General features: G+C 36.2%; 2 protein-coding genes across 2 annotated transcripts; both read left to right on the forward strand.

Moving 5' to 3' along the window:
- The first annotated feature begins 111,161 nt into the window (after window positions 1-111,161).
- On the forward strand, window positions 111,162-377,260 carry nkd (NKD inhibitor of WNT signaling pathway naked cuticle). Its single transcript, XM_081759681.1, has 6 exons — window positions 111,162-111,416; window positions 158,402-158,456; window positions 356,819-356,988; window positions 360,773-360,880; window positions 363,302-363,858; window positions 371,534-377,260. The coding sequence occupies exons 1-6, from the start codon at window positions 111,162-111,164 to the stop codon at window positions 372,369-372,371; spliced, it is 1,983 nt and encodes a 660-aa protein (XP_081615807.1). The 3' UTR covers window positions 372,372-377,260.
- Window positions 312,169-319,384, forward strand: LOC145683613 (uncharacterized). Its single transcript, XM_081754954.1, has 2 exons — window positions 312,169-319,166; window positions 319,266-319,384. The coding sequence occupies exon 1, from the start codon at window positions 314,980-314,982 to the stop codon at window positions 318,883-318,885; it is 3,906 nt and encodes a 1,301-aa protein (XP_081611080.1). The 5' UTR covers window positions 312,169-314,979; the 3' UTR covers window positions 318,886-319,166; window positions 319,266-319,384.
- Window positions 377,261-411,982: the final 34,722 nt, after the last annotated feature.

Below are 411,982 nucleotides of genomic sequence, written 5' to 3' on the forward strand. Positions count from 1 at the left end.
ATGATGAAGGCCCAAGGGAACACAATGTTGAACTAGCAACGTTGCTTTTTCATCTAACATATAGAGCGTCTCAACAGTGTTAGGTACAAATGGTTTTACAATTGAAAAAAAAAATCCACATTTTTAGATTGAAAAATAACTTATTTCCAACAACTCTTCCTTCCCATGTTTTTCGCATCTTTACGCATAACGGAAATGTCCTATGGTCCCGAACTTTTGATACACCCAGTACATCAGCATTTCCTCTAGATATCATTACTTTCTGTAAACTTCATTATCTGCTGTAGATATGAGAATTTATGAGGCTTTTTGTCTTATGCATCTCTTGATGTTAGACCAAAGTAAGCCTTGCATACAACGTTACATTAGACTGTAGACTACTCTGAAGGGTTTTATGTTGTGGACATTTGATTGTTCTCAAAAGATAGTTTCTACACTCTTTCACAGTTTAAACACAAATCTAGTCTTTCGTCTGGAGTATGGTCTGTCGCCCATTTGTAACGTTCTATTCATTGCATCTAAAACACTGCGCGTATTTCCATTGTTTCGAAGTTTAAGCTCCAAAACTTCATCCTATCTGTATCTCCTGAAAGTTATTCCACCAGCTCTGCTATTTTGTTCTTCCCCCCACCCCCACCCTGAACCTTCTTCTACCGCCCGTTCAAGGATTTATTGTGTTTGCACTCGAAGGCAAGAGGACTTTCCATTTCCGGTTACAAGGAAACGCTATTCTCCACAATGAAATGGGGCGGATTCTCACAGATCTTCTTCACCCACGCCCTATCCTTTCGTTTTGCTCTTTCGATGGAAAGTCCATCTTATTTTCTGTTTTAGTTTTAGAGCACAAACTTTTCCCTTGTATTCTTAAATGATACTTCCACGGGGGAACCACGAGAAGAGATTTTACCCCCTCCAACCAGAAACGAAAACTTTGGTCTGACAATCCTTAACGAAAGAGCGAAACGTTTAGAGAGAGATGTTACAAACTGAAAATGCATGGTAGATGTCACTACTTAATGTCTAAACTTTTCAGTTCTAGACGTCCAAACTGTACTAAGCATAAGTAGCGGAAATCGTATAGAATACCTATGTCCTTTCATCCGTCTGTCTGTCGATGGGTATCACTACAAAATGGTAATAGATAGTAAGAAAGAGTTTTTGATATGATTTTAGTGACACAAGAATACATTCACATCCTTATTTAACTAATATACTCAAATCGGATATAACAGAAATTCACCATTTCCGGTTTTAACATTGATCGCTATAGAGCAAAAAGCGGTTCTGTAGACCAATCAAAAAGGTGTTCAAAAACACACTGAAGTTTTGCTCTAACAATCTTTATTGCTCATTGCATGACATGTTAGGCACTGTCCCCCTCAAAGTAGCCCCTCTACTGCCAACACGCCATTCCTAAGGTTTCTTTCATTTTTGGAAAGCCTCCTCGGATGCATTTTCTGGGATGGTGCGCAGGTCTCTTGTCGCATTGCCCTGCATCTTCTCTAAGGTTTGTAAACGTTGTCCTTTCAAAGTAATTTTAAGTTTGGGAAACATGAAAATGTCTACTCGCGCTAGGTCCTGAGAATAGGGTGGATGGGGCACAACGGCAATCTGATGTTTTACCAGATAACTGCGGATGAGGAGCGAAGCGTGAGTCTGCTTTTCCCACAGCTCAGGCTTCTTCCTCGTCTCTCAACAACGATGAAATGTCCTGGTACAACTGTTCGTTTACCATCTAAATACACGATACAAATTCATGATGGACAATGCCTTTCCAATAGAAACAAAAAATACAACCAACATCACCTTGACCGACTCATACGTGTTTTATTTGGACAAGGAGACCCTGAATGAACTAAAAAGCAATTGAAATGTCTTTGTAAATATTTTGCCAAGTTTGTAGCAAAATTCCACGTACACATGTTCTTCAAGTTCTTTTATTGTCCTACGAACAGCTTGTGCACGTACTCACTTCAGCGGCTGTAGCTCGGCGACTAACGGTCACAGCCAAATTTTGTTGTCTAAGCCTGTCGCTAATTGCGCCCAGTAGCCGCAGCGCGCTTCCTTTGCCGATTGGCGTGCTATTTGAAAAGTTCGCTTTCTTTAACTTCCCTTATCTCTTGCTCGTATCTATCTACTAAAACCGTAAGTGACATAAATCTACACTGAGAAAAGATCCGTTCTCCGGACAGCGGTATATTGTGCAAATATACGGAATCCTCTTGCTTACTACAGAAATCAGTACTTACCATACGTTATCGGTATGCTACATAGGCACTGTCCTTAGATGTTACATCATACCGTTGCAGGATGTCTGATATCTAACAGCCTTCCTTATATTACATACATAGCCCCTACCTTCGTCAGCTATATGTTATATACGTCCATTTGTATGTGAGATCCTGACCGCCTATATTGTTTCATACGGAAAGTACTACATATGGAACACTTATACAGAAAGTATTACAAAACATGCGTTTTCAGTTATACGTTAAGTCCAAAAACTACAGGATTTACAAATGTAACATACTGTTTTACATACGCCAAATACGATTTTTTTCTCAGTGTACTATTACCTCTGAATTCAATTTTCATAGAGGGAAATTGGTAAGTGTCAACTTGAGATAGTTTTCTGATCATATATTCATTGTCCATATCTCTGACTGTATCCCTTTATTAAAACCGGAAATGGCAAATTTAATACTTGGTTTATAACTAGCGTGTACAACAATAATTGAACATACCAAGAACCGTTAATGCAAATATTACGTTTTATTGGTGTTGCAAACAGATAGAAGTACCGTTACCATTTTTTTCTTTTTGTTTGCTGTTGTAACTACCTTGCGCAACATGTCCGCCAACATATAAAACCAATGGTAAAACTGATGACTACCTTGCACATGTCCGCCAATATATAAAATCAATGGAAAATCTGAGAACTTCCTTGACATGTTCGCCGCTATATAAAATCAATGGAAAAATTGATAATCACCTTGCAAATCATGTCAGGCTGCCAATAAAGAAAAGTCATGGTAAAGCTAATAACTTCCTTACACAAGATGTTTACCGATATTTAAAACCAATGGGAAAGCCGACTACACATATATAAAGCTAATGGAAAAACTTATAACTACCTAGCACATGTTCGCCCATATATAAAATGAATGGAAAAGTTGATAATCACCTTGCAAATCATGTCAGGCTTCCAATAAAGAAAAGTAATGGAAAAGCTAATAACTTCCTTACACAAGATGTTAACCGATATTTAAAACCAATGGGAAAGCCGCCAATATATATAAAACCAATGGAAAAACTGATAACTACCCAGCACATGTTCGCCCATATATAAAATGAATGGAAAAGTTGATAATTACCTTGCAAATCATGTCAGGCTGCCAATAAAGAAAAGTCATGAAAAAGCTAATAACTTCCTTACACAAGATGTTTACCGATATATAAAACCAATGCGAAAGCCAACTATACATATATAAACCCAATGGAAAAACTGATAACTAACTAGCACATGTTCGCCCATATACAAAATGAATGGAAAAGTTGATAATTACTTTGCAAATCATGTCAGGCTGCCAACAAAGAAAAGTCATGGAAAAGCTAATAACTTCCTTACACAAGATGTTTACCGATATATAAAACCAATGGGAAAGCTGACTATACATATATAAAGCCAATGGAAAAACTGGTAACACTCTAGCACATATTCGCTCATATACAAAATGAATGGAAAAGTTGATAATTACTTTGCAAATCATGTCAGGCTGCCAATAAAGAAAAGATATTGAAAAGCTGATAACTACCTTACACAAGATGTTTGTAGATATATAAAACCAATGGAAGAGCCGCCAATATATATAAAACCAATGGGAAAGCCGACTATACATATATAAACCCAATGGAAAAACTGGTAATAACTACCTAGCACATGTTCGCCCATATACAAAATGAATGGAAAAGTTGATAATTACTTTACAAATCATGTCAGGCTGCCAATAAAGAAAAGTCATGTAAAAGCTAATAACTTCCTTACACAAGATGTTTACTGATATATAAAACCAATGGGAAAGCTGACTATACATATATAAAACCAATGGAAAAACTGGTAACTAGCTAGCACATGTTCGCCCATATACAAAATGAATGGAAAAGTTGATAATTACTTTACAAATCATGTCAGGCTGCCAATAAAGAAAAGCTATTGAAAAGCTGATAACTACCTTACACAAGATGTTTGCAGATATATAAAACCAATGGAAGAGCCGCCAATATATATAAAACCAATGGGAAAGCCGACTGTACATATATAAAGCCAATGGAGAAACTGGTAACTACCTTCAACCATATATCCGACGATATTGTGAATAGTGCTCTCAACGGGTCGGGTCGGGTCGGGTTGAAGACCAACCCGACCCGACCCGTGACCCGAATTGACTGACCCGACCCGATGACCCGACCCGAACCGTGACCCGACCTGATTGACCCGACCCGACAACCCGACCCGATCTGACCCGACTGACCCGACCCGATAACCCGATCCGAGTGACCCGACCCGATAACCCGACCCGAGTTGACCCGATTGACCCGACCCGATAACCCGACCCGAATAACCCGACCCGACAACCCGACCCGAGCTGACCCGATTGACCCGACCCGACAACCCGACCCGAATAACCCGACCCGACAACCCGACCCGACTGACCCGACCCGACAACCCGACCCGAGATGACCTGACCCGACCCGACCCGTAACCCGACCCGAGATGACCCGATCCGAGTCGGGTCGGGTCGGGTCAACCCGACCCGTTTGAGAGCACTAATTGTGAATACGTTTCTCTAGCCTTCCACCATATATATATATTTTTTTAAATTAGGTTCAACATTTGCGGACCCATAGCAGTAATTAGAATGCTTAACAACTGCCGAAAAGGTATCGAAATCCCGATTATTACTTTTTTTTTTTTTACAGGATACTAATCACTGATTGATTGCAGTGTTTAATAAGGACGTCAGCAGTTATTTTTGGTCCTCGTGACGAGATGGTCAATGACTGTCCCATGCTTCTAAAAACCAATACTACCAAGTGCAAACCAAACATTGAAAATATGACGTACGAGTCACCGGGGCCCGGGTAAAGGAAGACAATTTTCCAGGGGCGGCAAGGTTAAAAAAAACGAAATAGAACTGTGGTATGGGGGAATAATAGCAGCTCCCCACTAGCGAGAAAGTTAAAGGATACCTGTTTTAAAAACAATATTGATATTAGTAAAGCTGCTGGGATTGTTGAACTAATTAACTGTTCATGAAAACATATTGAGGTTTTGTACTTTTGAACACTATAGTATTTAATAGTTTTTTTGTGATTTTTTAATTTTAATTTTTATTCTAGAAACATACTGTGACATTTTCTCTTTCTATCAGTTTCTTATGTTGTTTTTGTTTACACATACACGGAGAACGCATGTGGCATACATAATAACGAGGTTACATCCCTAAATCCTATAGTTTTTGGACTTAAGGGGCTTCATCCCGGCGAAATTAAAATACCGCTAATTTTACAGTAATTATGTGATATCTTCAAATAGATAAAAGATAATTGAAATGTGGAACAGGAGCGCTCTAGACAATATTATTTTGTGTGAGGTACCGTTATCACAAGTCACCTAGTGGCTTTCCGTTTTCAGCTGTTTAGAAACGCGAAAATAAATGCCGATTTTCAAAATGGCTCGAAATCGAAAGCAGATAAGTGAGTCGTGATAACGGTATCTCATGTAAAATGATATTGTCTATGACTCTCTTGCTCCATATTTCAGTTATCTTTTATCTGTTTGAAGATATCACATAATTACTGTAATATTAGCGGTATTTTAATTTCGCCGGGATGAGGCCTCTTAACGTACAACTAATGTAACATCCTGCAGAAAATGTAAAACTGAAGACGTATATTTTATAATACTTTCCGTATAAGTGTTCCATCTATACGTACTTTCCGTATGAAAGAAATAACTGAATATAAGCTGTCAGAATCTCACATACAAATGGACGTATGTAACATATAGCTGACGTATGTAACATTTGTATATGTATGTACAAGGGCGACGATTTCTCCGTAAATTTGGGGGGGCCTATTCAGACGCAGACGCAGACGCAAAAAGCATATATGAGGATTTTAAAACAAATTGCTTTCAAATTATGTCAAATATTGTAAATTTACGAATTACAGTAAGGGGGCCCACATGAGCTTTCGGAGCCCGGGCCCCCACAGTCCCCCCCGGCATCGGCGCCCTTGTGTATGTAATATACGGAAGACTTTTAGATCCTTGCAGACATCCTACAGCGGAATGATGTAACACCTAAACTAGAAAAGGACAGTACGTATTTAGCCTATTAGTAATATATGCTCCACACAGATTTCCGTAGTAAACATATGAATTCCGTATATTTGTACAATATACCGCTGTCCGAATAAAGGATTTTTCTGTGTAACTGAAATCAAAAAGATCTCAATACAAGTCCTCAATACCTCAATACAAAATACCTCAATACGGTCTGACTATAGAAGATAAAACTTCTAATTTTGCTCAAGTAATCTGCCGTTGATGGAACTCTCAAAGGTATTCAAACTATAAATCTTAACGTTAAGTTTCACAAACAAACAAACAAAAAATTGAAAAATACTGTAATATTTAAGTCGTAAAGTTGAACTCGGTACGAACACAAAAAGATGAATTTTCGTAACAATGGAAAGTCACATGCATTGTTTCAAAAATAAGAAATGACTGTATGTTCGATGACACATCCGTGTTACGAAACAAAGAAAACTCTTAAGAACGGGTAGAGAGGCAAAAAAAAAATAAAAATAAACGTAAAAATAACTAAACAAGGATAAAACTGAAGAAAGAGAGGGAAAAAAATGTAATTCAAACCAGAAGAAAATATTTACTAAAGATATTTGTCCTAAGTATATTTATGGCCATATTCTATTCTCCTAATTAATCTTGATCAAAATGGAGATTTTGAAAATATTTCAAATATATATTTCGTCGTTCCGAAAGAGTTCAAAAGAATAATAGGAATTTATAATATGAGCACAAACAAAAAAAAAAATTAAAAAGAGTTACATCATAGCGTCAAACAAGTTAATACATCAAAAACTTTTTTTTTCAGTTCTTCTGCTCGAATTTCTTTCGTGTTTTTATATAATTGTTGTTTCTTTTTTTTCTTACATTTGTTGAATTCTTTTTGTTTACTTAGGTATTCAGAAAAAAAACACAAACAGAAAGTAAAAAGAAAAAAATTTAAATGAATTTTAAATGATTGACAAGAATTTTTAGTGTTTCCTTTGTTTTCATGCCGCACTGTTTCTTTTTCTACTTCTCACTCCTTTTAGATCTTCATTTTATTTTAGGAAAAATATAAAACTAAAATCGTTTATTATAATTAACTAATATTGTATAAAGCTAAGGACTAGTGTACTTTTATGAGCATTTGTCATGTAACATTTTCTTTCAGTCAAATTGCAAGGAATTAGTACGAGGGAGGATCAGAAACTAAGGTTACAAGGCCGATATTTCTGGAGTTTCTTCTGTTATGGAGTTGGCAACTTTGCAGTTTCAGCCACCTACGGCACTAGTTGTAGCTAAACACAAATGGCGGTTCGTTTGAAAAACCTATCTCGCGAAGAAGTCCGCTTAGTTATTCGATTTCTGTGGACGAAACATGTAACCGCGGCTGAAATTCAACGGCAGCTGGTAGAGTTTTACGGAAAGACTGGCAATATCTCGTCAGCATGCCGCAGAATGGCGTCGAAAGTTTCCGGCTGGTAGAGAAAACGTCACCGACGAGAAGCTCAGTGGCCGACTCAGCACGGCATTAACAATATGCACATAGCTCGCGTGGAGAAGCAGATTGAAGACAACAGGAGGATCACGTTGCGGCATCTGATGGCAGAATTAGGAACGTCGTTCGATAGCGTTCGTCATATTCGCTTCAGACGAGGAGGTGACAACGTGGCTGAACAGCCAAGGACAGAATTTTTTCCAGGAGCGAATCTTCAAACTCATCCCACGATGCAATAAGTGCCTCAACCGTTATGAAGACTATGTCGAAAAATAAGCTAATGTATGTACTATCTGTTGACTGTATTGGTTGTATGAAATAGTATATACACGTTTTACTGCAGACTTTGTAACTTTACTTTCCGATCAACCCTCGTATCAGAAAAATAACTCTGCCATTACATTGTTCTAAAACTACAATTAAGCGTTTAGAATACGACGAATAAAATTTATATTATTAAAAACAAGCAATCATTGGCTGTTACAAAATAATACATATAGATCTGAAAACTTACTTGAAAAGATCTTTAAATATTAAAAATTGAAAACTTCCATTTTAAGTCCCACAAATATACTCTGTGTAGGATGAAAGAGGCACATGATTAATGATTATGAAAAAATGGAATGATAATGTTGGAGGAAACGGAGAACCTCGACAAAAGCCGTGAACATGATGTTGTCTGCTACAAACTCACATGGTCCGGAATCGAAACAGGAACCCCTCGCACTAGAGATGAACACTCTAGTCCTGAAATTGGGTTCCACTAATGTATCTTCGTTCTAACGCCTGCTTTACTCCGAAAATGAAAGCCTCACTACTATCTAAACTTCCACATACCATGTATTCTTCCAATATCTTATATGTATTTCCACAAGCTATTTTCAATGATAATGTCAGCAGATAGTGATTTCTTCAAAGTTGATTGGTCGGTTGGAATACGGTTTACTATTCTTTTCAGCACCGAGGTGATATGAGACGTGCACCTAAAGCTATAATGTGGAATCCGAACCACATACACTCCCGCCGAGAATCGAACCAGGATCTATCTACTCCTAGAAATTATGCATAACTGATAGACATCAGTGCATAAAAGGTTGCATACTTCTAGGTGTCACGCCGTTTCATTGATTTCTAAGAAAGAAGAGGTTTGCCTGAACCAGGTATGTGCAAGTTGGAACAAGGAGTGGGCCAATCAAATTCACAGAGGACTTACTGGCTTTGAGGGCAGTATGAGACAATGTATAATATTTTCATAACAATCGAATGGCCATATTTAGTGGAGAAACTCTTTCATTGTACACTATCACAGGAACACAAAGACTGTTAGAACGATAATCTATATATATCTCAGTGGTTAGTCTAAACTTTGCATCAATGCTTTTTTACTCCTAGAAATTATACAGCACCGTCAAACTTGCATGCTTAAATAGTTGCATACTTTTAGGTATCATGTTTTATTCACTTCTGTGGCAAAAGAGCTTGGTCTAAACTTTGCATCAGTGGCTTTCAAGCCTAAAAGTTATGCAACACTGGCAAACTTGCGTGCATAAATGGTTGCATGGATTTATGTGTCATGTTTTATTTACCTGTGGCAGAAGGGGTTGGTCTAAACTTTGCATCAGTAGTTTTTATACCCAGAAATTATGCAACATTGAAAAAACTTGCATGCATAAATGGTTACATACTTTTAGGTATCATGTTTCATTCACTTCGGTCTACACTTTGCACGAATGGTTTTGATTGACATAGAAAATTTGATCAAGATTCGTTAAATGGTTTGAGAGGAGAAGCGTAAGAAATCTGTTGCTCTTCTTAGTGATAATGAAACTTCACTCAACTATTTGACTGTTCTAAATGCCACTCAAAATAATAAATAAATAAATAAAATGCTATCTTCTAACTAATTACCTACCTCACTCGTAAGTTTGTTGCACTTATTACTTGTCATTAGAATTAGGTCTCTTAGATCTTACTTTTTTCCTGGAAGTTTAATATATTGTAACAGGTTTTAGTTATGCTTATATATTTCTGTCATAAAATGATTTCTTGCTACTTTTTATTTAGATTAGGGCAACTGCCCCCTAAGATTGACATCTCTCTCTCTCTACATATATATAGAGTGAGAGTGTGTGTGTGTGCGTATATATATATATTAATAATCAAATAAATCCCTACCACTTTTTAGCAAATTTAATAATATTTGCATTTCACACTCCAGTTCAGTAGTTTAGTGGGCTCCAATAAAAATAATAATAACAATCAAAGAGTCTAATAGCTCCAGGCAAATCGGTACCTTTTAAATTCATTTTACATCATGGTTGAATCTTTTCATAGCTTTTTTCGTCTGCCTTATATATATGTATATATATATATATATATATATATATATATATATATATATATATATATATATATATATATATATATATATATATATATATATATATATATATATATATATGGTAACTCCCATTACAATTAATTATGGGGAATGCCTTCAATGTTCCTGGAGTTAGGGAATTCTTGCTATGTTCCGTGGCCAATGTTCCTCGACCAGTAAACTGAACACCATATATCATATATATATATATACCTTATTTCTTTTAAGAGTCCATTTCTCTCAGTCACTCAAATGCCTTATTTTTTACTGGTCGTATTGCTTGCTTTTTTTCTGACACCGGTGAAGTGTTGCTAACGGTATCTGTTTTTTCGTGACTAACTTCTTGGTCATCTGCCTGTTTCAAAGATCACGAACGGTTAGCATCCTACAGCCTTTGGTACAGAAAGCATTTTTTTTTTTCTAGAGTTCGAATCTCGTACAAATTCTATTCTTATTAGACGATACCTTAACGATATTGTGATAAGACATTAAAAAGTATATTTAAAGATCCGTTGAAATAAAAATGTCCGGGTGATTATGTTCTGAAGCTAAGGAATTTGGTTTGCCATATGACAGATTTTTAGAAACAGGATATTTTTTAGATTTCACAAAAGGTTTTTATATTACTCTGTAAATCTCTTAATGTACGAGTAATAATGGAAATATGTAATTTATACAATTAAATTTTTACAATACTGATTACGGAAATATGAAGTTTCCTAAGCGTTTAGAGCTGAATATGCTGAGCTTCCTTGATTTGAATTAGAATTTTAGATTTCTGGCTCTCGGCATCTATGGTCACATATGAGGAATGATGTCCCGCGACACCAAACTATCCGAGGAAAGGAAAGGAAAGGAAAGGAAAGGAAAGGAAAGGAAAGGAAAGGAAAGGAAAGGAAAGGAAAGGAAAGGAAAGGAAAGGAAAGGAAAGGAAAGGAAAGGAAAGGAAAGGAAAGGAAGAAAGGATTGGAGAAGAAAGGAAGCGACCGGGGATCTGTATGTTAGATACCATCCCAGCATTTGCCTGGTTTGAATTAGAAAAATCTTACCCAGGATGGCTATTTTGAAGGAGCTTTTATTTATTTATTTTTATTTATTTATTTATTTGTCAAAGTTCCAGATACAGCAAGGCAGCTATTTTACACTGAAACTATATAACATAGAATATAAAATTAACAATAACAAGTATAAACAAAAGGCTATATAAAGGTTCATAAGTGTAGCAATAACAAATTGAAGTAAAACTAAGGTTCCATAAGTGTAGCAATAATTTCCTGTCGGAATACATTCTCAGATTTAAAAATATCCACGTCAGAAGCAATGGAGTTATATTCAGAAGCCAGTCTATAGAACAAAGAACGCTGAATAATTGATAATCGAGGCGTGTTGCAATGAAGTAATTCACTATTTCTAGTTCTTCTTGCAGGTACCCGAATATTAAACTTAGAGATTAGTTCTTCAGTTCTAAGTTTCCCATTTAGAATTATATGAAGAAACATCATATCAAATAGCATGCGACGAGATGAAGGTGTACGGATGCCAAGAACAGTCAACAATTCAGGTTTACTTAAACAGCGTACAGAAGGTATTCTTTTCCTGACAATGGCAAGAAAGAAATTTAAAATTGAATCAATGCGAGAGAGATTTGATACACTAGCCATACTCCAAATGGTGGAACAGTACTCTATTTTGCTTGAAATAAACGTTTTATAAAATATACTTAAGGCTGTAATATCCCTGATCTCTGTAAACCTGTACAGAAGACCTAATTTTGCACTTTTTCGACCGAATTTCCCCCACGCGGAAATGCAATCCACTGTGTTTCCTTGAAACGGAAGAATTTCAAACAAAACGAACCTTATTGTGTGTGTCCACCACTAAATTATCTTAGTACAAGCTGAGATCGAGCCAGAGGCTGAGAATATCACAGATGAGCGCTTTACCACTAAGCCACCGCGGCCCAAAGTGATGCCTTCTGTTATATTTTAAAACTCGTTTCAATAGATATTTAAAAAAAATAAAATAAGATAAAATAATGAGTTGTCATCGTATCGCCTTTCATTGCCACTCTTTCTAGATTTCTAGACCGGAATCCACTACCTTGTAATTAGTTTCTCAATTCTCTCTTTAGTTCCCCACAATACTTGTTATATTTGATAAAATTAATACCAAATTTCCCATAATAGTACGCAAGATATACCAGAAGTATACCACACATTTTACTGAAATATTATAGGAAGATCCACACATAAACAATCTTGTGTAGAAAGAAATATATTTTATATACATATAGGTATGTATTTCCTTGTTTGTTTATTTCTTACAGATAATAATAGAATATTAAGAATATGAAGAATATTATTAAAGAAATACTCTATGACATATTCCTGGAAATCGTTAAAGCTATTGGACCACAACCAGTAGCGGATCCAGGAATTGATCACGGAGGGGCTGAACCATAGTTTGTCGCTTTATCCAGTGTAAAGCAGGATTGAAGCTGATTTTATCCAGTCCTGATCGTCAAGGGGAGACTATACTACTACTACTACAAATAATAATAATAATAATAATAATAATAATAATAATAATAATAATAAAAATAAAAATAATAATAATAATAATAAGTTGAATCGACGTGTCCTAATTTGCCAATATACGCAATCTTCGGATGATACATAGTCATAGGGTTAATTCCCAAACACGTTATTTGTTTACTTTTTCAGATACAAGTTCCGAATTTCCATCTTCTCTTTATTGTCTTAGAGAGCTGAATGAACGCTGAAACAAGCTTAATATTGTGCCGATAATCGAATCACCATTTACCTGAGTCGAAGGGGTGTGTGTTTGTCAATACTTTAAGCCAGAAGCGAGTTTTCGGTTTTTTGTGTAGGGGTATAACATTCTACACCGATGATACGAAAGATCTCTCGTTCGATTCCAGGTCGCGCGAAGTAGAAGAATTTGTGGTGGACAAATACCATGCGTGGGCTTTCTCCGGGTTTTTCCATTTTCTCCACTTGTTCATTCAATTATTTCATCACTCATTATTATCACCGTCTCTTTTAGCCATGGTGCGTTATCGTTTAGTTATCGCGAGAAAACATACACACACACGATGTTGTCTACCACAAACTTACTTGATCAGAGGTCGAACCAGAGACCCCATGCACCAGAAGAATATGCTTTACCAATGAGCCATCGTACTCCTGAACAGGACACGGTAGTCAGAAAATATTATCATTACTGTATTTTGATAATTTAAAAGAAAAATACCAAAAATCTAAAAACAAAAGTTAGCAACAATGCTTTAGTTATTTTCATTTTCTTTTTTTTCATTTTTGTATTTTATTTATTAAAAGGCAACCATATCAAAGAAAGAAGAAGGTATACGCTGGTACTTAATCAAGCCGCCTTGTGACAGCACTTAGAAGAAACCGGTCTTCTTCAGCGACAATGCGGCTTCAACAATGGGGTAACGATACTTCAGACAATGACCGGAGTATCCTCAAGAGCTAGAGACGTAAAGGGGGGGAGGCCAGTTCTAAAGATTCCTCTTGATGCCGACCGCCCATCTTTTGTCGGCTTCTGTTAGAACTTTTTTTTACTTTTATTATTATGATTTTTCTTTTTCTTTCTCCAACTCGAAAGATGTGGCTCTCAGCAGATTGCGCAGATGGATACTCGAAGGCGAGAACTTTAGTTGTTGCAATGAAACTGAAAGAAAGAAGAAAAAATCATAGAAGATATCCCGTGGTACGGGATGTATATATGTATCCTGCTGTGAATCTCTTTATATTTAACCAGATGGCCTTCTTCTACGCCTTGACCACTTTCCACACCATACAGCCCATGCAAAATCAATTGCTGCCTCCATTATCTTGAAAATTAACCTGGCTCTGTAAGAATCGAAATTATCGAAGAAAACTATGTAAGTATAATTTGGGCCTTCCATGCTTCGAAATTACACTTTATTTCTAATTGGCCAACCAATATCTCTCTAGTGAACATCTGAAATCAAATACAGAACAGTCAGGGGAAACTCACAGAGCTAAATATCAATGTTAAACTCTACTCACAAGGAATGTTTCTGTGCTGACAGTATCCGATTAGAGTTAAACTTCGCCAAGTTATATCATATTACTGGCTATAAACAACTGCAAAACTAGAAGTTAGAAATCTGAAAAATAAGAGAGATAGATAGAAAGCATCAAAGTTCAAATTTTAATATCTATTTGAATCAAGCCAATTTCCGCTCAGGGATATATTTATACTTTAGTACTGAACTCAGCTTAAAACGATACCGGTATGTGAAAATTAAAGTTAAATCTTGAGTAAAGTATTAAATCTGGACTAACCCTCTTGCGAACGATATATTTTCTTCAAATTGGCGTACTACCAAGGCAGCATGGTGGCTCAGTGGTAGATCGCTCACCTCTGATGTTTGGGGTTCCTGATTCGACTACCGGTGGACAACATCGTATCCGTGAATTTTCTCAAGGTACTCCCGTTTCCTCCCACACTCTTATAACGACCACTAAATGTGTATTACTATGAAAAACACCAGTTTGTAATTAACGTAATGCTTGTTTTGCATATTTTATATGTCGTTATAGCCCTCAGTCCGTATATTTATATAATCTAGGTTACTGTTTTATCAAAATCCATCTAAACACTTTATTTAGATATTACCATTTTTTATTGTAGTACGTAATAAATTAAACATTTACACAGTTTTAAATATTGTACATGTATATATTACAAGATGGATTCTCTATATATTATATGTTTTCCGTTGCTATGACGACTTACAAAACATATCATATTACTATCACAACAGAACATCGATCATAATAACAGAAAAGAAATTACATCTATTTCTCTTTTTATTTTCTTATTCTTCCTTTTGAACAGCTTGTGCATATTTTAAAAGCACATTTTGCCCGTAAATACAAGTTATTATATAAAAATTACACAATACCGTTACACTCCCATTCCACCAATTCTTTCATCATCATTTGTGTCCTTTATCCTAACGAGGATAATCATTTAACGTTAAACTGAAATATTTCATTACCTTTTCCAAGTAGTAGCAAAGTACTTCAATTTATACCAGTGTATAGGGTTGATGACTTCGTTAAAAACAAGTGAAAGCTCGAAGACGGTCTCTACTGCTACATGTTTGATGTCATACTATTGGTAAACACAAGATTGACAGGTTGAAGTATCTATTCTTAAATTAATAACGCATAGCCTTATTTCATGTGTGTGTATTATTTTTTTAAAAAAAAATAGCTTTGCGAATATTCACAACTAGTAGAATGTCCGTTCTTCGCACGGGGAAAACTCGTTTCATTTTGGACATAAATGACACCGAAAGTTAGGGACAAACCAATCAACTTAGGAAACCCAAAACTATTAATTCGACACTAACATATATCATTTTCAATTATTTTTACATGTTTAGGAGTACTAATGGGGGACTGAATTTGGATTTAAACGGCGTCGGAAGTGTCACTGTTTGTCTCAGCGACTCCGAAAACTATGCATTCGATACTAATATCGGTCATTTTCAATATTTTTTATGTATCTTACTCCTCCACAAGTTTCCGGGTTAAATTTGGATTTAAACGGTATCGGAAGTGTCCCTGTTCATCTTAGCAACCCCGCAAACTATTGATTCGACACTAATATTGATAAATTTCGATAATTATTAAATATCTCCCCCTTCCCCAATTTGCACCACCAAAATGAGATGATAAAATCCATCCCAGGCTTGAACTTCATCTATGTTGAAAATTTGATGAAGATCAGTTCGGTGGTTCAAAAGTTATTAAGTCTCAAACATATTCATTTTCATTTTTATGCATATAGGTACATGAGCTTCCACATCTCTCCGGCAACTCTCTGGAATGCCTTTCTGAAATATGCTACCAAACTTTCCACAGTAAATCCAACTAAAGGAATTATCATCAAAGTATATTATCTTACTTTCTCTCTGTCCTTTTTCTACTGCAAACAAGATAATTACAAAAACGAAGACACTTTAATATTGTCTGTACTTGTAGTGGCTTCTGCTGAAACAAAAAGCTACTCCAGATTTAGATCATTGATCTAGTAATTGGATTAGCAATTCTTACCTGTAGCTTTCATTTATTTATTAATTTATTGTAATTAAAATCATTCCAGTGGCGTACGCTGGAACTCATCAAGGAGCGGTTCAAATTCTCAGTTTCATGTCATTTTAGATGTGCATATATGGCAAATGTTTATTTTTGCACAATAGCTTGGTCAAGAGGGGGTGGGGCGAAAAACCTGGAAACTCCCCTTACGTACGCCACTGCTTCATTCCATTAGACATACTCGTATGTATTACTAAGTTACGTGTACTATGTGAAATGTAAAATAGATCACTTGTACTTAAACTGATTAAATAAATGAATACACAAAAGGTTATATTTAAAAGAAAAACATGCATTAATGTTTCAGAAATGGCCTTACAGGTAAGAATGTTTGTTCCTCATACATTCATTATCTTTTGCTTCATTCGTGACTTTAGTTTGTTTTGGAGTGGGCTACCAGATTATTACTTCATAATCATAAAAGCTAATTAAATAGATTTCCGACGAAACAGAATGTCATTGTCCTGTTTCCGCTGGGTTGGGGAGCTGGCGAGCATGAGTAAAATGCATTGTCTCGTGATAGGTCAGTCTATTCTTTCAGACAACGAATATTTAATTTATGATCACTTGTGATGTCTAAATAATAGATTCACACATCATGATCTGAAAGGTTTCATTACATAGACAATTTAAAGGGTTTTTTATATTACTTTACATCTCAATTAAAAAAAAAAACTTTATCTTCAGTATCGTACGATCTACTCTCCTGATGTGCAAAAAGTGGTATTTCCTTGAAAGGTGTTTTCCATTTCGTGGTCCGGTTATAAGTTCTAGGTCACTTAACTTTAACTATTTAGGCTGGACTAGTAAGACAATGCAACAAGGGTAGGATGGCCAGTTTATTTCCCTATATCTCAAAAACATTAAAGGCAAAATGTGGGTTATGTACTGTACTTGAGGAATAGGTTAAGAATTAGGGTTAAGCAGAAGATTGTAAAACACTGAAAAAAGATTGTAAAACACTGACAGAAGATTGTAAAATTCTGATAGAAGATTATGAGTCTCTGATAGAAGATCGTAAACCTCTGATAGAAGATTGTAAAACTGATAGAATATTGTAGAACTATGGTAGAAGATTGTAAACCTCTGATAGAAGATTGTATAACTCGGATAGAATATTATAAGACTGGTAGAAGACTTTAAAACTCTGATAGAAGATTGCAAAACTCTGATAAAAGGTTGTAGAATTCTGATAGATTGTAAACGTCTTATAGAAAATTGTAAAACACTGACAGAAAATTGTTAAGCTCTGATAGAAGTATGCAGAACTATGATAAAAAGATTGTAAACCTCTCATAGAAGATTGAAAACCACTGATAGAAGATTGTAAAATACTGGTAGAAGATTGTAAAACTGATAGAAGATAGTAAACCTCTGATAGAAGATTATAAACCTCTGATAAAAAAAATCGTAAAACTCTGATAGGAGACTGTAAAACTGTGATAGAAGATTATAAAACTGTGATAGAAAATTGTAAAGTAAGCGGTGCAATGAGTGGTTATTCAAGAAATTCTACTCTAAAGAGTAAATGAATTTCGTCGATTCTTATTGCACGGTGTTTGATTCTATGTAAGAACTTGAAATATGGAATTTTTTATGTACATTTTTAGTCAAACCAAACCAATCTCATTACGTGAGCGGAACTAGGTTTTGTGCTGGACAAAAATCGTATTCGTAAGTTTTCTCCTACTATCTTCATTCCATTATTACCAGTCCAACAGGAGCTCCCCCGTTGCTAAGCGGTTAGTGTACGCGTCTTTCGCGTGAAAGACTCCCACCAATAGCTCTTGTGGTTCGGATTTCCCTTTAAGCTTTAGATCCACGTCTCATACACAGCTCACAGATGACGAGAAGAACCCTAGCAGAAGTAGTATGACGTAGGTATGGGCTCGTCCACTTTTCGCACGAGGGTTTCAAATGACACCACGGAATAGCACACAGATAACTACCCGGAGTAGCAGACGACATCTAAGTATAGACTACACCTCAAAAACCGAAAATGGACTTGACCGTATCGTTGACCTTTCCCCGCTTCCCCTGTTTTAGGGTTCTTCTCGTCATCTGTGAGCTGTAGCTTCGCTCGTAAAATTATTAAGTTTAGTTAGTTATTTCAAACCCTGTACATGATCAGTAAAAAAAAGTATGGTTTAAGGATCCCTGTATCACTTGAAAATGTTCTTGTTCATATTTTATTTATATACCTTCTGTGGATGTAAAAGTTTCGAAAGAGCAGAATAGGGGGGGAAAAGTTCCATAAATAAAATCTCCTACTTTATCTTGTTTTATTCTAATTTACTTCTAGACAGGAAAGTGAACAATGCTTTTAATAATTGATAGCGGTGGTCGATGAAGACGAGTTCAGCGGGTTGACGGGAACAGAGGTGATTCTGTTGAAAGAAGTTCAGCGACTGACATTTTGAAAATTGCATTGCTCGTGTCCTTTATGTCCAATGGTTCATCCCTCAACATCTCTCATCACATCCAAGTTTTAAAAGGCAATAAAAGCTGAAGAAGCCATGCAAGGAGAGACGAACTGTTGGTTGGAAATAAAAGCACACACACACACACAACCTTTCTTCCTCATAAACAATGCATATAAAAAGAATAAAATAGGAATGAAATCAATCCTATTATCCCATCAATACAAACACCACTAACAATAGAATAGGATCCATTAAGAAAATAGAAGATTGACTGATGGCAGAATAAAATAGAGACATAAAAAAGAAGCTAATATTCCAATTGAGGCTAATGAAAAAAAATGTGTATTTTAATTAGGAAAAAGCAGGTAATAAAGAATAAATTACCTTAAAAGGAAACAGAAGCTAATAAAAATTTGTATGTAGACTACTAGTATAGTCCGTTTCTCCAACTGAGGTGCAGAACGTATAGAAAGAATGCCACATTCTACGTATGGTGGCTCGTGCCATAAATAAATCATCGCCTGATCATATGAAAAGGGAACACCACCGATAACTAAATGTCCAATCAGACCCTTCATTTCAAACAATTAACAGTCGCTTGTCAACTATACGTTCAGTTGCCAAAGTCCTTTGAGTTAGGTGTTCTTAAATTGCCTAACATCTGTTTCATATTAGACATAGTATTGAGAAGAGAGTATAGACCCTGTTCGGTATTAAGACGCTGCAACACCGCAAATGCGGTTCAAAGATCGATGGAGGGACAAAAGGGATACTATTGTAAAAATCAGCATGGAATCTTGAAAGAAATTTGCCCAGTTGCACTTTTGTTCAATGAACGCACTATAGGGTTCGGGCTAATGAATCGAGCGAGGTAGACGCGACGATGTGTTTGTGCAACAAAATGAAAGTATTGGTAGGCTACTGCCATTCTGAAATTACAATCAACAAATTAGAAGGAACATCCTTTGAAATCGGATCAATAGTTTTTGTGTTAAATAAATTTAAATATCATTCCTGAATTTTTTTATTTTTAAGAAACTGAATGTAAGTTGCTTTGTTAGTTTTTATGGTAAAAAAAAAAAATTTTTAAAATAAACAAAATCTCTAACTCAAGACTTTTAAAAAATATTATGACCTGCAAGTCTAAATCAAGGTCCACAGCAGGCCAGAACTTTCGCTTTCCACGATTATTAGCCTGTTATATTTGCCTCAATCCTACAGCGTCCAATATGAAACGAAAACAAAATCTTTCGGAAGTGTGTGAAGCTGTGAAGATATGAACTACTTCCGATTTGAAAGAACGAAGAAAACTAAAATTTAAAAAAGAATTGCACAGTATGAAATTACTATTTTATTCTACTTAAACTATGCTCCAACCTATTTTGAGATTCGAGATCGAGTGGAAAACCAATGAGAGAATTTTGGAAATGATAGGAAAGAAAAGAAAAATTTCAGATATTATTAAGAAGAGGAAGAGAAACTGGTTCGAACATTGGCTAAGAACAAACGGTATTCTCAGGGACGTCCTAGAGGATATGGTGGCAGGAAAGAGGGGGTGAGGTGAAGAAGACTACAATTAACGGACGATATTGAAACAGAAAAATCGTACATGGGGATAAAGAGGTTAGCCGAAGACTGTGGAGCATGGAAGCTTCTCGATTGCAGCAAGTGACCTGCCATAATGGCAAAATTCTTATGATGATGATGATGATGTTGATGTGACAAAAGCGCTGAGCGATATACTCCTCCAGAAAATCTGAAAAAAAAATCGTGTTGGGAGACAGAAGAACCGAACTGGAACGGAAAAGAGAGAGAGGAAGCTAGTTTGTTTCTGGTAGTCAGTGCGACCACTGACGACAATACATTGTTGTTGAATTTTATTGATCAAGGACAACCGCAAAACAAACCAGATTATCCGTAGAACTAAGACAATAAATTTCATAAGATTAATCAACAAAACACTTATTCAAAAATTGTAATATCCTAGGTGCAAGAGTTCTTGAAACATTAGTGACCAAACTTCTACCCAGTTGTAGATAGGAATAGATTGAAAAACACTCGACGTTAGAAATTACTTTTAAGTGGTGTGCCAAGTTGGCAAACTGAAGGAAACAGAAACAGACTTCATTAGAGATTCATGTGCCTTTGTTCGTGCATAAATCATTATAATTTATTGTAAATCGTACGAAATGGAGTTATAATTTATTTTTAATCGACTTCAGAAAAAGAAGGAATTCTCAATTTAATCCGTTTGTGTATATGTTCATACATATATATGTTTATGCATATTTACGCGTAACTTCAATATAGGTGCACGAATTTTAATTATTATTTTTCCGTTTGAAAGAGCATACCTTTACCGTTAATTAATACAAATTTCTTTAGAATCTAATGTTAATCTTTGGGGCTAGATTATGAAATACCTCAATAAATGCCGGGTTTAACTATGGCTAAGTAATGTGCTTGTAGGCAACCATAAATTCTTTAGCGTTATTATGGTTGCATAACAGCACAGAAGTTGTGCTGCAAAGTTTCAAAACACTTTCATAATACTACTACATAATACCGTCTTTATTGTTTGTAACATTTTAAACAAGTGGTTTACCTATGTGAAATTGGATAAGATTTTGAAGAAAAATTATTATAATTATTATCAACAGAGGAACAAGGCAAAGATGTAGTTCAAAAAAATGTCCAGATACTTATGTAATTTCTATTTTGTTTGTCTATGACCAAGCGATTACGTAACCAGAAAGGATTTTATGAAGCTTATGAAGTCTCAGGTGCATATTCAGTTATCCATAATTATGTTTATTTTTAATGTTAAAGGCTTAAATATATTAAAAACGACACTTCTGCATCCGAATTGTGAATCAAATTGTCTTCCTAGGCCTTATAACTTGAGGACTATGCAAAGCACGGATGCCAATCACGGATTCGGCTCCTAACAGTTAACTGCTCTCATATCAAACATATTACAAATCTCTCCTTGTATCTAGAAAAAATAAACTTTCTCATAGCAATTTTTCTGAGATGCAATTACACTCCTTACTCAATGCCTTTGTTTCTACTGATCCACAGCCTACAAACGCTCATAAACTATCGTGTGCACTTCTTGTCCGCGAGTTTAATAGCTGACATCAATCACTTGTTCCCAGGATAACAATCTTCTCCGCTACGAAACATTGTTCACTTATTCGATCTTGTTCTAAAATTAAAAGTATATAAGTACATTTGCAATTGGTAATTTTAATGATAGGTTGTAACACTATCCGAACTCACATTTTGAGATCTCTACAAATGTGTCAAAATTATCGCGACACAGAGTTTGGTCTCAAGCACTAACAATTTTTTGTGCATAAAATTTCGATTTCTCATAGAAAGACATCTGTGTAACGGGATTCCTGTCCTCAAGTTGTGGATCGAGGAGAAGCCCTCCAGATAAAGAAGATAGCTGCGAAAATATTGAATAACTAGTCCACCAGTTGGGGGGTTTTGCGTGAGGTTAATAACCTCATCCTGTAAAAAGATACACATTCACTTAAGCAAAAATGAAAGAAATGAAATAAAGTATTTAAGTTTTACGTCCCACGATTATGCCGGCTAGGCTAAAGGAGACGGTGATGATAAGGAATCAATGAAAATGGTTGAATGAAGAAAGGAGAAAGAAACGGAACAACCTCGAGAAAACCCACGCTCACAGTGTTTGTCCACCACAAAGCTCACTTATCGCAAGCTGGGATCGAACCAAGGATTCCATGCACCGGAGATGAACGCTCTACCACTGAGCCACCGCGGCACCCACATTCACAGATGCTTTGAACTCTCAAATATAGAGTTAGTAAGATGAAATTATTTCATCCTCATATGTAGATAAAATTATTGGAGATTATCAGTCCGAATTTAGGTGAAATCGATTAATCATCGAAAAGATACTTACCATCCCTCAAATACCCGAAGAGAAATGGGAATACAATACACCGATACATTAAGTATTTATTTATTTTAGAAAGGCCTACGACACTGTCGCGAGTGGAACATTGTACAGTATTCTCGCCGAATTTAGAATATCGAGAAAGCTAGTTAGATTAATTAAGATCTGATTATGTGAATCCCAAAGTAAAGCTCTAGTGGAAGAATGCTTGTCCACATTGAGAATATCCTGAAGCAAGGAGAGTATTCTCTCCATTATTACTCAGTTTTGTTCTAGAATACATTGTAAGAAAATTCAAAGATAGCAACCAGAGCCTAGAGTTGAAGGGGCTCTCACCAGGTTATAGCTTATGCTAATGATATAAATATGATAGGGGCTGATGTAAGGACATGGGTTTAGAAGTAAATGCAGAGAAAATTAAATACATAGGAACTCGCTGTGACCGTAAGACTGTAAATCATGGATATATTAAATTTCAAATAATATTTTCGACAAAGTAGATATTTTCAAATATCTAGGATGAACATTAGCAGATCAAAATCATATTCACTTAAAAACTCAATATCGACTGAAAACAAGGAATTCGTGTTATTCAGTCCAAATTTTTTTGTCTTCGCTAATTCTGTCGAAGAATTTGAAGCATAAGGTGCTAATTATGCTTGTTGTACTATACGATTGTGAAACATGCTCGGGTACTTTAAAGGAAGAATGCAAACTGAAAGTATTTGAAAATAAAGTTCTAGGGCGAATATTCGGGTCAAAGACTAATGAGAATAGAGAATGACAAAGACTTCATAATTTATACGCTTAACCGAACATTATATAGGGTAATTAAGTCTATGAATAGAAGGGTCAGATGGGCAGCTCATGTAGCCAGAATGAAAGAAAGTAGAAACACTTTCAAATTTTCAACTGGAAATCCAATCGGAAAACGACCATTAGGAAGACCTAGGTGTAAATGGGAGGCCAATAGTAAGAAGGATCTTCGAAATAAATAGGAATACAAAATAGAAACTGGATCCAGTTTTCTAATGACAAAAGTCAATGGAGAGCTTTTGTGAATGTTGCATTAAACCTCAGAGTTCCATAAACCATACTGTTATGTTAGTCAGTTAGAAAGAAATATACATTAAAACTTAACCTAACCAAGGAATCAAAAGAAGTAAATATTTTGTTTATAAACTACTTGATGCGGAAGTTTTTGAGCTACTTTATTGTTTTAAACGTTTCAGTGAAAAAGATGTGTTGTAATCATTTAATAATATATCTATTTCAACTGTATGTGTAAAGCACCACAAAACTGACATTTCAAAAGAATCCTTTTATAAACAGAATGTTTCAGGAGGAAAGAGAAGTACTTTGGGAAATAGTTTTGATACTTATCGATATCAATTTTCAATATTCAAATATAAGTAACGTGCAGACCTACTTATGACATGGCAATGTGGTATAGTAGCGAAGGAATACAGTTTCATTAAAATATAAATCTCTAGCTATCCTGCAAGGAATAATATTAGCTTATTTAAGAGAGTAGTATTATTGTATTGAAGTTTTGAAATATTTACATCGAAGATACATATATCGTCGCTGCTCCTCCAAAAACTACTAGGTGTAAAATTCACAATTTTATAGGAGAGAGAGAAAGAAACAAATGCATTAATGCTGATGGTATCAGCAAACTACAACTGGAATTTTGCAGTACACGATGTGAATTTTCAATTTTATGCCAAAAATGTAGTAACCCGGGTTATTTCAGAGAAATGTTCATTTTCTAGCTGATATTGTTGCCAAATGCAATTCGGATTCTGTTCATTTTCAATGGTAAACCTAAGGGTTTAGCAAAAATATTATTTTGGGTCAAATTGTGTTAAAGAACCAGATGTGTCACTTATGTACTTTTTACCAGAGCGCAGTGGCTCAGTGGTAGAGCGTTCACTTCTGGTGCTTGGGATCCCTGGTTCGATCCCAGCTCCTGCTGTGTAGACTTTGTGGTGGACAAACACAGTGCTCGTGTGTTTACTCGGGGTTCTGCCGTTTCCTCCCACTTTCTTCATTCCATCATTTCACTCATCTCTCATCATTACCGTCTCCTTTAATCTAGCCGGCATAACCGTGAGACGTAAAAGATTTCATTTCATTTTTTATTTATTTTTTTACCAGAGCTTGAAACAACTTAAGGTACGACAGAAGAAAGGATATTGATAAGGCCTCGTACCTTTGCTATTGTCCTAGTTCCCGAAAAATAAACTGGAAACTTACAGTTCGAAAGTCAGTTGATGTCTTTTTATTTTCTAACGCACTATAGAAATGCCGGAGTGGACAAGATATCTTTGGTGTCGACATGAGGGCAGTTCCCTGTAATATGGTGTGTGGTCCGTAGAGGATTGGTTTCTGATATTGAGAACCAAAGAGACACATAAAACGGAATGTCGTTTTTTATTAAAAGAAACACTTATAACTAGGGATGAGCAAAACCGGTTTATAAAAAACCGAAACCCGAAAATCCGACATTTCGACCGGTTCTTTTTTCACCGGAACCGGTTTCGGTTTTCTCCAAAACCGGTTACGGTTTTCTTCAAACCCAGTTCTGTTTTCACCGAAACTGGCATCGGTGAAAACTTTTGGAAAACACATAAAACTATATATGTGGAAACAGATTCGGTTTCCGGAGAACAACGAAACACTATTCTGATCAGAAATAGAACAAATTTTGAAAAAAAAAGGAAACGGTATTTAAGAAAACCGAAACCGGATCCGGTCAGAAACCGAACCGATTTTTGGAGAAAACCGATAACCGGTTTCGGTGAAAACCGAACCGGTATCGAAATCGTTTTTTTGAAAATTTTCAAAAACCGATTTGGGCTTTCCTTCAAACCGAAAAACCGTTTTTGTGCCCACCACTACTTATAACTGAACTGTTACTATACGTGACATCGATAGAGAATCGTTGTGGCATTAAGGAAAAGAAAAAAAATGAAATCTTTTAGTTTAACGTCCAACGATTATGTCCTTTAGGCTAAGGGAAACGATGATTAAGGTAAGTGAATGATGAGGGAAGAATTGGTGGAATGAGAACGTTGGAGAAAACGGAAGTACCTCCAGAAAACCCACGGACACGATGCTGTCCACCACAAACTTACTTGGCCGGAGATTGAACCAGGGACCCCACGCACCTGAGGCAAGCGCTCTACCACTGAGCCACCAGGTCCCCATTTACGAAAAAGAAAATGATATACTGTTTCCTGTAAAAAAAAAACTCAGTATGCTAATAAAGAAGCGACTCGGAAAAACATCATAGTATGTCTCATTTTCTAATTCTCGAGTAAATTGGTTAAGCACATTCAACATTCCCAAGTAATTCAATGCAATAACATATATCAAACAAGCTTTCCCTACCACCTGTAAGTGTATTTCTGAAATTAAAACTACCTACATACTGTTCTGTGGTTCAATCTCAACTCATTCCACCTAATAACTCAATTTCATCGGAAGGAGCGCTTATCAATATGTTCGTCCCAAACACTCAAATTATAAATGCATAACATTTTGCGATTCTTTTTTTTTTTTTTTTTTTCGTTTGCATATCATTTCTATAGTCACAAACTTCCGATGTGACAGATATTCATGTCATTTCCTGTTTCAGATTCCTCTTTCCGCGACCCATCTCTCTCTGAGAAGCTGTATATTTATAACATATTGAGAGAGAAACAGTATACAATATTCGTTTCTTTTCGACTGAATTGTCGATATGAATATACGAATATACGTATTATAGACAGATAGTATTTGTCCCTTGAAATGCGATATCAGTTATTCAAGGCATTGTTGCTACACGAAGAAAAAAGTCCTGGTGCGTGAAAAAAAAGTAGTAGTTTGGTTCTGACGGAAGAATAAGTATATTTTTTGGGGGGGAGGAGAGAATCGGAAGGTGAAGTTGAAACTAGTAAGCGATAGATGACAAAGACAATGAAAAAATATATCAACTTTTATTCCTGTATCTATATCTTTTTCTCTTGATGTGTTTGAGAAGTTGTTTCCCACGTGGGGAAAAGGGTTTTGGTTGAAGAAAATTCCCTGCACGGAAGACTGAATGACAAAAATGTCACTGACAACAAGATGTACAAAAACCATATGAATTTTTCTTTGCTTCCCTTTCCGATTTCATCCTCAGGGTCCACCTCCACGTTTTGTTTTTCCATCATCTATGCATGAATAGAAACTTTGGTAGTATATAGTCTTTCATACATGATTGCCTTTCTTTTTCTTCTTTTTTTCCAATTCTTAACTCTTTTTTTTTTCTTTTTTTTTAATGCATATGTCGAGATGTCTTCACCCTGCTGAGATATTCTCTTGCTGAACAATGTGTGTAAAGAAACAAAAGATGAAAGAGGAGCCACGGAATCCTGAAGAAAATTCAAACAGTTTTTTTTTTTTTTTCTGATTGAGAACGGGGATCTCACTTTTATCTCAATCACATAACAATCTCGGCCTTTCATTTGCATCTCTGCCAGAAATGGGTCCTTTTTCTTTTTCTTTTTTTAAAAAATCTTAGTAGCTCTCAATGTTCTGTCATGTCTTTGTTTTTGTTTTTTTCTACTTCTGTAGCTTCTGGTTACTTCACTCACTCATGCTTGAAAAAACAGATTGAAATAGAACTCCAACAGGGACGTATTCAACTGGAAATACATGGAAATGACATTTATTTATTTTATGAATATGACAGAACAGAATGAAACAATAAATCCATTCAATTTAACCAAACTGATGAGTGTTCAGTATGTTTGCATAATAGGTAAAACTTTTGTTTATTACGTAGGTCTTTTCTAAATCCATAATTTGCTCTTTCCTCCCTCCAACTTCTGCACACGCAAGAAGTGTTGAAACAGAGAAGCCAGAACAAAGTGAAGTCTCCTGTGACAGCTCGTGAAGGAAGTCACACCGTTACGTCACGTGTACACCACCTGCAGAAGTTTGGTTTGTGTGGCGTATTTTCTCAATTAATATTGAAGCCGAAAGTGGTAGTAGGTTTCTATTTTTTTTTATTTACTAAAAAGATTAAACTGAAGATGCAATATATTCTTTGGATTGGTAATCACCAAACCGTCAATCGCAAACTACTAGTAGCTCGCGGGGACATTTTTCGGTAGATCGCGTTAACGCTCCGTTTATCTAACCTCGGTTCCTCCACAACGTTGACGCAAACGACAGGGGGCGCTCACGACAACAACTGCGTGTTTCTCCTGCACAACTGCCATTGTCAACCTTATCTCACAGTTGATTGTATACGTATGGTTTTTGTGCACGTTATGTTTTTCGTGTGTATATTAGACATTTGCTAAACGTTATGTTTCTCGTGTGTATATTAGATATTTGCTAAACGTTATGTTTTTCGTGTGTATATTAGACATTTGCTAAACGTAATCTTTTTCGTGTGTATATAGACATTTGCTAAACGTTATGTTTTCGTGTGTATATTAGACATTTGTTAAACGTTATGTTTTTCGTGTGTATATTAGACATTTGCTAAACCTTATGTTTTTCATGTGTATATTAGACATTTGCTAAACGTTATGTTTTTCGTGTATATTAGACATTTGCTAAACGTTATGTTTTTCGTGTGTATGTTAGACATTTGCTAACTTGAAATCTTGGATAGTTTGATTTCGTATTTACTAGAAATGTAAGTTTATAAACTAATATAAGAGTTTTTTTAAGTTGGTAGTTCTTTTGATTGGTAGCTCACAGTAGGATTTAAAAACGGCACGATAGCTCAGAACCTTCATAAGTTTGGCAATTACTGCTTTGAATGCTTAATTGATTACAGGAAACTGTTGACCACAGCCCGCTATTCAATCTGACATTATGGCAATCACGGGATTGCGTTGAAAGAATTGATGAACTGTTCGAACTGTCTCTGAATGCGAAGGACTTCCGGTACTTTTGCCTTTGCATAAACAATCAGTCTCCATGATTTGTATATGGCAAAGCTAAATGGAGTTTTTTGTCAGGTGCATCGACTCCAAAACTGTCACCGAAAGTGGCGTTGAATTTTTGATAGCGGCCATTATCTTTGCGTATCCCATTACACAAAATGCTTTCTGTTGTACTATGGGCGCTATCTTCAAAAGAAATTGTGGTCTTGGGAACGGCGAGTATTTCAATCAAAACTTGAAGAACTATCTAATAGCAATTCTTGTCACTGATACATCTCTCCACACATGATGAGCACCTAGAATTTTTTTAAAAAAAGAACATTTTCGGACACCCTGTATTTAGTTTCCATATTAGGAATTCTTTTTCGTTTTTCGTTTTAGAATTGTCTCCCATCTGCTCAATGAACACCGTTAATGGACAAAATATTTAAAGAATAATAAATATTGTATATTTGTTAATCTAATAGTATATAAATACAATCAAGAGTTTCTTTGTGTGTCTGTCTGTGCGCCTGGGGACCAAACGAGTCAAACGAGAGTTACCAAATTTTGGTCACGGATACCTTGGTCCAGACCCCAGACCGAGACGGAGCTTTTTTTTTTAAAAAAAAAAAATTCAAACCAGGGGTGTCTCGGGGAAGGTGGTCTTTACCGGGACATGTAAAAGAAGTAGAAAATGACCGATACTAGTGTCAAATCCATAGTTTTCGGGCTCGCTGAGATGAATGGTGTTACTCCTAAGGGCGTTGACTTCCAAATACAGCCCCAATCGGCGGGGGGCAGAGGCGTTTCTCTTTTAAACTCGAACTAGGGGGTCTTAGGGGACGTTTACCGGGATATGTAAAAGTAGTAAAAATATAACCGATTTTTTTTCTTTCGTTGTTTACATCATGGGCGGCGATTAGGGGGGGCAAAGGGGGGCAGTTGCCCCCCCACTTTTCTGAAATGGCCTATTAATGTATATAGTCTCAACCATTGAAATTTGTATATTAACATTGATATACAAATATTCAGATCATGTCTTGCCCCCCCACTTTTAACGTCCAATCGCCGCCACTGGTTTACATATATATTTTCTTTGACCCATACGAAGAATGGGTATTTCAGCTAGTATAAATAACAGTATTCAGCTAGTATTTCAGTATAAATAACATATTTGCTATTTAACCTGTCTCATAATGTATATAGTGTAAACAAATATTTGAACCTTTTACATGTGTTATATATATATATATATATATATATATATATATATATATATATATATATATATATATATATTTTTTGGACTGGAGAAGAGGTAATAACATATAAGCTAATAATAAAATATAGGAATCCTTTCCTGATTTTCATATTTTGACATGTATTCACTTTAAAAAAAAAAATATTCAAGAACAAAACTTTTTTTCTTAAAATTGCTTGTTAAGATGAAGTGAAATGACCGTCAAAATTTAATTACGGAATTTTAATAAATATCTTTTAATTTTTTTTACTTAATATTGTTTAAAGATCATTTATTAAAACATGCTATCAAACATGGACAGAATTAGATAACATTCTACATACAGTTTTACCAGAGGTCAAACTGTTAAATGTATTTAATACGTAAATTATCAGTTGACTTATTTGTATGTATAAAAACTTTTTGTTATGTAATGCTGGTGGATTGCAAAAAAAAAAAAAAAAAAATCATTGAACGGTATTGAAACTGCTATAATGATGTTTTGTTAGCAATCTCCAAACCTCTGTCATCGTACTAAAAGTCCATAAATGTAGCCTTTTCAAAATCAAATGCTCTTTCCACCAGTGAACTACCACTGTTGTCGAGGGAGATCCTATTTTACCCTTGAATTGTTTCCCTCCTCCCTCCCCCTTCCACTAGTCACGCGCGCATTCACCCCCTGATCTTCTGCAGTGACCCTCTCTCCCCTCCCCCTCGGCGAATCTCGATCGATATCATTGCCAAGATAATTCGATTTCCACCTCGCTTACCCAACGACAGCTGCCACTGCGCTGGGATATCTTCAAGGATGGAACAGACTCTTGGAGAAAGGGAAGGTACATCAGTAGAGGGGGAGGGGGTCAGGGTTGCAAACTTATTGTTATTTGTGTAAAATAGAGGCATGATTTTAAAAGAATTCTGAATCTGATTAGCGTGGTTTGTGTCTATGTTAGTGTCTAGACCGAAAGCATATTCGAGCTAGTTTACTCTAACTTAATTAAGAGGGACATCTAAGACAGTAGCGATAGGGTGGCCAGTTCTTTTCCCTTTCGTTCGGAAATGCTAAACCTCTGTGTAACAATCACGTATAAGGCGTGTTTATTTATCTGTAATTGAGAGATGCCTTTACAGATCATCTTGTAATTGCATTCAGTATGCATTTAATACATTAGTTATAAATATAAATATAGGATAATGTCGAAATAATGATCATAGTGTTCGAATTATTCGGGTATTTTTTGAACAGAACCAGAGAAGAAATATTACTTGGTCAAATTTTATTGTAAAATAATGTTTGATCCTCTATCTTTGAATTGTAGAAGTTAAAAGCTCAGCCTAGAATTTACAGGCATATCAGTAGCTGACTGCTGTTGTTTTTCTTTATTGAATGTTTTCTAGAATTCCCGGTGGACACGGCGGCTTAGTGTAGAGTGCTTACCACTGATGCATGTAGTCCCTTGTTCGATCCCACGCCACGTAAGTTTGTGGTCGACAACATCATTGTATCTATGGATTTTCTCGGAGTACTCCCGTTTCCTTCCACATTTTCATTCCATCCTCATTCGCTTGTCTTAAATCATATGTCTCGCTTAGCCTAACAATAATTGTGGTACGTTAAACTGTTAGACTTTCTAGAATTCCCACCAGAAATCAATATATTGTAAGCACAAAAAAAATAATAGTTTCAAGTTAATCTCGCAACTGTTCCGTTCGGTGATTCACTAAATCATTCACTTATTACAAAGACATTTTGTGAAGAAGAGGTTTCCTGTCTACTGTATTGTATCACAGATTTATTTTCGATTTAGAGAAAATATTTTTCTATACTAAATGCGTATGAATTTTGAACTGACAATCGTAGCCCCTGTTCGCTGTGAAGAGTTTATTAAAACGTTGCGGGAGGGACCAAGAAGACTGGCCGTATAAGGAAGAGTTCTGTTCCATAATAATAATAATAAATTATTATTATTATTATTATTATTATTATTATTATTATTATTATTATTATTATTATTATTATTATTATTATTATTATTATTATTATTATTATTATTATTATTATTATTATTATTATATAGTTTTTTGGTTTCTGGTTTTTGAAAACTTTCGGTTTCGGTTCTTTATCAAACTGTTTTCACTTTTCTATGAGAAAAAATTTTCAGTGAGAAACCGAACCGGTTTTGATTTTTCCATTTTTTGTTTTTCTTTAAACCGGTTCCCGGTTTTTATAAAACCGGTTGAAAACTTTTGGTTTCGGTTTTCTCTCGAACTGATTTTACTATTCTATGAAAAGCTAGTTTCGGTGATAAACCGAACCGGTTTGGAATTTTAGATTTCTTTAGTTTTTCGGTTTCTGTTTTTTGAAAACTTTCAGTTTGAGTTTTCTATCAGAAACCGTGTTCTGTTTTCTATTAAACTGGTTTCACTTTTCTTTGTGGAACCAGTTTCGGTGATAAACAGAACAGGTTCTGGATTTTCAGATTTTTCTTCAAAACAGTTTTCTTTTGTTTTATAAAACCGGTTTTTTTTTCATTTGTAATAGAATTCAATGGCAAGACAGAACATGTTTTCATTAGTACATAGTGAGAGAATAGCAATTCATACAGTACATTATAACAAAGCCATTCATGGTTATTATTATGCATTACCTCGTAATTTGGCCATATGTCAAAAGTTTCACGGAAGAAGAGGTCCTACAGAATTTTTTTTTCCGTATAATTTTGTGACTTTTATAAGCAGGAGTTTGCTTGAATATTAACGGTTATAAAACCGAATTTACCTTTTTAAAAAAATGAAGTTTTACTTCAGGCGTCATCAATACTGGTGTTATTTACACGACCAGGTCGCAAAGTAATTTGTGGAATCAGCGCCCCCCTGCTTTGTTCTTTCATCAAGTTAATGAGTGTGTGGGGTCCACAAAGTTAACCAGAGCAGTGTTCAGTCAATTATCCGTTCCTTGTCTCTTTCAGTGTTGCCATACTGTCCCCTCTCTCTTTCCCCTGGGTAATGAGGGTGATCTCATCTACCGCTTGGGGTGCCCTGCATTACGCACACACTAGTACAATCACACCTCAACAACTGTATTCCATAAATTCCTGGTTTCATACACACAAACACCACGCGTTTATAGAACCCTTTGTATTCTTGTTCTCCGTGATTCAATGGGATGGATCTCGTAAATGTGGAAACTAAACAATACACTATAGAGAGATGTTTCATCCATGTTACAACAGATATTCATTTCTGGTAGGTTGATTTACGACTTATTAGTACTACTACTGTAACAATGCGTATATTATATAGTGCACCCGTGTGTACTGTGAATCAAATACGTCATACTTGGTGGCACGTCCGCCATTCTATACAATATTTACATTAGACCAGATAACTGAATATGTATATCTCAGCTCTGCATTCAGATTGGGAGCACGGTGGCTCAGTACGTGCCTTTAGTACGTGACGTCCCTGGTTCGATACCCGAGTAAGTAAGTAAGTTTGTGTTGGACAACATCGTGTCGGCCAATTTTCTCGGGCTACTCTCGTTTCCTCCTACATTCTCATTCCACTAGTTCTGCTATCATCATTCACTTCATCCGTCTCCCTTAGTCTAAAGGGCATACGCATGGGATGTGAAACTGAAAGATTTCATTTTTATATTTAGATATATTTCACGTCTATACGGGAGCCAAGGTGGCTCAGTGGTAGAGCGTTCACTTCTGGTGCATGGGTTCCTTGGTTCGATCCCAGCTCGCGCCAAGTGAGCTTTGTGATGGACAAACACAGCAACTGAGAGATTTCCATGCTCCACGGTCTTCCGCTGACCTCTTCGTCTTCACGTACGATTTTTCTGTTTTGATATCGTACATTAATTGTAGTCTCTTTCGCCCCCTCCCTCTCTTTCCTTCCACCTTACACTAGTACATCAATCATGATACAGTTCCTTCTTAGCCAATGTCCCAACCAGTTGTCCCAATGTTCCTCTTCCTATTCTTAATAATATCTAAAATTGTTCTTTTCTTCCCCCTCATTTCTAACACCCTCTCATTCGTTTTCCGCTCGACCCAGCTAATTCTCTTCATTCTTCTCCACACCCAAGCAACTAAAAAGAGAGGAAGTTTGCGTAATGTGAATATACAGAAGTGAAGAGAAAATTAGATGGTTAGAATGAATAATTAGAGAAGAAGAATAACCAACACCTGAGAAGAGTAGGAAACATTACACAGTTTAAAAAGAAAAAAGAAAATGATAGGATAAAGAACTAACTTCAAATTGGCCGTTGTATGTCGTAGAACTATGCTTTTCTGTTCCAAAAAAAATGGCAATGAGTAACAGGTAGGGCAATGTGGAAGAGGAAAGAAGTAGAAAAATAAAATGAATTTTGGTAGACAGAAAAGAGGATCACGCGTTTCCATATTCTCTTTATTGTCTAGCAGAATCCATTAGTATCCCACACAAAACAAGAACAATAATTCCATATCCTTTTATCATAGGCAATCAACATTTCTTTACTACTGTGCATGTTGCATAGAAGCTAGGGAATGTTACGGATTTTAAACAAGATATGGATAGCCACCATTACCCGTGAAGATATTAAGGGAAAAACTCCATTAACGAACTCAACCAAGACAATTGAAATAAAAAAAGTTACTTATCCTTGTATCACAGACAACTAACATTGCTGTGCTACTGTGCAGGTTGCATAGAAGCTAGGGAATGTTACGGATTTTAAACAAGATATGGATAGCCACCATTACCTGCGAAGATACTAACGTATTTACTTCATTAAGGAATTCGGCCGAGATAATTGAAATAAGCAGTTACTTATTCTGGTATTCTAGGCAACCAACATTTCCTAGGTACTCTGCAGGTTGAATAGAAGCTAGGGAATGTTACGGATTTTAAACAAGATATGGATAGCCACCATTACCTGCGAAGATACTAACGTATTTACTTCATTAAGGAATTCGGCCGAGATAATTGAAATAAGCAGTTACTTATTCTGGTATTCTAGGCAACCAACATTTCCTTGGTACTGTGCAGGTTGCATAGAAGCTAGGGAATGTTACGGATTTTAAACAAGATATGGATAGCCACCATTACCTGTGAAGATACTAACGGATTTACTTCATTAAGGAATTCGGCCGAGATAATTGAAATAAGCAGTTACTTATTCTGGTATTCTAGGCAACCAACATTTCCTTGGTACTCTGCAGGTTGCATAGAAGCTAGAGAATGTTACGGATTTTAAACAAGATATGGATAGCCACCATTACCTGTGAAGATACTAACGGGTTTACTTCATTAAGGAATTCGGCCGAGATAATTGAAATAAGCAGTTACTTATTCTGGTATTCTAGGCAACCAACATTTCCTTGGTACTGTGCAGGTTGCACAGAAGCTAGGGAATGTTACGGATTTTAAACAAGATATGGATAGTCACCATTATCTTTGAAGATACTAACGTATTTACTTCATTAAGGAATTCGGCCGAGATAATTGAAATAAGCAGTTGCTTATTCTGGTATCATAGGCAACCAACATTTCATTGGTGTTGTGCAGGTTGCAGAGAAGCTAGGGAATATTACATATTAACAAGATCGTGATACCGTAGAGTCTACAATTCTTGGAGTTGTTGGAAATACCATACAATTCTTTGAGTTGTTTTCTTTGACCCAACTAGCTCTTTCTTTTTCTTATTTCTTTTTTTATTTTTTTAGTTATTTTTTTACTGACAAATATCTACGACTCTCCTTTAAGTAGTCTTAATTCTTGCCTAGGGCGTCTATATTTATTATTATATACAATCATTATCTTAAGCAACATATACAGTTATTAATAGAATTATATTCAGTATATCAAAATTGCGTACTTAGTTATATTTAATATTCTCATATACCAGTATTGGTATATTCGTGGACTAATATGTTACTGCATTGATTACCATATTCTTATCATTCATTACCATATAACAATAAATGTCTTATCTAGTAACTTATACTGGTAATATAGTAGGACCGGGGTGGCTCAGTGGTAGAGCGTTTACCTCTCGTGCCTGGGGTCCTTAGTTCGATCCCAGCTCACCACAAGTAAGCTTTGTGGTGGACAAACACCGTGTGCTTCGGTTTTTTCGGAGTTCTCCCACTTCTTTCATTTCGCCATTTCCTTCATTTCTCATCATAACCGTCTCCTTTATCCTACCCGGCATAATCGTGGGACGTAAAACTTCATTTCGTGATATAGTAAAATCGGTTGATTATTCTTGTCTAATTTTGCAATTATGTTTCTCTCTTTTCAGGTAAGTACCTTTCTGTCTAGGATTCACTGTTCAATTTTATACGAGTGTGTCTGCAGTACGTAAGTACCTGTTTAAAATTCCTATTAAATATTATATTATGATATAGTATAATTCAAGTGGGAACACCGTACTGTAGCGATTAGGGCGTTGGATTCATGTCCGCGTGGTCCCGGGTTCGATTCCCAGGCGGTGCATCCCCAATTTTCGGTTTCCACATAGCGTCGTGAGGCAAACTGGGGAATCACGTGACTAAAAGGCGTGACGGCCACTAGATCTAGAAATTCCCGGTACGGACGCGTTCGTCGCTACGCTGAACGTAGTTCCACCAATCGCTAACAGATGGCGTAGAGCGACTGAGGTCCACAAATCGGGCCGTTACGCTAAGTGGTTTTGTTTGTATAATTCAATTACTAGTAAAAAGAAATTAATATTTTATTCGAATGCTTTAAGAAATAAATCTTAGATATAAATAATTTGTTCTCACCAATAATTAATTTCGTATTTCCATAGATACTGGCTAATTCAATAGAAATCAAAGCAATAACTTGACATTTAAAAAAAAAAAAAAAAAAACATCCTTCACCAACGAACAAAGGAGGTTTTGTCCTACCCTTTATGGGCATTGTGCAGCAATCTCTCAGTAAGTTTGTCGCTGAAGACTAATTGTGTGTCATAGCAAGGTCATCGAAAATAGCCTGTCGGCAAGGGTGCCCATCAGGGGGGCAAGGTGGGGCGCTCGCCCCCCCCCTCGAGGAAATCATACTTCATAATTTCGAAAACCCAATAGAATTTTTACAACAAAATTTGAAACTATATTTGAAATGTCGCTTATACTTGCCCCCCTTCCCTTGGAAACCACAAAATGGGCGCCCTTGCCTGTCGGACTCTTAATTTCCTGTTTGCGAAAAAAAAAAATTCTGCTTGTTTCCTTCCTAACTAGTATTCTCTATGAAAAATATTTGTCTAACTTGTCCAAGTTTCAAGTTCTCCAAAATTTTGAATATTAGACTAATGATGTTATCATTGTGAGATTGTGATTCTTCCGGTATCTTTACGTTTTGATTTTCAAGGTGGGGAGATATAAAGATTTAGTATAATTTCGATTGAGCTTTGGGAGCTAAACAGCGGCTTGTCTCACTATCCAAATCAAAACGCAAAACCCATCTTCGTTCTTTAACCCCTTGGTATTGTATGAATAAACTTAATTGGTATTTTTATTCAGTTCTTAAAATGCGTAAATCTAATTTCATATCGTAGTTGTTATATTTCTTTTCTTAACCCTAGAACGGACCCATCTACTTATATATATATATATATATATATATATATATATATATATATATATATATATATATATATATATATATATATATATATATATATATATATATATATATATATATATATATATGAAATAGGATTTTAAACTTAAAGTAAGCACAAGCCGCAAACCGATTTGATTTAGTGTCTCAAACCGATTTGATTTAGTATCGCAAACCGGCTTGATTTAGTATCACAAACCGGTTTGATTTACTGTCGCAAACCGGTTTGATTTAGTGTTAGTTTGCTTTCAATAGAGCTCTGAACATCGCATAGACCTGTGAGATCCAGCCCGACGGTTCATGTAACTTTTTTTGCTAATGTCATGAATCGTGTAAAAAGTTTACATTTTTTTTATTGTGATTACCTATTCGACATTTTTTGAGTGTATATATACGAACAACGTTTCAGTTGCTGTTTCGAGCAACTTCAGAACATAATGGAACGGAAAACAGTTTCTGTGGGGGAAATTCATAAAATTTTATATGAAGATGAAAGTGAACTGGATCATTTCAATGCAGATCCTGATTTTGTATTATTAACTGACCATGATAGTAACAGTGCATGTGGTGAAGAAGGTGGTAGAGGTCTGCACGGGCTCGGGCCTACAAAACGTATATCTCTTCGGGCCCGGGCCGGGCTCGGACCGTAAATTTTTAAATATACAACCATATTTATCGAGCCTTTTCGGGCCTAACTTTGTAAATATACTGTACAACAATATATATATTGCACCGTTCTTTCTGGAGAACTTTCAAAACACAACTGGAAAATTAAATCTCTAATTGCTATAAATAAAAATGTAATTTTGCGTTAATTATTAAGTTTCCGTAATTCGAGCTTATTTCGGACTCATTTGGTTACCACATGAGCTCGGGCCAGGCACGGGCCTAAATGCTAAAACATATTTCGGACTTGGGTCGGGCTTCACATTGTAAATTCACGGGCCGGGCAGGGCTGGACCCAGGCTAAAAATTCCGGCCCGTGCAGACCTCTAGAAGGTGGTAAGAGCGAAAAATTCTTATCTCCTGCCGCTGGTGAGAAATCTTCACAAACTCCGCCATTAGATAACACTCTTGTCAACAATGAAAACTAAAAAAGACTTTACCCCGGACATTCAGTACTTTTTAACATAGATGGTGCCTTAGGTTATGTTAAATAAATTTATAAATACCCTTTACAATATTACTTATCTAAAACAACATTCAAGCAAGTAAACAACATTCTTCTTTATACAATTTTCTAGAAAAGTTCATATAATTTACTAACAAAAATATGTAAACAATCACAAATATTTTTAACAAAATAAGCAAAAACACCAGTTTTGAGCTGAAATACTTGTAATTCTGTTTTAGAAATACTTGTAATTACATAAAAGTGTGTTTTCATTTTTTTTTAAATCGTTTACAAATTAATAATGCAGTTTTATTTTCTTGGGTCTCTCAGACCCAGCCCGACCGCTTATGAAACTTTTTTCCGCTCGACCATGTGCTCTATGTCTTGATTTAAAACTAATCAAGATTTCTTTTTCTGCTTATTGCATGTCATGAAGATCTAAAGAAGCATTTCAGTTTATCTGTTGTGTTTCTCTTCCATTTTATATCATTTCTGTTTTGTAAGAAGGTATGCCTTAATCATGTATTCTTTGATGTTGAAATAGAGGAATTCAGAAGTTGTTATAGTCAATTGTAAGAAAATTACTTCTTGCTTAAAAACAATTCTTAAAACTACGTCTAAGTGATAATGGAATAAAATAAACATAACTAAAAATATATTATCCTATGTACACTATATACACAATATAACGATACAAGGTTTCTAGATTTTTTTTCTCTGACTTTATTTTTAAGAAAACATCAGACAAGGATTTCTCTTAAAGATGTGTGCATAAACTGATAAATCTAACGAAAAAACTTCAGCTCATAAGGAGACTGTAAATATAAGTAAATCACTTCAGGTGATACTGATACTGATACTGGTAAATTTAAGTAAATCACTTCAAGTAATACTGAGACTGATAAATCTAAGTAAATCACTTCAGGTGATACTGAGACTGATAAATCTTAGGAAACAAGTTCAGGTGATACTATACTGGTAAATCTAAGTAAATCACTTCAGATAATTCTGAGACTGATAAAACTAAGTAAATCACTTCAGGTAATACTGAGACTGGTGAATCTAAGTAAATCACTTCAAGTAATACTGAGACTGATAAATCTAAGTAAATCACTTCAGGTAATACTGAGACTGATAAATCTAAGTATATCACTTCAGGTGATACTGAGACTGATGAATCTAAGTAAATCACTTCAGGTGATACTGAGACTGTTAAAATTTAAGTAAATCACTTCAGTTAATACTGAGACTGATGAATCTAAGTAAATTACTTCAAGTAATACTGAGACTGATAAATCTAAGTAAATCACTTCAGGTGATACTGAGACTGATGAATCTAACTGAGACTGATAAATCTAAGTAAATCACTTCAGGTGATACTGAGACTGATGAATCTAAGAAAATCACTTCAGTTGATACTGAGACTGATAAATCTAAGGAAACAACTTCAGGTGATACTTATACTGGTAAATCTAAGTAATTCATTTCAGGTGATACTTAAACTAATAAATCTAAGTCAATCACTTCAGGTGATACTGAGACTAATAAATGTAAGAAAACCTCTTTAGATGATAGTGAGATTGATACATTTAAGTAAATCACTTCAGATGATACTGAGACTAATAAATCTAAGTAAATCACTTCAGGTGATACTGAGACTGATAAACCTAAGAAAACCACTTCAGATTATACTGAGATTGATACATCTAAGTAAATCACTTCAGGTAATACTGAGACTGATAAATCTAAGTAAATCACTTCAGATGTTACTGAGACTGATAAATCTAAGGAAACAACTGCAGGTGATAGTGATACTAATACTGGCAAGTCTAACCAACTCACTTCAGGTGATACTGAGACTGATAAATCTAAGGAAACAACTTCAGGTGATACTTATACTGGTAAATCTAAGTAATTCATTTCAGGTGATACTTAAACTAATAAATCTAAGTCAATCACTTCAGGTGATACTGAGACTAATAAATGTAAGAAAACCTCTTTAGATGATAGTGAGATTGATACATTTAAGTAAATCACTTCAGATGATACTGAGACTAATAAATCTAAGTAAATCACTTCAGGTGATAGTGAGAGTGAAAAATCTAAGGAAACTACTTCATGTGATACTGAGACTGATAAATCTAACAAAAACCACTTCAGGTGATACTGAGTTTGATAAATCTTAGTAAACCACTTCAGCTGATTACTGAGAAATGTTATTATTTGTGGCATCTCATGAATGTTCCTTCAACATCTGCTATGTGATAGACTTTCGACTATCGCACTAAGTCGAAATCGACTTTCACACTAGGTATCTGAAACCACTTCTAACATTCCTTTCCTTTGACTGAGAACATTGCATCAGATTCGAAAATTCTACAAATCTTTCCAAGATTTGTCTCTGTCACTAGAAATTTTACTTTGCGATCAAATTTGATTGTAACGTGTCTATCTCTAGGTGCAATTTCTAGAATAAATCACTTATATCTATTGAATAAGCTTCTTCTGAGTTCATTTTCAACTGAATTTTGATACTTACGAGAGTACTCCATTAAAAAAAAAATATCTGCAAGCATACAGCTTAAAGTAACTGTTTTGGATTCAGGTCCTGTGTGTTATCACAGTTGGGTAATGCAAACTTTTAATAGTATTCATAGTGCTGTTTTGATTTAACTTACTTCTACTTACTAGTTAATAATTACAAATTCTCCTAACATCAAATGTCTCCGAGCTCAAAATTCTAAATCACCTTACAATTACTAAGCCACCAATCAAGGGTAGGCGCGTTATGGTTTTAAAATCTCTACCTGCATGTTGAATTGTCTGCAGCTTTTGAAATAACTGTCTTTAAGCACTGTAGAACTGTTTTTTTGGGAAACGAACAGTGGACATAAGCCACACAAAACAAGCTTGCATCCTATTAATATGCTTAAATAGCACTGTTTCTCTATAAATTTAGAATTGAGAAACCCAGCTCTGCACCATGTTGAAATATGAGATTATTTCTAATTCTAGTTTCTAATTTTGGGGGTGAATTGCGAGAGGTATAATATTGAACTCTCATAAATCAAACTTAGAACAATTTTAATAGGGTTTAATTTTGAGTGTGAAAGTTAATTGTTTTATGCACTTGAAAAGCCTAGGACAAACAGATTTCTCTGACACATACCTTATACTGATGATGATGAAAATTCAGTTCCACTCTTTCGGTAAAAATCACGCTGGTTTCAGCAAAATTCCAAAACTATTAGAGGAAAGATAAAATTGATTTGGTAAATAATAATAATAATAATAATAATAATAATAATAATAATAATAATAATAATAATAATAATAATAATAATAATAATAATAATAATAATAACCGGTTTTTGAAGAAACCCAAAATGTTGATTTTTCGCACTTTCTAGAAACCGGTTTCAATTTTCGTTTTTTACTATTATTTTTATTTCTTGTGAAAGAAATGCAGATATATTATTAAACGCTTGCAGGGACATGGGTTTAAAAGTAAAGGCAGAGAAAACTAAATACATGGAAGTGCGTCGGGACCGGAATACAGCAAATTATGGATGCGTTAAAATATGAAATAATACTTTTGATAAAGTGGATACTTTCAAATATCTAGGATCAATATTAACAGACGAAAATCATATTCACGAAGAAATTAAATGCCGACTAAAAGCAGGGAATTCGTGTTATTATTCAGTTCAAAATCTCTTGTCATCGCGAATTCTGTCAAGGAATTTGAAGCCTAAAATATATAAAATTATAATCATGCCTGTTGTTCTGTATGGTTGCGAAACATGGTCGCTTACTCTGAGGGAAGAACGTAGACTGAATGTATTTGAGAACAAGATTCTGAGACGAATATTCGGACCCAAGAGGAGCCGGAATGGGGAATGGCGGAAACTTCATAACGAGGAACTACATAATTTATACGGTTTATCCAACATTGTTAGGGTCGTCAAGTGTAGGAGGCTTAGGTGGGCGGGTCATGTAGCTAGAATGGAAGAAAGTAGAAACGCTTTCAAAGTCTTGACTGGAAGACCAATCGGAAAACGACCATTAGGAAAACCTAGGCGCTGATGGGAGGACAATATTAAGATGGATCTCGCAGAGATAGGAATACAAAGTAGAAACTGGATCCAGTTGGTTAAGGATATAAGTCAGTGGAGAGCTTTTGTGAACGCGGAATTGAACCTCCGGGTACCATAAGCCATAGAGTTACTTGGTTAGTTTGTCTATTCCTAATTCAAACATGCTTTAAACGCTTAATAGGCCAAAGTGTGTTTTGTATTGTAGTACCTACCAAAAAATGGTGATGGTGTGGTCTCGTGAGGTGCAGATCGAAAGTGTGCGTGTGGGGGGGGGGCATTAATCGTCAAATAAAAGAACCTATGATATTTATTTATTTATTTATTTAATTTATTTATTTATTTTTTTATTTTATTCTATTTTATTTTATTTATCAACACAACAGGGATATGCCCAATTAAAATGTTGAAATATTATAATTTATCTTTACGACAGTTTTTTCAGTGCTGTACAGCACATTGCACATATATGAATTTCGTCATGTTTTTGACATAACTTATTATAAAAAGAACATATTCTCCATATTGATGACTTCAGCATTATGTTGGTTCTAGGCGTTTTGCAATAAAATAGACCTGTATTATTGGCTCTAGTTCTAACTGAAGGAACATGGAACTTTGTGGTGGACAAACACTGTGTGCGTGGTTTTCCTCGGGGTTCTCCTGTTTCCTCCCACTTTTTTCAATCATTTTTCATAATCACCGTCTCCTTTAGCCTAGCCGGCATAATCGTGGGACGTAAAACTCAAATATCTTATCTGAAGGAACATGGAACTATAATGAAGATATAAAGTTTGAACAACCAAATTCATTTTGAACTATTTTTTGGAGGAAATAGTTTAAATGGGGAGCATTTATCAGCTCTGGTAAACTGCGATTCAAATACTGCTTCAGTCTTCATCCCGGCGAAATTAAAATACCGCTAATTTTACAGTAATTATGTGATATCTTCAAATAGATAAAAGATAATCGAAATGTGGAACAACAGCGCCCTAGACAATATCATTTTACATGAGATACCGTTATCACGACTCACTTATCTGCTTTCGATTTCGAGCCATTTTGAAAATCAGCATTTATTTTCGCGTTTCTAAACAGTTGAAAACGGAAAGCCACTAGGTGACTTGTGATAACGGTACCTTACGCAAAATAATATTGTCTAGAGCGCTCTTGTTCCATATTTCAATTATCTTTCATCTATTTGAAGTTAACACATAATTATTGTAAAATTAGCGGTATTTTAATTTCGCCGGGATGAAGACTCTTCAGTACTAAAATAAAAACGCTAAAAATCGAAATTAATGATTTAAACAGTACGGGATTGGAAACGGGCTACTGTATTTCGAAATGCTTTGAGATTTAAAAAAAAATGCAGTTGAGTAGTAGCTATTATTAGAAATTCACGTGAGCCTCAAAATGCCCTAGATATTTTTCAGAGCTTATATATATATATATTATATATATATATATATAATTCTCTCGTTTTGAATGAAAGAAGTCGAAAGTAGGAGGAGAGAAAAATGTCATGGTCGACGATGGGGAAGAATCAAAATTGACAGATTGATTAGTGGAATTACTCCCCTATCCGACAGCTTTTTTTTTTTTTTATTCTTACTCCTGTTGAGAGCGGGGGAAGCAGAAAAAAAAAAACGTTTTCGTCACTCAAAAAATGGTCTGTTCTTCCCTTCACGTCCAACGTCCACATCTCGTCACATTAGGAACGATCAATAAATCGGATTGCATCGAAAGAATGACCCTTAAAAAAAAAAAGTTTCCGGTTATTTTTCTCTCTTTTTTTCTTTCTTTCTTTTTTATTTTTTTCCTTTTCTTTTTTGGTTTTCCCTTCCGTGTCGAAGGGCAAAAAAAACTGACTTTTCTTCTGATGGACAATTGGGCCGTTCCGTTCCATCTACAGAAACTCCATCCATATTGCTACCCAGCGCTCCTGTTTGGATTCTGAGTCTGCAAGCACTTGTTCCAGGTTTCTTTGTTCCGTATTTCTCCAGGAAATACCATACTGGAGAACTTGATTTCCAGAACCATTGATGACATAAGCAGTTCTCTGTGTATATATGTGTGTGTGAGTAGACAAGTCTTAAGTGGAAGTTGTATTCCCAGTTACTTTTAAAAGAAGAAGTTTTCTTCAGGGCATGTTCCAATCGTCCATTGTGGAACACGAAACGTGACTTCGACGACTATGGAACACTTTTTTAATAGCCGTTATTGCTCCAAACTGGATGCAACAAATCTCTGAGAAAACCCTGCTCAGCAGTTTTAAGAATTCGGAGAAACTGGGAAATTTTCTTTAATATCTGAGAAGAGGAAGCAAAATTCTTTTTCTACAGCCAGTGGCGTATGCAATAGGGAGTTTAGCGGAATTTAGCTGCCCTCTTTTTACAATATATTTTGAAGAAATAAAAATTCAATAGTATTTAGAAATATATTAACTAAACTAATCAGTGGCATAACAGCTCTTATGAGACTGTGCCGCTCCAACGCCATCTGTTAGCGACCGGCTGAATGAAGTACGTGCAGACTATAGACTAACATGTGGTAAGCGAACTGCGTTGGCCTGTCTCTGACTGACGTATCAAGAGCTTTCTAGACCCGATGACCGTCACGTCTTCCATTCACGTGACTCCCCAGTTTGCCTCACGACGCTGAATGGACACCGAAAATTGGGAAGCATTGGTCGCGAATCAAACCCCTGAACACGCAAACGTGAGTCTAACGCTCTAACTGCTAGTCTACAGTGATATTAAAAGAATCTGGAGTCTCTCGTAATAAAAATGTTCTTGAAGCTTCGAGAACTGAAAATATCAGTGCTGGTACGGATCACCAGGTGAGGAGATTTGTTCGCATTATCTAGGTCAACGTGTCACTTCTCGCTCCTCGGCGACTCGGAAGTACATAAAATATTAGCTCTTCAGCATTACTGTAGAATTTCATAACGTCACTAATCGAGTTTGAACAATTATTTCTTTGATTCTCGGTGTGACATTTTTTAATGAAGGTACCATATCTTGAGTATTTCAAATATAACTTCATATTTATTAATCTACTCATACTACTACTACTACTACTACTACTACTACTGCTGCTGCTGCTGCTACTACTACTACTACTACTACTACTACTACTACTACTAATAATAATAATAATAATAATAATAATAATAATAATAATAATAATAATAATAATAATAATAATAATAATAATAGTTTTTGCACATTCACCATAGAAAAGATTTAACCCTTCGAACCTCGATTTAACCCACCAGCTGCTTCAAGAAGCGGTCATTTTAAAATCACAAAAACATTTATTTTCGCATATTGTCACAAAATTGAACATAATTTCATGTAATTAGAAGGAAAACCAACAGCTGGCAACACATTACAGTCTACTCTTGAGTGATATGCGTTTTCGTTCATATTGGGAAACAACACATGGCAGGATATGAGTTATTTCGTCATTATTATACGGGACGTATACGTGTAACGTTGAACCGACTTGAGTGATTCGCCGATCCGTCATAAGAAAAAAAAGTAACTTGTCTTGTCTGTGATTCTAACTCCTCTATACTCTGTAAAAAAAAAAAAGTTTGTAGTTATCTTTCAGTGCAATGCTTTGACACACACAGAGAGAGAGAGAGAGAGAGAGAGAGAGAGAGAGAGAGAATTATAGATTTAGTGAGAAGACAGAAAGAGGAAGGAGAGCATCATATCATGCTTGTTAAGATGGATCACTAGGTGTCCTCGGTGCTATGCTAAACGCTGCTTTAATAGTACGGCATTGCCAGATAGTCTCGAATATTTACTGATATCAGATAATAAAAGAAGTAATGATGAAATTCTGCTTGGATATTTATTGTAGAAATTAGTTTTCGACCCTTACTGCAATTCACAGCTAAGTTCCGCTTCTCTCTAAGTTCCGCTAGAATCCAGGAATCTTCTTATTGTGACTACGACAGTAAACATACAAATTTGGCAACAGCGCATTATGGCGTTCTGCGCAAGTTTCTTCTCAAAGTCTATTTCCTTAAATGTAAATTAATATTTAAACAAAATGTGAAACATAACACGAGAAACGGTCAAACAATTTATATATTTCGTAATAGGATCGTTACTTTGAAATACTCTCCACACACAAATGAGCATTTCATAAAACTGGGCACTTCTAGTAAGATCTAACAGGAAGTGACATCTTGTGTGCTCATTGTAAAACGAATCAAATATTTTCTTTTATTTGTTATCTTTTACTTTTTCGATATCAGAATACCCAACCAAATGAATCAGTCTTGTGTTGTAGCTGAAACATAACTCTATCTTATATTACAATATTTATAATATGTAACGTTTCATTGCACAGTAATTAAGGAAATGAGCTAAAATATGTATTGACTTCCAGGTAGTGATCCACTTTAAGTTTATTACTCGTCTGATTTTTCTCTGCATGTGGCGAAGTTGGGAACTAACTTCCTTGTTTACAAGTGGTAGGAGCAACATGGTAGGGTCGCCAGAGGTACTAGTTTCTTGAGATTTCTTTTATAGTCAGATTTTCGAGAAAATCAAAAGGACATGAACAGAATCAAATTTCCGTGGGAGTAGTGTGTACATATTTCAAGTCGTTTTGCGTGGAATGTGTAAAACTATTTGATATGGAATCAAACATTAAAATATCTAGATGGCTGCTAACTTAGGATGTAGGAAGACGTCCTGGCAACCCTGTAAAGGAATACAGTAAACCATTCCGGCCTTCCCTCCTACCCTACCCCTCGCCCAGTGCCAAAACATAAACATAACAGCAGCGACACTACAAAACAAATGCACAGACTCGTGCGACGGGTAATACATTAGCTGGCCAAGGGCGCCCATCAGGGGGGGGCAAGGTGGGGCGCTCGCCTCCTAGAGGAAACTGTACTTCAGAATATCGAAAATCCAATAGAATTTTTACATTAGTTACAGAAAATTTGAAACTATTTTTGAAACGTTGCTTATACTTGCCCCTCCCTTGGAGCTATAACATGGGCGCCCTTGTAGCTGGCTTAAAATACTTATCATGTGTATGACGATGTTTCGTTGTCTCCGGGTCACTGAGTCTAGTGAGTCATGGGTCATTCGTGACTCGTTCTATCACTGGAAAAAATAACTTGGGAGCTTGCAAGCATGAGCGCCCGCAGCAGGGACCAAAAATGGGGAAATTACCCTCCCCTGGATTTTCGAAAGGGGCTCGCTTCTTCAAAATACAAATCAAAACATATTAGATGTGGTTACTCACTCACTACAGTATTTAATATAATTACTGCAGTTAACAAAGTTACACAATATGCGTCACTAATAATTGTTTTACCTGGAGGGTTATGTGAATCAAGGGTGTGTGTATTCGCGACTTCGTTTGTATTAATTGTATATAGGTTTTTTGATAGAAGGTACGTGGTGCCATCTATTGGTTGAATATTTACCTCATGAATTTGATTGAATCATATTCAATAGTTTCGCTCCGTACAAATACATCAGAAAGATACCGCTTTTTTTTAAAGTTCGTCCCAACCGGGATACTGTTCGCCATTGGCAATTCGCGCAATTTCTGCGTAATCCAAACACGACACAAACACAGAAAGATCCAGGACACTTAAAATTCCGACCTTGCTCTTCAGGGGGATTCGAACCCCCAGTGGATTGCGCCTCGTGATCCGAAGCCGAACGCCCGAGACCACTCGGTTGTTGCCACCGGCTCAGAGCCACCGCGCCCCCAATGTACAGGAAAATTTGGGCAAGAGAACAGAACCTAACCAACCCTTGTGGGGCTTCTAACCCGTTCCTACTGTTATTACTACTACTACTATTACGACTACTTCTACTATTACTTCTACTACTACTATTAGTTCTACTACTACTACTACTACTACTACTACTACTTTTACTATGGATCCATATAGTAAAACTGCAAGCTTATTTTAATGAAAAAATGTTATGATAATTTAAAAAATAATCAGTAAATCACATTTTTGATAATTATTTTTCAATTATATTTTAATCAAAAAGTTATGAAAATTTAAAAAATAAAAAAATCCTTGGGCAGGGTTTGAACTCACGCCAAAAACGATTTTCATTACTAGCATGTTACGCTAGCACGCTCGGCTTCGCAAGCCGACAGCAGTTGGTCTTAATTTCCGCTATATGTAGGTCATGACTCTTGATGTCCTATCTGTATCGGCCAATAAGATCAGAGGATATCTGAAACTCTTGGGATCCGCAAAAAGGCATTCGGCTCCTCTCCTTGGCTACTAACTACAAAGAAAACAGATGAAAATCGTGTAATGTTCAGTGCTGCCAACTTACTAGAGCACAAATGGTGGGCAATTGAAGAATTGCGTTCTTCGTGGAACATCTTTTACATTGACTATAACACGTGTTTCCTTACAATTGTATACATAGAGATAAAACAGGATACATTCTTCCTGATACAGCTTCCTCTGATAGTTTCTGAAACAATCAATAAGACCTTGCAGAGTTTCTTACTCCATCAGTAAATGCTACTATCTATCTACTATCTATTAAATTCATCCAACACTTCATGCCACACATCAAACATGACTTAATCAGAAAATCTAGTTAATTATATAATTCTGTTCATATCTTCTTATGTAATACAGATTCCAAAACACGAAAAATATTGCATCAGAATAATCAAAACTGAAATTTACTTAACGTCCACTATGTTATTTGTTCCAGTTGCTTGTAACTATGTCTTAGCGCAATCTGTCATGACGCTCTCAGTGTTACCAACTATACTTTCACAGAAAGATAATGGTACTGCGAATTTTTACAAGCCGCGCACATTTACCCCACTCTACCCAACATGGGAGAAGAAATCCCACATTCACAAAGAGAAGCAAGAGATTGTTTTTCCACAGTTTTAAAGAAATCGCGCGTACCACCTTAGCAGTAGTACAAGTACCACACGTTGAGAAACTATATTCTATCTACACTGTTAATCGGAGCAGTTTTCAAAAGAAGTTTAATCTTGTACTTTTGGATTAGCGAAAGTCCAATGACATAAACATTCACCGGAAAGAAAAAAAAATCTTGTAAAATGTTAAGAAGTATATTTCCAAAAATCCAATTTCAGTAATCAGATCAGGCACAACAATTTTGTAAAAGATCGTGGGGAGAAAAAAAAAGAGAAAAAAAAATTTTAAAAATAAAATTCTAATCTAACATTCCATTCACATCCATGAAGAATTTTCAGAAATATAATTTTGAATTCACAATGCATTTCTGAGAAAAGCCGTTCTTGAATGTCTTTCGATGTTGAAATATCTATTTTTGGTCGAAATGTCGCTATCAAGAGAACTTCATTTCCTCCTCTTTCCTTTGGCTTATCAATTTCCTTCTTCTCCCCCTTTTTCTTCTTCTTCTTCGTTCCCTTTTCTTGCGTTATCCGAGCATTCCTTCTTCCAATAGCGTAATGACTCTTTAAAAACCGAAATCTTCGCTCCACACGCTTTATTGAGTACCCGACCAACTCTTCATTCCAGATGAATTCCAAATCTAATGCTGCAGCACAGAACTGCCATCTGTCGACAAATCAATGGAAACTATTGCACAAAATTTGAAAAACAGCAGCGTTAAGAGACTTCATCCTGGCGAAATTAAAATACCGCTAATTTTACAGTAATTATGTGATACCTTTAAATAGATAAAAGATAATCGAAAAGTGGAACAACAGCGCCCTAGACAATATCATTTTACATGAGATACTGTTATCACAACTCACTTATCTGCTCTCGATTTCGAGCCATTTTGAAAATCGGCATTTATTTTCGCGTTTCTAAACGGCTGAAAACGGAAAGCCGCTAGGTAACTTGTGATAACGGTGCCTCATGTAAAACAATATTGTCTCGGGCGATCCTGTTCCACATTTCAATTATTTTTTATCTATTTGAAGATATCACATAATTACTGTAAAATTAGCATTATCTTAATTTTGCCGGGATGAGGGGTTTTAACATATTTTTGTTTTATTCTATTGTTACTATATTATTATTATTATTATTATTATTATTATTATTATTATTATTATTATTATTATTATTATTATTATTATTATTATTATTATTATTATTATTATTTACAAAAGACTTGAAAAAATCAAATTTTCAATCTCTCTGTGAAACTTGTATCGTATTCGTTCATAATGTGCCATATCATGGCAATAGCTCTCCCAGCTAGTCTAATGGTTAGCGCATGTGTCTTTTGTGGTCACGGGATTGATTTCTGGTGGGAGAGCATAAAAAGTTAATTTTACAATCATTCACTTTTATTTATTATCTAATTCCTTTAGCTTTATGAGCATGGGACGTTAAACTATTTTTTAAAAAGTCATTGTATTTTCAGTATCATGATTGCCACTACAGCACTTTCGATATACATTAGCGCGGCTGTCTCCTTTCCACCAGAGATGAAGATTGTCCGTGGGTCACGTGGGTCAACATTTCTGAGTGGGTCGTGAGTCAATAGTACGTGACCGACTACGACCCATTCGGACCCACTGACTTACTACAACCTATCGACCCCACTCTGCTTAGCACGTTGTAGACAGCATCTTCTGAGCACTCTCGAATTTGTCTAAGTTTTACTTTGGAGGAGTCCATTTTTCATCCTTTTCCATTTGTTTCTATTTAGTTACCTGATATGAGTATATCTAAGTGAAAACAGAGCTTCAGGCACTTTTGGATGTTGATAATTGTAATTGTAATAATAGCAATAGGGCTTACTACTTGCCTTTCGAAACAGTCGATTTTTTTTTTTTTTTTTTTTTAACGTTGGAGTAGTTTATCTTGATTTAAGATTCAAATTTCATCCTATTTTCTACTGAAAACTATCTGTAATTCAACAAGGAAATAATTATATATAATAATTAAATTGAAATTAATCGTAATTTATTCCATGACAAATACTTTACTATTTTATATAGTGAAGGTCAGCTCCTCCGGTATTGTAACAGAGCTGTGCTAGAGCGATTGACCGTAGAAATTCAAACTCCGATTAGTGATAACTTCACAGCCTTGTTTTATTACAAGTGTAAACTCTTTAGTCAATTGAGAGGAGGGGTTGGAGTTGATACGATGAGTTTTGGTGAGTAGTGGGTCAGAGTGAGTCATGGTAGGTGGTAGGTCGAAGAGGGTCGGCGTCTCTGAGAGGGTCGTGGGTCGCGATGGGTGATGTGTCAGTGGGTCATGGTTCAAGTTTTTATTGACCCACGCCATCTCTGCTTTGCGCTATTACTTTTCCGGAGGTCTCCAGATTATGGATGTTTGTGATAATGTAGTGCCCTTAGATGGCAATACTGAATAATCAACACGATATTCTAATATTTCACTTAACATATTGTAATATATTGTAGATAGAATCAATAATGTATACGGAAGTTTCAGACCTTCACCCTTTTATTATAAAAGAAATATATATTTTTTGTTGCACAAAGTTTTTATAAGTCTCTCTGTAAGTCTGTGATTATTCTAAAAATATTTTCATTGTAGGTTATGAATAGTCCCCTTTGGCATACGATGTTGCCTCAGGTAGAAAGAATATTTACCTTAACTCACAGCGGCCTCAGACGGAACAGGTTATACTCCGTAGCTCATAGTAACCTCGGGAGCAGGCATTAAACGTAGCCTATATTTCGTAGCTCATAGCAGCTCTGGATTAGGTATTGAAGGATAAGCCTCCGTAGCCCATGACAGCATCGGGAGAAGGTATTGTAGGTGAAAAATCAGCACTGGCACTGATAATTTCTTGGTCCCGTCATTCGCTTTCATAGCCGTCCTTTTGGAGGGACAACCTGTGGAGGGGTTGTCGGATTTCTTCGTCATTCTCCGTGTCTTCTTCGTTTCTTTCTGAAAGTGCAGTTTCCTTCTGTTATCTACCAGTGTTTGTTTATAAGTCATGAAAACACGTGTTTATAGTGAAAATATGTGGATTATACGTGTAGGAATACGGATCCTTGAAATAATCATATACTAGTCTAACAAAACGTACATAAACTCGCCCAAATATATATACGGCATACATAGTGAGGGGTCACAGTGGGTTAGTAGTAGAGCTCCCACCTCTGATGAGAGGTGTCCCTGGCTCGACCCCAAACTATGCTAATTTATGGTTGAGAACACCATACCCCTGAGTTTCTAGGGGGTTTTCTGTTTCGTTTTATATTCTTACCCCACCAATTCTTACATATATATTTGCTTTAGTTCGCCATTCGTCTCCTTTAGCTTATAGAGCATAATCGTGGCGTTAAGTTAATCCACAAAATTCATTTCATATCTACACAAATATTTTTTTAGGAGATGACACCTAGGGATGGCTACAAATATCCGGTTCCGGCGGAACCGGTTCCACGAGGAACCGGTTCTCGGAGATCCGGTTTTCAGAACCGGATCTTAGGAACCGTTTCCAGACCTGGATCCAAAAACCTGGTTCCAAAACCGGATCTTAGGAACCGGTTCCACACCTGGATCCGAAAACCCGTTTCCAGAACTGGATCAAAAGAACCGGTTCCAGAACTGGATCCGAAGAACCGGTTCCAGACCTGGATCTGGAAAACCGGTTCCGGTACCGGATCTTCTAGAACCGTATCCGTTCAGACCCGAAAACCGGTTCTGGCCATCCCTAGTTGCACCCACGCTACTTCATGATGTCACAAAGAGTGCACTTGTGATACATAAGTATACCTGGTAATCCCAATGTAACATTATATTAACATCGTATCCATGAATTTCCTCGGAATACTCGTGTTTCCTCCCACAATCTCAATTCACCAATTGTTCACTTGCCATTAATCATCCGGCTCCTTTAGCCTAAAGGACATAATCGTGGGACGTTAAACTGAAATATTTTTATTTCATTTCGTTACATTATACATTTTTAGCCTTAGTAGTTAGCAACACTGAATATTTTCTTCCCCTCTCTCTCTCCCCAATCGCCCGTGAATGAAATCTCGTTCGCATTTTCTTTCTAATGGCAGTTCCTGACATTTCGCACGATTTGTGGACTAAAAATTCCCTTCTCTTCTGCTAGAGAACCGTTCAGCATCGTTCATTTTGTGTTTTTATAATGGAAGGATTTATAAAAAAAAAATTAAAAAAAAACATACTAGAAAGTTTCCTTTCTTTTTCAAAAAAAAAATTAAAAAAAAAACACGAAATCGGTGCTTTACTCACTATTTTCGTTCCAGTTTATACGAGTCAAAATTGACATTTTATCCCACCTCGAAGTAAGTCGTAGTTTCTTCTTTTCTCTTTCCAAAGTTTTTTTTTTACTTCTTTTTTTACTTTCTTTAAGAAGTTCCTCCTCCCTGAAAAGTGGGGAGGGGCAGTTGAAACAATTCTCTCTCTCTCTCCCCAGGGTCTTTTAAGTTAACGAACCTGAAAAGTATGGCCCTTATAAACAATTCCATCGATCTTTTCTGGACGATAAGGACGAGGGTCCTGGTCATTTATCGTTACGCCCTGCTGTTTCTTGGATATTTTTCTCCAACATGTCTCTCCTTCCCTCCCCCCACAAATAAAAATCCAATTTTTCATCTATATTTTTATTGCTCAATACCTCAGAACACGGCAGAAAAATGATTGACACTTCGGAGTTGTTAGTGAAGTACATAGTTCCGAACTTTGGTTGTTAGGTGTACGTAATTATGTTGTATATATATATATATATATATATATATATATATATATATATATATATATATATATATATATATAGAGGGTGTTTGGAAACAACACCGGCAACGTTTGGGAGGCGATTCCTGCCACTAAGATAAGACAAAATGTACAGATCAATCTAGGTGTAGAAATCTGTCATTTCGCAGTTATAGGCTGCCGAAAACATGAAAAAATTAACATTAGAAGTCCATAGCTACAATACTATGGTACCTACCGTAGACGGGTTTTCCTGTGAGCATATAATTTGAAGTATTCACCAACTACCTCTAGAAAAATTGTTGAGGAAGTACCGTAGGATTCTGAAAGATGGGTATTGGGATAGGGAACTTACTACTTCCTAAGTAAAGTCTTGATCCAACTACTATATACGTAAATAATGAAACTGTAATATATTTGCAAACTATGGGATCAAATATTGAAACCTGTTAATATTGCAATGAAACCTGTTAATATTGAATAGTTAATATTGCAATGTTTTCTTCGGTAGAATTTAATTGAAAGCCCGAGATATTAAATCCTTCATCTAATTAATTTATAAAATAAATATCTATATTAGTTTTACAAAGTTACTTTGTAACTCACTAAATGTTTTCAGAGTTTAGCAAATCCTTGACACACACACACAAAATAGCCACAATAGTGACTTCGGAAATAAAGGTTCAATATGATTGTTATAACGGGAACTCCTTCGATCATTTCAACCCCGGGAGACTATTGTAGGATTTCTCTATAGCTCATTGCAGCCCAGGCAGAATGGTGATTATAGGATATCTCCTTCGTTCAATGCAGCCTCCAGACATATGTTTAAAGGAATAACCCATAGCCCATTGCAGCCCCGGGAGAGAGGTGTTGATAGGGTATAGATCAGCTGTTGACTGATGCCTCCGTTTTCTTGAAGTCTTCTTTCATAGTCGTTCTCTTGAATGGGAGGTCTGTGAGGGGAAGATCGGTCATCTTCGGTTTTCTTCCGATTCTTCTTCGTATCCATTTTCCATCGTCTGCTGGTGTTTATGTTTTGAACAAACTAACACGTGTTCATGATTGAAACACGTGTTTATAGTAGCTGCTTGTACGTGAGTAGCTGCCTATGAAACCTTACGATATATAGGACGATTCAGAAGGAAGGGGTAATATTTCGGGAAATTGTAGTATGAGTGATTCTAAGCAAAAAAGTTCATATGAACATAGGTCCTAATCTCAATGGTTTGAGAGCTACAGGTTGTGAACCATTTTTGACTTTGTTGCGTACTGTTCATCCTGTAAGTATTTTACAGAGCTAAGACATAGCGGATTTGAAAGGCCATGGAATGACCTTTCCAACGGTATGCAGCATGTGGCAGTGTTGTCTTTGGAAGGGAAGCTATTGACGGAAATTTCAGAAAGTTAAGGTTATTTTAAGAAATTGGATGACAACACTGATTCCAAATATCCCTCAATAACCTGTATATAAGCGTCGCAAAGAAAACTGTAACGATACGTTGAAAATCTACTGCGGAGTTCTCTCATTCGTGAAACAATGTGCGTCAGTGTGGTTTTCTGCGAGAATCAAAACAAATCTTTCCAACTTGGTTGCATGCATCGTGCACCAGCATACAGTTTTGAGATTGCACCCTATATCCTCCTCTCCTGTCTGCTGAAAGGAGATTAAAAAAAAAAAAAACAGAAAGTTTCAGTCACGTTAAAAGTGTGATTACATCATACGTAAAGGCAAGTGTTTAAAAGGCTTTTTTGTGAGGTAGACGAACACAGTGAAAGAGTCAAGTCAGAACACGTAAACAGAAGCAGCCCATCCACGGGGAATCCACCGGGTCCGGGCCCTCCCAAAAAACTTCTTAACTCAACATACTTTTTGTACACTTTTTCAATAAGACTATAATTGTTTAACAGAGAAATGACTGACATAGCATGAAAATTTGATCTTACACTTCATCTGTACTTTATATCTTATAAAATCATGCTAAAGACATACCACATTGACTTGACACCTAGTCTTCCCTTCCAAGCGCTGCTATCGGCTGAAGGAATTCCACTGGCTTTGGTTAAGGCTCTCTCGCTTAGCAACAACTGAACCCTTATTGGCTCAACGCGTGGGTGTGTCGAGGGTGTGACCTTTAGTTTGTATTTTTGCCACGGCTCAAGACATATATATATATATATATATATATATATATATATATATATATATATATATATATATATATATATATATATATATATATATATGTATATATATATATATCTTTATTTTGATTGGGAAAACACGTGGTTATGTGACTACTTTATAGAGCCGCCGCTGCTCTCATTTGAAACAAAATATTAAAAATATGAACCTTTTAGCCACACCCGTCAAAAACTCCATTAATCCACGAGAGGCGAAAAATAGAAAAAAAGAAGAAATTAAAATATTTTTCTTTGTATATTTATTCCCCAATCCTCTTCACTCATTTAAATTTCGTTTAACTTTCCCTCCGCCGGCTTACCACAATCAAATCAGAGCCTCTCTAAATCAGCCACTTTTGACAATTTCGCATTGTTAATGGAGCTACCAAATCCTATCATATGCTCCAGTGTCCTCTGTCGGAGGGAAACAGAAGCAGAAAGTTTACCCACAATTCAAGCGTGCTTTGCTAGTTAACCAATGATGGTTGCTCCTGTCACGTGCAGCTGACGCTATGAATACGTTAATCAAAATCAGCTCCAACACTAAACCACGACAATTTCTCTCTCATTTGTTTTCTGTTACTTTTTTTTTTTATCAATATACGGAGTTGAAAATCGTTTCTGTGAAATTATTAAGTGATTTAGAAAAAGAAAAAGAAATTGTTCAAGTAATGTTGAAATCCGTTGCATGAAATATGAGACAATTCCTTACATTAAATGGGATGAAAAAGTTCTGTCAAGAAAAAGTTTCTGAGTTCACCATTATTATTATTATTATTATTATTATTATTATTATTATTATTATTATTATCATTATTATTATTATTATTATTATTATTATTATTATTATTATTATTATTATTATTATTATTATTATTATTATTATTAAGGCATCTTCAGTGTTGCCAAATCAGAAAGTTTTGGGAGAAATTTTGGGTACAATAGTCTGCTTGAAGAGGCATTTAGAGAGAACCAATTTTTATTGAAAATTCTTATACATTTTAAACGTTATTGATCTTTTTTTTTTTTTAACTAAGATCCTAGTACTTACTTAATTCATCTATCATTTCAAATTTACATCTAAACTCAAATATGGTTTATTATACGTACTCAAATTTTGCTCACGTCTGTAACTAGCATTGATTTCAGACATCAACCGAGACTTTCAAAACACAGGGGGCGGGGCTACTGTGGTTCAGTGGTAGAGCGTTCACCTCTGTGCATGGAGTCCTTGGCAGTTGTACGTGGATTTTTTCGCGGTTATCCCGCTTTCTCCCACTTTCTTCATTCCACTATTTTCATTCATTTCTCATCATCACCGTCTTCTTTAGCCTAGCCGGCATAACCGAGGGACGCAAAACAAAAGATTTCATTTCATTTTTTCAATACACAGGGAGTGAAAATAATACTGCAAAATTACTAATAACTCAGATTGAGAACGATCTAACATACGTCCAGGAAGGGAGATGTCGTTACTTGGGGATGAAAAATTCCGCCCCGACCCAGCCAGCCCCCCGTGAAATCATCGCCTCTATCCTTTGGTGCGAATGGTCCTGGATTCGATTCTCGGTGGGGACACAGTCGAAAAAAATGTAAAAAGTTTTTTTCAGGATAGCCACCCTGAGTGAGGTTGTCCTGGGCTTTCCAGATTCACGCCAGACAAATGTCGTAATGGTACCTAACATATAAGTCCCAGTTCGTTTCCTTTCCTCAGATAGTGTGATCGCTGAGGGGCATCATCCTTCATGTGTGATAGGGTAACATGACCATAAATGCCAAAAGACCACAAATCTAAAATTCTAATCCGAACCCTGAAATCATCACACTGTCCATATAACAGGTCTCCTTTTTAAGACATTATTTAATACCATTTTCAAACATTTTGAGAGTTTAAAAGAAATTTATAAGGCATTTGAGTTACGATACAACTTAAGCAATTCATTTATTTTTTTTATCTCGGTGCTCTTTGCAAACACAGTTTGCTGCTCTATTATCAGTGAATTACACGGTTAGAATTGCAGTTATGCTATGAGTTATCTATGATTTACATAGAACTGGATGTTTGCTGGAGGTATCATAGCAATAATCAAGTTGCTTAATAATCTAGGCACCGATAATTTCGTACACCAATATTCATTATTAAATCTTTTCTATTGAAATAAAAAAAAAAAAAAGAATAGGATTTGTAGGGAGTGTTTTTAATGTATGTAATTTTAAATTCAGTTGTGTGTATTTGAAACTTCCCAAGCACTGACTCATGACTAGGCATTGACAAATATGAAACAGCTACATACCTCCAGATTATTGATGTAATCTTGATGATTAATATAATACACTCTAATAACAAGGTGTTCCTCCTGATCGGTCTTCAAAGCTACTACCCTGACTTTGGAAAAGCCCAGTAGTTTTGATACTCGACTCGAGATGAGGTTATGGAACTTCCTGTATTTGAGGTGAAATGCGTAAAGACGTGAACCTCTGAAATCCATTTCTCTCATCATATTTGTCAGTACATCATCTTACACGTCAACTTGTGAAAGCTAGCTAACTTCAGTGCTTGGCAACGATTTCAAACACGGAATTACATAGCAGTTTTACAGATAAACAATTCATTAATTAATTACAATTTGGTTTCGAAATATCCACCATTTCCCTTCGCTCTTCATTATGTTCGCATAACCACGTTATCAATGTATAGTTTTTATATCGTGAATCCCGTCACATTGAAACAGTGATTGAGATCTAAAATTTGGGGTAACTAATGTTTGCCACGATACTCGTGAAATTTCTTGTCTTCTCCGGTCTAGATTTTTTTTTTTTTTTAATGTTCTTCTCGACTCAACTCTCATCTCATTCTCGAGTCGATAGTCGAGACGTCAATGATCATTTTGTTGTCTCGTAAGCAATAGTAATGAGCGCTAAACCTTAACGAAGAATCGAACTCCAACTTCTCAAGAACTCTCTCTCTAGTGGTTATATGATTAGCGTACGCGCCTGTGATGCGGGAGACCTAGATGTGATTCCAGGTGGGAGCTCAAGTGGTCTGGATACTACATCCCTTGGTGCTGAATGGGATGATAAACTTTAAAAATCAATCAATCCAGTCCCTCTAATATCCTTTATAATGTACTAAACTCTCAAAATCGATCAATTCAATCTCTCTAATACCCTTTGTCGCCCTTTATACTAAAGTCTAAAAATCAATCCAATCCCTCTAATACCGTTTTATGGTATGCTAAGCTCTAAAGGTCAATCAATATAAACTCCCTAAAACCCTTTATGATATACGAAACTAAAAATCGATCAATTCAATCTCTCTAATACCCTTTGTGACTCTTTATACTTAACTCTAAAAATCAATCAATCCAATCCCTCTAATACCATTTATGACATACTAAACTCTCAAAATCGATCAATTCAATCTCTCTAATATCCTTTGTGGTATGCTGAACAATAAAAATCCATCAATCCAATCAATCTAATACCCTTTATGATACATTAAACTCTCAAAATCGATCAATTCAATCTCTCTAATACCCTTTGTCGACCTTTATACTAAAGTCTAAAGAGCAGTCAATCCAATCCCTCTAATACCTTTTATGGTATGCTAAACTCTGAAGATCAATCAATCAAAACTCCCTAAAACCATTTATGAAATACGAAACTCTAAAAATCGATCAATTCAATCTCTCTAATACCCTTTGTGGTATGCTAAACTATAAAAATCAATCAATCACTTCTCTCTAATGCTCTTTATACTAAACTCTAAAAATTAATCAATTCAATCCCTCTAATATCCTTTATGGTATGCGAAACGCTAAAAAAAAAAATCAGTCAATTCAATCCCTCTAATACCCTTTATGGTATACTAAACTCTAAAAATCAGTCAATCAAATCTCTCTAATACTAATTATGGTGTATATTGAGATAATTACAAATATTATTCGACCTGGAGCCGTTGCTGTATTGTTGTACTTCAGTTACAATTCACGAATTAGCGCACGGGGTTTTCTGGACCTATATTCGCTATCTCAAACTTAAATTAGTGCTTTAATTACTTTATAAATCAATACAAAAAATTCTGAGTTCACAAGAAAAGTCGAACTCGACATAGTCAACGTGAACTTAGGCTACAGAGAAAAGATTCTTTGTTTGAACTCAGTGCTTTAATTACTTTATAAATCAATACAAAAAATTCTGAGTTCACAAGGAAAGTCGAACTCGACATAGTCAACGTGAACTTAGGCTACAGAGAAAAGATTCTTTGTTTGAACTCAGTGCTTTAATTACTTTATAAATCAATACAAAAAATTCTGAGTTCACAAGGAAAGTCGAACTCGACATAGTCAACGTGAACTTAGGCTACAGAGAAAAGATTCTTTGTTTGAACTCAGTGCTTTAATTACTTTATAAATCAATACAAAAAATTCTGAGTTCACAAGGAAAGTCGAACTCGACATAGTCAACGTGAACTTAGGCTACAGAGAAAAGATTCTTTGTTTGAACTCAGTGCTTTAATTACTTTATAAATCAATACAAAAAATTCTGAGTTCACAAGGAAAGTCGAACTTGACATAGTCAACGTGAACTTAGGCTACAGAGAAAAGATTCTTTGTTTGAACTCAGTGCTTTAATTACTTTATAAATCAATACAAAAAATTCTGAGTTCACAAGGAAAGTCGAACTCGACATAGTCAACGTGAACTTAGGCTACAGAGAAAAGATTCTTTGTTTGAACTCTTCACAATTGCGATAATGCTCAAAACCACAATAAAATGAAGAACTGAGAATGTGATAGTACGAAGTGTAAACTCCAAATTCCTGCATAACTCTTGAATGTTCATGCGGTGAAGCCAAAAAGGAGGAACTATTTAAGGAGAGGGGATGAGAAGACTGAATAAAGAAAACATAAATAAATAAAGGGGAAGAAAGAAAAGAGATCTGATTTGAAACTTGAATTTTAAAATTCTCTACCGTACCAACAGGTTCGTTTACCAGTTGGGTTGTCCCTTCTCTGCTTATTTCAAATTCCCCGTGGATTGTAGTTTTCCAAGATATAAAAAACACACACAAATACAGAGATGCTTCAGTGAGGAAGACAAAACACAATCGAATTTCCGCCATCTTGAATCCCTTCCATGGCCTATCGTCGTGTCTCAATTCGATTTTTCTAAATTCGTCCTTTCTCCCTCTCTTCTTACCAGTGTGTGTGTGTGTGTGTGTGTGTGTGCATATGTGAATATATTCCCCACATAAATTCTGTCGCTTTCTCTCCTTTCATCAAATTTAGCCACTGCCACAAAATCCACTTTTCTTGTTGATTTCATTTGTGTGCGAATGTAGCGGCATTTGTCTCCCTCTTTTCATGTTGAAAAATTCAAGTGTTCTTCCATCGTTTCATATTCGCGCTGCACAAACTCACATCCCTTCCCCGTTTTTTCCCCTCTTTAGTGTGTTTAATCCCCCTTCCAAATCGACTTGGATATACCAGACTCTCAGATTTGCATATCATCAGAGTTAAGCTTCAATATCCAATTAGCTAACTTCGTATTCCTGTTGGGTTTTGTGAAATCTTACTTAAGTGTCTACATATGTACGTACATATAGGATAGGTTCCTACACTTTTTTTCCTAGTAGCCACCTTCCTCCATCCTGTGAAATGTGTACCATCACCCATTGGTCTATCGTCGGGGTGGCCAACTCTTAATACCTCAAGTGCCACTTTGTATGTGAAGTCTTAAATGTTTCACTGAAGAATTCCTGAACTGTAGCTTCTTTTATTGTTACCTAGCTCCACAATTGCATTACACACAAAAATCATCTTGAAACAACGATAAAAGAATATAATGTTCGGTGTGTTCAAAAACTATCGAACCTTATTTTTTTCCCGCGTAAACCAATGAAGCGCGAAAGACTTTCTGCAGTGTAGATGCGCAGTCACTCATGCGCAGTCGTGATTTTTTTCCCGCCCTCAGACAGCGTCAGTCGCCGGCAGTCGGCCAATGAGTGAAGACGTGTATTATGTGGTCGTCGGATTTCAATTTTTTTGTAAAATGACAGAAACTTGAGCAGTGATATTGCATCGATTCCCAAGCACAAACCATTCAATCGGATCGCTACATTCAATTTTGAACGAGAATTTGTGCATGAGAAGAATGTACGGGAAATTTTATTCACGCTTTCATCGCCACACACAACATTCCTGTGTGTCCTCAGGCTCCCTACTCACCCGACATGGCTCTGTGTGACTTTTGGTTATTTCCCAAGCTGAAAATGCCACTAAAAGGGACCCGATTCGAATCAAGAGAAGACATCATGGAAAATGCGACAGCACGGTTGCTCGCGATTGCAAAAACTGCGTTCCAGAAGCCAGAAATGTTTCCAACATTGGCAGGAGCGCTTGGAAAAGTGTGTGCATTACCAAGGAGACTACTTTGCAGGGAATTACTGTTTTGGATTTTCAAATCCATAAATGTACTTTTGCCAGCGAAAGGTTCGATATTTTTTGAACACAACTCGTATTCCTGAGACACACAATTTCATTTTACTACTTTATTCCGCTGAGTTTTTTTTTTTTTTTTTTTTTTTTTTTTTTTTTTTTTTTTGAGGTTTAGAACCTCTGTTTAGCAGTGAAGTTAGGTGAGATGTCAATGTACAGTTTAAAGTAAAATTCGAACTTCAGTAATGCGTTCATTGACCTCCATCCGCAATTGAAGCCGACATCATATTCATCAAATGAGAGCTGAGTAGTTGTATAACAAAAAAAAAAAAAAAAAAAAATCAAATCTTGAAGTCTAACGTTCCATGATTAGACTATGGAAGACGGATAATTAAGAAGTGAAACATGATGGAAGAAAGGGTGAAAAGAGAATACTAGAGGGAACGGGAGTACCCCGAGAAAAACTACGGACACGATGTTGTCCACCACAAACTTACTTGACTGGGGATCGAACCGGAGACCCCATGCAGCAGAGGTGAGCGAGCTATATCTGCGTCACCGTGTCCCCCGAGACGATAACAAAAGTTTTGAAACCACGTGAGTAACACGAAGAAGAAGAACATCCATAAATGCTGCAAAAATCGATGACCATCTTGAGTCTCTTGAGTGTCATTGTTCCCTGGTCGTTGAGAGTCCTGCTATATGATATAAAACTATTTACGTCAATGTCGATTAAAACGAAAGTAAAAAGCTAACATCAAAATTCTGAGTCAAGCCAGACAAGTCCAGATCAGAAACTTTTCGAATGAATCTAAGGTCTTATATATCTTATGGTGATGGAATCATGAGTGACTCGAATGGTGCATACGCTTCAAGAGTAACGGAGCGTCAAGGGGACACGGTTATTTGTCAGCGCAAACTTTTATGAGCTCAACTCCCAAAAGTGTTTTATAATATGAGAAGCAATCCACGAGAATCTTGGAGAATCATTCAGGACTTTGCTTTAACGCATAACATCAATGCATCATTTGGAATATTGGAAGCAACCCTCGGGTTTCTTTCGAACTTCCACAGCATGTAACCAAGTTTCTGATTCCCCAGATAAGATGAGCAACAAGGATTCTGATCCTCGAGACAAGATGAACAGCAAGGATTCTGATCCGCCTATAGGATGAGCAGCAAGCATCGCCTGGATAAGATAAGCAGCAAGCAGTGGCGTAGATAGCATTTCGACAAGGGGGGGATATGTCAGGAAACTGAGGAAGGGCACACACACACACACACATACACACACACACACACACACATATATATATATATATATATATATATATATATATATATATATATATATATATATATATATATATATATATATATATATATATAAACTAATTAACAATTATTAATTAATTAACAGTTCATAGCTGATTTTATGGGAGAAATATTGATCAATAAATGAAGTTTCTTCCTACGTGTATATCTATAGAAAGACATAAACAATTCAAAGTTTCCAAAAACAAAAAAAGATAATTAATTCTTGCTATTACATACTAATATTAAATTTGAACCCAAAAATACAAACCTACATACCTGTATTTGAATCTAGTGGGCTTGTATTTCAGCTCTCGCTGCTCAAATGTCCCGATTCCATGCACACGATAAAATATCAAATTATTTAATAGTCTTGTAAACGTCAAATTTACGACTTTAAAATCTTTGTTTATATTTGTACTGTCTATCAAACGTTTGTAATATATATATGATCTATTCATACTATTCGCACAATTATTTACATTGCTTCGAAAAAAAAAGTAGTCACAATTACACAGAATATCACATCACAAAACAAACTCGAGACGACGCTTTTTCTTTGCTAGTTCATCTATCACTTCAGCACTCGACAGTGGTATGTCATGATGAAGGGAAAGAGCTGCTAGTCCATTTAGCCTTGGCTGAGACGTGGAATTTCTTACGTAGGTTTTCAGGCGCTTGAGAGTGGAAAAGGTTCTTTCCGGGGTGGAAGTAGACACAGGTAGAGTACATAAGATCTGCAGTAGCTTATGTATGTTAGGAAAGCTCCTGCTGTCACATTTTTCCAGTGCTTCAATGGCAGTACGGGGATTACATCCTACATTTGCCAATCTAGTTTTCCAGAGTCTCAGTTCTCCATATGAATCTCTATCCACAAAAGGAGAATAAAATGCAGCCAGATCTTCGAACTTCTCGCACTCAATTTCCATGTCGTCACTACTGAATAGGCACATAAAGGCTCTGAAAATGTTCTCGTGTTTTAAGAATCGTTCTTTTAACTGATTTGAAAAGTGATCCAAGAAAGGAATAAACATATTCACTCTAAAAAAATCTTCAACTGAATTTGTTTTATGGTTTGATCTGTTTCTCTGAAGCATAGAAACCCTCCTCATTTTCTCCTCTACACCCAAACTTTCAGCTACTTTCTGCGCCTTATTGTATATTCTTTTGAACACCTTCTCAGAATCTCCTCTGATTCTATCAAATTCTTCCACAATGTTTTGTGCGTTATTTACGGCTTCCGCAAGATCGATGTTTTCTGACTGCAAAAATTTGCATAACGGCAAGCCATAGCTAAAAACGAAATCAATTGTGTATAAGGACAGAAGAAACTCGAAGTCTAAAGAGTTAACGACAAGCCTTGCGTCCGTACCTGTAGAATCACTCCACGTGGATATCTCCTCCAATGCCTCAAATACAAATTCAATCAATTCTATGAAATCGTGAACTGCTTCGAATTTTCCTGTCCACCTGACAACACTAAGTCTTTTCAATGATTTTGCATTTGGTGGTATATCTGCCTTCTCTATCATTTTGTTTAAAATAGATTTTCTCTTTGGTGAACTGAAAAATTCGTACATTTTCTCCACTACTCCTAAACAGCTTTTTATTGGTAAAATTTCACTACTTTTCGTAACCGCTAAATTTAGAGAATGAGCTGCGCAATGTACATAAACTGCCAAAGGATATTTTTTCCTTATTAACGCTTGAACACCCTTATATTGACCGGACATATTTGCGGCACCGTCATATCCTTGTCCGAGCAAATATTCACAATTTATGCCGAAGTCTTTTAAACTTGTCAAAATTATTTCCGCTAAGTCGTTACCTGTAAGTGATTCAACTTTAACGAATTGGAGAAAATCTTCTCGTACAGATCCATTTTCAACATATCTTGCACAAAGAGCCAACTGCTCTACATTTGTGATATCCGTTGTTTCATCAGCCAATAACGAAAAGCATTTTGCAGCATTAACTCGCGAAACAACTTTCTTCAATATGAGTTGATTGCAGCACTCAATAATTTCATTCTGAATTGTTGGACTTGTGTATTTATTTCTTTCTCCTGGTGCCTCTAAAAATTCTCGAAAATCATTGTCTCCCTGTGCTCGGTATTTTAAAATGGCGCGAAATTTCCCCATTTTAGTATAATCGCTTGTTTCATTTATATCTAATTTGCCATGATCACGATGTCCTCGTAAAGCAATTTCTTCCCTTCCACACAAAATAATAGCATCTACAATAGGTGCGAGACCTTTGCGGTTTTTTTGTACTTTCTTAGTCCTGTCCCTGTTGAAGACTTCAATTACATTCCCCGAATTATTCTTCATTACCTTCAAAAAATCTTCTGCCTTCCCCACACTATCTATATGATATTTCGTGTTTCTATGTTCCCTGAATGTTTCTTTTGCTTTTTTCCAATTATCAAACTTTATTTTGACAAGTTGCCCCAAAGGTTGCCCACCACATCCTCCCAAATGTGAAAATATCACACAGTACTTACAGTATGCTCCTTGATGCACTTCTGAGTAGGCTAACCAATTAAATTCCTCCAGCCACTGATGTCTAAATCGAAGTTTCCTTTCCTTAAATTTCTCCAAAAGAGGAAACTTGTAATCTTTACACGGAACCCACACATTTTCAAGCGCCCGAATTTTCTCTTCATCACTTAACTTCCTATTCACGAAACATGAAATGTCGCTTACAAGTTGTACAGCTTGTGAACCAGGAGCGCTAACACCAGCATTTTGCATATTTTCAATAATATTTGCATTCGCACTCGTTACACGCCTTTTTTTCACATCACTTCTATTCTCTTCTTCATCTTCAATAACTATTCGTTTACGCGTAAAAAAAAGTTGTCAATTTGCTTTGCGACATTTTACGTGAACGCAAGATTTCACACTCCGCGCACAACAGCTTGCCCGGCAAACTAAGTTTTCGAGTTTTTACCTCGATTTCAACAAAACCCTTGTCTACCTCGAATAAAAATTGAGTAACAGCTTTCCTTTCCTTTCACCCTTCCGAGTAGGCGAGCGCAATCTCATTGTTGGTGAACGAAGCCAACCACGTCTTTCGACTGACCACCCATTGAAAGTATTTATTGCCTTCGCACATATAAAAAAAACAACCCTCCTGTCGTTGTAGAAAGTGACGTTTTAACAGAACTTTGGAAAATATTAGTCTCCACAGAAATGAGCAACTGTTTTTGTTCGGTATTTTTTTTATACATAAAGTGTTAAAAAATGAACATTCTTTTCCTCTCGAGGAAAATACTTCGCAGAGAAACATTTGCGTGTTATAATTCTCTGAGATAGAAATGAAGTATATTACCAAATATGATTAGTGATGTCGTTTCATTTATAATAAGATGAATTTATGCCGGGGAAGAAGGATAATTTATGAATCACAAAGAAAGCATCAAAAGTTACCATGATCAAATTTAGCGGCGGTATTTGGAAAAAGTGAAAAGGCTTTGACGCAGTCAATTTCGATTTCAGAAAAGTAGAAATTTGAAATATTTATTTCAAATGCCTATCGACTTGCAAAGAATTTGCTTCTATAAATAGCTGACTATGTAATTGATATAGGACTAATTTCACCATCAATTCCTTTCTACAATGTTGTGTGCGTACGGGGTATTTCTTAGAAAACGAAACCCTTCCATTAATTTGAACGCATTTTTGTACTGAGCAACATATATATTGAATTTTTCAAACAAAATGTTAAGATCAGATATAACAATTTTCACTGAGTTAAAGGTTCAAGGGGGGGGATATATCCCCCTTATCCCCCCCCTTATCTACGCCACTGGCAGCAAGGTTTCTGATCCCACGATTAAGATGAGAAACAATTGTTCTGATACCTCGGATAAGATGAGAAGTAAGTCGAACTCTGTCAGGAAGTTCTTCAGCAAGTAATAAAACAAACATTCACATCATGAGTCATCTTTGAGATAAAACATTCACATCAAGAGCCTACTAGTACGATTCATACACATGATAGAACCCAGTATTTTCAAGGCTGAAGAAGCAATGCAGATCAACACAAATATGTTTTCTCATTGCTCTGAAGTCTTGTGGTGATGAAGGAATAAGTAATATGAAATCGACTACCCTGCTTAAAATGTAGCAAAACATCAATGGAAGACAAAGAGAAATCAGGACAATCTTCTATAAGCTCAACATCTGAAAATGTATAAAAATTGTAAAAGAAATAGTGTGTCTTTCGAGGTTTAGCGGTCCACAAATTCATCCCAGAGGGTCAGACTAGCAACACTGCTCTGAGTTGTTTCAAGGAGAACATTAATCTCAAAAGACTTGAACAGTGGTGCAAGAAGTATTGGATGCGCAATCACGACAATATACCTGCTCATCGAGCGTTCTAAGCACGCCAATTTTTCAGCCACATCATCATGCCACGCTTTCCCACACGTCATATTAACCGAAATTAGACTTCTGAAACTTTTTTCTGTCCCTGAAGACAGCCATCTTGAAACTTTGAGGATCCATTTGGAAGATGTTTACCTTGCTTAACGAACAGCATTTCTTCAGAGCTTTTCAAAGTTAAAATCAATGTTACTCATGAAGATACTAACGGATTGATGTAATAAGAAATGCTAAATATCCTTCATCGTAGACAACCAACAACGCTTAGCTACTTTACAGGTTGCAGAGAAGTTAGGGAATGTCACGGAATTTTCATGGCACAGTATGTTAAAATCAATGTTACTCATGAAGATAATAACGGATTGATGTAGTAAGCAAAGCTCTTTTATCATACGCAACCAACAATGCTTTGCTGGTGTACAGGTTGTATAGAAGTTTTGTCATGGACTAAAGGTACGTTAAAGTCATTGACTCCGTTAACGATCTTGGTCGGGTTAATCTCTCCTGCTGTACGAAAAACAGACTTCAAAAATTAGCTTTCGTTCAAGACGTAACGGATAGACGAACATACTAATATTACAATATTATAAGACTCACTAGCGTGATCCTAATAACATTACGATCTTATCTGAATAATATTACAATCTTAGAAGATCCACTTGGCGTGATACTATTAAAAGGAGCAGATGAGAATGTAGTGAAAGGGTTTATGGTTACACCTATATTAAAATTTCAGGCTACGCCTGTGAAACCACTGTGTTTCTAGATCTATTTAACGTTCATTTAAGAAAGATAATTTACCCTCAAAGCATATCATTTTAGTCAGTTTGAAGTGATCTTTGGACTGTTATATATGTATAATCTTTGGACAGGACTGTACTAAAACAAAAATTAATGTTAAGAGTTAGTAATAATTTTGAGCTACATTTCCTTAACAATGCAATGGACTGGCATCTTGCTACTGCCACAGTTAAAAGCTTCATGAAGGCCTTGAATGTAGTTAGGATCATGCTATTGGGCCCTATAAGATTGTAATGCAGTTAGAATCACGCTAGTGGGTCTTATACGATTTAATGTAGTTAATATCACGCTAGTGGGTTTCATAAGATTGTAATGTAGTCAGAATCACGCTAGTGGGTCTTATAAGATTGTATTGTAGTTAGAATTACGTACATGGGCTTAAGAGTCTGTTTAATCTTCAAGATGACGAGGTTATCATATAGCATCAAATTTTTTCGTTTACAAAAAAAAAAATCATTTTTTCGACTTTCTGAAAAACTGCGCATAAGGGTTTGTACTCACCCATATCACTTTCTTTTCAATTCAATTATATCTATCGATCGATGTCTCCTCTATGAACAATAATCATTATTATTATTGTAGTAGCAGAATACCCGTCCTTCCCACGGGTAGAATACGTTTCATTTTGGGCATTAGGAGCTGAATTTGGATTTAAACGGTATCGGAAGTGTCACTGTTCTTCTCGGCGACTCCGAAAACTGTGGATTCCGCACTAATATTAGTCATTTTTTATCATTTTTATATATTTCCCACCTCCCCTCTCCCAACATGCGGGGCTGAATTTGGATTTAACCCGCATCAGAAGTATCACTGTTTATCTCAGCGACCGCAAAAATTACGTAATTCGACACTAATATCAGTCATTTTCGATCATTTATATATATATATTCCCCCTCCCCTTCGCCTAAGTTGCACCGTCAAAGTGAAATGATAAAAATCATCGCAGTTCGGAAACTCATCTATGTTGAAAATTTGATTGAGATAGGTCGCGTGGTTGAAAAGTTATTAAATCACAAAGATAGCCACTTTCATTTTTATTTAGGTATATTATTATTATTATTATTATTATTATTATTATTATTATTATTATTATTATTATTATTATTATTATTATTATTATTATTATTATTATATTATTATTATTATTATACGTTAATGACCTTATACTATTTAAAAATTTGATTGAAAATATAGTCTTGCTGTGACGGTGTTATAGTAGAAATTAATATAGATTTTTGTAGAACGATTCCAAGCTGAATTTTAGGTGAATATTATATTTGAAGTGAAAAAGAGCGTGGAACAAGTTTCACGTTGGTTTCCAGTTGCAGTATTGAAGAGCACACTTGACATCCACCACTCGAGCTGGTATCCCGTAGCAACGGACCGTCCCAACAATAGTTCATTGTTATGCAAACGTGTCATCATTCATAGCTGCACACTATGGAAGGGCGTTTCTGTTGGCTCCACAGTAACGTTCGCCACACCAACACTACTCCCTTCTCCCCGAGGTTCTACCCTCTCTCACTTAACCAAAGCAGGGAGCATCCCCCACCGCCTGAATAATCAATACGATTTTCCCAATGGGATTTATTCTCTGCAACTACATACACACCATGTGTGCATATCAGGCTGGCTTTCTCACCCTATTAATATAATAAAGCCCCGAAAGAATTAGTTTCTGCATTAGTTTGCGGATCAGTAAAATAAAAAGTCTTTATAAAATAACACAGCAGTTTAAAGTGGATTTTCAATCCTTTTGAAGATGAAACCCGCTAAATCTTCAGGACAATTCAAATTAACGCTTTTAAAAGTCAGCCATGATTTCCACCTCTGACATCCTGCAAGATTCTGTAATCTAACACCGAATTCAATTAGAACAAATTAACACAATAATTTCTATAAAATTTTGTCAAAAATTGGACTTTCTTTCTTTTAAATACATATATAAGATTAGATAGTGGAATCACGGGATGGAATTGTTTAAGTAACTTTTTGTAATTTATTTTACAGTTTTTACAATTGTTAACTATTTATACTTACAAAGAAATCTTTAACAAATAGTCGTACAAATGCAATTAATTATAAACAAAGAATTAAACGAAATATGCAGGGTGTTTCAAAACAACGCCGACAACGCTTGGGAGGTAATTCCTGACACCAAGATAAGACAAAAAGTATAGACCAACCTGGGTGCACAAATGCTTCCTTTCGGAGTTATAGGCTGCCGAAAACATGAAAAAATGAACTTCAAATATCCATAGCTCCAAAAGTAGGGAACCTACTGTAGTCGGGTAAAGACTTCACTTAGAAACTAATATGTGCCCTATCCAAATATCCAAGTTTCAGAATCCTAAAATATTCACGCAACAATTTTTATAGAAGGAGTTTGGCTACGGGCATATAATTTGAAGTACTCACCAACTACCTCTATAAAAATTGTTATAGAAGTACCACAGGGTTCTGAAACATGGATATTTAGATAGGGCGCATACTAGTTCCCAGGGTGGAAAAAAATCATGATTTTTTTCAAAAAAATCATTTTTGTTCATTTCTTTGATTTAAATCGATTTTTTTGATTTAAATCAAATCTTTTTCTTCGTATAATACAAGTCGCGAACTCAAGAAAAAACATTAGGAATTAGTATTAAATGTTAATTATGCCATTTAAGTGAAAGTATTGGGTTTTAATTTTGAATTAATTCCCAATTGTTAACCTATTTCAATCCCAAACAATGTTTCTTAAGCATTAATTAAAAAGTACAGCAATGTATATTAACATGACACTTTTCTTTTCACGAAAGTTGCTGATATTTGGCAGGGGCATATTTTTAAACAATTGGAACTAGCTAGCGGCACGAAATACATATAAAGTACATAAATTTCACCTAAAATTAACTAACTCACTCTATGACCTAAGGAACCCGGAGGTTCAATGCCGTGTTCACTGACTTCTATTCTTAGTCAACTGAATCTAGTTTCTACTTTGTATTCCTATTTCTGTGAGATGCATCTTAATATTGTCCTTCAATCTGCGCCTAGGTCTTCCTAATGGTCGTTTTCCGATTGGACTTCCAGTTAAAACTTTGAAAGCGTTCCTACTTTCTTCCATTCTCGCTACACGTCCTGCCCACCTGAGCCTCCAAGATTTGATGACCCTAACAATGTTTGGTGAACGGTATAAATTATGCAGTTCCTCATCATTAAGTTTTCGCCATTCCTCATTTCCGTTCCTTTTGGTTCCGAGTATTCGTTTCAGGATTTTATTCTCAAATACTTTCAGTCTGCGTTCTTCCCTCAGCGTAAGCGACCATGTTTCACAACCATACAGCACAACAGGCATAATTATCGTTTTATATATTTTAAAGCTTCAAATTCCTCGACAGAATTCGCGACGATAAGAGATTTTGAACTGAATAATAACACGAATTCCCTGCTTTTAGTCGATATTTAATTTCTTCGTGAATATCGTTTTCTGATCCCATATATTAGCCGATGGCAGAACTTTCTTTGTCTTTATGCGATGAGCTTTTGTAAGTCAAAAATTTTCTGCAGGAATTCCAAAATAAAAAATGATGATCAGTACCACCAGAAGAAACACTTGTGATTGTTAAAAATGCTTTATGTGACGTGAAAAACAGTTCAAATGCGAGTTGTCCGTGCATTTAAGACATCTATACATAGCAGGCACGTTTTTATACTTTTCTGTTGGCTATTTTATTTCCTCTGACAAATTTTCCTGCACAGGCGCGGAAAATTTTCTGCGATCACATCGCAGATCGCGGCATGTTCTGCAATGGGGTCAAGTATCCACTTTATAAAAGTATTATTCGATATTTTAACGCATCCAAAATTTGTCGTATTACGATCCCGAGGAACTTCTATGTATTTAGTGCATAAATTTCGCCCAAAATTTTAAAATCAAATTTTGTTTTTTCGGAGAGGGAATCGGACCCCTCTAAATACGCCCCTATTATCTGGAAACAAACAAATAGACGTGGACACAAAAGAGTTTTCATCTTAAATTTCCATGGTGATTTCCCCGTTGGAATAGAAATTTTAAAACCCTGTGTTACAAAGAGAAGAAAGCAGGGTTCACCCGTTACCCGTTCAAACGGGATTTTCCCTGATCGTTCTCTACATGATACTAGTTTTCATACTGTGCTTTACATACATTTGAGTCTCATTGTATTAGGATTATTATCTTCCATAATCGAAAAAACAGAAGAGAAACAGGATTTTACTTACTTTCACTTTAAATTAATTCATTTTGGAATTTGATTTAAATCAACGATTTTTATTTAAAAAATCAAGTGATTTAAATCTTGATTAAAATCGTGATTTAAATCAGACTGATTTAAATCAATCCACCCTGCTAGTTCCTAAGATAAGTCTTGACCTAACTACGCTAGGTCCCATAGTTTTGGAGCTATGGAAATTTAAATTTCATTTTTTCATTTTTTCGGCAGTCTATAAGTCCGATTTCTGCAACCAGATTGGTCTATAGTTTTTGTCTTATCTTGGCGTCAGGAATCACCTCCCAAACGTTGTTGGTGTTGTTTTGAAACACCCTGTACAAGTGACATTTGTAACAGAATATCCTAAAAAGGAAAGAAAGATTAATAATGATAGGCTATATCCTAATTTAGTACATCGAGTAATGCTCTAATTGTTACTGATATAGTATTTATAATATCGAAATACGAAGGCTATTATAAAGCCTTAAATAAGGTATCTACTTAAACTAGAAATACAAATCGCTGAGCAAAGCAACGTTTATTTAAAATAATAAATGTGTAACAGTTTCGCCAATTAACTGAACTTATTGGGTTCATCAGACTATATAACCCAGGGAATATTAGGTTATCAAGTTATAGTATCTGATGAAGTCAATATGTTCAGTTAGTTGGCGAAACTGTTACACATTTATTTTAAATAAACTTTGGTTTGCTCAGCGATTTGTATTTCTAGTTTATTTAAGATAGCAAGGTTAGTAAGAATCAGTTAAGTTATCTACGTCTCTTTAACAAGTGCAAACCAACGTTTATTTAAAATAATAAATGTGTAACAGTTTCGCCAATTAACTGAACTTATTGGGTTCATCAGACACTATAACCTAGGGTGTATTAGGTTATTAAGTTACAATGTCTGATGAAGTCAATATGTTCAGTTAGTTGGCGAAACTGTTACACATTTATTTTAAATAAACGTTGGTTTGCTCAGCGATTTGTATTTCTAGTTTATTTAAGATAGCAAAGCTAGTATGAACCAGTTAAGTTATCTACGTCTCTTTAACAAGTGATGTGAATAAACATCTTCAATTTAGTACAAAACATTATTTATAATATAATTCAAGGTCATGATAATCATGATATGGACAAGAGAAACTTACAGACCTTGATTTACAATTTTATCTATACAATTATAACTATTAAGAATCAATTATTATTTATTTAGATAAGTTCGACACAGGTCTGCATCTGAACGATATAAAATCTTTCTTGAAAGAAAAACTTCGATATGTTATTTTGTGCGACTTAAACAAGGATGTTATAAAATAGAGGATCTGCCCATACAACAACATCGTGAAGCCATACGCCACAGCTTCGCCTCGTGCCCACTCCGAACCACTAAGATCGCAATGTTTCGAGCCAACAATCATGGTGGAAACGAGATTAGTGAATCAGATGGGTAGCTCAGACGATGTTCGGTTGTTTTTTTTGGCTTCATTGAGTTCATATGATCAAGATACGTATGGGCAGATCCTCTATTTTTATAACTTCCTTGTACTTAAAGCAACGAATTCCAAATTCAACTTTACTAAATAAATTTGCTTCTTCTTTAAAATTATTTGTTCACGATTACTAACTGAAATTAAGAATTTGTTAACTGGAGAAGCAAAATTGACCCGCCATCTTTCATCATGATATATTAGATTATTTTCATCAAATTTTACATTCAATTTACAAAATTATTTTTCGTAATAAAATTTAGAGGTATACGTAGATGGGATCTAGGTCTGCATCCAAAGAAATCAAACCTCAATTAAGGGTAAGTGAGAAGAGAAAAAGAATTTCTCGACTATTATTAAGGTTGTTATAAGATAGAGGATCTTAAAGCCACACGTTACAGTTTCGCCACCCCTACTCTGCCCACTCCGTCCAATAAGATCGCAATGTTTGAGCCAACAATCATGGCGGAAACGAAAGTAGCCAATCAGAAGATGGTGGAAACGAGAGTAGCAAATCAGACGTGCCGATGCTCGGTTGTTTTTGGCTTCATTGATTTGATAAGATGCAGATACACATGAGAAGATCCTCTATTTTTTAACATCCTTGACTATTATGGAAAACATATTTTTTCACGCGCTACCCTAGCCGCGTTAGTCACAAGGAAGCGGGCGAGGTTAGATTTACATCGAAGTTGACGTAATGTCACCTGGTATTATCATGGGGGCAAAGGTGGGATAAAACTAGCCCTGCGGGGCTTCTAACCCCTTCGTTTGCTGACACTCGCTCAGCTGTTTCGTAACGTAAATAAATAACTTTTTTTTAAATCAATAAAGTTGTGTGTGCAAAGTGGTACCTGTTCCCCTCCTAGTGTCTCCGGCACTTCCCCTTTTTAACTCTTACTACCCCCTACAACCCCTCTCTTCACGAGGGCTCCATTTCTTACTCTCCTGATGGTTTATAACGTCATTGTTTATAAGGGCTAAATTCATCCATTAGATATTACGTACAAATCAAATGAGTATTATTTGCATCTTGTTTTAATGATAAAAATGTTATGAAAATTAGAAAAAAAACTTTTCTTAGGCCGGGTTTGAACCCACGCCAAAAGAATTTTAATTACAAGTCCGCTCGCTAGTACGCTAGTCTACGGTACCGATAGCAATTGGTTTTGATTTGTACTATATGTATCCTACGTGACGACAAACTCCACTCAGAACTCCAACCAATCAGAACCGTGTATTTAGCTCCTATGGCTAGGGTAGAGCGGGATTAAAATATATGCATAGAAACAACAAACATCTGCATGTGTGACGCTAATTTCTAATAATAAAAACTCACGCTGATAGATGTCGCTGACTGCATTATTGCTTGTCTGTGATGCTTGTAGATGTTGTTATAAATCTACCACATTGACTTGACACTTAGTCTTCCATTCCAAGCGCTGCGATCGGCCGAAGGAATTCCACTCCCCTTCACTAAGGTTCTCTCTTAACAGCTGAACAACTCTTATTGGCTCAACGCGTGAGTGTGTCGAGGGTGTGAGCTTTAGTTCGCATTTTTGCCACGGCTCAAGACATTTTGGCAGCACTATAGCGTGCTGGTAACTCTATTGTTTCAATTCAATTATTTGAAACTAGAACAAAGGTCTTAACCATGATTAGATTTCATTGTTAAAGTGTATCCCAACAAGAATGCCGGATTTAATATACCCAAAAAGACACTATGTTTTTTAGAAAATTGAAACTATTATTAAATGCTTACAACAGGTAAATATTCCGATTTAAGAATGTTGAGTTTCCTATTGAACGTATGTGGTTTCAACAAAATGGCGCCTCCTACCACCCCTTCCATGACGCAATTGCTTTGCTTCATGAGAAATTCCCGAGTCGAGAACTCGCTAGCAACGGTAACCAATATTGGACCCCAAGATCATGTGGCCTTATTCTTTGTCACTACTTTCCTTGGGGACAGGCCCGTAGCTAGCCCAAAAATGTAGGGGGGCGGCTGAAGTTAAGGAGGGGGGTCCAACCATATGATAGTTCATCACCATATTATAGTTCATTTGCAAGCCTGCCTTAAAATTTTAGGGGGACCAGCAAAATTTTAGGGGGGCGGCCCCCTAGATACCACCTGGATACGGGCCTGCTAGGGGATAAAAGAAGAACAATACAAGAATCTATAAATTAAATTAAACATGTTATTAGTCACCTCAATAGATTTAGGTGGACACGATGCCTCAGTAATAGAACACCTCTGATGCATGGAGTCCCTGGTTTGATTTCCCGGTCAAGTAAGTTTGTGGTAAACAACATCGTGTCCGTGGATTTTCTCGGGGTACTCCCATTTCCTGCCACACTAACATTCCACCAATTATTCCATCATCATTCACTTGCCTTAATCATCCGTTTGCATCATGGATCCAATCAAATCAAAAATGTACTTGTTTCCAAAGTATCACAAAAATCTCGTGAATTCTGCTAAACGCTTCAAAACATTCACCTGTATTTCATTCCGGGAGGCACGACAGAAATATTTACTTGATAATTATCTAGATAGATAGATAGATAGATAGATAGATAGATAGATAGATAGATAGATAGATAGATAGATAGATAGATAGATAGATAAATAGATAGATAGACAGACCCGCGTATTTAATAAAAAGAAAATTAAAAAAGGTAGTTCGATATAGTCGTTCAAAATGCAATTAGGCTTTCATAAAAATTTTACTACCATGATTGAGTGCGAATAGGTCGGAAACTTCTGTCCATTTTATGTCACTTCATTTAAAATCCTGTGAAAAACGTTAAAAAAAAAACAAATGAAGATAACTTATAAAGTTGTTTGAAGAAGCTTGAATCTAAAGAATATATACATCTTCATTTTCTGCTATTTTTTGACTCCTTTTACCCACTTCTTGTGTGAAATTTTCCCCTCAACAGATACAATGTTTACCTTTACACATCAATACTTTGTTTACTTTAAGATGTGAGCGAATATTTTGTAAAAACCCCTGCTTTGTCCCTCGTCCCCTTTATTGCCATTAGAATTATTAATGTTGATCTATATCGTGTTAAGTTATTCAGAAGTTCTTATTATAAAGTCAAGAGATTGGAGCGAGGGAACTTCTTTTCTTTGTAACAGCAAACCTTAAAAGAAAAACCATAAATCTTATATTTTGGAATATATATGTGTATAAGGTAGAATAGGGGAAGTTGGGGTAAAAATCGGAAGCAAGCTATCGACAAGAATGGATGAGGTTTTTACTCGACAACAGAAAAGCATATTTTTCATCGTCAGTTCACTCAATTGTATAGTCATCAGTTGTGTGTGTGTGTATATCTACATAGTTACATGTCTAAGATGTTTTTGAACAAGAATCTACCCGTTTTATATGTTTCGTTCTATTGAGACCAACAGACAGAATACTCTAATAGCGTGTGGCGTGATAACACATCTGCCCCCCGCTATCTCTCCGTTGCCTTTCTTTTTTCTCTCCATTTGTGCAATTGTGCCAGTCAGCAAGTCGAAACAGCGTGAGGAAATATTGATCAGGAAATTCTGTTGTTAAGGGTGTACGGCGTCGTTGGAGTTAAGTTCTTTCTTTCTTTCTTCCCTTGCTAAACTCTATCTTCCGCCCCTTTCCTTCATTCTTAGCTCAGAAAATAGGGGAGGCTTTTTTTTACGACAACTGATTCGAATTGGGTCGGTCATTCTTTGCACAATACATAACATGTATTACACACGTCACCAAAAGTGAAGCAACTTTCAGAAAATGTTCACTTAATTTTCGTGAAATTTAACTTCTACTTGTACTTAACGTATGATGTTATTTAGGAAATGAATCTCGAACGTTAGTGTCTAAAGAGTAAAAGTCTTAATAAATGTGTTCCGCCTATTTGGCAATTGGATTGCAGAAGTGGACACTCACAAAATCAGACATTCACAGTTTCCAAATCTCACGATGTAACACGCGGAGATGTATATAATTTGTTCACTCAATAGGAGTGCAGTTAGACAAATATCTTTGAAGTTCCTATTCTGAATTTTACAACAGCATTCCTTCCTCACTCCGCATTCCTTCCTCACTCCATACCTCTTTTGACGACGATTTGAGAGGTTGCAATGTCTTAACGCCCGTTGTGTCTGTTCCAAAGGTGTCCAGTCCAAACTCATAAGGTCGGCGCTCACTCTAACTCACTCACGCTCACTCGACCTCAATTTCACGAAGTGAGCGTGAGGTCAGACTGGTTATGTGAGCGTGAGGTCGAAATGAGTTTGTGAGCGTGAGGTTGAAATGAGTTTGTGAGCGTGAGGTTGAGTGAGGTTAGGTCAAAGTGGTCACTTGTGGTCTGTTCTCTCTTCCCAATACTATGGCTAATATGAAACAGATGTTAGGCAATGTAAGAAGAAGGAAGCTGGTCTTGGAAACAGGAAATCGAGCACTACTAAGAACACAGCATTTGAAACTATGTCAACTAAGACTCCAGATGGAATTGATATGCGACTATCAATTATTTGAAATGAGGGTTCTACTTGGCCACTTAGTTGTCGAAGATGTTTCCCTCAAGATCCTTACGACGATGACTTATTTATGGCACGAGCCACCACACGTAGGCGGCGGCATTCTTTATATACAAACTGCACTTCGGTTGAAGAAATGAACTATACGTTGGAATTACCCATAGAGATAGAAAAATAATTACTAATGTTGACCAAAAGACGATAAATTTCTCGTATCATATTTTTTTTTTTTTTTTAATTCGAGACGAGTTGAGAAATTTCCCGAGTCTTGGGGGATACACTAGTTCACACAAGCCTTAGATCTTAAACAGTGTTCTAGTGCTACTTTCAATTATGTATAATTTTATATAGATGAAACTCTGTATACCACTCATTTTAACTTTGGAACTTCTTGTATACAATAAAAGACTAATTCTGACCAAAACATATATTAACTAATAAATAATAGCGTTACAGTTTCGGCAGATTAACTTTGCCTTCATCAGACACATTATTAACCATTAATGTGCCTGATAAAGGCAAAGTTAATTTGCAGAAAAACTGTAACGCTATTATTTATTAGTTAATATATGTTTTGGTCAGAATTAGTCTTTTATTGTATAGATGAAACTCATATGAACAACAGGGTAATTTAAGTATTTAGTAAAAGGTAATGTGAGCTTCAGACAGTGAGTACGGTGCCCCTACGTTTGGGGGCTCCATTACGTTCCACCGCATGCATTGCCGATTATTACGGTTCTGCTCTGCAATAAGGAAAACAAAATTATTGAAATATATACTACGAATTATTCTCTTATTATTCATCTAACGTGTTTTGAGGGCCCAAGGTTGAATTTTCATCTCTTGAGTTCGATGAAATGATTTTGAATATTGTCGCCCCTACCAAAATATATTGTAGAGATAAAAGAAATGTGCTGCCATCTATTGAGTTTACTTTACCTATACTCACGTTTACACTCACCTTAAGTATTTCCTTTTTTTTTTACCAGGTACCAAACACTTTAGATTCTGTAATATTTCTGTGCATTCCGAATACTTTTATACGAATTCGTCCTTTTTTTTTTTTTTTTACTCGTGTTGTTTGTACGTGATTGCTTGGAGGCTGGCGTGCCTTCAATGCGTGACTAAAATGGCCATTTGAGCTGAAAGACGAACCTGCTACTATAAAAAACACAATGATCTTCCCCTCTTCCCTTCTTTTTTACATTACTTTGGTCAGGAAAGAAAAAGTAATGCGAAAATTGTAAAAAAATAAAAGGAAGAAACTGAAAAGAAAATTATCTTTCCTCATTTCCGTGAACATTTATATTCTACCGTTTAGCTCGACAACTGACTATCGATCATCCATGTACTGTACATATCTAGGTGGAGAGCTCTGCAGTTGGAAGTATATTCGTCAAGAATAAGGAAACTGAAATTTTGAAACTTAATTATGAACCATGAATATATATCATGAATCTTAAAAGGGATACAGTGGTTCAGTGGTAGAGTGCTTAGCCTCTGATGCGTGGGGTCTCTGGTTTGATCCCGGATAAGTAAATTTGTGGAGGATAACATCGCGTCCCTGCTTTTTTTTTTCGGGATACTTCCGTTCCTTCCCAGCTTCTCCTTCCATCATTTCTTTCATCATTATTCACTTGCTTTAATCATTGTCTCCCATAGCCTAAAGCACTGGTTCTCAACCTATTTCCTATCACGACCGCTAATTTATCCCATCCTCTTGCCAGCGACCCCCCTTATAATTTCTGGTTTGTAATAACCTTGTGTGGGATTTTTAATATACCTATTGCGGAGATGTCACTGTTGGCAATTTTACGAAGTTGGCACAAAGTGCTTTCGAAAACAACACATACTATTATGAACGTTGAAAATTGTAATTACCTGTGCAAATATATATAGAATGCAAGGATGTTATAAATAGAGGATCTGGCCATCTGTATCTTCATCCTATTAAATCGATGAAGCTAAAAAAAAAACAAAAAAAAACGAGCATCGGCGCGTCTGATTGGCTACTCTCGTTTCCGACATCGTCTGATTGGCTACTTTGGTTTCCGCCATGTTTGTTGGCTCAAAACATTGCGATCGTATTGGACGGAGTTTGCAGAGTAGGGGTGGCGAAACTGTAACGTATGGCTTCAAGATTTTATTGTAAGGGCAGATCATATATTTATAACATCCTTGATAGAATGGGTGACTACAAGATTGGATGGATGATATAAGTATGGTTTGGTAATTTGATAAGGTTGTGATGCATAACACTGTTAATGTATTTGTTAAATACTAGGAAAATAATTAATTGTGTTGCTGTTGGGTTCAGCTTGAGAATAAGGGTATCAAATAATTAAAATACGTATTGTTTAGAATGCAATAATTGGCGCAGTCGGTTGGACGGAGACAACATTTTACCCTTAGCATCAAAATTAGAATCAACAATGAATGCCAGATCGCCACAATCTGTTCAAGAATTATAGTCTTTCGTAGGTATGGTAAATTTTTATCATAGGCATATTCCTGGTTTATGAATGCATATACCAAACCTTCTGAATTTGTTACATAAAGGAATGAAATGGAACTGGAATACAAACCATCAGAAAGAATTTCAGCTAATTAAGCAACGTATGTCAGATGCTCAAGTTTTCCATCCGTTTACAGAAAATGAAAATGTGGTCATTATGACTGACGCTTCACCAAATGGGGTAGGAGCTGTTTTGATGAACCGTTGCAATAATAAATTAAAAGCGGTAGAATGTGCTTCCGCAACAGTTTCCAATGCGGAAAGAAATTATTCCCAATTTGAACGGAAAGCACTAGCAGTACTATTTGCTATATAAAAAAATCATAAGTACATTTATGGAAGAACATTTAAAATTTTAACTGATTCCCAACCAGTGCGTTGGATATTTGGAGTTAAAACTCCGCCATACACTATTACACCACGTCTTCAACGGTGGTATTTATTATTAACCAATTACGATTATGAAATAGTGTATCACAAAGACGACAAAGTTGCAGATTTCTTATCTAGATTTCCAATGTCCGAATCAACAAAAGATGACAAGACTTCCAAAAATTACATAAATCAATTAGATACGTTTCTTTTAACGGAGCAGGAAATAGTAACTGAAATGCAAAGCGATTGCTGGATGAAAACAGTGATAAATTGGACAATGACTGGTTGGCCGAAAAAACTTCCAATGCATCTTGACACTAAGGAACACAAAACTTTTTTCAAACACAGATATGAATTAGAAGTGCAAGGAAATATTTTAGTTTTTAATGGATGTATTGTGGTTCCTTCTAAGTTACGACAAATATACTTAACCAGATTACATTCAAATCATTTAGGTATAGAAAAAAATTATGTGTATGGCGAAATCAGAAATTTGGTAGCCAGATTTAGTTACTGATATACTTCGGTGCGTTCATGGATGTAATTTTTGTCAATCAATGGCAAACGCGCCATCTCGGATAAAATATAATCATTGGCCAAAAGAAAACACACCTTGGCAACGAATCCATTTAAACCATTTTTCGCTTTTTGGTTTCACGTTACTATTGTTAACCGACGTTTTCTCAAAGTGGATAAAAGTATGGGTAGTAAAAAGTACGCGGTTAGAAGAAACAACAGAGAAGTTAGATTAAGTTTTCCAGTGATAAGGTTTCCCAGCGACAATAGTTACGGATAATGGTCCACCATATTTCTCAAGTCAATTTCAGAATTACTGTATGCAGAGAGGAATTAGGATAATACATTTGCCGCCTACCACCTAGAAACTAATGGAGCAGCGGAGAGAGCGGTTCAGTCAGTTAAGAAGTTATTGAAAATAAAATTTGTACAATCAAACTACAATGTAACCAAAAATATGTTTCTGAATTGGGTCCGTCAAATAAAATATGTATTTTACCATACAAACTCCAAGATATATCCTAATTCACCGGCGGAAATCATATTGTCATTCAAACCACGCACGTGGTTTACCGTTCCGCACAATGTCCAGAAGAAAACGAATAACGCATCGGATATTCTTGGAAAGTCCGTTTGGGTTAAGAATCACCAGGCATCTATACCCAAATTTGTAAAAGGAGTCTTACAAAGGAAAGTAGGAAGAAATACATATCAAGTATTAGTAAACGATACCACCCGGATTTACCATGAACATCAAATTAATAGATTCCATAAAGAAAGTGATCATTTTCCTAAAGAAAAAACAAAACCTGAAACTTCATACGGAACAGGAACAGAGAAAACAAACCAATTTCGTCAACGGGAGGCACCTAATCGTTGGAGAAATTATCCACATCAGTCCATAAGACATTCTCCAAGTGAAATGGAATCAACAACAACCAGTCATGAGGGCCTGAGATGAACTCGGGAAAGAAAACAGAGAACGTAGTTCATGATTACAAAAAGGGGGAGAGTGTTGGCAGTGGCACGAAATTGGCACAAAGTGCTATTAAAAAAACACATACTATTATGAACGATGAAAATAGTAATTACCTATGATATATATATATATATATATATATATATATATATATATATATATATATATATAATGGGTGACTACAAGATTGGACTGATGATATAAGTATGGTTTGGTAATTTGAGTAAGATTGTGATGCATAACACTGTTAGTGTATTTGCTAAATACTAGAACAATAATTAATTGTTTTGATATTGGGTTTAGCTTAAGAATAAAGGTGTCAAATAATTAAAATACGTATTGTTTAGAATGCACTCACGATGATATACATCTATTTATATAATAATAAAATTCATTTCTTGTATATAGTGAATACAGTAACTTCTCTAAAAGCAGAAGGCGTAGAAAAACTTGTAGCACGGCTCGACAAATGCTTAAATAACGGCGGTAATTACGTTGAAAAGTAAATTGTAAATAGAACTTGTAACCGCTTTCGGATCTGCCCCCCTGCTGTCCCACCAACGAGTACTTTCAGATCTTCTGGACTTGCTTGGTTAAGACATCAAAGAACATTTCCAAAAAGGGATTACAGAACTTTTCCCGGATCGCCCTCAGGTCTCAACAATGAGATCAGCATCAGGCACCAAGAGGTTCGAATGTCTCGTCTCGAAATCCTCACCTACATACAGATGATCGCTCAGACCGCGACACACAAAAATATCATTCACACATGCAAAGAAAACACGTTAATTAGAATAATAACTAACTAACTAACTAATTCTATGGCCTATGGAACCCGGAGGTTCAATGCCGCGTTCACAAAAGCTCTCCACTGACTTCTATCCTTAGCTAACTGCATCCAGTTTCTACTTTGTATTCCAATCTCTGCGAGATCCATCTTAATATTGTCATCCCATCTGCCCCTAGATCTTCCTAATGGTCGTTTTCCAATTGGTCTTCCAGTCAAGACTTTGAAAGCGTTTCTACTTTCTTCCGTTCTAGCTACATGACCCGCCCACCAAAGCCTCCTAGAATTGACGACTCGAACAATGTTGGGTAAACCATATAAATTATGTAGTTCCTCATTATGAAGTTTCCGCCATTCCCCATTCCCGTTCCTCTTGGGTCTGAATATTCGTCTCAGGATCTTGTTCTCAAATACTTTCAGTCTATGTTCTTCCCTCAGAGTAAGTAACCATGTTTCGCAGCCATACAAAACAACAGGCATAATTATCGTTTTGTATATTTTAAGCTTCAAATTCCTCGACAGAATTCGCGACGACAAGAGATTTTGAACCAAGTAGTAACACGAATTCCCTGCTTTTAGTCGACATTTAATTTCTCCGTGAATATGATTTTCGTCTGTTAATATTGATCCTAGATATTTGAAACTATCCACTTTATCAAAAGTATTGTTTAATATTTTAACGCATCCATAATTTGCTGTATTAGGGTCCCGACGCACTTCCATGTATTTAGTTTTCTCTGCATTTACTTCTAAACCCATGTCCCTGCAAGCGTTTAATAAGATCTCTGCATTTCTTTCCATTCTTCTCCTATCATCCCCTATTAAATTTACATCATCACCATATGCCATAACCTGGTGAATATCGTTCAACTTTAGGCCCTGGTTGCTATCTTTGATTTTCCTTATAGCGTATTCCAGCACAAAGTTAAATAATAATGGCGACAACGCATCTTCTTGTTTCAGGCCATTTTCGACGTGAAAACTCGTGGACAAAAATTTTCCTACCCGGACTTTACTTTGGAATTCATTTAAACATATCTTTATTAATCTAATTAGCTTTCTCGGTATTCCAAGTTCTGTAAGAACGTTGTATAATGTTTCTCTCCTAACCGAATCGTACGCCTTTCTAAAATCAATAAATAATTGATGTACCGGGGCATTGTATTCCCACTTTTTTTCGAGTATTTGGTGAATGGTAAATATTTGGTCGATAGTTGATCGATTTCGTCTAAATCCGCACTGATAATCTCCAATAATTTCATCTGCGTATGGGGCAATCTTGCTAATAGAATATTTGAAAGGATTTTATAGGATGTTGACAGAAGAGAAATGTCTCGATGATTACTACAGTCAGTTTTGTCGCCTTTCTTGTGAATTGGAACAATGATTCTTTCCACTCTTGTGGCAATTCTTCCTTGTTCCAGATAAGGAGAATGAGTTTGTGTATCTTGTTCCACAATTTTTTGCCTCCAGCTAAAATTAACTCAGCCGGAATTTCATCTACACCCGGAGATTTGTGTTTCTTTAATTTCTTATAGCGGTTTCTACTTCTATTCGGTTGGGTTCTGGAATATATGGTTCTGCGGTGTGTATCTCCTTTTCTCCACGCACACTAGTTTTTGGATGCGTGTTAAGCAAATCGTCAAAGAAATCTTTCCATCTATTTAAGATGCTATCCGTGTCAGTGAGAACTGTACCGTCAGATTTCTTAAATATATAAGCACGAGGTCGATATCCTTTCTTAAATTCGTTGATTCCCTTATACATGTCCCGGATGTTTTTATTTTTAGTATTATCTTCAAGTTCCTTAATTTTAGCTTTAAGAAAATCGCGTTTCTTTGTTCTAAAAGTTTTGGAAGTTTCCCGCCTGATATCTGCGAAATTTTGTGTAGTTATTTCATTCGGATTTTGTAGCCAGCGTAATTTTGACTGTTTTCTCTTCTCTGTTAGTTTTATGCATTCCTGGTCGAACCATAGTTTGTTCCTACGTATTTCCGCGTGTCCCAATTTTTCTTTTGCTGAAATTTTAATGCTATCTCTAATTTCAATCCAGGTATCCTCAACACTAGTGCACTCCGAATCTTCTAAAGCCGAGAATCTATTCGAAACTTCAATCTGGTATTGCTCTCTTACCTGGCTCTCTTCTAATTTCTTTAAATTGAATCTCTCCGTTTTCGGACAATGAATATTACCTTTATTCAACGATAACCTCTCTCGTATTATCGCTGCTACCAAGTAATGGCCAGTGTCACAATCAGCCCCTCTAAACGACCGGACATCAATTATGCTAGATTGCCTTCTTCTATCTACTAAAACGTGATCAATTTGATTGTATGTTTTTCCGTCTGGTGATGTCCAAGTGTATTTATGAACGTCGCGATGTGGGAATTTTGTACTCTTCACGATTAGGTTTTTGGATGTTGCAAAGTTCACGAGTCTAACACCGTTGTCATTACTTTCCTTATGCAAACTTTCGTTCCCTATAATCGGTTTGAAAATATCCTCTCGTCCTACCTTCGCATTGAAATCCCCTAATAGAATCTTCATATGGTATCGCGTAAGTTGGTCAAATATCCGTTCCATTTCTTCGTAAAAACTGTCTTTTATATCGTCATCCTTATCTTCAGTTGGGGCATGTACATTTAAAACAATATCACACCACCGTCCCTTAAGAGTAATAAAAGAAAGTCTGTCAGTAACAAATTCAACCCGTTTAATTGCTGGTAATATACGTTTATGAACGAAAACCCCTGTTCCTAACTGGTGATTTTTATTTCCTTCCCCGTAAAAGAACGTAAAATTTCCGGAATTCACAGATCCATTTCCTTCCCACCTACCTTCCTGAACTCCTACTACGTCCATCCTGTATTTCCCTAACTCACTCGTTACGGATTTTAACGCGCCTGCCCTATAAAGACTCCTAATATTCCATGTTCCAAATCTCATGTCCATTTTCTTTTGCTGAGGTCGTGCCAAGTTATCGGTCCTTGTCCGAGGCTTTTGTGAATATTTCTGAACAAGTGCTTTTTTTTTGTTAGCCGTACCCAAACCCCCAAGCTGGAGGATTACTCCTAGTCGGCTGTATGCGACTGCTTATTCAGTATATTCGCAGCTAACCTCTATATCTAGAGGCCTTCTCCTCGATCCGCAACTTGAGGGCGCGCCATGCCGTGGTGACAGGAACCCACGTTAAATAGAATAATACAATTCTTATGTATTGAATGCACTATGTATAAAAAATTGTAGAAGAAAAACAATCACAGCACTAAACACTGATATAGACGTAAACACTCAACTACTTCCATTAATATAAAATTATACTTTACATTTCACGACGTTATAGCCCTTCTTTTGTATCACACACACACACACACACACACACATATATATATATATATATATATATATATATATATATATATATATATATATATATATATATATATATATATATATATTTGGTCTAGGAATTAATTCGTGCGGTTGGTACGCACACATTGAAGCTGTAGTACAAACACAAAATACATAAATACCTTAAGAAAAATATTGTCCATCGCTAGCCACCACTTTCGCCCATCTGTCAGGCAATGTACGGATTCCGTGGCGAAAGAAGTCCTCATCCTTGGAAGCGATCCAGTCAGAGACCCATGTTTCGATATCTTCTGAAGAAGTAAACCGCTGTCCAATCAAATCGTTGTTCATGCAATCGAACAAGTAGTAGTCCGAAGGAGCAACGTCTGGTGAATACGGCGGGTGGGGTAAAACTTCCCATCCGACATTTTCTAAATAGGTTTTGACCGGTTTTGCGACATGTGGGCGAGCGTTATCATGTTGAACAATAAGTTTATCATGTCTGTTCTCCCATTCTGGTCGTGTTCTGGCCAGAGCTTGCTTCAAACGCATTAATTGTCGTCGATAACGTTCTCCATTCATAGTTTCACCCGGTTGCAGCAGCTCATAGTACACCACACCTTTCATATCCCACCATATGCACAGCATAACCTTTGCACAGTGAATATCTCGTTTTGGTTGTGATGGACCTGGTTCACCTGGTTTCACCCAGGCCTTTTTCGTTTAGGGTTCTCGTAATGGATCCACTTCTCATCACCCGTAATAATTCGATGCAGAAACCCCTTTCTGCTGTGTCGTTGAAGCAGCAATTCGCAAATGGTTTTTCGTCTTTCAACGTCTCTGTCTTTCAATTCATGTGGAACCCAATGTGACATCTTTTGAATCATTCCCATGGCTTTCAAGCGTTTGGAGACTGTTGTTTGATCAACGCCTAATGCTGCTGCAAGTTGTTCCTGCGTTTGACACGAATCCTGCTCGAGCAATGCTGTCAATTCTTCGTCTTGAAATTTTTTTGGCTGTCCAGCTCGCTCTTGGTCTGCCAAGCCGAAATCACCACTTCTAAACCGTGCAAACCACTTCTGACACGTTCGCTCAGCTAGAGCATGGTCACCATACACTTCCACCAAAATACGATGACTTTCAGTCGCACTTTTCTGCATGTTAAAGTAATGCAGCAGGACACCCCGCAAAAACACTTTATCAGGCACAAATTGCGCCATGTTCACTTAACTACAAACTGGTGTTGTTGACGCTTTAATCCACTGCCCTATACTACGAACGATACGCGATGACAGGGGTTTGCAACACATGTGTGGATACACGGAACTGTGGGACGCTCCGTTCGTTGCGCCATCTCTTGTCCACCCGCACGAATTAATTCCTAGACCAAATATATATATATATAGAGATGAAATATTCTATTTGGGAGGTTCACCAAAAACACTTTTCTCACACTACTCACTAATGCATGCGGGGGTTAAAACTGTGGGGTAACACTAAAGTAATCACACGACCTAGTTCCTGGCTGCTGCGACAAGAATCCGTAAAAAGTTGACGGTAGTATCCTTCAGAATGAACGCAGACAGTCGCACTACTTAAGTAAGACATTGTTAGATCCGTTTACTACTTATACGCAATGGGTCTGCGGACCCAAGACTTCACTAAAGGTGCTAGCCGTTGTAAAAATCTTTGGTCGACTATGAAAGGTATGACCCTTTACTTAATTCTATAGCGAGTTAAGCGAACGTGTTGGCTATCTTGATACGCGGAGAAAAACTCCTAGAGTTGAGGTGTTCTAGGTGTGAGCTAGGTTGACCGATTGGTCAATGTTGGCAGTTCATTTTAAAGTGTAATCATTTTAAGCCACCTGTATGGATATGCAAATTAAATGTTAAAAGAATTTACGTTAATTCACAGTTGACTGGTCACAATACAGAAAAACATGATAACTTGGTCGTGAGAACGTGGAGATAAAAACAGACTGAGTGATATGGTTGGCACCGGTGAGTCGTTCACACACCTGATCTGCTCTGGCCTGCCGCAGTATTTCCATAAATAATTGAAAAAAAAAACTCTTAATTTCTTTCCAAATAACTATTGAACGTAGTCTTTGCATATTACTGAGTAAGGAAGAAACATCGAGGATCCAAGTAATAGAAATAAGATTTTCATACATAGAATTATAGTTCAGATTAATGGTGTGGTCTTTGTTACTCACTAAAATCTTCTCACAATGAAAAAAAAAACGTTTCACATATATGTATGAGTCAACGATAAAAGACTCCTTTGTTCTAATTCCTGGGAAAGAAATTGAATTATTAGCAGTCCCCACAGAAGAAAAGAAATTATTTGCGTCGCAAAAATAAAGTATAAATTGAAGAATGATTTCTGTCTTCCCAAAATATACAGAGCGTCCACAAAAATTACTTATATAACCTGGTGACGGTTATAAACTTTACGCTCAAATAAAGTTAATGTAAAATTTAGATTGTGTTTTATTTTCTCAAGCAGTGCAACTAAGTTTTTGATTGACTCTCGTACATTCCAGCTTTAGAATATAAAACTTCTTTTGGGGTCTGTGTGTGTGTGTTTTTTATTATTTATTTATTTATTTATTTTTCTCCATTCCCTTTGTATTCTTTTAAAATCTCCTTGCATCCCTTTATACAGTATCCGAAATGTAACATCAGGCATCAGGCGTAAGAATGTGTACACTCGAAAGATAATGACACAAACTAAAACACTATTGGTATGTCCTTTTATATGGAATAGTATTGAATTGAAATTAATATTTGTGAATTGAAATTGAAATAATGAATTCAAATTAGTGCTTATACTTACATTTACTTTTTGTTTGTTGTGTCTTTACTTTATTTGTATTTTGTATTTTTTTTTTTTTTTTTATCTTGTCTCGTTTTGTCTGTAGCTTGCTTATTTTATTTTACTTTCTTGTCTATTTTATTTTAGAATAATGGTATCGTATTAAAATATTATGTTAATAAGACTATTGTAGGATTGTATTCCTGTATCCCTTTTACAAATAAATAAATAAAATTATGCTGTACCAGGGGAGCACCTAGGGGTTCACCGGGTCCAGACCTTCCCCTCCACAAACAATAAGTTTCTAACTTAACATACATTTGTATACTTTCTCAATAAATCAATACTTGTTTAACAGGGAAATGATTGATATAGTAATAAAAATTTGATCTTACATTTCATCTGTACTCTTTCTCTTATAAAACAACAATCTATTTGTATCGTTTTTTTTTCTCAAAATATAGGTGAAAGTATGTTATAATTACTTATCGTCTTTTCGGGTCCAGAATAATACTCGTTCAATACCACATAGACGCAGGGACGGATCCAGGATGAGCGATCGGGGCGATTGCCCCCTGGGAAGAGAATATTTCTTATTTTATACACAGAGAAAAATCCGTTCTCCGGACTTCGGTATATTGTACAAATATACGGTATCCTCTTGCTTATCTACTATAGAAATCAGTACGGAGGATACGTTATCCGTATGCTACATAGGCAGTGCCCTTAGATGTTACATCATGTCGTTGCAGGATGTCTGACATCTAACAGTTTTCCGTATATCACATGCAGACGCTTGCAACCACTAAATGCTCACCACGATCACAATACAAGATCAGGTGTAAATAAACTTCTTTCTCTTCCCCTACATTCGTCAAAATTCTACTCGAATGCGTTCTTTGCATCCACTATCAGTGCGTGGAATAACCTTCCATCCAACACAAGACAATGTCAGACAATCAATCTATTTACGAAGTCGGTTGAGCAGATCCTCCATAAGTCTATCAAGGCTTACTAACATCTGAAAAAAATGCTGATTTTTATTGTTCCTACCTTTTATTTGTTCTTTTTGTTCACTAAATGAATGTGACTATATTATGTAGTTATTTGTTAGAATCCATGTGTGCAGGTGATGTGATGCATGTGTGTATGTGTGTGATTGGGGGGGTTATATATTTTATACATATTTTATTATTATTATTGTATTATAAATCATGATTATTGCATGGTCAAGTGGGAGACAAGCCATGATTAGCCCGAACTTCGCCATGTAAAATAAGACTAAATAAATAAATTATTAATTAAATAAATATACTTATGCTACATTCCTAAGCTATATGTTATATATGTCCATTTGTATGTGAGATCCTGACCGCCTATATTGTTTCATACGGAAAGTACGTATAAATGGAACACTTATACAGAAAGCATTATAAATCATGCGTTTTCAGTTATACGTTTGCTGTACGTTAAGTCCAAAAACTACAGGAATTACTCATGTAACCTATCTTTTTAAGTGCGCTACCTACAATTTTTTTCTCAGTGTATATAAATAAAACACATCAAAGAGTTTGGAGCTCTTAAAAGTAGCAGTATTACAGCCCATCACCCCCATAAGTCTGTCCTGGATCCGCCCCTGCATTAGGGCTGTTCTGATAATCGAGTAATCGATAACAATTCGATAAAATTTCAAAACCGTTTCATCGATAAAGAATTTTAATTTTATCGAATTATCGAACTTTCGAGACTCCCGAAATGTTCGAGACTCTCGAAATGATCGAGACTCCCGAAATGATCGAGACTTCCGAAATGATCGAGACTCTCGAAATGTTCGAGAGTCCCGAAATGTTTGAGAATCTCGAAATGTTCGAGACTCCCGAAATGTTCGGGACTCTCGAAGTGTTCGAGGCACTCGAAATGTAAGAAACATTAGACAACTTCGAGACACTCGAACTGTTCGAGAGTCTCGAATTGTTTTAAAGCAGCAAATACAGAAATATATCAATATGATCGCATTTGTCGAGTCGCTTGAATATTTTGAAAAGTTCGGGATTATCGGAGTGTTGGGAAGAAACAATGTATTCGAAGTTATCATAGTTTTATATAATATGTATTACATATATGCAGGGTGTTCATAATAAAACTTCTCTCCTTAGCAAGGAAGTAGAAGAAAACTTTTTTCCCCACAGATCTGTACGACGTTTAAGCAGTCTGTCAGAAGAGAGAAAAAGGAAGAGAAAACATGCATCACCTAAATGGAATTGGAATCCAAGACACCATTAGTCTACTAATACGACTATTCACTTTGCCGATTGCGCCAATAACGGGACAGGCAGAAAAATAATTTAACATATGATTTCGAAGGGTTTAATTTAAAGTTCTGTATAGAGACAGCTACTGATATAGGTAGAGGTAAGGAAATTCCATAAGGCTGAAGACTTAAAAATCTCCCGTATCGAAAATTTACTATCCGGCGCTCGGATGCCTTCGAGCATTTGAGATTCTCGTGAAACAAACCTTGAGAATTTTGGGTACAAAGCTCCCTATTACATACAGGCCGTCCTGTCTGTCTGTTTGTATGTGGCATTCGACGATAACTTTGGGTTGCCATATTTTGAAATTAGAAGAGCAAGGGATTCTAAACCGTAAGTACTGATGTGAACTTGTGTATTACAAATACTGACGATCCTTCTGACATTTTTTTAGTGAATTCTTTGTTAAGTGACACTTCCAATGTACTTTTCTAACAAAACTAAAGTAAAGCAAATTTAGTTTTTGCCTTTAATGTTTTATTAAGTACAACAAATGTGAGTCTCGAATTGTAAAGTATTACAGTAAGATATCTCTAATAAGGATATTTTTAAGACAAGTTGTTTAAAAAAAAAGCGATATATGGCAGATGCTCATACGGTTTTCTCTCTAAGAAATACAAAATAATTTCTAAACTTTTATCATAAGAAAGGTAAAACATATTTAGGAGTCTTGGTCCATCTCTTATAAAATTTCTAATCATTTTCAAAGATTGCTACTTAAAATCATACTAACATACGAAATTACCACAGTTTCACAATATATGAAATACAGTATAAACATTTTAAAAGAAAAAAATACTAATAATGAATCTAATCTAAACAAAATCCTAAGGATACCATAGTTCAATTTGCAATCATTTCTGAATATATAAAGACTAGTTGAACATATAGATTACGTAACAACACAGACTTGTTCAGTTGAACTGGACAGAATGTTATCAAAGAAATACGCACCCATGAGATGATATATTAGTATTCATGGGTTGAAACAAAATGTGTATGATTATGTCAAATGCTTTTATATTTTTCATTCCCTTTAACTTTTTTTTTTTTTTAAATCTCGATTGCATAATATCTTATCATAAAATTCTACGCATGTTACGTCTTTCATATTGTACAAAACCAGTAGTAATAATTTGGCAGTTTCTACATTCATCTTGTTTCTGTCATCTGTCCATTCGCGATTGAAATTGACAAAGAAATCTACGTTGAATATACGCGGTTTACGTTGAATATAACAACACTTTATCAACAAAGTCGTCTTGGATTTTTCTCCAATCCAAAAAAGCGGGTGGTTTTACGTGATTAAGAGATGATTAAGCGGGAGACGAATATAAGACCTGAAAATCTGGTAGTATCCGCTAAAATTAGGTAATATGGCAACCCTATGTCAGGAATCGCCTCCCAAACGTTGGCGGTATTGTTTTGAAACACTCTGTATAAAATAATGCACAATGTTATTCTGAATTGATGCAAAACTCTTACGTTTTTAAAACCTACATTATTCGTCCAGGAAGCAATCTGCCTCCACCAAACGACGCTTCTGGATCCGTTAGTGTGTGGATTCATCATAATGTATATACAAACCGACTGTATAGAACATATGCTACACTGTATATTCACTGTCGAGGAAATAGATTTATTTCCGTTGTTCATCTTGATTAAACTTAGTGATGATTTCAAGGTTTCTCTCGTGTAAGCTTACCATACGTCCTAGATTCAAGCCTGGTCCGGAAAATTGTCTGGGACTAACTAATGCCCGAAATTTTAGGGAAAATGGAAGACCGGGAAATTTCGCTGTGTTTGGTCAAGTGCTTGGCTTGCAATTCTGTCTTGTGCTGATATTTATTAAAAAATCAATAGCGTTGACGTGTTCTTCGCAAGAATACTTTACTCAGGAAAATAATTAAGACAATAATATAAAAATATATTTTAAGTCTAGAAAATGAGCATAAGCATTTTTGGAACTTAAGATTAAACTTTTCTTAACTTCTTAATAAGCACACACCATTCTTAAAAATATCCAGAAATTATGATAATCCTGCCCCGGGGGATTTTTAATACACGGAGGGTGAAAGTAGCAAAAATACTGGTAAGACACGGTAAACATGATCAGAGATATTTGCGGGGGAATATTCCTCCTGAACAACCCCCTGAAATCACCACTGATTTGACTAACATTTATTTTACTGAAAGGCTAAAGGGGGAGTTTGCGCCCAAAGCATCAACATATCTGATTGCGGCAATGTGTGAACTAGTGGCCATTAACCCTTTCAAGTTTTTTGGTCGTTTTCGACCGATATTGTAGTGTCTTAAAGATTCGATTAGAAGAGAACTAAGAATGCTATTTAGTTCCGGTTTTTTAAATTATTTTCCAAGAGAGGAGGCATTCAAGAAAGCCTTGGAAGGGTCTATACGCTTCCGAGCGTCAGAACGTAGGCGGGTATGACGTCATAAATTTACAAATTCCCTTTTTTTTTTTTTTTTTACTGAGGGCTAACTTCAACATTTTTTGTTGAGCTTTTCTTTAAACCTAGAATCCTAACATTTTCCATAAACAATCAGTGGACCCATTAGGTTTTATGAGATTTTTTTCGGATCTCTTCGTCAACATAGAAGGGGGATTCAGAGGGACAAAAGGGTAAAAAAGGGATATTTTTGACCAAAAATCCCACTTTCGCGATTTTTGCTACGCTCGGCTACATGATAGGGACATTTGAGTGGTACTTTTTGAAAACCTACTCGATTCTGAAGAGAACAACATATGAGTCATCATCCTACGATAATTAGGGACGTGTCAGGAAATTTTTGAAGTTTGTATAGTATCCTTGGGAAATTTCGGAAATATTCGCAGAAGAGGAAAATATTTTTCCCGCCCTTATTATTGAAGATAGGAGATTGATATTTGGCACAAGTAATTAGTTCCATAAGTAATATTTTTAAAGTGATTTCCAGATCTCTATGTTAACGCAGAGCCGCGCCAGAGGGCATCAAAACAGAGAAAAAGGGATTTTTTAAAAAAAATCCCTATTTTCCTAACTTGTAACCTCCTAAGGAACATCCTAGGGACATGCAGGTGATATCTAAATGCCTACTCTATTCTAAAGAAAACGATGTATGTATCATGATCCTACGATAATTAGGGACGTGTCAGGAAATTTTTGAAATTTGTATAGTATCCTTGGAAAATTTCGGAAATATTCGCAGAAAAGAAAAATATTCCCCCCCTTAGTATTGAAGATAGGAGATTGGCATTTGGTACAAGTAATTACTACCATAAGTAATATTTTTTTGAAGTTATTTCCAGATCTCTATGTTAACCCAGGGCCGCGCCAGAGGGTCCCAAAACGGGGAAAAAGGGATTTTTCTGCAAAAATCACTATTTTCCTTACTTGTAACCTTCTTAGAAACGTCCTAGGGACATGAGGGTAATACAATCTGGACGCCTGCTCTATTCTGAAGAGAATGACATATGAATCGTGATCCTACGATAATTAGGGACGTTTCAAGAAATTTTTGAAATTTATATAGTATATTTGGGGAATTCCGGAAATATTCTCAGAAGAGGAAAATATTTTTCCCGTCCTTAGTATTAAAGATAGGAGATTGGTATTTAGCACAAGTAATTAGTACACTACGTAGTATTTTAGAAAGTGATTTTCAGATCTCTATGTTTACCCAGGGCCGCACCAGAGGCCCCAAAATGGGAAAAAATGGATCTTTCAGCAAGAAATCCCTATTTTACTCGATTCTTCCCTCCTTAGGACGTCCGAGGGACATGAGGGCAATACAATCTGGACGCCCGCTCTATTCTGAAGACAATGGTGTATGAATCGTAATCCTACGATAATTAAGGACGTGTCAAGAAATTTTTGAAATTCATATAGGGTATTCTGGGACATTCTGGAAATATTCGCGGAAGAGGAAAATATTTTTTCCCGTCCTTAGTGTTAAAGATAGGAGACTGGTATTTAGCACAAGCAATTAGTACACTACGTAGTATTTTCGAAAGTTATTTCTGGATCTCTATGTTTACCCAGGGTCGCGCCAGAGGGCTCCAAACCGGGAAAAAAGGGATTTTTCAGCAAAAATCAGTATTTTCCTCAATTTTTCCCTCCTTAGTGATGTCCGAGAGACATTCGGGTGATACCATCCGAAAGGCTACTCCATTCTGAACAAAACGACGTATGAACCATAATTTTACGATCATTAGGGACGTGTCATATTTTTTTTTTTTTAATTTCTAGGGTGTATTTTAGGGAATTTTTGGACTTTTTTTTATGCTCTCTCAACATGGGTAAAAAAACTTCCCGCCCTTACTATTCAAGACAGGAAATTCGAATTTGTCACAAGTAATTAGTACACTACATAGTATTTTTCCAAATTTTTGGAGGTTTGTGCGCAGACCGGGTAGAGCCTCAGGGAGCCCCAAACTTTGAAGAAGTTTTTTTGAGCAAAAAATCCCGATTTTCCCTCAAATAATTCCCTTCTGGTACATCATAGGGACATGCAAGTGGTACCGTTTGAAAGGCTGTTCCATTCTGAGACAAACGAGGTATGAACCATGATCCTAGGGTAAATAGGGATGACTGTCGCTGCTTATCTGAGACTCAAGAAAAACGCCGAAAAAGGCAACAATTTACAAGGGTTAACAGAGAGCAAACACGACAGAAGATAACACATTTGGCTTAGTTACAAAAATTTAGGAACACCGTACGTGATTAATATGGTTGAGGTGTTGGGTGTATACTATATCGCATAAAGAGCAAATTACCCTATTTGTACGTTTAAGACCGTATGTCTGACAGCAAATAACAAACAAGAGATAAAATTCAGGAAGAAATTGAACTTCCTGTGTGTGTGTGTGTGTGTATGTGTGTGTGTGTGTGTCGGACGAAAAAGCAGTCCCTTTCTGTACGCTTTCCTTTCTCCTCACAAATACAACTTTACAATAACTTATCAGATGAAAAAAAAAAAAAGTTGTTTGACTAGTTTGGCTGCAAGAAGGAATCATAGAAGAAGTGAAGAAACCGAATTGCCCATCACTACTTTTGATAATACCCGAAACCTCGATAATACTCGAAATTTCGATAATACTCGAACTTTCGATACTACCCGAAACTTTGATAATACTCGAAATGTCGATATTACCCGAAACTTCGATAATACTCGAAATGTCGATAATACCCGAACTTTCGATAATACCCGAAGCTTCGATAATACTCGAAATTTCGATAATACCCGAAACTTCGATAATACTCGAAATTTCGATAATACCCGAAACTTCGATAATTTCAAATACTCGAACGGTTTCGAGTAACCGGTGACAATTCGATAAATTTTCACTCTCGAAGTTCGATAGGTCCTCAACCTTATCGAACACCCCTACCCTGCATAGACGTAGTGACTTGTGGTATTGGACCACCTCACAAAGCTTGGATCCCTCCAAACAAAAAATTCTGTGTGCGCGACTGTGATATAGTGCTTCTATTGTAGTAGAGTTTGGCGCTGAAAGAGAATATAGACCATCCCTCCTATCAACCGGACCAGAGCAAAACTTACGTGAACTTAAGAAAACCCTCAGACACAAATCTTGTAAATTCGGTTGAAATGATCTATACTACGTGTTTCCAAATCTCAGCCTCTTCAGGGATGAGGAAAAAAAACTATAATAATTTGGTAATGTTTTCGTGGCGTCGCTCAAATGTTATTATTATAGGACTATAGTTACAGTTTTGTGGCCAGTGAACCGTGGTTTTTATTTCGTTGCGTAGTGTAACAGTGTTAACGCCATCTATACGTTGTTTCCGAAAACCGATTCTTCACGCTCTTGTGACTTAAGGTTATTCATTACGTCCAAATAGTTTGTGTCTAAAACGGTAGATGGCGCCACCGTCACCAATGTTAACATATACAACTAATAAAATTAAAACAATCAAAAATAAAATGAACAATTCAAAAATTAAGCAAAAACGGATATAATCTGGTTAATGGACGTTACAAAATCTAGGGAATGGTACGTGTCGATTTGACTTATTGTTATTAGTTTCATTGTTAGAGGACACCATTGTTAAGTAAACAATCAACTTTATCTGCCGTACTTTCTGCCAGAAACTGACCAAACTTTACACACCCATTTAAGATTGAAATATCTAGGGAATGGTACGTGTCGATTTCACATATTGTTGTTAGTTTCATTGTTGAAGACCACCATTGTTAAATAAACAATCAACTTTATGTGCCACACTTTCTAAAACAAACTGACCAAACTTGGCACACCCATCCGATTAGCACAGAGACATCTAGCGAATGGTACGTGTCGATTTCACATATTGTAGTTAGTTTCATTGTTCGAGGAAACCATTGTTAAACAATCGCTGGATTTTTCCATTGTTAAATAAACAATCAACTTTATCTGCCATACTTTATGCTACAAACTAACCAAATTTGGCATACTCATTTACAACTGAGACATCTATGGAACCGTACGTGTCGATTTCACTTATTGTTGTTAGTTTCATTGTTAGAGGACATCATTGTTAAATAAAGAATCAACTTTATCTACCATACTTTCTACCAGAAACTGACAAAACCTTGCACACTCATTTAAGATTGAAATATCTCGGGAAAGATAGGTGTCGATTTCTCATATTGTTGTTAGTTTCATTGTTCAAGACAATCATTGTTAAATACACAAGCGTTGGATTTCTACATTGTTAAATAAACGATCATCTTCATCTGCCATACTTTCTAACACAAACTGACCAAACTTGGCGCACCCATCGGATTACCACAGAGATATCTACTGAATGGTACCAATCAATTTCTCATATTGTTGTTAGCTTCATTCTTCGAGGCCACCATTGTTAAACAATCATTGGATTTCTCCATTATTAAATAAACAATCAACTTGATCTGCCATACTTTGTACCACATACTGACCAAACTTGCACAATCATTTACGATTGAGATGTTGATGGAACAGTACGTGCCGATTTCACTTATTGTTGTTACTTTCATTCTTAGAGGCCACCATTGTTAAAAAAAACAATCAACTTTGTCTATCACACATTCTACCAGAAACTGACCAAACATTGCACAATCATTTACGATTGAGATGTCGATGGAACGGTACGTGTCGATTTCACATATTGTTGTTCTTTCATTGTTAGATGCCACCATTGTTAAATAAACAATCAAGTTTTTCTGCCACACTTTCTACAACAAACTAACCAACATTTGCAGAATAGTTTAAGATTAAGATATCTATGGAATGGTATGGATCGATTTCACATATTGTTGTTAGTTTCATTGTTAAGAGGCCACCATTGTTAAACAAACAATCAACATTAATGGCCATACGTTCTACTAGAAACTGGCCAAACTTTGCACACCCACTTAAAGTTGAAATATCTACGGAATGCTATGTGTCGATTTCACATATTGTTGTTAGTTTCATTGTTGTAAGACACCATTGTTAAATACATAATCGTTGGATTTCATCATTATTAAACAACAATCAACTTTATCTGCCATATTTTCTACCACATACTGACCAAACTTGCACAATCATTTACGATTGAGATGTCGATGGAACGGTACGTGCCGATTTCACTTATTGTTGTTACTTTCATTCTTAGAGGCCACCATTGTTAAAAAACAATCAACTTTGTCTATCACACGTTCTACCAGAAACTGACCAAACATTGCACACGCATTTAAGATTGAAATATTTAAGGAATGGCACGTGTCGATTTCACATATTGTTCTTTCATTGTTAGATGCCACCATTGTTAAATAAACAATCAAGTTTTTCTGCCACACTTTCTACCACAAACTATCCAAACTTGCACAATCATTTACGATTGAGATATCTATGGAATGGTACATGCCGATTTCACATATTGTTGTTAGTTTCATTGTTAGAGGACACCATTTTAAGTAAAGAATCAACTTTTTCTGCCGTACTTTCTACCACAAACTGACCAAACTTTATACATCCATTTAAGATTGAGATATCTAAAGAATGGTACGTGTCGATTCCACATAATATTCTTGTTAGTTTCATTACTGAAGGCCTACATTGTTAAGTAAACAGTCAACTTTATCTAACACACTTTCTAACACAAACTGATCAAACTTGGCACACCCATCGGATTACCACAGAGATATCTACTGAATGGTACCAATCGATTTCACATGTTGTTAGTTTCACTGTTCGAGGCCACCATTTTAAAAGAATCGTTGGATTTCTCCATTATTAAATAAACAATCAACTTTATCTGCCATACTTTATACTACAAACTAACCAAACGTGGCATACTTATTTACGACTGACGTGAGATATCTATGGAGTGGTACGTGTCGATTTCATTTATTGTTGTTAGTTTTATTGTTAGAGACCACCATTTTTAAATGAACAATTAACTATATGTGCCATACTTTCTACCAGAAACTGACCAAATTTTGCATACCCCTTAAAAGATGAAATATCTGCGGAATGCTATGTGTCGATTTCACATGATGTTGTTAGTTTCATTATTGATGGCCACCATTGTTAAATACAGAATCGTTGGATTTCTCCAGTGTTAAGTATACAGTCAACTTATGTCTGCCATATTTTCTACCACCAACTAACCAAACGTGGCACACTCATTTACGATTGAGATATCAATGGAATGGTTCGTGCCGATTTTACATATTGTTGTTAGTTTCATTGTTAGAAGCCACCGTTGTTAAGTAAACAATCAACTTTATCTTTCGTACTTTCTACGAGAAAATGAAGAAACTTTGCACACCCATCTAAGATTGCAGTATCTAGGGAATGGTACGTGTGGATTCCACATATTGTTGTTAGTTTCATTGTTGAAGGCCACTATTCTTAAATAAACAATCAACTTCATCTGCCATACTTTCTAAAACAAACTGACCAGATTTGGCACACCCATCGGATTTGCACAGAGATATCTACTTAATGGTACTAGTCGATTTCACATATTGTTTTTAGTTTCATTGTTCAAGGTCACCAATATTAAATAATCGTTGGATTTCTCCATGGTTAAATAAACAATCAACTTTATCTGCCATACTTTCAACCACAAACTAACCAAACTTGGCACACTCATTAAAAATTGAGATATCTATGGAATGGTATGTGTCGATTTCACTTATTGTTGTTACTTTCATTGTTAGAGGCCAGCATTGTTAAATGAACAATCAACTATATGGGCCATACTTTCTACCAGAAATTGGCCAAACCTTACACACTCATTTAAGATTGAAATATCTAGGGAAAGATATGTGTCGATTTCTCATATTGTTGTTAGTTTCATTGTAAAGATCACCACTCTTAAATAAACATTCGTTGGGTTTCTCCATTGTTAAATAAACGATCAACTTTATCTCCCATACTTTCTACCACAAACTAAGCAAACTGTGCACACTCATGAACGATTGAGATATCTATGGAATGGTATGTGTCGATTTCACATATTGTTGTTCTTTCATTGTTGAAGGCCACCATTGTTAAATAAACAATCGTTGAATTTCTAAATTGTTACCTAAACAATCAACTTTATCTTACACTCTTTCTACCACAACTAACCAAATTTGGCGCACTCATTTACAATTGAGACATCTATGGAACGGTACGTGTCGATTTCACTTATTGCTGTTAATTTCATTGTTAGAGGCCACCATTATTAAATGAAGAATCAACTTTATCTGCCATACTTTCTAGCAGAAACTGACCAAACCTTACACACTCATTTAAGATTGAAATATCTAGGGAAAGATATGTGTCGATTTCTCATATTGTTGTTAGTTTCATTATTGAACACTACCATTGTTAAATACACAATCCATGGATTTCTACATTGTGAAATAAACGATCAACTTTATCAGCCATACTTTCTACCACAGACTAACCAAACTTTGCACACCCATTTAAGATTGAAATATGTAGGAAATAGTACGTGTTGATTTCACATATTGCTCTTAGTTTCATTGTTGGAGGCCACCATTGTCAAATAAAGAATCAACTTTATTTGCTATATTTTGTACCAGAAACTGACCAAACTTGGCACACCCATCGGATTACCACTGAGATATCTAGGGAATGGTACTTTTCGATTTCACATATTATTGTTAGTTTTATCGTTTAAGATCACCATTGTTCAATAAATAATTGTTGGATTTCTCCATTGTTAAATAAACAATCAACTTTATCTGCCACACTTTTTACCACAGATTAACCAAAGTTAGCACACTCCTTTACGATTTTGATATCTATGAAATGGTACTTGTCGATTTCACTTATTGTTAGTGTCATTGTTAGAGGCCACTAATTTTAAATAAACAATAAACTTTATCTGTCATACTTTCTACCAGAAACTGACCAAACTTTGCGTACCTATGTAAGATTGAAATATCTATCCTATGGTTCATGTCGATTTCACATATTGTTTTAGTTACGTTGTTGGAGACTACCATTGTTAAATAAACGATTCACTTTATTTTCCATACTTTTTACCAGAAGCTGACCAAACTTGACATATTTACGATTCAGATATCTAGAGAATGGTACATGTCGATTTCTCATATTGTTGTTAGTTTCATTGTTGGAGGCCTAAATTTTTACATAAACAGTAAACTATTTTCCATACTTGCTACCAGAAACTAAGCAAATTTGTTTACCTATTTACGATTGAAATATCTATGGAATGATACATGTCGATTATCAAGGGCTAACAAGCCCTAGCCAAATTGTGTGTAATACATCAGTATGCGTTGGGATCAAACGATAATTATTCGTGATCAAACGAACTGGACAAATTCCGATTGAATTTGTTTTCATGGTGGCTGTGGTGGAGGGGCTAACAGGTCATCGGTAAATGTTATTGTTCGGAAAATGGAATAGTGAAAAAAAAAAAAAATAAACATATTTCATTCAGAACTTTGTTGCACCTGTTTTATAACCAGTGTGAACTAGTTGTGTGCCTCCAGATTTTTTTTTTTTTTTTTTTTGTCTCAGGTGGACGGGATGGCCCCCTACAGCGTTCGTAGAATTACACTGAAAGCCCACAGTGTTCCTAGAATTGCACTCTAAAAGCCCCTCCCATACAACTGACCTGTGCTTCCCAGCAGACACCTCACATTTGAACTCTGTTGAGATTCTATGTAAGTTTGTCGGCTGTACGTACAAATTCAGAGAATAAACATGTATTAGGGAATGAGAAGTTCTCGAAATAAATTTGCAAGCTGAATATTTTTTCGCGACATAAGTGAAGAGTAATTATATACCCTTGAAGAGTACCCTGGAGAGGAAGAAAGCTCTAAGCAAAATAATCATTGAATAAATAGCAATGTAATCACAGTAATGTGTATATATGGCATGTTGTATTTCTACCAGATTATCAGAGCACTAATTCTCTCATTTTTTGATGTGAGCGATCTCGCTATCGAATTTCCAGAACATTAAAAAAAAGTTGTATTTAGGTCTGTTCCATTTTAAACAAACGAAATACGTTGCGTAAAAGAACTTTCCGTGCTAAAATATTTGATGGGTAGAGTAGTTTGTGTGGGATTTGATTGTTATTGCATGTATCTATTGCATGCTGAATAGGTAGCTGGGAAAGCAGCCAGGATATTCATTCTGACGGTTTCAAGCCCGTGAAAATACAGAACAACAGTTACTCCAAGGGAGTAGATAATAGATAAAAAAATCTTAAAACTACCGTGGGGGAGAGAGCCGAAAGAGGGTATAGTGTGAAATTTTGGGCCGGAACTAGGGAAGTTCCGCCAGGAACGCATGATCACCTGTATACAGCTCTCATTGTTGAGACACTAAAATTTTTCAATTACTCGTATACGGAAGATAAACGTTACGAAACTATTTTTATTTATTTATTTACTTATTCCTCGGGGGGTAGTCTATCTCAGAAGATTACGATTAGCATAATTCTATGTTTCAGGAGTGCGCTTCGAACCCACCCCCCAAAAGCGGTTTTTTGGGCGGGCGAACTATACCTTGTCCGCAGGTCCACACATTAATTAAAGTATATGTAACACACATGTACGTGTGTGTGTGTGTGTGTATGTATATATATATGTGTGTGTATATATGTATGCTAAATGTAAAATATTTTTGAACCAATGTTTCCAATCCAAATAATAGAGCCCTACGGCTCCAACTCGCCAAGGGCTCCATAAGAACAAATTCCGCCTGTGTCACCTTCTACACATCAGTGGCTATGCCCATAGTATATTCTATGATAACAATTGACTGAATGTGCTTTTCAAGTTTCACTTTCTTGGAAAGAGAATGCGTAAGACTCTCTTAGTGTTCCAACGAGACGAGACAGGACTCTTTGAAGCGAGACACTATACAATACGAAACGTTTTGTGAAATGTCTCGTCTCGTGTCTCGAAAAATACAAACACAGTTTCTGAATTTTCTTAAAAATTTATTAACTCGGAATAAATTATTTGCCTTCGAAATGTATACCATCTTTTATTATTTCAAATGATCGAAATGATTCAATGTTTCAAATCCTACAAAGAACAGGGAATACCTAAAGAATTTTTTAAAAATGATTCTTACAAACAGCTTTCACTTCCATTTTTCAATCGATTCAAGTTCAATTATTTTGTGATAGTGCTCCAGATTCAAATACAAATGTAAAGCGTTCATTGAGATCAGTGTTTCAGAAGATTTTATTCCGGGGGCTGGTGGAGATATCTACGTATAAAAATCCTGTTATAGAAGTACAAGTAGAAGTCGCAATTTTATCAGTAACTAACTGTTGTTTCATGGTCTTTCTCGTTCCGAACCAAGACAGAAACGTGTCAGCCTTTCTCGATACTGAGTTTTGAAAAGATGCTGATATGACAACAAAATTTATCTTTTTTATTGTTTTATGATGTTATTCGAAGCTAAACCTTTTTTTAAATGGGAAAGTTACATAGGCCTCCTTTTTGTTGAAGTGGCGCCAGGGGTTCTGAAAAAAGGATATCAGAATAAATGGGGAAATCTTGCCTTTCGACTGTACTGACGGTATTGACAAATGTTCCTATCGAAGTAATTACTGGTTCAGTCGAATCTAAGCAGTTGTTGCTGGAAGATTGCAGTCGTGTTGTGTGTTGTGCTACCAAACAAAACTTGGTTAAAAGTTGTAATTTTAACCACTTGGTATAACAGCTCTTTTTGTGGGCCTCAGCCTTTCTGGTGTTGCCACGAGACGAGACAGAATCATTCGATACGAGACGAGACGGACACATCTTTTCTAGACGAGACGACACAGCCAGAAGTCTCGTCTTGTCTCGTGGCAACACTAGACTCTCTAGATATATTAGTAAAAGGAATGATAACGTTCCTCACGGAGCACGTGTTAGTTCTCAGCCTCTTTCTTTCACTGATGTTTGTTTACATAGTAGATGAATATATAGAGAGTAACAAAAGGATGAGATATGCAGATTCTCCTGAAACCATATTAAAATTGTAGCAGTATTTGGAGCTTGTTATAAATGGATTTACCGGGGAACTAAAATAATTCTTGGAATTGATCATACAGTATTGATAAAAAAAGAACAAAAAAAAACATGGAAACAAGTAAAGACAAAGAACTGAAATCGTGAATTTGTTTTCAAAATACAGAAATCTCGAAGGAATATCTGTTTAGCCGACTTTAATTGTAAACGAATTTTGAATAAATTTGCATTCCCTGAATTCTTATACATAAAAAATAGAAATCTTTCTTTTAGCGTACGAATGAGAGGCTTTAGGAAATTAGGCCAAGATAATTAAAATGATACTGTCCTTTACAAAATTTAATGGGAAGACCATGATCGAAAAAGCATCAGTCAAAGTATAAAGGTCAATGGTAGCTTTTGTCATTTTTTACGACCACTATATGCACCTTATTGCGAAAAATTTATTCGTATTATAAAACCGCTATCGTTCAATAAATGTCAAATTTAATAGATCTTGAGAGATGAAATTGTCATTACCTCTGTCGCATAATATATTCTAGCTTTGGGACCCATGTCATTATATGACTTTCACGATAAGTGACAAGAAGAATATAAATCCCAAGTTCAAAACGTAAGGAAAGAAACCGGCTGTTCGCCCTTCAAATTATGAAAAATGTACCAAAATGGTTGAAATTATGATTTTGTATTTCTTTACGAGAAAGAAGAATAAAAATAAAAATTGGAGCAATTATGTATGTATAAGGCCACTATCTTCTTCAAGTTACTAAACTAACTTCAAGAGTTTCAACCATTTCTGACACATATCTCGAAAACTGTTAGTGATATTAGAGGCAAGAATACGTGGTTGATAATGAGCTTTTTAATTATGTCACAATACTTTTGAACTTTACCTTATGAGAAATGGCATATTCCAAAAATAATTCAGTACAACCCTAACCTGAATTTTACCAAAAGATTAGCGAAAGTGATACGGTGTGCGTCGTCCAGGGTTTAATTCCCGGTGTGGCACTCAAACATTGCTGTGTTGACCAAACATCGAGAGAAAAGTTGAGAAACTAAGAGATAGCGGACTTCAATCTAGACAGTCGGCTACGTTGGGTGTAGTTGTGCTGACCACTAACATAAGCCCGCTGCAGACTCAGATCACAAGGGACTGTTGCACCAGGAGTTTATATATATTGGTGTTATTATTTTACCTTACCTCTCAGTAGCGTAAGTAAGGACGAAAGGGCCTCCCCGCAAAAATGTTAAACGGACCCCCCTCTATCCACATCCATGAGTCACGTAAAATTTATAGAGAACAGTTTTGACTTTTTATGTTCTATCTAGTGAGTCACAACTTGCTCATATGCAAAATATTATATTATTATTATTATTATTATTATTATTATATTGTGCTATAGTTTTCGTCTATTCTGCTGTACCAAATTCGAGAGTCTACGACATCCGACATTTTTAATGAGGTGTGGTCGTCCCACTTTTTGTTGTTTGGTTCGATGCTGGTTTCACTCTCCTTTTCCCACCTTTGAAATACACAAGCACGGCAGATCGCGAAAACTCGACAAGTCGCGCTGTTTCCGAAATGAAGCTCCCAGCCATTTACTCACCCTGATATATCGTCGTCCTTCCCCATTCAAGGCACAAGCACCACACCGACTAATCGAGTGAGATTTTTGTCACGTTTGGAGGCGGTTGTGTTATGCCTTGTAGCTCTTATCTCTGCACAATGATTTCGTTCAAAAAGTAGCGAGTGGTCATAATGTTTTCGCTGGTCAGTATAAGTTTTGTTGGCATTTAATTTACTAAATAATCGCTCAGGTGTTACCGTCTTCACAGGTAAAAATGAGATATAGTTGGAACATCACATCATTTTTAACATCCTAACATTATAAAGTTTAACTTCGAAACTGAAATGGGCCTCTTTCTGTTCTGGGCCTCTCAATGTTGCGGGCCCTGCAGGCCCTTTAGTTGCGCCACAGCATTCTCTCTACTCAGAAGGATAGGGACAAATAGAAAAGTCAAAATTCATTCTGTCCATTTTTCAAGCATCATACACTTCAGGGAAAAAAAAAAAAACATATAATACTGATATGTAAGAAAATATTGGTATTGTTTGTTTTCTGTATACAAAGAACCATTTAGGTTTTTTTTATCTCATATTCTGGTAATAATCGAAAAAAAAAAAAAGAAAAGAGCTTCATGTGATAAACGGACGAAAGAAAATTTGTCAACGCGATGCGAATGATTTTCTCTGCAACCTAATTCACGTTTTTCGTACACAAACTCTATTCCTACCTGCAAAAAGAAAAGATTTCTGTTACCCGTCAATGGTTGAGATTTTGCCCTGCGGCTGAACAACACGGCTTGTAAAAATAGACTCTGACTGACTGCAGGTGCAGGAAGGAAAAAAAAACTGTTGGATTCGTCTCCCCGCCCACTTCAATTGTGGATATCCTGGACATTTAAACTGAGCGGTACGATCTTTCAGATCTTCCCAGTAGAGGTGCCAGCAGTGATTGCTAAATGAAAAAGTGAGCATCTGGTGGCGAAAAGGCGAAATGCTCGGACAAGGGGGTGTGCACAGTAACCTTAAATAGCAGGAAGCTATCACGCGCTCTTTTTCTTTCTTACTTTCTTTATCTTTTCTTTTTTTTTTTTCCTACGTAGAACGCTTGATTATTTTGATGGATATACGTTTTCTGACACTTTATAGTGTTCAATGTCTTGCTTTCAATGTTTAACCTACCAATCAACTACTTTCTTCTTCTTCTTCTTCTTCTTATTTTTCTTCTTTTTCTTCTTCTTTTTCTTCTCTCTGAATCGCTGTAAGCGATTATGAAAAATTTATGCTATATTTTAGTTTTCAAGATAAATCGAGATTAATACCAGAGCTGTGGTGTGGATGAAACAAAGCGAATCTAGGACGTTACATTATTTTCATCTTTTTATAAACCACAGACTAAAAAACAAATAACATTGTACACTTAACGGTGTTTAGCACCCATGCCCATCCTTGCATTTTAAGCCCATTTACCCTTGTTAGGAATTATTTTTCTTTCCCTTGATTCTATTGATTTCCTCTTCACATCTAAGATTTAAATATCTCGCGTACCTCTTGAGCATTAAATTTTGTTTTATCATGGCTATTCAAATATGATCTCCCCCTTTACAAACTCCGACAGCTTACGTATATTAACGCGCACGTATATGAAAATGATATCAAATGAAATAGAAACTCAAAAATCTTTTAGTGTCTTGCAAAGGTAATGTATTAGTTGTGCAGCTCGCCGCTAGGGTGATAGTAACACAAAGATGGCAGCAGATGGACACAGGAAAGACTTTTGTATGCTAAATTTTCAAGCGAATTCGAGAACTGTAATGTTTTTGGTCTCCTCTTGAATTTAAAAATAAAAATACTTTTCGCTTCGTTTTCGAGGTGAGACGAGAAATTTTCTCGTCTCGTAGGTAACACTCAGTGGCGTATTTAATGGGGGCTTCCGGGCTGAAGCTTCCCCCCCCCCCCGAAATCTTACTTACTATAGTAAAGTATATGAAATATCTTGCTGAATTTTCACATTTTCAGGCAAAGTTTCTCCCCCCGAAAGTTAGCAAAGCCCCCTCCGAAACAAAATTGTAAATACGCCACTGGTAACACTAGATATGATAATGTCTCGCTACTGTATTCAGGTATGAATATTGTAAAATTATGTTGATAAGGTAGCAGATTTGGGCGCCCAAATCGAGGCAGAGTGTGGCCCGGGCCCCTTTGGCTCACGAAAATGTATACTTAATATAGTAAACCATGTATATTAAATACCAGAAATACCAGACGTAGTTTAGCAACCACGAAGATGGGTCCCCTCCTGGAAAATTTTCTTCGGGTGCCCCTGGTAGTAAATAGAGCAAATTTAGCACATTAGGATTCAGTTTTCTTTCACAGCCTTTTATTATCAAAGTCTTGTTATATACAAATATAACACACAAAGTCACTAAAAGACCAATACAAGGTTCTCTATAGTTTCTCTGAGTAAATAGGTGTTCCGAGGTCCAGGAAGCCAGGAAAAGAATACCACAAAGTTCCAAACAAGCTAAGTGGTAGCGGTGCTCCAGGCATGCAAAGAGAAGTCCTGCAGAGTTTCAGGCAAGCTAAACAGGTAAGAATACCACAGAGCTCCAGACAAGCTAGATGGTTGCGGTTAGAAACTCTCGGCTAGAATCTAGATGGTTGAGGTTCCACAGATCTCCAGGAAAGTTAAGTGGGAAGGAGACCTCAGAGCTCCAGGCAAGCTCAAAGAGCAGGGATAACCAGCCGAAACTGATGCTGATGAAGGTCTTACAGCTTGTTTTATACCCTCTTCTAGACAGCGGTGGTGCTAGTGTTCCTCTTCTGTCATATGATCTGACGATGATGATGATTATGCTTGTCGTCTGCTTGCTTGTAGTAAGAGAGCGCGTCGTTTTGTTTACAAATAAGGAGAATGTGTTGCTGTTTACAAATATAGACCACGTGTAGGATACTACAATATCGTCTGTAGAACCTTACTCTGTATATGTGTTTAATACATGAACATTTCAATGGAGTTACTCACTAAACTTGAAAAAAAAAAGTGCTGTAGAGCACAATGGAAACTCCTAAATATAAAAAAGTGAAGTTTATCGTCTCTCTTTAACACCGAGCTTCCGATTCTTTTTGAAACGTGAGCCTACATCCTATAGTTGAAAGGGAGATGCAAACAACCGTAATGTATTTAATGCTCTTCCACTTCGAAACAAAAAGAGGAAGTGCAAAAAAGGCGATTGTGGTAGACCCCCGTTTAAAAAAAATCAATAAAAACTCGAAGTTAGACTCATGCCACTTGATTATCCTTTTAACGTATGTAACACTAAGTTTTACGTAATGTAGTTCCACAAGGACAGGAACACAAGAATTTCGAGACTACAATACACATGCTCAACAGAATAACTTAGAATCACGATGGAATGCCCCTTGATTGTGATTTCCAGCTAAATGCCTCTGGTTAGAGACGAAACTTTTTCGTTAATGCGATATTTGTGCAAAACGTTTTAAAAAATGCGTATATGTTTCAGGAAACATCAAACTTTTCGTTTCAGAGACAGAAATCACGTTTATATTATCGCGATTTTTTTTTTTTTTTTTTTTTTTTGCGAAATTCGGCAATACTTCCGATAAATGTGAATGAAAAAGGAAAAAATGGCATTCTTGTTAATTATTGCTATTAATAACAAAAAAGCGCGTTTCCAATAGTATTTAACTTTATAAACGTTGCATTTACGAAAAAAAAAAATTCTGTGACTTATTTCATCCAGAAATGTTTCACTTCATAAAGATGTAGACATCAACAAAACAGAACTGTTGTTAAATCCTTGACTATGTTTTGTGGTGAAAATGTTCATGATCTCTTGGTTGCTTAAAATGAATTTAAAAGTGAGGTTATTGAAGTTCTCAACAGTAAGCGTAAGGAAGTTTACATTGTATCATTGTTAAACAGTTTAAAAGTTTGGTTAGTTTCTGGTAGCAAGTATGGAAAATAAAGTTAATTGTTTATTTAACAATGGTAGTCTTCAACAACGAAACTAACAACAATATATGAAATCGATATGTACCATTCCATAGATATTTCAATTCCATACAGGTGTGCCACGTTTGGTCAGTTTCTGCTAGCATTTATGGAACATAAATTTGATTGTTTATTTAACAATGGAGGCCTCCAACAATGAAACTAACAACAATATGTGAAATCGACATGTACCATCCTCTAGATATCTGAATCGTAAATAAATATGTCAAGTTTGGTCTGCTTCTGGTAAAAAGTATGGAAAATAAAGTTAATTGTTTATTTAACAATGGCAGTCTCCAACAACGAAATTAACAACAATATGTGAAATCGACATGAATCATAGGATAGATATTTCAATCTTACATAGGTATGCAAAGTTTGTTCAGTTTCTGGTAGAAAGTATGGCAGATAAAGTTGATTGTTTATTTAATGATGGTGACCTCTAATAATGAAACTATAAACAATAAGTAAAATCGACAAGTACCATTTCATAGATATCTCAACCGTAAATGAGTATGCCAAGTTTGGTTAGTTTGTGGTAGAAAGTATGACAGATAAAGTTGACTGTTTATTTAACAATGGAGAAATCCAACAATTGTTTATTTAACAATGGTGGCCTTAAACGATGAAACTAACAATAATATGTGAAATCGACAAGTACCATTCCCTAATTATCTCAGTGTTAATCTGATGGATGTGCCAAGTTTGATCAGTTTCTGGTACAAAATATAGCAAATAAAGTTGATTGTTTATTTAACAATGGTGGTCTCCAACAATGAAACTAAGAACAATATGTGAAATCGACAGGTAGATATCTCTGTGGTAATCCGATATTCCTAGATATCTCTGTGGTAATCCGATGGGTGTGCCAAGTTTGGTTAGTTTGTGATAGAAAGTATGGCAGATAAAGTTGATTGTTTATTTAACGATGGTGGCCTTCAACAATGAAACTAACAACAATATGTGAAATCAGCACGTACCATTCCCTAGATATTTAAGTCTTAAAGAGGTGTGAAAAGTTTGGTTAGTGTGGTAGAAAGTATGTAAGATAAAGTTGATTGTTTATTTAACAATGGAGAAATCCAACGATTATTTATTTAACAATGATGGCCTTCAACAATGAAACTAACAACAATATGTGAAATCGACGCGTACCATTCCATAGATATTTCAATCTTAAATGGGTGTGCAAAGTTTGGCCAGTTTCTGGTAAAACATATGGCTCATAAAGTTGATTGTTTATTTAATAATGGTTTCCTCTAGCAATGAAACTAACAACAATATGTGAAATCGACATATACCATTCTATAGATATCTTAATCGTAAATGAGTGTGCCAAGTTTGGTTAGTTTGTGGTAGAAAGTATGCTAGATAAAGTTGATTGTTTATTTAACAATGGAGAAATCCAACAATTGTTTATTTAACAATGGTGGCTTCGAACAATGAAACTAACAACAATATGTGAAATCGACTTATACCATTCCCTAGATATCTCTGTGGTGATCCGATGGGTGTGCCAAGTTTGGTCAGTTTGTGTTAGAAAGTGTGGCAGATAAAGTTGATTGTTTACTTAACAATGGTGGCCTTCAACAATGAAACTAACAACAATATGTGGAATCGAGACGTACCGTTCCCTGATATTTCAATCTTAAATGGGTGTGCAAGGTTTGGTCAGTTTGTGGTAGAAAATACGGCAGATAAAGTTGATTGTTTACTTAACAATGGTGGCCTCTAACAATGAAACTAACAACAATATGTGAAATCGGCACGTACCATTCCCTAGATTTTGTAACGTCCATTAACTAGATTATATCCGTTTTTGCTTAATTTTTGAATTATTCATTTTATTTTTGTTTTAATTTTATTAGTTAAATAAATTAACATTGGTGACAATGGCGCCATCTACCGTTTTAGACACGAACAATTTGGACGTTAAAAATAACTTTAATTACAAGTCTTTTACTGTCAGATCGTTACGTTCAACTTGGTTGCCAGTCTCAAGTATTGATGCCGAGAGATTCTTTTCCAAGTATAATATGATTGTCACTGACAGCAGAACAAACTTCAAAGAAGAATTGGTAATGTCTTGCTACATGTTATCCTTTTCTAAGAATGAAGTTAGAGGTAGTGTTTAAATTTTTGCATTAATTTTTATATTTCAGTGAATACATTCAGTGAATGTGCACTTAATCAAGGTATAACCTCATTTTTGTATTAGATATACACGATGCTACCAAAAACGTAGGATAGGGGCGGACATATGGTACGGGAGGACAGATGGCTCATCACGTGACTAACCTAGAAAGAATAATCCATTGGTACCAATCTTTCACAGTGTGAGAGAAGACATTATGGTAGGAAGAGTGAGAAGATTTCAGAGCCATCTTACTCACCCAGGTGCGCCATCTGTCTATGGGTCAAATGGTCAAATGGCTAAAATCTTCACTTTTTTGGATGCAAAATTATGTTAAGTGGCTTTCAATAACCTAGTTAATGTACATTCATGTCCAAAATTATTGTCGCATATCTATAACTGTGTTCTTGTAAGAGTATAATTTGATAGTGATTTTGCAATGTACTTTTAATACTAATACTATGTGTATAATCGGGAAATGTATATTTGTGGTAAATATTATAGGAAAAGAATTATAAATACGAAAATTATAATGAGTAAAATAAAATATTGCTATATGAACAAAAAAAATCAATTTATTGTTCATACTTACTGCTCTTTTGAAATGAAATTTGCCACATACATGTCTTTGCCGATTATACACATACCAACATTATAAGAAATACCGGGCGAATTCGTTATCGAATTATATTCTTACAACAACATATTTATAGACATGCGACAATAATTTTGGACATGAGTGTACATTTTCATTGTTCATTAATGATTGAAATTACTGTTTTCAAAGTACATAAAAACATAAATTTTCTCCCTTTGTTTTAAAATATGCGCGAACTGTCCCAGCCTTACCCTACTGTTTACAAGTTTCATAATTTAAAAAAAAAAAATGTGCTACCTTTAAAAAATAAATGCGACATAAGTGCGGAAATTGTGATAGTTAATGCTACAAAATATCAAAATTGTTGCGAAATGTTTCGTCTCTATTCATGGTTAATTCTCACACAGAGCGCCGTTCCCATGCTGTGCCCCAACAGGCCGCATTGAAGAGAAAACAGCCCGGTCGTAGCTCTCCAGTCGCGATTCTTCGGCTTTCTTCGGAGCACGCGAAGCGACACGAAGTTGCCCCTCCTTGCAGTCCATCTTGAGAAGTGGTGTAGAAATCAGCAACGACACGGCATATTTTTCTAATATGTGTGCGGCTGTAGCACGGACGGAGCATAACAGGGGAGCAGCACCCTATGTGTGAATCAGCCATCAAGATCACTCGACTATGGCCACCGGCTACAACTTCCAGAGCAGCGGGGAGGGCTAGGTAATATTTTATCTATTGCTCATGTTTTGTCCTAGTATTCCTTAGTGAGCGAAAACAGTCTAAACTATTTCCACTAATCTAACATAAAATGTTTGAAATACTTATATTTCTTTCAGGACATGTTTTTAATTGAGAGACTAATCACACTTCCTCTTCTTTCTTCTTTTTTTTTTAAAAAAAATAAACTGCACTTATGAAAGTTAGAAACAAGTCTTATTATTAATCAGTTTAGCTTAATTTATCATGTGTACCATAGGATTAGGATTAGGAATTAGATTTCTAGGCTTTCGGCAGTTACGGCCATGTTAACCCATCACATATATGAGGGGTGATGTGTCTCGGTGATCACACTGCCTGGGGAGTTGGAGAGGAAGAAAGGATTGGGGAAGGAAGGGAGTGTCCTGCGACTATTATGTTAGGTACTATACCGGCATTTGCCTGGTAAGAACGAAGAAAAACCTTACTTAGGATAACTGGCCTGAAAAAGCGGTTACAACTTTCCTACCGAGTGTCCCCACCGGAAATCGAACCCGGAACCGCTCGCACCAAAGGCGGGAGCATTAGCGACAATGCTACACGGGGCCTCATCATTTGTACCGTATTATTGATATGATCAAAGATGACGATGCAAAAGTTCCTTTCGGAAGAACTTATAGTAACTGAGATTTTTGATAAAAATGCCTCCTTATGCTTAAAAAAAAAAAAAAACTTTCGGAGTATGAAGTTAGCACATAATTATACTCTTGTGAATAGCGTTACTCAAAATTGATTACGTGAAGCTCCGATGCAACCGACTGTTATGGGGAATAGCCGACGAAGGACTACTAACAGAAGACGGATCCAAAGGTTAAGATGGATGTGCCAAAGAAATGTAGATTGATGAAGAAAACGAAAACTAAATATCCCTGAGTGCAACACTTATAAGGGTTAATTTGAGGGGAGAAAAATATTTAAAAAAAAAAAAAAAAAAAAAAAACAATATATGAAAACAGAAAATGAAGGGGAGTTTCCAACTGCAAGCAAGACGAAAAATGAACTCCCATGAAGGGTATTATTCGATTAAGTACGAAACCAAGTATTAACAGATTTTTTCCCCTCTAACTTAACGTAATTTTCTCTAAAGTTAATATTCCATGTTTACTACCCGTTCTCTCCCCCCCCCCCTTCCTTCAGGGGCTTTTAAATCAGGTTAAGTAATCACTATGGACGGTCCCCGTAGCAAGCAAACTAACATCAGCAACGTATATACCAAGGTTCTTCTTCCTCTGCATAACCTTACTTGACAGTCTACAGGCGCAACGGAAGACAAATTACTGTTTTTTCCACCCCTTCTGAGTTCCTTCTCATCCCTTGAAACGATTTTATGGGAGGAATGGGTATCAAAGGGTGAAGGTTGAAGTGATGGAAGAGAAAATTGAGGGTGGTAGTAAAAAATCCGCGAGTTTTATACGCAAAAGATGGCGAAGGTGTTGGGTAAGAAATACCGGAGCAAAATGGTGTTCCTTTTCTCGAATATCGTGTCCCGAATGATTGATGGTTTTCTCTTCCAGCCTGACATCATCCCAAGGAAGCGAACAGGGTTTAGATAGAAGTTTTTATTAGGTGAGCCGGGAGAGGTTTTTTTGTATGAACTCTTGCTTCAAACAAAGCTCTCTTCTCAGAAGCGAACGGTAAACAAACTCTTCGATAGCGTAACATTCTTCCTGTTCTCCGTGAAAATGCACAAAAGAAGCTACAGGCAAAGAAAGAAAGAAAACCATCAAGACGTTTGTGAAAGGAGATAGTTTACTTACAAGCATCACATTGTTGTTGCTTTTGAAACAAAGAACACAATCTATTGTGTTACTAAAGAAGTCTTACGAAATTTCAAAACTCCACGGTGTACCGCAGGGTCTTGTTCTAAATCCACTCCTACAATCCCTACGCATTTTTAAAATGCTCATAGTGCATTACGGCACAAAGCAAGCTTGAAATACTGGTCCTATTTATATAATAACATTGCCATTGACAGATCACTTCCTCCGAATTGAAAAATGAAATGAAATCTTTGAGTCTTACGTCCCATGGTTATGCCGGTTAGGCTAAAGGAGATGGTGATTATGAGTAATGAATGAAACGGTGGAATGAAGAAAGTGGAAGGAAACGGGAGAGCCCCAAGAAAACCCACGCACACGGTGCTTGTCCACCACAAAGTTCACTTGGTGGGGACTGGGATCGAACCCGGGACCCCAAGCACCAGAGGTGAAAATTCCTCCGAATTGAGTAAGAAGTGAGATTTCATAGCAGTCATGCATTTTTAAATTGTCCATCAATTATTGTAGTCTATCTCCTTCTAACAATCGATTCCCCTTCAGTATATTTCTTTTTTAGTCCTGAATACTCATACAATATTTAATCAAACAACATTCTTTTAATACTTTTAATGAGGCCTATCTCTAATATGGTTGGTGCGACACTCTCTTGAAAAGTGAAATATTGTCGTGAGGAGAAGCTTGTTTTGTGCGAGAAGGATATTCTGTATGATAGTCTGTGCATTAACCAATTGTCTCCAGTGATGAAAATTTTCCGACTCATAAAAAGTTCTTCAGTTTTTCAATAGAAGACAAAAAATATTTCGATTCATGAAAAATTGTTGCACTTGTTCCTACATAGTACTGAAAATTGTCTGAACCATGAAAATTTTTAGATTCTTATCTTTCGGTTTTTAACATTTCTATACATGATTTCAATCAATTTTATGATTACTGAGAAACTGTTACTTGATTACTGATATTTTTTAGAACGGAAATTTTTCCGGAAAAATATAGCGGAAAATTTTCCACCTCACATCACTAGTTGTTTCGACTTAGTTCGGAACACATATTAACTACTTAACTAACTGTATGGCTATGGAACACGAAAGTTCATTGGCGCGTTCACAAAAGCTGTCCACTAACTTCTATCCTTAGTCAACTGGATCCAGTTTCTACTTTGTATTCATACGTATTTCTTCGAGATCCATCTTAATCTTGTCCTCACATCTGCGCCTAGCTCTTCCGAATAGTCGTTTTCCGATCGGACTTCCAGTTAAAACTTTGAAATCATTCCTACTTTCTTCCATTCTGGCAACATGACCTGACCCCCTGAGCCTTCTAGACTTGATGACCCTAACAACGTTTGGTAAACGGTATAAATTATGCAGTTCCTCGTTATGAAGTTTGAGCCATTCCCCATTCCCATTCCTCTTGGGTGCGCGCCTACAGTTCGGTCTGATCTATCGATCGAAATATGTCTTGTCTTTCGAGAATATTATAGTCTAACAAGAATTAAAACTTAAGGGATAGGCATAAATTTGGATTATATCTCATTACTCAGCGTACACTGTATCTTGATAATGTCATAATGAAATTTTTAATGAGAATGTATGAGTTTCATCTCAACAAATTACGGTTTTAATATTTGAGAGTAAAATCCTGAGACGAATATTTGGACCTAAGCAAAACGGGAATGAGGAATGGTGGAAACTTCATAACGAGGAAATACATAATTTATACGGTTTACCAAACACTGTTAGGGTCATCAAATCTAAGAGGCTCAGGTGGGCAGGTCATGTAGCCACGATGGGAGAAAATAGGAACGCTTTCAAACTTTTAGCTGGAAGTCCAATAGAAAACGACCATGAAGAAGACCTATCCGCAAATGGAAGGACAGTATTAAGATGGATCTCCCAGAAATAGGAATACAAAGTACAAACTGGATGCAGTTGGCCAAAGATAAAAGTCAATGGAGAGCTTTTGTGAATGCGGCATTGAACTTCCGAGTTCAAAAGGACACAGAGTTAGTTAAGTTAGTTAGATGACGTTTTTAACATCAATTGTTAGGTTTACAAAAAAACCTTGCATTCGTCCATTTTCTCCTAAACTACACATGTACATTTATACTCACTTATATCATATTGTTGAGCTCATTAAGATCTATCAATTTGTATATTCTTATCTTTTGACATTTTTCCTTCTCTGCCCACGAGAAGAGCTATTTTTTAAAATACAGACGAAAATGAGACAAGAAATTTCACGAACCTCATAACTAGTTCCGACTCTTAGACCTCAAGCACTCTTTTAGTGCTACGTGATTCATTGATAAAGTGATTTAACGAACATAATGCAGAGGATTGTATTGACGTTTTAAAAATCCACAACTCATTACACAACATACCAATATTTCAATCATAAAGTCATTACACAACATACCTGGATTCCAATCATAAAGTAATTACATAACATACCTGGATTCCAATCATAAAGATTAAACAACATACCTGTACTCCAATCATAAAGTCATTACACAACATACCTGTATCCCAATCATAAAATCATTACACAACATACCTGTATTCCAATCATACAGTCATTACACAACATACCTGTATTCCAATCATACAATCATTACACAACATACCTGGATTCCAATCATAAAGTCATTACACAACATACCTGGATTCCAATCATACAGTCATTACACAACATACCTGTTTTCCAATCATAAAGTCATTACACAACATACCTGTATTCCAATCATAAAGTCATTACACAACATACCTGTATTCCAATCATACATTCATTACACAACATACCTGTATTCCAATCATAAAGTCATTACACAACATACCTGGATTCCAATCATAAAGTCATTACACAACATACCTGGATTCCAATCATAAAGTCATTACACAACATACCTGTATTCCAATCATAAAGTCATTACACAACATACCTGTATTCCAATCATAAAGTCATTACACAACATACCTGTATCCCAATCATAAAATCATTACACAACATACCTGTATTCCAATCATACATTCATTACACAACATACCTGTATTCCAATCATAAAGTCATTACACAACATACCTGTATTCCAATCATAAAGTCATTACACAACATACCTGGATTCCAATCATAAAGTCATTACACAACATACCTGGATTCCAATCATAAAGTCATTACACAACATACCTGGATTCCAATCATAAAGTCATTACACAACATACCTGTATTCCAATCATAAAGTCATTACACAACATACCTGTATTCCAATCATAAAGTCATTACACAACATACCTGTATTCCAATCATAAAGTCATTACACAACATACCTGTATCCCAATCATAAAATCATTACACAACATACCTGTATTCCAATCATACATTCATTACACAACATACCTGTATTCCAATCATAAAGTCATTACACAACATACCTGTATTCCAATCATAAAGTCATTACACAACATACCTGGATTCCAATCATAAAGTCATTACACAACATACCTGGATTCCAATCATAAAGTCATTACACAACATACCTGGATTCCAATCATAAAGTCATTACACAACATACCTGTATTCCAATCATAAAGTCATTACACAACATACCTGTATTCCAATCATAAATTCATTACACAACTTACCTGGATTCCAATCGTAAATTCGGTGGTGTAAACGTTGTTATATCACACTCTTCGTGGACTTGTCAAGGCGCGGAAGGATTTTGATCATTTGTAGATAAAATTAAGAAAAATAAAATCAGGCCATAAATTTTCCACACAATTTACAGAAACGAAACGAAACTTTTCCGAAGATATACCAGTAAGATTTTTTTTTTACGAGAATCGAGGTAAGACTAGAAAAAATTCTTCAAGAATAGACACGACATAAGATTTCTACAAAAATTTACGAGACGAGACAAAAAATATTTTCTCGTCTCGTCTCTCCCCTTGATCAACAATACTTAGAACATTTGTGATATTGCACATTCGTTTTATTTTTTAAAAAATAGTATAACTCTATGTCAAGAATCAGTTGTAATAATAGGTTGGTCTAAAAATAAATACCATGTAATTCCTTTACACTATACTGTACTTGTTCAAAATGTGCAAAATTAAAAATCTCTTTTTCCATATAATCAAAGATTTTTTTATATAATTAGAGAGATCCTTGGGCTCATTCAGCTCAAATTATCGCGATTCTACTGTATTATTTATTGAATATTATTCTGCTGTATTATTTATTGAACTTTATTCTACTGTATTCTTTATTGAACTTTATTCTACTGTATTATTTATTGAACTTTATTCTACTGTATTTTTGAACTTTATTCTACTGTATTATTCACTTAACTTTATTCTACTGTATTATTTATTGAACTTCGTTCTACTGTATTATTTATTGGACTTCATTCTACTGTATTATTTATTGAACTTTATTCTACTGTGTTATTTATTGAACTTTAGCATCCCCTTTTGGCATCGACGTTGAACCTACGGTTTAACGTGGAATCCCAATCATTGTAATGTGTTCTATGGTCTCTTACCGCTATCGAACCCAGGACTATGTTCACGAACTCGTTAGCCACTAGACTGGCTGCTAGAGCTCTGCTTCTATATTATTAATGTACACAATGTTTCTAGAACTTTTTTTTACATACACTAAGAACATTCTGATTAATGAGTCGTGTTTGTGGTGGCAGTAAAAAATGTTAAATATAAGTACACAGACTTTTGGTATGACACTTCTGGTGCTTGTGCGGCAACCACAATGGTGAGTGACTCATGCCACGCTTATGTTTCCATGTGTGGTCCTGGGTCTACATAAAAACAGAAGAAATCATAGTAAGTAGATGAAGAACTAACTGCTACAACATGAAGAAAGAAAGGGAAAAAAGACCGGAAAGGAGAAGAGAATTCCATGTGGGAATAGTAAAATTGGATTTCGAAATCTTCCGGATATTAAACTCGTTGCATTATTCATGTGCCGGCCGGCTGTTGGAAGAAGGGTGTCGTACAATAGATAAGACATGATGTTTGGGATGGCTAAGCGAAGTGGAGTTTGGGAAACAGAATAAAGAGTGGGAGAAACGGGTGCGTTCAGTCTAGCTAGAGTCCTCTAAAATAAGGAATAAGAGCAGGAAAAAATACCACCAAAGAGAATTTGTCGCACGTCGTTTGTTTGTGGACTGATTTTCAAGATTGGTTTACGTTTCTATAATAAAATAAGAGGAAATCACAATATGCATATAGGTATACTTCTGTTCGTTACTCACATGCTTCAACTTACACATACAGAAGAATCGTGTATTCATAACATAACCAGCCAGCGGTGTGGGTCTATTCTCAACGGTACCATTAATCAGAATGCGAACATGATCCCCCTACGAGCTTCGTTCCCTATTTTAAAGCCCCCTTGGGTCTTACTACAACTCTTGCTTCCATATTCGCTACGCAGTACATCTCACTTTTTGTTTCATGCCCACGGTTCTCTGTATGTGATAAGCAAATACACTGTTAAACTTTACTTGAAAGAAAATATAAAAGTATTCGTAATTTTAAAAGAAATTGCTTCTTAAGCGCGTGCTTTTAGCATATAAGGTTTCGTGTTCGACTCCGGACAGAGACATAGAAGTGGCGAAGACCTACCTCGTTTTCAGTGTTTCTTTCAGGCATATTTCTAGAGAACTGTACTTCCCTCCCTCCAGAGTAGGACAAAAGTCTTCCGAGGCTAAAATAAATTAAATTCCGATTCCATATTACTCTTATACAAGGGACGCCCTCTAGCAAATATTGTTCCATACTTTCACTTTACTTCCCGGACAAATTTTTGTGGAAGAAAGCCTGCTCATGGCTGTAAGATTAGTATATGCATATTTTGCGAGGGAAACCTGGGTTCGATTCCCAGTGGGTTCTACCTTAAGCTGTAGGTTCACTTCTCGTATAGCTACAGTGCTGAAAACAGCATTAAACTTCCAATCAAATCAAGCGTTAAATATATTTCAGGATTTTTGTAGCTGTGTTGGTCCAAACCCAATAATAAGAAGTACTAATTTCCAGTCTAGAAATCCAATTATAGTGACTTTAGGAACAGAGTGGGCTGACCATGTATTATCTAGTTGAATATCCATCTTGTTAGTCATAGACTTTCGTGGATTGTGGTGTTATGGAATTGTAGTTTACTTCTTATGTATACTTCATTGCTGTTAAATATTTGCACCCTACAATACTAATGATATAAACTGTGATTTAAGGTGGTCACTGCACAACTCTGATGGTGTCCATAATAAGTCAAGCAATCCGGAGTATTTAAATGATTGACCATCAAACGCAATCATATGATGTTGCTAGTATAGCCCTCACTTGGCGTCGTGAGGTCAATTGTGGAGCCATTGGAATGACAAAAAGTAAGGATCCTGTAATCGGGAAAAGAGAACCCCAATAATAATCTAAAAACAGTTTATTTCTAGCATGTAGGTGTAAGTTTCGACCCATTTACTCTTTAATACAGTTTTGTAGCCTTATGATTTCTTCTTCTGAATAGCTTGTGCTTATTTTCATAAATTAAGTCAATAAGTTTTATTTTATAACCGAATGTTATCATGGTTGGTATGTTGGACTTGATATACGATAAAAAGGGGATTTTAGCGAAGGTGAGATATGATAAGCAGTATTCTGAGTCAATTGGTGACAACTTGAATCATGTCGGGATTATCCTCTAGGCTGATAGGCTTGAATAGCCTGGAGCTTGGGGCGGCATATTTGGCGCCTCCTGACACCAAGATAAGACAAAAAGTATAGGCCAAGTTGGGTGCAGAAATGCTTCCTTTCGGAGTTATAGGCTGCCGAAAACATGAAAAAAATGAACTTTAAAGGTCCATAGCTCCAAAACTATGGGACCTACCGTAGTGAGGTCAAGACATCACTTAGGAACTAGTATGTGCCCTATCCATATATCCAGGTTTCAGAATCCTGCGGTACTTCCGCAACAATATTTATAGAGGTAGTTGGTAAGTACTTCAAATTACATACCCGTAGCCAAACCGCCTCTTTAAAAATTGTTGCGTGAGTACCTTAGGATTCTGAAACATGGAGTTTCGAATAGAGCACATATTAGTTGCTAAGTGAAGTCTTGACCCGACTACCATAAGTAAAATAGTATTGGAGGTATGGACCTTTAAAATTCATTTTTTTTCATAGTGGTAGAAAGTACACCTCTGGTGCTTGGAAAGCCGGGTTCAATCCCAGCTCGCGCTAAGTGAGTTTTGTGATTTCTTCCCACTTTCTTCCTTCCATCATTTCATTCATTTCTCATAATCACAGTCTCCTTTAGCCTAGCTGGCATAACCGTAGGACGTAAATCTCGAAGATTTCATTTCATTTTTCTCTTCCTAGGAGAAGATTCTCGACTTCCATAAGAAAAATGAAAATGAATTTCAGACTATGTTTCAAAGCAGTCCATTTATGCCCATGAAAAATTTACAACATTAAAACTACTATATCAAAAGAAGTTCGGTTAAACTCCTTCCAAAAATGAAAGAATTTTTATGACATCCTCTTTGGAAGCGTTATTTCTAGAGATCCTTAATGGAAAATGGCCATACACATGATGAATCGATCGCTTGACCCTTGTAAACCTTTCGAGAAGATTGGGGGGGGGGGAGGGAGAATGAGAAGTTGTAAAAATGATAGATGAGGATTTTGGCACTTTCATTTTGACCAGGAAATTCTTTCCTTATAAATATCTCATAAAGAAAGTGCAGTCGTTTCCTATTACAATAAATGTTTTACGCTGTTCCCTTTTATGAGTTGAACTTCTTGAGTGTATCGTGTGTCAGTGGCGCCTCTTAAAAGTGATTCTCTCCTCACGAACTGTAGCATAATAAGTTTAAAATAATGATCATCTTAGATGTTGATTAAAACTGATTTTGTTTCCTTTATACAAATTCGCACTGTTTGCTAGGTATGCTTCTACATAACTGTCGGGAAGAGACAGTAGGATACTTAGAATTTTTTGCTGAATGCTTGGTGCAGATTAAAAATATGTGTACCAATATGCAGGGTGTCTCAAAATGAATATCACGGTTTAATGGCTTTGTAGTATTACTAACTTACAATTATAAATAGGCCTAATACATCCAATGAAAGAGCAACTCAAATAGTTATGTACGCACGCATGCGCATGCACTGTTTCCTCTGTCTGCCGTTAGAAAGCTCTAGTAGCAAAGATGGCACTCATAATGTTCGCATCTGCTGATCAGTGAATTCCTACGAGATGGTACAGTTGGAACGAATCTCCACTAAATTCATTAGGCCTTATGTAGAGTTCTGACGCGTGATTAGTGCCATACTAAAAGATTCCATTAAGACATATTTCCTGCAGTAGTCAGGCCTCTAGTATGACGCTAATCATACGTCAAAACGACTCTGCATAGGGCGGATTGTGTTTTGTACTATATCCCGACGAAAAGTTTATGGTCCGTTCTTGACTCGATGTGTGCTGTGTGACGAATGGTCCTCACATTGAACACTTGTAGCAAAAACTGTTTTCAGTTGCATTTTCATTTGATTTATTATTTATAATTGTACGTTAAATGTAATAAATACTACAAAGCCCGGTATTCATTTTGAAACACCGCCCTTAATATGTTCAAAATGGTATTTTATAAAGAATGATGTATTCGTCTGTGCTGGTTCACTAATCAGGGAAGGTTATTATGAATTTTCCGCTGGCAACGCCGTGTACTTGATGTAGTATAAGAATAGGAGTACCGATGCAAAATCATTATATATACCCTGCATTTTCGATAAGCTAAGTTGCATTTCTCATCACAAATTTACTTTAGGACAGTATAATTATATGAGCTAGCAGTATAGCGTTTTCTAGATTAATTTCAGGAGACCATACAATATTTAGAATTTTTCCGGGCAACTCCGGATACTGCAGCTACTAGTTGCATGTAATCATATTTGTATATGTCTTGAAGAAAACTAGGTTTTAAGCCACCTATCCTAACGTAGCTACAGCACGAGACATTATCAATAACGTGTAGGTAGTCCAATGAAACGAAAGTAGTGATGCGACGTTGCCGTGTGTAAAGAGGTGTGGTTAAGCAGACGCCCTACAGCGCAAACAGATGAAGACAAACAGGTAAAAGATGTGGCAACACAGCAGCTCTTTCATTTGCTAACAGCGTTTAAAGAAAACTCGTAGCGCCGCCTTCAAATTCCATAAATGCTCTCCCTTAGCATAGGAGGAAAGAAACTACCAGAATGAGTTAGGCGGACAGTTTCTTTCCATAACCGAAAGGTACACTCATGTCCAAAATGATTGTCCCATATCTATAACAGTCTTGTTGTGCGAATATAATTGGATAATTATATCGCAGGGTAATTTTAATATTGTTACTATGTGTATAACCCGGAAATGTATATTTATGGTAAATTTCATAGAAAAAATTAAAAATACGAAGATTATAATGAGTATAGCAAAATGTTGCTAAATGAACAACAAAAGCGTTTTTCATTATATTGTTTTTATTTACAACTCTTTTGACATGAAACTTATCACATAGATATCTCTGCCGATTATACACATAGTAACAGTGTTAAAAGTACAATGCAATATCATTATCCAATTATATTCGCACAACAAAACTGTTATAGATATTCGACAATCATTTTGGGCATGGGTGTACATGGTAAAGTGAAGAATGTCAATAAACCAAACAATATACAGTGAAACCTCTCAATAGCGGACACCAATGGGACATGAAGTTTTGTCCGTTACTGAGAGGTGTCCGTTATAGAGAGGTTACAGAAATTTAATTTCTCATAAGGGTAATTATATGCAGTAATATACAGTGAATACATTATGTATGAGCGTAAATACGTAAAATTCAATATGAAAATAGTCTTATTTAGTACGCATTTGAATTACTGGGAGGGATGAAGGAGAAATTCGTTTCTATTAAATCATAGCCTATTATTGCCGGGCAACGTTCAACGAAAAAGGCATGCTTTTCCCTCTACAACGGTAATAAAACTCATTAGCAAGTGTCCTCTAAAAATCCTCAGTACGATTGCAGAAGAAACATGTGTGAATGTGTGTTTGTGTACTGGCGCTGGCTCTTCCTTGACAGAATGGACGAAAAGGCAGGCTATTGGGTGTGCATATATTTATTGACCCAGGCCCAATCACAAAGAATACCTTTTAGAGAAAATGAAAAAGGAAGCCGGGAAAACTCCAACCCAGACTTGTTTCAGTATCATAAGTAAAAGAAAAAATGTTTCTTTTCCAAAGAAAAGTAAGAGAGGTAACATTGTTCGTTGAAAATGTTATTGTAAAACAAATCATATTTGTTTTGTTATCTATAAAATTGTCGGTAAAGATGCAAGGTCCAGACGAAAAGGATTAAATTTATTAGGGAAGGTAAGATCTTTCGCACAGAATTCCTGACCTTACGACTAACCCTACATGAGTGTTATTGCTTATTGAAAATTTTCTAGGATTTACGCCAGAAAGCAGTTTATTGCGGAAAAAAATTCAAGTTTAGCTGTTCTACTTGATGGTTTACCAGGTCTGGACTCGTGAGAGATACACTTATGGGGAAAAGACTTTTCTGTATACTGTAATATATCGTAAAACCGAGAATAATTCCTGTCCGTTATGAAGAGGTTATTCAAACGTTTGGGGGGAAAAGGACTGTCCGCGTCCGTATCTGAGAGTGTCCGTAAAAGGGAGGGTTTTGTTCCGTAAGAGAACATATATTTTTGCCGGGACAAAAAAATCTGTCCGTATTACAGAGGTGTCCGTTATTGAGAGGTGTCCGTTAAGGGAGGTTTCACTGTATATAGGATCTGAAACTTGTATAGGATCATAAGAAATGAAATTCACTTGATAACAAATGAAACATTTGCAAAAGTTATGGATGACATTTTAGTTCTTTGTCAGAAACGCAAACAATTCAAGAGAAGATATCTAAAGACTGTAATTTTCAAAACATTGGCAATGTTTGTTAATGTCCTGTATTTTCATGTATTTATTACTTGTACCTCAATTTTGTAGCTGAGAGTTTCACACGAATTAAATTATACTAAATATAGTAGTCATTAATGAATTGCCAACCTGGTATAAAGAAGTTTTTGGTAAACCAAAGTACGTAATTAACATTTCGTAACTTTCCAGAAATCGTCCTGTGAATCGTCTTTAATCTGTTTGACCCTAATTAACCAGACATCAGACTACGTCCATATTGTAATCTCGAGAGTGTGAAGTGTATCTTTAAATTATTAAAATTTAACACATATGAGACTCTTTAAAATGTAATTTGTAACTTCACTTCTAGCCTTCACTAGTTGATTAATCTCTTCAGCCGTTGTTCAGCTTTTTTTAAAAGGCTTCTATCATTACAAATTACTTAAGAAAAAAACAAAAGAACGGTCATTAAAGTGAACCGCCATTATTGCTTCAGAAAAGTGTCATTAATATTCCAAATTGTCGTCATTAATGATTCTAGCTTATTTTTTGTTCTTTCAGGAAACCGTTTATTATACTTTTCTTTTTACTTTTTTGAACGTTTTTTTTTTCTCTTCTAAAGATTGGCTTTCAGAACCCTTACATAAATGAAAACAAGAATAGTAAGTTACCATAATCATTAAAATAATTATCCTGTACCCTATGCAATACGCTTGCCAATTACGTGTGGGGGCTTAATGTGTGTATATATATATGTTTTTTCTTTTCGTTAAAATGATAGCTTTCAGTTAGGTATAGAACTAATAATAACGGAAATATTACTTTTTTTTTTCCTTTCTGTTTGCAGTGGCACTAACGATTAATCATTCATCAGTGTGTCCCATGGCAGTTCTCTTTAATCTTAAGTCGATTGCAGTAATGGATTCTAGTAATATTTTGTGGACATAATTGAATAGCAAGTGCAATTATACGTAAAGAATCCCGTGAGAAAAAATGAATTTGTTTATTGTTTGTAATAAAAATATATATAGTATACATTCGGTCATTCACTACTATAATCAACGCTTATAGATATCGAAAACAGTTTCTTCCAGACATATTTGTGGGACACTGCCATCGGAGCTTTGAAAGTGCCCCATCCCTCTGCGAAGAGAACTCGATAATATGTCTATAATATAATAGTAAATAAAATAGTACCGTATGAAAATAATGTGTCCCTTCGAATATTAAGTACCGGTATGACCCCCGGCAATTTTTTTTCTGAAAGAAGCACTGATTGAAAATATGGCAGTGATTTTTTTTTAACGGAGTCAAATGAAATTTCTAATGATTATTGTTTAATGCGGGGACAGTGGCTCAGTGGTAGAGCGATTACCTTTGGTGCCTGGAGTTTCTAGTTCGATTCCCAGCCAAGTAAGCTTCCCGGTTTCTCCTACTTTCTCATTCCATCAATTCTTCGACCATGATTCACTTACCTTAATATCATCTCCCTTAAGTCCTGGAGTTGGAGGTCATAATCGTGGGACGTTAAATTGAAAGGTTTCATTTCATTTCAAAGATTATTGTTTAATGAAAATGGTTCATTTTGAAATAAATGGTGGAATGAGAATCTGGGAAGAAAGAGGGGAATCTCGAGAAAACCCATGGGTGCAATATCTATCCATCACATGCTGAAATGTTCTGGGTTCGAACCTGGGACCCCTTGCACTAGATATGAGCGCTCTTCTACTAAGCCAATGTGACCTGTTTTCTTTGTTATTTGGACTATAGCATTTCTGTCAGCAGGGAGGCTATATTAGGCTAGCCAACTGGCCGGCTTTTCGCTGGCCTGGTCGGAAATATTGCTGTTAGTTTGATTAAAGCCGGTGACCGATACAAACTTCTTACCAACCCCTTTATGACCGGTTTTTTTAATTTGTATCTAGTTCAAAGCAGTTTCATCTAGTTCGATGTATAGATTTAAAAAGTAACTTTCATTCTGTAAATCCAAAATGGTCACCTTTCACCATCTACCAACGATTAATATATTTTGTTCATCTCTTTAAATAATTTTAAAGAGATGACAGGGATTGTATCAGGGAAAATTTGAAATTTAGTTGTAAGGAATTTTATACATTTACTGAGAGTGGATAAGGACTTCTTCAAGCAATTTCCTGTAGTTGAAGTGTAAGTTTAAAGAATAAATTTCATTTTCCAAATCCAAAATTGTCACTTAAAGATTAATATATTTTTGTCCATCTGTTTCGATAATTTTAGAGAAGTGGCAGTTACTGGTAAATACAAAGTAATGATCAATGCTGATTTCAGCTTCTCATTTATAGCACAATATATCTATTAAGTTTAGTCCTAAGGATATACAGAATACAAAATGCTAATGCAGTTTTGTTCACAATAGTACATTTCCATCCTATGGATGGGTCATAACAGAAATACTTCACCCTTAGACCTATATCATAGGGAATGTTGAGCGGGTGCCGGTTATTTTATTTTCCAGAATTGTTAACCCTAGGCTATATGAAGCTTTGGGTTCCAAACGTCCCCCAGTGTCGTGAGAACAATTGAGGAGCAACTTGAAAGAAAGAAGTATCGAACTCCGGTCTTGGAAGCCAGTATTAACAAAGAGAAGACCCGATGTACTGACTATATATCATCCCAAGGGCATGAGTGCCATAAACTAGTTGTAGACCTCGGTCCCCTAAGGTTCTGTACTCCAGAGATGTTTAGTTGTTTCGTTTCTTTTTAAGTTTAGTTTAGTTTACAAAGAATAATACAATTTCAACAAATACAGAATCATATGAAATTATTTTTATTGGTAGCTTTTATATATGGCTAGCAAAATGCTACGTTGTAGCTGGCCGCTTTGCCGAGCATCTAGAAATAAAACTGTGATTAGAAGCGCGTGGTCAAAGCTATTGGATAAATTATATAGCAAATTGTTGCTTGGCCAACGTTGGCCCAACGTATTTTACGACTTTGTTTTGCAATTACCAAATTTCAGCCAACCACCATTCTGCTGTCATTTATCTAGCACCTACCAAGTGCGCTAAGAAAATGACGTCAACACTTCCGTTATTTTGAAGGAGTAACGTTTGGAAGTGCGCAGTTGCCCTTTCCGCTCTCACTGTGGGTTCGCCACTGTCATTTCATAGACATGTTGAGTATGTGCGTTTCTATTGTAACATATTTGTTTCCATTGCACAGATTTACTGTACGGATCCACTTATTTGTTAAATATACAGAACGAATTTGCAAAAGGCCTGTAATTTTAATAGACCAATGTGTAAATAACCTAAATATAATGTGTTCTTACCTGTGCGATGCGTATCTACGTAGTAATATATTAATAAATTCTAACCTGATAAGCAAGGATTCTCCCATAAGGTAGTGCCATTAACCAGAGTATAGAAAGTAAAATGAATTTAAGTATATAGAGTTAGTCTGCTAACTCATGACCCGCAACCACAGAGGTGTCTGAGAGTTAAGGATCCACATATTTGTGAAACTTACGTTAGTAATGTGTTAGGTTTCTTTGGAATACAAATGTGCAAGCAGTGAAAACATATCGGAATATTATCTACAACGTTTTTAATAACGAACATATACATAATTCAACACGTATGTAATTTTATGCCATATAAGATTACAGTGTCCTCGTTTATGTGTACACCCACCGTCCTGGCACGCCTGCTCCCTATGGACGCCCCCTTGCTAATACTCGGTCCCGAGCAGCGTTCCTGCCTTAACTCGAGTAGTAGCATTCGTGCGTTATAGTGGCCACCTAGCACAAGTTGATTTGTGTTTTTGCACAAGAGTTTTTATCTTGTAGATACACTGAAGTCCTCTTAAAATGAATTTCTACAAAGAAATGCAGGTCCACATCCCAAAAATGATTGTTTAAGATACGCAAAGTATATATGCGATTTACAGAAAAAGAAGTATAAATGCAATTAATTTATGTATGGTTCCTTACAATAAATCTGCATCTTCTGTTTTATTATTATCTATAAAAATGTTCTTGTGTCAACTCTTAAAGATGTATATTTTTGTTAGAAAAATGATTATAAAATACATTCCAAGTTACTATGAACACTGTAGTATTCAGTTAGTTTGTGTCACAGACTACATTACGCGCAATTTATAACTGTCCTTAAGTTCTTCTTCTTCTTTTTCATATTCCTTGTAATGGAATTTTGGAGTTCTTGACCACACCATTCATTGATTCTGAGTGGCTAGAGTAACGAAAACAGTTGAAGCTCAAGAACTTTCAGCCAGAAACAAGTAGAGAGAGAGGCAATTAAGCGAAGCAATAGCCATAAATGGTTCACAGTGCTGCACTCTATAATGGCAGCTAATTTTGTTTACTGTATTAGGGTGTCGTACGGGGCTGGGTGAACGCAACGTAACGCAAAATACATTACAAGAAGGAAGGAAACAGTTTTCCTCAAAATGAGCAAATGGCTCTTAAAACACCGCCATTATCATATAATGGATTCCACCATACCATCCGTGTTTGTTAGACCAAGTGCATGTTGGGTGAAAATGGTTGGGAGGAAGTGTAACCACCGTAAAAGCGGTTTTCTTTAATTGCTTTCCTGTCGACTGGTGATGGTCTCCTTCATGTTATGTTCTCTGTATGCCATCAGAGGGAACATGGTCAATATTTCTCCCTTGTACAGTACAGTCCACAACAAAATATTGTGTCATTTTTGAGAACATGTTTATGTTGCATATCTGTATTACCTTTGTTTTGTAGTCCACGGATTTTTTTCTGAGGAACTATTTTCGTATTGGTTTACTTTTGGCACACCACTAGAAAGAATTGTTGAAAAAAATATAAATCTTTCACTACTTCCCTTCAGATAATCCTCTAAAAGGTTTCTGATGGGCTATATGAAAATACCTCACTTGGCATAGATAAAATTCAAGGGCTCTACCGGAAGTATTTGTTGAAAATTTACAGTTCTTTTACGATTTGCTTATAAATACGACTTTCGGATTGTGACATAAAAATTAGTGCAAAAAACAAACCAACCTGTGCTAGGTGGCCACTGAAAAGCACGAATGCTATCTAACCGAGGCAGGACAGGCCTAAAAACCTAAAATACAGCTGTATTAATTTGTGTTTAATTCTGTCGCCTCCAGACATTTGTTTCTTATAAGCATGTCTTTTCATGCAAAGTATTGAATTTTACCTGTCAACCTTCCAAAATGGGTGCGCCAAAACTACATGAGCACCACTATTTTTAATATTTTCTTTTAAGTGAACTGCAATTATTAATGGTTCAAGTTCACTGATTTCTAATTACTTCCTAATATTAAATTTTGTGATTACAATTTTCATATTTAGTAATCAAGTTTAAGAAATATTAAAAATGATTTAAAATACAAATTCATTTTGTAAAAAGCAAATTCTCACCGCTGTTACCCTCCATACAGGTCACATTCCATTAAACTCCATCTTATTGTCAGCCTGGGGTACATAGGGAATATTCACACAAAATTTTAATGGTTTTTGTTCTTACCTTTATACTTTGTATGACTGTAACTGTTACCAGTCTGTGAGGAGGCGCGGTGGCTTAGTGGTAGAGCATTCATCTCCGGTGCTTGAAATACCTGGTTCGATCCCAGCTCCCGCCGTGTGGACTTTGTGGTGGACAAACACCGTGCTCGTCGGTTTTCTCGGGGTTCTCCCGTTTCCTCCCACTTTCTTCATTCCACCATTTCACTCATCATCACCGTCTTCTTTAGCCTAACCGACATAGGCGTGGGACGTAAAACTTAAAGATTTCATTTTCATTTTTAGTGTGTCACCGTAAAAAGAAGAGAAAAAATAATAGGTTCAAATTAATAGTCCATAACTTTTTTGTTTACAAGTACATAAATAGATTTAAAAAAATGTAGCTGCAGAAAAATTTTTGACCACAAACAACTTACTTTTAGCGCCATAAGGAGGGAGCAAAGTGTCCCAGTGGTAGAGCGCTTACCTCTGATGCTTGGGGTTCCTGGTTTGATCTCCGATCATGTAAGTTTGTGGTGAACAACGCCGTGTCCGTGGGTTTTCTCGGTTTACTAGAGTTTCCTTCCACATTTTCATTCTACCAATTCTTCTATTATAATTCACTTGCTTTAATTATCGTCTTCCTTAGTCTAAAGGGCATTACGTGGGACGATAAAATGAAAGATTTCATTTCATTACATTTTTAAAGCCTTAAAAATTATTGTGGTTGATTTTCTCGAAAACTGCGCATCGGGATTTGTTCTCACTTATACTATTTTGTTTGATTCAATGAGTTCTATCAATTAGTACGAGTTTTTCATCTTTGGATATTTCTTTTCTTCGTACACTAATGATATTGTAGAATGAAAAAAATGTCGATTCGGTTACTTTCTTCTTAAAATACATGTGTAAGAAATTACTATGTGGTATCGAAAAACCGTGTAAAATTAATAATATAAATGTTGTCTCACTGTTGTGCTCAGTAAGTACAACTTGTAATGATTATTCAGATGCAATTATTGTTTTATATCTTTGTTTTTTTTTTATTATTATTATTTCCAGTGTTGCGCCTTACGCTTCGTCTTTTTTTTTTCTTTTAGCTCGACGAAAAACGGGTAATTATGAGAGTGTCCGCCAGGGGTGCTGCTAGCTGTCTGTATACCTGTCCGTGTTGCCCCACGAAGCGGTCTGTAATTATTCCTTTGCCGACCGACGGTTCCCACTCCTTTTCTTCTCTGGTCGCTCCTTATTTCAAATCTCCCCTTCTCTTTTTATCCTTTTCCTTCCTCCCTTCTTCTTAGACATTACAAAGCGATCCTTCTCTCAACCGCAACAACAGCTACAACCAACGTTATCAACCGGCAGACAGCGAAATATACTTAAAACATGGCCTCAAATTATGGCAGTTTCGATTACGTTTTATGAGATCTCTTGTCAGCAATGGGGTAGCATTAACGATACAAAAACATATTTATATGAGTACTAGCACAGTTTCTCTTTCTTCGCATGGGAAAGATACCTATAATGTTTATTAAATATCAAGCCAGAAAATTTGAATATTGTAGAAATTGATCCTTTAAGAAGTAAAATTAATGAGAGTGAAAAAAATAGTCTATAACTCATTTTTAATTAAGAACTATGTTAATACCAGTTTTTCACATGTTAAGAATACGTTTTATTTTGAACGTAAAATGTTGAATTTAAACTTAAACTGCATCGGAAGCGTTACTGCTCATCTCAGTGTCCCCGAAAATTATGGATTCGACACTAATATTGGTCATTTTCGATAATTTTTAAATACCTCTCTCTCTCCTAAGTTGCATCTTCAAAGTAAAATGACAGAAACTATCCCAAATCTCATCTTTGTTGAAAATTTGATCGAGATCGATCGGGTGGTTCAAACGTTTTTAAGTCACAAATGTAGCCACTTTTATTTTTATTTATTTTTATTTATTTTTATATATTTCCCCCTCCTCCTCCCTTAAGTTGCACTGTCAAAAGTGAAATGGCAAAAGCCATCCCAAGCTGTACCTTATTTATATTGAAAATTTGACCTGTCATGTAGTCCATGAGGTACGAAGTCACAACCATAGTCACTGTCATATATCTATATCTATATCTACATCTACATCTATATCTACAATATATCTACATCTACATCTACATCTATATCTATATCTATATCAATATACATCTATATCTATCTATATTTATATATATATATCTATCTGTATACCAAATTTCACATATTCAACTTAAGCGAATCCTCGGGGTATTTTCTTAGTAAATAATCGAAAATTAAATATAGAAATGACCATTCTTCCCCTCCCCGGAATTTTCCAAAACGCTGAAACACGTAGGCTACTTCCTTAATGGTAATAAAGGAAATAAAGTCGATATATACTCTTAATTGTAATTAAGGGTATATATCGACTTTATTTCCAAGTTTGAAATGGTTATACTTAGCGCTCTGCATGATGACAGCTTCGTCCTCTGAAGAGCCTAGCAATCAAGTCCAGAGGTCAGTAGCGTTTGGATCAACGAGATAAAAGCTGTGACACGTAGAATAAAGAGATGAGTTGGAGGCGTTGGATGTTCTTCTGGGATATAGCAAACTATGATTCTGTGAAGCATCGCCGAAGCTGGGGAAGGTCTCTGCAGTACAAGGAGTTCTTTAATCATAAATCACTGAGACGTGTTCAATCGGCGAAATATCAGGTGAACGCACCGACCAAGTAGCCAGTACAACAATGTGTCCATCCAGGGCGTTGTAGTTGCGCAATATTCTGTTGGAAGATGGTTCCTGTTGGACCATAGCAGGATCCAACTCTCATTGAGAGACCGTTTGTTGGTTCAAGACCCATCAATGTGTATTAGACGAGAGCACGTAGAGGATCTAAAGGCATCATATACCATTCGACGCCGGTAAAATTTCTGCTATGATGTTTACAATCAATCCAAACAATATACTTCACCGTTTCTGTTCTCGATTGGAGGGCTTCAACCTTCTTTCCGTGGGCTTAAGACTTTTATGAAAGAACTTGAAAATGGTATTAGATAAATGCATGTCTTACCCCTAAAATTCTAGAGTATACAAAGGTACAGGCCCGCAACCAGCCACAGAGGTTTGGGGGGCCATGGATATGTTAGGGGTGGCCAAGTCATTAAAAATTCTCTTGCACATATCTAAATTGTGTTTTTTGTGTTGAGGTCTGGAGGGGCCACGAAAAGTTTAGGAGGGGCCAGGCCCCCCTAGCCCCCCTCCTCTAGTTGCGAACCTACAAAGGTACGTATAGGGAATTGAACTGTGCAGATTATCAAAGAATATATATAGAAGTACAGAGAACTATGGTCGTTAATAACACTTTGAATAACTGTCACTACATATTTACGTATTTTATAAAATTGAAAGAAATTCTCATGAGCCATCTTATTCCGAATGTGAATAGTTTTCCTAACAAATTATAAACTAAATATACAGAATATTTCTTGTCAGTACACTGAGTATCAGTGAAAACAATCTTTCGACATTAGTGATGTGACTTGGAAAAGAAAAATGAAACTGTGACATTTACAAAAGCTTAAAATATTGATCTTTGGAAGTACAGATATATTTTTTAAAAAATACTATCCAATTTCTCATAGCTATCAACAAAGTTAAACTTAGCTTCTGATTGATTATCATTAACAATTATAATTAGTTGAACAGTATGAACACTAGTTTAGCAAACAGACTATTTAATTTAGGTATGGCGGCTACTTCATAAAGAGGAACTATATAATTTATACTGTATTGTTAGCAGGGACGTACGCAGGAATTTATTTCGGGAGGGGTCTAAAGTGTTTTGAGGGGTCCAAATACAATTTGAGGCTAAATTATATCAAAATTTCTAAAATTGCCCTTAAAACTAGACTACGTTTACAAAAAAGTCGGGATTTCGGGGCGGATCCGGACCGCCAGGACCCACCCCCTGCGTTCGCCTCTGATTGTTAGGGTCATGAAGTCTAGGAGACTCAGGTGGGCATGTCATGTAGCTAGAATGGAAGAATGCAGGGACGCTTTCGAAGTTTTAGCTGGAAATTCTGCCCGAAAACGACCATTAGGAAGACCTACATGCAGATAGTAGGACAATTTTGAGATGGATCTCGCAGAAATAGAAGTACAAAGTAGAAAATGGATCCAATTGGCTAAGAATTGAAGCCAATGGAGAGCTTTCGTGAACGTGGCATTGAACCTCTGGGTTCCATAGGCCATAGAGTTAGTTAGTTACAAGTCATTTGGAACTTAAAACCATCAAACATTTTGGTTGGATACTCCTCCAGGTGAGAACAATATTGATAGAGGTAGGAGTATCCATTCAAAATGTTTGAACTCAGGGAAAGACTTACTCCATTTCAGTAAGTAATTTAGAGTGACCACAAATTATCATAAAAGAAATCCAGAACTTCTACCGAACCGACCATAACAATAGCTCTACCGTTAATCCGGGATAATCACGGTTTTCCGAGATGTATAGTAATCAAATTCTTAACTCTTATGAGCACTTGTTCCTACTGTCTTACAGGAATAATTCAAATGTATAACCATAACTTGCACATTGGTTGGTACTACATAAAGTGTAGGCTGTTTTTTTTTTTTTTTTTTTTTTTTTTTTTTACGTTGGTTGTTCCATTATGCCAACCAATTCCCGCCGTTGGCGACCGCGTTACTACCTCTGACAGAGAAAGATGGCTGCACTCCGCAGGTTCTCATTTGGAGAGAAAATGGCTACGATAATTAAAGTGTTGTTTGGCAGCTTTCGAAGGCACAGCAACAATAGATTAGATCGACCTGCTTGAGTAACAGACGGGCTGCTCAATGAATTAAAAACCTGTTTTCACCATCATCATGTAGATTTCCTTATGTTAAACATCGGACGCTGTGTAAATGGTCAGTAAATATTATATCTTCATTAAGGTTAACATGGAGAATTTCCTTTTTTTTCATTAAATATCTCCATTTTCAAGTAATTTCAAAAAGATGTATAAAAATATGTCTTAAGGTGTCACATTAACAGTAATAATAACACCTTTCACCATTTCCTGATAAAATTTCTAACCAAAAACCAGTTATTGTTACACTAAAAAGAGTTGTTTTTTCTAAAGTATAGGGATATACGTACATGTTTCATATTTTCCCATAATGAGAAAAATATAATTGTCTTATTCCTCACTGCATGTCAAAATTTGCTTTGAAGTTGGGTGATGACCATGGTACAAATGAATTTTGCATTGAAGACAAATTTATTATTACTTCAATTAGATTTAGTAATTAAATATTAAAATTCCTGTGTCACAAAATGTAATTTTCACAGCGTGTGGGTCATTTTATTAGATTCGAAGGATAAATCAGTAAAATCATCATGTCATTACAATTCTAAGCAGTAAAATCATCATATCATTAAAATTGCAATCAATAAAATCATTATATTGTTAAAATTCCAATCAGTAAAATTATCATACCATTAAAATTCCAAGCAGTAAAATCATCATATCATTAAAATTGCAATCAGTAAAATCATTATATTGTTAAAATTCCAATCAGTAAAATTATCATACCATTAAAATTCCAAGCAGTAAAATCATCATATCATTAAAATTGCAATCAATAAAATCATTATATTGTTAAAATTCCAATCAGTAAAATTATCATACCATTAAAATTCCAAGCAGTAAAATCATCATACCATTAAAATGGCAATCAATAAAATCATTATATTGTTAAAATTCCAATCAGTAAAATTATCATACCATTAAAATTCCAAACAGTAATATAATCATAACATTAAAATTGCAATCAATAAAATCATTATATTGTTAAAATTCCAATCAGTAAAATTATCATACCATTAAAATTCCAAGCAGTAAAATCATCATATCATTAAAATGGCAATCAATAAAATCATTATATTGTTAAAATTCCAATCAGTAAAATTATCATACCATTAAAATTCCAAGCAGTAAAATCATCATACCATTAAAATGGCAATCAATAAAATCATTATATTGTTAAAATTCCAATCAGTAAAATTATCATACCATTAAAATTCCAAACAGTAATATAATCATAACATTAAAATTGCAATCAATAAAATCATTGTATTGTTAAAATTCCAATCAGTAAAATTATCATACCATTAAAATTCCAAGCAGTAAAATCATCATACCATTAAAATGGCAATCAATAAAATCATTATATTGTTAAAATTCCAATCAGTAAAATTATCATACCATTAAAATTCCAAGCAGTAATATAATCATAACATTAAAATTGCAATCAATAAAATCATTATATTGTTAAAATTCCAATCAGTAAAATTATCATACCATTAAAATTCCAAGCAGTAAAATCATCATATCATTAAAATTGCAATCAATAAAATCATTATATTGTTAAAATTCCAATCAGTAAAATTATCATACCATTAAAATTCCAAGCAGTAAAATCATCATACCATTAAAATGGCAATCAATAAAATCATTATATTGTTAAAATTCCAATCAGTAAAATTATCATACCATTAAAATCCCAAGCAGTAAAATCATCATACCATTAAAATTGCAATCAATAAAATCATTATATTGTTAAAATTCCAATCAGTAAAATTATCATACCATTAAAATTCCAAGCAGTAAAATCATCATATCATTAAAATTGCAATCAATAAAATCATTATATTGTTAAAATTCCAATCAGTAAAATTATCATACCATTAAAATTCCAAGCAGTAAAATCATCATATCATTAAAATTGCAATCAATAAAATCATTATATTGTTAAAATTCCAATCAGTAAAATTATCATACCATTAAAATTCCAAGCAGTAAAATCATCATATCATTAAAATTGCAATCAATAAAATCATTATATTGTTAAAATTCCAATCAGTAAAATTATCATACCATTAAAATTCCAAGCAGTAAAATCATCATATCATTAAAATTGCAATCAATAAAATCATTATATTGTTAAAATTCCAATCAGTAAAATTATCATACCATTAAAATTCCAAGCAGTAAAATCATCATATCATTAAAATTGCAATCAATAAAATCATTATATTGTTAAAATTCCAATCAGTAAAATTATCATACCATTAAAATTCCAAGCAGTAAAATCATCATATCATTAAAATTGCAATCAATAAAATCATTATATTGTTAAAATTCCAATCAGTAAAATTATCATACCATTAAAATTCCAAGCAGTAAAATCATCATATCATTAAAATTGCAATCAATAAAATCATTATATTGTTAAAATTCCAATCAGTAAAATTATCATACCATTAAAATTCCAAGCAGTAAAATCATCATATCATTAAAATTGCAATCAGTAAAATCATTATATTGTTAAAATTCCAATCAGTAAAATTATCATACCATTAAAATTCCAAGCAGTAAAATCATCATACCATTAAAATTGCAAATCAATAAAATGATCATATCGTTAAAATTCAAATCACTAAACATCATATAAATAAAATTCCAATTAGTAAAATCATCGTTATCCATAAAATTCCAATTTATTTCAAAGAAAACAATAAAATAATTCTCCTTAAAAATCAATGGGGTAAACAGAAAGATGGACCTAGGTATTCTGTATTGTATTAACGGAGTGACTTAAATTTGAATACTGTATTTGTAAAGGGTACGATAGTGAACCTAGTTATGTTAATATGCGTTGCTTCATACGATTGCTGTTGAACGAAAAAGTATTTGGAATTGTTTCTTTCTCTAGATAACTAGAACGATTATCTCGATCGAGTACATTAATAGAGACAATGCGTTAACATCTTCCGAAAAACGATTAATGTTAACATCCTATTCATTCATAAATTTATATTCTGCGTTGTGCTAATAACAACTCTCACAACATATAAGAATTCAGGGTTGCATAAACATCTAGGCGAAAATATTTAGTCAATCCGTTAACATCTTCCTCATAACGATCACTATTAACATCCCATTCATTCATAAATTTATATTCTGTGTGTGCGAATAAGCAACCCTCAAAACATATAAGAATTCAGGTTGCATAAACATCTAGGCGAAAATGTTTAGTCAATCCGTTAACATCTTCCTCATAATGAAGGCTATCAACATCCTATTCATTTATAAATTTATATTCTGCGTTGTGCTAATAAGCAACTCTCACAACATATAAGAATTCAGTGGTTGGATAAACATCTAGGCGAAAATATTTAGTCAATCCGTTAACATCTTCACTCGTAACGTAGATAATCAACATCCCATTCATTCATAAATTTATATTCTACGTGTGCAAATAAGCAACTCTCAAAACATATAAGAATTCAGGGTTGCATAAAGATCTAGGCGAAAATATTTAGTCAATTCGTTAACATCTTCACTCATAGCGATGACTATCAACATCCCATTCATTTATAAATTTACAGGGTGGTCCAAAAGTACGTATACACTACTGCTTTCTTCGGCTCTTCCGAGCTTCGGATGCAAGTAAAAGCACATTAAGAACATATAATAAAGAAACTAAGTCTTCCTGATGGATAATAATAAGAAATTATATAAAATGCAGTGAGCTGATCAGTATGGTATTGTATACCTACTTTTGGGCCACCCCAGGGCCGGCGCGAGGGGGGGTCGAGCTGTGCCACCGCCCAGTGCGGCAAGTCTAATGGGCGGCAAAATTTGAAAAAGAAAAGAACATTATCAAAATATAATGCTTCGTAATAGGCCCACAAATGGAAACATAAAACTGTATTCACCTGAGAATGTAATTGAACTTACTTCACTCATATCAGGAAATCACTTACTCAGGAAATTCACAGCATTTCCTCTCATTTTCAACTATCGAACTACCAGCCACAGGTATCTCGTTCAATATTTCCCTTACAGCGGCGAAGATTTTCAGCTAGGGTGGATAAGATTTTCAAGGTATCTTTTATATTTTTTCTATTCAGCAATGTTCTAACGCTCCATTCCAAATATGGAAAAGGTACACTTCCACTTGAGACAGGGCGTTTAGCCTATAGCATCTAGAGACATTTCGGTCCTAGCAGCAAGTTTTTAATTAATTTACAAATTGGTTGAAAACTCGTTGGTTTCGTACCGGTAACAGACACCGCTGGCCTAGAACCGACAGAAGTACTAATAATTAACATCTAAAGGAAATGAACATTCTTATCGAAGAAATGAGGGGCCAAGATATGACATGGTTCCAATATGAAAGGCAAACATTCAGGTATTCAGAAGAGAATTTTAGAAATATATTCCCAAGCCTTCTATGTTCCTTGCAGTAGTCATTCATTAAACCTTGTCGTTAACGATGCAGCCACAGCACCTCAGTACGCTGTTTCAGTTTTTGTATAAGTTCAACGTTGGGCCATACTAAAGGAACATATTAGCAGTCTCATTTTAAAACCATTAAGCACCACAAGATGGGAGAGCCGAATTGATGCTCTGACTCAACTTACGTGTTAGATATCAAATAGGGGAGGTTTATGATGCTTTACTTCAAATAAGTAACGACAATAGTTCTAGGGATGCGCACGAGATAAGAATTGTGGTCGTCTCGTCTCGAAAATTTGCTGTAAAAGTGATGTCTCGACTCGAAAAATGTATATTTCTCTATTGGAAGAGCAGTGTCTCGACTCGAATTTTGTCAGGAAAATCCCGTCTCGACTCGTCTCGTGCGCATCCCTAAATAGTTCAGAAAGAATGGTCACCCACGATGCTCTGTGTATAGCAAACCAGCTGTGTGGCTACTTTCCTTTGCTCACTCGTTATCTGGTATAACTTTTTACTCCACATAAACATAGTAAGCAAAAATCTCCAAAGCATTGATTGTCATGTGCTGGATACAGTCAGGTTTCTTGAAAATGTATTTGAGTACTTTGAGAGGAGAAGAAATTATGCAAAGTTTCAATCTTACTTAGTTGATGCGATAGAGTTGGCATCAGTATTAGATATGGATGATCCACAGATAGGTAATACAGTGCATGCTCGAAGTCGAAAGAATAAGAGACAGTTTCAGTACGAGGCAGATGATGAAGTTGTTGAAGTTTAGGGATGCTCACGAGACAAGATTTGAGACTGTCTCGACTCGAAAATGTGCTGTAAAAGTGATGTCTCGACTCGAAAAATATATATTTTTCTATTGGAAGAGCTGTGTCTCGACTCGACTCGAATGCATCCCTATTGAAGTTCCACAAATAAGATAAAAGATCGATTTTTATTACAAAGTTCTAGACGTGATTGTGTTAGCTTTAAGAGAATGGTTTGAGCAACTTAAATATCACAGCGAGTATTTCGATTTTCTTTACGATATAAATAATCTTAAAGATATACTGTACCACCTGAACTTTTGTCTGAAAAGTGACTAAACTTGCCAGCATTTTAACACACTTAATCGAAAGATATTAACCTCAATGATTTGAAAGACGAACTGAAAGTGTCATCCGCTATAACTAAGCCTGAAAGGTCACCAAAAGGGACTTAAAAATTAATTAAGGAACATGACTTTGTTCCCATGACTTACGATTCTGTTAACCTTACCGGTAACAGTGGCAAGTGGAGAAAGAAGTTCTCGAAACTTAAGTTTATTAAAAATTATCTACGTTCTTGCACGTCTAAAACACGCTTGTGTGGTCTAGCGATATCAATAGAATACGAATTGGCTGAAACATTGGACTACGCGAATGTGATAATGGAATTTGCTCGTATCAAAGCAAGAAGTTTCTTTCAATTAAAATATAATCACTTAGTTTTGCCGTAATATCTGATTCACTCTATTATCTTTATTGCTCCCTACTCTATTGGAAACACCTTTTGATAAAAAATAAGTTTAAAAATTAAAATTCTTAGCCGTGACTAAAGCATTTTTATTTTATTTTCTGTATGCGCTGCTGTACATCACCGGTACACAGCGAAATCGAGCATACTAAATATTGTGTCATATATGGAGTATGTAAGCAAAATTTAAAAAAAAAAAATCTTTGAGTTTTACGTTCCACGATTATGCCGACTAGGTTAAAGCAGACAGTGATGAGAAATTATGAAAATAGTGGAATGAAGAAAGTGGTAGGAAACGGGAGAACCCCGAGAACCCACGCACACGGGGTTTGTCCATCACAAAATTCACTTAGCGCGAGCTGAGATCAAACCACGGACCACATGCACCACAGCTGAACACTCTTCCACTGAGCCATCGTGGGCCCTCAAATATTACGTAAGCATTCGAGAGAAATAGTTCAATTCTTTGTTTACTTTTCCATTTCATACATGCTTTTAAACGGGGCATCTTTTTCATGACATTTGAACGTCTTCTGTCAAAACAAGGTTTGCGGATTAAAGGGGTGGCATGTGATAGTATCGCCCAGAGCGGCAAAACTGCTAGCGCCGGCCCTGGGCCACCCTCTATATTCTGCGTTGTGCAAATAAGCAACTCTCAAAACATATAATAGAATTCAGGGTTGCATTAACATCTAGGCGAAAATATTTGGTCAATCCGTTAATATCTTCCTCATAACGATGACTATCAACATCCCATTCATTTATAAATTTAAATTCTGCGTTGTGCTAATAAGTAACCCTCAAAACATATAAGAATTCAGGGTTGCATAAACATCTAGGCGAAAATAATATTTAGTCAATCCGTTAATATCTTCCATATACTATTACTATCAACATCCCATTCATTTATAAATTTATATTGTGTGTTGTCCTAATAAGCAACCCTCAAAACACAAAAGAACTCAGAGTTGCATAAATATCTAGGCGAAAATGTTTAGTCAATCCGTTAATATCTTCCACATACGATTACTATCAACATCCCATATTTCTATAACCCAAACAGCAGACGCGTTTATACGTCGTGATCTACTGTAAGTATAAGATTAAACCGGCTCAGAGGACTATTTAACACGGAGACGTCCACTTCGTTAATATCTTCGTTCAGTTCTGGTGCTCAAAACGTCTGGCACGTGAACTGCCACAATATGAATTCGAACACAGGCATGTCGCCTCTAAGAACAAAATGCGGTATCGACGTGCAATCGGCGAACTGGCAGGAAGGTGGCAGCAAACAATCTAATAACCGGAGCTATACGTTAAATGTGAACCTGTGTTCATTGTGCTGTAATAAATACAGTTATATTGTGTACCAGAACATTGTAATGACTCCCTCGTATACAAACGCAAGTCCTTTCATTCATAAATTTACTTTTCGCGTGATCCTCTTTCCGTTTTTAGATGAGCTGAGTTGATTTTGAGTTTAACGTCCCTTTCAGCAGCGAGGCTATATGAGACGTGGACCTAGTGATTAACGTGGAATTCGAACTCCCGCCGGGAATTGAACCCGGGTTTCCCACGCCACAGGCGCGTATGCTAACCGCTTAGCCACGGAGGAGCTCTCCGTTTTTAGGTGAGTTTCTTCTTCCTTTTCCTCTTCAATTTTATAGTTATTACTTATTTTTCTCTTCCTTTTTTAAAGTTGTGGTTTATTTTCCGGGCGCTCACAGTAACTTAAAGAAATAAAAATCGATGAAGCACGTAATATATCTTTCTTATGTAATGTAATAGTAATGAAATTAAGAGGAAAAAAACAGTTTCGTGGAGCAGATACTGTAGACAGTAATAGCGGAAGTACTACTTAATTGAAAAACCAAATTATCATCATCTCGTGAGCTCATCTGCCACGAAATTCATCACTAAACTTCCTTCATTGTCTTCCATTAAGGTTTGGAGAATTATTCGCAGGACATCAGGTGCCCCTTCCTCTATTTTCATGATTAAAACCAACCGACTCCGCCAGAGTAATTAGTGGGAGAAGCCGAATAATTCCAGTTAACACGAAGGCCTGCTATTTCCTTCGTCTCTTATTGTGCAGGAAATAAGCAGATTGCACTTCTTCTTCTTCTTCTAATTTATTGACAGTGACATGGGCGGGTCTGCTCAGAGACAAAAGTTCTAAAAAAAGAATAAGAAGAAGAATGAATGAATGACAAACTACGAAATAACAAAAGGGACCAAATGATTAAGAAAAATGGTCTCAGCGCGAGTAAGAACAGATGGAAACTCAATTCTAATTTCATTTTGGTTTTACCTTTGTCAGTAAAGAACATTTTGTACAGTACTTCAGCCTAAAACCCATTTATATACCCTTTGAGAATGTGTCATCGCTCTTCGAATCCGATGAATTCGCAACCCTGTTTGTCCGCATCCCCATTGGTAGGGTGACTTGCAAGAAAAATATTGAGATTTTTATGAATTCTACAATTTTAATAGTGTTAGGGGGAGAGAATGTCTAAATACTAATGGAGAGAGGAGGGGATTGATGTCATTGGGCCTCTGTTCCCATATAATCATCTATATCCTCAAAAAAATTAAATATTCTAGTTTAACGTCCCACGATTGTACCCTTCAGGCTAAGCGAGAGGATGATTGAGGCAAGTGAATAATAATGGAATAATTTATAGAATGAGAATGTGGAAGGAAACGCAAGAACTCCGATAAAATCCACGAACACGATGTTGTCCAAAACAAACTTACTTAGTCAGGGTCGAACCAAGGACATCACGCACCACAGGTAAGCGGTCCACCACTGAACCGCCGTGCCCCCTTCTATATCCTCAAAATCGTCGTGTGTTATTTTAAGACAATTGGGATAAACTATTTTTTTTAGCCTAAAAGTTCATTTATACAATAATAACTCCACATATTAATATCAGTTGCGCATTTTGTGGGCAACATTATATATATTTAAAAAACAGGGATATTACAGCTTTTATCAGCTTTTGTACGCTGTTCATCTCGCTTTCTTAGAGACTCGCAACATGGCAACGTGCGGCCAGGATCGTATAATTAGAATCGTGTAAGTTGAATGTTTGCACCCCGTCCTACGGGTGTGCTAACGGGCTGGCAGGCAGTCAAGTTGCAGCTGAACTTATCGGTTTTCGAAGTCGGAGCGACAGAGTAAATTAAAATTATACGGGTAATGGCATAGCAGCAATTTTGGGGGTATCTGGAAACAGTTTGGGACAATATTCTTAATTGGAGAATGAGTTAACATTACTCGCACAACTTCCATTTACTCTGCATGAGTCTTAGTCTTCAATTAAATGCCTCAGCTTACCAACTAAACCTACGGTACAAGCACATCAAAATTCAGTATCTCCTATCAAAGAGCTTTCTATTATAACACAAAATAAGTGTCACTTCGAAAAATCACCAAGCTTTGATTTCTACTACGGACAACCTAAAGAGGACCAACGGCTGTTTGAACAACGGTGTATAGGCTTCAAATATTCCATAAATTGTTCTACGGTTTTAGCGTAAGAGCCAAGAAATAATGAGGTGTAATTCGGACTTTAACTGAAACATTTATCTATTCTTTAAAATTTAGCTGTACCAATACTTTTAAGAACATGTATACAATATTTACTCAAAATATTAGTACTATTCATTTCGAGTATTATTTTCTCAAAATATTATGTACTATTCGAGAAGTAGAGGAGAGTTTCCTGGTTTGAACCAGTTTTGCATGCTTTGTATACATAAAAACAAAGCTTTGAAGTGAGAAAATAATGACTAAAATATGAAGGCCATTATATTAACATTTCCAACACATTTATTTTAATCAAAAAGCCCCGCAGCCACTTTAATTACATTAAAAGAAAACTAAAACCATTGATTCGTTTAAGGAAACTGGTTTCTTAACTTATATCACGTGTTTTTTCGGGGGTTGTATCAGTTTCAAAATAAAATGAAACGCTTGGTACATTTATAGAAAGTCCCATTCAAGTTGAAATGGCCAGTTTGCAATCAATTTCCAGTCCATTTTTCACGAACCCTCTTTAAGTCATTCTGGAAACAATAGCAAAAAACGTCTTCAGTGCGTTTTTTGCTGTCTTTATTTCATGATACTTATACAGCCTTTCAAAAAAAATCATCATGAAACGATTGACTTCAATGGACCGATCCAATGGAGGAAAGATGCCAATGTTCAACCTCGGCAATTGGTAGGTTGAAACTGAAATACATGTTTCTAAATCTAACGTTATACTACAACCTTCAAATACACATCATATTGTAGTGTATCTAAAACAATATATACTTGAAGTTAATATAAAATTAAGTATTGGTATTTGACTGTTACTATTGTAAGCTCACTTGCTGTGGTACAACAAAAGATATCACCAACCCATACAGTTGCTGTTCTCAGCAGTACTGCGTGCACGTCACGAGAAACTGTTCTCGAAGCATTCCTTTTCGTTTGTCAATTCTTAACTTTTAATAACTTTATTTTTTCAAAATATTAACGCGGTCCGAATTCGACAACTGTCTCCCATAATTATTTTTACACTAGTGTCATCTGTCTCCGTGATTTTATGAAATAGCTGAAATTCGCATATCACTGTCCAATAGCTGTATTGTAGTATTCTGCATTTGTAAACATCAATATGTGCTTTTTATTTATAAACAAAACCAAGTGCTCTTCTACTACGAGTTCCTACATGAAGCATCCGACAGGAATCATTGCCAATGCTTGATCATGTGATGAAATACTAAAACCAGCGAAACTGCTACTCAGAATAAGATATAAAACTCCAAGCATCGCCACAATCGACATCAATCGCCGAATGGTCAACACCCTTCTCTTAGCTTGCCTGGAGTTTTGAGAGATCCTAACCTAACTTAAGCCTCCTAGCTTACATGGAGTTTCGTGGGAACTAAACCGCTCTGTTAGCTTATGTGGAGCTTTCAGAGATTTCTAACCGCAACCACCCACATTGCATGAAGCTTCGTGGTTTTCTTTCCCGCTCATCTTCTCTGGAACTTTGCGGGACTCCAACCCCTCTTTGATTGCGTGGAGCGCTAAAATTCATAACCCGTTTCCTCTCAGCTTACTTGGATCTTTGTGGGAATCCTTCCCTAGGCTGCCTGGGCCGCTGATATTCGTAACCCGTTTCCCCTCAGCTTGTTTGAAGCTTTGTGGGAATCCTTCCCTAGGCTCCCTGGGCCGCTGATATTCGTAACTCCTTCCCCTCAGCTTGCTTGAAGCTTTGTAGGAATCCTTCCCTAGGCTACCTGGGCCGCTGATATTCTTAACATATTTCCCCTCAGCTTGCTTGAAGCTTTTTGGGAATCCTTCCCTAGGCTCCCTGGGCGCTGATATTCTTAACATGTTTCCCCTCAGCTTGCTTGGAGCTTTGTGGGAATCCTTCCCTAGGCTGACTGGGCCGCTGATATTCGTAACCCGTTTCCCCTCAGCTTGCTTGGATCTTTGTGGGAATCCTTCCCTAGGCTCCCTGGGCCGCTGATATTCGTAACCCGTTCCTCCTCAGCTTGTTTGAAGCTTCGTGGGAATCCTTCCCTAGGGTACCTGGGCCGCTGATATTCGTAACCCGTTCCCCCTCAGCTTGTTTGAAGCTTTGTGGGAATCCTTCCCTAGGGTACCTGGGCCGCTGATATTCTTAACATGTTTCCCCTCAGTTTGCTTGAAGCTTTGTGGGAATCCTTCCCTAGGCTGCCTGGGCCGCTGATATTCGTAACCCGTTTCCCCTCAGCTTGCTTGGATCTTTGTGGGAATCCTTCCCTAGGCTCCCTGGGCCGCTGATATCCGTAACCCGTTCCCCCTCAGCTTGCTTGAAGCTTTGTGGGAATCCTTCCCTACGCTACCTGGGCCGCTGATATTCTTAACATGTTTCCCCTCAGCTTGCTTGGATCTTTGTGGGAATCCTTCCCTAGGCTCCCTGGGCCACTGATATTCGTAACCCGTTCCCCCTCAGCTTGCTTGAAGCTTTGTGGGAATCCTTCCCTACGCTACCTGGGCCGCTGATATTCTTAACATGTTTCCCCTCAGCTTGCTTGAAGCTTTGTGGGAATCCTTCCCTAGACTGCCTGGGCCGCTGATATTCCTAATCCGTTCCCCTCAGCTTGCTTGGAACTTTGTGGGAATCCTTCCTCAGGCTGTCTGTTCATTGGGATACCTATTTACCCTAACTCGTTAATGAATTTTGTATTAGTCCTAGGACCATAATTATAGTAACTGTATATTATTTATATATATATATATATATATATATATATATATATATATATATATATATATATATATATATATATATATATATAACAGAAACTTTATAATAAAAAAGGTTGTGGGACAAAACCGAATCCTGTTTGTAAATTCCTCTGACTTCTACCTTCTCATAGATCATTTTACAGTATTGTCTCTGCTTGTATACAGACCGTCACTAGAAGCCTAAGCGTGAGTATATAGTTAGCGTACAAGCCTTCGATGCGGGAGACCCGGGTTTCGATTCCCGATGGGGCTCAAGTGGTTCAGATCTCACGTTAAGCTATAGGTCCATGTCTCATACAGCTTTGGTGATGAAAGGAACGCTAAATCCGAATCTAATTAAGAACGAAATTAATTTTGTTTCCCTCCTTTTCCGTCGTCTATTATTGCATTCCTGTCTTCCATGATTACTAATTGTCTAATTTTGTGTGTTCTCTTCATCTGTTTGCTTCCCACAATATTATTGTTTTCATATAATGTATTTTTGAGTTTCTTTTGTGCCTCTACTTACATTATTCCTTACTCCTTTTTTTGTTTTACTGAAAAAAACGACCAAGTAACCAATCTGCTCAAAACAACAAAGACACACCCCATAAACATTCTTATCGTGTGTACGTCGATAATCCTCTCTCACAGACTCATTAAGGTTTAATTCGACGAATGGTTTGCTTTTTTGAAAAACAAAAAAACTTCATTCTCCGCATTTCGTTCTAAAAATTCGATTCGCTGCGATGAAATGAAGAGAAAAGAAAACAGTTGAAGGACGTAAAGTGGGGAGAGAAGGAGTAATGAAGAACGAATGAAATAAAATAGGGAAAAATAGAGGGAAGAACATGTAATGGTGATTAGTTGCTACAGCAACGCTACCTTGTGTTGACAGCTGAAAACTCACTTCAGTTGACAAGCGGTGAAATAAAAAAAAAAAGAAAATCGAGAAAAAGAAAGAAAACACGAAATGCGTAACTTCCGTTTCGTGTTGGAATTATACGAGAATTAAGGGAAAGTAATGTAAATGTACGTGTTTTGAGTGAGTATTATGACAAAAACAGATGCTGGTAGAACATTGCTGAAACCAGCACACTATTGAATTGGGAGAACAAAACGAGATTAAAACAAAAAAGAAAAGAAAGTAAATAGAGTTGATGGCATGTTCATTATGTTTGTTGATAAATCGTTTTCAGTGACTACAAAAGAAAATTAGTCATGTAATCTCATTTTAACATTACTTTCTGTACTGTACAGGTGGTTATACATCCATATGTATCTGTGCATCATTCAGCTGGGATTTGTAGGCAAAAAATGTTCCTTACTGAGTATTCCATACAAATTACAGTATCTTAAATAATGATTTTTTTAAAAATTAAATAATTACTCACTCCGACCAGCACGTTATAATAGCATGTTCTGCGAACACTGTTATTCTAATGTTCGAATAAAACATGGAACTTTTTTTTTTTTTTAAAAAAAAGGATAATTCAAATAATTGTAACTGAATATAGTTCAAATATTGTTCAAATAGTTATACTATTCTAAATAAAGGCGTCGTTCTTACCTGCCAATAAGGAATTTCTGGACGATTAACTTTACATTTTTGCAACATTTGTTTTAGTCTCACTCAACGGCCTGTACTTTTATACCAGTATATATGTGGCATACTTCCTTCCGCTTTTGAGGTGATCATAAATTTATTAGGCAAAGGTATCTTGTAAGTTTGAGAAAACAATATTGTGAGCTAATAAAGAAATTGTATGGTGAAGGTAAGTGTTTGTGGTAAAAAGCTACCCCGAAACGATCTGTCATATGGGCCCTTCCTACAAAAATTTGACCCTGAATCCATGATGGTGGACTTCAAGATGGCCGCTATGATGGTAGTATACAGTAATAAAGGCTATTCTACCTGCATTATCAACATCCAAAATATAGTGTCACTCCCTCTAGTCATTCCAAGTGTACAAGGTATCTTTGCCTTAAATTGCATATTGGGAATGCATTAAAAACTTGAGGTCGCTTGGAACATCTTTCAATATTATTCAAATAAGCTGATTTTTCTCACTGGGTTTCTTTGGTCTGGTATGGAACAATTTTAGGGGGTGAAACTCAAAAAAATTCCGAAGTGTACGATATATATTGATATGTCTACGTGTTACAGAATTCTACGGGAACATACACACAGTATCAACACTATCATCTGTTAAGGAGTTTCACGGTCTAATTCCAAGGCTGTCATCAGACCCTGATAAAAAATTATATGAAAGCTGTGGGAAAATATTGGGAGAATGAAGGTAGAACATCATCTATTATTGTATAGTATCAGCGGTCATTTTGACGTCCACCGTCATGGATTCAGGTTCAGATGTTTATAGCAAGGGAGCCGTATGACATATCGTTTCGGGGTAGCTTTTCATCACAAACACTTACTTTCACCGTACTTGTTTATCAACGTTCAATTGTCTTCTCAAACTTACCAAGTGACTTTGATCATAAGTACATTTAAAACTTAAGGTCGCTTGGTGCACTATTTAATATTATTCAGCTGAACTATCTTTATTATTATTATTATTATTATTGAATATCTTGCTACAAATTCTTTACTCTTAACTGCTTTAATTAGAAAATAATATACAGGGTAGTATGATTTTAAAGGCAAGAGGTAGCATATTTTCGGGGGAAAGGCATCATACAAAGGTCTCAAATTATCACTGAACCAGTCCAGTATCTACTGAAGTAATTCTTAATTACCTAACATTGCCTACCCCTACAGTCCTACACAATCTAATAAATACATTTGTAGTGATTTAATTAATTTTATACTAAAACGACAAATTAGTGCCAACATTATGTGAACACATTATATTGTCATTGGTTGAGTTGATTTTAACCTTAGTGCCCCTTTCAGCAGCGAGGCTATATGAGATGTGGACCTACTGATTAACGTGGAATTTGAACAACATGAGCTCCACCGGGAGTCGAACCCGGGTTTCTTACGCCAAAGACGCGTACGCTAACTATTTAGCCAGGAAGGGGGGTCTGTATTGTCATTGGGATTATGCATGTAGAGATGCAAGGGCTCGGAAAAAAACCGGCTTTTTTGGGAAAAAAAACTCGGTTTTTTCTGCTTCGCTTTTTTGCTTGGGAAATTTTGGGCTTTTTTTCAAAATTCTGCTTTAAATTGATAAAGTAGACTTTGTTTCGCTTCTCTATAACACAAAACGTCATTTAGTTAGTGGTTGATGCTGATAATAATATAAAACCTCAAAAATAAACTATGAATTTCGAAAAAATATTTCAAACAATTTTTCTTCAACATATTTACATTATGAATTCCAAAGGATTAACCAATGTATAGGGCTATAATAAGAATTTTTTAACCTCTTATATACAAAAGTAAGCAGAGTTGGCAAGAACCATGGTTGTTTTTGAAAATGCCAAAAACCCGTTTTTCGAGGAAAGTTTAAACCAGGCTTTTTTGGTTTAAACCAGGCTTTTTTGATTTAGATTTTTTGCTTTATGTATTTATATTACATATTCACAGAAATAAGTTTGTTTCGCCTTGGTGTTATTATGCAACATCGGGATTATGCCGGAAGAACTCCCATAAGCTTAAAGAAGTCCGGTCAGTAAATTTCTTAAATTGAGAATCTCCCGCCCTAGCCATCGGGAAAATCCGTCATTACTTGGTACAATTAAAGGCTGCACATCTAGAGCTTTTGGTTCTGTATATTCTTGAAATTCTACAGTTAAGTTTTGTATAACCACCATCACGTTTTACCCAATCCTCAAGTTTTCTGAATTTTTAACAAGAGGAATTCAATATATCATTACGAAACTTCCCCCCCCCCCCCCAAAAAAAGGACTATGGAATATATTTAAGTTAAGCTAAATACAACTGCACAACAAACATGACTGAGTTATTAGCTTTTGCGCTTCTATCGGGAAGTCCGGGATTCAACCAGCATTCGACCATTCTGACAAAGCTTTTCTTCATTCCATCAGTGAATGTAGAAATAGTGCGTGTACTGTGAGTTGGCCGACTTCCTTCCTTATTGTTTTTAAATCGTTATTATTACTAATTACCAGCAGTGACGGTTTAGCGAAGGTTAGGGGGGCGGTCTTTCGGACTGAAGCCCGTTCCCCAAAGTTACGGAATGTCTGCAGCAAACAAAATATCTGTTAGTTATGCCTTTACTCATAAACTTTAAGATCCTGTCAAATAAAAATTACGAATGTTTAGAAAAACTAAACATTAGTAAGAAAAATCCTTCCCAAAATACTTTTCTAAATCCGCCACTGATTCTCAGTATAAAATGATTTTTAAGGTTGTATCCGGAAGATTATTGCTAAACATATAAACGAAACAAAATATTAGTTATGCCTGTACTCATGGGCGGCGATTAGGGGGGCAAAAGGGGGCAGTTGCCCCCGCACTTTTTTGAAGTAACCCATTAATGTATATAGTTTTATTTAGAAAAGTAAAGTTTTTGTATGTATTTACTGGTTCATAGAAAGAAATGGTGCCATATATTTGCCGTTTCGTGAGTATGTGTTGGTTGTCTTCCCGTGGAGTAAAGAAAACTACAGAAATTGCATTTTAATTGCCACAGATTATAACCACAAAATTAATCTATTGGAGCACAACAATTTCAGCATACTTTCACTTCTTACAAGGGCTCGATATATTAGTCAGCCGCTTTGAAACTAACCAGAGAGCATTTTGCAAAAGAAAGAAAAAAAAGTCTTTCACAGGTTATTTTTTAATTACACAAAAATTGACAGTTCCTAAAATGTCTTTTCTTCTTTCTAAAGTAAGGGGAAAAACGTAATAAGAAACAACTTCTATCTTTTCCATTGTTTTCTAGTGCAATATATGAATGAAGTTGTGTGTTAGGGTTGTACGAGTGTATATACAATTAAATTTAGTGAATTCAACATGATTCTAGGTTTTGATGTTATTTTGTATAAATAGAAAAACGGGCAAGTTTAACTTTTACGCTAGAAGCTAGAGTACTAAAAGCTCTTAGAAATGAAACACGGATGACAACCTAAAATGATCTAGAGAAGAAAAAAGATGTCGATAACTCAAAAGTAAAATAAAGTTAAATAGCCTCTAAAATTGCCCTCAAATACTATATTCTTCATGTTAGCTTTAATTCGTAAAACATGTGCTCCATCCATCTTGATGGTGAATTACAGAGCGAAATATGGCATTTAGGTCATGGAATTCTTATCTAACTATAGAATATACTATAAGAAAGCTATTTAAATAGAAAAATCATGAAAATGAAAAAAGCCAAAATTTCCAAAATTCTCGTTTTTTTCCCAAAAAAGCCGACTTTTTATGTGAAAAAAAACATCGATTCAAAAAGCCGGCTTTTTTGCATCTCTATATGCATGTATACCAGGGCTGGATTAACCCATCTCAAGGCCCGAGGCTAGAGAAAATATGTGACCCTTGCTGATTTCACCAAATAACTTTTCTGTGAAAGTACAGTAGGAGAGTTAAGAGAATATTTTTTCATATTTTTGGTCATTTTATTTTATGATGATGATTGTATCTTCAAGATTCTTTTTAGATAGCCAGTTGATATTTTGATCAGAGTGGAGACCCCTGTTCCCTGGAGTTCCGGGGCGCTAAGCCCCCCTTTAATCCGACCCTAATCTGTACATGCAAAATTTCAATGCTCTAGTTAGGATAGAATTAAGTAGCAAGACCTGACGCTAATGAACAAATAGCCTAATAAAAACATTGTAAAAAAATAATAATTTTAAACAGCATTATTTTGAAAGAAAAATAAATATTGCGCTCAGTCAGCCGCGCCGAAACAAAATTTCGAGAAAAGAATTCTCGAACATTCTATTATGACAAACCTTCATCCTTAATTTATATTTGATTTACATATTACAGCAGGGGCGTCATTTAGGGGGCGCAGGGAGGGGTAATTACTCCCCTGAGTTTGAGATTAATGTAGATTTTATCAACAAAACAGTAGTAAATCAGTGAAAATGTGAAATTTTACTTATATCAAGGGATCCCCCCCCCCAAGCAAAAGCTGAAATGACGCTCGACTGTATTACAGAGTAATTTCTCCTAACGGACACCTCTAAAAAGCAAACATCTCTAAATGACGTTGACTTTTCAATTCCCCGGCAGAGTATCATTCGGCATAATGGAAAAGTAACTTCTGAATAGCGGACATCCCCAATAGCGGACGCGGACACTAAAAATTATTCTCCACCATCTATGTAGTACTTCTAAATAACGGACAGCCAAGAACAAAACTCACCTATTTTTTGGAATTTCAAACAATAACAAGCAGGATTTCTAACATTATCGCGCACTGTTGAGTAAGATGAAAATAGTAGGACTGCTAACAGGCAGTTGAAGAAATAAGAAAATTAAAGCATTATTTTTGAACAAAAGAGATGAAGCTGGTCTCAGTTTAACATCTGGCGCTTGTATATAATTTCTGCTTTTTGTGGTTGTGCTTGTGTTAAGTAGTATGGATATTTCAATTTCCTTTTACTGTACTTAGAAAACTGCATTAGTACAGATTACGTATGAAAATAAACAGTAAGGTAATGTTGCCCGAATTTGTGTGTATATTGAAGTAATTTTTATTGTGTTCCATCCAGAGGCGTCACTTAGGGGGGCAGGAGGAGGCAATTGCCCCCCAAGAGTTTGAGGAATACATATACTTTAGTAGATTGTCTACTAAAATACTAGTACATAACGTGAAAGTTCTATGTCGGTGGTGCTCTTGCCCCCTCAAGCAAAGTCTGAAATGACGCCGCTGGTTTCATCCTAATCTTTTTCCGAATAACGGCATTTTACCTACGTTCCTCATTACTGTTCGCTATATAGAAGTTTCACTGTATTATATATTTTAATTCTATGTCCTAGTGAAGAAATCCATGTAAAAAAGAAAAGTTTAGAATTCGTTTCAAACTATTACTTGTTCTTGAACTAAATATTTAATTTATTTTTTATTAGAATGACTTTTATTTATTTATTTATTTTTAGGGAATTCGACTTCGTCTTGATGAAGGCTCTGAAGACGAGACCACATGTACGATCAGTAAGTATATCATTAAAACTATACCATATTCCGTTATTTATTCATTTCAAATAGACTATATCAATGTCTTCACAAAAGATTTTATCTCAAATCAGTTTAATTTATTTGTCTTTTTTTTTTTTTAATATTAAGGGAAAATCTAGATAGATTAGACGCTGCTAATTTCGTTTCTTTATCCTTGCACTGTCCGTCCTTGCAAAAATTTTGTACATCGCTCTCTCAGAATATATGAACATGTTTCAATGTGTGTTAATAGACAGTCGTGACGTTTGCGGCTGCCGGATATATTTAAAAATGTTCAGAACTTAACTTATTTTTTAAATACACCCTTATCCCGCTTTTGCGTTATGGTATTTCACGTTTTCCTGCCATTGCAATGCTCTTTATTCTTCCTTCAGTTTTGTTATATTCGCAATGTATTAAAATCTTTGTTTTTACGTTTGTGAAATTTAAATTTCCCGCTATTTATGCCACATCGATCTCTAGCGTAAAACCGAGATGACGTTAGAGAGATATGTAATGGGACTGGTCAGGACCGGGAATGTAGCCATGGCTTCCTGATTCTCGCTAAAGTAACGAATGATGACGTTCGTGATCTGAGTGCCATCTATCAGGTTCTACTATATACATTTTGCACGAAAAACTTGCTTAGTTTCTAATTCCATTGTTCTGTGTAGACCTACTCTCTCTGATCAGGAACTAAATAATCAGGTACTGATGCTGGAAACATTGATTTGTGTTAACCGCAACACCGGACCCTTGGTGTTGAAATAACACACTAAAGTGGTACTAATGCTGGAACCACTGGCCTGCATTAACCGCAATTCCGGACCCTTGGTGTTGTAATAACACACTAAAGTGGTACTTATGCTGGAACCACTCCCGTGCGTTCTATGTTCCTGGTTAGAATGTCCGTTACTCTACACAATAACGAAAGAGAATTTTTGAATTTTTTGTAACAGATAGCTAGATCGATTATCTCGGCTGAATTCGTTAATGGCGTCAATCCGTTAAATCTTCATGTTAACGGATATTTTAAAGGTGGGTATCGTTATCCCATTTATACTGTTGAAACAAAGATGTATAATTATAGAATGCTAAAAGTTACCAATCGCGGCAATAGATGGAGGAAACAGTGCCGTGCTGTAGGGGGCTTGCAGGTCGATGACCCCAGGCGCCCAAGTAAGGAGGCGCAAAATTCGGGAGAGGAAAATGCATGTGCACATATTAAAATGGAAGGAAAAACTCATAAACCGTGCTCAAAATTCAAAGAAAAGCATGGTTTAATTTTTCAAATTTCTTAAGCTTCGAAGCCAACCATGGTGGTACTTCGCGGCTGATCTGTTGACCTTACTCATATATACGTGGACGCCATCGTATACTCTTGCCCCGGGCGCTGATTTTCCACGGCACAGAACTGGCAGCAAATATCCTCAAGTGACTAACATCTACCGAACGAACTTGAAATTTATAGGAATAGAAAATAACTGTTACATTTCGCGTGATCTCTTTACAGATTTTAGCCGAGTTTATTTTGCTTCAAAATAGAAAGATCTGAAAGGAATCCCGTAGAAAGTACAGTCTTCGGAAATAAGCGAACATTTTATTTCCACTGGATGTCCATGACTTCTGCGGTTAAAAATGGGCTGTTCTCCTCAATCCTGACATCCCAGAGCTTGCGTTCTCTTGGACGTCCAAGGGATGTCTTTGTATTATGTGGATGCAGGATCTTAGGGACCGCTTTGATTCGATGGCTTTTGTTTCTCCGACGATGACCCTTCTGATATTCTTAAAACATACAATTAGTTATGTACAAGAGCAGTAAATCCACAGAATTAGTATTGCCCATGAAATGAGACTAGACGTTAAATAAGGTTTTCCCGTCTCGTCTCGACTTCGGGAAATATTTCTTGTATCATTCTGATTTTTTATAATCTCATTTTCCAAATTTATGTCCAGATTTTTTTTTCTTTATTTCATCTAGAAGTTACTAGAATCCGTCACGTAATGACAGGTCCACGAAGGGTGTGATATAACAATATTTAAATAATATTTATTATTGGAGTATATTTTTCAAGAACTTATGCATTTTTAAACGTTGATAAATGCTCTTCCTTGTGCAAGGGCGCCGATCCTGGGGGCCGGGGGGCCTGGGTCCCCCCCAAAGCTCATGTGGGCCCCCTTATTGTATTTATGAATGTTCAATATTTGGTATGATTTGATTGTAATTTGTCTTAAAATCCTCATATATATATACCTTCTGCATCTGAATGCCCCCCCAAATTTACAGAGAAATCGGCGCCCTTGTTGTGTTCGTATAATCACTTCATCTACTTATAATTTTCATAATATGGATAATGTAGCAATAAAGCAGTAATTGAGATATAAGACTTGTGTGAACAGGGCCGGCGCGAGGGGGGTCGAGCCGTGCCACCGCCCAGGGCGGCAAGTCTGATGGGCGGCAAAATTTGAAAAAAAAGAAAAGAATACAGGGGCGGCAAAATTTGAGAAAGAAAACAATAAAAGGGCGGCATGTGAAAGAACCGTCCAGGGCGGCAAAACTTCTAGCGCCGGCAATGTGTGTGAACTAGTGTTATCCAAGAGACTCGAGGAATTTTGTCTGGTCTCGAAAACATGGCTCCATGTAGCGTAATGGCTAACGCTCTCGCCTTAGATGCTAGCGGTCCCAGGTTCGATTCCCGGTGGAGACACGCGGTCGAGAAGGTGTATCAGTTTTTTTTCATGTTAGCCATCCTGAGTGAGTTTTTTCTTGGGTTTTCCTCATTCACACCAGTCAAGTGCTGGGATGGTACCTAACATAATATCCCAGGCCGCTCCCTTTCTTCCTCAATTCTTTCTTCCTCTCCAATTCCCCAGGTAGGGATGCGCACGAGACGAGTCGAGACAGGATTTTCCTGACAAAATTCGAGTCGAGACACGGCTCTTCCGATAGAGAAATATACATTTTTTGAGTCGAGACATCACTTTTACAGCACATTTTCGAGACGAGACAGCCACAAATCTTGTCTCGTGCGCATCCCTATCCCCAGGTAGTGGATCGCCCACTTACGTCATCCCTCATATGAGTGACGCTATAATATGGTCATAGATGCCAAAAGCCCAAAAGTCTAATCATCTCTATCGCCTAATCGTCTCGTCCATCCATTCTGCTATTCGCCCTGCTTAACCGAAGTGCTGATTTGAACGTCACATAAGTAAGAAAATATATTCTCTACAAAATTATGATGTGTATTCATGCTAAATGCAAACATATATTCACAACACAACATATAATTACACACACTGTCACAGGAACTAATTAGCATACAAGCCTTATTTTATTCCGAGCTATTTTGGCGATTGTCTGCATTTTGTCTCCAAACAGGTGTCAACCACGAATCCAAAAGACAATGACAGGCGTTTGGATAACGTATGGAAATTAGCTTATTATCCACACTTCCAAATAACAGTGTTAACGCCTTTCGTATTCAACAGAATCAGGTGGCGTCTGGCGGTCAAGCATGAAAATACATGTGTATATGGATATGAATTATAATATATGGATATTAGTCCAAAAGGGTGGATATGTCTATGCATGTAAAGACTGCATGGACAATACTAATAATTATTATCTTGTTTGTCAGAATCTGATGAATTGCTTTTTAGGGATATTTCCCTGAATTTCTGCTGATCTTAATAGATGAATACCGGAATTTTGCTTCCAATAGAGCACAGGATTCCTACAAATGGAACACCCTAACAATCCTCTTAGATAGACCCCAGAAACAGTAACAACAGAGATGATACAAAATAGTTACTCTTTTTTACACAGCAAAGCATGCGGTTTTAAAATAACACAAAATGACTACCACTTTAGTGTGTTACTTGTGTGTTAATTTAACACCAAGGGCATTGCCTTCCAAGCATATCAAAAATAGCTAGTAACTGGCCTTGAGAATTTGTATGGATTTTATTGTTTGCTATGAGCAAAGCTTTACGCAGTATATTTGGCGTTTAAGCCAATTAACGAATAATGTATATTACTATTTCTTCCATAATCTGTCACGAAAATAGTTTTGTAAAGTTTTGAAGTGTATGACAACATGAATAGCAGTTCTGTCATCTATTGTTCGTATATATTGTTCTTATGTGCTAGGACATAAAAGCAGATGGCAGAATATATTAACATATATGAGGATATATGAAAAGATATTCACATATGCAAAGTTAGAATTCGAAAAATAAATGATCGTACAGTACGCACATTCTAAGGAAAATTGTGATCTTGTGGAACAGAAGAATTATAGTTTCTCCGTTGAATCTGCGAGCATCACACCTGCAGTTGTCCAATGAAGGTGGAGATCTCTTTTTGAAGCATCACAGCAGCAGTTAGTTGACGAAGAATCCTTTAGATAAGGCAAGGGGAGCAGGAGGATTTGAAAACCAGATGTAACTAAAATCACTTGAGGATGTAAGTTGGGTTGCCTATGCACGTGCAAAACGACGTGTGGTAGTTATTTCAGTGGCAAAGCGTTGTTTCATTTTCAGTGGTGCGGTCTGTACCAGACTGAAAAGTGTACTTTGGCAAAGAAACATCAAACATAGTGAGAAACGAGTAAGTGATATATAAATTTTATATGGATTCAGCATTCCAGCAAAAGTTTCAATCTCACCGGAAGTGACAGATATCTACCACTTCCGCTTTTAATATCAGATCCCCGCTAGAAGACGAAAATAGATAAAAGGTACCTAGAATTTTGATTTGGATTCGGCGTACCATAAATCACCCTTATCATTCTATTTAGACCGTAAGCGTTAGAGATCTACGATTTAGCTGCATCAACACCCAAACTAAGCATCTACTTACATGATACCAAAAACTGTTTAGCCCTACACTCACAGAACATATCGATCACATTACCAATGAACAACTCTTATTCAAGCATTGTGTTTACTGTGAACTATCAATTTCGTCACCCAACATAGGAGGTCTTATTGTGGAGGCAGCGCCACCACATCGCCGCGTCTTTTCTTGAATGTCTTTGGAAAGTTTCTCAGCTTTTCTGGCAGGTGGCAGCACAGAGACCGGCCAAGAGGCTATATAATCGCAACAAAGCGAGGTCGTTCTTGTAGTGTTGCCAGAGTACTAATTTTGCAGGAGATCTCCTGCTTTTTTCACATTCTACTGATCTACTGCGAACGAAAATGAAAAGTTAACAATCTCCTGCTTTTTCCTTATTTCGAGAAGTTAAAGAAATATATATTGTTCTTAATATTGAATTTTCATTCTTTCCTTTCATAAAAAGATGAAATTTCTCTATATGCATACACAAAGATCCGTGGAGCATATAGTTATAAAGCTTTGCTGTATATAATATGAATACAAGGATACAACTGTACGTCATCTTCTGTATGCATGATGGTTGGTGATCTTTATGACTTACTGTAAAATTTACGAGTACATGTTGTTTAGAGTGGGACTTGGGTTGGAAGACTAGCTTAGATCACCTCTCCACGATCGTTAACGAAAAATCATCTTACGTCATGATCACATGTGACTGTTTACTATATAGCTATACTATCGCTAAGTGTATGATAACCGACATTTTCGCACTCCACTTTGCTCTTTCACTACATCTTACTTCACACACATGTGTATAAAATATTATTGATATAAAGGGGCCATGAGGGTCTTTCTACCTCCAAAAGATTACCTAATCATCGGAAAACACAAAATTTAACATTCAAATTTGTTTTGTATGTATTGTTTAATTTTGAAATGAAAGTAATAATGAATTCTGGACTGCTTGTTTTGACCACTGTCCCCTTAATAATGTTTTTTTTTTTTTTTTTTTTTTTTTTTGCTCTCTCTGGATTTGCACTCAAATGACGCCCCTTTTCTCCTGTTTTTTATATTCGAGTCTTCTGCTTTTCCATCTAATCTGTCTGGCAACACTGCGTTCTTCTTTTTAAAAAATGTTTCTGTTTCTGTTTCTGGTCATTTTTCTTCGTTTCCTGTAATATCCGGGAAAGCGGCAGCAGTAGCACAGAAGGCCCGATGGAACAAGAATCGGTAGGGGCTACAATCAGAAGACAGTGATGCAGGGGCGGATCCAGGGGGGCGATCGGGGCGATCGCCCCCCCCCCAGAAGGGGAAATCTCATTTTTTTATATAAATAAAACCCATCCCGATGTTTGGAGCCCTTAAAAGTAGCAGTATGACAACCCACCGCCCCCCAGAAGTCGGTCCTGGATCCGCCCCTGCAGTGATGTAACTTCTAGTGCATAAAGACTTAATACCTGTTTCAGATAGGATTGCCGTTGTTTATGGTGGCAAAACACAGAACTAAGAAGTAAACAGAACGCAGCTAAGACGTGACAGCCCACTCGTGATTCAGTCTTCTGCAGTGTTGAAAACTCAGTACGTTTTTGCCGAAAACTTGGTACGTTCTTTGTGGAAACAAGCATGGTTTATGTTAGCGTAGGAGTATATATATATATATATATATATATATATATATATATATATATATATATATATATATATATATATATATATATATATATATATATGGGCATGTGAGTGACAAGGATTGTGTGCTTCAACTGCTCTCCCTCCCTCTCTCTCGAAGCCTATCTCAATTTATATTTTTATCCATCTATCTACCTCCCACTCTCTCTCTCTATTTCTCTGTGATAGTCACAGAACTCTCAAGCCGGGGCTTGCTGCCAGTGTTCGAATTAACGGCGGATGCCGGGGAAATCGCTCTCTCGTGAAAGCTTATTCCCGGCTCATATAAAGAAAATAACACAGCATCCCTGACAGGAATAACTAACTCGTCCTAATGTACATAAGATTTCCTCCTCTCGTTTAAAAAATTAATTCGAGTACTACTTGCTAGGGCCTACTACATGCCAAAAACCACACTGCAGACGAATACAATTATGTTTGCGTATCAGTTACACAAAATCAGAGCACAGTTTCTAGGGATGCGTGCGAGAAAATAACGTCATAGTTATAACAATGCAATAACAATACTTTTCATGACGTCAATATTTAGTTTTATTGTACAATACCAAACTGCAACATAAAACACGTGCAATTGTTCATAACAACTAATAAGAATTTCATACCTAGCTTTGCTTTTGTACCAATGTGTCATTGTTTTTTTTTTTTTTTTTTTTTTTTTTAGGGGGGTAATAAGTGACAACGAATATTAGTGTCGTAATTCGATAGCAAATCATTTATTCCTATTCCCTTTTTCAAGTTTATATGTCTTCAAAATAGTACATTGTCATTATATTACTACAGTATACTTCCTGGCGTGAAGAATGTCTTATGTTAAGGAGAAACAACACCCAGAGTTCAAGTAATTTCACTCCATGAACTAAATTTGCCTAGAAGCCTTGAAATTTACAATATTTTAGGTAATATCAGTGCATCATGAAACATCGTGTACATACAAGCCACGACACTGTCATAATATCAAACCTGACTCTTTGTTTTAGGTTTTCATTTCTTTCTAGACTTTAGACACAGGCACAGGTAGGGAGATGATGGGGAAGGGGATATTGGAATGGCTCGATTGGGTCAAGTTTCGAACCCGGTGTAAGCTTCGGATTCGCCGGGAATCGAACCCGGGTCCCCTCAATCTGTAGTCAGCGACGCTAACCCGGAAAATCGACGCCAAACTTTATAGTTCATTGTATTTCCTAGATGGAGTCATTCGGGTCACATTTCGGATTCTGTCGCTGCGTCACTTACGTGCGGGTCAGACCGGGTTAACGTAAGTGACTCGTGTTCAGCTCTGATTTATCACTGTTTTTTCCTCCCCAGTTTTAAGACTACGTATCCTTCGAGTTTCTATTTTTAAATATACTACGCAATAGTAGAAAAATTACCTCTGTCTGATATATTGCTTCGCATTAGATGTGGTACAATGATCCATTCAGATGTTCGGAAACATACTTAGGCCTATATCTAGGCCGAAGTGTCCCCCGTGGGTGAGTGGTAACGCTCGATGCTTTGTACTAAAGGGATCCTGGGTTCGATTCCCGGTGGACTGTAGGGTAAGTCCGGTCCTTTGAAGCTTACCAGCTCATTTAGGACGTTACTAACAATTCAGTCACACAATATAGGTCGTTCTGCCTCCAAAGAAGACAAATCCGAATAAATAACAAAAAAAAAAAAAAAGTCCGGTAAACAGGAACATGTTTCTTTATGCATAATGTTGTAATGGTTGTTTAATTGCACACATTTGTCAACATGAAATATCAGTTATAGGGCTCTTTAGTTTTCTTAATGTATTGCAACATCGGTACAAGTACATGCATATCCCACATAATTCAAATAATATTATAAGTTCTCCCTCTTCTCCCCGGCATGTCTGGAAAAAAACATATGGTCAACCTTAATCACCATTTTTAACTCCTTTGCAAAGCTTTTGTTGGTATTGTTGTTGCAAGAGATTGTTGTTTCTTTTGATAATCTGCAAAAAATTAGCAACAGATCTGGTCGTTGGGATATACATTTCATATTAGGAAGTATGCAATGCTTCTGTATGCGAGTTATTTTACTATTTCGGCTATGTTCACCTGTTCACTTCTTTGAACACTTTTTTTCTGTCTCTCTCTTGCTTTGTGATGATCAGATGCGTAGCTAGCACTAAAGCCTAGAGGGGCTAGGATCCCGCCGTGGTGTAGTGTATGAAACACCACCTATTAAAGGACGGAGACGGAGAAGGTAGAGAAGATAGAAGCCTACTGGGATATAGACGGGGTCGTGGGTCCCGGCCCGGGTAAGGTACGAACTCACGAGAGGATTGGAGGAATCTCACCCATTAAAAAAATCATAAAATGTTATTTCTACTTTATTTCCACTTGAGAAGAAACATTCCCCCCACTTCCCCATCACCTAGGTTGGGACAATTTCGCACCCTAATCCCTGCTCCAGCATACTAACAATAACCACAAAACAGCAATAAAGACTGAAATATGAAATGTAAGGTTTTACATTTCTGTTTTTAGTGTAGATGAAAATATTTGTCGAACGGTACGCAGTTTGTATTGGGTAAAACTTCAATAATCTTTTCAACTATTTTCATGAGTTCTTTTTTCTTAACTTTTGATTTTTCTACGTGGGATTAAACTTGGATCTATGTGGGGCTTAGCCACCTCTAGAACCCCCTTAGCTACGCCACTAGTGAGGATAAATCCTTTACAATTCTACATTTTGTTTTTATGCTGTTCTTACAACAGGATTAACAAAGGGATGCATTAGGATGCCTAAGTGCTTACAGCAGGATTCCTAAAGACCATCAACACACATTCTTACAACTTTTTTATTTTTCATGTTTTTAGGAGTATGTTATAAAGTTTCAAAATGTAGCATGTTTCATAACATGTTCCGTACCTTGTGTTGGAACGTGACGCTTTGTTCAGTTTGTTTTCGATATTGTGCATTAGCAACACTCGCCAATACAGAGACAGGCAGCGCATGACTCAATGTTGACTACATCAGCGCCCCCAAATAAACAACGGCACTCCTGGATGAAATGGGTAGTACGTTCAATGTTATATAGTGATTGTTTAGACCAGATGGGTGAAGAAGTGTGGCTGGCGTAATAGGCTTTAAATTGAGTATCTAGACATTTTTTCTTACCTGTACAATCTGAACTGTTATCTGTATGAGTTTTTCTTAATATATGAAACTTTCCAAATTTTGATTATTAATTTCATAAATGAGACCACCCATGATCATCTGCGCAACCAAGATAAAATGCACCCTCTCATTTGCTCGAGCGCAAGTGCGACGGTAGCATCATATAATGTAGTCTCAGTATTCAGAAAGCACGTAACATCCTAATTAAGCGAAAACAACTCAAATCAGAGATAAGAAATGTTGTAACACTACATTTAGAAATCAGAATACTTTTTTATTATGATCGATCATACTGGTGAACAATTTCTCAGAATTCAACAATATCTAACGGTTAACAATTTCCAATCACCCTCTATATCCACTTTCACAACCAACAACAGAATGAACGAAACAAAAAAGAAAGAAAGAGTCAAAATAATAATAATATTATGTTTAATACTTCATAAAATATTTAAGTATATGTCTGTTTTAAGAAAGTTAAAAACTTTCTGATGAGTTTTACGTCACTGACAGAAAATGAATTATTTATTCACATCGCGTATTACAGCTCTACTGAGGATGGTTGCGTAGGAAGGGGGTCCATTTCACGCGTCGCAAGATTGTATACGCGGAACTAACAGACTGTGATAATATATGCAAATTGTACTGGGATGCAAACACACAACATTTCACTATATATACACACAAATATGTTTCCATGTTTATGAGTTCTATACAATGTCAATTTCTTCGCGTGCCTCTCCTTGTAGTACAAATGTCTCGCCCAGTGGGTGGGAGGTTGACAAAAGTTTCCCAAGTCGTAACAGATTTTTGCGCTTTAGTTCCTTCGAGGATTATTAGAAGACAGAGAAAAAGAAATTACATCCAATAATTTGCATAAAATAATTACAAACATATGTAATTATTAAAAGTCAACACGAAATTTAATACGAGTACAAAACTTTCACTTCCTTTCTGAATGTTAATTATGAGGAAAATTGTCTTGTGTAGCGATAAAATTTCTTATGAAAATTGAAATTAAAATGAAAAAATACTAAAATAAAATAAAAGCATTGTCTTTATAAAATGGACTAAAATGGAGATTCTTTTAATGGGGTAGTTTAAAATCAAACTAAGCCTAAAAGCATTGGGTGCTCTTCCTAAAGTTGAGAATTGAACTAAGACTAAAAGCATTGGACATCTTTTTTTTAAAGTTGAGAATGGAAACTAACAGTATTGGGTGTTCTTTCAAAGGTTGAGAATTGAACTAAAACTAAAAACATTGGGTGTTCTTTCTTAAGAGTCTTCATCCCGGCGAAATTAAAATACCGCTAATTTTACAGTAATTATGTGATATCTTCAAATAGATAAAAGATAATTGAAATGTGGAACAAGAGCGCCCTAGACAATAATATTATTTTGCGTGAGGTACCGTTATCACAAGTCACCTAGCGGCTTTTCGTTTTCAGCTGTTTAGAAACGCGAAAATAACTGCCGATTTTCAAAATGGCTCGAAATCGAAAGCAGATAAGTGAGTCGTGATAACGGTTTCTCATGTAAAATAATATTGTCTAGGGCGCTCTTGTTCCACATTTCGATTATCTTTTATCTATTTGAAGATATCACATAATTACCGTAAAATTAGCGGTATTTTAATTTCGCCGGGATGAAGACTCTTGATGTTGAAAATTGAATTAAGACTAAAAGCATTGAGGACCCTTACTGAGGTTGAGAAAGGAAGTAAGATTAAAATCATTGGGTCTTCTTCTTAAGGTTGGGAATAAAACTAAAACTAACAGCATTGAGTGCTCTTCCTAAGGTTGTGAATGGGAATAATACTAAAAGCATTGGATAATCTTCCAAAGGTTGAGAGTGGAACTAGCCAGATTAATAGCATTGGACGCTCTTATTAAGGTTGAGAATGGAAGTAAGACTAAAAACATTGAATACAAGCAATGCTTTTAGTCTTAGTTCCGTTCCCTTATTTTACCCTACCAAAAAGAAATCATTTTCTCTCTTTTAATGATTCTTTCTAAACTTTTGTCAATATGGCAATAACATTGAATTTCCTCATCAAAAACTCTCCTTTCAAATTCTAATGTAAAAATTGAAATAATCTCTTTTCAATTAAGAATAACCAGATCCGAAATAGAATTCAAGTTCACGATAGATTTCACTTCATACGATGAGGCGCCTAATACCTCATACCACTCTGCCACAGAGTGAGTCATCGTGTCCCTTCAGTGTAGAAGTGTGGATTTTCCATATAATCATCATCATCGTAGCTATTCTGCCGTTATTAGCAGGTAATTTGCTGTCACTGAGAAGTTACCATGCTCCACTGGTTTCGCTAACCTCTTCGTCTTCACGCACAATTTTTCTGTTCTAATATTGTCCACCAATTGTTGTCTCCTTCGCCCCCTACCTGTCTTTCTGGACACCATACCCTCTAGTACTTCGATTATGATACAGTCCCTTCTTAGATAATGTCCCAATCAGTTTCTCTTCGTCTTTTTAATAATATCTAAAATTGTTCTTTTCTCTCCCACCATTTCTAACACCTTCTCACGCGTTTTCCGCTTGATCCAGCGAATTCTCTCCATTCTCCTCCACACCCATATTTCGAAAGCTTCTAGTCGTGTTTCATCCTGTTTGGGAAATGCCCATGTCTCCCACTCACACAGCACAATACTCCATACGAAGCATTTTATAAGTCTTTTTCTCAACTCTTTATTCAAGGTCTCACAAAATAGTATTTTCCTCCTCCTAAAGTAGGGATGGTATCGAGACGAGACGAGACGAGACTTTGTATAGTCTCGGTCTCGTCTCGGTTTAAAAATAGCTGTCTCGGTCTCGGTCTCGTCTCGAGTCAAAAATCGCCGTCTCGGTCTCGGTCTCGTCTCGGTCAATAAATGCTTGTCTCGATCTCGGTCTCGGTCTCGAGGGCCAAATCTCGGTCTCGTCTCGGTCTCGTCTCGAAATAAATAGGTGAAATTAAAATTGTAAAAGTATTATTATTGTAAAGTCTGTCGTTTCTGCTTCTTATTTTTGGCCTTCTTCTTGACTTAGATTTATAGTATGGTGTACTTCTTCAGAGCTAATTTGCTAGCGCTGATGCCTTCCATGCATGTGTTCCAGTTTCAATCATCAGTGGGTATATCATATCTGGGATAAAATTCTAATAGTAACCCATATTTCACTTTCAGCAAAAGACTTTTTCATATGGCCTATACAATTAAACTCTATTTAACTTCAGTACTATACAGTAGTTTATTTCCTTCCTTAGAATAAGAATTGTTCAATACATTCTAACTTATAACGCAACACATAGCAGCATGAATGTATTTAATCGTACCGAAATTGAAATTTTACAATTTCTCATTTATTATCCAATACATTCTGTTTTGACTGTCATTTTAAAAGCATAATATAACGTTCATTATCTGAACAAATAGGGTAAATTATTACTACAATATATTTTGTTTAAAATTGATCAAATGCTTTATTACCGTATCACATCTACGTGTTTAATTGACACCTTATAACACGAAATTCCTGAACTTTGTGATGGGAGCTACGGCACTCATCTTTGCTATGTGTGGCCTACGGTTGCATCACGAAACAAGTTAGATTCAAAGTCAGATGTTTCGCATAGTTCGCGTCTAAATTTAAGTACATTCTGTTTCTTATACAAGTTCCTAAAGTTGTAATGCATTACATACGCATCCACTGCATAACGTAGATTAAGCTTATTCCTGAGCTCTTAGCGGTGCATGTGATTTTTATTCGAGAAAACCAATTGTGCGTTCATTACGTTGAAATTTTATATTGATTGAAAAATACTTGCGAAACATGAACATACATATTATATAAGTATATAGGTAATTCGAGCTAGCTGTATCTATTTTCTCTCTCTCGCCAAAACAAGTGATTCTTAACTTTCTAGTTTTCTTTTGTATTCATTTTCATATTTTTGCAGCAACATGAAGTATGGTAACATTAGTGGTAGACTATGTTAAGTCACATTTTGGTCAAATTGAGTTAGAATACTTTTTTTTTTAATATACTATGTTCTTTCTAGTGGTGTAATAATGTAAGTCTAAAGCCATCTTACTACCTTGTAACTACTTAGTATAGTTTGAAAAACAGTATTATACCTATAGGTCTTAATTAAGGAACCGGTTTTTCGCTTCTCCTGTAAAATTACGAAATTATGACTTGGTTTAGTTTACCTCTGAGGTCTTGATATAAAATCATCACCATCATCATAATCAAGCATTATCAATCCACTGCTGGATGAAGTCTTCCCAAGTTTTCTCTACAACTATCTATCTTGGGTAATTCTTTTCCATGTTACTCCCCAGTGGTTCCTGATTTTGTCACAATTTCTTGTATGCGGACATTTCCTAGGCTGTTTTTGTCACGTGGTATACAATCTAAAATTGTTTTCGTCTATCGATCATAATTTCGTATTGCAATATGTCCATAACATTTTCCGATCTATTTTAAACATTATTTCATTAGTACCAGTCAGTGGCGTAGCACACTTTTGCGGGCCACCCCGCAAAGTATAGAGAAGGGGCCCTAGTTGTAAAGCCGACAGAAGTAAGGTTGAAGCTCTACTTCTTTAAATCTTTATTCATCGCAAGACTTCGGGGCCCCGTATACCTCGGGGCACCCCCGCACTGCGGGGGTTGCGGGGGCAGCTGCTACGCCACTGGTACCAGTCATTAGTTGTCAAATAATTCATTTCTATATATTTGGGCTACAAATAGTTCATATCCTCTACTTTTGGGAGCACAGACACGCTACTTTTTGATCTTCGGATCTGGCAACACTGACTCAATTATTTAAATCAACACAATGTAAGAATCCCTATTTGCTGTAATGGCTAGTACGCTTGATTTTGGTTCGCATGGTCCCGAGTTCGATTCCCGGTGGCGGTAATGTTCAACGACCGAAGTTTTTCGGATTCCACTATGATCAGTAACTCCACGTCTCCTTTAGCCGCCCTAGCATAATCGTGAGACGTTAAACTAAAACAAAACAAACCAAAAATCAACACAATGTGTATTACTAACTGTAAGTCTTTGAATAATTGCATATAACTATATGATATGCATCGAGTTTGAGGTGGTCGGTGGTCAAACTATAACAAATGAAATGCAGTTAGGGTGTAATTAAAATTTTAATAAAGCAGTGTTTTAATCTAAAAAATACACCAGGCCTAAGGCTTAGGGAGAACAACTAGTGCTACTGAAAAGTTGTCAGTTACGTTTAATTTCAGTTACAATTTGCTTTTACATGTATTGCTGGAACGAAAACTTTGACATTAACATTATAAGTAGCCCAAAGACTATTAAAAACATCGTGTTTTGAAAACATTCTTGCATCATAAAACAAATTACGAGTAATTTTAAAATATTTTGCACTTTAGCTACGTTATTTGCACTATATTTATAATAATATTTAGCAATTTATTTAAGTTCGCAACACTGCTTAAAATAATGTAACTGCGACTTGTTGTAATTAAAACTACTGAACACTAATGTTATAATGTTCCTGCCATTTGAGTTATTAGAGATCTCCAAAATGTTGATGTTAGTGATATGTATTGTCCTTTGTTACACTGAATAAGATATGTGCTTTTGTGGTTTAATTTAATATCTAAATTAGAAATATGTAGAGCTCTTTCGTGGCTAAGCAGTTAGCCTATGGCGTGAGAGACCCGGGTTAGATTCCCGGCGGGAGCTCATGTGGTTTAGATTCAACGTTAATCAATAGGTTCAGTCTCATACAACCTCGCTGCTGAAAGAGGCGTTAAACTCAATTAAAAAATGAAATGAAATTTTTGAGTTTTACGTCCCACGATTATTCCGGTTAGGCTGAAGGAGACTGTGATGACGAGAGATGAATGAAATAGTGGAATGAAGAAAGTGGGAGGAAACTGGAGAACCCCGAAAAGACTCACGCACTATTAACTGAACAGAAATATGTAATATCAAACGTAGTGCAATTTGAGAAATTACAACTTTATGTTGCGTTGACAACATTGCTTGTTTATCTAGTGGTATTGCAGAGTATTTGGAAGAATTTCCCCTTCCATATTTCACACAGCATGTTAAAAAAAATTCAGCATTTTTAATATATATAACTAGATGAAATAACCATTTTTCGCATGGGACCAGTATTTGGAAGTCAAGGCCTGTGGGAGTATCACTATCTCAGCAACCGCGAAAACTACTGTGTGTATTTGACACTAATATCGGTCATTTTGTATTATTTTTACATGTCTGGGTACCCCCTCCCCAGCAGGTGAACCCCTTCCCGCATGCGCTGGTAGCTGAATTTGAAAGTCATCGCTAATGGAAGTATCATCATTGATCTCAGTGCCTGCAAAAACTATGTATTCGACATTAATATCGGTCACTTTCTACCCTCCTGATTAAAAAAAAAAAAAAAAAAAAAAAAAAAAAAAAAAAACCCGCTTCTTGATCTGAGGCCTGGGACATGATACTTGTCACCCAAATTGCGTAACTCTTGGACTCTCGTCTGGTCCCCAGGCCGCACACAGGCAATCAGAAAGACAGACACGCAGCCATACAGACAAGCAAACTCTTCCTTTTACTTATATTAGATATGATATACAGGCGAGGATCCAAGGGGAGTGTTAAAGGGGTTATACCACTGTATAAAATGGGCTTCAATCCTACTTCTTTCTTTACACTAGATAAAATATCAAACTATGGTTTAGCCCCTCCCTCCATCGTACCCTGGATCCGCTAATATTATATATATATATATATATATATATATATATATATATATATATATATATATATATATATATATATATATATATATATATATATATATATAATGTGTGTGTGTGTGTGTTGAGAGAGGGAGAGAGAAACACAGATGACTATACACATCAGCAGTGGATTTTGTTTCGGGAGAGGCTTGAGAACGAGTAAGAAATATTTGAGTTGTACGTGCAATCCGAAAAAATGATCACAAATCTATTTCGGGAGGGGCTTCAGTCCGATAGCCATCCCCTAAATACGCCACTGAAAATTAGTCAACCGTTCCCATATTACGTAATACAGCAACGAAAGAAATTTTGAGTAAAGGTCAATCTTAATAGTTGTCTATATCAATATTCGAGACGAGACCGAGACTTTCGAGACTGACCTAAGTCTCGTCTCGGTCTCGTCTCGATTTACAGAGGTCCGTCTCGGTCTCGGTCTCGTCTCGGTAGATAAAAGACCGTCTCGGTCTCGGTCTCGTCTCGGTATAGAAAAGGCCGTCTCGGTCTCGGGCTCGTCTCGATAATTCGAGACGATACCGAGACGAGACCGAGACTAGTCTCGGTCTCGGTACCATCCCTATCCTAAAGGCTTCTTTCACTATTCCTATCCTTGCTTTTATTTCACGTTCACACTTTATATCATTACTAATCAAGGATCTTATAAAATAGAGGATTTGCCCATATGTATCTTCATCCTATTAAATCGATGAAGCCAAAAAAAAAAAAAACCGAGCATCGGCACATCTAATTGGCTACTCTCGTTTCCGCCATCGTCTCATTGGCTACTTTCGTTTGCGCCATGATTGTTGGCTCAAAACATTGCGATCCTATTGGACGGAGTGGGCAGAGTAGGGGTGTCGAAACTGTGACGTATGGCTTCAAGATTTTGTTGTAAGGACAGATCCTCTATTTTATAACATCCTTGTTACTAATAATACTACCCAGGTACCGAAAACTAGTCTCCTGTTCTATTTTCTCCCCTTCTACTTCTATATTTGACACGTTTTCCATAATTATTACATGTATAAATCGAAAAATTTCGTAACCGTTAAAGACTTCTAATCTCCATCACTGAATACGTCTATGCGGTAGCACTATAGCTTTTACGGGGAGTCTAAGCAGCGTTCGATAAATCACATTACTACTGACACGTCGTAACCTCTCAAATTGCGGCGTTGTTGAACCATGGTTGAAAATAATGACCTGTGTCATTGTAATATAGAGCACGTACTGTGTCGTAATGCAAGGGTGAAAGTGGACGAGATGAACTGTTTGCGTTTCTAATCAAATTCATTCCGGAAATCAACAAACAATTCTAGGATGCAAACAGTGTACTGTTCTGGCGGTCAGAACCAAATTAATCGCAAATATTATTTATTAAAAGTGTTGAGATATGAATTGTCTTTTCCTTCAAATGAGTGGAACTATCGATCAGATATTTACCATTCGACAAATACTTGACAAAGAATAGGAATATAATCCCCGTTTCATCAAAAAGGCCTACGCTTCGGTTAGGAAGGAAACATTCTTATAGAACTTGGAATACCGAAAAAGCTAGTTAGAGGAATTAAAATGTGTTTAAATGAATCCCAGAGTAAAGTCCGAGTAGAAAAATTCTTGTCCACGAGCTTCCACGTCGAGAATAGCCTGAAATAAGGAGATACGTTATCGCCATCATTATTCAGCTTTGTTCCGGAGTACGCTATAAGGAAAATTAAAGATAGCAACCAGGGCCTAGAGCTGAATGGTATTCACCAGGTTACGGCGTATGCTGATGATGTAAATTTAATAGGGAATGATAGGAGAACAATAGAAAAAAATGCAGAGATCTTATTAAACGCTTGCAGGGACATGGGTTTAGAAGTAAATGCAGAGAAATCTAAATAAATGGAAGTTCGTTGGGATTGTAATATTGCAAGTTATGGATGCTTCAAAATATCAAACAACACTTTCGACAAAGCAGACACTTTCAAATATCTAGGATCAATGTTAACAGAACAAACCATACCATATCCATGAAGAAATTAAATGTTGACTAAAAGCAAGGAATTTTTGTTATTATCCAGTTCAAAATCTTTTGTGGTCGCGAATTCTGTCCAGGAATTTGAAGCTTAAAATATATAAAACGATAATCATTCATGTTGTACTGCATGGTTACGAAACATGGTTGCTTACTCTGAGGGAAGAACGCAAACTGAAAGTATTTGAAAATATAATCCTGATAAGAATATTGGGACCCTAGAGGAACGGGAATGGAGAATGGTGGAAACTTCATAACGAGGAACTACATAACTTAAACCGTGCACCAAACATTGTTAGGGTCATCAAATCTAGGAGGCTTAGATGGGCAGGTCATGCAGCCACAATGGAAGAAAGTAGAAACGTTTTCAAATCTTTAACTGTAAATTCAATCGGAAAACGACCATTAGGAAGACCTAGGTTCAGATGGGAGGACAATAGCAAGATGGATCTCGCAGAAATAGTAATACAAAGTAGAAACTCGAGGCAGTTGGCTAAGGATAGAAGTCAGTGGAGAGCTTTTATGAGCGCAGCATTGAATCTCCGGGTTCTATAGAGCCATAGAGTTAGTTAGTTATTATTTTTATTTTCGTGAATTCCATTAATTAAAGTTTTAATAGTAGTGTATTAAACGTAGTTATAGTCCTCTTTTCAGTGTCCAAGAATGTTAAGAAAAAGGTATGAACTACCACACTGTACTTTCTCACTCCCAAATCTCAAATAGTATAATGTGATGATAGAGTTATTATAAAAACAATATTCACGAAATATGAACAAAATTATACCATTTTGGAAAACGTTCTGATGCCTATTTTTTTAAATGAAAATGACTTATACCACATTATAGGGAGTTAATAGAATATTTATTTATAAAATGACAAAATTGAATGAGTTGTTTTCAGAAAATCTTTCAAAAAAATAAACCCACTCCCAAGAGTAAACTACCCATCAGCAATTTCCCCAGAAAAAACGGCTTACATGATCGTTAAAGAAATATTTATTTATGTAGAATAAACAATATATGTTAGATTCCATTCCGAGAACATATATATACTGGCGAATCCAGGATATGCTCAAGGGAGGGGCTAAACCATAGTTTGCAGCTTTATCCAGTGTAAAGCAGGATTGAAGTCCATTTTATCCAGTGTATATCTGAGCTTCAAGGGGGAGTTATAGTTCCTATAGCCCCCTTGAATCCTCGCCTGTGTATTATATATATATATATATATATATATATATATATATATATATATATATATATATATATATATATCAGCGTTTCCCAACCGGTATACCGCGAGGAAATCGAAACAAAATTATTAATTCTATACCAACCAAATTGCAAGACATAGGAAAAAAGTTATATTTTTTATTTTTTGTACTACATATTACTATGAATTTCTACCACGAAAAAAAATACTGTAATTGTAATATATTATTCTACATCTATTACTGTGTAGCAGACAATATTTCGGCTCGTACACATTTCCACGGTTAGTTGCTATGTTACGCTTCAATTGAGAGTCATACTAACACCGAGAAATGGAAGCTCTTGTACGGTACGCGTTAAATGAACGTTCGTAGAACATTCATTCGCACGTGAATGACAGAACAACACTTTGTTCAACAGCTGTGTTTTGACTTCGACGCATCGCAAGCTGTGTGATTGCAATAATATGCACCGGTTTTGGTTAAAACAGCAAAGTTAAAAGTACAAGACACTTGTTTGTTCGTTCGTTATTTAGTGATCGTCGTTTTTAGTGAAAGGTTGGATGCAGTTTTCGAAAAAAAAAGAAAGAAAACAAAAAAGCGTATTTTTAAAAAGCTGAGTCGTATATTTCATTGCAATTGTTTCCTATTTTAAAATTAGAATAAAATATAAGCATAATGAATTAGCATAAGCATAGGGGAAAACCAGTGATTGAGCTACCATCTCTGTGAAAAGGAAATCAGTAATCACAGAAAAAATACCATGGTATTTTATATTTGCAAATAATAATAATAATAATAATAATAATAATAATAATAATAATAATAATAATAATAATAATAATATCTATGAGTATGCCGCAAGTTGAAGAAGGTTGGGAAACTGGGAAACGCTTATATATATATATATATATATATATATATATATATATATATATATATATATATATATATATATATATATATATATATATATATATATATATATATATATTGAATCCCCAGTAAACCATTATTATTTTGAGGGTAAAATAATTGTAACCTTCCTGAAGAATTCTATAAAAACCTTGGAGTTTCTATATAAAAGAATTCTATATATAAAGTTTAATATTTGGATCTGCTACATTAAATGGCTCTTGCCTACATTATTTCGCCTATCTATTTAGAAGAGATAGTGAAAAAGAGCCTACAAAGTGAAGATGACATTTCAGTAGGAGATAGAATGGTTAGGTATATGATTTGCAGATGATATGGCGCTTGTTGCAGAATCTGAAGAGAAAATCAATAAGATATTGGAAAACTAGAGGAAGGGTTGTGAAGAATATGGGATGAAAATAAATGTTAGAAAAACAAAGACCATGCTGATTGGAACGAAGCGGTTGGTGTCAAATATAGAAGTAGAAAGGGAGAAAATAGAACAGGTCACTAGTTTTCGATAACTGGGTAGTATTATTAGTGATGATATGAAATGTGAAGATGAAATAAAACCAAGGATAGGAATAGCGAAAGAAGCCTTTAGGAGGAAGAAAATACTATTTTGTGGGACCTTGAATAAAGAGTTGAGAAAAAGACTCCTAAAATGCTTCGTTTGCAGTATTATACTGTATGGGGCAGGAATATGGACATTATGCAAGAATGATGAAATACGTCTAGAAGTTTTCGAAATATGGGTGAGGAGGAAAATTGTAGCTGGGTGGAGCGAAAAACGAATGAGAGGGTGTTAGAAATGGTGAGGGAGAAATGAACAATTTTAAATATTATTAAGAAGAGGGAGAGAAACAGTTTGGGACATTGGCTAAAAAGGAACTGTGTCATGAGCGCGTATGGTGACAATAAAGAAAGGAAGGGGACGAAGGAGATTACAATTAATGGACGATATCAAAACAGAAAAAAATCTTACATGAAGACGAAGAAATTAGTGGAAGACCGTTGAGCATGGAAGCTTCTAAACTCCAGCAAGTGACCTATCAATAATGACAGAATACCTATGATAGTGATGATGGCATTAAATGGTATGAATGTATTATACACATCGAGAAGAACGGACAAGCGGACGAACATAAAAAGAGTTTGGTATGTAGAAACCAAGGATGTTATAAATAGAGGATCTGCCCATATGTATCTTCATCCTATTAAATCGATGAAGCCAAAAAAAAAAAAAAAAAAAAACAACCGAGCATCGGCACGTCTGATTGGCTACCCTCGTTTCTGCCATTGTCTGATTGGATACTTTCGTTTCCGCCATGATTGTTGGCTCAAAACATTGCGATCCTATTGGGCGGAGTGGGCAGAGTAGGGGTGGCGAAACTGTGACGTACGGCTTCAAGATTTTGTTGTAAGGACAGATCCTCTATTTTATAAGATCCTTGATAGAAACCATGAAACATGTGAATCTGTTAGTGGTGGATTAGTCCCGGGCCGGGAGCCCTAGCAGAATGGGAGCTAGAAGGTAAAAACTAGCTTAGGGCAACCGGAACCCAGACTATGATAGGAATACTATGAGTTTACCATAAACTTACTTCAATTATTCTTTCTCACTTAAAAAAATTGGGGGCCTAGGCCCCCGGCCCTGTGCTGGGGCCTAGGCCCTCCAGTTTTTTGACTGACAAAAATAATTGAAGCTATTACTTATATATTTTTGAAAGTTTATAGTTAACTCATGGTATACCTATCATAATCTGGGTTCTGATTGCTCCCCAGTTTTAACCTTTTAAACCATCCTCTAGAGTCTGTTATCTCGAATTCATTCATGCATTTTTCCCTTCACAATTGCCATGCTTTCTTCTCTCCTATAGTTGTTCGAAAGTAAAAATGAGTTATGTCAAATGTTGGCAAAAGTTCAATGACATTTCTGTTTATTCCGAAGGATTCCTTTTATTCTACATGGTAACCGTAGGAGGTGGTTCCGGTGTGACGCTCCTTTTTTTTTTTTTTTTTTTTTTTCGTTTTTTGAAAGTTATTATCATCGCGCTGAAACTCTAATTCTGCTATATATTCTATTACACGTATATATAAAACGGAACTGCGGATTTTTGCAGTAGTATAAAATGCGAAACGGAAACTTTTAAAAAAAAAGATCGCGTTGCATGCGTGTGCATTAGGGCGTTCAAATGGTTCCGCTCTTTTCAAATAACGTTAAAAAAAAAAAAAAGGAGAGTCATAATTCTTCGGTGCAGCCTCCATTTTGTGTCTGTTGTCTAGAACTAAACGCTTCGTGGTTATCTATAGGACTACCCTCAGTGCGGAAACAATTGCTGCAAATTTTCTCCCGTTGTCTATCATCTGTCGCACTCAGCGCCTCTAGCGGAAAATCGAATTATTACTCTAACGGACAATGGATGAGCTTTGGGTGTTGTCTAACTATTGCAAGGTAGACATCACCTGTTATTCCTTTCTTTCACTTTTATAACTTCAGTGTGTTCTTTCATTCTCTACAAATACACATGACTAGTTGAAATGCCCGTTCCTCGCACGGGAGAATAGGTTTATGAAAATATTTGAACCCCCTTCAAAGTCTATTTGACTGAACTTGGGCTTAAATGTCGTCTGGACGACCGTAACAATCAGCTTCGCGACCTCAAAAAATGGAAATTTGACATCAATCTCAATCATTTCGGAAATTTTATTTGCCGCCCCTTGTCAATCCCATACTGATGGATGCTGAACTTGGACTAAAATGACATTGGGTCTGTCACTATTCATCTCAAAGATCCCAACAATAGATTCGACACTAATGTTAATTGTTTTCAATTATTTTTCGTATTACCCCATTGCTAGCGTGCTAGGGATGTCTTACCCTCACAGAATTTCTTTTTAAGATTGTGATTCATTTGTGTACGTAGTTTGGTTGAAGTTACTCTCACGCGTTTCGAAGTTACGATGGCACACACACACACACACACACACACACACATATATATATATATATATATATATATATATATATATATATATATAGTGGCGGATGCAGCATATGATCAAGGGAGGGGCTAAACCATAGTTTGCCGTTTTATCCAATGTAAAGCAGGATTGAAGCGCATTTTATCCAGTGTATACCTGAGCTTCAACGGGGAGCTATAGCCCCTATAGCCCCCCTTAGATCCGTCACTGTATATATATTGTCTGAGGGGGGTGCACCAATAACTATCAAAATAACCAATCACACTGAAACTCTTCAAAGTGACATGTGACAATATTCTTTACCCCTGACAACGCTGTTACATAGAATGGGGGAGGGGAGTATTTTAAAGAGGGTCGCATGAGTTATCTCCTCCTGGTTTCTGCTTTCTTCCCTACTTGATATGTTATATTGTTTTGCTAGGTGAATCCTTTTCCTTCAAAATCGACTTAAACTCTTGCTTTTGCAAAGCACTGCTTTATTTTAAACCCCAAAGGGAGCTAGCAGGCCCGGATATAGGGGGGTGCACCGGGGCAGGTGCACCCCCTTGCGTTGTGAATATACACTATCTACTGTGTGCACAAGGAAAGGTGGCTTCCGGCAGTTGGGTAGAGCACGTGGAGTATTGGAGGCGCTGTTGCCAAAGGCTCAACAACAGAGAGAGCAACTCTAACGACAAACTTAAGACGTTTAACAAGTCGTTTCAACTATCGGCAACAGGGTAATCAGTGACCTTCGTTTCCTAGAAACAGTGTGGAAGAATAGTATTGTGATTGGCGAACAGTCCTCCCTGTCGCTTTGTTTACAACATGTGCAGCTATCTGTCTGAGGCCACCTTTCAGTAACTCGATAATAAAGTGGGAAGCTGGCACTGAAAATAAGAATACTTTCCGAAAACTTCATGTCATGTTTCCGTTTCGGGCTTAAAACAAAGCGGAGTTTTGCAAAAGCAATAGTATAAGTCAATTCCTCTTAAACACCACAGATACCTAAAGCCATTTAAAAATTTAAATTTGATAATTTTATCCAAATGTCATGGTAGTTATTGGTGCACACCCTCAGAAAATCCTGGATCCGACCCTATATATATACTTTTGTATATACTACTTCCGGTCTACTTTTGTATATACAGGGTGTTTCAAAACAACACCGACAACGTTTGGGAGATGATTCCTAACACCAAGATTAGGAATTAGATTTATGGGTTTCTGCATCTATGGCCCTGTTAGCCCATTACGTATGAGCGATGACGTACCTCGGCGATCACACTATCCGAAGAAAGCGTCCTGGGACTTATATGTTAGGTACCATCTCCACATTTGCCTTGTGTATGTGAGGAATACCTTATTTAGAATGGCTAGCTTGAAAAAACGTTTACACTTTTCTCGACCGGGAATCACCGGGAATCGAACGCTCGCACCAGAGTACACATAAGTTATTACATGAAACTCAAAACTCTTCAGAACAACGGAACCACCGCTAAGTGCACCGAAAATATGAAAGAAAACGGTAATTAAGAGCAACATACATCAGAGCAAGTATATGGGTAAAAAAAATGAAATCTTTAAGTTTAACGTCCCACGGTTATACCGGTTAGGCTAAAGGAGACGGTGATAATGAGAAATGAGTGAAATGTTGGAATGAAGAAAGTGGGAGGAAACGGGAAAACCCTGAGAAAACCCACGAGCACAGTGTTTGTTCACCACAAAGTCCACACGGCGCGAACTGGGATCGAACTAGGGACCCAAGCACCGCCACATCATGCGCCAATTCCCCCTAGGGGTAATTGGGAGGTACAAATTTTAACAAAATTTTAACTGTCTCACAATGAGGATTCAAGATTGCTGCTCTTCACGGCACCAGCCTTATAATGTTTTTAAGCAGTAGCAAAAACTCTGGATCAAAACATTAACAGATGTGCGATTTATTATGACTCAAACCAAAACACACACAAACCTGACACTCGGTATCAAATATGTCAGTTCTCAATCAAATCAGTTTTTTTTTTTTTTTTTCATTATTACAGCCTCTCAAAATTCATCTAAGCTTTTTGAGATCTATGATCCTGATCAATATCTATGATCCTGATCAATATCTATCCATCCAAAATTTGGGTGTAATTAAATTCCATAAAAATATACTGAAATGCAAAATATATATTTTTTAAAAGCTTTCCGCCCAATTATCCCCTCCATCCAATTCCCCTTCTATCCTATTTGTTCTGTACTAACTATACAGGGTGGCCCAAAAGTAGGTATACACTCCTGCACTGATCAAGTATAACGTTCTAGTTTATAGGTTTATTTGCTTCTGCTGTTCCGAGCTTAAAGTATAAGTAAAACGACATTAAGAACAAATAATAAATGAAATAGGTCTACCTGTATGATAACAATAAGAAATTATATAAAAGACAGTGAGCTGATCAGTACGGGACTGTATACCTACTTTTGGGTCATCCTGAATATCCTACTCTGTTATGCAACCAAAAATACTCTAAAGTTAACGTGTACAGTATAACACCCAGGGGAACTTTATGGTTTAATTTAGTATCACATTGTGATAATAAGTAAGATAGACTTCAAGAACTGATTGAATGTGAAAACATCTTAACAGTAAAAAGTAAAACGTAACAATTGTTTAAAAAAATATTTCTATGAAATGAACAAAAATTGAGCAAACATTGAAAGCTTTGAAATCGAAACAACTTAAAGCACACAAAGCGTTTATAATCTTAATGCGATTTCTTTATTTTAAACAGCCATAAAATAATTATTTTTATTTATTTATATTTTTATTATTATTTGGAGCTATAATTTTAAAGAGATGTCCTTGCACAATTCTAGGTCTCTTCGTTGTCCTCTGTGTGCAAGAACGAAAAATAGAAAGAGAGAATTAACAAATCAGCAAGCGATGCACTTGGATATTACTTCAATATAGTAGCGTTTGTTTTAATTCTTTGCAGCTTTTTCATGTATCTTAATTAATTATTAGTATGTTAATACAGGCACAGTTCAACCAGTTTCTCCAGTGCTTTTAGTTGTATGAGATACCAAAACTACCAAACATAAGTCACTGATATTACAACGTTTTTTTAACTAGTTAGTGCACGTACAACTGGGTGATATGTGCTCAGTACGTCGACTCCCACACTATTTTTTTTTTTTTTTTTTTTTTTTTGGTAATTAAATTGCCAAACATCAAGTAAAATCATTTACCCTTCAGTTTGTAAGTTGATATACATTTCCTTAGATTAAATTACAAAATTTGCTGGGTAGTTTTACAAATTTACAGTAATTTTATAAGAAAATACGATATTTTTATTGCTAAAAATGTAATTTTACACCATTTTATATCAGTTATATTACTTTATAGGTGTAAATTGATTTACATAGAGGAGTGACAAACAGATCGCCACCGGTTTTTTTGTAAATTTACCTATGATTTTTTTTACAGTGCAGTCCTACCATTTCTGGCCTTCTAGACAAAAGTTCAGGTATAGTTCGTTTCTTCAACCAAAGTGCAGTGCATATATAAAGGATGCCGCCTTCTATGTATGGTGGCTTATGTCATAAATAAGTCATCCATCGTCTGAGGAATCTTGTGGAAAACACTCCCGTTAACTTAAAGGGCCAAACAGAACCCTCATTTGAAACCATTGACAGTCGCTTGTCTACTCTACGTGGAGTCTCCACACGCTGTCTTTTAAGTTAGTGTTCGGTTTTCCCAGTCCTGCCATTTCTGGCCTTCTAGACGAAAGTTCAGGTATAGTTCGTTTCTTCAACCAAAGTGCAGTTCATATATAAAGGATGCCGCCTTCTACGTATGGTGGCTTATGCCATAAATAAGATATCCATCGTCTGAGAAATCTTACGGAAAACACTCCCGATAACTTAAAGGGCCAAGCAGAACCCTCATTTGAAACAATTGACAGTCGCTTGTCAACTGTACGTGGAGTCTTAGTTGCACAGTTCCATAGTGTTGGGAAGACAGAACAGACACAGTGAACGTTAAGACGTTGCAACCCCGCAAATGTGTTCAAAAGGAGCAGAGAGGGAGGAAGGGATGCTGTTGTAAAAACCAGCATGAGAACTTGAAAAGAAATTGCCGAACTGCACTCCTATTGAGTAAACGTACTATAGAGCTCCCTCATGGCTATTTTGGCGCAAAAAATCTGGCTTCGATTCCGGGTGGGAGCACATTGTGGTTCGAATTCCACGTTAAATTGCAGTGTCTCATATAAACTCGCTACTAAGAGAGACTCAAATTTCATCTAACTAACCAATCAAGGAGTTCAGGATTAGGATTTAGGAATTAGATTTCTAGGTTTTCGGTACATGTGGCCATGATAGACCGTCATGTATCCTCCCTCAGTGACCATACTATTCGAGGAAAGGAAAGGAAGGAAACAGACTGTTACCTATATGTTAGGTACCATCCCGGCATTTGTCTGACGCGAATAAGAAAAACCTCCCACAGGATAGTTGCCCTGAAAAAAACTTTGACACTTTTTCGACCGAATATCACCACCAGGAATTGAACCTGGGACCGTTTGCATCAAAGACGAGGGCGTTAGCGACTACTCAAGGAATTCAGGCAGCTCATTTAATTGACTCATGATGCTGTGCCAATGACGGAAATATCTATGCCTCCAGTGGGAATGGAATTCAACAAAAAAAAAAAAAACACACACACGCACGTGGAAAAGAATAAAATGAAACTAAATCGTTTCTTTGAGAAAGAAAAGTCCAAAAATAATCACAATTTCCGGTGAAAGGTAAGAAGAAATTATTTCTGTTCGACTTTCACAAAAATATGACTTCATGATGTCATAAATTGTTACCAACATTTCCCAAAAAAAAAAAAAAAAAAAGTTTAAAAAATGTACTTCCTGGTGTCGATCCTATAAAGTATTGAAAGTGTATATATGTATATCAGCGTACATACAAGATTATACATCCCTTCTACTTACGCTGACCATTATTATTATTATTAACATCATTTAGATACAACTATTAAGGTTACTTTAATTAAAGGAAACCTCAAATTTCCTCAATTGGAGGCCAAAGAAATCTCGTGGTTCCGTCTCTATTAATTTTCAGAAACCGGGCTATATAGCCTCAATAGCTAATGTACGCTGGATTCCCTCTTGCTCTTTTTCTTTTTAATTTTATTTTAAAGGCCAACATACACTAGCGTATTTTCAGCGCGCATTTTCGGTCCGTAAAGTGATGTCGTAAATTTCGGTCCGTAAGTTGGCCCATACACCTAGCGTAAAAATAGGCGCGTAAAAGAAGAAGAAAAAGAAGCGGTCATTTTTCACTCTTCCTCTTGCCTGTTGTTTGAGCACATGGTCGTTTTCCAGTTTACTCAAGTTGCTTGAACAAGATGGATCTATCTAAGGCTATGGTTTTAAGTGCAGGTGCTATAAACATTGTGTTGTTAAGTAAAAGAATAAAAACAAAGCATAGAAGAAACAGACTGGGAGCCACACCGAAGAGGATTAAAAATTCACATTTATCTATATTACGTCCAAGCAGCTCAATGCATTTGGCCTATTTTTGGTACAATCTTAGATCATTGTACTTAGTGATCTGAGATCACTAAATATTTATATAAATATTCGAAGGAGGAGGACACAGGACAGGGAAAAAGTTATATTCAATTTTTTACGATGTAGATTGCAAACATTTAAATTTCTAAACAGACACAATGATGATTTAATACAATCTGAACGAGCTTGATAGGCATATGTGGTTTCCTCTTGCCTTCCGAAATAAGCCTATTGTTTGGAACTGAGTTTACAAAGAATAAGGGAGTAAAGGAGTGTTCCGATAGTTGTATAATTGATTGATTTTTTTGTTATACAATGTTTCAGACTGTTGACTTTGGTCGTTAAAAAGTGGGCTACTGAATGATAAATTCAATTTAAAGAAAATATGATTTATTAATGGTTGCAGCTTTCGTTTTTTTTTCTTTCTTACAAAATTAACAAAGAATATAGTAGTAACAAATAGAATAAATTATCCCCTCACGGGATACCAATTTTTACTACCTTATCCACAGCTCAAAAATAGGCCAGAAAGGAAAAACAAGACCTATACAACTACCTCCAGCCCCATTCTTTAGAAATAGTTTGATCCTTGTTAGCTAGGCTTTTGTAAGTTGAAGGGATCCTCCCTGCTGCTTCCACCTACCTTTTTTTTTATTTCAAAGTTTATCTTGCCATTTAGTTTTTATCTAGTTGTTAAAAATCATTTAAATATTTATTTATTGAAAGGCTGGGTGTTTGCGGACTAATTTCATCACCGGAATTTTTGTCACCAGTAATTTTGTCACCAAAATATTAGAATGTAGGTTATTTCGTCACCGGAAATTTCGACATAGTAATTTTCATTACTTGTAATTTTGTCACCAAAATATTAGCATGCAGGAAATTTTGTCATGGTCATTTTTTCATCTTTGTTGAACTAAGTAGAGACAAAGTAAACGATCGAAACAGCTGACCTTATCTTAATCAAAGTTGGAAAACAATTCAGTTGGTGTTCGATTCTGGAAAATCAAAGTTTCGGATATTCGAAGCAAGAACAAACAGCAGTAAAATAACATAATGTCAGTTTCAGCAAATGTTAAAAGCACAGGCAAAATGGGCCAGTAATGGATTTATATATCACTATTTACAAATATTAAGTTTTGGCAATATTAAAATTTCAGAACAGAAAATTAGCAAACAAAATATAAATTGTATTAATGCAATAAATGGTTTACATATTGATTTTCTACTATTTATAACATTATAGGAAACAACAAGCATTTTTTTTTTCAAACATTTAGTTCCAGTGTTATACGTTAAGCACAAAGGCTAGAGCCGTTTCTGAAAAATCTGAAACACTCTTCTAGTTTGATTTTTGGGTGGTTGCCCCACAACATCTTGATGAAGCACAGCTGAAACCGTTATTTCAACTTATTGAATTTCATGAATAAGCTTCCAAATAGGTGCGTGGGACATTCCTACTAGATGAAACTTCTAGTTCCACAATTCACAAATATTATTTATCCTAGAATTGCTGTTAAAGGTAGCTTGGTGAACATTCCAATTGTCTGGGGGATATACACGGGGCACATTACGCAAACAAATATTCCCAGACCGAGCTTTAACACGGCGATACGTGTTTTACACGTAAGTGCTATCAAAATAGTCCAGAAGTTCCAGCTCTTCCTCCGAAGTCACTTGTATTAATCGATGCACATCTGCTATTTATTTTTCTCGCAAAATAGACGAAAATTTTCATTCCTCTTGTACCGTTCTAAGAGTCCAAGCTCTTGGACCTTCCTCCATGTTGACTGAGTCAGGTGAAAAAAGTAACGCTATAAACGAGTTGAATCTCCAAAAGTTGCATTTACAGCCAGCATTTATGCTATATCAAAATCCATTACCATAGTTACAGGTCCGGATATTCACTAAATTCACTGCACTGATGCACCACCGCACGAAACAGTTCTTCATATGAATTTTGTGTCTTGGTTTACATTAGGGCATATACCTAGTAAAGGAAGTCTCACCTCAAATAACATACACTTTATTTATTTATTTATTTATTTTATTTATTTATTTATTTATTTTTTTTTTGAGCCATTGAAAAGTTGGCGTTCACCATCCATATTTCACTTTTTAATAGCTTCATAAGGCTATATTTAAAGGAAACATCCAGAAATATTTATACGTTTTTCTTCCTTTATAGAAATTTGTTCTCTTCACATATATCCAATAACAATTTCCCAATGTTTACTCTGAGTTGAAATATAATATAACTCTTTTAATAGCTCCTTAAAAAAAAAAAAGGCCACTCTTTTCAAATGACTCTGTTAACTTGGAAGGTCCAAGAGTTTGGGCTCATAGAACGGTACTAGAACGATAAAAATTTTCGTCTATTCTGCGGGAAAATTAACATTGGCGTATCTTCCCATATTTGTTTGCTATTTTCTGTTCTGAAATGTTGATATTCGCGAAATTTAATATTTGTAAATAGTGAATAATGAACCCATTAGTGCCCCACGTTGCCTGTGCTTTTAACATTTGCTCAAGCAGACATTATTTTCTTCTACTGGTGCTTGTTCTTGCGTCGAGTACCAGAAACTTCAATTTTGCAGAGTTCAACACCAACTGAATTGTTTTCTAAGTTTTATTAAAATAACGTAAGCTGTTTGATCGTTTGCTTTGTCTCTATTTTAAGGTGAAGAAATAACCATGACAAAATTTCCTATATGACAATATTTCTGTGATAGAATTACTGGAAACTTTTATCTCTTGTCTCAAATACGATATCTAAAATATGTAACTCTTTATTTAATAATAATAATCTATTTTGATCATGCTGCATAGTTTTGCTTCAGTTGAAGATTAAAGAAAACAATTTCAAAAACTTTTTCGAGTTCATTCATTGTACTTGTATTATGTTCTAAAAGACACTGGTGATGAAATTATTGTGACATTATTTTCGGTGACGAAATTACCTATATGGTAATATTTTGGTGACAAAATTACTGGTGACGAAATTACCGTGACGAATTTTCCTGTGACAAAATTACTGCCGCCCGGTGTTAGCATGCGGGGTCAGGTTAAATTCAGCTCTACTCTGGTTTTCGTTTATTGCCAGTTTATCACTGTTTATTTTCATGTTTTCTTTAAATGTAGTCTTTAGTAATTTACTGTCTTAAAAAAAATGTTTTAAACACTTAATGACTTTTCTTCGTTCTTGCTGTTGGGTATGTGACATGAGGGTAAAATCCACCCGAACTTGAGGGTTTCCACATATACATACAAATCAATTGAGTAGTAGTAAGGGCGAACTCAACATAGGATAATTTTCTTTAAATTCCAAGGGAAGGTTTTCCAACATCGGATAATTTTCTTCCTATCCCCCAAAATAAAGGAAGTTCACTAATAGATGAAAATAAAAAGACAAACGCGATTTTATCGAAAATGACTCTAACGATTCTGCTCGTACATCAATATTTCATTACCACTTTTATTATCTGGCATAAGTTATTTCTAGGGATGCGCTCGAGTCGAGTCGAGACAGAATTTTCCTGGCAAAATTCGAGTCGAGACACAGCTCTTCCAATAGAAAAAAATATATATTTTTCGAGTCGAGACATCACTTTTACAGCACATTTTCGAGACGAGACAGTCTCAAATCTTGTCTTGTGCGCATTCCCTGTGGTAAAAATACAAAAAGGTTAGTTTACTCTTGCCTGTGAGTTTTTTCGAGATATTTTCTCAAACACGAGTCAGTTAATTTTGTTCGTAATTGATAAATAAATGGTTTATTAATAACCGGACAATATGACATAACTAATTTTTCCTGAAAAGATCCACAATGGGTAGTTTACTCTTGAGGGAGATTTTTTTTTTCGAATTTCTGAAAAGCGCCTTAGGTGATAGTTCATATTTCATAAATAAATATTTAATTAATAGCCTGCAATATGGAAACATCCATACGAAGCAGTCTTGAAGATGAGTTTCTACTATGTTCAATATGTAACGTCTATGAAAAAATATACACTATTAAGTAGCAGATTGCGTCAATTATGTCAATTCTCCTAATAATGATGCATATACTACTTACAAACATAGTAAAATGATTGAGTTGTTCGTGAAATAAATTATTTAAATGAGAAGTATTGAATGTTACATAATATTTTATGGCAATATACCTTAAGTTGACATTTATCTAGGAAGGTTTGATAGTACTCCCAACACTGAGATTGAGAAATGCTTTAATAAGTTAATATAAATTTATGACTGTATTTTCTGTAAATGGGTGTAATTTTCAATTCTGGTCTTAGTTATGATCTCTTTTGGGCTTACGTCTATTGTACTTTTCAGGTAAGTGTTCGTAAACATATGCCCATCATGATTAGATATAATACAATGTTGAAAAATATTCAACATGGCCGGTACCTCGAATTGAACCAGAACTTTTACGACTGGGAAGTAACCACACACACACACACAAACAAACAAAAGCTGTACAACGATTTGCTATTTGACTTACTATATAAGCATTAATGGTGAAATAGGATTATTATTACATTTAAATATTTGCACAAACTGAGGTTTGGAACAACATACGAAGAAAGAAATATTATATCTCGTGGTTTGTTAATTCTTTTTTTTTACGAGTAATGTCAAGATCGCGTGAAAAAATAGTTACTTTCTGAACCTATTTCGCTATAAATTCTTGTAAAGTTGAGAAAGTACTTAAAATAACAAGCAGCACATTGTCAAAATGGCAAGAATCGTCATCGAATTTCGATATTCAGACTCAATTATTTGCTCCGTGTTATCAGGGAAATATCGGATAGTATCTTGTTCAAGGTCAGGATTACTACTATTTAACTTACAAATACAGCACTAGGTCATTTTACTCTGAAACATTTTAACAATTTGATAAAAATTTAATTACAATTTGAGGTTAAGATAGTACAAGATAACAGCGACATTACAAAAATAGCTTGTTTATAGATGACCTGAAAGTATACTCACTTGAAAAAGCGTCTACAGTTTCTGGTAACTGATTATAGGTACTGATCTAATTTTGTTTAGAAGGGACCTTTGGACAATATTAACTCTCACAGCTCGAGTGTAAAAGAGATCACTAGACCGTGTTGTTCTAGCGGGTACGCGAAAATTGATCTGACTTAACAACTGTTCATATGATATGTGGCCATTTACAATTTTTTGCAAAAATATTAGGTCAGAAATTTTGTTTCTCACTAGGGGAGGTTTGATATTGAGGGATTTTAAAACGTTATTTTTTGGAAGTGTTCGGAGGTGAGGTACTCGGTAGGATACAATGGCTAAAAAGAAATTAATTACGGAATTTAATTTTTTAAATGAGTAGGGCAGGCCATAGACCAGATAGGAGAACAATAATCAATAGTGGGAGCAACATATGATTTATAGATAATTTTCAATTCGGCAAGAATTGGTCAAATGCTATTGACAGTTATATTTAAATATATATATATATATCAACAGAGGGCCACAGCGACTCAGTGCTAAAGCACTTATCTCTGGTGCGTTGTGTCCCTGGTTCAATCCCCGTGCAAATAAGTTTGTATAGGCAACATCATGTCCGTGGGTTTTCTCAGGGTACCCTCGTTTCCTCCCACATTTCATTCCATCAATTCTCTCATCATCATTCACTTGCCTTAATTATTGTATTCTTTAGTCTAAATGGCATAATCGTGGGAAGTTAAACTCAAAGATTTCCTTTCAGTATCACAACACGGGTAACTCTGAAGGTGTGACTTCATCTTTATATGCGCCTTTACCTGTGTGGAAAAAAAAAACTAATGTCCAAATATTAAATTAAATCTTAAATTCCTAGTCGAAAGGCATCAGGTTCGATAAGTTTAGCGAGCCTATATGAGAAGTAGAATCCGAACCGCATGAGCTCCCGCCTAGAATCGAACAGGGCGTCCCGCACAGAGGACGCGTACGCTGACTATATAGCCATGGAGGAGCTCTCATAATTTGCGAATTCAGATTAGGAGGTATTGGATTTAAATACCTTTTTCTCTGTGCACTCAAAATTAATTATGAATTTTAATTAGGAAATAATGTCTCATTTTGTGCAATAGGAAATATTAGTTTAGCCGAAATCGTATCTTGTATGGAAAGACTGAAACTAGATTGGAATGATGATTTCTGGTGAGTCTACCAGCAAACCTCACCAACGATTCGCGAGGACAACACAAGAACAGGTTTTCTCTTCTGAAAACAATAAGACCAGACAAGGGAGAAGGCCGTGGAAAGGGCAAGAGACCACCTGCTGCTCGAAAACCCTTTCATCTGGGCCGTTTTTACGCGCCGTATTTACGCTCGAAGTTAAAAGCAGCCAGACTTTTCCAGCGTATAAAAATTCGGTACGTAAACGTACGCCAGGTCCCATACACTAACGTATTGACAGCTGCTAACAAGACTAGCGCATGAAATTTTATGGCTACGGCGGAAAAATACGTCAGTGTATGGCCGGTGTAATACCAGCCATACACTGACGTATTTTTCAGCCGTAGCCATAAAATTTCATGCGCTAGTCTTGTTAGCAGCTGTCAATACGTTAGTGTATGGGACCTGGCGTACGTTTACGTACCGAATTTTTATACGCTTGAAAAGTCTGGCTGCTTTTAACTTCGAGCGTAAATACGGCGCGTAAAAACGGCTCAGATGAAAGGGTTTTCGAGCAGCAGGTGGTCTCTTGCCCTTTCCACGGCCTTCTCCCTGGTCTGGTCTTATTGTTTTCAGAAGAGAAAACCTGTTCTTGAGTTGTCCTCGCGAATCGTTGCTGAGGTTTGCTGGTAGACTCACCAGAAATCTTCATTCCAATCTAGTTTCAGTCTTTCTATACAATACATGATTTCGGCTAAATTAATATTTTCTATTGCACAAAACGAGACATTATTTCCTAATTAAAATTCATAATTAATTTTCAGTACACAGAGGAAAAGGTATTGAAATCCAATACTTTCTAATTAGAATTCGCAAATGATGAGAGCTCCTCCGTGGCTATATAGTCAGCGTAAGCTTCTCCGGCGCAGGACATCCTGTTCGATTCTCGGCAGAAGCTCACGCAGTTTGGATCTCACTTCTCATATAGCCTCGCTGTCTGAGAGGTCGCTAAATTCAAACCCAATCCAATCGAACATGATGTCTTTCGACTACGAATTTAACATTAAATTTAATATTTGACAGTTAGTCCCCCCCTCCACACACACACAGAGAGGTCAAGATGGTTATAAAAACGAAGTCACACCGTTAGAGTTGCTCATATTCTGATATTAAAAAAAGAAGTATAACATGACTTTTAATAGCTTGTGACCAATTCCCGCCAAACTAAAAATGTCATGCTATTTAGAAAAGAGAGAGAAAGCAAGAGAAGGGAAAGAAGGTTAGGGCAACCAACAGTAGCGTACTCAGGAATTTATTTCGGGAGCGGTCCAAACTCAATATGAGGGTATTTTATATTAAAATTCCTAAAATTGTCCCTAAAATTAGGCTAAATTTACACAAAAGTCGAAATTTCGGGGGGGTTCGGACCCCCAGGACCCACCCCCTGCGTACGTTCCTGGCAACCAACATAAAATGTTACTTCTAGACATACTTTCTCGTTCACTTGGTTCACTTGGTCGAATATGAATAAAAATGTCCCCAGTAGCAAAGATAAATTACATTTCACTTTTATGAGAACACTCCTTCACCAAATAATGTTCAAATTTAGCTTTCTGATATTTTGTTTTGTCCCACGCTACCCGTACAATATTTTTGAAAGAAATCACTACCAGCATAGAGGCTACAGGTACCTACTAGGTATATTTAAGAATAAAAAGTAATAATCCTGACCTTCAACAAGTTATTATCTCGATATCTGCCTGATAAAACAGCAAAAAATTGCGTTTGACTATCGAAATTCGGTGAAAATTTTTTCCTATTTCGACCACCTGCTGCTTGTTATTTTAAGTACATTCTCAATTTTACAAGAACTTGTAACAAAATAGGTTCAGAAAGTCACTATTTTTTCCCCGTGATCTTAACATTACTCATGAAAAAGAAAATGTCAGAAACCGCAATACATGGCCTAATGTTTCTTTCTTTGTGAATTATTTCAAATCTCAGGTTGTACTACTATGAGCAAAATAAATGACGCGTCTCTTTATTTTGAAGTTTTTTGAAAATATCTCCGTTTTCTTTATATGTTCGAAATTTCGGAAGGTTTCCCCAGCAGGACAGGTTAATAACAAACCCGTTTTTAATATTTGTGTTAGATATTAGCTTAAAATAAAGAAATTAGAAGCAAAAAACATTAAATCGACAGAAATCTCGAGAATTACCAACTCTGCTAAAGTGGGAAATTTTCAAGAACGCGAGGGAATTCTGCAGTTCAACACGAAGCAGCGACATCTATGTCATTGAGAGAAGCGTGGATTAGATCTACAAACGAAAATTTTAACGAAATATTTCTAGTATGTCTTATTATATGCATTATCAGCGAACTCCAAATATATGAATCTATGCTAAGTATTAACGTATAGATAGTGCAAATAGTGGAAATTACCTATGGAAAAAGACGAATTGTTAGCCCAATCGTAATGAAAAATCGTCTTTACTGTAGAACAGACTCAGCTTACGTAAGAAAGCAAATAGCTCAGTTAGATAAAGCAACGAGTTTGTATACCGAAGGTAGACGGTTCGAATCCCGTGGAAGTACTGTTGTCATTTTTATCACTAAGGTTATTTTATTTATTTTTTATTTGGGAAAGAATCAAAATGTAACATATGTGTAAAACTCATGACGATACCAAAAAAAAAAAAAAAAGTTTGGGTATTTTGATAACAGATTTCCCTATTAAATGTTTAATTTTCTCTATAAATATTTGTCTTAAATTGAAATTGTTTTGAATTTACTACATAAGCAAAGTTGCCCGAAGGAGGAGAGCTCAAGTAATAGATATTCTACGTAAAAGCAACCTATTGTAGAATGATGATGCTTCTTACCTTCAGCACATAATCTTAACGTTAGAGAGTCAGAGAGAGAAAAATCCTGCTTTTCCTCCCCTATGACCCCTATGTTTTTCCTCCCCTATCTTAAAGCTTTATCTATAATGATTCGTGTCACATAATTTCGGCTCTCCAAAGACATTCATATTTATTATTATTATTATTATTATTATTATTATTATTATTATTATTATTATTATTATTATTATTATTATTATTATTATTATTATTCCTGAATATGAGCCAGAGCCCACTCTGAAAAATTGCATCTGGCGTTCTGAGTGAAAGTTCTATGGGACTATTAGAAAAATATATTCCCGTTTCCACGCTGATGGTAGAATTTCTTAAACAGTTATTGAATTACGTTCGAAAGCTAGGCGTAAATAGCGCCCCCGCAACAATGTGGCGTGGGGACCGCACAAGCTGCAAGGCCAAAAAATATACAGAAAGTACGCCGGGGCGGAGCAGGCCAAATTTTCACACGGGCCAAGTGACTTTTTGGCGCCCTTCCCCTAGTAGTAGCCTATATTTTACATTTTATCATAGTGTTTTTAATAGTTTAAACCAGGAGCGTCATTTCAGATTTCGCTTTGGGGGGGGGGGGCAAGACCTCTTGATATAAGTAAAATTTCGCGTTTTTCACTGATTTACTACTATTCTAATGATAAAATCTATATACATCTCAAACTCAGGGGGGGCAAATGCCCCTCCCTGCCCTCCCTAAATGACGCCCCTGTTTTAAACCCATTTTCAAAAAGAAATCCATTACCTAGGAAAACTTCACAAAGAATATGGCCCGCTATAAACAATACCAACTCCACCCCCTCTGGTCTAGTGGCTAGCACGCCTGCCCTCTGTGGTACCGGGTCCAATTCCCGGTGGATTACTGTTGAACGATAAAAGTGGTTCGGATTCCACTATAATTAGTATCCACATCTCCCTTGCCCATTAAGGCATAACCGTGGAACGCTAAACTCAAGCAAACAAACAAACAATACTTAATTCCCGGCACTCTTTATTCTACATGCCATCTCTCAATTTTTCGATAGAGCCCCCTTAGTACTATAAAACTCTCTTCTTCCATAGTGAAATGTAAAAAGATCATATAATTGCCACTACTTTACAAGAATATAAACCAAAAACGTCAGTAGAAAGCACATTGTAAAATTTACTTTTTGAGGCTCGTTTTGGTGCCCCTCTTTCTCTGGCACCCCGGGCAGTCGCCCGGCCCTTAGTCCGCCCTTGAAAGTACGGACGCATAACTAAGGACTGCGGAGGAGAGGTTAAGCTTCATGTTATGCCACTGGTTTGACGTGTTTGAAATGTTCAGTAAGTGATCGGTTAGTGAAATAATTTCGACGGTTACTGATGTTTAAAGTTTAGGTAAGACAAAGCTACCTAATCAAATACATTTGATATCGCGATGTCACAATTTGATTTTTCCTCACATAAAAAAGATAAAAACAATAGTAATAAAAACCCTTACTCGTACTGGGCTCCTAACTAACTAACAACCTAATTCTTACAGACTAGTTGCTCTGACCAACTGAGTTTCGATTTCTTACGCGAAAGAAATCTGTTATATTAAGAGGCATGCTTTTCATTATCAAAACTGTTCGAAGTAATACGAACATGGCTTAAGAACAGAGACGGAACTGAATTACTACTCGATTGACCTTGAGGGCAAATCACCAAAGCGTAGCTATAAACGTAAGTTCCAGCATGCATTTCTCTGGAGTTGTGTTCAGTATTCCTATCTGCCAGTCATGCTTGTTCGTAGGAGTAATATGTTACAAACCTAACCTTTCGATAGAGCACAATGACAGAGAATCAGAGGAAAGAAACTCTTGCCATTGTGAACGTGGGATACCACACTGTGCAATAAAACTGACGCGTCTCCTTGAAGTGATATTTCATCCAAAATAACTCGTTTTCCTTTATATAGTCTATCCGAAGTTTTTGAGGGTTTCAAAATGAGGAAATGTTACTGACAAACAAGAACGCATTTAGGGGTGGGTCTAGGGGGTCCGGACCCCCTCTGAAACCCCAACTTTTCTGTAAATTTAGCCTAATTTTGGGGATTATCTTTTAAAATTTTATTATAATTTATCCTAATATTGAAGTCGGACCCCTCCCGAAATAAATTACTGCATACGTGTCTCTGACAATTTTCAATATATTCGTTAAATAATAAAGTAAAATAACTAAATTAGGAGCAAAAAGCTTTAACACGGGCTAACTTTTGTCTACTGCCAATATTGCTAGAAGGGATATTAATAGCAAAAACTGCTAGTCAATGCTAAACCTTGGAACGTCATCCCGAACAAGTCTATTATTAAGAACTACATATGAAACATGTTATTAAAACTTATCCAGCTTCTATCTGGCATGAAATTATTATATACACCAAAATTCACTCTCCTAAAATGTGTATCTAAACAATGTACGAAGCAATGAAAATTTTTTATCGAAATATTTGGGCAGGAAACTCTAACAGCCAGCCATTTTATTTAAATCGTAATAAACCCTGTAACCGTACGTTAACGTGAGGACAAAGCTTGGTCCATTGGTAAATTGTTTGAAGAATAAAAACTCAATGTTCGTAGGTTCGAATCTATCCAGTCACCACAACATTTTATTCTTATGTGTAACGATGAAATAAGAAAAAAATGTATAACCGTTAAGTCAAAACTTCAACCAAGTCTGAAGAGAACAATACTAAAATAGTAACACAATGACGTCAACCACAAATTATTTCATGTAGCGTTTGGACGAAATTACAGCTGTTAACAATTGCAGAAATAAAAACAGACTGATAGCTGTAATGCAATCTAGACTTCTGAATGCATTTACTTCCTGAAAACTTCCGTCTCGTCATTGGTATGCCGTTAATCATTGTAAAACCTTTCAATTGGAAGTGAAATGACACAAACTAAAACAGTTTTAAATCAATAAATAATGTCTATGTGTAAAAGTAGGTGTCTTTTATCTGTAGTTCTGAGTTCCTTTTACTTTGAAGTGACAAATGAGAGAAGAAAGTATGGTGTTCGAAAAAAAAAAATCAAATTTGAGATTTCAACGAATTTACACGTATTATAGCCCCTAACACCGAAAAAGTTATTTTTCGATACATGTCTATCTGTTCGTCCGTCCGTTCGCTACACTTTTCTGTGCACTCGCCTAGAGGCCATACCGTTCAACTTATCTGCACCAAATTTTAGTTTAAGATTTTCATAGTATTTCCTATAGTTTTTTTTATTTCCCTCCTACTCCCAAAACAAGGGTAGTTTCCTGTACGATGAAAATAGAAAAAAGATATTTTCTCATAACTGGCTCTAACGATCTTGTTTTCTTTCTTTTTTTATAAATCAATATTTAACTAACAACCCTATTTTGTGGTATAAGGCATTTATCTGAGAAAAATCTACAAGGGGTAGTTCATACTAAGGGGGTGAGTTTTTTCTCAGTGATTTTCTCAAAATGGACTCAAATGTTTTCGTTCATATTTCATAAATAAAGATTTCATTAATAACTTATCAATATGGCATAACTCGTTTGTCCTAAAAAAATGCGAGGGGTAGTTTATTCTTGGTGGAGTGTTGTCTGGGCGATTTTCTCAAAAACGACTCAAAAGAGTTTATTCATATTTCAAAAATAAATATTTCGTTAATAACCGAACAATATGGCAAAACTCATTTGTCCTGAAAAAATATGCGAGGGGTAGTTTACTCTTGAGGGTGTTTTTCCTCCACGGTTTTCTCAAAAATGAGTCAAGCAATTTTGTTCGTACTCAGAAATAAATATTTCATTAAAAACCTAGTAATATGGAATAACTCGCTTACCCTGAAAGAATCCTCAAGAGATAGTTTATTCGGGGAGTAATTTTTCCCTCACGATTTTCTCAAAAATTACTCGGACAATTTTATTTATAATTCATAAATAAGTATTTCATTAATAACCCTATATTTTAGTATAAGTCATTTCTATGAAAAACAATTACAACGGATAGTTTATTTTTGGGGTCAAGGTTATTTCCCCGACAATTTTCTCGAACGCAGGCGAGTTTGTTCAAATTTCGCAAATAAATATTTCATTAATAACCAAAAGTATATCTTAACTCATTGTTCGAAACAATTCACAAGAGGTAGGTTACTCTTGACGTGTTCTTTTTGAACGACTTTCCCAAAGTGACTCATTTGATTTTTTTCATATTTCATAAACAATGATTGCATGTGCTCAAAGTGTGAGTCTGTTTTGTAGTGTGGATTTTCTTCAATCGAAGTTTTTTATTCGATAATCTGACATTCGATGTATTTGAATAATACGATAACTTTATTCGTATTATCCAAATACACACTTCAGTAACAACTGCGGCCTAACACAGTTAAGAAATTGAATTGAAAAAGTTTAGTGCGGTGGCCCTGTAATTGAATATTTCATGAGAAACTCCCTAGCTTTTTGTGGTAAACTTAGGCTTTTCTTTTTCGAGCGACAAAAGAGAGAAGAAAATATAGTGATTGTGAAAATAATATCAAATTCAGATTTCAACGGATTTACATGTTTCATGGCGTCTACATACCGAAAATGTGACTTTTCGACACCCGTCCTTCCGGTCCGTCCGTTCGGCACACTTTTATATGCACTCGCCTAGAGGCCATACCGTTCAACTTATCTACACCAAATTTTAAACTTAGGGTTTACTTAGTATTCTTACAGGAGCTTTTCCATTTTTTCCTACCACCTAAAATAAGTGTGGTTTACAAACAGCCGAAAATCGAAAAACGCTATTTTCTCAAAAATGGTTTTAACAATTTTGTTTATTTTTCAATAATCAATATTTAATTAACAACCCTATATTGCAGTATCAGATATTTCTCTTAGAAAAATTTACAAGGGGTAGTTTATTCTTGGAGGTGACTTTTTCTCGACGATTTTCTCAGAAAAGACCCTGGCGAATTTTGTACACACTTCATAAATAAATATGTGACCTTACAACATGGTATAAGTCAATTGACCTGAAAAATATATGAGTAGTAGTTTATTCTTGGACTTGAATTTATTCTCAGTGAGTTTCTCAAACACGACCAGTTGGCAACCCTGTATCTCGACAACGAAGCTGAATTCGAAAACTGCAAGAGGACCATTTGTCTCCTTTTGATGTCACAAATCACCTCCCGAAGTTTGTGGACATCTTTCAGGTTCACCCTTAATGAAGCTTCTTTTCGAAAAGTTAACTATTAACTTTAGGCATTGTTTATCTTTTTTTAAATCACAAATGTCGTTATTAATTTTAAGGCAGAGAACTACTTCTGAGAGAATAGATCTTGAAAGATAATATTAAAACTTAGACTTTTGTTTTCGAGACATTCCAGACAAGACGAGACATTTTACAAGCTATCTCGTGTCCAAAACATTTGCCTCGTATTATCTTGGATGTCACAAAGCGCGTCTTGTCTCTTTCTCGAGACATGTCTTATCTCGTGCGCATTCGTTAACACTTGGGAAGGATTATCTTTCTACTCAAAGCATTATTTTTATAATGGTTGCATATTTATGATAATTGCTGTCCACATAAATTACAGTCCTTTCAGTTGAATTAATTTTTATTATTATTATTATTGAAATTGCAATATCTAGTTTAACGTTGGTCGATTGTGCACCTACGCTAAGGAAGAATGATGATGAATGAAATGGTGAAATGAAGAAAGTGGGAGGAAAATGGAAAATCTCAAGAAAACACATACCCATGCACACGGTATTTGTCCACCTCAAATTTCACTTGGCGCGAAGTGGAATCGAGCCACGGACCCCATGCACCAAAGGTGAATGCTCTATTATTATTATTATTATTATTATTATTATTATTATTATTATTATTATTATTAATAATAATAATAATAATAATAATAATAATAATAATAATAATAATAATAATTGTAGCGAGCTCAACGGGTTTCAACCGTTCGACTTAACCAACGTTTGGATGCCTATTCGTTCGTCGGCTCCATGAGAACTTCTCATAAAAGACATTTCATTTTAATGAAACTAGTAAGTGCCTTCTTTTAGCTCTGCGAAGTAACTATTGCTTGGAATATGAATCTGCAAAACATAAGAGGTAAAATTAACCAAATGGTGCAAGTTTCCACTTATATATACAAAACAATTTTGCAATATCAACTACGTGAATCTTGTCCCATAAAGAAGCCGAAACCCCTACACCGAAGAGCCCTCCGAGATTTGATCATTGTCCACACGGACTGAAATTGTCATTTGAAGCCAAAGCTTTAATATGAAGCCAATAATTTCTTTAAAATAGACGGAAAATTCGGAAGTTATAAGCATTTTCATATTTTTGCCTTTTCTTATAAGGGAGCCGTAGCCCCCTATACTGAAGAGCCCCCCCCCCCCGGAGATTTGATCATTTTCCACTCGGACTGAATTTGTCATTTGGAACCAACACTTTAATACGAAGCAAAATATTTCTTTAAAATAGACGAAAAATTCGAAAGTTATAAACATGTTAATAATTTTGCCTTTTCTCATAAGGGGGCCGTATTAGCCTACACTGAAGAGCCCCACGAGATTCGATCATTGACCACTTGGACTGAAATTCTCATTTGAAACCACAACTTTTAATATGAAGCCAAAAATTAAACTTTTACATCAATTTAAACTGACTGGGTTCCGGTTCCCCCCACTATTGTTTAGTTTAGTTAAGTGGTAATTTGTGACAGCTTCACATCATCAAAAGAATGTTTCACTTCAACTCCCCTCCCCCAGGAGTTCGTGCTGGATCCACCACTGGAATCAATAGACACTCTTCCTATTCTTTTTGTCACCCTTGATTGTGTAGGGGCTCCCTCGTACAAATAAAGAAGCGGTAATATTACAATCAAGGGGCGCTATATATTAGGTATTTTTTTAGTTACCTACCCCTAACCGCACAGGGCCATCTTTCGTAGAATAAAAAATATTACGTGATATTCCAATCATGAAAGGGGACAGGATGCTGTAAATATATTTCTTATTCATTTTGTCTGTCCTGCTTATCAAAAATTACTTTCTGTTGGAAGGGTACTGAAATGAGAGGGGCAAAATAAATAGTCGTACCCCCTCCTACATGGTTGCTTAAATAAGTACTAAAGAAAGCATTTTAAACTAAGATATTTAAGATTTAAACTAGGAAACTAAGATATCCTTACATTATGTAAGGATGGCATATTGAGGATTATTATTATTATTATTATTATTATTATTATTATTATTATTATTATTATTATTATTATTATTATTATTATTATTATTATTATTATTATTATTTGAATGTTTTTGGAGCACCGAAATATTGTGAGACGAACAATGATATGTAGAGGTTTAAGATGGGTGGTCATAGAGGAGGAAAAACCAGGATTTTTCTCTGTCTGACTCTCTAACGTAAAGATTATGTGCTGAAGGTAAGAAGCATCATCATTCTACAATAGGTTGCTTTTACGTAGAATATCAATTACTTGAGTTCTCCTCCTTCGGTCTACTTACCTTATGTAGTAAATTCAAAACAATTTCAATTCAATACAAATACATTGTGAAACTTTTCCGTAATTAAACATCTAGGGAAAATTAAACATTTAATAGGGACATCTGTTATCAAAATATCCAAACACGTAGATAGAAGAGTATCTAGTGAGAAATATTGTAAAACTTTATAAAATTCTCCAAATTAGAATTAACATTTACTGGGAAACATTCGTTATGCGCCAGCGAGCATATGGTGAACAGTGAGCACAGGGGAAATAATTACGAAACTGTTTGCAAACAAAATTAGGGACGCTAATGCAAGTGCGACAACGGCATTTTTTCTTTTTTTGGTATCGTCATGAGTTTTACACATACGTTACAATTTAATTCTTTCCCACATAAAAAAATAAATAAAATAACCGTAGTGTAGAGATAAAAATGACAACGGCACTTCCATGGGATCGAACCCGCTACCTTCAGCATACAGACTCATTGCTTTAACTAACTGAGCTATTTGTTTTTCTACGTGAACTGAGCCTGTTCCGGTAAAGACGATATTTCATTACGATCGTCCTACCAATTCGTCCTTTTCCATAGATAATTTCCACTATTTGCTCTATCTTTATGTTAATACTTAGCATATATTCATATATTTGGAGTTTGCAGATAATGCATATAATAAGACATACTAGAAATATTCGTTAAAAGTTTAGTTTGTAGATTTAATCCACATTTCTCTCAATGACATAGATGTCGCTGCTTCGTGTTGAAATGCAGAATTCCCTCGTGTTCTTGAAAATTTCCCACTTTAGCAGAGTTGGTAATTCTCGAGAGTTCTGTCGATTTAATGTTTTTTGCTTCTAATTTCTTTATTTTAAGCTAATATCTAACACAAATATTAAAAACGGGTTTGTTATTAACCTGTCCTGCTGGGGAAACCTTCCGAAATTTCGAACATATAAAGAAAACGGAGATATTTTCAAAAAACTTCAAAATAAAGAGACGCGTCATTTATTTTGCTCATGGTAGTACATATATTTAAATTTAATAGACCTAATAATCCTATTTCACCATTAATGCTCACATACTAAGTCTAAATAGCACAATATTGTACTGCTCGCTTTAGTGTGCTTGCTTTTCAGCCTAAAAGTTCAAGTTCAATCCAGGGTACAGCTATGTTGAATATTTTTCAACATTTTATTATATCTCGTCATGATGGGGACTGTGCCAACACTTATTTGAAAAGACAGAACATACCTAACGCCAAAATTGAAATGACACCCATTTGAAGGAAATAGGATTACACTCATAATAGTTCATGTTAACTCGTTGTATGCCATTAAAGCATTTCTCAACCTTTGTGGTGTGCTTACTATCAATTCTCCCCAGATAAACGTTAACTTAAGGTCTATTATCACAAAATATTAAATAACAATGAATATCTGACACTTAAATAATTTCTTTCACGAACAACTCAATCATTTTACTGAGCTCCTCTGTGACTAAACGGTTAGCATACGTGTCTTTGGCGTGGGAGAGCCGGGTTTGCTTCCCGGTGGGAGTTCATGTGGTTCGGATTCCACGTTAATCAGTAGGTCTCGTCTCATATAGCCTCGCTGGTGAAAGGAACGTTAAACTCAAAATCAACTCAACTTAATCGTTTTACTATCTTTATAAGTAGCATGTCCATCCTGTCAGGAGAATTTATATAATAATTGACTTAACAGTGTACTATTTTCTTCTTACTTAATAGTGTATTATTTTAGTGTCATTTTTACTACTAGAGCTTCGAAATTAATTGATATTTAATTGTTTTCAGTTTCGTATAACATACAAGTTTGTTTACATTTTTCTTTTTACTTTCAGCTTAATTCATTATAACTACGCTTTTTTACAGTGAAATATGCCTTATGTAATGAATATAAGAACTATGAGTATTAAAAACATACAATACGACGGAGAGAAATGAAAATTTAAAATAAAACAAATATGTTTATTTTCTGAACCAGTAAATGGAAACTCTTCCGACTTAGATTGCTTCAAATCATTGGTTCATAAGTAGTGAAACAAATGTAATAATAATAATAATAATAATAATAATAATAATAATAATAATAATAATAATAATAATAATAATAATAATAATAATAATAATAATAATAAATTTAAACGAACAAATGGATTTGGTTCAAAGTGTCTTTAATGAGTTAACAGTTTAAACTTCATTTGAAAAAGAAATCTGAACTAAGATTGGGTAGCTCAGTTAATTTTAATAAGCAGTTGGATGTTTGTACCAACATGTAGTGAAATTTAAACAAACCAGTCGTTCAGAATAGTTTGACTTTGTTTGAAAATAACCTAATCTGAGTTGAATTGGAGAATAGAGTGTTGTGAATAGCTAATGTTTGGACCGAATTTGACTAAGTTCGAAATTAAATAAATTAAGGTCTATATTGTGGTAAAGCTTCGTGATAATATGCCAAATATCAGCTACGCCAAATTCATGAAACAGCTATAATCATTTGTAACAACTCCACATTTTATTATTTGCAGTTTCTTATGTTCCCATATAACATACACGTGCAAACCTTTTTTTTTTTTTTTTTTTTTAAGACAAATTTAATATGTAGTATACTAAATAACTATAATAATTTTAATCAAGTATTAAATTTATCTTACTTTCCGTAATCAATTGTAGTTGCGCAAAAAAACAGATCTATTCGATTGCAATGGAAAGAACCAGTGACGGCAATTGGATATGAACACTAAAAAGGGGGACAAAACACTACTAATAGTAAGGGGGCATGTAATTAGGTTATAGTGTAAAGCCAAAAAAGTGGGGGCAGCAATTACCTTCATGCCCCTAATCGCCGATGGACAGCACATTTGTTAATAATATTCCTAATTTAAGTGAATTTTAAGACATTGTTGAGGAATAATTTTAGTAGTATTTAGTAGTATCTATACGCTTTTATTTGAATCACTTCACTTCAGATTTACAATTAGTTTCATTATATTTTCATTAACTGTTAATCATCCAACGATGCGTTCAAACGTAGAATATTCACTAATAGTCATTACATTGGCCAACATCTTAAATTAATTTGTTTACAATTAACTAAATTATTTAAAAAACACCAAATTTGTTATATTTAATTTGAACATGTGGTTTGGTCCAGTCGTTAGAATCAAGCATTTTTTTTTTTTTTTTTTTTAATTTCAAAGTTGGTTTCATCGATTACAAGCGTCTGCTTACTGTCACAAGGTTTTAAGTAGACCCTACATTGAATGCTGTAAATTTCTTATATCTTATACATTAACAGTAGAGGCAGACAGAGGGCGTATTGTGAAATTATACACTGAGAAAAATGTATGTGGCGTACGTAAAAACGTAGGTTACATGTGTAAATCGTGTAGTTTTAGGACTTAACGTACTACTTTCCGCATACATGTTTCGAATAAACGTACTTTCTGTACGAACTAAAGAACTGTATATAGGTGGTCAGGATCTCACATACAGATATGCGCATGTAACATACAACTGGCGTATGTAACATACGTATACGTATGTGATATATGGAAGACTGTTAGATGTCATACATCCTGCAACGGCATGATGTAACATCTAAGCGGGGAATGTCTGTAGCATATGGATAACGTATGCTCCGTGCAGGTTTCTGTAGTAAACAAAATGATTCTGTATAATTGTACAATATACCGCTGTCCGGATAACGGACTTTTCTCAGTGTATTAATTAATAAGAATTTGCGTCCGGTGAAGGAGAATATTAAAAGTTCGAAAAATTATTTATATATATACACTCATCTTATCAAGCTTCCTTCCTTCCTTCCTTCCTTTATTTATTTATTTATATATTTACAAATAAGATAAACAACTGTTCTTGTTATGCTACGTTGAATTTTTACCATGCTGCTTGCACAGACTATTGGAACAACCGAAAGTGATCATTCTCTATTCGTTTACAAATAAAAACTGTTTTTAAGAGGCTTATTTTGGACTTTTTGTTAAACTTACAAAACTGCCTTTGTTGTACACAAATCTACTTGGAGAAAAGTTATAAAAGTTTACAACTTTTTACGTTTCTTACTATATATAAGAAATGAAATTTTAATACGTTAGAAAGTACGTGATTTAAAAATGTTCGAAATGGGTAACAGCATCAATTTCCAGTAATAATTGTAAACTTTTGTAATTTTATTCTGTATGTGACCACATAAAGAAGATTTTAATTTTGATCGTTTTACGGTCAAAAATGTTTTGTGAAATGTAACGGAAACTCTGAAGAGACCTTCTTTGCAAATTCTTAATATTGATCGATGGAGGTAAAGAATATGTTTAGTGTTCGTACTTGAAATTCAAAATGTAGTTTGGCTACTACATACACTATGTGATCAAAAGTATCTGGACACCCCAAAAACATACGTTTTTCATATTAGGTACATTGTGCTGCCACCTACTGCCAGGTACTCATTATCAGCGACCTCAGTAGTCATTAGACATCGTGAGAAAGGAGAATGGAGCGCTCCGCGGAACTCACGGACTTCGAACGTGGTCAGGTGATTGGGTGTCACTTGTGTCAGAAGTGTGTACGCGAGATTTCCACACTCCTAAACATCCCTAGGTCCACTGTGTCTGATGTGATAGTGAAGTAGAAACGTGAAGGGACACGTACAGCACCACAAAAGCGTACAGGCCGACCTCGACTGTTGAAGAGAGTCGTAAAGTGTAATAGACAGACATCTATCCAGACCATCACACAGGAATTCCAAACTGCATCAGGATCCACTCCAAGTACTATGACAGTTAGGCGTGAGGTGAGAAAACTTGGATTTCATGGTCGAGTGGCTGCTCATAAGCCGCACATCACGCAGGTAAATACCTCCCTTGGTGTAAGGAGCGCAAACATTGGACGATTGAACAGTGGAAAAACGTTGTGTGGAGTGACGAATCACTGTACACAATGTGGCCATCCGATGGCAGGGTGTGGGTATGGCGAATGTCCGGTAAACGTCATCTGTCAGCACGTGAAGTGCCAACAGTAAAATTCGGAGGTGATGATGTTATTGTGTGGTCGTGTTTTTCTTGGAGGGGGCTTGAACCCCTTGTTGTTTTGCGTGGCACTCTCACAGCGCAAACCTACATTGATGTTTTAAGCACCTTCTTGCTTTCCACTGTTGAAGAGCAGTCCGGGGATGGCGATTGCATCTTTCAACACGATCGAGCACCTGTTCATACTGCATGTCCTGTGGCGGAGTGGTAACACAACCACAACATCCCTGTGATGGACAGGCCTGCACAGAGTCCTGACTTGCGTCCTATAGAACACCTTTGGGATGTTTTGGAACGCCGACTGTGCCAGGCCTCACCAACCCTACATCGATACCTCTCCTTAGTTCAGCACTCCGTGAAGAATGGGCTGCCATTCCCCAAGAAACCTTCCAGCACCTGCTTGAAAGTATGCCTGCAAAGGTGGAAGCTGTTATCAAGGCTAAGGGTGGGCCAACACCATATTGAATTCCAGCAGCACCGATGGAGGACGCCACGAACTTCTAAGTCATTTTCAGCCGGTGTGCGGATACTTTTGATCACACAGTGTATGTATAAAATTATAGTACTTACTTAATTTCTTAATGACTGAAAATTCGGAATTTAAGATTACTTTTATTAATAAAAATATTAAAATACATACACACACACACACACACACACACACACACACATATATATATATAATATATATATATATATATATATATATATATATATATATATATATATATATATATATATATAGGTAGATAGATAGATAGATATAGATATAGATATAGATATATAAATATATAGAATGTGTGTGTGTATTTTGTATGTATGTAGATAAATAAAAAAATATCACACAACTAGATACGTAAGCACAAAAAAGAATCCTGGCGATACAAGTAGTTAATGGAGAAATGATACCAATAAATTTATTTAAATTCCAAGCATTTCATATGTCAATGAAATTAAAAAAAAAAAAAAACACTGGTAGCGATCAGTCTTTGAAAAAGACGAAATTCGTGGGGTAAAGTTCTGACCCATGAAGCCCCTGTTCTACAACTGTTTAAATTCAAGAACGTTATTATTCTCCTTGTTTTACTTCATTTTTAATATTCCCGTGCAAACAACAACTTGCGTGTCTCTTCACTCCTTTCATTTTTCATACCTTTATTCTCACCGTCATGATTAAAAGGATTGGTTAGAAAAACGTGATTAACTAACCAAACTCATCATCATCAAAATGCCGAATACGTACGTATTTAAGACTGTGACCGTTTCTGATTTTGAAAACGCTCTTGTGTACACTGTAAGTCATTACTTGGCAGCATGTATGTCACATCGTCATTAAGAAATCATATATAATAGTTGTTTTTTTTTTAAGTAATAAGTAAAAACTTGTTCTAACTCTTATTGAAAACATTTGGATTGCGGGCGTAGCGAGCAAGAAAAATTTTTAACAAATCTATTTTCATTTCCAATACTTTCCTTTCTTCTTGTTTCTTCGGCACCCTCTTGCTATCAGCGCCCGGGGCAACCGCCCCGCTGGCCCCCCAACTTAGCTACGACTCTGATGAGAACTATTCTAAATATAAAGCAATCTATTCTACAGTTGCTAAATGGATAAGGGATAACACAAGCACTTATATATTTAAAAATTAGTTGTATTTAAGGTAAAGTATTTTTTATCTTAAAAAGATATTTTAACTTCCAAAAACTTCTTATTATGAGCAAATGTACTATCCAATGTAATGTAGTATGGTGCATTAATATCGTCACTGTTAGAACAAATGCTATGCTTCAAAGATTGTGAAAGAAAACATGAGAGTGAATTAGTTGCCACCTTTCATATTAGTAAAGTACAACAATACAATTGATATTGTTTTCATTTGGTTATGTTATATTCCAGATTAAGTGTTAATTCGTTTTCTAAATATAAAATTTTAATTATTCTAGATATTCTTTGTAACTTTTAAATAGCTTGTCAAGTCACACTTCGAAATTAAAACTTGGTTTTCTTGTACTTGGAGACGGTTGACTTTCCTTCTTTTTGTTGACCCTTTCATTAAGGACTAGATTCTACAAGAGCAGCAGATGTGCTGAGCATATATTACCCAATAGCAGTGCGCGAATTAGGTTGTGTATATTTGAAGGGGGATAAAATAGTTCCTAACAGGAGATAGTTGATTGCTTTGTGAGGGACCAATGTTTCAATTTGTTGCTTTTGGAAGGCATTAAAACAAAATAGAAGGAAATTCCGGCCCGGGATTCGCACCCTGCCCTAAAGGCGAGTGGCACAAGCTGGATGGTAGGCCCTGATTCCATGAGATATGTTACGCCACAGAGGGTAGATTTATTTATTTCTTTATTCGAGAAATCTAACAAATTTAGTGAGAAAATTTATTAAATTGAATTACTGCTTTCGCAAAATCATGGATTTAGCTTTTGTTTTTCTTTCGTTCTTTCTTTCTTTCTTTTCTTTTAAATCTGTCTGATTTAACTTTGTTAAAACATTCTATGGGAATTTTCACATTCTGATACTATGAAAAGAAATAAAAAGTACTCCTACATTGAATATCACTTGCTAGTCCAAATGTTTTTATTGTTTTGTTCTTTCTTTTTATTCGTTTCCTTAATAACATAATGTTTATAGGACCAGCATTTAAAACATAGATCTGTCCTGTTCAAACAACTTGAGCAAACTGGAAAACGACCGCGTGCTGAAACAACAGGCAAAAGGAAGAGCGAAAACTGACCGCTTCTTTTTCTTTTTCTTTTACGCGCCTATTTTTACGCTAGGTGTATGGGCCAACTTACGGACCGAAATTTACGACATCATTTTACGGACCGAAAATGCGCGCTGAAAATACGCTAGTGTATGTTGGCCTTAAGAGAACCACAACTAAATACAATGATTTGTTTGCGGGGCGGAGCGGAGCGAAGGAAGAACCTCTATTCCCCAAGTCATGCACCAATTTTCTGCTCCCTTGCCTCCTTTGCCCCTCGGAGGGACTTTGGAAATTCATTGCAGTTGAAGCGACACAAAACCTTGGCCTTGTCTCTAATTATAACAGCCCGGTTGGAGCAAATTGCTAATTGCGTGGTACTCCGAGTGCGGCGCCACGAGCGCGCGGCAAACTTCAAAGGGTTTCGGCTTCTCCCGCCGTCAACTATTTTACTCCCTCCCCCTCCCGTTCCTTCCTGATATTCTCTTTAATCTTCCTACTGAAATCAACTGGTATGTTTTTTTTTCTTTAATTTTATTTTTTAAATGCCTTTCCTTGTATATAAGCCCAAGGTAAAACCTGCTACAGTGTTTTGTTTGTATCATTTACTTGTAATAAAAGAATTGCTACGAATGTAGACATAATAGGAAGGTCGATATAAGGACAGGGCATGGGAACAAAATGTATACATGCCATGTTATGTAAACCACTTCAAAATTGTTGAAGCTACCATGAAATATTGTTAATTAAACATGTTGAATACATGCGTTAGGGTCAGGTTATTTTGTGACATGGTAACTTCTACTTCTTCTTCGTATGCAGTAATGTAACCATGGGGATAAACAGGACTTGCATCCCGGGCGCCCAATTGGGGGGGGCGCAAAACTGGAGAAATATTTATTTTCACTATAAGGCAAGGAAAAGTGTTTTAGCAAACTAAAGATTATTAAAAAAAATTACCTCAGAAACTTAACAGAACAACAACGTCTCACCAATCTTAGGATCATATCCATACCAGTAGCGTACGCAGAAATTTATTTCGGGGAGATCCAAACTCAATATGAGGGTATTTTATATTAAAATTCCTAAAATTGCCCCTAAAAATTAGGCTAAATGTACACAAAAGTAGAAATTTCGGGCGGCCCTTACCCCCAGGACCCACCCCCTGCGTACGTCCCTGATCCCATACAGCATAAATTAGCTTCAAAGCTATCTTTTGAGGACATTGTAAAAACCTTTGCAGCCAATGGTGTGGTTCTGTAACCTGTTCTCTTGAAGGCGAGAAAATGTGGTGAGGAACGATCAACACTGTGAAAGTTGAGGTCTGCGTGCCCACCAACTGTACTGGATTGAAGCTCGGACATGGTTTGCAGTTCACGTTAATGCAGGTCCTATCTTTCATAACGGTGGTGTTCCATAAGGTCGTAAAATACTTTTTAAAAAATATATACAGAGTGATTCCAGAGTATACTGGCTAGTAATCTTTTTATTCTTTTCTTTCTCATAGTGTGTGCATTAGCAGCCGCCGCGGACGTTTCACACAGCATAGAATTTAATATAATAATGATGCATGATATAATTATAGTAAATACTGTAATTTTTTAAATTAAATTTTCTTGACTCATCCACTTAGTTTATTCTCTCATGCCGTTAATTGCTAGCTTTCCTTGCAGGTGGTTTATCTGTGTTTCTGAGCAAGTTACAAGGAAGTGCAAACGTGCTATTTATCTTGGCCGACTACAGGTGAAATTTTCACTTGCTGTGAACATTTGTTGGTCCCCGGATAATTGAATTTCGGATGTTACTTTATGATGCTTTTAATGAAAGAAGCCGGCACCCACAATATTACATCTGGAAATAAAGCGACTGAATAGGCAGTGGCGTATTTAGAATTTTATTTCGGGGAGGGCTATGCACAACACGTGAGTAAGCACTTATATTTTTCCTTTTGGGTGGCGACAAATTTTAATGAAGTTGTGCATATAACATTTTTTCGGGAGCCCGATAGCCACTCCCCTAAATACGCCACTGTGAATAAAATATCCAGATGCAAAACCACCTTACATTTCGGGAACAATATCATAAGCAAACACGTGACTTTAACAGTATTCTCTATTCACCGTTTCAGCCCTTCTATTTTTTCAGTTTTTCAAACTCAAGTTCATAAATGACGCATCTGGTTCTTACATGGTACTAGCCATTTTGTTAAATAAGCCCTCTTGCCTTCCATTAAAAATATAGAAAGAAAAGTAGTGTTGGTTAAAAGCTTTTAGAAAAGTGGGGAAATTAACAGGATCCGAGTAGTATTTAGCTACAATAGTAATTAGGAAATGAATATTTAGGTGCAAATAACTTATTGTCTCTTTATTGCAAAAATGAAGGTTCACTTTGTACACCACATCATTCCAATTCTCCGTTTCGTGACGGCGTTACGCATTCAGCATTTAACCCTTTTACGATCCATGTTTTCTTTTTTTTTTTTTTTTAATGCAGTGTTATTTGTAACCTCTTATTTAGGTCCTATAACAAGCATTTAAGCCGGTTCTTTTTATTGACAAAGTCAGACGTGGACCAAAGAACACCATCGATGCGTTTTGGAACAGCACAAAGGAGGCGTGGGACGTGACATCAATTTTTTTTTGTGTGGCAATTTACAAAAAATTTTCCCACCATAGCTTTCAAAATATTATACTAAAATTTTGCACATGCATTGTACACATGTCTAACTATTTACTATTTTTTTTTAGATCTCTACGTTTACATCAACCCGGGCCAGGGTCCGAGGGCTCAAATGTTTCAAAAAGGAGATTTTTCGGAAATTTTTCCGGATTTTCCCTAATTTTCCGTTTCTGGTGTACGATATGGGCATATGAGTGGTACTCTTTGAAAGGTTGCTTTATTTTAAAGAGAATGAGGCATAAACCATGATCCAGGGACAAATAGTCTTGTTTCAGGAAATTTTTACATCACGTCGTACCATTATATATATGTATACATAAACAAGATTTGTCACCTTGAGATTTTCAAAAAAGAATTCCCGCCCTTAGTTTTCAAGATAACAGATTGAAATTTTGTACACGTATTGTGTATATAACCACACATTTTTTCAGTGATTTTGAGATCCCTACGTCAACTCAGTCCCGAGCCAGTGGTGCGCAAAATTAAAAAAAAAAAATCAAAAAAGTTCCCGGTTTTCCCCAATTTTTCCGTTTCAGGTGTATGATACAAACAAGCGAGTGGTACCGTTGGAAAGCTAAGCTTGCTCTATTGAAAAAAACACGAGGTATAAACCATAATCCTTCGATAAATAGCAATAAAACAGTACGTGCTTGACTGAAAGTTTAAAATTTACCTCAACAAGCCAAAATCGTAAAAAGGCTTAATAGCAGGGTTACCAACTCTGCAAAATAAAAGAAAACTGGCATCCTCTCAAAATTACCCACGATATAGGTCTAAGTATGAAGTATCTCTGTTCGAACCCATCCATGGGAAGGAAATGTACTATCGTGAACAAAAGTGCATTACCACCTGTATTCTGCTTATCCTTAGTACATTCCCTAATAAGCCTAATAGATGCATTGTGCTATAAATGAGAAACTAAAATCGGCATTGATCATATTATTGTATTTATCAGTAACTGCCACTTCTTTAAAATTATCGAAACAGATGAACAAAAGTATATTAATCTTTACGTGACAATTTAGAATTTGGAAAATAAAATTTATTCTTTAAACTTATACTTCAACTACAGGAAATTGCTTTAATAAGTCATTTTTAACTCCCAATAAATGTGTAAAATTCCTTACAAATAAATTTCAAATTTTCCGTGATACAGTCCCTGTCATCTTTTAAAATTATCTAAACTGATGAAGTAAAGTGAAGCAAAGTATATTAATCGTTGACAGTTTTGGATTTACAGAATGAAAGTTACTTTTTAAATCTATACTTCGAACTACATGAAATTACTTTGAATTAGATGCAAATTTGAAAAAAAAAAAAACGGTCATAAAAGGGCTCGTAAGAAATTTGTACTGCTCACCGGCTTTAATCAAAATAACAGCAATACTCCCGGCCAGGCCGGTGAAAAACCGACCAGTTGGCAACCCTACTTAATAGAAACGTTGGTATGATCACATTAACAAAGCTACTAATTTATTTATTTATTTTTAGTGTTATTTTACATGGCGAAGTTAAGGCTAATCATGCCTTGTTTCCAACTTGACCATGCAATGATCATGATTAGTAATACAATAATAATAATATGTATAAAATCACTCCCAATGATACAGACACGCATCACATCACATGCACACATAGATTACTACAAATAACCACATAATAGAGTCATACATTTAGTGAACAAAAAGAACAAATAAAAGGTAGGAACAATAAAAATCAGCTTTTTTTTTCAGATGTTACTAAGCCTTGGTAGACTTAAGGAGTTCAACCGACTTCTTCAATAGATTGATTGTCTGAGATTACCTTGTGTTGGATGGGAGTTCATTCCATGCACAGATACTGGATGCAAAGAACGGATTCGAGTAGATTTTTGACCAATGTAGGAGAACAGAAAGGAGTTTATTTACACCCGATCTTGTATTGTGATCGTGATGAGTTGAGTTTATTTTGAGTTTAACGTCCCTTTCAGCAGCGAGGGTACATGAGACGGGACCTACTAATTAACGTGGAATCCGAACCACATGAGCTCCCGCCGGGGGGATCGTAGTGAGCATTTAGTGGTTGTAAACGTTGAAATAAGTAGGAAGGTTGTTGAAAGCGCAAAGTCTTAAAGAGAAGTGTGAGTCGATGCAAATAACGTCTATCGGTAAGTTTCAAAAGGCCCAGCTGATCGTTTGAGATTATAAGCAAACCGTATACAGGCATTTTGGATACGTTGCAAACGATACGTTAATTCTTCATTTAAGTCTGATAGAGCTACATCACAATATTCAAGGTGAGGGAATATTAGAGATTTTACAAGTAGTACCTTTGTTTCATTTGGTAGAATTTTCTTTAGTCTAGTGAGTAAATGCAAAGACCAGAACGCTTTCTTACATACAGCGTTAGTGTGAGGTTTCCACTCAAGAAATTGATCTATTATTACCCCGAGAAATTTGTAACAGTTTCAGAAAATGGAATAATTGTTCCGTTTATCTGTATTGTTGGTATATTCGAATGGTGCATTTGTATAAGTCGTTCAGAGGAGACACAAATGCATTTAGATTTAAGTGGATTTATGGTTAACCCATTTTCATTTGACCTCTAGTAAATGCAGTGCAAATCGTCGTTCATTTGTTGAACTGAATTATTCAAGTTTTCGTCGGGTTGACCTGAAATATAGATTTGAAAATCATCCACCTATAGATGATACTTACAGTATTGTAAGACAGAAGGAAGGTCATTAATGTATACAGATTTAGACAATCTATGGAACAAAGTCACAACGTTTTTTAAAGAACAAATACAACTGACATAACTTTCCCTAATTATTGTTTGTAAAAATGAAATGAAATGAAATCTTTAAGTTTTACGTCCCACGGTTATGCCGGTTAGGCTAAAGGAGACGGTGATAATGAGAGATGAGTGAAAATGGTGGAATGAAGAAAGTGGGAGGAAACGGGAGAACCCCGAGAAAACCCACGAGCACGGTGTTTGTCCACCACAAAGTTCACTTGGCGGGGGCTGGGATCGAACCCGGGACCCCAAGCACCAGAGGTGAACGCTCTACCACTGAGCCACCGCGCCCCCTTTATTGTTTGTAATATACAAAAAATAATAATTTTCTATCAGTAGCGGATCTAGTCAGGGGCAGGGGGCTAGACCCCCAGTTTTTGAGTAACAAAAATAATTAAAGCTATTATTTATATATTTTTAAAAGTTATAACAAACTTATGATATATCTATCATAGTCTGGGTTCTGGTTGCCCCCCAGTTTTTAACTTCTAGATCCGCCACTGTTTTCTATCCATATAAAACAATAAAATATAATAATGACAATATAGTTTTACACTTCTGAAAGTATGATAAAATAAAAATTGTTACGCAAGTTTAAATTTGCTTAGCAATTTGCGACGCAAAAACCAAAATCTAAAAATATTGTAAATAAATAAAAAAGTTTATGTATGTATATCCACTGAAATATAAAGCAAATTAAAAGAGAAAAACATAATATAGAGCAAACAAGAAAATAATAATTCAAAGCCATTTGTCTTACAATCACTATATACGTATATTAGAAGGTAAAAGCAAAGGAAAATCTAATGGGATTTCAACAATTCTTATAAGGAGTCTTCTGTTTTTCTTTGTATCTCGATTTTTGCTAATAACCTCTCTCTTCCTCTGAAAAAAACTCACTTTTAAACATTATACTGTTAAGTTTATGTTTTGTTTTCAAACTTCTGGTCTCTCTCTTCTTTATAATATGAAAGGAAGAGAAAGTAGTTTTATAAGTCATTCAGTTGTATTTTTCTAACAAAAACAAAAACAAAAGTAAATAAAGTAAAAACTTTTCTTTTAACCTGAAATACATAAAGAAATATGAAAGAGAGAGAGAGAAGCAGTTTCCTTCTGAATGTTTTATTTTAACTTATTATATATTTTACATTTTACCATTAAACTTTTACTTTATTTCTGTGTGTGTTTCTTGTGACAACTCATTCTTTGCTTATTACTCCTTACAAAGTGAAGTAACGACTACTTGTCCATTTTCCTAGTCTCTCTCTCTCTCTCTCTCTCTCTCTCATGAAAGTTTTGAGTAATCATTGAAGCATTGAAATCCAGGAACGAAGAAATGAGATCGTTAGAACAATAGTTATATATATATATATATATATATATATATATATATATATATATATATATATATATATATATATATATATATATATATATATATATATATACAGAGAAAAGCCGTTATACAGACAGCGGTATATTGTAAATATACGGGATCCATATGTTTAGTACGGAAATCTGTACGCAACATACGTTATCCATATGTTAAATACGTACTGCTCTTCTCCCACTTAGATGTTATACCATGTCGCTGGAGGATGTCGGATGTATAACAATCTTCCGTATACATGTATTATATATGTATACGTGTATTATATACGTGAGCTACGTCCACCTGTATTTATTTATTTCTTGTTTAAAATGGCGGAGTTAAGGCATAATCTTTTCTTCCACCCAACCATTTACATTTTCTTTTTACAATCGGATCTCATAATAGAATTATTTTATTTTACAACGAGAATAAAAAGGATATACACACTCAGGCAACGTTAGTTACAGACATACAGAACAATACAAAGAAAATAAAACACGAAAAGTGTAAGTGAAACTTATTACATATCAAATAAACACTGTATGTGAGATTCTGACTGCATGCATACAGTTCCTTTTTTGTATTGAAAGTGGAACACATACGGATAGTACGTATAAAACGTACGTATTCAGTTATGCGTTCAGTGCATGATGTTACATAGAATTGTACGTTAAGTCCAAAAACTACAGAATTTACGCATGCAACTTCCGTTTTTACCTAAACCACATACACTTTTTTCTCAGTGCAGCGTGTCAAAAAAAGTGTTCAAATCTATGTTTCAAATCATATAACTCAGGAGCTACAACACGTGAAATAACGTCTAACATGTTTTGCCGATAGGTGTCACTACAGTCTTCGTATCTCTTTCATATCTCTTTCATGTATATTTACGAAAATTTACAATTTCTCTTACAAATTTCAACGTAGAAACTTCAAATTTTTAGAGGTGAAACTTCATAACCTACCGAAGGCAACAATCCGTAACGATTTTTTATTTAGAATTTTTTTCATTGTTCAAACAGTTCCATTGTTAAAGGTTTGGATATCCATTTCAACAATCAATCTATTTCAACAATGAAGAAAATTCTAAATAAAAAAGTCGGCACGGATTGTTGCCTTCGATAGGTTATGAAATTCCTTCTCTAAAAATTTGAAATCTCTAGGTTGAAATTTGTAAGAGAAATCATGAATTTTCGTGAAAGGTAAAAAATACATGAGAGAGATACGAAGACTGTAGTGACATCTATCGGCAAAACATGTCCCTTTAAACTAACCTTAAGTCTCGTCTTATTTAGCGCAAGTTAGAAAATTACATACATGTATACTAAATTATTGTAAATTGAACTAATTTCATAAGCACTGGTTTCTTTCAAGTGAATTTCATTTTTTTTAATACATGAAAAAAGAAAAGAAAATAAGCCAAAACCAGCTAGGATACTTTTACATATCCTTGAATAAAATAACAGAACCTAACATAACAATAATGAAAATAACCTGTTTTCCAAGCTTTTTTTTTTTTTTTTTCAAATATTCATAAACTAAACCGTGTTGTCCTTTTAACAATAACTCTTCCTTACGTCTTTCCAATAAATAAATGTTGTTTACTTAGTTATTAGTATTTTACAATGTTATTTGTTGATTTGTTATAAGTTGCAGTAAACAAAACAGTGACGCAACAAACGCTACGTATTTAAGCATTCCGACGCTTGTATAGTTAGAAGTGAATAACTAAAATTGAACCTATGAATGAATAACATAAAAGGGGCAGTCATAGTATGGTGCTAATACAGGGGATAAATTATTCCTTCATTGTTTGGAAGTGCGAATTACTTGTTTATTGGGCATTGTTTTTGTTGTAAATAGCTTTTGTATTTACTATTAAGCATGTACCAAGGACAAGATTTTTTAAAAAGCGGGCGTTGTGTTCTAGGTTCCTCTTAATTCCCTGACTTTTTATCACTTTAACTATAGGAAGAATTCAATGCCATGTCTTCATTCATTATTAGCTCTTCTACACAAGACAGCAATAACGAACTTGTAGTCAGAACGGTTAGGTTAATTTAGCGTCTTACTAACGATAGGGTCTCACAAAACAACCGAGCAGATTGTTGAAGACAATAATGTACTACTGAATTATATTTCGATAATTGCCTCTATCCTTAAACTTTCGCAAAGCCAGTGTGCGAGGGTTGATCAGAAATTAAGGTTACAAAGATTGCATGAAACGCGAATATATTGTTTCATACAACGAATACAGCCTGCGATTGCGCCCCCCCCCCCCCCAGAAGAGGAAACTTTGTTATTTTATATATATAAATAAAACCCATCTCAGAGTTTGGAACTCTTAAAAGTAGCTCTAAGTAGCAGTATTACAACCCACTGTCCCCCTTAGAAGTCCCTCCTGGATCCACACCTGACTGGACGTAGTTCAACCACTCGCTAACAGATGATGTGATCAGGCTCACAAAAAAGGAACTGTTATGCAGAGTGGTTTGGTTTGTTTTTTATGCTGGAATGCACTGTTTATTTCTGGATTGCATAACAAAATTACGAACCATTAAGTAGCAGATTATTCCATGTATTGTTGTTTGAATTCTCCTGACAGTAAAGCACGTAGGTCTACTACAGTACTTGTAACTCAAGATTGTCAAGAATATTTCGTAGGATTGATTAGGTATTAGAATATAATACGCGGTGGCTCAGTGGCAGAGCGTTCACCTATGATGGATGGGGTCCTTGATTTGATCCCAGCTTCAAGTCAACTTTGTGGTGGACAAACACTGTGTGCGTAGGCTTTCTCGAGGTTCCACTTTCCTTCCACTTTCTTCATTCCACCATTGCATCAATTTCTCTCAACATCGCCTCTTTTAGCCTAGCCACCATAACCGTACGACGTAAACTTTTCATTTCATTTCATTACAATTTAATAAAAAAAAAAGTTTAAAAAAGAGAAAGACGTTCGTTTATGTGATTTTCAAACTCTTCTCAGATTCTCAACTGTTATGTATAAGATTAACTTCACTTGATTTTTTTTTGGGGGGGGAGTCTTTTCTGGACTAATTTTCAATTTAAGAGACTCACAAGAGCAGGCCTCAAGGACCATTTGTGATTCGTGAACCATAGTTTGAGAAATGCTGGTTTTCAGTATGTGTAAACAATAAAGCCAGTGCGAAAGGAAGAATGTTTGTAGTCATATATATTAGTTGCAAGGGGATGCCCACAACAAATCCAAATTCTATTTCCTTATATATATAAGAGTTTCTAACATTTCTCCCGTATTATTGAGATGCTCGATTTTTTTAAAAAAGAAAATTTTGATTGGGATTACCGTGACCAGGATAAGCCAGTAACAAATCTGTGTACTCAAGGTCTTGAAAAAAAAAAAAAAACACTTGCCCCCTCCTAGAGGACCTATGTCAGCTGCCCAACCCATTCGAACATTACACACTCACATACATTGTCATTAACATCGTAGGAGAGATGCCAGTCCTTCAGGGAAATCTCAAATTGAAAAATATCCAACCCGCAGCGACATAAGAAGGGAGTAATTTTCCTCCTCCTCCCTCTCCGTATGCTTTTAGATATTATGCGTGGCCGACCCATCCACAGATAAAAAGCGTAAGTAATCAGTTATGCTAATGATAAAGGATAGCAGTGGGGTCGGGCGGTAATTTATAGGCCATGCCATGCAAGCTTTGCCTTGATGAGATTGCAACGCCAGAGAAAGAAGAGAAAAAAAAATACAACGCGAATATTTCCTACAGGGATTCTACACTTAACCCTTTTTTCTTTTTCTTCTTCTACAAAACTAAGCTGCAATTAGAAATGTGTTTCGTGTGCAGTGTTGTTTTTCATAGACAATTTGTATGTAGTTCCATACGTACAAACACACAAAAATACTAAGTCGCAAATGTTCTGTTCAGTATGTTTGTTGGGAGACACTTACGTCTAAAAGAAGGAAACCTATTGTATTGGAATTTCCCGCCAGACAGTGCTCTTAAAATGTTTACATCCTTGAATTGATGTATAGTTTGTTAAGTACCTCTTATTGACGACTCATTTACGAGGGAGCAAACGTAAAACGAAACTGGTTAATTTAATTCGTGCTTCAAGTTCCTGTGTTAAAATTCTTTGAAGTTAATTGGCTAACTTTCGCTCAAGAAACCTGAAAGTATTTCGTCGCAAAAGCAAAATTCCAGCAATGGCTCTAGTTTTGATAACAATTCAATTTGTTATCTCTCATCATCAATGGCGGTTTTAGAAAGTAAAAACTGGGGGGGGGGGGCAGTGAAAACCCAGACTATGATAAGTATATCATAAGTTTACTATAAAGTTTCAGAAATATATAAATAATACCTTGAATTATTTTTGTCACTCAAAATCTTGGGGCATAGGCCTCCCCAGCCCCGAGCTTGATCCGCCACTGTCTCTTCATTATGATAAGTATTCTGTCTTTAGTGACAGGTCCAGGTGCGTCATTTCAAATTGATCCCTTGATATAAGTAAAATTTCCCGTTTTTCACTGTTTTACTACTATTCTATTTATCAAATCTATGTAAATCTCAAAGCTAAAACTCATCGGTGGCAATTGCCCCCTGCCCCCCTAAATGACGCCCCTGGACAGGTCATTTGGTTCTCGTTAGATTTACCGTGCGTTAGGTCCTTCTTTAAACATGGAGCGTAATTTTAGGTTTTCCTGGGATTGGGGGTGGGTAAGATTCTATTACTATATTACTGTACTATTGAGTAATTAAACGCAGCGGAGCAATTGTTCTCCCTGCCCTATAAATGACGTCACTGTCTGTCAATCTCCTTCTTGTGACGTAAAAATTGTCATATTTACTATCGTCCATTAGCCTCAGTCTTCTTTCTTTCGGTAGAGGGAAAGAAACAATTACGTAAAAATAAATATCAATCAATCATACACTGACCAGTCAGAAGATTATAGTTACTTATGTAACGTACAGTTTGTCCATCTTTGGCTCGTAGGACAGCGGTAATGCAATTCGATATGTAAGCAACAAGACCTTGGTAGATATCTGGAAGCATGGAGCACCACATCTGTACTTACAAGTCACTTAACTCCTGTAAATCTCGCGGAGAGGATTCATGAACTCGGATCTGATGTGCAATAACATTCCAAAGGTGTTCAATTGGGTTACGATTGAGTGATTTTGGGGGACATTGCACAAATGAAAATTCACTACTGTAGCTCAACGTTGGTCTTGTGACACCAAGTGTTATTCTGCTGACAGATTCCATGCCCACCAGAAAACATGGCTGACACGAATGGGTGTACATAATCAGCAATGACTTGCCCATCATGGTGCCCTTCACACGCGCTACTAGACCCATGGATGACCACGTGGGGTTCTCCAAATCCTAATGGATCTACCACCAGTCAGGCGTCGTCCTACTGAAAAGCAAAAAACGCAGCTGTTCCCCTGAAAAATGATTAATTCTGACCAATGTGATGGAATTGATCGTGATTCATCGGACTATTCAACGTTATGACCATGCATCGGTCCAACAATGACAGGCATATGTTCACTCTATCGTAGTTGACAATGCCGTGCGGTTAATATTGATACACGTGTAGTATCGTTGATAGGACCTGTGTTCATATGAACTTTTTTGCTTAGAATCACCGATACTACCATTTACCGAAGTATTGCCCCTTCCTCCTGAAACACCCTATATATGTGCCATTACGTTTCTCTCTCTCTCTCTCTCTCTCTCTCTCTCTGTTGAAGTGGTGATGAACCGAACTGAAATAAATGTTTACGTTCCATATTACTTAAAAAAAAAAAAAAAAAGTACTGATTCTCAAGCAATAACAAGCTGCTTGTGACTTCAATAAACTTTGATGATAAGCTACTGCTACAGCCCAACGATTATTATTAACTGGGAAAGTCCGACTTTCTCGCATGATGTCGCTAGTATCGATAGTAAACACAAATGGTGCTGAGTTACGTACAGTCCCCGGTCTGTTTCATGGAAAAACAAATTTAGAAAAGTTTACTCGTGAAAAATAATTCTAAACATTTGAAATTATTTGCTTTGGTTATAGTTTGAGAACGTGGAATGCAATATGGTTGGTTACGTTAAAAGTTGAAAAAGGAATACAGTACATAACACATTTATTCTTGTTATTAGTGGTGTGTTCCATTACGTGGCGCGAAGGAACAACCTGTTCATTTGGAGCGTGTAGTTACCTGAGACAAATGGCGATGTATTACCCATAATTACTGCATCCGTATCTGACAGTTCGTGAGTGACAATCAATCTCTGTCAGACAAGGGGCGGGATCTCTAACGGGGGGAGGGAAAGTGGTGATGAACAGACAGGTGGAAAAAAACGGCGATCTGATTCACATGAAAGAATAAAAGAGAAAAACGAGTAAGAGAGAGCTAGGCGAATCATTATCCAGCAACGATTAATTACAGGCATCCATGTGCATTTGGCAGATTGGGGGGAAAAGAACATGTGCATCATTAAACGCCTCAGACAATGTTCATTCCATCCAATGTTTCTAATACTCCCACCCCCACGCCATAACTCAGTAATCTTGTAGAACTCATTATAGTATTGTTAAGGCGAGAAATGTGACTAGCGTCAGACTCTTAAATGAGAGATCCTCAGTTCAAACCTATAGAGTTGGCAAACACAGAGGCCCTATTCTTTTTCTGCGTTGTTACCAAACTGAACTCAAATAAATACATATCACCATCATCATCATCATAGGTATTCTGGTATTATTGGCAAGTCACTTGCCGTAACTGAGAAACTTCTTTGTTCCACAATCTTCCTTTAACCTCTTCGTCTTCACATACGATTTTTCTATTTTGGTATCGTCCATTAATTGTATAGATCTACCACATTGACTTGACACCTTGTCATCCGTTCCAAACGCTGCTATCGGCTGAAGGAATTCCACTCCCTGCAAGGCTCTCTCGCTTAGTAACAACTGAACCCTTACTGGCTGAACGTGTGGGTGTGAGCTTTAGTTGGCATTTTTGCCACGGCTCAAGACATTTTGGAAGCACTGTAGTATCCTTCGCCCTCTTTCTCTCTTTCTTGTCATCATACCCTCTAAAACGTCCCTCATGATACAGTTCCTTCTTAACCAATGTCCCAAACAGTTTTTTTCTCTTCTTAATAATATCTAAACTTGCTCTTTTCTCCCTCACAATTTCTAACACCATCTCATTCGTTTTTCGCTCGAGCCAGCTAATTCTTTCCATTCTTCTCCATACTAACATTTTGAAAGCTTCCAGTCGTTTTTCATCATTTTTGCGTGATGTTCATGTTTCGGCTCCATACAGTACAAAACTCCACACGAAGCATTTTATGAGTTTTTTCTCAACTCTATTCAAGGTCCCACAAAACAGACTTTTCTTCCTCCTAAAGACTTCTTTCGCCATTTCTATCCTTGCTTTTATTTCACGTTCGCACTTCATATAATCACCAATAATACTATCCAGAGTCATTGAAAACTAGTCATCTGTTCTATTTTCTCCCATTCTACTTCTATATTTGATACCGATCCCTTCGTTCCAATCACCATGGCTTTTGTCTTCCTAACATTTATTTTCATCCCATATTCTTCATAGCCCTTCCCCAAGTGTTATAACATGTTATTAATTTTCTTTTCAGATTCCGTCACAAGTACCATATCATCTACAAATCGTATACATCTAATCATTCTACCTTCTACTGAAATGCCATCTTGATTATGTAGGCTGTTTTTCATTATCTCTTCCAGATAGATAATAAATAATGCAGGCGAGACAGCACCTCTCTAATCATTCTACCTTCTACTGAAATGCCATCTTGATTATGTAGGCTGTTTTTCATTATCTCTTCCAGATAGATAATAAATAATGCAGGCGAGAGACAGCACCTCTGTCAAACTCCCTTTCCAATTGCACTCTCCTCTGTTATTTCCTCCTCTATTGTAACACTTACCAGTACTTGTTGGTTCATATGTAAGTTTCTTGTAAGTCTTGCCTTGCCTAATGTTGCAATGCTGATAATTGTGTGACGCAAAAGCATGTCATACATTTTGGTCTCTGAAAATCAATGTAACTCTATCATAAAAGACTGAAATAGTATCCATCAGGCAGATCAATATAACATCTCATGAGCTGTGTTGTGAATGAGGTGCACTTCTGTCATGGAAAAAAGTAGCCAGTCGAATAAAGCAATACTATTTGATACGTCGAGATTATAACTCTGGACATATCACCACCTTGGTCTCCTAGAATCAACTTTGTGTTAAAAGACTGAGTGAAATACCTTTTAAATGGGTAGGTCATTATGGCGTCTCATAAGGTCAGTTGTGAATGCGCTTCACTTTTGTCTTCAGATGACCACCACTCAAGAGAAACAATAGCATTTGGAGTATAATCCTTCTCATTAGTCTAGTGGCCAGCACGTGCGCCTTTGGTGCACGAGGTCCCTGGTTCGATTCCCCGACGAGAAAACTTTGAAAGCATTTCGATGGTTCGAATTCCACCTTAAACTGTAAACCCACGCATTGGTATCAACAGCACATAAACTATGGGGGAACGACTACCGGGTGGATTGAGTTGTATGGAATATCCCCCCAGGAAAGCCAGGATGTCCTCTCCTGGATTTTTAAAAAAATAATCTTCGTACATTGCATTTTAAAACATTTTTGGCTTAAAAAGCAAACAAAAACTTGTTTTTCGTGTTTTATTTTTACTTTTGATGGCCTAGCTTTTTTTTTTTTTTTTTTTTTTTTAAGTGATGCTAAGAAACACACACTTTACAGTTTATTTAATAAAACAGTAAATTTGAACCTTGTTTTACAATTTTAGTTAAACTTAAATAATACCAAGTGTATGTCAAAAACAAAATAATGATAAAAGGTAGTGTGAAGTGAATACTCAGAAACAAACGTTTTGAAAACAGATTCTGGACCTACAAGCCTACAAGCCTACAACTAACGTAAATTTAGTGGGTCAGATAACAAATGAATCGTGCAAATGGTGATAGAAAACTATACAAGCATGAAAATTGGCATGGAAATTCTCCAAAGGTTCCTTATCGAATCTGCTAGATTGGCCACTTGAAATTTCAAGATGACAGCCATTTTTCAAGATGGCTGCCAAACTGGTCTGTTTAAGTTGATTTTCCTTTTTTAAAAAAATCTATTGGCATTGTATTTTAAAGTTATTGGCCAATTCGAATGAACTTGGTGCTGATTTATATGTTTTTAAGCATGAGAAATTAATTTTTTCTCTGTTTTGATTTAGTAATGAATGTATTTCTCACATTCGAGCGCTTATTTTACTTCTTTTTTTCATTGTTGGGTAAGTGATGATGCACCTTTTCGTAATTAAGTGATTGTCAGGGACTACAGATTACACTGGGACATCACTGGGGAGCAATTCACAACCTCAGTATCAAGTTAGTAAATGATAGTTATATTGCATGAGTAAGTGTTCCAAGTGTTACTTTCACCAGTTCCCAAATCAGCCGTGAAAGCAGCAAAAGTCCAAAAAGTTAAAGTATAAAATTCAAAATGGAGATTATGATCTATCAGCAAATCGTGGCACATCGACTGGGATAAATGTTGTCTTTGTCAGTTGAAAACAAATTTTTAAGCTACATGGTTGAATGTCTTTTGGGTCATAGTTGATCTAATATTGAAGTATTGGGGGGGAGGGGGACGAAAACAACACAAAATGGAGGGACACGTCCTCGGTGTCTCCGGTGGGATTTACGCCCGTGGATTCACGTCTCATATACCCTCACTACTAAAATTCAACAAAGAAAGAAACGAACATTGCATATATATATATAAAGATTACAATAGTATTTAACTCTATATGAGAAGCCATTATCTTATTAAACGCTTGCAGGGACATGGGTTTAGAAGTAAATGCAGAGAAAACTAAATACATGGAAGTGCGTCGGGACCGTAATACGGCAAATTGTAGATGCGTTAAAATATTAAATAATACTTTTGATAAAGTGGATACTTTCAAATATCTAGGATCAATGTTAACAGACGAAAATCATATTCACGAAGAAATTAAATGTCGACTAAAAGCAGGGAATTCGTGTTACTATTCCGTTCAAAATCTCTTGTCGTCGCGAATTTTGTCGAGAAATTTGAAGCTTAAAATATGCAAAACGATAATCATGCCTGTTGTTCTGTATGGTTGCGAAACATGGTCGCTTACTCTGAGGGAAGAACATAGACTGAAAGTATTTGAGAACAAGATCCTGAGACGGATATTCGGACCCAAGAGGAACGGGAATGGGGAATGGTGGAAACTTCATAACGAGGAACTACATAATTTATACGGTTTACCCAACATTGTTAGGGTCGTCAAGTCTAGGAGGCTTAGGTGGGCAGGTCATGTAGCTAGAATGGAAGAAAGTAGAAACGGTTTCAAAGTCTTGACTGGAAAACCAATCGGAAAACGACCATTAGGAAGATCTAGGAGCAGATGGGAGGACAATATTAAGATGGATCTAGCAGATATAGGAATACAAAGTAGAAACTGGATCCAATTAGCTAAGGATAGAAGTCAGTGGAGAGCTTTTGTGAACGCGTCATTGAACCTCCGGGTTCCATAGGCCATAGAGTTAGTTAATTAGTTATGAGAAGCCATTTTGGCCTGCGTGCATGGAAACTGTTCTCATATAGAATTAAATTAATTTTAGGGGTGACCAAAATGGTGAAATGCATACGGCTATAATGTGTAAGCATCATATTGTTATGTTTCACTCGACTGGTGGCCTTCTCATGACAAAAGTGGAGCTAATTCGCAATGAAAATCATGAGCCACCATATTGGTCTGCCTCGTGAACAACCTTGTAATAAGGGGTTAAAGAGTCTTCATCCCGGCGAAATTAAAATACCGCTAATTTTACAGTAATTATGTGATATCTTCAAATAGATAAAAGATAATCGAAATGTGGAACAAGAGCGCCCTAGACAATATTATTTTACATGAGAAACCGTTATCACGACTCAGTTATCTGCTTTCGATTTTGAGCCATTTTGAAAATCGGCATTTATTTTCGCGTTTCTAAGCAGCTGAAAACGGAAAGCCGCTAGGTGACTTGTGATAACGGTATCTCACGCAAAATAATATTGTCTAGGGCGCTCTTGTTCCATATTTCAATTATCTTTTATCTATTTGAAGATATCACATAATTACTGTAAAATTAGCGGTATTTTAATTTCGCTGGGATGAAGACTCTTAAATTACTTTTAGTGATACGAAGATGCCGCAATACTTACTAGTATTAATTCTCCGCATAAGTTTTTATTGCTTTATTTCAGAAGTATTCTAGAAGTAGGTAAAGGTTTCTCTATTTATATGTAGACTATAGTTCAGGCCAGAGATGGAATGGGTCAGTGGCTCGTGGGTCAAGTGGGTCAATATTTGTGAGCGGGTTCGTGGGTCAACGGTCAACAGGGCATGACCCACTGGCACTGGGTCTTTGGCATGTAAAATTTTTTGTGGGGGGATATCAAAGAAAGTGATGTAAATAGTACTACCTAGGCCAACCTGTTTATTATCTTCGATTCCATTTGTTATTTTTCTGCTTACCTTCACGGATCCCCTAAGGTATATCAAGAACTCTGTTATAATCGTTTCACAACCTGGATATTATATTCCGAATAAATATTATTATTATCGTCATTTATATGTTATTCTGTCGTTAGTAAAGAAATTAAATTAGAATAAAATATTATATATTTTGTACTTCAAAATATTGGGGGCCCGTCCCCCTTGTCTCCCCCGCCAGAGATGCCCATACCCACTGCGACCCACCGACACATCATGGTCCACTCTGACCAACAGACGAACTCTGCTCATTGCATTGTAGACAGCATCTTCTGAACATTGGGAAATTTATCTACATTTTACTTTCAAGGTCCCTATTTTTCTTCGGGGCCGCGGTGGCTCATAGAGCGCTCACCTCTGGTGCTAGGGGTCTCGGGTTCAAACCCTGCTCCCGCCAAGTGAACTTTGTGGTGGACAAACACCGTGTGCGTGGGTTTTCTCGGGGTTCTCCCGTTTCCTCCCACTTTCTTCATTCCACCATTTCATTCATATCTTATCATCACCGTCTCCTTTAGCCTAACCGGCATAACCGTGGGACGTAAAACTCAAAATTTTCAATTTCCTATTTTTCTTCCTTTTTTTTATTGATTTCTATTTACTTACCTGAGATGAGTATATCTAAGTGGAAAAAAAAAAACATTCACGCACTTTTGAATATTGATATTTGTAGTTATAATAATAGCAATAGGAGTTCCTACTTGGCTTTCGTGACACAGTCGAATTTTACACTTTTTTTCCCCTTTACGTTGGTCTACTTTACCTTGATTTGAGACTTTCAAAATTCATCCTATTTTCCACTGAAAAGTATCTGTAATTCAACAACGAAATAATTATATATAATTAAATTGAAATTCATCGTAATATGACCCATTACAAACAATTTACAATTTTATATCGTAAAGGTCAGATCCACCGATATTGTAACAGAGCAGTGCTTGAGCAATTGAACGTAGAAATTCAAACTCCGATTACTGATAATTTAACAGCCTTGTTTTATTACAAGTGTATACTCTTTCGTCAGTGGCAAAGGTGCCCACAAAGGGGGACTATGACACAAACTGCGTCATTGAAATATTGGAAGGTTAAAAATCTATATAAATATGTTTGAGGGGGTGTAAAAATTAATCGAAAAGAATACTTTTTCATGGAAGAACACGTACGGATAGACAATTGAGGGGGAGTGCGTCATTGATATGAGGGAGGTGGGCACCACTGGTCAGTGGGAAGGAAAGCGTGGATAATGAGTCAGAGTTGATGACGATGGGTTTTGGTGTGTGGTGCATCAGAGTGAGTCACGATGGATCATGGGTCCAGTGACTCGTGAGTTACGGTGGCTAGTGGGTCAAGTTTTTATTGACCCATGCCATCTCTGTTTTTAAGATTAGTGGCGACTTGTATTTATCCAGATGACTCCTCATGACTAAATTATGAATATTTAAATCATTCGTTATAGTTTTGAAGTTCGATTCTAAGCGCAAACAGGAGTACAAGTGCTTTAGTTTACTTTCTCACATATTTTTTGTTTTAAATAAAAAAAAATACGTTTTCGCTACATTACCATATACAGGTGTAATCAAATTTCCTAAAGTTCTATTTTTATTCATTATCCTTCCTTGGCGGTATCTCTGTTCGTAAAGTAAGAAAAGAAAAAAAAATATATAATAATAGGAGAGATGTAAAACCACACACACATACACAAAAGGAAGAAGCTGCGGATAAAGTATGTTATGTCACGACATGAACGAAGATTGTAGTATCTAGATTACAATGATGACGTCATTTCTTTCTTCCGGTTATTTACTCGCTACTTTGACTGCTTGACCTGGGCGGAACTTCCGGTGCACAAGGCTTTTTTTTCTCTACCCTTTGATCTTGCCGACATTCAGCCACAGTTCATGTTATTAAACCTCTGCTTTTCTTTTTTTTAACGTATGACTTTCTCCCCCTCTCTTGGTCATATGCATCCACCCTCGCTTGTGTTTACGCTCTATGCTTTTTTCAAAAGAGACAACTGACTTTTTTTTCTTTTTAATTTTTAATTTTTTCTTTAGAGTTGAAATGAGTGAGACACGTCACAGGACAAGTCATTTATCATAAAGGACATTCATTGTATTTCTATTAAGATTAATTTCAACTCACCTCCGGAAAATTCTGATTTGACGTAATGACACTCTTTTATCCTTTTTTTTTTTTTTTCAAGGAGAAGATAAAAGTAAGATGTAAATTACGACTCTAATGAAGAAATCGTTTGTAATCTGATAATGCAATGATAGTACAAGATGTTCAATAAAGTTACTATGGACTGAAAGTGGCCAAAAATATAAGATTACTTTGAACTATTTTGTACGAAAAGCGTTCAAAACATATCCAGACATGTGTACACAGACTTCTTCGCAAACGATAACAAAAATTAATATTATCATTTGAAGAAACTCTTGATCACAGCGGATGGAAACATACAGGGGCGTACGCAGGGGGTGGGTCCTGGGTGTCCGGACCCCCCCGAAATCCCGACTTTTTTGGAAATGTAATCTACTTTTAGGGCAATTTTAGAAATTTTCATATAATTTAGCATCAAATTGAATTTGGATCCCCCAAAACGCTTTAGACCTCTCCCGAAATAAATTCCTGCGTACGTCCCTGGAAACATAATAGCTCTCAGTGGTAGCCCTCCTCGCTGATCTCTAGTGGCTACCGAGCGACTTTGCTGCAAGCGCTCCCGGGTTCGATTCAGTACCGTAATCAGAACATTTAAGATAAGTGGATCGAGATCATTTTTGATAGGACTAACCTAAGTTCACTTTACATTCATTCCCAAGGCCGGCCCTAGGTAATTCATCGCCCCGTGCAATGACCTCATTTGTTGTCCTGCTTTCTCCAGAAAACACAAATTTTAAAAGCTACGATTTTAAGTATGCTACCCATCATGAATAATCTCAATATATCAGTTTGCAATTCCAGTGCAACTAGCTTTCTTATCTTTATTTCTTGATTTTCCTTCTACATCTGTTAAAAAGGTTTCAAAAAATGTTTCCACCTTCAATGGTAAGGAGCTTTGTGACAAAGACAAGACTAGTTTTCATGTCAAAACTGTGATAACTAACTAAATGGAACAGGTGTTCGTTACTGTTCGAGAATTGAGTTCTTGCATTTGACAACAATCAAGCAATTCATGCTAGGATTTGTTTGATCATTTGCTTTAGCACTGTCGATGCGATTTTAAACTAATGCGACCTAAACATGATTTAATGAACGAGGTATTCAAATTGAAGATCAGTTTAGTAAATTAAACTACCATCATCGTTAAGTATGTTTCCAACAAGAAATGCACGCGTTGCACATGTGGTAAACCCGGCCCTGAAACCAATATTATCATTTGAAGAAACTCTTTGTCGCAAGGGCGCCGATCCTAGGGGGCTAAGGGGGCCCGGCCCCCAAACTCATGTGGTCCCCCTTATTACATTTAAGAATATACAATATTTTTCATAATTTGAATGCAATTTGTCTTAAAATCATCATATATGCCTTCTGTATCTGAATGCCCTCCCCCCCCCCGAAATTTACAGAGAAATCGGCGCCCTTGGATGAAAACACGATGGCGCAGTGGTAGGGCTCCTCGCTTGCCTAATGGATACTGAGCGACTTTGCTACAAGGGTTCCCGGGTTAGATTCAGTATCGTAGCCAGAAATTTAAGACAAGAATCCGAGATCATTTTTGGAAGGGCTAATTCAAATTCACTTTACATTCATACCTACAAACAACTGACAGTTTCAATGAGAGCTGAAGAAGTTCAGTTTCCTGGACAACCCCTAACTACGGCCTGCTGGAAGCTGGGGCGGATCCAGGACCAACTTCTGGGGGGCGCGGTAGGTTGTCATACTGCTACCTTTAAGGGCTCCAAACTTTGGGATGGGTTTTATTTATATATATAAAATAAAAAAGTTTCCTCTTCTGGGGGGGGGCGATCGCCCCGATCGCTCCCCCCTGGATCCGCCCCTGGCTTCCAATGGCGGATGTAACCCGCGCCCGGAGGCCTATACCCCCTAGTTTTTGTCTGATAAAAATAATTTACGGTATTATTTATATGTTTTTGAAAGTTTATAGTGAACTCATGATATACCTATCGTATTCTGGGTTCTTGCTGCTCCCCCCCCCCCAGTTTCTACTTTCTAGATCCCCAACTGCATTATTCGATTCTTATTGGGAAAGCGCTGAAATTTAACCAGTGGTAATAACTAAGTGATCTTGGGCGTTCAGCTTCGATTCACGAGGCACAATCCATTGTGTTTGAATCCGACTAAAGAAGTTTTTTTTTTTTTTTTTTTTTTAAAGTGTACTCGAAGTTTCAATGTGAAATGTCCATACGACTTGCTCTAGTGACTTTTAAATTTAATTATCCTATTTATATATTCAATCAATATGTATAGTTGAGTTTATAAGAAAGAAAGAAAGTTAAAAAAAAAAAAAAAAGAAAAACTGGGGAATTCGTATCTTAGTGACAATTATACACAATCATCCTTAGAAAAATCTTTCTTTTCTTTCTCTTTTCTCTTTTTTTCTTTTTTGTAACTTTTCCTTCAAGTTTTTATGGTAGTGTTAAGAGCATATTTTTTTCTCTCTCTCTCTCTTTTCTTCTCACCATTCCAATATGGTTCTCATTATTTATTTATTATTTATATATCTATCTCCTTTTACGTTTTGTTATTGTTTCGATTCTGAGATTGTTAGCTTTAAGAAACCGACTGTTTTTCACAACCAAGTGTCACTTAATTTGCCCATTTTTATAAATGTAGTTCTTTTTTTTTTTTGTATTATTATTATTTCTTTTCTTTTTTTCCCAGTAGTTTAAGATATCACAACAGTGCTTTTCGCGGGTTTTTATATGTGATACTGTATTGGTTTTCACACAACCTCAGCCTCTAGGCATTTCGTGTTGAAACTTCACACCAACCAAATAAAAGGATCACACGCATATATATATATACATGTATATAAACACAGTTTTCCCTGAAAGAAAGAGAGAGAGAAACTGGTCTTGCAGGTTGGTGGGGGAGGGGAATTATAGGAGTTTTTTTAATAAAGGAAAAAACATTAAACGAAGTATTGGCCATCACTTGTAAATTCTAGCACTGGCCTGCTAGAATTCTCGCCTAGGTGACAATAACATTAAAAAAAAAAAATAGCTTTCCTTTCCTCTTTGGTAATGTTATGTTGCTAAGAGGAAGGATTACTTTCTGAGTTGGATACTGAACCACTGAGGTAAAAATTTCTTGAATGTTTTCATTACCCCAGTCTTTTTTTTTTTTTTCAAGAGGATAATCTTAATTTTCTAGTGAGTACAAAATAACAGGCGCGGCTCCTATAATAGGTTGCAGCGTTTTGCAACCTAATTTCTCTCTCTTTTTTTTTTTTTTTTTTTTTTTAAAGCCTCTAAGAATGGTTTTGAACTGTTAGAATAATGTCGAGTAAAAATGAAACTTCGGTCTTCAGTGCAAACAATATTGATGAAAATCTCAAAAGGAGCCTTTCCAGTTTGCCATAAGGACCAGACCGTGTCACGTGATCAGGTCAAAAGTCACGTTGCGTGCTAAATCGAGTCTGGAGATTTTAAATCCGTACTACCACAGAATTGTGAAACATGGATATTTGGATGGGGCACATACTAGTTCCTAAGTGAAGTCATAACCCGACTACGGTAGGTCTCATAGTTTTGGGGCTATGGACCTTTTTAAAGTTCTTTTTTTTTTTATGATTTCGGTAGCCTATAACTCCGAAAGGAAGCATTTGTGCACCCAGGTTGGTCTATGCTTTTTGTCTTATCTTGGTGTCAGGAATTATCTCCCAAACGCTGTCGGTGTTGTTTTGAAACTAGATATACCGGTAATCCGATATTCACAATGGTTCGATAGGCTATATTTCTGCCAGTCATTGCAGAATAGTATCATTAATATCAGCTAGGCCTAGCTAATCACAAATAAACAGAAATATTAAGCACATGCGTACCCAATTAACAGTATTTTTATTTTGTAAAATATCTCGATGGGTTAAAAAGGAACTTGTTTATTGATTAAAATTTTGATTGGAGATTTTCTAAAGTTAATTTTTAAATGTATTATCTTGATTTTAATGACTGATGTTTTTACGAGAATACTATTGTCCGTATATACAGACTTCCGTTAATACGAAGTTAAATATTTACTATATCTTTGTAACTAATTTGGTATATTCTTTTGCTAGACCGGGACTGTATGACAATATCTGTAAGTGAATGTAGTTATCCGAAATTCTGTTTCATACCGTAATATCGATGTTTAAGGTTGGTTTAAAGGGACAAGTTTTGCCGATAGATTGTACTACAGTTTTCGTATCTCTCCCATGTATTTTTTACCATTCACAAAAAAATCACGATTTCTCTTACAAATTTCAACCTACAGACTTCAAACTTTTAGAAAAGGAACTTCATAATCTATCGAAGGCAATAATCCGTGCCGATTTTTTATTTAAAATTTTCTTCATTGTTGAAATGGCTTGATTGTTGAAATGGATATCCAAATGGAACTGTTTCAACAATGAAGAAAATTCTAAATAAAAAATCGGCACGGATTTTTCCCTTTAATAGGTTATGAAGTTCCTTCTCTAAAAATTTAAAATCTCTAGGTCGAAATTTGTAAGAGAAATTGTAAATTTTCGTGAAAGGTAAAAAATACATGGGAGAGATACGAAGACTGTAGTGCCATCTATCGGTAAAACTTGTCCCTTTACACTAACCTTAAGACACCTGGGTATTAAATAAGAAAATCTTTGGTAAATTGCTTGTTTCTGCACATCAATTTCAATTTTCTGTGCCGTCTCCCTTAGTCTGCGATGAGTGTACTGACATTATTTCCTGGAACTGCGGCTTTGTTCCAAGTTCTTAACCATTATTCGAAATAAAAGATAAAATATTAACGTTTATGTTTAATGTGGTCTTGTAAATTCAATATTTCTGTATATGATTTCTCTGTATGAGCGAGAGCACCTCTGTGAACTATACAAATTTTTCGTAAATAGTGAAGAATTCGTAGCAATCATAATACTCCAAAATACTTCCAACTACCAAAGTCTTAATTTAGTGCGTTCACCCTGATAAAACAGAGTTTCCAGAATCACTTATTTGGAGCTGCAAGAGTGTCAAATCACGATTGATATCTTTCTAGAAGTGCAAATAGTGACAGGTTAGCGCAGATATTCAAATATGTTTGAATCAAAATAAATTTTAGAAATCAATTACCATATAATTTGGATAAATAGGAATAATGTACCGAGAAGATACCTAAGTTATGAATTACCATGATTTCGAATATGTACATATTACAGTGAAGAGTCTTCATCCCGGCGAAATTAAAATACTGCTAATTTTACAGTAATTATGTCATATCTTCAAATAGATAAAAGATAATTGAAATATGGAACAAGAGCGCCCTAGACAATATTATTTTGTGTGAGGTACAGTTATCACAAGTCACCTAGTGGCTTTTCGTTTTCAGCTGTTTAGAAACGCGAAAATAAATGCCGATTTTCAAAATGGCTCGAAATCCAAAACAGATAAGTGAGTCGTGATAACGGTTTCTCATGTAAAATAATATTGTCTAGGGCGCTCTTGTTCCACATTTCGATTATCTTTTATCTATTTGAAGATATCACATAATTACTGTAAAATTAGCGGTATTTTAATTTCGCCGGGATGAAGACTCTTAACTAAAAGGAATTATTAACTTACAGGAACTGTGATTTACTACATTTTATTCCTCTATATACCGTCTTCTTCACAAACAGATAATTTGCTTAAAGACATATATTGACAATATAGTAGAACAGTTTCTTCTGGAAGAATCTGGAAAAAACACAATATATTTAATGCTATGAAACATTTCCCTGAGAACTAAAATTCAGAATATTTGTTCTACATTTTTTTAACGGTGCAATTTTGCGCAATATTATTAAAAATTTCATGAATTCAAAATTTCATAAGAAAATATTTTTTAAAACCATTGACTGTTTTGAAAATTACCTGAGATTACGAATCTTATGTAAAATATTATTGAAACAATATTACTGTTTACTCCCGTAGTGGATGGATTAATGGGTTTATTTCGCAAAGTTTATTATATTTTTTTTTAATTGAATATGTCGAATTATTAATTGTAAATAAAATTCCAGTTGGAAAAATGTTTCTTTATTTCCTATAAACTGTAGAAGAATGCATCCTAGCAAATGATGATAGTTTAGTAACATTTTAATTTTATTTCTGTGTAAAATTTCAGATCGATATATTAGTTTACTAGTGCGCATTTACTATGTTTTGTTCATACAGATTGTTTCGATAGTGAATGATTTAAACCAACATCTTAGCAGCCCTCTTCTTTATATATGAAAGTAGAATCAATACCCGGCTTAGGCATACACTGAAAACAATGTCAATCGAACTTATGAAGTAATATCTGATTATTATTAGTATTTCATTTAAATATGATCTAGATATATTCAGTGCTGTACAGCACCGAAGAAGATAGTACAATCGTTGAAACAGTTAATTAATAGTTGAATAGTGAGATAAATTTCATTACAGAATGTACTGGGTGGATTGTGAATGTTTTCTTTCTAGGTAACTCTTTAATGTGGATAAGTCTGATATCTTCTCTTCTTTCTCTTTATCTTTCTATTTACTTCTCTTCCTCTTTCTTTTCTTTCTTTCTTCTCTAGTCTGTCATACTCATGCCATCTTATTCTAAAGACATTTCCTCTGGAATGTTTTTTGTGGTCGCCTTATCTAACACAGGGTTAATATATTTACTATGGTTTCTACGGAGACCGTTGCTGTAGAGATGACATGAGAGAGGGGGTTAGAATTTTTATCAAAGAAAGTGTTCAAAATGATCACCAATTGCATGAGAACAGGCACAAACACCCTACCTCTATTTCAGTCATGTTTTCTGCACGAGTTTCGTCCTATTATCTAGTTAACATATTTTCGAAAACCTTTCTGAATGGTGCGAAATTTTGTATAGACCCTAAATTGTTGTAGACCTTACGTCGGGGTATGTCGATGTGTTAGTGGTACCTCTTTGCCCTACAACGATAGGGTTTGCATGGTTAGAAGTAAACTCCCTCTAACTTCCAAAGGTTCTCAGATTTGGTTTGTACTCTGCCGTGCTGTGATTAGACTGTGGTATCCGATAGCTGGTAATAGTAGTGGCAGAAGATATATACAGGGTGTTTCAAAACAACACCGACAACGATTGGGAGATGATTCCTGACACCAAAAGAAGACGAAAAGTATAGACCAACCTGGGTGCACAAATGCTTCCTTTCGGAGTTATAGGTTGCCGAAAACATGAAAAAAGTCCATAGTCCAAACTTTAAAAGTCCATAGCTCCAAAACTATGGGATCTACCGTAGTCGGGTCAAGACATTACTTAGGAATTAATATGTGCTCTATCCAAAAATGCATGTTTCAGAATCCTAAGCTACTCACACAACAAGTTTTGTACAGGCAGTTTGGTTACGGGCATATAATTTGAATTACTTACTAACTACCTCTATAAAAATTCTTGCGGAAGTACTGCAGGATTCTGAAGCATGTATTTTTTGATAGACCACATATTAGTTCCTTAGTAAAGTTTTGACCCGACTGCGGTAGATCCCATAGTTTTGGAGCCATGGACCTTTAAAGTTCATTTTTTCATGTTTTCGGCAGCCTATAACTCCGAAAGGAAGCAATTGTGCAAAAGGTTGGTCTATACTTTTTGTCTTATCTTGGTGTTAGGAATCACATTGTCGGTGTTGTTTTGAAACACTCTGTATACAGAGGACTCATATGAATCATAATGTCTAACTCATATCATCTGGAATCAGTGTTGAATTCAGACTTTTGTACAAGGGGGGAGCAATACAAATTTGAGGGGGGCTCTGTTCTATATTGCAACAGAGCAGCAGGGATCTGTCGCAACCAAACTCGCGACTTTTTATTGTCTGGTCGGTTGCAATAACCAACATATTGCCATTTTTTCATAAGTAACGTTGTAAAGCGTTTGTGTGCGTCTGTATCTAATTTCCAAGCTTTTTAGAACTTTGACTTGATACGAGAACGCAGTTTGTTAATTAGAACAATTAGGTTGGGCAAAAGAAGAAGCTAATTTTCTTTTAAAACAAAACAAAAATTAGTTGCTTTTAAGACTTTCCTTTCCGACAAAATTAAACAAAACAAAACAAATACTTCAATGCATGTGTAATTATAGGTATTTTATAGGGGGGCATATATATTCTAGGGGGTGCTCAGCCTCCCCTTAACCTGCCTAAATTCAACACTGTCTAGAATCGAAATAGAACCCCAAACTCAGAAGTGATCGCTCTGTCACTCAGCGTCCATGTAGGCTATAATATTCTTGGTTTCTGTGCAAAGAAAAACAAATTGTCTCAACTGGAAATTTAATTCGTTTCTTGATAAAAGTTGTGGGTGTTTCTTGAGTTGTAGCGTCCCTTTCAGCACCGAGGCTATATGAGATGTATACCAACAGATCAAGGTAGAATCTGAACTACCTTAATCTACCTAAACTTCAAACTCTTCCACCAAGAATCGAAGCCGAGACCCGGTGCACCACGCTAGTCACCAGACCAGTTGGGAGGAGGAATATATTTTATGTTATTCTGTCATGCGCTTTCAAGTATTTGGTTTCGATTTACTCCCTTACAACAGTGGTTCCCAACCTTTTTTTTGACTAACCATACACATTATTAAACAAACGCCTATGACATCCCGACACACTCTTCGATTTATTATCAATAGTAATATCTATCTATTCTATTCTATTTTATATTATAAAAACAAAAGTGACTAGGCCTATGTTTGACTTAATAACTCTTGAACCACCCGACCGATCTCGAACACATTTCCAACAAAGATGAGGTTCAGGCCTGAGATGTATTTTTTTTTTATCATTTTACTTTGACGATGTGACTTAGGGGTGGGTATATATATAAATGATCAAAAATTACCGATGTTAGTGTCGAATCCATAGTTTTCGGGGTCTCTGAGATGAACAGTGACACTTCCGATGCCGTTTAAATGCAAATTTAGCTCCCATTAGCGATCGTAAAGGGATGGTTACATGTAAATATAATTGAAAATGACCAATATTAGTGTCGAATTCATAATTTTGGGGATCCCTAAGTTGAGTGGTGACAGTTTTGATACCCTTTTTGTCCAAAATAAAACGTATTCTCCCCTGCGACGAATGGGTGCTTTATTGGTAAGTTATAATAGTGTTTGCCTATAAGTTCGCATAAAGTAGTGAAACAATGCTGTAGTGAGTATTCTGCCACTAGAACCGTTATGTGGCATAATCTATCTCAAAATTGATTTTAACTAATTATTGGATATTTAATGATTTTTAACTTCTAAAATTTCGCAACCCACCCTAAAGATATTGCGTCATACACCGTTTGTTAACCAATGCCTTTTACAACACGGTGACGAACTATAAAACATCAACCAGGATTCAAAATAGCAGATTCTTTTACTACGTGATCAGAACTAAGTAATCCAATCATGATGTCAACCAGTGGCGGCGATTGGACGTTAGAAGTGGGGGCAAGACTTGACGAGAGGTTGTATAACTAATAGGATACTGTCTTTTTTGTTAAAATACCGTATATCGTATTTCATATTTTATTAAGTAAATTGACAAGACCAACTCAAGTATGTACTAGCCCTTTGTACTCTTAAACAGAGATTTGATTCCTTGCTCTTGAACGTCTTAAAATTCAAAGCGGCTGATTAATATGTTGAATCCTTATAAGAAGTGAAAGTGTGCTGTAATTGTTCTGTTGCAATAGGTTAATTTTTGGGTTATTTTCCGTGGCAATTAAAATGCAATTTCTGCAGCTTTCTTAACTCCACGGGAGGATAACCATCACGTACTCACTCAAGGGCGAATATTATATGGCACCATTTATTTTCTATAAACATACATACATACAAAAACTTTACATTTCCAAATTAAACTATATACACAAATGGGTTACACCAAAAAAATGGGGGGCAACTGCCCCCCTTTGCCCCCCCTAAACGCCGCCCATGATGTCAACCAACACATTCATCAGTTTTGATGGCTAAGTTCTAATAAGTGAAAGAGGAAAGGAAATTAAACTTTTTTTAAAAAAAGGATTAGAACAAAAGATAAACAAGCTTTTTAGCTGTTGTTACGTAAGTTCTCGAAGAATGAGTGAATAACAGCAAATCCAACAACCAGCTTATAGCTTTTCTCTAATAGCTATTGGGCAGAGAGCCTCTCTCTCCCTCAGACCATGGTTTGCCACCTACGAAAAAATCGGCAACGTAGAATACAATGTGGCAACATTGCGGCTGGCCCGTGTCAGGTAACTTCAGGGCAACTGGTAATTGTCGGAGGCTGAACGACTCCCTCTGTGAAGCCGCTTTTCTTTGATATCACCGCTTTTTCTATCTCCTCTACACTACGTTACCCCCACCTTCTCACTCACACACACAATATATTCATATGTGTATGTGTGTGAGTGTATGTATATATATATATGTATAAAAGTTTTTCCTCCCCACTCCATTAGAGTCCTCTACGAAAGACCACTTGTATCTGTGCACCTATCCTACTCTTCCCCTTTTAACTTTTATGCCAACCCAAAAGAAAGCCGAAACCTGCCAGACAACTTCCCCTGATCCCTCTCGAATCCATCCTTACCCGCCCCTCTACGCCGCACCACAGCTTTCGATATATACCTTCCTTTAATTCTTTTTTTCTTTTTTTCCCTTGTGGCCACGTACACAACACCATGTTCAAAAATCTCAACGAATACACCGATTCAATGACAGAGATGGTTGTTCGTAGAACTTCATATTACGTGCATTGTATACTGTATTAATTAACAAACTTACCACTATCTATCTCAGATTCATCGCCGTAGAAACAATAAATTTACTGAGCTCCCTCATGGCCAGCATTGGAGTGGGAGATCCGGGTTCGAGTCTCGGCGGTTTGGATCCCACGTTAAGAGGCTTCATCCCGGCAAAATTAAAATGCTGCTAATTTTACAGTAATTATGTGATATCTTCAAATAGATAAAAGATAATCGAAATGTGGAACAAGATCGCCCTAGACATTATCATTTTACATAAGATACCGTTATCACGACTCACTTATCAGCTTTCGATTTCGAGCCATTTTAAAAATCGGCATTTATTTTCGCGTTTCTAAAAGGCTGAAAACGGAAAGCCACTAGATGACTTGTGATAACGGTACATCACGCAAAATAATATTGTCTAGGGCGCTCTTGTTCCACATTTCAATTATCTTTTGTCTATTTGAAGATATCACATAATTACTGTAAAATTAGCGGTATTTTAATTTCGCTGGGATGAGGCCTCTTAAGCAGTAAATTCACGTTTCATAGACCCTGATAGCTGAAAAAAAAATCGTAAAACTCTAAATCAATGGATAAACTCCACTGGAAATCTTTCAGTTAACGTCCCACGATTATGTCCGTAAGGCTAAAGGATGATTAAAGCAACTGAATAGTGATGGAAGAATTGGTGGAATGAGAAAGTGGAAGGAAAGGGTGGTACACCAATAAAACCCATGAACACGATTTTGTCCACCACAAAGTTACGTGGCCAGAGGTCGAACCAGACCACGCCACCAGAGTTAAGCGCTCTACGACTGAACCACAGTGCCCCCCCCAAAAAAAAAACTCCACTGCATTTAGGATTGAATCCTGTGCCAAGCTAAGCTATTCTGATTTGTTAATACCCATTTTCTTAAGTCCATGTTCTACGCGTTTTATCCTACAATTTTCTTGTTCTTCCCAAAGTTACTCCCTCACAATAGTGGTTGAATGGGCTTCAAAATTCGCGCTCTGTGATCTAAAAATTGTCAGATTTGTGAACCGTTGTGATTTGGTGGCTTTACAAGACCCGTAAAGCATGAACTTTCGTCATAAACACGGAGAACAGCGATCCGGCCAAAGTCATTTTAACAATGCATCAGTACTACCCACCATCACTCTTCCCGCCTTCTACCATAGCCGTTTCCAATAGTACCTTCAACAAGGAAGATGGCCATTGGTGAATTTTCGGGAGTCTAATACTTGAACTCAAAGGTGCCCAGTTTGGACTAACCTCACTCAAACTCACGCTCACATCATTTCGACTTCACGCTCACAGCATCGTCGTGACATAATGCTCAGTCGACTTTACGCTCACATCGTCAACCCGAAATCACGCTCACAGCATCATTCCGATATCACGATTACCTGATCTCACGCTCACATCATGTTTTAAAACTCATGCTCTCATCATGTTTTACAACTCGCATTCACTCAATCTCAGCTCACTTCGTGAGTGTAGGGACAAGTGAGCGTGAGTTCCGAAATCATTAGCGCCGACATCATGAGTTCGGGCACCTTTGCTTGAATCTAGTGAGATATGAAAAAGATTGCATGGAAAGTGTGTAGTATATACAGGGTGTATCAAAAGTCCAAATCGCCAAACACTAGACGAAAATCCGCCATTTTGTTGTGACTTCTTTCTCCGAAATTGATTCATATTGGAATGAATGTGTAACTCGGTTCTCTTAAATAAATATTTGCAAAAGGGACATACTATGCAAGAGTTTGACCGCCTCTGAGGAAACAATAAAATTTGATACAAAAAAATGTTCTTAGAATCATAATTACCTCCGCTCTTCTTCAAAAAACATGATCAAAGAGTTATATTTATTTTCAACTTCTTTTACGAGTATTTGGTGAAAAACGAATATTGCTAGTTTTTCTTCACTAGTATGCTTACTTTTAGTGAGATATGAAAAAGATTGCATGCAAAGTGTGTAATGTATACAGGGTGTATCAAAAGTCCGAGGTTCTAGATCAACTCCGTTATGAGTAAATATAAGAAAAATGAAAAGAGAGAGGGTAAAAAAGAGTTGAAAATATGTGGCGTTCAATCTACAATGGTGAAATGTTTTCAATTGCACCAGTCGTTTGGATTCTATACTTGGAAGATGCCCTGTATTAAACGAAACAACAACGTTACCAATTCAGATAGAACCTAGAACACTTTCAACCATTCCTGAACAATGTTGTAATGTTGTTATGGTAAGGGCCAATCGAGACATCCAACTGAACTGGCAACGTTGCTTTTTAATTTAACACGGGGCACCTTATCAGTGTTAAGTCCAAAGGAATAGTGCGACTGAAAAAATCTACTATTTTAGATCTCGCATCTTCACTCAGAATTTACATATGGCTCTGTGTAACAACACTTTTACTGAAAGACTTGAGAAAGGGAAGGGGCTAGAGATCAGAACTCTTGAGAAATTTTAAAAGTAGATCATGCTTTTGTGAGGACAGTATGTCAGAAAGAGAGTGCACCATTACTCTTGGAAGAAACGTTAGCAGAGGACATTAGCAAACATAGTTCTCAAAACCTACTATAGTTCGTATCTGCTAAAAGTGGTAGTTGAATCACTCCTAGCAGTATACATGGTAAGTCCTGTATGTAGATTAACTGTCGACACGGTAATTGCAAAACTGATTTTGAAAAACACGTTCCCATAACCTAATGTATAATGTTTGTTCGCCAACCAACAATTTGCCTTATTTATCCATTAGTTTATGTCACCTAACTAACAATTTGCCACATTTATCCAACAGTTTATGTTGGCCAACAACAATTTGCCATCGTTTATCCAACAGTCTATGTCGCTTAACCGACAATTTGCCTTATTTATCCAACAGTCTATGTTGACCAACCAACAATTTACAGTTGTTTATCCGACAGTTTACGTTGGCCAACTAACATCCTGCCGCCGTTTATTCAACAGTTTGTGTTGGTCAACTAACAATCTGCCAACGTTTATCTAACAGTTTATGTTGGCCAACCAACAATTTGTCGTGGTTTATCGAAGAGTTTATGTCGGCCAACCAACAATGTACAGTCATTTACCCAACAGTTTATGTTAAATCAACTAACAATCTGCAATCATTTATCCAATAGTTTATGTTGGCAAACCAACAATGTACAGTCATTTATCCAACAGTTTATATTGGCCAATCAACAATTTGACGTTTACCCAACAGTTTATGTTGGCCAACCAACACTTTGTTGTTATTTATCTTACGGTATCGACTTCAAACTCCCAGTTACACTTTTACTATTATTTTCGTAGAGGTTATGTTGGCAATTGTGTAAGTTGCAAATACTAGGCAAAGCGACCTAGTCTACCGTTTCCCAACGTTGGACCTACTGTCTGTGCTCCTTGAATATTATTTACTTGTACAGTATTTATCAAGTTTGACATTCAGTCTGGGTATCATAACCGCGAAATAGTAAACTATATAGAGACTGTTCAAGAAGAAAGTAGAGAATCCCGAGAAAACCCACGCACACTACAAAGAAAGATACATAAGTCTATGGTGACGACCGTCATATCAACGAGGCTGTATTTCCGAGTTTTCGTTTCGTCCTATTCTCTTCATTCGACCATTCTTTAAAATCATTTATCATTTATTTCCTTTATCTTTCACGAGGACTCTGTAATGTTACAACTAAAGATTTTACTTATTTTGACACGAAAATGCAAGCGTGTTTGCATAACTGCATAAAGTATATTTAAAAATATTCAAGCATTAGTTTTTATTTTGATGATGATGTTCACCACTTTCATATAAATAATTGCCGCCCCTGTTGTATGCACTTTTTCATTTCCTCTTTTGCTTTTCTTATTTTGTCGGCTGAACTCAAAAGCTTTGCAGTAGCTAGTTTCTCTCCCTTTCTACACTGTCCTTCATGTTCTTGTATGTATACTAAGACTACTGTTATATGTTACTTTTATTCTTTCTTGAATAAAAATAATAATAAAAAAAGCTATATAACAGTGGTAGGGGTACACCTTCATTACCGCATGTGTCCAAGCGGCATTCCTTCCAGCCGTGGCTGGGAGTCCCCATACATCATATCACGCATACGCAGCAAGCGACCTCGAGGACGAAACGAAAAGTGGGAAACAAACATACGTTCCTAGACAATTTTTACAAAATAACATTGCACTGCCAAGGCAGGTGTGTTGCATTGCTGTGAGTGAATGACTGAGCGGTAATCTTTTGTCTGGCGGATCACCATCTGCTCTAAGACAACGAAGCTCGGTGTTGCCAGTTCTTAAAACATTACAAACAACAAAAGAGTTAGTTCCTTGCACGCACGCTATTTATGAGGAAGGGGAGGGAAAGAAAAAAAAGAACATCACCTATGTCCCTAACAAAATTTAGGAATACTTGTTCCTTATTGAGAGCTTCGGAATTTTAATTTTTCTTCATTTTAACAATTTAAAGGCATAACTTGTATAGCATGCAATGAAAAGTTCATCGCCACAGATACAAATTCCGCAATTGGGCATAATACCATCCTAATTATTGCTACTCGTCTCACTTCATATTATCTTCTTAACTTCTTTTTCTTTTTCAATCCAAAGGTCTCGTGACACGATCAAACGCTAGGCATTCGGCAATAATAATAATAATAATAATAATAATAATAATAATAATAATAATAATAATAATAATAATAATAATACGAGGGTCGGCTGATAAGTTCTCGGCCCGACCCCATTTCGAATGTACTACCCTGATGTAATTAATGTCATGTGAAATGTTGATCTTTTGTATGTTTAATTACCAAATTTCACGATTCTACCATGAACGGTTTTTATTTTAGAGGTAATTGAATGAACCATGGAGGAGCCAGATGTCAAATTCACCAAAAAGGAGTTGCGAGGTGCAATGAAGTTCTTCTTCCCGCAACAGAAGTCGCCCAAAGAAATCTATGGTTGCATGCTAGACACATTGAGTGGGCAGTGTCCTTATTACTCCACTGTGAAGAAATTATGTGCGAACTTCAAGCGTGGTGAATTTTCAACAGAAGATGGTGACAGGTGTGGCAGGACAGTGTCAGTGCCAACTACGGAAAAAGTGGACCAGATTCATGACCTGATTTTGAGCAACAGACGGATTTCGCTTAAGGAGATAGCTGACAAAGTGCACATATCCAAAGAACGTGTTGGGTCAATAATCCATGATCAGTTGGACATGCGCAAACTTTCTGCGAAATGGATTCCGAAATGTTTGAACATGGGTCAGAAACGCGAACGTGTGAGATCATCGCAGGTGATTTTTCGGCATTTTGCGAACTCCAAGGACGATTTTTTGAATCGGCATGTTACCCAGGATGAAACGTGGTTGCATTACTTTGATCCGGAAACCAAACAGCAGTCATGCGAGTGGCGCCACTCAGGATCTCCAAGGCCCAAAAAATTCAAAGCACAAAAGTCCGCAGGGAAAGTGCTTGCCTCAATATTCTGGGATAAGAATAGTGTTTTGCTCTCAGATTACTTTCCAAAGGGCCAAACCATAACTGCAGAGTATTACTGCAGTCTACTGGCTAAGGTAAAGGACGCTATTAAAGAAAAGCGCCGGGGAAAGTTGACACGAGGTGTCTTGTTCCTGCAGGACAATGCTCCCGACCACAAGGCTGGCAGAACAATGGATTTTCTGAGGAACCTAGAATTTCAGTGCATTGACCACCCACCTTACTCGCCAGATCTTGCCCCCTCTGATTATTATATGTTTCCAAAACTCAAAACAGCACTGAAAGGACAGAAATTTCACAGTGATGAAGAGGTGATAACAGCTGCGGAACAGTTTTTTGCAGACCTTGAGTTTTTTTTTTTTTTTTTTTTGAGGGGTTGGAGAAGTTGTAGCATCGAAGTGCCAAGTGTGTTGACCTTCGAGGGGACTATGTTGAATAGCCTCACACTTTCATGCCTGCAGCTCAAGTCCTTCTGGAGCGGGCCGAGAACTTATCAGCTCACCCTCGTAATAACTAATTCTATGGTATATGGAACCTGGAGGTTCAATGCCACGTTCACAAAAGCTCTGCACTGACTTCTATTCTTAGGCAACTGGATCAAGTTTCTACTTTGTATCGCTATTTCTGCGAAATCCATTTTAATATTGTCCTTCCATCTGCTCTTAGGTCTTCCTGAAGGTCGTTTTCCAATTAGACTTCCAGTTAAAACTTTGTAAGCATTCCTACTTTCTTCCATTCTGGCTTACATGACCTGCGCATTTGAGTCTCCTATAGACTTGATGATCCTAACAATGTTTGGTAAATGGTATAAATTATTTAATTCCTCGTTGTGAATTTTCCGCCATTCCCCATTCCTGTACCTCTTGGTTCGAATACTCCAAATATTCGTCTCAGGATCTTGTTTTCAAATACTTACAGTGTATGCTCTCTCAAAATAAGAGGCCCTGTTCCGCAACCATACGGGAGAACAGGCATGATTATCGTTTTATATATTTTTAGCTTCAAATTCCTTGACACAATTCGCGACGACAAAAGATTTTGAACTGAATGATAACACGAATTCCGGGCTTGTAATCGACATTTAATTGCTTCGTGAATATGGTTTTGAAAAACAACAACAATAATAATAATAATAATAATAATAATAATAATAATAATAATAATAATAATAATAATAATAATAATAATAATAATAATAATAATAATAATAATAAATATGGCGCCTTGTGACCAAGTGGCTAACGTGCGTGGTTTTTGGTTTCATGCCTTTTTCGGTGACGATACATGAGTCCATGGGCGTCTCTGGCGGGGGGACGGGGGGACGCGTCCCCCCAATATTTTGAAATACGAAATATTCAATATTTTATTTTAATTTAATTTATTTAGATACTCACTTGCAGTTAGATCATTTCCTTTGATGCCCCCCCCCCCAAATTTTACATGCATGAGTCAGACTACAAATCCGAGTAGTGATTCCAAAAATAATAAAATCACTAATTTATATCGTTCCTCGTTTAATATCATTTAGCTGAAATACATAAATGATTAATGAGAGTTAATGATTATCAAAGTGTTGGTGGAATGAAAATCTGCAAGGAAACGGGAGAAGTCTGAAAATAAAACATGCACACGATGTTGTCCACCGCTATGTTGCCCAACACACGAAGTTGAAATTCGCACTAAATATGTAATCAATCAATGAAGACTGGACAGATGGTTTCAAGTTGAAAATTTGACTGTGTATTCACTGCATCGACTTCCAAAGTAATTAGTTCTAGCATTGGTGAATATAGGGGATGTCCAGTTTCTTCAAGGTTGATGACACATCCCTCAAACTTGTTCTAAAATTCCTTAAAGTTCTAAAAATTTTTAAAGACAGGGCTCCATCGTGGTTAAGAGGGTAGTGTACGCGCCTTTTGGCATGGGAGTCCCAGGTTCGGTTCCCGGCGGGATCTCATGTGCTTCGGATTCCACGTTAATCAGTAGGTCCCGTCTCATATAGTCTCGCTGCTGAAAGGGACGTTAAACTCAAAATCAACTCAAGTTTCTCAAAGATATTCAATACTTCCTCGTTCGTTTGTTTGTTTTCTGCTCGTTTTCAGCACCGAAGCTAAAATGTTTGGACATACAGTTTAAGCTGGAATTTGAGCCATCAAAACACCCTCCTACCGGAAATCGACCCTGGGATCTCACAAAGATGCCCACTCTAACCACTAGACCAGCGAGGAAGATCTTCTTTCCCTTGTGGTGATTCACTTTGATCATGAACTTGTGAACACCCTGGTTGATTATATAGTCATTAATTTTGATTTTCAAATCTGTTTTATTTTTTTTATTTTATTTTTTCAAAACGGTACTTAGTTTCCGAACACACCTCTTAAGTAAAGATGGACGTTGGATCTTTAGTTGGATGCTGCACAGATATGCCATGTAGGTTTTTATGATTAGTGAAACTGAACTGTTATGAAAAATTTAAAAATTTGTAGAATGAGGGTATTCAAAGAAAAGGGAGAACTCCGGGAAAACCTATAAGTAGGATGTTGTCCCCATAAACCCAAATGGCGTCAGATTGAAACTTGGATCCCGTGCACCAGAGACTCGCGGGGTCTGAACCACTGCTCCGCCATATTTCGTTATTCGAGTCGCTTCACAATAATGCTGGGTAAACGCAAAACAGCCTTGATTGATCTGAACGGAAGTCGAACTCTAGGCCACACTAAACAAAAGACGACATTAGCCGTGTTGACCAATATACGTATATCGTGGGTAGACAAAAATAATTCTATGTAGGTGGCAAGGGGCAAGAGATCTTAATAATTGAATACATATTTTATTTTATTTTATTTTTAATAATAAAATATAAATGGAATAAATAAAATCAATGTTACATTGAAGATAATTCTGAAATGAACCAAATCCTGATTAGAGCCTCTGCAACATATATTTGACCACACTGATCAATACTTTAATTAGCAGTAATTAAGCCATTTTAATTAGCGACAAACAAAAGCGCAGTACGAGTTTTTATTTTTCCATCAGCGGTTTGCAATCTATGTCACACACAGGGAAACTAATCCTATTAAAATAACTTTAAACCTGACCAACTTGTGATCATAGAGTTTTCCCTCATAAGGTAATAAATTTTGAATATTTTACATTGTAACAAGGGTTAAATTATTAGGGTAAGGAGACATTGTCTGCAAGATTAGTTTTTCCATATAGACAGATACGTATATATCGGCTGTCTGAACAGTTATTGGCAGTTTTCAGCTATTTGATAGAATTGTCAAATTCCGTCGTGACTAAGTGGTTAGTGTACGTGTCTTTGGAGAGGGATGCGTATGTTTTTTATAGTTTTCGAATTTTCGTAAGTTAACGTTCCAAATTGATTCTGATTTTCGAGTTGCAATACTAGATCTAATGCTGTACTTCTAAATACATAGGTAAAAATTCCTTTTTCTTGACTGATGACCACGCCTGCATAGTAGCGATATGATCCAACAATATCGCATTAAAAGAAGATGAAGAAAAAAGAGGAAAAAGGGATAAAAAATGCGACTTTAAAAAATTTTGATACTGTCCTATCTAATGTTTGTGCCTATTAAAAAGTTAATAAAAAGAGAGTCGAGTACAAAACTTCCGCGCCTAACACCATGCAATGTTTTGTGTAGGTAGAGACAATGTTAGTTCGGGGATCTGTCCTTTCACCTATTTATTTTATAAAAATACAAAATAGTCTTTGGGTCTACAAAGTTTGATGAAAATCTTCCTTATGACCAAAGGTGAAGAAAGTAATGTTTCATACGGGTACCTCTTCGCTCATGGCAGTGTCTTGTAGCGACTTCAGGTTACGGTCCTAGGTGACCTCCTCGGCTCATGGCAGCCTCGTGAGGTATGGTTTGTGTTGAGGAATCCCCTTCGCTTCAAAGCAGCCTCCAGGAATGTTAGGATAGGTAGAGCCCCTTCGTCCAATACGACCTCCAGAGCTGTTATGGGTTGGCCATCAGTGGTCAACTGATGCCTCCTTCCTCTGTAGTTCCTCTTTTATAGGCTCTCTTCAGGTGGCTCGTCCTCTTTCGGTTCCCATCGTGTTGATCTTCGTGTCTTCCTGTTCAGTGAATCGTCTGCTTGTTTGTAAACGTTAGCGTGCCGTTCATAAACATGTGCTCATGTCGTGATGTGGGAATCCTTACATTACACAGACATCAGTAAAGCTTTCGATCAGGTTAACCATGATGTCCTCGTAAGCAAACTGATATGTTTAAACCTCCCAGATTTGGCACTTGATTTCTTTTCTTCCTATCTTAAAGATCGTCGCCAAAGGGTATCGTACCGAGGTATACGAACTTACAATTACTCAGTGCTCTCAGGGATCCATCAGGACTCAAACCTCGGCCCACTTTTAATTTTAATTAATGCTATTCCCAATAGGGTGCAAAATTCATTTAGCCAACTATATGCAGATCACCTAAAATTCGGAAGATGTATTAGTAATGTCAATGATCTCTACAAATTGATATCAATGCTGTTTCCAAATGCTGTCAACTCAATGATCTGAACCTTAATGCAAATAAATATTTTATAATATCATACTCGCCTAAGAACACACCTCTAAAATTTAACTATTGCACCGGTAACGTCAATATTAGAAGAATCGAAGAGTTTAAAGACCTCGGGGTCACCTTTGATACAAAACTAACATTTTCTTACCACGTTAAAAAAAAAAAAAAAAAAAAAAAAAGAGCGAAACTTATAGAAACTTGGGGTACAGGATAAGAGCTGGAAACGATTTCAAGAAACCAGACATATTAAAAACGATATATAACGCAATCGTTAAATCGAACTAGAATACGCTGCCGAAATCTGGAACCCTGCAAGTAAAAAATATAGCCGCAAAATAGAAATGATACAATCAAAATTCGCAAGGTACTTAGTTTTCAAGGAAACAGGCATATATCCTAAATTTGAAACATATCAATGTTTAATTAAACAACTGAACATTGTATCCCTCGACAGCAGAAGAAAAGTTCGGTTATTCTGCGTTCTATATAAAATTTTAAACAACAAAATCCAAGTATTGCAATTACTTGAACTTCTGGAATTTAAAGTTCCTAACATTAGAAGACGTCCAAAAGCTGGCTTATTTCACTACTGTAGAACATTAAGAAGAAATATGATGAAAAGCTCATCTATTTGGAGCATCTTTGACCTCTACAACAAACATTGTGCGACTGATCCAAGTAGAATTCCTTTATATTCAGATTGTCCTTTACTAAATTTTTTTAAAAAAAGTAGTAAATTCTTTAAGTGACAAAATCAATGATTAACCAGTCATTAAAATTATAATTTGCCTCTTTACTCTATTGTAGTTATCTATTTTTGTGAATACTGTAAATGGGTATCTTTACCTGTAATATTCATTTCTCTAAATAAATAAATAAGTTAGAGAAGAAATATTTAGAGAGCTTCGAAATGTGGTGTTGGAGGAAGATGGAGAAGATAAAATGGACAGAAAGAGTAACAAACGAAGACGTTTTAAAACGGATAGGAGAGAAGAGGACGCTTCTAGCCACCATTCTTCATAGGAAGGCTAATTGGATTAGACACATCTTGCGAAGAAACTGTCTTCTTCATACCGCCACAGAAAGAAATATGGAAGGAAAGCGAGGAATAGGAAGAAGAAGAACACAGCTGATCTGGGAAACAGATAGTTTGGGAAACAGAAGAAAATATTGGGAGTTAAAAGAGAAAGCTGAAGATCGAGAAACGTGAAAGAAACTTTCCTTGGCCCAAACCTAAAAAAAAAAAAAAAAAAAAAAAAAAAAAAAAAAAAACATTATTCCCAGAACCTTCCAAAAGGCACAATACTTAGTAGTAATACCCAAGTTCGTATCATACAATTTGCTTAACATGGTTCAGAATATGAGAATATATGTTAATGAGTTTGACCTTTTTTTCAGTTGTACCTTCCTTAATATTACTCAATGTTAATTTATAATCCAACTATTGATAGCAATCACTAACTCTTTGCAGAGGAATATCGTGGAAATATTTCGAAGAAATGTCTCATGCATTAGCTATCGACTGGGAAAAAAAAGGAAAGGAATTCATTTTCTCATAACGGAAATATTCACATTCACATGCATTATCAGTCTTTACGGTGAAGGTTAGTAGGCTCTAATTATTATGCATATTTTGTCATCATCATAGTCAACTATTGCCAATCCATTGTCAGATGAAAGTCTCTCCTACTTTGTTTTGGAGAATATGCTGTCTGTAACAAGTTATTGTGGAAAACATTTAAAAAAATGATATACGTACAATGCCCTCTAACGCATTTAAAAAAGAAAACTGTAAAAATTTATTGTATTATTTCAACACTGTATTTGGACATCTGTCTGTTGTATGTGTGTGTGCTGCTGTGTGAATGAGTGCAATGGCGTCATTGTCCGGGAACAACATCCGGACCATAGGTCCAAGTGGTCTCCTAAAATTGCGACATAATCGTTGGCAGTGATTCGTTCGCTAAGTGTGACCACAGCACTCAATGCAAACTATGATATGGCGGCCCACAGCATCACCGAGCCGCCGCCATGTTTCACAGTTGGGCGGTGACACTGTAGATCATAAGCTTCTTTGGGCGTTCTCCACACATAAACACGGCCCGTGGTTGGGAATAGGGTGAAGGATGACTCATCTGACCATATCACACGTTTCCAGTCCTCAACGGTCCAAGTTGTATGGTCGCGGCACCAGTTGCGCCGTGCGAAAGCGTTATGGTCCCTGATGAGCGGTTTGGCCCGTGCAACACGACCCCGTAAGTTCATGTCACGTAATTCGCGAGGACTGTGATTGTCGAAACAGGGTTGGGGAGGTGCTGATTGAGTTCCTCCGTCACTTGCTCCGATGTGGCACGACGGTTCTGCGTGACAATGCGCTTTAATACCCGGCGTGACCTGTCACTCATGATTTTCTTCCGCCCACTGTTCCGCTTCCTCGATGTGGTTTTCCCGTGTGTTGTGTAGACCGTCATCACCTTCGACACTGTCCCACGTGACACACCTAACACAGTAGCCACTGCCGTCACACTCACTCCACATAACCGCGCACCAACAATTTGCCCTCTTTGAAAATCTGAGAGGTCTCCCATTTTACACTACCTCCGTCTGCTGCAGCCTCTGGACACTGTTGTTCCACTGCGCCTGACGTAGTATGGAGACCGACCTAACACACCACCACCAGCGGTCCGGATCTGCGGGCACCACGACACCACTGCCAACCCATACATCTGACGTGTTGCCAACTACAGGTGTTTCCATTTTTCTGATCACCATCTGTATATATATATATATAGTGGCGGATCCAAGGGGAATGTTATATGCTATAGCCCCCCCCCTGACGCTCAGGTTTACACTGGATAAAATGGGCTTCAATCCTGCTTTACACTGGATAAAATGGCAAACTATGGTTTAGCCCCTCCCTTGATCATATCCTGGATCCGCCAATATATATATATATATATATATATATATATATATATATATATATATATATATATATATATATATAGTGTGTGTGTGTGTGTGTGTGTGCTCATGTGTCCATTATATACATCTTTTTGAGTTTACGTACAGACCATGTACGGATTGTTGTTATGCTAAACAACCGGAAGTAACATTTGATTTTCCCCTCTTATGTCACCGTTAGAATCGTGTGTGAAGATGGGTGAACAGTCGTCATGAACTTTTATTAAAGTATTCATGTTGTAAACTTGTATTCTCAATTGCATTTTATAGAATTACCTTATAACACAACTAAATTAAAGCATTTCCTGTCTCTATTATTATACTATGTTTTATAAAACACGAAGAAAGAGCGATGTCTGTATATGTTACAGACAGTCTTTCTGTGTAAAAAATGAGATAACTCTGAATTGAACAATATGTATGAGTGTACAATACATTATTATTATTACACGTAAAGTAAAAACTTTTTATGTATGAAAGCCCTGAGAAAGTCATAAAATCTCGAATATCATAATTAACTTGAAAAGCTTACATTTTAACATTTCTTTTGATCATAAAATTGTAAAAGTGTTGCACCAGCTGACAGAAACATATCATGCATTTCATGAACAAAGCGAGACTCTTATACATTAATAAAATAATAATTGCATATTTTGTCTTGGGACTGGGTTATTAGTGAAAAATTAGACACACACAAACACACATACGAACACGAAACACGTAATGGAGTTATCTTGGGATTATACATTCTGTAACAGAAATGAAATGAAAAATGAAATCTTCAATGTTTCATGGTTATGCCTTTTAGGCTAGAGGAGACAGGTGATTAAACGTGACTAACAGTGGCGGATCTAGTTTGGGGCAGGGAAGAGCCTAGCTCCCTAATTTTTTGAGTGACAAAATTAATTTAAGGTATTATTTATATATTTTTGAAAGTTCATAGTAAACTCATGATATACCTATCATAGGCTGGGTTCTGGGCCAAGGGCGCCGATTTCTCTGTAAATTTGGGGGGGAGCATTCAGATACAGACGGCATATATATGAGGATTTTAAGACAAATTGCATTCAAATTATGCTAAATATTGAATATTCACAAATACAATTAGGGGGCCCACATAAGCTTTGGGGGCCCGGGTCCCTTGGCCACCCCTTCGTTCTGGCTGTCCCCCAGTTTTTACCTTCTAAATCCGCCCCTGGTGAGTGATAAGAAAGAATTGGTGGAGTAAGAGAGAGAACCTCGAGAAAACTGATGGATACGAGCTTCTCTTCCAGAAACGTGGGAACTAACACGGGACCCCTTGCACTAGGGGTGACCACTCTATCACTTTCTTAAAAAAAAAAAACTTTCTGAGTCCTATTTTCTCTCTCTCTTCCCTCCCCCCTCACTATTCAGGATTACCAGGATCGGTCCAATGCTTTTCGGGAGGCGGTCTAAATTCAATATGAGGGATATAAATTATATTAAAATTTGTAAAAATTATTCTTAAGATCAGGCTAAATTTACAGAAGAGTTGAGATTTCAGGGGGGTTCGGATCCCGAGGGCTCATCCCTGCGTACGTCTCTGCCCTGGACCACCTGAGAATGAAGATAGGAGAACGAGAAATAAATTCCGCCGTTACCGACGATAGAACCCAGACTATTCGCCTGATAGATGCAGGTGTTATCAAATACGCCACGGCGACTTGTAAAGCCATAAAAGGAAAACAAATAACATTGTTAGAGTGTACGCCAAATTTTCTGGAGCCTAGGCATAAATATACCATATTACCTCAAATTAAATGAAGTATATTTTTAAAGATGAATAAATGTTTGGGGAAAGAAAATATTTAAATTTCTCGAGTACAAAATCTTTCATTTTATTTTAGCGCTGTACTCCACAGACAATTTATTTTGTATCCTGAGCATTATACTTACCCGCTAATCTCAAGAGCACTACGGGTAGTATATCAAGCAAGGATAATATTCATAACTACTCCCAAAGAAATACAGGAAGAAGCATTTTTTTTTTAAATTATCCATATCTTGGGTTGAACTGAATAAATTGCTCCTATCAACGAATTCGATTAATAACATTTGACTCTCCACTACCTGGCCAAAATTGATGGTGATGCGTCAAGTACGTATTTCTTGAGATTTTGCGTCTCTCGGACGGACACATGGCTAGAGAACAGTAAATACAGAGCGAATGTAAATGATTCATCTTGTTTAAAAGTGGAAAATGTCGATACGTTCTTAATACAATAAAAAAAAAACACACACACACTTGGCGTAACAGCCCCTTGTGAGCCTGACCTGCTCCAACGCCATCTGTTAGCGGCCGGCTGAACTACGTCCTGATTAACGACTAACACGCGGTCAGCATGCTGTATCGCCCTGTCTCGAGCAGGTGTACCAGCAACTTTCTAGATCTAGTGGACACACGTGTGTTATTCACTTGACTCTCCAGTTTGCCAAACGACGCTCGATGGACGCCGAAAATTGGGAAGCAGCGGCCAGGAATCGAACTCAGGACCAGACGTGAGTTCATTGCTGTAACCACCAGACTGCGTGTCCTTAGTAAGTAATACAATAGTTTTTACACAATTGGTGAAACGAGAAAACACATTTGAAAGTTTACTTTCTTATACTCGTAATCTTGGCTTCTAATGACAGATGGCAGCACATACATACCTTGTTTCCCAAGGCTGCACATGACGTTTATGCAGCAGAAAGGATCCTGTGTTTCGGAATATGGGATTTGTTTTCGTTGTTACTGTACAGCGTGCATTGCATAGCAGGCCCGTGTCTTGAGGGCTTCCCCCTCTAAATTTTTACTGGCCCCCTAAACATTTCACGATAGGTTTGCAAATGAACTATAGGGTGGCCCAAAAGTAGGCATACAATCCCGTACTCACTGTATTTCATAATATTTCTTATTGTTATCCATCAGTTTTTTTTTATTATTTGATTTAAATCCTTTTTACTTATACCTTAAACTTGGAACAGCCGAAGCAAATGAACCCATACGCTAGAATGTTATACTTGATCAATGCAGAGTGTATACCTACTTTTGGGCCACCCTGCATAATATGGTGAGGAACTATAATTTGGTTGGATCGGCTCCCCCTAACTTCTACCGGCCCCCACCCTACATTTTTGGGCTGGCTACCGGCCTGTTTCGTAGACAATTCCCAATAGCACTGCCAGGCCACCAATGAAGTCTGAGATGGTATCAACAGTTCAAAAACACTAAATGCCTTTGGAAAGTTAAAAATTGAAATCCATTGGGTATCAGCAGGGCCGCCCACGGGGACAGTAAAAATTTAGAGGGGGAATGTCGAATAAGTAATTTTGCTGTCGTCAGAATAAGATTGGAGCACGATGCGATTTTTTTTTTTTAATCTCGAGAATGAATCCCCCTACCCCCTGCTTAGAAACTCTATGGATGAAGTACCGCGCAAATTGCTATATGAAAGGATGGGTTGGTCGGTTTATCGCTTTGTGTAGGTAATTTACCCATTTTCTGCTGGGAGCATTTATTTATTTCTTATTTATACCATGTACGACACTTAATAAGTAATGCTGTTCAATTGCTACATGATGTATAATAAATGAATTAATGATAATATTTTGTATAGTTTTCTGTTTGTGCAATTACATTTTCCAGGGCCTGCGGTAAACTGAAAACCAGCTCAAAAGTGGCATCACTGTGTACAATAGAGACTTTCCGTGAGAGGTCGCTTCAGTAGTATTCTATATATTCAGCTCCATGTATTGTACAGAGTGAAGCCAGCTAGGCAGTTGTTCGTTTTTCGCAGATCCTGGAAAATGTAATCACACATTCACACACATAGTACACTACCAAGACTACTAATAAAAGTAATGCCATTTTTATAATTACTACTGCCCCTACTACTACTACAAGCATTCTATAATACTAGGGCCTACTACAGGAAATAAAAAACAACAACAAAAATAACAATTACTAGTACTATAAAAACTACTGCTACACTGGGCAATTGTTTTTAGAGGACTTGAGTTTTGAGGAGGGAAGAGATTACTAGTTTTGGGGGGGAGTGCGCCATCAGCTTTGGGGGGGATGGGCACCCCTGGGTATCAGGGCGTTTCCGATAAAACAGTGAAGCGCGTATGGGGCGAACTAGACTTAACCGCACATATGTGAACTACTACTTTTTAAATAATAGTTGTATTTAGTTTGTAATAAACAAAATAGTTTTAACATACAGTTATTAAATTTAAATAACAATGCTATTTAAAAAAGTAGTTCACAGGATTCCAAAACAATATGATACGTAATCAAATGCAGTAGAGTTCGTTCCTCTAGTCGCTGCTTTAACTTAGATTTTTTGAGAAATGTTATTCTGGCAACACTGTGATTTTTATGGATGGCAACACTGAAAATTTTTCAGGTTCATACTTCCTGTTGTAGAATAACATTATCTATGATTGTGATAAATTGCATTTCATTATCTCCTTTTACTTATGAAAAGCAAGCAAAAGAAAAATGGTAAAGTTTGTATTAGTTTTAGCATGTCAAAAATATAAAATAAACAAAAATGGACTTAATTTCCTTGTGCACTGAATACGCCTTATAGATCATGGACGGATTGATATTAAGCTACTATAGACTCTACGTTTCGTTTCAAGGTCCCATTTTCAAAATTGCTCGGCATTTTGTAACCAAGTTACGAAAACATCACATATAGTTTGTCGTATGTTAAGTATGATACTGTATTTTCTGTTAACCTAGTAGGGTTATCAATCATATGCTGATTCCCTTATCTGAGTGAGGAGCTTTCACGTGGTCTTACGGATTGTCCTACCCGGTACATAGATCCCCGCACCTCTTAGTAGAACGCTTCATAGTGTCATACAGGTGGGGGCAGGGGCGTAAATAAGGGCCCCGCAGACCCCGCATTGCGGGGGACCCCAAATCGGGAAGTGAGACGTACAGAAAGGGCCCCACTCCACGCTGTCTGCGGGAGGGCCCCTAAGCCTTTAGTTACGCCACTGGGTGGGGGACGTATCTTTTAAATATATTCTATGTAGGGCCTATTTCATTCATATGTGCGAAACGTAGTTTGTCAGAAACACAGAGAAAAATAAAAAAGTACATTTAAAAAAACGAAGAAGAAAAGGAGGAGAATGTAAGTACAGTAATTTGCGAACAGGTGTGAAAACTCAAGGGTGGAGTATTTGGCGCCAACAAGACGCAAAGTTGTGTGATTTCTAGCTTTAGTATATCTGCGATGTCGATTGAGTGTGTTTGTATGTGTGTGTGAGATTTACAACTCTTAAATAACAGAAGGTTTACCTTCAGATAAAAACAGGATGGGTGGGGAACCAGACGGTAAAACCAGCTTTTTATACAGAGTCCTTCTTCCGGATCTTGCTGACATTTTGTGCTTTAGCAATCTATATCTACATATCGTGTTACGATGCGGGCACCATATTATATATATATATATATATATATATATATATACAAATGTCTTCACAATTTCTTGATAGAACTTGGCGACATAACCAGCACTTTCATCACAGGACGTTCTCTGCAAATGGCGCCAGCTTAGCATTTCTATGCGGGACAAGGACACAAGGCATTCAAATCAACAAGCCGTTTTGCAAAACCAAGCTCATTTCCTCCCTTCCCCCGCATTTCCATCGTCGGTAATATACCTTCAGTTTCTTCATTTTGCCTTTAAAAGTGCGTAATAGATATACTGAAGGTGTGTCGGCAAAACAATCTGTCTCGCATTCCAGAGGCGCCCAACGCTGTTGGTTAGTTTCCTGGAATTTCGATTGACGTTTCCGGCTTCGTTTTTTTTTTTTTTTTTTTTTTAATCGCGTTCTTAAACTTGTTCGGCAGAAGATATAAAAATATGATGTGTAGTAAAATTTCTATGCAGTTCCTTCGTGGTTATATGGTGAATGTAAGAGACATGGGTTCAATTCAAGACAGGAGTGTTATTGTTCATCTCAGAATCCCAAAAACTACTGATTCGACACTAATATTGGTCCTTTTCGATCATTTTTACCTATCTTCCTTTTCCACTCCTCTTGGGTGTGCTAGGGGATCTTACCCCCACAGTACTCTTTTCCAGACTGTAAGTAATAACCAAGTATGGTTAAAATTACTTCAGGCGTTTCAGAGTTATGCTGGAACATACACACACACACACACACACACACACACACATATATATATATATATATATATATATATATATATATATATATATATATATATATTCTAGATGGATTTTTTTTACATTATTTGAAATAATGGTGTGGATTTAAATTTTTACTCTTATTTATTCTGTAACATATAACGCTTAGCATATCTGGAGGGCCAAGGTCTCCCACCCGATTCAACATGTACGAAACGAAATCATTTACATATACAATTTCATGTATGATGATTTATTTATTGATTGATTGATTTCCGCATTATTATTTGTACAGTCTTATTCAAAAAATCTTGGGCACCCACATCTTCAAGATCTCGCCACCGAAAATAGACATTATTCAGGGCGGATCTAGGAGGGTGTAACGATGTACGGGCACCCCCTCCCTTCTTCGTTGTAAATATACTACACCATCTAAAATGAGAAGCTAGCAGTGAAAATAACACACTTTCCAAAGGATTCTGTATGATACAATTATCCATCATATTTCAAGTGTCATTATTATAGAAATTCCTGACCTAAAGCAGCAAACTAATTATGTACTGAAAATTATACCGATAAAAAGCAGCCGTGGCTCAGTTGATAAAGCGTTGACTTTACATTCGGGAAGTTGTGGATTCGATTCTCGACACAAGACACTGAGCATTTGTAGGGCAACTTCTCATTCATACCACAGATGTCTAAATGCATTTTTTTTTTTAAAAATCAAGTTTAATTCAAATATACTTGATAGTTATTGGTGTACCCCCGTCAGAAAATCCTCGATCCCTCCCTGATTTATTAGTAGTATTATTATTAGTTGCTTTAATAAAGACTGGCTAAATCCGAGGTGTTGTTCTGTAATCCAGTATCTTGATGGCGGAATAGTGTGGTGGGTAACGGCCTTCACTGTGAAGATTGATGATGTATGATGGCCTGTGCATCCGTGAACTGCACAATGATTCGAAGTCCCGATCGCGGTTTCGAGCCCCTGTTAATATAGGCCCCATCCTTGATAACCTTTGGTGTTCCATAAGGATACAAATCACAAAAACTTGTATTTATTTGTTTTAATTTCATCTAGGGATAAAAATAACACCTTTCTAAATGAACCATGGGAAGTAGGCAAAAGAACTAATACAAAATTTGCGCTGGAGAGACGTGCCAAGGTAATAAAAGCATTAATCAAAGAACAACAAAACTTAAATTAAAAATGTGATAAAAATCCTCTTCTAATATCCTAAATTGTATTTGTTCAACAATATGTAGCATTTTTACCCTCCGCTGTGGCATTTTGGGAGGTCTTTCCTGTTTTTCACATTTGGAACAAACAACAAAGTTTTGTGTTGCAGCCGAGAACTTCTCTCTGTGGTATTTTCACAGACAGTTGTCCATTGTCTTGTCGGCAGCCATTCCAGAGAACCAAAATGGAAAAAAGATGGCTGAAGCTTGAAATGTGTCCCCCAACGAACCTCTTTCTGTTTTCTTCCATGGCCATCTTCAGTGTTTCTCCGCCCCTTCGTCTACCATTTTTGCTAGCTGTCTTCGGGGAATAAGCCGTGAAGAAACTGAAGAGCAATGGAAGGAACGAAACAGCAGGCGGCCTCACTGATAATAGAAGAGAACCGCGGCGGTGAATTTTTTTGAATCAGTCAGCCGTCCGTAATATTTTGGACAAAAGGTTCGTTCCGGTTCCAGTTCTGGTTCTTTGCTCTTTTCAGAGAAACAGGTTTCAGGAACTGTGACAGACTAGCACGTTTTGATTTTCAGTTGTATACAACATAGAAGTAATATGTTTCATATTGGTATATTTGAAAAATAAAATTAAAAGAAAAAATGAACTCTCATATTTATAGGGGTCATAGTAGCTCAGAGGTAGAGCACTCCCTCTAGTGCGTGAGGGCTTCGGTTCGACCCCAGGCCATGTGAGTTTGGTGGACAACATCATATACGTTTTTTTTTTAAAGGTTTCCCCATTTTATCCCACATTTTTAGTCGAACAATCCTTTCAGCATCTTTGGCTTCCATTATCATCCGCCTCATTTAGCCTAAAGGACTAATGTGAGACATTAAAGATTTTTCCAACACTTACGTCCTTTATGCTAAAGGATACAGATATTAACTGCAAATAAAGCAATGGAAAGAAATGCGAGAATTTCGAGAAATATCTACAGACACTTTATTTTCCACTACAAATTATTGTTGCGCGGGATTGAAGCAGGCACCAGAGGCAAACTCTCTGCCATTGAGCAGAAAAAACAAATTCGCGAGCAGAAGTTCCCAAACGGTTCCCAGTGAGTGCGAGGTCGTGTGACCGCGAGCCCCATTAAGATAAAAGAGTACGATCCAAAATGGTCGTCTATGTCACTTAGCCACAAGAGGCTAAAAATAACGGAACTTCAATCCAATCCAATGTAGACCCACGTCTCACATTAGTCTCTGCTGTAATTTCGTTATCTTTAATGATGTACTTGTACCTTAAATTCCCTTGCCTTGGCTTGCTTCTCACTTGTTTTCCTTATATTTCGCTTGAATTAGCTTTCCCTTCTGAGGCAAGCTTGCTGCAAGTTAACTGATTTGTACTAACAATGTGTTGAATATATCAATATATCTCAAGTACAGCGAAGAACTCATATTCATGGTATATTAAATTTTGATATCTTCAATTTCACATGGATATCGAACCTGACTTGTCTTCATACGGAGGGACGTATACATAGCGTGGATCCTGGGGCTCTGGATCCCCCGAAATCCCGACTTTTCTGTAAATGTCTAATTTTAGGGGTAATTTTACAAATTTTGATATGAATTATGCTCATGTTGGATTTGGATCCCCCAAAATAAATTTCTTTGTACGCCCCTGCTCATAGGGGTTAAAATCAAGAATGCGAGCACAGGGCGAATCTTCTAGATTAATTGACAAGAACAATATTTGATTTCTTTTTCGGTGGCTCCGTGGCAGATAGTTCACCTCTGGTGCTTGGGGTCCCCGATTCGATCTCCGCTTAAGCCAATTGAACTTTGTGGTGGACAAACATCATGTGCGTAGGTTTTCTCGGAGTTCTCCAGTTTCCTCCCATTTTCTTCATCATTTCATTCATTTCTCATTATCACCGTCTACTTTAGCCTACACGGTATATTCGTGGGACGTAAACTGAAAGAAAGATTTTGACTTCTTTTTTCGTACATAATTACCAAAAAGTTCAATTTATCTTTAATTTATTCTGTAAATTAACTTGAGCCAACTTTTCAGTAACCCCCTTTCCCGGCATTAACTCTTCTATACAGGTAAACAAACAAGAAACATCACTCAATTGTTGTTTAGTTCTGAAGTTTATCCCTAGTAGTTCTACTCTTTTAAATGTAGGTGTTTTAGTATGATACCATACATTGTCAAAAAATTAGAAAGCGATGCTGAACTTTTGAATCCTCAAAAATGCATCAGTTCACTTAGAGTATGAAGAACTGTGATAACGAAAAATCACCGTTCCAGTCGGCCACTTTGAATCAAAAAGAAAAGAAAAAAAAAGAACACAGATGCGTGGAGCGTGTGTGTGTGTGTGTGTGTGTGTGTGTGTGTGTGAGGAGGAACCAACATACAACGCTTGGCATTGAACGAACTAACAGCGGCGGAACGAAAACTTACGAGACCGAAACAGACAGCTGGATTGCAGCGACGCGTAGCGGTACACATTGGAAATAGCACCAAAAGCCAGAGGGGAAGCTCTTCTTTCTGTGTTTTCATTCAACGCAGGGTAGGAAGCCTTTGGTACTATAAAATTTCTTACACTAACAAATTCTAAATTAAATGAAATCTTTTAGGTTTCAGTGCTTATTATGACTTTGAACTTGAAAGGAGACGAATTTGGATGAAAGTGAGTAATGAAAAATTGGGTTAATTACGATAGGAAAGGAAACGGGAATTTTTTAAAAAGAAGACAAGACCTATTCCTCCGAAAAAAAATCAGGGTGGGATTTATTGTCTAAAAAAATAACTAGAACTTCCATTTGAAAGTCAGAGTCTTCAAATAGTATTTTGTCCTATGTAAAGTATTAATTCAGAGAGGTTTCGTTTCAGATATTCTCTATGAATACTGCGTTAGTTGTTATTATGTTAGTAGGTAGTGAAATTCAACAATGAAGCTTGGGGGGCGCGGTGGCTCAGTGGTAGAGCGTTCACCACCGGGGTCCCTGGTTCGATCCCAGCTCGCGCCGTGTGGACTTTGCGGTGGACAAACATCGCGCTCGTGGGTTTTCTCGGAGTTCTGCCGTTTCCTCCCACTTTCTTTATTCCACTTTTTCATTCATTTCTCATCTTCACCGTCTCCTTTAGCCTAACCGGCATATCCGTGGGACGTAAAACTTAACGATTTTCAACAATGAAGCAGGTGGGACGGTGGTTCAGTGGTAGAGTGCTTAGTAGTCCACGTTTCGATTCCCGGCCAAGTAAGTTTGTCGTGGACAATATCGTGCTTGTGGGTTTTCTTGGGGTACTTCAGTTTCCTCCCACTTTCGCATTCCACCAATTCATTTGCTTTAATCACTAGTCTCCCTTAGGCTAAAGTTCATAATTTTTCAGTCGTAAAAATGAAAGATTTCATTTCATCTTCAACAATCGAGCGTATATACATGATTAGTGATCTTGCTTCCAGGCTTTCTTCCAGGAAATTTTGTCCAGAGAGTAGGGGGGGAATCAAAATTTGAGAGGCTGCATTGGAATACTAGTTTGGTATTTTGGCAACAACAGTTTAATTTTTCTTGCTCGGAGGGGAGGGGAGTATCAGTTGACCAATTAGCCCCTGCTCCCGAAAATGTGTTTTTGGAGAAACACTGCTCATTTCACAAACGGAGGTCCTGAGTTCGAATTACGTGGCTATCTTTTCTTATTAATTTTTGTTGGGATCAGTCAAATGTTAAGTATAGTATTTTGACTTATTTATTTCCGAAAATTTCTTCCGTTTATTTAAAATAGTTCATTGTTTATAGAAGTCAATCGTCCGTTTTCAATCAGCGTCAATATTATATGAATCGTGGACCTATAATTAAAGGTGAAATCCGAACCGAACAACTGTGGTCATGCAATCCTAAACACCGAGCATTTCAGACATAAGAAGTATGAAAATTTTAAGCTGAAAATAAGACGGGGAAACACTCATTCAATTTATTACAAAATCCTCAGCGCCACAATTATGGATGATTACTACAGTCCGGATTTATATGCAAAATGCATGTGCATAAGAGCAGGACAGGAAGGGGAAAACGTATGGCTAGGTGGAGAGAAAATCGAACACGTTAAGACGTTCCCCTATTTAGGAAGTCTAATATCCTTGGACGGAAGAAGTGAAAAAGTCGTAAGTTCCAGAATATCGCAGGCTAAACAAGCATTCAATTGGAAAAGAGGATTACTAACATCAAGGAATGTGTCGCTAGACATTCGTAAACGATTTATTAAGACACTGATATGGAGCATGGCGCTATACGGATCAGAGACGCGGACATTGAGAAAATCTGAAATATCCAAGCTGGAAGCATTTAAAATGTGGTGTTGGCGCAGAATGCAGCGCATATCATGGACCGAAAGGAAAAGGAATGAAGACATACTAAAGAAAACTAAAGAAGGACGACAGATCATGAAGATAATATGAAAAAGAAGAAACAGCATGCTTGGCCATCTTCTTCGACACTCCGATTGGATCACCTTGCTGATAGAGCTAAAGGCAGAAGGAAAACCAGGAAGAGGAAGACCAAGGATAGAATATCTAGATGCAGTTACGAAGAAGAAACCTTATTAAGGTATAAGAGAGCTCACCCAAGAGAGAGAAAAGTTTTAAAATTTCCATGTTGCCCACCAACCTAAGGTTGAGGTGAAAACAAGAAGAAGATATTAATAAGGAGCAACGTATGGAAAATATGTTCTTCTTTCTGATGGACTTGAAAGGATTCGTTTGAGAGACCCATGGTAGCGCATATAAGTGCATATTTTGAGTGGATTTCGATTAAAATGCATATTTCCTAAACTTTGCGGCATACTGCATGTTTACGAATTTTATTGCTGCTTACTAGCATATTTCAAGTGAAGACAGTTGTAGACTCAGCCGCTATTTATGTGTCACAAAAATATTTCTCTACAAGTGGCATTGAGAACAAAATTAAGTACATACACAACCACTTCTCGACAAGACCTAAAATTATCAGACAGCTGAAAACCTGTACTATTGCTTTGCAGCATTCATTCTCTTTCTTGGGCGAATTATCGAAAACTTTGTCCAGTGAAATTCATGGTATTGCGAAAATAGCGTCAGATAAATTTTGTCAAGTATTAGTCAAAAATCCCGGCTACAAAACAATCTGTGACCTTGTAAATATACTTAATGGTGAAAACATGGAATTGGAAGAGGGCCTGGTGTTTTTTACATGCATCAGTGACTTCTGCTGATGTAGAAATGAAGTTTTTTTTAATCTACAAAATGTTTCTCAATGAAAAAAATGAAATGAAATATTTCAGTTTTACGTCCCACGTTTATGCCGGTTAGGCTAAAGAAAACGGTGATAATGAGAGATGAATGAAATGAAGAAAGTGGGAGGAAACGGAAGAACCCCGAGAAAACTCACGAGCACGGTGTTTGTCCACCACAAGGTCCACACGGCGCGAGCTGGGATCGAACCAGTGACCCCAAGCACCGGAGGTGAACACTCTACCACTGAGCCACCGCACCCTCCGTTTCTCACTGATAAACGCAGAGGGTTTATTGAAGAAAACCTAAGGAAGATGTTCATAGTTCATTGAACAGAGGTCATTAAAGAAAGATATTTTTGAAGAAATTGGAATTTTATTTTATTAGTGTATATTTCAATGCATATGCTAAATTTTTAATGCATATTTTTTTATATATATATTTTTCGTTCATATTTGCATGCATATCTCGAGGTTTGTTTGTGCATGGAAATCCGCGCTCTAATGATTACACAACACACAATTTTGGTGTTTTCATTCGTGGTAAAGTCACCCAAACTTTATATTTCCATTCACCGTCCTATGAAAATATCAGGCCCTACTATTGTTTAAGAAATCTGGAGAAATATTAGAATTTTCCCTCTTTTTCTTTCTTTCTTTCTTTTCTTAGAGGTCTCGGGTTCGATTCTTGGTGGAGACACTCGGTCGAAAAAGTGTAGAAGCTTTTCCAGCCCAGCCATCTTGAGTGATGCCTAGATTACCTGGTGAAAAAAAAATCAAAATATTTCCTGGGCTTTCCTCATTTACACCAGGTAAATGCCGGGATCTAACCCAACATATGGGTTCCAGGTCCGCTTCCTTCCTTCCACAATTCTTTCTTCTTTCCGTCTCCTCAGATAGTATGATCACCGAGGGACCTCATCCATCATACGTGATAGGCTAAAATGGATAGGGATACGCACGAGACGAGTCGAAACAGGATTTTCCTGACAAAATTCGAGTCGAGACACGGCTCTTCCAATACAGAAATATACATTTCTCGAGTCGAGGCATCACTTTTACAGCACATTTTCGAGACGAGACAGTCACACATCTTCAAATGGCCATAGATGCCGAAAGCCCAGAAATCTAATTCCTATTCCTCATTCTTTCCTTTCTTTCTCTCTTTTTTTTAAATGTTCTCTTTTTTTATATGGGTGCTGAGTACATCTTACAAAAATTCTGGGGCACATCTAGTGGAGACCCACAATTTTTACTTTTTTGGTTTTAATTCAGTCTCATGAGCAGTGTTTCTTCCAGGTTTACTTCGGGGGACTTTGCCTCCGCAGTTGGTAAATAGAATTATTTTTAAAGTAATTTTCCTCAAAAACCGAATTACAATTTACCTTTACTACGCTTTGTTTGTTTCTTTTTTTTTTTTTTAAAAAAAAAGAAGGCATGCTAATTTAAAGTTTATTTTGTTTTTTTACTTTCTAGTAAGACTTGATTTATTTTATTTTATTTTTTTAAAAAAAGAAAGAATATTCGTTAAAAATTATTTATTAATTTTCTTTTCAAATGTGTGATGAAAAACCATGAAAATCGAAGTTTTTTTTTTTTTTTTTAATTTTGTGAGTAGTGGATACTTCTGTGCTAGATAATCCCGCTTCACTCAACAATTAAGCTGGTTGCATACGTAAAAGACGTAATTATATCGATCTTTAAAAATCTTACATTAAAAACGTATACATTTATAGAAATATATGAAGGTAACAATGCAATATTCTATTGTCATCCGACTTATATTGTCCCTGTGGAAAAAATTCATCGCTGTATAACGTCAGGGAATGTGTTAAATTAGCAAGTGTTGATGACACTGTTGAACAATTGCAAGTAAAAAAAAAAAAGCATTGTGAAAATACGTACGCATTTTTTTCAATTAAAAATGGCCTTTTTAATATTTCACGTTCTTTAGGCTAAAAGAGACAGAGAGAATTCATGGTATGAGAATGCGGGAGGAAACGCAACAATCCCAAGAAAACCCACGGACACGTTGTAATCCCTCACACATTCACAGAGCTTCGGATCGAACCAGAAACATTTCGTACGTAGAGGTGAGCGATTTACCACTGACAATGAGTGGCATCTTGTCCCCATTCTTCAATACCATCATATTAAAAGTCATACCATCATTCAATTTCCATTATTTGCTTACAACAATTTGCTGCTTTTATGTAAGTATTTAAAAAAAATGAATTGGCAAACCTAATACAATTCGTAAATATATGTAATAATAATAATAATAATAATAATAATAATAATAATAATAATAATAATAATAATAATAATAATAATAATAATAATAATAATAATAATAATAATGCAAGGTAAACTTATACTTGAAAGAGTTTATGATAGAAACGTAAATTTATTGGTAACTTCCACTCCTGTTTATTTCATTCTCCATCCCTTCTAGTACAAGATGTGTACACAGAGAGGCGCTAGTGTCTTTGGAAGGATTTGTTGATGGGGGAAGGTAGAAGGAGATGTGGAAGGGGCAAAGACGGGCAGGAAAAGGATCTGGTTATGTGGAGTGGCACATTTTAGTTGTGGAAAGCACCGCTTGTAGAAGAGAGAGGGAACAGAACGCCTTCCTCAGCGGTTGTTGAAAACTCGCAATAACTTCACTTCTAAACAGTAGTTGAGAGAAGCAACAACAGAGATTCTTAGTCATAACGCATGTTGTGCGGGAGATTGTACACGAACTGACGCGCGAGTACTCTTGTCGAAGTGCGGTGTTGTGTTCTGTGTTTTTTTAAGTGTGTTCTTGTGCGTATATTTACGTGACCGAAGCTAACTCAACGAAAGAACAGGAAAAAAATTCTTGCGGCCGGTAACTTTTTGTGTAGTGCTGTCTGTTTTTCAAGTTGAACTTGTGGAACTGACGCGTGTACCAAGATATAATAAATACTACGATCTAGTGTGAAGGAAGATCCATCATTTTTTTTTAAATTTTGGATGTCGACAGTTTTCGTAAGAAATTTAATTCATCTTTTCTGATTTAATTTTTCTGTTGAGCAATTCCCGCGTTTGTGTACAACATAAGCGCGGAGTGCATCAAAAGCAAGCAAGAATAAATCAACCACTTTTCGCTAATATTACAATGTCACCAGTGTTTATTAATTTACTTATATTATTCGCTCTAACGAGATGATGCCGCTGCAGCGACCAGTGTACCTATGGCAGGAAACTTTATGAAGAACGCCAAATTAAGTAAACACAATTTAAGATCTGTTTTGTTTTTTTAAAACCTCAATGGGGTAGTTCAGTTTCTTAATATCTTTCTCTGTTGATTGGAACAAAGTAAATTAGTAAAAAATAACAATACATTCCAGTGTTTCTGTTTGGTCATATTGTAAGAATGGTTTGTAAACTATTTTGTGAACGTTTGAAATTCAACTGTTTGGTCACCAAAATTTTTGAAAGAAGTGTATTGTGAGTGTTTTAATTTCTTTAAAAATATATATATATATAAAATGCAATGCTGCATTAGTGATTATTTTTCCTGCTGAAGGAAAGATTCGCATCTGTTTTCTCAAAAAAAAAAAAAGTCAGATTAATAGTTTTCTTAAAAAAGAAATTTGGAAATATTTCGTCGATGCAGCTATACAATCTAAAGCGACGATGTATAGCAACAGAAGAACAGGAACAAAAACAATGGTGTAGTGGTAGTGTTCTCAGTTATTATTGTGAAAGTGGTAGCAGCATTAATTGGCATTTATTGTCGTGTATACTACATTTAGTTCTTCCTGATGGCGACCAATTTTGTGAGATGGTGGAAGACAAAATTTTTAAATGGATACAAACAAATAACAGGTAGGCCGATAACTTAATATACTTGCTTATTTCTGATTTGTTTTGCCGTCTTGTTACATTGGTATTTTTGTGATATTGTTGGAAGCTGTTTGTGACATTGTTTCGGCGCGAAATTTTTGAATTTCACAGCATCCCAAATAATTTTTTTTTTTTTTTTTAAGGAAAAAGAAAAAGAAATCTAAAACTTTATACTTTTACTGACTAAAATAAGATTTGACTCAGCTGTATGTATTTTTCATGAAATAAAGTGAAAAGTTTATTTCATAATAACGAAAAGCAAAAAGGAGTCTGTATTGATTTTGTTCAGGCGCGTATCCACGAGGGCAAGGGGTTTCGCCCCTCTAAATTTTTGCTGGCCAATTAAAATTTTCACGGTAGGCTTGCAAATGAACTATAATATGGTTGGACCGGACCCCCCCCCCTAACTTCTACCGTCCCCCTACATTTTTGAACTGGCTATGGGCGATTTTTTTTTTTAAAAGCATCTTTATCTAAAAATAAGATTAGAAAATTAGCACCTTTTGGCCATAGAAAACGGTCTAAATTAGTCAATTTCCCTATAAATGATTTTTTTTTAAACTTTTGAATGTATATGTGTGGTGCGCACAGGGATTTTTAATCAAACGCATTGCAAACTCGTATCACAGCAGAAAAGTGCATGCGTTTCACAATCGTATTTTGGAACTGACTTGGGAAAGCGGGGTGGGGTGAGGGGGGTCGAGATTTCGGGAACAGTTCCAATTAGGGAATATATTGAGATTTGGGAACTGTTCTTGGTCGGGTGCGTGCAATGTGTTGTACTATACGTTAAATTGACAGTAAACTAATACAGTACCAGGTTTTTTTTTTTCTACTTCAAAGATAATGTGTACAATTTCAAACAACAGTGAGTACTTTTTCGTAGCCGTTTTTCGTGTTGAGATTTTTGTGTTCCTGTAAGTGCATTGTTGCGGAAATAATAGAATTATTGTATACGAGAACCTTTAATTGCAGAGCGTTAATACGTTTCCCAAAGAAGCTTAAAACTGACAAAAGAAATAACCGTGGCGTAAAGATGAAGTTAACTGTCCTCTTCGTTACAGTGCAGTCATGACTTCTTTTTTTTTTCGGTCAACCACCTTCTGTTTCAACCCTGCTTTAGAGGAGGCACGTTTTTATGTCCAAAACCGCTACATTTTCGTTCCGTTCGTTCGCTTTTCAATTTTTTTTCCATTATCCCAATTGTTTATCATTCCGCCAAGTTATATAGCGTTAAAAAAAAAAAAAAAAAGAAAGAAAGAACCTTATGTCAACACTATAAAACTTTTGTTCTTATCCTTTGGAGTCTGTGCTCTTCCGGCAGTCAATGGACGTCGTCTACAGCAAAGCACAGACTACAAAACCTCTTGTAGTGTTGTCAAGCGACTGGATGCAGCCAACTAGCAGAATCGTGACCTCAAAATAATATATTTTTTTTCTTTTCTTTTCCGTACTAGTCGCCGGCCAAAATGTGTTTCCTGGATTTTTAGATAAACTTTTTTGATCAGAAGGTCCAAAGTGTTAATTAACTGATGTGTCTTTTCTTTCTTTCTTTATTGCACACGCCCTCCCTGTGTTAGCTGTTGGAGCTTTTGATGTTTGTTAGCTACAAATAGTATCGGGAACAAATCAAATTTAAAAAGAAAAAATGAACGACGAAGTAATTGCCCAATAATCTAGAAAGAAATGGAATATTTCCCCGAAAAAATGCACAAAGAACGTTTGTCAAGTAAAGAATATACGTTCCGATGGGAGCTAATATGTTTCGGATCAGGGCCGTGCCGTGGAAAATTGGCACCGGGGGAGAGAGTGTACGACGGCGCCCCAATACATATATTCCAAGCAATTTTTCCTATCTTTTTTCTTTTTCTCCCGAATTTTTCGCTCCCCTTACTTCGGCGCCCGGGGCCGTCGCCCCACTCGCCCCCCCCCACGGCTCCTCCCTGGTTCGGATCCCACATTAAGCTTTAGGTTCACGTCTCATATAGCCTCGTTGCTAAAAGGGGGTGCAAAACTCGAATCCAACTTACCAACTAACCAAAATTTACATGATCTAGAATCGAATTTGACTCAAGACTCAACAGACCGTAGCAGGAATCAAGACGAGTCTATAAAAGTAATATTTTGTCGTATCAAATAGTAGTATTCGGGATGGCATCGCGTAGTGGCGATGTCTTCATGAAGAGCATGCTGCCATATTGTGCATTATTATTATTATTATTATTATTATTATTATTATTATTATTATTATTATTATTATTATTATTATTATTATTATTATTATTATTATTATTATTATTGTTTTAACCTATTAACAATCCAATATTGGATAGAAAGCTTATTATGCCGCATGTAAGACATATAAGAAGAAACCGACTTTTAAGATTTCTTTATTTACCGCGTCATTTTGAAACCGTGCCTAAAATTCCGTTTCGAGAAGAAGGTCTGTTTTCTTCTTCAAAATAAAATCTTCAAACGGTATTTTTCGCTTATATAACTTTGCATGTTTTACCTGGTATATAGCTTTGCTTTGCTTTATCTGTGTCGGAAGGTAGCCGCCAACAGTATCGCTTGATCAAAGAACCTCTGGATTCCGAGACGTACAAGCTGCCGCCAATTTTAACATGGGATGCTAGCAGGCGTTGCCTCGTATTAAACGTGTGGTGAATGCCGCGCTGTCGCGCAACTGTTTTACGTTATTAAAAAATATAGATTGCTATAATCACAAAATTCAGATCATCTTTTACATCGGGATAATATCATTGTTACAGATGTCGAAGTGTGATATAAACTTGCCTATATATTTTTTTCCTTATCGTTATCATTGTTCAAGGATTAAACATGGTTTTTGTTCTCTTTCTCCCTCTTCCATAGAAGGCGGTTGAATAACATATTTAACGTTTGAACTATACAGGGTGGCCCAAAAGTAGTTATACAGTCCCGTACTGATTAACTCATTGCATTTCTTATTGTTATCCATTGGGTAGACTTAGTTTCTTTATTATTTGTTCTTAATATCTTTTTTACTTATATCTTAAGCCCGGAACAGCCGAAGCAAATAAACCTATAAGCTAATATGTTATACTTGATCAGTGCAGGGTGTATACTTACTTTTGGGCTACCCTGTATATGGACGATCTTTAGAGAAAACTTACATTTTCTTGTAAATACTTAGTTTATACAATATCTTAAGATTATGATTATGCTGCATTACTGTTTAGTACTAAAGGCCTGCTACAGCATGTTTAAGGAAAATCATATTCGAAATAGGAAGTTTGGCGGTAACGTTTTCGTATCCTGTATAGTAATTTACGGTTAGTTACTTCCCTTCATTACTTGTTTTCAATGAAGCGTTAGAGTGTAGTGGTGGGTTTGAGGGACATCACCTAGATATATAATTTTATTACTGCAAGCAGAAGTGTTATTTCAGACTTTGCTTGAGATGGCAAGAGCACCCCCGACATAAGACATTCACGTTTTGTACTAGTGGGCCTATATTAGTAAACAATCCATTAAAGTATAGGTATTTCCCAAACTCTTGGGGAGGGGGGCAATTTCCCCCTCCTGCTCCCCCTAAATGATGCCCCTAACTGCAAACTTAAATGAAGGAAACGTATCTAATGCATAATTCTTGTTTACGTTAGGCTACTGTTTTTACCTTAGCTTGTACAGTGGATCTAGCCCCCCCGGGGGGGGATAGCACCCAGTTTTTTCCAGTGAAAAAAATAACTGAAGCTATTATTTATATATTTTTGAAAGTTTATAGTAAACTCATGATATACTTGTCGTAATCTGGGTTCTGGCTGCCACCCTCCCCACAGTTTTTACGTTCTAAGTCCACCACTGAGCTTGCAGCTTTAAAGTTTCAATTTTCACCGATGGCACTTCCCTCAAGAACCGCCGCCTTTGTTGAACTTCCGATTTCAGAGGAAAATTTTGGGCTCCATTGTGGTTAAATGGTTAATGTTTTTTGTGTGTGTGTGTGTGTGTGTGTGTGTGAGAAAGGACTGGATCAGATTTGATTGATTTTATAGTTCTTTCAACAGCGAGGCTATATGAAACGTGGATCTACAGCTTACGTGGGATCCAAAACGCATACTGCTGGAAATTGAACCCGGATCTCCTGCGAGTTGAAATGTTCTGTGATCGATTCCCGGAAAGGACATTCATTCGAAATTTATTTTAAAGCGGACACTAAGTGTTTGTTCGTTTTTTTGAAGTTCAGTGTTTCTTTTTTCTCGCCCAGGCTATATGGGACGTGAATATAAGCGTAGCTTAATTCCGAATCACCGTAATTGTTCCATAGTCTCCAATCGGAAACCGAACACAGGATTGCGTGTACCAAAGACACACGCTTTAGCCAGTGCCGATTAACGTTCCTTCCGGTTCAGCATATTCCGACCAGAATCGTTCATACCCTAAAGAGACCACATGCAATTTCTTACTTAGTTAAACACATTTGTAATTTATTTCGTTTACTAAATGTTCGGATAAAAATGCAAGTCCTGATTTCGGGATCTATTCATTGTATATTTGGCAACGCCGCTGTTTCGCCCCTACTCCTACCAGCAGTTTCTCATTCCACCGGATTTGTGTGCCCCCACGTCGGTCCTTGTGATTGGCCGTTGAAAAGCTGCCGGCTTTCAGACTTTCAAGAACCAGGCTTCTTTTACTTCGTATAACGAGGCGATTTTTTTTTTCGTACTAACCTCATCAGGAAGAGAAAAAAAGTGTTCTCTTATGAGATAGAAACATGGGAGCCGCAATGGTATGTGATCTTTCCAAATGAAGTTTCAGTATACATCAACATAGAGATTATTTTCATTCTATGTTATTCAAGGCGCAACAAATAACATTTTTCACATTGAATAAACATGACCAATCACAGTTTTGGAAAGTAGCTACACAAAGTCTTTCTCGAGCTCGAGCGTCTTGCAGATGGTTCAGATTTCTACAAACCCTTCGAATTAAGTTAGATTTTGGTTGAGAATTGGTGAGAAGGCTGCAGTCAACAGCATATTTGGCCACATTCAGAATATATACCGGTATTATACTCTGTCAGACGAAAATAAAATACGTAATGCGTCTCCTGAAAGCACGGTGAGTTCTGAAATGAAAAAAAAATGAAATATTTAAGTTTTACGTCCCACGATTATGCCGATTAGGCTAAAGGAGACGGTGATGATGAGAGATGAGTGAAATGAAGAAAGTGGGAGAACCCCGAGAAAACCTATGAGCATGGTGTTTGTCACTACAAAGTCCACACGGCGCGAGCTGTGATCGAACCAGGGACCCAAGCACCAGAGGTGAACGCTCTACCACTGAGCCACCGCGCCCCCCGAGTTCTGAAATGAGTAATTTTCGTGCTCAATTCGTAGCGGAAATGTATTGAAATCGAATTTTATGTAGGGGGGGGGCTGGTGACTCACAGGTAGATCGCTTACCTCTGGTGCATGGGGTGGTTCGATCCCCGGCCAGGAGGGTTTATGTCCGTGAGTTTTCTCCCATATTTTCATTCCACCAATTCTTGCATCATTATTCACTGGCCTTAATCATCCCGTCTTCCTTAGCCAAAAGGGCATATTCGCGGGATGTTAAACTGAAATATTTTAATTTTTCTAATTTTATGTGGTCATAGGTTCGATTCACAATGAAGCTACATAAATTCTTTCTTTATTTAAGATCAGTTGAGCTACAGCATTCAACAGCAAATTCTGATTGCAATGCAATTTACAGTGACCTGATGAGGACCTCTGTATCGAAAGGTATAACAGCGTTTTCAGGCTAGGCATCCTGAGTCTATAGTTTTTCCTGCGTTTTCCTCATTCGCACCAGGCAGATACCGGGATGGTACCTAACACTCAGGTCCAATGCCGCTTCCTTCGTTCCCCATCCCTTTTTGTCGTGATAGTGTGCTCGCCGTGGAACTTCATCTCTCACACATGATGGACTTGAGGCCATAGGTACCGGTAATTCCCCAAAATATGTATAAATAAATAAAAAAAGAATCCAATTTACAGTGAAGGAAGTGGCTGATTGATTGATGTATATTTTTACTTCAGCAGCAAGGCTGTATAGGATGAGACCTACAGTTGAAAGTCGGATCTAATCCACTGTAGAGCCTTCGATGGCGTTCCATCGGTACTTGAACCCAGTACTCGAACACCAAAAGCATACGCACTCAAAGAGATGCCCAAGTTGCATCTGGTTTTATTTTGGCTCAGGCTCGCTGTATTCACTCAGGGCTTATGGTCATAGGAGCTTGCGCACAGTAACAGAGCACAAAGACCGGGCTCGCGAATTTGGATGAGCCTGTGCCCACCAGTCGCTAGACCAGGAATGATGTTTAGAGAAAGTTAAGTGGGGCCAGTGCCTTTATTTTAATGTATCCTCTCGCCTGATTGATCCGAGAAAAATCCGTGAAAATAATCTTTCAGGATGGTTGGCTTAGCTTCGAACCCGAGACCCCAATTGGGAAGCGAGAACGTCAACTTTTTTTATTTAATGAGTTATTATATTTTGCTGTTCAAGTACACAAACACAGGAAGATGGAGAACAGTCAAATCCACCCATGCTGCTACAAAATGAAATGAAATCTTTAAGTTTCACTTCCCACGGTTATGCCGCTAGGCTAAAGGAGACGTGATGATGAGAAACGAATGAAATGGTGGAATGAAGAAAGTGGGAGGAAACAGGAAAAACCCGAGAAAACTCACACACACGGTGTTCGTTCACCACAAACTTCACTTGGCACGAGCTTGGATCGAACCAAGGACCCTATGCACCAGAAGCGAACGTTCTACCACTGACCGTGCTACCATAGAAGGTCCTTTAACATCCAATGGGATTCATCCCAAGATTGTCATTCGAATGGCTCTGATCGCTTTACTATACCTTCCGGCATCACTAATTGCCTTAGTTTTTTTTCTTTCTTTCGGAATTTTCACTGTTGATTCAGCATCGTGAGCGGGGAGTTGCATTCAGGTGGGAGGAAGTGAACTCCGATTTAGAAAGCCAAAAATACATAAGGATGATCTGCTGACACATATCACATTGCAAACTGTCTGCTTAGCTATACCCCTTTGTGTGTTGTAATGATAGGGAGTTTTGTAGTAACTTTATTCTGGGAAGCGGCCATTTTTATAATGTACGAGTGATACGGAAGTGCTATCTGCTGTCTTATTGTGCTAGGTTATTATCGCAGATTTGCATGTGTGTCTGTGTGTAATGTAGGGTAAAAATGTAAAATGGGAGAGAAAAATTTGTGTGTCGATAACCTTCTGTGATAAGGAATAAATGGTGTGTTTTCTTCAGAGCATGAGAGTTTCACGCATACTGTCACGAGATACGATCCTAAAAGCTCTTCGCCTGTTTCAGTTATCGTATTTATATGAATGGCAGTTCGTTATCTATAATGTTCATCTTCATGTGTATCTATCTTAATAATATAATTGTACAGTAGAGGAGAAAAATTGGTACATTCATAGTCAGTTACGATTTCCGATTTTCTCCAGGGGGGAGGTAAGTATTGCAAAAATACAGGCAATCAACGTTGAGTATGGTCGGAGATATGCTTCCAGTGGGTATAGGCGTAACTAGAGGGGAGCCAAGCCGTGCTGAAACAGTTGCCTCAGCTGCAGATACTGTTGATGTATACTACAGCCAGAAGTAAAGAGCCGTGCCTTCCCTCTGCAAAATATCCTATTGTGCTGCCAAAATGTCTTGAGCCGTGGCAAAAATGCGAACTAAAGCTCACACCCACGCGTTGAGCCAATAAGGGTTCAGCTGTTGCTAAGCGAGAGAAACCGAGTGGAATTCCTTCAGCTGATAGTAGCGCTTGCAACGGAAGACTAGGGATCAAGTTAATGTGGTATATCTTTAGTTATGTCAACGCCGGCAGAGGGAATTCCCTGTGTGAAGAATTTTCCCTGCGTTACTCCTGAAATCATCATTGCTTGTAGTTACGATTTTTTTTTATTTTTATTATTTTGTAGTTTAATGTTTCTTCTCATCACCAACAGTGGCGGATCTAGAAAGTAAAAGCTAGGAAGGGCAGCCAGAACACAGACTATGATAGGTATATCACGACTTTACTATAAACTTAAAAAAAATATATAAATTATAACATAAATTATTTTTGTCACTCAAAAAACTGGAGGTCTAGCCCCCCCCCCCGGCCCCGCGCTAGATCCGCTCCTAGAGACTATATGAGACGTTTGACCTACAGATCCTTTGCACAGTGCCTTCTATCAAACCTAGGTCCAATTACACTAAAAAGCATATGTGCTAATAAGCTGTTTTTTGTAAAGCTATGCAAATTCGCTCCTCAAACTTTTCATGAAAACGATGTGAATATTTGCTCTGTTGCACTTAGTAGGAACGAAGAAATGACACAACACAATCGCTCCCTTGGAAAGGGGGAATTAGCTGCGATCTTTATAGATCAAACTCTTCCAGCTGTTAGGATCATTCGAAACATGATATCTCAAGAATATTTTTTTTTTTTTTTAGTTGTGTCGTTTTTTCAGTAGCATACGCAGAATTTCATAAAGATGGGTTAAGTTCCAAAGTTAATATCGTTTTAGGTATTTGTATACATTTGAATACGGTAAATGTTTATTTTTATATATTTTGCTCAAAGGAGGGGATTACTAAGCTGACATGGTGTATAGTAAAATTTCAGGTACAGCTTTCGAGACCAAATTGCCAGGAACCTATGGCAACCAACAATGTGAAAAGAAGCAGGGGCGTAAATAAGGGCCCCGCATTGCGGGGGGCCTCAAGCCATCAGAGGCCCCCAAATCGTGAAGTTGGACGTGGAGAAGGGGGCCCCACTTCACGTTGTCTGCGGGGAGGCCCCCAAACCTTTAGTTACGCCATTGAAAAGAAGTCTTCAAAGGTTTCCAGCATTCATCTAGCAAAACTGACGGGAATTCCCTGGAAAGTCTAAGTAAAACTGGTCAGCAGATTCTAACTCTGGAGGAGGGCACGGTAAATCAGTAGTAGAATGCTTACTTCTAATGTGTGAGGTCTCTGGTTCGATCCCCCAGCGAAGTAAGTTTGTGGTGGACAAATCGTTTCCGTAGGTTTTCTCCGGGTACTCCCGTTTCCTTTCACATTCTCATTCCACGAATTGTTCCATCATTATTCATCTGCTTTAATCATCGTCTCCCTTAGCCTGAAACAGACATAATCGTGGAACGTTGAACTGAATGATTTCATTTCGAACCCGGGACCTTCAGAGAACAAAGCAAGAATGCTGACCACTAACCAATGCACGTTGAAAACACTAATATTTCCAAAGCTGGATTTCTATCGTAAGTCTGTGTGGCGCTTCTGAACAAATTTATAATTTTTGTTAGCAATACTTATTTCCTTGTTCGTTATTCTTGCTTTAACTTCGTGAATTGTTAATTTTTGTTTCCTTCCACGTTGACAGTGGTTGTTACATACTTCTGTAGCGAGAAACACACAAAATCTCTTGTAGAAGGGTTCGTTTAAATCCCAATTCCCTTGTTCTTATAAGGATTCACGGCGTAGTAAGGTTTCTTTTCTGCACTGACAGATAGTGAAGCTCTTGCTGTAGCTTCCCCTAACATTCCATTGAGATCCACTGGCGCGGGTTTTTGGAGGCCGTGCTGGAAAGAGGTAAAGGGAAGAGGGAGAGGGGCGTAATCGCCTGCGGGGAGCGGGGAATGGTTGGAAGTCTAGTCGCCGACCCTTTTGCTTTGGCACGTCTCCAGAAGTCTTTCTCCTTTGAGAAGTTGCCGCTACGAGTGATTAGTGAGTCGATGCTCCGGTTCTTTTCGTCAACAGTGATCGGTTCGTTTTTTTTCTTTTTTCTTTTTCCTTCTTCCCTTTCGTAGCCTATCTCGTCGAACATGAAAACTATGAACTTGTAATGATTCTGGTGACTGACAAAATAAAATTAGGAGTTGATTATAGAGCAGGATAACTTGCTCGCAAGTCCTTGAGAAAACTGAATGAAAACTTCCCATAGTCGCGTCTTTGTATCGGGTTTGGAACACTCGGTATTCACGGTAGGACATAAACATTAATAGCATATGCAAACACCTGGTAGAAAATACTCATTTAAATTAGAAACTGTAGCTTATATTCGCTAACTGACAAGTATTACTTTTTTTTTTTTAAAAAAAAAAATAGAGTTTATTTGTACAGTGTAACGCCCATGTCTTGTATATATATGCTTAGTCTTCATTCCGAAGAAATAGATGTGCGTATTTCCCACTAAATTCCAGGGTTTTTACAAGTATGTTTAAAATAATAATAATAATAATCCATCCTTCAAAGTTTTGAATATTTGTGGTCCCCATTTTACAGTTTATGAATGATCTATGTCGTTATTTCTGGAACGAAGCAACGTATGTTCCAACCTAACTTGCTTTCTTTGAACTTACTGACAGATACGTGCACGAGACCTCGTTTCTTCTGCTATTACCAATCTATCATTTATATAATGATTTCTTTAGTTACAACACGGTAATGTTAGGCTTACATCGATTGTTTTTGAGTTGATCTTTGCTTTTCAACACTGATGCTTAGGGTAAGGAAGTGTGATGGCATATCTATCCACATGTGCTATCTTGTTTCTGTTTATATAATGCCTGATACTTTTCACGATTTCGTCTTATTTTGTTAATATGCCGGTGCACTGTAGTCAAGCAGTCTGAGGCGAAAGCCGTCAGATTCGAGTCCTCCTCGAAAGCACTGTCGTTTTTTAACCATCCTCGAGGTTTCTGAAATCCTGTCCGTGTCGATTCTGGTAGCATTCAAGAGTGTCAGAAAAAGCATTTTAAAAAAATAATAAAGTAGTAGAATGCAATTCATATAGTAAACACAATCACACATTTTCTCTCGGGATTTTCCCGTTTCCTCTCACATTTTATCCCACCAATTCCTTCATAATGATTTCACTTTCATCCGGGTCCTTTAGCCGAAGAAGTATACAAGTGGTACTCTAATTTAAAATATTTCTTTTTTTGTTCTGTCTAGTTTAAAAAATAAGTGTTTGAAGAGTAAACGGCCTTTTATTTCGAAGAAGGCATCCAGTCATTAATGGCTTAAAATGTAGGTTAAGTGGCAGGACAGATATGCATATCTTCTGTGAAACTTACCCCATAATTCTGGTATCGTTACTAGGCTATAAGGTTTAATTGTCTCCATGGTATAGGCCAAATCAAGTGGGAAGACCGTGCTGCTTTACCTGCATTATACGATATAGTATTTGATGTGAAATCTAAACATGTACACCCAGGCGCGGATCCAAGGGGGGGGGGGGGCTATAGCACCCCTTGATGCTCAGGTATACACTGGATAAAATGAGCTTCAATCCTGCTTTACACTGGATAAAGCTGCAAACTATGGTTTAGCACCTTCCTTGATCATATCCTGGATCCGCCACACACCCACTAGGGTCAAACTTGGGACCTCAGTCACAGAAAGACGCATGGTAACCATTTGGTTACCGTAGAACTCGTATTTCTTGACATTATGTAGTCAGTATATCGACTTCTATTACCGTTAATGTTGGCTTCTGTACACCGGATTGGATATTTCATAATTTGAGTGTCACGGATTTCTTGAAAGTGGGAGGTCAGCATCGAAATTCAGGGCAAGGGTGTTTACCGCCAATGGCTTGGGAGCAACCCTAAAGTTATGATTGTCCCAATTTACCTTTCTTCCTCCAAATATTCTCGTATGCCCTGCCTCAGAGATGTGATTTTGAGTTTAACGTTCCTTTCAGCAGCGAGGCTATTATGAGATGTAGACCTACAGCTTAACTTGGGGTCCGATTCCATGCGCTCGTGCAGGAAATCGAACCCGAGTCTCCTACCCACGCCAAAGGCACCATACACTAACCACTGAGCCACGAGCCCTGCCTCAGAGAAATGAAGTCGAAACCTAACCCTGGTTAGGAACCTGTATGAGTCATTGCATAACAAAATTCGCAGTTTGTTATTCTATAAAATTGTGTTTTGGGCATGTTTAGTCAAATTTTACTCAAACCGACCAAAAGTTCAGAGAAACTTGATTTTTGTTCTACCGTTCAAACCAAAGCCGTCACTTTATATATATAGAGAGAAGTGACTCCGTACCAAGAAGTTCCGATTCCATTCCAAGTTCCACATGTAATGATAAGAAGTATCGGTTAAATCTTAAAGCATAGCGCCGGTTGTCTGTTGTATGGGCACGCATCATGACTCTCTCCATCATGAAAACCAAAAAAAGTATGCACGTATACGCAAGATACATTTTCAGCTCAAAGTTTGTTCCTTTTAACATCTCCTCTATACTCAACTCATACATATATACAAGAAACAACAGCTGCTTTTGCACAAAACAATGAGCTTCTTAGTTACACTTGTCTTGTTCGTTTTACATGTGTGTGTTTCTTTCTTTTCGTTCGTTTGTTTGTTTGTGTGTGTGTGTGTGTGTGTGTGTGGTTCGTAGACATTTTTCGTATTTTTAATCACTTAAAATGACATCACGGTCATATGTTACGACGTTTGTTCCTCCGCCGATACGCCTTCTTGTTCCTCCACATTGGTGTTGTTTTATTACGTTGCCTGTCTTACGTGTTTCCGTTCTGATTATGTGTGTGTGTGTGTGTGTGTAGTACAACGAAATAGCTTTTTATTTGTCGCCGACTAGCTATCTAAATTTATTTCTATGACGAGATACAGTCTTCAAACCGAGTCGACTGTAGCGCACCGGTCATAGTTCATTTCAGTTAAACAAAAAGATACTGTTTAGACCAAGTAAGATATCTTTTTCTTCTTGTTTTTGTTCAGGAGTGTTAAGACATATGGAAGGGTTGGTTGTTACGGTGTCTGGTTGATTTCTTTTTAAAAAAAAAAAAAAAAAATCACGACAAATTGCAGGACAAAATTTTGTTGTTACATGAACTAACTAACTGTATGGCCTATGGAAGCCGGAGATTCAATGCCGTGTTCACAAAAGCTCTCCATTGACTTCTTTCCTTAGCTAACTGGATCCAGTTTCTACTTTGGATTCCTATCTCTGCGAGATTCATCTTAATATTGTCCTCCCATCTGCGCCTAGGTCTTCCTAATGGTCGTTTTCCGTTTGGTCTTCCAGTCAAGGCTTTGAAAGCGTTTCTACTTTCTTCCATTCTGGCCTACATGACCTGCCGACCTGAGCCTCCTAGATTTGATGACACTAACAATGTTTGGTAAACGATATAAATTATATAGTTCCTCGTTATGAAGTTTCCGCCATTCCTCTTGGGTCCGAACATTCGTCTTAGGATCTTGTTCTCAAATACTTTCAGTCTACGTTCTCCCCGTAGAATAAGCGAGCATGTTTTGCAACCATACAGAACAACAGGCGTGATTATCGTTTTATATATTTTAACTTATAAGCAGAACAAATGACAGTTATACGAATAATGACATACCAGCAATTTTGGGGATCTCTGGGAATTGTTCCAGTCCGTTTACTCTTGCGTAATTAGCTGGTTGGGGGCCACTCCGCCAATAGAGCACGGATACGATGCCTACCTTTTCCTCCCCCTCTCAATGTAATCCACAGATATCATATACTACATATGGATAAAAGAGTTTACTAACCATACTGTATTTGCCTTGTATTTCCGAGGAGCCTTATAAATGAATAGTGAACTAAGATTCAGGTTCGAGCGGAGGCCCAACCAGCACAAGCTACATTAAGGATACTGAGTGAGTAGGTGAATGTTGGGATGGAGTTTTGCATTAAGGACAGGGTCGTGTATGGAAGTTTGTTTTTGCCCGAGGTAGGGGAAAAAAAGCTGACCCATCAAATGATCTTTCAGTTCTTATGAAGCTCTGTTTCTCTTGGTACTTTCCTATTTAGATGCCTGTTAAAAGAGTTGCTAACTGTGATCACCGTAAAAAGTTGTGGTCAGTTGGTCCCAAGACAAAGGCCTCCATTTTTGTAGAGAGTCTGGCAGTCTGTTGTAAATGAAGAATCCTTCAGGTGCGAAGAAACACCTGTCATTGTTTGCCCTGCACGCACTCTCTTCAGAGACACTGAGTGATAAAAACTCAGCAGTGTTGCTAACTCAAAGGCGTTAATAAGACAAGAAGTGTTCAGTATTCGATGTAACGGTAAATATGTTAAGAGAAACATCGTTGTATAGGTGTTTCCCAAGACAGAATTGTCCTTCATTTTTTAGGAATTAGACATCATTTAATTTGTCTTTCTATGCTTTAATTGACTGTTAAAAAAGGTGGTATATCAACTTCCCATCACGGATATTTTAATACAATATAAAAATGAAATGAAAATATTTCAGTTTAATGACCCACGATTATGCCCTGTAGGCTGAGGGAGACGATGATTAAAGGAAGTGAATGAGAAAGAATTTGTGGAATGAGAAAGTAGGAGGAAACCTCGAGAAAGCCCACAGACACGATGTTGTCAATCACAAACTTACTTGGCCGGAGTATAACACAGTATAAAAGATGGAACAATTTGGCATACAGCATGCAACCTGTAACACAGTAAAATAGTGTGGGTTGTATAACTTGAAGGGTTTCTGAGATCCTCTATACTTTTCGAACCTCCAGCATATGTTACCCCCAATCCCAGCTTGAGTCGAAAAAAAAAAACGGTTTCGTACGCCATTAGATTTAGTGAAGGTCTATCAATGGAGAATATTTTACGACTAGATGAATCCAATGTGTAGAGCAACAGCTAGGCTATTAGCCTGACTGAATTACTTCGTTTTTCAAGAGTTTTTTGCTTAGTTGTACTATTTGAATAATTGGACGAGACCTTTAAAGTATATGGATCCTATGCGACATTTGTCTAAAATTATACCAATTTGTTTCGTTCCATTGTACTCTTAAAAATTTATTTAGCACCTGAATCTGAAACTAATAAATAAATTAATTAAAGAGAATCCGACAGGAAAACGCCATGTCTGGGAGTTTTAATGAGATTTAGGATCCTGTGTAGGAATTTCTTTTTAAAGAATGTCTTCTCCATTAGGAATTTTCTATTTACTTGTGTACATTTGCGGAAGGTATAAAGAAGTCCATCCATTATATATATATATATATATATGTACTATCCGAAGGAAAAGGACAAACATGTTAAGATTTGAAAACAAATGCCTCTTCTTACATACCATTGAGTTGAAAAAGAGCTAACAACAAAAAAAGTACTCCCAGTTTCGTTAGTACATGCATATATACATATTCGTATATGAAGGTATTATGGTACGTTGTATGTATGCCGCTTTGGGATGAATCTAGATCTCTTACCAAAAAGCAAGATCGGTTTTCGATTCTGAGAGCGATTTCTTGTGTAGTTGCCGCTTCTGGTCCGAATGGTCATTATCTTCTTGAAAGTATGCGAAAGCAAAGAGAACCCAGTGGGTAATAGAACTGGTCTGAAATATGGGCCAAGTTTGAAGTTCGTTGATAAACGCCGGTGAACTTCTTTCGAATAGACACACACACACACACAACTACATAGAAAGACAAGAAGAAAGGGAAGGAGAGAAGAAGAAAAAAGATAGAAGAAAACATTCCATGACATTTCCCGCCCCCTACGTTCCCCTACCTAAATCCGCAAGAACCAGCACCCCTACTTTTTGCTGTCGGTAAACCCAGGAGAACAACAGGACAACATTTTAAATTCAAGGCAAGGAAAAGAGATCCATTGAAAAGAAAAGCTGTGCTTACAACCTCCCCCCCCCCCGCCCTACAGTGTTCCCTGAGCCGTTCTCTCTCTGTGTGTGTGTGTGTGTGTGTATCCTCCTTTTAAAAAATCTGTTGGGTTCTTTCCACATCGGATCACACAACCTTCCGTTGAAAAGGAAGAAAACCATCTTTGCTTGAATGCCTATCGAGGTACAGATATTCACTATAATATTAGGGTATTCGTAACCGAAAACAACCCCGTCTGCTAGTACAGGAATTTATAACTAGTTAGATGAGATGTCATTAATAGCATTTCTAAAACTGTTTTGTTTGCTATCCGGGTATTCTTTATTGTGTAGATGTTGAAAAAAAAAAAAAAAACCGAGGGGAAAGTATTTCGACCCTTATGCTTTTAGATGTATTTAACAAGCTTGGAGGCCGGTTTACTCTCGAGTCATTACAGAATTAACCACGAAAGGCACCATCCCGTATTCAACTTGGTGGAACTAACGGGAAAGACTCGGAGAAAAGTTGTCAAGATAGTTGGCTATGTGATTCGCACTCAGGACCTTCCGATGGCGAAGCAAGAATAATAATGAAGAACCTATTCCGCTCAGTTTTCATCATAAAATGTGACGTTTTAAGAGACATGTCCATGGTGGCGCAGTAGAACAGCAGCCACCTCCTGGTAGAAGGGGTTCCTAGTTCGATTTCAGGCCACATGAGTTGGACAACTTCGTGACCATGAGTCTTCACGAGATACATTCTTACAAAATCATTTATTTTCATGAATCGTCCGGCCAATATTTGGGGAACAGTGGCCAGTTGGCCAATGGTCATCTGTTACTATTTGATACCAAAATATTCACTGTCCTCTTAGGTATTGATCAATATACCAATATGATCTCTCTCTGACGTATGGTTCCCCAGATATGGCTCCTTAAATCACTCGAAATCGGAACTTTTTGGCCAATATCTTGGGAACTGTAATAGTGACGTAAAAAAATTTTCATCACTTTCTCCGATAGTTTTTGATCTATCGAATGGAGGGCTCAAAAATTGAAAAATTCGCAAATAACAGATACACACACTTACGCATACATAGAGAATTGAAGTTCGTTGATAAAAACTATGAAATTGATAGAGAAAATGTACGAACGTAATGAAAAGTATTTATCAACGTTTAAATATACACAGTTTACTCCAATAATAAACATGAGCTTAAATGTTGTTATACATCACCTTTCGTGGACGTCTCGTGACGTGGAAGGTTTCTGACAACTTCTAGATGAAGTAAGAAAAATAACTCAGGGCATAAATTTTTGTACATAATTTTACAGTACGAGATAACGACGATAAAAAAAAGTTATCAAGAATCAAGACGAGACGAGACAACTTCATGTCTCGTCTCGTTGGCAACATTTTCAATAAGAATGAAAGCTAGGTGCAGTGGCGGATCCAAGGGGGGAGCTATAGGGGCTATAGCCTTCCCCCCCTTGACGCTCAAGTATACACTGGATAAAATGGGCTTCGATCCTGCTTTACACTGGATAAAGCGGCAAAATATGGTTTAGCCCCTCCCTTGATCATATCCTGGATCCGCCCCTGGCTAGGTGGGTTTGTTTTTAGGAGTGGTGGTGGGTAGTAAAATCTATTTTTATTTTATACTTTGTCAGAAAATAAAAAGTTACCGCCTTTTATTTTGTAAAATAAAAATTCTCTCCTCCTCCTCTCCCCCCCCACGAGGTTGATGCAGAAAAATAAGACTGATGCGTACAGATGTTATTTCGAAAGCGCAGTCTTGTCTTCAGTTTTTTCCTTTTACGAAGTATAATAAATGGCGGGCATTCGTCTTTTTTTTTTTTTTTTTTTGGTCAATTGTTCCTAGAGAACCACCTTTTCCTTCGTGCACCACCCTTGAAAAAGAAAAGAGGCTACTAAAAACGGCGTAACAAATGCGTGTGTTAATGTAGGCACACCCAATTACGTATTCGTAGGCTGGTCTTGGTGGTAGGATGAACTTTGTCGGTGGTGGGATGAACGCTTTTTTTTTTTTTTGTTTGTTTGTTTATAGCAAGTATTTGTATGTTTTCAGATTCCATCCTAGGATATTTATTATTATTATTATTATTATTATTATTATTATTATTATTATTATTATTATTATTATTATTATTATTATTATTATTATTATTATTATTATTATTATTATTACAACTTAACCTGACGTTAGGCCAATAAAGGAAGCTTATTGTCTTCCAATGTGCTTTCACTTTTTAAAAAATTATTTTTAAAAGTAATTTTCTGGAAGGATCACTACTAAGATTTTGTTCTATGGAGAAGAATATAAAAATGGATAATATAACACATGAGCGATAGGCGAGTAGAGGAAAAGAAATATACGTACGTCATTAAATATTACGGAGCGAAATATATATATATATATAGGGTGATCTTTTTAACAACGCAACTTTGAACTGTTAAGGGATATACTGTATTACCACGCATTTCGAAGGAGTAACGTCACGAGTTTTCGATTCTAAATGCCAAAGATCGTGGTGGTGAACAAATACAGTGCGTATTTTTTGTTTTTCTTCTTAATAGAATTGATCTCTTTTATTCTTTTGCATTTTTCATGATGTCATTCGACTCTTATAACCTAACCTTTTAAGATATACTTTAATTGTATTTTACTAAGGGAGCCCGAAATATATATTCCTGTGCTACAATTCAATAACTTCCTTTTTTCATCGGGAATTAAACCTTCTCCGACTAATTGTTTCCCAATTAGCTCCTTCCTGCTTATACGGGGAGTTCGGGATAAATTTGACACTTTTGAGTGATAGGAAAAATACAGGGAACATCGTCCTCAAAACAAATTGTATTGGGAATCGTACAGTAGAAGGAGATCGAAAGAAAAGAAAGTCACTTAAAAAAAACTTTGCGACCACAACTGCCTCAAAGCGGCTACTGAATTTGGAGCATGCAGCCTTTACGGTGTCAGTAGGAAGAGCTGCAAATGCCGTCTGAATCCTGTCGATGAGCTAGGTCTTTGTATTGTAGGCAGTGCGGTTTGTGTGTTGTTCCACCACACGTAATAATCATATGATTCAATCAGGGGAGTTAGGGGCTGATGTCGGGATTGGTAAAGTCGTACAAATTGTCACGCAACCACTTCAGAGTCTTGCAGTATGGCAAGGAGCAGGGTCACTGTTGCACTTCTGCATTTTACTTCGTATCGCTTTGACAGTGTTCAAGGAGCACTGAGCATCTGTGTTGATTGCAGAATTTGATTGGCCGGCACAAATCATCGTGACGCAGGTAATTGTTTTCTAATATTCTGGTGACTTGCATTCGTCCATTGCAATTCTGTTTGACTTCACCAGTTGTATCTGAAACCAAAGAGAAATAATATGTGAGAATGCTGCCAATACCTTCCGACAACTAATATCTACATGCAATAAAACCAACTTTCAAATTTACCCCCAACATTCGTTCTTGCTTTTAGTGTGGATTTGGGTTTGATTTCCAGTGGATGCGTATATAGTTCGGATCCCATATTAAGCTGTGGAAGATGAAAAGAGGTGTTACAATTCCATTTAATTAAAGAGTTGACAATTTTGGCTTGGCAGAGGAAAACATATACAAGCATACTGTCTTCTAATCCCTGACTCACCGTACTAGAGCGCTCCACTCTAACACGAAGGGCCTTTCCTACTGCTCTAGTGGCTAGCACCCACGCCTTTGTTGTATGGGGTCTCAGGTCCAAGTCTCAGTGGGAAAGCTTTGAAATTTCAGCGTATTGTGGTGGTTTGATCTGCACTTTTAACTGTGGATCCACGTTTCATGTAGCCTGGGTGATGAAAACAAACGCTGAACTTCAACTATCCAACTCAGGATTTCATTTGCCCAGAAGGACGTCAAACTAAGACTTGTTGGCATGTTAAAAAAAAAAAAAATCACTGGCGACCTTGAAATATGCACTGAATGAAGGAGGAAAAAGAATACGCCAGGTTATGCGCATAGGACAAAGCAATTGTTTTGTAGTTTTCCAACAACAGTAATTAGCGGACCATGGGTTTCGAACCTGAGGCTTCTCAAATTATAAGGTTATGTGGCAATTATATGTTCGTTACCTCTTTTGTCTGAAAAAAAAAAAAAAACTTGTGTTGACCAATAAGTACGTTCGCGTGCTATACTACATTAACATGCCTTTGTGCACGACCCTTTAATTATGCCGACAGTTTCATAGCGGCCGACCTTATCAGTGTATATATCATTTCTCATCGAAGCTATACAATAAACGTGAAAACATATTTTTGCCGCTGACTTCTTACAAATAATAATAAAAAGCCCATTTAATGGCGCACATGTATGGAAAACAGGGTTGATGGATGAGAAATTTGTTAATGCAGAGTAATTGTTTTGTTCATGTTTGTTGTGTATGTGTATCACTCCAGTTATGAAAGCCAATCGCTTTAAATGAAATATCAAGTGCCGTCGTATAGTTGATGCTGTTGCATATAATAGAAATACTTTTATTGTTACGTCTGTTCCTTTCTTGTAGGCCGACACGGAATCCTGAATGAAAACAATGTATAGTGTGATCAATACCTTAGAAGTAGGGTAATGTTATTGTCCCATTGCTGACTTCTTTCATTGGATAGCTGATAATTCATGTTTCTTAACCGTGACCTTGAATTACTAGTGACACCAACCACTGCACTTATTGCAATGTGTCCTTTTTGTTTTCTTTTCCTTACAAAGCAAGTTTGTCGTTTCCATATACTGTACTGAATCTTAAAAAAAAAAAAAAAAAAAAGGAATTCTTCAATTTAGGTAAAATTAATTTGGGTTCGTTGCCAGACCGGTTGTATGTGGAATAGAAAATCGTGTTCGTGGATTCTCCCATTTTCGCTAGCCTCCTGTGTGAGTTTTTCCTGGGATTTCCATATTCACACCAGGCAAATGCCGGGACGGAACATAACATAGTCCCAGGTTGCTCCCTTTCTTCCCCATTCCATTTTTCCTTTCCAATTACCTGGGCAGTATTATCGCCGAGTGACGTCATCCCTGATATGTATGACGGGTTAACATGGCCATAGGTACCGAAAGTCCAGAATTTAGTGCGTAATCCTAATTCCAGTTTTCTTATTTGGCCAATTCTCACCACTAATAATTGGGGAAAAAATTGAAATTTTATTTCATTACCGCGTGAAATGCTCTGATGCCAGGTACATCTGACACGCTGGTCATAGATTAGAGACCTGCGCGGGCCGGGCTTGGGCGGGCCGACTCTGTTATTTCTTTGGGCTGGGCCAGGCTTGGGCGGACCGACACTGATTTCTCTTCAGGTCGAGCCGGGCTGGGGCCGATTAATTGCAATTCTTTAATGATTATTGACTTGCGTTAAACGATAATTAGAATAAAGGCAAACGTTGAAGAAGTGTGCCCGTGAAAAATGTTACAAAATGAAACTTTTAAAATTTATCGGGCCCGGGCCGGGTTTGGGCCTAGAATTTCAAAAAAAAACTTATCGCGCCGGGCTGAGCCGGACCTAGGAACATTCGGGCTGGATTGGGCTCGGGCCGAAAAATTCGGCCCGTGCATGTCTCCATCATAGATATATAGTTAAATATCAATAATAACAATAATAATAAGCATTTTTGACCTTTCACACAAAGAAAGATATTTAGTTAGTACTTTAATTTCTAAAAGTTTCCACTCCAAGCGAATATTAAAACTATTTAATCTCCTTTTTCATCTATCTGTAAATTGATAGAAAAATTTTATTTGCACGTGATGCCGCTCCCATTAAAAAGAAAGTATCATATCTTGACTGTCTTCTGCCCTCCCCTCTTTCTAAGTCGGTCTCTGTATATCTTATAACAGCTCTTCATTCATAAGAACAATAATATAAATATGTTCTCTTTTTAATCTTAAAAAAAACGCGAATTTGATGTGGCGCCAATTATCTGCAATAACTTTATTTTTTTCTTTCTGAAAATAAAAGAAGGAAAAAAGAAAAGAAGCTAAAAAGGAAATAAAATATTTTTTCTTTTAAATTTGCCGACTGTGATTGACTGACAAGTCGGTGAACTACGAACAGCATTAGCTTATCACAAAAGCCTTCAAAGCAATGAGATCACAGAGAAATGCCGCAGAAATTAAAAAAAAAAAAATGAAGAAGCTATGTGTGTGTGTGTATGTATGTATGTAAACGCTTTACTGTACACGCAGCGTTTAAAATATTACTTCTTTTTGTATTTGTAATGTAAACATTAATTTTAAAAGCTAAAAGATGAGCTTTTTTTTTTAGTGTACTAATATAATTATATAGCAAAGGCGGACGTTTCTAATCATTTATCACATTTACATGTTTGCTTATTGAACAGTTATAAACTTCATTTTTATTATTATTATTATTTTTAAAGTGCATTAAGAATATTGACTGCTAGCGTTTGGTGTTCTGGGTGTATCGGAGCATTGGACCATGAACAAAAATTTTAAGAATCTCTTGTTACCTTTTTTTTTTTTTTTTTTTTTTTTATCTTTCAGGTCATCGTTTTAAACATGATATAAAATATTACAGTTAGTTTTCCACACGAGAAGAGAAACCCTTATTTTTCGTCTCGTCTCATTTCTTGTTGAAGTAACGTCTCGTCTCGATTCTCAATGGATTCTTTCTTGTAAAGTTATGTACAAAATATATGCCTTTTTTTTTTTTTGCCAGTTTCATCTAAAAGATATCAGAAATTCTTCCGCGACACAATAGGTTCACGAAGGATATGTGACATGCCCTTTAGCCCGTATTTATTGTTAGAGTACACTGTATAATGTCTAGAGCTCTCATATTTCAAGTGTGCCCCTGTTAGCGTTGCTGTCGATGTATGTTTTCCCGCTCCTCCCTCGAAAGAGGAGGGACAAGTCCACTGTGGACAAAATCATTCAACAGTTGAATGCGGGCAAGGGTTCCCACAGTGAATTGTTTCGCGGACTTCGCTATGTAGCCTACGATCTTTACTTGCCAAGACATTAACGACAGAATGACGAATTGGCAACACAACCGAGGTCATTCACTTCTTCCCCCAAAGCAAAGGGAAGATTCCCTCCATATGACGTAGGCGGAGGCGGGGGCAAAGTGTGTTTCACATATTTTCCGAGGGCATACTTGAAACAGAAAGGCTCTAGTGGGGCATCTTTAAAAGTTGATAAATGCTTTACATTATGTTTGTATTATAATCACTTTATCAATTTATAGTTTTTATACTGTGAATCGTGTAACACTAGAACAGTGTTTGAGAACTAATATACGTGGATGAACTATTATTGCCTGCGAGACTCGAGCTATTTCTCGAAAACAGGACGAGAATTTCAATGCTTTTCGTGTCATCTCGAGATTGAAAAAGGTACTTCTTATCTCGTGGACAACATGGATGTTATTTCCGTTGGTTACTTCAAGATATGTAAATTTTAAGGCACTCTTCGGGATTTGCTTCGAGGGACTAGTGGAAAAATAAGTATACTGGAAATCCTCCATAAAGAAAGTCGTCCGTAGAAATCAAATGAAACCTGAAGCTTTTTATTCACGAGGGACGGGAAAATATTCTCCTCTGAAAGTGTAAATTATGAAATTAACAATACCTGCGATCCAGGGATTGAACCAGGGGTCCATCGCACTAGATAAGAGTACAGTACTATTGAGCCACCGCGACCCCTTCCTCGTGGTTTGGTTTTGAAATTAAATATTATTACACATGATTTTCGTGTGTATATAGCTGCATAACTACGCGTCTCTCAGTTAGAGTTCTGTACAAATTTTGGTTTTGCAAGTAAAATACGTGGAAAGTTCTTTTTTTTAAAATCCAGGAACACTTTATATACAATACAATGTATATATATTATATGTATCATTGTATGTAAATAACTTATCATTTTAATATATCCATGTGTTTATCACGTAGATTATGTGTTTTGTAAGAAATTTGCCTTCGCAACAATTACGCGAGTTGGTTTATATGTTAACTATATAGGCCCTATATTTTAATTCCATAATCAAGCAAAAAAAAAAAAATTACTACCGTAGCCTATACACATTTATATACACATGTAATATTAGTACCGTAGAAGTTACCATTATGTGTTAGATATTGTGAAACTCCAGATTGGAGTTCTTTTATATTCAAAACAGAATGTTGAGAAAAGATATGCACATTTGTGTTTTATAATGGTGCGGCAGCATTACTATATAACCTCTCAACTTTCGTCATTTGCGACAACGCTTCTTTGTACTTTCAATTTAGATCACATTAACCGCATTTTTTTTCTCTTGCAAGTTTTTTTTTTTTCTAGACGGAAAAATTTACATAACACGTACACAAGTAATTTGAATTATTCATGGTTTTTTTTCTATAACGTGGCGTGATATCTCTTAATCTTGCTTTTTTATCTCTCTCTCTCTCTCAAGATAGTCTGAATTATTTGCGAAGAGTAGTTAGAAGAAATGAAAATATGTTTGTTCTGCATGTTTCACACCAGAACTGGTTTTGTTTCGTTTGTTATTATGGCCGCTGTGTTGACATGGAGAAGCATTGGAATGCAAATCAAAGTGGAAGTTTTTAAAATAAAAAAAAAAAGGAAAAAGGTCGGGGAGATAGTTCTCGCTTGAGTTGCATAAATGCTCGTTTTCTGCTACCGTCTTGGTTGCTACTGTTTTTTTTTTTCTTTCTTGTTACAACACTTTATGTATTATACAGGGTGTTAAGAAACAACTACCAAACGTTCTTAATTCAAATTAAAGAACTGAGTGGTATGGTATGTAATAGTATTTTCCCACGAGACGGAATGAGACGAGAAACTTCCGTGTCGTTTACGCCTTGATTTCGTTCTCAGTTTCATCCAGAAGTCAGCGCCACGAGGGGCTCACGAAAGGTGTAATATACCAACGTTTATACCACATTCACTATTGGAATATATTGTGTACCGCGATAGTACTCTTTTCCAGATCATAAGTAATATGTGTATCAAGTCTGGTTAAAATTGCTCCGGGCGTTCAAGAGTTCTGCTGGACCATACACACACACATACATCCATATATAGGATTTATGAACAAAGTACAGTTCCAGAAGCAACTGAACGTCAGTATTCACTGGAATATTTAACAAATCTAAGAGATGATAACATTATTATTATTATTATTATTATTATTATTATTATTATTATTATTATTATTATTATTATTATTATTACACTTTCATTGAAATAAATATTCTAAGTAGGAAAGGGAGTCAATTATTTCTCATAAACGTATTCTCCCCGTGCGAAGAACGTCTATTTCAGTTAGTAAATTAATAAAATGCTACGTTTATGTGTTTCTTAGCGAATTATTTTCAACGATGTTTTCTCGAAGATAATAAGCACAAGAAACGTGTCGTTTCACCGGTCGATTCCGAATTTTGTATAGAGTTGCCAGTTCTCATTGAAATTTTCAGAGAACATGTTATTTTTCTCTAGCGTTTTAGGAGTCATTTTGATCGCATAAAATTAACATTGTCGCTAGGGCGTTCATATCCTTGTGTTAGGCAACCAGTAGAAGAGTTGTGTATAGCAGGTTGACGAACATTGCAGGCGTGTTGCTATAATCTGAATGGCAACTTTAAAAGGCCTGTACGACCGCAATGAGGCTCGGATATGGATTTGTAAGAAAAATATTTCCATTAGACGATCCCTTTTCCAAGCTGCACACAAAAACCCTATCATCTATATATTAAGATGCTACTTTTATATGTTTGACTATAGCAATTCGCTCTCTTTGTGAGGCTTTAGTTGTGTCTGTGAAATGGTCATGTACAGATACAGTGAGGAAGTGGGTAGGAGATACATGCACATATTAGAATTATGTGATGTGTAGACAGTCCAGGTTAAGTTAATTATCAATTAAAACAAAATATTACTGAATCTTAGGAGGTAGTGGTCGCAAGTTTAGAAAGCCAGAAAGAATAATGATTAAAGCCAATGTGCTGAGCGCAAACCATACCATAGTAAAAGACGCCTGGATGACGGTGGGCCTTCAGCAACAGGTAATTTACAATATTTTAGATGGATTTTCTATAAAATGCATTTAGAAACTGTTGTTTACTGCTTACCAAAAATCAGTTTCCAAAGCGTAATTTTTGGCAAGCATGGATAAAGTTTTTTTTTTTTTCACATCCCTCAGAACAAAGAGTGATGAAACATGTATGTTGCGCCCTCGTGTGTGTGTGTGTGTATGTGGCATATGTTCAAAGTTGTAAACAATTGAGAGGCAGAACTTTGAGTTGAAAGTGGGATAAAAAGTAGAAGAGGAAGGACTCAGTGGAAGTTAAAATAAAACACGAGAAAGAAGAAGAAGAAAGCTAACAAGGAGCGGCGAGTGCTGTCTGTCCTCGTTGGCTAGCGGACAGACAGACGTCTGGATAAATGGATAGTCGTCTTCTTGAATCTATCTACACGAACCTTTCAACCTTTCTCCTGTACATCAGACATCTGCCAAGTCTTTTGAAGTTCGCCGCCGGAACCTATACTCCACAGAGTGGCTCCTTCAACACATTTTTCCGTCTTCACCTCTTCAGAACAGCACACACACAAAATAGGCACATACGAATAAATACGTACCTTTCATATATTCATACACATTGCAGAGGTGAGGTGATCGGTCTGTAGTGTGCCTAATCAAAGATGGCCTTCTGGTATATGTATATACGTATTTCTGGCTCACAGCCTAGTTTAATGCCATGTCGTCACTTCGGACTCCGGAACTGGGTATAATTATCTATGTACAATTAAGTACAAAGTGGGCGGAAGCTTTTAACGTATTTCTGGTCAAGCAAGTAGCAACATTTAATGGTAAAAGAAGATTACTTACTTCCAAGGAAGAGAGAATCGGGAATAGTATTTCTTTTTCCCTGTTTATGTAGGAATGGTTTTGACGAAGGAGCCCGCGTGCGGACAATTTTCGTGTCGGCTGTCTAATTGTCAATTTCTAGATGTAGTTGTCCCTGTTGTGCGAAATGCTGTTGGTACTAACCAAGAATGCGTGTAACTAATATCTGGAATACTGGAAAAGGTTGGAAAATTACTCCTTTCCGTATTGACTTCGCTAATATCTGGTCCCGCCTTCCATTTCCACTAAGGTCTCAACTCCCTGTAATGTAATGAATATCCTGGGACATTAAAACTGAATAAATTGTGTTGTGTCTTTTCACAGAACTAAAATAAAAACCATGGCGATAGTAATACTCGTACGGGAATTTGTAGTACATTTTAATTTTACAAACGAACTGCATGTTTAGAGCGCATGCATTTGGTGCGTCTCGGTGAATTTTTGGTGTTGGATGAGCACTATGATACCCAGATTTACCATATTGTTATGGAGGCCTATGTACTGTCCACACATCGCTCTGCTTAAAGCGATATTAGCTTTAAAGGGCCCGGTGTTTAGATTCATAAAGCATTGCCAAATTGTTGTATTTACTTTGTTACAATTCCTTTTGTAAATACTTCCATCACAGAACAGTATCGTATATCTGAACACCGTGTTCTTTGCACGGGAAGAATAATGTTTATGCAGCACGAACAATTTGTTCGGCGTTGCCCCATGCCCGTTAAAGAATTCAAAGATCTGGAAGATATGCAACCTGGACAACGGGGAAAACTAGTGGGTTGCCTACCTCACATGCATGATTCGCTGTACATAGTAAAACCTGTCTTCAACGGACCCTTTATTAAACGGAAAACTGTCTTAAACGGAAATATTTCACGGTCCCATGAATTTTGTAGAACAAAACGTGTAAAACTCCATTAAGCGGAAACTGTGTTACGCGGACAACGGAAAGAAAAATAAACATTTAACGGAAAATTCTGAGTTCCGGACTACAGCGTTTAAAAGATGTTTAGACATTCAGTGAGACATATACATTACACTGTCTGCGATAAAATGTTCGTTCTTTTGTTAAATATTTCTGGACAGTGTTGACCTTCCCCAACCACTACTCATATTGACCCCCACAAATTGTCCTTAATCCCCGCAACTTAATCAAGAATCATACGGAATGTCGGAAAGAAGAAAACGAGATAGAGGAAGAAGAGGAATAGGATACCGAGTTCCAAAAAGAGTGTAGAATAAATACATACCAAGATTCTCAGAAGTTTAAAGGAACTGCAAAAATTTGCCTTACGAAAAATTGATTCTGATTCACTTAGTATAATTTCTCAGGCTATAGTGTATGCGGAAAGTCAAGCAGCCAAGCAACAATGTACACAGAAATCCTGCTTGGCTATTAGAAAAATAAAGAAAACGTGTGCACAGCATATTTTGTATTCATTTTAATTTTTTTGTGTATTTATTCGTGGAAGAAAGAAGTACTGTAATCGAACAATGTACGTACACCAATATATTTTCCCAGTATGCCCCTTTATAAGCATGTATTTTTTTTTTTTTTTTTTTTTTTAAGAAAGGAAAGGTCTACCTCCACTAAGCGGAAACCTGACTTTAACGGAAATTTTTGCAAGTCCCGATCGATTCCGCTAAAGACAGGTTTCACTGTATCTTATTTAAATTTTTTTTTATAAAGTTTGATCCACTTTGTCCCTCTCGAGTGGATTAAAAAAAAAACTGCTTCGTACACCTTTACATCTAGTAAAAATCTGTCTGTTTACAAACTTTCGTAGCTTAAGGTGACTTCTCCCTATGCGAAAATCTAATGACAGACACCTACAGGCGTTCTTTTATCTAACATAAATAAAACAAACAGTTTGTGTGCTGTCAGTCGGTATGTGTGCGGCTTTGGTACCAGACGAGTGGACCAAGAGTTTCCAATTTTTGGTCAAGGATACCTTGGTCCAGACTACAGACCAAGACGAAGCGGTTTTTTTTTTTTTTTTCAAAATTCGAACTAGAAGGGTCTCAGGGGGAGCGTTTACCGGGACGTAAAAAACTAGTAGAAATTGGCCGATATTAGTGTCAAATTCATAGATTTCGCAGTTGCTGAGATTGATGGTGAAACTCCAATCGCAAAAAACTTCCAAATTCACCCCATTCGGTTGCGGACAGGGAGTCACAGGGGGGGGGGATACCGAGAGATGTAAAAGTAATCCAAAATGACCGATATTAATGTCAAATCCATAGTTCTCGCGGTCACTATTAATGGAAGCGATGACTTTCAAATTCAGTTACCATTGTATGCGGGTCCGTGGTTACCTGCGGGGAAGGGGGGGGTACCGAGACATACAGTATAAAAATAATCCAAAATGACCTATATTAGTTTTAAGTACATAGTTTTCGCGGTTGCTGAGATCAATGTTGATACTCCCACAGGCGTTGACTTCCAAATACAGTCCCCATCGGCTGAGGGCCAGATACGTTTTTTTTTTTTTTTTTAATTCTAACCAGGGGGTTTCAGGGGGCGTCTACCGGGATATGTAAAAGTAGTAGAAAATGACTGATTTTTTTCCTTTCGTTGTTCAGTTTGTTTACGTAGATATTTTATCTGACCTAGGGGCGGATCCAGGGGGGACGAACCCCTCAATAAGAGGAAACATTCTTATTTTATTTATAAATAGAACCCATCCCAAAGTTTGGAGCTCTTAAAAGTAGTAATATTACAACTCATCGCCCCCGAGAAGTCCGTCTTGGATCCGCCCCTGATCTGACCCCTGCGAAGAATGGATATTTCAGCTAGTATATTAATAAGGATAGTTAATAATATATATATGCTATTCAAACATTATAGAGAACATTTAATATAATATTTTTATGAGGACGTTGATTGAATGAGCCATTATCCCATACGCCTTGCCTATGGAAGCAAGAACGAATATATGAGTTTGTAGTTATTGGCTTGAAGGAGAGGAGGGAATGAAAAGAAAGGGAAAGAGAAGGGGAAAGGCGACCAACGGTTTTAATTACCGAATTTATTGCGTTTAAGGTCCAATGGAGAGCAGCGTTGCATTTATCTTTTCAGATCAAACGACCATGAGAAAGAAAGATATATTATGCAATTGACTATAATTGTGATAGTGGAAATAAAAAAAAAAAATTGGGGAGAATAAAAATCGTGCTCTGTCACCATTGAATGTGTGTTTTACTAGCAGTCCTGTCGAGGTTTTGATGACTGGTCGTTGTGGGAGGGGGGAAGTGGCGAATGAATATATTAGTTGGCGAAAGTTTGTATTTGGTTACAGTTTGTATACACATCACGAACATGTTTTTGCTTTCGAGTAATAACAAAAGGGCTAGCTGATTATCATTTGTTCTGCAGTGTCTGATTTCAACAGCAGGTGTGTTGTGGTGCTCAACAGTTAATATAGAGTACATCAAGTTCCCATGTCACTGTCACATCGTGATTTTGCCATTAAGCACTAGTTCCGTGGAACAGGAACACTTTGAGTCCTGTTTTAGGAAGTTTCTAAATCCATACCTTGCTTCGCTCCGCAACCATTTGTACCGCCATCCAATTTTAACAGAAAACTGCATATCTCTTCGTGTTTCTTTTTGTATACTTTGTACTCGTCTCCGTGCATTCTCTTCCCAGTTTCCGTTGAAAAATAAATCATGTACCGTTACTTCGTTCCTTTCAGTTCAGAGTTAAAAGTGGATTCGTGAAGGAATGGAGCGAAAGTGTTTGTTTTTTAAAAAACACAGTCTATCTATACCTACAAATTTTGCCTCGAAACTCCCCAAATTCAACTTTGACGGCTAACAGCGTTGTTACGGGACAGTGGTGTGAATTTCTAGAAGCTGTAAAGATTGGAGTATTTTTTAAAGTTATCAAACATAGGAAGAAAATAGAAGCACGAACATACGTACGTAGAAAGGAGACAAGGCATATATATAGATACACACATAATGTAGTGGTCCTTAAAATTTCGCATTTGTGGAAGTACATGGTTTTAAGAAGCTCAGAGGTTTAGACACAAAGCGTCCACATATCCTGTTCCTAGCCAATCCAGTTTTTACTTCCTCAAACCTCTCTCCTAAGTCTGGCCATAGGCCTATTGCATAGTCTTTTTAACAAGAATTCTTTATTCTAGACTATGCATAAAATTTACGTACAGCCATCGTCTTTTTGTTCACCCCTTGCTTCCCATTAGCTTTCCCATATAGTATTTTATTCCATAGTTAATTAATTCACTGCACCAAATAAGAGGCTATATGGGGCGTGATGGAAAGAAGGTGAGCAAAAACATGATGGCTGCACGTAAATTTTACGCATGGCAGTACTCTATAAGAGGTAAACCTTGCGTGAATTCACAAGTGAGATCTACTTACGTTAGTGAGATCAAATGGTGGTGGAAAATGATGAGTAGCAAAGGAAATAGTATGGGTGTAGCAATGGCTGTAGGTCCATCCTAATTACGCATACATTTTCTTTCAAGTACACCCCATTGTGGTTCTTTCAGGTAGCCTCGATTATACAGATAAAGAGCCCAAAATGTCCGAAGACTTCCATTATTGTTCAATTCTTCTTTTTACGGGAAAATCGTCTGTTAAAAAATAATGAAATGTGCTCTTTTGAATTATCTTATACGATCAATAATTGAAAACGGGAAAGTATGATCTAACACTTGTGTTTTCAAATAGACTTATTTATTGATAACACTGTATCGCTTAAAAAACAAAAAAAGCCAACCAGATTACGAAACTCAATCACGGAACCTCGTGAATACGGAGCAATAACACCCATATACGCCAAATCTCTTGTTTATTTGCATTCTTATGACTTACTTTGAATACCAAAATCCTAACACTTTCTCCTTCAGATAACCTATCCAGAGCACAAATTATGAGAACGCAACGCAACCATTACTCTGATGGAAACATGATATAAATTATTCTGTTCATGGTAAAAGTTTATCATTAACCTTGTTGTATCGCCCGTGTTATCTCCTGGCGGATAAATTACAATACATATAGCTTCACAAAGTGTGCAGTGGAGATGATAAGGCCAGCAAACATATTTGCATGCTGTGCTTTGTTACTTACGAACGTTTTCGACGTTAAACATGACACATGCATTTGCAGCACGCTACTTTATGAAATTTTCCCTGCTGGTTTTGTATGAACGTCCCAGCGTATTTGCAGAGGATTTTCGTTGCAAATAATGAGTTGCATCTAATGTTATTTTGCAACTCTTGAGTGATCCTATTTTCAGCATTATCATCATACAGCATTAAAAAAAAAAAAAAAATAAGAATTCTTCCATCTGTGGAAACTGCAAATTGAAGAGCCTCTATGGCCATGTCAGCCCGTCATGACACTACCTGGGGAATTGGGAAGGAAGGAACCATTATGTTAAGCCACATTGCCACGTTAGAAGAACTGTAATGTAAGCAATGTTAAAGATATATTTCACAGAGTATATCTTACAAATAATGGAACTTATGCTTACCTTCGTGTGCTTTTTCTTAGAAATTTACAAATTCTTTCACATTACAGTAATTGTTACTCTTTTACAATTTTTTTTTTTTCAAAATATTAATTTACCATTTTCTCCCAGGAATAAAGTTTAAAATGTAAGTGGCTATAGTTTCAGAGCATTGAAATCCATGCTTTTACAAACGTGGCGTGTTTGTGTTAAGTGGACCTAAAATTTCACTTTCCCATAACTCACTCAATTTCGGCACTTTTTACAAGTAGAATAATTATGAAACACCCTGTGTATATATAAAACGACCAAACAAATAACGTGACCACACCAGCCCATATTATACTATCTGGTTGCAGATACTATTTGTATAGTTATCCTATATTTTTTTCCCTCGTTATCCGTGATTATTTTTGGGTCATCCTAGTATTAAAAAAAAAAAAAATCTGATTTAGTCCCCATTTGCAGTTCAGTTACCTGTACTTGCCTTGCCCGGCGATTTGATCTCCTTTCATCGTTGGTTTTTATATATACGTATGTGTGTGGATTGAAGAGTCGGGAGGCGCGACAGAAAAAAAACGAGTGACGATCTCTTCGTTTGTGGTCGTAAAAGACGGTCGGCAGAAGAACAAAGGATAAGAGGCCGAGAGATAGCGGTATAGAAATCCCTTGTTTATGCCTGTAATCCAGAGATAGTGGCAGCCTTTGAGTACAGCCGATTGTAAAGCTTATTATCAAACGTACTAGACATGGCTATTTGAACACTCACAAGCTTATCAAAAATACACTCATCTTCCCTTCCTTGGTAGGATACCTGTTCGCTGTTTATTTTTACTATCTCCTACAATTAGGATTTTACACTTGCTCTCTTAAATTGGCACTAGGATACAATTTTTGAAATGTTTTTTAGAGTGCAGTGCCCCATACTTTACAAGGTTAGAATGCGTGCATTTGTGTGATCGCCGATTGAATGAAACATAAAAACTTAATGGTGTCAGTTTGTGTTCTTATGGAACACCTGGCTTATGAAGAGTGAGACCAATATTAACATGGGCTTCAATCCACGACCGGTGCACAGGCCTTCATGCAAGATCAACTTCCTATAGGTCGTTCCCCACCAAACTATTTTGCCTCTACATTAGAGCTGGTTCATAGAAAATAACGGTCCTGTCTAGGAAGGAAGAAAAAATGGTTTGTGGTAGGCAATGTGCTGGCCACTACTACCTAAGGAACCAAGCTATCTGGCCGAAATAACTTTTCATGTACTATAGTTATAGTGCCAGACACTCTCACATAAAATAGTTCCAGATATAGTTATGAAGTCGCTTTATACTGAAAATAATACTAAAACATTGGAAAGGGATCTTCATATACATATTTTGAGGTTCGATCCTAGTTTTTACGCATACCAGTGCAGAAAAGGGCTTGTGTATAGCCCGCTCTCCCCAGTTCTTTGTCACTGGAACTGGAGGAGTCACTACTACTACTAGTGCTACTACTACTACTACTACTTATATCGAGAACAGAACCCAACCAACCTCTGCGGGGCTTCTAACCCGTTCCTACTACTAGTACTACTACTACTATTGCTACTACCACTACTACTACTACTACTATCGCTGCTGCTGCTACTACTACTACTACTTATACTAAAGCTTCCTTACCACAAGATTTACATCTTAAATCTTTATAACATGCGATTCCGATTCATTATGAACTAATATGAATCGTTAGAATCACTATGATTCGTTAAAAATCACTGGGGGAGCGGGCTATACTCAATCCCAGAAAAGTGCCTGAATGGCCTGCTGTAGAATTCGGATCTGAGGAACCAACATCAACCCCGTGTAAGAAAACCCTTTTCTCCCATACGAATGACGTTTTGAGCCCGCTCTGTTTTACGTTTTACACAGCGTCATGCTTCTCATAAATATGTCCTGAAACCTTACTTGGACACATGAACGTCTATTTTCTGATAAAATGAACTATAGTGATCCTTTTGTTTCGTTTCGACCGGCTGCAGGATGTCTTTTTTAGAAGCGGAAAATAAAACATTGTGAACTTTATCTTATATTAGTGGCTGTGTTCTTTTGTTCTCTTTACTATCTCTGTGCTAAGATCGATGAATTTGTGTGTGTGTGTGTCAGTTTGTAGAGAAATTTTCATGTTGAATAATATGTTTCTTTTACTATTTTACTTTCCATCAAAGTTACTAACTCTTTTCTTCCTCCGTAACCTCCGTTCCGAGGTTTTATACCCACAGGTACAGATCTAAGTCCGTCAAGTATATCACTGCATTTTATTGTGTCGAATTGTTTTTGTTATTTATTTAATGCAATTTTAATGTAAATATTAACGAAAATAATAGATGACGATGGAAGATTGTGGATGAACTTTGATCTCCCAATTATAAACTGTGACTAAACAATAATATAACAAAGAGATGACCTAGCAATTCGGGTAGTGACGAATCTTCAAAACTCTTCGCCCAACAAGTACTGTAGTGGATCAGACGAAGTGATGAGCCTTCATGATCTATGTATTGCATAAGGACGTAAAGCAATAACACAAAACAATAGGTCAGATGCACAAGTGGCGTGCCGCTAAACATCCGGCTTCGTATAGAGTCAAAATTGAAAAAAAAATCGCTCTTTGAAGACTATGAAAGCAATGGACGTAGCAAGTCTACTTTTGTAACGTACTTTTTGGTATATGTTCAAATTATAGCTGTACAGCTATTGTTGGTATCTTGCTGTTCTTCCTCCTATCGTGGTGTTACACGGTCACTGCGCTGGAAAAGGAAAGGAACCGCCATACAGAGTGCAGTAGAGAAAAGGAGAGAAGAATGGCAATAAAGAAAGAAAGAAAAAAGAAGAAGAAGAACGCAAGCGTGACTCTCCTTCATGAAAGCTGTTTCGGTTCTTATTTACATGAAACAGAAGTTGTAATTCTGTCAGAAGTACATACACCGAAAGATCTGGCAACGCTGAAGAAGCGGCGCCAAAGAGATTCTATGAACTGGAACGTGCTACTTTTCGTTTTGTGACCACTGCGATGGGATGAAAGGAACCTCCAAATGTTGCCAGCTCTTTTTTTCACTCAACTCTTTACATTCTAAAAGCACATATCCTTCATACAGCAGTCAATTTCTAGAGTATTTCCCTTTACATTACAAATTACTATGAAGGATTGGTTGTTATGTTACAGCAAATAGAGCAGTTCGACATGCTTATTTGGCAAGTTATTGCCAGTGCTACATAATCGAGTATCGGCACTCATTTTGTGGCTTTACGGCGGTCTAGAATCTTAAGTTACTGGAATAATGATCCACATAGAAGGTTCAGAAGCATTTGTAGTTTTGTCTGATTTGAATCCATTGCTTTTGCAGCCCATAAGATGCCCAATTGTACCTCGAAAAATATGCGTTTATTCACACTGGTTCACATTGGAATTATTTCGGGTTTCGGAAATGAAGCATTAGAAATTTGGCCGATGTTAAAGTATATTTTCTTTGGAAATCCCCAAGACACATTGCACATATTTCATTATAAATTATTATCATGAAATATCTCTTTAGTATTTCATTCTGTACGGTTGCGAAACATGGTCGCTTTCTCTGGGGAAAGAACGTAGACTGAAAGTATTTGAGAACAAGATTCTGAGACGAATATTCGGACCCGCAGAAATAGGAATAGGAAGTAGAAACTGTATGCAATTGGCTAGGGATAGAAGTCAGTGAAGAGCTGTTGTGAACGCGGCATTGAACCTTTAAGTTTTATAAGCCACAGTGCTAGGTAGTTAGTTTCTCAGCACACTTTAATTTTCCGAGATAAACACTCTATAGATGTATTGAGAATGCTCTGCCTTCTGCAGACATACTTTTAAAAGTCTCGAGAGTATTTTGACAATGTTCCAATATGTTCTTTGGACATCTAAGGAATGTCTTTTGTTGTGAATTACTTTGAAAAGAAAGCAAAAGCAAACAATCCGAAGCGTGAATTCTTTACCTTCCTCCATATTAATCATACCAGTATTTGGCATCAACCAGACATGTAGGTCTAGGTAGAAATTTATTTCGAAAGGGGGGGGGGAGATCAAAATAAATGTGAGGATAAATTATATTCAAATTTGTAAATCATTCGTAAAATTAGACTAAATTTACCGAAAAGTTGGGATTTTGGGAAGGAGGGGAGTCGAGACCCATTCCTGCGTTCCTCCTATCATCAGCTATGGGGAGATGCAATCGTAGATTATATAATGGCAGTCTTTTACTTTTTTTAGTATATATATATATATATATATATATATATATATATATATATATATATATATATATATAGTGTTGGATCCAGGATATGATCAAGGGAGGGGCTAAAACATAGTTTGCCGTTTTATCCAGTGTAAACCTGAACATCAAGGGGGGCTATAGCCCCTATTGCCCTCTCCTTGGATCCGCCACAGTATATATATATATATATATATATATATATATATAATATATATGGAAACAAAATTATGAAAAGAAAAGAATTCTCTCGTTTCAGTGATTTCTCTAATTAAACCAAAATTTTAACGGAATCTTGTCCAAAGATAAGACATAGCAATCTCTAGATATCACAGATTTGAACAACAAAATATACAAAATATATAATGCTCGAAAGTAAATTCTAATGTGCAGTTTTCGAAGAAAACAAACTTTTATGCCCATCTCATGCAGTTGGTAATTTTGGATTGTGCTGGAATAGATTTATATATACAGGGGTAAGAGTGGATCTGAAAAAGTAAAGGGACGCATGACGTCACGCCGTCGCCCGTGCCTAACTTTGCCTACTGTAACTTTATCAGAAAGTGAGGGGACGCCACAAATTTTCTGGAAGCGGGGGGGACGTCGTCACCCGCGTTCCCTATAGTAGTAGTGGTCCGCGTATGGCGAACTGAGTCAGCAAAAATTCCTCGATTCTGATTGGCTGAGAGAGGTCACGTGACGTTAGGCCCCGCCCACGCGGGAAATTCAAATTTTCCAGGTCACGTGGTATGACGTCATGAGTCACCCTGCGGGGAAATCCCTCATTCTCTTTTATGACCGGGATTTTTGAAATTTGTTCCCTTTTACGGGTAAGATGTGTGATTCTGATTGGTTGACAAATGTCACCCTGCGGGGAAATCCCTCATTCTCTTTTATGACCGGGATTTTTGAAATTTGTTCCCTTTTACGGGTAAGATGTGTGATTCTGATTGGTTGATAGCTGTCACGTGATTTTAGACCCTGCGATATTTGAAATTCGTTCCCTTTTACGGGTAAGATGAGTGTTTATGATTGGCTGATAGAGGTCACGTGATCTTAGGCTCTGGGATTTTTAAAATTCGTTCCCTTTTATGGGTAAGATGAGTGGTTTGGTACCTTGAATTTGATTGGTTGATAGCGGTCACATGATCTTAGACCCTGGGTTTTGAAATTTGGGTATCCTCTTTGATGAGTGCTTTGGTACCTCGATTCTGATTGGCCGACAGAGGTTACATGATCTTAGACCCGCCACACGGTGAACAGGTCACATGGTATGACGTCATGTTTTACCCTTGCGGGGAAATCCATCACTAATTCGTTTCCTTTTACGGGTAAGATAAGTGCTTTGGTACCTTGATTCTGATTGGATGATAGAGATCACGTGATTTTAGGTCCTAGGATTTTTGAAATTAGGGTGTCCTTTCTGATGTATACTTTGGTACCTCGATTCTGATTGGCCGACAGAGGTCACATGATTTTAGACCCGCCACACGATGAACAGATTACATGGGAAAACCCCTTACTTATTTGTTTTATTTTATGTGTAAGATGCGTGTTTTGGTACCTCAATTTTGATTGGTGGATAGAAGTCACATGATCTTAGCCCCCACCCCCAATGCTAGACATTCAGAGTGCTATGACGGCGATCCATCCTAGACCGGGATCTTAGAATTTAGTTCCCTTTTTATGGTTATGCGTAAAGTTCCCATGAAGGGTTCAACCTCCTCCTTAAATAACCCTTTTTTGGTATCATGATATTGTACTGAAGTTTACATTAAATATTATCGTTCTCTTTGGCAGATAAGATGATTACCAGCTTTCTTACCTTGATGGAGATCCTGTCCTTGAATTAGTAGCCTATGTCTCTGGAAGTAACAATGGTGAAAGAGGGTTGTCGCTTGTAGATTTCTTATAACACATTGTTGTGAGTTTAAGCGATTTTTTAAACGCTCAGTAAGCGCTTCAATTATGGAAACAGTGTTGCCAGATTTTTTTTTTACCGAAACTGCTCCGATTCTTTTCGAAACGGTTCCGCAGAGTGCAAGAAATTTTAAACTAAAAATTTTTTCGAACTAAAAAAAAATTGTAACTAAAAAATTTTCAAACAAAAAATTTTCGAACTAAAAATTTTGAAACAAAAAAGTTTCAAACAAAAAATTTTCGAACCCAAAAAAAATTTCGAACTAAAAAAATTGAAACAAAATTTTGTCGAACTAAAACATTTTTTAAAACAAAAGTTTCGAACTAAAGATGTAAATCACATCTAAAAATTTTCAAATCAAACTTTTTATCGAACTAAACTTTTAAAATTTTCGAACTAGAAATTTAAACCAAGTTTTAGAAAAATCCTAAGAAATGTTTCTCCAGGAATCGAACTCAGGTTTTTCAAACCAAAGATGTGTATGCTAACCGCTTAAATGAATTCGGTTTTAATCGATCTTGGTGGGTTTCGAACCATGGTCCTTGAAAAGGATACACATATACTTTAAGAAAATAAATCTGACAGTGTAACGCTTCTCAAATCAAACTTTTTATCGAACTAAACTTTTAAAATTTTCGAACTAGAAATTTAAACCAAGTTTTAGAAAAATCCTAAGAAATGTTTCTCCAGGAATCGAACTCAGGTCTTTCAAACCAAAGATGTGTATGCTAACCGCTTAAATGAATTCGGTTTTAATCGATCTTGGTGGGTTTCGAACCATGGTCCTTGAAAAGGATACACATATACTTTAAGAAAATAAATCTGACAGTGTAACGCTTCTCAAATCAAACTTTTTATCGAACTAAACTTTTAAAATTTTCGAACTAGAAATTTAAACCAAGTTTTAGAAAAATCCTAAGAAATGTTTCTCCAGGAATCGAACTCAGGTCTTTCAAACCAAAGATGTGTATCCTAACCGCTTAGCTATGAATGAATTCGGATTTAATCATGCTTGGTGGGTTTCGAACCATGGTCCTTGAAAAGGATACACATATACTTTAAGAAAATAAATCTGACAGTGTAACGCTTCTCAAATCAAACTTTTTATCGAACTAAACTTTTAAAATTTTCGAACTAGAAATTGAAACCAAGTTTAGAAAAATCCTAAGAAATGTTTCTCCAGGAATCGAACTCAGGTCTTTCAAACCAAAGATGTGTATCCTAACCGCTTAGCTATGAATGAATTCGGATTTAATTATGCTTGGTGGGTTTCGAACCATGGTCCTTGAAAAGGATACACATACACTTTAAGAAAATAAATCTGACAGTGTAACGCTTTCGTTCGTGGATTAAAATAAAATGCTGATAGACTTCTTTGTGTGACGACATAGAAGCACATATGATTGAAAAAATGCAAACGTCAGCGGATCGCATTACTTTTTGTTTTACTACGAACGTGTCAACATGATTCATGGAAAAAAAGCAAACATTGACATTCTCGTATGGAATATGAGGAAAATGAAATGTCGTCACAGTTACGACAAGTAGTGACATGATCCTGGCAGAAGGGAATTGGCATCGGAATTGCGATACTAGATGTTGTAACTATTGAGAAACGTGAATGACGTCACGATCGATTGTTACACATCGTTTTGGTTCGTGATTCATGACAAAAGCAGCGAGCGTTTTGATTGGTTCGTTGTGATGTCATTTTATAAATTTCCTCGTTTCTGATTGGCTGACGGTGACATCGTTTTCGCAGCGACCTAAATAAAAATCTAAATTTCATTTTTCAAATCCTACATCGCTCTCAACTATCGTGTGAGAAGGTTTGTTCTTGAAAAGTGTCTTTATTTAAGAAGCTTTACTGCACCGACTTTGTGTTCATTGAATTTGAGGTAAGTTCAGTGAGATTTTATTTTTCACACAAGATTCGAAAATCATTTTTATTTTATATTTGTGGGCGGATCACGAATACACTGTTTTACTTTTAGTACGAAATATTTAGACTATGAAGAAATTAGTGGAATGGGAAAGTGGGAGTACGAATCAGGAACCTCCACACATTAAAAGTAAGCACGATAAACGATATGGTTTAGCGTCCCTTCAGCGAGCACCCGTCGGGAATTGAACCATGGCCAGAAAAATGTGTGCGCTTAGTTTTGAAAAGAATGCATTACAAAATTTCAGAAACTATGTCTGAGAATAATATGGTTCGATTCCCTTTAAAAGCATTAGCGGCCCCTTCAGCTTAACGTGATATTCGAGCAATCACCTGGGATTGAACCAAGGCCAGAGGCGTGTACGTCAACCATTTAGCTTAGTTTTGAAAAGAATGTATGATAACGCATGAGAATATTAAATTTCAGAAAAGACTTGACAGCGATCCGATGTGGAAAGCAAACCCACCGAGGATTGAACCAGGACCTTCCACGTTAGAAGCATGTACGCTAACCGCTTAAATAAAAAAGAGTGCATGAATATTTGGTTAAAAGATTTACGCTATACAGATTTTTTGACAATTACGTATGTATAACGTTAATGGTTGGTGAATCTCTTCAATTTGCAAACGCATCATCTAAAGGTCGTTGTGAGTAGAAAAAATGCTTACGCGTACTTTATCACATCTCAGTACTGTTGAAACATTCATTCATGCATTCTTTTTTTATCACTATAGAATGGTAGGTCAGTTACATGCTGATGTAATGCTCTCGAGTTTGACAGCAATAAAACACACATTTCAGTAACATAATTATTTTTTAAAAAACTTTGATTTTTAGTACACGTGCTTTCATAATGAGATTCTGAACGTCACCGCCAGGAATCAAACTCAGGACCTTTACATGAATTGCTTAGTTAAGAATTTATCATGAATGTTATGATTTCCCGAACTAAGCGGTTAGCATACGTACCTTTGGCGTGGGAGACCAGGGTTCGATTCCCGGCGGGGAGCTCATGTGGTTCGGATTCCACGTTAATCAGTAGGTCCACGTCTCATATAGCCTCGCTGCTGAAAGGGACGCTAAACTAAAAAATCAAAAAATCAACTCAAATTCACGCTGCTCAATTCCTTTTTTCCCATTACATATTTGTTTTACCGTACCTGTTTGTTTGTTTTCATTTTTAATCATGGTCCAATCGGGTTTTACTGTTCGCAATGAAATCACTCGTCATTATAGACGATTTATGTACGTTTATGTATTATGAGGTGTACGTCAGTCATTTAGCTTAGTTTTGAAAAGAATGTATGATAACGTGTGAGAATATTAAATTACAGAAAAGGCTTGACATGCCCCGACGTGGAAAGCAAACCCACCGAGGCTTGAACCAGGACCTTCCACGTCCGAACCATGTACGCTAACCGCTTAGTCACAATAATAATAAAAAATACGCTATACAGATTTTGTTTCGACAATTACGTATGTGTATCGTTAATGTTCGATGAGTCTCTTCAACTTGCAAACGCATCATTTAAGGTCGTTGTGAGTAGAAAAAATGCTTACGCGTACTTTGTCACATCTCAGCACTGATGAAACATTCATTCATTTCATGCATTCTTTTTATCACTATAGAATGGTAGGTCAGTTACATGCTGATGTAATGCTCTCGAGTTTGACAGCAATAAAACACTCATTTCAGTAACATAATTATTTTTTAAAAAACTTTGATTTCTAGTACATATGCTTTCATAATGAGATTCTGAACGTCACCGCCAGGAATCAAACTCAGGACCTTTACATGAATTGCTTAGTTAAGAATTTATCATGAATGTTATGATTTCCTGTTTATCAGGTGATTAAGATTTTTCTTTCTTCTTTTCTTTTGTAGTAAATTCACGCTGCTCAATTCCTTTTTTCCCATTACATATTTGTTTTACCGTAATTGTACCTGTTTGTTTGTTTTCTCCTTTTATTAACCATGGCCGAATCGGGTTTTACTGTTCGCAATGAAATCACTCGTCATTATAGACGATTTAACATTGAAGGCAGAATGCTCGAAGTTCAATTCAACGCACCGCCCGTAGGAACCGATATCATACAGTATGTACATAATAGTTTCCAAGCAATGCTAGACCATTTGTTAGCCAATGTCGACGATGAGGCGATGGTTGGTTTATCGGTAATATCGCCACGTAACACGAATAAACCATTTTGGGTGAGTTTTCGCCAAGCACGAAACTTGACACTGGAAACGATGTGGGCCTCGTTCGAAAGAGTGTTACAAAGTAACAATGCATTTCTCCTGCACGAACCATTCACCGTGCATTTTCATCGTGTGGATATTCCACGTGGCTACGGCGGTGGTTTGCGGCAAGGAGTACTTCAAAATGAAGAATTATTACGTTGCAAGCGTGGGATTGTACGTGTAAAAAATCAAGATTCAAGGTGCCTGGCGTACGCCCTTGTTATTGCTATTGGCCTGAAAAAATACAAGAATGTAGATGTAAAACGACATAAGCAATATAAAGATCAATCAAAATGTGTTGTGGACCAAGAAGTCGATGCGCTATGTGCAAATGCAGGAGTGAATTTGGATCATGGTGCCAGTGTAAATGAAATTCGACAATTCCAGGCATACCTCAAAGAATATAAAATTACAGTGTACACCAGTTTCACAGGCCATGATATCATGTACGAGGGACCGAACGATGAAAATCGCACTCCCATAAATTTGATTTGTTTGGCTGGCCATTTTGACATCATCCAATCTTTAACTGCTTGTTTTGCAACCAAGTTCTACTGTGAAGCGTGCCATAAAAAATACAGTGAACGTAACAGACATGTGAAAAATTGTCCTGTAACATGCTCCAAATGTTTACAGAGACCTCTATGCGACAAGAACCAAACGCTAGTGCAGTGCAACGACTGCAATCGTCAATTTTACGGCGAAGAATGTTTTAACAATCATCGTAATATTGTATATCATCGTGGGGAACCTGTATGCAGAATGGTGAAGCAATGTACTAGATGCTACAGAGTTTATTCTTTTGTGCATACAGGACAACGACTTCATGATTGCAATGAGATCTTTTGCAATGTTTGTAAGAAGATTGTTCCGGGATCACATCAATGTTTTATGCTTCCTGATCGACAATGTTTGAAACCTGGTGTTCCTTCACTCATGCACGCAAAGAAAGCCTTGTTGATATTCTATGATATAGAATCTATGCAGGACACGAATATTGGCGATAATACGTATGTACACATTCCAAATTTATTGGTTGCACAACAAGTATGTTATGCATGTGTTGAAAACGATAATATCCAGCAGTCTTGCAGTACGTGTGGTCAGCGCCAGCATATTTTCCAAGGAGAGGATCCAGTTTATAATTTTCTCCAGTACTTGCGGGAACGTCGTCCCAATATAAATAGGATTTTCTGTGTCGCGCACAACGCTAAGGGATACGATGGACATTTCATCCTAAAGACCATGGTAGAACAATGCCAATGGAGACCTGACGTCATATTAAATGGGACCAAGATACTGAGTTTAACCTTGAATAATCTGACGTTCATTGACTCGTTGAACTTCCTACCTATGGCATTAAGTAAATTGTCAAAAGCGTTCAATTTACCCGCAACCAAAGGCTACTTCCCGCATTTCTTCAACACCAAGGAGAATCAATCGTATATTGGACCACTTCCAGAAACAAAGTATTATGGTGCAGATGAAATGGCCGTCGAAGACAGAAACAAGTTCATGCAGTGGTACAACGATCATCGTAATGACACGTTTGATTTCCAGAAAGAAATTATCAAATATTGTATTCAAGATGTCAATGTACTGCGACAAGCATGTGTTTCGTTTATGACGTCATTTGAAACAGAAACCAAAGTGAATCCCTTCTTGGAGACGATCACGATTGCCAGTGCTTCCAATCTAGTATTTCGCCGGAATTTCCTTAAACCCAATACCATTGGAATTCTACCGGCACATGGCTATCGATGGAGAAGTACCCAATCGATCGCTGCAATGCAATGGCTGGCCTACATTGAAAAAACCGAAGAAAAACAAATCTTACATGCGGCCCGACAAAAAGAAGTGTTTATTGCGGGATTCCATGTTGATGGTTACTACCAAGATCCTGAGACGTTAGAGGAGCACGTCTACGAGCATGCCGGCTGCTTTTATCACGGGTGTAAAGTATGTTTTACTACAGGCCGTAATCAGCCCATCTACAGCAATCCAGAAGACATCATGGAATTCCGTTATGAACGAACGCAACGCAAAAATGCAAGACTGCGTGAATTGGGGTACATTGTACATGAAATGTGGGAGTGCGAATTTAATCAGTTCTTAAAACAAAATCCTGCAATGGCGACGTATCTGAAGAATCACCCGTACATGAACCGCAGACCATTAAATCCAAGAGATAGCTTTTTTGGAGGAAGGACCAATTGCGTGAAATTGTACCACCAAGTCGATGAAAAAGCGGGGGAAGTAATAAAATATTTCGATATTGTCTCGCTTTATCCTTACATCAATAAGTGTGCTAAATACCCTGTAGGCCATCCACGAATTTATCTACAGGGTGATGAAAATATACCACCAATAAATAAAGTCAATGGTCTAATCAAAATGTCGATATTACCAAGTCAACATCTTTATCATGGTCTCCTGCCTTACCGATGTAACAAGAAACTACTCTTTCCACTGTGTGCTGCGTGTGCCGAAGAAATGAACCCAGACCCTACAGCAACGTGTACACACAACGATCAGGAGCGATGCCTCACTGGAACATGGGTATCATATGAAATCCAGAAAGCAGTAGAATTAGGATATCAACCGGTGGAAATTTTTGAAATTTGGGATTATGACATTGAACAATATGATCCCATCACGAAAACAGGTGGCTTGTTCACGGAATATATCAATACATTTTTAAAATCAAAAATGGAAGCGTCTGGCTGGCCCAGTTCCTGTGTGACCGAAGAAGACAAATCAAAATTCATACAAACCGTCCTGGAGCGTGAAGGTATTGCATTGGATCCGACCAAAATTGAAAATAATCCTGCAAGAAGAAGTTTATCTAAGCTTTGTGGGAACTCTCTATGGGGAAAGCTTTGCCAGCGTACAAACTTTAGCCAGACCACAATTATTGATCGGCCGGAAGAATTTTATGAAAAACTCACTTCCCCCGACATTAAACTCCATCAAATTGTACCCATCAATGATACGATGTTGTATGCGTTCTGGGAGTACAATGAACATGTGCCTGTTCAAAACCGAAACACCAATGTCGTGTTAGGTGCATTTACAACATGTCAGGCACGTCTGGAACTGTACAAGTACCTGGAAATGTTGCAGGAACGTGTTTTATATTTCGACACGGATTCTGTGATATTTACGGAGAAGCCCGGGGAGCCAACCATTGAACCTTCAACGTACTTGGGATGCTTATCGAATGAGATGGAATCTTACGGACCACGAGCATACATCAAGACATTTGTCAGTGGAGGACCAAAAAATTACAGCCTAGAAATATACAATCCGGATACCAACGTCACCAGTTACATATGCAAAATTAGAGGATTTACATTAAATTACAATGCAGGACAACAATTAAATTTCAATACGCTAAAAGAAATGATTACAAATCAATGCCGTGGACAAGTCACCATCACTATCCCACATAAAATATGCAGGACCAAAGACCATACCATCGTCACACGCAAAGAAGAAAAAATGTACAGTATCCAGTACACAAAACGTCGATTTAAAGAATTCAATTCTTATGATACGGTTCCGTACGGGTACGTTAAAAAACAGAAGATGGAACTGGAAAAAGAAGATGAAGAAGAAAAAACTGTAAACACCCAATAAGGCCGACATTTCTTTTTTTTCCTTTTCCTTTTCTTCTTTCCCTTCCTTAACCACAAAGCAGCAACACCAAGAAGAAAATGAAGTACCCACAAGAGTTCATAAACCATCAACAACACCATCAGTGGAAGAAAATGCAGTCATCTCGTACCCAAGGGGGAACCTTGACCATAAAGGAGCAACACCTAGAAAAATGCAGTACCCAGAAAAAGTTCGTAAACTTCAGTGGATGAAATGTACCCGAGGAGGGGGAAGATGAGCCTAAGCACATCCATCATTTACGAGTAAGTTTTATTTCTCTCTTATCAATATTGACTCATTTTTATTGTTTCAGAAAAAAGAAATTCTTAAAGTAATCCGTCGTTTCTTCTTTTTCTTTACAGGATACGTCTACAACATTCGAAGATGATGATACGTCCAATATATTCATTAAACTAGATCCTGTATTTATTATGTTAATAAACATGTATAGGAAGAGCACATACTTTTCGTTAAATACAACAAGTTGAAAAAAAAATATGTTTTATTATTTCTTGAAACCCTGAACACTTGTTTTCAAATCATGGTAATCTTGAAAATTTAAGGTGGAAAATATATTCAAGATTTGGTTTACATGATTTTGTTCGAAAAAATAATTAAAGAATTTTTTAGTGTCCAAAATTTGATTTTTAATTTAGTTCGAAAAAATTTGGATTTGAAAATTTTCAAATGTGGTTTACATCTTTAGTACGAAACTTATTTTTAAAAATTGGTTCGAAATTTTTTAAAATTTTTAGTTCGAAAAATTTTGATTTGAAAATTTAGTTCGAAAGTTTTTAGTTTAAAATATTTTTTCGAAAAATTTTTAATTTTTTTAGTTCGAATTTTTTTTGGGTTCGAAAATTTTTTGTTCGAAAATTTTTTGATTTGAAAATTTAGTTCGAAAGTTTTTAGTTTAAATTTTTTAGTTCGAATTTTTTTGAAATTTTTGTTTCAAAATTTTTAGTTCGAAAATTTTTTGTTTGAAAATTTTTGTTTAAAATTTTTAGTTACAAATTTTTTTTAGTTCGAAAAATTTTTAGTTTAAAATTTCTTGCACTCTGCGGAACCGTTTCGAAAAGAATCGGAGCAGTTTAGGTAAAAAAAATCTGGCAACACTGTTTCCATTAATGAAGCGCTTACTGAGCAATAAATCGCTTAAACTCACAACAATGTGTTATAAGAAATCTACAAGCAACACCCCTCTTTCACCATTGTTACTTCCAAAGACATAGGCTACTAATTCAAGGACAGGATCTCCATCAAGGTAAGAATCATCTTATCTGTCAAAGAGAGAACGATAATATTTAATGTAAACTTCAGCACAATATCATGATACCAAAAAAGGGTTATTTAAGGATGGGTTGAACCCTCCACGGGAACTTTAAGGTACCAAAAAGGATAACCATTAAAAAAAATCCAGGTCGAGGGTGATCACTGTCATACCACTCTGAATGTGTAGCATTGGGGTGAGGGTAAGATTATGTGACTTCTATCCTCCAATCAAAATTGAGGTACCAAAACATTCATCTTATCCATAAAATGAAACAAATGAGTGAGGGGTTTTCCCATGTAATCTGTTCACCGTGTGATGGGTCTAAAATCATGTGACCTCTATCAACCAATCAGAATCGAGATACCAAAGTATACATCAGAAAGGACACCCTAATTTCAAAAATCCTAGGACCTAAAATCACGTGATCTCTATCATCCAATCAGAATCAAGGTACCAAAGCACTCATCTTACCCGTAAAAGGAAACGAATTAGTAATGGATTTCCCCGCAAGGGTAAAACATGACGTCATACCATGTGACCTGTTCAGCGTGTAGCGGGTCTAAGATCATGTAACCTCTATCAGCCAATCAGTATCGTAGTACCAAAGTACTCATCAAAGAGGATACCCAAATTTCAAAACCCAGGGTCTAAGATCATGTGACCGCTATCAACCAATCAAATTCAAGGTACCAAACCACTCATCTTACCCATAAAAGGGAACGAATTTTAAAAAATCCCTGAGCCTAAGATCACGTGACCTCTATCAGCCAATCATAAACACTCATCTTACCCGTAAAAGGGAACGAATTTCAAATATCGCAGGGTCTAAGATCACGTGACAGCTGTCAACCAATCAGAATCACACATCTTACCCGTAAAAGGGAACAAATTTCAAAAATCCCGGTCATAAAAGAGAATGAGGGATTTCCCCGCAGGGGTGACATTTGTCAACCAATCAGAATCACACATCTTACCCGTAAAAGGGAACAAATTTCAAAAATCCCGGTCATAAAAGAGAATGAGGGATTTCCCCGCAGGGTGACATTTGTCAACCAATCAGAATCACACATCTTACCCGTAAAAGGGAACAAATTTCAAAAATCCCGGTCATAAAAGAGAATGAGGGATTTCCCCGCAGGGTGACTCATGACGTCATACCACGTGACCTGGAAAATTTGAATTTCCCGCGTGGGCGGGGCCTAACGTCACGTGACCTCTCTCAGCCAATCAGAATCGAGGAATTTTTGCTGACTCAGTTCGCCATACGCGGACCACTACTACTCCTATCACTTTTACTCTAGGTTATGATCAAGGGAGAGGCTAAATTATAGTTTGCTGCTTTCTCCAGTGTAAAGCAGGATTGAAACTCATTTTATTCAGTCCTGAGCGTCCGGGGGCTATAGTCCCCCTTGGATCCTCGCATATATATATAGATATACACTGGATAAAATGAGCTTGAATCCTGCTTTACACTGGGTAAAACGGCAAAATATGGTTTAGCCCCTCCCTTGATCATATCCTGGATCCGGCACTGTATATATATATATATATATATATATATATATATATATATATATATATATATATATATATATGGTCTAGGAATTAATTCGTGCGGTTGGTACGCACACATTGAAGCTGTAGTACAAACACAAAATACATAAATACCTTAAGAAAAATATTGTCCATCGCTAGCCACCACTTTCGCCCATCTGTCAGGCAATGTACGGATTCCGTGGCGAAAGAAGTCCTCATCCTTGGAAGCGATCCAGTCAGAGACCCATGTTTCGATATCTTCTGAAGAAGTAAACCGCTGTCCAATCAAATCGTTGTTCATGCAATCGAACAAGTAGTAGTCCGAAGGAGCAACGTCTGGTGAATACGGCGGGTGGGGTAAAACTTCCCATCCGACATTTTCTAAATAGGTTTTGACCGGTTTTGCGACATGTGGGCGAGCGTTATCATGTTGAACAATAAGTTTATCATGTCTGTTCTCCCATTCTGGTCGTGTTCTGGCCACAGCTTGCTTCAAACGCATTAATTGTCGTCGATAACGTTCTCCATTCATAGTTTCACCCGGTTGCAGCAGCTCATAGTACACCACACCTTTCATATCCCACCATATGCACAGCATAACCTTTGCACAGTGAATATCTCGTTTTGGTTGTGATGGACCTGGTTCACCTGGTTTCACCCAGGCCTTTTTTCGTTTAGGGTTCTCGTAATGGATCCACTTCTCATCACCCGTAATAATTCGATGCAGAAACCCCTTTCTGCTCTGTCGTTGAAGCAGCAATTCGCAAATGGTTTTTCGTCTTTCAACGTCTCTGTCTTTCAATTCATGTGGAACCCAATGTGACATCTTTTGAATCATTCCCATGGCTTTCAAGCGTTTGGAGACTGTTGTTTCATCAACGCCTAATGCTGCTGCAAGTTGTTCCTGCGTTTGACACGAATCCTGCTCGAGCAATGCTGTCAATTCTTCGTCTTGAAATTTTTTTGGCTGTCCAGCTCGCTCTTGGTCTGCCAAGCCGAAATCACCACTTCTAAACCGTGCAAACCACTTCTGACACGTTCGCTCAGCTAGAGCATGGTCACCATACACTTCCACCAAAATACGATGACTTTCAGTCGCACTTTTCTGCATGTTAAAGTAATGCAGCAGGACACCCCACAAAAACACTTTATCAGGCACAAATTGCGCCATGTTCACTTAACTACAAACTGGTGTTGTTGACGCTTTAATCCACTGCCCTATACTACGAACGATACGCGATGACAGGGGTTTGCAACACATGTGTGGATACACGGAACTGTGGGACGCTCCGTTCGTTGCGCCATCTCTTGTCCACCCGCACGAATTAATTCCTAGACTAAATATATATATATATATATATATATATATATATATATATATATATATATAGTGCCGGATCCAGGATATGATCAAGGGAGGGGCTAAACCATATTTTGCCGTTTTACCCAGGCAAAATTTCAGGGTCCACTGGGTCCGAAGTTCCTAATTCAACATTTGTACATTTTCTCAATACAACTATACTTGTTAACAAGGAAATTATTGGTGTAGGACGAAAATTTGATCTTACGCTTTACCTGTATTCGTTCTTTTACACAAACAATCTAGTTCTATCATATATTTTTTTCTAAAGATTCGGTCGAAGTATTTTGCAATTACTTGTGTTTTCGGATGCAGAATAATATGCGTTCAATACTACATAGGCGTAGTGGTTTGTAGTATTTGGACCCTTACCCGAAGCTTGGACCCTCTCCTAATGAAAATTTCTGGCTGCGCGACCGTATCTATTTGATTTTTCGTAACGAAAACGACGACACACTAATTATAAGACATTCATTGTGAAAACAGAACAACAAATTATTTCCTTTCTATTATTGTACTACTTGGCTTCAGTAAATATAATTTTCGTATTGATTCGAAAGGCTTAAATTCATTGGTGGATCATAATTCCCTTTCTATAAGACTTGGCAACACTAATGTTAACAAATTAAAGTACACAATTCTGGAAAACAACTTTTTTTTGTAGTAGTAGTAGTTTTCTAAGTTATTGCGTTAAGTAAAGCCACAAAGAACTGCTCGGAAAATGGCTTTACATATCCCAAAGAAATGAAAGTCGATTGTACAGTATTGTTGACAGAAAACAAATGAAAGCTAGGAATTATATGTGTGTATAGGTAGAAAAAAATTAAAAAAGAGAGAGAAACTCCAATGTTTTCTTTAAACAAATGTTGTTTAACGAACCCGTCCTTATTATCACTTGGCCATTGTTCACTGTATATATTCACTTCCGGTTTATGGAACATCTATTAAACACACAGCATTCGAAATGTAAGCGATGCGTGTACTGTTGATTAGTGCAAAACGTTTTTCGTTGAGACAAAGTTGGAAGAACGTCCATTCACAAAACATGCTTTTTTTGTTCTCTTTTTTTTTATTATTATTACGTATGTTGTCTAGATATTTCATTTGTATACACTTTTTCAATTTGTGTTGTACTGAGGAAGCTCTGCAAACCGTCCATAACTGAAAAGGACTAGAGATACTTTTTCTTTTTTTTAAATTTCTACGATTGCGCCTGCAGATGTATAGAAAGTGGGCCAGTGAAAGAGAGAAAAGGCAAAAAAAAAAAAAAAAGTATTTTGACTTGCATACTTGAAATATGACTCACTATAGGTTTTTAAGTTGATTCATACTTTGCTAGAAATGTGGATGCAGAAGTTTTAGTGAATTTTAACTAAATTAAATCATTTCTTACAGTCCTATATTGTATTTTCGTCTATTTTACTAGGTTTGACAAGAGTTTCGATTTATGGGTCTTAGGTTCGATCTCTTGTCTAGCCTAGGGCCACGGTGGCTCAGTGGTAGAGTTCTCACCTTTGGTGTATTGGGTCCTTGGTTCGATCCCAGCTAGCGCCAAGTGAGCTTTGTGGTGGACAAACACCGTGTGCGTGGATTTTCTCTGGGTTATCCCGTTTCCTCCCACTCTTCATTCCACCATTTCATTCATTCCTCATTATCATAACCATGGGACGTGAAACTTATAGATTTTATTTCATTTTTTTTTTTTTTTGTCTAGCCATAAAGTCTCTTAAATAAAAGGACCATTAATGCAAGGTATACTGATCTCTAGCCACTTTGAATTCGTGATCTCATAGTTTTTGTTTTTCACATTCTTATATGGCCAACTTTTTCGAAATCATTACATTTCATTAATCATGTGTGTCTTGCAGCCTCTTGAAGTGACACAATCGAAAGTGTTAAGCCCAATATTTCCTTTGAGTTTTTGTCTCACTCATGTCACATGTAACAAGATTACCCAATTCATGATTGGCCCTCATATATACTCTTTAAAGTTTGTGATCAGTTCTGGAAGTTTTCGAATTAGGGGGAATCAGTAGAATCAGTAGAAGGTTGGAAGTTTTGATTATGTACTTGATTTCAAGGAAATAAAGATATTACGCTGAGACTGCAAAGCATTCATTTCTTCCTTTGTTCAATTACCAAACTTGCTATTATCTTTTGTCATTTGCAAGCGCAAAATAATACCCCCCCCCCATCTATTTCTTTAAAAAAAAAAGTTTTGTTTTGGCCATTGAAAACATTCCTAGAAATGTTAGTTTTATTTATTTAAAAAAAATGAAAAGATGTTGCAATACAATATGGCTGTTGCCTTTCATACTTTTTTTTGTCATTAAATTTTGTTGCTTCATAAAGCAAACCATAAAAACGTCATTTTTAAAAATTTTATCATGGCGCCATTTCGAAGAAAGATACAGTATTTTATTGTACTGTATACGAAAGTCATTTTGTATACAAAAGTATTAGATTTTTTTAAAATAGATCCATATCTTTATAAACATATTATTATTATTATTATTATTATTATTATTATTATTATTATTATTATTATTATTGTATGTTCTTCTAGTTCCTTATTCTTCTACTAGGTATTGCTAGCGTAGTAATGTAAACTGTACTATGATGAGTGAGGGATAAATTATACACATCTTGTTTTTCTTTGTTCTTGTTTTTAAAATTGTATTTTGGTTTCTTTTTTCCCTTTTGTTTTTAATTTCTGAAATCTTGAAGCTCTTATCAGGTTCTTCCTTCTATGCTTTTTTATTTTATTTGTACTTCCAGCGGCAACATATGTATGCAAATTACGGATGTTTACTTTCAGCTTCTCGATTCGTGGTCTGTTAGCCTTGACTAAAAGCGAACATCTGAATAGAAGCAACAAGTTTTTATTCGTGTGAGGATCTGGCAACTTGTGAGGAGCAAGTCGTGTTTCTTTTTTCTTTCTTTCTTCTCTTTTTATAAACCCCTCAACACAACCCATTTGCTTGTCTTTTTGTTCCTTTTTTTTTTTTAATAGAAGGAGCGGCAAAGTACAGAGGCTTTTTTGAAAGTCGGCTTGTTTCTAGTAATACGTTTCCGCTTGTGTAGGGATAATTACGGAAAATTGCCAAGAGTCTTGCAGCACGATTTGGCCTATATCCAAGTTTTTCATCTTGTCTGCCTGCTTGCCTTCTTATAAAACCCCCTTTTCTACATTAGTTCTTTCTTTTAACAACAGCTTGGGTCGTTTTCTGCACAAAAGCCTGGCTTTCGCCCTTCATTTTATTTTTCGCCCCCTATTTTTTAAATTTTTTTTAACAGCCCTTTCACCGTCACATTGTCACGACAACTTTCAGAATTCTTCCGTCCTTACAGGCAAAAGTGGCATAGCATGTTATGTTGTGTTTTGAGTCCATGGCCACAGTTTGGTGTATAGCCTGCGTCCATGCAACAATCAGAAAAGTGCGTATGTCGTGATCTTACGTGTAGACGCATTCACACCGTACCAGATACGTACGTAATGTAAGCACACATTCTTTCCTGTATTTTGAAGGTGATATTTAAAGAATTCGTGGAACTGCCAACAAAGGTTCAATACAAGTCTTTTTTGGCCTGGAAGTGACGATAAATATTAAAAGAAAAAAAAAGTAGTTTTGCATATAACTTCAGAATAGAAGGACAATTTGAGTACAGTTTTCAGTAAATTGAAACGAATGCAATTTTCTGTACGTTCCAGCTTTGAAACTCGGTGAAATGGTGTATTACACCATTATTCCCAAAGTAAATTTTACCAAACGGAAAGAACTTTTGTCCCTGACTGTACAAGCCTTGAAGCAGCTGTTCAACCTCAAGTTTTTTGGATAACATAAACTCCTTTCACGATGTATCTTAGTATTGTGCTTAGGCATAAACTCCGGAAAGAGAAGAAATACGAGAGATGGAAGCTTCCGGTGGTGCTATAGATAAGGATAGTTTAGATGGATAGATAAGGTATCAAGTGAAAGAGCATTAGAAATGGTATGAGAGACACAGAACAAAAGAGTGTAGCGAAGAATGTTTTGTAAAGAAAAAATAGGATGATTGAACGCATTATGAGACATGGATGAATCCCACTATTCGCTATGGAGGGAAAGGCAAAAGGTAAAATACCTACAGGAAGGCCGCGCCTGAGACATATCGGTTAAATAATAAAAGAAGTAGGGAAGGAAAACCAGAAGGAAATAAAAAAAATCTATCTCAGAACAGGAAAGAATGGAAAGATGTCTCAAATGAAGCGAGAGATTGCTGACGTAAGAAGCAGAAGCTGTGACTGGTATCTTCACACCAGATGGGAGTGATTCTATCACTGATTATTATTATTATTATTATTATTATTATTATTATTATTATTATTATTATTATTATTATTATTATTATTATTATTATTAAGAAATATGTTGCCTTTTGGCAGATCCCGGGACTTTTTTGTAGTGAGGTTTTTTCTTCTTAATTTTCAGTTTGGACTGGGAAATGTTTCTTACGTGATTCTCGATCTTCAGCTCCCTCGTTTAACTCTCAATATTTTCTTCTATTTTTCAAATTATCGATCACTTGTGTTCTTCTTCTTCCTATTCCTCGCTTTCCTTCCATCTTCCCTTCTATGGCGGTATGAAGAAGACAATTTCTTCGCAAGATGTGTCCAATTCAATTGGTTTTTCCACGAAGGATGGTGGCTAGAAGCGTCCTCTTTTCTCCTATTCGTTTTAAAACGTCTTCGTTTGTTTTACTCTTTCTGTCCATTTTATCTTCTCCATCTTCCTCCAACACCACATTTTTGAAGCTCTCTAAATATTTTTGTTGATATTTCTTCTCTCTGTTTTGTGTATATAGTGAATATTGTTTCATCAGCTCCTACCAGGCACGCACCCAAAAATTTTTACTGGGGGGGGGGGAGGGATCCAAATACTACAAGCCACTACGTTTATGTAGTATTGAACATATGTTATTTTACATCTGAAAAGACAATAAGTAATTGTAAAATACTTCCACCTATATTTTCAGAAGAAAAATGATAGAACTACCTAGGTAGCAGGGACGTACGCAGGGGGTGGGTCCTGGGGGTCCGGAACCCTCCCCCCGAAATTTCGACCTTTGTGTAAATTTAGTCTAATTTTAGGGGCAATTTTGGGAATTTTAATATGAAATACCCCATATTGAGTTTGGATCCCCCCCCGAAATAAATTCCTACGTACGCTGCTGCTAGGTAGCTAGTTCTTATAAGAGAAAGAGTATAGATGAAGTGTAAGATCAAACTTTCATTCTACATGAATCATTTCCCTGTTAAACAATTAGAGTTTTATTGAGAAAGTATACAAATATATGTTGAGATTTAGGGTGGGTGGGTCAGAAACCGGTAGGCCACCCCGTGGGTGCATCCCTGGCCCCCGCTAATAATTATAAAGTATACTTCCAGTTGATACAGTATCCATAGTTTGTCATTATATGTTTACAGTGCACATATGTACAAAGTATGAGAGGTTTTTTTTTTTTTTTTCTTTGGCTGTTTTTGAAGTTTTCGCAGTTGAACGGAAGATTTCAGTGTGTCTCCCGTCATTCATTTATTTATACTGGAACGGAAATCTTGTCAGAATTTAGTACACGTATAGCCGCAGCAGTATTTTTTTTTTAAAATACGTGTATATGTATGTAAAAAAGACAACACCGTATGAAGATGAAGAGAAAGAAGAAGCAACTGAGCGCTCTTTCATTTTCGAAGCAAGCCGACCGTCCATGGAGTCCCTTCAGAAAACACCGAAAGCTTTTCCGATTACACGGATATGGTGACCAGATGGTGCAGTTTGTTGGAGGTTGAAGAACCCTCGTACTAGTTATAAAGCTTTTCGGTATTCTTTTGGCTGTTTAAATGCTTGTGTGTGTGTGTGTTTGTAAGATGTGTGTGAGTGTGTATTTGTGTTTGTTAATATGGCAACGTTGCGACTGAACGGGCCGTGCTTGGGCCTAGGGGCGCCGTGGGCAAAGCCGACCGAGCCAGGAAAACAGGTTCTGGTTGATGAGGAAGGATCTAGGAACATCAAAGCGGCATTCATTTGAGAAAAAAGGCACCTACAACTGTGTATTATATACCACATGGGGATTTTCGTGTAGTACTTCTTCTTCTTCTTCTTTCAAATGCTTATTCTTCAAGTACTATGCTTGGAGTTACGTTCTGTTTCTTCAAGCGTTGTTTACCCACTATAATGTAATGTTTTCTCTTTGGTACTTGTATGTAAAATGATATTTGTTCCGAGAGTTTGCTAATGGTTACTGTACAACACATGTTTATAATGACAGGCCAGTTCTAGGATATATTTTGTAATTTTCAATCTTAGTGTGTTGTTTGTATGTCTGTGTCGACTATAAATTAACCTAGCGATCTACGGGCGGCAGTACAACTTTTACTACATGATGTGTGATAAGCACATTGATTGACTCCTGTTCATTCCGGCTATTAAGTACGGACTTACATTAGTTTACGGACTTTACTTACATTACATGCTACCTTCCAGTCAGTAGCGTAGCCAGGATATGTGTTTGGGGGAGGGGGGGCAAGTGCTGTTATAGGTTCATATAGAAAAATTACAAAAAAAAAATGTATAAACATAAAAATATATAAAAAATTACAAACATCAAAGTACTAAAGTAAACTGTCGGACCTCTTTGGGGAGGCCCAGCCCCTTCGGGCCCCTCTTCCCTTCGCCACTGCTTCCAGTATCCTAATTGCGTCATGATTCCGGGGGGGGGACTTGGAGTCAAATATATTAATAGAACACGCCCTATTGATAGTTTACAAGGGAAGCACTTTTGAATTGATCCTACAGTTCTGTATTGTAGGATAAAGCAGTGGTTTCCAACCTCTGTGTCGCGTAGTTCCCATAGAGTGAGTTGCCAAAATAAAAACTCATGAGTGTAAGGTCATGTCGCGCCTCGCTCCAAATGGTGTTGTGAAAGTGGCATCTTGTCTTGTCTCCGAAGATGTATCGGTTTCTATTGGAAGCAAAAACATGTCTCGTCTCGCAGGCAAACCTAGGAGGGACACGATGGTTCAGTGGTAGAATGCTTACCTCTGATGCTTCAAGTCCGTGGTTCGATCCCCGGCTGGGTAAGTTTGAGGTGGACAGCATCGTGTCTGTGAGTTTTCTCCAGGTACTCTCATTTCGTCCCGCATTCTCATTCCACCAATTCTTCCATAATCATTCACTTTCCTTAATCATCGTCTCCCTTAGGGTAAAGGTCATAATCGTGAGACGTTAAACTGAAAGATTTCAGTTCATTTTTCGTAGGCAAACCTAATGGGTTCGATTTCAGGTAATGATGCTCTTTTTTTAACATGATTTTTAGACTATACCAGGGTGTCTATCGGTCACGAAAGTCATGAAATCAGAAAACGGTCATGAAAGTCAAGAAAAAGTCACCAAATTTAGCTTTTAGGTCACATTTTTTTTTTTTTTTTTTTTTTACCTGGAGAAATATGGTATAGACTGGATTTTTTTTCTATAAAACGTCAAAATTCACCACTAAAAATGTCTATTTTCGACCTTAGACCCTACCAAATCGCAAGGAAAGCACGTTTCTATCGCATGCATGAAAATTTCGCTCAATTCACACCCAAATTCGCTTTTCAGAATGTTACTAAATTTTATGGTTTGGGAAACAAAAGGTCACGAAATTTTACTTTGGAATTTGAGTAGACACCCTGTATACTGTATGATCAATCTTTCAGTAGCCTGTGCCTCCGTTGGTAGCCTTTCATGGATGCCCTTCACAAGTTACGAGTCACTGCTGTGAAGCAGTGGAGGCTGGGCCAATAGTTCAAATATTGAAGCTAGTCAGTGGCATATTTAGGGGTGACTTCCGGGTTTAAGCCCCCACGACATCTTACATACTATAGTAAAGTATATGAGATAACTTGCAGAATTCTCACATTTTCAGGCAAAGCTTCCCCCCCCCGAAAGTTAGCAAAGCCCTCCCCGAAACAAAATTGTAAATACGCGACTGAAGCTAGTATTCAAAGAAAGCGTTGTTCACTTATCAGCCATTTTCAATCCACTGTCTAATCGAAGTTCTTTGCAAGTACTATCCAAATTTACTTTCTGCAATGAAGGAGTTCTCCAAGCCTGTAAAGAACCTCTGGTTTGTTTCCAAGAAAATAGCATACAATTTTCTTGTTGAGTTTTTATCCCTGTTTGGTACAGAGAACAGAGAATTAAAAAAAAAAAAAGTAAGAATAAAAGGTTTCGGCATTACGTAAGTTTCCTGTTCTTAAAAAGATGGCGGTCGTAAAAAACGGAAAGGAAGAAAAAAAAAACGTTTTTAATGCGATCCGCCCTTTCAGTATATCTTCGTTTCTTTTCGTCTTTTTCTTGTCACGCTTGAAGTAAAATCAAAAGGTAAGTTGCCGCCGCTCATTTCAGACATCACTTTCATACTTTTGACGTAATAAGAGAAGGTATTCGAAAGCAGTTACCACCAGGAAATATATATTATAGCTTTGCCCTTGTCCTTTCAGTTTTCCCCCCCTTTTCTTATTACTTTTTGGTTTGGCTGTAGTAGGACGTAACACATTGGTTATCAAACCATCCTGCGTGGGTAATTTCAGAGTGGGTTTGGTTTTGCAAGTGCAAGTATGACCACCACGGTGTGTAGTCAAGTTTATGTACCATGTCTGCTGTCTTGGATAACGAATCGCTTACATAAATCTTTTTTTTTTTTTTTTTTTTTAATCTTGTAAAAAACTAATCCTTCAAGGAAGCTACTTCTTAACATTGTCGTAATACTTTTCGTTAGAAAAGGGGGCAAAAAAACTTCTAATTTCACGATTACGAAATATTGCAGAATTGAAGTTTGTAAGTGTCTATGTTCCCATCGTACTGAACGCTTGTACTATTCTAGTGAACGGCCTCCTACCAGCGGGCGTTGAGTCAATAGGTAACGTTCTTCCGTCGTGGTCGGGAAAATCTTGGTTCGAAGCCGGTGATCGTCATCTTGACTTTGAGAGTGTCTTTGCCAGCTCTAGTTTCACTAGATGAATACCAGGACGATACTTTTAAAAATGAAATGAAATCTTTGAGTTTAACGTCCTACGATTAGGTCTGTTAGGCTGAGGGAGGCGATGAGTAAAGCAATTATTAATTGATGATGGAATGAGAAAGTGGGAGGAAACGGGAATACCCCGAGAAACCCAAGGAGCACGATGTTGTCCACCACAAACTTGCTTAGCCGGGAGTCGAATCAGGGACCCGACGCACCAGAGGTAAGTACTTTACCACTATGCCAACATGCCCCCACGATACTTTTAAATACAGATGGCTCTCGGCCGACTTTCCTTTTGATTATTATAATTGACTTATTGTTTGAGGGAGAAAAATTCCCTCCCGGAACCATTTCTCTGTTCATGCTCAATGTCTGGGTAGGAGAAATCTAAAACCAGCCACTTTTGGGTTGTATCTGGAATTGTATGAAATGATGACACCAGACAGACCAGGACTACAACGATATTCCTATATACTCCGAGCTTGAAGGATTAAATGTGTCAATATTTCTATTCATCTCCCTCCATCCCTGAAATGTAATGACCGCTTCGTGAACATTGTTGAAACCAGCAACATCGGAATGAAAATTGATATTCAGACATCTAGTGAAAAAGTGAAACGATTCTCGACAGCGGAATATGTTCCAAGTCGAGGAAACTTTTATACATATATATACACAACGGCGGATCCAAGGTGGGCTATAGGGGCTATAGCACCCCCCCCCCCCTTCCTTGACCCTCAGGTATACACTGGATAAAATGGACTTCAATCCTGTTTTACACTGGATAAAGCGGCAAGCTATGTTTTTGCCCCTTCCTTGATCATATCCTGGATCCGCCAATATATATATATATATATATATATATATATATATATATATATATATATATATATATATATATCCTAGATAGTATCTGACGGCCATATTTAAAGCTTTTTTTTAAAGGAAATAAAGAAATTGCAGCTTTATTAATCACGAAGCGGAAGATACCAAAATGTTTTGAATATCACATTGATCTGTAACTAATAGCTGAAGAATACATGCTGGCAACCTTCATTTTGTAGGTCTACAGGAAGCGAAGTGAGCGTAAACGTTCGTGAAGTTGCAGCGTATCCTTGATGGATAAACGTATCACACGTTTTGTGTTGATCAGCTGTACATCAAAGTGTCCTTGTCAGTTTACGGTTGATCCATGAAAACCGACGTGCAAGTTCTTGGCCGTGATGACGTCACTAGTAGGCAAGAAAGAAGGAAAGAACGAATTTAATTATGCCTATGGTATACCGTACGTGTTAATAACAACCGGACATCACGTAACCCACCGCAAACTTGGGATTGAATAGGGATCTCTGACACCAGAGGTGATGGCTCCAGTGGAGGGTTTTGAGGGAAGTTATAATTGTAAAACTTTAAATTTTATCGCTATTACAGCTTTTTGAAGTTGTATGAAGCTTGTTTTCCTTGAAACTTGTAGCAATAACATTTATACTTTGACCGATCCCTTAAGAGCCGCTATTGAATCAATGTGCCTCTGGAATAATTTGTTAATGTGCCTTTTTACCAATGGCCGCTCACAGAGGGGTTGAAGTTGTCCCACTTCCTGGATATTCGAAAAGTGTTCAGTTTTTGGAAATATAGTATATGTCAAAACTTACTAATTTGCTCTGATACTGTTGTACTTAATTAATATGTTCATATTAAGTACTATAATTTGTTTATTATACAGGGTGGTACAAAACTTTGGATAAATTCCTCACATCAAAATAAGAAAAAAAAAAGTTGACATGGACCTGGGGTGGGAAATGCATAGTTTCTTATTTATAGAGTGCTGAAAACGTGAACAATGAACTTTAAAGGTTCATAGTTCCACAACTATGGAGCCGATCGGAGTCAGATCAAAATATCACTCAGAAATTAGTGTGTGAACTGTCCAAATATCGATCTTTCAGAACTTTCGGTACTTGTACAATTATTTTTAGACAGGCTGTTTGGGAGTACTTGATCCACTCTACACCTACCTCTCTTAAGAATTGGTGTGCAAGTACTGAAGCATTCTTAAACATTGATATTTGGATAGTTCGCAAACTAGTTCCTCAGTGATGTTTTGACCCGACTATGATAAGTCGCATAGTAGTTAAGTTACGAACTTCTAAAGTTCACTTGTTTCAAGTTTTCGGCACCCTGTAGCTCTCAAAACTATCCGCTCTTGAGTACAGGTACAGACGGTGTTTTTTTTTTTTTTCTTATTTTGACGTAAGGAATCTCCCAAAATATGACAGATTTTTGTAACACCCTGTAGTAGTATAGTTTATTTACAGCATTTAATAAGGATACTTGCGTATATAGTTGTTTAATATGGTGTATTATAAGCACGCGTGCATTAAAAGTATGTATACATTTGAGACTATGTTTATGTGCTGGTTAGTCCCTGCTCTTCACATTATTGAAACAAGTGTAAATTTTTATTCATTTCTATCTTGGCGATGAAACTTTCGAATTTTAGACATTTTGACGTGATATTTATTGAGCTTACTGATAAATATAGAACTTTGCCCTTCACGAAATGAAGCGAAGTTTTTCGAAGAATATGAAAATCGCGATCGCGAAGCACAATTGTATTATTGTTCATGGTAACACACGGTTGTTAGTGCTGTATTTGGTGAATAATCCCATAACATTTACTGAGAAATTTGTTTAAGTATATATTTTTTTAATATTATAATTACTCAAACAAAAACAAACTAATTATAAGTTGGCTGTGGTCTTACCATAGTTTAATGTATACAGTGTAAGTTTCTTTTTGTTAATATAAAGTAACTGTTTTTCGTATTATTTCCGTAACATGCCTTGATGCTTCTGTGCTGACTGTAGGTCAATAACGTCCCTCGAAGCCAGTTACATTTTGTGATATCTTTTCTATTAACTCGTATGGATGCAGACGTGGGATCATTTTAAATGTAAATTTGGTAAATAAATTGCAAAATGTGTCGTTTCCACTTTGCTTATCTTTCCTAATATCATTTATTCATTACACTACCTGTATAACCAGTAGCACTTACAAAACAATTAATGCAAATATTACTTAAAAACATTTCACAATGAATGAATTCAGCGTTTGAGGCACGTAGTGGCAAATTAGTTAACTTCATACTTTTGCATGCATATATATGTAATTTTATTCTATTTGAGAAACTGGAAATATCACACAAGGTATATCTGAAACAGACGCTTCCGCCTAACGTCTGGCTAGAATACATATACAGTACATCAAATGATGGTTCTTGTGTAAAATATGAACAGTTTTGCTTTTGGTTTTGACACCCGTATAAATATTAGGAAATTATACATATCCACATGGCAGTGTTTATATTAAAATGCTAGATTTATATTTTTATGACTGATGCCTTTCGAGAATGAGACCTCGGAAACTAGTTCTAGAAACGTGCCATTTTCGTGAGTCGAATCCAAATTTGATGTAAATTTGTCAGTTCTCATTGAAATTTTCCGAAAAAGATTAACAACGTTCACGTTGTGTTAGGCAACCAGTACAAGAACTAAGTATAGCGGGTTGCCGGATATTGTAGGCGCTTTGCTTTAATCACAACTTATTGCACGCTGTCAACTTAAAAGGATGTTGCTAAGGTTCATATCGTTGTGTTAGGCAACCAGTAGAAAAGTTATGTATAGCAGGTTGACGGACATTGCAGGCGCTTTTGCTTTAATCTGAATGGTAAAACCTATTGCAAACTGGCAACTTCAAAGGCCTGTAGAACCGCAGTGAGGCTCGGATATGGATTTATAAGGGGAAAAAATATTTCCAGTTGACTATCCCTTTTCCAAGTTGGACACAAACTAACTCTAACATTGTCTATAGCAATTCACTCCCTTTGTGAGCCTTCTCGTCTTTTACTTGTGTCTGTAAATGGATATGCACAGATATAGTGAGAAATGGAATCTTTCAGTTTAACGTCCCACGATTCTGTCCTTTAGGCTAAGGGAGACGATGATTAAAGCAAATGAATGATAATGGAAGAATTGGTGGAATGAGGAAGTGGGAGGAAACGGAAGTAACCAGAGAAAACCCACGGATACAATGATGTCCACTACAAACTTACTTGGTTGGGGATCGAACGAGGTACTCTACGTCCCAGGGGTAAGCACCCTACCACTGAGCTATCATGTCTCCTCGGAAAGCTTTCCTAGATTCGACTCGAGGCGAGACGAGACGAGACGATAAAACCTTATTTCTTGTCTCGTCTCGTCTCGTGGACGACGCTATGAAAGATGAACCGGACCTACCATTAACTTGGGCTTCGAAGCTGGTGCAGTTGACGGATGCACACGCACAGACCATCATGCAAGTTAACTCTCACAGTTTACGCCGTTTCCCACCACACAATCTCTCCTCTAAGAGAACTGGGTTACCATGTTACAGACCGAGGCCAAACATCTTCCAATTAATACCCGGATGTCCACAGTATGTTTGCTTTTTTTCCCTAATGTACACATCTGAACACAGTTTATGAAACTATTCCCGATTACATTATATATGTACAATATTTCCGTCTGGCTCGATTCGCTTTAGGTATTAACACATCGTTGTAACACAACTGAGTAATTAAAAGGTGGTGAAATCTGGTCAGAAAAACCAGAAATAAAGGACCTAGTACATATGATATCCACATGATGCATTAGTCAAGCATATCTGACGTACCATGGCCCTTTCTTTAGGCCGGAAGATTAGTTCTATATTCTATATGGAATTTTTGTTAATTGACGAAAACAAAATAATTATGCAATTGTATATTATTAATAGAATGAAGTTTACCACCAAATAAATGCTTTCCAAATAAAATTATGTGCTGACCAAACTGTTCCGACAGGAACACAATTTATACGCGTGGATGAATGAATTATTCGTGGTATATGGCAAAAATGTCAGCTTTGAAAGTAAGAAAAAGCCCTCTCCGACAGCTGTGCCATCTGTGATTTTGATGTCCCTTCCGACATTCTTATGTGGTTTTCGTGGAAATGCAGTGAAGCAAAGACAATGCTAAGCCAGAGAAGGGACCATACAGTCGCGGCCACCGTTAAGCGACCCTTACCCATACCCTTCGTAAGAAACAGCTCCTTCCACAAGCATGACCACAAGTGACCACAAAAGTGTTTTCTGCACGTGCTGAGGGACAAGGTTGTCACATTTTTTTCTTGAAAATGTCTGGACACCATATGTTCTTTCTTCTAGAGAGAGCCATTGAGAAAACCGTAGTAGAAACGTATTGACTCGTGAATTGTGTAATAAAAAGTGATCTAAGAAAAATGTTATGATCGAGTGCCAACAAAATTCAAATAGGGCGAAAATACCAAAACTGAACACGAATTATTTATGAGTTTTTAAAAAGATATATACACTATTATATTTAAAAAAAATAAAAAAAAGATTATATCAAAGTGACTTACTCATCAATAACTTACTCAAACTATTATAGATAGAAACATGGATTTGTACAGAATATTCCTTTGTCAAAAGGCAAGGGCTAATAAAACAATTTTAAAAATATATGTCCTGTAGAAGACAAAGAGAGTTCATTTTTTAAAAAACAAAAATAGAATATATCAAATTCTTGAGGTTAAAAAGATGGGACTAAGGGATAAATTCTTCATTAAAATTAACAGAAAACACGTTTCAATGATTGCGAAAACTTCGCTCCTATAGGAGAAAAGAGGGGGTTTGTATTAATAATCAAATTACCGATTATTTGTTTAGAAAATGCCGAATGTGAGCATTCGCTTAAGAAGGCGTAAAATTCAGCACATACACTTCTTATTAAAAAAAAATTACAGACCGCGACCTTCGGATTTTCTTTCTTTTTTTAAAAAAATATGTTCCTGAGAAGGGGAAATGGGGTCAATTTCTATAATATTATAATTTTAGTTTTACTAAAGAAATATCCTCAGGTAATTAGAAACAAAGATTAGTGCAAAATGTCAGTGAAATTGCAAATTTGATTAGCACTCGGTTGATAAATCTGTCAGTACCGAAACTTAAAATAAAATTGAAAACAAGCTGTTGAGAATTATATCCGTAAATACTTTACTTTTTTATTGAAATCAATGTAATTCAATTGAGTGCAAGTATCTTACATGAAAACGTATCCTAAGGTTAGTGACGTGGGCTGGCTGTATGGTTTCATCATTGAAGCCAATAAACTGGTGATATTAAATAAATGTTGTTTAGAATTATTTTATATTATTCCGATATGTGATCTCCTTTGATTAAAGTAAGGTTTTGGAACGCGGAAAAACGATTTAACTCAGCCTTGACTAGCGTTGTCCACGAGAGGAGACGTCTTGTTAAGGTTGAAGAAATCTCGTTTTGTCTTGATTCTGAAATAATCTTTATCCTCTCTTTCGAAAATGTTCTCGTTTTTTTGTTAAGTAATTTTATATCCTTGACTTTTGAGAGTAATGTACGTCAATTTTTACACTTAGTAATAAGAAAATTAAATGCTTTGTGGGGATAAGTGTTGAATAATTAGCATTAATTAAAAAAGATACATATCGCCCGGATTTCTTAACCAATATTTATATCGAAACCAGATCCTAGCTAGAAGTAGCTAGTGTTTGAGCCCCTTTCGACTGCCTTCAGCCCCCTGAAACTTTCATGTTTTGCTTCCTCTGCTTTGCTTCACTTCCAAGTACACGATTCTTTTATTTGTTACTTAGACTTTTCTGGCCACAAGGACCAGGTTGCTTATCATCTGGTACCGCCGAAAGAAATTAGATATTTCCAAACAGCGAAAAAATACGTAGACACCACCAGCATACTACAATCTCTTCGAACAAAATCTCAAGGGAAAGTAGAGAACCAAAACTTACCAACTGACAACTGAAAAACATTGATGGTCATCAACAATAAATTGAAGCGTTCTATAAGGAATGAATTTTTTTTTGAGAAAACATTCCAAGCTAAGATTTTCACTTCCTTCTCTTCGTTTCTTTAATTTTCAGAACAATACAAAAAAAAAAAGTTTTAACTTTTAAACTTCTTTTTGTGTTGTTACTCAATCGTGGATGAAGACGTCGTAAGATATACTGTCTTTCTTTTCTTTCTTTCTTTCTTTCTTTCTTTCTTTATATATATATATATACATATATATATATATATATATATATATATATATATATATATATATATATATATATATATATATATATATATATATATATATATATATATCAAAAAATTATGCTTAAATTTACAAACATATGATTCATTTTATTATGGCTTGCAAAAATCGGAAAACTATAAAGGGAAGAAAGAAAAATCACCCTACTACCTGCCTTTAGTTGTAAACTATAGCGCCAAAAGTTAGGCTCTTGCAGAAATTGAGAACAAATATTTACCTTTTAAGTGCGTAAATTTTTCCCTTTCCATACTTTTTTTTTCCTTTAAAAAAATGTCATCCTAAAGAAAATAGAATCCGTTTTAAAAACTGAGATACTTCGTTAGTTCATTTTCCCTACAGATCTTTTATGGGCAATAAATAAACATATCACTTTATCGAAAACTTTCGAATACTAACATAATGCAAGTTGGGTCTAGGTTGAACTAAAAAATAAGTTTTTTCTTCTGCTGTTCCCATATGACAATCTGGAATGGAAACCTTCAAAACAGAGAGAAACCAGTTCATTCAGTTTAGAAATCTGGCATCATTGAGTCCTTCGCGACCTCCAGTGCAGTTTGCGGTTGCTAAGCCACAGGGGGTAGAAGAAAGTCTTCCTTCTTCCAGGAAAAATAGTCGCTTATCCATGGCCCCGACTTTACTATATAGCAGACCACTTGCTGGTAAGTTTTTCATTGTCCTATAGCATACAAAGACAATAAAAACCTTTTGTTTTTCAAAAAAAGATTTTTCGTCCTCCTCGAAAATAACATTCCACGAATTGCTTTCTGTTGAGGGATTTTGAAACGCTGGGCGGCAGCGGCTCTGAGCGATGATGAAAGGGGACTGTGTGCATCACGTGGGTTTCGACGGTGTTGCGATAAGAGCCTAGCTCGCCGGTGAAGTCTTGCCGAGTAGGTTTCCGGACATGGTTTTTCCGGCGCTGTGACGCACATCAAAAAGAGGCGCCGACAACGAGTTGTCCAGCTGTGAAGCCTTCCTCCTTCCCCGCCTACAGTTCTTCCATTGTGCTTGAGGTAGCCAGTTCACCTTCCTTGGCCAAGCGTCCGTACTTACTTGTCCTTTCACTGACGTACCACGTGGAAAGTATGCGTGGGACATTCAGCATGCATGGATATGTTATTATCTGAATCGTAACAACGCATGGATTCCACCTGCATTTATTTTCAAGTATTTTTACCTTCCTGCTTCTTCCTGTTTGCTGTAAGATTCAATTCAATACTGACACTGTAGGTTTTGTACCGGTAAATACTGTAAAACGGAAATAACAATGATTTTAGATTTCTCCAGGAAGGGGGGGGGGGAACTTTGAATGAACGGAGGATGAGAGTAGTATTGGTAACCATGGTTGAATACGATTGGAGAAATGCATTGGGCGAATTTCATGGGTCCAGGGTAGTTTCTGCCCGGGCAAACCCCTGAAATCATTACTGAATGGAAGACACTTTATTCAAAACAGAACACGTAGAAATCAGTAGCGAATTCAGGTTTTACTTTCGGGGGAGTGAAAAGTGCGATGCTCCACCTCGTAAGGTGTAACCTGAATCGCTTCTAGGAAAGATTTACATAAGCACGGTGGCTCAGTGGTAGAGCGCTTGCCTTTGGTACGTAAGGTACCTGGTCCCATCCCCGGCCAAGTAAGTTTGTGGTGGGGGATGGGACCAGGTATTCGTAAGTTTTCTTGGGACACTTTCGTTTCCATCCACTTTCTCATTCCACCAAGTCTTTCATCATCATTCACTTGCTTTAGTCATCGCCTCCCTTAGTCTGACGGGCATAAACGTGGGACGTTAAACTGAAAGATTTCATTTTTATTTTTTTCCAACATAAATCTAGCTCATGATCTCGCGAGCAGTTGTCCACAAGGAGCCACTAAGCTCAACTCTTGAGGCGTAAAATAACATTTTTAGTTTTACATCCCACGATAATGACCTATAGGCTGTAACAGGCCCGTATCCAGGGGGGTCTAGGGGAGCCGCCCCCCTAAATTTTGGCTGGCCCCCTAAAATTTTCACGGTAGGCTGGCAAATGGACTATAATATGGTGATGAACTATAATATGGTTGGATCGCCCCCCCTAACTTCAGCGGGCCCCCCTACATTTTTGGGCTTGCTACAGGCCTGGGCTGTATAGGACATGAATGATTATGAAAGATTGGTGCAATGCAAATGGGGGGAAGAAACGTAAGTACCTTGAAAAAAATCCAGGAACACGATGTTGTCCACCACAAATTCAATTAACCTGGAATCGAACCAGGAATCTTTCTCACTAGAGATGAGCACTCTTATCACTAAGTCATCATGCTGCCAAGCTGCATTCTGGCCATTAGGAAACAGGAAAAATAGCGTTGAGAGAAAAGGAGATGATTTCTTTTTAAATTTTGGCAACACTGTGTCACTGATGGCATTTGAACCTTCGAAGGACGGTCAGCTCCATGACGTGAACAAAGGATGCTATATATACAGTAATAAACAGCTTTAATCACTCTTTCGTATTTCTTTTGTTTTTTGCCGCCTAGTACAGAGGTACAGTCATTGAAAGATGTGCATTGAACTTTTGAACACAAAGTGTGGTCATTCAAACGCACTTTTCCTGTTCACTTTCGTTACAGATAAGCAGATAGGGAACCATGTGTTGTGGCCTAATTTTCTGGAAATAGGCTCCCTTGGGGGCGTTCACCTGCCATGAAAAGACAAAAGCCGCTTCTGTAGATTTTCCCCTGCAGGATATCTTGCTCTTGTTTTTCTGGGAAATCTTCCTCCTTTGTCTAAAAGATGGATTGACAGATCGTACTAATACCAGGGAAGTTGTGGTTAATGGTATTTAGTTCCTGCCATCTTTCTTTTGTCTTTTTTACCTGGTGTCGGAACAACCTACAATTGGGCTGGAGTTTGCTACTTTTCAATATGGGTAGCCAGTAATTTAATGGGCCCAGTTGATTATTACTGGAGCTATAAACTCTGAAACATTAATTTTTGCATGTATTATTATTATTACTATTAGTCGAGAGTCTTTGTGCGCTTAGTTCGATTCCCGTTGAGAACGAGATGATGTGACTAAAGTAATTGGAATGTTATTTGAATTAGAAGGCAGTTTCGGTTTAGAAGACCACAAATACCTTCGATGATAACAGATGTGTTAACTAAATAAAAAAAAATATGTAGTCCTTCGGGGACCGCGATGGCTCAGTGGTAGAGCATTCACCTCTGGTGCCTGGAGTCCTAGGGTCGGTCCCAGTTCGCGCCAAGTGAACTTTGAGATGAACAAACACCGTGTGGGGGTACCACGAGGTTCTCCCGTTTCCCCCCACTTCTTCATTCCATCATTTCCTTCATTTTTCATCATCGCCGTCTGTTTTAGTCTAGCGGCATAACCATGAGACGTAAAGCTTGAAAGATTTCATTCATTTTTTCTTTCGTCAGGGTCTTTAGTGCCTAGCAATTTGTGGGCCGTGGCCCTTGTATATAGGGAAGCAATGCTTTTTACGATTATACCATAATTATAACTTACAGAATATTATAAACTTACGGAATAAAGTTAAGGGTGTTTACGATTAAGCTTGTTGGCACTGGACTCTCGTCGTAAAGAGGAGAACTTACAACGGCTAACATTCTCATATAAACTGTTGACCGAGATATTTACATCATGTACAAAGTTTTTTAAAATTTAGTTCATGATATTAGATTATTCTATTGAATATAATTATGCTGTTTATATACCTGCTTTTTCAGTACAAAAGATTATAGTCTTTATTTTTATTTTTTTTTAATACAAAAGGGTATAGCAAATAGTTACTAAAATGAAATTAAATTAAATCCATAAGTTTTACGTCCCAAGGTTATGCCGGCTAGTCTAAAAGAGACGGTGAGGATGAGAAATGAATGCAATGGTGGAATGAATAAAATGGGAGGAAACGGGGGAACAGAGGAAACCCACGCACACGGCGTTTGTCCACCACAAAGATCTGGAATCGAACCTGGGGTCCTAAACACCAGAGGTCAACACTCTACCGCTGAGCTACCGGAGCCCACTGCAATTAGTTGTTTCTGTTGGTATCAACCTAATTATAGGAAAGTGAGTTTCTCTTTGCAGTGCATGCGATAAAATTCGTCCATATTATAGTTATTATATCATACACACACGCGCACTGCCACGTTATTAATGTATACATATGAGGTTGAATATGTGTACTCCCTACACATTCGTATGCGGAGTCTTCCTGCTGAAGCAGTGTGAGCTTCTGACACGTGTTTCAGTGTCGGTGGCAGCAGGTGTTAGTATGTATGACCGCCGGGAGGAGATCTGTATGGCTGGAGAGGGGGAGAGGTGACGTCAACTTTCTCAAACGAAGCCGCCAAGTATCAAGTGGAAACGTTCGAGCATAAGCAATTGAGGCTGTCCAAGTGTGGGGGCGCTTAATGAGTGAAAGGAAACAATATGTAGTGTTGCGCTTGCTCGGTTTTAGTGCCCATCATATACCCGTCTTCCTTCGTATAGTTGCAGTACTTTTTTTTTCCTTCTTGCTTTCGTTCTTTATATATCGAATTGACCACTTATGTACATATGTCGTAAACTTCTGAGTTATTAAATACGGAACCACACTGTAAGTGTACCAAAAGAGAATGATAACAGAATTGCTTAGCGAAATGGTGAATGGTCAAGCGTTACCGAAAATGGAGAAATAAGTAAAGAAGATGAAGAAGAAGAGTAAACAGGTTTCGCTTAGACTGTGCAAATCGACCTTGGCGGTACGTTTCTCAAAGGCCTTGGTGTGTTTGTGTGTATATTGTACAAGTTCTTGTCTGTGACTATATTTTGTCTTCGTAATATGCATTAACCAGAAAAAGAATTTTTCTCTAATAGACCATAATCACCAGTTTGTGTTCTCATCATTCCTCCTAGCGAATAGCTATTGTTTGACATGTACAGGATCCATTATTTTTTAATAATTTGTGCAGTGCTTCGGTTTCACTTAGAAATTGTAGAATAAGATTTGTCCGAAATTTCATCTTTCAAATTTTTAGAATCGCATATGGAGAAAATATGAGAAGCATCACAGAATTATGAAAATTGTGAGACAGTACCATCACTTGACGTAGCTAGCTGGTTGATCCTAAAATTCAGTTCTCGGTAGAGGGGCTTATATAGTGAGATCATTTTTGGAGGATAGCCTGTAGACTCGACCGCTGCACCAGATAGTCGTGATTTGGAACCCACTTTAATAGTAGGCTCCATCCTTCTTACCCTAGGTGTTACATATGAGTACGTAAAAGACAAAAATTAAAGCACATTGTAAGAGTCGCGATGGCTCAGTAGTAGAGCGTTCACCTCTGGTGCATGGGGTCCTTGGTTCGATCCCAGCTCGCGTCACGTGAGCTTTGTGGTGGACAAACACCGTGTGCGTGGGTATTCTCAGGGTTCTCCCACTTTCTTCATTCCACCATTTCATAGTACAAATTGTATTAACAAAAAAAAAACTTTAGAAGGATCACGAAATTTAAAAAAAAAGGATCACCAAAGTAAAAAAAAAAAAAGAAAAATACTTTTATACGGAATAATCCTAACTTTCCTTGGAAAGAATTATTATAGCACTGTCGCTCTGCAATGAGAAGTCCAGGTTTTTTTTCTCTGGTCGTACCAGGCAGATGCTAGAATGGAACATTTACTTATAATGTATGGTAAAATTCGAATATTTGGGCGAGCTCCTCTGTGGCTAAGCGGTTAGCGTACGCGCCTTTAACGTGGAGACCCGGGGGGGGGGGCTCATGTGGTTCGGATTACACGTTAATCAGTAGGTCCACGTCTCATATAGCCTCGCTGCTGAACGGGACGTTAAACTCACACTCAACTCAACTCAATTCGAATATTTGGGCTTCCCACCAAACAGGTAAAATTGATCATTCATGTGCGATGGAATGCTATTTTTCGGAATAACTTATATATGAGAATGAATGCGGAACCCTCATGCCAAACATACAACGTAATCTTGAGCAGTGGTTTTCAACCTTTTTTTGGCTGACGGCACACTTTTCTAAACATCCAGGACACACTTGTTTGATATTTTTTTTATTATAAATAATAATTATTTTTGTCTATTATAATAGTGAAACCAACTAGTTTTTATAATAGCACTTCGCATTATTGCTACCAGTGGAGGTGTTGACTGGTGCAATTTTTGTCGATTTTAACTAATTATTATTAGATTCTTCATAATTTTTAAATTCTAAAATTTCGTGACACACCTTAGGAGACATCGTGACCCACCAGTGTGTCGCGACACATCGGTTGAGAACCACTGATTTGCAGCAACTTTAATTGAACATCATTTTTCCGAATCTTCCTTGTGGCTTCACTCAGGTCCTAGTAACAAAAACAAGAACACTTACAACCAGGGTTGCTAACCGTTCCGATTCTGTCGGGACTGTACCGATTTCTGACTTTTGTCCCGGCCGAACACTCGTCGGGATGCATATTGTCCCGATTTATCGATTCTCAAAGTTAATTAATATATTACTGGACAAAAGACTTTGTATGATGATAACCAAAAATAAGACTTGATTTTTAGTAATACTTTTTGACAGTAATTCTTTAATCTTGTGCATTCATTTGTGATTAAAAAATCTATATGGTTTTCTCTATAAACTTTGTTCATATTAAATAAATTGCAGTTGTTTTGGTTTAAATTTCTTCAATATATTGTGATGAGCAGTAGGTGGGAAGATTTTAAAATAATAATAATAATAATAATAATAAGGTACCGCATTCATTCAGGTTTACATTATTTAGCTGATTTTTTACATTGTTTTCAACAACTCACCGTACGTGTAGTTGTCTCAGCGGGGGGGGGGGGAAGGCTCCAACACTGACTATGCCGTCCCGATTTTTTCTGGCAACCCTGCGTACAAGTGACCACGATGGGAGTTGGAATTTATTTCGTGTTTTATGAGGTTAAATTCCTTGGTGTCGAAATTCTTCCGAGAATTTGGTGAAATTCCCAATACTGTAAGTATTGTTTCACACAAACACAAAAGAAGAATCCGACGGCCAATGAGTCATGCTTTATCTTAACCAATGGTCATTCACATAAAGGGGAAGAACGGGCCTTCCTCCATGCCAGACGATGGTGATGGCACTCACCTTTAAGATCAGTGATGTCGCGATATATTTTAACTCCTTCTTTTCGGAAGGAGGACTTGTTTCTCCTTTATACTATGGAAATGTAGGCCACTTGAAGGAATGCCAACACTTTCATAGTTTTTAAAACGAACATTTGTGAAAAATTCTTTTCATACCTTGATGAAAATTATTGTACTGAATGAGTTACCGAAGACACGTTTCTTTTCCTTTTCTTCTTCTGGACTGGACGTTTGAAAACAAAAAACAAAAACAAAAAAAAAATGTTTCTCCGATTCGGATGATTTGTTTCTTGCTTTATGTATTGTGTTTTATAACATGCAGTGTGGCCAGATTCTTTTCTTTTTTTTTCTCCCTCAGTAATTGGTGTTTTCCGTGTTAACTTTGAGCAGATTCAGTGAAGCACAAGAAAACCATTCATAGGAATTAAAACTTACTGTTTGTTTATTCTTAAGTATTGAGAACGAATGCTTTTGTAAAGCGTAGCGTATTTGACAGTACTCTGTAACTACAAAATTCTCAGAAGAACCGAACAGTATATATGCATTAACAGTTCTCGCGTACCGTAACTATATTGTCCGTTAAGTTTCTAAGAGATGTTCTGTATTCATATACTGTAGACGTATAGCGTGAATGTGTGTTACACTTTTTTTTTTCAATTCCAATCTCTATTATGTAAAGAAAAGTGCTTTTCGTTAGATATAGCGTGACAGAAATGTTAGGTTTTTCAAAGTAGAACACTTGACTCTAAACTAGGATACATTTGTTATTATTATTATTATTATTATTATTATTATTATTATTATTATTATTATTATTATTATTATTATTATTATTATTATTATTATTATTATTATTATTAAGATGTAGTGTTACTAACGAAACTAGATATGGGACTGTCTTCTCTCGAAAAGTCTGTTTCTATTGAAACAGTTCAGTCTCGTCTCGTATTTATTTGAGAAACACCACATCATCATCATCATCATCATCATCATCATGGCTCCACGGTTGTTCAATGATAGAAGACAAACACCGTGTGCATGAAGTTTCTCGGGGTTCTCCATTTTCCTTCCATTTCTATCATTCGGTCATTTGGTTTAGTATCTTCATCACCGTTCAACTTCGCTTCGGTGCATAATCGTGGAACATTAAACTTTAAAAAAAAGACATATTAGATGTCTTTTAAAAGTATCAAAAATCTTGGCGCACGGTGCTAGGAATAAAATTAATTTGTCATTCATAGAATGAACCTATATTGACTGCAACAACTTGTGAAGCATGGGTTCTACACGAATTAACTGTAATGCATCGGAAGAATTTCGGTATGTTTCGTGGAGCTGTCTTCCGAACGGATATTTGAGAAAAAGTGAAGGAGCATAAGTGCACCAACAACGTTGCCAAACTTAAAGAATATGGCAAACGAGCGAAACAAAAACAGCACTTAAAGAACTATAACATAAACCACTGTACTCCAAGGAGATGTTCTCTGTATAGCGCGAGAGACGATTCTTGCAAAATGTCATGGGAAGGGCTGACGACCGAGACACATCCTCACATTCTATTGGGTAGTGAAATTAGTATATCTAGGTCAAGGCGATCACGGTAATACTTCCAGAATACGAGACGGCTCTGATGTATAGTTTATGTGTTTCCTGAAGTGGTAATAATGGGAATTACAATAATTATAGTAATTGTAATGAAATGTTCCCCCTTGAAAATTAAATATTTTAGTGTTACGTCCAGGTTTATGTCCTGTAGCCTAAAGGATACGGATAATTATGAGTATATTGGTTTAATAAGAATGTGACAGGAAATTGAATTACTGCAATCAAGTCCACAAGCACAGTGTTTCCACCACAATCTCACGTGGACTAGAATCTAATCTGGGTCCGTCGCACCAAGTGACCGAGCGCTCAGCCACTGAGCCACTATGGCCCTAATGTAAACAGAGAACTCCAAGGTTCTGATAGGTGCAGTAGCAATGTGGAAATTAGACAAGCATTTTCTAACGTGAAGGTCAGTCCCACTTGGAATAGCATTGTTCTATATAGCCTACTATATTTTTTTTTTCCCCTTTTAGCTTAGTGACAATTGTACAATTAGTTCAATCCACACTTTTTTCTCTCTCTCTCTCGTTCGTGAATTGTTGTCATATGGAAATATAAAGGGGAGGGGGTACAGTTACTGAACTACATCTTTCAATGAACCTTTCACTACGCTTACAGCGGTCAGAACGTGTCGTAGGTATGGACAAGGTGAATTACCAGCGTGTTTCATTTTTCTCCGTAACGAACAAAAAATCCGACAAGTTGTGGCGACACTGCAGTTGGCACCTTTCATTGACAGAAAAAACAAAATATATATATGTCTCTAGTCGCTTGGTGCTTAATAGGGTGTTCAAAAAGTCAATATTGGTACAGTTTCTCGTTGTCATATGAATACATAAGCCTTAACTGCAATTGCATCATATTTTGCAGAAAGACCTTATTGTTTCGTTGCAGTTTAACGTATGGACTCTTTTTTAGCAGCGCTCAAACAAGCTATATAAAATATGGATTTACAATTCAGCGTGAAATTCGTACCACATAAGTGGTACGGTGGCTCAAAAGTTGAGCGCTCATCTCTGGTGTAAGAGGTCTCTGGTTCCATCCCAGGACATCATAATCAGACGCCTCCACCTTTTATGATGATGATAAATAAGAGTCTACATAGAAGGTTAGGGTTGAGCCATACTAACCGACTAAGCACGAATGGTAGCTGCAAACTAGTAGATGCTTCTTTTCTTTTTAAGACTGACTGCAACTACTCAAAACAAGCCTGGAGTAGACATATTTTGCTTCACCTCCGATACATCGAAAGCTCTCGGTGCGATATCTCGAGTCTTTTGCTTCCTGCTTGAGATAACGTCAAACAGCAAAAAAGTTCATCAACGACGTTGCCAAACTTTGAAGGCAGGGTGAACGAGTGACGAAAAAAATAACAGCAAATTCAACCTACGTGTGTTGAGATAACTATTTGTCTTCCTTTTAAATAAAAGTTTGGAAATTCTATCGTAGGCTATATTTTCTTAATGATCGAAACAAATTTATTTCTGTTTTTTTATAGAGTTGCACAAAAGACTCATAATATATTTTGTATGGAGTATTGTACTACAGGAAGCAGAAAAGTTAGCATACAAATAGCGATTATAAACAACTGGAAGCATTCGCACTGTGGGCGTGGAGAAGAATGTAGAAAATTAGTTGGGCGGAAGGAATATTGAATGAGAACGTTGTAGAAGAAGAGTAATATTTGAAATAGTTAAAAGAAGAAAATAAGCTGGTTAAAGGATTATTTGAGAAGAAACACTTAGTAGAAATATGGTAGAAGGTAAAAGAGGGAAGGGAATAAAAATACTACAGTTAATATCTCTAGAAATGCTCACTAACTAACTGACTGATTCACACCTATGGCAAACTTGCTAAAGCTAGAAATTTGAAATTTGGACAGTAATATAGTATTTCCGACGTAAGACACCACTAAAGAAGAATTTTCGGAAATTCTTCCTGGAAGGGGGGATGGGAGTTGCAAACATTAAAATAAAATGTTCTTCTCTCAGAATCCCTTAAGGTATTCACATGAAATTTGAGATTAGACTTCATTTAAAATGTTAAATACGTGTTATAAACGCTAAATATATATACGTATTATGTGTATATATATGACCTAAAGGGGAGAAAAGAGATGGGGACAAAAAGGGATAGGAGTTACAATTTTTATATGTTCTTATCTCGAAATCCCTTGAAGTTATTGAGCTCCTCCATGGCTGAGCGGTTAGCGTACGCGCCTTTGGCGTGGGAGACCCAGGTTCGATTTCCGGCGGGAGCTCATGTGGTTCGGATTCCACGTTAATCAGTAGATTCACGTTTCATATAGCCTCGTTGCTGAACGGGACGTTACACTCAAAATTAACTCAACCATTAAAGTTAGTGACAGAAAATTCGGGATTTAGACTTTTAAATCGAAATAATTAAAAACGTGTTTTAACATTTTTTGAGATTTGACCTAGAAAGGAAGAAAAAGTGCGTGGAAATTCGACGTGGAAGGGGTGAAATGGAGATTACAAGTATGATTTGTCAATATCTCGGAATTTCTTAGTTACAGACGTAAATTCTGCTACTTGGACTTCTGATTTAAAATAAATATATATATGTTTAATATTATTATTATTATTATTATTATTATTATTATTATTATTATTATTATTATCATTATTATTATTATTATTATTATTATTATTATTATTATTATTATACCTAGAAGGAAAGAAAAAGATGTGGAAATGGGTTCACTATGGTGGCCATATGAAGTGTTTGAATTCTGTACAGGACTTCAAGTTAAACCACAGAAGCAGAAATCCAAAATATTGCCTACAGAAACACATTGGAGCACCTACTAATGAATAATATTACACAGAGCAATTCTTACATTAAAACTAACAGATAAGCGCAGAACCGTCGTGCATCACACTTGATGTAAAATTGGGGCGTTCCCAAGTTTTTTGATCACGCTACGCCACTGCACCTGAATAAAACGTAAACTGAAGTCACCTCCTAAAATATGTGCTCCTGACTTGTAGAGTGTGACCAAAATGTGTTTATGATTTCTAAAACTCAAGTAAGTCCATTATATGATCATGCTTTGGAACAAACATCACACAATTGTTTGCGAGACTAGAAATAAACTAAACTCTGTTTACATTGGCCACTCCAAAGCTTCAGTATATATATATTTAATGGGAGATAATGATGAATTACATACAGGTGGAGATCTTTTAAAACCCTTCAGTTCTAGTTTCATAACTTGTGATTCATTGTAGATTTCTTGTCAATGTTGAAAAAAAAAAAGCACACGCTTTGTTACTTGGCGTTGGTACTCAAGGAATTGTGTGACGTCACATGGAGGTATTTTCTGTGACAAGTAACATCAACACCACTTGAAAAGTACTCTTCTCCCCGCGTGGCCATGCATGCACTTTGGCGGCCAGATCAAAAGACTACAGAACCGGCTTTTCTTCTTGTTTGTGACAAGTGTTGTAGTTAGAAAAATCTGTTTGATGTGCGCCGCAAAACTTGGCTGCCGCAAACAGTATGTATGCGTTGGTGTATAGTATATATATATATATATATATATATATATATATATATATATATATATATATATATATATATATGTGTGTGTGTGTGTGTGTGTGTGTGTGTGTGTGTATTTGAGTTGTGAGAGAGACGGAGCTAGGTAAAAAGATGTGACGTCACGTCTAGCTTTTCTGAAACACCGAAAGGTCATTGTTTAGAGCTTACCTCTTGCATCGAATGCGTCAGTTTATTATTATTATTATTATTATTATTATTATTATTATTATTATTATTATTATTATTATTATTATTATTATTAATAATAATAATAATATCAAGGATAAAATAAATGTGTTTCCTTTATTATCTCGTATCGGAAAATTTACTGTCTGTGTTCTAAAAATAAACGAAAGCCCAACCAAATTCTAAGATAGTTGCAATTTGTTGTATAATGTGTGGTTAGCACCAGTGGCGTATACACAAAAGGGACGTTCCGGCTTTGAACTTCTTTTTTCAACAAGATATTAAGGAAAAATAATGAATTTATCATTATTAAGACATGTATGAAAAAAAGGACCTGTGGCCTGAAACCATATGAGTTTGGGTGCTTTGAACCCTGTTTCTTCTTGATTGAATTCTGTGTACGCCACTGGTTAGCACATCAATATTCATTGCCTTTGTTTTGTAGACCGATATCTCAGTTTCTTTATTTATCATAATAGGTAAACAACTAATACATCTGTACCCACGCTGTGAGTTGAATGCGATATAAAGAAAGGGGAGAATTCGCAAGCATCCCGGTACCAGTGGCACTATTGTGATTTGATTTATGGATAAGAACACTGTTATGTGAATTGAAAGAAATTTGTCCTCTAAAATGATAAATCAAAAATGTCGTAAAGTTTTAAAACTATACGACAATGTTGATATCTTTATTTAAAAAAAAAAATAAAAAATCGAGGAAGCACGTGTTCCCAGGACCAGGGTCGTATTTACGTATGAGTCGTGTTGACAAATATTCTGGGACCAAATGTTCTAGGAAATATTTTATTTTCTATTGGTATTCATGATTTTATTTATTTATTCTACACAAAATTAAGGCCCAAGGTGGTAAAAATGTTAAATAAGACCTTGCTCAGGTGTACGATAATGCACTAATTCTTGTCCTATCGGGAATCGAACCCAGGATTCGTTACACCAAAGGCGTGTGCTCTTGCCACTACTAGACCACCGGGGAGAACTAATAAGTATAAAAGAGGGCCAACTTTTGCCTTTCTTAAGATGTCATATACCACATTTTAAGACCTTGAAGTAAAACTCCCTGGCCTTTAGCACGTGTTGGATATTAACAAGCAGGCAGAAGCTAAAGCTATTGGATGTACGTGGTAGCCCAATTCTGTTTTCGAAGCCAGAATTCTATAGGCCTACTTAACTCGAATAGTTTCTAAATTGCCTGAGAAGATTTTATCTCAACACTGCCTACCGGGAAACGAACCCCGTCCTCACGCACCAAAAGGCACACGTGCTACGTTTTCGCCCACACAGAAAGGAGTACTTTGTCCTTGAAAACAAAAACCAAAATACAGTATGCACAAGAAAGAGAAATTACTAGATAATTCATTTACTTTGAAAGGAAAGTACGTACAACATTCAGTTTTGTAGCAGGCACAACAACAAACAGCGCACAGGGCAGACTGCCAAGGTCAAAATGCTAAAGCACGCACGAATCCTCGAAAAACGTCCATTCATTCATTGGCGGAGGAATACCAAAGTCAATCATGGCCTCATTTCCCAACAGCGCACACATACACACAAACACACACGCGATCAACTTCCAGATAAACGAAAATAAAACAGAGAAAGAAACGGGGGTTAAGGAATTTTGTGTAATTGCTTTTTGTATGTCGAGTAGGCTCTTCGTTTTCCTCCCAAATCGTTTCTGTATATGCAGTGTTGAGTGTCAAAAATTACACACACTCTATCCAGTCAGTGGCTTCAGTTTAGAAAATACACACAATTCTGAAATCTTTGTTTATAATGTCAGCAGAGAAAGCTTTTGACAGATTTATTCTGGCACACCGTCATCGGTGTTATATTTTTGCGACAGATTTGTTTGGACTGCGTTCTATCTACAATCTTCTCGACGTCTCTTGGCATCTTCCATGTTTCCTTGTAATACGCGTCTGCTTCTTTCTAATTATCAATAAGTATTAAGAACTTATTATTAAAGAGAGAAAGACTATAAAAATTACATTTCTCTCGTGGCCCCATAAATAATAGCATTGGCACGTTTTCCATTATTTCGTCTGTGTGTGTGCCTTGTGTATCCAATGTTATTTACAATTTTGTTCAGCAATTCATGTTGGAAGTATTTTACTGGCTGTCACGCATGCTGTGCAGGGCACTGGGAGGAATTCGTGGAAAAGATATTGTTTATACTTGGTGGGTGAAGTCTCAACAGAATTATGGATTTAGGAAACTGTTCCGAGATGTTTCTTCGAAGGTTTTTTTTTTCTTTTTTTTAAATTCAACTTGGCCTGTAAGGAGAATAATTTTAAAATGCGTGCATGAAATAAACTATGAAGAGTAATTTTTCTTTACCAATGAGCCTCTTACGTACAATTTAGTCGTCAAAGTACAAAAAGACAAGTAGTGTCTCAAATCATTGTTGGAATAACCAGAGGCGTAGACAAGGGCGCCGAATTCTCTGTAATCTTTTTTTGGGGGGGGGCATTCAGATGCAGACGGTATATATATATCAGAATTTTAAAACAAAATGCATTCAAATTATGCCAAATATTGTATACTCATAAATACAATAGGGGGCCCGGGATCGTAGCTCAAAATGTGCGTTTTGACATTAACACCGGAATTTGATATTTGATTTTATGAGACCGACCTCAGATATCGAGATGAGAGGGTGGAGCTATCGGTAGATGTAGGAGAAATCATATATAAAGTACCGGTGTTAACGCAAAATCGTAAATGGGGCCACGGTGGCTCAGTGGTAGACAGACTGCTCACCTCTAATGCGTGGGATGCCTGGTTCGGCCCCGGCCAAGTAAGTTTCTGGTGGACAACATCGTGTCTGTGAGTTTTCTCGGTGTACTCTTGTTTCCTCCTACATTCTCATTCCAACAGAATGTTCCGTTATCATTGACTTGCTTTAATCATCTGTTTCCCTCAGCCCAAAGGATATTATTATGGGATGTTACAAACTGAAAGTAGAGTATTACTATGACAAGTGGCGTTCTATGGGGTATCAGCCGTCCTTTTAAAAGAAATTGTACTCTTCTTTAATTTTATTTATACACACAAAGTGTACTGAAAATTATTTTAAATCAAATAGAAAATGACGTATTCTAAAAAAAAAACGAAGACTACCTATCGTATTTCACATTCAAGGTTAGCAGAAGATAAAAAAATTATGCCTGTTGTTTCCTTGTTTATGTAATAAAATTAATAGGCCTATCTCTAGAAATCCTATAATTAGTGGCTATATGAACATTGCTATTTCTAGTACTACTTCGAACTAGATTTCTTGATCACAAAGTGTGATCCGCAATATTATACAGCTTGGAAGTATTAATGAAATTATTTACATTTGTTAAACTTAATCGCTAAGGGCGCGGTGTGGCATTCTTTTTTCTTCTTCAATAAGGCAGTTTGATGCTGTCTTCATGCACATTTACACTTTGTACAGTTGAACTTTCTTTTGAATGTTGTTGATGCGCTCGAACATTATAGGAAGAAATACCATTTGAGGCTGATATCAGTTTTAGCCTATGTACGAAAACTCAAATGAAACCTTAAAAAGTGCTCTAAAATTCAGAAACAGCAACATGGAATTTTCCTGTCAATGATAGACGTGCTTAAAAGAGTGGCCACTAGGTGGGAGCACCAGTTGGAACTCTATAGCTAGAACTGTGGGATATTTCGATATATCGATCAATCGAAAGTTTCAAATATAGAAACATTGAGGTCAACAGTATAAAGGTCGACATTTTGATATTTTCCGATATTCAGTATTTCATTTTTTTTAATTTTGATATGCGTTGCCTCAGTTTTTTTGGTACCATTTTAATATGTATTTCTGAACTTTTCGATATTTTTGATGTCTCGATATTCGAACTCGGATATAGTACAGTCCTACATTACGCGAGGGCAGAGCAATAGTGTAAAATGTCAGCACCAGTAACAACACGCATCAGAAAAGAACAGTTGAATCGTTTTTTGGGAAGTGAAGAGATCAAACCCTAATTACTGCAACCGATGTTGAATTGAAGTAAGAAGTTCCGAAACTAGTTGTCGTTAGTTTTGCAATAGATCGCATCCCTGTGGAGCATTTTGTTGAGTAATCGCCATTTTCACACTACTGCTCCGCCCTCGTCTAGTGTTACAATTTGCTATCAGGCTGCCATGTATCCGTCATTGTTCAAAAACTTTTTAAATTTTAGGATACTGACTTTCGTAGTATATAAGGTTTCTTCGTAGTCTGCAAAGTGTTATTGCTTGAAAATGGTTAATCGTATGTGAATAAAACACCTAAAATTCGAAAGAGGAAGTATTCAAGTCCATATATTACACACGCATATACACACCTGATTTCAAAGTGCTATATTTGATTTAAGAAACTATGCAGATTTGTTACAAAATGCAAAATAATTGTGGTTAGATCAATTTTTCAGTTGAATATAGCCTTCACCGGCAATACGGCACACATCAAATCGATAGTCGAACTCTTCCCATACCTTGCATACTGACAGAGAAGTTGAAGTTATCTCATGGTTGGTGGGAGATGTCCTATTGTGCGTCACTCTTACACACACTACTGACATCTCCCGCCAACTAAATGAAACTTTAACACTCCCTCTTTCGAACTGTAGGCGTTGTATTCAAATACGATTAGTCATTTTCAAGTTAGGACGAAGACTTTAGAGACACCGTGTGCTTTATCGATGGCAAGAAAAGTACTGGAATGGAAGTCATTTGAGTAAACTGATTGGAAATAAATCGTATTTTAGATTATTGACGTGAGATCCGGAGTTCGATTTCGTGGTCAGCCGTATTATTTTTTTTTTGGAAAAGAATTTGGACATCTTTCTGAACAGTGTCTGGTATCTTACTTTTAATATATAAGATCTGAACCATCCAATTTTTCCCCCTCACATTTCATTGTTAATTGTTTTTGATGCAAAATAACTTCGTAGATCTATCTGGATTTATGTTAGTAAATTCTAAAATATTTTTGTTTTTGTTGTTTCAGTAGTGGTCCCCACCGACTCGAGTGACGGCCGCCCTTCGGACACAGAGGAACTGATGCGAGGGGACAACACAACAGAAGTAGCAAGCGAAAAGGATGTCTGTGAGGAAAAACCGCATAACGACAATAGCGTTGATGAACAGGACAACGGGAAGAAAGAACTCAATTTTGAGGTTGGTTTGATTTATTCGTATTACAATTTATATATAATGAAAATAGTTTTATGTCATGTCAATTTCATGATAGTCATTTATGGCATAGTAAGTTCATGTCAATTTTGTGAAATCCTATCAGCTATAGCAATACCATAGCTAGGGAGTAGAGGAACAGCTATTGGCAGTGGCGTGGGTCTGGGGCTGACACACATTACGGACTGCCGTTAACAGTTCAAGCCCCGTTGCTACCCTTTCGTCATATCTGCGTACAGAGCGCGGCTAATTGCGTTGTAACGTATTACACACAACTTTTCATTCTTTAAAAACTGAAGTCAATTCCTGCCCGGGCTAGTCCGTCACTGTGGTTATAGGCAAGGTGACCAGAACTTTTACTTTCAAAAACGGGACGCATACGAATCAGCGACGGGGGGGGGGGGGGACTTCCACATTGCATTTTGGGACTCAGTAGTGTTTTCAATTTACAAAATACACAAGTAAGAATGATAACACATTTCTAACTTAAGTACTACCCAACAATACTTTTAAAAATTCAATACTCAGAATTGACACTCAATTCCCACTTGAACCACAGAACACACTATTCTCATTTGAATATTCAGAAGTTTTAGGCACGGCTGAACCTTCCCAATGCGTGTTGGTACGGAAGAGTGTAGAATTAGCATTGACCATTTATATTTTGAATAATAATTACGGGACACCTGGGTCATGTTTGCTTAAAAACGGGACACTTAGGCATCCCGTTTGAGAATCAGAAAAAAAACGGGACAACGGTTGAAAATAAGGGACCGTCCCGGCTAAAACGGGACGTCTGGTCACCTTGGTTATAGGAATAGGTGTCTTTGCTTTCTTGCAATAGTTCCCACACCATCCGACAGATGGCGTCGATTGCTTAATATTTTCTGATTTGCTGAAGTATAATACTTAACGCATTCTGGATTTTGCGGCTGATATCGTATCTTTGCCTGATTTCTCATTGGGTAAATACCTAAAGTCTGTGACAAACATCTTGGCATTTCAGCTAAATGAATAAAACACAAGCTCTGACGCGACGTTGCCAAGTGGTAAAGGGGTGCGGCTATGACTTAGCTAAGCAGACGAACTACAGCGTGATCAGGTGGCAAGGAATAGACTGAAGTGAATGTGTACAAAATAAACGTGGCAATACCGCAGGCCTCTCATTTGTTAGCAGCATTTAAAGGGAACTTGGAGCGCTGCCTTCAAATGCAAAGATGTTTGTCACGCCGTTTAGGTAACGCACGTTATATTGAGGTTATCTGGCGGATGAATTGAAAACTGCTGCAAAGATACCGGTACCGGTATGTAGAATCTACTTATTTTCTTATACACATGCTATTGAAAGAACAAACCCCGTACGTTCACTTGTGCTTAACTGTGGATCAAGAGAATACAGGGGACATTTTGGTAATTCCAAGTCTCTTTATGATATCAGCATTCCATTCCGTCAGCACCGTCTTTCATACGTTCCTCGAAATTAGATATTTCTAATGATACCGAAGTTTGTTCTTTTGTTGCCTTGCATATAATCCTTTACGCCAAGCGTTCTCAACCTTTTCCACTGGCGTATCGCTGTAAGTCGTACGTACCACCCAGTACGTATCATCTACAGACCAGGAACAAGGCGACCCACAATACGAAGCGAGACAGTTGTCTCGTCTTGTAAATTTTATAGAAATTTCGTCTCAATTCTCATGCGAGGTCCAAGAAGGGTGTTGTATAACAACATGCAAACGATATTTATTATTGGAGTAGATTGTGTAATGACTTGCCTATCTCTAAACGTTGTTAAATACTCTTTACTATGTCCATACGATCACTTTATATCAATTTATAGTTTTTATGTTATGAATCGTGTAGCACTGAAATAGTGTTTGAGATCAAAGACTTGGGTTAACTAGTATTGGCTACTAAACTCGTGGAATTTGTCGTGAAAAACCAGACCCGAACTTTAAAATGTACACTCATATCCAAACTTATTGTCGCATATCTATAACTGTCTTTTTGTAAGAATATAATTTGATTAAGATTTTGCAGGGTACTTTTAATACCGATATTGTGTGTATAATCGGGAAATGTATGGTTGTAGTAAATTCGTACGAAAAGAATTATAAATACGAAAATTAGAATGAATAGAACAAAATATTGCTAAATGAACAAGAAAGTTTTATTTTCGTTTTATTGTTCTTATTTACTGCTCTTTTGACATGAAATTTGCCACATATATGTCTTTGCCCATTATACACATACTAACATTATAAGAAATACCGGGCGAATTCGTTATCAAAAATAATATTCCTACAACATACACCGTATTTATAAACATGCGACAATAATTTTGGACATTTCGTCTCGTGAGTAAGTAACACTATCAAGGAAGCAGATCCTTCTCGAGTAAGTGTTATGTAATAGAATTAAATTTCAGGAATGTTCTCGACAGTGACGGATCTAAACTGGGACCGGGGGGCGTAGTCTCCTCCAGTTTTTTGAAGGACAAAAATAATTTAAGGTATTATTTATATACAGTGTTTCAAAACGACACCTACAACGTGATTCCTGACACGAAGATACGACAAAAAATATAGACCAACCTATGTGCACAAATGCTTCCTTTCGGAGTTATAGGCTGTCGAAAACATGAAAAAATGAAGGTTCATAGCTCCAAAACTATGGGACCTACCGTAGTCAGGTCAAGACCACTTGGAAACTAGTATGTGCCCTATCCAAATATCCAAGTTTCGGAATTCTACGGTACTTCTGAAACAATTTTTCTAGAGGTAGTTGGTGAGTACTTCAAGTGATATGCTCATAGCCAAACTCATTCTATAAAAATTGTTGCGTGAGTACCTCAGGATTCTGAAACATGTATTCTTGGATAGCGCACATATTAGATCCTGAGTGAAGTCTTGACCCGACTACGGTAGGACCCATAGTTTGGAGCAATGGACCTTTAAACTTTTTTTTTTTTTTTTTTTTTTTTTTGCATGTTTTCAGCAGCCTATAACTCCGAAAGGAAGCATTTGTGCACCCAGGTTGGTCTATACTTTTCGTCTTAACTTGATGTCAGGAATCACCTCCCAAACTTTGTCGGTGTTGTTTTGAAACACCCTGTACTTTTGAAAGTTTATAGTAACCGTTGTTTTTTTTTTATTCTTTATTGGATTTTTTTTTTTTTTTTGAAACTTTAGATATAGTTTCACTTACAGTTTTTCTGTTATACAATGTGTAAAACAATATACTTGAGGCCCACAATGTGAAAGTCCAACCTAGCTGTAATATCCATAGGGAGAGGGGTAAGTTGGGAACTTCTGCAGGGCCAATTAAAATTTGTAAACTCAAGATATACTTACTAGTATCATAGTTTGTGTTCTGCCCCCCCTCCCCCCAGTTTTGACCTTCTAGATCCGCCACTGATTCTCAATAACATTCGTTAAAAATAAGTACAAAAGGTGAACGTTCTGCTGGAACAGCACCGTTGACAATGGTCTATTAGATGTTGGAAGAGTGAACATTTTTGTTTCGTTTAAATTAGCAAAGAAGTTGACATGGTTTTTGTGGGTGTATATACACTATATATATTGTAAAAAAAAAATATGGATATGTGCGTGAGAAACAACAAGGAATCAGTGTGTCTTCGGTGTTTTTATTTTTGAAGAGTCAAATGCATGTACTTTCGTGTGAAAAGGTTGTAGAAGTGCATTTTGTACAAAATAAAAAAAAGATAGATCGTTACGTTCTAGTAATTCTTTTGTTCTTTTTGTGACAGGAGTTTGAGTGTGATGTCTCTGTCGAAGGAGTTGAAGCGGGTCAAGAGCGACAGGAGTTCTCCTTCACACTCTATGACTTTGATGGCCACGGGAAGATAACGAAAGATGTAAGCATTCAACTACTACTTTCTGTTTGTATACGTCCAGTGGCGGCTTTTGAGGGAAGCCCCATCGGTAAAAATTAAAATTTTATCCTATAAACTAAATAAAAGAAGAAAGCTTGTCTAATATAATAATTCGTATAGACAGCTTTTTTTTTTTTTTTTTTTTTTTTTTTTTTTTTTTTTTACCGGTTTTCCCTCAAATGTCGCTACTGTACACATCGTACACGTACATTTGCATATACGGTACAGTGTATTTCTGTAGCACTGATTTTAAAATCACCGGCAGTGAATGGCGTCTCTCTATGGCCTATGGAACCCGGGGGTTCAGTGCCGCGTTCACAAAAGCTCTCCGCCGACTTCTATCCTTAGCCAACTGGATCCAATTTTTACTTTGTATTCCTATTTCTGCGAGACCCATCTTAATATTGTCCTTCCAAGTTCGTCTAGGTCTTCTTAATGGTCATTTTCTGATTGGTTTTCCAGTTGAAACTTTGAAAGTGTTCCTACTTTTTCCATTCTGGCTATATGACCTACCCACCTGAGTGTCCTAGACTTGATAATCCTAACAATGTTAGGTAAACGGTATAAATTATGTAGTTCCTCGTTATGAAGTTTCCGCCATTCCACATTCCCTTTCCTCTTGGGACCGAATATTCGTTTCAGGATTTTTCTCCCAAATACTTTCCTTTGAGTATATTATTATTATCATTATTATTATTATTATTATTATTATTATTATTATTATTATTATTATTATTATTATTATTATTATTATTATTATTATTATTATTATTATTTTGTATTGACTTTCGGTGTTCTACCATCATGAAGCAACTAACTGCCAACCTGAATTTAAAAAAGTTTCTTTTTGGTAACCTCTTCTTTGCCTTTCTTGCATCACGTTTAACGTTTTATCATAGGGCCATCTCACAGTTCTTCCTTGTGTCTTACTGATTGGTATCGCTCTCTTGTGGTACTCATTTATCCAAACATCTTAAATTTTAACATTAGGCCATTGCTTGTGTATAATTTATGTCCTTCATTCTGTTTTCAACTTTAAAAAGTTCATTACTGAATTTTCTATGTCCATGTGCCTGTAATTTGAGAATTTTTCAATTTTGAGCCCCCCATTCGATAGAGTATCAAAAACTATCTGAAAGAAGTGATGGAATTTTTCGCGTCACTCTTACCGTTCCCGAGATATTGGCCCCAAAAAGTTCCGATTTCGGGAGATTTAAGGAGCCATATCGCGGGAAGCATAAGTCATAGAGAGATGATATTGGTGTTGATCAATACCTAAAAGAATGGTGAATATTTTGGTAACAAATAGTGACCAGTGGCCACTACCCAACTGACCAATATTTTGGGAATAGATTTCTCACAAAAAAAAAAAAAAAAAAAGTTCATATGTACATGTGGTCGGAAGTACATAGTTTCGTAGTTACAGACTACCGAAAACGTCAAAAAGAAAAAAGAAAAAAAAAACTTGTTCCACTACCATAGGACCGATCGTAATCGGGTCAAGGCATCACTCAGGAACTAGTACGTGAACTATCCAAATATCCATCTTTCAGAACATCCGATACTTCCACAATCATTTTTAGACAGGCTGTTTGGGAGTACTTGATCACTCTACACCTACCTCTCTAAAAATTGGTGTGCAAGTACTGGAGCATTCTTAAACATGGATATTTGGATAGTTCACATACCAGTTCCTCAGTTATGTCTTGACCCGGCTACGATAGATCCCATAGTAGTGGAGCTATAAACTTTTAAAGTTTCTCGTTTCACGTTTTCGGCACCCTATAACTCCGGAACTATCCACATTTGAGCAGAGGTCCATATAAACTTTTTTTCTTATTTTGATGTGATGAATCTGGTGCCAAAATCTTGTGACACACTTATGTATGATAAAAAAGAGGTATGAAAAAGTAGTATGATAAAAAAGAGGCGCTGTGGCGGAGTCAATAAGGCATCTGTCTACCAACCGGACGTCCCGGATTCGATTCCAGACAGGAAGTTTTTCTTGTTGTATCGTACCCTTGTTCCATTGCGGCACACGGGCTCTGTATAACGTGGGTAGTGGGGGAAACTTTCCTTAGTATAGTATAAAGAATTAGAAACTCGGTTTATGCAAGCGCAATTTTCTCTGAGAAGCCCATATTAGCTCTATTAAAAATTATTTGAACCATTTTGTCTTCGGTTTTGAATATCCAAATAATTATTTATGATTCGAACAATTAGTTGGGATTTTGACATCACAAGTCCATATCTTGCCCCTGCCATAGAGGGCCAAGATATGATAGCTAAAATCTGCATGCCAGGTTGTAGTCCTTCGTAAGCTTCCATACCAGAAATTTTATTTTAGGTTATGCTGTATTTTTAAAGTATTATTAAATGAACATTTTTTTCTCCTTTTCGTAGGATATTGCTGGATTGGTGAGAACAATCTATGATGCGTTGGGATCTTCGATCAAGGTACCACACTACGGCAGCAAGACCATCAAAGTGAAACTGACCGTGTCACCCGACAAGCGTGACGGCAAGACAAGTTCAAGTCCTAACCCACAGCGGGTGAAGTTCAAGAAAGACCTAAACGTTACAATACGCGAAAGCACGCGGAAAGAAGAGACTGGGAGTGGCGTAGGTGTAGGGAATAGTAGTAGTAGTAGTACTAACAATAACAATAATAATAAAGACAGTAAACCGTCGCCGGAAAAAGACACGTCCCCGAAGACCAAAGAGAGGAGTTTTGGTGTGAGTGAAAAGTTACTGTCGTCGAAAAAGTTCCAGTCAGTGCGTCACAATCAGCACTTGTACTGTTACCAGTTGTCACCAGAACTGACTCGGCATTGCAGCTCGTCGCCATTTCGTACACGAAGAAAATTCCGAGAACGTTCCAGTTCTTTGCAGCGGCAGGAGCTCTTGGAGATCATCCAGGCGAACATGGAGAAGAACAACCTAAGTTTTCAAACCTCTAGGTAAGATCCTTTTTTTAAACAAAGTTATCTATAGAATGAGACAAATATAATTTAGAAACGGTTTGTATATTTGATTCGAGAGTCGAGTTTTTGGTATTGACTCAATATCATGAATCATATACATACTTCATCTTCTGAATTTAACCTTTTGTATTCCAATTTTTAAACTTTCTTAGAACATTACATTTGAGATTAATAAAGTGTCTAATACATCAGTAACCAAGTTATTAAACATACGTGAAATTAGTATGCATACAATTTTGAAATTAGTATGCAAGAAAATAAGATTTTTAATAATTGTTACTTAATAATATCAAAATAGAGTCTTCATGAAGCCATCACACGTATTCATAAATATGGAAGCAGTCACACAGATGTTATCGTAACAGAAAATAGTACGTAATAAATTATATACTGTATTGTTATAAATTCGAAATAGGTTTTATGTTTAATTAAGATAAAAGATTTCTTCTAACTTGTGTGAAGGGAAGGAGCTTAAGATACTAATCGCATTACCTCTTTGTATAGCTAGGCTAATGCGTTGTACTAAAAATTGTTGGCTTCTGGCGTCGCCTGATTTAGTAATCAAATTGGAACCCAGTTCTTAGAACATTAATTTCTGGTGGGTCCAAGTCTAGAAGATTGCAAAACTATCATCAGCTATTTGGATCATCAAATGGGAATCTATATTAACGTGCATAATTGGTTTTATTGTTGCCCTGTATGTAAATTGTTTTATATGGATCCATATGGATGGCCGTTTATATTCACTCAATAAGGGAAAAAGTATTCACCAATCTTCTATTCAAAATCTGATGTACTTGTTATGTTCTATTGGAACACTTCTAATATATTAACAAAAGTGTATTAGAAGATTTAAGGGTTAACACCTTTTGGAATACTCTATAATAATTACACGTAAGGCGCGTCCGATAATTTTGGACATGAGTGTACCTTCCTGAAGAAGGTGACACATCTTTTAATTCTATTGTTAATGAAGTGGTCTATTTCCCCAAATAAAAACCAATACCAAGCAGAGCATATGCTCCCTCCTGTCCTTCTAAGCCGGTACCCAAGGCTAAATGTAACATTGCGCCCCTTTCCTGTTGAATAGGAAAAATTCAGGATGGTCAGCTACTGGTATCGATCCCAGGACCATTCGAATGTGAAGGCGAGACAGAGGGTAAATCTGGTGATCATATTTTGAAAAGAAAATAAAGAAATGGATTCCACTAAAAAAGAGTCACATTGCCAATACATTTCAGATCTTTGTCTGGGTTTTCTGCCTTTCAATTCCAAGTTTTTTTGTTTTGTTTTTTTTTTAACCACGAAGGCCCAAAATAAATTAGAATATCGACTCTCCCGGTTTTTTTTTTTTTTAATATTTTTATTTTATATCAGACTCTTCCTGCACTATTCCCGCGTTATTTACCATAGGTAGAATCCTTTGAGAAAGAGACAGACAGGCGACAAGTACTTTAGTTCTCTATGGTATATTTGTGACCGTTGTAGATATTTGAGTGGCTGACGGCTGATATCATGTTGGTCCCTCTTACAATATCTCTGTATTTATTTTTTCTTCAGTTCTGTTTCTCTTTTAGCCAAAAGAAAGGAATTTCACTCCTCTGTCCCATTTACACCGTAACCACCCCCCTCCTGCGCTGTCCAACTTTGACCACATGCAGGGGAAAACGAAGGAAAAGGAGGGGTGCCATTTGCTTTGACGGCATTTCAGCAACAACCCCATCTGTTGCCAAAATAAGGAAACACTTTGCACTGCGATATCTTCGATTTGTCAAGGTCACTTGACTCCTTCCGACTCTTAAGAGGGAGAAGGAGTGCGCCACAGCGGCCGGAAGATTGGTGTTCAATTTAACATGGGATCTCAACCATTTTTTAGGCAAATCATGGTTTCATTTTGTTCTTTCGCAAAAATGTCTCAATAGCTCACTCAATATGATGCATCTCATTTTAAAGGTGCAATTTGAACGCTGTGCGTGATATTTTCTTCTTATAAATACAGATAATTATAATCCAAATTTCCATAAGAAAATGATCAAAATTAGAGGGAAAAGTCTTCTGTTTTTTTACAGTAAGGAAAAGAGCTAAAAACTTCGGACTTTTTTGAGAATGGAGTACTATCTTTGTATTTGTGCGCTACTGTACTATTTTTTCACTGTTTCCAATGACATTCATTACACAATCGATAAGATATTATATCCTTCATTATTGAATCTACAGAAATCAGAAATCAGATTTTTTCGTGTTCACGTACTTGGCCGTCTAACTGCTAGATGGCACTATAGTCATTCTTCATCCCACTTTCCTTCTCAGCGGGAGCCAGTCCTTTTGAAAACCTACTTTGAACTTCTTAGCAGGGGCGGGAGGAAGGAAGTCGTTGTGAAAAACGGGAACTTCAAACATGAGGAATGGCAAAATTTATGACCTCTTTAGTTGATGGTTTCTGTTTCAGCAGTACAGTGTATTTGTAGATGGTTTCTATGAGAAGTAATTTGTGTTGGTAGCGATAAAGTCAACCTTTCGACAGATATTTGTGAAGGAGAAGCCGAACCAAAGTCTTCGTTTATCTATTCCAAGAAAGAAATGAAAACTTCCTGCAGGACTGAGAATATACATACAAGAGAAAAAATAAAATACATTATTATAATCTTATTATAATAATCGAGTAGATTAATCCCCGAAATATTCTTTGTTTACCTGTCAAAAAATCAAGAATAATATAAAGCTCTTTCATCAACTTCCATCGTATAACATACTAAACACAAACATATAGTGGCGGATCCAGGATATGATCAAGGGAGGAGCTAAACCATAGTTTGTCTCTTTATCCAGAGTAAACAGGATTGAAGCCCATTTTATCCAGTGTATACCTGAACGTCAAGGGGGGGGGGGGGCATAGCCTCTATAGCCACCTTTGGATCCGCGCCTGTATGTGTATACTGTTTACAGTGCCAGATTTACGTATAAGCTAAACAAGCTATAGCTTAGCGCCCTGCTCTCTTGGGGCCCAAAAATCTAAAGAAAAACTGGATATACATTTCTAAAATATAAGAAAATTAAAAAATAAAATAAAATGTATATATACGTAGCAACAATGCTTCCTGCTGTGTAGCCTACGTTCATGTAATTAATGGGGCTCCTTCTGCTAGTCTGCTTCCTAAATTATCTCTAGTTTGTTCATTTCTGTATGTAGGGTGCCTATGTTCATCTGGACACATAAAGGACCCCATCACCTTAAACAGCTTGGGGCCCCACGAAACCTAAATCCGACTCTGACTATCTATTTATGCATGTTTGCTCCCTCTCTTTTCGAAGCAGTGTTTCTTTGATATTGCTTCAGATTCCGGCAGGTTTTACCAAGGAGGGAAGAGTCCTTATTCATTCCAGGCATTCAAACTAGGGACTGGACTACTTGCTTCCAACATTCTGTCTCCCATGTATCCCGGTCTGAATCAATTGCCTAAAGCCCATAAAACATTCAAATTCAAATGTAAATGTTGTTCATCAGTGTCGACACCGAAATATTTCTCAATCAATCGGAGAAATACTCTATATTCGGTAGTAATTTTTATTTATTTTTTTTAAAAAAAGTGCTGTTTAATGTATCGCATAGGAAACTAAATTTTTATACACCCTAGTAGTATAGAAACGCACCATACGGTACCTTACAAAATAAACATCCTATGCCAAGGATGCAAACATTAACAATAATAATAGAAAAACATACTAATAAACATTTTAAAGACATTCTTTCATTAATCAAGTCGCACTTAAAAGTAGAAAACAATTTTGGTTATGCATGACTTAAAAAAAAAAAAAAAAAAAAATGGGATGCGCTCTAATATAGGCTTACATACAGTTACTTTATAAATTCTTAAAATGACGCGCCCCATTCTTTTTATTTAGGCTTGCATAAATAAGATTATTTTTAACTTTTTAGTGCGAATTGATTAACAAAAGAATGTCTTTAAAAGGTGTTTTATCATTTTTTTTTATTCGTTGGACACATTTTCCAAATCCTAAAGTGATATGCAACCAGGGAAATAAGGGCTGGTTAAAGGCTAGTATTTATTTTAGGATAAAATAGTTGAAAATAAAAACATATTAAAATTTGCTTTTAAAATAAATAGATATATTGCAAAGTATGAAAGTAAAAATGAAATATTGTATTGTCGCCGGATTTACGTCGCTCTGTGACAGTTCTTAGTTCTATGACGTCAGGAAATAAGTTCAATGTATACGAACACTTATTCAATGTTTGAAACAAACACCTGTTACGTCCTTGTACACTCATCTCCAAAATGATTGTCGCATATCTATAACTGTCTTCATGTAAGAATATAATGTAATACTGAATTTGCTGGGTACTTTTAATACTGATACTATGTGTATAATCGGGAAATGGTAAATTTCATAGGAAAATATTTGTAAATACGAAAATTAGAATGAGTAAATCATAATGTTGCTAAATGGACACGAAAGTTTTATTTTCGTTTTATTGTTCTTATTTACTCCTCTTTTGACATGAAACTTGCATGCATGTCTCTGCCGATTGTACACATACTAACATTATAAGAAATACCGGGTGAATTCGTTATCAAATTATATTCCTACAACAACATATTTATAGACATGCGACAATAATTTTGGGCATGAGTGTACCTTCCTGAAGAAGGTGACACATCTTTTAATTCTATTGTTAATGAAGTGGTCTATTTCCCCAAATAAAAACCAATACCAAGCAGAGCATATGCTCCCTCCTGTCCTTCTAAGCCGGTACCCAAGGCTAAATGTAACATTGCGTCCCTTTCCTGTTGTAATAGGAAAAATTCAGGATGGTCAGCTACTGGTATCGATCCCAGGACCATTCGAATGTGAAGGCGAGACAGAGGGTAAATCTGGTGATCATATTTTGGAAAGAAAATAAAGAAATGGATTCCACTAAAAAAAAGTCACATTGCCAATACATTTCAAATCTTTGTCTGGGTTTTCTGCCTTTCAATTCCAAGTTGTTTTTTTTTAACCACGAAGGCCCAAAATAAATTAGAATATCGACTCTCCCGTTTTTTTTTGTTTTTTTTTAATATTTGCATGGTTCTTCATTTTATATCAGACTCTTCCTGCACTATTCCCGCGTTATTTACCATAGGTAGAATCCTTTGAGAAAGAGACAGACAGGCGACAAGTGCTTTAGTTCTCTATGGTATGTTTGTGACCGTTGTAGATATTTGAGTGGCTGACGGCTGATATCATGTTGGTCCCTCTTACAATATCTCTGTATTTATTTTTTCTTCAGTTCTGTTTCTCTTTTAGCCAAAAGAAAGGAATTTCACTCCTCTGTCCCATTTACATCCGTAACCATCCCCCTCCTGCGCTGTCCAACTTTGACCACATGCAGGGGAAAACGAAGGAAAAGGAGGGGTGCCATTTGCCTTGACGGCATTTCAGCAACAACCCCATCTGTTGCCAAAATAAGGAAACACTTTGCACTGCGATATCTTCGATTTGTCAAGGTCACTTGACTCCTTCCGACTCTTAAACGAAGAATATTCTAGGCAGACTCGCAGAGAATGAAAGCCTTCCCTGGAATTATTCTTACAATTCTTCTATCGCGCGATCCAATGTTGTGTATGAAACTATGATACATGACTATTGACAATAAGCACGGTTGATACTTTTACTTTCATCTTTATCTTTTTCTCCTTGATGATGGTCTCTAGATGATCATAAATAATGATTCATAGTTTCATAAATAATGATTCTATGTAAATAAATTGTAATTAGTGCCTTTTTTTATTATTATTTTATTTCATTACTAAACGTGAAAAATTCCTGTGGTGACAATATTTCCTCAAATGGTGATCAATATTTCGAACATATTTTTTGAGTACCCATCTTCAGGATTAAACGAGCTTATATCATTTGTCACATGCTGTGTTGTTATACTTGAGTGGAGATAAAGCCATTATGAAAACTATTTGGTACCAGTACGTGTTTACAATAATGAAAAAATCTCTATGTGAGAGTTTTAAATACACGTATTCCACACTAGAATTATTCTATTTATCCTAAGTATAAATTGATTAAATTTTACTAGAGTATTGGTTAGAATATTTTTTTGATATTACAAGATATGCCCTGAGGTTATTGACGTGTAAGAAGACAATAACTCAAATTAAAACAATTTAGACAAATTCGAATAATCGCAAACTTGCAATTAAAGGTTTCATAGTTAGCTATTTTGAAATATCAGCAGTCAACTTCACTACACTATACACCAGACTTTTTTTAACCTTACTCAATCTCAGACACACGAGAGGTAAACGTCTTACTTACTTGACATTCATATATAAAAGAATAGTTAGGGTTGTGAGGTGGTAGGAGTTCAGTTGAGAATCTCAGCTTGTAATTCTCATGTCAGTACCTTCTCACCTTACGTTGTGTTTAATTAGTCATTATTAGAACTCTAGCCTGTACTACTACATCATTTTTCAAAATTTAATCGTCTTATTGAGAAGTTAAATGTTGGGTTTTAACGTCAATTACCCGCTTTGCTGAGTTAGAGAAAAAATATTAATATGTTTCGTTAATCAGTCACTTTTTACTATTAGTGAAGTGCTCTCTGATAGCAGTCATTTTCGATCATTTTTATATATTTCCCCGAAGTTGCTGGGCTGAATTTGGATTTAAACGGCGTCAAAAGTGTCATTGTTCATCCCAGCGACCCCAAAAACTATGGATTCGACACTAATATCGGCCATTTTTGATCATTTTTATGTATTTCCTCCTCCCCCAAGTTGCATCGTCAAAGTGAAATGATAAAAGTCATCGCAGGCTCGAACCTCATCTATGTTGAAACTTTGATTGAGATCGGTCGGGTGATTCAAGAGTTATTAAGTCACAAACTTTCACTTTTATTTATATGGATTGAGGCATTCCTGACTAAACTAGTTGAAATTCACAATGTGTGGGATAGGTGGGTGTAACGATGTGACCCCCAATTTATCAGCAAATTGTAGTGGAATTCATTCAACTATGCTATACATTATAATACTGTACTATTAGGTCATTAATAAATAGAATAATTCTAGTGGGGGTCACAGTGGCTTAGTGGTAGAGTGCTTATCTCTGGTGCGTGGGTTCCCTGGTTCGATCTCCGGTCAAGTAAGTGTGTGGTGGACAACATCGTGTCCGTGGCTTTTCTCGGGGTATTCCCATTTCCTCCCAGAATCTCATTCCACAACTCTTCCAACATCATTCACTTGCCGTAATCATCCGTCTTCCTTAGCCCAACGCTCACAGTTGTAGGATGTTAGACTGGAAGATTTGATTTCAGTTATTCTAGAGTGGAATAAGCATCTTTAAAATTCACAGAAGGGTTTTCTGTTATTGTAACTACGTACTGGTATGTTCTTATATAGTTGCTTTATCTCCACTGAACTACAAAATCACAGCATGTTGCGAAACATGATATATAGGCTTATTAAATCCTGAAGGTTGGAATTCGATAAATGTCTTCGAAATATTGTTGATCGTTTGAGGAATTTGGTCGGCACAGGAATACTTCAAGGTTAGTAAATTTAAAATAAATAAATAAATAAATAAATGTTCCTTTTGTTCCAGTAGTAATGAGTGTCTCTTTATTTATTTTCAGGAAACATTGTAACGAAACTCACCGTGGGAGTTTGGATGAACACCGACATAAGCATCGCCACAAACATCTCAACCGAGACGAGTCTCGTCTTCATTACAGCAACGACTGCCCTAACCATCGCAATTTCTATCTCGATTTGGCGGGCTTCGATAACTACTCTCCGAAATTTAGTAGCTCATGGAACACTGGGAATGACTTCCATTGTAAGTATAAGTTCTCCGAATCAAATCCCATCTGTCCCAAGCACGCCAAGCCATACGGTTTCCACCAGTGCAAAAAGACAGGACACCACAGGTCACGATCCCATGACCTCTCGCATAATATGTCCTCGTCTAACCCATTCCGGTATCACTTGTTGGAGAAGGACAACACGACGCAAGCAACCAATGAGGTGCTCTTGGACTGTGGTAACGAAAATTGTACAGCACATCATTCGTTTAGTGGTCAACATCATTCTTCGTCTTCAAGGGCGCATCCGCGGTCCAAATCTCATGATATGTGTGACCATGTGCATTCACCAAAATCTCATAACAATAACAATAACAATAATAGTGGACGAAATCGGACTCCTGCCACGGGACATTCCTCATCTCCGCACCATTTGAAGCACCGTAACCGGGAAGAGGACCAAGCGCGCGCAATGGCCCAAGTTGTACGGTGGCTCGAAAGGGAACATCTAGGTGGTGGTGAAAGTTTTTCTCCCCCTCCGCCGACCACGCCATCGAAACCTCCTCCGCAGGAGAATTCGAATGGGGTGGAGAGGCACGAACATCATCATGTCCACGAACATATTCATCATCACTATCATCATTATCAGGAAACACCAGTGATTGTGTGAAAAGTAACAAAAAAAGTGCATTTTGTGTTGATCACGAATGAAATATTAAGTGTATACCAGGATTAGTTCGTTCTGTTTATTAACGCAAGAAAACATTTTAAATATTTTTGTTTGAACAAAAATAAATGATAAACTCATGACACTTTTCTCAGGTACTTGCCAAAATATTCTTGCCCATTTACGTTAATGTGTATTTATAAATAATAATAAAGTTTACGTTAAATTATTTCAAACAGAAGTGTTGTGTTTCTTAATGTAAAACGAGAGGAAATTCCTGTTATTAAAAGAACTGAAAAAATAATATAAAATAATTGGATGTTAGATAAATGATTAAGTGTTTGCTAGTACGTGTGGTGGTATACCTTTTTAACGTCTTCTTGTTAAAGACGTTTTGAATAACTGAATAACAATGCAGCTTTTGTTAAAAATTTAAAAAAAACAACAATGATACGTTGTATAGTATTGTCTTTATTGTAAACTATAATCATTTTTTATTTATTTATTATTTTCTCACTGGGACTTTTATTTTTGTGTGAGAAATTAGTTCATTCAAAATAAGAAAACGATACACACACATGCATACCTACTAAAAAAAATGAAATTTAAGGAAAATAATGTTTGTTGTGACGTCAAAAACTAGTTTTTGAGTCAGAGCGGGAAGGGGGAAGGGTGTGTGACTGATATTTCACCAAAGTTTATGCGTTCTATACGAAAGAAAAATGTTGGAAAAATAGGAGTATGTTTGTATAAATAACTGAATACGTGAAATATACTATGTTTTAAAGAAGTATACGTGTGTGAATGTTTTGTATGTGCGTGTGTGTGTGTGTGTGTGTAAATATATATAAATAAATATATAAAATTAGACTTTTAGAGAATTCGTGAAGACTTTTTTGGTAGAAAGTAAAAAATACAACTATAGAATGTGTGTGCACGCGTGGATTGTTGTTAATAATAGAATTTTTTTAAAGAAAAGAAAATCACGAAAGAATGGAAATTAATGGTCCTGATAAGTAAAATACTCGCAACTTTTAGGAAAAATTCAAGAAAAAACACAACATTAAAACTAAGGAATAAAAAAAAAAATAACTACCTCTACTAAAGGGATTATCCCAAAATGTACATTTGGCGTATGTAATATATATACATATCTATTGTATTTAGCTTATCTATCTATCTATCTAAAATATAAATAGACTTGTTTTTCGTTTTTTGAGAACAGTTATGTTTTCAGTGAACACGTGATCTGTATAAAGAGTGCATTTAGATTTTTTTTCTTTTTTGGTTGTCAGTACAACTTTTGAGAGAAAAAAATAAGAAGCATTATGAGAGTGTTTGTTTAAAAACACGCTATGGGTAAATATATTACATAAGTCTTCTTAATAATAATATCAGTGATATACAAAATCATGTTAGGTTTCTTCGCGAGTAATTGCTTTTCAAGTGCATTTACTCTTTGCTGAAAAATAAAAAGGAATCGAAGGACAAAATATTGTATAGTGTAGATAATATATATGTATCTGTCTCGATATATTTATTGCACTTTCTTTTTTTTTTTATGAAAGAGGAAATATAAACTCATGTAAAATGTGTTTTTCTTTTTGGTTTTTTTGCTACAGATTATACATGAACTAGAAAATACACACTTGTTAGTCAGTATGTTTTTTGCTTCTAATTTTATGATAAGAAACGCTTATCTTTCTTTTTGCTCTTTTTTTTTCTATTTTAGATGTCAAAAATAATAAAATCAGTTTGTAAAGTATTTTAGAACCAGTATTTATTTTCAAAAACATTGTTCATAGATATTAAAGCTGAAAATAACAGCTTTTTTAAAAACAAAACACAATATTGTCCAGTTTTAAGAGCCTGACTTACTAAAAATAATTCAAAATTTACCATTTTGCTTTTGCTTGTTTTTCATAAGTGAAAGGAGATAATGAAATGCAACTTAACCAGTCATAGATCATGTTATTCCACAACAAAAAATATGAACCTAATGAACCTTCAGTGTTGCCATTCATAGAAATTAGTGTTGCCAGAATAAGAATTCCCCAAAATCTAAGTTAAGGCAGCGACTAGAGGAACGAACTCAACTGCATTTGACTGCGTTTGACTACCGTTGTTTGGAATCCTGTGAACTACTTTTTAAATAATAGTTGTATTAAGTTTGTAATACACAAAATAGTTTTAACATACAGTTATTAAAATTAAGTAATAATGCTATTTAAAAAGTAGTTCACAGGATACCAAACCAACATGATACGTAATCAAATGCAGTTGAGTTCGTTTCTCTAGTTGCTGCCTCAACTTAGATTTTGGGGAATTCTTATTCTGGCAACACTGTAATTTCTATGGATAACAACACTGAAAATTCTTCAGGTTCATATTTTCTGTTGTGGAATAACATTATCTATGATTGTGGTAAGTTGCATTTCATTATCTCCTTTGACTTACGAAAAACAAGCAAAAGAAAAATAGTAAATTGTGTGTTATTTTTAGTAAGTCAGGCTCAAACTTGATACCAATTGAAAAAAAAAAATAACTATTTTCCATTTGTTTATTCTTAAAATCCATTTTGCATATACAGTAGTATTGGTTAACAAAGTATTTTAAAAGAAATTGTATTACAGACACCAGATTTGTGTTTTTTTGAGATATTACATATACATATACTAGGGTACGATAGTTTGTAAAAGATAATCAACACTGAAGATCGTTGTAAATTTTGCAAAAAGTAATGCAATGACAGTTGCAATAGATTTAGTACTTATTTTAGTTTTAAGATCAGAATAATTATCTTATTAACAACGATTGTAGTGGACGGATTTTATTGATGGCTCCCAAATTAGTAATTCTATCTTAAGTTTTAAGTACAGCCGATATTAAGATATTTACTTCTCGGAAAATTAACAGTAATAGGTTGGAAAGAGACTTTCAAACATTTTTATATTTTATATTTAAAGTTACCAACCTGGTATTAGTGTAGTACAGCGTTTCTCAATTTTTTTTCTTCTTTGGGACACACCAAAGTAGTTTCAAACTTTCGCGACACCAGTGCATGTGATTTTTTTCCTAGATAAAAAAAGCAAACATAAAAATACATGTAATACTTTTTTTAAAAAAATTATGGAACGACTATGGGATACAAATTTCACAAGCAATTACGTTAATCTCTTGAATAGAAACATATTAACATAAAATAAACTTGTGACTATTAAACAGAAACATGAGAAAGAAATATATAAGAAACACCAAGATTTGTGTTACTGAAATTACTTTTCTGTGTTCAGTGTTTCTTGCCAAAGAAGAATGAACAGCATTAAAAGCAAACTTTCCAGCTTAAAGAGACCACCACTAATTAAAAAAACACTAATTTTACAGTAATTGTGTGATGTCTTCAAATAGATAAAAGATAATCGAAATGTGGAACAAGAGCGCGTTAGACAATATTATTTTGCATGAGGTACCGTTATCACGAGTCACCTAATAGCTTTCCATTTGCAACCATTTATAAACGCAAAAATTAAATGCCGATTTTCTAAATGGCTCAAAATTGAAAGCAAATAAGTGAGCCGTGATAACGGTATCTCATGTAAAATAATATTGTCTAGCGAGCTCTTGTTCCACTTTTCGGTTATCTTTTATCTATTTGAAGATATCACATAATTACTGTAAAATTAGCGGTATTTTAATTTCACTGTGATGGAACCTCTTAAACTTGAAAGACAAATGGGAAATCAAGTCGATTGGCGATAAATTTTTAATTTTTTTCTAAAGATACTTTCTTTGCAGAAAATCTTAGAAGACATTAAAAATCTCGCGACACACCTGTTGAGAAACGCTGGTCTAGTAGACCTAAGGTTGATTCAAGAAAGAAAAAAAGTCAAAATTGTTGGTCACTTCATTCTAATCCGGGAATTTCTGATAAAAATCAAAAAAATATTACTCAGCTACCTTCATATGCCCACGTACCAAACTAACTAGTTCTAACTTTTGAATTAATGCTTCAAAATTAATGAAAGAAAACACTAAAAAGTTTAGAATGCCAGCTGGCCTCATCGTTATCAGGTTGAAACAAGTATCCATAATCGACGAAATACAAATGGAGATTTCTTTTACAAATAAAAAGATTTCTAGAAGTATTTAATAATAGCCATTATACTATTTTCCTTTTGCAATTTAATCTTATTATATATATATAATATATAAACAATCTTAGTTCAGTGGCGGATGTTGAGGGAGCTACTTCATTAAAAATTACAAATTTATGCTACAAGCTAAAGAAAAAAAAAACTTGCTTAATGTAAGTTTTCGTCCCTTAGTTTGCATATAAAATTTTAATTTTTACTGATGTGACTTTTCTTCAAGAGCCGCCACTGCCTTAGTTCATGTGTCATTTGTAGCAACATATATATACAAAGAAACAAGCAAATAAACCGACCAACTCTGTTCTCTGGTACTGTTCTTTTGATGTATTTTGTAAGACTGCCATATTGATACAAGTAATAAAGAAAATAATAATGTACGTACTTGGTGGAGTTTACTTTCTTCTAAGTATCTTATTTATTTTTTAAAAAGAAGAGTAAAATAAATACATTATTATTAAACGTAAGCCAGGTAAATGTAGTATTTTTTTTTTTTTGGTACATATAAACGAAAACAAAATTTCCCAAATAGTACTCATAAATTTTTTGTTTGTTTGTTTGATTGTAATGTATGATTAATGACTGAGATTTCATGGTGCTTGCTAATGGTGTATATCAGTTTGTTTTTGTCATTTTGCCTGACTGGTGAAAAGGTACAAAATTATTACTTTTTTTTTTTTTAACTGTCCAACAAAAGTAATCTGTAAAATGATTCCCTTTCAATAACATTAATATATAAAATAATTCTGAGGTATTTTATTTCGTTCTGGTATCCTTTACTTTCTATCTAAGCGTATATACTTGAATCAAAATGTTTGATCTTAATCCTTGTTGAGTGATGAACTGGATTTTTTTTAATCGATTATTTCCAGTGGATTTATTATTATTTTTTTTTACCTTTTCGCTCCATCATTTTGTCCTTTATGTCAGAGCTTCTCGAAACTGTGGCACTCGAGATGTGCATTCTGGTCCTCTAGGTTGAATGTTAGTCCAAAACAAACAACCAAAAAACAAATACGAAATGAAAAAATCAAATGAATTCTCTCACACACTCTAACTGAAAATCCCAAACAATTTCAGATCATAGATAAAATGGATTATACAAATAATAGATTACATAAACAGTAGAACATATAAATACTATATAAAAGTAATATATAAATAATACATTATACAAATAATAGATCATACATTAATAGATCATACAAATAATAGATCATACAAATAATAGATTATACAAGTAATAGACTGTACAAATAATAGATCGCACAAATAATAGATTATACAAATAATAGACCATACATTAATAGATTATACAAATAATAGATCATACATTAATAGATTATACAAATAATAAATCATACAAATAATAGAATATACAAGTAATAGACCGTATAAATAATAGATTATACAAATAGACCAAAGAAATAATAGATTATACAAACAATAGATCATACAAATAATAGACCATACATTAATAGATTATACAATTTAATAAGACATGAATCATACAATAGCTTAAACAGATGCAGTATCATAAAATATTCTTGATAGTATTCAGTTATTAAAAAAATATATACTTTCTTCTGTTAGTACCAATTTAAAATAACTTGTCACGAGTACACCACGAGAAGAGTTTGGTTTGTATGTCGTGATATTTTCTTAATACTGAAACCGGAACTGGAGTAATTTTTTTCACTAGAGAGATTAGAGTAAAAATAGAACAAGAGTCTTGGGACGCTTAGTTGAGTATGGAAAATATGGTGAGAGAGGGTATTCAATCAATCCTGTTACGTTGTGAATTAACCTGTTAATTCTTTTTGCTGGACGAAAGGTGGATTCCTTCATAAGCCTCAAAAGTCCGAAATAGTGAGCTAAAGAAAGATTTACCTGATGGAATGGTACTGAAGCAATTCCCTGAGTCCACTCTTTCAACTGCAACTGTGATTGACTTTATGCTTTATACCAGAACGGTAGCAGAGATATGTGCAAAGTCACAGTGGACATTAATGAATAAGTGCAAGTTCCAAAAAATACTTCATTTATTGAAAGAATCTATGAGAATAGATGATATTATGGGTGTTAACCTAGAAGGAAACACTAAATCAGACAGAAGAAGAAGAATGGCGTGTGATCCTATTGAAATAACTGTTTCTAGCATGGAAAAAATTGTTCCGAAAGACATGAGCATCTCCAGTCCAGTACAATCTTCAACAGTTCCTTGCGTATTACATTATGGAACGTGTTTTTCAGCAAAATACACACATCTACATAGGAGGTCTTGGAATCAAGGAGTTAAGAGTATGCCTTTCGAATGATGAGTCCAGTGTAGGGTTGCCAACTCTGGAAAATAAAATAACCGGCACCTCCTAAAAATTCCCTATGATATAGGTCTAAGTATGAAGTATCTCTGTTTGGACCCATTCATGGGAAGGAAATGTACTGTCGTGAACAAAAGTGCATTAGCACCTATATTCTGCATCAGTGGCATTTTACCAGTTTACCAGTGGCAATTGCCACGTCTTTAAAATTATCGAAACAGATGAACGAAAATATATTAATCTTTACGTGGCAATTTTGAATTTGGAAAATGAAATTTATTCTTTAAACTTACACTTCAACTACAGGAAATCGCTTTTAAGAAGTCCTTTTTCACTCTCAATAAATGTACAAAATTCCTTACAACTAAATTTAAAAATTTTTCCTGGTACAGTCACTGTTATCTCTTTAAAATTATCTAAACAGATGAACAAAATATATTAATCATTGATATATGGTGAAAGGTGACAGTTTTGGATTTACAGAATGAAAGTTACTTTTTAAATTTATACTTCGAACTAGAAAAATTGCTTCGAACTAGATACAAATTTGAAAAAAAAATCGCTCATAAAGAAGTTGGTAAGCAATATTTCCGGCCAATTGGCAACCCTAGTCCAGTGAAAGAGAGGAACTAAATGTCACTAATGTCATCTTGAAGAAGATGAAACGCTTGTTTTAGATGTGAATCGCCATCAAGACACCAAAAATGACATGCGTGGTGCTTGCATCATCCGATGCTGATTAATTTGTATATTCAGTGTACTTTTACGCTTTGGAGTTTACAAAGAAAGGACTTATTGAGATGTTCGTTCTATCGTGTGGCACAGGAGCAACAACCAGATATTTACCAGTGTCTTTGACTACATACGGAATCTTTCGTCAACTTTTTACCAGTTGTCTATGCGTTGTCTAGATGCGATACCACAAGCACATTTTCGTCAAAACATCCAAAAGAGTCCCCCACCTTTTGGGACTTTAAAGAAGAATAAATTAACCACCACCATGGTCCAAAAAGCTGTCATTTCTTGTAATTATCTTAAAGGCAACACTATATACTAATAAAAGAAGAAAACAACTGATTTTTTTACACACCAGAATACTCTATAGATGCGAATTCTATAACTCATACGTGGTCCGAAATGAGACCACCGACCTCGAGAGTGAGTGGATGTTCTAGAAAACGGGCTGTTCTAGAAAACGTAGTGGTTAATACATCGGCACGGTATGCCGGAGGTCACCGGGTTCGAGTCCTGATCCAGTCGGCCACTTTCTCACTCTTTGTGTGTTAAACAACACTAAATTACCTCAGAGTAATGAAGTATCACAAGATGGAATATATTGTTTTCTCAAAGCTCCAACAGAACATCACATTCAAAAAAACTTACACATAAAGAGAGCGTACCTTCAGTCACTGTTAGTACCACATACTTAAGAACTGTGGACAACTCAATTCATCGGACTATTATTTCGTCAGTAAATAAAAGTAGTGGTTACACAATTGGGACATAGGTTATATCGTTTCTGATTATGAGTGATACCAAGAATAATTAATTAATATATTGTAGATTGCCGAATAAATTTACAGATGGTGATTGATTGTCTTCCCTAGTAGAAGAAATACTTCCACTAGATTTGCTTGTGCCATCCAAATGCAAAGTAATAAAATTCAGTGAAAGATCTTGGGGTTACGTTTGATACGAAACTGACATTTAATAACGATATATAGAACATATTTAATGAATCTCTCAAAATGTTAGGATTCATAATTAGAACTGGAAAGGAGTTGAACAATATTACTACACTAACAAAAATGTATTATTTCTATATCCAATCAAAACTGGAATATGCTGCTGTGATCTGGAACCCATCGCAACAGCAGTACCGATCAACTGGGAAAAGTCCAATCTAAATTTATCAAATACTTGTCATACAGTAGAACTGGAATCGACCCATCTTATGAAACTATTTAACATTAATTAGTAGACAACTTCTGTTACACTTGAACAAAGGCGAAACATAATAGATTCATTTTTCTCCATAAAATAGTACAACATGAGTTTAATTGTACGGATCTCATATCGACACTAAATTTTCATGTATCGACACTTAAAACTCGTGCTGATAACTCTGGTCTGTTCTATTGCGAAACAGCAAGGACCAAATGTATTATTGAAGTCGCCAATTAGAATTATCGTGCGTGATAAATAGAACCCTACGTGGTAAAAGTATAATTTTTATTCGAAAAATAACTTTTAGATACTGGTAACATAATCTGCAAATTTGGTCAGGATCGGATAAAACTGAAGTGGGGGAAAATATTACATTTTGTACCTATTTCCTCCTAAAATTTTCCACACTTCATCCTAGTTAATTTAGAAATTTCCCATGCCCTCCGTATTTGCAGCACAGAAATAAATTCTATATCAACTTATTGCTCGAACACCATAATGCCATACATTATTACAATTATTTTGGTACCCAATACCAGGAGGAAAATTAGGTACCGAGAATATACGAAATATCCCTTTCTTGAAAAAATATGTTTATTTTTGATTGGCAAGCGTACGCTATACTTGCATGTGAACAAAATGTCACCCAAATCATTCTATGCATCATGAAATATTATACCCAAAATCATTCCAATACCTATCGTAGATCCAGCGAAAAGATTATATTGATAACTACAAGACATTTATGAAATTGGAATAAAGCGTACCTGTCATTGGTATTTATGGAAGCGCTTCTTTTTGCCTTATATACTTTTCCTGGTACATTTATGTTTTTAGGATGTTACTGGAATGTCCCTGACAATCATTCAACGAAAGTCCACCATCATATTAACACTCCATTTGCCTTGATATCTTCTTTCCATTACCCTTAAGTCCTGATGGAACCGCTCCCCTTGTTCTGCGCTTACCAAGTTTTCGGGGAAGTAGTCACCATAAGAATGCAAGAAATGGATTTTTAAGCTCATGGAACAACCAAGAGCTTTGAGCGCGGCCGACATATTTTGGACAATTTCCCTGTAATTTGGCACTTTCAGATTGTGCAAGAACTTTTCCACTTCTACGAAAGCAATTCAAATTTGTTTTTCCGTGTCATTCATACTTTCAAGGAGACGAGGGTCGGCAACGAGTTTTCTTGCATCAAGTCCAACCAAAATGCTCTCCTTCAGTTTTCTATCTGATAAACCTGGAAACTTGGAGCATAGATACTTGAAACATTCACCATCTTTAAGGAAAACTTCGATGAATTGCTTTACAAGACCTAATCTGATGTGGAGCGGTGGTAGCAGAACTTTATTAGCAGAAATTAGGCCCTCCCTCACAACATTTGCCACTCCATGTTTGAAAGCATCTCTTTGTGGCCACTGTTTGTCGATACAATGACTTTCTTTGTCACGACTGTCCCATAAGTAAAGGAAACATGGATATTTAGTGTAATCCGCTTGTTGTCCCAATAACAGAGAGAACACTTTAAAGTGACCACATACCAACCACCCGTGTTCTTCATACTTTATTTTCTCCAGTGCTAATTTCAGACTCTCATACGTTTCTTTCACGTGAGTGGACTGGCCACTCGCTAGAGATGCATTATGCAGAACAACTTTTAGACTTTTTTTTTAATGAATCGATAAACAGCCTCCAATCAGATTCATTGTATTGTATTTGACACTGTCCCATCAAATCACAAATATAATTCAAGAGTGTGATCTTCAGTGAAATATGGAACAAACACTTTTTTAGCGAGAGCGGTACCAAGAAAACGTACCTGGCACAAGTAGGTAACTTTGATTTCAATCGACATCCTATTAACTCAGCAGAATCCTTAGGCAGTGCAAGATTTTTTTTTCAAAACCTTTTTTTTTTTTCCTTAGCTTTGGCAATACTTGCGGTTTTCTACTTTTTCTAAGGGTATGGGATGGCGGGGCATGAGTGATACTTCGTTGGAATTTGTGCCCCATAAGCTTTCAAACGAGGTATCATGCATGTCCCTATGACAATTTGGCGTCGCCAGGGCTGCCAAACGGGGTAAAATGATGGGGTGGTGGGGAAATACAAGGTGACCTGGTATGGTCGAGGTTTCGAATTTTTCTCCCTTGCCATTGGATCTACGCCCCTCATTTCTTTTATGCGCTTGGACCCAATGTCTGGTCTACATGTGAGATTTCTTTTTGCGTGCGTACGCCAACGATCAGGGTTGCCAGAGCCCCGAAAGTAAGAAAAAAGAAAAAGAAAAACAATTTTCTTCTTCTTCTAAGGGTACGGAACGGAGAAGCATGAGTGATACCTCGTTAAAATCTGTGTTCCATAAGCTTTCCAATGAGATATCATTAGAGACGAATCTTTTTCGCATCAATTTTGATATTTTGTAGCATTAATTATCACAAGTTACGCATTTATGTCGCATTTATTTTTTTTTAAATGTAGCCCAAGATTTTTTTTTTTTAATATGGTACTTGTGAACAGTATATTTTTGGTAGTAAGCTATATCTAATACGAAAATGAGGATATATCTTGATTAGATTCACATTCTAGCTAATGTATTCACTGAAATATAGAAATTAATGCAGCATCCTAGAATATAGAAATAGCATCATCCTTAGTTAAAGAATAACATGGAGTAAAACATTACCAATTCTTCTAAGTTTGTTCTCTTGTCAGTGACAATCATATTATACTTGGAAAAGAATCTCTCGGCATTAACACTCGAGACTGGCTACCATATTGAACGTAACAAGTTGATAGCAAATGACCTGTGGTTAATTTTAAACTGTTTAACAATGATACCAGGTCAACTCCCTTATCCTCACTGTTGAGAACTTCAATAACCTTACTTTTAAATTCACCGTCAGCAACCAACAAATTATGAACATTTTCATCACAAAACACAGTCAACGCTTTAAACAACAGTTTAGTTTTGTTGATGTCTACATCTTTATGAACTGAAATATTTTCTAGATCAAATAACTCCAGAGCTTTTCGTAAACTCTCCACACTGAATTGTCGTCACTTGCTTGCGTGTAATTTTGCAGCTTCATCAATATTTTTGATACGCAGGTTTTCAACTTTACTTCAACTTCAGCCTGGTGAGAAGCACTACCCTTTTTAATTAACTCTGCAGTAGCAGACCCAAATTTTCCTACTTGAGCTAACTCTAATTTATTTTGCAAGTTTCTCGTTTCCCGACAATAAGGTGAGCATAAGAGTCCCGGCTGGCCTTAGTGACGCACAAAGAGGCGTTGAAAATCAAAGAAAAGTGACAGCAAGCCATGCAAGCTTACGGATTTTATGGAGAACTTAATTTAGCGTCGTGTGCACGTTTTCGGTAAAATGCAACGATTTTTACGTTAAATAATATTGAAAATGCGCTTTTTAATTGTTATTAGCAATACTTAGCTAATTTTAAATGTTTATGTTGTCCATTACAATACCTTGTTGCTTAACGACACTAAATAATTGTTATTGTTGATGTGAATGATGTTAAACGGGTAATTCCTTCATGAGGGAATCAACAAAATAAGGTAGTAACTTTTACTGCAAACTGTACATAAAACTTGCCTTTTATATCAGACTTGTTGTATTGAGTACTTCTTCTGGAATATTACCATAATACGTTTAGAACATTTCAACATCTTAAAATCGTACTGATATTCTACTATTAAATTGTTACAACATTTTCGGATTAATGATGTACAAGTTCTACATTAGAACATGCAAAATAACGAGTGTAACGTATATAATGAATTACGATAAAACAAAACATCACGCAACACAATAAATAAATAAATAAAATTCCGCTCTAAGTACTTTCGCTTAATACTTCATTAAATAGGCAGGAGATATGGTAGGAAGCAAAGAAAAGAAAAATAAAGAATAGGAAAGTATCTGTAATACGTCCATATGTATGCCATATTGGATGCAATCAGATCATAATGTTACCAGATTGAAAAATGGAGAAAGTTCATTAAAGAAAGATAAAACTAACGGGATGGGTTGATCAGTATGAGTATCTCAAGATAAAAGTAATAATGAGAAGAGAATTTTATGCAATAAAAAAGTAAATAAATAAAGGAAAAGAAAGAATAGAAACAAGAATTAAGAAAAATATTAAATTGATCAGAAAGAATTTTAGGATAATTAAAAGTAATGATAAAAATGACAGATAATACAGATCGCGAAATAGCAGTGAAAAAGGGCAAAAATAAAACTGGAAATGTGAAAAAAAAAATATATGGGGAAATGGATTGAGGGTAATTTCAAATGTTCGTATAGATTCTTAACATGTTCAATTTCTACGCCATCTTTGCTTTTTAGGCCACTTGATTATGGAACTTCGGAGGAAAGAAGGGGGTATTACGATAGCAGTAGAAAATAAGAATGGAATAGTCAGCGAGAGAATTTAAGTCTTAGAAAGATGGAAAGAATATGTTGAGCACTTACATGGACGGGCGTCTCTGGCGGGGGGTACAGGGGGGACGCGTCCCCCGCAAATATTTTGAGTACAAGATAAATGGATCAATGTTGAAACTATTTCGATCTGTGTGGAAGAAGTAAAAGCATAGGCAGAACTGTTCTTAAACATTAGGTAATGTGATTATAATGTCCGCCTAAGGTGTGGCCCTTCCAAAGAAGGACTATATATGTAGTCTCGGCTGCAGGCACACATTTTTTTTTATTACTTAACCAGCAACAATTGGTTTCCATGACGAAGAGAGACTAGAGAAGGGAAGGAAAGGATATATAGAAAGTTTATCTGCGAATTAAGAAGGGAAATCTACAAATACAGGGAAATATAAAATAGAAGCGAAGATGACAAGAAGAATTTTAAAAGATAGAGAAATTTGAATATTGAGAGCAAATTTCATGCGAATACTGTAGAAGGGCAGCAAGGGACAACTACTATGACAATATAGAAACTAAAGATAGAAATGAGTGTTTAATGAGCGAATTGAGATTGAGGAAGATGGAAAGAATACATGGAAGAGCCGGATGATAGCAAGAATAAATTGTACATTTTAGACATTAAAACGGAAAACGAAGTAATCGAGAATGGTTCGTTGAACAAATTCAGAAAGATACAGCGAAATGGAGAACAAAAAAGTAGATAATATACCTTTTGAGTTTAATAAGAATACAGAAGAAGAACGAAAATAAAAAATTCGAAATTCGCCATAAAATCAAGTATCATCGTAAGACTTCTTTCAGAGAGTTAAGATTTTGTTAACTCAAAAATCAAAATATATGATTACTATAAAGGTACACTGCTGCAAATGCGTTTAAGAACACTGCGCAGAGGAATTCACCGGTAGGAATATCAAGGTGAAGAAATTACCTAAGAACCATATTATAATAAACTTTTTTTTTTTTTTTCTTTTGGCAAGTAATCTACCAGTGATGGAAGAAAATTATGATGAATTGTGTTGCTAAAGGTAGAAAGAGCGGATGCCATTAGTAAAGTAGATTCCAGTTTACTCATAATTTTTAGGTAACTTTAGTTGGAGTCTACTAGTATTCTAGTCGCCCCTCTCTCCCCCAATTTTCACATGCCAGAGACGCCCATGCTTACATGAGAGTAGGGATAGACCTTGTGGCCTAGATCTTGAAGTAGAAAATGAAGTAGTCGAGGATGATAAAGGGTTTAGTGTTCTTCGAGATGAGTTTGAAAAAGCTATATCCGAGATGAAGAAAGAAAAGGCAACCAGAGGAGATAATATAGCAATGGAATTCATTAAGAATACGAGAGAGTAGGACAAGAAAGAATTGTTCCTTTTATGCAGTGAAATATATGAAACAGGTAAGTAGCCAAAAGACTTCCTGAAGACGATCATGACACCAATGGCTAAGAAATCGAACCCAGATAGATGTGAGGATTATAGAATTATTAGTCTTATATCACATGCAACAAAAATTTTGCTTCGAATACTTCTGTACTTAACAGAAGGTTTATGGAAGAACAAATTAAAAAATTGAGGACGAAGAGTTCGGGTTCAGGAGAGGTAAGGGCACAAAAGATGCAATTGAATTATTAAGGACGATCGATGAAAGGTTTATAGAAAAGGGAAAAGAGATGTATGCGGTATTTATTAACCTAGAAAAGGCTTTTGACCGCTCGAATTGGGAATTGGTGTTGGAAGTTCTAAAGAAGGTTGGGTTGGATGCAAAAATCGAAGACTCATAAGAAACTTATATATGAACCAACAATTAAGTGTTAGAATAGGGGAGGAAATGATAGAGGAGAGTGCAATTGGAAGGGGAGTTCGACAGGGATGTTGTCTCTTGCCTACATTATTTAATATCTATCTAGAAGAGATAGTGAAAAAGAGTGAACAAAATGAAGACCGCATTCAGTAGGAGGTAGAATGATTAGGTGTATACGGTTTGCAGATGATATGGCGCTTCTTGCAGAATCTCAAGAGAAAATCAATCAGATGTTAGGAAACGTGAGGAAAGGCTGAGAAGAATATGGGATGAAAGTAAATGTTAGAAAGACAAAAGCCATGGTGATTGGAACGAAGGGGTCGGTGTCAAATATAGAAGTAGTAGGGGAGAAAATAGAACAGGTAACCAGATTTTGATACCTGGGTAGTATTATTAGTAATGATATGAAATGTGAACGTGAAATAAAATCAAGAATACGAATGGCGAAAGAAGTCTTTAGGAGGAAGAAAATACTTTTTTGTGGGACCTTGAATAAAGAGTTGAGAAAAAGAGTTATAAAATGCTTCATGTGGAGTATTGTACTATGGGTCAGAAATATAAACATTACGCAAAAATGATGAAAAACGACTGGAAGCTTTCGAAATATGGGTGTAAAGAAGAATGGAGTGAATTAGCTGGGTCGAGCGGAGAATGAATGAAAGAGTGTTAGAAATGGTAGGGGAGAAAAGAATAATTTTAGATATTATTAAGAAGAGGAAGAGAAACTGGTTAAGACATTGGCTAAAAAGGAACTGTATCATGAGGAACGTGCTACAGAGTATGGTCGCAAAGAGAAGGAGGGGACGAAGAAGACTACAATTAATTGACGATATCAAAACAGAAAAATCGTACGTGAAGACAAAGATGTTAGCGGGAGGCCGTGGAACATGGAAGCTTCTCAGTTGCAGCAAGTGATCTACCAATGAATGATTTTTCTGTTTTCTTTCAAATATTCTAGAATTTCAAATTGTGTGATATTAATGATTCCTTCTTTAACACTTTTGATCCTAAATTAGAGTAGAGTTAAGGGAAACTTATTAATGGAAATGGACTAAGCTCAAGCAGAACTCGGGGTAACTCATTAATGCAAAAAGACAAAGTTCGAACAGGACTCGGGATAACTTATTAATGCAAACGGACGAAGCTCGAGCACAACTCGGGGTAACTTATTATTGCATACGGTCGAAGCCCGTGTTATGCCCCACTACTGGCATTAACAGTTCTGTTTTTATTTGTTACTTGTAACTTAGTTTATTTTATTCACAGACTTAGTTTATAAGTTAATGTGTTCATGTTATGCAATTCGTAATAGTTGTCGTTTGTTTAATTTTCCTAAGGTCATAATTTCCTAGTGTATTTAATTGGCTACTTTATTATTTACCTGCACCAAAATTACTATTTACCTATTTAATACACTAATTACTGAATGTTAAATATATATTGCGAGAAGAAGAGAAAAAAGATTTTGTACTTTAAAATGTTTAAAAAAAGAAGAGAAATATGATGTAGAAAAGAAGAATTATTAATGTTTGAGATAACAGAAAATTAGATAAATTATTAGAATATTGAAGATATTTTATAATGGTGGACCTGAAAATAACCAACATGAGTAGCTAAATAATCTCTTCTGGGGGCTTAGGCCCTTATTCTTCTGTATCGCCGTGGCACCAGATAAATATGATGTAGTTAAAATATGGTTTAACAAATACAAAGCAAACAAAATTTTAGTATTTCGCAATGACAATTTCTCTAAAATTGAATGTCTTCGGAAGGATATACAATCTGATATGATATATGCTATTGGCGTGACCTTCATTGTTACTAAAGCTAATATGTTAATGACCAAATGTTTTATTAAAAATGTCGATAATGGTGTTCAGTGCCCGCGCGATGTGATTGTTTCCTGGTTGTTGTTACACTTAGTATCTTCACACTTACCTGAATCTTCTGAGAAGACTTTTCCACGTCAGAACGCGTGGTGGCAAATCAAAATATATATATTAAAACATAGTACAAAGTACATTTCAAAAGTGGCTACTTCCATATAGGATTGGAAACTTCCATACAGGATTGGAAGTTAAGTTAAATCTAGTCAAAGCGCATGTCAAATTTGGCGTAACCAGCCAGGATTTTAATGTTAGAGATAGTGAGATGTAATCGCACCAAATATCAGTTATTCTGTGGATGAATGAATGTAGTGAAATATATAATGGTGTGCTACGGTGAAGAGAGAGGTGCTGACGTCTCTAGAAACTGTGAAAGAAATGGAAAATAAAGAAAAGGAACTTTTTAAATGTTGTAATGAGCTAATAGTTGCCATGAAGAAATGTGGTAAAAGGAAAGTGAACTCTCGCGATAAGACTATTATTTGCGATGAATGTAAAAATGTTTTCCATTACCGGTGCCTGAATCTTGACGAGGAACAGTGTGAAAATATGGGTGATGATGAGGCTAAATGGACATGTGATAAGTGTTCCTCGAAAGCGTCCAAACAACATGAAGGTGAAAATATAGAAGCCATAAATGAATTGGATGACAACGAAAGTAATAAAAGTGATGAGGAAGAATAAACTGAAGAAACAAAGAACCATGAAGAAAAGGATGAAAAGAAAGAAGGAAGTACGATTTGTAAAGAACAGTCACTGCTGAGACCAAAAAGTCCGGATCAGAGAAAAGACAAGGACGTATATACTTTAATGAAATTTGTGGAAACCCATAATTCTGAAGAAACCACGAATATACCAATTGAAGTAAAGAACCATCAAATGTTATTAATGATAATGCGACAACTTTCGGAATGTAAGTCGGAGATTTTGAATGGCATAAATACTTTCACTAACCAACTGGAAAATTTCAGAAAGGAATTAAGGGAAGAAATAAAGAATGATTTAAATGCTGGAGTTGAAGATATGAAGGAGATTACAGAAATACCCAAGAGAAAAGAAGATAGTATGAAGAACGCTCCTGTAGAGACAACCAATGGAATCGACGACATAGATAAGTTGGATGGAAGAATACAAGATGAAATTTTGTCAGATAAGAGTACGAAAACTTTGAATTGGCTAAATGAAAGATCTCTAAAGAAGAAAAATAAACCTAAAGAAGAGATCCAAATACGAGCGATGGGAAAAAGAAATATGATAATGTGCAAAGATAGAAGCTTCAGAAAAAAAAAAAATAAGGGGAAGAAAAAGCAGAAACAGAAAAATAAAAATGAAGACAATAGTAGACATTAATCTCAGAAATTCGAAGCGGAGAAAAGGCAAAAGAATATATTTTGGTGTTAGATATGTAAAGAGAAAACGAAAGGAACGAGGAAACCGAAAGAGCAAGTTAATGTATTGGAAGATAAGAAAATTGAAATTTATGACAATTTTGATCGGTGCAAACAAGACGAAAACAAGAAAAGGTCCAGAAGGAAGAAAACAGTGGAAAAGTCGAAAAAGTAAAGTAAAGAACGCACAATACAATAAGATGTGGAAACATCATAGAAGGAGGAAAGAACGAAAGGTGAAGAAAGGCCTAATTGGAAGAAATCGAAAGAGAAGGAAAGAAAGACAGAAGACATACAAAGTAAGATTCAGTTGTCGTAGAAAGAGGCGAAAAAAACGGTGAGAAATGGATGACGTTTCATATTTGTTTTCTTGTTGTTTTGTTCTTATTGTTCCATTTTTTATTATTGTTCCATTGTTTGTTATTTTTAATGAATTCTCAACTACATACTCACATTCCAATATAACAACAAAATTCTGAAAAAAATGCTATTTCAAAATTTAATTTAAATTGTTATGATATCTAATTGTGAAATTTAAATAACTTTTAATAGTTTGAAAAAGAACAAGAAAAAATGCTATCAGGAAGAGAAGACTATGAAAATATAAAGAAGTTGATTTTGTTTGATATTTCATATAGATGTTCACATTGAGTTGGTCCCTACCTAGTTATAAAGTTGTGAAGTAATCGTGTTCGTCATCGTTTTACAGGATACATCCAAATGAATCAGAGAAAAATAATGAATGTGAAGTGTAAAAAAAAAATTAACAAATTTTTTTTGTCGGCAGGAGGGAAAACTGTTATGCCCCACTACTGGCATTAACAGTTCTGTTTTATTTGTTAGTCATGAGTTCATTATGACTTACAAAAATATTTCATTTCATAAGTTAATGTGTTTATATTTTGCAGTTGATAATTAAGGATGATTTATTATTTATTTAATTCTTTAAAGCTGGCATATTCTCAGTTATTTAAGTGGTTGTGTTAATATTTATCTGCACCGGAAAATTAGTTATCTATTCAACACTAATTAATAAAAAGATTTAATTGTCCGAAGAAGAAGAAAGATTTAAGATTTAAATCGATATAAAAGAAAAAAGATTTGTAAATGTTTTAATATCGAATTGAACCAATGTGAATTATTTATAAAAGTGGTAAATAGAACAAATTTTGAAGCAAATTTGATATAAAATACCATCCAGAAGTTAGTTTAAAGATCGTAATCTATAGATTGTTTGTATATCATATTTATGGTTATAAATTGATTATTAATTGTGATGATAGGCCTAACTGCGATCGATATGTTGTATTAGAAAGTTCCTTCTAGGGGCTTAGGCCCTTTTCTTTACCGTAGGCCACCCAAAGTTTAAAATGTGGAAATAGTAATCAATATATACATGTACAAGTTCAATTCAAAATTTTAGTGTTCTTCGGCTTCTGTTTATGTACGAATACCATCTTTTACAATGAATAGAGCATCTGTATATTTTCTCCATGTAATGGTTGATTCTAAAATATGTACAATCCGCGGAAAAAAACCTGCAACATGAGCATATAAGTTTATTGTGAAATGACGAAGTCTTTTGCTCCAAAATATGTGTGCACGGGAGGAGGCCGAAGTTTATCATGGTGTGAATCGTCCCACTTAGACGTTATGCTCATTCCCTGTGCTGTTAGGCGTAGTTTCACAATTAACTTACATCCTCATGTTGCAAGTTTTTTGCCGCTGATTGTACATGTCGGCCTGGTATATATAATAAATATTGAATATGTTGAAATAGCTGCCTTCATCATGAAACATCTTATCCGCTTTACTATCAGCAGATTCTTTTATTTACTGGTGCTAAACATTTTGTTTTATTTGAATTAACATGAATTAAGTTTGGGCAAGGTTGTGTTACTTAAAAAAAATGATTAATATGAAGTATAAATGATATATATATATATATGTTGAATAAATATGAATAGTAATTGTTATATTAAATGAGCGAATAATTTTTATAAAATGAAGTTTTAACCTTGTCATAATATGTATAAATACAATAATGATGAAAGTACTAAGCACCTATTCATTCTGCTAAATGACAAGATACCTCTGAAACGCTATGTTAACCGATATTATAAAATTACATGGAGACAAATAAGATTTCTTGCCGATATGTGTTGAATGAATAACTACTGTATGTGTAAATACAGTTTCTAGTAACTCGTACATGGAACAGGTCAAATTTGGATGGCATCTCTATCAATAAAGCTATTGTAATTGCATTTGGTTTTCTTTGAATATATATATTAATGTAAGAAATTAACGATGGCATCATCCACAGAAATTAGTTAAGTCGCGGTGTTCATTGTCCCGCGCGATGTGATTATTTTACAGATGTGGTTACACTTAATATCCTGACACTTACCGGAATCTTCTGAGAACACTTTTCCACGTCAGAACGCGTGGTGGCGACCCAGGCAATATTAAATACATATGTGTTTAACCATAGTACAAAGCGCATTAGCTAGGCAAAGGGCAGCTCACCCGAATAGGACTCGAGGTAATTTATTAATTGAAAAGGACGAAGCCCTTGTATAGCTCGGTAATATTGTAGCAATTTCACCCAACAATACTAATAAATATGTTATTCATCTTAAAATACAATGATTAAAGATTTATTTGCCATATATTTCGCACGCCTATTCCTTAAAAAATTAAGGGTCTACCATTAAGACTAGGAGGTAGTTCGCGAATAGGGTAATAATAAGTCTTTTCATTCTTTTTCTGAAGGACATGGAAGAGTCTGTGTAACGGTGACGGTAACGGTGGAGGTTATTAGTGATTAAAAAATGGAACAAATTTTTAACAACCTCCCGTTATCCGGAATCTCGGTAGCAGGTGCCCACGCTCCGAAAACAAAGTGTATCAAGATATAGAGAACTTAAATTGACTAAGAATACCAATATTAATACTAGAATACTCTTGGATCGTAATCGACGACTTACCATTTAAGCCTTCAATATAAATCTCCACACCGATGATATTCACGACGTTGTCAGACGTAGAGTAGACTGTTCACTGAGATGATGCAAGCAACCTCGACCTAGAACTTTTAAAATGTACTTGCATAAACTTGTTATTAAAAACCACATGTATTTATTTGTAATATTTGTTTTTTTAATACCACATTCTACCACAAAATTGCATTCACATACACGACACGACTGGTAATGCTCACTACAAATGAACGATATTTTGACAGAAACAGTCACGTCGATAATGATTTGATAACGTCACTGACTTTAATTATTGATACCGTTCAACATAAAACTGAGATTGACAAGTACTCAAAAGAGACAAAATACATAGAACAATGAAACATACAAAAATACTATATACAACAAAAACAATAATACATGCAATAAGGTTTCTTTACTATACTTATATAAGTCCTTGCAGAATAAATGAAAGTCAACACGGTAATAGCAAATTATATTGTTATCTCATATGTCCAGAAAGAATTGTTTTATATAGAAAGAATTGTTTTTATTCTTGTTTTATTTAATCTTTCTTCTTTCTTAGATGCAGATCGTGATTTTGATTGTTCTATTCGAAACGTATATTCGAATCCTATCAAATTTAAGTAAAGTGCGATTATGTTATTACGAACAATACAGTTTCAGCCTTGCACTAATGTAATTCAACTTTGATTCACATATATTTTCATATACGTCATTAATTTTTCGGGTTAAGTGCCGTATCGCCGGACCAATTTTAGGAAATTTACCGGGTCAATTGGAGAATTTATTATGAGAAAGAATGAGTACAAGGGAGGTAAGGGGAATAGTAAACGTTAAGAAAGTGGTTGTATTTGTTGATTGTTTTTGATGTTGTTAGCGGCACTGTATGTGGAGGCGGATGGACTATTTCGCGGAGAGGTACACTTGTTTTACTATACGGATCCAGAAATTGTAAAATGTACAGAAAAAAATGGCAAGTCTTTAATTTGCCCATTTCATGTCGAGAACAGAACCCAACCTACCCCTGCCGGGCTTCTAACCCGATCCTACTACTACTGTTACTACTCTTACTCCTGCTCCTACTACTACTAATACTTGTACTATGGATCCGTATTAAAGTAATACAGCACGCCTAATGTAACGTAATCTAACGTAACGTAATGTAATCCTACAAAATATAACCGAATGCAATACACTTTGGTGCTTTTTTTCTGTTTTCAAAGTGGTCCGGCGATTCGGCACAAATACCAATTTTTCTTTGAATTGATACTGCACTTGACGAAGCCTAACCTAACCCAATCCACGTATACAATGTAACAGTATGAAGATAGTAAGTATTTTAATACGTAAATGCTGTACAGAACTTTATATTTAAATTCGACTGATATCATTGTATTATAGTTATGTGATTTCAAAGTAAACCAATGAAATGTAATCATTCAATGGAGAAATAGCTAGTTATTTCTTTGATATTTGAATACTTTTCTCTTAATTAATTGGCCAATATGAAAGACAATATAATAAGCACTACACTTATTTCCAAGGTGCAATTTTACGTGATTGAATGAAAGATTTAATTTATACAGACAACTTTTGTGAGATGCGTACGGTTTTTTATATCTCAGTTTCAGTTTCAGTTTTCTCGCTTACGGGAGATTTATAAAGGAAGTCCCAGCCTTAGAGCCTTGTGGACTGCTTCACTAAATTTGTTTTAAGTAAAAATTGTTTGAAGTATATGTACTAAAGTGGCACGTGCCAAAATGGACGAATTTGCCTGTTTGAAATATAATTGTTTATCACACTGTTAGTGTAATAAGGAAGGATAAGTGGCGCATGAATATTTTAAAATTGAAAGACAGTGTATTAAGATTGTAATAAACAGTAAAATTGTAAAAAGTAATAAATTGTAAATAGTGAAAATTGAATAAAAATTGAGAGCAAATGCCTCCTGTTTTCTTCAGAACATGTTCAACTTGCCAGTGTTGCCAGTCAAGTTTTGACAGCTAACGTGAAGTTCAGAAGGTTACTGAGCGGAGCGCTCAGTCACACCGCTCGAAATGAGCGAAACGCAAAATTCGCGAAAACAACTGGTTCACAAATGTTGATGGAGCGGCGTGTCCTGTTACATCTGGAGGAAGAACTTAGAAAATAATGACGCGATGTGTGTGCTAGAATGTACTGTTGTAATGAGTTGAATACTTCGGGACTAGTAGATAGATAATTTGAGTATATAGGTGTATCGGTGATCATTGATGCAATTCGAGAGAAGAATTAGAGTTTCGGCAACATACAAGTAGAAGATAGGAGAATAGATACATTTACGGATGTAAATGAAGTTGGATAAATCGATATGTTCTCCTCGTGATGGATTGTTGGTATATCAAACTAATGTCAAATATAGGACAATGCTTAAAACTCGGATATAAAAATTGTTATAGCAAAGTTACCTCGTAGAGATACTTTCCAGTATTCCAGTTGTTGCTGTTCTATCAGAATGTACCTATTGCTGAGCCTTCTATATAGCAAGACTACTTCTACAATTCGCTTCAACAATCATCAATACCCCTTTTGTGCTCAAATTCCCCATTCATCTGTCCCAAAACACTTAAGCTATCACAACAGGACTTTTTACGTATCTATCACGTAATCTTCAAAAATATAATACCCTATCTCAATTTCGTTTCCCATACCTTTTTTTTTTATCTTCCCAATTTAATTTCTGTTTTTCACTATTATTACTCGTACATACACAAGAAATAATAGTAAAAAAAATACCCTCTACTTATTTCTTTCATTATTGTAATTACTTTTTATCTTTCATTGTTGCGATTACTTTTCAAATTATTCTCGGAAAAAAATCTTTGTCTGTCAATGGTTTCAATTCTTATATTGTTGTTTTAAACATAAATGTACAGTCATATTGTTTTCTTTTCACTATTCCGTCTTGCTCTAGTATTCCAACCGACCAAACAATCTAATTGCTTTTATTCTCCTTCACTGAACTTTTTTCTGCTTTAAACCTGAAAACACCACCGCGTAGCTACGTTTCAATATGGCAATCATCTGGATACTTCGCAGTTGCCTTTCTTTTTTCTTTTTTTTTTAATCTGCTAGGGGTACGATGGCTCAGTGGTAAAGCGCTTACCCCTGATGCATGTAGTCTCTGGTTCGATCCCCGGACAAATAAGTTTGTGGTGGACAACATCGTGTTCCTCGGTTTTCTCGGAGTACTTCCGTTTCCTCCTACATTCTCATTTCATCGATTCTTCCATCATCATTTCATTGTCTTAACCATCTGTTTTCCTTTGTCTAAAGGCATAATCATGGGACGTTGAACTAAAAGATTTCATTTCATTTCATTCTCTTTCTTCTGCTTTTCGTCTCTATCTGATGAAATATTTAGCGAAAGTCCATGTACCTTACTATTTTTAGTAAAAATGAAATGAAATCATTCACGTCCCACAGTTATTCCGGTTAGAATAAAGGAGACGGTGATAATGAGAAATGAGTGAAATGGTGGAAGGAAGAAAGAGTGAGGAAACGGGAGAACCCCGAGAAAACCCACGAGCACGGTGTTTGTCCATCACAAAGTCCACACGGCGCGAGCTGGGATCGAACCAGGGACCCCAAGTACCAGAGGTGAACGCTCTACCACTGAGCCACCGTGCCCCCATTTACTATTTTTAGTGTCTGTATAGGTGCGTTATCACTATTTTATTTACAATAAGTAAAGAAATATATTTTTTTTAAAAAAATAAATACACTAAAGTGGAGAAAATTCATACCTATACATACAATTTATTAATAAATCGAATTTCGTATTGAACTTCCATAATAATTAAATTCAATACAGTTAAGTTGCCATTTCATTTTACATGCCATAACATTACAACATTAATGTGTAGTCAAAGAATTGTAATAGTAATAATTAAAAAATATGAAAAAAGAATGAAACCTGAGTTATATTTTTACACATTCCAAAGAATTAGGATATAGGAAATAAGTAAAAGAACCTCCTCCTCCTTTACGTTGTATCGTCAAAGTGGATGATAAAAACCATCCCAGGTCCGAACCTCATCTGTGTGGCAAATTTGATGAAGATTGGTCAAGTGGGTCAACAGTTATTAAGTCAGAAACACAAAGTGACATTCGTTTTTATATACAGTAAATTCTGACTTCATCGGACCCTTTATGAACCGGAAAACTGTCTTAAACGGAAATATTTCACGGTCCCATAAAGTTTGGAGTAAAAAAACGTGTAAAAACTCATTCATTAAGCAAAAACTGTGTTTTGCGGACAACAGAAAGCAAAATAAATCTTTAACGGAAAATTATGAGTTCCAGGCTACAGCGTTTGGAAATTGTTTTAGACATCCTCTGAGAAGGAAATCATATACATTACAATGTCTGCGATAAATTCTTCGTTCTTTTGTTAAATCTTTCTGGACACTGTTGACCTTGCCCAACCATTACTCATATTCACCCCCCCCCCCACACACACACACAATTTTCGGCTTGTCCTGCGGAGCATGCCAGCTGTCAGTCTTCTTTGTAGGCGCACTTCCGTTGCGCTGTGTAGCGACAGTCGACAAAAATGAGGAGAAAACTGACAAAACAAGGTTCTGGAAGAAGGAATTGAGGCAACAAAAATAGGAATCATAATCTTTATCACGTGTCGTAAAGACAAGCAGTGAAGGGTTCAAAGGAATTAAAGTGAAAACTTTTCTGTGTCCTGAAGTATATAGCGCGACGTTTTGAACTAAATGAATCTAGGCCTGAAGCAAAAACTCATGTGCAGAACATTTGAGCAAACTACGTTATTGTTTCTCATTTGTGTTTTCTGATCCCCACCCCTCCGTCAAGTGGGGTCTACTTTTCTACACCCTTGCTCCCTACAGGGGGTTTTCTGAAATCTCATAAACATAGACATACCAGATTGAAGGAAACAAAGAGTTCCTTGACAATCCTTTGCAATCAACACTCAGAAGTGTACAATAATTTCCTGTTTATTGTCCATGACCTTCTCAACTCTCGGTTTTATGCCTTGTCAATCACTTTGCAATCCAACTTTTAGCAAAATATCTTTACATTTTCACATTAGTTCGGTAGCAGTCATTATTGCTTGTAAAACATGGATTGTGCTTGATCTTAAAACCAGGGTAAAAGTGATCCATGCTAGTGAACAAGATAATTCAATGTAAAGCAAATCATGAAAATGTTAAACGTCGGTAAAACTCAGGTGTATAAGATACTAAAGAAACAAATGGAAATTTTGAAGCGGTGGGAAAACTCCAGTAATGGAAAAATAAAGAGAGAACTTAAGAAAACTAAAAACCAAGACACCAATGAAATAGTGTGGAAGTGGTTTGTTAGTGTCAGATTGAAAAACCACCGTATATCGGGCCTTATATGACAGAAATTCGCTAAAACGGTAGCTGAAAAACTGAGTAAAACTAAATTCAAAGTATCTAATTGATGGTTAGAAAATTTCCGCAAAAACCATAAGATAGGTTTTAGCTTTCTTTGTGGAGAATTGTGTGATGTAAATAGTAAAATATTTGATGAATAGGTTGCTAAACTACCTTTCATAATCGAAGAACATGAAATTGAATTGTATTTTTAAAAAAAAAAAAAAAAAAAAAAAGGAAAGGTCTAACTCCATTAAGCGGAAATCTGGCTTTAACGGAAATTTTTGCGAGTCTCGCTCGATTCCGCTAAAGACAGGTTTCACTGTATATAGATTAAGAATCGGCAGACGAACAAATTGTTTAAGCTTTACTAAACTTTATGATTTTTATCGAAACCTGCAGATGTAGTCAGTTTAATTACATTTTTAAGAAATCTGAAAACAAGGTGACCGAAGAAAACCCGAAAGAAGAGAGGAAAAAAAAAAAAACGTCTCGAAAAGAAAGCTGCAGTGGAAGCTAGCAAGAAAATCACCGTTGCAGGCATCACAAGCGAAGAAAGAATCCATAAGGCAAGTTGGGAGAATAAAGATGGAGAGCCATCGATAAGTGGAAGAGTGAAACGACAGCTATTCGGAAATGATCAAGATCTTGAGATGAAGAAAAACGTCAGTTTGTACAGTATGACAGACCTAGATCAACAAATAGGACAACAATATTCCATTCTAAATTTCAACTATCTTCAGTTTTGTGCCATCTATGCGGAGAGTCTTTGGGACCTTACTCACCGTGTACAACTTGCAGTCTGTGCAGTTTGCAGTTTCATAAGAAATGTGTCTTGCCCTCGAGTCTACCAACGCCGGACAGTAATGACAGTAGCATATATTACTGTATTCAGTGTCTGCAGATTATGGAAGCCCAGCGAGAGTGTAAGTGAATAAAAATCAGTTTCATTGAACAGCTGCTGATTTCAACCGATACTCTTAAAATAGGGGTTATTTATGTACTCAAAACACATTTTTTTAAAATATCAAATATATTATATAAAACATAACTAGTATACTAAACCATTGTACTTACTTAAAACATCTTTTTGGTTATAGTTCTGGGTTAGCTTAGTGTGCCTGTCACTATAACTAAAAGTGCCGAAGTTAGGATTCTTAGTGCCCATCATTATATAATCACACATCGTGACACTTTATATTTTTATAAAAAAATTGTAATTGAATTGCAGTAGACTAAAGGATATAAAGTTTTGTAGTAGAAACATTGTAGAATCAAATGGTAAAAATACAATTTTGAAATATATTAACTAATTGGTCTGTATTGGAATTAAAAAAAAAAAAACTTAAGGTGTCCATCACTTTATAGTTTACGCTATATACTCCTCAAATAATCTTCGTCGTAAAATAATTTAAATGCCTTTCTTATTCCTCAATATATTCAACTATTTATCACGTTTAACTAAATCATATTCATTTTACACGTAGAAATATTTATCATATCGTTATTTATTTATTGAACAAATTCCCAGATACAGTATAATTTTCCTGTTAACAAACAGGAAAAAATAGAAATAAAGTATCAACAACAATAACAATAGTAGTGTCAACAAAGAGTACAAAAATAATATTATTTGGCCAGCACGCGTTTAATTACTTTCGGAGAGCTCAAAAAAAAATATCCACCTCACTAGTTATATGATTATGATAGCTCGGTATTCTGTGAAAAGGACATTTCTGTACAGGGTTCCTATTGATCTGAAGAAATCTATTTCCCTGACTTCTCCCTGACTTTTGGCAGGAAATTCCCTGATTTTCATGACAGTTGTCGGATGGCGTTGACATATAAATGGAATAAATAAAAGTGAATATTTATATATGAGAGCATTTATTCTATAGAGCCAAATATTAATCAGTTGCTCATACGTACATTCCACTTACCACCCATAAAAATCTGAGCAACGTTCCATACTGTGATTATTAACGGTTGGCTAAGCTGAAATTTGTCCAATTAATGTCATAAAAATATATTTTATAAAATTTCCCTGACTTTCACTGATTTCCAGCCTTTTTTCCTGACCTGCACCATTATCCCTGAGTTTTCCCTGACTTCTCTGATTTCCGTGACCAGTAGGAACCTTGCGTATAATTGTCAACCTGAGTCGTACAAAATGGAATAGGTGGGTTCGGGTTTTGCGGGAAGGGACACGTGCCTCCACCCCACATAGACAAAGCGAAAACAAATGAACAACGAATAAATATCATCAGCCTGACACAATCCTAATAATGATCTGTAATGATCAAAACTGGATTGTTACACAAATTGAAGGTGGAGAGATTTCAATGATGCAAATAAAATTAATGAGACAGATTGGTCAGTAAATACGCAAGAGGGAGAAAGAATAATTAATGAGGAGAGGAGAAATTTATGTATTTAAATATATATATTGTAAAGGTCTGCTTGTGCATGTGTTGGTAGAGCATACGTAGAGCAAATTACAGTCCGGAATCTTTTTCTCTCATTACAAGATTTTATTGCAAAATTCTATTATAATACAAAAATAGATACAAATTCTCTAATGTTTGGGTTAAAGTAAGTGGCCCTTCGATCTGACTGTCTCGGGAAGGAATCCTCACTAAGCAAGCTACGTGAGTAGGGGTAGGACACTTAATGCTTCACTGCAAGCAACGAGGGGTTAGAGTCCCGACAAAGCTCCACTGCAAGCAGAAAGAGAGAGAGGTACGGTTCCTGCAAGGCTCCACTGCAATCCAGGAGGAAAGAAAAGCCAGAAGCTCCACTTCAAGCTAAAGGCTTTGGTTTTAGGTGAAGTACTTCAAGTCTCCACTGCAAGCCAATAAAGGGAATTTGACCAGTCACAACTGATGGCTGTCGTTAAAATCTTCTCAGTTATATAGGTGCGCCAGGTGAGATGGTGGCGCTGTTGTTCCTTCTTCATCACGTGGCCAGGGCCGTGTCGTGGGGGGGCGAGCAGGGCGACGGCCCCGGGCGCCGAAGTAAGGGGAACGAAAAATTCGGGAGAAAAAAGGAAAACAGATAGGAAAAATTGCTTGGAATATATGTATAGAGGCGCCGTCGTATACTCTCGCCCCGGGCGCTGATTTTCCACAGAACGGCCCTGCACATGACCAGTGTATCGCTGTTGTTCCCGTCGTCTGCAGCTATAATAATCCATAGTAAGATGCACATGGTTGAAGTTTATAAATAGAAACACATGTCGGCTGTTTGTAAACATAACTATGTGGGATCTTACAATATTTATGTAAATAGAAAAGGATTTTCTTTTCTTTTTAAAAAAATCTGAAAATTTATAAAAACATTAAGTACTATAGAAAGGTTAATATAAGATATACGATACGAATATTATATAAGAGAAAAATTTATCGGCAAATAACAAAATAAAAAATAGTAAATATATAAATAAATGTATGGGAAACGGAGCGTACTGGGATGAGATAGCTAGAAACATTTAACACCAGAAATGGGAGAAGATGGCCGTTTGCGTATAGAATAGTATGGTAACAGCCCTTTAATTTCACTCTGAAAAGTCTCTGGGAAGAATTTTGAGAAAACTTAAGCAAGGTGTGTGGTTCAACTATTGAGAGTTTATGTGGGAAATTGAGGTTAATATCCTATTGAAGAGGGAGTTAGGAATAGAAGGCTGACGCTTGGTTGGAAAATGTTGACAAGAGTAGGCCTACCCCGAAGTAATTTTTGAGGAATACCAAAGAATATTCCTTATTTCCGCAGCATACTTTTTCTAACTAAGTTCTCTATTAATACGAAGATTTCGCGTTAAGAGAAAGTTCAAAATAAAAAAAAAATATACTAAGCTAATAGAAACATTGATGCATTTTCATTTTATACCCCATAGATTAACATTACTCAAATGTATATGTTATTTTATTAACAGCATATTTCATATAAACGACTCCCTTCATAGGAATAATGTTAATGAGTAGCTCTTATCTCAATAAGTTTCTCTTCCTTTTAAACATGTAAACGTTCTAATTTTCGGAATAGGTTGTATTCCGTTGATGTGTAATAAACCTATGTTCTGCAATATCACTGTATATTGCGAGCGGTGATTATATTTAGAAAGAAATATGAGTACAAAAGCTAGTACTCACCACAGACCAAAGTATTCCTTTGAGTAGCGCTTTCGGAAATTCCGGTTTCCATCTTTAGCTTAAAACATTTTAAAGTGAATTTAAAACATGAAAAAGAAGTATGAATGGTTTAAAGAAAATGTCTTAAAAAAATAAAAAAAAAATATGAAGCGCATAACTTCTTGTCACATAAAGATCAACACATGTTACTGGTCACTCTCTGATCACTGTTCACTATCCTTGTTCAGTGTTTTAGTGTTTCATTCCAACCGGTGGAAATACATAATAAAAAGATCACTCCAAATTGCATTTATATCTCCTCTGTCTACATTAAGTTCTTGTCTCTCTTTGTGAATATACCAAGCTTCTTTAATTCCACGTTCACTCATTGTTTTTATGTTCTCTCCACCAAACGTGAATTAGCAATATTGTGGTTGTTCTCTTTGAGATCCACTGCCAATCCGGACAACTGCTGTGAATTACGGAACTTTGATACACGAATGTGCTCAACCATTCTCGTATAAATGTTCTTCTTCGTTTGGCCTATGTATGTTTTGTTACATCGACACTTAGCACGATAAATACTACTACACTATTGAGTGTCAGTGAAAAAATTTGTCATATATCTTTCTATGGATTTAGCGGAAACGTCTGAAACCTTGAAATTATGTTTCTGTAACATCATCTTAATCTTTGCAGAGATGTGTAGAACCAGAGAGAGGCTAGTTCATTTGTCAGCCCAACATCTGTTGTTCGTTGATGGATTGGTGGTGGAGACTGGCGATCTCCCTTTGTAGCTGCTTGTATCATTTCAGTAATTAGAATTTTTGAAAACCATTTTCTTGTCCAATTTTTATTAAACATTGAATATCCTGATTAAGATTAACAGGGAGTTCTGAAAGTAAAAGGACTCTTCTAAAGATTTTTTTCCAAACATTCAATTCAGATTTTGAAGCCATTAGTGTGATGATTTGAAATTAATATACTTTGTGCCAACAGATGGTTTGCGATATACCGAGAAAACCTACTTATTAGCATGTCTTTTGATAGTAACGTCACGGGGATTAAGAGCTCCATTTTCTTCAAATTCCATGGTAAACTTAATCCTAGGATATCTGATTGAATGCATGAAATAAATTATTTAAATCTTGAGCATGCTTAACGTGTCATCGGCATACCAAAAATATCTAATGTGAGGAAATTTTGGAAGAACATTGGTTTCAAACATGTCCAATACCAAGTTTGAAAGTATTGGGGAGAGTATTATTTTTAACAGAATATTTAATTGGAATGTTTAAGAATACGAGTTTATTATATAACAATTTTGAAAGTAAATATACTGTTAAATTAAATATACTGTTAAAAATAGCCTTGAATTGAAAACTAGTTTGAATTCCTTTGTCGCTGCTGATTCTATCCATTTGGCATCTTTTGACATTGTAGATATGTATTCGTCAATATCGGTGGATCTGCTTTGCGGGCAGTGGAACGCTCTTTACTTAAATTGTAAATAAACTCATATGAAATTCAATTAATTTCCCAATTTTGAGTTCATATATTCGAATTGATGTGGGAAATGAAGAAAATCTTTTTCCTAATGAAAAACGTTGCCATTGCTTTTTGGTACACATATTACCTGTAAGAATAACGGATAAATAAAGTCCGTTCCTTTCTATTCCTTGATGTTTCTATTGTTTTTCTTCCTGTTTTTAACCTCCCGTGACCAAGACTCCAGGGGAGAGTCGAAAGCTTAGAGCTATAAAATTTCAGGAGTTACAGAAATCTGTAAGTAGAGTGATAGTTAAAAATAATTAGTTAGATCGCAATAGGGCAGATAGAGTTGTGAGACAATTCAAAGGATTTTGTCCTTTTGCAAGAGGATTTTACGGAATAAGTAGCAGATTCTTGAAAAGAACAAACTTTGATAGCACGCAGACTTGTATACGATAGAGTAGCTTCTTCTGGTGACTGAGAAATTATCCATAAAAAATCCGTATAAGTGAAATGAATTACATAACACAGTACTATCGATTTTTTCTAAAGATATTTCGTTAGTTTAGAACAGCAGTTTAATATACACATATTCACCCTTTTTCGAAGTGCCCCACTGTAACTTGTTCCTTTCATGTGTGACGAAACTTTCATCACATGACTAACGTTACAGATTAAAGTTTCAGGGTAGAGTTTAATTTTATATTTTGTGTAGGAATTTCTATTAGGTAAATGGTCTGTAATTTCATAATAAAATACATTGTATTTGTTTTTATATTATATATTGTTGTAGTTGATTAGGGGAAAAATATACTACTTACGTATCATTGTTGTCATGATTTCTTGATCTTGTTTTTCCACGAACATAGGCTAATTACATATTAGAGAAAACTTCGAAAAATGTTCTGGAAAAATTGAAAATATCTGGGAATTCTTTCCCGTAAAGTTTGTTGCCGTCCTGGTTGACGAGATTAGGTTCTATAAAAAGATTAATAAAATGGAAATCAACATCAAAAAACAGAAAATCACGAGAATATCCCATGGAAACGCACCCTTTCGGGTCAAAGTAGAACAATGAGAACTTGAAGAGGCTGATAATTTCAAATATCTTGGAAGTATTTTAGCGAGAGACGTTTACTACACCAAAGAGATCAGGTCAAGAATTGCCATAGCCAAAAAAAAAAAAAAAGCATTTAACAAAAAGAGCGTCACTCTTGATGAGCAGGATTAATATTGGACTAAGGAAAGAGTTGGTCAGGTCCTATGCACAGTATGGAGTGTTGGACTATATAGTTTAGAAACTTGGACATTATGAAAGTTAGAGAAAAAATATTTAGAGAGCTTCGAAATGTGGTGTTAGAGGAAGTGGAGAAGATAGAATGGACAGAGAGAGACTAACAAACCAAAATGTTTTAAAACGTATAGGAGAGAAGAGGACGTTTTTGGCCAGTATCCTTCGTAGAAAGGCCAACTGCATTGGAAACATTTTGTGAAGAAATTGTCTTGTTCATACCGCCATAGAAGGAAAGATGGAAAGAAAACCAGGAAGAAGAAAAATACAACTGATCAATAATTTGAAAAATAGAAAATATTGGGAGTTAAAAGAGGAAGCTGAAGATCGAGAAATATAGAAAAAACATTTCCAGGCCCGAATCTTTAAAAGAAAAAATATCAGTAGTCCCAGTATCTGCCAATATGTAAATAATAATAATAATAATAATAATAATAATAATAATAATAATAATAATAATAATAATAATAATAATAATAATAATAATAATAATAACAGAAATTATCTAAACTTTGAAAACATCTTTCTTAAACTAAAATGTATCTGTCACGATATAAATTATCTGATAGGTTGTGACGGGATATCACAAATAAATTATCTTACGTTTGACGGGATATTACGAGTTTATTTACATTTTCTTGTAAGGTTACGGAACAGAAAATTTAAGTTTAATATTATTCCTTTTCGTCTGAGATGTGGATTATTATTTCTTAATTCTTATATAAGAGTTATGGACATCAAGCGTCACCGTAAAGTATCTGCATCTATTTACATATTAACTATTTTTTTGGCAGATGATAGTTCAAAATATTAGCTGTCTTATTATCGGCAACTTTTACAAGTTTCATTTTCTTAAGGAAGTGTTTGGAGAAACCATATCTATCTCATAGCTGTCTTATTATCGGCAACTTTTACAAGTTTAATTTCTTAAGAAAGTGTTTGGAGAAACAATATCTATCTCATAGCTGTCTTCTTATCGGCAACTTTTACAGGTTCCATCTCTTAAGGAAGTGTTTGGAGAAACAATATCTATCTCATAGCTGTCTTATTATCGGCAACTTTTAGAAGTTTCATTTCTTAAGGAAGTGTTTGGGGAAACAATATCTATCTCATAGATGTCTTCTTATCGGCAACTTTTACAGGTTCCATCTCTTAAGGAAGTGTTTGGAGAAACAATATCTATCTCATAGCTGTCTTATTATCGGCAACTTTTAGAAGTTTCATTTCTTAAGGAAGTGTTTGGAGAAACAATATCTATCTCATAACTGTCTTCTTATCGGCAACTTTTACAAGTTCCATTTCTTAAGGAAGTGTTTGGAGAAACAATATCTATCTCATAACTGTCTTATTATCGGCAACTTTTACAAGTTCCATTTCTTAAGGAAGTGTTTGGAGAAACAATATCTATCTCATAGCTGTCTTATTATCGGCAACTTTTACAAGTTCCATTTTCTTAAGGAAGTGTTTGGAGAAACAATATCTATCTCATAGCTGTCTTATTATCGGCAACTTTTCAAGTTCCATTTCTTAAGGAAGTGTTTGGAGAAACCATATTTATCTCATGACTCTGGGATGCAAATCTTAACGTTTTTTTTTTCGGAGGAGGCCGGTGGTGGCTCAGTGGTAGAGCGTTCACCTCCGATGCTTGGGGTCCCTGCTTCGATCGCAGCTCGCGCCGTGTGGACTTTGTGGTGGACAAACACCGTGCTCGTGGGTTTTCTCAGGGTTCTCCCGTTTCCTCCCACTTTCTTCATTCCACCATTTCACTCATCTCTCATCATCACCGTCTCCTTTAGCCTAACCAGCATAACCGTGGGACGTAAAACTTAAAGATTTTAACATTTTTTTTAATATGAAATTGCCTCGTTAGCGGTAAAAGAAAAAGTTTCTTTCCTTGTCAGAGAACTCAATATCAAACCTTTTCCATATTCGAAAACGAAATGAAATCTTTGAGTTTAACTTCCCATGTTTATGCCCTTTAGGCTACGGGAGACGATGATTAAAGCAAGTGAATGATGATATACGAATTGGTGGAATGAGAAAGTGGGAGGAAACGGGAGTAGTCCAAGAAAACCTACGAACACGATGTTGTCCACCACAAATTCACTTGGCCGGGGATTGAACCAGAGATCCCACGCACCAGAGGTAAGCGCTCTACCACTGAACCACCGTGACCCCCACGTTTTTCCATATTCGATTCCTGTCTCACTTTCCTATATTTTATCACAAAAGCATCATCTCTACCATTCCAGTAGTTACGTTTCTTCAAAGACCGTTTTCATTCTTCAATGCACTATTATTTAGGCATCCATTTGATGAAGCTCAAACTTATTTTCGGATTGGCAACAACGATCACCAATATTCTAATAATATGGTATGATTTCCTATCTGGCTGTTTCAAAAACACATAGTCTGTGAACAAACAAGAATGTTATAAAATAGAGGATCTGCCCATACGTATCTTCATCATATGAACTCAATGAAGCCACGAAACAACCGAGCATCATCTGATTGGCTACTCTCGTTTTCGCCATGATTGTTGGCTCGAAACATTGCGATCTTAGTGGCGCGGAGTGGGCAGAGTAGGTGTGGCAAAGCAGTGACGTATGGCTTCACGATTTTGTTGTATGGACAGATCCTCCATTTTATAACATCCTTGGTTACAACAGTATATTCAATCACATATTCCGCTTAAGTATTCTCAAAATCTTATCCCTACATTCTTTCATGTTTTTCAAAAAGAAATACGAGAGCACTTTTATTATATCACCTCCAGAAAATGCACTCTTGGTCTTAATTATCTGTCACACCACATCCTAGTCTCTGCGCTCCTAATATATTTATTTTTATTTCTTACTTTTTATTATTTTGTATGCAACTTTTATCTTTAGTAGGCTATTATCTTTTATAATTTTTATATTTACATTTCTAATAGTCTTGTTCGTTCCCACGATTATTTACATACATGTCTACAGGGTGGCTACAAAGTCCCAATACCCCTCAAAATAAGAAACATAAACCAGTAAACGTACGTAACTATCTACACGGAAAGAACTGAATGACATGAACAACAATGCTTTCGAGAAGTTTTATTGAGATAGGAAACATTAAGTGTGCAAAGGATTACTCTGTCGACAGTCATTCTCATGACAAAGGATAACACGCCGCCAGGTTCTGTACGACATATTGCGGAGCATTACAGGTGTAACTGGAGTGAAAGCTTGTTTCACAGCTTCTGTCAGTTCGGCAGTGGTATCGTAACGGTTTAGTACAACGATGCTCTTTACGAACTCCCATAGCGCATTATCACAGGTGGTGAAGTCTGGGCTTCGTGGTGGCCAGGCAAGTGTTGCGGGCAGATCCAGACTACTACGAATACTGTAACTGGAAGTATCAGCCATCGTTCACAGAATCTGAAACAATGGAAAACCTTACATTAACATTTATAAAAGGGTAACGGGAAAACTTATATTAGCATTTATCAAGGGGTAACGGGGAAACTTACATTAGCGTTTATAAAAGGGTAACGGGAAAACTTATATTAGCATTTATCAAGGGGTAACGGGGAAACTTACATTAGCATTTATCAAGGGGTAACGGGGAAACTTACATTAGCATTTATCAAGGGGTAACGGGCCACCCTGTATATATTAAAATTTCTACAATAATCTACATTAATCCTACTTTCCCGTAGGATTGCCAGATTGAACTCAAGGTAAGTGATTGAGTACATAAACTTGAGGCTGAATATTCTTACATATTTATCGTATTACCACAATTATTTTTAACACTTATAAACCGTAATAACTATCTACACTACCATCACTACTAACCAAACGCATACTGTACCAAACATAATGAAAATAAATTAGTGACTATGGACTCTTATCTTTAGAGCTCCTTGCTATATAAGAAAGAATCCTGTTTTCAGAATAATTTTGTGCAAGTGTTGACAGCTCATTTTCAAGTTCATCTGAGCATAAACTAAGGCAATCACAAGTTCTGTTGATATTCGCTCTTATCATCATCACCGTAAAGCCCTATTGCACGAAGCACTAGTTCCACATGTTCCTTATTGACTGGTATAACAAGCATATACTGCATTTTTGTGGAGAGGTGTAGTGGATCTGGTTTCTTGAAAAATACACCACATAATTTACAACAATTATTATTATTATTATTATTATTATTATTATTATTATTATTATTATTATTATTATTATTATTATTATTATTATTATTATTATTATTATTATTATTATTATTTTATATAAGTATTGATATTACAAGTTTCAAAACAAAAACCTATTCTGCAGTTCATTTCGATCAAAACTAATTTCAGATTTCATTCCCGTCTCTATTAAATCATTAAAATAAAAATGGTTTCGGGGCAACGAGATAATGAAAGGAATTAAATAAATAATAGGAGCAACAATGAAAATAATTAAATTAAAATATAATCCTGTAAATAAGTAACAACAACTAAGGCAGGCTTTTTCAACTCATTTCATAGATCTTTGCGACAATATATATATTATCAAACCACCTTAAATCAAATAAAAGGAATGACTATTGTCACTATCTAACTCAAAATTAATTTTCAGAATCACAGTCATTATATGAATTTCTGTAAGATATAACAACAGAAAATTATCACAAAACGACTCTCAGTGATTCCACTTTACAACTATAACGGAAAAGAGAATTCCTAATTTACTTAATTCTAACATCAAATCTTGTTACTGAAATAGGAAGAAGACTATAGGAACTTAATGTTCGAGCCTATGAAGAAGGCGTCCATGGAGGCTGAAATGAAATGTAATGGACAACCCTCAGTTTTATCACATCCTTTTGCCAACGAACCCCATAAGTAGTTTTTAGTTTGTAATAAGCTTTTCGATGGGGGCTGTAAACACTCAGTATTGGGGAGCTTTGCTCTCATTTTTTATTCAATTTTTACTAGTTACAATTCATTACTTTGGACAATTTTATTATTTGTTACAATTTTCATATACTATATTTCATTTTCAATATGTTCATGCGCCGCTTATCCTTCTGTATTATTACATTAATAGTGTGATAAACAATTTTATTTAAAACAGGCAAATTCGGCCATCTTGGCTCGTGCCATTTTAGTACAATTACTTATTTCAAACAATTTATAATTAAAACAAATATAGTAACGTAGTCCACTAGGACCTAAGACTGGGACATCCTTTATAAATCTCTCGTAAGGGAGGTAACCGAGAGAAAAAGAAAAGCTTTTCGATTATTACTGCTTAACGCTTATAGTTCTATATGAGTGTATAGTAGACTTAATTTTCAATTGTACAGGGTGGAGGAGAGGAAACGCAAGTTTTTTAAACCGCTAGTATTCGGCGACTTGTAGGAGTATTAATTTGGAGCGACCGTTAGCAGACAGCTCAGGCAATGCAGTTTTAGTCACTATGAAAACTTGGCGCGTAGAGCATCGTGTGTTCGCAGTCGAGCAATTCTTTAGAAACAATGATTCTTAGTTCACGGTTCAACGTTTTTTCCCTCGGAAGTTTAATGTCGAACGTCAAGGTATAATCCGAGATTGAAACACTATACTTCGATGGGTTGCAGCGTTCAAAAGTACTAGATCTGTGATGAAAAAGATACCATCGGAACTCGGAAAACATAGAATAGTGAAAATGGCAGTTCTTGCTAATCCGAAACGATCCGCTAGGTGACAGGCTGTATCGTTGGGTATGTCACGTCGTTCACTTCATCGCATCTTACATGATGATCTCAAATTTCACTTGTACAAAATAATAATTGTCCAGCAGCTAAGTGAAACGGGTTTTGTGCAGCGCAGAGAAGCACAGTATTCATGCTCTCTTCTTATGAAAGATGCAGATGTCCCAGTATTCATGAATGATGAAGCCCTTTTTCATCTGGATGGTTATGTTAATGTACAGAACTGCACTACGCTCCAATGCTCCATGGTGACTGAAACTGCATTGTCTGAGCTGTCTGCCAAAGGTCACTCCAATACATCTATTCATCGCTAAGTACTAGCGGTTTAAAAAAAAACATGCATTTCTTCTGCTCTACCCTGTCTTTTAACACGCAGTTTTTGTTGCATTTCAACTTTCCTTGTGGTTTAACATGCTGTTAGTCACCAGTTTCATTCCTCTTTTATTCCGTTTTTTTTAAATTTAAATGATTCATTTAATATTTAATGAATTTCTTTGCTGCATTTAACAATAACAATAGATATAAAAATATGTCTATCAAAATAAGAAATTAAAAATAATTATTAAAAATATATTTTTCTGCTCCTAGAATTAGATTCGTGTTCTCATCTTATTTCGCGACACCTCTAC

Source organism: Thermobia domestica, chromosome 1 (assembly GCF_964235325.1).
Source record: "Thermobia domestica chromosome 1, izTheDome1.hap1.1, whole genome shotgun sequence".
NCBI lineage: Eukaryota > Metazoa > Arthropoda > Insecta > Zygentoma > Lepismatidae > Thermobia > Thermobia domestica.

Excerpts from the sequence above, each read along its gene's own strand:
- LOC145683613 (XM_081754954.1), top strand. The coding sequence starts at position 314,980 with ATGGCCGAATCGGGTTTTACTGTTCGCAATGAAATCACTCGTCATTAT.
- nkd (XM_081759681.1), top strand. The coding sequence starts at position 111,162 with ATGGTTGCGGTTAGAAACTCTCGGCTAGAATCTAGATGGTTGAGGTTC. Across the intron at positions 360,881-363,301 it reads ACGGGAAGATAACGAAAGAT|GATATTGCTGGATTGGTGAG; the intron begins GTAAGCATTCAA and ends TCCTTTTCGTAG. Across the intron at positions 363,859-371,533 it reads CTAAGTTTTCAAACCTCTAG|GAAACATTGTAACGAAACTC; the intron begins GTAAGATCCTTT and ends ATTTATTTTCAG.